The sequence below is a fragment of the Taudactylus pleione genome, unplaced genomic scaffold (assembly GCF_031769625.1).
Source record: "Taudactylus pleione unplaced genomic scaffold, aTauple2 ptg000766l, whole genome shotgun sequence".
NCBI lineage: Eukaryota > Metazoa > Chordata > Amphibia > Anura > Myobatrachidae > Taudactylus > Taudactylus pleione.
Window position 1 is genome coordinate 1 of NW_028285168.1, and position 456,087 is coordinate 456,087.

The 456,087-nt window shown below is 47.1% G+C and overlaps 2 protein-coding genes and 1 pseudogene across 5 annotated transcripts; 2 read left to right on the top strand and 1 right to left on the bottom strand.

Moving 5' to 3' along the window:
* Window positions 1-19,496: 19,496 nt before the first annotated feature.
* HTRA2 (HtrA serine peptidase 2) lies at window positions 19,497-59,267 on the top strand (the record flags this gene model as incomplete). The annotated part of the gene is made up of 7 exons (XM_088457544.1): window positions 19,497-19,784; window positions 19,861-20,055; window positions 23,606-23,638; window positions 31,842-31,953; window positions 32,033-32,102; window positions 36,909-37,004; window positions 57,430-59,267. Coding segments are annotated over 7 exons (960 nt in total), but the record flags the coding sequence as incomplete, so codon positions are not given.
* A 26,239-nt stretch (window positions 59,268-85,506) lies between these two features.
* LOXL3 (lysyl oxidase like 3) lies at window positions 85,507-387,966 on the bottom strand. Of its 4 annotated transcripts, XM_088457545.1 has the most exons (17): window positions 387,853-387,966; window positions 289,301-289,615; window positions 228,991-229,154; window positions 225,235-225,446; window positions 203,369-203,428; window positions 165,586-165,645; window positions 158,027-158,077; window positions 150,543-150,783; window positions 150,276-150,456; window positions 140,517-140,671; window positions 125,024-125,191; window positions 116,250-116,409; window positions 115,330-115,573; window positions 94,597-94,712; window positions 91,043-91,179; window positions 90,522-90,633; window positions 85,507-86,365 (listed from the first exon to the last, which is right to left on the bottom strand). In XM_088457545.1, the coding sequence occupies exons 2-17, from the start codon at window positions 289,602-289,604 to the stop codon at window positions 86,295-86,297; spliced, it is 2,436 nt and encodes an 811-aa protein (XP_088313671.1). In that variant the 5' UTR covers window positions 289,605-289,615; window positions 387,853-387,966; the 3' UTR covers window positions 85,507-86,294. The 4 variants fall into 4 exon arrangements, with proteins under 4 accessions (XP_088313671.1, XP_088313672.1, XP_088313674.1 ...); XM_088457546.1 differs by lacking the exon at window positions 165,586-165,645; XM_088457548.1 differs by lacking the exons at window positions 165,586-165,645; window positions 203,369-203,428.
* On the top strand, window positions 104,712-106,374 carry LOC148476859 (uncharacterized; annotated as a pseudogene).
* Window positions 387,967-456,087: the final 68,121 nt, after the last annotated feature.

The window sequence follows — 456,087 nt, forward strand, 5'->3', positions numbered from 1 at the left end:
TAAATGTATATTTAACCTTTATAATATATCCATATCCTGTATAATAATAATAATACTGTATAAGGAGAGCACTCACCAGTCGTTTTAGTATAGAAAAGGGAAAAAACTTTTAATAGCTCACATCATGCCACAAGTATGTGGGTGTGTGTGTGTATACATATAAGTCTCCCATATACGGAATATTCCGATATGTGGCATTTTTTTGGCATGACTGAGATAATGAAACCTTTGATGGTTCAATGTACACAAACTTAGTCTAAGGCACAAATTATAAAAAATATTGTATAACATGACCTTCAGGCTGTGTGTATATAGGGTGTATAATGAATTTCATTTCTGTACACAAACTTTGTTTGAGCCACAAAATTATTGAAAATAGTTTAAAATTACCGGCAGGCTGTGTGTATATAACACATAAACGCCGGCTGTGTGTATATAACACATAAACGCCGGCTGTGTGTATATAACACATAAATGCCGGCTGTGTGTATATAACACATAAATGCCGGCTGTGTGTATATAACACATAAACGCCGGCTGTGTGTATATAACACATAAACGCCGGCTGTGTGTATATATCACATAAACGCCGGCTGTGTGTATATAACACATAAACGCCGGCTGTGTGTATATAACACATAAACGCCGGCTGTGTGTATATAACACATAAACGCCGGCTGTGTGTATATAACACATAAACGCCGGCTGTGTGTATATAACACATAAACGCCGGCTGTGTGTATATAACACATAAACGCCGGCTGTGTGTATATAACACATAAACGCCGGCTGTGTGTATATAACACATAAACGCCGGCTGTGTGTGTATATAACACATAAACGCCGGCTGTGTGTGTATATAACACATAAACGCCGGCTGTGTGTGTATATAACACATAAACGCCGGCTGTGTGTATATAACACATAAATGCCGTCTGTGTGTGTATTTAACACATAAATGCCGTCTGTGTGTGTATTTAACACATAAATGCCGTCTGTGTGTATATAACACATAAATGCCGGCTGTGTGTGTATATGACGCATAAATGCCGGCTGTGTGTGTATATGACGCATAAATGCCGGCTGTGTGTGTATATGACGCATAAATGCCGGCTGTGTGTGTATATGACGCATAAATGCCGGCTGTGTGTGTATATGACGCATAAATGCCGGCTGTGTGTGTATATGACGCATAAATGCCGGCTGTGTGTGTATATGACGCATAAATGCCGGCTGTGTGTGTATATGACGCATAAATGCCGGCTGTGTGTATATGACGCATAAATGCCGGCTGTGTGTATATGACACATAAACGCCGGCTGTGTGTATATGACACATAAATAAAAGTTTTCCAAATTACGGAATATTCCGTTATCCAAAGACTCAAGATATATATATACACACACATACACATACACCAACTGCCGGCACTGTAGAAGTACAATAGATATGTATCTCTCCTCCGGTGCACGGAAAGTCAATAGATGCAAATCCAAAAAGTACTGGCACTCGGAGGTATTGATCCGAAATAGGGTATCAGGTCGATGTTTCATGGCCGCAGCCCTGTCTTCAGGACCATACATGTTACTTACCCCCACTATATACCCCTTGTGTAGCGTGTAGTCCATTCACACCGCTGACCGGCCGCTCACTACCTGTCACGTGCATCCACAGCGTTTCCGGGTGTCGCATAACAGCAGCACACATCTACTTATTGCACACATCTACATATTGCACACATCTACATATTGCACACATCTACATATTGCACACATCTACATATTGCACACATCTACATATTGCACACATCTACCTATTGCACACATCTACCTATTGCACACATCTACCTATTGCACACATCTACCTATTGCACACATCTACCTATTGCACACATCTACATCTACATATTACACACATCTACATCTACATATTACACACATCTACATCTACATATTGCACACATCTACATATTGCACACATCTACATCTACATATTGCACACATCTACATATTGCACACATCAGCATTACAGTATAAAACATGAACATCAATGCAATCCATGATAATAATGTGGCAACAGAACAATCACGATCACATCATATAATAAAGTAATCCATATGAAGTAACTGTACTGTGTGCACCTATCTTAGAGTTTGTAAGTCCTTTAAGCATCCCCATGAGGACCAGATGTATGACATAAGATTTGTGCTAACTTGTTCCGCTGATCACGTTGTATATGTGTTTGCCCCTGTGTATTACATTATGTGGGTCAGACCATTCGAAAGTTTTCAGAAAGAATGGCGGCCCGCAGGTTGGCGATTAAACTGGCATTAAGTGGGAGACATATAGACCAACCGGTCACTAAGCATTTTAAGATGGCAGGTCATAGCCTGGCGTCTTTACGTCACTTTCTACTTCAGGGTCCATAGGGTATCCACAGGATACCTTGGGGTATAGGTGTGACGTCAGTCGCAGGGCACCAAAGAGTTAAGCTTTCAGCCTCCCAGGATGCACTAGGTCCCCCTCCTATACCCCGCCCCCGGGCCAAGGCACCTCAGTTTAGTTTGGTGCCCGGCCGGAGTCGGGTGCACCTGTTGGAGTGGGGGCTAGAAGAGCCCCTGAAGCTTTTTCTTCATGCAGCTGTGGCTGCACATCTGGATGAACAGCATGGACAGTCAGTCCTGACGTCCATGCTGTCTTCCCTACACCCCGCCGGTACCAGAACGCCGGTACTGATCCGGGGATGCTGGTGGGCGTCTGGGGTCACAGCTAGCGGTGACCCCAGATGCTCCGGACCATGGCCGGATTCAAGGGGGACAGAGGTAAGCAGCGGGGTCCCGCGGTGGGTCCCCGCTGATCACATGGTCCTAAGTCCCCAGGCAGGGGGCTCCCTGGGGACTGGCTGCAGCGTGGAGCCAGGCGACCAACCTGCGCTTCCACTACCCCCTGGGACAGCGGACCGCAGCAGAGCGGTAGCGCTGCGGCGTCCCAGGGGTTAAATGCATGCCAGGGGAGCGCGCCTTCCCTGTCTCACAGCCGGCGCCTCCCCCGCTGCACACAGCCCTCTCTGCACTGTGCTGACTGGTCCTGTGTCAGCGCTCCTCCCCCAGGCCAGCTTCTCTCTGCTCCTCGGCGGCCATCTTCTCTGCAACGCATGGTGAACGCTGCTGGAAGTCTGGAAGGAAGCATCGTGGTCTGGGTCCCCCCGCATACCTCTCCTCCGCTGTGGCTCAGGTCTGTGTATGCAGCACTGTGTCCTACCAGGCCCTGTGTCGGTGTAGTTGAGTGATCAGCGCTGTTAGTGCAGGAATTGTTATTTCTCTGCATTGTATGTGACTGTGCTAGCGCTGCCTGTAACTTTTCTTCTCTAAACTGTCAGCTTTATTACTGTCCCTGTTCTTTCTGCTAAAGCCCTTGCGGTGCGGTGCTGCAGGGTGGTCTCTCGCCTATTTAATACTTAATTGGTGAGAGAGGTCACATACGTGGTGCCATCATGTCTGAAAGTGATTTTCCCCTCCGGCTACAGTGTACCACGTGCAAAGTACCGTTAGCGGAGGGGGAGGGTAGCGCGGAGGGCCTTTGCCGGCAGTGTTTGTCCATGGCGCGGCCTATTACGGTTACAGCACCGGTACAGGAGCCGCCCTGGGCTTGTTTCGCTCAGGCGTTAACAGCTTTAGTGGGCCAGTTAGCTCCGCAGCCCGCGTTTACTCCGATGGGTTTGTCCCAGCAGTCTGTGGTGTCGTCACCCATGCAGGGGTTCCCACGACAATTGGTGGTACCCCACAGTCTCCCTATTTCCCCGCTCCCGGGTTCTCAGGAGCCAGCGTGGGTTAACTCCCTGACGAGTTCTGTACAGCACTTGTCGGATGTGTTGCAAGGGGAGTCTGTGATGCGGCCTCATAAAAGGCCGGTGGCGTCTCTGTCCGCTCCTTATGAGGATGACGAAGGGACGTCTGATGATGGGGAGATTCTGGATCCTTACGATCAGGAACCTTTCCATACTAAGGACGCTGATGCTAAGTCCAAAGTATATATTCCTGGACTTATTCGGGCGGTCCGCACAGCCTTGGTGATTGAGGACGAAGTTCCCCCAGCGGCTAAATCTAAGTATGCCTTTTTCAAAGATGTGAAGGGCGATGCCACAGTCTTTCCTCTTTCGGGTCAGTTGGTGGACCATTTAGAGGAGGCGTGGAAACAACCTGGCAAAAGATACCAGCCGCAGAGACGCCTGGCGGTGGCTTATCCGTTCGCGGATAATTATTTTGCTAAGTGTGAATCCCCTCCACAGGTGGATTCTCACGTGACCCGTCTTGTCCGTAGTGCCACATTGCCGATGCCATCCATGTCCTCCCTTAAGGATGCTACGGACCGCAAGGTAGAAATCTGCCTGAAGTCCGCTTATTCCCTTGCAGGGGGGGCAGCACGGCCGGCTATGGCCATTTGCTGGGTTGCCAGAGCGATGGAGCGCTGGGCGGATTCATTAGAGGCTTCTTTTGAATCCGACTGTCCGGCCGAACAGGCGGAGTTGATTGGCAATCTCCGTGATTCGGCCACCTACATCAACGAGGCGGCTCTAGACATTAGTACTCTGGTGTCTAGAATTTCTTCAGCAGCGGTAGCTGCTCGTCGCACCTTGTGGCTGCGATCCTGGAAGGCGGACGCAGATCCAAGAAAGGTCTGGAAGCGTTGCCGTTTACCGGAGAAGTTCTCTTCGGTCCGGATCTGGATAAGATTGTGGCCACGCTGGCGGCAGCCAAATCTGCTTGTCTCCCGTCGGCCGCTGCTCCTTCTGGTTCTGGACCATCGTCCTTTCGGTCATCTAGGGCCCAGGGCAGGCCCAAACCACAGTCGTTTCCTCGACAGGCTGGCCCTAAGAAATCGGTCAAGCCCCGGAAACAGGCATGGAGTACCAGACGTCCGGCCCCCAAGCCAGATGACAAGCCTGCGGCCTGACGGTCCGGGTCTCCCCTTTGGGGATCCCAGGGTGGGAGGCCGCCTGCTGCAGTTCTCCCGGTGTTGGTCGTTCACTACGACAGACACTTGGGTTCTGGAGGTGGTCTCTCACGGGTACGCCCTCTCCTTCCGGCACAGACCCCCGGCTCGATTCTTCACCACGGGTCTACCATCAGACCGGAACAAGGCTACGGAGCTGCGGAAGGTATTGCACACTATGCTCCAGGCTGGAGTTATAGTGCCTGTTCCATTCTCCCAGAGGGGCCAGGGTTTCTATTCAAATCTATTTTTGGTACAGAAACCCAATGGGTCATATCGTCCGATTCTCAACCTCAAAGCACTCAACAAGTCTTTGCGGGTCCCGAAGTTTCGGATGGAGACCCTACGGTCCATCATTCTGGCGCTGGAACCTGGGGACTACATGGTGTCATTGGACATACAGGACGCTATGGCGGTCATGGCGGCTTCTCTGCGGCTGCAGGGAGTCCGCATGTTGCCGTATTTGGACGACCTGTTATTGGTGGCAGGATCTCCAGAGCTCCTGTTACGCCACTTGGACCTGACCATTGCACTGCTGCAACGGCACGGCTGGCTAATCAACTGGCAGAAGTCCACTCTAATCCCGTCTCGGAGGATTCTGCATCTTGGAGCCTTATTGGACTCGGGACAGCAAAGGATCTTCGTGACGGAGGACAAGATCTCTGTTTTACAGTCAAGGGTGCGCAGTTGCCTGCACAGCCGCCGGGTGTCCTTACACTCAGCGATGAGGTTACTGGGCTCCATGGTGTCGGTGTTCGACATGGTGGAATACGCCCAGTTTCACTCCAGACCTCTGCAGCACCTGATCCTGTCCAAGTGGAACGGGCTGCCTCAGTCTCTGAAGTCCCAGACGATTGTGCTCACCCAGGAGGTTCGCCTGTCCCTTGCGTGGTGGTTACAGACGACCCACCTCAACAAGGGACGTCCGTTCTGGGTTCCAAATTGGGTCCTGTTGACAACGAACGCCAGTCTTCGGGGCTGGGGAGCAGTTTCGGGTCCACACTTGTTCCAGGGCAGGTGGACGCCGACAGAAGCGGAGCTTCCAATAAATATCTTGGAACTCCGTGCGGTCTTCAATGCTCTCCAGCAGGCACAGCGGTTTCTCCAGGGTCGCCCGGTGCAGGTCCAGTCGGACAACGCTACCACCGTGGCCTACATAAACAGGCAAGGAGGAACTCGCAGTCGGGCGGCTCTCGTAGAGGTCTCTCGGATCCTGGTTTGGGCGGAGCGCAATCTTCCGGCCATATCAGCGGTCTTCATCCCGGGAGTGCTAAATTGGGAGGCGGACTTTCTAAGTCGCCAGGACGTTCATCCGGGGGAATGGTCCCTGCACCCGGACGTTTTTCAACTACTGGTGGACAGGTGGGGTCTTCCAGAAATCGACCTCATGGCGTCCCGGCACAACAACAAGTTGCCGGTGTACGGGTCTCGCACAAGAGACGAAGGGGCGTCTCTGGTGGATGCTCTGTCCGTCCGGTGGACGTTCCGGTTCGCATACCTGTTCCCTCCGGTCTCCCTTCTTCCACGGGTAATCCGGAAATTCAAACAGGAAGGAGGGACGCTCCTGTTGATAGCTCCCGCGTGGCCCAGACGGCACTGGTTCTCAGACCTTCAGGGTCTGTCCGTGGACAGTCCTCTGCGGTTGCCGCTACGACCGGACCTTCTGTCTCAGGGTCCTTGCCTTCACCCGGACCTGACTCGGCTGTCTTTGACGGCGTGGCTGTTGAGACGACCATGCTGAGGTCCCGGGGGTTTTCCAGCTCTGTGGTGCGTACCATGTTACGAGCTCGGAAACAGTCTTCCGCGAGGATATACCATCGCGTGTGGCATACGTTCTTCCAGTGGTGTCGACCGAGAGGTTATGCACCGCGGGAGTTTCGTCTGTCTCGGATTCTCGCCTTCCTGCAAGCGGGACTAGATCATGGGCTTCGCCTTGCTTCTTTGAAGATACAGGTTTCGGCCCTATCTGTCTGGTTTCACCGTAGGATTGCTACAATCCTGGATGTGCGCACCTTTATGCAGGGTGTTCTCCGCATTCAGCCGCCCTTTGTTCCACCTGTGGCGCCTTGGGATTTGGCTGTGGTCCTGAGGGCTCTCCAAGGACCGCCGTTTGAACCACTGGGCTCAGTGGATCTTAAATGGCTAACAGCTAAGACTGTTTTCCTTCTGGCCATTGCTTCGGCCAGACGTGTTTCTGAGTTAGGGGCTCTTTCTTGTAGACCCCCTTTCTTGGTTTTTTATGGGAACAGGGCAGTGCTCCGCACTCGGCCCGAGTTTCTTCCCAAAGTTGTTTCCCAGTTTCATGTTAACGAGGAAATAGTTGTTCCGGCCTTTAACTCACCGGGTCTTTCCGTGGGTGAGGCCTCTTTGGATGTTGTGCGGGCCTTAAGGACTTATGTTGACCGCACTTCTTTGTTTAGGAAGTCGGACGCTTTGTTTGTCCTCTATGGCTTCCGTAAAAAGGGTTGGCCTGCTTCAAAGCAAACTTTGGCAGCCTGGATCCGTATGGCTATTTCTGAAGCTTATCTTCATGAAGGCCTACCGGTCCCTCCTTCTCTGAAGGCTCATTCCACTAGGTCTGTGGGTCCTTCGTGGGCAGCTCGACGTGGTGCCTCGGCAGTTCAGATCTGCAAGGCTGCTACGTGGTCTTCTGTCCATACCTTTGTGAGGTATTACAGGTTTGACACCTTCGCCTCTCAGGATGCTTCCTTCGGGCGGCGGATTCTCCTTTCTGCACAGGAGCGTCCCCACCCTTAAAGGATACTGCTTTGGGACATCCCCAAGGTATCCTGTGGATACCCTATGGACCCTGAAGTAGAAAATGAGATATGGTAAGAACTTACCCTTGTTATCTCTATTTCTACGAAGTCCATAGGGTTCCACAGGACTCCCGCCCTGTCGCACCTGTGCTGCAGATGGGCTTTGCTCTGGTCACCGGTTTTCCGTCTCCCTCTGGTGAGAATGTGATTCTTGTATGTGTCCAGATCTTTGTTCTCTCTCTTCCTTCTCCTCCTTCGGCCTATGGCTTGGTAACTAACTGAGGTGCCTTGGCCCGGGGGCGGGGTATAGGAGGGGGACCTAGTGCATCCTGGGAGGCTGAAAGCTTAACTCTTTGGTGCCCTGCGACTGACGTCACACCTATACCCCAAGGTATCCTGTGGAACCCTATGGACTTCGTAGAAATAGAGATAACAAGGGTAAGTTCTTACCATATCTCATATTTTATCACTGACCATGTACCACTTTCTCTTAGACGTGGTGATCGTGCTAAATTATTGCTTATTAAAGAATCCAGGTGGATTATGAGGCTCAGGACCATTGCTCCTATGGGCCTCAATGAAAAATTAAATTGGAACAGTTTAGTTTAGATATAAATTTATACTTCAGATTAGTTTATTATATGATGTGATCGTGATTGTTCTGTTGCAACATTATTATCATGGATTGCATTGATGTTCATGTTTTATACTGTAATGCCGATGTGTGTAATATGTAGATGTGTGTAATATGTAGATGTGTGTAATATGTAGATGTGTGCTGCTGCTCCTCTTATCCCCGTACAGGCCATCCTTCTGTTACTGTGCAGCCCGATGACGCCCGTGGAGCGCAGCGATTGGGCGTCATGGAACGCATGCTGATGAGATTCCATAGAGACGGGACCTGCGGCACCTGGAAGCGCTGTGGATGCACGTGACAGGTAGTGAGCGGCCGATCGGCGGTGTGAATGGACTACACGCTACACAAGGGGTATATAGTTGGGGTAAGTAACATGTGTGGTCTTTGTTGTATATGGTCTTTTGTGATGATTAGGTCCTGAAGACGGGGCTGCGGCCATGAAACATCGACCTAATACACTATTTCGGATCAATACCTCTGAGTGCCAGTACTTTCTTTGGCGCGTGTGTATATCTCTATCTCTATCCTTCACTTTTCCCACATTGTGTTATGTTACAGCCTTATTCCAAAATGGAATTAATTCCTTTTTGTCCTCAAAATTCTACACACCGTACCCCATAATGACAACGTGTAAACTTTGAGATTTTTACAATTGTAAAAACAGAAAACAAAGCTGTGTGTATCTATCTACTGTGTGAATATATATATATATTATGCATCTAGATTCCGCACTCACAGCCATAAAACAGCAGTTTCACAGGGTGCTCCACTAAGGAGAGGGCGTGCAGTTCTCCAAATTTATATCCAAAGTACTGGCTGTGTAAACCAGATAGAGGGCACTCACATCTTATTATCAGTAGAAAAAATCATCCATATTTATTGATACATTTCAACATTACCAAATATAATCCAATTGACGTTTCGACCCCAAGGATCATTCTCAAGACAACCCTAACTAAGTCAGCATCACAGCAAGGCAACCATCCAGTACACTGGCAACAAGTATACTGACAGGTCAGCTCGAGCTCCCTCTTATAGCACATACACACCTGTCCATAGTAATCCACTACAGACCCACACCTGTGTAGCTACACATCACCTGCCAGTTACACCTGTCCATAGTAATCCACTACAGACCCACACCTGTGTAGCTACACATCACCTGCCAGTTACACCTGTCCATAGTAATCCACTACAGACCCACACCTGTGTAGCTACACATCACCTGCCAGTTACACCTGTCCATAGTTATCCACTAAAGACTCACACCTGTGTAGCTACACATCACCAGCCGGTTACACCTGTCCATAGTTATCCACTAAAGACTCACACCTGTGTAGCTACACATCACCAGCCGGTTACACCTGTCCATAGTTATCCACTAAAGACTCACACCTGTGTAGCTACACATCACCAGCCGGTTACACCTGTCCATAGTTATCCACTAAAGACCCACACCTGTGTAGCTACACATCACCAGCCGGTTACACCTGTCCATAGTTATCCACTACAGACCCACACCTGTGTAGCTACACATCACCAGCCAGTTACACCTGTCCATAGTAATCCACTACAGACCCACACCTGTGTAGCTACACATCACCTGCCAGTTACACCTGTCCATAGTAATCCACTACAGACCCACACCTGTGTAGCTACACATCACCTGCCAGTTACACCTGTCCATAGTAATCCACTACAGACCCACACCTGTGTAGCTACACATCACCTGCCAGTTACACCTGTCCATAGTTATCCACTAAAGACTCACACCTGTGTAGCTACACATCACCAGCCGGTTACACCTGTCCATAGTTATCCACTAAAGACTCACACCTGTGTAGCTACACATCACCAGCCGGTTACACCTGTCCATAGTTATCCACTACAGACCCACACCTGTGTAGCTACACATCACCAGCCAGTTACACCTGTCCATAGTAATCCACTACAGACCCACACCTGTGTAGCTACACATCACCTGCCAGTTACACCTGTCCATAGTAATCCACTACAGACCCACACCTGTGTAGCTACACATCACCTGCCAGTTACACCTGTCCATAGTAATCCACTACAGACCCACACCTGTGTAGCTACACATCACCTGCCAGTTACACCTGTCCATAGTTATCCACTAAAGACTCACACCTGTGTAGCTACACATCACCAGCCGGTTACACCTGTCCATAGTTATCCACTAAAGACTCACACCTGTGTAGCTACACATCACCAGCCGGTTACACCTGTCCATAGTTATCCACTAAAGACCCACACCTGTGTAGCTACACATCACCAGCCAGTTACACCTGTCCATAGTAATCCACTACAGACCCACACCTGTGTAGCTACACATCACCAGCCAGTTACACCTGTCCATAGTAATCCACTACAGACCCACACCTGTGTAGCTACACATCACCAGCCAGTTACACCTGTCCATAGTAATCCACTACAGACCCACACCTGCGTAGCTACACATCACCAGCCAGTTACAAACATAAACCATCTAATTAGTGCACGTTGCACTGTTATTCACAAACAAATATTCCTCATTGCGTTTGGTCTATAGCGATAACAAAGATCGCCAGACCACTAAAGGTAAATAACAGGGGCTTACCCATCATGCACATGTAGCCGGTCTGAGTCGCCAGAAATGCATCAGCGTCTCCTAGACAACCGTCAGACAGGAGACGCGATCATGCGCTCCACCATCCAGGAACAAAGCGGCACGCATACCTGATCACCGACCGACCGCGAGTGACGGCCAACATCACAACATGCACATGTAAACTGACTAAATCGCCGGAAATACATCATCATCTCCTAGACAACCGTCAATCAGGAGACGCTATCCTGCGTTCCACCATCCAGGAACAAGAAGACTCTCATACCTGGTCACCAACCGACCAGAAGTGTCAGCGTAACCATAGTGACGGCCATCAGTACAACATAAGGTGCATACCCACTAGACGATATGCTCCCTGAGCGATATCGTCTAGTGTGTCCCCGGCAGGCTGTGCTCAATGTCGTTCATGACATTGAGCACAGCCGCTGAACGATATCATTAGCGATATCGTTCAGCGCCGGGCTCTCTCACCCATTCCCTGACATGCAGCAACCTGACGAGGTCGTCAGGTTGGCCTGCATGTCAGCGCGATGAACGAGGATGACGAACGACCCGCGGGAACGCGCGTCGTCGTCATCGGTCAACTTTTTTGTGTTAAAAATGGACGATAAAGTGGACGACTGAACGATAACGATATCGTTATCGTTCAGTCGTCCACTTTAATCGCCCAGTGTGTACGCACCAATACACTCAATTAGGACCGTCCTTACAGGCCAAATGTGTGTCAGCTTAGCCTTAGTATCGGCTGTGGACAGGAACACCACGTATGTGAAGGCACACATCCACTAACCAATATTTCTGAGCGATTGCACGATAACGACATCGTTACATATCTCCCAACATGACCCGCTCCAGGAGGGACACAGCGCTCTGGTCCTGGGCTTCCCTGGTAAGGGGCGGGGCTGCAGCACAGTTCAACATTCAAATAGGGGAGGAGCCACACCAACTGTCACCTCACACGCTGCCAATCATCACTGGCTGGGACTCACTGGCAGTTGGTGTGACGCCCCTATGTGAATGTTGGACTGTACTGCAGCCCCGCCCCTGGAGCCTTCACCAATCATACATTACCAGGGAAGTCCAGGACCAGAGCACTGTGTCCCTCCTGGAGCGGGTCACACATCCCGCAGCGCTCTACAGAGAATATTTTACCATTCACATCCGTCCCTGCCCCAGTGGAGCTTACAGTCTATGGGCCTGATTCAGAGCCGTTCGCTATTTGCGGTCGTTCGTTTAAAAACAAGGGGTGGCTATTCAAATGATCCGTTCGCACATTGCAGTCTGTTCACACCTCTAAGTCTGAACGAGCGAGCAAAACATACGCTCGTTTATTTGATAAAAACGCCCCCTGGCCGCACGCACCATACGTCATGTCCGCTATTTATTAGATTAATCGAGTACATCGTACAGCGTATGAACTGCTCGCTATTCTTGTGGTTGGTGTTTTCAACCGCTATTTTGCGAGCAGTTCTGGCTATAAAATAACCCAGTGACGTGGTCAATGACGCTGCTGGATTAATTATGCACTCCCTTAAAACGCCCGTTTTGACCTTTAAGCACGCCTGCGTTCGGATCACCACTCCCCGTTTTGAAGCACCTTCCCCTGTTACCACCCACATACGCCTCATTCTGTCACTCAAATTATCAGGCATTCGCTATATAGCGTACAAACGATTTTCGGCCGCACTGACTGGTTCGCGCATGCGTACTAAAAACCGTACGCATGCGCAGATGTGCGAACATCGCTCGGAACGAGCGTACTGCCGCTAGCGAGTGGCTCTGAATGAGGGCCTATATTCCCTATCACATGCTCACACACATACACACTAGGGTCAATTTTGTGGGGAGCCAATTAACCTACCAGTATATTTTCGGAGTGTGGGAGGAAACTGGAGTACCCGAAGGAAACCCACGCAAGCACAGGGAGAATATACAAACTCCACACATTTAGAGAGAGATATATATATTATTTCTACTTCAGGGTCCATAGGGGGTCCACAGGGTTGACCTTGGGGTATAGCTGGATCTGGATCCACGGGCACCACGCAGTTAAAGCTTTTCTGCTCCCAGGATGCACTTGGGTCCGTCCTCCGCTATACCCCGCCCCGGCCACAGGCACCTCAGTTTTAGTTGGTGCCCGGCCGGAGTCGGGTCACCCTGTCGCAGTGGGGCTGCAGGAGCAGCCCCATAGCTTTATTTTAAAAGAGAAATTTTTTATTTTTTTCAACTTTTTTTACACTGTTAGAGCGGCAGCATCAGACTGTCCTTTAGGACGTCCACGCTGCCGCTCCTTCTCCCCGCTGGCGCCGCGACGCCAGTACAGCTCTGGGGATCGCGGCGGGACCCCAGAGCCTGTACTAGCCGGGCTCTGGGGACTCCCTTGACTGCTGCCGGACGAGACGGGGATCAGGTAAGCCGCGGGTCGCTGCGTGCGGCGGCCCGCGGATACTTTACATGCAGTCAGAAGCCTCCGGTCTCTGGGGACAGACCGGAGGCGCCAGCGGCGGCGGGCTCCCCCTCAATTGAGGAATACCCCGCGTGTCCGCTAGACCACCAGGGTATCAGGCTGGTAGCGGGACCGGCAACCCGGGGGTTAATTGCTAGCCAGGGGAGGCAGCCTTCCCTGTCTAGCGGCTCCTCCCCTCAGCTCAGCGCGCCTTTCAACTAGGAGTCTGGCGTCGCTGAGCTGCTCTTATCTCTCGGCCACTCCTCCTCTGAGGTCTCCGGCGGCCATCTTTACTGGCACATCGCAGACTCCCAGGCGGTATCAAGTGGACCGGTCCCACTGTGTACCTCTCCCCTGCTAAAGGACAGTGTACACAGCGCTATAGCCCTCCCAGACACTGAATCTGGGCGGTTGATTGTAGCGGAAGGTGCAGTGAGTATAACTTTTCTGCATTGTATGTGACTATTGCTAGTGCTGCCTGTCTGTGACTTATTCTCCTTACTGTCAGCTTATAACTATCCCTTTCCTTCTCCTACGGCCCGCAGGTGTGTGGGGGAAGGGCGTTTTTCTGAGACCCTCACTTATATAAAACACGTATTTGTGGGGTCAGTCACATACTGTTGTGTGCTACACAGTACCATATCTGGGCTGTTGTGTCGCATACTGGTGAGTGCGCGGGTGTTAAAACCGTAATTCCTCTGGTGATACCTATTTCTTGTGATTTACGGTATCATGTCTGATGAGGAGACTGAGCGCTCTGTGGCTCCTGTGCTATTTTCCTGCAGACGTTGTGCTGCTGGAGTTGATGGGGAGGACTTATCTCAGGATGGTCTGTGCGGGCGGTGCCAGCTGGTACCGGACCCCTCCAACCCCCCTGTATCACAGGACCCTCCTTGGGCGATGTTTTCACAGGTGCTGGCGTCTATTGCGGACCGGTTATCGGTCCCATCAGCGGTCCCTTCTAGGGCGTTACCGCAGCCCACCATCCCCCATTCCCCGAGGGTTCCACAAATGTTGCGGTCTTCCCCCGGGGCCCAGACTGTGGGTCCTTACTCGGGACTGCCTGTGTATGTGCAGTCTTCCCCAGGGATGCGTCAGTCTGTAGTGCCTTTGCAGAGTTTTGCTCCGACGGCTCCTCCGCCTTGGGTGGATGTTCTATCCAGCTCCGTACAGAGTCTGGCGGCTTCATCCTCGGTGTTTCAGTCCATGTTGCAAGGTGATGTGCCACCAAGGGTGTCTAAACGTCCGGTTGTGAGTTCACTAGCTGCGCAGTTGTCGGACTCGGAAGTGTCCTCAGATGATGGAGAAATCCATGAGGACTCTGATTCTGATGTCATGGGGCAGGAGGTGGAAGCTAAGTCCTCCATTAATGTTCCAGCCTTAGTTAGGGCGGTGCGGGCTATCCTACATGTTGAGGATGATGCGCCGGCTCCTAGGTCGAAGTTTCCTAATTTTAAAAAGGCCAAGGTGACCTCAACTGTGTTCCCCCTGTCTGATCAATTATCGGATCATATGGCGGCGGCCTGGCAATTACCTAGTAAGAGGTTCCATCCACAGAAGAGGTTGGCGGCGAACTATCCTTTTCCTGAAGCTCATTTCAGGAAATGGGAAACTCCGCCGGCGGTGGATTCCCACGTTACCCGCTTGATCAAAAGCGCGACGTTGCCATTGCCGTCTATCTCCTCTTTGAAGGATCCCACGGACAGGAAGGTGGAGACTTGTTTAAAGTCCATTTATTCTCTTTCCGGGGCGGTGGCTCGCCCGTCCATGGCTATCTCCTGGGTGGCTAAAGCCATTGAGGCATGGGCCAATGCCTTGGAGGATACCTTTCCTGATGAGGCTCCGGATATCCAGAGAGCGTTAGTGGGACAGATGCGGGATGCAGCTTCCTATATTGGGGAAGCGTCTTTGGATGCCAGCCTGCTCACTTCTAGGGTGTCGGCTGCAGCGGTGTCTGCTCGGCGCTCCCTGTGGCTGAGGTCCTGGAGGGCTGATGCAGATTCAAAAAAGGGTCTGGAGGCCTTGCCTTTTAATGGTGATTTACTATTTGGTCCGGATTTGGACAGAATAGTGGATACTTTGGCTAAGTCCAAGTCGGCTTTTCTCCCTTCGGCCTCTGCGCCGGCTAAAGTGAGGAGCTCTGCCTTTCGGTCCTTTCGGGTTCAGGGTAAGGCCAAGGGCCAGTCCTTCCCGAGACATTCGGCGACCAAGGCCGCACCCAAGCCCAAGAAGCAGGCATGGAGTGCTCGGCGCCCTTCTTCCAAGCAGGAGGATAAGCCTGCTGCCTGATGGGACGGGCCTCTCTCTGGGGGACCCCAGAGTGGGAGGCCGACTTCTCCAATTCGCCCAGTGTTGGCACAATACCACCACGGATGCCTGGGTTCGAGAAGTGGTCTCTCAGGGGTACGCCCTGTCTTTTCGGTTCAGGCCGCCCCACCAGTTTTTCTGTACGAGTCCTTCTCTGGACAAGACCAAAGCTGGTCAGATTCAGGTAGCTATAGAATCCTTGCTACAAGCAGGGGTCATTGTTCCCGTTCCGCAGTCTCAGCGCGGGACGGGGTACTATTCTACTCTGTTTCTGGTACAGAAACCCAATGGTTCTCATCGCCCTATCCTGAATTTGAAGTCTCTGAACAGATACCTCAGAGTTCCCAGGTTCAGGATGGAAACGTTACGTTCCATCATTCTGGCGATGGAACCCGGGGATTATATGGTCTCCCTCGATATCCAGGATGCCTATCTCCATGTGCCCATAGCACCGGCACATCAGCGGTATCTGAGGTTTGCTACCCTGAACCATCACTACCAATTTCGGGCGTTGCCTTTTGGCCTTTCCACGGCTCCGAGGGTGTTCACCAAGGTGATGGCGGTTATGGCTGCCCACCTTCGGGGTCAGGGTCTACGTCTGTTGCCGTACCTGGACGATCTTCTATTGCTGGCGAGCTCCCCGGAGGTGCTTCTTCGACATCTCCACCTGACCATTGCTTGTCTTCAAGCACACGGGTGGTTGATAAACTGGAAGAAGTCCTCCCTGATTCCATTACAGCGGATGGTTCATTTGGGAGCCCTGCTGGATTCTCGTCAGCAGCGGATTTTCCTGACTCCAGAGAAGGTCTCCTCCCTGCAGCTGCGGATACACAGTTGCCTGAGCAGTTGCCGCCTGTCGGTCCATTCAGCTATGAGAGTTCTGGGGTCCATGGTGTCGACATTCGACATGGTGGAATTTGCCCAGTTCCATTCCCGGCCTCTGCAGGGGCTGATTCTATCGGAATGGAACGGGTTACCTCACCGGATCCGCTCTCAGGTGCTGGTGTTGTCTCCGGACGTTCGGCTATCTTTGGCTTGGTGGCTTCAGACGGCGCATCTGGTCGAGGGGCGCCCCTTTTGGATCCCGGACTGGGTCCTGCTCACGACAGATGCCAGTCTTCGGGGTTGGGGGGCAGTGACCGGCTCATTATCGCTTCAGGGTCGTTGGTCCGCGGAAGAAGCACTTCTCCCCATCAACATCCTGGAACTGCGGGCTGTGTACAGGGCCCTGCAGTCGTCCGGCCCCGCTCTTCACGGAAGGGCGGTTCAGATGCAGTCCGACAACGCCACCACGGTGGCGTACATCAACCACCAAGGGGGAACTCGCAGTCGGGCAGCAATGTCGGAGGTGTCTCGCATTCTTGCTTGGGCGGAGTGTCATGTTCCAGCGATCTCGGCAGTCTTCATTCCTGGAGTCCTCAATTGGGAGGCGGACTTCCTCAGCCGTCACGACGTGCATCCCGGGGAATGGTCGCTTCACCCAGAGGTGTTTCAGCTACTCGTGGACAGGTGGGGGCTGCCGGAGCTGGACTTGATGGCCTCCCGTCACAATCACAAGTTGCCCGTTTACGGGTCAAGGACAAGAGACGCAGGCGCCTGTCTGGTAGATGCTCTGTCGGTGAAATGGACGTTTCACCTGGCGTATCTGTTTCCTCCGATATCCTTACTTCCTCAGGTTCTGCGGAAATTCAAGCAGGACGGCGGCACGCTCGTGCTGGTGGCTCCGGCGTGGCCCAGACGTCCTTGGTACTCCGATCTGAGGTGCCTCTCCATCGACGCTCCGTACCTTCTTCCTCAGCGTCGGGACCTGTTGTCTCAAGGGCCCTGCCTTTACCCGGATCTGGGTCGGCTGTCTTTGACGGCGTGGCTCTTGAGACAGCCGTCTTGAGGTCTAGGGGTTTCTCCAGTTCGGTGATTGGTACCATGCTTAGGGCACGCAAGCCTGCTTCCGCGCGGATTTACCACAGGGTGTGGCGCACTTATTTTCAGTGGTGTGAATCCAGAAACTATGATCCGCAGGTGTTTCGGGTTTCCAGAATCTTGGAATTTCTTCAATCGGGTTTGGACCTCGGCTTACGCCTGACCTCTCTGAAGGTTCATGTGTCTGCTTTGTCCGTGTGGTTTCAGCGACGGATTGCTACACTGCCAGACGTTCACACCTTTTTCCAAGGTGTTCTCAGGATCCAGCCTCCCTTCGTGCCTCTGGTGGCTCCGTGGGACTTGGCGGTGGTGCTGCGGGTCTTGCAGGGTCCTCCTTTTGAGCCGCTTGAGTCGGTGGAGCTCAAGTGGCTGACGTTTAAGACCATTTTTCTCCTGGCAATTGCGTCTGCCAGGAGGGTGTCACAATTGGGGCGCTTTCCTGTCGCCCTCCTTTTCTGATTTTTCACCAGGACAGAGCGGTGCTCCGCACTCGTCCTGAGTTTTTGCCCAAAGTGGTCTCAAAGTTCCACATTAATCAGGAACTTGTTGTGCCAGCTTTTCAGTCGCCTGATCTTTCCGCTGGTGAGGCTTCCTTAGATGTAGTCCGGGCACTTAGAATCTACGTGGACCGGACTGCTTCGGTTAGGAAGTCGGATTCTTTGTTTGTTCTCTTTGGTTTTCACAAGAGGGGTTGGCCTGCCAACAAGCAAACGTTAGCCCGTTGGCTTCGTTCAGTTATTTGTGAGGCTTATGCACAGGAGGGTTTACCTGTGCCAGCCTCTGTTAAGGCTCATTCCACTCGTTCTGTGGGTCCCTCTTGGGCTGCTAGACGTGGCGCCTCCGCTGTTCAGCTGTGTAAGGCGGCTACTTGGTCTTCAATTCAGACGTTTTTGAGGTTTTATGCGTTTGACACCTTCGCCTCTCAGGATGCATCCTTTGGGCGCCGGGTACTCCTTTCAGCACAGGAGCGTCCCCGCCCTTAGTTGAACTGCTTTGGGACATCCCCAAGGTCAACCCTGTGGACCCCCTATGGACCCTGAAGTAGAAAACAAGAGATATGGTAAGAACTTACCTTTGTTATCTCTGTTTCTACGAAGTCCATAGGGTCCACAGGGCGCCCGCCCTGACGCACCTGGCTTCAAATGGGCTGTGTGGCTGGTCACCGGTTTTCCGTCTCCCATTTCTGTGAGTATGGTTTCTTGTGTGTTCCAGTCTTCCTTCTCTCTGTTTAGTCTCCTCCTCCGGCCTTAGCTGCTTACCAACTGAGGTGCCTGTGGCCGGGTCGGGGTATAGAGGAGGACGGATCCAGATCCAGCTATACCCCAAGGTCAACCCTGTGGACCCTATGGACTTCGTAGAAACAGAGATAACAAAGGTAAGTTCTTACCATATCTCTTGTTATCTCTATCACACCACGTGTAATACTGCACTCAAATCCAGGTATAGAAAGTCCAAGGGGTGCTCCACTAGGGAGATTTAGAAATTCTCCATTTATATATCCATATTTGGACTAGTCACAGTCACAGAGGGCACTCACCGCAACTGATGAAAGAGATGCTTTAATATGAATAGTACATCTCACCCAATCAGTGTGTTCAATCAACGTTTCCACCCCGCCGGGTCTTTATCAAGACAAGTCCGTCCAACATGCTCTTGGTGGAAACGTCGATTGAACACACTGATTGGGTGAGATGTACTATTCATATTTAAGCATCTATGTTTTCATCAATTGCGGTGAGTGCCCTCTGGGACTGTGAATAGTCCAAATATACACCCTGTACAATAATATATACACCCTGTATAATGTTACTACAGAGATCCTGGGTCATATATATCTATATCCTGGTGCTGGACAGCTGCCGGCAATCACCATGCACTCATTGTCCGCAGACACCCTTTCACCGGCCGGCAGGCGGTCATCTCTAGTGGTTCCGGGTTCCTGGTGTCTCCGGATGGCCTGATTGTTACCAACGCCCACGTTGTAGCCAATAAGAAGAATGTACGAGTGCAGCTGTATAATGGGGACGTGTATGACGCCACGGTTATAGATATGGATCCCGTACAGGACATCGCCACCGTCAAGATTACTCCCAAGGTACCAGCGTGAGTCCGTTTGCGGCGTGGAAGCGCCCTGTCTCTTGTACAAGTCATGATCTCTCTCTTTTTCCCAGGCCTCTCTCCCCACCCTGCCCCTGGGCCGCTCCTCGGAGGTCAGACAAGGCGAGTTTGTTGTTGCTGTGGGTACGCCGTACTTGCTGCGTAATACCATCACCTCTGGGATTGTCAGCTCCGTGCACAGAGGCAGCCAAGAGCTGGGACTATCACACAAAGACATGGACTTTATCCAGACTGACGCCATCATAGATGTAAGTGCCTCCTCACGTGCGCTGGGTCTGGACGGCGGGTGTCCGCAGGCTCTGAGCTGCTCAGTGGTCACGCTATTCAGATACGTGCGCAGAATACGTTTCCCCTCATCCCTACATTATACGAGGGTGGTTCAATAAGTAAGAGAACAAGACCTCTCATGTGTAATGTTCTCTATTTCATTCTAATTTCCCAGCAGGCCAGAGCCGGTAGCCCACCATTCCCCTCCCGGCCATTACACTGCGCCTCATATCAGTCACACTGTCCCAGCATCGGCTGTAAGATGGCGCGGCTGGCGGGAACATGGTCACACATTGACCACAAGGGCGAGAGTTACAGCGCAACCTTTGGGAGGTACTGGAGCATCTTCCCTACAGCCCAGACCTGGCACTGACTGATTTCCATTTCTTTACACAATTGAAGAAGCACCTGGGTGTAAGGCGATTCGCAGCCGATGGTGACGCTCAGTAGTCGCCATGTCCTGGGTGCACCATGGGATCAAATGCTTAGACAAGGAAGGGGACTGTGGAAAAATAATCTGTACCAAGGCCATACTAGTGATTATAAGTATATGTACTAGTTACGCAAGGAGAGGTCTAGTTACTGTATTTATTGAACCACCCTCATATTTACTGTGTTCTGTTCTCCAGCAGATCCTCCGGCCCCCCCCAGACTGTACTATCCCTCCCTGTGACTGATCACACCTGGTACTGAAATTACATGTAACAGATGCGGTGTTACCTGTGTGATTACTCCCAGCACCCAGACTGTACTATCCCTCCCTGTGACTGATCACACCTGGTACTGACATTACATGTAACAGATGCGGTGTTACCTGTGTGATTACTCCCAGCACCCAGACTGTACTATCCCTCCCTGTGACTGATCACACCTGGTACTGAAATTACATGTAACATATGTGGTGTTACCTGTGTGATTACTCCCAGCACCCAGACTGTACTATCCCTCCCTGTGACTGATCACACCTGGTACTGACATTACATGTAACAGATGCGGTGTTACCTGTGTGATTACTCCCAGCACCCAGACTGTACTATCCCTCCCTGTGACTGATCACACCTGGTACTGACATTACATGTAACAGATGCGGTGTTACCTGTGTGATTACTCCCAGCACCCAGACTGTACTATCCCTCCCTGTGACTGATCACACCTGGTACTGACATTACATATAACAGATGCGGTGTTACCTGTGTGATTACTCCCAGGACCCAGACTGTACTATCCCTCCCTGTGACTGATCACACCTGGTACTGACATTACATGTAACATATGTGGTGTTACCTGTGTGATTACTCCCAGCACCCAGACTGTACTATCCCTCCCTGTGACTGATCACACCTGGTACTGACATCACATGTAACATGTGTGGTGTTACCTGTGTGATTACTCCCAGCACCCAGACTGTACTATCCCTCCCTGTGACTGATCACACCTGGTACTGACATTACATGTAACAGATGCGGTGTTACCTGTGTGATTACTCCCAGCACCCAGACTGTACTATCCCTCCCTGTGACTGATCACACCTGGTACTGACATTACATGTAACAGATGCGGTGTTACCTGTGTGATTACTCCCAGCACCCAGACTGTACTATCCCTCCCTGTGACTGATCACACCTGGTACTGACATTACATGTAACAGATGCGGTGTTACCTGTGTGATTACTCCCAGCACCCAGACTGTACTATCCCTCCCTGTGACTGATCACACCTGGTACTGACATTACATGTAACAGATGTAGTGTTACCTGTGTGATTACTCCCAGCACACAGACTGTACTATCCCTCCCTGTGACTGATCACACCTGGTACTGACATTACATATAACAGATGCGGTGTTACCTGTGTGATTACTCCCAGCACCCAGACTGTACTATCCCTCCCTGTGACTGATCACACCTGGTACTGACATTACATGTAACAGATGTAGTGTTACCGGTGTGATTACTCCCAGCACCCAGACTGTACTATTCCTCCCTGTGACTGATCACACCTGGTACTGACATTACATGTAACATATGTGGTGTTACCTGTGTGATTACTCCCAGCACCCAGACTGTACTATCCCTCCCTGTGACTGATCACACCTGGTACTGACATTACATATAACATATGCGGTGTTACCTGTGTGATTACTCCCAGCACCCAGACTGTACTATCCCTCCCTGTGACTGATCACACCTGGTACTGACATTACATATAACATATGCGGTGTTACCTGTGTGATTACTCCCAGCACCCAGACTGTACTATCCCTCCCTGTGACTGATCACACCTGGTACTGACATTATATGTAACAGATGTAGTGTTACCTGTGTGATTACTCCCAACACCCAGACTGTACTATCCCTCCCTGTGACTGCTCACACCTGGTACTGACATTACATGTAACAGATGTGGTGTTACCTGTGTGATTACTCCCAGCACCCAGACTGTACTATCCCTAACTGTGACTGATCACACCTGGTACTGACATTACATGTAACATATGTGGTGTTACCTGTGTGATTACTCCCAGCACCCAGACTGTACTATCCCTCCCTGTGACTGATCACACCTGGTACTGACATCACATGTAACATGTGTGGTGTTACCTGTGTGATTACTCCCAGCACCCAGACTGTACTATCCCTCCCTGTGACTGATCACACCTGGTACTGACATTACATGTAACAGATGCGGTGTTACCTGTGTGATTACTCCCAGCACCCAGACTGTACTATCCCTCCCTGTGACTGATCACACCTGGTACTGACATTACATGTAACAGATGCGGTGTTACCTGTGTGATTACTCCCAGCACCCAGACTGTACTATCCCTCCCTGTGACTGATCACACCTGGTACTGACATTACATATAACAGATGCGGTGTTACCTGTGTGATTACTCCCAGCACCCAGACTGTACTATCCCTCCCTGTGACTGATCACACCTGGTACTGACATTACATGTAACATATGTGGTGTTACCTGTGTGGTTACTCCCAGCACCCAGACTGTACTATCCCTCCCTGTGACTGATCACACCTGGTACTGACATCACATGTAACATATGTGGTGTTACCTGTGTGATTACTCCCAGCACCCAGACTGTACTATCCCTCCCTGTGACTGATCACACCTGGTACTGACAGTACATGTAACAGATGCGGTGTTACCTGTGTGATTACTCCCAGCACCCAGACTGTACTATCCCTCCCTGTGACTGATCACACCTGGTACTGACATTACATGTAACAGATGCGGTGTTACCTGTGTGATTACTCCCAGCACCCAGACTGTACTATCCCTCCCTGTGACTGCTCACACCTGGTAATGACATTACATGTAACAGATGTGGTGTTACCTGTGTGATTACTCCCAGCACCCAGACTGTACTATCCCTCCCTGTGACTGATGACACCTGGTCAGATCATGGAATTATAAATTGTCATTTGATGTCACTGTAATATACCTGAGGTATGAGGCATTTGTCAGTGAGGTATCATTGTCGTCCTGATCCTTGCCATCTTTTCTCCCTGCCAGATTGGTAATTCCGGAGGTCCGCTGGTAAATCTGGTGAGTATAATTATGTGAATTTTCGCAGATTGGATGTTTATAATAACAGTGAGAAGTGACATTTATTTAAGTACTGTAGCACCTGAATTTTATTTTTCTGTATAATGAGCATTCCCAGGGCAAATACGTTTCCATTTGTTTTGTTTTTTGTAAAAGTGCAATTTCCGTAAGCGAGTTAAACATGGGATTCATGGGATTTTACGCTTTAATTCAACATTTTCGCTAGAATTTAGTTTTTATTTTGTGAGAGAAATTAAGATACAAATGAAGGAATCAAGTTTTGTAATTTTGACCCCCATATATTATAGTGAAGGCAGCATAGTACTGCAATGGTTGTAACTTAATGATCCTGATGGACTGGTTTTATAATAATACATTGGTAGCTGGATGAAATATGTGAGTTAATAACACACTGGTGATAATGGATGATCCTGGTGCGATGACACTATATAATAACACACTGGTGATAATGGATGATCCTGGTGCGATGACACTATATAATAACACACTGGTGATAATGGATGATCCTGGTGGGATGACACTATATAATAACACAGGGGTGATAATGGATGATCCTGGTGTGATGACACTATATAATAACACAGTGGTGATAATGGATGATCCTGGTGCGATGACACTATATAATAACACAGTGGTGATAATGGATGATCCTGGTGGGATGACACTATATAATAACACAGTGGTGATAGTGGATGATCCTGGTGGGATGACACTATATAATAACACGGGTGATAATGGATGATCTTGGTGGGATGACACTATATAATAACACAGTGGTGATAATGGATGATCCTGGTGGGATGACACTATATAATAACATGGTGATAATGGATGATCCTGGTGCGATGACACTATATAATAACACACTGGTGATAGCTGGATGATCCTGGTGGGATGACACTATATAATAACACACTGGTGATAATGGATGATCCTGGTGGGATGACACTATATAATAACACAGGGGTGATAATGGATGATCCTGGTGTGATGACACTATATAATAACACACTGGTGATAATGGATGATCCTGGTGGGATGACACTATATAATAACACGGATGATCCTGGTGGGATGACACTATATAATAACACACTGGTGATAATGGATGATCCTGGTGGGATGACACTATATAATAACACACTGGTGATAATGGATGATCCTGGTGTGATGACACTATATAATAACACACTGGTGATAATGGATGATCCTGGTGGGATGACACTATATAATAACACGGATGATCCTGGTGGGATGACACTATATAATAACACACTGGTGATAATGGATGATCCTGGTGGGATGACACTATATAATAACACGGATGATCCTGGTGGGATGACACTATATAATAACACAGTGGTGATAATGGATGATCCTGGTGGGATGACATTATATAATAACACAGTGGTGATAATGGATGATCCTGGTGCGATGACACTATATAATAACACAGTGGTGATAATGGATGATCCTGGTGTGATGACACTATATAATAACACAGTGGTGATAGTGGATGATCCTGGTGGGATGACACTATATAATAACACTGGTGATAATGGATGATCCTGGTGCGATGACACTATATAATAACACACTGGTGATAGCTGGATGATCCTGGTGGGATGACACTATATAATAACACACTGGTGATAATGGATGATCCTGGTGGGATGACACTATATAATAACACGGATGATCCTGGTGGGATGACACTATATAATAACACACTGGTGATAATGGATGATCCTGGTGCGATGACACTATATAATAACACACTGGTGATAATGGATGATCCTGGTGGGATGACACTATATAATAACACACTGGTGATAATGGATGATCCTGGTGGGATGACACTATATAATAACACGGATGATCCTGGTGGGATGACACTATATAATAACACAGTGGTGATAATGGATGATCCTGGTGGGATGACACAATATAATAACACACTGGTGATAATGGATGATCCTGGTGGGATGACACTATATAATAACACAGTGGTGATAATGGATGATCCTGGTGCGATGACACTATATAATAACACACTGGTGATAGCTGGATGATCCTGGTGCGATGACACTATATAATAACACACTGGTGATAATGGATGATCCTGGTGGGATGACACTATATAATAACATGGTGATAATGGATGATCCTGGTATGATGACACTATATAATAACACACTGGTGATAGCTGGATGATCCTGGTGCGATGACACTATATAATAACACGGATGATCCTGGTGGGATGACACTATATAATAACACACTGGTGATAATGGATGATCCTGGTGCGATGACACTATATAATAACACACGGGTGATAATGGATGATCCTGGTGGGATGACACTATATAATAACACACTGGTGATAATGGATGATCCTGGTGGGATGACACTATATAATAACACGGATGATCCTGGTGGGATGACACTATATAATAACACAGTGGTGATAATGGATGATCCTGGTGGGATGACACAATATAATAACACACTGGTGATAATGGATGATCCTGGTGGGATGACACTATATAATAACACAGTGGTGATAATGGATGATCCTGGTGCGATGACACTATATAATAACACACTGGTGATAGCTGGATGATCCTGGTGCGATGACACTATATAATAACACACTGGTGATAATGGATGATCCTGGTGGGATGACACTATATAATAACATGGTGATAATGGATGATCCTGGTATGATGACACTATATAATAACACACTGGTGATAGCTGGATGATCCTGGTGCGATGACACTATATAATAACACAGTGGTGATAATGAATGATCCTGGTGCGATGACACTATATAATAACACAGTGGTGATAATGAATGATCCTGGTGGGATGACACTATATAATAACACAGTGGTGATAATGGATGATCCTGGTGCGATGACACTAAATAATAACACGGATGATCCTGGTGGGATGACACTATATAATAACACAGTGGTGATAATGGATGATCCTGGTGCGATGACACTATATAATAACACACTGGTGATAATGGATGATCCTGGTGCGATGACACTATATAATAACATGGTGATAATGGATGATCCTGGTGGGATGACACTATAATAACACAGTGGTGATAATGGATGATCCTGGTGCGATGACACTATATAATAACACACTGGTGATAGCTGGATGATCCTGGTGGGATGACACTATATAATAACACGGATGATCCTGGTGGGATGACACTATATAATAACACACTGGTGATAGCTGGATGATCCTGGTGCGATGACACTATATAATAACACACTGGTGATAATGGATGATCCTGGTGGGATGACACTATATAATAACATGGTGATAATGGATGATCCTGGTATGATGACACTATATAATAACACACTGGTGATAGCTGGATGATCCTGGTGCGATGATACTATATAATAACACACTGGTGATAATGGATGACCTGGTGGGATGACACTATATAATAACATGGTGATAATGGATGATCCTGGTGGGATGACACTATATAATAACACTGGTGATAATGGATGATCCTGGTGCGATGACACTATATAATAACACACTGGTGATAATGGATGATTCTGGTGGGATGACACTATATAATAACATGGTGATAATGGATGATCCTGGTGGGATGACACTATAATAACACAGTGGTGATAATGAATGATCCTGGTGCGATGACACTATATAATAACACAGTGGTGATAATGGATGATCCTGGTGCGATGACACTATATAATAACACGGATGATCCTGGTGGGATGACACTATATAATAACACAGTGGTGATAATGGATGATCCTGGTGCGATGACACTATATAATAACACGGATGAACCTGGTGGGATGACACTATATAATAACACAGTGGTGATAATGGATGATCCTGGTGGGATGACACTATAATAACACAGTGGTGATAATGAATGATCCTGGTGCGATGACACTATATAATAACACAGTGGTGATAATGGATGATCCTGGTGTGATGACACTATATAATAACACGGATGATCCTGGTGGGATGACACTATATAATAACACAGTGGTGATAATGGATGATCCTGGTGCGATGACACTATATAATAACACGGATGATCCTGGTGGGATGACACTATATAATAACACAGTGGTGATAATGGATGATCCTGGTGCGATGACACTATATAATAACACGGATGATCCTGGTGTGATGACACTATATAATAACAGTGGTGATAATGGATGATCCTGGTGCGATGACACTATATAATAACACGGATGATCCTGGTGCGATGACACTATATAATAACACGGGTGATAATGGATGATCCTGGTGGGATGACACTATAATAACACAGTGGTGATAATGAATGATCCTGGTGCGATGACACTATATAATAACACAGTGGTGATAATGGATGATCCTGGTGTGATGACACTATATAATAACACGGATGATCCTGGTGGGATGACACTATATAATAACACAGTGGTTATAATGGATGATCCTGGTGCGATGACACTATATAATAACACGGATGATCCTGGTGGGATGACACTATATAATAACACAGTGGTGATAATGGATGATCCTGGTGCGATGACACTATATAATAACACGGATGATCCTGGTGTGATGACACTATATAATAACACAGTGGTGATAATGGATGATCCTGGTGCGATGACACTATATAATAACACGGATGATCCTGGTGCGATGACACTATATAATAACACGGGTGATAATGGATGATCCTGGTGGGATGACCAGTTTGTAGGAGAATGAGCAGACTGGTTCCAGGTGTCAGTAACACACGTGTAATGTACACACGTGTCCTCACACACTATTGTTGCGGGTGCGCCAAGCAGCCCTTCTTCTCCTGCCATGTATTGGGAGTCTCTTCTTGCGCTGTGTGTTTATTTTTCCCGGCTGTGCGCCTTGGTCGCTTTCGGATGTGATGCACCGCTGTATAGAAGACCCCACTGATTAATCTGATATCTGTGTGTGATACACGAGGGTCACATATAATAATCCGTGCAGACTTATGCATCTGTATGTTGCATCCAAGATACAAGTTTGGGGCGAGTAAGGTGCTTGTTGAGTTGCATGGGTCCTGGTGCCTCACTCGTGTGCCCCATGGCATATTGAGACTAGGGGGTACATTTACTAAAGTGAGAGTTTTAGAAGTGGAGATGTTGCCCATAGCAACCAATCAGGTTCTAGCTATTATCTTCTAGAAGGTGCTAGATAAGTGTTAAGTAGAATCTGATTGGTTGCTCAGCAGCAGACCACACTGGGTGCCAGCTAAGCACAGGAAGCCCAGGTCACCAGCACTGGGCAGATGAAGATTGGTCTGTGTGCTGCCACCTGCAGATGGTAGGGTCAGAGTTTGGTGTAAACAATGTGGAACCATTCCATCGTTTATCTGGTGATGTAATAATGGTGGGGTGTACCCTTATACCAGCTGTACACTGTATGACTTACCATGTACATGCCTGCTGTCTCCCCATCTTGCACTGGTTCCTCCCAGCAGGATAACACGTCACATCCCCTCATACTGGTACCGTGTACGTGCCTGCTGTCTCCCCATCTTGCACTGGTTCCTCCCAGCAGGAGAACACGTCACATCCCCTCATACTGGTACCGTGTACGTGCCTGCTGTCTCCCCATCTTGTACTGGTTCCTCCCAGCAGGATAACACGTCACATCCCCTCATACTGGTACCGTGTACGTGCCTGCTGTCTCCCCATCTTGTACTGGTTACTCCCAGCAGTATAACACGTCACATCCCCTCATACTGGTACCGTGTACGTGCCTGGTGTCTCCCCATCTTGTACTGGTTACTCCCAGCAGTATAACACGTCACATCCCCTCATACTGGTACCGTGTACGTGCCTGCTGTCTCCCCATCTTGTACTGGTAACTCCCAGCAGGAGAACACGTCACATCCCCTCATACTGGTACCGTGTACATGCCTGCTGTCTCCCCATCTTGTACTGGTTCCTCCCAGCAGGATAACACGTCACATCCCCTCATACTGGTACCATGTACGTGCCTGCTGTCTCCCCATCTTGCATTGGTTACTCCCAGCAGTATAACACGTCACTTCCCCTCATACTGGTACCGTGTACATGCCTGCTGTCTCCCCATCTTGTACTGGTTCCTCCCAGCAGTATAACACGTCACATCCCCTCATACTGGTACCGTGTACGTGCCTGCTGTCTCCCCATCTTGTACTGGTTACTCCCAGCAGTATAACACGTCACATCCCCTCATACTGGTACCGTGTACATGCCTGCTGTCTCCCCATCTTGTACTGGTTCCTCCCAGCAGTATAACACGTCACATCCCCTCATACTGGTACCGTGTACATGCCTGCTGTCTCCCCATCTTGTACTGGTTACTCCCAGCAGGAGAACACGTCACATCCCCTCATACTGGTACCGTGTACGTGCCTGCTGTCTCCCCATCTTGTACTGGTTACTCCCAGCAGGAGAACACGTCACATCCCCTCATACTGGTACCGTGTACGTGCCTGCTGTCTCCCCATCTTGTACTGGTTACTCCCAGCAGGAGAACACGTCACATCCCCTCATACTGGTACCGTGTACATGCCTGCTGTCTCCCCATCTTGTACTGGTTACTCCCAGCAGGAGAACACGTCACTTCCCCTCATACTGGTACCGTGTACATGCCTGCTGTCTCCCCATCTTGTACTGGTTACTCCCAGCAGTATAACACGTCACATCCCCTCATACTGGTACCATGTACATGCCTGCTGTCTCCCCATCTTGTACTGGTTACTCCCAGCAGTATAACACGTCACATCCCCTCATACTGGTACCATGTACATGCCTGCTGTCTCCCCATCTTGTACTGGTTACTCCCAGCAGTATAACACGTCACATCCCCTCATACTGGTACCATGTACATGCCTGCTGTCTCCCCATCTTGTACTGGTTACTCCCAGCAGTATAACACGTCACATCCCCTCATACTGGAACCATGTACATGCCTGCTGTCTCCCCATCTTGTACTGGTTACTCCCAGCAGTATAACACGTCACATCCCCTCATACTGGTACCGTGTACGTGCCTGCTGTCTCCCCATCTTGTACTGGTTCCTCCCAGCAGGAGAACACGTCACATCCCCTCATACTGATACCGTGTACGTGCCTGCTGTCTCCCCATCTTGTACTGGTTACTCCCAGCAGGAGAACACGTCACATCCCCTCATACTGGTACCGTGTACATTGCCTGCTGTCTCCCCATCTTGTACTGATTACTCCCAGCAGGATAACACGTCACATCCCCTCATACTGGTACCGTGTACGTGCCTGCTGTCTCCCCATCTTGTACTGGTTACTCCCAGCAGGAGAACACGTCACATCCCCTCATACTGGTACCGTGTACGTGCCTGCTGTCTCCCCATCTTGTACTGGTTACTCCCAGCAGGAGAACACGTCACATCCCCTCATACTGGTACCGTGTACGTGCCTGCTGTCTCCCCATCTTGTACTGGTTACTCCCAGCAGGAGAACACGTCACATCCCCTCATACTGGTACCGTGTACGTGCCTGCTGTCTCCCTATCTTGTACTGGTTGCTCCCAGCAGGAGAACACGTCACATCCCCTCATACTGGTACCGTGTAAATGACAATGAGCACAGAGTACCCCAGTGGCCGGCACAGGCACCAGCACCATTGGGATGTGGGGGAGATTGGCAGCATATATGTGTATTACCTGGGTGACTGTCATATCACCATGGGCCTCCGGGGAATGTGCCCAGCACCTTGCTCTATCTGTGCTAGGAGGAATTCTGGCACCTCAGGGGGACTTAGTGCCATAATAACCAGCAGGTGTTACTGTACCTAATAATCAGGTGTAGGAAGTAGCAGGAATAAAGTCACATTACACAATAATAAGTCACACAAGGCACTATAATAACCAGCAGGTGTTACTGTACCTAATAATCAGGTGTAGGAAGTAGCAGGAATAAAGTCACATTACACAATAATAAGTCACACAAGGCACTATAATAACCAGCAGGTGTTACTGTACCTAATAATCAGGTGTAGGAAGTAGCAGGAATAAAGTCACATTACACAATAATAAGTCACACAAGGCTGCTATGATCGTTACTGCACAATGACACTTTGCTAATGTCTTTCCTGTGCCAGGACGGGGAAGTAATTGGAATTAACACTCTCAAGGTCACGGCTGGCATCTCCTTTGCGATTCCGTCAGACAGAGTGCGGGATTTTCTCCAGAAGGCGAAGACGAAAACCCAGAGTAGGTAGAAGGGGGGTTATATTGTGGGGGTGGGGGGCATTTATACAATGGGAAGAAGACTGACTCTTTCTCCCCCCAGGTTCCTGGTTTGGGCACTCAGAAGTGAAGCATCGGTACATTGGGATTATGATGCTAACCCTGACTCCGAGGTATGAGATGACTGGTAATGCCGTAGTGTCAGATTACTGCCAGTAACTCTGTATATAGTATAGGACCCCCCCCAAAATCAGGGGAGCAGGATATACTGCGGCTATTCTCTGGTAGCCTCAGGGGGGGGCATATGCCAACGCCATCATCCCAACAGTAAGTAATGGGGGGAGGGTTAGGCACTATGGGGAGGGTTATGGGTTAGGCACTAGGGGGAGGGTTATGGGTTAGGCACTAGGGGGAGGGTTAGGCACTAGGGGGAGGGTTAGGCACTAGGAGGAGGGTTAGGCACTATGGGGAGGGTTATGGGTTAGGCACTATGGGGAGGGTTATGGGTTAGGCACTATGGGGAGGGTTATGGGTTAGGCACTATGGGGAGGGTTATGGGTTAGGCACTATGGGGAGGGTTATGGGTTAGGCACTATGGGGAGGGTTATGGGTTAGGCACTATGGGGAGGGTTATGGGTTAGGCACTATGGGGAGGGTTATGGGTTAGGCACTATGGGGAGGGTTATGGGTTAGGCACTATGGGGAGGGTTATGGGTTAGGCACTATGGGGAGGGTTATGGGTTAGGCACTATGGGGATTGTTAGAGTTAGACTACTGGAGGGGAGGGTTAGTGTTAGGCACTAGGGGGGAGAATTAGTGTTAGGCACTAGGGGGAGGGTTATGGGTTAGGCACTAGGGGGAGGGTTATGGGTTAGGCACTAGGGGGAGGGTTATGAGTTAGGCACTAGGGAGAGGGTTAGGCACTAGGAGGAAGGTTAGAGTTAGACTGCTGGAGGGGAGAGTTAGTGTTGGGCACTAGGGGCAGGGTTGGGCACTAGGGTTAGGCACTAGGGGGAGGGTTAGGCACTAGGAGGAAGGTTAAGGTTAGACTGCTGGAGGGTTATGGGTTAGGCACTAGGGGCCGAGTTAGGGTTAGGCACTAGGGGCCGAGTTAGGGTTAGGCACTAGGGGCCGGGTTAGGGTTAGGCACTAGGGGCCGGGTTAGGGTTAGGCACTAGGGGCCGGGTTATGGGTTAGGCACTAGGGGGAGGGTTATGGGTTAGGCACTATGGGGAGGGTTATGGGTTAGGCACTATGGGGATTGTTAGAGTTAGACTGCTGGAGGGGAGGGTTAGTGTTAGGCACTAGGGGGGAGAATTAGTGTTAGGCACTAGGGGGAGGCTTATGGGTTAGGCACTAGGGGGAGGGTTATGGGTTAGGCACTAGGGGGAGGGTTATGGGTTAGGCACTAGGGGGAGGGTTATGAGTTAGGCACTAGGGAGAGGGTTATGGGTTAGGCACTAGGGGGAGGGTTAGGCACTAGGAGGAAGGTTAGAGTTAGACTGCTGGAGGGGAGAGTTAGTGTTGGGCACTAGGGGCAGGGTTGGGCACTAGGGTTAGGCACTAGGGGGAGGGTTAGGCACTAGGGGGAGGGTTAGGCACTAGGAGGAAGGTTAAGGTTAGACTGCTGGAGGGTTATGGGTTAGGCACTAGGGGCCGAGTTAGGGTTAGGCACTAGGGGCCGAGTTAGGGTTAGGCACTAGGGGCCGGGTTAGGGTTAGGCACTAGGGGCCGGGTTAGGGTTAGGCACTAGGGGCCGGGTTATGGGTTAGGCACTAGGGGGAGGGTTATGGGTTAGGCACTAGGGAGAGGGTTATGGGTTAGGCACTAGGGGGAGGGTTAGGCACTAGGAGGAAGGTTAGAGTTAGACTGCTGGAGGGGAGAGTTAGTGTTGGGCACTAGGGGCAGGGTTAGGCACTAGGGTTAGGCACTAGGGGGAGGGTTAGGCACTAGGGGGAGGGTTAGGCACTAGGAGGAAGGTTAAGGTTAGACTGCTGGAGGGTTATGGGTTAGGCACTAGGGGCCGAGTTAGGGTTAGGCACTAGGGGCCGAGTTAGGGTTAGGCACTAGGGGCCGGGTTAGGGTTAGGCACTAGGGGCCGGGTTAGCGTTAGGCACTAGGGGCCGGGTTAGGCACTAGGGGCCGGGTTAGGGTTAGGCACTAGGGGCCGGGTTAGGGTTAGGCACTAGGGGCCGGGTTAGGGTTAGGCACTAGGGGCCGGGTTAGGGTTAGGCACTAGGGGCCGGGTTAGGGTTAGGCACTAGGGGCCGGGTTAGGGTTAGGCACTAGGGGCCGGGTTAGGGTTAGGCACTAGGGGCCGGGTTAGGGTTAGGCACTAGGGGCCGGGTTAGGGTTAGGCACTAGGGGCCGGGTTAGGGTTAGGCACTAGGGGCCGGGTTAGGGTTAGGCACTAGGGGCCGGGTTAGGGTTAGGCACTAGGGGCCGGGTTAGGGTTAGGCACTAGGGGCCGGGTTAGGGTTAGGCACTAGGGGCCGGGTTAGGGTTAGGCACTAGGGGCCGGGTTAGGGTTAGGCACTAGGGGCCGGGTTAGGGTTAGGCACTAGGGGGAGGGTTAGGCACTAGAGGGAGGGTTAGGCACTAGAGGGAGGGTTAGGCACTAGAGGGAGGGTTAGGCACTAGAGGGAGGGTTAGGCACTAGAGGGAGGGTTAGGCACTAGAGGGAGGGTTAGGCACTAGAGGGAGGGTTAGGCACTAGAGGGAGGGTTAGGCACTAGAGGGAGGGTTAGGCACTAGAGGGAGGGTTAGGCACTAGGAGGAGAGCTCGGAACTTGGGAAGGGGCCGGGTTAGGCACTAGGGGCCGGGTTAGGGTTAGGCACTAGGGGGAGGGTTATGGGTTAGGCACTAGGGGGAGGGTTAGAGTTAGACTGCTGGAGGGGAGGGTTAGTGTTAGGCACTAGGGGGGAGGGTTAGTGTTAGGCACTAGGGGGGAGAATTAGTGTTAGGCACTAGGGGGAGGGTTATGGGTTAGGCACTAGGGGGAGGGTTATGGGTTAGGCACTAGGGAGAGGGTTATGGGTTAGGCACTAGGGGGAGGGTTATGGGTTAGGCACTAGGGGGAGGGTTAGGCACTAGGGGGAGGGTTAGAGTTAGACTGCTGGAGGGGAGGGTTAGTGTTAGGCACTAGGGGGGAGGGTTAGTGTTGGGCACTAGGGGCAGGGTTGGGCACTAGGGTTAGGCACTAGGGGGAGGGTTAGGGTTAGGCACTAGGAGGAAGGTTAAGGTTAGACTGCTGGAGGGTTATGGGTTAGGCACTATGGGGAGGGTTATGGGTTAGGCACTATAGGGGGGTTGGAGGGTTAGGCACTAGAGGGGAGGGTTAGGCACTAGAGGGGAGGGTTAGGCGCTAGGGGGGAGGGTTAGGCGCTAGGGGGGAGGGTTAGGCGCTAGGGGGGAGGGTTAGGCGCTAGGGGGGAGGGTTAGGCGCTAAGGGGGAGGGTTAGGCGCTAGGGGGGAGGGTTAGGCGCTAGGGGGGAGGGTTAGGGTTAGGCACTAGGGGCCGAGTTAGGGTTAGGCACTAAGGGCCGGGTTAGGGTTAGGCACTAGGGGCCGGGTTAGGGTTAGGCACTAGGGGCCGGGTTAGGGTTAGGCACTAGGGGCCGGGTTAGGGTTAGGCACTAGGGGCCGGGTTAGGGTTAGGCACTAGGGGCCGGGTTAGGGTTAGGCACTAGGGGCCGGGTTAGGGTTAGGCACTAGGGGCCGGGTTAGGGTTAGGCACTAGGGGCCGGGTTAGGGTTAGGCACTAGGGGCCGGGTTAGGGTTAGGCACTAAGGGCCGGGTTAGGCACTAGGGTTAGGCACTAGGGGCAGGATTAGGGTTATGCACTAGGGGAGAGTTAGGCACTAGGGTTAGGCACTAGAGGGAGGGTTAGGCAGTAGGGTTAGGCACTAGAGGGAGGGTTAGGCACTAGGGTTAGGCACTAGAGGGAGGGTTAGGCACTAGAGGGAGGGTTAGGCACTAGGAGGAGAGCTCGGAACTTGGGAAGGGGCCGGGTTAGGCACTAGGGGCAGGATTAGGGTTATGCACTAGGGGAGAGTTAGGCACTAGGGTTAGGCACTAGAGGGAGGGTTAGGCAGTAGGGTTAGGCACTAGAGGGAGGGTTAGGCACTAGGGTTAGGCACTAGAGGGAGGGTTAGGCACTAGAGGGAGGGTTAGGCACTAGGAGGAGAGCTCGGAACTTGGGAAGGGGCCGGGTTAGGCACTAGGGGCCGGGTTAGGCACTAGGGGCCGGGTTAGGGTTAGGCACTAGGGGCAGGGTTAGGCACTAGGGTTAGGCACTAGAGGGAGGGTTAGGCACTAGGGTTAGGCACTAGAGGGAGGGTTAGGCACTAGGGTTAGGCACTAGAGGGAGGGTTAGGCACTAGGGTTAGGCACTAGAGGGAGGGTTAGGCAATAGGGTTAGGCACTAGAGGGAGGGTTAGGCACTAGAGGGAGGGTTAGGCACTAGGAGGAGAGCTCGGAACTTGGGAAGGGGCCGGGTTAGGGTTAGGCACTAGGGGCCGGGTTAGGGTTAGGCACTAGGGGCAGGGTTAAGCTTAGGCACTAGGGTTAGGCACTAGAGGGAGGGTTAGGCACTAGGGTTAGGCACTAGAGGGAGTGTTAGGCACTAGAGGGAGGGTTAGGCGCTAGGAGGAGAGTTCAGAATTTGGGAAGGGGGAGGGTTAGGCACTGTAGAGGGTTAGTGATAGGCACTAGGGGCAGGATTAGGTACTAAGAGTAGGGGGAGGGTTAGGGTTAGACACTAGGGGAAGGGTTAGGCACTTGGGGGAGGGTTAGGTTTATGCTGCTGGGAGGGAGGGCTAGATGTAGTGGTAGGATACTTACCAGCAGGTGTTGGTATCCTAACCCTGTGGGAATGCCGGCGTCTGTATTCTGGGAACCTGAGTGCAGGCATCTTGTACCCAACCCCTCTAACCTGCTGTAATTCCATTTACGGATGACTATAACCATATTTTTGTAGAATTCTGGCTGATTTAAAGCTTCGGGATCCTGGATTTCCTGACGTGTCTCACGGAATTCTCATACACAAAGTGATCATTGGATCCCCTGCTCATCAGTAAGTGTCACATGTCTCTCCTCTATGTATGTACAGTAACTCATGCTCAGTATTATCCCTACATCCTGCTGTCTCTCCTCTATGTATGTACAGTAACTCATGCTCAGTATTATCCCTACATCCTGCTGTCTCTCCTCTATGTATGTACAGTGTATGTACGGTAACCCATGCTCAGTATTATCCCTACATCCTGCTGTCTCTCCTCTATGTATGTACAGTGTATGTACGGTAACTCATGCTCAGTATTATCCCTACATCCTGCTGTCTCTCCTCTATGTATGTACAGTGTATGTACAGTAACTCATGCTCAGTATTATCCCTACATCCTGCTGTCTCTCCTCTATGTATGTACAGTGTATGTACGGTAACCCATGCTCCGTATTATCCCTACATCCTGCTGTCTCTCCTCTATGTATGTACGGTAACTCATGCTCAGTATTATCCCTACATCCTGCTGTCTCTCCTCTATGTATGTACAGTGTATGTACAGTAACTCATGCTCAGTATTATCCCTACATCCTGCTGTCTCTCCTCTATGTATGTACGGTAACTCATGCTCAGTATTATCCCTACATCCTGCTGTCTCTCCTCTATGTATGTACAGTGTATGTATGGTAAGCCATGCTCAGTATTATCCCTACATCCTGCTGTCTCTCCTCTATGTATGTACAGTGTATGTACGGTAACCCATGCTCAGTATTATCCCTACATCCTGCTGTCTCTCCTCTATGTATGTAGTGTATGTACAGTAACTCATGCTCAGTATTATCCCTACATCCTGCTGTCTCTCTATGTATGTACAGTATTATCCCTACATCCTGCTGTCTCTCCTCTATGTATGTACAGTGTATGTACGGTAACTCATGCTCAGTATTATCCCTACATCCTGCTGTCTCTCTATGTATGTACGGTAACCCATGCTCCTTATTATCCCTACATCCTGCTGTCTCTCCTCTATGTATGTACGGTAACTCATGCTCAGTATTATCCCTACATCCTGCTGTCTCTCTATGTATGTACAGTGTATGCTCAGTATTATCCCTACATCCGGCTGTCTCTCCTCTATGTATGTACGGTAACTCATGCTCCTTATTATCCCTACATCCTGCTGTCTCTCCTCTATGTATGTACGGTAACCCATGCTCAGTATTATCCCTACATCCTGCTGTCTCTCCTCTATGTATGTACGGTAACTCATGCTCAGTATTATCCCTACATCTTGCGGTCTCTCCTCTATGTATGTACAGTGTATGTACGGTAACCCATGCTCAGTATTATCCCTAAATCCTGCTGTCTCTCCTCTATGTATGTACAGTGTATGTATGGTAACTCATGCTCAGTATTATCCCTACATCCTGCTCTCTCTCCTCTATGTATGTACAGTGTATGTATGGTAACTCATGCTCAGTATTATCCCTACATCCTGCTGTCTCTCCTCTATGTATGTACAGTGTATGTACGGTAACTCGTGCTCAGTATTATCCCTACATCCTGCTGTCTCTCCTCTATGTATGTACGGTAACCCATGCTCAGTATTATCCCTACATCCTGCTGTCTCTCCTCTATGTATGTACGGTAACTCATGCTCAGTATTATCCCTACATCTTGCGGTCTCTCCTCTATGTATGTACAGTGTATGTACGGTAACCCATGCTCAGTATTATCCCTACATCCTGCTGTCTCTCCTCTATGTATGTACAGTGTATGTATGGTAACTCATGCTCAGTATTATCCCTACATCCTGCTGTCTCCTCTATGTATGTACGGTAACCCATGCTCAGTTTTATCCCTACTTCCTGCTGTCTCTCCTCTATGTATGTACAGTGTATGTACGGTAACCCATGCTCAGTATTATCCCTACATCCTGCTGTCTCTCCTCTATGTATCTACAGTGTATGTACGGTAACTCATGCTCAGTGTTATCCTTACATCCTGCTGTCTCCTCTATGTATGTACGGTAACCCATGCTCAGTTTTATCCCTACTTCCTGCTGTCTCTCCTCTATGTATGTACGGTAACTCATGCTCAGTTTTATCCCTACATCCTGCTGTCTCCTCTATGTATGTACAGTGTATGTATGGTAACTCATGCTCAGTATTATCCCTACATCCTGCTGTCTCTCTATGTATGTACAGTATTATCCCTACATCCTGCTGTCTCTCCTCTATGTATGTACAGTGTATGTACGGTAACTCATGCTCAGTATTATCCCTACATCCTGCTGTCTCTCTATGTATGTACGGTAACCCATGCTCCTTATTATCCCTACATCCTGCTGTCTCTCCTCTATGTATGTACGGTAACTCATGCTCAGTATTATCCCTACATTCTGCTGTCTCTCTATGTATGTACAGTGTATGCTCAGTATTATCCCTACATCCGGCTGTCTCTCCTCTATGTATGTACGGTAACTCATGCTCCTTATTATCCCTACATCCTGCTGTCTCTCCTCTATGTATGTACGGTAACCCATGCTCAGTATTATCCCTACATCCTGCTGTCTCTCCTCTATGTATGTACGGTAACTCATGCTCAGTATTATCCCTACATCTTGCGGTCTCTCCTCTATGTATGTACAGTGTATGTACGGTAACCCATGCTCAGTATTATCCCTAAATCCTGCTGTCTCTCCTCTATGTATGTACAGTGTATGTATGGTAACTCATGCTCAGTATTATCCCTACATCCTGCTCTCTCTCCTCTATGTATGTACAGTGTATGTATGGTAACTCATGCTCAGTATTATCCCTACATCCTGCTGTCTCTCCTCTATGTATGTACAGTGTATGTACGGTAACTCGTGCTCAGTATTATCCCTACATCCTGCTGTCTCCTCTATGTATGTACGGTAACCCATGCTCAGTTTTATCCCTACTTCCTGCTGTCTCTCCTCTATGTATGTACAGTGTATGTACGGTAACCCATGCTCAGTATTATCCCTACATCCTGCTGTCTCTCCTCTATGTGTCTACAGTGTATGTATGGTAACTCATGCTCAGTATTATCCCTACATCCTGCTGTCTCTCCTCTATGTATGTACGGTAACCCATGCTCAGTTTTATCCCTACTTCCTGCTGTCTCTCCTCTATGTATGTACAGTGTATGTACAGTAACTCATGCTCCTCCTTATCCCTACATCCTGTTGTCTCTCCTCTATGTATGTACAGTGTATGTACAGTAACCCATGCTCAGTTTTATCCCTACTTCCTGCTGTCTCTCCTCGATGTATGTACGGTAACTCATGCTCAGTATTATCCCTACATCCTGCTGTCTCTCCTCTATGTATGTACAGTGTATGTATGGTAACTCATGCTCAGTATTATCCCTACATCCTGCTGTCTCTCCTCTATGTATGTACAGTGTATGTACGGTAACCCATGCTCAGTATTATCCCTACATCCTGCCTTCTCTCCTCTATGTATGTACGGTAACTCATGCTCCTTATTATCCCTACATCCTGCTGTCTCTCCTCTATGTATGTACAGTGTATGTACGGTAACTCATGCTCAGTATTATCCCTACATCCGGCTGTCTCTCTATGTATATACGGTAACCCATGCTTCTTATTATCCCTACATCCTGCTGTCTCTCCTCTATGTATGTACAGTGTATGTACAGTAGCCCATGCTCAGTATTATCCCTACATCCTGCTGTCTCTCCTCTATGTATGTACAGTGTATGTACGGTAACCCATGCTCAATATTATCCCTACTTCCTGCTGTCTCTCCTCTATGTATGTACGGTAACTCATGCTCAGTATTATCCCTACATCCTGCTGTCTCTCCTCTATGTATGTACAGTGTATGTACAGTAACCCATGCTCAGTATTATCCCTACATCCTGCTGTCTCTCCTCTATGTATGTACAGTGTATGTACGGTAACCCATGCTCCTTATTATCCCTACATCCTGCTGTCTCTCCTCTATGTATGTACAGTAACCCATGCTCAGTATTATCCCTACATCCTGCTGTCTCTCTATGTATGTACGGTAACCCATGCTCAGTATTATCCCTACATCCTGCTGTCTCTCCTCTATGTATGTACAGTGTATGTACGGTAACCCATGCTCAGTATTATCCCTACATCCTGCTGTCTCTCCTCTATGTATGTACAGTGTATGTACAGTAACCCATGCTCAGTATTATCCCTACATCCTGCTGTCTCTCCTCTATGTATGTACGGTAACCCATGCTCAGTTTTATCCCTACTTCCTGCTGTCTCTCCTCTATGTATGTACAGTGTATGTACGGTAACTCATGCTCAGTATTATCCCTACATCCTGCTGTCTCTCCTCTATGTATGTACAGTGTATGTACGGTAACTCATGCTCAGTATTATCCCTACATCCGGCTGTCTCTCTATGTATATACGGTAACCCATGCTTCTTATTATCCCTACATCCTGCTGTCTCTCCTCTATGTATGTACAGTGTATGTACGGTAACCCATGCTCAGTATTATCCCTACATCCTGCTGTCTCTCCTCTATGTATGTACAGTGTATGTACGGTAACCCATGCTCAGTATTATCCCTACATCCTGCTGTCTCTCTATGTATGTACAGTGTATGTACAGTAGCCCATGCTCAGTATTATCCCTACATCCTGCTGTATGTACAGTGTATGTACAGTAACCCATGCTCAGTATTATCCCTACATCCTGCTGTCTCTCCTCTATGTATGTACAGTGTATGTACAGTAACCCATGCTCAGTATTATCCCTACATCCTGCTGTATGTACAGTGTATGTACGGTAACTCATGCTCAGTATTATCCCTACATCCTGCTGTATGTACAGTGTATGTACGGTAACTCATGCTCAGTATTATCCCTACTTCCTGCTTTCTCTCCTCTATGTATGTACGGTAACTCATGCTCAGTATTATCCCTACATCCGGCTGTCTCTCCTCTATGTATGTACAGTAACTCATGCTCAGTATTATCCCTACATCCTGCTGTCTCTCCTCTATGTATGTAGAAGTGTATGTACAGTAGCCCATGCTCAGTATTATCCCTACATCCGGCTGTCTCTCTATGTATGTACGGTAACCCATGCTTCTTATTATCCCTACATCCTGCTGTCTCTCCTCTATGTATGTACAGTGTATGTACAGTAACTCATGCTCAGTATTATCCCTACATCCGGCTGTCTCTCTATGTATGTACGGTAACCCATGCTTCTTATTATCCCTACATCCTGCTGTCTCTCCTCTATGTATGTACAGTGTATGTATGGGAACTCATGCTCAGTATTATCCCTACATCCTGCTGTCTCTCCTCTATGTATGTACAGTGTATGTATGGGAACTCATGCTCAGTATTATCCCTACATCCGGCTGTCTCTCCTCTATGTATGTACAGTGTATGTATGGGAACTCATGCTCAGTATTATCCCTACATCCTGCTGTCTCTCCTCTATGTATGTACAGTGTCTGTACAGTAACTCATGCTCCTCCTTATCCCTACATCCTGCTGTCTCTCCTCTATGTATGTACAGTGTATGTACGGTAACTCATGCTCAGTATTATCCCTATATCTTGCGGTCTCTCCTCTATGTATGTACAGTGTATGTACGGTAACTCATGCTCCTTATTATCCCTACATCCTGCTGTCTCTCTATGTATGTACGGTAACCCATGCTCAGTATTATCCCTACATCCTGCTGTCTCTCCTCTATGTATGTACAGTGTATGTACGGTAACCCATGCTCAGTATTATCCCTACATCCTGCTGTCTCTCCTCTATGTATGTACAGTGTATGTACAGTAGCCCATGCTCAGTATTATCCCTACATCCTGCTGTCTCTCCTCTATGTATGTACAGTGTATGTACGGTAACCCATGCTCAATATTATCCCTACTTCCTGCTGTCTCTCCTCTATGTATGTACGGTAACTCATGCTCAGTATTATCCCTACATCCTGCTGTCTCTCCTCTATGTATGTACAGTGTATGTACAGTAACCCATGCTCAGTATTATCCCTACATCCTGCTGTCTCTCCTCTATGTATGTACAGTGTATGTACGGTAACCCATGCTCCTTATTATCCCTACATCCTGCTGTCTCTCCTCTATGTATGTACAGTAACCCATGCTCAGTATTATCCCTACATCCTGCTGTCTCTCTATGTATGTACAGTGTATGTACGGTAACCCATGCTCAGTATTATCCCTACATCCTGCTGTCTCTCCTCTATGTATGTACAGTGTATGTACAGTAGCCCATGCTCAGTATTATCCCTACATCCTGCTGTATGTACAGTGTATGTACGGTAACTCATGCTCCTTATTATCCCTACTTCCTGCTGTCTCTCCTCTATGTATGTACAGTGTATGTACAGTAGCCCATGCTCAGTATTATCCCTACATCCTGCTGTATGTACAGTGTATGGTCAGTAGCCCATGCTCAGTATTATCCCTACATCCTGCTGTCTCTCCTCTATGTATGTACAGTGTATGTACGGTAACTCATGCTCAGTATTATCCCTACATCCTGCTGTCTCTCCTCTATGTATGTACAGTGTATGTACAGTAACCCATGCTCAGTATTATCCCTACATCCTGCTGTCTCTCCTCTATGTATGTACAGTCTATGTACGGTAACTCATGCTCAGTATTATCCCTACATCCTGCTTTCTCTCCTCTATGTATGTACAGTGTATGTACGGTAACTCATGCTCAGTATTATCCCTACATCCTGCTGTCTCTCTTCTATGTATGTACAGTGTATGTACAGTAGCCCATGCTCAGTATTATCCCTACATCCTGCTGTATGTACAGTGTATGTACGGTAACTCATGCTCAGTATTATCCCTACATCCTGCTTTCTCTCCTCTATGTATGTACAGTGTATGTACGGTAACCCATGCTCAGTATTATCCCTACATCCTGCTGTCTCTCCTCTATGTATGTACAGTGTATGTACAGTAGCCCATGCTCAGTTTTATCCCTACATCCTGCTGTCTCTCCTCTATGTATGTACGGTAACTCATGCTCAGTATTATCCCTACATCCGGCTGTCTCTCCTCTATGTATGTACAGTGTATGTACAGTAACTCATGCTTCTTATTATCCCTACATCCTGCTGTCTCTCCTCTATGTATGTACAGTGTATGTATGGTAACTCATGCTCCGTATTATCCCTACATCCTGCTGTCTCTCCTCTATGTATGTACAGTGTATGTACGGTAACTCATGCTCAGTATTATCCCTACATCCTGCTGTCTCTCCTCTATGTATGTACAGTGTATGTACAGTAACCCATGCTCAGTATTATCCCTACATCCGGCTGTCTCTCCTCTATGTATGTACAGTGTATGTACGGTAACCGATGCTTCTTATTATCCCTACATCCTGCTGTCTCTCCTCTGTATGTACAGTGTATGTACGGTAACTCATGCTCAGTTTTATCCCTACATCCTGCTGTCTCTCCTCTATGTATGTACGGTAACTCATGCTCAGTATTATCCCTACATCCTGCTGTCTCTCCTCTATGTATGTACAGTGTATGTACGGTAACTCATGCTCAGTATTATCCCTACATCCGGCTGTCTCTCCTCTATGTATGTACAGTGTATGCTCAGTATTATCCCTACATCCTGCTGTCTCTCTATGTATGTACAGTGTATGTACGGTAACCCATGCTCAGTATTATCCCTACATCCTGCTGTCTCTCTATGTACGTACAGTAACTCATGCTCAGTATTATCCCTACATCCTGCTGTCTCTCCTCTATGTATGTACAAGTGTATGTACAGTAGCCCATGCTCAGTATTATCCCTACATCCGGCTGTCTCTCTATGTATGTACGGTAACCCATGCTCCTTATTATCCCTACATCCTGCTGTCTCTCCTCTATGTATGTACAGTGTATGTACGGTAACCCATGCTTCTTATTATCCCTACATCCTGCTGTCTCTCCTCTATGTATGTACAGTGTATGTACAGAAGCCCATGCTCAGTATTATCCCTACATCCTGCTCTCTCTCCTCTATGTATGTACAGTGTATTTATGGTAACTCATGCTCAGTATTATCCCTACATCCTGCTGTCTCTCCTCTATGAATGTACAGTGTATGTACGGTAACCCATGCTCCTTATTATCCCTACATCCTGCTGTCTCTCCTCTATGCATGTACAGTGTATGTATGGTAACTCATTCTCAGTATTATCCCTACATCCTGCTGTCTCTCTATGTATGTACAGTGTATGTACGGTAACCCATGCTCAGTATTATCCCTACAGCCGGCTGTCTCTCCTCTATGTATGTACAGTGTATGTACAGTAACCCATGCTCAGTATTATCCCTACATCCTGCTGTCTCTCCTCTATGTATGTACAGTGTATGTACGGTAACCCATGCTCAGTTTTATCCCTACATCCTGCTGTCTCTCCTCTATGTATGTACGGTAACTCATGCTCAGTATTATCCCTACATCCGGCTGTCTCTCCTCTATGTATGTACATTGTATGTACAGTAACTCATGCTCAGTATTATCCCTACATCCTGCTGTCTCTCCTCTATGTATGTACGGTGTATGTACGGTAACCCATGCTCAGTATTATCCTTACATCCGGCTGTCTCTCCTCTATGTATGTACAGTGTATGTACGGTAACTCATGCTCAGTATTATCCCTACATCCTGCTGTCTCTCTATGTATGTACAGTATTATCCCTACATCCTGCTGTCTCTCTATGTATGTACAGTTTTATCCCTACATCCTGCTGTCTCTCCTCTATGTATGTACAGTGTATGTACGGTAACTCATGCTCAGTTTTATCCCTACATCCTGCTGTCTCTCCTCTATGTATGTACGGTAACTCATGCTCAGTATTATCCCTACATCCGGCTGTCTCTCCTCTATGTATGTACATTGTATGTACGGTAACTCATGCTCAGTATTATCCCTACATCCGGCTGTCTCTCCTCTATGTATGTACAGTGTATGTACGGTAACTCATGCTCAGTATTATCCCTACATCCTGCTGTCTCTCTATGTATGTACAGTATTATCCCTACATCCTGCTGTCTCTCTATGTATGTACAGTATTATCCCTACATCCTGCTGTCTCTCTATGTATGTACAGTATTATCCCTACATCCTGCTGTCTCTCTATGTATGTACAGTATTATCCCTACATCCGGCTGCTTCAGTGTTTAGAGCTTTTTGTTATATGTTACTATGGTATATTGATTAAAGAATGGTAACAAAACATCCTCCAAGAGCAGCTTCTCCCAACCATCCAAGACCAGTTTGGTGATGAACACAATGCCTTTTCCAGCATGATAGTGATCACTTCTGCCTGATGGCGAGGTGCTCCAAGTGACTCGGGGAGCAAAACAGTTACATTTTGGGTCCATGGCCAGGAAACTCCCCAGACCTTAATCCCATTGATAACTTGTGGTCAGTCCTGAAGAGGCGGGTGTACAAACAAAAACCCACAAATTCTGACAAACTCCCAGCATTGATTAGGTAAGAATGGGCGGCTGTCATTCAGTATGTGGCCCAGAGGGTGAGTGACAGCTGCCAGGGCCAATTGCAGAGGTCTTGTAAAAGAAGGGTCAACACTGCAAATATTCACTCTTTGCATAAACTTAATGCAGGGTTCGACAAATTCCGGTTGCAATGGCGACTAAGATTTTAGCCCTGGTGACTGAGTTTTGCAACCCCTACAGGAAGCATTACTTTTGGGGGCACTATTACTGGGGCTGGTATGGGCATGTTGCAGAATCTGATGACCATTAAAGAGGCATGTGTGGTGATTTGATTGTATGTGGGGAGGTTGAGGGGCCCTGAAAGGGCATGTGTGGTGGTCTATACAAGCTTTCAGATATTTTGGTGATGGTCTGACACTAAACTTTTAAGATGGCTCCTAGATTTTACAATACTTTGTCAAGCCCTTAACTAATGTAATTGTCAATAAAAGCCTCTGACACTTAGGAAATGCTGTAATGTAATGTAACACAGGTTCTCAAACTCTGGTCCTCAGGACCCCAAACAGTGTAATACTTAGCTCCACCTGGGGATCTTTTAAAATGTGTCCGGTAGTAATGATTACACCTGTGCACCTGCTGGGTGACCTGGGAAATGTGTCAGTGAGTAATGATTACACCTGTGCTCCTGCTGGGTGACCTGGGAAATGTGTCAGTGAGTAATGATTACACCTGTGCTCCTGCTGGGTGACCTGGGAAATGTGTCAGTGAGTAATGATTACACCTGTGCTCCTGCTGGGTGACCTGGGAAATGTGTCAGTGAGTAATGAGTACACCTGTGCTCCTGCTGGGTGACCTGGGAAATGTGTCAGTGAGTAATGATTACACCTGTGCTCCTGCTGGGTGACCTGGGAAATGTGTCAGTGAGTAATGAATACACCTGTGCACCTGCTGGGTGACCTGGGAAATGTGAACTGTGTGGGGTCCTGAGGACCGAGATTGAGAACCACTGACATAGTAACATCTGACAATAAGGTCTAATAACACTGAAGCAGCAGACTCTGTGATACCTAATACTTGTGTCATTCTCAGAACGTTTGGCCATGGCTGTATATATACTGTATGTATGTCTGTATATATATATATATATATATATATATATATATAACACTGAAGCAGAAGACTCTGTGATACCCAATACTTGTGTCATTATCATAACTTTTGCCCATGGCTGTATATATAGTGTGTGTGTGTGTGTGTGTATATATATATATATATATACATATATATACACGTCAGGGGCATAAATATTGGGACAGTGACAGAATTTTCATATTTTGGCCTCTAGTCACCACCACAATGGCTTTGAAATGAAACAAACAAGATGTGCTTTACCTGCAGACTTTCAGATTTAATTTGAGGGTAATTACATCCAAATCGGGTGAACGGTGTAGGAATTACAACGGTTTCTATATGTGCCTCCCACTTTTTAAGGGGCCAAAAGTAATGGGACTATCAACTCAAAAGCTATTTCATGGACAGGTGTGGGCTATTCCCTCGTTATTTCATTATCAATTAAGCAGGTAAAAGGTCTGGAGTTGATTCTAGGTGTGACATTTGCTTTTAGAATTAGTGACAGCTCTTTGGATCTCATATTGAGCGTCGACAGCAACTATCAGTGAAGCAAGCCATCATTAGGCTGAAAAATCGGGAGAGCTCAGCAACACCAAAAGCCCCGGAAGACCACGGAAAACAACTGTGGTGGATGATAGAAGAATTATTTCCCTGGTGAAGAAAAACCCCTTCACAACAGTTGGCCAAATCAAGAACACTCTCCAGGAGGTAGATGTATATGTGTCAAAGTCAACAATCAAGAGAAGACTTCACAAGAGTGAATATAGAGGGTTCACCACAAGATGTAAACCATTGGTGAGCCTCAAAAACAGGAAGACCAGATTAGAGTTTGCCAAACAACATCTAAAAAAGCCATTACAGTTCTGGAACAACATCCTATGGACAGATGAGACAAAGATCAACTTGTACCAGAGTGATGGGAAGGGAAGAGTATGGAGAAGGAAAGGAACTGCTCATGATCCAAAACATACCACCTCATCAGTGAAGCATGGTGGTGGTAGTATCATGGCGTGGGCATGTATGGCTGCCAATGGAACTGGTTCTCTTGTATTTATTGATGATGTGACTGCTGACAAAAGCAGCAGAATGAATTCTGAGGTGTTTGGGACAATATTATATGTTCATATTCAGTCAAATGCTTCAGAACTCATTGGACGGCGCTTCACAGTGCAGATGGACAATGACCCGAAGCATACTGCAAAAGCAACCAAAGAGTTTTTTAAGGCTAAAAAGTGGAATGTTATGCAATGGCCAAGTCAATCCCCTGACCTGAATCCGATTGAGCATGGATTTCACTTGATGAAGACAAAACTGAAGGGAAAATGCCCCAAGAACAAGCAGGAACTGAAGACATTTGTAGTAGAGGCCTGGCAGAGCATCACCAGGGATGAAACCCAGCGTCTGGTGATGTCTATGCGTTCCAGACTTCAGGCTGTAATTGCCTGCAAAGGATTTGCAACAAAGTATTAAAAAGTGAAAGTTAGATTTAGGATTGTTTAGTTTGTCCCATTACTTTTGGCCCCTTAAAAAGTGGGGGGCACATATAGAAACCGTTGTGATTCCTACATCGTTCACCTGATTTGAATGTAATTACCCTCAAATTAAATCTGAAAGTCTGCAGGTAAAGCACATCTTGTTTGTTTCATTTCAAAGCCATTGTGGTGGTGATTAGAGGCCAACATATGACAATTCTGTCACTGTCCCAATATTTATGCACCTGACTGTGTATATGTGTATGTATGTATATATATATATATATATATATATATATATATATATATATATATATATATATATATATATACATATACACACACACACACAAGCAGCAGACTCTGTGATATCTAATACTTGTGTCATTCTCTGAACGTTTGGCCATGGCTGTATATATACTGTATGTCTGTGTGTGTGTGTATGTATGTGTATATATATATATATATATATATATATATATATATCAAATCAACAATGCTTTACAGCATTTTAAACTGGCCATGTAAAGCAAATTGGTGTACCAGCCCCTGGTGTAGCTCCACCCACCTCTGCCCCGCCCCTGTCCCCCTCCCCCCCCTGGTGGGGTCCCTGTCTATTTTGTCAGTCCCGGGCCCTGAATACGTGTGTGTGTTATGTTGTGTGATCTTAGTATGGAACATAAAATGTACTCGGTAATTTGTGTATGATCACTGTCTCAGTGATCAAATATGGATATTGTATTTACATACATGTACTTGTGTTAAGTTACATACTGTCTGTCATGGATCTCAAAATTGCACACATGCATGTGGGTAATTCTGTTTATGATCTGAAAATAATCACACACATCTCCTAGTACATACACTCTTAGTATGTAACATAACATACATGTAAGTACTGTCAGTTATCAGACACTGATCTCCTGGTACTTGCATACACGTGTATGTAACATGCTGTCCATGATCAGACACAGGTCACCCTCCTCTGTCCCCCTCCCTCTGTCCCTGTCTGTCCCCCTCCCTCTGTCCCTGTCTGTCCCCCTCCCTCTGTCCCTGTCTGTCCCCCTCCCTCTGTCCCTGTCTGTCCCCCTCCCTCTGTCCCTGTCTGTCCCCCTCCCTCTGCCCTGTCTGTCCCCCTCCCTCTGTCCCCCTCCCTCTGTCCCCCTCCCTCTGTCCCCCTCCCTCTGTCCCCCTCCCTCTGTCCCCCTCCCTCTGTCCCCCTCCCTCTGTCCCCCTCCCTCTGTCCCCCTCCCTCTGTCCCCCTCCCTCTGTCCCCCTCCCTCTGTCCCCCTCCCTCTGTCCCCCTCCCTCTGTCCCCCTCCCTCTGTCCCCCTCCCTCTGTCCCCCTCCCTCTGTCCCCGTCCCTGTCTGTCCCTGTCTGTCCCCGTCCCTGTCTGTCCCTGTCTGTCCCCGTCCCTGTCTGTCCCTGTCTGTCCCCGTCCCTGTCTGTCCCTGTCTGTCCCCGTCCCTGTCTGTCCCCGTCCCTGTCTGTCCCCCTCCCTCTGGAACGTCAGGACAATCTGCAAGTACCTGAACACCACTCGCTGCCTCTTTATATATAACTTCCTCTTCATCCTTACCACAACTGAAACACTGACACCCCCTGTCCCTGTCCTCTGGGGCCTCCCCTTCACTCATACCTCAGTCCCTACTGCCGTCATGGTGTCTGGGCCCTTCTGTCCCCCCACTGCCTCTTCCATGTCATTCTTTGTGAGCCTCCTGTCTTTCTCTTCTTTTGAGGTCCGATCCATTATCCTCTTTCATTCCATGCACATTCATATCACTGCTCTCTGCCAATGATTGCTGCCTCCCTGATCACCTGTTCTCTCTCCCACTGCTCTCTGCCAATGATTGCTGCCTCCCTGATTACCTGTTCTCTCTCCCGCCCACTGCTCTCTGCCAATTATTGCTGCTTCCCTGATTACCTGTTCTCTCTCCCGCCCACTGCTCTCTGCCAATTATTGCTGCTTCCCTGATCACCTGTTCTCTCCTCCTCTGCCCACTGCTCTCTGCCAATGATTGCTGCCTCCCTGATCACCTGTTCTCTCCCTCTGCCCACTGCTCTCTGCCAATGATTGCTGCCTCCCTGATCACCTGTTCTCTCTCCCTCTGCTCTCTGCCAATGATTGCTGCCTCCCTGAACACCTGTTCTCTCTCCCCCTCTGCCCACTGCTCTCTGCCAATGATTGCTGCCTCCCTGATCACCTGTTCTCTCTCCCTCTGCCCTCTGCTCTCTGCCAATGATTGCTGCCTCCCTGATCACCTGTTCTCTCTCCCTCTGCTCTCTGCCAATGATTGCTGCCTCCCTGATCACCTGTTCTCTCTCCCCCTCTGCCCACTGCTCTCTGCCAATGATTGCTGCCTCCCTGATCACCTGTTCTCTCCCCCTCTGCCCACTTCTCTCTGCCAATGATTGCTGCCTCCCTGATCACCTGTTCTCTCTCCCACTGCTCTCTGCCAATGATTGCTGCCTCCCTGATTACCTGTTCTCTCTCCCGCCCACTGCTTTCTGCCAATGATTGCTGCCTCCCTGATCACCTGTTCTCTCCCGCCCACTGCTCTCTGCCAATGATTGCTGCTTCCCTGATCACCTGTTCTCTCTCCCTCTGCCCACTGCTCTCTGCCAATGATTGCTGCCTCCCTTTTCACCTGTTCTCTCCCCCTCTGCCCACTACTCTCTGCCAATGATTGCTGCCTCCTTGATCATCTGTTCTCTCTCCCTCTGCTCTCTGCCAATGATTGCTGTCTCCCTGATCACCTGTTCTCTCTCCCTCTGCCCACTGCTCTCTGCCAGTGATTGCTGCCTCCCTGATCACCTGTTCTCTCTCCCTCTGCCCACTGCTCTGTGCCAATGATTGCTGCCTCCCTGATCACCTGTTCTCTCTCCCACTGCTCTCTGCCAATGATTGCTGCCCCCTGATCACCTGTTCTCCCTCCTTCTGCCCACTGTTCTCTGCCAATGATTGCTGTCTCCCTGATCACCTGTTCTCTCTCCCTCTGCTCTCTGCCAATGATTGCTGCCTCCCTGATCACCTGTTCTCTCTCCCTCTGCCCACTGCTCTCTGCCAATGATTGCTGTCTCCCTGATCACCTGTTCTCTCTCCCTCTGCCCTCTGCCCACTGCTCTCTGCCAATGATTGCTGTCTCCCTGATCACCTGTTCTCCCTCCTTCTGCCCACTACTCTCTGCCAATGATTGCTGCCTCCCTGATCACCTGTTCTCTCCCGCCCACTGCTCTCTGCCAATGATTGCTGCCCCCCTGATCACCTGTTCTCTCTCCCTCTGCCCACTGCTCTCTGCCAATGATTGCTGCCTCCCTGATCACCTGTTCTCTCTCCCTCTGCCCACTGCTCTCTGCCAATGATTGCTGCCTCCCTGATCACCTGTTCTCTCTCCCTCTGCCCACTGCTCTCTGCCAATGATTGCTGCCTCCCTTTTCACCTGTTCTCTCCCCCTCTGCCCACTACTCTCTGCCAATGATTGCTGCCTCCTTGATCATCTGTTCTCTCTCCCTCTGCTCTCTGCCAATGATTGCTGTCTCCCTGATCACCTGTTCTCTCTCCCTCTGCCCACTGCTCTCTGCCAGTGATTGCTGCCTCCCTGATCACCTGTTCTCTCTCCCTCTGCCCACTGCTCTGTGCCAATGAATGCTGCCTCCCTGATCACCTGTTCTCTCTCCCACTGCTCTCTGCCAATGATTGCTGCCCCCTGATCACCTGTTCTCTCTCCCTCTGCCCACTGCTCTCTGCCAATGATTGCTGTCTCCCTGATCACCTGTTCTCTCTCCCTCTGCCCTCTGCCCACTGCTCTCTGCCAATGATTGCTGTCTCCCTGATCACCTGTTCTCCCTCCTTCTGCCCACTACTCTCTGCCAATGATTGCTGCCTCCCTGATCACCTGTTCTCTCCCGCCCACTGCTCTCTGCCAATGATTGCTGCCCCCCTGATCACCTGTTCTCTCTCCCTCTGCCCACTGCTCTCTGCCAATGATTGCTGCCTCCCTGATCACCTGTTCTCTCTCCCGCCCACTGCTCTCTGCCAATGATTGCTGCCTCCCTGATCACCTGTTCTCTCTCCCTCTGCCCACTGCTCTCTGCCAATGATTGCTGCCTCCCTTTTCACCTGTTCTCTCCCCCTCTGCCCACTACTCTCTGCCAATGATTGCTGCCTCCTTGATCATCTGTTCTCTCTCCCTCTGCTCTCTGCCAATGATTGCTGTCTCCCTGATCACCTGTTCTCTCTCCCTCTGCCCACTGCTCTCTGCCAGTGATTGCTGCCTCCCTGATCACCTGTTCTCTCTCCCTCTGCCCACTGCTCTGTGCCAATGAATGCTGCCTCCCTGATCACCTGTTCTCTCTCCCACTGCTCTCTGCCAATGATTGCTGCCCCCTGATCACCTGTTCTCCCTCCCTCTGCCCACTGCTCTGTGCCAATGATTGCTGTCTCCCTGATCACCTGTTCTCTCTCCCTCTGCTCTCTGCCAATGATTGCTGCCTCCCTGATCACCTGTTCTCCCTCCTTCTGCCCACTACTCTCTGCCAATGATTGCTGCCTCCCTGATCACCTGTTCTCTCCCGCCCACTGCTCTCTGCCAATGATTGCTGCCCCCCTGATCACCTGTTCTCTCTCCCTCTGCCCACTGCTCTCTGCCAATGATTGCTGCCTCCCTGATCACCTGTTCTCTCTCCCGCCCACTGCTCTCTGCCAATGATTGCTGCCTCCCTGATCACCTGTTCTCTCTCCCTCTGCCCACTGCTCTCTGCCAATGATTGCTGCCTCCCTTTTCACCTGTTCTCTCCCCCTCTGCCCACTACTCTCTGCCAATGATTGCTGCCTCCTTGATCATCTGTTCTCTCTCCCTCTGCTCTCTGCCAATGATTGCTGTCTCCCTGATCACCTGTTCTCTCTCCCTCTGCCCACTGCTCTCTGCCAGTGATTGCTGCCTCCCTGATCACCTGTTCTCTCTCCCTCTGCCCACTGCTCTGTGCCAATGAATGCTGCCTCCCTGATCACCTGTTCTCTCTCCCACTGCTCTCTGCCAATGATTGCTGTCTCCCTGATCACCTGTTCTCTCTCCCTCTGCTCTCTGCCAATGATTGCTGCCTCCCTGATCACCTGTTCTCTCTCCCTCTGCCCTCTGCCAATGATTGCTGTCTCCCTGATCACCTGTTCTCTCTCCCTCTGCCCACTGCTCTCTGCCAATGATTGCTGTCTCCCTGATCACCTGTTCTCTCTCCCTCTGCTCTCTGCCAATGATTGCTGCCTCCCTGATCACCTGTTCTCCCTCCTTCTGCCCACTACTCTCTGCCAATGATTGCTGCCTCCCTGATCACCTGTTCTCTCCCGCCCACTGCTCTCTGCCAATGATTGCTGCCTCCCTGATCACCTGTTCTCTCTCCCTCTGCCCACTGCTCTCTGCCAATGATTGCTGCCTCCCTGATCACCTGTTCTCTCCCGCCCACTGCTCTCTGCCAATGATTGCTGCCTCCCTGATCACCTGTTCTCTCTCCCGCCCACTGCTCTCTGCCAATGATTGCTGCCTCCCTGATCACCTGTTCTCTCTCCCTCTGCTCTCTGCCAATGATTGCTGCCTCCCTGATCACCTGTTCTCCCTCCTTCTGCCCACTGCTCTCTGCCAATGATTGCTGCCTCCCTGATCACCTGTTCTCTCTCCCTCTGCCCACTGCTCTCTGCCAATGATTGCTGCCTCCCTGATCACCTGTTCTCCCTCCTTCTGCCCACTGCTCTCTGCCAATGATTGCTGCCTCCCTGATCACCTGTTCTCTCTCCCTCTGCCCACTGCTCTCTGCCAATGATTGCTGCCTCCCTGATCACCTGTTCTCTGCCAATGATTGCTGCCCCCTGATCACCTGTTCTCTCTCCCGCCCACTGCTTTCTGCCAATGATTGCTGCCTCCCTGATCACCTGTTCTCTCTCCCGCCCACTGCTCTCTGCCAATGATTGCTGCCTCCCTGATCACCTGTTCTCTCTCCCGCCCACTGCTCTCTGCCAATGATTGCTGCCTCCCTGATCACCTGTTCTCTCTCCCGCCCACTGCTCTCTGCCAATGATTGCTGCCTCCCTGATCACCTGTTCTCTCTCCCGCCCACTGCTCTCTGCCAATGATTGCTGCCCCCTTATCACCTGTTCTCTCTCCCGCCCACTGCTCTCTGCCAATGATTGCTGCCCCCTGATCACCTGTTCTCTCTCCCGCCCACTGCTCTCTGCCAATGATTGCTGCCCCCCTGATCACCTGTTCTCTCTCCCGCCCACTGCTTTCTGCCAATGATTGCTGCCTCCCTGATCACCTGTTCTCTCTCCCGCCCACTGCTCTCTGCCAATGATTGCTGCCCCCTGATCACCTGTTCTCTCTCCCGCCCACTGCTCTCTGCCAATGATTGCTGCCTCCCTGATCACCTGTTCTCTCTCCCTCCCACTGCTCTCTGCCAATGATTGCTGCCTCCCTGATCACCTGTTCTCTCTCCCGCCCACTGCTCTCTGCCAATGATTGCTGCCTCCCTGATCACCTGTTCTCTCTCCCGCCCACTGCTCTCTGCCAATGATTGCTGCCTCCCTGATCACCTGTTCTCTCTCCCGCCCACTGCTCTCTGCCAATGATTGCTGCCTCCCTGATCATCTGTTCTCTCTCCCGCCCACTGCTCTCTGCCAATGATTGCTGCCCCCTGATCACCTGTTCTCTCTCCCGCCCACTGCTCTCTGCCAATGATTGCTGCCTCCCTGATCACCTGTTCTCTCTCCCTCTGCCCACTGCTCTCTGCCAATGATTGCTGCCTCCCTGATCACCTGTTCTCTGCCAATGATTGCTGCCCCCCTGATCACCTGTTCTCTCTCCCGCCCACTGCTTTCTGCCAATGATTGCTGCCTCCCTGATCACCTGTTCTCTCTCCCGCCCACTGCTCTCTGCCAATGATTGCTGCCTCCCTGATCACCTGTTCTCTCTCCCGCCCACTGCTCTCTGCCAATGATTGCTGCCTCCCTGATCACCTGTTCTCTCTCCCGCCCACTGCTCTCTGCCAATGATTGCTGCCTCCCTGATCACCTGTTCTCTCTCCCGCCCACTGCTCTCTGCCAATGATTGCTGCCCCCTTATCATCTGTTCTCTCTCCCGCCCACTGCTCTCTGCCAATGATTGCTGCCCCCTGATCACCTGTTCTCTCTCCCGCCCACTGCTCTCTGCCAATGATTGCTGCCCCCCTGATCACCTGTTCTCTCTCCCGCCCACTGCTTTCTGCCAATGATTGCTGCCTCCCTGATCACCTGTTCTCTCTCCCGCCCACTGCTCTCTGCCAATGATTGCTGCCCCCTGATCACCTGTTCTCTCTCCCGCCCACTGCTCTCTGCCAATGATTGCTGCCTCCCTGATCACCTGTTCTCTCTCCCGCCCACTGCTCTCTGCCAATGATTGCTGCCTCCCTGATCACCTGTTCTCTCTCCCGCCCACTGCTCTCTGCCAATGATTGCTGCCTCCCTGATCACCTGTTCTCTCTCCCGCCCACTGCTCTCTGCCAATGATTGCTGCCCCCTGATCACCTGTTCTCTCTCCCGCCCACTGCTCTCTGCCAATGATTGCTGCCCCCCTGATCACCTGTTCTCTCTCCCGCCTACTGCTCTCTGCCAATGATTGCTGCCTCCCTGATCATCTGTTCTCTCTCCCGCCCACTGCTCTCTGCCAATGATTGCTGCCTCCCTGATCACCTGTTCTCTCTCCCGCCCACTGCTCTCTGCCAATGATTGCTGCCCCCTGATCACCTGTTCTCTCTCCCGTCCACTGCTCTCTGCCAATGATTGCTGCCCCCTGATCACCTGTTCTCTCTCCCGTCCACTGCTCTCTGCCAATGATTGCTGCCCCCTGATCACCTGTTCTCTCTCCCGTCCACTGCTCTCTGCCAATGATTGCTGCCCCCTGATCACCTGTTCTCTCTCTCACATCCATTTTCTCCTCCTACCCCTACACTCCATCCTCTGCATTTCTCAACTCTGCTCCCCTCCCCCTCCTTGTGTTCACCCACAACACATCTAGAATGTAAGCTCTTGCGAGCAGGGCCCTCTATTGTCTCTTATACGTAATTGTCATTTGCGGGTTGTATTACTGTAATGTATACATGTAGATTTGTAAACTTATTTGTTTTTTCCCCTTTGTATGGGGCTATGACGTCCCCGTGGTGCTGTATACATAGAAGATTGTAGCAGTTTTACCATTAGCTTTTATTTCTATGGCTCCACAAATCTCTGCAGCACCGTACATGGCACAGGGCAACATATATATATATATATAGTTAGTGTGTATCCTAGTACATGGCACAGAGCAGCCTATAGTGTGTATGTACCCTAGTGCATGTTATTACAGTTCTCTCCTCCATCTTCTCAGAGCCGGGCTGAAGGCTGGAGACGTCATCCTGGAGATTAATGAGCGGAAAGCGCTGACTGCGGAGGACGTGTACGATGCCGTCATCACTCAACCAAAACTCACTATTACCATCCGACGTGGTTATGAGACTCTGATGGTGAATGTGATCCCGGAGCCTGTGGAGTGATTCACATGATGCGCCAGCCCCCCCCCTTCCCCATATATCTTTATTTCCACAAGATGGGTGACTGCATCTAATCCGGTAGCGATTGCTGCACTTCTGTGTGAGCGCTGGGCTCCTGTACTCTCCACTGCTGGTGAATGTGCTCCCGGGGCCTGTGGGGGGGGATTACATGTTGCCAGGCTCCTCCATGGGCCTGAATTAGGGGTGGACTTGGTGGCGATGTTTGTGCAGTCGGCCATTGTTTTTTGTACTGCGCATACGTTGCGATGGTTTACTGACGGAGGTCGGAGTGACTAGAGGCAGAGTGATTGACAGTAATGATGAGACCGGTGGGTGTCTCTTTACACATTACAGCGGCTGCGGTGTTGGCATAACTTCTTGGTACCACTGCGTACAAAGTCGCGTCCACCTCTAAATCAGACCCTGTGATATTACAACAACTGGATGGATGTTGGCTGCATAGAGAAGACCCTGGTTCCAGCGCAGACTGAAGAAGCCTTACTCCAAACTATGACGGTCCCCATCTGTATATATTACCTGCAAGTGATGGAACGGCAAACACAATGTCCTCATTCACACACGCGCCAGCCTGCACTACAAGGCAGCGTGACCGGTGCTCCGGCGGCCGCCTGGTACATGGACATTACTGGGTAATAAAGGGAGTTCTGGGTTTCCCAGGGAGGGACAACGAGACGTCTGGCTGTAATTTGTGACTGAGGCCCAGATTTATTAACGAGTGATTTTCTTGTTATCGCTCATTAATGATCTTAAATGGCGCTCCAGCCAAACTGTTAGGTGTTTGAAAAATGACTGGAGCTGATTGGTTGGAGCTACATGTAAGATTAGTAACGAGCGATAAGTATATCCCTCTCTGATAAATCTGGGCCTTAGGCAGTTACGTCATCAGCAAGATGGTTACATTTAGGTGAGTGAAGGGTAATCTGATCCTCTCCTGTTCCCCTGGATTTTTGGAAAGAGGATGAAAGGCTGGATATCTCCTATTGGCGTTTTAGTTGGTATCCACTAAGGATCGGTACAGGAATCCCCCTCCCCTCTCAGTGACCAAATGTATATATGTAGCAGTGAAATTACTTTTCTTTACAATAAAATGGATAATGAGACACGAGGGGTAAAGGGGCCGTAACATCAGCAATCACAAGGAAATAATGTGCCCAATCTGTGCCCATACATTACACATACTTCTCATTCATTTGCAGATTGTTTTCGGTAAAGACACATCTGCAATGGCGATCTGGGTACCCCATTTAATGCCGTTTTCCCCCCAATAATCTGCTAAACAGGTAATTGCCCCAATCCATCGCAGGTGTATGGGGGCTTCGGGACTACCCCACCAGGTCTGATAATGATTTTGGTAAGAGATAATGGGGAGTAGTAGGAGCAATTGTTATTACAGATAACACCCTGGCATAGAATATAACTCATACAGTATAATAACCACTTGTATAGAACGGGACAATCTAGGATACCAGTTAGATCCAGGAATAAGCCCTATTGGTTATTGGCGCAACTAACACCTAATACTTTTTTGAATTGAGTAATTTTTGATTGAAAATGTGCAAAAGTTTGGGGTCACTTTGTGCTTTTCTTTCAAAAATAAGGACATTTCTGTTTTTTTCAATGAAGATAACATTAAATTAATCAGAAATACACTATATACATTGTTAATGTGGTAAATGTCTATACTAGCTGCAAATGTCTGGGTTCCTTTTTTTTAAAGGAATATCTACATAGGTGTATAGAGGCCCATTTCCAGCAACCATCACTCCAGTGTTCTAATGGTACATTGTGTTTGATAAGCACGTTAGAAGACTAATGGATGATTCGAAAACCCTTGAAATCCCTTGTGCAATTATGTTAGCACAGCTGGAAACTGGTAAGTTACTCAACTAGCTCAGAGGAAGGCCAGTTTTATATCTGGAGCATCACATTTGTGTGTTTGATTATACTCTCCAAATGGCCAGAAAGAGAGAAATGAAGGTTGTCAAGTTTCACATGAAAGTTCTAAGAACAAGAATAGACTGTTCCATGCGAGAAATTGCCAAGAAACTGAACATTTCCTACAACGGTGTGTACTACTGCCTTCAGAGAACAGCACAGACAGGCTCTAACCAGAGTAGAAAGAGAAGTGAGAGGGCCCGGTGCACAACTGTGCAAGAAGACAAGTACTTTAGAGTCTCTAGTATGAGAAATAGACGTCTCACAAGTCCTCAACTGACGTTTTGCGGGTACCATGTAATGAAGCTGCCATTGTACACCAACGGGAGGTCCGAATGGGACCTCAACCGAATGCATAAACGGACTAATGAATTTTAAATGTAAGATTATATAATAAAATAAATATATATATGCACACACACACGACCGTTCAAAATTGTCACCCAGACAATTTCGTGTTTTACATAAAAACTGACTTCTATTCATTTTACAACTCATTTGATAAAACATAGTCAAGACATTGTCAAGGCTACAAACGGAGGACAGCTGGAGGAGGAGCCGACGGCGAACTGACTGAGGGGCTGTGTGATGGAGGGGCTGCGCGGTGGCTGATCAGAGCTTACTGTAACTCTAGCGCGCGAACCATTGTCAGTGGTGAGGGGATCTATTAATGTGAATGGGGGGGATCTAGTAGTAATGTCAGAAGGGGGGCCAGAGATAGTAATGTCACGGGGGGGGGGGGGGCAGAGATGATAATGTCGGTGTGACGGGGGCAGAGATGGTAATGTCGGTGTGACGGGGGCAGAGATGGTAATGTCACTGGGGGGGCTGAGATGGTAATGTTGGTGGGGGGGGCAGAGATGGTAATGTCGGTGGGGGGGCAGAGATGGTAATGTCGGTGGGTGGGCAGAGATGGTAATGTCAGTGGGGGGGGGACAGAGATGGTATTGTCAGTGGGGGGGGACAGAGATGGTAATGTCAGTGGGGGGGGGGACAGAGATGGTAATGTCAGTGGGGGGGGGGACAGAGATGGTAATGTCAGTGGGGGGGGGGGACAGAGATGGTAATGTCAGTGGGGGGGGCAGAGATGGTAATGTCAGTGGGGGGGGGGACAGAGATGGTAATGTCAGTTGGGGGGACAGAGATGGTAATGTCAGTGGGGGGGGGGCAGAGATGGTAATGTCGGTGGGTGGGCAGAGATGGTAATGTCAGTGGGGGGGGGACAGAGATGGTATTGTCAGTGGGGGGGGACAGAGATGGTAATGTCAGTGGGGGGGGGGACAGAGATGGTAATGTCAGTGGGGGGGGGGACAGAGATGGTAATGTCAGTGGGGGGGGGGACAGAGATGGTAATGTCAGTGGGGGGGGCAGAGATGGTAATGTCAGTGGGGGGGGGGACAGAGATGGTAATGTCAGTTGGGGGGACAGAGATGGTAATGTCAGTGGGGGGGGGACAGAGATGGTAATGTCAGTGGGGTTGGGCAGAGATGGTAATGTCAGTGTGGGGGGGGGGGGACAGAGATGGTAATGTCTGTGGGGGGGGGGGACAGAGATGGTAATGTCAGTTGGGGGGGCAGAGATGGTAATGTCGGTGGGGGGGGCTAGGGTGTCAGCGTATAGTAAGATGTTATATAATGATTTGTGTCGGTGATGACCAGCAATGTCACCTGAGATGTTCTGTGCTCCTCTATATATCATAGAAGTGAAGGGGGCAGCAGTATAATTAGAATGGCTGGTGAGGGGCATGTTCTTACATTCTCCACATTTCCTTTTGCCCCATTACCCCGTGTCTCTATATGGAAATGTACTGACACCAGTTTGCCTCCATGTCAGCAATACAGAATATATTGGTGACTTAGTGTCACGTGCCGAGTGTTTACATAAAGTCACTCATTTAATTTGGTCTAGAAGCCCTTATTGGCAATAGATACGCCTTTTGGAAAGTGCTGGCCACACCCCTCACCAGCGCGCCGCTTACTACTTCTGTAAATGATCTCCCTGAAACTACTTTACAAAATTAGGCAAGAATGTGTATATATAGATCAGCACGGTGTATGTAGGTGTAGTGTATGTATAGATCAGCACGGTGTATGTAGGTGTAGTGTATGTATAGATCAGCACGGTGTATGTAGGTGTAGTTTATGTAGGTGTAGTGTATGTATAGATTAGCACGGTGTATGTAGGTGTAGTGTATGTATAGATCAGCACGGTGTATGTAGGTGTAGTGTATGTATAGATCAGCACGGTGTATGTAGGTGTAGTTTATGTAGGTGTAGTGTATGTATAGATTAGCACGGTGTATGTAGGTGTAGTGTATGTATAGATCAGCACGGTGTATGTAGGTGTAGTTTATGTAGGTGTAGTGTATGTATAGATTAGCACGGTGTATGTAGGTGTAGTGTATGTATAGATCAGCACGGTGTATGTAGGTGTAGTGTATGTAGGTGTAGTTTATGTAGGTGTAGTGTATGTATAGATTAGCACGGTGTATGTAGGTGTAGTGTATGTATAGATCAGCACGGTGTATGTAGGCGTAGTTTATGTAGGTGTAGTGTATGTATAGATTAGCATGGTGTATGTAGGTGTAGTGTATTGTCGAAGCTGGATTATTGGCTGAAACGAGATCAGTTTTAAATTGAATCGCAGCGACACCATCTTGCAACTGGCCGCAAGACGCCATCTTGGAAATGAGATCGCAAGACGCCATTTTGCGAATGGCCGCCTAAGTGCCATTTTAGATAAACTCACACTTTAGTACATGTGGCGATATTACTATTAGCATCATGCAATTGCATCTGTGACCATCACCATAAGTTACGGCGATTCATCAAAAGCCCATTTCATGACTTTACGTAGTTTTGGTGCTCTGGATAAAATGTGTATATTATTATAATTCCCCCAAAGGATATATTTCAGAAATGGCTGTACAGTATGTCAAAATTGGATTGCATTAGCTAAACAGAGCAAATGGCCACGTGACAACTAGCTTGTGTAGACAATCTTCCTGGACATAACGTCTGCTCTCACTCCAGGTGGCCCTGCTCGAATACAGCAAGAGGGTCGTTTGTAGCACCTTACATTAGCATGCTTCCTACAGTAAAATACCTTCAAAGCCAAGAGTGTTATCTGAGGTTTGGGTCTTGTAGCTGTGCTAATTTGCATTTACACAAGAACCTGGGAGAACAAAGGACTGTACTTTTGAGCCTGGGAAGGGTGGGGGCTGCTGAGAGAGGGGGGTGTGTGGAACTATAAGGCTCAGCATTCCACACTGCTAGGTGTTCACTTAGTTTAAGTGAGATTTAAGTGCACCATTTCTCATACACACATTAATACGCACAATTGTGCTGTTAACTAGTCGCATATTAGCGAATGCATAAGATCCTGTATGAAAACGCTGTTTATTAGCTTCATGCGCACGCATCTGGCCCAAGTTAACTAGCGTCTTTACATCACACCCCACATACTTACACATTACATATTCACATTAAAGCTTATTAAACCTTTTAAGTATAAGATTTAAGTTTGTTCATTCTGTGAAATATAGATTATTTGGTAACTAAGGTTTTATACATGATAAGTAAGCTGTGATTGGTATTGTACTGATGCGTACTCTCTCCACAGTATTCCGGTACCATCGGTGTGGAGATCACATCATGCATTCTCAACTTATGGACCGCAGAGACTTCAAGTAACAAAATGTATATGATATGAACAACTGTTAGGATGTTGCATGGGGCAGGAAACCAGAGACCACCAGTTGTTAGAGGCTGGGTTGTGTCTATTTGAATCAACCTGTTAAATGCCTTGTAACATATGCCCTCTCCTTTAGGACCAATGGTATTAGCAACAAACTTCTCTATTGTGTTGTCTATTTCTGGGGGGTATAAATATGTGTGCTCTGACCCTCGGTTCTGAATGTGTTACCAGCAGGCGCCCGGCTCCTATTCAAACCCTCAGCGGCAGCTGGAGGATGGAGCTCCTTCCGGGTCCCGCAGGGCACTATGGGAGTAACGCCAAGATGTCACTCCCATAGTGGCAAGGAGCGGACGCCGGGGACGGAGCTCAGGAGTGAGCTCCGTCTTCCGGGTCCCGCAGAGCACTATGGGAGTCATTTTTTTTTGCGTGTGTTTGTAGTTGCACCCCCCCACATGCACACAGAGGGCTCACTACTGAGGGCAACTACTGGAAGGGGCACAACTACAAGGGGTACTGCATATGGGGGCACTACTTTAAAGGGCACAATTACAGGGGTCCTGCATAATGGGCACTAATACAGGGGGCATTGCATTTTGGGGCACAACAACAGGGGGCACTGTATAAGGGGCAAAAACGTGATACACACAGTTTACAGGTTATAAACTATGTTCCCAATAATCTGGTTCTACACGGACATAAAAACTGCAACCTGCCTTGAGCTGAGGTGACGGACTGGCAGGAGCAGAAAGGAGGGTTGGTGAAGTAGATCTGTCAGGGTGGGATGTAATGGGCATTACTGTTTGGCATAATGTGTATTTGGCATTACTGTGTGGCATAATGTGTTGTATGTGGCATAATGTGAAATAGGGGCATTACAGCATGGCATAAATTTGTTATAAGGGTTTTACTGTATGTCATTATGTGTTATACATGGCATTGCTGTGTGGCATAATGTGTTGTAAGGGGCGTTCTGGTGTGGCATAATGTGTTGTAAGGGGCGTTCTGGTGTGGCACACTGTGTTATAAGTGGCATTACTTAGTGTGTCATAATGTGTAAGGCACGTTGCTGTATCATGTAACCACACATCTTAAACATGGTCTTTGGGTGTGTTTGATCTTTGGGCAGGGGGGGGCGCCTGAAACTTTTTTGGCTTGGGGGAGCAAAATTTATAGTTACGCCACTGAAAAACCTGAAAGACTTGGGATGTAAGGGCAGCAAATGAAGAGCAGATTTATCAACAATGCTCCCACACTGGCCAAGTGCAACCAAATTACAAAACACTATCAAAAAACATCAGCAGGAATAGCCGCATATACCATCAGCCCTGCAGAGTAAGACAAATAGTGGGTTAGCCTAAATCGGCCAAACGGCTTCAGAATGGCACCCACAGGAGATGGCACCAGATCAGCCACCGGCTGCAACCCAAAAGACCCAGCCATGTGCCACAGAATTCCCCGGCTGATTTAGGATTCTTTGGACAGACCAGCGATATCCGCCCAGTAGCTGACAACCGAAAAGCCTCACCCCTGTCCGGATACCACAACATCCATTTTATCATGGCATCCAAGCGAATCAGTGAGGAGGCCCTACTATGCCCCTCCGGCACCTCCAGGAGTTTCCCAGTTGTACAGGTAAGTTTAATGCAGTTAACAATGGGGTGGGCTCCCCACATAGCAAACACAGGTGTAAAAAATTACACCTCTGACCCTACGGACAATAGGAATTGTCACCACAGAGGCCGTCGCTGAATTGTACCATCGCCAAATGACCGTTCTTGCTATCCCATTTTCCTTAGGATGAAATGCTGTCATAAGCCCTCCACAAAAAAACTGTTATTCCGATACATAGAACCAGTGATGCATAATTTTAGGGTGTTCACTGGGCTAAGTCTCCACGTAGCAAGTGCAAAAAAACATAAACCACCACAAGTCAATTAGCGTAAGATTTGAAAGTGTTAACTCCAATACCACCCAAGGCCTGTTAATGCCTTCAGATTCTTGGCCTCATCAGTCCGCAAGGGTAGTTATGTGGATGCTTTTGTGTGGATGTTTTTGTGACATTAAGGGCGCAGACCATGCAGCATGTAGCATTGTTACTGTAATTAGCACCACTCCTCTTGCCCACCAGAGCACCAGGGCTTGCACCCAGCACCCCTACAGGAAATGCTGTCAAGTCTAGCAGTGACCAAAAACATATATTGTGCAGTACTTAGCCAGGACATGTCAATGGGGGAGGAAGGGAACAGTCCCAATTCATCCTAGGCCTTGATAAAGTGACCCATAAAAGGAGCTACCCCACGTAACCACACAAAGCCTACCCCCCCTTACCCTGGATTGCTTACCATCTGGCTCTGTGTTCGAAATGCAGCAGCACAGAGTGGCCCCTGAGGCCGGACATCAGTGATAACGGACATGATGTGTCAAGTGACGCTGATAAAGGGACTCTGAGCGGCAGCGCTGACTGGTGCTGCAGTCAGAATACAGCACTGCAGCAGCTGAGCCCCCATCCGGGAACAGGTGCCACTGGACACCTTTTCTTGGCAGGGTCACACTGACCCTTTGTAGGGCCCCGGGGCGACTGTTCCTGTCACCCACCCTTAATCCGGACATGGGAGGAGAAGCGGCTCAAGACTGGGACTTTGTCGGGATCTTGACCGGATCCTCTACAGTCAGGATGTTGGCACTTAGAATGCGCCTACATCCCCACGGTAAGTCACGAGGTTAGGGTTAGGCACGAGGGGGAAGTTAGGTTCAGGCATCAGGTGGGGTAGGGAGAGGGGGAGGGTTAGAATACTGACCAACAAGTGTCTGTATTCTGACCGCCGGGATCCCGAGTGCTGGCATCTCATACCCAACCCATTTAGTAAACACGGTCAAGAAATTGGGGGCAAGAAAGCCAGCCATAGACACCATAAAGGAAACATGGGCGAGGGGCACCATTGATATGGGCTGCAGCTGCGAGAGCAGAGCCCCAGACAAAGCACAAATGCATTTGTATGCTCTGCCCTACCCCTGTGTGGATGGATAGACACAGCATCACCAGCCTAGGGGAGCCTCTACTGGGAGCCACACCACTGCCCCCCCCCCCCCCCCCCACTAATCCATCCCCTACACGGTGAACCTGAGCGGCACCCACCACAGGCTGGCTGACCACCCTATCAACTAAAAATCCAGCAGAGTCTGCAGCAAATGCATGAGACTAAGTGGCAGAGATATCCAGGATGGGCAGCAGCACCAGGGATGCTGGAAAGCTCTGCCACCCAGTGTCGAGAGTTAGGGCCGTAACTAGGGTAATGTGATCAGTGACATGGCACAGGGCACCGCAGGGCAGGGGGTGTTGTTTGGGCCTGTCAGTTTTCCTGTTTATTATCATTATCACTTGTAGCTTCCTCTTCTGTTATCTCCAATATCTCCTGGCCTCCCCTATCTCTTCCCTGACCCTTCCCCATGAGGCCATGGCCCTCTCTCAGGTGCACTATATTATGTCCCTATTTATCCCCAGCATCTCCTGACCTCCCCTATCTCTTCCCTGGCCCTTCCCCGTGAGGCCATGGCCCTTTTTTGGATTCGTGTCTTATGTCCCTATTTAAAAAATTGTGGGGGGGGGCACCAATGCCCTTTCTGGCACAGGGCACCAAAAAGTCTAATTAGGTCTCTCTCACGTGAAGTCCCCCACCTAAAATGGTGGCCGAGCCCTCACCCTCTGGGCAGATGCTGGGAGGGGGCTTTTCCTCTAGCTCTCACCCAGCACCGAACTGTGGGCAGACAGCGCTACTGCTGCTACTATATTACTATTTTAGTCTTGGTGCAGGTCGCAGTTGTTGCCCTTATCTTTGTCTTGGGCATGTGCACAGCAGAGAGGACTGGACTAGACGAGAACCTCGGGGTGAGCACCAACGATAAGTGATCTAATCAGCTTCAGCTAAAAGATAAGGCCAGTACCACTGCTTTATACCATGAATCTGTGCACATTGTGAACTGGGTACACTGAGGCATAATATGCACTGGGGGGCACTGTGTGGCATAATGAGAACTTGGGGGTACTGTGTGACAATGCGTTTTTGGGTACTGTAAACTTGGGGGTACTGTGTGGTGTAATGAGAACTTGGGGGCACTGTGTGATAATGCAAACTTGGGGGTACTGTGGCGTAATGAGAACTTGGGGGCACTGTGTGACAATGCAAACTTGGGGGTACTGTGTGGCGTAATGTGAACTTCTGGCACTGTGGCGTACTGCAAACTTGGGGGTACTGTGGCGTAATGTGAACTTCGGGCACTGTGTGGCGTACTGCAAACTTGGGGGTACTGTGTGACATAATGAGAACTTGGGGGCACTGTGTGACAATGCAAAATTGGGGGTACTGTGTGGCGTACTGCAAACTTGGGGGTACTGCGAACTTGGGGGCACTGTGTGACAATGAGAACTTGGGGGTACTGTGTGGCATAATGTAAACTTGGGGGCACTGTGTGGCTTAATGTGAACTTGGGGGCACTGTGTGGCATAATGAGAACTCTGTAAGAGTGGGGGGTCCGTGTGCAGTCTCCATGCAGGTTCCCCCTCTCTTGCTGGTGCATCCTCCTAGTAGACTCTACTGCATATGTGCTGGCCTCTGCCAACATGGGCCCCGAGCCTCCTTCCCAGTGACTTCTCTGTGCATGCGCAGATCTTTGGAAAAATTGAGATTGCAACATTTTCCAGTTGATCTCTACGGCACCAACACTGGTGAGGTAACTATAATATACGGGTGTGGGCCCCTTATCTAGGGGTCTGTGTGCCCCAAACAGCCTGCACCCATTATAGATATGGCCAAAATAATGCTGCAGACTATGTTCCCCCAGGACCATGTGTGTGACCTGTACATAGCATAAATAGTGTTCTAATCACATGAGACAACAAAGTCTGATTGGAGTTGTATCATTTTCAGTGGTGTCTGTTTCATATTAAGAACAGAATAAATGATGGGAAGATTCAGATAATTGTCCAGTATGCACTCGGTAATTAGTGCAACACATAATATTACACAATCAAAGAGTTACAGGTGTGAACCTGATATCATATAGGGATTTTTTTTGTCAAATACATTTGTATATCTGTGTAGCAGGAGCCTCACACCCCTACTCTGCAGCTGGGGTTCCTACTCCTTCAACAATATAAGTTCCCCCCCCCCTCACATACCATGTCACTGCCTCTGTCACATACAGCCCTGTCCTCACTGACACATCTCATCTCCTGATATACTCTGTGCTGCTGGGGGACACTGCTCCTTCCACTATATAACTCTCAGTCTGTGACTTCCTACTGCCTCCATTCCCCTCCTCACATCATGTCACTGCCCCTGTCACATGCAGCCCTGTCCTCACTGACACATCACTCATCTCCTGATATACTCTGTGCTGCTGCCTCCATTCCCCTCCTCACATCATGTCACTGCCCCTGTCACATGCAGCCCTGTCCTCACTGACACATCTCTCATCTCCTGATATACTCTGTGCTGCTGGGGGACACTGCTCCTTCCACTATATAACTCTCAGTCTGTGACTTCCTTCTGCCTCCATTCCCCTCCTCACATCATGTCACTGCCCCTGTCACATGCAGCCCTGTCCTCACTAACACATCACTCATCTCCTGATATACTCTGTGCTGCTGCCTCCATTCCCCTCCTCACATCATGTCACTGCCCCTGTCACATGCAGCCCTGTCCTCACTGACACATCTCTCATCTCCTGATATACTCTGTGCTGCTGGGGACCCTGCTCCTTCCACTATATAACTCTGTCTGTGGCTTCCTGCTGCCTCCATTCCCCTCCTCACATCCTGTCACTGCCCCTGTGAGAGGTGTGTTCTGGGAGGAGGAGTTTCCTGAGAGCTGCAGAGCTGTTAGGCCGAGAAGCAGGGGCTTTTCCTGCAGGCTTCCCCATGAAGGGAGCCTCCTCCTGGGGAAGAGGATCGCTCTGCTGCTGCTGGAGAAGCTCCTGACTTGGAAGTGGAGAGGGGGCTTCCCCTGCAGCTACCCCAGGAGGGATGGCTCCTTCTGGGGGGGAAGAGCCTGGAACCCTGTGTAAAAGGGGCACAGGCAAAGCAAAGAAGATGAAGAGCCTGGTTAATGTTGGCTGCTGGCTGGCCTGGGCTGAAGACAAAACAGCGGTGCGGTGATTAGTGCGACTCCGATGAGGCAATTGGGGCTGCTGGCAGCTTCCCCCAAACCTCTGGAGGGTGCTTCCCCGAGTGAAGCAACTCTGGGTGGATTGGTAGGGCTGACTGCCGTCGCCATCGGGGGGGGAACGGGTCCGGCTGGCACAGAAGCTGCCAATGTCAGTGATATGGAGTCTCGCTGATAGCGAGGAAGATATTGAGCTGGAAGAAGACGTGTATGCGGCTCATACATTAGAGAATCCGTCTTTATAACTGGTGGTGAAAAAAAGAGAAGAAATTCTTGTTACAAGTGGCAGTGCCCGGCTCTGAAAGATGAAGTCTCGGCTATTGCGGCCACCCTTTCAGGGGTTAAAAAGAGGTTTGCGGTGTTGCGGCAGGAGAAAAGTTTGTGGCGGTGCAAAAACAACTGTAAAATGGATTAGAGGAGAGCGTGTGTAAAGAAGAAGTTACGCTGCCGGGCGCTGAGGTGACAGATGTGGTAGTATCTAATGTCTAATGCTGGCGGTGATGTGGCAGTAATGGCGGTGGCCGGTGAAGTTGATGCGGGGATGTTGTAAGGCCGCTATCCCCCATGTGAGTGACAGTGTGCTGGGGGTACGGCGGGTGATGTTGTTAGGCTGCTATCCCCCAGGTGAGTGACGGTGTGCTGGGGGTACGGCGGGTGATGGATCCCTGGTACCTGCTAGCACCTCGTATGGACCAGCTCCACCTGTGGGGATGGGAGATGGAGGTGCCGGGTGTGTGGATGAGGTGTGAGGTACAAGGCTGAAATGGAGATCGTATCGGCAGAGCTAAGGCTGAAAGAGATTTTGGGGGGAAAAAAAGCACTGAGGAGGGGGCCTCTAATGGGTCTACAGGGGCAGGTATAGTAAATACAACTGGGGAGATTCGGGGGGGGACACTCCGGAGACATGCTGGGCATAATGGAAATAGGTACCAGGAACGTGCAGGGTGTTATCGACGCTGGGTTATGCATACAGGGAAAGCTGTTGGCACAGGGGATGTTGGCGTTGGACTAAACTGCTTTACTGGAAGAACAATTGAAGGATATAGAAACAGTGTATGGGGACAAAATGCTTGTTCCAACCAGAGCTGTGCAGGCAGCGAGGATTATCGGGGAAGATGTAAGAAGGAGAGAGGGTGGAGGGTCTGGGGGTCCATCAGTATCATACAAGCCAGGGGCATCAGGAAATGTGTCATATACAAAGATAGTTTCTAGGACAAATGTTACAAATGTAAATGTCTGGTATATAAATGTTGGTATAGCAGGGCAGATGGCAAAAGGAGGAACCCGATACAATTCAAATGGGTAGGGGAGGGGGAGGTGCCTACAAAATAAATTATCCTTACAATGATTTTTGACTTGGGGGGTCACTGCTTTGGACTAGTACCCATACATACACCCAGTGACGACAGCAGAGTATGACTTGTATCTTGTCCTATGAAGGATTGCAGGTATTCTGGTCACAATGGCAAGCGGTTAGAATGACTGATCCTTACTAGATGTACAGAGTTATATGGTCACAGAACATGACAAAGTAAAGATAAACATTGCGGTGAGAGATGAATCAATCCCGGGTCAGGATATCGCTCTCTGGCTATCCAGGTACTGCGACCTGCAGTCTGACTTAGTGAAGTCAGGACACGGGGTATGGGGGGAGCTTGGGAGGCCCTGGTGAAGCTGCATCATTCGGATAAAGGGTTTGTGCATATACCATCCGCTGCGTATATTGGAGGGGACAGGGTGCAGTGCTTCTACCAGGGCCAACCAAGAACATGTTTTAGGTGCGGGGATTTTCGCCATCTTAACAGCAAATATAATGTTATTAAGTGTTCATTATGTAACAAGATTGGTCATGTATCCAGGGAATGTGAAATGCAACCTGTGTGGCGAAGACGAGCATCCGTATAATATATGTCCATGTGCCAGTCACAATAGTGGGCAGGAGGTGAGGCCAGTGATGGGAAGGAAAGAGGGGGGGGGAGAAACAGGCTCTAATCCTCCTCTCTTAGGATCAAAGAGTTCGGGAGGAGCAGAGGTAAGAGGAGGGGAAGGATGAAGCAACTTCTCAGGAAGTTAAGAGCGGAAACAAGAAAAAAAGGAAAGATGAAGGAGGTACAAGTTGTATTAAGTAACAAATGTGATGTATTTTCTTCAGATGATGAAGGAGAAATTATAAGGAATGGTGGAGAATTGGTTTTGGTGACTGGGGCAGATAAGGCAAAGAGTGGTTAAAAATGTGAAGAAAATAGGAGGTGGAGGAGAAAGAAAGGAGAGGAGTTGGAGGAGGGTCTTGAGTTGGATCCTATGGGGACTCAGCTTGAAGAAATGGTGATGGATACGCCAAAAGGGGTGGGAGAAAGAGGAGGTGGTGGAGGAAACAAGATTTGGAGGGAAGTGGGAAGCAGGCAGGGGTTTGGAATCCTGGTGAAGGTTCAAGTAAGGGGTTTGGCACTGAGCGCCAGGTCAATAAGTTTGTTCCAAAACCTCCTGATCTTAAGCATTCTGGAGTAGTGGGTGAGGTACCCCAGGGAGGACAGGAAGGGAGGACACAGGATGTGACTTCGGTCGCAAATGTGGAGGGTGCTGGCCCGCAGGGGGTTGGTGAGCAGGGTTGAGGTTTTTTTGGTTTTGTGTTTTCTTGACACAAGGTAAAAGTAAGCAAGGTTTTGCTTTTATAACTTACAAACATAGATCCCCATCCTATACGATGTGCCACGAATTATGTGGCTTCCGTAGTTTCTGAACACGCTCGTAGGTTGGCCTTTGATTTTTTTTCAACACGGTTGAGGTTGATTTATTGTTTTTTGCAAGAGACTAGGATTAGTAAGCTGGATCTCCTCCACAAAGCAAAATGTGAGTGGAGGAGGGGTCCTTCTTACTGGTCTCTTGTGGCCGAGGCATATGGTGGGGTGGCAGTACTTTTTACTGACATGGTAACTGTGTGCACGGTTATAAATTTGCAAGCAGGTAGATTTATGATTTTGGATATAAACATGAAGGGACAGGAGCTAAGGTCGATCAATGTTTATGGTCCACAGACATGGACATGGAAAACATGCACTGTTTGGGGTCCTAAGGACCGAGTTTGAGAACCACTGGTCTAAAGGAAAGGACCCACCTTGTATTGAGAACTGGCACCCCATAGCCCTTCTTAATACGGACAGGAAGATTCTGGCAAAAGTGCTGTTTAATAGGCTATCAGAATTTTCTGATCTGTTGCTTTCACCTCAGCACTGCACGGTGAAGGGTCGTAGCACCTTCAGTGCTGTCCTTGGTGTCCGGGAGGTCATTGAGCGGTGCAGGGCTGAAAAGTGATGAAAGTACCTATTGGCATTGGATCAGTCTTTGACCAGGTAAACAATGAGTACCTTTGGGCCCTACTAAAATGGTATGGTCTTCCAGAGCGGGTGGTGAATTGGTTGCAGGATATTTATTGTCGGGCTGAAAGCATCCCACTTGTGAACGGTTGGGTGGGTCCCAAATTTGGTGTGGGCTCTGGTGTCCATCAGGGTTGTCCCCTGAGCCCCATCTTATATGATTTCACAATTGATTCCTTCATCAGAAGGGTAGAGAGTGGCATTGTGGGGGGGGGTCCACCTGAGGGTGGTGACCTATGCCGATGTCTTCACAGGCAGAGGCTCATGACGTGGAACTCCTCATCTGTGAATACTCTGAGGCCTCATGCTCCAGGGTAAATCGTGAGAAGTGTGAAGTTTTCTGGATAGGGGAGGAAGGTGATGAGTTTTGTCTTCCAGCTTCCCTCAGGTTAGTCAGCAAATCAAAATGCTAGGCCTCAGATTTGACCATGGTGATTACGCCTTTCTAAATTGGGCTAAAAAGCTGGAAGATGCGGCCAGGAAGATAGAGAGCTGGATAAGATGGACGTTATCTTTGAGGGAAAAGGTTGACTTGTGCAAAACTTACCTGATTCCTATTTTTGTTTTATATGTCAGGTATGTGTGCATTCTGCCTCAATCTATGTGGTCCAGATTGAATTCCTTGTTCTTCTTGCTGTTGTGGGGGAATAGGATCAATATAGTCAAGAGGGGCATCACCCACAGACCGAGGAAAGATGAGGGTTTAGACATGGTAAACCCTGTAGTCCTTTTTGTAACAGCCTTTTTAAAAAAGAACTTTGGGAGTATGTTTTTAGCTGCTCCCCTCGGTGGGTAGAGGGATTCAGATTGTGGGTCTCCCTTCCTCAGTTTGTGGATAGAGGGAGGCCAAGTAAGAAGCTTTCGGATTTAAAACAAGGAAATCCAGGCGCTACAGAATGTCAATTACTTATCAATCTTTATATGGTTGAATGAGGGAGTCAACCTCATTGGAAACAAAACATGAATAAGAATATAAAAGCAACCATAGAAAGAGAAAGTATTAATAAAAATTTATATTAAAACAGTGAGATAAATTTTGTAAAAAATAATGAATTTATTAATTCTAGATAATAAAAACGAAATTTACCACGTAGCAAGCATATTAAACACAAAGTAATAATAATAAAAAAGCAGGTAGCCCAAAACTCATTGGAATAAGGTATGAAAGAGACTTAAAATATTGCTTATATCAGGTTCATGACATACAGTCAGAATTCATTTGCAATTAAAGCAGTTTAAAAGCCTCTTGTAAATTACATAGCAAAACACAGCCCCTGAGAGATTAAATGGTGCTAAGTGAGTCGAACTGAAACAACCCGACCAGCGGGGAGTTAATGGCAGCTGAAATTGCCGGAGGGAGCTTACATGTGATGCGGTGTTTGTTGTGCAGCCGCTTGTGGTCCCGTTCTCACCTCGGCTAAGATTTTCCAAAGGTGCGGTAATGTGTAGAAGACCGCGGTCACGGTGGCTGGCAGGTGCAGCTCTACCCACTTAGCGGGGAACTGATGTGATGCCGCTCGCTCGATGTTCCGTGTATAAGGGATAGCCGATTGGGTAAGATGGGATGCTCCTAGATGATAGATAGGGTGTGCAGTCGGGCTCCTTAAGGAATAGATGAATAAGAACCGGGCACCTACGCGTTTCAACTTCTGACTGAAGTCTTTTTCAAGGTGGATATGATGGTCAAACCCTTTTGGCTTTATAAAGACAGAGACTGATTATTTCATTCTATACAGCTGCTTTACAAGCATCACCCCACTGATTAACTATTTATTTAGTGACACAACGAGGAAAACAGTAACAAGATTAGAAGGAGACACTTTAAATATATTGCACAAACGTGTGTATACACTTGTGCACAAAACAGAATTATTACAAAGGAATTCCACATAAGATATTTATATACAGAGGAACCATTGTTTCTAGATAAATGGTAGAACCTCAATTTTTATAATAAATCAGCAATTTTTTAGAGATACTATGATCTAAAAGAAGATCAATATTATGAAAGTGTCTATCATATAAAATTACGTACAATATACGAACAGTTCTAGCTGGCATTTATACTTTTAAATACGGACATTTAATAAGTACAATAAACATATAGCACACAATACAGGAGAGGAAGAAGAAGAAGAACAGGGAAAAGATAAATAATGCAAAATGTACAGAGATAATATCTCTCCATAAATCTATGCAAAAAACAGAACATTGTGATCAATAAGAATCTAAGAGTGAAATTCCATATAGAATACATTCCTAACCTATAATAAAGATAATACTCTTGTAAGTATTTTGGTGTCTATAAATGTAGGGATATGTATACATAAGTATATGTGTATACATGTGTCCACACGTGTGCACACACACACGTCAGGACGCATGTATGATGTGCAAATAGAAGAACAAGGGGAATCTCTAGGGTATATCTCAAGATATGCTATTCAACTAGATCTGTTCATTGAGACCATCCAGGAAGAGACTGTTCAAGTTAAAGATCCAAAAAACTTCCCACTTGCACAACGTCTGAAAGCGGTCGCCCCCTCTAAAGGTAGGTGGAATCGTCTCTGTTCCCACAACTTTTAGAGAGCTGATGTCCCCATTATGCTGATCTATAAAATGTCTGGATACACTGTGGAGGACATTCTTATACAGGATGTTCCTCCTGTGTTCCAGAAAACGTTCTCGTAGGCTCCTAATTGTTCTGCCTACATATTTCACACCTTCGCAACCACACATCAACACATAAACCACAAATTTAGTATTGCAATTAATAAATTGTTTAATTGCAAAAGTTTGATTAATACCCTCTATATTTTTAGTTTTGTTACATACATGTTGACATGTGATACACCTATTGAGGCCACATTTACAGAAGCCTGCTGGTTTTATTGGTAACCACTCAGGTCCTAGTTGTATTTTTGGCTTTATAGGGGCCTTCAATTCATTCGGTGCTAGAATGTTTTTTAAGGATCTATTTTTCCTATAGATGACATTTGGTTTGTCAGGGATTAAGGGCCTGATTCAGACCCACTCGCAAGCGCTCACAAGCGGGTCGATGGTGCCCAAGTGCGCATGCGCACGACTGAGGCGCCGTCGTGCGAATGCGTGAGTCCCAAATAACGACGGCCAAGCCATCGTTAAGGGTCTCACACGGTGTCGATGTTGATTGACAGCATGCCCCCTTTGGTGGGCGTGCCGGGGGCGTGGCTGCCCAGATGGAGGCGTTCCCATGGGAACGCCTACTGTCTGGGTCTGGCCCCACTGACATCACTAGTGATGTCAGTGGGAGTGCTTTTTGCTCGGATAGAGCCAAATGCACTCCTGGGCTTGCGGCAGTGAGACCCTACCGCAGGGTCTCGTCGCAAGCCCGATGGTCTTGACCATCGCGACCATCATTTTGGCCGCTCGCTATAGCTGTGGGTAGTCACCCACAGCTATGCGAGCGGCCAGGAGGCCGCTCCAAAATGAAGGAGGGATGGCCCTGATTCAGAGCGAGCGCTCTGTCAGAGCGTCCAGCTCTGAATCAGGGCCTAAGTCTTTAAACAAATATTAAATAAGAACAGAATCGTATTTCAACATAGAATAGTTTTTAATTTTACTTGATGAATCATATGTCGAAGAAAATGCATATTGTGTTTTCTTATCTGGTTCCATATTGTCTCAACTTGTTGGTTGTAGAAGTCGATTCCTGTCCATGTTGGCTACTTCTTCAAGGGCCCTATGTAGCAGGTCAGATGGATAACCTCTATCTTCAAAACTTTTGCATAAATCAGTGACTTACATAGGGGGAGGGGTCCTAGATTGCACACCCTAAGCACAATGTGAGGTGCTACCTGCTGAGACTTGTAGTGCTGCAAGCATAAAGAGACAAATGTAAGTGCACACTCTAACCATGCTGAACCTAATAATATAACTGCTAAATAGCATCAAAGAGGTTCTTTGCATAATAATAATGGCCATAATTATGGGCCTGCCCACCGCGTCCAGGTGACCTCTATCAGGCAGGTCCCTAACACACCTATGGAACAAATACAGGGCAAGGGACCCCCCAGGCCAACCCAGCAGAACCGCCCCATGGCATCACACTGTCAGTGGCTTGTTTACGGAAATCTGCTGGATCTGAGCAATTGCATCTGACACGCATGAATTGTCCTTTAGGAATATTTATTTTCCATGGATGATAATGACAGCTTTTAAAATAGTATCAGAATTAACTTTGTGATAATTCACGGTTATAATTTGGTTATCAACTATTTTTAGGGTTAAATCTAAGAAATTGACCGAGCTTTTGCTATATGTGTAAGAAAAGTGAAGATTAAAATTATTGTGATTTAAATGGGAAACAAAAGATTGTGCACTGTTCAAATCCCCATCCCAAATAATAAAAAGGTTATTTATGTAACGGCCATAGTAGACCAGGCTCCTCCAGAATCTACTCCCCCATACATGGGTAGACTCAAAGTCCACCAGGTATAGGTTTGCAAAACTCGAGGGGGAAACCAGGTCCCCATGGCCGTCCCCAACAACTGTAAATAAATTGTGTCAGTGAATATAAAATAATTGTGTGTCAGGATAAAATGTATAACAGAAAGAATGAACTCCTGATGTAGGACGTCCATAGTCTCATCTGTAGACAGAAATTGAGCTACCACATTAATTCCCAATTCATGGGGAATATGGGTATATAAAGCTTTTACGTCAAGTGTTAAAAAAAAGCCTAATTTTCATTCCAAATTAATCTTTTCAAAGAGTCAAAAACTGTGTGGTATCTCTAAGATAAGACTTCAAACATGTAACATAAGGTTGAAGGAAAAATTCAACATAATGTGATAAATTAGAAGTGAGACAATTGATACCAGAAATAATAGGACGCCCAGGAGGTGCAGTGAGGGATTTGTGGATCTTGGGCAAATAATAAAAAATAGGTGTAACAGGAAAAGGAACTAGGAAGAATTTGTAAGTTTCTTTAGTAATAACCCCAGTTTCAAGAGCTTCATTTAGTATTGATTTACATTCTTATTAGGGGTGTGCACCGGCCACTTTTCGTGTTTTGATTTTGGATCTGGATCTTCGTGTTTTGGATCTGGATTGGTTTTGCCAAAACCACCCTTCCGTGTTTTGGGTTCTGGGTTTTGTGTTTTGGATCTGTATTTTTAAAAAAAAAAAAAAAGCATAAAAACAGCTAAAATCACAGAATTTGTGTTTTTTTCTGCTTCTATGCTGTTATTAACCTCAATAACCTTAATTTCCACTCATTTCCAGTCTATTCTGAACACCTCACAATAGTGTTTTTATGTCCAAAAGGTTGCACCGAGGTAGCTGGATGACTATGCTAAGCGATACGAGTGGGCAGCACAAACACGTGACCCATCTAGGAGTGACACTGCAGTGGCAGACAGGATGGCAGTTTGAAAAACTAGACCCCAAACTGTACATAATGCAAATGCAAAGAAAAAAAAGAGGTGCAAGATGGAATTGTCCTTGGGCCCTCCCACCCACCCTTATATTGTATAAACAGGACATGCACACTTTAACAAACCAATCATTTCAGTGCCAGGGTCTGCCACACGACTGTGGCTGAAATGATTGGTTCGTTTGGGCCCCCACAAAACAAGCTGGCAATTAATCTGTCCCTGCACAAACTGGCTCTACGGAGGCAAGATGTCATCCTCATCCACCGATTCCTCACCCTCTTCAGTGTTGTGTACATCCTCATCCTCACAGAGTATTAACTCGTCCCCACTGGAATCCACCACCACAGGTCCCTCTGTACGTTCTGGAGGCTGGTCTCCCTGGAATAGTTGATAATTCATTTTTATGAACATCATCTTCTCCACATTCTGTGGAAGCAACCTCCTACGCCTTTTGCTGACAAGGTTCCCGGCTGCACTAAACACTCTTTCGGAGTACACACTGGAGGGGGGGCAACTCAGGTAAAATAGAGCCAGTTTGTACAGGGGCCTCCAAATTGCCTCTTTTTCCTGCCAGTACAGGTACGGACTGTCTGACATGCCTACTTGGATGCTGTCACCGATGTAATCCTCCACCATTCTGTCAATGGTGACAGTATCATATGTAGTGACAGTAGACATGTCAGAAATTGTTGCCAGGTCCTTCAGTCCAGACCAGATGTCCAAACTTGGTCCTGCCTGCCCTGCATCACCGCCAGCGGGTTGCTTAGGATACCTAAGTTTTTTCCTGGCAGCCCCAGTTGCGGGAGAAAATGAAGAAGGAGCTGTTGACGTGTCACGTTCCGCTTCAGCTGACAGTGTTTTCACCAGCAGGTCTTTGCACCTCTGCAGGCTTGTGTCGGCCGGAAAGAGAGACACCACATAGGCTTTAAACCTAGGATCGAGCACGGTGGCCAAAATGTAGTGGTCTGATTTCAACAGATTGACCACCCTGGAATCCTGGCAAAGCGAATGAAGGGCTTCATCCACAAGTCCCACATGCCGAGCGGAATCGCTCCGTCTTAGTTCCTCCTTCACTTTCTCCAGCTGCTTCTGCAAAAGCCTGATGAGGTGAATGACCTGACTCAAGCTGGCAGTGTCTGAACTGATTTCATGTGTGGCAAGTTCGAAGGGCTGGAGAACCTTGCACAACACGGAAAACATTCTCCACTGCGCTTGAGTCAGGTGCATACCCCCTCCTTTGCCTATGTCATAGGTGGATGTATAGGCTTGAATGGCCTTTTGCTGCTCCTCCATCCTCTGAAGCATATAGAGGGTTGAGTTCCACCGCGTCACAACCTCTTGCTTCAGGTGATGGCGGGGCAGGTTCAAGAGTGTTTGCTGGCGCTCCAGTCTTCGGCACGCAGTCGCTGAATGGCGAAAGTGTCCTGAAATTTTTCGGGCCACCCAAAGCGTCTCCTGCACGCTCCTGTCGCTTTTCAGAAAATTCTGCACCAAGAAGTTTATTGTGTGAGCAAAACATGGGACGTGCTGGAATTTGCCCAGATGTAATGCCCGCACAATATTGGTGGCGTTGTCAGATATCACAAATCCCCAGGAGAGTCTAAGTGGGGTAAGCCACTGGGCGATGATTCCCCTCAGTTTCTCTAAGAGGTTGTCGGCGGTGTGCCTCTTACTGAAACCGGTGATACACAGCGTAGCCTGCCTTGGAACGAGCTGGCGTTTCTGAGATGCTGCTACTGGTGATGCTGCTGTTGTTGCTGCGTAAAGTGATACATCTACGCAGTGGGCTGTCACAGTTATATAGTCCTTAGTCTGCCCTGTTCCACTTGTCCACATGTCCGTGGTTAAGTGGACATTGGGTACAACCGCATTTTTTAGGACATTGAGGTCACTTTTTCTGACGTTTCTGTACAGTCTCGGTATCGCCTGCCTAGTGAAGTGGAATCTAGAAGGGATTTGGAACCGGGGACACACTACCTCCATCAATTGTCTAAATCCCACTGCACTAATGGCGGATACCGGATGCACGTCTAACACCAACATAGCAGTCAAGGCCTCAGTTATACGTTTTGCTTCAGGATGACTGCTGTCGTACTTCATCCTCCTCGCTAAGGACTGTTGGAGGGTCAATTGTTTAGTAAAAGTAGTGGTGTTCCTACTTCCTCTCTGGGATGATGAACGACTCCCAGCAGGAGGCGTAGCAATGCAGGATCCTCCGGAGGAATCCCGTATAGGAGAGTCAGTCATGCCAGTGACATGGCCTGCAGGACTACTTCCGGTCCTGACTAAGGAGGAAATTGACGAGGAGGGAGTTGACTGTGTGGTTTGCAGGCGCTTTGATATAACAGGACAACGGGATTTAGGTGTCCCTGGACTGCTTACGGTCTTAGCCAAAGTTTCTGAACTTGACAGTAACTTTTTATGAACGCGCTGCAGGTGCCGTATAAGGGAGGATGTTCCTACGTGGTTAACGTCCCTACCCCTACTTATTTCACCTTTACATATGGTACATATGGCAAGACAGTTGTTGTCCGGATTTGGATAGAAATATTGCCAGACCAAAGAGGTGGAATGTTTGGTCTTCTGCCCAGGCATGACCGTGATGGGCTTTTTCATCCCACGGACAACAACTGTCTCCCCCGGAGCCTGATTTAAACAAACTTCCTCCTCAGCGCCAGCTACACCAGTATCCTCATCCTGTTGTACTTCAACAGTGACATCTTCAATTTGCATATCAGCAAGTGGACTGTGGGTGCTCCTTTCAGCACTTGCAGGGGGCGTGCAAATGGTGGAAAGAGCCACCTCTTCCCGTCCAGTGCTGGGAAGGTCAGGCATCGCAACCGCCACCACACTTGGACTCTCCTTGGGGATTTGTGATATCTTCTTAGAACGCACAGTTCTTCGCTGTGCTTTTGCCAGCTTAACTCGTTTGATTTTTTTAGTGGGAGGAGGGCTTCCATCGTCATGTGAAGCTGAACCACTAGTCATGAACATAGGGATCGACCTTAGCCGTTCCTTGCCACTCCGTGTCATAAATGGCATATTGGCAAGTTTACGTTTCTCTTCAGATGATTTAAATGTTTTTTTCAAGGTCATTTTCCTGAACTTTGTCATTTGGGATTGTATGTGCCCTCTACTATGACATTGGGCATCGGCCTTGGCAGACGACGTTGATGGCATGTTATCGTCTATGTCATGACTAGTGGCAGCAGCTTCAGCACTAGGAGGAAGTGGTTCTTGACCTTTCCCTATTTTATTTTTATCGGAGAAAGTTTGGTCCTCCATTTATGTTATATTGATATATACGTGCGGCTAAGGCGCACACAAACACAGAAAATAATTTTTTATTTTTGTTGGAGACTAGTGCACTTTGGGTTACACTACCCTTTAAGAAATGAGCCAGCCAGCCCTTTACTTATGGGACACAGGCGCACGCTTGGCGCTGCTCCTTTGTTGATGCACGTGCAGCCACAGTGCACACAATTCACAAACACAGAAAAAAAAATTTTATTTTGTTTGGAGTGCCCTTTGGGGGTTACAGCACCCTTTAGCGGTCAATCCAGCCGGCCCTTTATTTATGGGACACAGGCGCACGCTTGGCACTACTTTGTTGATGCACGTGTGGCTACTGCGCACACAATTCACAAACACAAAAAAATATATTGTTTTATTTTGTTTGGAGTGCCCTTTGGGGGTTACAGCACCCTTTAACGGACAAGCCAGCCGGCCTTTTACTTATGGGACACAGGCGCACGCTTGGCGCTGCTCCTTTGTGAATTGTGTGCACTGTGGCTGCACGTGCATCAACAAACACAGAAAAAATATTTTTATTATTTGCACTTGGGGGGAGCACCCCTGATGGACCAGAGCACCCCTTTAGGACTGGGACACTGCACAGGACTTTGGAGTGGACACAGCCCCTATGGACAACTGACTGCACAGCACAGTCCAGCCAGCCCCTATGGACTTTGAAGTAGTGGACACAGCCCCTATGGACAACAGCAGCACAGCACAACACTACTCTGCTCTGCACTACACTACAACTACACAGCCCAGCCAGCCCTAACTCCCACCCTCCCTCTTCACAGCCGAGTGAGAAAATGGCGCCGACGCGGGTACCTTATATAGGATCCAAAACCTGCAAGACGGGATGATGATGTTTTGCCTCGATTTCAGATCCGAGTCAGGCGGGAAAAGTCGAGCCTGACTCGGATCGGACTCGGATCGGGAGGGTTCGGATTTCAGCAATCCGAACCCGCTCACCCCTAATTCTAATAGATATTGACTAGATGGATCTTTCTGTAGAATTTTATAAAATGTTTGATCGTTAAGTTGGTGGAGGGCTTCGTTAATATAGTCTTCTCTATTGAGAAGAACTATGCTGCCGCCTATATCTGCCTCCTTAATGACTAGGATATCATCTTTACTTAAATAAATGGGAAAGAATAGCACTTTGTGAATTAAGTTAGATTTCTGGTTTTTATATTTTGAACACAGTTCCCTAAAATCATTTAATGTAGTTTTGTAGAAAGCATTCAATACTCAAAATCAGATTTTTTTTCCCATTAAAAATAAAGGCTCAACTCAAACTTAGGAGTTTGATATCTCATATCAAACAATGTTACTTAATTTTTTATTTTCTTCTAATAATTTTTCCGGAGTTCTAAGAGCATACCTATCATCATCCAACAGTATTGGTGAAGTTCCTGAATCTATTTTAGATATTTTTATATTTGCAAAGTAGCGTTGTCTGCATAAAGTTCTGATGTAGCGATTAAGATCCACATATAGTTCAAATATGTTCGGTCCTGTGGATGGCGCAAATTTAAGTCCCCTACTGAGTACTGATTTTTTATTTTCTGTTAAGATTTTTTTTTTTTAGATAAATTAAATATTGATCTATGAATTTTTTCCTTAGATTGTGGCACTATCTTCTGGTTTTTTGTTCTTCCACCCTCCTCTACATCCTCTAGTGGATTTGAAAGCCTTCTCCTTTTTGGAGTGGAAAGTATGTTGAACCTGTTGTGCCATAGGGGATCCTGTTGTGAATGATGGAAATTTCTCTCTAAAAAAAACATTCTGGGTCTCTATTTCTGAGTTTCTCCTATTCTGGAACCTTTTTGGAATAGCACCTGAACTAGATTTATATGTAATACTTTCACTCTCAATTCTTTTGTTTTTTGGAGTGTTTTCTCTCCTTTCATACTGTCTCGCATTCTCTCTTTTTTTTATAGTTCTATTTGGATAGTACATATCTTCCTTTTGAGATCTAGAATGAATCTCTCTGTTAGATCTATTCCTCATATGTGTTGAGATGTTAGTGGAATAGATGGGGAAATTATTTTAGTAAGATCTAACTTCCCCTCGTGGTAATCTGTCTCGAATGTATTTATTTTTCTTTATGTTGGAGGGAGCCTCAGGTGGAGGAATGCCAATGATCGTGGTTGCCCATGGGAGGAATGTCCAGGGGTGGAGATGATGGACCTATTCCTGCTTGAGTGCCCCTTTAATGTAAAAGTTTATGAGTAGGTATCAAGGGCCATTGGTATTCTGTGCCTTTCGGGTCTCAGTTACCCTGAGTGGGCTTACGGGAAAGTCAGAAGGTACTGTGCAGTTAATTTGAGCACGATTTATTTATTTAGTTAGATCTCAGACGTTGAATGCACGGTGTCATGTTACCATAAGGAAAAAGGTCCTCCCTTGTGAAGAGGAGGTGAGTTTACTTTTACAAGAGGTGAAGAGGACGATGGATCTGGATAAGAAAAGGCTGGATGCTGTCAGCTGGTCTCTTTGGTGGGGCCAGTTGAAGCCCCCTTGAGTGGGTGGTAGACAATCTTTTCTATGTCCAGCTATGGGTTCGTTTTCTTCTTTCACTCCCCCTGTAGATTTTGATGTTGTTTTTTTGATGGAAAGGTTTCCATACATCTACCTGTAGGTGTTAGATAGTGGTGAAGGGTAACGGTAGTTGAGTATAGGTAGGTTAGTATGTGATGTAAATAGTTTAAGCAAGGACGTAAAGATACTCAGTTTTCCCTTGGAGGGAGTGGATTGTATATAGTTGATGGTATTGGTTTTTTGTTATATGTTGGTGTGACCATCGCCATGGGTTACGGCGATTCATCAAAAGCCCATGTCATGACTTTATCCAGAGTACACAAACTACGTAAAGTGTGTGTATTATTATAATTTCCCTAAAGGATATATTTCAGGAATGGCTGCTTGCCATGAATGGGTACCGTATGTCAAAATTGGATTGCATTAGCTAATCAGAGCAAATGGCTACGTGACACCTAGCCTTAGAAGATAAGCTTCATGGACGTAATGTCTGCTCTCATTCTAGGTGGCCCTGCTCGAATAGAGCAAGAGGGTCATTTTGTAGCACCTTACATTAGCAGGCTTCCTATAATAAAATATCTTCAAAACCAAGAGTATCTGAGGTTTGGGTCTTGTAGTTGTGCTAATTTACATCTACACAGACCCTGGGAGAACAAAGACCAGTATTTGTGAGCCTGAAAAGAGTGGGGGCTGCTGGGGATGAGCAGGTCATGGAACTATAATGCTCAGCAGTCCACACTGCTAGTTGTTCACTTCCAGGGAATAGCTGAGAGCTAAGGAGTGCTCCCCATATCGGTCTATGGTGGTCTTCCTCCACACAGATCCCCTAATATCTCAGCGTAAGATACCTTATGATTCTGATACAGATAAAAGTAAATGATAGAGTAATTGTTTTGTGCATTTACTTATATTTGTATGTCTTATTTATTTACCTATGTTTCCTGTAATTTAACCCTGGAAATATTTCTTAATAAATCCTAAAACTTTATCAGCGTTATCTCTGTGCTGTAATGAATTTATGGCCTGGAGAGGCCCATGCTATAATTGCATAATCACTGTGAGTTTAAGTGAGATTTAAGTGTCTGGCGAATGTAAGAGCGCTATTTCACTACTCTTCGTGGTGGCAGCTTAAGTAAAACCCATGTCACAACCACCCAGCTACGTCAGGTTGGCGTATCTGAGCATAGGCTGGGCACGGTGTCTTGACAGTTGGAATTTATGGTTGCTTATAATTTGTGATTTGTATATTTTTTCTATTTTTTTATGTATTTTTTTTTATGTTGCAAGTTTAAAAACTAAGCATGTCCTGATATACTCTGTGCTGCTGGGGACCCTGCTCCTCCCACTATATAACTCTCAGTCTGTGGCTTCCTGTTGTCTCCATTCCCCTCCGTACATCCTGATAATCCATGTGTAGGTATTTGTGTTGTTTCCGTCTACCAATCAGTAACTCCATAATCACAGACTTTATACACAAGAGTTTTATTAGATGAAAAATACACAATTTATAGCAGTTAAAGTGTCGCATGTTAGCACCTCTGAGTATCATGTCCCATGTAAGAGTATTCTATGTATGAGCGGTCACACAGGATATGTATAGATGATGGGATGTTCTGTGTATGATCGGTCACACAGGATATGTATAGATGATGCGATGTTCTGTGTATGAGCAGTCACACAGGATATGTATAGATGATGCGATGTTCTGTGTATGAGCAGTCACACAGGATATGTATAGATGTGAGATATGGTCATGTCTACATGAAACATCAATGTTGTAGTCAGTGTGTTTATACGTGCACCATGTATTTCGCACATGGAATTCTCACAGCAATAAGAAAGGATCCCAATGTGGTGGTGACAGTGGCCTGTGAGACGTGACCACGCGTGCCTCTACATTTTCTTTATATTGATCAAATTTTTTGCCACATGTGCGGAGTCAACATCTGAGTAATAAGAATCCATCTTGTACAGAGCTTTGTAGAACATGGCGGGTCCTGCTGATCATATAATGGGACCAGGGTCATGAGGTAAACTACTTCCAACACAGGGTCCGTAATGGAGTAATGTCTTGTCGGTTGTATAATACTTGTCCTAGGAACGTGACTGAGAGCTGTCTGGTGGGTACATTACTGGTAATGGGGCACATGGCAGAACATGACAGCTGGGTGCACAGGAAGACATATTTCAGCTCATCCTGTATAGAAGTTGTTGGGGCATCTGGGATGATCAGTCACATGGAGGGTAATAAAAGTGTCTGTTATTAGAGAATCTGGTTGTTGAGCTGCCCCCTGTATTCAAACCGTTTGTTGGCTTCTTCACTCAGAGCATCACCTGAAACAACAAAACACACAGTAATTATAGCAACAAACGCTCGTTAGATTGGCCTGGACAACAGCCGGGAACGATACACAGAGACGTGGATTGCGTAGGAGCTGGTTTTGGGGGACACCAGAGTTCATTGTTGGAAGCTCATTCATACGTGGTGATGATGAAGATGGTATACGGTTTGTCCAGCATGAACTGGTGTAAGACACTAAGGGGAAAGATTCCGTGATCGCTAACGTTATTAGGTTATCCTGCTTCTTGGTCCGACCGCACTATTGTGTCGCATTCCAGAGTTTCATAATCACTCAGACGCAGATATTGGAGATAATCACTCAAAGCTATTTGTTCAAGGAATACTTGAAATTTGCAGATATCGCCAAAAGCAGGGGCGATAAATAGGCCCCTAAATCACTCCCTCTTGTCTCAACTTCATTTAGGGTGGAGGTTTTTGAGAGAGAGATATATTGAGCAGCATGAATGCAACAATCTTAGCTGTTTTGCTGTACTGTGCCCCTCACCCCGTACTATGACATATGTGAGCTTTTCCCCAGTCCTCGCCCCGTACTGTACATTCCATGCATGGTCGGAGCATTGAGCTATGTTAGAAATTGCTGATTCTGGGAGATAGAGCCGCCTAAATCTGTCCTCTGCCTTTATACATCTGAGGAGTCACAATCCACCTCAGGGCTACAGAAGGCACTCGGTGACGTAAACATATTACTATCCCTCTCCTACATAGCATACCGCCATCATCAGTCACCTCACATCCTAGGTCATAGCATACCGCCATCCCTCTCCTACATAGCATTCCGCTATCATCAGTCACCTCACATCCTAGGTCATAGCGTATTACTATCCCTCTCCTACATAGCATACCGCCATCATCAGTCACCTCATATCCTAGGTCATAGCGTATTACTATCCCTCTCCTACATAGCATACCGCCATCCCTCTCCTACATAGCATACCGCCATCATCAGTCACCTCACATCCTAGGCCATAGCATACCGCCATCCCTCTCCTACATAGCATACCGCCATCATCAGTCACCTCACATCCTAGGCCATAGCATACCGCCATCCCTCTCCTACATAGCATACCGCCATCATCAGTCACCTCATATCCTAGGCTATAGCATACCGCCATCCCTCTCCTACATAGCATACCGCCATCATCAGTTACCTCACATCCTAGGCCATAGCATACCGCCATCCCTCTCCTACATAGCATACCGCCATCATCAGTCACCTCACATCCTAGGCCATAGCATACCGCCATCCCTCTCCTACATAGCATACCGCCATCCCTCTCCTACATAGCATACCGCCATCATCAGTCACCTCACATCCTAGGCCATAGCATACCGCCATCCCTCTCCTACATAGCATACCGCCATCATCAGTCACCTCATATCCTAGGCTATAGCATACCGCCATCCCTCTCCTACATAGCATACCGCCATCATCAGTTACCTCACATCCTAGGTCATAGCGTATTACTATCCCTCTCCTACATAGCATACCGCCATCATCAGTCACCTCACATCCTAGGTCATAGCGTATTACTATCCCTCTCCTACATAGCATACCGCCATCATCAGTCACCTCACATCCTAGGTCATAGCATACCGCCATCCCAGTTACCTCACATCCTAGGTCATAGCGTATTACTATCCCTCTCCTACATAGCATACCGCCATCCCTCTCCTACATAGCATACCGCCATCATCAGTCACCTCACATCCTAGGCCATAGCATACCGCCATCCCTCTCCTACATAGCATACCGCCATCATCAGTCACCTCACATCCTAGGCCATAGCGTATTACTATCCCTCTCCTACATAGCATACCGCCATCATCAGTCACCTCACATCCTAGGCCATAGCATACCGCCATCATCAGTCACCTCACATCCTAGGTCATAGCGTATTACTATCCCTCTCCTACATAGCATACCGCCATCCCAGTCACCTCATATCCTAGGTCATAGCGTATTACTATCCCTCTCCTACATAGCATACCGCCATCCCTCTCCTACATAGCATACCGCCATCATCAGTCACCTCACATCCTAGGCCATAGCATACCGCCATCCCTCTCCTACATAGCATACCGCCATCATCAGTCACCTCATATCCTAGGCCATAGCATACCGCCATCATCAGTCACCTCACATCCTAGGCCATAGCATACCGCCATCCCTCTCCTACATAGCATACCGCCATCATCAGTCACCTCACATCCTAGGCCATAGCGTATTACTATCCCTCTCCTACATAGCATACCGCCTTCCCTCTCCTACATAGCATACCGCCATCATCAGTCACCTCACATCCTAGGCCATAGCATACCGCCATCATCAGTCACCTCACATCCTAGGCCATAGCGTATTACTATCCCTCTCCTACATAGCATACCGCCATCAGTCACCTCATATCCTAGGCCATAGCGTATTACTATCCCTCTCCTACATAGCATACCGCCATCATCAGTCACCTCACATCCTAGGCCATAGCATACCGCCATCATCAGTCACCTCACATCCTAGGTCATAGCGTATTACTATCCCTCTCCTACATAGCATACCGCCATCCCAGTCACCTCATATCCTAGGTCATAGCGTATTACTATCCCTCTCCTACATAGCATACCGCCATCCCTCTCCTACATAGCATACCGCCATCATCAGTCACCTCACATCCTAGGCCATAGCGTATTACTATCCCTCTCCTACATAGCATACCGCCATCATCAGTCACCTCACATCCTAGGCCATAGCGTATTACTATCCCTCTCCTACAGAGCATACCGCCATCCCTCTCCTACATAGCATACCGCCATCATCAGTCACCTCATATCCTAGGTCATAGCGTATTACTATCCCTCTCCTACAGAGCATACCGCCATCCCTCTCCTACATAGCATACCGCCATCCCAGTCACCTCATATCCTAGGTCATAGCGTATTACTATCCCTCTCCTACATAGCATACCGCCATCCCTCTCCTACATAGCATACCGCCATCATCAGTCACCTCACATCCTAGGCCATAGCATACCGCCATCCCTCTCCTACATAGCATACCGCCATCATCAGTCACCTCATATCCTAGGCCATAGCATACCGCCATCATCAGTCACCTCACATCCTAGGCCATAGCATACCGCCATCCCTCTCCTACATAGCATACCGCCATCATCAGTCACCTCACATCCTAGGCCATAGCATACCGCCATCCCTCTCCTACATAGCATACCGCCATCATCAGTCACCTCACATCCTAGGCCATAGCGTATTACTATCCCTCTCCTACATAGCATACCGCCTTCCCTCTCCTACATAGCATACCGCCATCATCAGTCACCTCACATCCTAGGCCATAGCATACCGCCATCATCAGTCACCTCACATCCTAGGCCATAGCGTATTACTATCCCTCTCCTACATAGCATACCGCCATCAGTCACCTCATATCCTAGGCCATAGCGTATTACTATCCCTCTCCTACATAGCATACCGCCATCATCAGTCACCTCACATCCTAGGCCATAGCATACCGCCATCATCAGTCACCTCACATCCTAGGTCATAGCGTATTACTATCCCTCTCCTACATAGCATACCGCCATCCCTCTCCTACATAGCATACCGCCATCATCAGTCACCTCACATCCTAGGCCATAGCATACCGCCATCATCAGTCACCTCATATCCTAGGCCATAGCGTATTACTATCCCTCTCCTACATAGCATACCGCCATCATCAGTCACCTCACATCCTAGGTCATAGCATACCGCCATCCCTCTCCTACATAGCATACCGCCATCATCAGTCACCTCACATCCTAGGTCACCTACAAAGTCATTAATAGATGACTGATACTGATGGCTGTTACCCCTTTAATAATGCTCTCCCCGGCCTGAATCATCTATATCCTATGTGCCTCCCTCTTGAATACTAGTGGTAGCTTATTTGAATCCGTATCATACATCTTATTACTTGAACTACCAAGGGCCATACCTGTGTGACAATTACTTTACTAAGGGATGAATGATACATAGAGCGTTCCTGCTTTGGGCTAATGGCTTTAGAGAACCCGCTAATAGTTAGGAGATAGAGTCTACGCTGACCCAATGGCGGTCTTCCTGCCACATGCTCACCGATATGACAATTGTGTATCCAGATCCGATGTCCGTCATATTTACAGTTACACTTCATGGCATTGTTGGTGAAGTCACTTTCCGCCACTTCCGAATTTGGATTAATAATGACCTTTGAAAGAGCAAATATAAGAATGAGATAAATGTGAGCTGTACTTAGAAGCAGGGACAATGAATGTATGATAGAGGCAGATGGGACACCAGAGGGGAGCCACCAGACGGGACACCAGAGGGGAGCCACCAGACGGGACACCAGAGGGGAGCCACCAGACGGGACACCAGAGGGGAGCCATCAGAGGGGGACACCAGAGGGGAGCCATCAGACACATACAGCACCAGCCCTGCTCGTGGCCTTAACTGTGTATTATATGTAATGTAGTATAGTGATTATGTCAGGCACATGGCCAGGAGCAGGGCGGTGCTGTATAATGGTGTAATAGTGATTGTATTGGTCACGTGACCACTAGTGATAATTATGTCATGATGAATAGGCCCCATAGAGACGGAGAGGAAGCTGATACCTGAAGAATGTAGTTTCCTGGTTTTACATCCGTTATATCAATCCACTGACAGTCAATATCATGGCGGTATAAATCCCAGCATCCCACTGTGATACCTTGTTCTCCAAAATTGGCGCATTCATACCGCTTACTGACCACTGCAAAGAGAGAAGCGCAGTCACCATATTGTATAGGAGCCTATATTCATGTACAGATGCTCTGATTGGCCAGTTGCACTAAATCCGCCTCCGTAGGATACTCTGCAGTTGGCTGTGCTGTAATAACCTGCGCTGTAATAGGCTGCGCTGTAATAATCTGCGCTGTTATTATTGTAATTGAACTCGGTGCTCTGCAGCGCTGGGGAATGCGGTAAAGAGATCGTACAGACAGACGGACATAGAAAATAAATGAAGGAAGGAAAACCATGTAGGGAGGCCCCGCTGATGAGACAGCTGATGCTCTAATAGGGAGTATGGTAGGTGTGAGGGTGTACCAGAGGGAGTAGTATACAGATGTGCCCACATACATCTATCCTCCGTGTGCCACACAACGCAGGAGCACAGTGTGACACGGTAGCGCCGAGCGTCTTTTTGTGCATCTTATTCGCAAAACTACATAGCACAAGCACCTTCTACTGAGTAATATGATATACAGCATGCCTATATTCTGTGTGTGACTGCGGGTGTATCTGCATGCCTATATTCTGTGTGTGTGTGTGTGACTGCGGGTGTATCTGCATGCCTATATTCTGTGTATGTGTGACTGCTGGTGTATCTGCATGCCTATATTCTGTGTGTGTGTGTGACTGCTGGTGTATCTGCATGCCTATATTCTGTGTATGTGTGACTGCGGGTGTATCTGCATGCCTATATTCTGTGTGTGTGTGTGACTGCGGGTGTATCTGCATGCCTATATTCTGTGTGTGACTGCGGGTGTATCTGCATGCCTATATTCTATGTGTGTGTGTGACTGCGGGTGTATCTGCATGCCTATATTCTGTGTGTGTGTGACTGCGGGTGTATCTGCATGCCTATATTCTGTGTGTGTGACTGCGGGTGTATCTGCATGCTAATCACTACGCTACAGGGTTACAACCGCTGACACTGTAATGTAGATTATTCACGTGCAGATACATCCGCAGTCACACACAGCACAAGCAGCTTCTGCTGAGTAAAATTATATTGCAGCATGCCTATGTTCTATCTAGTTGCATCGTTGTGCAAAGAAGACACATTCGAAGGTAAAAAGATGCACAAAAAGATGCTTGGCACTACCAAGTCACGGCACGGCTCGACTAGAAGGGTTGTTTAAAGCGCAAGGAGGCTAGATGTATGTGGACCCATCTGTAAGTGGGAGTAGGGTAGGTGTGAGGATGTGCCAGTGTGAGTAGGGGAGGTGTGATGGTGTACCAGTATTTGGTATAGTTAAAAGTAATTGAAAACCTAATTCTTTATTAGATCTTCTGAGTGTGGATTAAGGTTTGAAGGCTCTTTTGTATATATAGGTAGCAGCACAGAAGAAGTTTTGTTGAGGGGTAGGAGGCAGGTGTCAGATCCACCTGAACTGCATCTGAGCTCCACTCTAAGATGGTGAGAGAAAGCATTTCTAGGTGAGATTGGAAAGTTTTGAGGTGGTGTAATTTGTAGGTGAATTTGAATTGTGCTGTTGTGAAGTTACGGAGACAGTGTAGGGATTACTACATTTGAGATTTTTAGATGGACGGAAGGGGGTGCTGGATGGTGAGGGGAATGTCAGGTAGGAGAAGGTTGCAGTAGCTGAGGTGAGATGGTGATAGGGGTGCTGGATGGTGATGGGAATGTCAGGTAGGAGAAGGTTGCAGTAGCTGAGATGTGAGATGGTGATGGGGGTGCTGGATGGTGAGAGGAATATCAGGTAGAAGGTAGCAGTAGCTGAGGTGTGAGATGGTGATGGGAGTGTCAGGTAGGAGAAGGTTGCAGTAGCTGAGGTGTGAGATGGTGATGGAAATGTCAGGTAGGAGAAGGTTGCAGTAGCTGAGGTGTGAGATGGTGATAGGGGTGCTGGATGGTGATGGGAATGTCAGGTAGGAGAAGGTTGCAGTAGCTGAGGTGTGAGATGGTGATGGGAGTGTCAGGTAGGAGAAGGTTGCAGTAGCTGAGGTGTGAGATGGTGATGGAAATGTCAGGTAGGAGAAGGTTGCAGTAGCTGAGGTGTGAGATGGTGATAGGGGTGCTGGATGGTGATGGGAATGTCAGGTAGGAGAAGGTTGCAGTAGCTGAGATGTGAGATGGTGATGGGAATGTCAGGTAGGAGAAGGTTGCAGTAGCTGAGATGTGAGATGGTGATGGGGGTGCTGGATGGTGAGAGGAATATCAGGTAGAAGGTAGCAGTAGCTGAGGTGTGAGATGGTGATGGGAGTGTCAGGTAGGAGAAGGTTGCAGTAGCTGAGGTGTGAGATGGTGATGGAAATGTCAGGTAGGAGAAGGTTGCAGTAGCTGAGGTGTGAGATGGTGATAGGGGTGCTGGATGGTGATGGGAATGTCAGGTAGGAGAAGGTTGCAGTAGCTGAAGTGTGAGATGGTGATGGGGGTGCTGGATGGTGAGAGGAATATCCGGTAGAAGGTAGCAGTAGCTGAGGTGTGAGATGGTGATAGGGGTGCAGGATGGTGATGGGAATGTCAGGTAGGAGAAGGTTGCAGTAGCTGAGGTGTGAGATGGTGATGGGGGTGCTGGATGGTGAGAGGAATATCCGGTAGAAGGTTGCAGTAGCTGAGGTGGGAGATGGTGATGAGAATGTCAGGTAGGAGAAGGTTGCAGTAGCTGAGGTGTGAGATGAAGATGGGGTGCTTGATGGGAATGTTGGGTAAGAGAAGTTGCAATTGCTGAAGTGTGAGATGGTGATGGGGGTGTTGCATGGTGGGTGGAGTATTAAATACTGCCACCTTCTCCTACCTGAGGAGCGAGGTGGTGATGGGGGTGCTGGATGGTGATGGGAATATCAGGTAGGAGAAGGTTACAGTTGTTGAGGTGCAAGATGGTGAGGCCTCCTTGGTGAGTTATAGGTAGGCAGCAAAGCATCACCTGTAACCTCACACCTGGGAGGCACCGTATTACAGGGAGTAATATTCCTGGGTCTAGCAGGTATTAGGAAGGACAGGAAGGCAGCAGAGCATCACCTGTTGCATCGCTTGTCCATAGTCTCAGCGTGCAGCACTGTAGAGGCCTCTAATAATCATTGTATCATAGCCAGACATACAGATGGTGACGGGACAACTCCTCACAGAATATAACACAAATCCTCATCAGCAGGACAGACGTGCAGCCAGCTCCATCTTCAGACACTGCCCCCGACATGCCATTATACTCGCACTGCCCCCGACATGCTGTTATCCTCACACTGCCCCTGACATGCCAACACTGCCCCCGACATGCCATTATACTTGCACTGCCCCCGACATGCCGTTATCCTCACACTGCCCCTGACATGCCATTATCCTCACACTGCCCCCGACATGCCGACACTGTCCCAGACATGCCATTATACTCACACTGCCCCCGACATGCCGACACTGCCCCCGACATGCTGCTATACTCACACTCCTGGCACTCTGAGTCCTCCAGGCAGAAGCTGGCTTTGTGTCCTTCCGCCACCTTGGTCCCATTGGTTGTGAGCAGGTCATAGTTGGTGAAAATGTCCATACTGTGATAATGCCTGCGGGGAGAGCATGTCCCACAGAATGAGTCTCCTAACAGTGTAATTCTGTCTATATCACCCTGCTGTGGGAGGGGCCATCTCCATGTCTTACACAATAGTGGGAGGGGCCTATTGGCCGAAGCTATGTTGATAGGTGTCAGCGGTGTGCGATGAAGGTTAGTGCACATGATAAAATCAGTAGCTTAGCCAGGTAGAACGCAGAATGTGAGACAGCCCATGGCAGCACCATACACATGTGCACTAACAGACTCAGCAGCACTCTCCAGTCTCTAACACTCTGCACTGGCAGCAGCTGCCGCTCTATTCAGCCTGACCCTACAGTAACTCGCCCATGGCAGCACCGCACACATGATCTCGCTGGTCACTTCTAGTGCTGGGTATCTTCTGTGACCGCCCAGGCTGTCAGCGCAGACGTCTGCTGATGGTTGTACCCCAGTGTAGGGATGTGTAACACCCACAGATGTAGTCAGCATCCCGACATACACAATGCCGATGGCCGAAATCCTGACATCAGAATCCCGAACGCCGGCATCCTGAAGGTAAGTATCGGGCATTAGGGAGAGGGTTAGGCACTAGGGGGGCTGGTTAGAGGTAGGGGTAAAGGTTAGGCTTATATTTTTCCTTATGGTGTCAGGATTCTGACTGCCGGGATTTCTTGGCGTGTAGCTATGGTTACTGTATTTTTCTGGCATAGCGCTCTTCACAGACAGAGCAGAAATGGTGACTACCCTTACACAGAGATATTGGGAGGCTTGCACAAACAACACTTCATATACAATACTCTCTCTCTCTCTGTGTGTGTATATATATATATATATATATATACACACACACACACTATACATAGATGATGCACAGCCTGGCCAATCAGACACTCTCACAGTAGTACAGCCAATCAGAGACACTGAAGTGTACAGGATCCGGATCAGCCAGGTACAAGTGCACTACGTAGTCGTGATCCACCCCATGACATTGGCATTACTTGTCATCAGCGCAGCTGCCTCCGTTATGGGCAAGAACAAAATAGAGACCAGGAGTCCACTGGCAGGGACCAGAAAGGTGCATCCCCCGCTTACACTACTGATTGCACTACTGATTGCACTACTGCTCCCCTTACAGTCTTCCATATAGAGGAACTATTGGCATAACCCACACAGGTCACATTTCCCAGGTCACCTAGCAAGTGCACAGGTGTAATCATTACTCATATGTAATTGGTGTATACCGGCGCTAGATAAAGTTGTTGTATATGATTAAAACACGGATATGTGTGCAATTTTAATCACATTTATTTCATCACAATAGTATTATACACTAAACATTACTAATAAATAAAACATAAAAAATCCCTTAATCGTAGGAGCATGAGAACCAATGTCCAATGAAATCGCTACTAGGGGACTGTTTGGTCCAAATGATAAGACACTGGTGATAGGACTATCGATAATCCATAAGCAGGGTTCAGCGAATATTTACCAAGTAGATTGTCCTGATTTCTCAGTAGAGATGATGATCCTGTTGGTATAAGCACAGCGTGTAGACTGGATAGGACCCACTTGTAGCTGTTTCCCTTAGATATTAGTAGCCGATGTCCCAGTAACCATGTGTCAGAGTGTCCAAGATGAATGAATGGCGTTGTCCCCAAAGAAATTAGCGATGGAGGTGAAGCTTAACGCGTTTCGCTGGCGAATGTATATCCAGCTTCTTTAGAAGCATATCTCCAATATGTTACTCAGGCTCCTTAAATACCCTTTTAATTATGGATTGAGGCAAACAGCTGCGTATCAATGAAGACAATCAATTGCACACACGTCCGTTATTAAAAAAACATAATCGAAGTTTAAACTTACATTGATGAAGGCAATCCTAAGTATATTTAAAATAAAATATTCATCTACACAACAATAAACCATTTAGATGGGGTATACCTTGTTCCCATACACTTCCTGGTTTCATCCAATCACGTGATCCGGAAGTGGGTCAGGTGGTGTATACCGACATTGCTGCTAGGCAACGCTCCGACACTAATTGGTCTATACCGGGTTTGTTGTCATACACTCTCTGGCTTCATCCGATCACGTGACCATCACATGATACGGAAGTGAACCAGATTATATATTCTAACCAATCATCAGTTTGCATCACCCGTTGCTAAGCAACCTTCCAGCATTAAAGTGCATACACACACACGATTTTTTGAACGATTATCGTTAAACAATATCGTTTAACGATAATAGTTTGTAAAAATTGTTCATTTTCTGAGTCAAACGATGAACGATTTTTGTTTATGCGCGTTCACGTTTGTAGTTCAGTCAGACTTGTCAAGTCAACGATTTTCAGTAAGTTAATATGGAAAAATCGTTTGTAGTTCTAAAAAATCGTTTATTACATTTAAATGAAAATAGTAAATGAAGAACTTTAGTAAACGATTTTAGTTCATTTTTTCAAGGGAGAAAATCATTAACTAAATCGTTGTGTGTGTGCAGCTTAAGACCCAATTAGTGCTGGCAAATATTAAAATTAGATTTACAAGATACCATATCTTGTTTCTCTGATAGATTACATGACTTTCACTGCTTTATAGAGCAACAACAGAAAAAGAACAGAAGAGGAATAAAAAGAATCAACAATACTTCATTTTATAAAACAATAGTGATTATTCAAAAAGTGCCCCTGAGATACTAATAACCGTTGCTAACAATCGTTTAGTTATTGCAACTGATCATGTTACTGATGGCAGGTATATAATCCTGTAATTCACAAAAAACAGAGTTGCAGATGCACTATGCGATCATTACTGTATACATTTACTATATAGAATTTCAGAGGTAGTTTGCATATCAATGGCCACTGATACGGGCCTGTCCACCAGCGTCAAGGTCACCTCATTGAGCAGGTCCCTAACACTCTGGGGTTCACATCTGGGACACAGAGCACCCCAAAAGTCAGCTCAGCCAAAGACCTCCCCAGGGCAGGGAGGTCTCCCATCCTGCACTGGGGCCCGGTCATCACCTGACCAGGTCCCAGTGCAGGATGTGATGTCAGCTGACCGGAGCCACACAGGACATCACCGGAGCATCGATCACCGGAGGTAAGTGTAATTAAGGGAGGGGGGTTTGCGATCGTGGGGGGTGGGGCATAGCTACGGGGGTTGAGCTTAGTGGCGGCCAGTCGGCACATGCTCGGCACTTGTCATGGTATTTTTTTTTGCGAAAATACCGTGATACGTCTACGGAGGGGATCCGCAGGGACAGAGCTCTATCGCAAGTTCTGTCCCTGCAAGGGATTTGAAGTAAACCCCTGTAATATTGCCTGAATTCACTCGGTAATATCACACTACAATCTGCATTCCAAATGTGGATTGTAGTAAATAGAGCCCATAATCACATACTATGAAATTTATTAAAGAGAGACATGAAATATTGCACACACAGATCCATCCAAATTGCGAGCCTATTGTCCCCAATGCATACTTTGTCCCTATTTTATATCATGTCTAAGGAAGTTGTTAGGGGCTTAAGACACTGAGCAGACACAGTGGTCCATGGGCTAGTATATGATACTGGTGTGATAGTGGTACGGGGTCCGTTCCGTGCACTGATTGATTCTCCCTCAGCAATAAGCAGGTAAGCGAAGGACGCGCGTTTCGCCCTGGTCACTCACCATTGACGCATACTATACAAAAACCGGCTTTTAAACATTGTAACTATGTACACGTCACTCGCCAGCGGGGAAAGTCCAGACTGCCTATTGGACGTGCTAAGATACTAGTCTCACCTCCCCTCCGTGGTTACCAATTTCTATTGGCCCTATAGACCCATGTGTGTGTTAGCACCTTTACTCGTCCAATAGGCAGTCTGGGCTTTCCCTGCTGGCGAGTGACCTGTACATAGTTACACGTTTAAAAGCCACGTTGTCAGAACCCGAACCGTATCTCTGTATACAGATAAACGACACTTGCCGAGGTTCCGTTGTGGTCGCTGGAGTATCCTTCCGGGCTGCTGGCGTTTGTCGCATGGAGTATACAGATAGTTAAAATGATCCTCTGTTCCTTGGGCGTCATCAGCTTACTGGGGTCTGTGATTACTTGGTCTCCCAAACCTGGTTCTGTCTGAGTCACATGTTTTGACCTTCCAATGGATTTCATGCATCTGGTATAAAAGTCTGTTACTAACTGAGCATTATTGTCTGTGCAACGTTACCTTCAGGTTCTTCCTCGGACTCCTGCCTGATCCTTGCTGTGCCTGATCCTCGCTGTGCCTGGTATATGCTGTGCCAGATCCTCGCTGTGCCTGGTATATGCTGTGCCAGATCCTCGCTGTGCCTGGTATATGCTGTGCCAGATCCTCGCTGTGCCTGGTATATGCTGTGCCAGATCCTCGCTGTGCCTGGTATATGCTGTGCCTGATCCTCGCTGTGCCTGGTATATGCTGTGCCAGATCCTCGCTGTGCCTGGTATATGCTGTGCCAGATCCTCGCTGTGCCTGGTATATGCTGTGCCTGATCCTCGCTGTGCCTGGTATATGCTGTGCCAGATCCTCGCTGTGCCTGGTATATGCTGTGCCAGATCCTCGCTGTGCCTGGTATATGCTGTGCCTGATCCTCGCTGTGCCTGGTATATGCTGTGCCAGATCCTCGCTGTGCCTGGTATATGCTGTGCCTGATCCTCGCTGTGCCTGGTATATGCTGTGCCAGATCCTCGCTGTGCCAGATCCTCGCTGTGCCTGGTATATGCTGTGCCAGATCCTCGCTGTGCCTGGTATATGCTGTGCCTGATCCTCGCTGTGCCTGGTATATGCTGTGGACTTTCCAAATGCTTGGGCCTTTTCCTGGTTCAGTTCTGCTACAGTTTCTTAGCTGCACTACAGAGCCCAGCGCTGCTGTTGGCTCTCTGCTGTTTTACCAAGCCTGACTCTGCTATTAGTTCTCCGCTGTACTATTAGCCCAGCTTGATTCATGGCCTCACCGTGTTCATCTTAAAACAACAATTGTCAACTGCATCATAAAAGCTCAACCCCATACCGGACCTCGGTCACGTTCCGGGGCTCAACCCCACACCCTCTCAACCGGACCTCAGTCACATTCCAGGCTCAACCCCGCACCTCCTCATACCGGATCTCAGTCATGTTCTGGGCTCAACCCCACACTTCCTCATACCGGACCTCAGTCACGTTCCGGGGCTCAACCCCGCACCTCCTCATACCAGATCTCAGTCACGTTCCGAGGCTCAACCCCGCACCTCCTCATACCGGATCTCAGTCATGTTCTGGGCTCAACCCCGCACTTCCTCATACCGGATCTCAGTCACGTTCCGAGGCTCAACCCCGTACCTCCTCATACCGGATCTCAGTCATGTTCTGGGCTCAACCCCGCACTTCCTCATACCGGATCTCAGTCACGTTCCGAGGCTCAACCCCGTACCTCCTCATACCGGATCTCAGTCATGTTCTGGGCTCAACCCCGCACTTCCTCATACCGGATCTCAGTCACTTCCCGGGGCTCAACCCCGCACCTCCTCTTACCGGATCTCAGTCACGTCCCGGGGCTCAACCCCGCACTTCCTCATACCGGATTCCACTCACGTCTCGGGGCTCAACCCCGCATCTCCTCTTACCGGATTCCACTCACGTCTCGGGGCTCAACCCCGCACCTCTGCTTACTGGATTTCAGTCACGTCTTGGGGCTCAACCCCACACTTCCTCATACCGGATTCCACTCACGTCTCGGGACTCAACCCCGCACGTACTCACACCGGACCTCAGTCACGTTCCAGGACTCAACCCCCGCACCTCCTCTTACCGGATTCCACACACGTCTCGGGGCTCAACCCTGCACCTCTGCTTACTGTATTTCAGTCACGTCTTTGGGCTCAACCCCACACCTGCTTGTGTGTACGCTATGAACTTTGTGTTATTTTAACTTTTTAGTTCTTCATGGGGCTAACCCCGGATCTCAGTCATGTTCCGGGGCTCAACCCCGCACCTCCTCATACCGGATCTCAGTCACGTTCTGGGCTCAGCCCCGCACCTCCTCATACCAGATCTCAGTCATGTCCCGGGGCTCAACCCCGCACCTCCTCATACCGGATCTCAGTCACGTTCCGAGGCTCAACCCCGCACCTCCTCATACCGGATCTCAGTCATGTCCTGGGGCTCAACCCCGCACCTCCTCATACCGGATTTCAGTCACGTCTCGGGGCTCAACCCCAAACCTGCTTGTGTGTACGCTATGAACTTTGTGTTATTTGAACTTTAGTTCTTCATGGGGCTAACCCGTGCACCTGTTTGTCGTGATAGTATGAACGTTGCTTTATGTGGACTTTATGTTTGAATATCTAGAACTTTTCTACACAGTTTTGTCCTTGAATAAATCCTGTTTACTTTTAACATTGCGTGACGGTGCTATTTCATGAGAAGGTCATTCCTTAAACCACCTCAGTTCATACCGCCTGTTAAGCCTGTCTCCTCAGGAGTCCCAAGTGTCTGTAGCCATGACACACGTCCTCTGCTTACCTGCTTAATGTTGAGGGAGAATCAGTCAGTGCACGGACTGGACTCCACACCACTATCACACCGGACGCGGTGACCAAGCTCTAGCAGCGAAAAGCACGTCGGGACAGACTGATGCCTGTGGCTGTACAGCACGAGACATCCCAGCTACAAGGTTATAGCGCATAGCGAGATTCATTTCATATCATCTACAGAGATGGGACATGTAACAGCTTTTGCGAGTGGCCAGGTGATGATCGCGACCATCGGGGCTTGCGACGAGACCTTTGTGGTAGGGTCTTATTCCCACAAGCCCCAGTGAGCTTCCTGCTCTAAATAGAGCAGGAAACTCACCACTGACATCACTGGTGATGTCAGTGGTGCCTCCCACAAACGGCAGGTGATCCTTCGGGAACGCCTCAGTTTGTGTAGCCACCCCCCCGCCCGCCTCCAAAATGGGGCGAGCTGTCAATCACAATCGACAGCCACCCTGTTTTGGTACGAGACCCGTAGCGGTGGAGCGCCCTGGCCAGAGGCAGCGCATGCGCAGGGGGCAAACATCGACCCACTTGCAAGCGGGTCTGAATCAGCCCCTCTATGCGGAGGCACTGTTAGAAACAGCGGGGATCCAATAGATGGTTTGTGCATGTACTAAATTCTTTCCCCCGGTCTATTGATACAAATCTTTCTTTTGGATACCTTTTCCTATAAATGCCAAGGGTGATCCACGATGATCTAGATCAGTGTTGGCTAACCTTGACACTCCAGCTGTTGTGGAACTATATATCCCAGCATGCCCTGCCACAGTTTTAGCATGCCCTAATAGCAAGACTGTAGCAGTGCATGCTGGGTTATGTAATTCCATAATAGCTGGAGTGTCAAGGTTAGCCAACACTGATCTAGATCATTGCCTACTGATATACATGTTGCACTTTTGCACCTTGGATATATTGTTTATTCATTCTGGAGCCATTACACATACAGGTTTATCTTTTTGGCACCATTAGGACATCTCCTATTTACTGTTACTAAGTTGACATTTAATATATAAATAATAGCAGATCAATACTCACTGATGTCTTAAGCTGCATATACATGTAATGATTTTTTGAACAATTTAATTAGAAACTGATTTTTTGAATGATAACGATGTTGTTATGAGTTATAACTATAAACAATAATCGTTCATCGTCCATTTCTGACTAACCAACTTAACGATTTTTCATTAAGGGAAGGAACATTTTTCGTTGATCGTTGAAAAAATAATAAAAAAAAAATCGTTTCACTAATTAAATCGTTACGTGTGTATGCAGCTTAGCACTGGGCAATCCTGAAATGATGCCCCTGATTGAGGTATTTGGGCTACAGAGGATCCAAAGCTATATATAACAATTAACAGGAGATTTGTGTATATATAAAATATGACCTGCTTATAGAGGAATACAAATTGTAGATTAACACTGCTTTACATCTCTTATTTCTCCTTCATCCACTAGGGGACACTGGAGTCTCAGTACAGTGGGTTATAGATGTGGGATAACTGGGAGCTGGCACTTTAATAAATCTGAATAGTAGCTAGCTCCTCCCCCTCTATACCCCCCTACAGGTCAGTCTAAATTTTGTGCCAAGGGAGCTGGTCACATACAAGACCTCTCTGCTAAAAATCAATGGATCCTTGATCAGCATGAGGATAAGACAGGTAGCTCACTGCCCCTGCCTGTCTGCTTCATTGCAGCTGCCGAGAGACCTCATTGCCACTGCTTGCAACGCGTGCTGGGGTCTTCAGCTACAGACACCACTGTCTCTGGGGGTAGCCAGACTTGCTGCGTGTGGCATTTGTCGCGCTCCCCCATTAGCAAGCCCACCGCCAGCAGCATTTGGCAGCAGAAAGGTTAGTGAGTCCTGGCACTCTGAGTAGCAGGGTGACCAGGAGAAAATGACAGGCCGGCATTAAAAACAGCAGCAGCAAGAATGGAGGGGACTGAGCCTAATACACAGTTCTGCTCCTGCCTCCCAGCAGCCCCAGAGCTTCCACAAGGAGTCTGGTGGCCATTTTACAAACACGGGCTGCTGACTCATGCAGAGAACAGACCTGCACAGTGGGGATAGACTTGTGAAGATCAGGTTGGACTGTGTTTACACAGTGATTATAGCATTATATTGTGTTAATAGAACTGGTCTCTGAAGCAGAGCTGGTTGGGCGGGGTTGATAGCATAATCTCCCTCTATGCCCCTATCTCTTCTTCAAACAGTCTCTCTGCATGTGTGTTTGTCTGTATCACTACTATTCTCTGTGTGCCTTGTACAGTGAAGTGGTAGAATGACTTTCAAGTGGTCTAAGGCTGCACAAAAAAACTTTCTCCTGTAAGAATTGTGCAGAGAAGTTTACACGGACTATCATCCAGTTCCCTGTTGTGTGAGAAGTGTGTTTCAGAAACACAGACTGCAGCATCCCCACAAAATTCATGGACTGATCAAATTACATCAGTCATGTCTCAAATGTCTGCAGAGCTAGAAGCTTCTCGCAGGGAGAGAGAGGTTGAAAGATCTCAGAGGTCTGCCTTCTCTGAGCCAGACTGGGTGCGGTCTTTAGCCAGGTCTGTAGAAGGGCTCACAAGGGTTATGTCAGCCCAGGTTCCTCCCGTGGCATCATCTAGTGTCCCTGCTAGGAGACTAATACCGAATCCCCTTATGTGGGATGATCCGGAAGAGGATGACATGCCTGATACAGAGGAAGGGGAGCCTGTAACTCAGGGTGTAGAGGCGCTGATTGCAGCGATACGCCAGGTGTCACATGTTGAGGACAGGGATCCTGTAGAGGTTAGGCCGTCTATCTTTAATAAAAAAGCAAAGACTGGCAGCCTCCTTTCCAGTGTCTGAGGAATTGGACGAGATCCTTACCTCAGCGTGGAAACAACCTGATAAAAGGTTTCAGATTTCAAGGAAGCGTTTATCATACTCTCCCTTTCCTGCAAAAAGCAGGCATTTATGTGAAACTCCTCCTTCAGTGTCACGTCTGTCTTTAAGGGAGCCTTCTGACAGGAAGTTAGAAACTACCTTGAAGTTAGTGTACACTGTAGCATTGCAGAGTCTGCTGCTTTTCTAGGAGAGGCTTCTAAGGATATTTGTAGTCTTTCCTCTAGATCCTCAGCCTTGGCTGTCTCAGCCCGCAGAGCCCTGTGGCTGCGATAATGGCAGGCGGATGCGGAATCCAAGAGAGCTGTGGAAGTGCTTCCATTCACAGGAGAAGCTCTGTTTGGAACGGAACTGGATAAGTGGATATCTCAAGCCACAGGTGGTAAGTCCACTTATCTCCCATCTGCTGCTCCTTCCCCCAGGCAGCCCTTTGCCGGACGGTCCTTTTGTATTCCAGGCCATGGCAGAAGTGCTCCCGCTATCTCCCGATGTCCCACAGGCAGGGGTACAGCCACTGCATCCTCCCAGAAGGATAAGGCTTCAGTTAAGCCTCCAGCATGACGTGCTCCCTTCTCTCCTGGGGGAACCCAGGATGGGAGCCCGCCTTTGCAACTTCAAGGAAGTTTGGATCAAATCTTGCCGGGACGCATGGGTCCGGGACATCATTATTCATGGGTTGAAGCTGGATTTTCAGGTCCAACTTCCATCTCGTTTTTTCACAACTGGTTTGCCGGCATCTGCGGACAAACGGGTTGTTATACAGGAGGCAATACAAAAGCTATTGTCTTCTCAAGTAATAGTGCATCTCCCTATCCACCACCAGGGTTTTTATTCCAGCTTGTTTGTGGTTCCCAAGCCAGACGGCTCGGTGAGACCCTTTCTGAACTTGAAAGTCAGAAAATCAGGATTGAGATGTTTCAAGTTCAAGATGGAGTCCCTGCAATCTGGCATTGCAGGGCTAGAGAGGGGTGAGTTTCTTGTATCCTTAGACATAAAGGATGCTTATCTCCACATTCCCATTTGTCCTCCTCATCAGGCTTTCCTTCGGTTCCCAGTGCGGGCCTCTCATTTTCAATTCCAGGCCTTACCTTTCGGTCTTTCATCAGCACCAAGAGTCTTCACGAAGGTATTGGCAGTAATGATGGCCCTTCTTTCGGATACAAGGGGTTACAATCGTCCCTTACTTGGACGACCTATTCCACAAGGCTTAATCAGTCTCTCAATTACTGCAGGACATCCGGGTAACACAGAGTCTGCTGTTGCAACACGGATGGATCCTGAATTACCAAATATCTCATCTGCAGCCTACACAGCATCTGCCTTTCCTAGGCAGTGGAGCAGAAGGTATTTCTTCCGCAGGATAAAGTCACCTCCATCCAGCACATGGTGCAATTGATTCTGCGTCATCGCAGGATGTCAGTGCACCTGTGTATTCGCCTTCTGGGAAAGATGGTTGCATCTTTCAAGTCCATCCAATACGGGAGGTTCCATGCCCGTCCCATCTCTTCCTTCACCAGCGAGTTCAACTGTCACCCAGGACTCTGACATCTCTCCTTTGGTGGCTGAATTCCTCTCACCTATTGGCAGGCAAGATGTTTGCACTGTGGGAATGGATTCTCCTCACCACAGACACCAGTCTGAGAGGATGGGAGGCAGTGACTTAGGGAAGCCACTTTCAGGGCCGCTGGACTCGGCTGGAGGCAGTACTGCCCATAAACATTCTGGAGCTAAGGGCCGTGTTCTATGCTCTTCAGGTGGAACGTCCTCTGTTGAAGGGCCAGGCCATCAGAGTACAATCCGAAAATGCCACGGCTGTGGTGTACATCAACAAACAGGGCGGTACCAAGAGTCAGTCTGCCATGAGAGAGGTAAGCCGCATTCTTCTCTGGGCAGAGGAATATGCGATATCAGTAATTTTCATACCTGGGGTAGAAAATTGGGAGACCGAATACCTCAGTCGACAGGACATTCATCCGGGAGAGTGGATGCTCAATCCGCAGGTCTTCCAACAACTGATTCAGCGTTGGGGTCTCCCTCAGGTAGATCTTATGGCGTCAAGACTGAACCATCAACTGCTAGGTTACTGATCCAGGACAAGAGATCCACAGGCAGTGGCGGTGGATACTCTAACAGCTCCTTGGCGGTTTCAGTTTGTCTACCTGTTTCCACCACTCCCACTCCTTCCTCGTCTGCTGCAAAGAATCAAACGAGAAGGGGTAAAGGTTCTGTTGGTGGCTCCAGACTGGCCCAGATGAGCGTGGTATTCCAACCTATGTCTTCTACTGATAGACGACCCATGGCCTCTTCCTCTGCAAGAAGATCTACTGCAACATGGTCCGTTTATTTATCAGGACTTACAGCGGCTTCATTTGACGGCATGGCTGTTGAAGGGGCCATCTTAAGAAAGAAGGGTATCCCTTCCAGGGTGATTGCTACTATGTTAAGGGCTAGAAAGGAAGTTACCTCTAAGCACTATCATTGCGCCACGGTCAGAATTCAACTTAGCCAGGCAGCTTCTTTTTCTACAGGCTGGTTCAGCAGCAGGTCTTCGTCTGGGATTTTTAAAAGTTCAAGTATCGGCTTTGTCGATTTTCTTTCAAAAGCGACTAGCATTATTACCGGATGTCCAGACTTTTCTACAAGGGGTTGCAGCTTCACTGCTTTAATGTCACACAGTCTGAGAGTTTGTTGTCCCCCCTTGCCTCCTGCAAGGTCCAGACACAGGCCTCCTGGCCCCAATGGCTCACTCAGCTTCACTGGGCTCTCTGGCTGCCACAATCCCACATAGACTGTTTCGCATGGCAGCCTGACTGATCTGCCTTCTCATCAGCCCACACCTGAGCTCTATCCACAAGGCAGCAATTAGTCATCTTCCCTTAATGCTTTCTAGTCTGTGTGGGTGGATCTCCCCTGCCCCTCTGGTGATACTGCCTCATATCCCCCTCCCCAGCTTGAAACCCCTGGGTTCAGCTACATGGGACGAGGCATTCTCATTGCGAAGTCCCTCTTCACTCTCCTTTTGAGGGAAATCCACTGTATCCACGGTCATACAGACTCTTGTGACCTCTGGGGATCTCATCCTCACTTTATGGTAGCAATGGTACTGCTTGCTTTCTTTATGCAGTACTTGAGAGTCATCCCCAGGTACCACGTCAGGCATCAAGAACTTGAAGTTACTTTTCCCAAAGCGACATACTTCATCTTTACTCTTGCCACTTAAACCTATTAAAGGCGCATCTTTTGTCCAACTTCTACTTGTCACATCTTTAATCTTCAGCCTTAAAGCCCTGTATTGGCTACTGGAATACTTTACTGATGGCCCTTTGAAAGAAGAGGAGCTATCAGTATCACGAGAGTCATCAGCATCACAAATTCTGGACCTTGGCTTTATGTCAATAGACAACGTACTGGCACTGTCACCCTCAGATTCTGGACTACCGTGTCCACGTAGGATACTTTAATATTTACTCCATTGATCCACATAATTTATCTCACAGCTTTGATGGCTATCTGCCACTTCATTAAGGCATAGATCTCTTGGACTTTCTTGTGCTCCCGATTTTTGAGCCTTGAAGATCTGATGAACAATTTCAACATGTTCCACCAGCACAGGTTGAAGTTCACTCTCCACAGAGGTCTTTATTTTGAAATTCACTTTAGCTGGACATTTTGCTTCAAGCTTTGTAATTTGAGACCACTTCACTTCCTCACAGATAAATCCAGCAATACTGCAAATTACATCCTGCTTGCATGAAGGCATTGTTTTACATACATGAGTATTACGTTTTCACAAGACTCTCAGAATTTACTTTCTCCAAGGTTCTGCTTTGCCCTTCAAAACTGTGTGATTGAGTCACCTTCTCATCACTCTGAACACCCGGCAACAAGAAAGTCTCATCCTTTGAAGCCATCACTATCTCCATAGACTTCTGTACATCCTGTACCTTTACTTCACAGGTCATGCGATCACCATCTGTATACGTCAATTCTTTATTATCAACTTCGGACACAGTTTTGCAATCTGGACCTGTGCCCCTTTTGGAGAACTTCATACCCTCAGCTATCACTGTAAGCTGAAAGTCACTGAAAGGAATCTCATCCACTTTTCCAAGATGGACCTTTAGGGAATTTCCCAACTCTAATACTTCTGTCCCTTCTTGTACACTGGTTTCGTTAATGAGGACATCTCTATGGTCCCATTGCTACTGATAGACTTAACTCTGGAACATCCTACTTAGTTCCCGCAATTCACTCTTTGTCCGCTGCTCATCACACAAGACACTCTGTACTGGTAGCATATCACTCTGCACGCCAGCCTTTTTAGGATCAAGCTGTAACAATTACTGCTTGTGTTTATGTACTTCTGCCACACTAGGTTCTGCGAAGACATCGGCCGCCATTTTAGGTCCAGAATTCAACTTCAGAACGTTATTTAACTTCTTTTCCTCTTGTGATTTTCCCTCTACCATGTGGAACTTTTTCTGAGCCATAGACAGCTGCTCTTCCAGCTGGGCAATTTTCACCATGGCGCTTTCCAACTTGCTCTCAGATTGCAGCAGATTGTGCTCCACAACTTCATGTTCAGCAACTCTCAACTTTTGTACATTTATTTCAGACTCTGCCACGTTTAATTCACTCTGCACCTCCAGTTCTTTGGTAATCCTCTCCACTTGGAATCTTTGCTACTGGTTCTGTGTACTTAGCAGACACTTCTCAAGGTTCTTACTCTGTTCTTGCAACTTCCAAGTCCTGTCATGGGCAAGATTAAGCTCTCTCTCCAAAGATTCACTTTGCTTGGTGGCTTTATGCAGACTTTCCTCCAGGAACACATTTCTTTCTGTCAGACCTTCTGAAACTGCTCTAGCTGCAACTAAATTGGAGTGGAGAGTTTGTACTTGCTCCTTACAGCTGACTTTAAGACGGACCATCTCCATCTCTTTTTCTTCATGGTCAGTTTTCCACTGAGCGCGAGTCTGCAGCATCTGGAGATACTTCTCTTTTACTTCATAAAACTTTTTCCGCCAGAGAATTTTTCTCAAATTCACAATCTTTAAGCTTTACTTCAGTGGATACAATTAGAGTCTTTTTCTTTAACACTAGAGCCAGATCCGCCACTTTCACTTGCGTGCGCTCTACATCACTCCGATGCCTCTGAACACCTTCTTTCAATTCCTCCACTTCCTGCTGAAGTACCACACACTTTTGCTGCAATTCAACAATATCTTGCTCTAATATGTCAATCTTTGCTAGCAGCACATCATTCTCATACTTTGAATACCTTGCGGAAGCTAAACTTTTCAAATGTGTTACAGACATAGCTGCCAATTTGAGGTCTGTCTCTTTAAGAACTTCACATTTTTTTATTTCTTCCTGCTCAAATGCCATTTTCAAAGAGGACAATTCACTCCGTAATTTCTTTTCAGCTTGTTCATGAACATTTCTCTCATCAGCCAATTGTTCTACTAAGTCATCAATCTTCCCAGCATAATGCGCATTACTTTAATTCAAAACTTTACGCATACTGTTAAATTCTTCCAGGCTGATATAGTCCTTTCTGGATGGGCCTTGCACCATACACTGACCACACACACTGACATCTTTATTCTGCTTTGTAAATGTCTCTTTCAACGTAAGAACACACTTTACCCCATCAATTTGAAAGGATTCACCACAGGAGATTTCAAATGGCTTTAAATCCCTTCCATGTAACCGACTTTCTTTACATTCAGACTGTAAACTCCAGCCCAGGTTTTCTAGACTGAGAATGAAACTTTGTAACAAAAAGAAAAAATCTAAAGGCAGAATTCTTATTGCCCATGATTCTTGGCACAAAATACACAAAAACAACTTGTTTTTGTTTTCACTGTATCACACTTTGCCTTCAAAAGTATTTTCAACACAGCAAAACATTTTTCTTCATGTGGCACTACAATTACCAGCATGTATTAACCAGTCTCAATAGCCTTTCAATAGGAACCTCTGCTCTCTCAGTACCACACCTTGATTTAATGAGCATGAGCAATTCACCAGGATAAACCACACAATTTCTTTTAACCCTTCCAATGCTGAAGCAGTGCACATTTCTCTTCACAGACACAGTATATACTGCACTTCACTTCACTTTTGCTAAATACTTGAATACTGTACTTCTGTTTCTGGCAAACTTTGCCTCTCCCATAAGTAAACAATTCACCAGCAACTTGTGTAACACTTATTTCACTTCCTTTCCAAGGAAAAGATGTACACTGCAGCAATAGTGCACATTTGCAGACAATTTTTTTTGTTTAAACAACACTTCATAATAGACTTATCTTCACTCACCAGCCTGATGAGTATTGCACTGTTGAGTCCACTATGCAGATGCAGTAAACATCCATATTTCCATTAGCTGCTGTAATCCACTTTTTGTGCATATCTTTTTGCGTAGACCTGTGTGAGTAGAATCTTTATGCCCGCATTCTCCCCCACATGTGATATCTTGGGGGTAATTAGCCCGGCAGGGGGTTGAGTGGTGCAGTGTTTAGATGCTTAATGAGGGTCCACACACAGCTTTCCAGTAAAATAAATAAGATGGTGCTTTACTTCCAGCAGGGAAAAACAGGTACAACACAAAGGAACAGAAAATAATAAACAACCTAGCCCCTGTATAGGGCGTCTAACTCACTTCTTGAGCCCTCTCTAATGTGGTGCAGCTAGTCTGCCAACAAGATCTCTGCTTGCTACTTGCAGGTCTATCGCTGGCTCCAGTCTGGCTTGGCTTGGCTGCCACAGCTACACAAATACAGTCAGTCCTGGTGGCCTTCCCTGTATCATACAGATATAGGCCCTGGCTTCCTCAGCCCGCAGCTTCACTGCTTTAATGTAACACAGTCTGATAGTTTGTGGTCCCCCCTTGCCTCCTGCAAGGTCTGGACACAGGCCTCCTGGCCCCCAATGGCTCGCTCAGCTTCACTGGGCTCTCTGGCTGCCACAGTCCCACATAGACTGTTTCGCATGGCAGCCTGACTGGTCTGCCTCCTTATCAGCCCACACCTGAGTTTTATCCACAAAGCAGCCACAGGTGTGTCACAACTCAGCATTAATACCCTGTGTGGGAGGATCTCTCCAACCCCCCCACTATCTGATCATTGCTGTTTAATTCATAGAGCAAATGGGTTTTTTTGCCAACAGCATTTGATATATAAAGATCAATATAAAAATACAAATATACTGGGTCCTCATATATGTAATTGCAAATAAATAAGATAATACCTGCCAGCAGCATAAATTGAAAGGGGATAAATTTACAAAAGTGTTTTTAGACGTGGAGATGTTGCCCATAGCAACCAGAATCTACTTATCATTTAACCAGCACCTTCTATAAGCTAATAGAAGTGGAGATGTTGCCCATAGCAACCAATCAGATTCTAGCTAAGACTCTCACTTTAGTAACTATACCCCTATAATTTTGTTGTACAATTGATAGTGCGGGGAATTCTGCCTACAGCAACTATTAATAATAACTCATTCTAGAACTTAATTAGGATATATATATATATATATATATATATATATATATATATATATATACATACATATACACATACATATATACATATACACACACACACATATATATATATATATATATATATATATATATATATATATATATTTTATCATAGTGGACACTATAACATCAGCGATTTCAATATCCATTCCCAATTAGGATAGAAAACACATCAGCAGTTGAATTTTACCACCATACTTCAAATACATAAGCGATATTACTTATATTAATAAAATAAATGGTAAGGAATTAATTGGAAACAATAATAAAATAATTAGGACACTGCGTACACGCTATAATTAGGACACTGCGTACACGCTATAATTAGGACACTGCGTACACGCTATAATTAGGACACTGCATACACGCTATAATTAGGACACTGCGTACACTGCTATAATTAGGACACTGCGTACACTGCTATAATTAGGACACGGCATACACTGCTATAATTAGGACACGGCATACACTGCTATAATTAGGACACTGTGTACACGCTATAATTAGGACACTGTGTACACGCTATAATTAGAACACGGCATACACTGCTATAATTAGGACACTGCGTACACTGCTATAATTAGGACACTGTGTACACGCTATAATTAGGACACGGCATACACTGCTATAATTAGGACACGGCATACACTGCTATAATTAGGACACTGTGTACACGCTATAATTAGGACACTGTGTACACGCTATAATTAGGACACTGTGTACACGCTATAATTAGAACACGGCATACACTGCTATAATTAGGACACTGCGTACACTGCTATAATTAGGACACTGTGTACACGCTATAATTAGGACACTGTGTACACGCTATAATTAGGACACTGTGTACACGCTATAATTAGAACACGGCATACACTGCTATAATTAGGACACTGCGTACACTGCTATAATTAGGACACTGTGTACACGCTATAATTAGGACACTGTGTACACGCTATAATTAGGACACTGCGTACACGCTATAATTAGGACACTGCGTACACGCTATAATTAGGACACTGCGTACACGCTATAATTAGGACACTGCGTACACGCTATAATTAGGACACTGCATACACGCTATAATTAGGACACTGCGTACACTGCTATAATTAGGACACTGCGTACACTGCTATAATTAGGACACGGCATACACTGCTATAATTAGGACACGGCATACACTGCTATAATTAGGACACTGTGTACACGCTATAATTAGGACACTGTGTACACGCTATAATTAGAACACGGCATACACTGCTATAATTAGGACACTGCGTACACTGCTATAATTAGGACACTGTGTACACGCTATAATTAGGACACGGCATACACTGCTATAATTAGGACACGGCATACACTGCTATAATTAGGACACTGTGTACACGCTATAATTAGGACACTGTGTACACGCTATAATTAGGACACTGTGTACACGCTATAATTAGAACACGGCATACACTGCTATAATTAGGACACTGCGTACACTGCTATAATTAGGACACTGTGTACACGCTATAATTAGGACACTGTGTACACGCTATAATTAGGACACTGTGTACACGCTATAATTAGAACACGGCATACACTGCTATAATTAGGACACTGCGTACACTGCTATAATTAGGACACTGTGTACACGCTATAATTAGGACACTGTGTACACGCTATAATTAGGACACTGTGTACACGCTATAATTAGGACACTGCGTACACGCTATAATTAGGACACTGCGTACACGCTATAATTAGGACACTGCGTACACGCTATAATTAGGACACGGCTTACACTGCTATAATTAGGACAAGGCATACACTGCTATAATTAGGACACTGCGTACACGCTATAATTAGGACACTGCGTACACGCTATAATTAGGACACGGCGTACACGCTATAATTAGGACACGGCTTACACTGCTATAATTAGGACACTATGTACACGCTATAATTAGGACACTGCGTACACTGCTATAATTAGGACACGGCATACACTGCTATAATTAGGACACTGTGTACACGCTATAATTAGGACACTGCATACACGCTATAATTAGGACACTATGTACACGCTATAATTAGGACACTGCGTACACGCTATAATTAGGACACGGCATACACTGCTATAATTAGGACACTGCGTACACGCTATAATTAGGACACTGTGTACACGCTATAATTAGGACACTGTGTACACGCTATAATTAGGACACTGTACACGCTATAATTAGGACACTGCGTACACTGCTATAATTAGGACACGGCATACACTGCTATAATTAGGACACTGTGTACACGCTATAATTAGGACACTGCATACACGCTATAATTAGGACACTGCGTACACTGCTATAATTAGGATATTGCATACACACTATGATACAGTGCATTTCTTATTAAATATCACTTTTTTCTCACTATTGTTCCTTCCATGATTCTCATTTGTTTTTAATAGATCACAGTAATAGGCCTCTTAATGTGATATAATTACATTATTATATAGTTATATATTATTGGTGTAAATGTACTCTCTATGCATGTGTGTCACTGTAAGACGAATCCTTTCTTCTTGGAGTACGCCATAATGAATGATGTATACTTATCACAGGCAGCTCCAATCTAATACCACATAATGGTGACCCCATCCCCATGTGTGTAACACACCTTTCTCCTTTCTCAGGGGTCTGCTCAGAAAACACTGCAACCTGCACCTTACGTCTGATAAAAACAGCGCCCATAATAATCAGCATAACACACCTCCACAGTCACCACCGGCTTCTATGGACCCGCCAACGCCACCCACAGAAAGATGGCTGCCTAGCTCTGACAGCGGGAAACAGCATCACAATGCAGCCACTAACATCCCTGGCAAAGAGGGCACATCGCCCATCCCCCCAAGCAGCACGGGAGATGGTCTCCGAAAACCGAAAGGGACGTCGTGGGATACCCCCATGTACCACCCTATCTCGTCACCTTGTAGCAGGTGGGGCAGTCGTTGTGTCTCATAGCTCCACCCTTTCTTGTCACCTTGTAGCGGGTGGAGCAGTCATCGTGTCTCTAAGCTCCACCCTTTCTTGTCACCTTGTAGCAGGTGAGGCAGTGACTGCTTCATAGCTCCACCCTTTCTTGTCACCTTGTAGCAGGTGGGGCAGTCATCGTGTCTCATAGCTCCACCCTTTCTTGTCACCTTGTAGCAGGTGAGGCAGTCGTTGTGTCTCTTAGCTCCACCCTTTCTTGTCACCTTGTAGCAGGTGAGGCAGTGACGGTCTCTTAGCTCCACCCTCTCTCGTCATCCTGCAGTAAGATGTACATATTCCATGTGGCAAATGATCATTGGCTGAGAGGGCTAGTTTTGGCTTTGCTCTGTGTGTTAGGTTACCGCAGCATAGTGAAGCAAATTTATCACATACAGCAGCAGAAAATAAATATAATTTGTGTGAGGGGGAAATCAATAGATATAATATAAATGTTCTATCAATATATTTTTCTTTTAAAAAATTCTTTAATTTACAATTTTTGCTTTCCATTACCCATTCATACAAGGGAAAGACGGCTCACACAGACCCTCTCTCTATAACACTCAGTAGTGGCTCATGACCTGTCCCACTGTGTAACTTCATGATGTCACCTTAGAACCCCCTGTAACATGTCAGCTACTTACCCATGGCACTCATGCCACACCCAGGAATGTCTGCCAGCTTTGGGCCTGAAGTCAGCCCTGCCATTGTTGTGTATCTGGGTGGAGAAGCGCAGCAATCGTCTATGTCCATAAGGCCAGTTGGCGTTGCGAGCAGAGCTAGACAGACAGTTCTCCTCAGCTGCACAGTACAACATGTGTAATGGTCGGTCCTCAATATATGCTGTCTCCTGGACAAGAGGTGCGTGTAAGACCAGGTCTGAGGCAGCTGGGGAGAAAACAAATAAGATTAGATCCCTTCTAGATCATTCTATTCCACCATGGAAGTCATCTCTCTTTCTCCTCAACCAATAGGAACTGCATTCTCCTTATCCTATCATACAAAGGAAATGTCAGCAATTGAAATATAATTGGCTATTCCAGCAGATGGAGAAGAATGGGTCATGGTTCCAACAGATGGGGAAATGGGTCATGGTTAATGTAGGAGGAGAAAAATGGGTCATGGTTCCAATAGATAGAGAAGAATGGGCCATGGCTCCAGCATATGGAGAAAAATGGGGCATGGTTCCAACAGGAGAAAAAGAATGGGTCATGGTTCCAATAGAGAAGAATGGGTCATGGTTAGAGCAGGAGGAGAAGAATGGCCATGGTTCCAGCATATGGAGAAAAATGGGTCATGGTTCCAGCAGGAGTAGAAGAATGGATCATGGTTAGAGCAGGAGTAGAAGAATGGATCATGGTTAGAGCAGGAGAAGAAGAATGGGTCATGGTTCCAATAGATGGAGAAGAATGGGTCAAGGTTACGGCAGGTGAAAAATAAAAGTTGACCATAGGGGTAAGAAAAGACTGCCATATTCTCACTTGCAAAGCAATGCTATATACTACTTACTGGAACATTATATACGCTGCATATTCTTGGAGCATTATCGGTGCCGTATACTCACTCTCAGAGCAGATAATTCCAGCTGCGTGCCGTGTCCCGGTGTTCTTGCAGCTAACGGTCCGGTGATGGTAGCACTGCTGTAGTGATAACTCTGTGCCGGAACAGCGCACCCCACTCACAATCATTTCCGTCACATTACTGGCATCCCAATACCAGGTTTCCTGAGTAGACAGTGATACGTAACAGCACAAGGAACGGACGGCATGGAAATATCATACGCATCAGAAAAATACCAAATACACATAATTCCCATGTCACCGGCAGGACATTATATACATATACAATTGCTCGTATTTACCCATCATTCTCTCCTCCTGTACACGTGGCTACCCATCATCCCCTCCTCCTGTTCACGTGGTTACCCATCATTCCCTCCTCCTGTACACGTGGTTACCCATCATTCCCTCCTCCTGTACACGTGGTTGCCCATCATCCCCTCCTCCTGTACACGTGGTTACCCATCATCCCCTCCTGTACACGTGGTTGCCCATCATCCCCTCCTCCTGTACACGTGGCTGCCCATCATTCCATCCTCCTGTACACGTGGCCACCCATCATTCCATCCTCCTGTACACGTGGTTACCCATCATCCCCTCCTCCTGTACACGTGGTTGCCCATCATCCCCTCCTCCTGTACACGTGGCTGCCCATCATCCCCTCCTCCTGTACACGTGGCTGCCCATCATTCCATCCTCCTGTACACGTGGTTACCCATAATCCCCTCCTCCTGTACACGTGGTTACCCATCATTCCATCCTCCATAGTTATACCGGAATGTGGAAAAGCCTCGGCTGTACATACCGTCACCGCATGCAGAGAGTACCCCAGGCCGAGCTGACGACATGCCACCATAGCCTCCTTAGTAGTCCAGCCATCACTGCACAAGTAGCCCCAAGATGTTCCAAGCTTCACTTCCACGCGCCCCTCAAACTGTGTGCGCCCCCCGACAATACGTATCTGTGAGGGGCAGCCGGGATGCAGCACGCGTGAGGTTAATAACAAGCCACGGGCCACACAGCGACAATGAGCAATTATAATTACTGGTCACCTGGGTTCATCAACAGGACAATAATTATGTACAGAGGCACCAACATGATCTGCTCAGCGAGGCACACAATTCATGCAATGTACACAGGAAACACGCCTGTACAGAGGCACTGCCATGATCTGCTCAGCGAGGCACACAATTCATGCAATATACACAGGAAACATGCCTATAGCAAGGCCAGCCCACACACATAACAAAGCAATCTCATAATCCTACAAACACAGACGTAGGACAGTCCCAACATACATAAATACATGTACTTCCCATAATCCCCCACACACACAGACGTAGGACAGTCCCTACATACATAAATACATGTACTTCCCATAATCCCCCACACAGACGTAGGACAGTCCCTACATACATAAATACATGTACTTCCCATAATCCCCCCCACACAGACATAGGACAGTCCCTACATACATACATGTATGACCCATTATCTCCCATACAAACATGACAAACTCCATATAGATACTCAGTTGCCACTTTATTAGGTACACCTGTAGGGTAACGCAAATATCTAATTAGCCATCATGTGACATTAACTCAATAAGAGCTTGAAGACAGTCAAGAGGTTCAGTTGTTGCTCATACCAAATACCAGAATGGGGAAGTAATGTCCTGTATGTGACTGTGAACATAAAAGGAATGTTGGTGCCAGGCGGCTGGTTTGCGTATTCCCAGGATTTCCATACACATCACTTTATAGACCATTTCTCTGTAAACTCTACAAACAGCACCAGTGAGCGGCAGCTCTGCGGGTCAGGGGTCAGAGGAGAATGGCTCAAGGTGACAGTAACAAAAATAAGCAGCTGTATACAGAGGAGCATATACAGGGGCACCTAATTGGGGCAGAAGAAGATTGGAAATACGCTGCCTGGACTAACATACAGACATACAGACAGGTCAGAGTTTGGTGTAAACAACATGTAACCAAGGCCCCCCATCTTGCCGTGTGTCACCATGGAGCTGGTGGTGTAATAATGGGGGGCTGTACCCTTATACCATCTCTGCATTATTACTTACCATGTACATGCCTGCTGTCTCCCCATCTTGTACTGGTTACTCCCAGCAGTATAACACGTCACATCCCCTCATACTGGTACCGTGTACATGCCTGCTGTCTCCCCATCTTGTACTGGTTACTCCCAGCAGGAGAACACGTCACATCCCCTCATACTGGTACCGTGTACGTGCCTGCTGTCTCCCCATCTTGTACTGGTAACTCCCAGCAGGAGAACACGTCACATCCCCTCATACTGGTACCGTGTACGTGCCTGCTGTCTCCCTATCTTGTACTGGTTACTCCCAGCAGTATAACACGTCACATCCCCTCATACTGGTACCGTGTACGTGCCTGCTGTCTCCCCATCTTGTACTGATTACTCCCAGCAGGAGAACACGTCACATCCCCTCATACTGGTACCGTGTACATGCCTGCTGTCTCCCCATCTTGTACTGGTTACTCCCAGCAGGAGAACACGTCACATCCCCTCATACTGGTACCATGTACATGCCTGCTGTCTCCCTATCTTGTACTGGTTGCTCCCAGCAGGAGAACACGTCACATCCCCTCATACTGGTACCGTGTACATGCCTGCTGTCTCCCCATCTTGTACTGATTACTCCCAGCAGGAGAACACGTCACATCCCCTCATACTGGTACCATGTACATGCCTGCTGTCTCCCTATCTTGTACTGGTTGCTCCCAGCAGGAGAACACGTCACATCCCCTCATACTGGTACCGTGTAAATGACAATGAGCACAGAGTACCCCAGTGGCCGGCACAGGCACCAGCACCTTTGGGATGTGGGGGAGATTGGCAGCATATATGTGTATTACCTGGGTGACTGTCATATCACCATGGGCCTCCGGGGAATGTGCCCAGCACCTTGCTCTATCTATGCCAGGAGGAATTTGCGTACCTCTGGGGACAAGGTACTATAATAACCAGCAGGTGTTACTGTACCTAATAAAGCAACTGCTGACTCAGGTGCAAGAATCCCCCAATACGTGGGCTCTCCCCATTGTCAGCAGACAGAGCACATGTCAGAGCCTCACCCACAACTTACAGCAAGTGGCGTGATTCAGTCACACTCAGGTATCCACACATAGGGTAAGTATGCAGCAAGCGTGGAGACAGAATTACTGGCACATTACGTGCAATCTTGGATGATAGCCAGAGTGTACATACAGTACATGTACTTCCCATAGTGCAACACACAGGCACATGACAAACCCTATATACATATATACGTGCACTTAGCAAGCCCATGGCAGCATACACAATCTCCATCATATCCGCAATCTCACTGACATAACAGCAATCTCCCTGTCTCCCTGACACAGCAGCAATCTCCCCGTCTCCCTGACATAGCAGCAATCTCCCCGTCTCCTTGACATAACAGCAATCTCCCCGTCTCCCTGACATAGCAGCAATCTCCCCGACTCCCTGACATAGCAGCAATCTCCCCGACTCCCTGACATAGCAGCAATCTCCCCGTCTCCCTGACATAGCAGCAATCTCCCCGTCTCCCTGACATAGCAGCAATCTCCCCGTCTCCCTGACATAGCAGCAATCTCCCTGACACTCTGACATAGCAGCAATCTCCCTGACATAGCAGCAATCTCCCTGTCTCCCTGACATAACAGCAATCTCCCCGTCTCCCTGACATAGCAGCAATCTCCCTGACTCCCTGACATAACAGCAATCTCCCCGTCTCCCTGACTCCCTGACATAGCAGCAATCTCCCCGTCTCCCTGACATAACAGCAATCTCCCTGACTCCCTGACATAACAGCAATCTCCCCGTCTCCCTGACATAACAGCAATCTCCAGGGATGTGAGGAACATGATACATGTGTACAGGGATGTGAGTTACAATCATACATGTATACAGGGATGTGAGGAACATGATACAGGGATGTGAGGAACATGATACATGTATACAGGGATGTGAGGAACATGATACATGTATACAGGGATGTGAGGAACATGATACATGAGTACAGGGTTGGGAGGAACATGATACATGTATACAGGGATGTGAGGAACATGATACATGAGTACAGGGTTGGGAGGAACATGATACATGTGTACAGGGATGTGAGGAACATGATACATGTATACAGGGATGTGAGGAACAATCATACATGTATACAGGGATGTGAGGAACATGATACATGTGTACAGGGATGGGAGGAACATGATACATGTGTACAGGGATGTGAGGAACATGACATACGTGTACAGGGTTGGGAGGAACATGATACATGTATACAGGGATGTGAAGAACATGACACACGTGTACAGGGTTGGGAGGAACATGATACATGTATACAGGGATGTGAGGAACATGATACGTTTGTGGGATTTGAAGAATACTGTATGTTACATGTATGAGGAACAAGGGTCGTGAGTACACTGTACATGGGTGAAGGGACAGGTACGGACATAATATGGGACATGTATGTAAGGAGATAGGGAACATGGTACATTAAGGAATATTATACATGACAGAAGGAGTGTGAGGAACATGAAACATTAATTCCATAGAGACTGACTCTGGTTACTGTACTGAGCTAGTTCTTTAGCTGCTTCAAATGTTCCTGAAGATACTCTGCACTGCAGTTACACATTGGTCATTCTGCTGCACCAGTAACACACAAACCAGTGACAGATGGCAAAGAGTATAGTCATGGAGGCCTGGACTAGTGTTTCCGCTAATCTACACCATGGAGCCAAACCTGTCTCCTGCTCATTACTGGGAGCCATAGCTACCCCCCCTCCCCCATACACTCATTACTGGGAGCCATAGCTACCCCCCTCCCCCATACACTCATTACTGGGAGCCATAGCTACCCCCCTCCCCCATACACTCATTACTGGGAGCCATAGCTACCCCCCTCCCCCATACACTCATTACTGGGAGCCATAGCTACCCCCCTCCCCCATACACTCATTACTGGGAGCCATAGCTACCCCCCTCCCCCATACACTCATTACTGGGAGCCATAGCTACCCCCCTCCCCCATACACTCATTACTGGGAGCCATAGCTACCCCCCTCCCCCATACACTCATTACTGGGAGCCATAGCTACCCCCCCTCCCCCATACACTCATTACTGGGAGCCATAGCTACCCCCCTCCCCCATACACTCATTACTGGGAGCCATAGCTACCCCCCTCCCCCATACACTCATTACTGGGAGCCATAGCTACCCCCCTCCCCCATACACTCATTACTGGGAGCCATAGCTACCCCCCTCCCCCATACACTCATTACTGGGAGCCATAGCTACCCCCCTCCCCCATACACTCATTACTGGGAGCCATAGCTACCCCCCTCCCCCATACACTCATTACTGGGAGCCATAGCTACCCCCCTCCCCCATACACACATTACTGGGAGCCATAGCTACCCCCGTCCCACACACTCATTACTGGGAGCCATAGCTACCCCCCTCCCACACACTCATTACTGGGAGCCATAGCTACCCCCCTCCCACACACTCATTACTGGGAGCCATAGCTACCCCCCTCCCACACACTCATTACTGGGAGCCATAGCTACTCCCCGCCCCCACACACACACTCATTACTGGGAGCCATAGCAACCCCCCGCCCCCACACACACACTCATTACTGGGAGCCATAGCAACCCCCCTCCCCCATACACACACATTACTGGGAGCCATAGCTACCCCCTCCCCCATACACACACACATTACTGGGAGCCACAGCTACCCCCCTCCCCCCATACACTCATTACTGGGAGCCATAGCTACCCCCTCCCCCATACACACACACTCATTACTGGGAGCCATAGCTACCCTCCTCCCCCATACACACACTCATTACTGGGAGCCATAGCTACCCCCCTCCCCCATACACACTCAGTACTGGGAGCCATAGCTACCCTCCTCCCCCATACACACACTCATTACTGGGAGCCATAGCTACCTCCCTCCCCCATACACACTCATTACTGGGAGCCATAGCTACCCCCCTCCCCCACACACACTCATTACTGGGAGCCATAGCTACCTCCCTCCCCCATACACACTCATTACTGGGAGCCACAGCTACCCCCCTCCCCTTACACACACTCATTACTGGGAGCCATAGCTACCCCCTCCCCCCCACACACACTCATTACTGGGAGCCATAGCTATCCCCCCATACACACTCATTACTGGGAGCCATAGCTACCCCCCTCCCCCCTACACACACTCATTACTGGGAGCCATAGCTACCCCTCTCCCCCCTACCCACTCTTTACTGGGAGCCATAGCTACCCCCCTCCTCCATACACACTCATTACTGGGAGCCATAGCTACCCCCCCGCCCCCACACACTCATTACTGGGAGCCATAGCTACCCCCCTCCCCCATACACACATAACTGGGAGCCATAGCTACCCCCGTCCCACACACTCATTACTGGGAGCCATAGCTACCCCCCTCCCACACACTCATTACTGGGAGCCATAGCTACCCCCCTCCCACACACTCATTACTGGGAGCCATAGCTACCCCCCTCCCACACACTCATTACTGGGAGCCATAGCAACCCCCCGCCCCCACACACACACTCATTACTGGGAGCCATAGCAACCCCCCGCCCCCACACACACACTCATTACTGGGAGCCATAGCAACCCCCCTCCCCCATACACACACATTACTGGGAGCCATAGCTACCCCCCTCCCCCATACACACACACATTACTGGGAGCCACAGCTACCCCCCTCCCCCCATACACTCATTACTGGGAGCCATAGCTACCCCCTCCCCCATACACACACACTCATTACTGGGAGCCATAGCTACCCTCCTCCCCCATACACACACTCATTACTGGGAGCCATAGCTACCCCCCTCCCCCATACACACTCAGTACTGGGAGCCATAGCTACCCCCTCCCCCATACACACACACATTACTGGGAGCCACAGCTACCCCCCCTCCCCCCATACACTCATTACTGGGAGCCATAGCTACCCCCTCCCCCATACACACACACTCATTACTGGGAGCCATAGCTACCCTCCTCCCCCATACACACACTCATTACTGGGAGCCATAGCTACCCCCCTCCCCCATACACACTCAGTACTGGGAGCCATAGCTACCCTCCTCCCCCATACACACACTCATTACTGGGAGCCATAGCTACCTCCCTCCCCCATACACACTCATTACTGGGAGCCATAGCTACCCCCCTCCCCCACACACACTCATTACTGGGAGCCATAGCTACCCCTCTCCCCCCTACCCACTCTTTACTGGGAGCCATAGCTACCCCCCTCCTCCATACACACTCATTACTGGGAGCCATAGCTACCCCCCGCCCCCACACACTCATTACTGGGAGCCATAGCTACCCCCCTCCCCCATACACACATTACTGGGAGCCATAGCTACCCCCGTCCCACACACTCATTACTGGGAGCCATAGCTACCCCCCTCCCACACACTCATTACTGGGAGCCATAGCTACCCCCCTCCCACACACTCATTACTGGGAGCCATAGCTACCCCCCTCCCACACACTCATTACTGGGAGCCATAGCTACCCCCCTCCCACACACTCATTACTGGGAGCCATAGCAACCCCCCGCCCCCACACACACACTCATTACTGGGAGCCATAGCAACCCCCCGCCCCCCACACACACACTCATTACTGGGAGCCATAGCAACCCCCCTCCCCCATACACACACATTACTGGGAGCCATAGCTACCCCCTCCCCCCATACACACACACATTACTGGGAGCCACAGCTACCCCCCCTCCCCCCATACACTCATTACTGGGAGCCATAGCTACCCCCTCCCCCATACACACACACTCATTACTGGGAGCCATAGCTACCCTCCTCCCCCATACACACACTCATTACTGGGAGCCATAGCTACCCCCCTCCCCCATACACACTCAGTACTGGGAGCCATAGCTACCCTCCTCCCCCATACACACACTCATTACTGGGAGCCATAGCTACCTCCCTCCCCCATACACACTCATTACTGGGAGCCATAGCTACCCCCCTCCCCCCACACACACTCATTACTGGGAGCCATAGCTACCTCCCTCCCCCATACACACTCATTACTGGGAGCCACAGCTACCCCCCTCCCCTTACACACACTCATTACTGGGAGCCATAGCTACCCCCCTCCCCCCCACCACACACTCATTACTGGGAGCCATAGCTATCCCCCATACACACTCATTACTGGGAGCCATAGCTACCCCCCTCCCCCCTACACACACTCAATTACTGGGAGCCATAGCTACCCCTCTCCCCCCCTACCCACTCTTTACTGGGAGCCATAGCTACCCCCCTCCTCCATACACACTCATTACTGGAAGCCATGACTACCCCCCCTCCCCCATACACACACATTACTGGAATCAAACCTGCCCCCTCTACACTCAGTCATGGAGCCAAAGCTGATCCCCCTCCACAGCCTTTCATCAAGCTAAAGCTACCCCCCAGTCATTTGGAGCCAAACTGACCCCCCCTGCTTATTACTAGATACAATACCACCCCCCTCTCATTCATGGAGCCAAACCCACCTTATGCCCATAACTGGAGTGCACAGTGACTCCTCCCCCTTCCTCCTATGTCACACTGTATAATGTGCGTGTGACTGTAAATACATATAGAGAACCCCGCTCCATTTCCTTATAAAATAAAACAATAAAATTCATACCTGCAGGGCGCTGCTTACAAATCCAAGACCCAATTGCTGACACACAACTGCAGCTTCCTTTGTTCCCCAGCCGTTTCCACAAACCAGTCCCCAGCGCTTTTCTCCTCGGGGCCCCAATAAAACCTCCACCCGCCCCTCATGCTGGGATCGGCCCCCTGCAAGCCGGATCTAAGAGGTAAGGAATAAGGATCCTTTGTTTCAAATCCACAATAAAATTAATCAAATTATGGTTCATTTCTGGCTTTTCCCATCAACGGTTTAATATAATGGAGTCTTTTGAGAATCTGAAGATGTGGGGGGTATTCTATAAGTGGGATGCCACTCAGGAGAAAACCTCAAGGCAGGAGTGAGCGATTCTTATCAGAGAGGAGGAGAGGAACAGGTCAGAGGCAGAACAAAGAGTGCATCTTGTAACAGGGTCAGAGATGTAAGGAATAGAGGAGCTGTGAGGGCATTGAAGGTGATGAAGAGAGGAGCTGTGAGGGCATTGAAGGTGATAAAGAGAGGAGCTGTGAGGGCATTGAAGGTGATGAAGAGGAGCTGTGAGGGCATTGAAGGTGATGAAGAGAGGAGCTGTGAGGGCATTGAAGGTGATGAAGAGAGGAGATGTGAGGGCATTAAAGGTGATGAAGAGAGGAGCTGTGAGGGCATTGAAGGTGATGAAGAGAGGAGCTGTGAGGGCATTGAAGGTGATGAAGAGAGGAGCTGTGAGGGCATTGAAGGTGAGTAACTTGAATTCTTGCAGCCAGAGTCCAGATTTCCAAATGTTACAGCTGATGTGGATCGGTGAGATAGGAAGTTTAGGATCAACGCAACATTTAGGACAGATTAAAGAGGGGTAACATGTCCTGAGTCAGAAAGGTGCATATTCCGGGAAATGTTTTGGAGGAGAAGGTGATGAAACTTCACAAGGGAGAAGATATGTGGAGTAACACTGAGGGCAGAGTTAAAGATGACACCAAGATGGAGGGCTAGTGAAGTAGTGTATGTTAATAACATCTTCCCAATGTAGAGATGATTCTCTTTCTCCTCACCCTCATCAGTGTTAACATCATCACACAATATTACCTCATCCACACTGGAATCCGCTGTTACAGAAGTCTCTGTACTTTGTAATTGGTGGCAAAGGTCTTCCTCATAGAATTTGTAGTTCATTTATATGAACATTGGTTTTTCCACATTTTTAAGAAGTAGCCTCCTACGCCGATCACGCACAAGGTTCCCGACTGTGCTAAACATACTTTCCAAGTACACACTGGAGGGTGGGCAGCTTAAGTACACCAAGGCTACTTTGTACAAGGGGCTCCAAATTGCCTTTTTCTCCTGACAGTATTCAAAAGGACTGTGGGCCTGATTCAGACCCGGTCGCAAGCGTTGTGCGCTCGCAACCGGGTCGATGGTGGGCCCGTGTGTGCACAATGCGCGTGAGCGAGCCCCGGAGCGAGCGCAAAAAGCGCTCGCTCCGGGACTCACTACAAAAGGGGCAGCTGTCAATGTTGATCGACAGCTCGACCCATTTTGTAGGCGTGGCAGGGGGGTGGCTTCACAAACGGAGGCGTTCCCAAGCGAATGCCTGCCGTTTGTGGGCGGCCTCACTGACATCACCATTGATGTCAGCGAGAGAGCTTCCGGCTCTGTTTGAGCTGAAAGCTCTCTGGGGCTTGCGGCCACGAGACCCTACCACAAGGCTCTCATTGCAAGCCTGATGGTCGCGATGGTCTTGACCATCGTGACCATTATCATGGCCGCTCACAATAGCTGTGGGTGGTAACCCACAGCTATGCGAGCGGCCAAGAGGCCGCATCTAAAAAAAACAAGCGCCCGCTCTGATTCAGAGTGAGCGTTCGCTTTTTGCGAGCGCCTCTGAATCAGGCCCTGTGTGACCTGCTAAATTGTACATTAGCATTAAAATAATCCTCCCCCATTCTATTGATGCTTTCAGTATCAGATTGAATCATGCTAGAGGTGTCCATAATTGTGGGCAATTATTTTAAGCCTGACCAGATGTCATAGTGCAGTTTCATTCTGGTCTGCTGAGTTGACTCATTAGCATCACCAGTGGTTCTCTCGGAAAAGATCAGTTTTTTTCCTGGCCATATTTTTTTTTTTTATTAAAGCTTGCAGCAATTTTACAGAAAAATTGACATAAAAAAAACTTACATAAAATAGAATAAATAAATATTTACATTCCAACCCTCAACATAATCTATATCTTGCCCTTTACTTTAAACTTCCTCCCTCCCCGTCCCGGACTCTCTTCCATTTCTATTTCCAAACACCTTCCATGCCTCCATACACTCACTCATTCTCACTCCCTCCACCACCATGCATGCCCCCATACACTCCCATTCTCACACACCTTCCATGCCTCCATACACTCACTCATTCTCACTCCCTCCACCACCATGCATGCCCCATACACTCACTCATTCTCACTCCCTCCACCACCATGCATGCCCCATACACTCACTCATTCTCACTCCCTCCACCACCATGCATGCCCCCATACCCTCCTATTCTCACACACCTTCCATGCCTCCATACACTCACTCATTCTCACTCCCTCCACCACCATGCATGCCCCCATACCCTCCCATTCTCACACACCTTCCATGCCTCCATACACTCACTCATTCTCACTCCCTCCACCACCATGCATGCCCCATACACTCACTCATTCTCACTCCCTCCACCACCATGCATGCCCCATACACTCACTCATTCTCACTCCCTCCACCACCATGCATGCCCCATACACTCACTCATTCTCACTCCCTCCACCACCATGCATGCCCCCATACCCTCCTATTCTCACACACCTTCCATGCCTCCATACACTCACTCATTCTCACTCCCTCCACCACCATGCATGCCCCCATACCCTCCCATTCTCACACACCTTCCATGCCTCCATACACTCACTCATTCTCACTCCCTCCACCACCATGCATGCCCCCATACCCTCCCATTCTCACACACCTTCCATGCCTCCATACACTCACTCATTCTCACTCCCTCCACCACCATGCATGCCCCCATACCCTCCCATTCTCACACACCTTCCATGCCTCCATACACTCACTCATTCTCACTCCCTCCACCACCATGCATGCCCCATACACTCACTCATTCTCACTCCCTCCACCACCATGCATGCCCCCATACCCCCTCCTTTTATACTAAGACAAAAAAAACACAATAAAGAGAAATGACTAGAGGATACTTCTAGCAAAGCCATTCTAAACCAAAAACCATCCAATTTACTATGAGAAAAATGTGAAAGGACATTTGAAGATTTAAAGATTGAAAAGGAGGAAATCATCCACCGACCACTAAGGGGGTTTCTGCTGACGGCATAATCGGGATCAGCTGACGGTGTCTAATCTCCCCCTCTCCAATTCCCTTATCAGTCTCACCTCGTGCAGAATTAGACCCACCACCTCTCTGCAGGGAAGGACTCTACCTCTCAATGATATCTGGCACCGTGCATGCCATACGTGATACCTAACTGCTAAGCAAATGATAAAAATAGTGCTCAACTCAAAATCCCCATACCGTTTGAATGCTCCATAAGCCCATTCCGGGTAACTCACCCCCGAAAGACGAGAGATACCTAATGCTCTGGACAATAGCGGCTCCAGGCACAGGCAAGCCAGTCCGTCGCCCAGAGCGCCACTGTAGCTGTAAGGCGCAGGAAACTCCCACCCTCCCGGTGGTAGAGGTAATATGTAAGCTCAGGGGGAGGGAGCAGAGGAGGGAAGGGGCGGCAACTCAATACAGTGCTGGGCGCAGCACAGCCTAGCGCCGGACCTGGACACTGCTTTATAAACCCCCACATTAAAAGGACACTGAAGAAAGAAGTGGTCCCTTGTCTTCTCCTCTCCTAGACACTCGTCCAGGGGACAACCATGATCATCGGGACTTCTAAACTTCAGGTTCCCTCTAACATAAAGCCTAGTTGGAAGGAGAGCCAGGCAATGTATTTAAATTTCAACGGGTTCCTCTCCTAGTTAGAGATAATCCCTCCGAACATATGTCCCCTGGGCAATCCCTAAGGGCCAATGGGACATGGAAGTGAGTTTTTAAGACCCTCTTCCCCAACTCCTTCCTATCGAGATCACTTATCTCCACCACCCCCCAACCCCATCGTCCTATTACCCTCAGGCACTGAACCACGTAGATCGGGAGGTAGCCTCTCCTTGCCCGGAGACTTCACACTCGGCCACCATCTAATCATGCTCCAAAGAAAGGGGATACCCATTCCCTGAAACCAAGAGGCGACCAATGTTCATCTTTAGAAAGGTTGTCACAAAAAACACTATGGGGTTCACCATATCCATTCCTCCCTCTGCCCTTGGTTTGTCTTTTGACCATGTTCATTCTGTTTCCCACAATAAGAAAAAAACAAAGAACATATATGGACCACATTGAATTTGACAACAAACACACATAAGCTGACTTACAAAAACAATGGGATCAAATAGGTTTTGCACAAGTCATCCCTTTCCTTCTGAGTGAACTTCCACCCACTCCAGCTCTTTACTTTCCTGGTTGCATCCTCCAGCTTTTTATCCCAGTTTGCACTGGCATAATCGCCTTGATCAAATTGGATGCCTAAAAATTTGTCTGGTGGCTAGCCTCGGGGAGGAAAAAGTCTTCACCTCCCTCCACCATCCAGAAAACTTCACACTTGTCCTGATTACAATGGGGCCTGAAGCTCCTGAATAGTCTCTGATCGGTTGGTCCACCTCACTTCCCTCTGCCACGGATGACAGAAACACAGTGACATCATCAGCATAGGCTACTACCCTCAATGGCAGCTCTGGGCCCAGCTGCACCCCCTCCAACATGCCACTCTCAACCCGTGTAACAAAAGGATCTATTTCAAACACGTACAGAAGGTGGCTCAAGGGGCACCCCTGACAGACACCAGAGTCTGCTAAGAAAGTAGGCCCTACCCAACCATTTACAAGTGGGAAGCTCTCGGCCTTCTTGTATAATATACAAAGCCAATTAACCACCCTCACTGGGATTCCATACCTTTCCAGTAAAGTCCATAAGTACTCATGGTTGACTCGGTCAAAAGCCTTGGATTGACCCAATGCCAGCAAATACTTGCCCCACTTCTCATCCCTACACCGTTCAATGACCTCCCGGACACCTAGGACAGTACTAAATGTACTTTGGCTCTTCACCGTACTGTGCCGAGAAGCAGAAAGCAACAGCTCGGAAAATTCCTTCAGTCTGTTAAAGTGTTGTCGCCAGAATCTTTCTGTCCGATTTAAGAAGAGCTATGGGGTGCCAGTTCTCAATATGAGTTTGGTCTTTTCCTTTGGACTGTAAGATAAGGGCAGATAATCTCATGGAGGGAGGGAGTTCTCCCTCTACCAGGCTTGTATTAAACACCTCCACAAGATGCGGAGCCAGAACATCAGAAAATGTCTTATAAAATTCAGCCATTAAACCGTCTGGGCCTGGTGACTTTTTTGTTGTTAACCTACCAATAACCTCTCTGACCTCCTCTACCGATATCTCACTCTCCAAACATTCAAGAGAAGTATCTGGTTCCACAAGACCAGTTGTCCCCTCAAGAAATTCTTCCATCTTTTCTTTAATGTGTCTTCCAAGAAAAAAAGCTCGGAATAGTAAGTCCTGATGACTTCCAGGATGCCCTCCCTCCCCTCCTGCAGGAACCCCTCTCCATCAGACCTCTTACCTCTCTTGCATCAACCATTCTTGTAGGGATCCAGTGAGTGGTACATTCCGTAATCCCTCTCAGAACTAAGGAGGAGAGTCGGCTATACTGAAACTCCTTCATCTGAGATTTGACTTGGGAGATTTATCCATCATCTCCACGCTCAGAGATCAAGAAGTCTAATTTCCTGCCAGCAACATTTGCAGGAGAAACTAAAGCAGGAGACATTGTCATTTAATGTGCCACTTGAGCTGAGAACTTGCTTTCAAGGAGCTCTTTCCATCTCTTAAGATCTGTGTAAGTTAGAAATAAAGAGATAACATAGGACTTAAAAATGTTGTGATCCAATTGCAAGCTGTTGCAAGACCTTTGGTCCTGGTAAAGCGAATAAAGAATTTGATCTACAAGCCCAGCATAGTTAGCAGAATTGCTTTATTTCATCTCCTCCTTCAGTTTCCCTAGCTGCTTTTCCAGTAGGCTGGAAGTGTATGAACTCACTTCATTGGTTACTTTTTCAAATAGTTTCGGTAGCTTGCATAATACGGAAAGTATTCTTCGCTGTGCTGGAGTAAGGTACATTCCCCCTCCTCTGCCTATGTCATGGTTTGTTGTGTAGGTTTGGATGGCTTGTTGCTCTTCCTCCATTCGCTGATGCATATAAAGGGTGTTACTATCTCGTGCTTCAGTTGGGTGCATCGCAAATTGATGCGGTTTCTGAATGCTGAAAATGTCCAGAAATGTTACAGGACAGCATCTCCTGCAGGCCCCTGTCATTTACAAAAAAAAAAAAAAATTCTGAACCACCAAGTTTGCTTGTGCAAAACATGGTACGTATTCAAATTCCCCCAGTTGTAATGCTCGTACAATGTTACTTGCGTTGTCAGAAATGACAAATCCTGAGGAGAGTCCTAGCAGGGTGAGCCATTTTGCTATCACATCCCTCAGTTTTTCCAATAGGTTGACACTGGTATGCCTCTTAGTGAAGCTGATGATACAGAGAGTAGCCTGCCTGTGACTGAGCTGGTGTTAGATGCTGCTGAAGGCGATACACTCACCGAGGGGGCTGTCACAGTCCTGTAATCTTTCATTTCACCAGTACCAGTTGTCCACATACTCAACACAATCCCGGTACAGGTGAGGAATTGCTGTTCTGGTAAAATGGAATTTGGTAGCGCGGACACATGACCTCAAGTAACTGTCTAAAACCAGATGCATTGATGGAGGATATTGGACACAGATTTAATGCAAACATATCCCTCATGGCTTTAGCGATCCGCTGTGCAACTGGATGGCAGCTGTCATACTTTGAAACGATTATTCTTGGTCCCCTTCTGTGACAAAGAAGAACCCCCAGCAGCAGCAGCCCTAGCGTACAAGGATTCTTCTTGGGAATTTTGGATAGGGGAGGAGTCCGTTAACTTTTGCAAACTGGATGCATGAGAACTACGTCCGATTATTGAGGAGACTGATGATGAAGGTGTTGGTAGTAGAGATTGCAGGTACTGTGATCTGTCCATGCTGCCGATAGCTGATGCTTGTTATTGTTTTATAAAATGTTCCCAAATAACTTGCATGACCTCACTGCACATGACGTAACAGGGAGGAGGGTTCCTAGCTGGTTAATGTCATTACCTCTACATACTTTGGCCTCATTAATGGTACAGATAGATTTACATTTGGGTAAAAATAATTCCACTCAAAAGAGGTGGATTTTGTGGTCTTATGTCCAGGCATGACAATGGCCTTTTTCTAATCACTGACAAGAACTGTGGCCACTGGTGGCTAAATTTCTTTGACACAAACATCTTCCTCCTGAATTTTATAAACTTGCAAGAAAGTGGCTGTGCAAGACCATCCAACGGAAATGCAAATGCAGCAGGAAATGTCTGTAGGAAATAGAGGCCTCCTGCATGCATCTGCGATCTGAGAGCAGCTTCCATAGATCACCATCGCAACCAATGGTCGCTGCTTTGGAAAGACTGTGTAAATTGGGCGACACGCCCCCATTTCCAGGAACGCAGCCTGACTCCACCCCATCCACGCCCCCAAATGGCCACAGCATGTCAATCATGCTGTGGTTTGGGGGCACTACATGCTAACTCGCAGGACTATCTGCACATGTACACGCAGGGCATGTGCAGACCCACAAACATCGGATATGTACGGAAACCAATCGGGTTTATGTACATATCTGAGTCAGGCCCACATATAGAAGCCGGTTTGTTTGCACTGCATTGTGTATGACAAATAAAACAAATACACTGACGAGGATGCCAAGGTCACCCTATTCAGGGCCATCTTACTGTATGGGCACAATGAGCAGCTGCCCAGGGCCCCAGGATTATAGGGGCCTTTGAGCAGGGTCGGGATGGGTCATAGGGACCTCTACATGGATTGTGCAGGCGCTATCTCCGTGCATAGGGCAGCTGACTGAGAGTAAGGCAGAGAAAGATGCTCCCCGCCTGCTATGATTGTGAATTACACATAATCAGAATAGCCAGGCAGCATTCTCTAACTGCCTTCCATCCTGCAGTTACAGAATCAGATTAAGGGGGTGAGGGGCACGTCCTCCCATGCCCCCTCATACTTTAATCATAGCTGCAGTACGGAGCAGAAACTGCACTGCGAGCTGGAGAAGAAAGAGGGAGGTGGAGTCCGTAATCCTTGCTTTACATATTGTTTTTTTATGATTAAACATTAGATTTATTGGTACTTCCAACAAAATCAACGCTTTCATTTTGTTGATCATTTACATTTTTATTCCCATGAATGAGTAGTACGGGGGCCCAGTGCATTGCTTTGTCCAAGGCCTACAATGCTGTTAAGATGGGCCTGACCCTTTCCACCAGGCACCTATTCCAGCTAAAAAAACTATCTGCACTTCTACCTACTCCTCCTTTTTACAACACAGTGCTGCAGCCCACAGTCCCACACCCTCTCCCTCCCCTCTCCTGTGTAAAATGGCGAGAAGAACTTTTATATGCAATCCAAAACAAGCGAGATCAGACGCAGGGAAGATGACGTTTTACCTCATTTTGGGATCCAAACTTGGCGGGAAGACCCATGCTGGGGGTCAGACTCACTCGGAACCCCTGAGTTCAGGTCTGTTTGGTTTTCAAGGAACCCGAACCACTCATCTCTAATTAATAGTACAATTGTGTATTCCCAGTCCTTTTATAATTATTAATAAACATACAAAAAGTTGATTAGATATTGATTACATTTAGTAACATACTTTCAGTTCTGTACTTACATGTAACATAAATTTATACACAGCAATAACAAGCGTGCGGACCCCAATTTATTACTTATTTACTAAAGAAACACAACTACTTGTTCTGTTAAAATAAATAACTATTGACAGGATCTCTATATATGAATCCAAAATTAAATATACATATGATATAATTATCAAGTAGAAGGTTTGTTTAGTTCCAAAAAGTTTCTGAAACCCTTGAACCATATATAATTAGTGCTGTTTTTGTGATAGTTCTGAATGATACTGTGTACCACCCATGGGTGAGCTGGGGGCAACTGTTCCCCGAGCCAGTCGTAACCTGGGCTGATCTCATAATGAGATGGTCAGTTATTTTATTTGCAGTGATATGTTCTTATGTTCTGGACCAAGGCTCTGCGGAGTTCATTAAGGAGCACAAGTGCAGGGGAGCCCTCTTATCACGACTCTTCGGCTATGTAGAGATGCATGGATGCACCTTCCCAGCTTCTGTCTCTCGAGCAAGCTCCATGTTCTTTGAGGTGCAGTGCATATGATGTCAATCTTATTAGAGAGCCAGGAAGAGGTGTAGCCAGACAACAAGAAAAAAGGAAGAACACAGGAAATTAAGGTAATAGCTAGGGGCTGGAGAGAACCAGGGGGTGGCTAGTGAGAACCAGGGGGTACTGGACCATGGTGGGAAGAATCTGTAGAGTACCAGGGGAAATTGACTATAGAGAATGGAGAACCAGGACGAGAAGAGGCTGGAGAGAACTGTGGTGGTGGGGGGGGGGGGCGGGACAGGGTGAGGCTGAAGAGAACCAGGGTGGAAAGGGGTGGAGAGAACCAGTGGTGCAAAGATGGAAGGAGCTGGAGAGAATGAAGGGGGGTGGAAGAGCCTGGAGAAAACCAGGGGAGCAGATCTGAAGGGAACTAGGAAGGGATTGGGGGTGCAGCAGGTGGTCATAGCTGGAAGAACAGGTACAAGACAGCCGCACTCTCTTAACAACTGTAACTATCCTGGTGGCACTGTCTGAATTCTGTCGGTGTTGTCCTGCTTTCAGGAGACTGCCCGGATTCTGACGGTACTGTTACAATTTCGGGAGACTGCACCAATTCTGGTGGCACGGTCTTCATTCTGGCAGTACTGTCCCAATTTTGGGAGTCTGTACAAAGTTCTCAGAATTAACTTAATGTTGCTCTGCTATAGGGCAGCGGGCAATGAGGAGTGATATCCATATAATATTATTTCTTCCCTCCTTCATCACACGGAACATTATACAGGGCGAATAGAGGGAGCAGGTTGGAGAGTAGTATAGTGCCTACACCTGCTGCCACATTGCTACCAGCAGATGATCAATGAGCAGCTAACACTGGCCGGACTGTCCACCTAGATGAGCACAGGCAGTTCTTCTAGCGTCAGTGCTGGTGTATTATAACATATAACCTATAGAACATGGAACGTGTAGCACAAAACGAGTCCATTCCAGGTATTTCAGTAGCACAAGACTTTCACCAATTTGGCGAGTGCTGGTGCCTATCTTGCTCTGCTGAATTTATGACCACTCTCTTCTCATACAGAGACGGCATTATCTAGGTCTTCAGTCCTATACTCATCATGTGTCTCTGGAGTCCTCACTGCTTTCGCTATCAGTTGTAGACCACAAGGAAATAGGCTAATCCCTATCTATACCATTTCTTTTCCCGATCTCTCATTATCTTGGTTAGCCTCATCGTCTTTCTGACATTTCGGCTGGATGACCTTTCACACCTCAAACACAAAGGGCCTGATTCAGCCGTGCGTTCATCGGGAATCTGCACCTGTACAGGACCCATTCTGCGAGAGCGTGCACAATGGGTCCTGCTTAGACGCACACAGACTCTTGAATGCCTTTCCCTGATTGATAGGCAGAGGCATTTAAGGGGTGGTGCAGGGACGGCTGGTATTCCCGGAAATGGGGGCGTGTCTACCCCATTTTCTAGGAGTGGCCAGCGCACTGTGCTGGGCTTGCAAGGCGGCCAGCCTGAGTAAGCTGAGGCTCACACAGCTGGCCGGAGACCCGATGGTCATGATGGTGATCCCAGCCTGCGACCTCACTGGGATCGCCAATGCAGCAGGGGGCGTCGTACAGAGGGCATTGTACAGGGGCGTCGTACACCTCCTGCTGCATTTGCATTACTGCAAGGACACAATTGCACAGCTGCCTGCATGCAATCCTTGCTGAATCAGGCACAAAGATAGTAATCCCACCGGTCAGTAGACCTATATAGAAAATACTCACAGAATCTCCCACAAGACGCTGCAAACTCTCATTATCTCCAGCATGGCTACTGCAATTCCCTGCTTACTGGTCTTCCGTAATCAGACTTCCAGCCCCACAATTTATATTGAATTCGGCAGCCAGATAAAATTTTCCTGGTAAAACATTTTTCTGCTGTGACCCCGGTTTGCCAGTCCCTACATTGGCTGCCTGTAGTTTACCGTAATAAGTATAAAATACTTCTGCTAACACATAAGGCTATAATGAAATCAGATCTGTGTCTCTCATCCACACCCATCACCTGCTCCTAGTCACCATTACAGAAGTGTATTCGGGCTGCACCCACTCGGTGGAATGCCCTCCCATGCACAAGACTTTGCTCTAGTCTCCAAACCTTCCAGCAATCCCTGAGAACTCACCTCTTCAGCCAAACTGATCATATTCCAGAGCAGGGGCGTATCTATAATGGATGCAGGGTTTGCGGGGAACACGGGTCCTTGGGTCCAGGGGGGCCCCGCACTGCACACCCTGCACCCATAAAATTACTTACCTCTCCAGAGTCCTATGTCGGTGCTGGCGTCTGGCGCTGTAAAAACCACTGGAAAATGGCCGTGGCAGCCATTTTCTCGTCGTTTGTGCATGCGCAGTACAGGGAAAATGGCCGGCGCGGCCATTTTCCCAGTGATCTGTGCATACCCTATAGACACTGGGCACACTCTAGGAGACTGCACAGGGGCCCCCTCCTCTCTAGAAATGCCCCTGTTCCAGAGCCACCCACATAATCTCCCTATTACACTGATTATTACAGCCCTACACAGTGTTCACTCCAATCTTAAATTTATTCTCTATACTCAAACAACCCTCTAACCCCAAAGTCCGATTTCCCAATAGATTGTAAGCTTCTGAGCCGCACCCTTTTACCGCTTTGTCATTCTTTACTATCCAGTCTCATTTTATCACGTAATCCAATACTCTATCACTGTAAGTCAATATGTCAAACACAGTATCAATACCAGTAACCTCCTTATATCAAAGGATAAAGGTTTAGTCATTTGCTGGTGATGGAGAGACGTAATACAAACAGACGGGACATTATAATCCTCCTAACAGAGTCTCCTGAAGACCCCGGACCTGGACACTATAAGACGATACTTCCCTCTAATACTGTATATGGCTATTTTTTGATCTAATAAAATATTGTTGGTCTGAATTTGTTGTTAATGATATTATTTGAGGGCGTTACCTATACACAGTTTGGGTAGAATGTATAGATCCTATGGGTTTTTGCGTCCAGTTGTTGTGAGGTTAGACTCTGTGTGGGGCCCAAAATTTCATGTTATCTAATTGTTTGTAATATGTAAAATATAGCATGTTAATAAATAAAATCAGGATCTAGTAATGTTTTTGTATTTTTATTATTAATTATCTAAGTACTGAATATAGTCATTTATGTATTTTAGATCTGTAAGCCTTGCAGTGAATGTACTGATCTGTTAGCGATCTAACGTTTCTGTGTAATTCCTATAAAATCTCAGCTTAATCCGTCATCCATGATCTGATGCCAGAACACTCATTAGATGTATGTGGTGATGATTCAGTGTTATGTAATCAATGTCTATTAGGATCATTTGTCCAGAAACTCTCACGCACACCCGTATAATGTCCATTAATACATGACAAGGATGAAAGTATGCAGACACCCGAACATGATACACCCATAAGCCCATGTTTAGCATTTCATCCTATAACCCCAGGCATTAATATGTAATAAGTTCCCCTTTGCTGCTACTCCTCTGAGAAAGATTACATCCTGGAACATGGCTGCCGGGTTTCGCATCCTTTCAGCCACAAGACCCTTATTGAGCTCACCAATGATGTTGGATAATGAGGTCTGGCCGCAATTAGCGTTACAATTAAACCCAAAAGGTGTTTTTATGGGGTTGCATGCAGGTCTCTGTACAGGCCAGACAGGTTACTCCATACCAATCCCTGTGAACCATTTTGGGATAAGGCATTCTCCTGACATCCGCCAGTAAAGTGTCACTCTAGACAAATAATTTCCAGAATCCAATGGTGGTGAGCTTCACACCACTCCAGCTGACAGAGGCTTGTGTTCCATGATGCTCCAGAGTTCAATGGTGGTGTGCTTCACACTACAACTAACAGAGGCTTGTGATCCATGATGCTCCAGGAGTACAATGGTGGTGAGCTTCACACCACTCCAGCTGACAGAGGCTTGTGTTCCATGATGCTCCAGAATCCAATGCATCACACCACTCCAGCTGACAGAGGCTTGTGTTCCATGATGCTCCAGAATCCAATGCATCACACCACTCCAGCTGACAGAGGCTTGTGTTCCATGATGCTCCTGAGTACAATGGTGGTGTGATTCACACCACTCCAGCTGACAGAAGCTTGTGTTCCATGATGCTCCTGAGTACAATGGTTGTGTGATTCACATCACTTCAGCTGACAGAGGCTTGTGTTCCATGATGCTCCTGAGTACAATGGTGGTGAGCTTCACACCACTCCAGCTAACAGAGGCTTGTGTCTGGCTGCTTGATAATGGAAACTTGGTCCATGATACTCCAGATGATAATTTCTTCTGTTATGCTGATTCCAAAGGCAGTTTGTAACATGGTAGTGAGTGCTGAGCAGTCTCGGTCTGTGAGCTTGCCTGGCTATAAAACTTCATGGTTGATCTGTTGTTGCTTCTAGACTTTTCCACTTGATAAGAGCAACACTTACCGATGACCAGGGCAGTTCTAGGTGACATCCTATGACAGTGCCACAGTGAGTCACTGAGCTCTTCAGTACAGCTCATAAAATGGCTAATGCGTGACTGTGGCGATTGCGGGTCTGCATGCTGGTTTTTGTGTACAGTAAGTGTTGTTATGTGTGACTGAAATAAACAAACACACTAGTTGGATGTCCACATACTTTGGTCTTGTAGTTTATCTTGTGCATGGATAGAACCCCAATAAACCACTCCCTGCATCCTACAATCCACTCCACATCCATAAAATGCCCATTAAAATCTCCACTTCACAACATCCAACAAATCATCATCTTCCTTTATAGAACAACAGAATTGTCAGTGCACACGAAAACCATCATTCCATCATATAATCATCTTATCATCATATAACCATCATATCATCATTCCATCATATAACCATCTTATCATTATTCCATCATATAACCATCTTATCATTCCATCATATAATCATCTTATCATTCCATTTTATAACCATCTTGTCATCATATAACCATCTTGTCATCATATAACCATCTTATCATTCCATCATATAACCATCTTATCATCATTCCATCATATAACCATTCCATCATATAACCATCTTATCATCATATAACAATCTTATCATTCCATCATATCACTATCTTATCATTATTCCATCAAATAACCATCTTATTATTCCATCACATAACCATCTTATCATTATTCCATCATATAACCATCTTATCATCATTCCATCATATAACCATCTTATCATTCCATCATATAACCATCTTATCATTCCATCATATAACCATCTTATCATCATTCCATCATATAACCATCTTATCATTCCATCATATAACCATCTTGTCATTCCATCATATCACTATCTTATCATTATTCCATCAAATAACCATCTTATTATTCCATCACATAACCATCTTATCATTATTCCATCATATAACCATCTTATCATCATTCCATCATATAACCATCTTATCATTCCATCATATAACCATCTTATCATTCCATCATATAACCATCTTATCATCATTCCATCATATAACCATCTTATCATTCCATCATATAACCATCTTGTCATTCCATCATATAACCATCTTATCATCATTCCATCACATAACCATCTTATCATTATTCCATCACATAACCATCTTATCATTATTCCATCACATAACCATCTTATCATTATTCCATCATATAATCATCTTATTATTCATCATATAACCATCTTATCATTCCATCATATAACCATCTTATCATTCCATCATATAATCATCTTATCATTCCATTTTATAACCATCTTGTCATTCCATCATATAACCATCTTATCATCATATAACCATCTTATCATCATATAACCATCTTATCATTCCATCATATAACCATCTTATCATCATTCCATCATATAACCATTCCATCATATGACCATCTTATCATCATATAACCATCTTATCATTATTCCATCATATAACCATCTTATCATTATTCCATCATATAATCATCTTATTATTCCATCATATAACCATCATATCATTATATAACATCTTATTGTCGTTACTGACCGTTGCGTCGTACCCCATGTATGGAATGTTGCACTTTACGGAACTGTCCTCACTGTGCTTGCAGTCCTCTGCTGTAATGTTCTTGTACTGACACTCAAACAGGGATTTTTCATTTCCTGAACATTTGACTTCATTCATGTGAATGGGCCCCATGCCTGCAGGCGGAGAACGTTACATGTGAGGGGATAGAAGGAACAGATCTGCGGTAAATGATTATTCAGGACATGGTTCAGCAGGTTCAGGATGAAGAAGAGGATTACAGAGAAAACCTTCTTACACCAACTGTCCATTTATACGTTACTGTCTTTTATATAAACATTGCAGCTAACAGAAAGTATAGTAGTTGCCATGATATGCACATGAGGAAAGCGTATAATACAAACTTACAGACCTACAGGTGGGGGAATAAAAGCATTCCTGTATAGTACTGTATAAGGGTATCTGATGCCGGGTATGGAGTGCGGGTGAATGGGGGTGTCCGGTCCCCTTGTACTGAAAGTTGGACACCTTCTGCCTCCTAATGATTTGAAAAGAATCCTAAAGAGCACAGAGTGGTAATAGTATGGACATGGGCCAGAATGAGCCCCAGAGAAGCGTGGTAGACCATTGGAGGAGGGGGCACTCTGTCAGCAGATAATGGATGACGGACAATATGTTTTCCTGTTTGAGGCAATGTATTTTTTTCTGTGGGGGCAATGTATATGTTTTTTTTTTCCTGTGTGGAGGCAATGTGTTTTTTTCCTGTGGAGGCAATGTGTTTTTTCCTGTGTGGGGGCAATGTGTTTTTTCCTGTGTGGGGGCAATGTGTTTTTTCCTGTGTGGGGGCAATGTGTTTTTTCCTGTGTGGGGGCAATGTGTTTTTTCCTGTGTGGGGGCAATGTGTTTTTTCCTGTGTGGAGGCAATGTGTTTTTTTCCTGTGGAGGCAATGTGTTTTTTCCTGTGTGGGGGCAATGTGTTTTTTCCTGTGTGGGGGCAATGTGTTTTTTCCTGTGGGGAGGCAATGTGTTTTTTTCTGTGTGGGGGCAATGTGTTTTTTCCTGTGTGGGGGCAATGTGTTTTTTCCTGTGTGGGGGCAATGTGTTTTTTCCTGTGTGGGGGCAATGTGTTTTTTCCTGTGGGGACAATGTGTTTTTTTCCTGCGTGGGGCAATGTATATGTTTTATTTCCTGTGAGGGCAATGTGTTTTTTCCTGTGGGGCAATGTGTTTTTTCCTGTGGGGGCAATGTATTTGCCAGCCACCAAGCACAGGAAGGACTAGGAGCCGGGAAATGTGTCAATAAGTAAAGAGTACACCTGTGCAGTGAGATGTGTCAGTGAGTAATGAGTACACCTGTGCACCTGCTGGGTGACCTGGGAAATGTGTCAGTGAGTAATGAATACACCTGTGCTCCTGCTGGGTGACCTGGGAAATGTGTCAGTGAGTAATGATTACACCTGTGCACCTGCTGGGTAACCTGGGAAATGTGTCAGTGAGTAATGAATACACCTGTGCTCCTGCTGGGTGACCTGGGATATGTGTCAGTGAGTAATGAATACACCTGTGCTCCTGCTGGGTGACCTGGGAAATGTGTCAGTGAGTAATGATTACACCTGTGCTCCTGCTGGGTGACCTGGGAAATGTGTCAGTGAGTAATGATTACACCTGTGCTCCTGCTGGGTAACCTGGGAAATGTGTCAGTGAGTAATGAATACACCTGTGCTCCTGCTGGGTGACCTGGGAAATGTGTCAGTGAGTAATGATTACACCTGTGCACCTGCTGGGTGACCTGGGAAATGTGTCAGTGAGTAATGAATACACCTGTGCACCTGCTGGGTGACCTGGGAAATGTGTCAGTGAGTAATGATTACACCTGTGCACCTGCTGGGTGACCTGGGAAATGTGTCAGTGAGTAATGACTACACCTGTGCACCTGCTGGGTGACCTGGGAAATGTGTCAGTGAGTAATGATTACACCTGTGCACCTGCTGGGTGACCTGGGAAATGTGTCAGTGAGTAATGAATACACCTGTGCTCCTGCTGGGTGACCTGTGGAAAACGTGACCTGTGTGGGGTCCTGAGGACAAAGTTTGAGAACCACTGCACGTGATGATATGTATTCTGATCCGGCAAATCGGATGACATATCAGGCACATTGGCCAGTGTGTACGCGCTATGTAACTGACGATGCTCGCTCCCACGGGTCTTCAGTGGCATCGCCCATTGGACCTGCATGCATGTCCGATGGGCAATATTGTCAGCAGGGGCCACGCTGCCGAATGCAGCTCCCGGCATCGGCAAGTGCGTAAGCACCCCACCAGGTCCCGCCACATGCGACATCAGCTCTGGGTACACATCTCTAATGTACCCAGCTTAAGTCAGCTCAGCATAAATGGGGGATTCATCATCCTCTTCCCCTCTTGTAGAATCATACCCACCACCACTTCACAGAGGAGGACCTTTCTCCATATGGAGACCTGACACCGTGCACCCCACGTGTGGTACCTGTCTAAGAAAATTGTGGTCAAATCAAATCCCCTGCACCTTCTGACTACCCCATAAGCCCACTCAGGGTAACTAAGACCCGAAAGGCACGGGATTCCAATGGCCTTCGATACCTCCTAATAAACTTTTACATTAAAGGGGGAACTCAAGCAGGAAGTGGTCCATTGTCTCCTCCACCCTGGACACTCCTCCCGTGGACAACCAAAAATAATAACACAATCTACGGGGCGTGTCAGAAGGAGGTTGAGTGGGTGGTGGAAAGCCTCTTTTTGTCCAGCTGGGAGTCTTTTTCTTCTTACATGCCACGTGGATTTTGTTGTTATTTTTGTGAGAAGGTTTTGCGTACATCTGCCTGGAGGTGGCAGGAAATGGTGGTGGTTTGTTAGTTAATTGTGTGATTTAGAGTAGGTGATGTGTGTTATAAATCCTCACTTAGTCTTTCTTTGTAGGGGTTAGATCAGCGGTTTTCAACCGGTGTGCCGCAGGTGGTTGTTCAGTGTGCCGCACTGCCGTCGGAGCCAGCAGTCAGATCCGCTGATCAGTACAGCAGTCAGTGAGGCCCGGGCAGCACTGCTGCTGCTGAGCTCTTCTGGGAAGCTCAGGCACGCCCGGGCCGTGACCTCTATAGACACGGCGGCGTGACATCACAGGTCACGCCCGCCCGCTCACTTAGCCAGTCATCCCTCCTGCTCCACCAGCCTGCCCGCCCGCTTGCTCCACCAGTCGGCCCACCCACTCACTTAGCCAGTCATCCCGCCCGCTCCACCAGCCGACCCACCCACCCGCTCGCACTCTGCGCAGCCGATGAGGCACAGGTAGGTGCCAATAAATGTGTATTTATTCTTAAATAAATATACAAGGGGCTAATGTGGGAGCTAGTGTGACTTGTTGTTTTTGGGGGGAGCAATGTGTTTTTATTTTTTCTGTAGGGGTCAGCCAGTGGTTTTTTTTGTGTGGGGAGCAATGTGGTTTATACTTATTCTTGTGGCCTGGTTTCTGTGGGGGCCAGCCAATGTTATTTTTTTCTATGGGTCCCAATGTATGTGTGTTTTATACCTGAGGAGGCCAATGTATGTGTGTTTTATACCTGAGGAGGCCAATGTATGTGTGTTTTATTCCTGAGGAGGCCAATGTATGTGTGTTTTATTCCTGTGGGGCCAATGTAGTGTGTTTTATTCCTGTGGAGGCCAATGTAGTGTGTTTTATACCTGAGGAGGCCAATGTATGTGTATTTTATTCCCGTGGGGCCAATGTATGTGTATTTTAATCCCGTGGAGGCCAATGTATGTGTGTTTTATACCTGAGGAGGCCAATGTATGTGTGTTTTATTCCTGTGGGGCCAATGTAGTGTGTTTTATTCCTGTGGAGGCCAATGTAGTGTGTTTTATACCTGAGGAGGCCAATGTATGTGTATTTTATTCCCGTGGGGCCAATGTATGTGTATTTTAATCCCGTGGAGGCCAATGTATGTGTGTTTTATTCCTGCGGAGGCCAATGTATGTGTGTTTTATTCCTGCGGAGGCCAATGTATATGTGTTTTATTCCTGCGGAGGCCAATGTATATGTGTTTTATTCCTGCGGAGGCCAATGTATGTGTGTTTTATTCCTGCGGGGGCCAATGTATGTGTGTTTTATTCCTGCGGGGGCCAATGTATGTGTGTTTTATTCCTGCGGGGGCCAATGTATGTGTGTTTTATTCCTGCGGGGGCCAATGTATGTGTGTTTTATTCCTGCGGAGGCCAATGTATGTGTGTTATATTCCTATGGAGGCCAATGTATGTGTGTTTTATTCCTGTGGGGCCAATGTATGTGTGTTTTATTCCTGTGGGGCCAATGTATATGTGTTTTATTCCTGCGGAGGCCAATGTAGTGTGTTTTATTCCTGCGGGGGCCAATGTATGTGTGTTTTATTCCTGCGGGGGCCAATGTATGTGTGTTTTATTCCTGCGGGGGCCAACGTATGTGTGTTTTATTCCTGCGGAGGCCAATGTATGTGTGTTTTATTCCTGCGGGGGCCAATGTATGTGTGTTTTATTCCTGCGGGGGCCAATGTATGTGTGTTTTATTCCTGCGGAGGCCAATGTATGTGTGTTTTATTCCTGTGGGGCCAATGTATGTGTGTTTTATACCTGTGGGGCCAATGTATGTGTGTTTTATTCCTGCGGGGGCCAATGTATATGTGTTTTATTCCTGTGGGGCCAATGTATGTGTGTTTTATACCTGTGGGGCCAATGTATGTGTGTTTTATTCCTGCGGGGGCCAATGTATGTGTGTTTTATTCCTGCGGGGGCCAACGTATGTGTGTTTTATTCCTGCGGAGGCCAATGTATGTGTGTTTTATTCCTGCGGGGGCCAATGTATGTGTGTTTTATTCCTGCGGGGGCCAATGTATGTGTGTTTTATTCCTGCGGAGGCCAATGTATATGTGTTTTATTCCTGTGGGGCCAATGTATGTGTGTTTTATACCTGTGGGGCCAATGTATGTGTGTTTTATACCTGAGGAGGCCAATGTATGTGTGTTTTATTCCTGTGGGGCCAATGTAGTGTGTTTTATTCCTATGGAGGCCAATGTATGTGTGTTTTATACCTGAGGAGGCCAATGTATGTGTGTTTTATTCCAGTGGGGCCAATGTATGTGTATTTTATTCCTGTGGGGCCAATGTATGTGTATTTTAATCCCGTGGAGGCCAATGTATGTGTGTTTTATTCCTGCGGAGGCCAATGTATGTGTGTTTTATTCCTGCGGAGGCCAATGTATATGTGTTTTATACCTGAGGAGGCCAATGTATGTGTGTTTTATTCCTGTGGGGCCAATGTATGTGTGTTTTATTCCTGTGGGGCCAATGTAGTGTGTTTTATACCTGAGGAGGCCAATGTATGTGTGTTTTATTCCAGTGGGGCCAATGTATGTGTATTTTAATCCCGTGGAGGCCAATGTATGTGTGTTTTATTCCTGCGGAGGCCAATGTATGTGTGTTATATTCCTATGGAGGCCAATGTATGTGTGTTTTATTCCTGTGGGGCCAATGTATGTGTGTTTTATTCCTGTGGGGCCAATGTATATGTGTTTTATTCCTGCGGAGGCCAATGTATGTGTGTTTTATTCCTGCGGGGGCCAATGTATGTGTGTTTTATTCCTGCGGGGGCCAATGTATGTGTGTTTTATTCCTGCGGAGGCCAATGTATGTGTGTTTTATTCCTGCGGGGGCCAATGTATGTGTGTTTTATTCCTGCGGGGGCCAATGTATGTGTGTTTTATTCCTGCGGAGGCCAATGTATATGTGTTTTATTCCTGTGGGGCCAATGTATGTGTGTTTTATACCTGTGGGGCCAATGTATGTGTGTTTTATACCTGAGGAGGCCAATGTATGTGTGTTTTATTCCTGTGGGGCCAATGTAGTGTGTTTTATTCCTATGGAGGCCAATGTATGTGTGTTTTATACCTGAGGAGGCCAATGTATGTGTGTTTTATTCCAGTGGGGCCAATGTATGTGTATTTTATTCCTGTGGGGCCAATGTATGTGTATTTTAATCCCGTGGAGGCCAATGTATGTGTGTTTTATTCCTGCGGAGGCCAATGTATGTGTGTTTTATTCCTGCGGAGGCCAATGTATATGTGTTTTATACCTGAGGAGGCCAATGTATGTGTGTTTTATTCCTGTGGGGCCAATGTATGTGTGTTTTATTCCTGTGGGGCCAATGTATGTGTGTTTTATACCTGAGGAGGCCAATGTATGTGTGTTTTATTCCAGTGGGGCCAATGTATGTGTATTTTATTCCTGTGGGGCCAATGTATGTGTATTTTAATCCCGTGGAGGCCAATGTATGTGTGTTTTATTCCTGCGGAGGCCAATGTATGTGTGTTTTATTCCTGCGGAGGCCAATGTATGTGTGTTTTATTCCAGCGGAGGCCAATGTATATGTGTTTTATTCCTGTGGGGGCAATGTGTGTGCATTTTATTCCTGTGGGGGTCAATGTGTGTGTTTTATTCCTGTGGGGGCAATGTGTGTGCATTTTATTCCTGTGGGGGTCAATGTGTGTGTTTTATTCCTGTGGGGGGCAATGTATGTGTGTTTTATTCCTGTGGGGGTCAATGTGTGTGTTTTATTCCTGTGGGGGCAATGTGTGTGCATTTTATTCCTGTGGCGGTCAATGTGTGTGTTTTATTCCTGTGGGGGTCAATGTATGTGTGTTTTATTCCTGCAGAGGCCAATGTATGTGTGTTTTATTCCTGTGGGGGTCAATGTGTGCATTTTATTCCTGTGGGGGTCAATGTGTGTGTTTTATTCCTGTGGGGGTCAATGTGTGCATTTTATTCCTGTGGGGGTCAATGTATGTGTTTTTTATTGGTCGCGCACACACATCACTGGATGGTGTACCTTGGCAATTTTAAAATCTTGTGCAGTGTGCCTCAAGTTGAAAAAGATTGAAAATCGCAAGGGTTAGATGGTATAAGATCAGGTTTGGGGATATTTGTTTTGGAGGGGGCATAGTATGTGGTAATATTATGTGTATCTAAGTTTTTGTTGTTGTTATGTATATTATATTATACATATATTTATGCTATTTATGTATTTTATGTTGCAAGTTTTAAAATAAATTAAGTTTTATCATATATCTATAGCCTGTGTGTATACATCATATATCTATAGCCTGTGTGTATACATCACATATCTATAGCCTGCGTGTATACATCATATCTATAGCCTGTGTGTATACATCATATATCTATAGCCTGTGTACATACATCATATATCTATAGCCAGCATGTATACATCATATATCTATAGCCTGCGCGTATACATCATATCTATAGCCTGTGTGTATACATCATATCTATAGCCTGCATGCATACATCATATATCTATAGCCTGCATGTATACATCATATCTATAGCCTGCGTGTATACATCATATCTACAGCCTGTGTGTATACATCATATCTACAGCCTGTGTGTATACATCATATCTACAGCCTGTGTGTATACATCATATATCTATAGCCTGTGTGTATACATCATATCTATAGCCTGCGTGTATACATTATATATCTATAGCCTGCATGCATACATCATATCTATAGCCTGCGTGTATACATCATGCTGCTAAGTCAGTGGGAGTCATCTCTAGGGACCTCAAATCCATCACATAGTGGGAGCCATCTCTAGGGACCTCATATACATCATATAGTGGGAGCCATCACTAGGGACCTCATACACATCATATAGTGGGAGCCATCACTAGGGACCTCATATACATCATATAGTGGGAGCCATCACTAGGGACCTCATACACATCATATAGTGGGAGCCATCTCTAGGGACCTCAAATCCATCACATAGTGGGAGCCATTTCTAGAAACCTCATATAGTAGGAGCCATCTCTAGGGACCTCATACACATCATATAGTGGGAGCCATCACTAGGGACCTCATATACATCATATAGTGGGAGCCATCACTAGGGACCTCATACACATCATACAGTGGGAGCCATCACTAGGGACCTCACAAAGTGGGAGCCATCTCCAGGGACCTCATATACATCACATAGTGGAAGCCATCTCCAGGGACTTCATATACATCACATAGTGGGAGCCATCACTAGGGGCCTCATATACATCACATAGTGGGAGCCATCTCTAGGGACCTCATACACATCACATAGTGGGAGCCATCTCTAGGGACCTCATACACATCACATAGTGGGAGCCATCTCTAGGGACCTCATACACATCATATATTGGGAGCCATCTCTAGGGACCTCATATACCTCACATAGTGGGAGCCATCTCTAGGGACCTCATACACATCATATAGTGGGAGCCATCTCTAGGAGCCTCATATACATCATATAGTGGAAGCCATCTCTAGGGACCTCATACACATCATATAGTGGGAGCCATCACTAGGGAACTCATACACATCATATAGTGGGAGCCATCACTAGGGACCTCATACACATCATATAGTGGGAGCCATCACTAGGGACCTCATACACATCACATAGTGGGAGCCATCTCTAGGGACCTCATACACATCACATAGTGGGAGCCATCTCTAGGGACCTCAAACACATCATATAGTGGGAGCCATCTCTAGGAGCCTCATATACATCATATAGTGGAAGCCATCTCTAGGGACCTCATAAACATTATATATTGGGAGCCATCACTAGGGACCTCATATACATCACATAGTGGGAGCCATCTCTAGGGACCTCATACACATCATATAGTGGGAGCCATCACTAGGGAACTCATACACATCATATAGTGGGAGCCATCACTAGGGACCTCATACACATCATATAGTGGGAGCCTGACATAACTAATGACCCCGATACACCTACGAGATTTGTAGACGATCACACGATTTTCGACTCGACGTACGTTCAGTCTTGTTTAACTCCTGCATGTTTTCATCCGATGCGCGCTCCCGTGGTTCTTTCAATCGTATCTTATGATCATATGTGCAGCACATATGTTCCATCGTATCGTGTTCAGAAGTGGCATTTTTTATTACGTGCGATCTTTCGTGTGGTATTAGTCATTTCAATGACTGTTTGTCCATATTCCCTAATGAGCGCGTGAGACACAGGATCGATCTTACGACAGATCCTGTGCTAAGAAAAAACAGAAATGGTGACGATGGGACTGCAGGGTAATGCGATGTGATCTGATCGGATGCTGATCGCGTAGGTGTATGCGCCCTATTATACTTCTCCCAGATTTTATTTAATTAGAAATGATTGTTATTGTGCCCTATGTATTGTATGCAGGTTCCTAAATAAATTGCTGTTCTTACATGGATATTGTCCATACTGAAGGCACTAATCAGACCCTAATTTCCATGCTTTTAGTGCTACGGCAGCGAGATTAGTAATGCGCTTAGTTTATTACATGATGTAAATGGTAGTTGTGTAAAACCTTATTAGCTGGAGATTTCATGATGAAGAGTCAGTAATTTGGGATTCATCACCCACCTCCCTCTCTAGCTGTCAGCTCCCTCATCCCCCTCCTTATGTGAGATCATACAATACATATTCGTGTTAGGCAGCCAGGTGTATTGTTGCTTGTGGTTACAATGATAAGACAATGTTGTTCCACCCCGACACACAGAGTAGTGGAATAAAACAATAACTATGTGTGTTATTTTGCTTTGTACAGTACTTGGAAATGGATCCGCAGTAACAAAGCCTGAAGCCATCTCCGCAGACAGCAGTCAGTCATTGTATATATGAGACATAAGACATTGGCTTCTGCAATGGCCACTCACCCTGTCCCATCCGCGCTCCAGTCAAAGCTTCCTTCGCACTTCCAAAGCCCAACTCTCTACACACCACACTAGCTGCCTGCACATCCCAGCGGTCATCGCACACCGTGCCCCACTGTCCATTCTTCAAGATCTCCACACGGCCCTCTCCTGGACGTGCTCCTCCTTTCAGCCGGATAATCTCCTGTAAGAGATGGCACAGGAATGATATATGATGAGTGCGTGTTTGCATGTAGCCCCTACACGCTGCTCATGGAATCACATACTAACCTCATGCTGCTGCTGCTGCGGGGGCACTTTCTTCTTCTTCATGGCCGCCTGTCCTGAGGCTCCCTGAGCAGAGAATAAAGGCCCAATGGTGCAACTCACAACAACCGGGGCTCCGTCCTGGCAGCCAACAGAGCCGTTCACTTTGTAGAATTCCAGAGGACACAGAGACAGGTGAACTTCTGTCCCAGCGCACTTCACCGAGTGCAAGCGGAAAGACGGCTTCTGCTTGTCCAGGTACAGCCTGTGCCAGAGAGATGAAGCAATGGAGAATCAGCCAGCTGGATCACAGTGCTTCTACTGAGGAGATATTACCTGGTCCAAAAACTGTGCTGGGACTCGTGGTCACCAGATATTTCTTCTTACAGGTCAGTACCTGCTACAGATGGAATGTGGACAATATAGACTTCATATAGCCGTTTCCATATGAGGAAAGTCGCAGTAACTAAAGTAAAATGACCCAAGTAAGGTGACAGTAATGGAGGCATCTGAGACACCAGGTCACCTAAAGAAACAGGAGAACCGTAAACATGGCGCTAAGTGACCACTGGTTTCAATGATCCCAAAATCAATCCAAAGATCGATGCTAAATATCTGCCCAAAGGCACCAAAACACCACATCAATGTCATGAGGACCACGCGGCCCAACCAAGGGCCTGATTCAGAGACTGACGCTTATGCGATCGCAACTGTGTTTCCGTACGCTACGCAGTTGCAAAATTATGCAAATATTGGCAAAGATCACGGGAGCATAAAGACGCCCACTGCTGCCTTCTCACCTGCGTGCGACTACGCATACCTACAGAAACATCGGTGCCATTGAAGTTCATCGGCAGCCATTTTACCCTTGCGGAAGGCCAGACCTGACGCAGGCCAAGGAGCTCTTCTGCCACGCAGAGCTGTGTATGCAATTGTAGTGGCTAATTTATGCACGCCCACGTAACGGCGTTCAAACGGCCAGGCACGCCTGCGTTTCGCTAACCACCCTCTGTCAACACCCCAAAATGGTCACTTCCTGTCAATCAATCTGCAATGGGCCTCTGTGGTCTGCGTGAACTCAGGGCGATCGCACTGCGGTCTTCGTGCACGCACACTGCGAAGCATACGCATGCGCTATGGCAAACAATCGCTCGATCTGCGTGCGATTTGCAGTTGCGTTCATCTCTGAATCAGGCCCCAAGGAACTATATAAAGCAAACGCTCATTTCTACTGTTTAAACCAAGATGGTAGTCGGAGAAATGGCGCCAAATGAGTGAGAGTCTCCATCACAGACTCGCTGCGCAGAGAAGGGGGCGATGTGATGAGACCTGGAGCAGATGGGTAATAGGACCCGGCTGGGAACCGGTTAGGAGTGAAACGTACTCGTATCCAGGTTTTGTGCGCAGTTGTGTAACTATTTGGCGCAATCTACCCAACATGGCGTTAAGCGAAGTCTTAGGAGTCAGAATTGAAGGTTCTGAAATTTCACCCAGTTTCTTTGTGGTATAATGAGGACATTAATGGGAGACACAATTATTATATAGATTGTTAATATGCCCTCTGTAATAAAAGTACAATAGTAAGTATCAGGTGTTCTTTGTCCTCGTGTGTTCCTCCCACCACAAGGATCCCCCGTGGTCGTCTGCTTACTGGATACCAAACGTCATTCTGCATAGTACCTGGGTCTCCGATGGGCGAGGAATTTGGGGATCTCCCTGAAAGCATATTTGTACTAACAGACAAGACAACGCAAGCAATGTGCAATGTCTCGCCTGTCACTACCGTGTCTCGGCAATCGCACAATCCTGGATGACACGGCTGTATACCCAGGAATCGCACAATCCTGGATGACACGGCTGTATACCCAGGAATCGCACAATCCTGGATCACACGGCTGTATACCCAGGAATCGCACAATCCTGGATCACACGGCTGTATACCCGGGAATCGCACAATCCTGGATGACACGGCTGTATACCCAGGAATCGCACAATCCTGGATGACACGGCTGTATACCCAGCAGTCGTACAATCCTGGATCACACGGCTGTATACCCAGGAGTCGCACAATCCTGGATGACACGGCTGTATACCCGGGAATCGCACAATCCTGGATGACACGGCTGTATACCCAGGAATCGCACAATCCTGGATGACACGGTTGTATACCCAGCAATCGCACAATCCTGGATGACACGGCTGTATACCCAGGAATCGCGCAATCCTGGATCACACGGCTGTATTCCCAGGAATCGCGCAATCCTGGATCAGACGGCTGTATACCCAGGAATCGCACAATCCTGGATCACACGGCTGTATTCCCAGGAATCGCGCAATCCTGGATCAGACGGCTGTATACCCAGGAATCGCACAATCCTGGATCACACGGTTGTATACCCAGGAATCACACAATCCTGGATCACACGGCTGTATACCCAGGAATCTCACAATCCTGGATCACACGGCTGTATACCCAGGAATCGCACAATCCTGGATCACACGGCTGTATACCCGGGAATCGTACAATCCTGGATGACACGGCTGTATACCCAGGAATCGCGCAATCCTGGATCACACGGCTGTATTCCCAGGAATCGCCCAATCCTGGATCACACGGTTGTATACCCAGGAATCGCACAATCCTGGATCACACGGCTGTATACCCAGGAATCTCACAATCCTGGATCACACGGTTGTATACCCAGGAATCGCACAATCCTGGATCACACGGCTGTATACCCGGGAATCGCACAATCCTGGATCACACGGCTGTATACCCGGGAATCGCACAATCCTGGATGACACGGCTGTATACCCGGGAATCGCACAATCCTGGATCACACGGTTGTATACCCAGGAATCGCACAATCCTGGATCACACGGCTGTATACCCAGGAATCGCACAATCCTGGATGACACGGTTGTATACCCAGGAATCGCACAATCCTGGATGACACGGTTGTATACCCAGCAGTCGCACAATCCTGGATCACACGGCTGTATACCCAGGAGTCGCACAATCCTGGATGACACTGTTGTATACCCGGGAATCGCACAATCCTGGATGACACGGCTGTATACCCGGGAATCGCACAATCCTGGATGACACGGCTGTATACCCAGGAATCGCACAATCCTGGATGACACGGTTGTATACCCAGCAATCGCACAATCCTGGATGACACGGCTGTATACCCAGGAATCGCACAATCCTGGATGACACGGCTGTATACCCAGGAATCGCACAATCCTGGATCACACGGCTGTATACCCAGGAATCGCGCAATCCTGGATCACACGGCAGTATACCCAGGAATCGCCCAATCCTGGATCACACGGTTGTATACCCAGGAATCGCACAATCCTGGATCACACGGCTGTATACCCAGGAATCTCACAATCCTGGATCACACGGCTGTATACCCGGGAATCTCACAATCCTGGATCACACGGCTGTATACCCGGGAATCGCACAATCCTGGATGACACGGCTGTATACCCAGGAATCGCACAATCCTGGATCACACGGCTGTATACCCAGGAATCGCACAATCCTGGATCACACGGCTGTATACCCGGGAATCGCACAATCCTGGATGACACGGCTGTATACCCAGGAATCGCACAATCCTGGATCACACGGTTGTATACCCAGGAATCGCACAATCCTGGATCACACGGTTGTATACCCAGGAATCGCACAATCCTGGATCACACGGCTGTATACCCGGGAATCGCACAATCCTGGATCACACGGCTGTATACCCGGGAATCGCACAATCCTGGATGACACGGCTGTATACCCGGGAATCGCACAATCCTGGATCACACGGTTGTATACCCAGGAATCGCACAATCCTGGATCACACGGCTGTATACCCAGGAATCGCACAATCCTGGATGACACGGTTGTATACCCAGGAATCGCACAATCCTGGATGACACGGTTGTATACCCAGGAATCGCACAATCCTGGATGACACGGTTGTATACCCAGGAATCGCACAATCCTGGATGACACGGTTGTATACCCAGGAATCGCACAATCCTGGATCACACGGCTGTATACCCAGGAATCGCACAATCCTGGATCACACGGCAGTATACCCAGGAATCGCACAATCCTGGATGACACGGCTGTATACCCAGGAATCGCACAATCCTGGATGACACGGTTGTATACCCAGAAATCGCACAATCCTGGATGACACGGTTGTATACCCAGGAATCGCACAATCCTGGATGACACGGCTGTATACCCAGCAATCGCACAATCCTGGATGACACGGCTGTATACCCAGGAATCGCACAATCCTGGATGACACGGTTGTATACCCAGGAATCGCACAATCCTGGATGACACGGTTGTATACCCAGGAATCGCACAATCCTGGATGACACGGTTGTATACCCAGCAATCGCACAATCCTGGATGACACGGTTGTATACCCAGGAATCGCACAATCCTGGATGACACGGTTGTATACCCAGGAATCGCACAATCCTGGATGACACGGTTGTATACCCAGCAATCGCACAATCCTGGATGACACGGCTGTATACCCAGGAATCGCACAATCCTGGATCACACGGTTGTATACCCAGGAATCTCACAATCCTGGATCACACGGTTGTATACCCAGGAATCGCACAATCCTGGATGACACGGTTGTATACCCAGGAATCGCACAATCCTGGATGACATGGTTGTATACCCAGGAATCGCACAATCCTGGATGACACGGTTGTATACCCAGGAATCGCACAATCCTGGATGACACGGTTGTATACCCAGCAATCGCACAATCCTGGATGACACGGTTGTATACCCAGGAATCGCACAATCCTGGATGACACGGTTGTATACCCAGGAATCGCACAATCCTGGATGACACGGTTGTATACCCAGCAATCGCACAATCCTGGATGACACGGCTGTATACCCAGGAATCGCACAATCCTGGATCACACGGTTGTATACCCAGGAATCTCACAATCCTGGATCACACGGTTGTATACCCAGGAATCGCACAATCCTGGATGACACGGTTGTATACCCAGGAATCGCACAATCCTGGATGACATGGTTGTATACCCAGGAATCGCACAATCCTGGATGACACGGTTGTATACCCAGGAATCGCACAATCCTGGATGACACGGTTGTATACCCAGCAATCGCACAATCCTGGATCACACGGTTGTATACCCAGGAATCGCACAATCCTGGATCACACGGTTGTATACCCAGGAATCGCACAATCCTGGATCACACGGCTGTATACCCATACTGTGTATAAAAGAAAAATCAGAATGGAGGCTTAGACTGTGCTATGATAAATATGATGCTTTGGAACATGAAGTAGCCAATAACCATACTTGCATTTTGACCTAGAAGCTCCTGTAGTAAGAGTCCCAGTAACGCAGGACGTGTCAGGTCAGTGGGGGCGATTCAGACCCACTCGCTAACAAGCGATCGCTCGGTGCGTGACGTAGCATGTGTATGCAAATATGCAATCGCAGAGGCACTCGCTGTACAAACATGCAGACGCCCATCCGATACTAAAGTCCACCCACTTCCCTCTACGAGCGAACGATGTGACGCCGCAACATAAGGGGGAACATCGGTACCATTGTGCACCATCGGACCCTTTTGCACCACTAACATAGACCTGAGGCTCCCGCAAACACTGCGAGTGCTGCTGACTTTAATCCAGCCCTGTGACGTCAATGCTGATGATGCGTGTTACTTATGGAGGCCCATGAAACAGCGTTCAGATGCTCTGACACACCTGCGTTCACACAACCACTCCCCCGTCAATGCCCCTTAACGGCATCAAGTGTCACTCAAGCTTCCGGGCCTTTGGCGTGCTTCGAGTATTCGCTTCCCGATCGCTGTGATAGGTTTGCGCACACGCACTGAGTACTTAAACATCAGCGGCTAGCGAGCAAATGCCCGCTTGCGACCGGGTCTGAATCGCCCCCAGTGTACGTAGGACTGAGAGAAGGAAACCAGATGCGAGTGACGGCACCAGAGCTGAACTTTTAGGTCATAAAGAAGCAGAATGAGGGAGAGGTATCTGATGGCATCACCCCAGACAGAACAGCAGGGGCATGGATGGGTACACAGAACAGCAGGGGCACGGATGCGTACACACAGAACAGCAGGGGCACGGATGGGAACACACAGAACAGCAGGGGCACGGATGGGTATACACAGAACAGCAGGGGCACGGATGGGTATACACAGAACAGCAGGGGCAGATATGGGTACACACAGAACAGCAGGGGCAGGGATGGGTACACACAGAACAGCAGGGGCACGGATGGGTATACACAGAACAGCAGGGGCACGGATGGGTATACACAGAACAGCAGGGGCAGATATGGGTACACACAGAACAGCAGGGGCAGGGATGGGTACACACAGAACAGCAGGGGCACGGATGGGAACACACAGAACAGCAGGGGCACGGATGGGTACACACAGAACAGCAGGGGCAGGGATGGGTACACACAGAACAGCAGGGGCAGGGATGGGTACACACAGAACAGCAGGGGCACGGATGGGTATACACAGAACAGCAGGGGCACGGATGGGTACACAGAACAGCAGGGGCACGGATGGGTACACACAGAACAGCAGGGGCACGGATGGGTACACAGAACAGCAGGGGCACGGATGGGTATACACAGCTAATTCCAGTTGGAAACTGGCAGCAAATTGGAGTCAACCCAAGTGAAAGCAGGCGCCCGGCCACACCGAAAACAGGAGCAACTTGTCAATGATCCAGGAAGACAAGTATTAAAGATAGCAATGAGGAAACAGAGGGGAGAGAACAGCCAGAGGTGGGGAAACTCATTATGGGACCAGATTCGGGTATACACAAGATTGCAGGGTCCAAGACAAGGTCTGAATCCTGTTCTCCCAAGAAGTAAGCTGCCAACTAATGCCTGAGACATGGCCCAGAACACAAAGCTGGTGCTAAACCACTAGTGTTAGGACCACCAGCCCTGACTCCAAAGTCAGAACACACAGTCAATAAAGGACAGATGGGGTCGCTATATTGCCCAATTCCACTGGAAACTTCAACAGATAGCGCCACCTGCAGGGCATATCTATAGGAGTTTCCTCTTCTATAGCACAGTGGGTGAGTATGGATCATATGGATAAGCCCAGATCATTGTAGTGTCCAGAGTGAATCCAGGGCAGGCAGAGAATTGTGACAGAGAACATAAATCTAACATACAATAATTATTAACGCAACTGACAAAAATGACCATGATCAAAAAGTAGCAAAACAACAAGCAAACAAGCATAAAGAGCCATATGGAAAGCCCACCACAGACAAAGCAGCACATATATATATATATATATATATATATATATATGCCCTTACACAAATCACACACGAAGATCAAAGTCACCCAAACAGACACATCACACATAACCTCTTCCCCTGAATGTGAGAGTGAAGAACACCGGCCACCCTGAATGTGCCCGTTACCTGTTGTTGGTCTTCAGTTCCTTCTTTTTGGGATCTTGGCTATGAGGGGATCTGTGAGATAGAGGGTAAGTGATCACAAACCACTGGTTGTCATATTATCTGTGTCACACGTAAGGTATTATTATGTGGAAATATCTGTTGGGTAAAATGACTCATTGGGTTATTCTGCCCTCGTTGGTCACATAGGTAACTACCACCCATTCAGCCCCAGTCGGACTTCGATCACGTGCACCTACTCTTCCCGTAGACTGGCTTCTAGTTCCCCTACAATAAACATGTCCTGGGACTGGTGTCTACATAGTCAGATCTATAGTCCATCACCGTAGTCACAGCTATAGAAACAGTGACAAATTGCTGAGCTTATGATGGGAATCTACATTACAAAGCTGTATGTTCTTCACCCAGCAGTCAGTAACCCTAACATTTGTGTAGTGGTGATGAAGCCTATGGTGAAGACATCTCCAAGGTTCAACAGCCAATCAGAGAGCTAACAAAGTGCTGGTGAGGACTGAAGAGATCATTGGGTCAGGATGTGTGGACACCAGGGACTAGAGCAGACCAGCTTCCAGTTATCCTCTTCGGAATAAATTATTTCAGCTATGTTCAGTGCGGTAATGTTTGTAAATGTTATTTGGCAAAGTTAATTTCCTTCCAATAATGAGGATCTTTAGCCACTCTCCACTGCAGTCCAGATCCCCCATTCTAACATTAATTGAGGAGAGACAGGGATGGCTATAACCACAAACTCAGGCAATGGTGGCACTGGAAGGGGAGTTTCTATGAGGACATAAACTTCTCCATGAGAAAAGTCTCCTTAGTCTGGATCTGAGAGACGCCGGCTCTCCTATCTGCTAGTGCTGCTCATCCTGTTATGGGGAGTAGGATGGAATCACTAGAGAGGAATGGGCTGCTGATGGGGACTAGTACAACTTTTATTGTAGGGACTGTAAGGAATCCTGAATCATCATGGAGCCATGATGGAGAATAGTTGGCCTGTTTTGGTGGGGAATAATAACACCTGGGTCATAACACCTTCGTCCATTAAATTAAAAAAAAAAAAGGTACTTTTTCGGAAATTGTTACATAGCCCCTTCATCCTCTCACTTCTTCCAATGTATGCAGCCAACAAATCTCATTGTGGACTTGTGACCTACAAGGGTTCGGATTGAAACAATATTTAGATAGACAGTCAGTAGGTAAACACCAAGTGGTTGACAGGCAATAGGAAGACAGGGTTAAAAGGTTGACAAGGTCAAATGGTTGACAGTTAAAAAGTTGACATGGACTAAGGTTGACATGGTCAAATGGTCACCAGTGTCAAAATGTCAGCACATAAAAGGTTGACAGTTTTATTTTGTTATTTTAACCCTAATGCTCACCCTAACCCTCCCTCTAGTGCCTAACCCTAACCCTCCACCAAGTACCTAACTCTATGCTTAAACCTAACCCTCCCTCTAGTGCCTAACCCTCTCCCTAGTGCGTAACTCTATGCCTAACCCTAATCTTCCCTCTGGTGCCTAACAAGTATGAAAAACAATTTGTCGACCTTTTGACTACGATGACTATTTGACACTGTTGACCTTAGTCCATGTTGGCCTTTTAATTGTGGACATCTTGACCCTGTCTATCCATTGCCTGTTGACCATTTAGTGTTGACCTATTGACTGTCTATCTAGACACTGTAGATCTTCCATTTCTGTACCAACCTACAAGCCCCTTCAGAGCCAAGTAGCTTACATCTAGCTTTCATATTGATATGTCCTAAAGAGACACAGAAATTTACTTGCAGCGATGACTGCAAACAGTAATTAGGCCGCACTGAGGGCACCAACGAGTTTTATAATCACGAGTCATAAAACTCGTTCCACATGATAATGGTGCTACAGCCAATCAGCTCCCAACTGTCATCTGTTTCAGCCAGCCGAAGTTCCGCAGAGTATCTGATGCTATGTTGGACAACGCAGCTCGTATACGTAATACAGCAGGAGGCATGATGCCACCTGCTGCATTACCATATCTGCACAGATGGAATTGCAAAGCTGCTTGCGAGCAGCTTTGCAATTCCATCTGAAGCTGAATCAGGCCCTCTGTTAGCTTCTTTGTTGATCCCAACATAATTACCCAATGTGAATTTTTAACCTACTGCGGATTTCAGTCGGTCTCTTTTTGACCATTCACTTTGTATCTGACACGATCCACACGACATCTATTTCCCATCCACCTGGCACCTGACTCCCATCCACCTGGCACCTGACTCCCATCCATCTGGCAACTCACACCATCCACCTGACTCCCATCCACCTGGCACCTGACTCCCATCCATCTGGCATCTCACACCATCCATCTGACATCTAATTCCCATCCACCTGGCACCTGACTCCCATCCATCTGGCATCTCACACCATCCACCTGGCACCTGACTCCCATCCATCTGGCATCTCACACCATCCACCTGACTCCCATCCACCTGGCACCTGACTCCCATCCATCTGGCATCTCACATTATCCACCTGGCTCCCATCCATCTGGCATCTCACACCATCCACTTGGCTCCCATCCATCTGGCATCTCACACCATCCATCTGGCACCTGACTCCCATACACCTGGCACCTGACTCCCATCCATCTGGCATCTCACACCATCCACCTGACTCCCATCCACCTGGCCCCTGACTCCCATCCATCTGGCATCTCACACCATCCACCTGGCACCTGACTCCCATCCACCTGGCATCTCACACCATCCATCTGGCATCTCACACCATCCACCTGGCACCTGACTCCCATCCATCTGGCATCTCACACCATCCACCTGGCATCTCACAGCATCCATCTGACATCTAATTCCCATCCACCTGGCACCTGACTCCCATCCATCTGACATCTCACACCATCCACCTGGCACCTGACTCCCATCCATCTGACATCTCAAGCCATCCACCTGACTCCCATCCACCAGACACTGCCTCTGCCCAGAGGTGAAGCGCATTCTTTTTTCGGTTCTATTTTCTCCTTCTTAGAGGAATCAGACCAACCAGTTTAAGGTTTGTATATTTTAATGGATGTAGTCTGCTAATCATGTTACTGGTTGAAATCTAACTCACTGGGGATATGATGAAGTAAATCAGATGTACACTCAGATATGTATGTATGCATGCATGACAGCAGCCACAGATGAGACAAAGAAGCCAGGAAATCTCCGTCAGCCAACGGAGATCATGGCTTCTTCCCTCCCCCCCATCTTGTAGGGACTAAAGGGGAGTTAGTAATGGATTTAGTAGACCAATATTATATAAGAACCAGTAAAGCGTTATGGACTCATGGTGGGCTAGTTGGTCCTTTAGTGAATAAACTGTAATATTCTGTATAGAATTATGGACCTTTGTTCAGGACTAGTACACCATTCCATAGGTTCTGTGATGGACACTGTAATAGTAGTAAATCATAAACCCAGGATGGGGAATAGTACACCCTTACTGTATGTAGGGACTGTAAACAAAATGAGTAGAGAGGCGTGGAACTATGATGAGTATTAGCAGAACCCTCATTGTGGGGATGTAACAGTCAGTGGAGATGAATGGGCCTATGATGGGTACTAATAGAACCTTTATAGTGGGGATCTAATAGTCAGTGGAGAAGCATGGACCTATGATGGGTACTAGTAGAACCTTTATTGTGTGGATCTAATAGCCAGTGGAGATCCATGGATCTATGATGGGTACTATTAGAACCTTTATTATGGGGATACAATAGTCAGTGGAGACGAATGGACCTATGATGGGTACTAGTAGAACCTTTATGGATAAGTCTGTAAAAGATGTGAATCATGGACCTAATATTGGTACAAATAGATCCTTTATTATAGGGACTGCACTTAAATTAGTAGAGTGGGGGATGTAATGGAATTAGTAGAGAGTTGTGAACAAATGGAGTCTACTACACATTGTGAGGACTGTAATAAAGTCAGTAGAGACATAAACCTATGATCGGTACAGTAGAGCCTTAATTGTGGGTACATAGACCTTTGATGGGAAGTATTGTACCTTATATTTGTGCTTTTAATGGAGGCAGTAGATATGTCTAATGAAATGTACTCCCATACCCTTTATTTTGGGGATTCTAAAACATAATATAGTCATGGATTCTAGCAAAACTTTTAATGTGTGGGACATACATAAATTAGTAAAGTCAGTATAGAGCAATGGATTTATAATGTGATTTAGGAGACACCTCACAGTGGAGATTATAATTAAATCAGTGGAGAGTGATAAAGTCTTAATTGGTGATGCTAGATCCTTTATGAGGGGGATGTAATGGATGTCATTGCATGATGGGGACTAGTAGACACATCATAGATTGCAATGGAGTCAGTAGAGATATGGCCCCATAATGAGACTACTACAACGTTTATTGTGGGAGTCATAGAGCATTGATGGGGACTAATAAATCTTTATTTAGGGAACTATAATAGAGTCAGAAGAGTAAATGACAGCAGGAGAGATGGGTATATACAAGAACTAAGTCCTGACTAAACTTGTTTGGACAGGAGGACACATGAGAAAAAGAGCAAGAGAGATGTGTGACCATGGTTAAATCATGCAGGCTGTACTGCATGAAATAGGAGGATCAGTAGAGATGTGGGAACACCATGACAGAGAGTAGCAGGGACACTGGATGAGTTAGGAGTACACATGAGAGGGAACAGCAGAGATGGGGGTACAATGTAACAGAGTGTGGGGGACACATGGTGAGAGAAGAGAAGGAACAGAAGAGATGGGGGTACACCAACACAGTGAGGAGTACAGATGGTGAGATAGGAGGACACATGAGGAGAAGGAACAGGACAGATGTGGTACAACATAGTAGAGTGTGGGAGACACAGAGATAGCATGACAAGAGGAAATGGAACAAGATAGATGGGGGTACACTGTAGCAGAGTGTGGGGGAAACTGGGTGAGATAGCAGGACACATAAGGAGAATGAACAGGAGAGAGGGGGGTACACCATCACAGAGTGTGGGGAAGAGAGGAGAACACGAGTAGAAGGAACAGGAGAGATGGGGGTACATCATAACAAAGTGTGGGTGACTATTAGAGCACAGCTAGATAACCACAAGACCCCCCTAAGATTATGAGGCCTATTCATCAAACAATAAATGGCCAGGTAACCATGCAGAAACACTCGTTTCCACATATTTTAGTTACCGGGCGATTCATCATGAGGGGTCCAATAGGAACGATATTCAGCAAATGAGTTTGCTCAGGAGAACAAGCGCCATCTTCAGACGGCGCCTGCTCTCATAGCCCCGCTCCTTCTTATGGGAAGGAGTCCAGGGGATAGGAAGAGGGATCCAAGCGGATCCCACCGGGATCATGCATTCGTAGCCGTGCCGACGGGGAGGAGGTAAGTAACACAGCTACATCTGTAGCTGCGATACTAACCGAGGGGAGCAGCTGTCCCCGCACCGGAGCAATGATGAATTGCTCTGGTATCACGTTTCCCTCGCAGCAAGTTGAATACTTAATCAATCATCGGAGGGCATATATGAATAGGCCTCTGTGGCAGCCTTGAGGTTCTTGGAACAAGGTCTATAGGTGATTATTAAGGTAAATCGGGTATAGTAGTAATAGTTCCCAATGTACCTGTCTGGAATTAAGTCTTTTGGCTGATTCAACGTATAATAAATTCTTATGAGCGGTGATGACTGCAGTTGAATGTAAAGCTCCCTCCAGCCAGTGCCTCCAATCTTCGAGAGCCCACTTAAAAGGCAAGAAGGTCCCGATTTCCAACATCAGCAGCAGAAAATTTACGGGCGATTAAAACACAAGGATGTAATTTATCATCTCAGGGATCTGTTTGAGATAGTATGGCTCCCATCCCCAAGTCCGAAGCTTCCACCTTCACAGTAAAGGGCAATTCCAGATTCAGGTGATGAAGTACATTCTTGTTTCAAGGCTTTAAACAACTCCAAAGCTTGAAGAGACCATTAGGCAGGATCTACTCCCTTCTTAGTCAAAGCAGTATGAGCCACCAGAAGAGAGAATGAGCAAATGAAATGTCTGTAATAATTTGTGAACCCCCAAAATATCTGCAGTGCTTTCAAATTAGTAGGTAACATCCAATCTTGGATGACTTGGAGTTTGCGTGGATCCATGGCAAAACCTTTGGGAGTGATGATGTATCCCAGAAAGTCTACTCGCCGAACTTCAAACTTAAGGCCGGTACACACTAGACAATGTTTAGTGTGTACCGACCCCAGTAGCAACGGGACCCGGAAGGGTGCCAGCATCGGCAAGTGCATTCACATTTGCCAATGCTGGCAGCGATGGAACGACAGCATTCGGCAGGATGGCCCTTGCTAACGATGTCACCCATCTGACCTGTATGCAGGTCCGACGGTTGCTGATGACACGCGGGAGCACGCATATCGTCTGGTGTGTACCCGGCATTACACATTTCCACCTTGGCAAAAGGATGATGTAACTTGTCTGCAATGACTATGATGGAGTGATAGGGTAGATCAGCATATCATCTAGATAGACCACGACAGATTTTCCTAGAAAATCCAGAAGGACGTCATTCATCACATTTTGGAAGATGGGAGGTGCGTTGCAAAGGCCAAAAGGCATGACTAGAATTCACAGTGACCCAAAAAAGAGTGTTAAAGGCCATCTTCCACTCATCCTCCTCCCTGATGCAGGATTGTAAACTCCTTGGAGATTGATTTTGGAAAAAATAGTGGCATTCCGAAGTTGGTCAAACAGGGCTGAAATCATAGGCAGGGGGTAGGTGTTCTTGATAGTGATTTTGTTGAATCCCCTGTAGTCAATGCATGGTTGCAGACTAACATTCTTCTTGCAAACAAAAAAGACCCGATGAACCCTTTGCTGAGGTTCTCTTTAATGTATTCATCCATATCCTTGGTTTAGGGAACTGACAAGGCATAAAGTCTTCCCTTTGGGCAATCTGGCTCCTGGAACAAGGTTAATGGTGCAATCATATTCTCGTTGTGGTGGCAAGGAGTCTGTTTTACTTTTAAAGACGACGTCCAAGAAATCACCATAGGGGTATGGAAGACCCTTGGGAATGTGCTGAAGATCCTTTAGTAGAAGACATAGACAAGTTACGATGCAATTATTACCCCAACATTGATTTTTCCTGATCTCCAGTCAACGGTGGTCTTGTGTACAACAAGCCATGGCTGCCCCAGGATTAAGGAAACCATGGGGGGTGTAGTGAACATTGGGTGAGATAGCAGGACACAACGAGATGGAACAGGAGAGATGGGAGTACCCTGTAGCAGAGTGTGGGGGACACTGAAGGAGAAACAGGAGAGATGGGGGTACCGGGTAGCAGAGTGTGGGACACACATGCAGAGGAATAGCAGAAGTGATAGGTGTATGATTGCTAAAAGGACACACAGAAGGAATAGAAGGAGGAAAGATAGTATTAATCCTACTGTAATTTAGTCTTTGTTACAATATTAGTAGAGGCTTTAGAAGTTTATTCCTGGTTCCTTTCCAGGGAAGGAATCGCTAAGAATAAACTCTCCTGGATACCTGGGGCTTGAAGCCACAACTTTGGGGACCCGTTTAGAGGCCATTTGTTTCTTCACACGTCTGTAGGAGAATAACACCCAGATTAGCAGTATACAAGGGCACAGGCTAATATTATTATATCATTGCTTTAGGTTTCAGTGTAGGGAGATGAGCACAGCTCCAATGGTAATGATCTGTGTAATGATATGTGAGAGACCTACAAACAGGTCACTGACCTACAGGTACCACCACCGTAATGAACACCAGCATGCAGGCAACGAGTGGCAGGAAGCATCCCACCCCACATCCTGTCTATGAAGCTGAATAGCCGGCAGAACTCAATGTATTGATCATGATCTTATTTTGTAGCATATCATGTGCTCGTTATTTCAGACATATCACATAAGATATTATTCAGCACCGTTACTGTAGGATGTGGATAAAGTTAGAGAAACTCTAATAATGATATCATGGAAATAAACAGCTTATGTAAATGTAATCAATATTGACGCCCAGGGTCATATAAATTAATTATTCTGTGAAAGATATGTGTGTAATTTGGAATGCTTCCTCTGGGACATTACTATTGGTCAGCGGTCAGGACACGGGTCAGAGGTCAGTACAACGGTTCTAACACGAGCCTGTGCCGGCGAAGGCCATCTGGCTGTGCATGTATTTACCAGAGTGGGATAGGCTACAGTGTGCTGGTATCACCAGAAGATGGTGGTAGCTACTGGTGCTTAGCTCTATGCAGCTTGGTGAATGAGGCATCTTCTCTGGTCAGTGTAAAGTGGGGGACTAATATCTCCAATATATGGTGCGATACCACCTTGCTAAATAGCACTCTGCTAAAATAAATGCAGCCAGTGTACAAAAACAAACGTTGCCGGAGGCTTAAAGGCATTTTTAGGCTTAATAACTTAATACTTTGGGGCATATCCCGCGGCTAATTGACAGGCAAAAGTCCCGCGACGCGGGGTTTAGCTATTCAATAAAATAGCTTTTTCCCTGCGTCATTAGACCGGGACCCCCACACGAGAACACACTGATTCCGCTAGAACTGCGGGATCAGTGTGTAATACCCTCTCGCGCGAGGCCGAATAGGGCGGCCTCACACTGATTTTACCTCGCACCTGCATGAGGTGCGAGGTAAAGTCAAACAGCGGGGACTCGCGCAAGGGGTCTCAGGGACACCCCAACGTGAAATCTCCGCTAATTGAATCCCGTCCGGCGCGACAATTAGCCGCAGGGTAAACCCTGCCTAATTGGATATGCCCCTTTGAGTGTTATTATTTCATTTTCACCATTACCAGCCAGCACTGTAGCAAACATTTGAGTTATTGCTTAATAAATAGGTCACTTAATACCGGTTAAGAAATAAAGATGGGAACTCCAGTTCCCAGGAAGCAGGTTCAAGGCCATCAGCATGGCTACAGCTGAACCGGTCATGCCTTCAGAAACATGTTGTTTGTTGTATGCACTTATTCTGTGTAAGCTCCACCAAACCTCAAAAGGCTTCCACCAAAGCTTCCCAATGCACCCTGGGTAGATGATCGCAAAGGTCCTCCATTTTTTTTTTTAGAAGAGATATGTGTGGACCCCCATGTTTTTGTTTTAGCTTTGGATCTAAAGTTTTGTTTTTTGGTTTTGGCATAACCATCCTCAAATGTTTTGGGTTTTCATTCCTTTCAAGATTTATAAAAACAGCAAAAATCGTGTAATTGGACCTGTTTTTATTAATAACATTAATTCCCACTGAATGTTGACCACCTAACTTCTCACAATATTGTTGACACTGCAGCGGCAGAATTACAGTTTAATAAACTATATGAACCTTTCAAATGTTTTCATTAATCAAGAACTAGATCAGAAGCCTGAGGCCAGAACAGGTAAATGGAGGTGGAATATGTCATTTAAGCCAGGTAATGCAGTGATTGATTGATTGCCAACAGTACTAATAAACTATAAAAACAAAATGGAGACATGGAAAAAGCTATTAAAAAATTAAATTTTGTATTTTGGAAGCTTGTTTTTTTAAGTGGAAACTGAATCCAAACAGGAAATCACAGGCCTCAGGACAATATAGGAGATTCAAGGCAGAGTAACAGGCAAGTCAATAATTATTAGTTATAAGATTTGATGATACTACTCTGTATCTGTGGAGAAGCTGCAGGAAATGGGGCCTATACATCTGGATGACCTGGCAAGATACAAAGAACACGAACACCCCAATAAAGTACAGTAATATACACTGCCTGTGCTCCATACACAATCTTGGCAAAGCCCATAATAAAAAATGTTGAACGATGGAATTGTCCTTGGGCCCTCCCTCCCGCCCTTATATTGTATGGTAAAAAGGACATGCAAAGATTAACAAACCGAGCACTTCAGTGACAGGGACTGCCAATTTATTGTGACTGAAGTGCTTGGTTCATTTGGGCCTCCACAAAACAAGCTACTAATGGAAAAGCAAATAAAAGAAAAATGCACCTGGCGCTGATCTCCTTAATTAGACAATTATGCTGAAACTGTAGCTCTCTATGAGGGAGATCTACTCACAATCTCCTAATCTGACACATAGAAGAAAGCTACTCCTGAAGAAGTCCCCAGAGACTACAAGCGGGACGAAACATGGTGAGTGGGAGATTGGACCACCTGTAAATTACCTCCACAACACTTTGGACAGATAAGCTTACTTTTAATATCTATATTGTACGAGTCTTTTTTGTATTTCTAATTAAATATTGTGTATGTAAAAAAACGTATCACACGATCTGGAGGCTCTCTCTTTTATATTTACATATCTACCTTGGAGCGGATTGGTGCTTAAGGAGAAGAGACCCTAATTACATAGCTGTATGAAAAAGTGTTATCCGATACGAGGCTTGCATTTATTTGGGTGCTGGTGATTGCTGGTTTTCATTTTCTCCGACACCATTTCTAGTCTGTGCAATCAGCACAGTCTCATATCTTATATTAAGACTTTATATCAGGTTACACGATGTTGGTTTTTATTCTCTTCTTTTTTTGAGATATACACCTGGGACATTATACACAGAGATCCCGTCAGGATAAAGATTATATGGACTCTATATGAACAGTGTTGTTGCTAAATATCTAAAAAGAATACACTGAAGGCGCCGTTCCTTCACTATTTTCCTAAATATATATATATATAGAAGAGAGCGCTGAAACAGCTAATACATTTTAATATGAATTTAATAATAAATATTCAGTATACTGACTGAGGAAGCCGCTGAATAGTTAGGTGGAGAAACACATTTTTTGATACCCAGAGAAGCCGGGTGAAAATACTCTACATTGGCTAAATTGCAGCTTGACGGGTGCCCTTGGAGATGAGCAATATACATTGGTGGTGGCTGCAGAAGGCTCAGTGCCCGGAGGATCCCTACTTACTGTGGACTAAACTCCTTGCTGCTATACAGGTATACTAAGTGTATTAATAATGGAGTGGCCACAGCAGGTATATCTGTTTGAGAGACCCTTAGAGACTGCAGGATGAATATACCGGTAAAAGGAATTTTGACATTGTTTCTTGGATTTCTAATAATAATTTTTTATGTTTTATTACTAAATACATGGCCATGGTAAATATTAATTAAAAGTATATGCTCTATTTAAATTGGAGTCCAAGGTTGATAAAGGAGACTGTGAATTGCTTCAATATATACATGCTGTGCCTATGTGAGCAGGAAAGATAAGTATTGCTTAATAAATAAATATACTGCTATAGATAAATTCTGAATCTGTTGCTACACAAGGATTTATATGAACATTTCTGATGGCGAATAACCGCATACTGCTCGGATTTTATTTAGACAGTGGAAGAGAAGAATTGTTCATCAATGTGGATTAGACGTACTTAATTGCTACATCTGTATCCACAAACACAGAAGCTGCTGAGTCTTTTGATAAATGTAACATTTACGGATAATATAGATGAGCTTTTATTATGTGCATCAAGTGTTTTATGTTATCCAAGTCTGATTAATGTTATTATTTTCATTTGGTATATATTTTACTGCTTGTAGTTTATGCTTAACTGGTTATAATATTGCCGGTTTTATCTGGTCTATGGAATTTAAGCTACTAATGGGCCTAAGGCAGCTAACGGTGTTGTTAATTATCAAAGATGGAAGATGACATTATCATCGTTATTATCGCCCTTAGCACTGTCGTTAATAGTTTAGCTTATCCCCACTTGAATCCACAGTAACAGAAGTTTCTGTACTTTGTTCTAATTGGCAACAAAGTTCTTCCTCATAGAACGTATCGTTCATTTTTACCACCCCCAGTTTTTTTTATTATTTTGGAAGTAGCTTCCTACACTGACGCCTTACCCGGTTCCCACCTGTGCTAAGCACCCTTTCCTAGTACACACTCCATGGAGAGTGGGCATCTTCTGTAAACCAACAGCTTCCATAGGAATGAATGGGAGCGCTCTGGTTGGCTGTGAGTGTGGCATCTAGAACAATCAGAGCACTTCTATTCATTCAGAGGCCGCAAGTGACCTGGGGGGAGGTAAAAGCATCGTCCCATAGGGTTTATTATTGTCTCTGGATTCTTACTTGTGAAGACGACAAATCACCATGGATCTAAGGGGCCAGATTACCAATTATCCCCCAAAATGTATGTAAGGGAGACTGCAGCAGACATCTGAGATAACAACATGTGGGATATTTGTATATAGGCTGGTTAGGTGTAGAGAATACAGCCAGGCAGGGCTGCCATCAGGGGGGGACTGCCGGGACTGGAGTCCCAGGCCCGGACCCTGGAGGAACTGGGGGGGGGGGGGGCCCGGACCTTGGAGGAATGGGGGGGGCCCGCCCGCTCCTACCACAAGCTGCAAAGCCACACTACTCCTTTAACAAAAGACCGCCCTTCGCCGCCAGCCCAGTTCCCACTAAGTAATTGGAGGCTGGGCTGCTCCACCAGCCTCCATCTACAGGACACGCTTTGCTTTGGACACGCATGACGTCACGTCGCGCTGCTGGAGGTAAAGGTCGGAGGAGCCACGATACTAACGAGTGAGGAACAGGTCTGCCGGGGGAGAAGAGGAGAAGAAGGGACTCGGAACCTGTAAGGAAATAAGGTAAGTACAATAAGTGGGAAAAAGCTGGGAAGGGCGGTCTGGTCTGGTCTGGTCCAGTCGTATTTATTCAGGGGGGAGAGAATTTGGAAAAAGCTGGGGAGGGCACTGGTCTGGTACAGTCATATGTAAAACCAGGGGACAGGGATTGGGGAAAAGCTGGGGAGTGCAGACTGAGCACTGTTCTGGTTTAATAATTTCTGGACAAAATATTTGTCATTTTTATTTTTTTTGTGTACAACTAAGATAGCAGGGGAAGGAAAGGATGGGGGGGGGCTGCCTATTTTATCAGTCCTGGGTCCCACAAGTACTGATGGCAGCCCTGCAGCCAGGTATTATTCTAAGTACACTGCTTCGGCCTGTACACCTGGTTGGAGAAGGGGTCCGGCTATTGGGATATGTGACTGTATAAATAGTATTGTGCCGATATTATGGCTCCACCAGGTAAGTTCTCCAGTCATTTATGAATCTTTGGTAGACAGTGCTAGATAGGAACCTTAGGAAACTCAGATACAGGGGCCTATTCATCATACCATAAATGGCCCGGTAACCATACGGTTTCCGCATACAGTATTTAGGTTACCGGGCCATTCATCATCAGGGGTTTGGTAGGACACCCTGATATTCAGCAATCTCCGAAAACAGAGTTTGCTTCCGAGAACAAGCGTCATCTTCAGACGGCGTTTGCTCTCGTAGCCCTGCTCCTTCCTATGGGAAGACGTTCCAGGGATGTGAAGAGGGATCCGAGCGAATTTCTCCAGCGCCCCCTCATTACCTCCCCAGCGACTTTGTGCATGCGTGACCTTGAGCTATGATGAATTGCTCCGGTTTCAAATTTCCCCGCTGCGAGATGGATACTTAAGTATACCTCGCAGCGAGAGCATTACTTAATCATCGGGGGCCATACGACCTCCGATGATGAATAGGCCCCACAGTGTCACCTCAATGGAAATAATGATATCATGAGCCACCACATCCAAGTGTCAGATAGCTGAGAGTGCACCAATCATCCACATTCTGGATCTCAACGCCCCACCCTTGTCAGCAGGGCAAATTATTATGGGCTCTACTTACTACAAATCACATTTAAAATGCGGTTGTAGTGATATTTGCTACTAAATTTGCATTGCGAATTAAGGAAATATCAGAGATTTATCAAAAATCCCTTGCAGGGACAGAGCGTGTGATAAAGCTGTGTCCCTGCAGATCCCCTTCACAGTGTTCTCACTGTATCTTTTTGAAAAAAATACAATGAAACAATACCCGCACGTGTCCACTGGCTCACCCCCCTCGAACACGATCCCCCCCGCTCGATCCCTACCCCCTCACTTTCACTTACCTCCACTGATCGGTGCTCCGGTGATGTTCTCTGGGGGTCTGGGTCAGTTGGTCTCCTGGCTCCTGCACTGTGACCCGGTCAGTTTTTCTATGCAGCAGCTGACCAGGGCCACAGTGCAGGAGCCAGGAGATCAGCTGACCAGTGCCCCAGAGGACATCACCGAAGCACCGCTCACCGGTCCCTGGCTTTAGGTAAGTGTTTTGATGGGGTTTTTTTATTTGTTTTGCAGTGACCAGCTTGTGGTTTCCCCCAGGATTTGGGGAAAATGCCATGGATTTTATCACAGGGCTTCCACAGGCATATTTTGGAATTATTATCACAGGGCTTCCACAGGTATATTTTTAGATTTCATTTTTAGTAAATCTGGGCAGATCACATTCCCCATTACAATTATGGGAAATGTGATCTGATTACTAAAAATAAGTGATAATTAGGGGTTGGAGTAGCATTTTATGAATTCTACTCCAATTGCCCTTTAGTAAATTTATGTGAAAGTAAAATAATATGAAAAGAGTGTGAGAACACAAAAGCCCCATTTTCACTTTCTTTTATTAAAAATAATGTTAATAAATAGAGCCCTGTGAGTTTTTAGGAGTTGGACTGCATCAAGGCTCCATTCATCTCTGGAGAGGTTAGAACGAATACATAAGCCTCGCTTCTACCCTGCACTTGGTTATCCAACGCTTCCATGAAAACCATGATGGCAGAATTGGGGGATGGAGGATCAAGCAGAGATTGGAGTCAGAATTTGGAGGATCAATATCCTTAGGCCTAGGTGTATGGTCTTGAGTCAAAATAGCTTCTCAACTTCAAATGTTGATAGAAACGGCTATGCTCATTTTTCCAATCCATTTCTCTGAATTGGTTCATAGGAACAACAATAGTCCGTTGTGTAGTGCCGACAATGTTTCTTCTGTTAGGGACCTGTCAGAGAGGTTGAAGACCAGGAGGTCTATTTAGCAGTAAACTGCATTTTAGCTGGAGAGACCAATATACTATATTTTGCTTCTCTATATTTAGCAACTAGCTGAAGTACCCAGGGTTACCAGAGTTTAAATCTTCAAAGTTATTATTTTTTATTATGTGATGTCGTCCAAATCCATCCTGTAGAAGGCTCAGAACAGGCTCCCTGGGTCAAAGTTCTGTCCAGCGCATTACGCCGTGAGGTCCGACCGGGACTCCAACCACTCCATTAAGCATCCCAGACCAATTGCCACCCCTCTGTAAAGTTTTAATTCAAATCCATCCAGTAGAAGGCCCGAGAACAAGCTCCCTGTGTCAAAGTTCTGCCCAGCGTACACCAACAGGAGGTCCGACCAGGACCCTAACCTCCCCTAAAACCTGGCCAGGATCCAACTGGACCACATCGCCTTGGTTTCAACCCAAGCGGTGCAGGGGTGTCCGAATGTATAACTAACAAACAAACCAACCAACGAACCAATCGAGGACGCAGGAATCTCACAGGACTAATAAAAAGGTGGAGAAATAAGGGCTTGGAAGTTACTGTACTTACAAAGGTGAGAACAGTGAGGACAGAAGGGAGGAAGCTACAGAGCAGGGATGAGCAATACTGTCTGGAACTGTCCACACACCCATCCCGGGCCTTTGTGCATGGGGAGAGACATTTGATCTACAGTATACTCTATGGCATCCAGCATCTGCACAACCTTCTGCCCTAAACGACCCCCAGCTCCCCGACATGATCTTCTGTGTATGCTCCTCATAAGCAAACTCTTGGTTCTGCTGCAGACTCCTGCTAGATTGGCTGTGGCATAGCGCAGACGCACTGCCACACTGTCTGACATCGCATATATTTGTGTTCTTCGCTGGGACAGGCCTTTATCATGGGGTCTGTCCCAGCATGGATATTTATAGACACATGGGACCTAAGATGCAAAAGGTGATGAAAAATGTAAATAATTAGCTTAAGATTTTTATTCTTCTCTAAATAGACCCCCTAGGTCCTCCTTGGGCATCTCCCTTCTCCTGCCCATGGCGGCCCTGGCTCCTCCTCATATGTTCTCTTCTGCCCCGTGCTGTGCACAGGTGCTGAACCCTGGGGAGTAGAGGCAGATCGGGTTGCCAGATATTTCTTTGAAGCCAATCATAGTCTTGCTGTGCTAAAACATATCATTATTAACCAGATACCAGGTAATAGTCATGGACAGATCTTTCTCCTTCATTCTACATGTTCCCACTTCCAAAGACCATGAGTGCCGGCTTCTGTGATCCGATGGCTGCATCCAAAGACCCCGAGTGCCGGCTTCTGTGATCCGATGGCTGCATCCAAAGACCCCGAGTGCCGGCTTCTGTGATCCGATGGCTGCATCCAAAGACCCCGAGTGCCGGCTTCTGTGATCCGATGGCTGCATCCAAAGACCCCGAGTGCCGGCTTCTGTGATCTGAAGCTGCATCCAAAGACCTAGAGTGCTGGCTTCTGTGATCCGATGCTGCATCCAAAGACCCCGAGTGCCGGCTTCTGTGATCCGATGGCTGCATCCAAAGTCCCAGAGTGCTGGCTTCTGTGATCCGATGCTGCATCCAAAGACCCCGAGTGCCGGCTTCTGTGATCCGATGGCTGCATCCAAATACCCAGAGTGCCGGCTTCTGTGATCCAATGCTGCATCCAAAGACACAGCAATGGATCATCTGCATGAACATCGGACATCTGAGCAAGCCTCAAATTACTCAGGATGCCCAATCCTGCTGCTGGGGCATGTGGCGCTGCGTCCAGGTCTACAGTCACTGGCTACAGCACGCCTCGAAAATGGGACAGACATGCCCCCACATCTAAATGCCAGCAGCAGGTGAATCATACGGTGGATTTTGGGGCACTGCGAGCAAATCGCACATACGGATCGGAACGCGGGCAAAGCGGCTCCTGCGCAGATCAGCAAACAAACATCGGAGGTCTGTAAATATTAAATGCATGTACATCTGTGAATTAGTCCCTGTGTTTAATGTGGTGCACACAATGATACCAAACACCACAGGGACTACTTGTCCATACAAATCAGAGTGGAGCAATTCGGTTGATAATCAAACACACTCGAAATTTGGGGTTTCCGATTAGAATAGAGGACCTCATTCAGAGTCGGTCGTTGCGGCCGCACGGTCGTAGGGGAAAGGGGCCGGATATGCAAATGAAGCGATCACAAGTTGCGGTCCTAAGATGAGATCGTTAGCTGAACGACCGAGGGTAAGAAGCGGTCGTAAGATTAATTCACGCCCCCTTCTCAATCACCAGACACGTCATCTCCTGGGATATAAGGATTAATCGCGACCATCGGAGCTGGTCGTAGAGCTTACGGTTGACCATACCCTCTCTTAAGCACTACGATCATGTCACATGTGCCATGACACTACTTAGTTAATTATGCACTCCCATAAAACGCCGTTCGCATAATTATGCACGCCGGCGTTCGGATCTCCACTCCCCCGTTCACAAGCACCTTCCCCTGTTACCACCCACAAACGGTTCAATCTGTCAGTCAAACTAACGACCTGGCTGTGTTCAAGGAGAGAGAAATTTTTGATCGTAGCAGCTAGTTTGCACACGCGCATTGCGAATTTTACGCATGTGCAGTTTAGTGAACATTGGCTGTGTACGACCGTGCGGCCACAACGACCGACTTTGAATGAGTCCCGGCTCAGATAACTATGATGTTACGATTAGAATAGAGTCCCGGCTCAGATAACTATGATGTTACGATTAGAATAGAGTCCCGGCTCAGATAACTATGATGTTACGATTAGAATAGTAAGCCTGATTCAGCAAGGAACGCATGCTAGCAGACGCACGCACCCAGCCGCTGCGAGAATTTGCTAATCAATGCATACGCACGGAGACAGTATCACAAGAAGCAGACACCCAGCAAAAGAAAGCCGCCCACCTATGCCGAGATTGACAGCGTAAACATCGAGAACATGGAGTGCCATAGAAGCTGCGTGTAATCTAAGGGTAGACCTGATCCTGCCGCAGGACTTGAGATTCCTGCACGCAGAGAGAGACGCCGGGCTGCGTGCAGCGTCACTGAGATTAATTTATGCACACCCCTGTAACGGCACAGTTCGGCCGACCCCCCCCCCCGCCCACCCCCCGGTCACCACCCACAAGTAGCACTTCCTGTCAATTAACATGGAATGTCTCTGCGGGCTCCCTACGTACTCAGCAACCTGTTCACCACGCGCAATGCAATATATACGCAGATCACAATCATCGGTTTGCACCGTGCGTTCTCTCACTTGCGTTGCTTGCTGGATCAGGCCCGGAGTCCCATCTCTGGCCTTCTCACAGATTGCAGTAAGTCCCTCCCTAGTGATCTCAGGAGCTGTAATGTGGTCAGCGCTGACTGGCCATGAAGGTTATTAGTGGTAATAATATATAATGCTATAGGAACTGATTTTTAAAGAAATCCAAAACCTAAACATTTAATGGTGGTTTTACCAAAACATGGCGGACTGCGCAGCTCTCTATTAGGCTGAAGGATTAATAAGAAGATTGAAGACATCTGTGTTACTAATTCAGGAAAGCAGTGTGTAATATCGCTATTGTATTCTCTAAGGGTACCAACAATTCTGTACAGCCCATTTTAGAATATCTTTTGGAGAATTAGCAATCATTTCTCTTTTCGCCGTTTCTTTGCTTTAGTCTATGACATAACAAAGGCAGGCAGGGGTGCGCGCGAGACACGGCAGGCAGGGGTGCGCGCGAGACACGGCAGGCAGGGGTGCGCGCGAGACGCGCCAGGCAGGGGTGCGCGCGAGACACGGCAGGCAGGGGTGCGCGCGAGACGCGGCAGGCAGGGGGTGCGCGTGAGATGCGGCAGGCAGGGGGGTGCGCGCGAGACGCGGCAGGGGGGTGCGCGCGAGACGCGGCAGGCAGGGGTGCGCGCGAGATGCGGCAGGCAGGGGGTGCGCGCGAGACACGGCAGGCAGGGGTGCGCGCGTGAACTAAACACATAGGTAAACCTACCAAATGGGTGTGCGTATTGAAATTAATATATTACACAGGTGTACGATTTCAAAACAATAAAAACTTTAAGTAACCAATGAGACAGAAAAAACTCCTCATTAAATAATAACAATATATGAAAACAGTACAGACTGATTGCTCTAATATAATTCTTTTAGAATAATTGCAACAATGAAAGGTTCATAGTCCCCAGACCTGATGTATAGGTATATTCAACACCTCCAACATTTAATCCAGGTATATTATAATAGGTAAGGAGGTGACCTATGATACGTTTAAAGGGCAAGCAGAAGAATTAACCTCAGCGTTTTTGGCTATCCGATCGGAGTATTACAAGGAGAACTCAGAGAGGTTGAAATCTATGATATAACTTCCCTTCTAATTGTGAGAGATAGAGAGAAATGACAATAAATGTTGTTGTTTAATCTTCTCTCTAAGGTCATTGGTTGCTCACATCAAATGTAGCGAATTATGGATTTTCATCTAGGTAATATGGAGAGAGTTTTGGCCCCTCATGCGGGGGATCAATATATCATCACTTCTCAGAAAGCAAAAAATTATAAGAACTTTCTCTCCCCTAGTTTTTTTGTGAAAGATTCGGAAACAGGAGACAACAGAGACACCCAGTCTTGTATTACATGTCACTTCATCGTATAGAGGCACCAACTTCACCTCAACAACTCCGGGTAACAGACAGACACCCAGTCTTGTATTACATGTCACTTCATCGTATAGAGGCACCAACTTCACCTCAACAACTCCGGGTAACAGACAGACACCCAGTCTTGTATTACATGTCACTTCATCGTATAGAGGCACCAACTTCACCTCAACAACTCCGGGTAACAGACAGACACCCAGTCTTGTATTACATGTCACTTCATCGTATAGAGGCACCAACTTCACCTCAACAACTCCGGGTAACAGACAGACACCCAGTCTTGTATTACATGTCACTTCATCGTATAGAGGCACCAACTTCACCTCAACAACTCCGGGTAACAGACAGACACCCAGTCTTGTATTACATGTCACTTCATCGTATAGAGGCACCAACTTCACCTCAACAACTCCGGGTAACAGACAGACACCCAGTCTTGTATTACATGTCACTTCATCGTATAGAGGCACCAACTTCACCTCAACAACTCCGAGTAACAGACAGACACCCAGTCTTGTATTACATGTCACTTCATCGTATAGAGGCACCAACTTCACCTCAACAACTCCGAGTAACAGACAGACACCCAGTATTACATGTCACTTCATCGTATAGAGGCACCAACTTCACCTCAACAACTCCGGGTAACAGACAGACACCCAGTCTTGTATTACATGTCACTTCATCGTATAGAGGCACCAACTTCACCTCAACAACTCCGGGTAACAGACAGACACCCAGTCTTGTATTACATGTCACTTCATCGTATAGAGGCACCAACTTCACCTCAACAACTCCGGGTAACAGACAGACACCCAGTCTTGTATTACATGTCACTTCATCGTATAGAGGCACCAACTTCACCTCAACAACTCCGAGTAACAGACAGACACCCAGTATTACATGTCACTTCATCGTATAGAGGCACCAACTTCACCTCAACAACTCCGGGTAACAGACAGACACCCAGTCTTGTATTACATGTCACTTCATCGTATAGAGGCACCAACTTCACCTCAACAACTCCGGGTAACAGACAGACACCCAGTCTTGTATTACATGTCACTTCATCGTATAGAGGCACCAACTTCACCTCAACAACTCCGGGTAACAGACAGACACCCAGTCTTGTATTACATGTCACTTCATCGTATAGAGGCACCAACTTCACCTCAACAACTCCGGGTAACAGACAGACACCCAGTCTTGTATTACATGTCACTTCATCGTATAGAGGCACCAACTTCACCTCAACAACTCCGAGTAACAGACAGACACCCAGTCTTGTATTACATGTCACTTCATCGTATAGAGGCACCAACTTCACCTCAACAACTCCGAGTAACAGACAGACACCCAGTATTACATGTCACTTCATCGTATAGAGGCACCAACTTCACCTCAACAACTCCGGGTAACAGACAGACACCCAGTCTTGTATTACATGTCACTTCATCGTATAGAGGCACCAACTTCACCTCAACAACTCCGGGTAACAGATCTGATATATATAAATTCAGTCATTGGGAAACAGTGTATGTTGTATTACAGTATATTGGCCGTACCATAAGAAGAACACAGGAATGTTATTAGAAAGACGTAATACAAGGCCACAAAGGTGACGTGACAGTGTTATCTGTACAGGGATTGCAGAGATCCCCCATACCCACCGCAGAGGGGGAGACAGGTTATACCCCCTGGGCAGACGGATGGCCCAGCTGAATCTTTGCGCTTGGCACCTTAGTACCAGGGGGTTTGAATGAAAATGTAGAACTGAATAATATTATAGAGATAATATAGAGATATTTGATTTGACGTAATATGTGAATAAACAAGGTTGATGTATGCTGTATTATGTGTTTTCTTCTGCTCATTATATAAGATTGAGAATCTATATAAGCTTTATAACTATATCATTTATTAAGAACAATAAATACACTGTACATAATGTTAAATTCCAGTCATTTAAACAGAATGAGAACAGTGACAAGGAATATACGCAGTGTATCTTTACTTGTTAATGCTTAACGAAATATTTGTTAAAAAAAGAGACTTTTTTTAGTAGCAAAGTTCATATAATACAAAATATTTGTGCTCCATCTATCCCATTTTAATTAAATTTGTTTAAATAATCAGTAACAACATTGAATTATTTATGAGAATAAAAGGGATTAATAAGAGGAAATAATTAATATAAAGATATAAATTAGTATAAATATGAAACCAGCTCCGGACACAATTGGGGATTGAACGTGGGTTGTATTGGGGAATGGAGCAGGAGCCTTGCTGACTGAGCCATAGGCCAGCTAGACTGGATATAGCCCCTTATAATACATATGCTATCGGAAAATTTATATTTGAATTACATTTGAATGATACCATCTTTTAGATATGTGATATTTATATGCTATATGATTAAGGAGTGTTTATATTATAAAACGTATTTTATGTAATAAATATAGCTTGATGATTTAAACTTATAATGTGGACGTTGACACAGGTGTTGTTTAATGACAGACTGAATTAATGAGCCAATTATATTGATTTTCCCATTGGCCAAGCCTTATTTAAAGGCGGCAATCGGATCCCCAATCCTTATCCACCATCTGAGGAATCAGTCAGGTAATTGACAGAGAAACGCGTGATAAATCTGTTACTAAGCTATCCACATTAGACTCCATCTTGTCCCAACTGTCAGCTGTTAGAAAAATGACAGCTGGGAGCTGATTGGCCTGAGCACCATTTATCATACACAGTGACAGTTGGGAGCTGATTGGCTGGGGCACCATTTATCATACACAGTGACAGTTGGGAGGTGATTGGCTGGAGCACCATTTATCATACACAGTGACAGTTGGGAGCTGATTGGCTGGAGCACCATTTATCATACACAGTGACAGTTGGGAGCTGATTGGCTGGAGCACCATTTATCATACACAGTGACAGTTGGGAGCTGATTGGCTGGAGCACCATTTATCATACACAGTGACAGTTGGGAGCTGATTGGCTGGAGCACCATTTATCATACACAGTGACAGTTGGGAGCTGATTGGCTGGAGCACCATTTATCATACACAGTGACAGTTGGGAGCTGATTGGCTGGAGCACCGTTATCATACACAGTGACAGTTGGGAGCTGATTGGCTGGAGCACCATTTATCATACACAGTGACAGTTGGGAGCTGATTGGCTGGAGCACCGTTATCATACACAGTGACAGTTGGGAGCTGATTGGCTGGGGCACCATTTATCATACACAGTGACAGTTGGGAGCTGATTGGCTGGAGCACCATTTATCATACACAGTGACAGTTGGGAGCTGATTGGCTGGAGCACCATTTATCATACACAGTGACAGATGGGAGCTGATTGGCTGGAGCACCATTTATCATACACAGTGACAGTTGGGAGCTGATTGGCTGGAGCACCATTTATCATACACAGTGACAGTTGGGAGCTGATTTCCTGGAGCACCATTTATCATACACAGTGACAGCTGGGAGCTGATTGGCTGGAGCACCGTTATCATACACAGTGACAGTTGGGAGCTGATTTCCTGGAGCACCATTTATCATACACAGTGACAGTAGGGAGCTGATTGGCTGGAGCACCATTTATCATACACAGTGACAGTTGGGAGCTGATTGGCTGGAGCACCATTTATCATACACAGTGACAGATGGGAGCTGATTGGCTGGAGCACCATTTATCATACACAGTGACAGTTGGGAGCTGATTGGCTGGAGCACCATTTATCATACACAGTGACAGTTGGGAGCTGATTTCCTGGAGCACCATTTATCATACACAGTGACAGCTGGGAGCTGATTGGCTGGAGCTCCATTTATCATACACAGTGACAGTTGGGAGGTGATTGGCTGGAGCACCATTTATCATACACAGTGACAGATGGGAGCTGATTGGCTGGAGCACCATTTATCATACACAGTGACAGTTGGGAGCTGATTGGCTGGAGCACCATTTATCATACACAGTGACAGTTGGGAGCTGATTGGCTGGAGCACCGTTATCATACACAGTGACAGTTGGGAGCTGATTGGCTGGAGCACCATGTATCCTACACATTGACAGTTGGGAGCTGATTGGCTGGGGCACCATTTATCATACACAGTGACAGTTGGGAGCTGATTGGCTGGAGCACCATGTATCCTACACATTGACAGTTGGGAGCTGATTGGCTGGAGCACCATTTATCATACACAGTGACAGTTGGGAGCTGATTGGCTGGAGCACCATTTATCATACACAGTGACAGTTGGGAGCTGATTGGCTGGAGCACCATGTATCCTACACATTGACAGTTGGGAGCCGATTGGCTGGAGCACCATGTATCATACACAGTGACAATTATCACTTGTTTAGGTGATAAAACTAATTAGTAAATGAGGCCCTTTTTCTGATATAGTGCGCTGACTTGGGTTGCGGTCTCAGCAGTTATCACCTCGATCTGAGGTATACCAGCCTGCTGGACTGTGCTTCCAAAAAGGAGAGTGCGTATCAGCGCGAGCCAGAAGCACCGGGAGTGGTGCTGATTGATATATCGACGGGGAGATCCGTGAGTAGTGTGCGGCTTGGCGGCTGCTCCCCTTCCACTGCTCACACATACCCCTATTAACAAACAGCACTCACCTGCAACACGTCGCTTATAAGATCTATGCGGACCAGTCGCAAATAAAGACAGAGTGGTTATATTCACCGAGACTGCTCCTAATAATGTTAGCGGGAAGTTGCTACATTTCTGGTTTATGAGAACACAGTGTATCCAGATTAACGAGCCGGACCAGCGCTCTAAGCATATGTATCAAAGCTTGATGTGAGTTTAAATTGTGAAATATATATCACCAACCAATCAGCTCCAAACTAGGGATGTGCAGACTGGGATAGGTTCGAATTTGCACGCCGAGTTCGGATTTTTCCCTCCAAAAAATGGGATTCAGAAAGAGGCAAAACGTCGTCTTACATGGACAAACATCATCATTCCAGAACCGATCCGAGCCTGCACATCCCTACTCCAAACTATCATTTCTTAAACACAGCCTGCAAAATGTAAGTTAGAAGCTGATTGGTTGGTGATATATATCTCACATCAAGCTGTGATACATCTGCCCCTAAATCCCTAAGAAGGGTAATTCCACCTGCACTTTTTTCTGGAACACAGAACTCATTATATTTCGGCACACAGATACTATGCTGAATAGCTAACCTCCATACATATTATAATATAATATACCTGTATTCAATGTTGGAGGTGTTGAATATACCGATACATCAGGTCTGGGGACTCAGGGTCTCATTCAGGTACGCTCGCAAGCGGGTCGATGGTGCCCAAGTGCGCATGCGCATGACGGAGAGAGCTCCGTCGTGCGCATGCGCGAGACCCGGCGAGCGACAGGGAAGCCGTCGCTCCAGGTCTCGCACCAAAGGGGGCGTGCTGTCGATGGTGAGTGACAGCACGCCCTCTTTGGTGGACGTGCCGGGGGCGTGGCTGCCCAGACAGAGGCGTTCCCATGGGAACGCCTACCGTCTGGGGCCGGCCCCACTGACATCACTAGTGATGTCAGTGGGAGTGATTTTGGCTCTGATAGAGCCAAAATCACTCCAGGGCTTGCGGCAACAAGACCCTACCACAAGGGTCTCGTCGCAAGCCCGATGGTCTTGACCATCGCGACCATCATCATGGACGCTCGCATAAGTTGTGGGTGGTAACCCACAGCTATGCGAGCATCCAAGAGGACGCACAAAAAAAAACGCCCTGATTCAGAGCGTCCGGCTCTGGATCAGGCCCTCAGATGATGAACCTTTCATTGGTCCAATTAATATCAATTATTTTAGAATAATTGCAACAGTCTGTACTGTTATTATATATGTATTATTTAATGAGGAGTTTTTTTCTTCTTGGATAATTACATTTGTATTGTTTTGAAATCGTACACCTGTGTAATATTAGATTCATTTCCATACGTGCCCCCGTTTGGGAGATTTTTATCCACCTACTGTATATGTTTAGTGCATTTAAGTAAAATTCAGAGTTACTTATTGGTGAGCAGCGTTAGATATTCACGTGTACAAGGAGGCTTGACCAAAGTATACTTGAATGTATTGTAGAGCGCCCGGATAAGAGATAAGGCGCATACACACTAGCCGATGTCACTCATGGAGCAAACAGTCTAGTGAGTCTCCGGCAGCGGTGTGCTCAGTGTCGTTAACGATATAGTTCAGTGCCGGGCTCCCTCCCTCATTCCCGAACATGCAACAACCTGACAATATCGTCACTGGAATGTTCGGGCGATGAACGACAAAGACCAACGACCAGCGGGAGCGCACATCGCTGGTAGTCGGTAGTTATCGGTGATTGTTTTTGCGCACAAACTGAACGATATTTTGTACGACTGAACGATAAGGTTATCGCTCCGTCTTTCAATATATCGGCAAGTGTGTACGCACCATTAGGGGCCCATTTATCAAGGATCGCTTTTGCGATGTGATCAGGGCGTGCCAGTAACACCCATGAGTGATCCTATCGGTCAGATGTATCACACAGGCTCCGGAAGGATTCCATCCCTGCGATGTCTCCAGAGAGCTGCCGGCCAGTGCAGGGGGTGGTGCGCAGTTTCGTGAACTGCTCATGCACATCCGCCATAGGGCCGTATTCAATTAGTTTCCGTAAAGTTGCCGTATTTTTTGTCTACATTGCGTATTTTAGCAGTGGAAACTGATTGTGCGCATACCTGCTATTTGCCCTATTCAATTCTAAAATACGCAAAAACGGCGACACACTAAGTCGGAACAGGCGGAGAGTGGGGGAAATCAGCCTGAACCCCCCAAACTGCAGAAACATTGGGGATCAGTGTAGTACTGGCCCATTAGTCCTCCTAATAAAGCGGTTTGGGGTACTTACGTTCGCACAATTGCCTCTAATTAGCGTCTTTGCACAAGTGGTGAAGAACGGCATAAAGCAGGATTTTGGGTGGGGGGGGGGCAATAAGTAGTTCTGGTAAATTTGGGGTACCTGAGAATGGGCGCTAGCATATTTATATGTCTCTACAGTGCAGTTCTAGACAAAATGAATTTCCTCAGTCATAAAAGGACCTGCAACCCCCCAAACACACATGACCCCTTCTTAGTGCACCCCAGAACCATATATCGCTAGTATGCGAAGTTGTCCCCCACTTTGTGCTTGTTTGCCCCCAAATTCAAAGCACTTTTTTGAGTGTTCTTAATTTTTTTTCAGGAATTTTTTTACGCCGTTGTCCTTTGGGGGGGGGGTACCCAGGGCTCTGAGAGGTCTCCCCTTCCCCTTTGCACCCCAAAACAAAACTTGTGCAATTCTTTTCTCCTGCTATACAGAGGAGAATCGTTTTCGCCTATTACACTGCATTGATTTTCCGCGTCCGCAAAAAGTGGATGGAATTGAATACGGAGATAAGTTTCCGACAGGCAAAAACTCGCAATCAGTGATACTTTTTCGCGGATTGTGGCTTTTCACTTCTAATTAAATACGGGCCATAGGCGGGTAATAGTGCGCGGTGTAGCCTGTAGGCTGCTGCGGCTAACGCCATGTTCAGATGGTATTGGCTGCGGGGGACAATATCTGGATGCATCACATTGCGGATATTGGTAAATTTGGCAGAAACCTATAGGGGAGGCGGCTGCCAGCGGTAATAGAGGGCAGGGGCAGAACTATGGGAGACAATGGAGGCGCCTGCCGCCGGGCTCCAGCTCTGAAGGGGCATCTCCTCAACATATTCACCTCACTTAGGGCTGTTACTATGTACCCGGAGTGATATGTCACGGCCGCCCTATACATGGCACCCCTCCCTGGCACCTGAGAAGCCCCCATACACTAGTGGAGAGCTCCATGTCAGACCATCAGCTGCCGCCTTCCTCTATCTATAGCTTGGATGTATGCGCATTACTACATTACAGTGTCAGCGGCTGTGACCGGGGGGCACCAAATTATAGCTTTCCTCCGGGCGTCTGGGATGAACTTACGCCACTGATAGAGGGATCACAGCAGGTATCGGAGAGAATACATCCAGGGATACTTAGTATTTAAGGTAAACCCCTTACTCTGTTGACTTGTATTTGTTTGTTAGGGGTGCGCGAGACACGGCAGGCTGGCAGGTACACGCGAGACACGGCAGGCTGGCAGGTACACGCGAGACACGGCAGGCTGGCAGGTACACGCGAGACACGGCAGGCAGGCAGGTACACGCGAGACACGGCAGGCAGGCAGGTACACGCGAGACACGGCAGGCAGGTACACGCGAGACACGGCAGGCAGGCAGGTACACGCGAGACACGGCAGGCAGGCAGGTACACGCGAGACACGGCAGGCAGGCAGGCAGGTACACGCGAGACACGGCAGGCAGGCAGGTACACGCGAGACACGGCAGGCAGGCAGGTACACGCGAGACACGGCAGGCAGGCAGGTACACGCGAGACACGGCAGGCAGGCAGGCAGGTACACGCGAGACACGGCAGGCAGGCAGGTACACGCGAGACACGGCAGGCAGGCAGGTACACGCGAGACACGGCAGGCAGGCAGGTACACGCGAGACACGGCAGGCAGGTACACGCGAGACACGGCAGGCAGGCAGGTACACGCGAGACACGGCAGGCAGGCAGGTACACGCGAGACACGGCAGGCAGGCAGGTACACGCGAGACACGGCAGGCAGGCAGGTACACGCGAGACACGGCAGGCAGGCAGGTACACGCGAGACACGGCAGGCAGGCAGGCACACGCGAGACACGGCAGGCAGGCACACGCGAGACACGGCAGGCACACGCGAGACACGGCAGGCAGGCAGGCACACGCGAGACACGGCAGGCAGGCACACGCGAGACACGGCAGGCAGGCACACGCGAGACACGGCAGGCAGGCAGGTACACGCGAGACACGGCAGGCAGGCAGGTACACGCGAGACACGGCAGGCAGGTACACGCGAGACACGGCAGGCAGGTAGGTACACGCGAGACACGGCAGGCAGGCACACGCGAGACACGGCAGGCAGGCAGGTACACGCGAGACACGGCAGGCAGGTACACGCGAGACACGGCAGGCAGGCACACGCGAGACACGGCAGGCAGGCAGGCACACGCGAGACACGGCAGGCAGGCAGGCACACGCGAGACACGGCAGGCAGGCAGGTACACGCGAGACACGGCAGGCAGGCAGGTACACGCGAGACACGGCAGGCAGGCAGGCAGGTACACGCGAGACACGGCAGGCAGGCAGGTACACGCGAGACACGGCAGGCAGGCAGGTACACGCGAGACACGGCAGGCAGGCAGGTACACGCGAGACACGGCAGGCAGGCAGGTACACGCGAGACACGGCAGGCAGGCAGGTACACGCGAGACACGGCAGGCAGGCAGGTACACGCGAGACACGGCAGGCAGGCAGGTACACGCGAGACACGGCAGGCAGGCACACGCGAGACACGGCAGGCAGGCACACGCGAGACACGGCAGGCAGGCACACGCGAGACACGGCAGGCAGGCACACGCGAGACACGGCAGGCAGGCACACGCGAGACACGGCAGGCAGGCACACGCGAGACACGGCAGGCAGGCACACGCGAGACACGGCAGGCAGGCACACGCGAGACACGGCAGGCAGGCACACGCGAGACACGGCAGGCAGGCACACGCGAGACACGGCAGGCAGGCACACGCGAGACACGGCAGGCAGGCACACGCGAGACACGGCAGGCAGGCACACGCGAGACACGGCAGGCAGGCACACGCGAGACACGGCAGGCAGGCACACGCGAGACACGGCAGGCAGGCACACGCGAGACACGGCAGGCAGGCACACGCGAGACACGGCAGGCAGGCACACGTGAGACACAGAAACAACGCCTGCCATCAGCTGTAAGAGGATACCGTCGGTCAGAATAGATGCAGAATGCAATATATACACTGTGCATACAATTGTATGAGGAGATTGGGATATTAGATGGTGAGTGAGAGGAATATTATGGAGACACAACAACAGTATAAAATGATGACAATGTGACAATGGATATTGTGGGCTGTGTGTACTTTGGTCATATGGATTAAATGCAAAGAGAATAATCCTGTGTAACCAGCTGACAGCCAGACAGACCCGCACTCCAAATATCTAAACACATTTTATATTGTAATTGAATATGACTTTTATATATCAAATCCATCCTAGTAAAAGTGCCCGTGTAAGGTCAGGGCACTATCAGCAGTAGCCAGATGACCCTCTCTGTGGCATGTGCCCATCTCTTACATACAGTACATGCAAATATTATACACTATTCATAACGTGTTTGTGACTGGATGCCTTTCGACTAGGCCGTCCCTGGTCACGGGTTAGCGCTTTTGGACTCCCACTCACCGTCAGTGACCGCCTGTCACTGACTCCGCCCACTGCACCGTGGGCGTGTAACGATGCTGCCACCACCAAACTCTACCATCGGCGTTTGGAACCGCTTATTAGGTACACTCAGGCTCCTGCCTCGGAACCTGGAACCGCTTCTGCTGCGTATGCGTTTGACTAACTGCAGACACACCTCCTGTTTGGTGTCGGCTGTTCCCACCTGATCCCTCGCAATGGACCAGGTCTGCACGGTAGCTGGCAGAAGGCTTGAACTTGGAGACACGGAGCTCTTACCCAGAACAGCAGGAGAACGGAATAGCGTTTTGCGCAATTCTGTTAGTCGCAGGATTGAGGCAATTCCTAAAGGCAAATGGTGTTTATTTGCTCAATGTCTTAAAGAAGACCCTCCCTTCCGCCTGAAGGGGAATATCAGCATACAAGATGTTACAGGAATCTTATCCACACAGGAGTTACAGGGTTGTACCACATACAGGGCTCACAGTCCCTCTTTTTATGTCATTCTTACACACAACATCACAGGGGGGCAAATCCACCCTGTGCTCCTTCTAGCCAATCAGGCTCTCTCATAGAACATAAATTAGCAACATATTACATTTCAAAGGAGTCTCTCAATATCCTCCTTCCTAATCCACCAACACAAACTGATTTATCATACATTATACTGTCTCCTAAAATGTTGGTATAACATCACAGGAAATAGTAAATGACATTCATCCTTATCAATCAGTTTGGCATTTCCAACCTTAACACTATTCAGTGACATCCAAAAGGTTCTTAAAAACAAATTGTCTTTTCAAAGTAAGTTCTGTACATGTAGTGTTTGGCTATATGACACCATTCACACAGAACTTCCAGCCAGAGGTCACTTGGATGCACTACAAAGAAAGCTTAGTTACACAATGGCTCTGGCCACTATCATACTGTAGGTCAGGATGATTAACATATCACTTCCTATGTCAGGAGGTGAGAAGGTCTCATAACCATTTCACTTATAGCTACAGCCTTCTAACACAACTTATACATTCCTTCTAAGTGCATTTTCTCTACAAAATATACATGTAAACCATATAGTGCATAGCCTATTAAATATACGTTGCTTCATGCACTAATGCATTGGAGAGCAGCTGCAGTGCATTACAGCAATACATATATACTTTGATACAGTTTATTATAAACCATGTGCAGTGTCCCTTTACACTGTCCTTTTAAAAATTACGGCCATTAACCCTGTGTGGCATGCCTCCGGCCACACTTCTCCCCCCCCTCTCAAGCGGGCCACCAGAGGGCCATGTCCCAACGATTTGGCTCCTGGTCCCGCAGTCTCTTGGGGGGTTCAGGGAAACTACCTGGGGGGCTTCGGCTCCGGCCTTGACAGTTCATCCATATTGCAGTGGGCCTTTCCTTGTCTGTGCACAATGTCCAAATAGTCACACTGAAGTCCAAGGCTCCAACACAACAGTCTGTCAGTTTCCCTTTTGGGGGGCCGGTCGCACACATAGTGCTGAAGGTGGTCCAATGCCCAAACAATTGCCAACCACTGTGTTCCAATTGTGGCATACCCCACCTCCCAGCGTAGCAGTATACGTCTCAAACAAGCCAAAGGGTACTCCTGCCCATATGGTTCCTCTTGGCTCCGTACTGCTCCCAGTCCGTGCAATGACGCATTAGTTCGTACCGCAATGTCCTGGTCCTGAAATTGCGCCATCTGCACTGGAGCTGGTATCAGAGCCTCCTTCAATGACTGGAATGCCAACTCACAAGCGGGTATCCAGTCCACTGACTTGGGAAGTTCCTCCCTGGTCAACTCTGTAAGGGGTGTCACTACAGTACTATAGTCAGGGACAACTCGTCCGTAGGGCCTTACAGTTTCTAAGGTCAGTACCTGTCTTGGGGTTGTGGGCTGGGGACAGTCTCGGGTTGCCTCCACCCCCACTGGTCTGGGCCTACCACTGTCTCCCCCCACTCTATACCCTGGGAACTGCACCTCTGTCATCTCCACCTGGCATCTGTCTGCACTACCTGTCAGACCTGCCCTACCATCCTCCTCCAATGACCTATGACTAGGGGAACCTACCCTGTCACCTAGGCCTCCTCTCACCACATCATCCGCTACCTGTTCTACAGTGATGGCGGACAGATAACCAGCCTCTGAGCTCCGTGTGGAATCCACCACGGGTAGGCTGCATGTCTTCCCCGATTTACTTGGCACAAGCAGGGGACCTTGCTCCCTAACTGGCCTATCCCCTTCTACCTTCCTGGCTACCCTGTACCTTAACCCTCCCCGCCAGGTCAAACTCACTGCCGCTATCCCTGAAAGGCCGCTGCCAGCTTGGCACGATATGCCTTCCAGATGTGGTTCAGCAAGCTGAGCTTCCCTGAACTCCTGTCTGGGGCCCTTACTTCCTTCTAAGTAGGGACAGTCTACAGGGGGATATGGGTTGGGATCGCTAGTGTCAGTCTGGTTGAGGTCAGGGAAAGGGAAGTCAGTGTGGTCATTCGTACTCACCGCCAGAGTTGGCAAACCACTAGGGACAGGAGCATCACTGGGCACCCTAACAGGATCCAACGAGCCGGAAACAACATCCTCTGCGTTGCTAGGGGACGTAGGCATACCAAGAGGCAAAAGGCATGCTGGGTAGATGTGCTGATCTAGCCGCTGTAATCCTTTCCTCTGGGCTGGTTGATGCTGTGGTAAGCTGCGCTGGCAGTTGTCTAGCCACGGTGGTCTTTTCCTCTGGGCTGGGCTGTTCTGGTGCAGTTGATGTAGACTGTGATCCGGAAACTTGACTCCGGGTGATGGCGTCAGCAAACGTGGTAACGATTCCACCACCAAGGTCATTCCCCAGGACCACATCGGTTGGAAGGCCATCCATGACGGCAACATCCCTCAACTCTGGGCCAGCTCCCCAGTCCAGGTAGACTCTCGCCACAGGTACCTCTTGCTCCATTCCGCCTGCCACGGTCACTTTGGCAGTGCGACCTGGCAGTACTGCAGCAGGATCAATTAGGCAGGGGCTTACAACAGTTATTGAGGCCCCAGAGTCTCTTAATCCTTGTCCCTGCAGGGGCCCCACTTCGACCGTCTGCAGGTGCCACCACATATTTTGGGGTGGCCCCTTGGCCATGCAGGTGACTCTCTCCGTAGAGTCCACCTGATTCTCCCCACACTCCATTGGACTGACTGGAGTAGGAACAGTCTCTTTGGGCTCACCTCCCCGGGTCAGGCAAACAAGCCGGGCTCCAGCACTCGGATTTGGGGCACGAGTCTGGGGTGCTTGGGGTGTGGGACAGTTCATCCTCATATGTCCGATTTTCCCACAGCCATAACACTTCTTGTCCAGTCGGGGCCCCGGTGGTCCCTGATGATTTGCAGGGAGAGGGCGGGGCGATTGCTGGCCAAGAGCACCCGGGTTGGAGGATGCCTGTTTTGGGGGGTGATGAGCAGAAGAGGGGTGTTCCCCTGGTTGTACAGTCCATTGGGGTCTTCTGCTAGTCGGGCGCTTCTGCCCTTGTGGCCGAATTGCCGCATACTTGTCCGCTAACTGGGCCGCCATCTTCAAGCTGGGTGGCTCCCGGTCTAGCACCCACTCCTTCACCTCTGGGGTGCACCTGCGGTAGAACTGCTCTTGGCATAGCAGATCAATCAGTGCGTCCCAGATAGTGGCACCAGATCCCTTCACTCACTTCACCACGTACTGCCTCAGCTGGGTGGCGAACTGCTCATGGGTGCTGGTAGGGTTCTTGGGCAAGTCCCGGAACTTTTTCCTGTAGGACTCAGGAGTGACAAAGTATCGCTGTAGGAGGGCCCTTACGACTTCGTCATAGTCACCGCAGTCCTCGGTGGCCACTCTTCGATAGGCCTCCAGGGCCTCTCCGTGCAGTGTGGGCACCAGGTGTCTGACCCACTCCTGCTTGGGTAAATCATGTAGTTTACAAGTCCTTTCAAATACTTGCAAATGTCCATCAATGTCCCCATCACTGTCTGCAAACTTGGCAAACTGGATACGATCTGATCCCGGTACAGCAGTCTGCAACGGTGCTTGGGGTACCACGGCCAGTGGTACCCGCTCGTCATGCCACATCCGAATGATAAGCATACGTTCTTGTTCCGTTGCCTTTTCTCCCAATTCCGCTAGCCGCTCCGCTAGGGTATCCATTCGTTGGGATCCCTGCCATGCTGGGGAATGCTGGGAAACATAACTGCTGTGAGAGGGGCGGAACTTGTTGCTCTCACCACGTTCTGAGGGGCGTCCATTGTTACGCTGGCCGCACTTTCCACCTCCGTCTGATGCAACTCCACTCTGCTATTATCTGTCATCCTGCGCGTTCTCCTGAACTGCAGTTACTCCTCTCCTGAGTAACTCGGCTTCTCTCGTCAGGTGACCGAAAAGCCGCCTGGGATTATCCCACCGCTATGCCACCAGATGTGACAGGACGCCTTTCGCCTAGGCCGTCCCTGGTCACGGGTTAGTGCTTTTGGACTCCCACTCACCGTCAGTGACCGCCTGTCACTGACTCCGCCCACTGCACCGTGGGCGTGTAACGATGCTGCCACCACCAAACTCTACCATCGGCGTTTGGAACCGCTTATTAGGTACACTCAGGCTCCTGCCTCGGAACCTGGAACCGCTTCTGCTGCGTATGCGTTTGACTAACTGCAGACACACCTCCTGTTTGGTGTCGGCTGTTCCCACCTGATCCCTCGCAATGGACCAGGTCTGCACGGTAGCTGGCAGAAGGCTTGAACTTGGAGACACGGAGCTCTTACCCAGAACAGCAGGAGAACGGAATAGCGTTTTGCGCAATTCTGTTAGTCGCAGGATTGAGGCAATTCCTAAAGGCAAATGGTGTTTATTTGCTCAATGTCTTAAAGAAGACCCTCCCTTCCGCCTGAAGGGGAATATCAGCATACAAGATGTTACAGGAATCTTATCCACACAGGAGTTACAGGGTTGTACCACATACAGGGCTCACAGTCCCTCTTTTTATGTCATTCTTACACACAACATCACAGGGGGGCAAATCCACCCTGTGCTCCTTCTAGCCAATCAGGCTATCTCATAGAACATAAATTAACAACATATTACATTTCAAAGGAGTCTCTCAATATCCTCCTTCCTAATCCACCAACACAAACTGATTTATCATACATTATACTGTCTCCTATAATGTTGGTATAACATCACAGGAAATAGTAAATGACATTCATCCTTATCAATCACTTTGGCATTTCCAACCTTAACACTATTCAGTGACATCCAAAAGGTTCTTAACAACAAATTGTCTTTTCAAAGTAAGTTCTGTACATGAAGTGTTTGGCTATATGACACCATCACACAGAGACCTTCCAGCCAGAGGTCACTGGGATGCACTACATAGAAAGCTTAGTTACACAATGGCTCTGACCACTATCATAGGTCAGGATGATAACATATCACTTCCTATGTCAGGAGGTGAGAAGGTCTCATAACCATATCACTTATAGCTACAGCCTTCTAACACAGCTTATACATTCCTTCTAAGTGCATTTTCTCTACAAAATATACATGTAAACCATATAGTGCATAGCCTATTAAATATACTATGCTTCATGCACTAATGCATTGCAGCAATACATATATACTTTGCACATGGTTTATAATAAACTGTATCAGTGTCCCTTTACACTGTCCTTTTAAAAATAACGGCACAGCACTAGGGTTAACCCTTTCAGTGCTGTGGCAGCCATTAACCCTGTGTGGCCTGCCTCCGGCCACAGTGTTCTGCTATAATTCCATTACAGCTCGCTGCTGGCATCAGTACCTCTATAGGCGCTGCTGGCATCAGTACCTCTATAGGTGCTGCTGGCATCAGTACCGCTATAGGCGCTGCTGGCATCAGTACCGCTATAGGCGCTGCTGGCATCAGTACCGCTATAGGCGCTGCTGGCATCAGTACCGCTATAGGCGCTGCTGGCATCAGTACCTCTATAGGCGCTGCTGGCATCAGTACCTCTATAGGCGCTGCTAGCATCAGTACCTCTATAGGCGCTGCTGGCATCAGTACCTCTATAGGCGCTGCTGGCATCAGTACCTCTATAGGCGCTGCTGGCATCAGTACCTCTATAGGCGCTGCTGGCATCAGTACCTCTATAGGCGCTGCTGGCATCAGTACCTCTATAGGCGCTGCTGGCATCAGTACCTCTATAGGCGCTGCTGGCATCAGTACCTCTATAGGCGCTGCTAGCATCAGTACCTCTATAGGCGCTGCTAGCATCAGTACCTCTATAGGCGCTGCTAGCATCAGTACCTCTATAGGCGCTGCTAGCATCAGTATTATTACTAGCAGCGCCTATAAAGGTAATATTACTAGCAGCGCCTATAGAGGTAATAATACTAGCAGCGCCTATAGAGGTAATAATACTAGCAGCGCCTATAGAGGTAATAATACTAGCAGCGCCTATAGAGGTAATAATACTAGCAGCACCTATAAAGGTAATAATACTAGCAGCACCTATAAAGGTAATAATACTAGCAGCGCCTATAAAGGTAATATTACTAGCAGCACCTATAGAGGTAATACTAGCAGCGCCTATAGAGGTAATAATACTAGCAGCGCCTATAGAGGTAATAATACTAGCAGCGCCTATAAAGGTAATAATACTAGCAGCGCCTATAAAGGTAATAATACTAGCAGCACCTATAAAGGTAATATTACTAGCAGCGCCTATAGAGGTAGTAATACTAGCAGCGCCTATAAAGGTAATATTACTAGCAGCGCCTATCGAGGTAATATTACTAGCAGTGCCTATAAAGGTAATATTACTAGCAGTGCCTATAAAGGTAATATTACTAGCAGTTCCTATAACAGTAATATTACTAACAGCGCCTATAGAGGTAGTAATACTAACAGCGCCTATAGATGTAATATTACTAGCAGTTCCTATAAAGGTAATATTATTAGTAGCGCCTATAGAGGTAATATTACTAGCAGCACCTATATAGGTAATATTACCTCTATAGGCGCTGCTAGTAATATTACCTTTATAGGAACTGCTAGTAATATTACATCTATAGGTGCTGGTAGTATCATTACCTTTATTTAAACCTATTTATTAAAAATATGAGATATGGTAAGAACTTACCTTTGTTATCTCTATTTCTACGAAGTCCATAGGGTTCCACAGGATACCTTGGGGTATAGGTGTGACGTCAGTCATCGGGCACCATAGAGTTAAGCTTTCAGCCTCCCAGGATGCACTAGGGTCCCCCTCCTATACCCCGCCCCCGAGCCAAGGCATCTCAGTTTTGTACCAAGTCATAGGCCGGAGGAGGAGAAGGAAGAGAGAGAAAAAAGACCTGGACACATACAAGAATCACATTCTCACCAGAGGGAGACGGGAAAACCGGTGACCAGACCAAAGCACATCTGCAGCACAGGTGCGACAGGGCGGGAGTCCTGTGGAACCCTATGGACTTCGTAGAAATAGAGATAACAAAGGTAAGTTCTTACCATATCTCATATTTTCTACTTCAGGGTCCATAGGGTATCCACAGGATACCTTGGGGATGTCCCAAAGCAGTATCCTTTAAGGGTGGGGACGCTCCTGTGCTGAAAGGAGAATCCGCTGCCCGAAGGAAGCATCCTGAGAAGCGAAGGTGTCAAACCTGTAATACCTCACAAAGGTATGGACAGAGGACCACGTAGCAGCCTTGCAGATCTGGACTGCAGAGGCACCACGTCGAGCTGCCCACGAAGGACCCACAGACCTAGTGGAATGAGCCTTCAGAGAAGGAGGAACCGGCAGACCTTCATGAAGATAAGCTTCAGAAATAGCCATACGGATCCAGGCTGCCAAAGTTTGCTTTGAAGCAGGCCAACCCTTTTTACGGAAGCCATAGAGGACAAACAAGGCGTCCGACTTCCTAAACGAAGAAGTGCGGTCAACATAAGTCCTTAAGGCCCGCACAACATCCAAAGTGGCCTCACTCACTGAAAGGCCAGGTGAGTTAAAGGCCGGAACAACTATTTCCTCGTTAACATGAAACTGGGAAACAACTTTTGGAAGAAATTCAGGCCGAGTGCGGAGCACTGCCCTGTTCCCATGAAAAAGGGGGTCTACAAGAAAGAGCCCCTAAATCAGAAACACGTCTGGCCGAAGCTATGGCCAGAAGGAAAACAGTCTTAGCTGTTAGCCATTTAAGATCCACTGAGCCCAGTGGTTCAAACGGCGGTCCTTGGAGAGCCCTCAGGACCACAGCCAAATCCCAAGGCACCACAGGTGGAACAAAGGGTGGCTGAATGCGGAGAACACCTTGCATAAAGGTGCGCACATCCGGGATTGTAGCAATCCTACGGTGAAACCAGACAGACAGGGCCGAAACCTGTACCTTCAAAGAAGCAAGGCGAAGCCCATGATCTAGTCCCGCTTGTAGGAAGGCGAGTATCCGAGACAGACGAAACTCCCGCGGTGCATAACCTCTCGGTCGACACCACTGGAAGAACGTATGCCACACGCGATGGTATATCCTCGCGGAAGACGGTTTCCGAGCTCGTAACATGGTACGCACTACAGAGCTGGAAAACCCCCTGGACCTCAACGGCTGCCTCAACAGCCACGCCATCAAAGACAGCAGAGTCAGGTCCGGGTGAAGACAAGGACCCTGCGACAGAAGGTCCGGTCGTAGCGGCAACTGCAGAGGACTGTCCACCGACAGACCCTGAAGGTCTGAGAACCAGTGCCCTCTGGGCCATGCGGGAGCTATCAACAGTGTCCCTCCTTCCTGTTTGAATTTCCGGATTACCCGTGGAAGAAGGGAAACCGGAGGAAACAGGTAGGCAAACCGGCAAGTCCACCGGACGGACAGAGCATCCACCAGAGACGCCTTTTCGTCTCTTGTGCGAGACCCATACACCGGCAACTTGTTGTTGTGCCGGGACGCCATGAGGTCGATCTCTGGAAGACCCCACTTGTCCACCAGTAGTTGAAAAACGTCCGGGTGCAGGGACCATTCCCCCGGATGAACGTCCTGGCGACTGAGAAAGTCCGCCTCCCAATTTAGCACTCCCGGGATGAAGACCGCTGATATGGCCGGAAGATTGCGCTCCGCCCATACCAGGATCCGAGACACCTCTACGAGAGCCGCCCGACTTCGGGTTCCTGCTTGCCGGTTTATGTAGGCCACGGTGGTAGCGTTGTCCGACTGGACCTGCACTGGGCGACCCTGGAGAACCCGATGTGCCTGCTGGAGGGCATTGAAGACCGCACAGAGTTCCAAGATATTTATTGGAAGCTCCGCTTCTGTCAGAGTCCACCTGCCCTGGAACAAGTGTGGACCCGAAACTGCTCCCCAGCCCCGAAGACTGGCGTCCGTTGTCAACAGGACCCAATTTGGTACCCAGAACGGACGTCCCTTGTTGAGATGGGTCGTCTGCAACCACCAGGCAAGGGACAGGCGAACCTCCGGGGTGAGCACTATCGTTTGGGATTTTAGAGACTGAAGCAGCCGGTTCCACTTGGACAGGATCAGGTGCTGCAGAGGTCTGGAGTGAAACTGGGCATATTCCACCATGTCGAACATCGACACCATGGAGCCCAGTAATCTCATCGCCGAGTGTAGAGACACCCGGCAGCTGTGCAGACAACTGCGCACCCTCGACTGTAAAGCAGAGATCTTTTCCCCCGTCACAAAGATCCTTTGCTGTCCCGAGTCCAATAAGGCTCCAAGGTGCAGAATCCGCCGAGACGGGATTAGAGTGGACTTCTGCCAGTTTATTAACCAGCCATGCCGTTGCAGTAGCGCAATGGTCAGGTCCAAGTGGCGCAGAAGGAGCTCCGGAGATCCTGCCACTAATAAAAGGTCGTCCAAGTACGGCAACATGCGGACTCCCTGCAGCCGCAGAGAAGCCGCCATGACCGCCATCACCTTGGTGAACACCCGCGGTGCTGTCGCCAGGCCAAAAGGCAACGCCCGAAACTGAAAGTGGTCGCTGCGGATTGCAAACCTGAGGAACTGTTGATGGCGCAAAAGAATAGGGACATGCAGGTAAGCGTCCTGTATGTCCAATGACACCATGTAGTCCCCAGGTTCCAGCGCCAGAATGATGGACCGTAGGGTCTCCATCCGAAACTTCGGCACCCGCAAAGACTTGTTGAGAGCTTTGAGGTTGAGAATCGGACGATACGACCCATTGGGTTTCTGCACCAAAAAGAGATAGGAATAGAAACCCTGGCCCCTCTGGGAGAATGGAACAGGCACTATAACTCCAGCCTGGAGCATAGTGTGCAATACCTTCCGCAGCTCCGTGGCCTTGTTCCGGTCTGATGGTAGACCCGTGGTGAAAAATCGAGCCGGGGGTCTGTGCCGGAAAGAGAGGGCGTACCCGTGGGAGACCACCTCGAGAACCCAAATGTCTGTCGTAGTGACCGACCAACACTGGGCGAACTGCAGCAGGCGGCCTCCCACTTTGGGACCCCCCAAAGGGAGGCCCGGACCGTCAGGCCGCAGGCTTGTCATCTGGCTTAGGGGCCGGACGTCTGGTACTCCACGCCTGCTTCCGGGGCTTGGCCGATTTCTTGGGACCAGCCTGTCGGGGAAAAGACTGTGGTTTGGGCCTGCCCTGGGCCCTATAAGACCGAAAGGACGATGGTCATGAACCAGAAGGAACAGCGGCCGACGGGAGACATGCCGATTTGGCTGCCGCCAGCGTGGCTACAATCTTGTCCAGATCTGGACCGAAGAGAACTTCTCCGTTAAAGGGCAACGCCTCCAAACCCTTTTTGGAATCAGCTTCCGCCTTCCAGGATCGCAACCACAAGGTTCGACGAGCAGCCACCGCTGCTGAAGAAATTCAAGACACCAGGGTACTAATGTCTAAGGCCGCCTCGTTGATATAAGTGGCCGAATCACGGAGATTACCAATCAACTCCGCCTGTTCAGCCGGAATCGAAGGACGCCTCCAACGAATCCGCCCAGCGCTCCATAGCTCTGGCAACCCAGCAAATGGCCATAGCCGGCCGCACTGCCCCCCCCCGCAAGGGAATAAGCGGACTTCAGGCAGATCTCCACCTTGCGGTCCGTAGCATCCTTAAGGGAAAACATGGATGGCATTGGTAATGTGGCACTACGGACAAGACGTGTCACATGAGAATCCACCTGTGGAGGGGATTCCCACTTAGCAAAATAATTATCCGCGAACGGATAAGCCACCGCCAGGCGCCTCTGCGGCTGGTATCGCTTGCCAGGCTGTTTCCACGCCTCCTCTAAATGGTCCACCAACTGACCCGAAAGAGGAAAGACTGTGGCGTCACCCTTCACATCATTAAAAAAGGCATACTTAGATTTAGCCGCTGGGGGAACTTCGTCCTCAACCACCAAGGCTGTGCGGACTGCCCGAATAAGTCCAGGAATATACACCTTGGACCTAGCGTCAGCGTCCTTAGTATGGAGCGGTTCCTGATCGGAAGGATCCAGAATCTCCCCATCATCAGACGTCCCTTCGTCATCCTCATAAGGAGCCGACAGAGACGCCACCGGCCGTTTATATGGCAGCATCACAGCCTCCCCTTGCAACACATCCGACAAGTGCTGTACAGAACTCGTCAGGGAGTTAACCCACGCAGGCTCCTGAGAAACCGGGAGAGGGGAAATAGGGAGATTGTGGGGTACCACCAATTGTCTTGGGAAACCCTGCATGGGTGACGACACCACTGATTGCTGGGACAAATCCATCTGCGTAAACGCGGGCTGTGGAGCCAACTGGCCCACTAAGGTTGTAAGCGCCTGAGCGAAACAAGCCCAGGGCGCCTCCTGTACCGGTGCTGTAACCGTAAGAGGCCGCGCCATAGACAAACACTGCCGGCAGAGGCCCTCCGCGCTACCCTCCCCCTCCGCTAAAGGCACTTTACACGGTAGTACACTGTAGCCGGAGAGGAAAGTCACTTTCAGACATGATGGTAGAAAGTATGTGACCCCTCTCACCAATTGTTTTAAAAAGGCGAGAGACCACCCTGCAGCACCGCACCGCAAGGGCTTAGCAGAAAGAACAGGGACAGTATAAAGCTGACAGTCAGAATAGAAGTTACAGGCAGCAGCGCTAGCACAGTCACATACAATGCAGAGAAATAACAATTCCTGCACTAACAGCGCTGATCACTCAACTACACAGACACAGGGCCTGGTAGGACACAGCGCTGCATACACAGACCTGAGCCACAGCGGAGGAGAGGTATGCGGGGGGACCCAGACCACGATGCTTCCGTCCAGCGCTTCCAGCAGCGTTCACCATGCGTTCAGGAAGATCGCCGCCGAGGAGCAGAGAGGAGGCTGGCCTGGGGGAGGAGCGCTGACACAGGACCAGTCGGCAGTGTGCAGAGAGGGCTATGTGCAGCGGGGAAGGTGCCGGCTATGAGACAGGGAAGGCGCGCTCCCCTGGCATGCATTTAACCCCGGGACGCCGCAGCGCTACCGCTCTGCTGCGGTCCGCTGTCCCACGGGGGTAGTGGAAGCGCAGGTTATATACCTGGCTCCACGCTGCAGCCAGTCCCCAGGGAGCCCCCGCCTGGGGACTCTGGACCATGCATCAGCGGGGACCCACCGCGGGACCCCGCTGCTTACCTTGCTGTCCCCCTTGAATCCGGCCATGGTCCGGAACATCTGGGGTCACCGCTAGCTGTGACTCCAGATGCTTACCAGCATCCCCGGATCGGTACCGGCGTTCTGGTACCGGCGGGGGTGGAGGGAAGACGGCATGGACGTCAGTACTGACAGTCCATGCTGTACTTCCAGATGTGCAGCCACAGCTGCATTGAAGAAAACTTCAGGGGCTCTTCTTAGCCCCCCTCTAGCAGGTGCCTCCGACTCCGGCCGGGCACCAAACTAAACTGAGGTGCCTTGGCTCGGGGGCGGGGTATAGGAGGGGGACCCTAGTGCATCCTGGGAGGCTGAAAGCTTAACTCTATGGTGCCTGATGACTGATGTCACACCTATACCCCAAGGTATCCTGTGGATACCCTATGGACCCTGAAGTAGAAAATCTCATGCCTGGACAGTAGCTGCTATAAGAGGGTCTCGCGTCACTGCAGCTGACATCGCGCCATAAAGACTGACCTGTGCACTGTACGTGGTGCCAGTGCTGCTGCTGATGTGGTTAGTGGCCTGGTACGCCATAAAGACTGACCTGTGCACTGTACGTGGTGCCAGTGCTGATGATGATGTGGTTAGTGGCCTGGTACGCCATAAAGACTGACCTGTGCACTGTACGTGGTGCCAGTGCTGCTGATGTGGTTAGTGGCCCGGTACACAATAAAGACTGACCTATGCACTGTACGTGGTGCCAGTGCTGCTGCTGATGTGGTTAGTGGCCTGGTACGCCATAAAGACTGACCTGTGCACTGTACGTGGTGCCAGTGCTGCTGCTGATGTGGTTAGTGGCCTGGTACGCCATAAAGACTGACCTGTGCACTGTACGTGGTGCCAGTGCTGCTGCTGATGTGGTTAGTGGCCTGGTATGCCATAAAGACTGACCTGTGCACTGTACGTGGTGCCAGTGCTGCTGCTGATGTGGTTAGTGGCCTAGTACGCCATAAAGACTGACCTGTGCACTGTACGTGGTGCCAGTGCTGCTGATGTGGTTAGTGGCCCGGTACACAATAAAGACTGACCTGTGCACTGTACGTGGTGCCAGTGCTGCTGCTGATGATGATGATGATGTGGTTAGTGGCCTGGTACGCCATAAAGACTGACCTGTGCACTGTACGTGGTGCCAGTGCTGCTGCTGATGTGGTTAGTGGCCTGGTACGCCATAAAGACTGACCTGTGCACTGTACGTGGTGCCAGTGCTGCTGCTGATGTGGTTAGTGGCCTAGTACGCCATAAAGACTGACCTGTGCACTGTACGTGGTGCCAGTGCTGCTGATGTTGTTAGTGGCCCGGTACACAATAAAGACTGACCTGTGCCCTGTACGTGGTGCCAGTGCTGCTGATGATGATGATGATGATGTGGTTAGTGGCCTGGTACGCCATAAAGACTGACCTGTGCACTGTACGTGGTGCCAGTGCTGTTGATGTGGTTAGTGGCCCGGTACACAATAAAGACTGACCTGTGCACTGTACGTGGTGCCAGTGCTGCTGCTGATGTGGTTAGTGGCCTGGTACGCCATAAAGACTGACCTGTGCACTGTACGTGGTGCCAGTGCTGCTGATGTGGTTAGTGGCCTGGTATGCCATAAAGACTGACCTGTGCACTGTACGTGGTGCCAGTGCTGATGCTGATGTGGTTAGTGGCCTGGTACGTAATAAAGACTGACCTGTGCACTGTACATGGTGCCAGTGCTGCTGTTGCTGATGTGGTTAGTGGCCTGGTACACCATAAAGACTGACCTGTGCACTGTACGTGGTGCCAGTGCTGCTGCTGATGTGGTTAGTGGCCTGGTACACCATAAAGACTGACCTGTGCACTGTACGTGGTGCCAGTGCTGTTGCTGATGTGGTTAGTGGCCTGGTACACCATAAAGACTGACCTGTGCACTGTACGTGGTGCCAGTGCTGCTGCTGATGTGGTTAGTGGCCTGGTACACCATAAAGACTGACCTGTGCACTGTACGTGGTGCCAGTGCTGCTGTTGATGTGGTTAGTGGCCTGGTACACCATAAAGACTGACCTGTGCACTGTACGTGGTGCCAGTGCTGCTGCCGATGTGGTTAGTGCCCTGGTACGCCATAAAGACTGACCTGTGCACTGTATGTGGTGGCAGTGCTGCTACTGATGTGGTTAGTGCCCTGGTACGCCATAAAGACTGACCTGTGCACTGTACGTGGTGCCAGTGCTGCTGCTGCTGATGTGGTTAGTGGCCTGGTATGCCATAAAGACAGACCTGTACACTGTACGTGGTGCCAGTGCTGCTGATGAAGATGTGGTTAGTGGCCTGGTATGTAATAAAGACTGACCTGTGCACTGTACGTGGTGCCAGTGCTGCTGCTGATGTGGTTAGTGGCCTGGTATGCCATAAAGACTGACCTGTGCACTGTACGTGGTGCCAGTGCTGCTGATGATGTGGTTAGTGGCCTGGTATGCCATAAAGACTGACCTGTACACTGTACGTGGTGCCAGTGCTGCTGCTGATGATGATGTGGTTAGTGGCCTGGTATGCCATAAAGACTGACCTGTGCACTGTACGTGGTGCCAGTGCTGCTGCTGATGTGGTTAGTGGCCTGGTACGCCATAAAGACTGACCTGTGCACTGTACGTGGTGCCAGTGCTGATGTGGTTAGTGTAGTATACGGGAGTTTATTTGGCTTTCTTTATGCACAAAGAAGTCGCCAGTAAATAAACTGCACCGAATTACCTTCTGTTACGGCGCGTCACTTTGGTGGAGCGTTTTTTGTTTGACGACATTTTTACTTGTCTGAAAAATGTGAAATAAAAAAAAAGATCAGAAAAAAATAAAGGGACAAAATACAAAATCACCCAGTTATCCCCAAACGGAGTACGGACAGCGGTGATCTGCGGGTACAAGCTAGAGGCACGAGGCGCGGTGCTGTGTGAGCGTCCTATGTGTAATATAAAGCTGGTGTATAATTACCAGTAAAGCAGAGAGACCTAGGGAGTGTAGTGTCTGTATGAGGAGAGAGCGGTCACAGTGTCACATACAGCAGAGAGACCTAGGGATTGTAGTGTATGTATGAGGAGAGAGCGGTCACAGTGTCACATACAGCAGAGAGACCTAGGGATTGTAGTGTACGTATGAGGAGAGAGCGGTCATAGTGTCACATACAGCAGAGAGACCTAGGGATTGTAGTGTATGTATGAGGAGAGAGCGGTCACAGTGTCACATACAGCAGAGACCTAGGGATTGTAGTGTATGTATGAGGAGAGAGCGGTCATAGTGTCACATACAGCAGAGAGACCTAGGGATTGTAGTGTATGTATGAGGAGAGAGCGGTCATAGTGTCACATACAGCAGAGACCTAGGGATTGTAGTGTATGTATGAGGAGAGAGCGGTCACAGTGTCACATACAGCAGAGACCTAGGGATTGTAGTGTATGTATGAGGAGAGAGCGGTCATAGTGTCACATACAGCAGAGAGACCTAGGGATTGTAGTGTATGTATGAGGAGAGAGCGGTCACAGTGTCACATACAGCAGAGACCTAGGGATTGTAGTGTATGTATGAGGAGAGAGCGGTCACAGTGTCACATACAGCAGAGAGACCTAGGGATTGTAGTGTATGTATGAGGAGAGAGCGGTCACAGTGTCACATACAGCAGAGAGACCTAGGGATTGTAGTGTATGTATGAGGAGAGAGCGGTCACAGTGTCACATACAGCAGAGACCTAGGGATTGTAGTGTATGTATGAGGAGAGAGCGGTCACAGTGTCACATACAGCAGAGAGACCTAGGGATTGTAGTGTATGTATGAGGAGAGAGCGGTCACAGTGTCACATACAGCAGAGAGACCTAGGGATTGTAGTGTATGTATGAGGAGAGAGCGGTCACAGTGTGACATACAGCAGAGAGACCTAGGGATTGTAGTGTATGAGGAGAGAGCGGTCACAGTGTCACATACAGCAGAGAGACCTAGGGATTGTAGTGTATGTATGAGGAGAGAGCGGTCACAGTGTCACATACAGCAGAGACCTAGGGATTGTAGTGTATGTATGAGGAGAGAGCGGTCACAGTGTCACATACAGCAGAGACCTAGGGATTGTAGTGTATGTATGAGGAGAGAGCGGTCACAGTGTCACATACAGCAGAGAGACCTAGGGATTGTAGTGTATGTATGAGGAGAGAGCGGTCACAGTGTCACATACAGCAGAGAGACCTAGGGATTGTAGTGTATGTATGAGGAGAGAGCGGTCACAGTGTCACATACAGCAGAGACCTAGGGATTGTAGTGTATGTATGAGGAGAGAGCGGTCACAGTGTCACATACAGCAGAGAGACCTAGGGATTGTAGTGTATGTATGAGGAGAGAGCGGTCACAGTGTCACATACAGCAGAGACCTAGGGATTGTAGTGTATGTATGAGGAGAGAGCGGTCACAGTGTCACATACACCAGAGAGACCTAGGGATTGTAGTGTATGTATGAGGAGAGAGCGGTCACAGTGTCACATACAGCAGAGAGACCTAGGGATTGTAGTGTATGTATGAGGAGAGAGCGGTCACAGTGTCACATACACCAGAGAGACCTAGGGATTGTAGTGTCTGTATGAGAGTGGTCACAGTGTCACATACAGCAGAGAGACCTAGGGATTGTAGTGTATGTATGAGGAGAGAGCGGTCACAGTGTCACATACAGCAGAGAGACCTAGGGATTGTAGTGTATGTATGAGGAGAGAGCGGTCACAGTGTCACATACAGCAGAGAGACCTAGGGATTGTAGTGTATGTATGAGGAGAGAGCGGTCACAGTGTCACATACAGCAGAGAGACCTAGGGATTGTAGTGTCTGTATGAGGAGAGAGCGGTCACAGTGTCACATACAGCAGAGAGACCTAGGGATTGTAGTGTATGTATGAGGAGAGAGCGGTCACAGTGTCACATACAGCAGAGAGACCTAGGGATTGTAGTGTATGTATGAGGAGAGAGCGGTCACAGTGTCACATACACCAGAGAGACCTAGGGATTGTAGTCTATGTATGAGGAGAGAGCGGTCACAGTGTCACATACAGCAGAGAGACCTAGGGATTGTAGTGTATGTATGAGGAGAGAGCGGTCACAGTGTCACATACAGCAGAGAGACCTAGGGATTGTAGTGTATGTATGAGGAGAGAGCGGTCACAGTGTCACATACAGCAGAGAGACCTAGGGATTGTAGTGTCTGTATGAGGAGAGAGCGGTCACAGTGTCACATACAGCAGAGAGACCTAGGGACTGTAGTGTATGTATGAGGAGAGAGCGGTCACAGTGTCACATACAGCAGAGACCTAGGGATTGTAGTGTCTGTATGAGGAGAGAGCGGTCACAGTGTCACATACAGCAGAGAGACCTAGGGAGTGTAGTGTCTGTATGAGGAGAGAGCGGTCACAGTGTCACATACAGCAGAGAGACCTAGGGATTGTAGTGTATGTATGAGGAGAGAGCGGTCACAGTGTCACATACAGCAGAGACCTAGGGATTGTAGTGTATGTATGAGGAGAGAGCGGTCACAGTGTCACATACAGCAGAGACCTAGGGATTGTAGTGTATGTATGAGGAGAGAGCGGTCACAGTGTCACATACAGCAGAGACCTAGGGATTGTAGTGTATGTATGAGGAGAGAGCGGTCACAGTGTCACATACAGCAGAGAGACCTAGGGATTGTAGTGTATGTATGAGGAGAGAGCGGTCACAGTGTCACATACACCAGAGAGACCTAGGGATTATAGTGTATGTATGAGGAGAGAGCGGTCACAGTGTCACATACAGCAGAGACCTAGGGATTGTAGTGTATGTATGAGGAGAGAGCGGTCACAGTGTCACATACAGCAGAGAGACCTAGGGATTGTAGTGTATGTATGAGGAGAGAGCGGTCACAGTGTCACATACAGCAGAGAGACCTAGGGATTGTAGTGTATGTATGAGGAGAGAGCGGTCACAGTGTCACATACAGCAGAGAGACCTAGGGATTGTAGTGTATGTATGAGGAGAGAGCGGTCACAGTGTCACACACAGCAGAGAGACCTAGGGATTGTAGTGTATGTATGAGGAGAGAGCGGTCACAGTGTCACATACAGCAGAGAGACCTAGGGATTGTAGTGTATGTATGAGGAGAGAGCGGTCACAGTGTCACATACAGCAGAGAGACCTAGGGATTGTAGTGTATGTATGAGGAGAGAGCGGTCACAGTGTCACATACAGCAGAGACCTAGGGATTGTAGTGTATGTATGAGGAGAGAGCGGTCACAGTGTCACATACAGCAGAGAGACCTAGGGATTGTAGTGTAGGTATGAGGAGAGAGCGGTCACAGTGTCACATACAGCAGAGACCTAGGGATTGTAGTGTATGTATGAGGAGAGCGCGGTCACAGTGTCACATACAGCAGAGAGACCTAGGGATTGTAGTGTATGTATGAGGAGAGAGCGGTCACAGTGTCACATACAGCAGAGAGACCTAGGGATTGTAGTGTATGTATGAGGAGAGAGCGGTCACAGTGTCACATACAGCAGAGACCTAGGGATTGTAGTGTATGTATGAGGAGAGAGTGGTCACAGTGTCACATACAGCATAGAGACCTAGGGATTGTAGTGTCTGTATGAGGAGAGAGCGGTCACAGTGTCACATACAGCAGAGAGACCTAGGGATTGTAGTGTATGTATGAGGAGAGAGCGGTCACAGTGTCACATACAGCAGAGAGACCTAGGGATTGTAGTGTATGTATGAGGAGAGAGCGGTCACAGTGTCACATACAGCAGAGAGACCTAGGGATTGTAGTGTATGTATGAGGAGAGAGCGGTCACAGTGTCACATACAGCAGAGAGACCTAGGGATTGTAGTCTATGTATGAGGAGAGAGCGGTCACAGTGTCACATACAGCAGAGAGACCTAGGGATTGTAGTGTAGGTATGAGGAGAGAGCGGTCACAGTGTCACATACAGCAGAGACCTAGGGATTGTAGTGTAGGTATGAGGAGAGAGCGGTCACAGTGTCACATACAGCAGAGACCTAGGGATTGTAGTGTATGTATGATGAGAGAGCGGTCACAGTGTCACATACAGCAGAGAGACCTAGGGATTGTAGTGTATGTATGAGGAGAGAGCGGTCACAGTGTCACATACAGCAGAGAGACCTAGGGATTGTAGTGTATGTATGAGGAGAGAGCGGTCACAGTGTCACATACAGCAGAGACCTAGGGATTGTAGTGTACGTATGAGGAGAGAGCGGTCACAGTGTCACATACAGCAGAGAGACCTAGGGACTGTAGTGTATGTATGAGGAGAGAGCGGTCACAGTGTCACATACAGCAGAGACCTAGGGATTGTAGTGTATGTATGAGGAGAGAGCGGTCACAGTGTCACATACAGCAGAGACCTAGGGATTGTAGTGTATGTATGAGGAGAGAGCGGTCACAGTGTCACATACAGCAGAGAGACCTAGGGATTGTAGTGTCTGTATGAGGAGAGAGCGGTCACAGTGTCACATACAGCAGAGAGACCTAGGGATTGTAGTGTCTGTATGAGGAGAGAGCGGTCACAGTGTCACATACAGCAGAGAGACCTAGGGATTGTAGTGTCTGTATGAGGAGAGAGCGGTCACAGTGTCACATACAGCAGAGACCTAGGGATTGTAGTGTATGTATGAGGAGAGAGCGGTCACAGTGTCACATACACCAGAGAGACCTAGGGATTGTAGTGTATGTATGAGGAGAGAGCGGTCACAGTGTCACATACAGCAGAGACCTAGGGATTGTAGTGTACGTATGAGGAGAGAGCGGTCACAGTGTCACATACAGCAGAGAGACCTAGGGATTGTAGTGTATGTATGAGGAGAGAGCGGTCACAGTGTCACATACAGCAGAGAGACCTAGGGATTGTAGTGTATGTATGAGGAGAGAGCGGTCACAGTGTCACATACAGCAGAGACCTAGGGATTGTAGTGTATGTATGAGAGTGGTCACAGTGTCACATACAGCAGAGACCTAGGGATTGTAGTGTCTGTATGAGGAGAGAGCGGTCACAGTGTCACATACAGCAGAGAGACCTAGGGATTGTAGTGTATGTATGAGGAGAGAGCGGTCACAGTGTCACATACAGCAGAGACCTAGGGATTGTAGTGTATGTATGAGGAGAGAGTGGTCACAGTGTCACATACAGCATAGAGACCTAGGGATTGTAGTGTCTGTATGAGGAGAGAGCGGTCACAGTGTCACATACAGCAGAGAGACCTAGGGATTGTAGTGTATGTATGAGGAGAGAGCGGTCACAGTGTCACATACAGCAGAGAGACCTAGGGATTGTAGTGTATGTATGAGGAGAGAGCGGTCACAGTGTCACATACAGCAGAGAGACCTAGGGATTGTAGTGTATGTATGAGGAGAGAGCGGTCACAGTGTCACATACAGCAGAGAGACCTAGGGATTGTAGTGTATGTATGAGGAGAGAGCGGTCACAGTGTCACATACAGCAGACAGACCTAGGGATTGTAGTCTATGTATGAGGAGAGAGCGGTCACAGTGTCACATACAGCAGAGAGACCTAGGGATTGTAGTGTATGTATGAGGAGAGAGCGGTCACAGTGTCACATACAGCAGAGACCTAGGGATTGTAGTGTAGGTATGAGGAGAGAGCGGTCACAGTGTCACATACAGCAGAGACCTAGGGATTGTAGTGTATGTATGATGAGAGAGCGGTCACAGTGTCACATACAGCAGAGAGACCTAGGGATTGTAGTGTATGTATGAGGAGAGAGCGGTCACAGTGTCACATACAGCAGAGAGACCTAGGGATTGTAGTGTATGTATGAGGAGAGAGCGGTCACAGTGTCACATACAGCAGAGAGACCTAGGGATTGTAGTGTATGTATGAGGAGAGAGCGGTCACAGTGTCACATACAGCAGAGACCTAGGGATTGTAGTGTACGTATGAGGAGAGAGCGGTCACAGTGTCACATACAGCAGAGAGACCTAGGGACTGTAGTGTATGTATGAGGAGAGAGCGGTCACAGTGTCACATACAGCAGAGACCTAGGGATTGTAGTGTATGTATGAGGAGAGAGCGGTCACAGTGTCACATACAGCAGAGACCTAGGGATTGTAGTGTATGTATGAGGAGAGAGCGGTCACAGTGTCACATACAGCAGAGAGACCTAGGGATTGTAGTGTCTGTATGAGGAGAGAGCGGTCACAGTGTCACATACAGCAGAGACCTAGGGATTGTAGTGTATGTATGAGGAGAGAGCGGTCACAGTGTCACATACAGCAGAGAGACCTAGGGATTGTAGTGTCTGTATGAGGAGAGAGCGGTCACAGTGTCACATACAGCAGAGAGACCTAGGGATTGTAGTGTCTGTATGAGGAGAGAGCGGTCACAGTGTCACATACAGCAGAGAGACCTAGGGATTGTAGTGTATGTATGAGGAGAGAGCGGTCACAGTGTCACATACAGCAGAGACCTAGGGATTGTAGTGTATGTATGAGGAGAGAGCGGTCACAGTGTCACATACAGCAGAGAGACCTAGGGATTGTAGTGTCTGTATGAGGAGAGAGCGGTCACAGTGTCACATACACCAGAGAGACCTAGGGATTGTAGTGTATGTATGAGGAGAGAGCGGTCACAGTGTCACATACAGCAGAGACCTAGGGATTGTAGTGTATGTATGAGGAGAGAGCGGTCACAGTGTCACATACAGCAGAGAGACCTAGGGATTGTAGTGTCTGTATGAGGAGAGAGCGGTCACAGTGTCACATACAGCAGAGAGACCTAGGGATTGTAGTGTATGTATGAGGAGAGAGCGGTCACAGTGTCACATACAGCAGAGACCTAGGGATTATAGTGTATGTATGAGGAGAGAGCGGTCACAGTGTCACATACAGCAGAGAGACCTAGGGATTGTAGTGTATGTATGAGGAGAGAGCGGTCACAGTGTCACATACAGCAGAGACCTAGGGATTATAGTGTATGTATGAGGAGAGAGCGGTCACAGTGTCACATACAGCAGAGACCTAGGGATTGTAGTGTATGTATGAGGAGAGAGCGGTCACAGTGTCACATACAGCAGAGAGACCTAGGGATTGTAGTGTATGTATGAGGAGAGAGCGGTCACAGTCACATACAGCAGAGAGACCTAGGGATTGTAGTGTATGTATGAGGAGAGAGCGGTCACAGTGTCACATACAGCAGAGACCTAGGGATTGTAGTGTATGTATGAGGAGAGAGCGGTCACAGTGTCACATACAGCAGAGAGACCTAGGGATTGTAGTGTATGTATGAGGAGAGAGCGGTCACAGTGTCACATACAGCAGAGAGACCTAGGGATTGTAGTGTATGTATGAGGAGAGAGCGGTCACAGTGTCACATACAGCAGAGAGACCTAGGGATTGTAGTCTATGTATGAGGAGAGAGCGGTCACAGTGTCACATACAGCAGAGAGACCTAGGGATTGTAGTGTATGTATGAGGAGAGAGCGGTCACAGTGTCACATACAGCAGAGACCTAGGGATTGTAGTGTATGTATGAGGAGAGAGCGGTCACAGTGTCACATACAGCAGAGAGACCTAGGGATTGTAGTGTATGTATGAGGAGAGAGCGGTCACAGTGTCACATACAGCAGAGAGACCTAGGGATTGTAGTGTACGTATGAGGAGAGAGCGGTCACAGTGTCACATACAGCAGAGAGACCTAGGGATTGTAGTGTCTGTATGAGGAGAGAGCGGTCACAGTGTCACATACAGCAGAGAGACCTAGGGATTGTAGTGTCTGTATGAGGAGAGAGCGGTCACAGTGTCACATACAGCAGAGAGACCTAGGGATTGTAGTGTCTGTATGAGGAGAGAGCGGTCACAGTGTCACATACAGCAGAGACCTAGGGATTGTAGTGTCTGTATGAGGAGAGAGCGGTCACAGTGTCACATACAGCAGAGAGACCTAGGGATTGTAGTGTATGTATGAGGAGAGAGCGGTCACAGTGTCACATACAGCAGAGAGACCTAGGGATTGTAGTGTCTGTATGAGGAGAGAGCGGTCACAGTGTCACATACAGCAGAGAGACCTAGGGATTGTAGTGTCTGTATGAGGAGAGAGCGGTCACAGTGTCACATACAGCAGAGAGACCTAGGGATTGTAGTGTCTGTATGAGGAGAGAGCGGTCACAGTGTCACATACAGCAGAGACCTAGGGATTGTAGTGTCTGTATGAGGAGAGAGCGGTCACAGTGTCACATACAGCAGAGAGACCTAGGGATTGTAGTGTATGTATGAGGAGAGAGCGGTCACAGTGTCACATACAGCAGAGAGACCTAGGGATTGTAGTGTATGTATGAGGAGAGAGCGGTCACAGTGTCACATACAGCAGAGAGACCTAGGGATTGTAGTGTATGTATGAGGAGAGAGCGGTCACAGTGTCACATACAGCAGAGACCTAGGGATTGTAGTGTCTGTATGAGGAGAGAGCGGTCACAGTGTCACATACAGCAGAGAGACCTAGGGATTGTAGTGTCTGTATGAGGAGAGAGCGGTCACAGTGTCACATACAGCAGAGAGACCTAGGGATTGTAGTGTCTGTATGAGGAGAGAGCGGTCACAGTGTCACATACAGCAGAGACCTAGGGATTGTAGTGTCTGTATGAGGAGAGAGCGGTCACAGTGTCACATACAGCAGAGACCTAGGGATTGTAGTGTATGTATGAGGAGAGAGCGGTCACAGTGTCACATACAGCAGAGAGACCTAGGGATTGTAGTGTATGTATGAGGAGAGAGCGGTCACAGTGTCACATACAGCAGAGAGACCTAGGGATTGTAGTGTATGTATGAGGAGAGAGCGGTCACAGTGTCACATACAGCAGAGAGACCTAGGGATTGTAGTGTATGTATGAGGAGAGAGCGGTCACAGTGTCACATACAGCAGAGAGACCTAGGGATTGTAGTGTATGTATGAGGAGAGAGCGGTCACAGTGTCACATACAGCAGAGAGACCTAGGGATTGTAGTGTATGTATGAGGAGAGAGCGGTCACAGTGTCACATACAGCAGAGAGACCTAGGGATTGTAGTGTATGTATGAGGAGAGCGCGGTCACAGTGTCACATACAGCAGAGAGACCTAGGGATTGTAGTGTATGTATGAGGAGAGAGCGGTCACAGTGTCACATACAGCAGAGACCTAGGGATTGTAGTGTATGTATGAGGAGAGAGCGGTCACAGTGTCACATACAGCAGAGAGACCTAGGGATTGTAGTGTATGTATGAGGAGAGAGCGGTCACAGTGTCACATACAGCAGAGAGACCTAGGGATTGTAGTGTCTGTATGAGGAGAGAGCGGTCACAGTGTCACATACAGCAGAGAGACCTAGGGATTGTAGTGTACGTATGAGGAGCGGTCACAGTGTCACATACAGCAGAGAGACCTAGGGACTGTAGTGTATGTATGAGGAGAGAGCGGTCACAGTGTCACATACAGCAGAGAGACCTAGGGACTGTAGTGTATGTATGAGGAGAGAGCGGTCACAGTGTCACATACAGCAGAGACCTAGGGATTGTAGTGTATGTATGAGAGAGCGGTCACAGTGTCACATACAGCAGAGAGACCTAGGGATTGTAGTGTCTGTATGATGAGAGCGCGGTCACAGTGTCACATACAGCAGAGAGACCTAGGGATTGTAGTGTATGTATGAGGAGAGAGCGGTCACAGTGTCACATACAGCAGAGACCTAGGGATTGTAGTGTATGTATGAGGAGAGAGCGGTCACAGTGTCACATACAGCAGAGAGACCTAGGGATTGTAGTGTATGTATGAGGAGAGAGCGGTCACAGTGTCACATACAGCAGAGAGACCTAGGGATTGTAGTGTATGTATGAGGAGAGAGCGGTCACAGTGTCACATACAGCAGAGACCTAGGGATTGTAGTGTATGTATGAGGAGAGAGCGGTCACAGTGTCACATACAGCAGAGAGACCTAGGGATTGTAGTGTATGTATGAGGAGAGAGCGGTCACAGTGTCACATACAGCAGAGACCTAGGGATTGTAGTGTATGTATGAGGAGAGAGCGGTCACAGTGTCACATACAGCAGAGAGACCTAGGGATTGTATGTATGAGGAGAGAGCGGTCACAGTGTCACATACAGCAGAGAGACCTAGGGATTGTAGTGTATGTATGAGGAGAGAGCGGTCACAGTGTCACATACAGCAGAGACCTAGGGATTGTAGTGTATGTATGAGGAGAGAGCGGTCACAGTGTCACATACAGCAGAGAGACCTAGGGATTGTAGTGTATGTATGAGGAGAGAGCGGTCACAGTGTCACATACAGCAGAGACCTAGGGATTATAGTGTATGTATGAGGAGAGAGCGGTCACAGTGTCACATACAGCAGAGACCTAGGGATTGTAGTGTATGTATGAGGAGAGAGCGGTCACAGTGTCACATACAGCAGAGACCTAGGGATTATAGTGTATGTATGAGGAGAGAGCGGTCACAGTGTCACATACAGCAGAGAGACCTAGGGATTGTAGTGTATGTATGAGGAGAGAGCGGTCACAGTGTCACATACAGCAGAGACCTAGGGATTGTAGTGTATGTATGAGGAGAGAGTGGTCACAGTGTCACATACAGCAGAGAGACCTAGGGATTGTAGTGTATGAGGAGAGAGCGGTCACAGTGTCACATACAGCAGAGAGACCTAGGGATTGTAGTGTATGTATGAGGAGAGAGCGGTCACAGTGTCACATACAGCAGAGAGACCTAGGGATTGTAGTGTATGTATGAGGAGAGAGCGGTCACAGTGTCACATACAGCAGAGACCTAGGGATTGTAGTGTATGTATGAGGAGAGAGTGGTCACAGTGTCACATACAGCAGAGAGACCTAGGGATTGTAGTGTATGAGGAGAGAGCGGTCACAGTGTCACATACAGCAGAGAGACCTAGGGATTGTAGTGTATGTATGAGGAGAGAGCGGTCACAGTGTCACATACAGCAGAGAGACCTAGGGATTGTAGTGTATGTATGAGGAGAGAGCGGTCACAGTGTCACATACAGCAGAGAGACCTAGGGATTGTAGTGTATGTATGAGGAGAGAGCGGTCACAGTGTCACATACAGCAGAGAGACCTAGGGATTGTAGTGTATGTATGAGGAGAGAGCGGTCACAGTGTCACATACAGCAGAGAGACCTAGGGATTGTAGTGTATGTATGAGGAGAGAGCGGTCACAGTGTCACATACAGCAGAGACCTAGGGATTGTAGTGTATGTATGAGGAGAGAGCGGTCACAGTGTCACATACAGCAGAGAGACCTAGGGATTGTAGTGTATGTATGAGGAGAGAGCGGTCACAGTGTCACATACAGCAGAGAGACCTAGGGACTGTAGTGTATGTATGAGGAGAGAGTGGTCACAGTGTCACATACAGCAGAGACCTAGGGATTGTAGTGTATGTATGAGGAGAGAGCGGTCACAGTGTCACATACAGCAGAGAGACCTAGGGATTGTAGTGTATGTATGAGGAGAGAGCGGTCACAGTGTCACATACAGCAGAGAGACCTAGGGACTGTAGTGTATGTATGAGGAGAGAGTGGTCACAGTGTCACATACAGCAGAGACCTAGGGATTGTAGTGTCTGTATGAGGAGAGAGCGGTCACAGTGTCACATACAGCAGAGACCTAGGGATTGTAGTGTATGTATGAGGAGAGAGCGGTCACAGTGTCACATACAGCAGAGACCTAGGGATTGTAGTGTATGTATGAGGAGAGAGCGGTCACAGTGTCACATACAGCAGAGAGACCTAGGGAGTGTATGTATGAGGAGAGAGCGGTCACAGTGTCACATACACCAGAGAGACCTAGGGATTATAGTGTATGTATGAGGAGAGAGCGGTCACAGTGTCACATACAGCAGAGACCTAGGGATTGTAGTGTATGTATGAGGAGAGAGCGGTCACAGTGTCACATACAGCAGAGAGACCTAGGGATTGTAGTGTATGTATGAGGAGAGAGCGGTCACAGTGTCACATACAGCAGAGAGACCTAGGGATTGTAGTGTCTGTATGAGGAGAGAGCGGTCACAGTGTCACATACAGCAGAGAGACCTAGGGATTGTAGTGTATGTATGAGGAGAGAGCGGTCACAGTGTCACATACAGCAGAGACCTAGGGATTGTAGTGTATGTATGAGGAGAGAGCGGTCACAGTGTCACATACAGCAGAGACCTAGGGATTGTAGTGTATGTATGAGGAGAGAGCGGTCACAGTGTCACATACAGCAGAGAGACCTAGGGAGTGTATGTATGAGGAGAGAGCGGTCACAGTGTCACATACACCAGAGAGACCTAGGGATTATAGTGTATGTATGAGGAGAGAGCGGTCACAGTGTCACATACAGCAGAGACCTAGGGATTGTAGTGTATGTATGAGGAGAGAGCGGTCACAGTGTCACATACAGCAGAGAGACCTAGGGATTGTAGTGTATGTATGAGGAGAGAGCGGTCACAGTGTCACATACAGCAGAGAGACCTAGGGACTGTAGTGTCTGTATGAGGAGAGAGCGGTCACAGTGTCACATACAGCAGAGAGACCTAGGGATTGTAGTGTATGTATGAGGAGAGAGCGGTCACAGTGTCACATACACCAGAGAGACCTAGGGATTGTAGTGTATGTATGAGGAGAGAGCGGTCACAGTGTCACATACACCAGAGAGACCTAGGGATTGTAGTGTATGTATGAGGAGAGAGCGGTCACAGTGTCACATACAGCAGAGAGACCTAGGGATTATAGTGTATGTATGAGGAGAGAGCGGTCACAGTGTCACATACAGCAGAGAGACCTAGGGATTGTAGTGTATGTATGAGGAGAGAGCGGTCACAGTGTCACATACAGCAGAGAGACCTAGGGATTGTAGTCTATGTATGAGGAGAGAGCGGTCACAGTGTCACATACAGCAGAGACCTAGGGATTGTAGTGTATGTATGAGGAGAGAGCGGTCACAGTGTCACATACACCAGAGAGACCTAGGGATTGTAGTGTATGTATGAGGAGAGAGCGGTCACAGTGTCACATACAGCAGAGAGACCTAGGGATTGTAGTGTATGTATGAGGAGAGAGCGGTCACAGTGTCACATACAGCAGAGACCTAGGGATTGTAGTGTATGTATGAGGAGAGAGCGGTCACAGTGTCACATACAGCAGAGAGACCTAGGGAGTGTATGTATGAGGAGAGAGCGGTCACAGTGTCACATACACCAGAGAGACCTAGGGATTATAGTGTATGTATGAGGAGAGAGCGGTCACAGTGTCACATACAGCAGAGACCTAGGGATTGTAGTGTATGTATGAGGAGAGAGCGGTCACAGTGTCACATACAGCAGAGAGACCTAGGGATTGTAGTGTATGTATGAGGAGAGAGCGGTCACAGTGTCACATACAGCAGAGAGACCTAGGGACTGTAGTGTCTGTATGAGGAGAGAGCGGTCACAGTGTCACATACAGCAGAGAGACCTAGGGATTGTAGTGTATGTATGAGGAGAGAGCGGTCACAGTGTCACATACACCAGAGAGACCTAGGGATTGTAGTGTATGTATGAGGAGAGAGCGGTCACAGTGTCACATACACCAGAGAGACCTAGGGATTGTAGTGTATGTATGAGGAGAGAGCGGTCACAGTGTCACATACAGCAGAGAGACCTAGGGATTATAGTGTATGTATGAGGAGAGAGCGGTCACAGTGTCACATACAGCAGAGAGACCTAGGGATTGTAGTGTATGTATGAGGAGAGAGCGGTCACAGTGTCACATACAGCAGAGAGACCTAGGGATTGTAGTCTATGTATGAGGAGAGAGCGGTCACAGTGTCACATACAGCAGAGACCTAGGGATTGTAGTGTATGTATGAGGAGAGAGCGGTCACAGTGTCACATACACCAGAGAGACCTAGGGATTGTAGTGTATGTATGAGGAGAGAGCGGTCACAGTGTCACATACAGCAGAGAGACCTAGGGATTGTAGTGTATGTATGAGGAGAGAGCGGTCACAGTGTCACATACAGCAGAGAGACCTAGGGATTGTAGTGTATGTATGAGGAGAGAGCGGTCACAGTGTCACATACAGCAGAGAGACCTAGGGATTGTAGTGTATGTATGAGGAGAGAGCGGTCACAGTGTCACATACAGCAGAGAGACCTAGGGATTGTAGTCTATGTATGAGGAGAGAGCGGTCACAGTGTCACATACAGCAGAGACCTAGGGATTGTAGTGTATGTATGAGGAGAGAGCGGTCACAGTGTCACATACAGCAGAGAGACCTAGGGATTGTAGTGTATGTATGAGGAGAGAGCGGTCACAGTGTCACATACAGCAGAGACCTAGGGATTGTAGTGTATGTATGAGGAGAGAGCGGTCACAGTGTCACATACAGCAGAGACCTAGGGATTGTAGTGTATGTATGAGGAGCGGTCACAGTGTCACATACAGCAGAGAGACCTAGGGATTGTAGTGTATGTATGAGGAGAGCGCGGTCACAGTGTCACATACAGCAGAGAGACCTAGGGATTGTAGTGTATGTATGAGGAGAGAGCGGTCACAGTGTCACATACAGCAGAGAGACCTAGGGATTGTAGTGTATGTATGAGGAGAGAGCGGTCACAGTGTCACATACAGCAGAGACCTAGGGATTATAGTGTATGTATGAGGAGAGAGCGGTCACAGTGTCACATACAGCAGAGAGACCTAGGGATTGTAGCGTATGTATGAGGAGAGAGCGGTCACAGTGTCACATACAGCAGAGACGTAGGGATTGTAGCGTATGTATGAGGAGAGAGCGGTCACAGTGTCACATACAGCAGAGACCTAGGGATTGTAGTGTATGTATGAGGAGAGAGCGGTCATAGTGTCACATACAGCAGAGACCTAGGGATTGTAGTGTATGTATGAGGAGAGAGCGGTCACAGTGTCACATACAGCAGAGAGACCTAGGGATTGTAGTGTATGTATGAGGAGAGAGCGGTCACAGTGTCACATACAGCAGAGAGACCTAGGGATTGTAGTGTATGTATGAGGAGAGAGCGGTCACAGTGTCACATACAGCAGAGAGACCTAGGGATTGTAGTGTATGTATGAGGAGAGAGCGGTCACAGTGTCACATACAGCAGAGAGACCTAGGGATTGTAGTGTATGTATGAGGAGAGAGCGGTCACAGTGTCACATACAGCAGAGAGACCTAGGGATTGTAGTGTATGTATGAGGAGAGAGCGGTCACAGTGTCACATACAGCAGAGACCTAGGGATTGTAGTGTATGTATGAGGAGAGAGCGGTCACAGTGTCACATACAGCAGAGAGACCTAGGGATTGTAGTGTATGTATGAGGAGAGAGCGGTCACAGTGTCACATACAGCAGAGAGACCTAGGGACTGTAGTGTATGTATGAGGAGAGAGTGGTCACAGTGTCACATACAGCAGAGACCTAGGGATTGTAGTGTATGTATGAGGAGAGAGCGGTCACAGTGTCACATACAGCAGAGAGACCTAGGGATTGTAGTGTATGTATGAGGAGAGAGCGGTCACAGTGTCACATACAGCAGAGAGACCTAGGGACTGTAGTGTATGTATGAGGAGAGAGCGGTCACAGTGTCACATACAGCAGAGACCTAGGGATTGTAGTGTATGTATGAGGAGAGAGCGGTCACAGTGTCACATACAGCAGAGAGACCTAGGGATTGTAGTGTATGTATGAGGAGAGAGCGGTCACAGTGTCACATACAGCAGAGACCTAGGGATTGTAGTGTCTGTATGAGGAGAGAGCGGTCACAGTGTCACATACAGCAGAGAGACCTAGGGATTATAGTGTATGTAAGAGGAGAGAGCGGTCACAGTGTCACATACACCAGAGAGACCTAGGGATTGTAGCGTATGTATGAGGAGAGAGCGGTCACAGTGTCACATACAGCAGAGACCTAGGGATTATAGTGTATGTATGAGGAGAGAGCGGTCACAGTGTCACATACACCAGAGAGACCTAGGGATTGTAGTGTATGTATGAGGAGAGAGCGGTCACAGTGTCACATACAGCAGAGAGACCTAGGGATTGTAGTCTATGTATGAGGAGAGAGCGGTCACAGTGTCACATACAGCAGAGAGACCTAGGGATTGTAGTGTATGTATGAGGAGAGAGCGGTCACAGTGTCACATACAGCAGAGAGACCTAGGGATTGTAGTGTCTGTATGAGGAGAGAGCGGTCACAGTGTCACATACAGCAGAGACCTAGGGATTGTAGTGTATGTATGAGGAGAGAGCGGTCACAGTGTCACATACAGCAGAGAGACCTAGGGATTGTAGTGTATGTATGAGGAGAGAGCGGTCACAGTGTCACATACAGCAGAGACCTAGGGATTGTAGTGTACGTATGAGGAGAGAGCGGTCACAGTGTCACATACAGCAGAGAGACCTAGGGACTGTAGTGTATGTATGAGGAGAGAGCGGTCACAGTGTCACATACAGCAGAGAGACCTAGGGATTGTAGTGTATGTATGAGGAGAGAGCGGTCACAGTGTCACATACAGCAGAGAGACCTAGGGATTGTAGTCTATGTATGAGGAGAGAGCGGTCACAGTGTCACATACAGCAGAGAGACCTAGGGATTGTAGTGTCTGTATGAGGAGAGAGCGGTCACAGTGTCACATACAGCAGAGAGACCTAGGGATTGTAGTGTCTGTATGAGGAGAGAGCGGTCACAGTGTCACATACAGCAGAGAGACCTAGGGATTGTAGTGTCTGTATGAGGAGAGAGCGGTCACAGTGTCACATACAGCAGAGAGACCTAGGGATTGTAGTCTATGTATGAGGAGAGAGCGGTCACAGTGTCACATACAGCAGAGAGACCTAGGGATTGTAGTGTATGTATGAGGAGAGAGCGGTCACAGTGTCACATACAGCAGAGAGACCTAGGGACTGTAGTGTATGCATGAGGAGAGAGCGGTCACAGTGTCACATACAGCAGAGAGACCTAGGGATTGTAGTGTATGTATGAGGAGAGAGCGGTCACAGTGTCACATACAGCAGAGACCTAGGGATTGTAGTGTATGTATGAGGAGAGAGCGGTCACAGTGTCACATACAGCAGAACCTAGGGATTGTAGTGTATGTATGAGGAGAGAGCGGTCACAGTGTCACATACAGCAGAGAGACCTAGGGATTGTAGTGTATGTATGAGGAGAGAGCGGTCACAGTGTCACATACACCAGAGAGACCTAGGGATTGTAGTGTATGTATGAGGAGAGAGCGGTCACAGTGTCACATACAGCAGAGAGACCTAGGGATTGTAGTGTATGTATGAGGAGAGAGCGGTCACAGTGTCACATACAGCAGAGAGACCTAGGGATTATAGTGTATGTATGAGGAGAGAGCGGTCACAGTGTCACATACAGCAGAGAGACCTAGGGATTGTAGTGTATGTATGAGGAGAGAGCGGTCACAGTGTCACATACAGCAGAGACCTAGGGATTGTAGTGTATGTATGAGGAGAGAGCGGTCACAGTGTCACATACAGCAGAGAGACCTAGGGATTGTAGTGTATGTATGAGGAGAGAGCGGTCACAGTGTCACATACAGCAGAGAGACCTAGGGATTGTAGTGTATGTATGAGGAGAGAGCGGTCACAGTGTCACATACAGCAGAGAGACCTAGGGAGTGTATGTATGAGGAGAGAGCGGTCACAGTGTCACATACACCAGAGAGACCTAGGGATTATAGTGTATGTATGAGGAGAGAGCGGTCACAGTGTCACATACAGCAGAGACCTAGGGATTGTAGTGTATGTATGAGGAGAGAGCGGTCACAGTGTCACATACAGCAGAGACCTAGGGATTGTAGTGTATGTATGAGGAGAGAGCGGTCACAGTGTCACATACAGCAGAGAGACCTAGGGATTGTAGTGTATGTATGAGGAGAGAGCGGTCACAGTGTCACATACAGCAGAGAGACCTAGGGATTGTAGTGTATGTATGATGAGAGAGCGGTCACAGTGTCACATACAGCAGAGAGACCTAGGGATTGTAGTGTCTGTATGAGGAGAGAGCGGTCACAGTGTCACATACAGCAGAGAGACCTAGGGATTGTAGTGTATGTATGAGGAGAGAGCGGTCACAGTGTCACATACAGCAGAGAGACCTAGGGATTGTAGTGTATGTATGAGGAGAGAGCGGTCACAGTGTCACATACAGCAGAGAGACCTAGGGATTGTAGTGTCTGTATGAGGAGAGAGCGGTCACAGTGTCACATACAGCAGAGAGACCTAGGGATTGTAGTGTACGTATGAGGAGAGAGCGGTCACAGTGTCACATACAGCAGAGAGACCTAGGGATTGTAGTGTATGTATGAGGAGAGAGCGGTCACAGTGTCACATACAGCAGAGAGACCTAGGGATTGTAGTGTCTGTATGAGGAGAGAGCGGTCACAGTGTCACATACACCAGAGAGACCTAGGGATTATAGTGTATGTATGAGGAGAGAGCGGTCACAGTGTCACATACAGCAGAGAGACCTAGGGATTGTAGTGTATGTATGAGGAGAGAGCGGTCACAGTGTCACATACAGCAGAGAGACCTAGGGATTGTAGTGTATGTATGAGGAGAGAGCGGTCACAGTGTCACATACAGCAGAGACCTAGGGATTGTAGTGTATGTATGAGGAGAGCGCGGTCACAGTGTCACATACAGCAGAGAGACCTAGGGATTGTAGTGTATGTATGAGGAGAGAGCGGTCACAGTGTCACATACAGCAGAGAGACCTAGGGATTGTAGTGTCTGTATGAGGAGAGAGCGGTCACAGTGTCACATACAGCAGAGACCTAGGGATTGTAGTGTCTGTATGAGGAGCGGTCACAGTGTCACATACAGCAGAGACCTAGGGATTGTAGTCTATGTATGAGGAGAGAGCGGTCACAGTGTCACATACAGCAGAGAGACCTAGGGATTGTAGTGTATGTATGAGGAGAGAGCGGTCACAGTGTCACATACAGCAGAGACCTAGGGATTGTAGTGTATGTATGAGGAGAGAGCGGTCACAGTGTCACATACACCAGAGAGGCCTAGGGATTGTAGTGTATGTATGAGGAGAGAGCGGTCACAGTGTCACATACAGCAGAGACCTAGGGATTGTAGTGTATGTATGAGGAGAGAGCGGTCACAGAGTCACATACAGCAGAGACCTAGGGATTGTAGTGTCTGTATGAGGAGAGAGCGGTCACAGTGTCACATACAGCAGAGAGACCTAGGGATTGTAGTGTACGTATGAGGAGAGAGCGGTCACAGTGTCACATACAGCAGAGAGACCTAGGGATTGTAGTCTATGTATGAGGAGAGAGCGGTCACAGTGTCACATACAGCAGAGAGACCTAGGGATTGTAGTGTATGTATGAGGAGAGAGCGGTCACAGTGTCACATACAGCAGAGAGACCTAGGGATTGTAGTGTATGTATGAGGAGAGAGCGGTCACAGTGTCACATACACCAGAGAGACCTAGGGATTGTAGTGTATGTATGAGGAGAGAGCGGTCACAGTGTCACATACAGCAGAGAGACCTAGGGATTGTAGTGTATGTATGAGGAGAGAGCGGTCACAGTGTCACATACAGCAGAGAGACCTAGGGATTATAGTGTATGTATGAGGAGAGAGCGGTCACAGTGTCACATACAGCAGAGAGACCTAGGGATTGTAGTGTATGTATGAGGAGAGAGCGGTCACAGTGTCACATACAGCAGAGAGACCTAGGGATTGTAGTGTACGTATGAGGAGAGAGCGGTCACAGTGTCACATACAGCAGAGAGACCTAGGGATTGTAGTGTATGTATGAGGAGAGAGCGGTCACAGTGTCACATACAGCAGAGACCTAGGGATTGTAGTGTATGTATGAGGAGAGAGCGGTCACAGTGTCACATACAGCAGAGAGACCTAGGGATTGTAGTGTACGTATGAGGAGAGAGCGGTCACAGTGTCACATACAGCAGAGAGACCTAGGGATTGTAGTGTCTGTATGAGGAGAGAGCGGTCACAGTGTCACATACACCAGAGAGACCTAGGGATTGTAGTGTATGTATGAGGAGAGAGCGGTCACAGTGTCACATACAGCAGAGAGACCTAGGGATTGTAGTGTATGTATGAGGAGAGAGCGGTCACAGTGTCACATACAGCAGAGAGACCTAGAAGAATAAGACTGAATAAGAGACACTATCAGACTCATCCATACGTATGTGAAACAAGTGCCTGCTATAGATGTATTGTGGACAGTTTTCTTCCCTTTGTCCCTAATAGAAGCATTTAGAACCCCGTGTACAGGTAGGTCCTGCATTTGCCTTTGTGGTGCATCCTAAACTTCTATCTTTATCTTATAGTTAGAAAGTGGAGAAAGACCTCAATGTGACACTATAGCAATCCAGGATAATTTCCACACCCACAATAGGTATTTTGTCTGCGATACTCGTCATCCTTGGTGACCTCCAAACTCTTCGATAAACCAATCTACTAGAATTGGAGAAAATATTCAGGAAAATTGGGGCAAAATAGAAGCAGACTGTCCTTAAAAAGGCAAATTACCTCTGCAGTCTACGATAATATAGCGTCACTTTGTTATCAGCTGGAGGTATTTTATAGACTACGTAGTAATCCACCACCAGGACAGTTTACATCCACTTGCTGTGCCTCCACTTTAATGGAACTTTTTCTATACATTCAGGGTGACCTCATGCCTATACATCACTCCACACTCAGTATTATGTCTGCCTCTCTCTGGAAATGAAAAGTTGACCTCGCCTCATAACATTAGCTACACACTCTCTCTCTCACTCTTTCCATCCAAGATAAACACCTTCTCCATCATGCCACAAAATGTGTTACCAACCAGAATGATCTCTTGCCTCTCCACCTAGCTTGTCTATCTCCCACCAACCAAAAATGACCTCCCCCTCTCCAACACTCCACCCATTTTGTCAGTCACCCTCCTCACCCAGGGTGATATTCTCCTTCCCCATCACTCCACCAAACTTAACTTGTCTGTCACCTTCCTCACCAAAAGTGACCTCCACCCTTTCATCACTCCACCCAATTTGTGACATTATTCATGCAAAGGTGAAAACCTCCCCCTCTACATCTGAACCTAACTTATCTGCCACCCTCCTCACCAAAAGTGACCTCCACCCCCTCTATATCTCCACCTAAGTTATCTTCCACCCTCCTCACCAAAAGTGACCAGCTTCCTCCACCCAACTTGGGTGTTACCATACTTGCCCATAGCAACCTCCTCTCTCTCTAACACTCCACCCAACTTCTGTCACCATACTCATCCAGGGTAACTTGCTCTCTCTCCATTACTCCACCCAACATGTCTGTCACCCTCATCTATGGTAATCTCTCCAACCAACTTTTATGTTGCCCTACTCACCCAGGGCGACCTTCTCCATTACTCCACCCAACTTGTGTACAATCTCCTCAACCAAGATGACCTTCCTTCTTCTCCATCACCCCACTAAATAAGGGTGTCTCCCTACTCACTCAGGGTAACTTCCTCTCTCTCCATTGCTCCCCCCTCCAGGGTAACGCTTCTCTCTTACTTGTAGAAGTTTTTGTTGAATTTCTTCTCCGATGGGAATCCCAGCATTCCACAGACCACGTGACTGTTCTTCGGACTCCACCCCTCATCACACACCTGTTCCCAGGTGTCCCTGTAATTAATCTCCAAAATCCCCTCATTGATGGGAAGACGATTCTTAGCATTAGCAATCACAGGGCGCAGACGTATTTCCTCCACCTGCCTCTGTTCGGTCTGTTGAGACATTTAAACCAAATAAAAAACATGGTCAGTGACCAATTCCTCCAAAGCCGTATTTATGTCATTTATACAAATATTCTCCTGACATGTGGCTTAATGTAGCATCTCACAATAAAGGATGTTTTCTGTTCCACAAAGGGCTGAATTTCACATGACGTAAAAAAGGCACCGGATAGGCCTATTACCGGAACTACTTCCATGTGCAATATATAGGAAAGAGCACATCTAGGTATAAGTGTATATAGGAAAGTGCACATCTAGGCGTAAGTGTATATAGGAAAGAGCACATCTAGATGTAAGTGTATATAGGAGTGCGCACATCTAGGTGTAAGTGTATATAGGAAAGTGCACATCTAGATGTAAGTGTATATAGGAGTGTGCACATCTAGGTGTAAGTGTATATAGGGAAGTGCACATCTAAATCTAACTGTATATAGGGAAGTGCACATGTAGGTGTAAGTGTATATGGGAGTGTGCACATCTAGGTGTAAGTGTATATATGTGTGCGCACATCTAGGTGTAAGTGTATATAGGAGTGTGCACATCTAGGTGTAAGTGTATATAGGAGTGTGCACATCTAGGTGTAAGTGTATATAGGAAAGAGCACATCTAGGTGTAAGCTTATATAGGAGTGTGCACATCTAGGTGTAAGTGTATATAGGAAAGAGCACATCTAGGTGTAAGTGTATATAGGAAAGAGCACATCTAGGTGTAAGTGTATATAGGAAAGTGCACATCTAGGTGTAAGTGTATATAGGAGAGAGCACATCTAGGTGTAAGTGTATATAGGAAAGGGCACATCTAGGTGTAAGTGTATATAGGAAAGTGCACATCTAGGTGTAAGTGTATATAGGAGAGAGCACATCTAGGTGTAAGTGTATATAGGAAAGGGCACATCTAGGTGTAAGTGTATATAGGAAAGGGCATGTGGCCGGAGGCAGGCCACACGGGGTTAATGGCTGCCACAGCAGTGAAGGGGTTAACCCCCGTGCTGTGCCGCCATTTTTAAAAGGACAAAAAGGCGCCAGGCGCCCATTGTAAATGTATACTCTGCGCTATGCGCTGAGTGTTAAGTGTGTTTTTAAGGTTTTATATGCAGCGGCCTCCACTCGCTGCACTGGGGGAGTGTAGGTAGAGTGTGTCATGGCCGCTGCGGGACAGGGAGAGCCAGCTCCCACTGCGACCAGCACTGACACAGTTACGGTCCCAGTGAGGACACAGTTTAAAAGCACACTGCACATGGTTCATAGTAAACTGTATTAAAGTATATATGTATTGCTGTAATGCACTGCAGCTGATCTGCAATGCATTAGTGCATGAGGAAACGTATATTTAATAGGCTGTGCACTATATGGTTTAAATGTATATTTTGTAGAGAAAATGCACTTATTGAATATATGCCTGTATATGACATGACCAGCCTCTGTGTCTGCAGATACTAGATGCTGATTGTGATTCCCTTAGCAGGAGGTGTGATGAATAGGGTGACTGGAAGTTCTCTGTATGAAGGTGTGAATGGTGTCATATAGCCAAACACTACATGTACAGAACTTCCTTTGAAAAGACAATTTGTTTTTAAGAACCTTTTGGATGTCACTGAATGTGATAAGGTTGGAAATGAAAAACTGATTGATAAGGATGAATGTAAATTACTATTTCCTGTGACATGTTATACCAACATTTTAGGAGACAGTATAATGTATGATAAATCAGTTTGTGTTGGTGGATTAGGAAGGAGGATATTGAGAGACTCCTTTGAAATGTAATATGTTGCTAATTTATGTTCTATGAGAGAGCCTGATTGGCTAGAAGGAGCACAGGGTGGATTTGCCCCCCTGTGATGTTGTGTGTAAGAATGACATAAAAAGAGGGACTGTGAGCCCTGTATGTGTACAACCCTGTAACTTCTATGAGGAGGAGACCTGCTGATAAGATTCCTGTATGTGGTACATCTTTGAAAATCCTTTGTGGAGAATTGCTGTTTGATTTCTGTGTGATATTCCCCTTCAGACGGAAGGGAGGGACTTCTTTAAGACATTGAGCAAATAAACACCGTTTGCCTTGACTTCAATGGTATCTCAATCCTGCGACCAACAGAAAAACGCCAAAACGCTATTCCGTTCTCCTGCTGTTCTGGGTAAGAGCTCCGTGTCTCCAAGTTCAAGCCCTCTGCCAGCTACCGTGCAGACCTGGTCCATTGCGAGGGATCAGGTGGGAACAGCCGACACCAAACAGGAGGTGTGTCCGCAGTTAGTCAAACGCATACGCAGCAGAAGCGGTTCCAGGTGCCGATGTAGCAGCCTGAGTGTACCTAATAAGCGGTTCCAAACGCCGATGGTAGAGTTTGGTGGTGGCAGCATCGTTAAACGCCCACGGCGCAGTGGGCGGAGTCAGGGACAGGCGGTCACTGACGGTGAGTGGGAGTCCAAAAGCGCTAAACCGTGACCAGGGACGGCCTAGGCGAAAGGCGTCCGGTCACAGGGCACATCTAGGTGTAAGTGTATATAGGAAAGAGCACAACTAGGCGTAAGTGTATATAGAAAAGAGCACATCTAGGTGTAAGTGTATATAGGAAAGAGCACATCTAGGTGTAAGTGTATATAGGAAAGAGCACAACTAGGCGTAAGTGTATATAGAAAAGAGCACATCTAGGTGTAAGTGTATATAGGAAAGAGCACATCTAGGCGTAAGTGTATATAGGAAAGAGCACATCTAGGTGTAAGTGTATATAGGAAAGAGCACATCTAGGTGTAAGTGTATATAGGGAAGAGCACATCTAGGTGTAAGTGTATATAGGAAAGTGCACATCTAGGTGTAAGTGTATATAGGAAAGAGCACATCTAGGTGTAAGTGTATATAGGAGAGTGCACATCTAGGTGTAAGTGTATATAGGAAAGAGCACATCTAGGTGTAAGTGTATATAGTAGAGAGCACATCTAGGTGTAAGTGTATATAGTAGAGAGCACATCTAGGTGTAAGTCTATATAGGAAAGAGCACATCTAGGTGTAAATGTATATAGTAGAGAGCACATCTAGGTGTAAGTTTATATAGGAGAGAGCACATCTAGGTGTAAGTGTATATAGGAGTGTGCACATCTAGGTGTAAGTGTATATAGGGCAGATCACATCTAGGTGTTACTGTATACAGGGAAGAGCATGCCTAGGTGTAAATGTATACAGGGATAGGACAATGTGTTGTCGTCCGTTGTGATTTTTGTCCCCTGTAGAAGGTATGTACCTTACGTTCCCCATTATCAATGGTTTGCACTGATGTCCATTTATATTCTAGTCCTGGATCTTGCTATATTCTTATTTACCGACCTGGCTGAAAGGACAGAGACTGCTGAGATAGAACAATCGATGTCAATGTCGATGTTCTGTTTGTTTTTCTGGCCTGCGATGGTAAGAACCTGATGTTTTCCGCCACCAGCGGTATCCTCAATGTCTCATCCTCCCTATAGCTCTCTCGGATATAATAGTCAGACGCACAGAGATAGAATATATGTATTTCTAGGGGGCCATAAGAGAACCTCATTACCTCAATAGTGTTGGGTTCCACATAACCTGGAATCCTCTCATCTTTGCAGATAACGCCAGCGTCCTCTTCGTGTGTGCAGTCACTGTTCCCCCAACCACGGGAATTGCAGTCTGTAATACTTTTCTCAGACCCCGAACAAATCACATTATCCAGCCAGATACGACCTTAATGAAGCAAAAAACAACCTGGTAACAATATTTAAACACAGAATGCATTTATGTATTATATAAACCTTATACACACCGCCTGCAGGTCATTATATACACCTTATACACACAGAATGCATTTATGTATTATATAAACCTTATACACACCGCCTGCAGGTCATTATATACACCTTATATACCCACACAGCCTGCAGCTCATTCTATACACCATATACACACACAGCCTGCAGATCATTCTATACACCTTATACACACACATAGCCTGCAGATCATTCTATACACCTTATACGCACACACAGCCTGCAGCTCATTCTATACACCGTATACACACACACAGCCTGCAGCTCATTCTATACACCGTATACACACACACAGCCTGCAGCTCATTATATACACGGTATACACACACACAGCCTGCAGCTCATTCTATACACCTTATACACACAGCCTGCAGCTCATTCTATACACCTTATACACACAGCCTGCAGCTCATTCTATACACCTTATACACAGACACACAGCCTGCAGCTCATTCTATACACCTTATACACACACACAGCCTGCAGCCCATTCTATACACCTTATACACACACACACACACAGCCTGCAGCTCATTCTATACACCTTATACACACACAGCCTGCAGCTCATTCTATACATATTATACACACACACACAGCCTGCAGCTCATTCTATACACCTTATACACACACAGCCTGCAGCTCATTCTATACATATTATACACACACACACAGCCTGCAGCCCATTCTATACACCTTATACACACACACACACAGCCTGCAGCTCATTCTATACACCTTATACACACACAGCCTGCAGCTCATTCTATACATATTATACACACACACACAGCCTGCAGCTCATTCTATACACCTTATACACACACACAGCCTGCAGCTCATTCTATACACCTTATACACACACACACAGCCTGCAGCTCATTCTATACACCTTATACAAACAGCGTGCAGCTCATTCTATACACCTTATACACACACAGCCTGCAGCTCATTCTATACACCTTATACACACACACAGCCTGCAGCTCATTCTATACATCTTATACACACACACACAGCCTGCAGCTCATAATATACACCTTATACAAACAGCCTGCAGCTCATTCTATACACCTTATACACACACACAGCCTGCAGCTCATTCTATACACCTTATACACACACAGCCTGCAGCTCATTCTATACACCTTATACACACACACAGCCTGCAGCTCATTATATACACCTTATACACACACAGCCTGTAGCTCATTCTATACACCTTATACACATGCACACACACAGCCTGCAGCTCATTCTATACACCTTACACACACACACAGCCTGCAGCTCATTCTATACACCTTATACACACACACAGCCAGCAGCTCATTCTATACTCCTTATACACACAGCCTGCAGCTCATTCTATACACACACACAGCCTGCAGCTCATTCTATACACCTTATACACACACACAGCCTGCAGCTCATTCTATACACCTTATACACACACAGCCTGCAGCTCATTCTATACACCTTATACACACACACAGCCTGCAGCTCATTCTATACACCTTATACACAGCCTGCAGCTCATTCTATACACCTTATACACAGCCTGCAGCTCATTTTATACACATTATACACACAGCCTGTAGCTCATTCTATACACCTTATACACACACACAGCCTGCAGCTCATTCTATACACCTTATACACACACAGCCTGCAGCTCATTCTATACACCTTATACACACACACAGCCTGCAGCTCATTCTATACACCTTATACACACACACAGCCTGCAGCTCATTCTATACACCTTATACACACACACAGCCTGCAGCTCATTCTATACACCTTATACACACACACAGCCTACAGCTCATTCTATACACCTTATACACACACACAGCCTACAGCTCATTCTATACACCTTATACACACACAGCCTGCAGCCCATTCTATACACCTTATACACACACACAAACAGCCTGCAGCTCATTCTATACACCTTATACACACACAGCCTGCAGCTCATTCTATACATCTTATACACACACACAGCCTGCAGCTCATTCTATACACCTTATACACAGACACAGGCTGCAGCTCATTCTATACACCTTATACACACAGCCTGCATCTCATTCTATACACCTTATACACACACACAGCCTGCAGCTCATTCTATACACCTTATACACACACACAGCCTGCAGCTCATTCTATACACCTTATACACACACACAGCCTGCAGCTCATTCTATACACCTTATACACACACACAGCCTGCAGCTCATTCTATACATCTTATACACACACACACAGCCTGCAGCTCATTCTATACACCTTATACACACAGCCTGTAGCTCATTCTATACACCTTATACACACACAGCCTGTAGCTCATTCTATACACCTTATACACATGCACACACAAAGCCTGCAGCTCATTCTATACACCTTACACACACACACAGCCTGCAGCTCATATTATACACCTTATACACACACACAGCCTGCAGCTCATTCTATACTCCTTATACACACAGCCTGCAGCTCATTCTATACACACACAGCCTGAAGCTCATTCTATACACACACACACAGCCTGAAGCTCATTCTATACACCTTATACACACACACACAGTCTGCAGCTCATTCTATACACCTTATACACACACACAGCCTGCAGCTCATTCTATACACCTTATACACACACACAGCCTGCAGCTCATTCTATACACCTTATACACACACACAGCCTGCAGCTCATTCTATACACCTTATACACACACAGCCTGCAGTTCATTATATACACACACAGCCTGCAGCTCATTCTATACACCTTATACACACATCCTGTAGCTCATTCTATACACCTTATACACATGCACACACACAGCCTGCAGCTCATTCTATACACCTTACACACACACACAGCCTGCAGCTCATTCTATACACCTTATACACACACACACAGCCTGCAGCTCATTCTATACTCCTTATACACACAGCCTGCAGCTCATTCTATACACACACACAGCCTGCAGCTCATTCTATACACCTTATACACACACACAGCCTGCAGCTCATTCTATACACCTTATACACACACAGCCTGCAGCTCATTCTATACACCTTATACACACACACAGCCTGCAGCTCATTCTATACACCTTATACACAGCCTGCAGCTCATTCTATACACCTTATACACAGCCTGCAGCTCATTTTATACACATTATACACAGCCTGTAGCTCATTCTATACACCTTATACACACACACAGCCTGCAGCTCATTCTATACACCTTATACACACACACAGCCTGCAGCTCATTCTATACACCTTATACACAAACACAGCCTGCAGCTCATGCTATACACCTTATACACACACAGCCTGCAGCTCCTTCTATACACCTTATACACACACACAGCCTGCAGCTCATTCTATACACCTTATACACACACACAGCCTGCAGCTCATTCTATACACCTTATACACACACACAGCCTGCAGCTCATTCTATACACCTTATACACACACACAGCCTGCAGCTCATTCTATACACCTTATACACACACACAGCCTACAGCTCATTCTATACACCTTATACACACACACAGCCTGCAGCTCATTCTATACACCTTATACACACACACAGCCTGCAGCTCATTCTATACACCTTATACACACACACAGCCTGCAGCTCATTCTTTACACACACAGCTTGCAGCTCATTCTATACACATTATACACACACACAGCCTGCAGCTCATTCTATACACCTTATACACACACAGCCTACAGCTCATACTATACATCTTATACACACACACAGCCTGCAGCTCATTCTATACACCTTATACACACACATAGCCTGCAGCTAATTCTATACACCTTATACACACACACAGCCTGAAGGTCATTCTATACACCTTATACACACACAGCCCACAGCTCATTCTATACACCTTATACACACACAGCCTGCATCTCATTCTATAAACCTTATAAACACACAGCCTGCAGCTCATTCTATACACCTTATACACAGCCTGAAGCTCATTCTATACACCATATACACACAAAGCCTGCAGCTCATTCTATACACCTTATACACACACAGCCTGCAGCTCATTCTATACACCTTATACACACAGCCTGCAGCTCATTCTATACACCTTATACACACACACAGCCTGCAGCTCATTCTATACATCTTATACACACACACACACAGCCTGCAGCTCATTCTATACACTTTATACACACAGCCTGCAGATCATTCTATACACCTTATACACACAGCCTGCAGATCATTTTATATACCTTATACACACACAGCCTGCAGCTCATTCTATACACCTTATACACACACACAGCCTGCAGCTCATTCTCTACACCTTATACACACACACAGCCTGCAGCTCATTTTCTACACCTTATACACACACACAGCCTGCAGGTCATTCTATACACCTAATACACACACAGCCTGCAGCTCATTTTCTACACCTTATACACACATGCAGCCTACAGCTCATTCTATACACCTAATACACACACAGCCTGCATCTCATTCTATACACCTTATATACACACACACAGCCTGCAGGTCATTCTATACACCTTATACACAGCCTGCAGCTCATTCTATACACCTTATACACATGCACACACACAGCCTGCAGCTCATTCTATACACCTTATACACACACACAGCCTGCATCTCATTCTATACACCTTATACACACACACAGCCTGCAGCAAATTCTATACACCTTATACACACACAGCCTGCAGCTCATTCTATACACCTTATACACACACACACAGCCTGCAGCTCATTCTATACACCTTATACACACACACAGCCTGCAGCTCATTCTATACATCTTATACACACACACACACACACACACACAGCCTGCAGCTCATTCTATACACCTTATACACACACACAGCCTGCAGCTCATTCTATACACCTTATACACACACACAGCCTGCAGCTCATTCTATACACCTTATACACAGCCTGCAGCTCATTCTATACACATTATACACACACACAGCCTACAGCTCATTCTATACACCTTATACACACACAGCCTGTAGCTAATTCTATACACCTTATACACACACACAGCCTGCAGCTCATTCTAAACACCTTATACACACACACAGCCTGCAGCTCATTCTATACACCTTATACACACACACACAGCCTGCAGCTCATTCTATACACCTTATACACACACACAGCCTGCAGCTCATTCTATACACTTTATACACACACACAGCCTGCAGCTCATTCTATACACCTTATATACACACACAGCCTGCAGCTCATTATATACACCTTATACACACATACACAGCCTGTAGCTCATTCTATACACACACAGCCTGTAGCTCATTCTATACACCTTATACACATGCACACACACAGCCTGCAGCTCATTCTATACACCTTATACACACACACACAGCCTGCAGCTCATTCTATACACCTTATACACACACACAGCCTGCAGCTCATTCTATACACCTTATACACACACAGCCTGCAGCTCATTCTATACACCTTATACACACACACAGCCTGCAGCTCATTCTATACTCCTTATACACACAGCCTGCAGCTCATTCTATACACACACACGGCCTGCAGCTCATTCTATACACCTTATACACACACACACAGCCTGCAGCTCATTCTATACACCTTACACACACACACAGCCTGCAGCTCATTCTATACTCCTTATACACACAGCCTGCAGCTCATTCTATACACACACACAGCCTGCAGCTCATTCTATACACCTTATACACACACACAGCCTGCAGCTCATTCTATACACCTTATACACACACACAGCCTGCAGCTCATTCTATACACCTTATACACACACAGCCTGCAGCTCATTCTATACACCTTATACACACACACACAGCCTGCAGCTCATTCTATACACCTTATACACACACACACACAGCCTGCAGCTCATTCTATACACCTTATACACAGCCTGCAGCTCATTCTATACACATTATACACACAGCCTGTAGCTCATTCTATACACCTTATACACACACACAGCCTGCAGCTCATTCTAAACACCTTATACACACACACAGCCTGCAGCTCATTCTATACACCTTATATACACACACACAGCCTGCAGGTCATTCTATACACCTTATATACACACACAGCCTGCAGCTCATTCTATACACCTTATACACACACAGCCTGCAGCTCATTCTATACATCTTCTACACACACACAGCCTGCAGCTCATTCTATACACCTTATACACAGCCTGCAGCTCATACTATACACCTTATACACACAGCCTGCAGCTCATTCTATACACCTAATACACACACACACAGCCTGCAGCTCATTCTATACACCTTATACACACACACAGCCTGCATCTCATTCTATACACCTTATACACACACAGCCTGCAGCTCATTCTATACACCTTATACACACACACAGCCTGCAGCTCATTCTATACACCTTATACACAGCCTGCAGCTCATTCTATACACCTTATACACACACACAGCCTGCAGCTCATTCTATACACCTTATACACAGCCTGCAGCTCATTCTATACACCTTATACACAGCCTGCAGCTCATTCTATACACCTTATACACACACACACAGCCTGCAGCTCATTCTATACACCTTATACACACACACAGCCTGCAGCTCATTCTATACACCTTATACACACACAGCCTGCAGCTCATTCTATACACCTTATACACACACACAGCCTGCAGCTCATTCTATACTCCTTATACACACAGCCTGCAGCTCATTCTATACACACACACGGCCTGCAGCTCATTCTATACACCTTATACACACACACACAGCCTGCAGCTCATTCTATACACCTTACACACACACACAGCCTGCAGCTCATTCTATACTCCTTATACACACAGCCTGCAGCTCATTCTATACACACACACAGCCTGCAGCTCATTCTATACACCTTATACACACACACAGCCTGCAGCTCATTCTATACACCTTATACACACACACAGCCTGCAGCTCATTCTATACACCTTATACACACACAGCCTGCAGCTCATTCTATACACCTTATACACACACACACAGCCTGCAGCTCATTCTATACACCTTATACACACACACACACAGCCTGCAGCTCATTCTATACACCTTATACACAGCCTGCAGCTCATTCTATACACATTATACACACAGCCTGTAGCTCATTCTATACACCTTATACACACACACAGCCTGCAGCTCATTCTAAACACCTTATACACACACACAGCCTGCAGCTCATTCTATACACCTTATATACACACACACAGCCTGCAGGTCATTCTATACACCTTATATACACACACAGCCTGCAGCTCATTCTATACACCTTATACACACACAGCCTGCAGCTCATTCTATACATCTTCTACACACACACAGCCTGCAGCTCATTCTATACACCTTATACACAGCCTGCAGCTCATACTATACACCTTATACACACAGCCTGCAGCTCATTCTATACACCTAATACACACACACACAGCCTGCAGCTCATTCTATACACCTTATACACACACACAGCCTGCATCTCATTCTATACACCTTATACACACACAGCCTGCAGCTCATTCTATACACCTTATACACACACACAGCCTGCAGCTCATTCTATACACCTTATACACAGCCTGCAGCTCATTCTATACACCTTATACACACACACAGCCTGCAGCTCATTCTATACACCTTATACACAGCCTGCAGCTCATTCTATACACCTTATACACAGCCTGCAGCTCATTCTATACACCTTATACACACACACACAGCCTGCAGCTCATTCTATACACCTTATACACACACACAGCCTGCAGCTCATTCTATACACCTTATACACACACAGCCTGCAGCTCATTCTATACACCTTATACACACACACAGCCTGCAGCTCATTCTATACTCCTTATACACACAGCCTGCAGCTCATTCTATACACACACACGGCCTGCAGCTCATTCTATACACCTTATACACACACACACAGCCTGCAGCTCATTCTATACACCTTACACACACACACAGCCTGCAGCTCATTCTATACTCCTTATACACACAGCCTGCAGCTCATTCTATACACACACACAGCCTGCAGCTCATTCTATACACCTTATACACACACACAGCCTGCAGCTCATTCTATACACCTTATACACACACACAGCCTGCAGCTCATTCTATACACCTTATACACACACAGCCTGCAGCTCATTCTATACACCTTATACACACACACACAGCCTGCAGCTCATTCTATACACCTTATACACACACACACACAGCCTGCAGCTCATTCTATACACCTTATACACAGCCTGCAGCTCATTCTATACACATTATACACACAGCCTGTAGCTCATTCTATACACCTTATACACACACACAGCCTGCAGCTCATTCTAAACACCTTATACACACACACAGCCTGCAGCTCATTCTATACACCTTATATACACACACACAGCCTGCAGGTCATTCTATACACCTTATATACACACACAGCCTGCAGCTCATTCTATACACCTTATACACACACAGCCTGCAGCTCATTCTATACATCTTCTACACACACACAGCCTGCAGCTCATTCTATACACCTTATACACAGCCTGCAGCTCATACTATACACCTTATACACACAGCCTGCAGCTCATTCTATACACCTAATACACACACACACAGCCTGCAGCTCATTCTATACACCTTATACACACACACAGCCTGCATCTCATTCTATACACCTTATACACACACAGCCTGCAGCTCATTCTATACACCTTATACACACACACAGCCTGCAGCTCATTCTATACACCTTATACACAGCCTGCAGCTCATTCTATACACCTTATACACACACACAGCCTGCAGCTCATTCTATACACCTTATACACAGCCTGCAGCTCATTCTATACACCTTATACACAGCCTGCAGCTCATTCTATACACCTTATACACATGCACACACACAGCCTGCATCTCATTCTATACACCTTATACACACACACAGCCTGCATCTCATGCTATACACCTTATACACACACACAGCCTGCAGCTCATTCTATACACCTTATACACACACAGCCTGCAGCTCAGTCTATACACCTTATACACACACAGCCTGCAGCTCATTCTATACACCTTATACACACACAGAGCCTGCAGCTCATTCTATACACCTTATACACACACACAGCCTGCAGCTCATTCTATACACCTAATACACAGCCTGCAGCTCATTCTATACACCTAATACACAGCCTGCAGCTCATTCTATACAACTTATACACACACAGCCTGCAGCTCATTCTATACACCTTATACACACACAGCCTGCAGCTCATTCTATACACCTTATACACACACAGCCTGCAGCTCATTCTATACACCTTATACACACACAGCCTGCAGCTCATTCTATACACCTTATACACACACACAGCCTGCAGCTCATTCTCTACACCTTATACACACACACAGCCTGCAGCTCATTCTCTACACCTTATACACACACACAGCCTGCAGCTCATTCTCTACACCTTATATACACACACACACAGCCTGCAGCTCATTCTCTACACCTTATATACACACACACACAGCCTGCATCTCATTCTATACACCTTATACACACACAGCCTGCAGCTCATTCTATACACCTTATACACACACAGCCTGCAGCTCATTCTATACACCTTATACACACAGCCTGCAGGTCATTCTATACACCTTATACACACACACAGCCTGCAGCTCATTCTATACACCTTATACACAGCCTGCAGCTCATTCTATACACCTTATACACAGCCTGCAGCTCATTCTATACACCTTATACACATGCACACACACAGCCTGCATCTCATTCTATATACCTTATACACACACACAGCCTGCATCTCATGCTATACACCTTATACACACACACAGCCTGCAGCTCATTCTATACACCTTATACAGACACAGCCTGCAGCTCAGTCTATACACCTTATACACACACAGCCTGCAGCTCATTCTATACACCTTATACACACACACAGCCTGCAGCTCATTCTATACACCTTATACACACACACAGCCTGCAGCTCATTCTATACACCTAATACACAGCCTGCAGCTCATTCTATACACCTAATACACAGCCTGCAGCTCATTCTATACAACTTATACACACACAGCCTGCAGCTCATTCTATACACCTTATACACACACAGCCTGCAGCTCATTCTATACACCTTATACACACACAGCCTGCAGCTCATTCTATACACCTTATACACACACAGCCTGCAGCTCATTCTCTACACCTTATACACACACAGCCTGCAGCTCATTCTATACACCTTATATACACACACAGCCTGCAGCTCATTCTCTACACCTTATATACACACACACAGCCTGCAGCTTATTCTATACACCTTATATACACACACACGCAGCCTGCATCTCATTCTATACACCTTATACACACACACAGCCTGCATCTCATTCTATACACCTTATACACACACAGCCTGCAGCTCATTCTATACACCTTATACACACACAGCCTGCAGCTCATTCTATACACCTTATACACACAGCCTGCAGGTCATTCTATACACCTTATACACACACAGCCTGCAGCTCATTCTATACACCTTATACACACACACAGCCTGCAGCTCATTCTATACATCTTATATACACACACACAGGCTGCAGCTCATTCTATACACCTTATACGCACACAGCCTACAGCTCATTCTATACACCTTATACACACACACAGCCTGCAACTCATTCTATACACCTTATACACACACACAGCCTGCAGCTCATTCTATACACAGCCTGCAGCTCATTCTATACACCTTATACACACAGAATGCATTTATGTATTATATAAACCTTATACGCACACAGCCTGCAGCTCATTCTATACACCTTATACACAGCCTGCAGCTCATTCTATACGCCTTATACACACACACAGCCTGCAGCTCATTCTATACACCTTATACACAGCCTGCAGCTCATTTTATACACATTATACACAGCCTGTAGCTCATTCTATACACCTTATACACACACACAGCCTGCAGCTCATTCTATACACATTATACACACACACAGCCTGCAGCTCATTCTATACACCTTATACACAAACACAGCCTGCAGCTCATGCTATACACCTTATACACACACAGCCTGCAGCTCATTCTATACACCTTATACACACACACAGCCTGCAGCTCATTCTATACACCTTATACACACACACAGCCTGCAGCTCATTCTATACACCTTATACACACACACAGCCTGCAGCTCATTCTATACACCTTATACACACACACAGCCTGCAGCTCATTCTATACACCTTATACACACACACAGCCTACAGCTCATTCTATACACCTTATACACACACACAGCCTGCAGCTCATTCTATACACCTTATACACACACACAGCCTGCAGCTCATTCTTTACACACACAGCTTGCAGCTCATTCTATACACCTTATACACACACACAGCCTGCAGCTCATTCTATACACCTTATACACACACACAGCCTGCAGCTCATTCTTTACACACACAGCTTGCAGCTCATTCTATACACATTATACACACACACAGCCTGCAGCTCATTCTATACACCTTATACACACACAGTATACAGCTCATACTATACATCTTATACACACACACAGCCTGCAGCTCATTCTATACACCTTATACACACACATAGCCTGCAGCTAATTCTATACACCTTATACACACACACAGCCTGAAGGTCATTCTATACACCTTATACACACACAGCCCACAGCTCATTCTATACACCTTATACACACACAGCCTGCAGCTCATTCTATACACCTTATAAACACACAGCCTGCAGCTCATTCTATACACCTTATACACAGCCTGAAGCTCATTCTATACACCATATACACACAAAGCCTGCAGCTCATTCTATACACCTTATACACACACAGCCTGCAGCTCATTCTATACACCTTATACACACAGCCTGCAGCTCATTCTATACACCTTATACACACACACAGCCTGCAGCTCATTCTATACATCTTATACACACACACACACACAGCCTGCAGCTCATTCTATACACTTTATACACACAGCCTGCAGATCATTCTATACACCTTATACACACAGCCTGCAGATCATTTTATATACCTTATAGACACACAGCCTGCAGCTCATTCTATACACCTTATACACACACACAGCCTGCAGCTCATTCTCTACACCTTATACACACACACAGCCTGCAGCTCATTTTCTACACCTTATACACACACACAGCCTGCAGGTCATTCTATACACCATATACACACACACAGCCTGCAGCTCATTCTATACACCTTATACACACACAGCCTGCATCTCATTCTATACACCTTATATACACACACACAGCCTGCAGGTCATTCTATACACCTTATACACACACACAGCCTGCAGCTCATTCTATACACCTTATACACACACAGCCTGCATCTCATTCTATACACCTTATATACACACACACAGCCTGCAGGTCATTCTATACACCTTATACACACACACAGCCTGCAGCTCATTCTATACACCTTATACACACACACAGCCTGCAGCTCATTCTATACACCTTATACACACACACAGCCTGCAGCTCATTCTATACACCTTATACACATGCACACACACAGCCTGCAGCTCATTCTATACACCTTATACACACACACAGCCTGCATCTCATTCTATACACCTTATACACACACACAGCCTGCAGCTCATTCTATACACCTTATACACACACAGCCTGCAGCTCATTCTATACACCTTATACACACACACACAGCCTGCAGCTCATTCTATACACCTTATACACACACACAGCCTGCAGCTCATTCTATACATCTTATACACACACACACACACAGCCTGCAGCTCATTCTATACACCTTATACACACACACAGCCTGCAGCTCATTCTATACACCTTATACACACACACAGCCTGCAGCTCATTCTATACACCTTATACACAGCCTGCAGCTCATTCTATACACATTATACACACACACAGCCTACAGCTCATTCTATACACCTTATACACACACAGCCTGTAGCTAATTCTATACACCTTATACACACACACAGCCTGCAGCTCATTCTAAACACCTTATACACACACACAGCCTGCAGCTCATTCTATACACCTTATACACACACACACACAGCCTGCAGCTCATTCTATACACCTTATACACACACACAGCCTGCAGCTCATTCTATACACCTTATACACACACACAGCCTGCAGCTCATTCTATACACCTTATATACACAGCCTGCAGCTCATTCTATACACACACAGCCTGTAGCTCATTCTATACACCTTATACACATGCACACACACAGCCTGCAGCTCATTCTATACACCTTATACACACACACACAGCCTGCAGCTCATTCTATACACCTTATACACACACACAGCCTGCAGCTCATTCTATACACCTTATACACACACAGCCTGCAGCTCATTCTATACACCTTATACACACACACAGCCTGCAGCTCATTCTATACTCCTTATACACACAGCCTGCAGCTCATTCTATACACACACACAGCCTGCAGCTCATTCTATACACCTTATACACACACACACAGCCTGCAGCTCATTCTATACACCTTACACACACACACAGCCTGCAGCTCATTCTATACTCCTTATACACACAGCCTGCAGCTCATTCTATACACCTTATACACACACACAGCCTGCAGCTCATTCTATACACCTTATACACACACACAGCCTGCAGCTCATTCTATACACCTTATACACACACAGCCTGCAGCTCATTCTATACACCTTATACACACACACACAGCCTGCAGCTCATTCTATACACCTTATACACACACACACACAGCCTGCAGCTCATTCTATACACCTTATACACAGCCTGCAGCTCATTCTATACACATTATACACACAGCCTGTAGCTCATTCTATACACCTTATACACACACACAGCCTGCAGCTCATTCTAAACACCTTATACACACACACAGCCTGCAGCTCATTCTATACACCTTATATACACACACACAGCCTGCAGGTCATTCTATACACCTTATATACACACACAGCCTGCAGCTCATTCTATACACCTTATACACACACAGCCTGCAGCTCATTCTATACATCTTATACACACACACAGCCTGCAGCTCATTCTATACACCTTATACACAGCCTGCAGCTCATACTATACACCTTATACACACAGCCTGCAGCTCATTCTATACACCTAATACACACACACACAGCCTGCAGCTCATTCTATACACCTTATACACACACACAGCCTGCATCTCATTCTATACACCTTATACACACACAGCCTGCAGCTCATTCTATACACCTTATACACACACACAGCCTGCAGCTCATTCTATACACCTTATACACAGCCTGCAGCTCATTCTATACACCTTATACACACACACAGCCTGCAGCTCATTCTATACACCTTATACACAGCCTGCAGCTCATTCTATACACCTTATACACAGCCTGCAGCTCATTCTATACACCTTATACACATGCACACACACAGCCTGCATCTCATTCTATACACCTTATACACACACACAGCCTGCATCTCATGCTATACACCTTATACACACACACAGCCTGCAGCTCATTCTATACACCTTATACACACACAGCCTGCAGCTCAGTCTATACACCTTATACACACACAGCCTGCAGCTCATTCTATACACCTTATACACACACACAGCCTGCAGCTCATTCTATACACCTTATACACACACACAGCCTGCAGCTCATTCTATACACCTTATACACACACAGACTGCAGCTCATTCTATACACCTAATACACAGCCTGCAGCTCATTCTATACAACTTATACACACACAGCCTGCAGCTCATTCTATACACCTTATACACACACAGCCTGCAGCTCATTCTATACACCTTATACACACACAGCCTGCAGCTCATTCTATACACCTTATACACACACAGCCTGCAGCTCATTCTATACACCTTATATACACACACAGCCTGCAGCTCATTCTATACATCTTATATACACACACACAGCCTGCAGCTCATTCTATACACCTTATACGCACACAGCCTACAGCTCATTCTATACACCTTATACACACACACAGCCTGCAACTCATTCTATACACCTTATACACACACACAGCCTGCAGCTCATTCTATACACAGCCTGCAGCTCATTCTATACACCTTATACACACAGAATGCATTTATGTATTATATAAACCTTATACGCACACAGCCTGCAGCTCATTCTATACACCTTATACACAGCCTGCAGCTCATTCTATACGCCTTATACACACACACAGCCTGCAGCTCATTCTATACACCTTATACACAGCCTGCAGCTCATTTTATACACATTATACACAGCCTGTAGCTCATTCTATACACCTTATACACACACACAGCCTGCAGCTCATTCTATACACATTATACACACACACAGCCTGCAGCTCATTCTATACACCTTATACACAAACACAGCCTGCAGCTCATGCTATACACCTTATACACACACAGCCTGCAGCTCATTCTATACACCTTATACACACACACAGCCTGCAGCTCATTCTATACACCTTATACACACACACAGCCTGCAGCTCATTCTATACACCTTATACACACACACACAGCCTGCAGCTCATTCTATACACCTTATACACACACACAGCCTGCATCTCATTCTATACACCTTATACACACACAGCCTGCAGCTCATTCTATACACCTTATACACACACACAGCCTACAGCTCATTCTATACACCTTATACACACACACAGCCTGCAGCTCATTCTATACACCTTATACACACACACAGCCTGCAGCTCATTCTATACACCTTATACACACACACAGCCTGCAGCTCATTCTTTACACACACAGCTTGCAGCTCATTCTATACACATTATACACACACACAGCCTGCCATTCTATACACATTATACACACACACAGCCTGCAGCTCATTCTATACACCTTATACACACACAGCCTACAGCTCATACTATACATCTTATACACACACACAGCCTGCAGCTCATTCTATACACCTTATACACACACATAGCCTGCAGCTAATTCTATACACCTTATACACACACACAGCCTGAAGGTCATTCTATACACCTTATACACACACAGCCCACAGCTCATTCTATACACCTTATACACACACAGCCTGCAGCTCATTCTATACACCTTATAAACACACAGCCTGCAGCTCATTCTATACACCTTATACACAGCCTGAAGCTCATTCTATACACCATATACACACAAAGCCTGCAGCTCATTCTATACACCTTATACACACACAGCCTGCAGCTCATTCTATACACCTTATACACACACACAGCCTGCAGCTCATTCTATACACCTTATACACAGCCTGCAGCTCATTCTATACACCTTATACACACACACAGCCTGCAGCTCATTCTATACATCTTATACACACACACACACACAGCCTGCAGCTCATTCTATACACTTTATACACACAGCCTGCAGATCATTCTATACACCTTATACACACAGCCTGCAGATCATTTTATATACCTTATAGACACACAGCCTGCAGCTCATTCTATACACCTTATACACACACACAGCCTGCAGCTCATTCTCTACACCTTATACACACACACAGCCTGCAGCTCATTTTCTACACCTTATACACACACACAGCCTGCAGGTCATTCTATACACCATATACACACACACAGCCTGCAGCTCATTCTATACACCTTATACACACACAGCCTGCATCTCATTCTATACACCTTATATACACACACACAGCCTGCAGGTCATTCTATACACCTTATACACACACACAGCCTGCAGCTCATTCTATACACCTTATACACACACAGCCTGCATCTCATTCTATACACCTTATATACACACACACAGCCTGCAGGTCATTCTATACACCTTATACACACACACAGCCTGCAGCTCATTCTATACACCTTATACACACACACAGCCTGCAGCTCATTCTATACACCTTATACACACACACAGCCTGCAGCTCATTCTATACACCTTATACACATGCACACACACAGCCTGCAGCTCATTCTATACACCTTATACACACACACAGCCTGCATCTCATTCTATACACCTTATACACACACACAGCCTGCAGCTCATTCTATACACCTTATACACACACAGCCTGCAGCTCATTCTATACACCTTATACACACACACACAGCCTGCAGCTCATTCTATACACCTTATACACACACACAGCCTGCAGCTCATTCTATACATCTTATACACACACACACACACACACAGCCTGCAGCTCATTCTATACACCTTATACACACACACAGCCTGCAGCTCATTCTATACACCTTATACACACACACAGCCTGCAGCTCATTCTATACACCTTATACACAGCCTGCAGCTCATTCTATACACATTATACACACACACAGCCTACAGCTCATTCTATACACCTTATACACACACAGCCTGTAGCTAATTCTATACACCTTATACACACACACAGCCTGCAGCTCATTCTAAACACCTTATACACACACACAGCCTGCAGCTCATTCTATACACCTTATACACACACACACAGCCTGCAGCTCATTCTATACACCTTATACACACACACAGCCTGCAGCTCATTCTATACACCTTATACACACACACAGCCTGCAGCTCATTCTATACACCTTATATACACACACAGCCTGCAGCTCATTATATACACCTTATACACACAGCCTGTAGCTCATTCTATACACACACAGCCTGTAGCTCATTCTATACACCTTATACACATGCACACACACAGCCTGCAGCTCATTCTATACACCTTATACACACACACACAGCCTGCAGCTCATTCTATACACCTTATACACACACACAGCCTGCAGCTCATTCTATACACCTTATACACACACAGCCTGCAGCTCATTCTATACACCTTATACACACACACAGCCTGCAGCTCATTCTATACTCCTTATACACACAGCCTGCAGCTCATTCTATACACACACACAGCCTGCAGCTCATTCTATACACCTTATACACACACACACAGCCTGCAGCTCATTCTATACACCTTACACACACACACAGCCTGCAGCTCATTCTATACTCCTTATACACACAGCCTGCAGCTCATTCTATACACACACACAGCCTGCAGCTCATTCTATACACCTTATACACACACACAGCCTGCAGCTCATTCTATACACCTTATACACACACACAGCCTGCAGCTCATTCTATACACCTTATACACACACAGCCTGCAGCTCATTCTATACACCTTATACACACACACACAGCCTGCAGCTCATTCTATACACCTTATACACACACACACACAGCCTGCAGCTCATTCTATACACCTTATACACAGCCTGCAGCTCATTCTATACACATTATACACACAGCCTGTAGCTCATTCTATACACCTTATACACACACACAGCCTGCAGCTCATTCTAAACACCTTATACACACACACAGCCTGCAGCTCATTCTAAACACCTTATACACACACACAGCCTGCAGCTCATTCTATACACCTTATATACACACACAGCCTGCAGCTCATTCTATACACCTTATACACACACAGCCTGCAGCTCATTCTATACATCTTATACACACACACAGCCTGCAGCTCATTCTATACACCTTATACACAGCCTGCAGCTCATACTATACACCTTATACACACAGCCTGCAGCTCATTCTATACACCTAATACACACACACACAGCCTGCAGCTCATTCTATACACCTTATACACACACACAGCCTGCATCTCATTCTATACACCTTATACACACACAGCCTGCAGCTCATTCTATACACCTTATACACACACACAGCCTGCAGCTCATTCTATACACCTTATACACAGCCTGCAGCTCATTCTATACACCTTATACACACACACAGCCTGCAGCTCATTCTATACACCTTATACACAGCCTGCAGCTCATTCTATACACCTTATACACAGCCTGCAGCTCATTCTATACACCTTATACACATGCACACACACAGCCTGCATCTCATTCTATACACCTTATACACACACACAGCCTGCATCTCATGCTATACACCTTATACACACACACAGCCTGCAGCTCATTCTATACACCTTATACACACACAGCCTGCAGCTCAGTCTATACACCTTATACACACACAGCCTGCAGCTCATTCTATACACCTTATACACACACACAGCCTGCAGCTCATTCTATACACCTTATACACACACACAGCCTGCAGCTCATTCTATACACCTTATACACACACAGCCTGCAGCTCATTCTATACACCTAATACACAGCCTGCAGCTCATTCTATACAACTTATACACACACAGCCTGCAGCTCATTCTATACACCTTATACACACACAGCCTGCAGCTCATTCTATACACCTTATATACACACACAGCCTGCAGCTCATTCTCTACACCTTATACACACACACAGCCTGCAGCTCATTCTCTACACCTTATACACACACACAGCCTGCAGCTCATTCTCTACACCTTATACACACACACAGCCTGCAGCTCATTCTCTACACCTTATATATACACACACACAGCCTGCAGCTCATTCTCTACACCTTATATACACACACACACAGCCTGCATCTCATTCTTTACACCTTATACACACACACAGCCTGCATCTCATTCTATACACCTTATACACACACAGCCTGCAGCTCATTCTATACACCTTATACACACACAGCCTGCAGCTCATTCTATACACCTTATACACACAGCCTGCAGGTCATTCTATACACCTTATACACACACACAGCCTGCAGCTCATTCTATACACCTTATACACAGCCTGCAGCTCATTCTATACACCTTATACACATGCACACACACAGCCTGCATCTCATTCTATACACCTTATACACACACACAGCCTGCATCTCATGCTATACACCTTATACACACACACAGCCTGCAGCTCATTCTATACACCTTATACACACACAGCCTGCAGCTCAGTCTATACACCTTATACACACACAGCCTGCAGCTCATTCTATACACCTTATACACACACACAGCCTGCAGCTCATTCTATACACCTTATACACACACACAGCCTGCAGCTCATTCTATACACCTAATACACAGCCTGCAGCTCATTCTATACACCTAATACACAGCCTGCAGCTCATTCTATACAACTTATACACACACAGCCTGCAGCTCATTCTATACACCTTATACACACACAGCCTGCAGCTCATTCTATACACCTTATACACACACAGCCTGCAGCTCATTCTATACACCTTATACACACACAGCCTGCAGCTCATTCTATACACCTTATACACACACAGCCTGCAGCTCATTCTATACACCTTATATACACACACAGCCTGCAGCTCATTCTCTACACCTTATACACACACACAGCCTGCAGCTCATTCTCTACACCTTATACACACACACAGCCTGCAGCTCATTCTCTACACCTTATATACACACACACACAGCCTGCAGCTTATTCTATACACCTTATATACACACACACGCAGCCTGCATCTCATTCTATACACCTTATACACACACAGCCTGCAGCTCATTCTATACACCTTATACACACACAGCCTGCAGCTCATTCTATACACCTTATACACACACAGCCTGCAGCTCATTCTATACACCTTATACACAGCCTGCAGCTCATTCTATACACCTTATACACACACACAGCCTGCAGCTCATTCTATACACCTTATACACAGCCTGCAGCTCATTCTATACACCTTATACACAGCCTGCAGCTCATTCTATACACCTTATACACATGCACACACACAGCCTGCATCTCATTCTATACACCTTATACACACACACAGCCTGCATCTCATGCTATACACCTTATACACACACACAGCCTGCAGCTCATTCTATACACCTTATACACACACAGCCTGCAGCTCAGTCTATACACCTTATACACACACAGCCTGCAGCTCATTCTATACACCTTATACACACACACAGCCTGCAGCTCATTCTATACACCTTATACACACACAGCCTGCAGCTCATTCTATACACCTAATACACAGCCTGCAGCTCATTCTATACAACTTATACACACACAGCCTGCAGCTCATTCTATACACCTTATACACACACAGCCTGCAGCTCATTCTATACACCTTATACACACACAGCCTGCAGCTCATTCTATACACCTTATACACACACAGCCTGCAGCTCATTCTATACACCTTATATACACACACAGCCTGCAGCTCATTCTCTACACCTTATACACACACACAGCCTGCAGCTCATTCTCTACACCTTATACACACACACAGCCTGCAGCTCATTCTCTACACCTTATATATACACACACACAGCCTGCAGCTCATTCTCTACACCTTATATACACACACACACAGCCTGCATCTCATTCTATACACCTTATACACATACACAGCCTGCATCTCATTCTATACACCTTATACACACACAGCCTGCAGCTCATTCTATACACCTTATACACACACAGCCTGCAGCTCATTCTATACACCTTATACACACAGCCTGCAGGTCATTCTATACACCTTATACACACACACAGCCTGCAGCTCATTCTATACACCTTATACACAGCCTGCAGCTCATTCTATACACCTTATACACAGCCTGCAGCTCATTCTATACACCTTATACACATGCACACACACAGCCTGCATCTCATTCTATACACCTTATACACACACACAGCCTGCATCTCATGCTATACACCTTATACACACAGCCTGCAGCTCATTCTATACACCTTATACACACACAGCCTGCAGCTCAGTCTATACACCTTATACACACACACAGCCTGCAGCTTATTCTATACACCTTATATACACACACACACAGCCTGCAGCTCATTCTATACACCTTATACACACACACAGCCTGCAGCTCATTCTATACACCTTATACACACACACAGCCTGCAGCTCATTCTATACACCTAATACACAGCCTGCAGCTCATTCTATACACCTAATACACAGCCTGCAGCTCATTCTATACAACTTATACACACACAGCCTGCAGCTCATTCTATACACCTTATACACACACAGCCTGCAGCTCATTCTATACACCTTATACACACACAGCCTGCAGCTCATTCTATACACCTTATACACACACAGCCTGCAGCTCATTCTATACACCTTATACACACACAGCCTGCAGCTCATTCTATACACCTTATATACACACACAGCCTGCAGCTCATTCTCTACACCTTATACACACACACAGCCTGCAGCTCATTCTCTACACCTTATACACACACACAGCCTGCAGCTCATTCTCTACACCTTATATACACACACACACAGCCTGCAGCTTATTCTATACACCTTATATACACACACACGCAGCCTGCATCTCATTCTATACACCTTATACACACACACAGCCTGCATCTCATTCTATACACCTTATACACACACAGCCTGCAGCTCATTCTATACACCTTATACACACACAGCCTGCAGCTCATTCTATACACCTTATACACACACAGCCTGCAGCTCATTCTATACACCTTATACACAGCCTGCAGCTCATTCTATACACCTTATACACACACACAGCCTGCAACTCATTCTATACACCTTATACACAGCCTGCAGCTCATTCTATACACCTTATACACAGCCTGCAGCTCATTCTATACACCTTATACACATGCACACACACAGCCTGCATCTCATTCTATACACCTTATACACACACACAGCCTGCATCTCATGCTATACACCTTATACACACACACAGCCTGCAGCTCATTCTATACACCTTATACACACACAGCCTGCAGCTCAGTCTATACACCTTATACACACACAGCCTGCAGCTCATTCTATACACCTTATACACACACACAGCCTGCAGCTCATTCTAAACACCTTATACACACACACAGCCTGCAGCTCATTCTATACACCTAATACACAGCCTGCAGCTCATTCTATACACCTAATACACAGCCTGCAGCTCATTCTATACAACTTATACACACACAGCCTGCAGCTCATTCTATACACCTTATACACACACAGCCTGCAGCTCATTCTATACACCTTATACACACACAGCCTGCAGCTCATTCTATACACCTTATACACACACAGCCTGCAGCTCATTCTCTACACCTTATACACACACAGCCTGCAGCTCATTCTATACACCTTATATACACACACAGCCTGCAGCTCATTCTCTACACCTTATATACACACACACAGCCTGCAGCTTATTCTATACACCTTATATACACACACACGCAGCCTGCATCTCATTCTATACACCTTATACACACACACAGCCTGCATCTCATTCTATACACCTTATACACACACAGCCTGCAGCTCATTCTATACACCTTATACACACACAGCCTGCAGCTCATTCTATACACCTTATACACACAGCCTGCAGGTCATTCTATACACCTTATACACACACAGCCTGCAGCTCATTCTATACACCTTATACACACACACAGCCTGCAGCTCATTCTATACATCTTATATACACACACACAGCCTGTAGCTCATTCTATACACCTTATACGCACACAGCCTACAGCTCATTCTATACACCTTATACACACACACAGCCTGCAACTCATTCTATACACCTTATACACACACACAGCCTGCAGCTCATTCTATACACAGCCTGCAGCTCATTCTATACACCTTATACACACAGAATGCATTTATGTATTATATAAACCTTATACGCACACAGCCTGCAGCTCATTCTATACACCTTATACACAGCCTGCAGCTCATTCTATACGCCTTATACACACACACAGCCTGCAGCTCATTCTATACACCTTATACACAGCCTGCAGCTCATTTTATACACATTATACACAGCCTGTAGCTCATTCTATACACCTTATACACACACACAGCCTGCAGCTCATTCTATACACATTATACACACACACAGCCTGCAGCTCATTCTATACACCTTATACACAAACACAGCCTGCAGCTCATGCTATACACCTTATACACACACAGCCTGCAGCTCATTCTATACACCTTATACACACACACAGCCTGCAGCTCATTCTATACACCTTATACACACACACAGCCTGCAGCTCATTCTATACACCTTATACACACACACAGCCTGCAGCTCATTCTATACACCTTATACACACACACAGCCTGCAGCTCATTCTATACACCTTATACACACACACAGCCTGCAGCTCATTCTTTACACACACAGCTTGCAGCTCATTCTATACACATTATACACACACACAGCCTGCAGCTCATTCTATACACCTTATACACACACAGTATACAGCTCATACTATACATCTTATACACACACACAGCCTGCAGCTCATTCTATACACCTTATACACACACATAGCCTGCAGCTAATTCTATACACCTTATACACACACACAGCCTGAAGGTCATTCTATACACCTTATACACACACAGCCCACAGCTCATTCTATACACCTTATACACACACAGCCTGCAGCTCATTCTATACACCTTATAAACACACAGCCTGCAGCTCATTCTATACACCTTATACACAGCCTGAAGCTCATTCTATACACCATATACACACAAAGCCTGCAGCTCATTCTATACACCTTATACACACACAGCCTGCAGCTCATTCTATACACCTTATACACACAGCCTGCAGCTCATTCTATACACCTTATACACACACACAGCCTGCAGCTCATTCTATACATCTTATACACACACACACACAGCCTGCAGCTCATTCTATACACTTTATACACACAGCCTGCAGATCATTCTATACACCTTATACACACAGCCTGCAGATCATTTTATATACCTTATAGACACACAGCCTGCAGCTCATTCTATACACCTTATACACACACACAGCCTGCAGCTCATTCTCTACACCTTATACACACACACAGCCTGCAGCTCATTTTCTACACCTTATACACACACACAGCCTGCAGGTCATTCTATACACCATATACACACACACAGCCTGCAGCTCATTCTATACACCTTATACACACACAGCCTGCATCTCATTCTATACACCTTATATACACACACACAGCCTGCAGGTCATTCTATACACCTTATACACACACACAGCCTGCAGCTCATTCTATACACCTTATACACACACAGCCTGCATCTCATTCTATACACCTTATATACACACACACAGCCTGCAGGTCATTCTATACACCTTATACACACACACAGCCTGCAGCTCATTCTATACACCTTATACACACACACAGCCTGCAGCTCATTCTATACACCTTATACACACACACAGCCTGCAGCTCATTCTATACACCTTATACACATGCACACACACAGCCTGCAGCTCATTCTATACACCTTATACACACACACAGCCTGCATCTCATTCTATACACCTTATACACACACACAGCCTGCAGCTCATTCTATACACCTTATACACACACAGCCTGCAGCTCATTCTATACACCTTATACACACACACACAGCCTGCAGCTCATTCTATACACCTTATACACACACACAGCCTGCAGCTCATTCTATACATCTTATACACACACACACACACACACACACACACAGCCTGCAGCTCATTCTATACACCTTATACACACACACAGCCTGCAGCTCATTCTATACACCTTATACACACACACAGCCTGCAGCTCATTCTATACACCTTATACACAGCCTGCAGCTCATTCTATACACATTATACACACACACAGCCTACAGCTCATTCTATACACCTTATACACACACAGCCTGTAGCTAATTCTATACACCTTATACACACACACACAGCCTGCAGCTCATTCTAAACACCTTATACACACACACAGCCTGCAGCTCATTCTATACACCTTATACACACACACACAGCCTGCAGCTCATTCTATACACCTTATACACACACACAGCCTGCAGCTCATTCTATACACCTTATACACACACACAGCCTGCAGCTCATTCTATACACCTTATATACACACACAGCCTGCAGCTCATTATATACACCTTATACACACAGCCTGTAGCTCATTCTATACACACACAGCCTGTAGCTCATTCTATACACCTTATACACATGCACACACACAGCCTGCAGCTCATTCTATACACCTTATACACACACACACAGCCTGCAGCTCATTCTATACACCTTATACACACACACAGCCTGCAGCTCATTCTATACACCTTATACACACACAGCCTGCAGCTCATTCTATACACCTTATACACACACACAGCCTGCAGCTCATTCTATACTCCTTATACAAACAGCCTGCAGCTCATTCTATACACACACACAGCCTGCAGCTCATTCTATACACCTTATACACACACACACAGCCTGCAGCTCATTCTATACACCTTACACACACACACAGCCTGCAGCTCATTCTATACTCCTTATACACACAGCCTGCAGCTCATTCTATACACACACACAGCCTGCAGCTCATTCTATACACCTTATACACACACACAGCCTGCAGCTCATTCTATACACCTTATACACACACACAGCCTGCAGCTCATTCTATACACCTTATACACACACAGCCTGCAGCTCATTCTATACACCTTATACACACACACACAGCCTGCAGCTCATTCTATACACCTTATACACACACACACACAGCCTGCAGCTCATTCTATACACCTTATACACAGCCTGCAGCTCATTCTATACACATTATACATACAGCCTGTAGCTCATTCTATACACCTTATACACACACACAGCCTGCAGCTCATTCTAAACACCTTATACACACACACAGCCTGCAGCTCATTCTATACACCTTATATACACACACACAGCCTGCAGGTCATTCTATACACCTTATATACACACACAGCCTGCAGCTCATTCTATACACCTTATACACACACAGCCTGCAGCTCATTCTATACATCTTATACACACACACAGCCTGCAGCTCATTCTATACACCTTATACACAGCCTGCAGCTCATACTATACACCTTATACACACAGCCTGCAGCTCATTCTATACACCTAATACACACACACACAGCCTGCAGCTCATTCTATACACCTTATACACACACACAGCCTGCATCTCATTCTATACACCTTATACACACACAGCCTGCAGCTCATTCTATACACCTTATACACACACACAGCGTGCAGCTCATTCTATACACCTTATACACAGCCTGCAGCTCATTCTATACACCTTATACACACACACAGCCTGCAGCTCATTCTATACACCTTATACACAGCCTGCAGCTCATTCTATACACCTTATACACAGCCTGCAGCTCATTCTATACACCTTATACACATGCACACACACAGCCTGCATCTCATTCTATACACCTTATACACACACACAGCCTGCATCTCATGCTATACACCTTATACACACACACAGCCTGCAGCTCATTCTATACACCTTATACACACACAGCCTGCAGCTCAGTCTATACACCTTATACACACACAGCCTGCAGCTCATTCTATACACCTTATACACACACACAGCCTGCAGCTCATTCTATACACCTTATACACACACACAGCCTGCAGCTCATTCTATACACCTTATACACACACAGCCTGCAGCTCATTCTATACACCTAATACACCAGCCTGCAGCTCATTCTATACAACTTATACACACACAGCCTGCAGCTCATTCTATACACCTTATACACACACAGCCTGCAGCTCATTCTATACACCTTATACACACCAGCCTGCAGCTCATTCTATACACCTTATACACACACAGCCTGCAGCTCATTCTATACACCTTATATACACACACAGCCTGCAGCTCATTCTATACATCTTATATACACACACACAGCCTGCAGCTCATTCTATACACCTTATACGCACACAGCCTACAGCTCATTCTATACACCTTATACACACACACAGCCTGCAACTCATTCTATACACCTTATACACACACACAGCCTGCAGCTCATTCTATACACAGCCTGCAGCTCATTCTATACACCTTATACACACAGAATGCATTTATGTATTATATAAACCTTATACGCACACAGCCTGCAGCTCATTCTATACACCTTATACATAGCCTGCAGCTCATTCTATACGCCTTATACACACACACAGCCTGCAGCTCATTCTATACACCTTATACACAGCCTGCAGCTCATTTTATACACATTATACACAGCCTGTAGCTCATTCTATACACCCTTATACACACACACAGCCTGCAGCTCATTCTATACACATTATACACACACACAGCCTGCAGCTCATTCTATACACCTTATACACAAACACAGCCTGCAGCTCATGCTATACACCTTATACACACACAGCCTGCAGCTCATTCTATACACCTTATACACACACACAGCCTGCAGCTCATTCTATACACCTTATACACACACAGCCTGCAGCTCATTCTATACACCTTATACACACACACACAGCCTGCAGCTCATTCTATACACCTTATACACACACACACACAGCCTGCAGCTCATTCTATACACCTTATACACAGCCTGCAGCTCATTCTATACACATTATACACACAGCCTGTAGCTCATTCTATACACCTTATACACACACACAGCCTGCAGCTCATTCTAAACACCTTATACACACACACAGCCTGCAGCTCATTCTATACACCTTATATACACACACACAGCCTGCAGGTCATTCTATACACCTTATATACACACACAGCCTGCAGCTCATTCTATACACCTTATACACACACAGCCTGCAGCTCATTCTATACACCTTATACACACACAGCCTGCAGCTCATTCTATACACCTTATACACACACAGCCTGCAGCTCATTCTATACACCTTATACACACACAGCCTGCAGCTCATTCTATACACCTTATATACACACACAGCCTGCAGCTCATTCTCTACACCTTATACACACACACAGCCTGCAGCTCATTCTCTACACCTTATACACACACACAGCCTGCAGCTCATTCTCTACACCTTATATACACACACACACAGCCTGCAGCTTATTCTATACACCTTATATACACACACACGCAGCCTGCATCTCATTCTATACACCTTATACACACACAGCCTGCAGCTCATTCTATACACCTTATACACACACAGCCTGCAGCTCATTCTATACACCTTATACACACACAGCCTGCAGCTCATTCTATACACCTTATACACAGCCTGCAGCTCATTCTATACACCTTATACACACACACAGCCTGCAGCTCATTCTATACACCTTATACACAGCCTGCAGCTCATTCTATACACCTTATACACAGCCTGCAGCTCATTCTATACACCTTATACACATGCACACACACAGCCTGCATCTCATTCTATACACCTTATACACACACACAGCCTGCATCTCATGCTATACACCTTATACACACACACAGCCTGCAGCTCATTCTATACACCTTATACACACACAGCCTGCAGCTCAGTCTATACACCTTATACACACACAGCCTGCAGCTCATTCTATACACCTTATACACACACACAGCCTGCAGCTCATTCTATACACCTTATACACACACAGCCTGCAGCTCATTCTATACACCTAATACACAGCCTGCAGCTCATTCTATACAACTTATACACACACAGCCTGCAGCTCATTCTATACACCTTATACACACACAGCCTGCAGCTCATTCTATACACCTTATACACACACAGCCTGCAGCTCATTCTATACACCTTATACACACACAGCCTGCAGCTCATTCTATACACCTTATATACACACACAGCCTGCAGCTCATTCTCTACACCTTATACACACACACAGCCTGCAGCTCATTCTCTACACCTTATACACACACACAGCCTGCAGCTCATTCTCTACACCTTATATATACACACACACAGCCTGCAGCTCATTCTCTACACCTTATATACACACACACACAGCCTGCATCTCATTCTATACACCTTATACACATACACAGCCTGCATCTCATTCTATACACCTTATACACACACAGCCTGCAGCTCATTCTATACACCTTATACACACACAGCCTGCAGCTCATTCTATACACCTTATACACACAGCCTGCAGGTCATTCTATACACCTTATACACACACACAGCCTGCAGCTCATTCTATACACCTTATACACAGCCTGCAGCTCATTCTATACACCTTATACACAGCCTGCAGCTCATTCTATACACCTTATACACATGCACACACACAGCCTGCATCTCATTCTATACACCTTATACACACACACAGCCTGCATCTCATGCTATACACCTTATACACACAGCCTGCAGCTCATTCTATACACCTTATACACACACAGCCTGCAGCTCAGTCTATACACCTTATACACACACACAGCCTGCAGCTTATTCTATACACCTTATATACACACACACACAGCCTGCAGCTCATTCTATACACCTTATACACACACACAGCCTGCAGCTCATTCTATACACCTTATACACACACACAGCCTGCAGCTCATTCTATACACCTAATACACAGCCTGCAGCTCATTCTATACACCTAATACACAGCCTGCAGCTCATTCTATACAACTTATACACACACAGCCTGCAGCTCATTCTATACACCTTATACACACACAGCCTGCAGCTCATTCTATACACCTTATACACACACAGCCTGCAGCTCATTCTATACACCTTATACACACACAGCCTGCAGCTCATTCTATACACCTTATACACACACAGCCTGCAGCTCATTCTATACACCTTATATACACACACAGCCTGCAGCTCATTCTCTACACCTTATACACACACACAGCCTGCAGCTCATTCTCTACACCTTATACACACACACAGCCTGCAGCTCATTCTCTACACCTTATATACACACACACACAGCCTGCAGCTTATTCTATACACCTTATATACACACACACGCAGCCTGCATCTCATTCTATACACCTTATACACACACACAGCCTGCATCTCATTCTATACACCTTATACACACACAGCCTGCAGCTCATTCTATACACCTTATACACACACAGCCTGCAGCTCATTCTATACACCTTATACACACACAGCCTGCAGCTCATTCTATACACCTTATACACAGCCTGCAGCTCATTCTATACACCTTATACACACACACAGCCTGCAACTCATTCTATACACCTTATACACAGCCTGCAGCTCATTCTATACACCTTATACACAGCCTGCAGCTCATTCTATACACCTTATACACATGCACACACACAGCCTGCATCTCATTCTATACACCTTATACACACACACAGCCTGCATCTCATGCTATACACCTTATACACACACACAGCCTGCAGCTCATTCTATACACCTTATACACACACAGCCTGCAGCTCAGTCTATACACCTTATACACACACAGCCTGCAGCTCATTCTATACACCTTATACACACACACAGCCTGCAGCTCATTCTAAACACCTTATACACACACACAGCCTGCAGCTCATTCTATACACCTAATACACAGCCTGCAGCTCATTCTATACACCTAATACACAGCCTGCAGCTCATTCTATACAACTTATACACACACAGCCTGCAGCTCATTCTATACACCTTATACACACACAGCCTGCAGCTCATTCTATACACCTTATACACACACAGCCTGCAGCTCATTCTATACACCTTATACACACACAGCCTGCAGCTCATTCTCTACACCTTATACACACACAGCCTGCAGCTCATTCTATACACCTTATATACACACACAGCCTGCAGCTCATTCTCTACACCTTATATACACACACACAGCCTGCAGCTTATTCTATACACCTTATATACACACACACGCAGCCTGCATCTCATTCTATACACCTTATACACACACACAGCCTGCATCTCATTCTATACACCTTATACACACACAGCCTGCAGCTCATTCTATACACCTTATACACACACAGCCTGCAGCTCATTCTATACACCTTATACACACAGCCTGCAGGTCATTCTATACACCTTATACACACACAGCCTGCAGCTCATTCTATACACCTTATACACACACACAGCCTGCAGCTCATTCTATACATCTTATATACACACACACAGCCTGTAGCTCATTCTATACACCTTATACGCACACAGCCTACAGCTCATTCTATACACCTTATACACACACACAGCCTGCAACTCATTCTATACACCTTATACACACACACAGCCTGCAGCTCATTCTATACACAGCCTGCAGCTCATTCTATACACCTTATACACACAGAATGCATTTATGTATTATATAAACCTTATACGCACACAGCCTGCAGCTCATTCTATACACCTTATACACAGCCTGCAGCTCATTCTATACGCCTTATACACACACACAGCCTGCAGCTCATTCTATACACCTTATACACAGCCTGCAGCTCATTTTATACACATTATACACAGCCTGTAGCTCATTCTATACACCTTATACACACACACAGCCTGCAGCTCATTCTATACACATTATACACACACACAGCCTGCAGCTCATTCTATACACCTTATACACAAACACAGCCTGCAGCTCATGCTATACACCTTATACACACACAGCCTGCAGCTCATTCTATACACCTTATACACACACACAGCCTGCAGCTCATTCTATACACCTTATACACACACACAGCCTGCAGCTCATTCTATACACCTTATACACACACACAGCCTGCAGCTCATTCTATACACCTTATACACACACACAGCCTGCAGCTCATTCTATACACCTTATACACACACACAGCCTGCAGCTCATTCTTTACACACACAGCTTGCAGCTCATTCTATACACATTATACACACACACAGCCTGCAGCTCATTCTATACACCTTATACACACACAGTATACAGCTCATACTATACATCTTATACACACACACAGCCTGCAGCTCATTCTATACACCTTATACACACACATAGCCTGCAGCTAATTCTATACACCTTATACACACACACAGCCTGAAGGTCATTCTATACACCTTATACACACACAGCCCACAGCTCATTCTATACACCTTATACACACACAGCCTGCAGCTCATTCTATACACCTTATAAACACACAGCCTGCAGCTCATTCTATACACCTTATACACAGCCTGAAGCTCATTCTATACACCATATACACACAAAGCCTGCAGCTCATTCTATACACCTTATACACACACAGCCTGCAGCTCATTCTATACACCTTATACACACAGCCTGCAGCTCATTCTATACACCTTATACACACACACAGCCTGCAGCTCATTCTATACATCTTATACACACACACACACAGCCTGCAGCTCATTCTATACACTTTATACACACAGCCTGCAGATCATTCTATACACCTTATACACACAGCCTGCAGATCATTTTATATACCTTATAGACACACAGCCTGCAGCTCATTCTATACACCTTATACACACACACAGCCTGCAGCTCATTCTCTACACCTTATACACACACACAGCCTGCAGCTCATTTTCTACACCTTATACACACACACAGCCTGCAGGTCATTCTATACACCATATACACACACACAGCCTGCAGCTCATTCTATACACCTTATACACACACAGCCTGCATCTCATTCTATACACCTTATATACACACACACAGCCTGCAGGTCATTCTATACACCTTATACACACACACAGCCTGCAGCTCATTCTATACACCTTATACACACACAGCCTGCATCTCATTCTATACACCTTATATACACACACACAGCCTGCAGGTCATTCTATACACCTTATACACACACACAGCCTGCAGCTCATTCTATACACCTTATACACACACACAGCCTGCAGCTCATTCTATACACCTTATACACACACACAGCCTGCAGCTCATTCTATACACCTTATACACATGCACACACACAGCCTGCAGCTCATTCTATACACCTTATACACACACACAGCCTGCATCTCATTCTATACACCTTATACACACACACAGCCTGCAGCTCATTCTATACACCTTATACACACACAGCCTGCAGCTCATTCTATACACCTTATACACACACACACAGCCTGCAGCTCATTCTATACACCTTATACACACACACAGCCTGCAGCTCATTCTATACATCTTATACACACACACACACACACACACACAGCCTGCAGCTCATTCTATACACCTTATACACACACACAGCCTGCAGCTCATTCTATACACCTTATACACACACACAGCCTGCAGCTCATTCTATACACCTTATACACAGCCTGCAGCTCATTCTATACACATTATACACACACACAGCCTACAGCTCATTCTATACACCTTATACACACACAGCCTGTAGCTAATTCTATACACCTTATACACACACACACAGCCTGCAGCTCATTCTAAACACCTTATACACACACACAGCCTGCAGCTCATTCTATACACCTTATACACACACACACAGCCTGCAGCTCATTCTATACACCTTATACACACACACAGCCTGCAGCTCATTCTATACACCTTATACACACACACAGCCTGCAGCTCATTCTATACACCTTATATACACACACAGCCTGCAGCTCATTATATACACCTTATACACACAGCCTGTAGCTCATTCTATACACACACAGCCTGTAGCTCATTCTATACACCTTATACACATGCACACACACAGCCTGCAGCTCATTCTATACACCTTATACACACACACACAGCCTGCAGCTCATTCTATACACCTTATACACACACACAGCCTGCAGCTCATTCTATACACCTTATACACACACAGCCTGCAGCTCATTCTATACACCTTATACACACACACAGCCTGCAGCTCATTCTATACTCCTTATACAAACAGCCTGCAGCTCATTCTATACACACACACAGCCTGCAGCTCATTCTATACACCTTATACACACACACACAGCCTGCAGCTCATTCTATACACCTTACACACACACACAGCCTGCAGCTCATTCTATACTCCTTATACACACAGCCTGCAGCTCATTCTATACACACACACAGCCTGCAGCTCATTCTATACACCTTATACACACACACAGCCTGCAGCTCATTCTATACACCTTATACACACACACAGCCTGCAGCTCATTCTATACACCTTATACACACACAGCCTGCAGCTCATTCTATACACCTTATACACACACACACAGCCTGCAGCTCATTCTATACACCTTATACACACACACACACAGCCTGCAGCTCATTCTATACACCTTATACACAGCCTGCAGCTCATTCTATACACATTATACATACAGCCTGTAGCTCATTCTATACACCTTATACACACACACAGCCTGCAGCTCATTCTAAACACCTTATACACACACACAGCCTGCAGCTCATTCTATACACCTTATATACACACACACAGCCTGCAGGTCATTCTATACACCTTATATACACACACAGCCTGCAGCTCATTCTATACACCTTATACACACACAGCCTGCAGCTCATTCTATACATCTTATACACACACACAGCCTGCAGCTCATTCTATACACCTTATACACAGCCTGCAGCTCATACTATACACCTTATACACACAGCCTGCAGCTCATTCTATACACCTAATACACACACACACAGCCTGCAGCTCATTCTATACACCTTATACACACACACAGCCTGCATCTCATTCTATACACCTTATACACACACAGCCTGCAGCTCATTCTATACACCTTATACACACACACAGCGTGCAGCTCATTCTATACACCTTATACACAGCCTGCAGCTCATTCTATACACCTTATACACACACACAGCCTGCAGCTCATTCTATACACCTTATACACAGCCTGCAGCTCATTCTATACACCTTATACACAGCCTGCAGCTCATTCTATACACCTTATACACATGCACACACACAGCCTGCATCTCATTCTATACACCTTATACACACACACAGCCTGCATCTCATGCTATACACCTTATACACACACACAGCCTGCAGCTCATTCTATACACCTTATACACACACAGCCTGCAGCTCAGTCTATACACCTTATACACACACAGCCTGCAGCTCATTCTATACACCTTATACACACACACAGCCTGCAGCTCATTCTATACACCTTATACACACACACAGCCTGCAGCTCATTCTATACACCTTATACACACACAGCCTGCAGCTCATTCTATACACCTAATACACAGCCTGCAGCTCATTCTATACAACTTATACACACACAGCCTGCAGCTCATTCTATACACCTTATACACACACAGCCTGCAGCTCATTCTATACACCTTATACACACACAGCCTGCAGCTCATTCTATACACCTTATACACACACAGCCTGCAGCTCATTCTATACACCTTATATACACACACAGCCTGCAGCTCATTCTATACATCTTATATACACACACACAGCCTGCAGCTCATTCTATACACCTTATACGCACACAGCCTACAGCTCATTCTATACACCTTATACACACACACAGCCTGCAACTCATTCTATACACCTTATACACACACACAGCCTGCAGCTCATTCTATACACAGCCTGCAGCTCATTCTATACACCTTATACACACAGAATGCATTTATGTATTATATAAACCTTATACGCACACAGCCTGCAGCTCATTCTATACACCTTATACATAGCCTGCAGCTCATTCTATACGCCTTATACACACACACAGCCTGCAGCTCATTCTATACACCTTATACACAGCCTGCAGCTCATTTTATACACATTATACACAGCCTGTAGCTCATTCTATACACCTTATACACACACACAGCCTGCAGCTCATTCTATACACATTATACACACACACAGCCTGCAGCTCATTCTATACACCTTATACACAAACACAGCCTGCAGCTCATGCTATACACCTTATACACACACAGCCTGCAGCTCATTCTATACACCTTATACACACACACAGCCTGCAGCTCATTCTATACACCTTATACACACACACAGCCTGCAGCTCATTCTATACACCTTATACACACACACAGCCTGCAGCTCATTCTATACACCTTATACACACACACAGCCTGCAGCTCATTCTCTACACCTTATACACACACACAGCCTGCAGCTCATTTTCTACACCTTATACACACACACAGCCTGCAGCTCATTCTATACACCTTATACACACACACAGCCTGCAGCTCATTCTTTACACACACAGCTTGCAGCTCATTCTATACACATTATACACACACACAGCCTGCAGCTCATTCTATACACCTTATACACACACAGCCTACAGCTCATACTATACATCTTATACACACACACAGCCTGCAGCTCATTCTATACACCTTATACACACACATAGCCTGCAGCTAATTCTATACACCTTATACACACACACAGCCTGAAGGTCATTCTATACACCTTATACACACACAGCCCACAGCTCATTCTATACACCTTATACACACACAGCCTGCAGCTCATTCTATACACCTTATAAACACACAGCCTGCAGCTCATTCTATACACCTTATACACAGCCTGAAGCTCATTCTATACACCATATACACACAAAGCCTGCAGCTCATTCTATACACCTTATACACACACAGCCTGCAGCTCATTCTATACACCTTATACACACAGCCTGCAGCTCATTCTATACACCTTATACACACACACAGCCTGCAGCTCATTCTATACATCTTATACACACACACACACACAGCCTGCAGCTCATTCTATACACTTTATACACACAGCCTGCAGATCATTCTATACACCTTATACACACAGCCTGCAGATCATTTTATATACCTTATAGACACACAGCCTGCAGCTCATTCTATACACCTTATACACACACACAGCCTGCAGCTCATTCTCTACACCTTATACACACACACAGCCTGCAGCTCATTTTCTACACCTTATACACACACACAGCCTGCAGGTCATTCTATACACCATATACACACACACAGCCTGCAGCTCATTCTATACACCTTATACACACACAGCCTGCATCTCATTCTATACACCTTATATACACACACACAGCCTGCAGGTCATTCTATACACCTTATACACACACACAGCCTGCAGCTCATTCTATACACCTTATACACACACAGCCTGCATCTCATTCTATACACCTTATATACACACACACAGCCTGCAGGTCATTCTATACACCTTATACACACACACAGCCTGCAGCTCATTCTATACACCTTATACACACACACAGCCTGCAGCTCATTCTATACACCTTATACACACACACAGCCTGCAGCTCATTCTATACACCTTATACACATGCACACACACAGCCTGCAGCTCATTCTATACACCTTATACACACACACAGCCTGCATCTCATTCTATACACCTTATACACACACACAGCCTGCAGCTCATTCTATACACCTTATACACACACAGCCTGCAGCTCATTCTATACACCTTATACACACACACACAGCCTGCAGCTCATTCTATACACCTTATACACACACACAGCCTGCAGCTCATTCTATACATCTTATACACACACACACACACACACACACACAGCCTGCAGCTCATTCTATACACCTTATACACACACACAGCCTGCAGCTCATTCTATACACCTTATACACACACACAGCCTGCAGCTCATTCTATACACCTTATACACAGCCTGCAGCTCATTCTATACACATTATACACACACACAGCCTACAGCTCATTCTATACACCTTATACACACACAGCCTGTAGCTAATTCTATACACCTTATACACACACACAGCCTGCAGCTCATTCTAAACACCTTATACACACACACAGCCTGCAGCTCATTCTATACACCTTATACACACACACACAGCCTGCAGCTCATTCTATACACCTTATACACACACACAGCCTGCAGCTCATTCTATACACCTTATACACACACACAGCCTGCAGCTCATTCTATACACCTTATATACACACACAGCCTGCAGCTCATTATATACACCTTATACACACAGCCTGTAGCTCATTCTATACACACACAGCCTGTAGCTCATTCTATACACCTTATACACATGCACACACACAGCCTGCAGCTCATTCTATACACCTTATACACACACACACAGCCTGCAGCTCATTCTATACACCTTATACACACACACAGCCTGCAGCTCATTCTATACACCTTATACACACACAGCCTGCAGCTCATTCTATACACCTTATACACACACACAGCCTGCAGCTCATTCTATACTCCTTATACACACAGCCTGCAGCTCATTCTATACACACACACAGCCTGCAGCTCATTCTATACACCTTATACACACACACACAGCCTGCAGCTCATTCTATACACCTTACACACACACACAGCCTGCAGCTCATTCTATACTCCTTATACACACAGCCTGCAGCTCATTCTATACACACACACAGCCTGCAGCTCATTCTATACACCTTATACACACACACAGCCTGCAGCTCATTCTATACACCTTATACACACACACAGCCTGCAGCTCATTCTATACACCTTATACACACACAGCCTGCAGCTCATTCTATACACCTTATACACACACACACAGCCTGCAGCTCATTCTATACACCTTATACACACACACACACACAGCCTGCAGCTCATTCTATACACCTTATACACAGCCTGCAGCTCATTCTATACACATTATACACACAGCCTGTAGCTCATTCTATACACCTTATACACACACACAGCCTGCAGCTCATTCTAAACACCTTATACACACACACAGCCTGCAGCTCATTCTATACACCTTATATACACACACACAGCCTGCAGCTCATTCTATACACCTTATACACACACAGCCTGAAGCTCATTCTATACATCTTATACACACACACAGCCTGCAGCTCATTCTATACACCTTATACACAGCCTGCAGCTCATACTATACACCTTATACACACAGCCTGCAGCTCATTCTATACACCTAATACACACACACACAGCCTGCAGCTCATTCTATACACCTTATACACACACACAGCCTGCATCTCATTCTATACACCTTATACACACACAGCCTGCAGCTCATTCTATACACCTTATACACACACACAGCCTGCAGCTCATTCTATACACTTTATACACAGCCTGCAGCTCATTCTATACACCTTATACACACACACAGCCTGCAGCTCATTCTATACACCTTATACACAGCCTGCAGCTCATTCTATACACCTTATACACAGCCTGCAGCTCATTCTATACACCTTATACACATGCACACACACAGCCTGCATCTCATTCTATACACCTTATACACACACACAGCCTGCATCTCATGCTATACACCTTATACACACACACAGCCTGCAGCTCATTCTATACACCTTATACACACACAGCCTGCAGCTCAGTCTATACACCTTATACACACACAGCCTGCAGCTCATTCTATACACCTTATACACACACACAGCCTGCAGCTCATTCTATACACCTTATACACACACACAGCCTGCAGCTCATTCTATACACCTTATACACACACAGCCTGCAGCTCATTCTATACACCTAATACACAGCCTGCAGCTCATTCTATACAACTTATACACACACAGCCTGCAGCTCATTCTATACACCTTATACACACACAGCCTGCAGCTCATTCTATACACCTTATACACACACAGCCTGCAGCTCATTCTATACACCTTATACACACACAGCCTGCAGCTCATTCTATACACCTTATATACACACACAGCCTGCAGCTCATTCTCTACACCTTATACACACACACAGCCTGCAGCTCATTCTCTACACCTTATACACACACACAGCCTGCAGCTCATTCTCTACACCTTATATATACACACACACAGCCTGCAGCTCATTCTCTACACCTTATATACACACACACACAGCCTGCATCTCATTCTATACACCTTATACACACACACAGCCTGCATCTCATTCTATACACCTTATACACACACAGCCTGCAGCTCATTCTATACACCTTATACACACACAGCCTGCAGCTCATTCTATACACCTTATACACACAGCCTGCAGGTCATTCTATACACCTTATACACACACACAGCCTGCAGCTCATTCTATACACCTTATACACAGCCTGCAGCTCATTCTATACACCTTATACACAGCCTGCAGCTCATTCTATACACCTTATACACATGCACATACACAGCCTGCATCTCATTCTATACACCTTATACACACACACAGCCTGCATCTCATGCTATACACCTTATACACACACACAGCCTGCAGCTCATTCTATACACCTTATACACACACAGCCTGCAGCTCAGTCTATACACCTTATACACACACAGCCTGCAGCTCATTCTATACACCTTATACACACACACAGCCTGCAGCTCATTCTATACACCTTATACACACACACAGCCTGCAGCTCATTCTATACACCTAATACACAGCCTGCAGCTCATTCTATACACCTAATACACAGCCTGCAGCTCATTCTATACAACTTATACACACACAGCCTGCAGCTCATTCTATACACCTTATACACACACAGCCTGCAGCTCATTCTATACACCTTATACACACACAGCCTGCAGCTCATTCTATACACCTTATACACACACAGCCTGCAGCTCATTCTATACACCTTATATACACACACAGCCTGCAGCTCATTCTCTACACCTTATACACACACACAGCCTGCAGCTCATTCTCTACACCTTATACACACACAGCCTGCAGCTCATTCTCTACACCTTATATACACACACACACAGCCTGCAGCTTATTCTATACACCTTATATACACACACACGCAGCCTGCATCTCATTCTATACACCTTATACACACACACAGCCTGCATCTCATTCTATACACCTTATACACACACAGCCTGCAGCTCATTCTATACACCTTATACACACACAGCCTGCAGCTCATTCTATACACCTTATACACACACAGCCTGCAGCTCATTCTATACACCTTATACACAGCCTGCAGCTCATTCTATACACCTTATACACACACACAGCCTGCAGCTCATTCTATACACCTTATACACAGCCTGCAGCTCATTCTATACACCTTATACACAGCCTGCAGCTCATTCTATACACCTTATACACATGCACACACACAGCCTGCATCTCATTCTATACACCTTATACACACACACAGCCTGCATCTCATGCTATACACCTTATACACACACACAGCCTGCAGCTCATTCTATACACCTTATACACACACAGCCTGCAGCTCAGTCTATACACCTTATACACACACAGCCTGCAGCTCATTCTATACACCTTATACACACACACAGCCTGCAGCTCATTCTATACACCTTATACACACACAGCCTGCAGCTCATTCTATACACCTAATACACAGCCTGCAGCTCATTCTATACAACTTATACACACACAGCCTGCAGCTCATTCTATACACCTTATACACACACAGCCTGCAGCTCATTCTATACACCTTATACACACACAGCCTGCAGCTCATTCTATACACCTTATACACACACAGCCTGCAGCTCATTCTATACACCTTATATACACACACAGCCTGCAGCTCATTCTCTACACCTTATACACACACACAGCCTGCAGCTCATTCTCTACACCTTATACACACACACAGCCTGCAGCTCATTCTCTACACCTTATATATACACACACACAGCCTGCAGCTCATTCTCTACACCTTATATACACACACACACAGCCTGCATCTCATTCTATACACCTTATACACACACACAGCCTGCATCTCATTCTATACACCTTATACACACACAGCCTGCAGCTCATTCTATACACCTTATACACACACAGCCTGCAGCTCATTCTATACACCTTATACACACAGCCTGCAGGTCATTTTATACACCTTATACACAGCCTGCAGCTCATTCTATACACCTTATACACAGCCTGCAGCTCATTCTATACACCTTATACACAGCCTGCAGCTCATTCTATACACCTTATACACATGCACACACACAGCCTGCATCTCATTCTATACACCTTATACACACACACAGCCTGCATCTCATGCTATACACCTTATACACACACACAGCCTGCAGCTCATTCTATACACCTTATACACACACAGCCTGCAGCTCAGTCTATACACCTTATACACACACAGCCTGCAGCTCATTCTATACACCTTATACACACACACAGCCTGCAGCTCATTCTATACACCTTATACACACACACAGCCTGCAGCTCATTCTATACACCTAATACACAGCCTGCAGCTCATTCTATACACCTAATACACAGCCTGCAGCTCATTCTATACAACTTATACACACACAGCCTGCAGCTCATTCTATACACCTTATACACACACAGCCTGCAGCTCATTCTATACACCTTATACACACACAGCCTGCAGCTCATTCTATACACCTTATACACACACAGCCTGCAGCTCATTCTATACACCTTATACACACACAGCCTGCAGCTCATTCTATACACCTTATATACACACACAGCCTGCAGCTCATTCTCTACACCTTATACACACACACAGCCTGCAGCTCATTCTCTACACCTTATACACACACACAGCCTGCAGCTCATTCTCTACACCTTATATACACACACACACAGCCTGCAGCTTATTCTATACACCTTATATACACACACACGCAGCCTGCATCTCATTCTATACACCTTATACACACACACAGCCTGCAGCTCATTCTATACACCTTATACACACACAGCCTGCAGCTCATTCTATACACCTTATACACACACAGCCTGCAGCTCATTCTATACACCTTATACACACACAGCCTGCAGCTCATTCTATACACCTTATACACACAGCCTGCAGGTCATTCTATACACCTTATACACACACAGCCTGCAGCTCATTCTATACACCTTATACACACACACAGCCTGCAGCTCATTCTATACATCTTATATACACACACACAGCCTGCAGCTCATTCTATACACCTTATACACAGCCTGCAGCTCATTCTATACACCTTATACACACACAGCCTGCAGCTCATTCTATACACCTTATACACACACAGCCTGCAGCTCATTCTATACACCTTATACACACACAGCCTGCAGCTCATTCTATACACCTTATATACACACACAGCCTGCAGCTCATTCTCTACACCTTATACACACACACAGCCTGCAGCTCATTCTCTACACCTTATACACACACACAGCCTGCAGCTCATTCTCTACACCTTATATACACACACACACAGCCTGCAGCTTATTCTATACACCTTATATACACACACACGCAGCCTGCATCTCATTCTATACACCTTATACACACACAGCCTGCAGCTCATTCTATACACCTTATACACACACAGCCTGCAGCTCATTCTATACACCTTATACACACACAGCCTGCAGCTCATTCTATACACCTTATACACAGCCTGCAGCTCATTCTATACACCTTATACACACACACAGCCTGCAGCTCATTCTATACACCTTATACACAGCCTGCAGCTCATTCTATACACCTTATACACAGCCTGCAGCTCATTCTATACACCTTATACACATGCACACACACAGCCTGCATCTCATTCTATACACCTTATACACACACACAGCCTGCATCTCATGCTATACACCTTATACACACACACAGCCTGCAGCTCATTCTATACACCTTATACACACACAGCCTGCAGCTCAGTCTATACACCTTATACACACACAGCCTGCAGCTCATTCTATACACCTTATACACACACACAGCCTGCAGCTCATTCTATACACCTTATACACACACACAGCCTGCAGCTCATTCTATACACCTTATACACACACAGCCTGCAGCTCATTCTATACACCTAATACACAGCCTGCAGCTCATTCTATACAACTTATACACACACAGCCTGCAGCTCATTCTATACACCTTATACACACACAGCCTGCAGCTCATTCTATACACCTTATACACACACAGCCTGCAGCTCATTCTATACACCTTATACACACACAGCCTGCAGCTCATTCTATACACCTTATATACACACACAGCCTGCAGCTCATTCTCTACACCTTATACACACACACAGCCTGCAGCTCATTCTCTACACCTTATACACACACACAGCCTGCAGCTCATTCTCTACACCTTATATATACACACACACAGCCTGCAGCTCATTCTCTACACCTTATATACACACACACACAGCCTGCATCTCATTCTATACACCTTATACACACACACAGCCTGCATCTCATTCTATACACCTTATACACACACAGCCTGCAGCTCATTCTATACACCTTATACACACACAGCCTGCAGCTCATTCTATACACCTTATACACACAGCCTGCAGGTCATTCTATACACCTTATACACACACACAGCCTGCAGCTCATTCTATACACCTTATACACAGCCTGCAGCTCATTCTATACACCTTATACACAGCCTGCAGCTCATTCTATACACCTTATACACATGCACATACACAGCCTGCATCTCATTCTATACACCTTATACACACACACAGCCTGCATCTCATGCTATACACCTTATACACATACACAGCCTGCAGCTCATTCTATACACCTTATACACACACAGCCTGCAGCTCAGTCTATACACCTTATACACACACAGCCTGCAGCTCATTCTATACACCTTATACACACACACAGCCTGCAGCTCATTCTATACACCTTATACACACACAGCCTGCAGCTCATTCTATACACCTAATACACAGCCTGCAGCTCATTCTATACAACTTATACACACACAGCCTGCAGCTCATTCTATACACCTTATACACACACAGCCTGCAGCTCATTCTATACACCTTATACACACACAGCCTGCAGCTCATTCTATACACCTTATACACACACAGCCTGCAGCTCATTCTATACACCTTATATACACACACAGCCTGCAGCTCATTCTCTACACCTTATACACACACACAGCCTGCAGCTCATTCTCTACACCTTATACACACACACAGCCTGCAGCTCATTCTCTACACCTTATATATACACACACACAGCCTGCAGCTCATTCTCTACACCTTATATACACACACACACAGCCTGCATCTCATTCTATACACCTTATACACACACACAGCCTGCATCTCATTCTATACACCTTATACACACACAGCCTGCAGCTCATTCTATACACCTTATACACACACAGCCTGCAGCTCATTCTATACACCTTATACACACAGCCTGCAGGTCATTTTATACACCTTATACACAGCCTGCAGCTCATTCTATACACCTTATACACAGCCTGCAGCTCATTCTATACACCTTATACACAGCCTGCAGCTCATTCTATACACCTTATACACATGCACACACACAGCCTGCATCTCATTCTATACACCTTATACACACACACAGCCTGCATCTCATGCTATACACCTTATACACACACACAGCCTGCAGCTCATTCTATACACCTTATACACACACAGCCTGCAGCTCAGTCTATACACCTTATACACACACAGCCTGCAGCTCATTCTATACACCTTATACACACACAGCCTGCAGCTCATTCTATACACCTTATACACACACACAGCCTGCAGCTCATTCTATACACCTTATACACACACACAGCCTGCAGCTCATTCTATACACCTAATACACAGCCTGCAGCTCATTCTATACACCTAATACACAGCCTGCAGCTCATTCTATACAACTTATACACACACAGCCTGCAGCTCATTCTATACACCTTATACACACACAGCCTGCAGCTCATTCTATACACCTTATACACACACAGCCTGCAGCTCATTCTATACACCTTATACACACACAGCCTGCAGCTCATTCTATACACCTTATACACACACAGCCTGCAGCTCATTCTATACACCTTATATACACACACAGCCTGCAGCTCATTCTCTACACCTTATACACACACACAGCCTGCAGCTCATTCTCTACACCTTATACACACACACAGCCTGCAGCTCATTCTCTACACCTTATATACACACACACACAGCCTGCAGCTTATTCTATACACCTTATATACACACACACGCAGCCTGCATCTCATTCTATACACCTTATACACACACACAGCCTGCAGCTCATTCTATACACCTTATACACACACAGCCTGCAGCTCATTCTATACACCTTATACACACACAGCCTGCAGCTCATTCTATACACCTTATACACACACAGCCTGCAGCTCATTCTATACACCTTATACACACAGCCTGCAGGTCATTCTATACACCTTATACACACACAGCCTGCAGCTCATTCTATACACCTTATACACACACACAGCCTGCAGCTCATTCTATACATCTTATATACACACACACAGCCTGCAGCTCATTCTATACACCTTATACACAGCCTGCAGCTCATTCTATACACCTTATACACACACAGCCTGCAGCTCATTCTATACACCTTATACACACACAGCCTGCAGCTCATTCTATACACCTTATACACACACAGCCTGCAGCTCATTCTATACACCTTATATACACACACAGCCTGCAGCTCATTCTCTACACCTTATACACACACACAGCCTGCAGCTCATTCTCTACACCTTATACACACACACAGCCTGCAGCTCATTCTCTACACCTTATATACACACACACACAGCCTGCAGCTTATTCTATACACCTTATATACACACACACGCAGCCTGCATCTCATTCTATACACCTTATACACACACAGCCTGCAGCTCATTCTATACACCTTATACACACACAGCCTGCAGCTCATTCTATACACCTTATACACACACAGCCTGCAGCTCATTCTATACACCTTATACACAGCCTGCAGCTCATTCTATACACCTTATACACACACACAGCCTGCAGCTCATTCTATACACCTTATACACAGCCTGCAGCTCATTCTATACACCTTATACACAGCCTGCAGCTCATTCTATACACCTTATACACATGCACACACACAGCCTGCATCTCATTCTATACACCTTATACACACACACAGCCTGCATCTCATGCTATACACCTTATACACACACACAGCCTGCAGCTCATTCTATACACCTTATACACACACAGCCTGCAGCTCAGTCTATACACCTTATACACACACAGCCTGCAGCTCATTCTATACACCTTATACACACACACAGCCTGCAGCTCATTCTATACACCTTATACACACACACAGCCTGCAGCTCATTCTATACACCTTATACACACACAGCCTGCAGCTCATTCTATACACCTAATACACAGCCTGCAGCTCATTCTATACAACTTATACACACACAGCCTGCAGCTCATTCTATACACCTTATACACACACAGCCTGCAGCTCATTCTATACACCTTATACACACACAGCCTGCAGCTCATTCTATACACCTTATACACACACAGCCTGCAGCTCATTCTATACACCTTATATACACACACAGCCTGCAGCTCATTCTCTACACCTTATACACACACACAGCCTGCAGCTCATTCTCTACACCTTATACACACACACAGCCTGCAGCTCATTCTCTACACCTTATATATACACACACACAGCCTGCAGCTCATTCTCTACACCTTATATACACACACACACAGCCTGCATCTCATTCTATACACCTTATACACACACACAGCCTGCATCTCATTCTATACACCTTATACACACACAGCCTGCAGCTCATTCTATACACCTTATACACACACAGCCTGCAGGTCATTCTATACACCTTATACACACAGCCTGCAGGTCATTCTATACACCTTATACACACACACAGCCTGCAGCTCATTCTATACACCTTATACACAGCCTGCAGCTCATTCTATACACCTTATACACAGCCTGCAGCTCATTCTATACACCTTATACACATGCACATACACAGCCTGCATCTCATTCTATACACCTTATACACACACACAGCCTGCATCTCATGCTATACACCTTATACACATACACAGCCTGCAGCTCATTCTATACACCTTATACACACACAGCCTGCAGCTCAGTCTATACACCTTATACACACACAGCCTGCAGCTCATTCTATACACCTTATACACACACACAGCCTGCAGCTCATTCTATACACCTTATACACACACACAGCCTGCAGCTCATTCTATACACCTAATACACAGCCTGCAGCTCATTCTATACACCTAATACACAGCCTGCAGCTCATTCTATACAACTTATACACACACAGCCTGCAGCTCATTCTATACACCTTATACACACACAGCCTGCAGCTCATTCTATACACCTTATACACACACAGCCTGCAGCTCATTCTATACACCTTATACACACACAGCCTGCAGCTCATTCTATACACCTTATATACACACACAGCCTGCAGCTCATTCTCTACACCTTATACACACACACAGCCTGCAGCTCATTCTCTACACCTTATACACACACACAGCCTGCAGCTCATTCTCTACACCTTATATACACACACACACAGCCTGCAGCTTATTCTATACACCTTATATACACACACACGCAGCCTGCATCTCATTCTATACACCTTATACACACACACAGCCTGCATCTCATTCTATACACCTTATACACACACAGCCTGCAGCTCATTCTATACACCTTATACACACACAGCCTGCAGCTCATTCTATACACCTTATACACACACAGCCTGCAGCTCATTCTATACACCTTATACACAGCCTGCAGCTCATTCTATACACCTTATACACACACACAGCCTGCAGCTCATTCTATACACCTTATACACAGCCTGCAGCTCATTCAATACACCTTATACACAGCCTGCAGCTCATTCTATACACCTTATACACATGCACACACACAGCCTGCATCTCATTCTATACACCTTATACACACACACAGCCTGCATCTCATGCTATACACCTTATACACACACACAGCCTGCAGCTCATTCTATACACCTTATACACACACAGCCTGCAGCTCAGTCTATACACCTTATACACACACAGCCTGCAGCTCATTCTATACACCTTATACACACACACAGCCTGCAGCTCATTCTATACACCTTATACACACACAGCCTGCAGCTCATTCTATACACCTAATACACAGCCTGCAGCTCATTCTATACAACTTATACACACACAGCCTGCAGCTCATTCTATACACCTTATACACACACAGCCTGCAGCTCATTCTATACACCTTATACACACACAGCCTGCAGCTCATTCTATACACCTTATACACACACAGCCTGCAGCTCATTCTATACACCTTATATACACACACAGCCTGCAGCTCATTCTCTACACCTTATACACACACACAGCCTGCAGCTCATTCTCTACACCTTATACACACACACAGCCTGCAGCTCATTCTCTACACCTTATATATACACACACACAGCCTGCAGCTCATTCTCTACACCTTATATACACACACACACAGCCTGCATCTCATTCTATACACCTTATACACACACACAGCCTGCATCTCATTCTATACACCTTATACACACACAGCCTGCAGCTCATTCTATACACCTTATACACACACAGCCTGCAGCTCATTCTATACACCTTATACACACAGCCTGCAGGTCATTTTATACACCTTATACACACACACAGCCTGCAGCTCATTCTATACACCTTATACACAGCCTGCAGCTCATTCTATACACCTTATACACAGCCTGCAGCTCATTCTATACACCTTATACACATGCACACACACAGCCTGCATCTCATTCTATACACCTTATACACACACACAGCCTGCATCTCATGCTATACACCTTATACACACACACAGCCTGCAGCTCATTCTATACACCTTATACACACACAGCCTGCAGCTCAGTCTATACACCTTATACACACACAGCCTGCAGCTTATTCTATACACCTTATACACACACACAGCCTGCAGCTCATTCTATACACCTTATACACACACACAGCCTGCAGCTCATTCTATACACCTAATACACAGCCTGCAGCTCATTCTATACACCTAATACACAGCCTGCAGCTCATTCTATACAACTTATACACACACAGCCTGCAGCTCATTCTATACACCTTATACACACACAGCCTGCAGCTCATTCTATACACCTTATACACACACAGCCTGCAGCTCATTCTATACACCTTATACACACACAGCCTGCAGCTCATTCTATACACCTTATACACACACAGCCTGCAGCTCATTCTATACACCTTATATACACACACAGCCTGCAGCTCATTCTCTACACCTTATACACACACACAGCCTGCAGCTCATTCTCTACACCTTATACACACACACAGCCTGCAGCTCATTCTCTACACCTTATATACACACACACACAGCCTGCAGCTTATTCTATACACCTTATATACACACACACGCAGCCTGCATCTCATTCTATACACCTTATACACACACACAGCCTGCAGCTCATTCTATATACCTTATACACACACAGCCTGCAGCTCATTCTATACACCTTATACACACACAGCCTGCAGCTCATTCTATACACCTTATACACACACAGCCTGCAGCTCATTCTATACACCTTATACACACAGCCTGCAGGTCATTCTATACACCTTATACACACACAGCCTGCAGCTCATTCTATACACCTTATACACACACACAGCCTGCAGCTCATTCTATACATCTTATATACACACACACAGCCTGCAGCTCATTCTATACACCTTATACACAGCCTGCAGCTCATTCTATACACCTTATACACACACAGCCTGCAGCTCATTCTATACACCTTATACACACACAGCCTGCAGCTCATTCTATACACCTTATACACACACAGCCTGCAGCTCATTCTATACACCTTATATACACACACAGCCTGCAGCTCATTCTCTACACCTTATACACACACACAGCCTGCAGCTCATTCTCTACACCTTATACACACACACAGCCTGCAGCTCATTCTCTACACCTTATATACACACACACACAGCCTGCAGCTTATTCTATACACCTTATATACACACACACGCAGCCTGCATCTCATTCTATACACCTTATACACACACAGCCTGCAGCTCATTCTATACACCTTATACACACACAGCCTGCAGCTCATTCTATACACCTTATACACACACAGCCTGCAGCTCATTCTATACACCTTATACACAGCCTGCAGCTCATTCTATACACCTTATACACACACACAGCCTGCAGCTCATTCTATACACCTTATACACAGCCTGCAGCTCATTCTATACACCTTATACACAGCCTGCAGCTCATTCTATACACCTTATACACATGCACACACACAGCCTGCATCTCATTCTATACACCTTATACACACACACAGCCTGCATCTCATGCTATACACCTTATACACACACACAGCCTGCAGCTCATTCTATACACCTTATACACACACAGCCTGCAGCTCAGTCTATACACCTTATACACACACAGCCTGCAGCTCATTCTATACACCTTATACACACACACAGCCTGCAGCTCATTCTATACACCTTATACACACACACAGCCTGCAGCTCATTCTATACACCTTATACACACACAGCCTGCAGCTCATTCTATACACCTAATACACAGCCTGCAGCTCATTCTATACAACTTATACACACACAGCCTGCAGCTCATTCTATACACCTTATACACACACAGCCTGCAGCTCATTCTATACACCTTATACACACACAGCCTGCAGCTCATTCTATACACCTTATACACACACAGCCTGCAGCTCATTCTATACACCTTATATACACACACAGCCTGCAGCTCATTCTCTACACCTTATACACACACACAGCCTGCAGCTCATTCTCTACACCTTATACACACACACAGCCTGCAGCTCATTCTCTACACCTTATATATACACACACACAGCCTGCAGCTCATTCTCTACACCTTATATACACACACACACAGCCTGCATCTCATTCTATACACCTTATACACACACACAGCCTGCATCTCATTCTATACACCTTATACACACACAGCCTGCAGCTCATTCTATACACCTTATACACACACAGCCTGCAGCTCATTCTATACACCTTATACACACAGCCTGCAGGTCATTCTATACACCTTATACACACACACAGCCTGCAGCTCATTCTATACACCTTATACACAGCCTGCAGCTCATTCTATACACCTTATACACAGCCTGCAGCTCATTCTATACACCTTATACACATGCACATACACAGCCTGCATCTCATTCTATACACCTTATACACACACACAGCCTGCATCTCATGCTATACACCTTATACACATACACAGCCTGCAGCTCATTCTATACACCTTATACACACACAGCCTGCAGCTCAGTCTATACACCTTATACACACACAGCCTGCAGCTCATTCTATACACCTTATACACACACACAGCCTGCAGCTCATTCTATACACCTTATACACACACACAGCCTGCAGCTCATTCTATACACCTAATACACAGCCTGCAGCTCATTCTATACACCTAATACACAGCCTGCAGCTCATTCTATACACCTTATACACACACAGCCTGCAGCTCATTCTATACACCTTATACACACACAGCCTGCAGCTCATTCTATACACCTTATACACACACAGCCTGCAGCTCATTCTATACACCTTATATACACACACAGCCTGCAGCTCATTCTCTACACCTTATACACACACACAGCCTGCAGCTCATTCTCTACACCTTATACACACACACAGCCTGCAGCTCATTCTCTACACCTTATATACACACACACACAGCCTGCAGCTTATTCTATACACCTTATATACACACACACGCAGCCTGCATCTCATTCTATACACCTTATACACACACAGCCTGCAGCTCATTCTATACACCTTATACACACACAGCCTGCAGCTCATTCTATACACCTTATACACACACAGCCTGCAGCTCATTCTATACACCTTATACACACACAGCCTGCAGCTCATTCTTTACACCTTATACACACACAGCCTGCAGCTCATTCTATACACCTTATACACACACAGCCTGCAGCTCATTCTATACACCTTATATACACACACAGCCTGCAGCTCATTCTCTACACCTTATACACACACACAGCCTGCAGCTCATTCTCTACACCTTATACACACACACAGCCTGCAGCTCATTCTCTACACCTTATATATACACACACACAGCCTGCAGCTCATTCTCTACACCTTATATACACACACACACAGCCTGCATCTCATTCTATACACCTTATACACACACACAGCCTGCATCTCATTCTATACACCTTATACACACACAGCCTGCAGCTCATTCTATACACCTTATACACACACAGCCTGCAGCTCATTCTATACACCTTATACACACAGCCTGCAGGTCATTTTATACACCTTATACACACACACAGCCTGCAGCTCATTCTATACACCTTATACACAGCCTGCAGCTCATTCTATACACCTTATACACAGCCTGCAGCTCATTCTATACACCTTATACACATGCACACACACAGCCTGCATCTCATTCTATACACCTTATACACACACACAGCCTGCATCTCATGCTATACACCTTATACACACACACAGCCTGCAGCTCATTCTATACACCTTATACACACACAGCCTGCAGCTCAGTCTATACACCTTATACACACACAGCCTGCAGCTTATTCTATACACCTTATACACACACACAGCCTGCAGCTCATTCTATACACCTTATACACACACACAGCCTGCAGCTCATTCTATACACCTAATACACAGCCTGCAGCTCATTCTATACACCTAATACACAGCCTGCAGCTCATTCTATACAACTTATACACACACAGCCTGCAGCTCATTCTATACACCTTATACACACACAGCCTGCAGCTCATTCTATACACCTTATACACACACAGCCTGCAGCTCATTCTATACACCTTATACACACACAGCCTGCAGCTCATTCTATACACCTTATACACACACAGCCTGCAGCTCATTCTATACACCTTATATACACACACAGCCTGCAGCTCATTCTCTACACCTTATACACACACACAGCCTGCAGCTCATTCTCTACACCTTATACACACACACAGCCTGCAGCTCATTCTCTACACCTTATATACACACACACACAGCCTGCAGCTTATTCTATACACCTTATATACACACACACGCAGCCTGCATCTCATTCTATACACCTTATACACACACACAGCCTGCAGCTCATTCTATATACCTTATACACACACAGCCTGCAGCTCATTCTATACACCTTATACACACACAGCCTGCAGCTCATTCTATACACCTTATACACACACAGCCTGCAGCTCATTCTATACACCTTATACACACAGCCTGCAGGTCATTCTATACACCTTATACACACACAGCCTGCAGCTCATTCTATACACCTTATACACACACACAGCCTGCAGCTCATTCTATACATCTTATATACACACACACAGCCTGCAGCTCATTCTATACACCTTATACACAGCCTGCAGCTCATTCTATACACCTTATACACACACAGCCTGCAGCTCATTCTATACACCTTATACACACACAGCCTGCAGCTCATTCTATACACCTTATACACACACAGCCTGCAGCTCATTCTATACACCTTATATACACACACAGCCTGCAGCTCATTCTCTACACCTTATACACACACACAGCCTGCAGCTCATTCTCTACACCTTATACACACACACAGCCTGCAGCTCATTCTCTACACCTTATATACACACACACACAGCCTGCAGCTTATTCTATACACCTTATATACACACACACGCAGCCTGCATCTCATTCTATACACCTTATACACACACAGCCTGCAGCTCATTCTATACACCTTATACACACACAGCCTGCAGCTCATTCTATACACCTTATACACACACAGCCTGCAGCTCATTCTATACACCTTATACACAGCCTGCAGCTCATTCTATACACCTTATACACACACACAGCCTGCAGCTCATTCTATACACCTTATACACAGCCTGCAGCTCATTCTATACACCTTATACACAGCCTGCAGCTCATTCTATACACCTTATACACATGCACACACACAGCCTGCATCTCATTCTATACACCTTATACACACACACAGCCTGCATCTCATGCTATACACCTTATACACACACACAGCCTGCAGCTCATTCTATACACCTTATACACACACAGCCTGCAGCTCAGTCTATACACCTTATACACACACAGCCTGCAGCTCATTCTATACACCTTATACACACACACAGCCTGCAGCTCATTCTATACACCTTATACACACACACAGCCTGCAGCTCATTCTATACACCTTATACACACACAGCCTGCAGCTCATTCTATACACCTAATACACAGCCTGCAGCTCATTCTATACAACTTATACACACACAGCCTGCAGCTCATTCTATACACCTTATACACACACAGCCTGCAGCTCATTCTATACACCTTATACACACACAGCCTGCAGCTCATTCTATACACCTTATACACACACAGCCTGCAGCTCATTCTATACACCTTATATACACACACAGCCTGCAGCTCATTCTCTACACCTTATACACACACACAGCCTGCAGCTCATTCTCTACACCTTATACACACACACAGCCTGCAGCTCATTCTCTACACCTTATATATACACACACACAGCCTGCAGCTCATTCTCTACACCTTATATACACACACACACAGCCTGCATCTCATTCTATACACCTTATACACACACACAGCCTGCATCTCATTCTATACACCTTATACACACACAGCCTGCAGCTCATTCTATACACCTTATACACACACAGCCTGCAGCTCATTCTATACACCTTATACACACAGCCTGCAGGTCATTCTATACACCTTATACACACACACAGCCTGCAGCTCATTCTATACACCTTATACACAGCCTGCAGCTCATTCTATACACCTTATACACAGCCTGCAGCTCATTCTATACACCTTATACACATGCACATACACAGCCTGCATCTCATTCTATACACCTTATACACACACACAGCCTGCATCTCATGCTATACACCTTATACACATACACAGCCTGCAGCTCATTCTATACACCTTATACACACACAGCCTGCAGCTCAGTCTATACACCTTATACACACACAGCCTGCAGCTCATTCTATACACCTTATACACACACACAGCCTGCAGCTCATTCTATACACCTTATACACACACACAGCCTGCAGCTCATTCTATACACCTAATACACAGCCTGCAGCTCATTCTATACACCTAATACACAGCCTGCAGCTCATTCTATACACCTTATACACACACAGCCTGCAGCTCATTCTATACACCTTATACACACACAGCCTGCAGCTCATTCTATACACCTTATACACACACAGCCTGCAGCTCATTCTATACACCTTATATACACACACAGCCTGCAGCTCATTCTCTACACCTTATACACACACACAGCCTGCAGCTCATTCTCTACACCTTATACACACACACAGCCTGCAGCTCATTCTCTACACCTTATATACACACACACACAGCCTGCAGCTTATTCTATACACCTTATATACACACACACGCAGCCTGCATCTCATTCTATACACCTTATACACACACAGCCTGCAGCTCATTCTATACACCTTATACACACACAGCCTGCAGCTCATTCTATACACCTTATACACACACAGCCTGCAGCTCATTCTATACACCTTATACACACACAGCCTGCAGCTCATTCTTTACACCTTATACACACACAGCCTGCAGCTCATTCTTTACACCTTATACACACACAGCCTGCAGCTCATTCTGTACAATATTTTCAATAATTTTCTGGCACAATGTTTATGTACATTGAGCCATCAGAAAGCAAAAGGTGTCTATTTCAGTCATGCTAAAAAGAAAACAGATTTCGGAATATTTGGATATGGGAAAGTCAATCTGTTCAATTTATGAACAACTTTTTTTTTTTTTTTCATAGGATATAATTATTCTAAACGTTGCTATGAGCTATTTATGCTATAGACACATACCAGTCACAGTAAATCACATACAGTATGTCTCCATTATCCGCACATAGGCAGTTTTAAGTAGCTGCTAATGTTGGCAAATGCGCTGATGTAGCGAATGTGTGAACCGAGCGCTCACTTAGGTTTTCCAAGACCAGTGTGGTGATGAACAATGTCTTATCCAGCATGACGGAGCTCCTCGCCATAAGGCAGAAGTGGTCACTAAGTGGCTCAACATTTTGGGTCCCTGGCCAGGAAACTCCCCAGACCTTAATCCCATTGAGAACTTGTGGTGAATCCCCAAGAGGCGGGTGTACAAACAGAAACCCACAAATTCTGACAAACTCCCAGCATTGATTAGGTAAGAATGGGCGGCCGTCAGTTAGTATGTGGGCAGAAGGCGAGTGACAGCATGCCAGGGCGAATTGCAGAGGTCTCTAAAAAGAAGGGTCAACACTGCAACCGGCGATATTCTTCATACATATTTTTAATTTATAAATTTTTATTTTTTAATCTTTATTTTATAATATATAATTTTAATTGTATTTTTAATTAATGAAATAATGAATCCTTCTCCATTATCTAATCAATATTCTATGAATAATGTTATTAATTACTTCCCCCTTCATATAAGAATACTCCTCCTCATTGCGTTAATACCAGCGGCTTCCTTTTGAAATGATCTCTTTGTAATATGTGATACATTCTCATCAATTACATCTACAAGTAACAGCAGACTTCCATTAACCAGAAACACGCCCCCTTCTTTCTCATTGGCCCTACCATTCATTATATCGTGAGAGTGACATATGGTCTGACCAGTGATAGTGTCTAACACACTGGCTGCTTCTGGTTGTTTCCCGCTACTAGAAAGAGCAGGAGAACCAGGAAATAGCACTTACAGCTGATCTCCGTGACCAAGCCACACAGGCGAAACGCGCGTCAGATCCCTGGTGCCCCGTGACTGCGCAGTACGGGCACCCCAACACCAAGTATAGTTACACTGTTCCATACCGGTTGCTACCATCCACAGGTATACCACACACAGAGAAACGGTCTCTTATATACAATATAACGGTCTCTTACATACAGAGGTGCTACCATCCACAGGTATGCCACACTATAGTTATTGTAAAGGCAAGATATGACACTGACACAATCTGTGATAGAGAAACGGTCTCTTACATACAGTATAACAGTCTCTTACATACAGTACAACAGTCTCTTACATACAGTATATAGACAGTGGCACTGGGCAGGAAGCCGGTGTATATATGTCAGTGCAGGAACGGGCAGATACAGTATAAGGAGACAGTGGCACTGGGCAGGAAGCCGCTGTATATATGTCAGTGCAGGAACGGGCAGATACAGTATAAGGAGACAGTGGCACTGGGCAGGAAGCCGCTGTATATATGTCAGTGCAGGAACGGGCAGATACAGTATAAGGAGACAGTGGCACTGGGCAGGAAGCCGCTGTATATATGTCAGTGCAGGAACGGGCAGATACAGTATAAGGAGACAGTGGCACTAGGGGTATCACTATGAGCACTTACCTATCCCTTTCCCATACTTGGCGCTGTGCGTCCATCCAGTTGCCTCTGTAAATCCCAGGTGTCGGCAGAGAATATGCGCGTTCTCCATGGCAAAGTCATCATCACAGATTGTGCCCCATTCCTGATTATAGAACACTTCTATCCTGCCCTCATTGTGCTTGCGGGGGTACCCGGCCAGACGGAACTTCAGGCTGCTGCTCTGATTTGGGGAGCGGTTGGTGGGCTGTGGGGTCTCTTGGGTCCAGCCAGGAACAAGTGCAGATATTGTGCAGAGCACCCACAGACTGGCTGATAGATCCATCATGGTATATGGTCCTAAGGATATACACAGAATGTCATCACTTACTGTACACAGGCTGTACTCGTCTATATACACTCCTTACATCCCCCCTCCCCCAAATCACATACTGGCTGATAGGACCATATACCATGATGGATCTAAGGATATACACAGACTGCCATCACTTACTGTACTCGTCTAGTATACACTCCTTACACCCCCCCCCCCAATCACATACTGGCTGATAGATCCATCATGGTATATGGTCCTAAGGATATACACAGAATGTCATCACTTACTGTACACAGGCTGTACTCGTCTATATACACTCCTTACATCCCCCCCCCCAATCACATACTGGCTGATAGATCCATCATGGTATATGGTCCTAAGGATATACACAGAATGTCATCACTTACTGTACACAGGCTGTACTCGTCTATATACACTCCTTACATCCCCCCCCCCCAATCACATACTGGCTGATAGATCCATCATGGTATATGGTCCTAAGGATAGACACAGAATGTCATCACTTACTGTACACAGGCTGTACTCGTCTATATACACTCCTTACATCCCCCCCCCCAATCACATACTGGCTGATAGATCCATCATGGTATATGGTCCTAAGGATAGACACAGAATGTCATCACTTACTGTACACAGGCTGTACTCGTCTAGTATACACTCCTTACATCCCCCCCCATCCAATCATGGCGTGTCTTGCTGCGCTATGAGTAACAATTGAGCAGGGCCCATCTGTAACCCGTAGTTACCTTCCTCTTGCAGAATGGCCGGCTGTTCCTATACACTGGTATGGGGACAGAATGAGTGTGGTAGTATTCGCCATCTCTCCTGCTCCGGGCTCATAACCAGCTCCTTCGCTATGGGAAGGAGTTCCGGGTTGTGAAGAGGGATCATTTCGGATCCCTCCGCCCCTGTCCAGCTCCTTCTGCCGGACGTCGGAGCTCTTCTGTGACCTGTAGTCCCGTCACTACACTGAGAGGAGCAGTGAAGTCGCTCGCAGGGGCAGCGGTCACTGTGCCGGAGCAATGATGAATTGCCCGCCAGCTTCGGTGAGTTAGAATGTTAATGAATGGACCCTGATAATTAACATCATGAATAGGACCCTGAGAGAGAAATAAGTTTCTTGTGCTCCGAGCAGTCAGTATAGGTTGTATTCTATTATTCCATGTGTAGCTTGTATTATATGACTGTATTTGATGTGAATATTTTATTATAGAATTCTCTTAGTGCATCGGATTCATGTTCCAGACGGTCAGACAGAACGTCATGTTCCTCCAGGGCTCAGCTCCAAGTGCGGAAAGAATTGCAGGCATTCAGCAACTTCCATCACACAGCCCACAAATAGCTCCATGGATCTCACAGCGCTCAGAAGCCGGGTAAAAGGCAGAGAGGAGACAGAATATTAGATTAAGGAACCAGGGGGGGGGGGGGGGGAGGTATATTATATTATATAGAAGACGACCTGGGGTAGGTACAGGTGGAGGTGATCCAAACACCTCAAACTTTAATTTGTCTGTCCATAACACTTTTTTCCAATCTTCCTCTGTCCAATGTCTGTGTTCTTTTGCCCATATTAATATTTTCCTTTTATTGGCCAGTCTCAGATATGGCTTTTTCTTTGCCACTCTGCCTAGAAGGCCAGCATCCCGGAGTCGCCTCTTCACTGTAGACGCTGATACTGGCGTTTTGTGGGTACCATTTAATGAAGCTGCCAGTTGAGGACCTGTGAGGCGTCTATTTCTCATACTAGAGACTAATGTACGTGTCTTCTTGCACAGTTGCCTCTCACTTCTCTTTCTACTCTGGTTAGAGCCTGTCTGTGCTGTTCTGTGAAGGTGTAGTACACTCCATTGTAGGAAATGTTCAGTTTCTTGGCAATTTCTCGCATGGAATAGGCTTCATTTCTAACAATAGAGTTTCACATGAAAGTTCTCTTTTTCTGGCCATTTGGAGAGTATAATCAAACCCACAAATGTGATGCTCCAGATACTCAACTAGCTCAAAGGAAGGACAGTTTTATAGCTTCTCTAACGAGCAAACCCGTTTTCAGCTGCGCTAACATAATTGCACAAGGGTTTTCTAATCATCCATTAGTCTTCTAACGTGCTTAGCAAACACAATGTACCATTAGAACACTGGAGTGATGGTTGCTGAAAATGGGCCTCTATGCACCTATGTAGATATTCCTTTACTAACCAACGTTTGCAGCTAGTATAGTCATTGTAATCAGTGGATTAAATAGTTAATTTATACATAGGCATATAAGTAACAAACACATATACCCCTTGCTAGGCCTCTTGAGGTTTGAAATGAGATTGTCTTATTACAGTTGCAGTCTATGGACAGAATGGTTAGATATAACCTTTTGAGGTCAAAGAAGACATAAATTGAGGCCTAGCTCCTACCTGCCACTGCTTTTAGTAGAAGTATAATGAGCCATTCATAGCTTCTATGTTCTTATCAGTAGATAGCATCTCTACACATCTTAGAATGGAATGTGGCTAAGTATTATGGGTAATTAGCAGTGATGTCCAGACTCGACACACAAAGGAGCCTTGAAATAGAGTTCATCTCCAGACATTAGGACACGTCATTAATGTATGTCTTTGTCTGGTAATATCTTAGTGCTTACAGAGCATGTGCAAGAGAGATAAGGGCCTGATTCAGAGTCGGATGCTATTTGCGGTCGTTCGTTCTGAAAATAGGGGTGGCTATTCAAATGAACCGTTCGCTCTTTGCGGTCTGTTTACGCCTCTATGTCTGAATGAGTGAACAAAACTTGCGGTCGTTTTTTTTGGAAACTACGCCCCCTGGCCGCTCGCATCCTACATCATGTCTGCTTTTTATTAGATTAATCGAGTACATCGACCAGTGTATGAACTGCTCGCTATTCTTGTGGTTGGTTTTTCCTACCGCTATATTGCGAGCAGTTCTGACTAGAAAATAACCCAGTGACGTGGTCAATGACGCTACTGTATTAATTATGCACACCCTTAAAACACCCGTTTTGACCTTTAAGCACGCCTGCGTTCTGATTTCCACTCCCCGTTTTCAAGCACCTTCCCCTGTTACCACCCACATACGCCTCCTCCTGTCACTCAAATTAGCAGGCATTCGCTATTTAGCGAGCACACGATTTTCGGCCGCACTGACTGGTTCGCGCATGCGTATTACGATCCGTACGCATGCGCAGTTGGGCAAACATCGCTCGGAATGAACGAGCGGCCGCTTACGAGTGGCTCTGAATGAGGGCCTAAGTTTGGTCAATGCTACGTTGGACCAATGAGTGCTTGATACCTAGCACTGTATGTAACTGATATGGGCTTAATATCCGGCAAGCCAACACCCCAGACTAGGGTATATAAACCAGAGGTACACAAAGGACCCATTAGCTCATGTATGGACCTAAGACTCTGCAGTAGAGGTGCCTGCAATGTATATTGAATTAACTATGTATAGAGTGTATTTCTGATTAATTTAATGTAATCTTCATTGAAAAAAAAAGAAATGTATTTATTTTTGAAAGAAAAGCACTAAGTGACCCCAAACTTTTGAACAGTAGTGTAGTATGAGACCTGGGGACAGGTACAGGGGAGGTAGGATATTATACTGTATAATAATATCCTACCTCCCCTGTACCTGTCCCCAGGTCTCCTACTATATAATATCCTACCTCCCCTGTACCTGTCCCCAGGTCTCATACTATATAATATGAGACCTGGGGACAGGTACAGGGGAGGTAAGATATTATTACACAGTAGGAGACCTGGGGACAGGTACAGGGGAGGTAGGATATTATATTATATAGTAGGAGACCTGGGGACAGGTATAGAGGAGGTAGGATATTATATTATAAAGTATGAGACCTGGGGACAGGTACAGGGGAGGTAGGATATTATATAGTAGGAGACCTGGGGACAGGTACAGGGGATGTAGGATATTATACAGTAGGAGACCTGGGGACAGGTACAGGGGAGGTAAGATATTATTACACAGTAGGAGACCTGGGGACAGGTACAGGGGTGGTAGGATATTATATTATATAGTAGGAGACCTGGGGACAGGTATAGAGGAGGTAGGATATTATATTATAAAGTATGAGACCTGGGGACAGGTACAGGGGAGGTAGGATATTATATTATAAAGTATGAGACCTGGGGACAGGTACAGGGGAGGTAGGATATTATACAGTAGGAGACATGGGGACAGGTACAGGGGATGTAGGATATTATACAGTAGGAGACCTGGGGACAGGTACAGGGGAGGTAAGATATTATTACACAGTAGGAGACCTGGGGACAGGTACAGGGGTGGTAGGATATTATATTATATAGTAGGAGACCTGGGGACAGGTATAGAGGAGGTAGGATATTATATTATAAAGTATGAGACCTGGGGACAGGTACAGGGGAGGTAGGATATTATATAGTAGGAGACCTGGGGACAGGTACAGGAGGAGGTAGGATATTATATTATATAGTATGAGACCTGGGGACAGGTACAGGGGAGGTAGGATATTATACAGTATGAGACCAGGGGACAGGTACAGGAGGAGGTAGGATATTATATTATATAGTATGAGACCTGGGGACAGGTACAGGGGAGGTAGGATATTATTATATAGTAGGAGACCTGGGGACAGGTACAGGAGGAGGTAGGATATTATATTATACAGTATGAGACCTGGGGACAGGTACAGGGGAGGTAGGATATTATACAGTATGAGACCAGGGGACAGATACAGGAGGAGGTAGGATATTATATTATATAGTATGAGACCTGGGGACAGGTACAGGGGAGGTAGGATATTATTATATAGTAGGAGACCTGGGGACAGGTACAGGAGGAGGTAGGATATTATATTATACAGTATGAGACCTGGGGACAGGTACAGGGGAGGTAGGATATTATACAGTATGAGACCAGGGGACAGATACAGGAGGAGGTAGGATATTATATTATATAGTATGAGACCTGGGGACAGGTACAGGGGAGGTAGGATATTATTATATAGTAGGAGACCTGGGGACAGGTACAGGGGAGGTAGGATATTATTATACAGTATGAGACCTGGGGACAGGTACAGGGGAGGTAGGATATTATATTATATAGTAGGAGACAAGGGACAGGTACAGGGGAGGTAGGATATTATACAGTAGGAGACCTGGGAACAGGTATAGAGGAGGTAGGATATTATTATATAGTAGGAGACCTGGGGACAGGTACAGGGGAGGTAGGATATTATATAGTAGAAGACCTGGGGACAGGTATAGAGGAGGTAGGATATTATATTATATAGTAGGAGACCTGGGGACAGGTACAGGGGAGGTAGGATATTATACAGTATGAGACCAGGGGACAGGTACAGGAGGAGGTAGGATATTATATTATATAGTATGAGACCTGGGGACAGGTACAGGGGAGGTAGGATATTATATTATATAGTATGAGACCTGCGGACAGGTACAGGGGAGGTAGGATATTATATAGTAGGAGACCTGGGGACAGGTACAGGGGAGATAGGATATTATTATATAGTAGGAGACCTGGGGACAGGTACAGGAGGAGGTAGGATATTATATTATATAGTATGAGACCTGGGGACAGGTACAGGGGAGGTAGGATATTATACAGTATGAGACCTGGGGACAGGTACAGGGGAGGTAGGATATTATACAGTATGAGACCTGGGGACAGGTACAGGGGAGGTAGGATATTATATTATAAAGTATGAGACCTGGGGACAGGTACAGGGGAGGTAGGATATTATACAGTAGGAGACCTGGGGACAGGTACAGGGGAGGTAGGATATTATACAGTATGAGACCTGGGGACAGGTACAGGGGAGGTAGGATATTATATTATACAGTAGGAGACCTGGGGACAGGTATAGAGGAGGTAGGATATTATTATATAGTAGGAGACCTGGGGACAGGTACAGGGGAGGTAGGATATTATATAGTAGAAGACCTGGGGACAGGTATAGAGGAGGTAGGATATTATATTATATAGTAGGAGACCTGGGGACAGGTACAGGGGAGGTAGGATATTATATAGTAGAAGACCTGGGGACAGGTATAGAGGAGGTAGGATATTATATTATACAGTATGAGACCTGGGGACAGGTACAGGGGAGGTAGGATATTATATAGTAGAAGACCTGGGGACAGGTATAGAGGTGGTAGGATATTATATTATATAGTAGGAGACCTGGGGACAGGTACAGGGGAGGTAGGATATTATATAGTAGAAGACCTGGGGACAGGTATAGAGGAGGTAGGATATTATATTATACAGTATGAGACCTGGGGACAGGTAGAGTGGATGTAGGATATTATATAGTAGAAGACCTGGGGACAGGTATAGAGGAGGTAGGATATTATATTATATAGTAGGAGACCTGGGGGACAGGTACAGGGGAGGTAGGATATTATATAGTAGAAGACCTGGGGACAGGTATAGAGGAGGTAGGAAATTATATTATATAGTATGAGACCTGGGGACAGGTACAGGGGAGGTAGGATATTATATTATACAGTAGGAGACCTGGGGACAGGTACAGGGGAGGTAGGATATTATTATATAGTAGGAGACCTGGGGACAGGTACAGGGAAGGTAGGATATTATTATATAGTAGGAGACCTGGGGACAGGTACAGGGGAGGTAAGATATTATTATATAGTATGTGACCTGGGGACAGGTACAGGGGAGGTAGGGTATTATATTATACAGTAGGAGACATGGGGACAGGTACAGGGGAGGTAGGATATTATACAGTAGGAGACTTGGGGACAGGTACAGGGGAGGTAAGATATTATTACACAGTAGGAGACCTGGGGACAGGTACAGGGGTGGTAGGATATTATATTATATAGTAGGAGACCTGGGGACAGGTATAGAGGAGGTAGGATATTATTATAAAGTAGGAGACAAGGGACAGGTACAGGGGAGGTAGGATATTATACAGTAGGAGACCTGGGAACAGGTATAGAGGAGGTAGGATATTATTATATAGTAGGAGACCTGGGGACAGGTACAGGGGAGGTAGGATATTATATAGTAGAAGACCTGGGGACAGGTATAGAGGAGGTAGGATATTATATTATATAGTAGGAGACCTGGGGACAGGTACAGGGGAGGTAGGATATTATATACTAGAAGACCTGGGGACAGGTATAGAGGAGGTAGGATATTATATTATACAGTATGAGAACTGGGGACAGGTACAGGAGGAGGTAGGATATTATATAGTATGAGACCTGGGGACAGGTACAGGGGAGGTAGGATATTATTATATAGTAGGAGACCTGGGGACAGGTACAGGGGAGGTAGGATATTATACAGTAGGAGACCTGGGGACAGGTACAGGGGAGGTAGGATATTATACAGTATGAGACCAGGGGACAGGTACAGGAGGAGGTAGGATATTATATTATATAGTATGAGACCTGGGGACAGGTACAGGGGAGGTAGGATATTATATTATATAGTATGAGACCTGGGGACAGGTACAGGGGAGGTAGGATATTATATAGTAGGAGACCTGGGGACAGGTATAGGGGAGGTAGGATTTTATACAGTAGGAGACCTGGGGACAGGTACAGGGGAGATAGGATATTATTATATAGTAGGAGACCTGGGGACAGGTACAGGAGGAGGTAGGATATTATATTATATAGTATGAGACCTGGGGACAGGTACAGGGGAGGTAGGATATTATACAGTATGAGACCTGGGGACAGGTACAGGGGAGGTAGGATATTATACAGTATGAGACCTGGGGACAGGTACAGGGGAGGTAGGATATTATACAGTATGAGACCTGGGGACAGGTACAGGGGAGGTAGGATATTATACAGTATGAGACCTGGGGACAGGTACAGGGGAGGTAGGATATTATATTATACAGTAGGAGACCTGGGGACAGGTATAGAGGAGGTAGGATATTATTATATAGTAGGAGACCTGGGGACAGGTACAGGGGAGGTAGGATATTATATAGTAGAAGACCTGGGGACAGGTATAGAGGAGGTAGGATATTATATTATATAGTAGGAGACCTGGGGACAGGTACAGGGGAGGTAGGATATTATATAGTAGAAGACCTGGGGACAGGTATAGAGGAGGTAGGATATTATATTATACAGTATGAGACCTGGGGACAGGTACAGGGGAGGTAGGATATTATATAGTAGAAGACCTGGGGACAGGTATAGAGGTGGTAGGATATTATATTATATAGTAGGAGACCTGGGGACAGGTACAGGGGAGGTAGGATATTATATAGTAGAAGACCTGGGGACAGGTATAGAGGAGGTAGGATATTATATTATACAGTATGAGACCTGGGGACAGGTACAGTGGATGTAGGATATTATATAGTAGAAGACCTGGGGACAGGTATAGAGGAGGTAGGATATTATATTATATTGTAGGAGACCTGGGGGACAGGTACAGGGGAGGTAGGATATTATATAGTAGAAGACCTGGGGACAGGTATAGAGGAGGTAGGAAATTATATTATATAGTAGGAGACCTGGGGACAGGTACAGGGGAGGTAGGATATTATATTATACAGTAGGAGACCTGGGGACAGGTACAGGGGAGGTAGGATATTATTATATAGTAGGAGACCTGGGGACAGGTACAGGGAAGGTAGGATATTATTATATAGTAGGAGACCTGGGGACAGGTACAGGGGAGGTAAGATATTATTATATAGTATGTGACCTGGGGACAGGTACAGGGGAGGTAGGGTATTATATTATACAGTAGGAGACATGGGGACAGGTACAGGGGAGGTAGGATATTATACAGTAGGAGACTTGGGGACAGGTACAGGGGAGGTAAGATATTATTACACAGTAGGAGACCTGGGGACAGGTACAGGGGTGGTAGGATATTATATTATATAGTAGGAGACCTGGGGACAGGTATAGAGGAGGTAGGATATTATATTATATAGTATGAGACCTGGGGACAGGTACAGGGGAGGTAGGATATTATATAGTAGGAGACCTGGGGACAGGTACAGGAGGAGGTAGGATATTATATTATATAGTATGAGACCTGGGGACAGGTACAGGGGAGGTAGGATATTATACAGTATGAGACCTGGGGACAGGTACAGGGGAGGTAGGATATTATTATATAGTAGGAGACCTGGGGACAGGTACAGGAGGAGGTAGGATATTATATTGTATGAGACCTGGGGACAGGTACAGGGGAGGTAGGATATTATATTATACAGTAGGAGACATGGGGACAGGTACAGGGGAGGTAGGATATTATACAGTTGGAGACTTGGGGACAGGTACAGGGGAGGTAAGATATTATTACACAGTAGGAGACCTGGGGACAGGTACAGGGGTGGTAGGATATTATATTATATAGTAGGAGACCTGGGGACAGGTACAGGGGAGGTAGGATATTATTATAAAGTAGGAGACAAGGGACAGGTACAGGGGAGGTAGGATATTATACAGTAGGAGACCTGGGAACAGGTATAGAGGAGGTAGGATATTATTATATAGTAGGAGACCTGGGGACAGGTACAGGGGAGGTAGGATATTATATAGTAGAAGACCTGGGGACAGGTATAGAGGAGGTAGGACATTATATTATATAGTAGGAGACCTGGGGACAGGTACAGGGGAGGTAGGATATTATATACTAGAAGACCTGGGGACAGGTATAGAGGAGGTAGGATATTATATTATACAGTATGAGAACTGGGGACAGGTACAGGAGGAGGTAGGATATTATATAGTATGAGACCTGGGGACAGGTACAGGGGAGGTAGGATATTATTATATAGTAGGAGACCTGGGGACAGGTACAGGGGAGGTAGGATATTATACAGTAGGAGACCTGGGGACAGGTACAGGGGAGGTAGGATATTATACAGTATGAGACCAGGGGACAGGTACAGGAGGAGGTAGGATATTATATTATATAGTATGAGACCTGGGGACAGGTACAGGGGAGGTAGGATATTATATTATATAGTATGAGACCTGGGGACAGGTACAGGGGAGGTAGGATATTATATAGTAGGAGACCTGGGGACAGGTATAGGGGAGGTAGGATTTTATACAGTAGGAGACCTGGGGACAGGTACAGGGGAGATAGGATATTATTATATAGTAGGAGACCTGGGGACAGGTACAGGAGGAGGTAGGATATTATATTATATAGTATGAGACCTGGGGACAGGTACAGGGGAGGTAGGATATTATACAGTATGAGACCTGGGGACAGGTACAGGGGAGGTAGGATATTATACAGTATGAGACCTGGGGACAGGTACAGGGGAGGTAGGATATTATACAGTATGAGACCTGGGGACAGGTACAGGGGAGGTAGGATATTATATTATACAGTAGGAGACCTGGGGACAGGTATAGAGGAGGTAGGATATTATTATATAGTAGGAGACCTGGGGACAGGTACAGGGGAGGTAGGATATTATATAGTAGAAGACCTGGGGACAGGTATAGAGGAGGTAGGATATTATATTATATAGTAGGAGACCTGGGGACAGGTACAGGGGAGGTAGGATATTATATAGTAGAAGACCTGGGGACAGGTATAGAGGAGGTAGGATATTATATTATACAGTATGAGACCTGGGGACAGGTACAGGGGAGGTAGGATATTATATAGTAGAAGACCTGGGGACAGGTATAGAGGTGGTAGGATATTATATTATATAGTAGGAGACCTGGGGACAGGTACAGGGGAGGTAGGATATTATATAGTAGAAGACCTGGGGACAGGTATAGAGGAGGTAGGATATTATATTATACAGTATGAGACCTGGGGACAGGTACAGTGGATGTAGGATATTATATAGTAGAAGACCTGGGGACAGGTATAGAGGAGGTAGGATATTATATTATATTGTAGGAGACCTGGGGGACAGGTACAGGGGAGGTAGGATATTATATAGTAGAAGACCTGGGGACAGGTATAGAGGAGGTAGGAAATTATATTATATAGTAGGAGACCTGGGGACAGGTACAGGGGAGGTAGGATATTATATTATACAGTAGGAGACCTGGGGACAGGTACAGGGGAGGTAGGATATTATTATATAGTAGGAGACCTGGGGACAGGTACAGGGAAGGTAGGATATTATTATATAGTAGGAGACCTGGGGACAGGTACAGGGGAGGTAAGATATTATTATATAGTATGTGACCTGGGGACAGGTACAGGGGAGGTAGGGTATTATATTATACAGTAGGAGACATGGGGACAGGTACAGGGGAGGTAGGATATTATACAGTAGGAGACTTGGGGACAGGTACAGGGGAGGTAAGATATTATTACACAGTAGGAGACCTGGGGACAGGTACAGGGGTGGTAGGATATTATATTATATAGTAGGAGACCTGGGGACAGGTATAGAGGAGGTAGGATATTATATTATATAGTATGAGACCTGGGGACAGGTACAGGGGAGGTAGGATATTATATAGTAGGAGACCTGGGGACAGGTACAGGAGGAGGTAGGATATTATATTATATAGTATGAGACCTGGGGACAGGTACAGGGGAGGTAGGATATTATACAGTATGAGACCTGGGGACAGGTACAGGGGAGGTAGGATATTATTATATAGTAGGAGACCTGGGGACAGGTACAGGAGGAGGTAGGATATTATATTGTATGAGACCTGGGGACAGGTACAGGGGAGGTAGGATATTATATAGTAGGAGACCTGGGGACAGGTACAGGGGAGGTAGGATATTATTATATAGTAGGAGACCTGGGGACAGGTACAGGGGAGGTAGGATATTATTACACAGTAGGAGACCTGGGGACAGGTACAGGGGAGGTAGGATATTATTATACAGTAGGAGACCTGGGGACAGGTACAGGGGAGGTAGGATATTATATAGTAGGACACCTGGGGTAGGTACAGGGGAGGTAGGATATTATATAGTAGGAGACCTGGGGACAGGTACAGGGGAGGTAGGATATTATATTATACAGTATGAGACCTGGGGACAGGTACAGGGGACGTAGGATATTATATAGTAGGAGACCTGGGGACAGGTACAGGGGAGGTAGGATATTATATAGTAGGAGACCTGGGGACAGGTACAGGGGAGGTAGGATATTATACAGTATGAGACCTGGGGACAGGTACAGGGGAGGTAGGATATTATATAGTAGGAGACCTGGGGACAGGTACAGGGGAGGTAGGATATTATTATATAGTATGAGACCTGGGGACAGGTACAGGGGAGGTAGGATATTATTATACAGTATGAGACCTGGGGACAGGTACAGGGGAGGTAGGATATTATATTATATAGTAGGAGACAAGGGACAGGTACAGGGGAGGTAGGATATTATACAGTAGGAGACCTGGGAACAGGTATAGAGGAGGTAGGATATTATTATATAGTAGGAGACCTGGGGACAGGTACAGGGGAGGTAGGATATTATATAGTAGAAGACCTGGGGACAGGTATAGAGGAGGTAGGATATTATATTATACAGTATGAGACCTGGGGACAGGTATAGGGGAGGTAGGATATTATATTATACAGTAGGAGACCTGGGGACAGGTACAGGGGAGGTAGGATATTATATTATATAGTAGGAGACCTGGGGACAGGTACAGGGGAGGTAGGATATTATATAGTAGAAGACCTGGGGACAGGTATAGAGGAGGTAGGATATTATATTATACAGTAGGAGACCTGGGGACAGGTACAGGGGAGGTAGGATATTATACAGTAGGAGACCTGGGGACAGGTACAGGGGAGGTAGGATATTATACAGTAGGAGACCTGGGGACAGGTACAGGGGAGGTAGGATATTATACAGTATGAGACCAGGGGACAGGTACAGGAGGAGGTAGGATATTTTATTATATAGTAGGAGACCTGGGGACAGGTACAGGGGAGGTAGGATATTATATAGTAGAAGACCTGGGGACAGGTATAGAGGAGGTAGGATATTATATTATACAGTAGGAGACCTGGGGACAGGTACAGGGGAGGTAGGATATTATACAGTAGGAGACCTGGGGACAGGTATAGAGGAGGTAGGATATTATATAGTAGGAGACCTGGGGACAGGTACAGGGGAGGTAGGATATTATATTATATAGTATGAGACCTGGGGACAGGTACAGGGGAGGTAGGATATTATATAGTAGGAGACCTGGGGACAGGTACAGGGGAGGTAGGATTTTATACAGTAGGAGACCTGGGGACAGGTACAGGGGAGGTAGGATATTATTATATAGTAGGAGACCTGGGGACAGGTACAGGAGGAGGTAGGATATTATATTATATAGTATGAGACCTGGGGACAGGTACAGGGGAGGTAGGATATTATACAGTATGAGACCTGGGGACAGGTACAGGGGAGGTAGGATATTATACAGTATGAGACCTGGGGACAGGTACAGGGGAGGTAGGATATTATATTATAAAGTATGAGACCTGGGGACAGGTACAGGGGAGGTAGGATATTATACAGTAGGAGACCTGGGGACAGGTACAGGGGAGGTAGGATATTATACAGTATGAGACCTGGGGACAGGTACAGGGGAGGTAGGATATTATACAGTATGAGACCTGGGGACAGGTACAGGGGAGGTAGGATATTATATTATACAGTAGGAGACCTGGGGACAGGTACAGGGGAGGTAGGATATTATATAGTAGAAGACCTGGGGACAGGTATAGAGGTGGTAGGATATTATATTATACAGTAGGAGACCTGGGGACAGGTACAGGGGAGGTAGGATATTATATAGTAGAAGACCTGGGGACAGGTATAGAGGAGGTAGGATATTATATTATACAGTATGAGACCTGGGTACAGGTATAGAGGAGGTAGGATATTATATAGTAGAAGACCTGGGGACAGGTATAGAGGAGGTAGGAAATTATATTATATAGTAGGAGACCTGGGGACAGGTACAGGGGAGGTAGGATATTATAATATACAGTAGGAGACCTGGGGACAGGTACAGGGGAGGTAGGATATTATTATATAGTAGGAGACCTGGGGACAGGTACAGGGGAGGTAGGATATTATTATATAGTAGGAGACCTGGGGACAGGTACAGGGGAGGAAGGATATTATTATATAGTAGGAGACCTGGGGACAGGTACAGGGGAGGTAAGATATTATTATATAGTATGTGACCTGGGGACAGGTACAGGGGAGGTAGGATATTATATTATACAGTAGGAGACATGGGGACAGGTACAGGGGAGGTAGGATATTATTATTATATAGTAGGAGACCTGGGGACAGGTATAGAGGAGGTAAGATATTATTATATAGTATGTGACCTGGGGACAGGTACAGGGGAGGTAGGATATTATTATATAGTAGGAGACCTGGGGACAGGTACAGGGGAGGTAGGCTATTATATAGTAGGAGACCTGGGGACAGGTACAGGGGAGGTAGGATATTATACAATAGGAAACCTGGGGGCAGGTACAGGGGAGGTTGGATATTATTATATAGTAGGAGACCTGGGGACAGGTACAGGGGAGGTAGGATATTATTATACAGTAGGAGACCTGGGGACAGGTACAGGGGAGGTAGGATATTATATTATACAGTAGGAGACCTGGGGACAGGTACAGGGGAGGTAGGATATTATATTATACAGTAGGAGACCTGGGGACAGGTACAGGGGAGGTAGGATATTATATTATACAGTAGGAGACCTAGGGACAGGTACAGGGGAGGTAGGATATTATATAGTACGAGACCAGGGGACAGGTACAGGGGAGGTAGGATATTATACAGTAGGAGACCTGGGGACAGATACGGGGGAGGTAGGATATTATATTATATAGTATGAGACCTGGGGACAGGTACAGGGGAGGTAGGATATTATATAGTATGAGACCTGGGGACAGGTACAGGGGAGGTAGGATATTATTATACAGTAGGTGACCTGGGGACAGGTACAGGGGAGGTAGGCTATTATATTATATAGTATGAGACCTGGGGACAGGTACAGGGGAGGTAGGCTATTATATTATATAGTATGAGACCTGGGGGCAGGTACAGGGGAGGTAAGATATTATTATATAGTATGAGATCGGGGGACAGGTACAGGGGTGGTAGGATATTATACAGTAGGAGCCCTGGGGACAGGTACAGGGGAGGTAGGATATTATATTATATAGTATGAGACCTGGGGACAGGTACAGGGGAGGTAGGATATTATATTATACAGTAGGAGACCTGGGGACAGGTACAGGGGAGGTAGGATATTATTATATAGTATGAGACCTGGGGACAGGTACAGGGGAGGTAGGATATTGTACAGTAGAAGACCTGGGGAAAGGTATAGAGGAGGTAGGATATTATATTATACAGTAGGAGACTTGGGGACAGGTATAGGGGAGGTAGGATATTATATTATACAGTAGGAGACCTGGGGACAGGTACAGGGGAGGTAGGATATTATATTATATAGTAGGAGACCTGGGGACAGGTACAGGGGAGGTAGGATATTATTATACAGTATGAGACCTGGGGGCAGGTACAGGGGAGGTAGGATATTATTATATAGTAGGAGACCTGGGGACAGGTACAGGGGAGGTAGGATATAATTATATAGTAGGAGACCTGGGGACAGGTACAAAGGAGGTAGGATATTATATTATACAGTAGGAGACCAGGGGACAGGTACAGGGGAGGTAGGATATTATTATACAGTAGGAGACCTGGGGGCAGGTACAGGGGAGGTTGGATATTATATAGTAGGAGACCTGGGGACAGGTACAGGGGAGGTAGGATATTATATTATACAGTAGGAGACCTGGGGAAAGGTACAGGGGAGGTAGGATATTATATTATATAGTATGAGACCTGGGGACAGGTATAGAGGAGGTAGGATATTATATCATACAGTAGGAGACCTGGGGAAAGGTACAGGGGAGGTAGGATATTATATTATACAGTATGAGACCTGGGGACAGGTATAGAGGAGGTAGGATATTATATTATACAGTAGGAGACCTGGGGACAGGTACAGGGGACGTAGGATATTATTATACAGTAGGAGACCTGGGGACAGGTACAGGGGAGGTAGGATATTATATTATACAGTAGGAGACCTGGGGACAGGTACAGAGGAGGTAGGATATTATTATATAGTAGGAGACCTGGGGACAGGTACAGGGGAGGTAGGATATTATATTATACAGTAGGAGACCTGGGGAAAGGTACAGGGGAGGTAGGATATTATATTATATAGTATGAGACCTGGGGACAGGCATAGAGGAGATAGGATATTATATTATACAGTAGGAGACCTGGGGGCAGGTACAGGGGAGGTAAGATATTATTATATAGTAGGAGACCTGGGGACAGGTACAGGGGAGGTAGGATATTATACAGTATGAGACCTGGGGACAGGTAAAGAGGAGGTAGGATATTATATTATACAGTAGGAGACCTGGGGAAAGGTACAGGGGAGGTAGGATATTATATTATATAGTATGAGACCTGGGGACAGGTATAGAGGAGGTAGGATATTATATTATACAGTAGGAGACCTGGGGACAGGTACAGGGGAGGTAGGATATTATTATATAGTATGAGACCTGGGGACAGGTACAGGGGAGGTAGGATATTATATTATACAGTAGGAGACCTGGGGACAGGTAAAGAGGAGGTAGGATATTATATTATATAGTATGAGACCTGGGGACAGGTATAGAGGAGGTAGGATATTATATTATACAGTAGGAGACCTGGGGAAAGGTACAGGGGAGGTAGGATATTATATTATATAGTATGAGACCTGGGGACAGGTATAGAGGAGGCAGGATATTATATTATACAGTAGGAGACCTGGGGACAGGTACAGGGGAGGTAGGATATTATTATATAGTATGAGACCTGGGGACAGGTACAGGGGATGTAGGATATTATATTATACAGTAGGAGACATGGGGACAGGTACAGGGGAGGTAGGATATTATATTATACAGTAGGAGAACTGGGGACAGGTACAGGGGAGGTAGGATATTATATTATACAGTAGGAGACCTGGGGACAGGTATAGAGGAGGTAGGATATTATATTATACAGTAGGAGACCTGGGGACAGGTACAGGGGAGGTAGGATATTATTATATAGTATGAGACCTGGGGGCAGGTACAGGGGAGGTAGGATATTATTATACAGTTGGAGACCTGGGGACAGGTACAGGGGAGGTAGGATATTATTATATAGTATGAGACCTGGGGGCAGGTACAGGGGAGGTAGGATATTATTATACAGTTGGAGACCTGGGGACAGGTACAGGGGAGGTAGGATATTATACAGTAGGAGACCTGGGGACAGGTACAGGGGAGGTAGGATATTATACAGTAGGAGACCTGGGGACAGGTACAGGGGAGATAGGATATTATATTATACAGTAGGAGACCTGGGGACAGGTACAGGGGAGGTAGGATATTATATAGTAGGAGACATGGGGACAGGTACAGGGGAGGTAGGATATTATATTATACAGTAGGAGACCTGGGGAAAGGTACAGGGGAGGTAGGATATTATATTATATAGTATGAGACCTGGGGACAGGTATAGAGGAGGTAGGATATTATATTATACAGTAGGAGACCTGGGGACAGGTACAGGGGAGGTAGGATATTATTATATAGTATGAGACCTGGGGACAGGTACAGGGGAGGTAGGATATTATATTATACAGTAGGAGACCTGGGGACAGGCACAGGGGAGGTAGGCTATTATATTATATAGTATGAGACCTGGGCACAGGTATAGGGGAGGTAGGATATTATACAGTAGGAGACCTGCGGACAGGTACAGGGGTGGTAGGATATTATACAGTAGGAGACCTGGGGACAGGTACAGGGGAGGTAGGATATTATTATACAGTAGGAGACCTGGGGAAAGGTACAGGGGAGGTAGGATATTATATTATATAGTATGAGACCTGGGGACAGGTACAGGGGAGGTAGGATATTATTATACAGTAGGAGACCTGGGGACAGGTACAGGGGGAGGTAGGATATTATATTATATAGTAGGAGACCTGGGGACAGGTATAGAGGAGGTAGGATATTATATTACATTTTATGGGACCTGGGGACAGGTACAGGGGAGGTAGGATATTATACAGTAGGAGCCCTGGGGACAGGTACAGGGGAGGTAGGATATTATATAGTAGGAGACCTGGGGACAGGTACAGGGGTATGTAGGATATTATATTACATAGTATGAGACCTGGGGACAGATACAGGGGAGGTAGGATATTATATAGTAGGAGACCTGGGGACAGGTACAGGGGAGGTAGGATATGATATAGTAGGAGACCTGGGGACAGGTATAGAGGAGGTAGGATATTATATAGTAGGAGACCTGGGGACAGGTACAGGGGAAATAGGATATTATATTATATAGTAGGAGACAAGGGACAGGTACAGGGGAGGTAGGATATTATATAGTAGTAGACCTGGGGACAGGTACAGGGGAGGTAGGATATTATTATATAGTAGGAGACCTGGGGACAGGTACAGGGGAGGTAGGATATTATTATATAGTATGAGACCTGGGGACAGGTACAGGGGAGGTAGGATATTATATTATATAGTATGAGACCTGGGGACAGGTACAGGGGAGGTAGGATATTATATAGTAGGAGACCTGGGGACAGGTATGGGGGAGGTAGGATTTTATACAGTAGGAGACCTGGGGACAGGTACAGGGGAGATAGGATATTATTATATAGTAGGAGACCTGGGGACAGGTACAGGGGAGGTAAGATATTATATTATATAGTAGGAGACCTGAGGACAGGTACAGGGGAGGTAGGATATTATTATATAGTAGGAGACCTGGGGACAGGTACAGGGGAGGTAGGATATTATATTACATAGTATGGGACCTGGGGACAGGTACAGGGGAGGTAAGATATTATTATACAGTATGAGACCTGGGGACAGGTACAGGGGAGGTAGGATATGATATAGTAGGAGACCTGGGGACAGATACAGGGGAGGTAGGATATTATATAGTAGGAGACCTGGGGACAGGTATAGAGGAGGTAGGATATTATATAGTAGGAGACCTGGGGACAGGTACAGGGGAGGTAGGATATTATATTATATAGTAGGAGACCTGGGGACAGGTACAGGGGAGGTAGGATATTATATAGTAGGAGACCTGGGGACAGGTACAGGGGATGTAGGATATTATATTACATAGTATGAGACCTGGGGACAGGTATAGGGGAGGTAGGATATTATTATATAGTAGGAGACCTGGGGACAGGTACAGAGGAGGTAGGATATTATATAGTTTGAGACCTGCGGACAGGTACAGGGGAGGTAGGATATTATATAGTATGAGACCTGGGGACAGGTACAGGGGAGGTAGGATATTATTATACAGTAGGAGACCTGGGCACAGGTACAGGGGAGGTAGGATATTATTATATAGTAGGAGACCTGGGGACAGGTATAGAGGAGGTAGGATATTATTATATAGTATGAGTCCTGGGGAGAGGTACAGGGGAGGTAGGATATTATTATACAGTATGAGACCTGGGGACAGGTACAGGGGAGGTAGGATATTATTATACAGTATGAGACCTGGGGACAGGTACAGGGGATGTAGGATACTATATTACATAGTAGGAGACCTAGGGACAGGTATAGGGGAGGTAGGATATTATACTATATAGTATGTGACCTGGGGACAGGTACATGGAAGGTAGGATATTATTATACAGTATGAGACCTGGGGACAGGTACAGGGGATGTAGGATATTATTATATAGTAGGAGACCTGGGGGCAGGTACAGGGGAGGTAGGATATTATTATACAGTAGGAGACCTGGGGACAGGTACAGGGGAGGTAGGATATTATATAGTATGAGACCTGGGGGCAGGTACAGGGGAGGTAGGATATTATTATACAGTAGGAGACCTGGGGACAGGTACAGGGGAGGTAGGATATTATATAGTATGAGACCTGGGGACAGGTACAGGGGAGGTAGGATATTATTATACAGTAGGAGACCTGGGGACAGGTACAGGGGAGGTAGGATATTATATAGTATGAGACCTGGGGACAGGTACAGGGGAGGTAGGATATTATATTATATAGTAGGAGACCTGGGGACAGGTACAGGGGAGGTAGGATATTATATAGTAGGAGACCTGGGGACAAGTACAGGGGAGGTAGGATATTATTATTAGGGATGAGCGGGTTCGGTTCCCTGAGAACCGAACCCACCCGAACTTCGGGGATCCGGGGCGATCCGAGCCCAAGCTCGGATCTCCCTGTCTGCCCCGGATCCCTCTCCCGAGGCAAAACCTCGAGATCTGCTGTCGGATCTCGAGGTTTTGCCTCGAGCGGCCATTTAAAAAAAAATGCCTTTGCCTTTAATGGGCAAAGTGCTGATTGGCTGACAGAGCCGTCTGTCACGGCTCTCAGCCAATCAGCATTATGGTGCTCATTTGCATGTAGCACGGACTCGTGAGATCCGTGCTACATGCATCTGTGTGATTGACAGTGACACAGAGCACAGATGGGTCAGTGAGACCCGTCTGTGCTGCTGTGTATTTCAATGACACAGATGCACGCACGGACCAGGAGATCCGTGCTACTTGCATCTGTGTCATTGACACAGAGCACTAACGGGTCCGTGAGACCCGTCTGTGCTGCTGTGGTAAATAAAAAAAAAAAAACCTGTGTAAAAAGAGAAAAAAATGGCGTCCTCCCCCCCAAAAAAAGAGCAACCAGCCCCGGGCATTAGTGACCCAGTGCTGGGTGTGCTTAAATACAGGGGACAAACGACATAGGGGTCCCCTGTACTTAAACACAACCAGCACCGGGCTAGTCAGAACCAGAGCTGGTTGCCAAAATACGGGGGACAAACGACGTAGGGGTCCCCCGTATTCTGCGCAACCAGCTCTGGGCTCTGATCCGGTCCTGGTTCTGGAAATACAGGGGAAAAAAATGAGTAGGGTTCCCCTGTATGTTCCAGAACCAGCACTGGACTTTTTCTAGCGGGGGGCTGATGCCACAGCCAGGGGAGCCCTTTCACCGGGCCCCCCAGCCGCAGCATCAGCCCTGACCGCTAGTCAGCCCAGGCCGGGGATCCCTGGAGAGCTGGGGACCCCCCCAATAAAGGGGTCACCCTCTCCAGGGCACCCCAGGCCCAGGCTGATAGCCCGGGGCTATCCCCGCCACCCCTGGTGGCGGTGGGTGGCGGGTTGATTGTGTGGTGTGGTGTAAATAAAGAATATCAAACATTGTCTTTACAAGTAGAACTGCAAGTCCCAGCAAGCCTGCCCCGCATGCTGGTACTTGGAGAACCACAAGTACCAGCATGCAGGGCATTAAGGGCCCACTAGTACCTGTAGTTCACCTGTAAAAAAATGTTTAAAAAAAACACAGGACACACACACCGTGACAGTATAAGTTTATTAAACATACATACACACACACACACACACACATGTACACATACTCACCTATGTAACCCTGTAGCATCGGTCCACTTGTCCGGTAAAGTATCCATAGGGGACCTGTGAAAAAAAACATACTCACCATCTCCTATGCGAGGTTCTGTCCTCTTCGTTCCAAAGTAGGCATCCCCGGACTTGGCAAAAAAAAAAAAAACGAAAACGCGATCCACGAACTTAGTACCGTTCTATAGAACGGTACTTCCCGAATGAGAGCTTAGCGGCGGGGTATCACCATGGAAACCCCGCTGCTAAGCGTTCATTGGCTGAGAGAGGCCATCTCCCGTCTCTCTCAGCCAATGAACGGCTCCCTCCATTGTAGTCAATGCTGGGAGCCGCAAGGTTATTAAAGTTTACCCTGCGGTTCCCACCATTGACTACAATGGAGGGAGCCGTTCATTGGCTGAGAGACGGGAGATGACCTCTCTCAGCCAATGAACGCTTAGCAGCGGGGTTTCCATGGTGATACCCCGCCGCTAAGCTCTCATTCGGGAAGTACCGTTCTATAGAACGGTACTAAGTTCGTGGATCGCGTTTTCGTTTTTTTTTTTTTGCCAAGTCCGGGGATGCCTACTTTGGAACGAAGAGGACAGAACCTCGCATAGGAGATGGTGAGTATGTTTTTTTTCACAGGTCCCCTAGGGATACTTTACCGGACAAGTGGACCGATGCTACAGGTTACATAGGTGAGTATGTGTACATGTGTGTGTGTGTGTGTGTGTGTATGTATGTTTAATAAACTTATACTGTCACGGTGTGTGTGTCCTGTGTTTTTTTAAACATTTTTTTTACAGGTGAACTACAGGTACTAGTGGGCCCTTAATGCCCTGCATGCTGGTACTTGTGGTTCTCCAAGTACCAGCATGCGGGGCAGGCTAGCTGGGACTTGCAGTTCTACTTGTAAAGACAATGTTTGATATTCTTTATTTACACCACACCACACAATCAACCCGCCACCCACCGCCACCAGGGGTGGCGGGGATAGCCCCGGGCTATCAGCCTGGGCCTGGGGTGCCCTGGAGAGGGTGACCCCTTTATTGGGGGGGTCCCCAGCTCTCCAGGGATCCCCGGCCTGGGCTGACTAGCGGTCAGGGTTGATGCTGCGGCTGGGGGGCCCGGTGAAAGGGCTCCCCTGGCTGTGGCATCAGCCCCCCGCTAGAAAAAGTCCAGTGCTGGTTCTGGAACATACAGGGGAACCCTACTCATTTTTTGTCCCCTATATTTCCAGAACCAGGACCGGATCAGAGCCCAGAGCTGGTTGCGCAGAATACAGGGGACCCCTACGTCGTTTGTCCCCCGTATTTTGGCAACCAGCGCTGGTTCTGACTAGCCCGGTGCTGGTTGTGCTTAAGTACAGGGGACCCCTACGTCGTTTGTCCCCTGTATTTAAGCACACCCAGCACTGGGTTACTAATGCCCGGGGCTGGTTGCTCTTTTTTGGGGGGGTGCACGCCATTTTTTTCTTTTTTTACACAGGTTTTTTTTTTTTTTTTTTACCACAGCAGCACAGACGGGTCTCACGGACCTGTCATTGCTCTGTGTCAATCACACAGATGCATGTAGCACGGATCTCCCGGGTTCATGCTACATGCAAATGGGCACCATAACGCTGATTGGCTTCCTGTCTGCCACTGCAGTGCCACTCCTAGATGGGCCACGTGTTTGTGCCGCCCCCTTGTGTCGCTTAGCATAGTCATCCAGCTTCCTCGGTACAACCTTTTGGCCTAAAAACAATATTGTGAGGTGTGAGGTGTTCAGAATAGAGTGGAAATGAGTGGAAATTAATGTTATTGGGGTTATTAATAGCGTAGGAACAAAAAAAGGCCCATTTATGTGATTTTAGCGTTTTTTTTTTATTTTTTAAGAAAAAATCCAGATCCAAAACACAAAACCCAGAACCCAAAACACGGAAGGGTGGTTTTGGCAAAACCAATCCAGATCCAAAACACGAAGAAAGATCCAGATCCAAAACCAAAACACGAAAAGTGTCCGGTGCACACCCCTAATTATTATACAGTATGAGACCTGGGGACAGGTACAGGGGAGGTAGGATATTATATAGTAGGAGACCTGGGGACAGGTACAGGGGAGGTAGGATATTATTATACAGTAGGAGACCTGGGGACAGGTACAGGGGAGATAGGATATTATTATACAGTAGGAGACCTGGGGACAGGTACAGGGGAGGTAGGATATTATATTATATAGTATGACACATGGGCACAGGTACAGGGGAGGTAGGATATTATTATATAGTAGGAGACCTGGGGACAGGTACAGGGGAGGTAGGATATTATATAGTAGGAGACCTGGGGACAGATACAGGGGAGGTAGGATATTATATAGTAGGAGACCTGGGGACAGGTATAGAGGAGGTAGGATATTATATAGTAGGAGACCTGGGGACAGGTACAGGGGAGGTAGGATATTATATTATATAGTAGGAGACCTGGGGACAGGTACAGGGGAGGTAGGATATTATATTATATAGTAGGAGACCTGGGGACAGGTACAGGGGAGGTAGGATATTATATTATACAGTAGAAGACCTGGGGACAGGTACAGGGGAGGTAGGATATTATTATATAGTATGAGATCGGGGGACAGGTACAGGGGAGGTAGGATATTATACAGTAGGAGACCTGGGGACAGGTACAGGGGAGGTAGGATATTATATTATATAGTATGAGATCGGGGGACAGGTACAGGGGAGGTAGGATATTATTATACAGTAGGAGACCTGGGGACAGATACAGGGGAGGTAGGATATTATTATATAGTATGAGATCGGGGGACAGGTACAGGGGAGGTAGGATATTATTATACAGTAGGAGACCTGGGGACAGATACAGGGGAGGTAGGATATTATTATACAGTAGGAGACCTGGGGGCAGGTACAGGGGAGGTAGGATATTATTATATAGTAGGAGACCTGGGGACAGGTACAGGGGAGGTAGGATATTATTATATAGTAGGAGACCTGGGGACAGGTACAGGGGAGGTAGGATATTATATAGTATGAGACCTGGGGACAGGTACAGGGGAGGTAGGATATTATATAGTAGGAGACCTGGGGACAGGTACAGGGGAGGTAGGATATTATTATACAGTAGGAGACCTGGGGACAGGTACAGGGGAGGTAGGATATTATTATACAGTAGGAGACCTGGGGGCAGGTACAGGGGAGGTAGGATATTATTATATAGTAGGAGACCTGGGGACAGGTACAGGGGAGGTAGGATATTATTATATAGTAGGAGACCTGGGGACAGGTACAGGGGAGGTAGGATATTATACAGTAGGAGACCTGGGGGCAGGTACAGGGGAGGTAGGATATTATATTATATAGGAGACCTGGGGACAGGTACAGGGGAGGTAGGATATTATTATACAGTAGGAGACCTGGGGACAGGTACAAGGGAGGTAGGATATTATATTACATAGTATGAGACCAGGGGAGAGGTATAGGGGAGGTAGGATATTATTATATAGTAGGAGACCTGGGGACAGGTACAGGGGAGGTAGGATATTATATTATATAGTAGGAGACCTGGGGACAGGTACAGGGGAGGTAGGATATTATATTATATAGTAGGAGACCTGGGGACAGGTACAGGGGAGGTAGGATATTATTATATTGTATGAGATCGGGGGACAGGTACAGGGGAGGTAGGATATTATACAGTAGGAGACCTGGGGACAGGTACAGGGGAGGTAGGATATTATACAGTAGGAGACCTGGGGACAGGTACAGGGGAGGTAGGATATTATTATATAGTATGAGACCTGGGGACAGGTACAGGGGAGGTAGGATATTATATAGTATGAGACCTGGGGACAGGTACAGGGGAGGTAGGATATTATTATACAGTAGGAGACCTGGGGACAGGTACAGGGGAGGTAGGATATTATTATACAGTAGGAGACCTGGGGACAGGTACAGGGGAGGTAGGATATTATATTATACAGTAGGAGACCTGGGGGCAGGTACAGGGGAGGTAGGATATTATTATACAGTAGGAGACCTAGGGACAGGTACAGGGGAGGTAGGATATTATTATACAGTAGGAGACCTGGGGACAGGTACAGGGGAGGTAGGATATTATATTATATAGTAGGAGACCTGGGGACAGGAATAGAGGAGGTAGGATATTATATTATACAGTAGGAGACCTGGGGACAGGTACAGGGGAGGTAGGATATTATACAGTAGGAGACCTGGGGACAGGTACAGGGGAGGTAGGATATTATATTATATAGTAGGAGACCTGGGGACAGGTACAGGGGAGGTAGGATATTATATTATATAGTAGGAGACCTGGGGACAGGTACAGGGGAGGTAGGATATTATTATATAGTAGGAGACCTGGGGACAGGTACAGGGGAGGTAGGATATTATATTATATAGTATGAGACCTGGGGACAGGTACAGGGGAGGTAGGATATTATATTATATAGTATGAGACCTGGGGACAGGTACAGGGGAGGTAGGATATTATATAGTATGAGACCTGGGGACAGGTACAGGGGAGGTAGGATATTATATAGTAGGAGACCTGGGGACAGGTACAGGGGAGGTAGGATATTTTACAGTAGGAGACCTGGGGACAGGTACAGGGGAGGTAGGATATTATATTATATAGTAGGAGACCTGGGGACAGGTACAGGGGAGGTAGGATATTATTATATAGTAGGAGACCTGGGGACAGGTATAGGGGAGGTAGGATATTATTATACAGTAGGAGACCTGGGGACAGGTACAGGGGCGGTAGGATATTATACAGTAGGAGACCTGGGAACAGGTACAGGGGAGGTAGGATATTATATTATACAGTAGGAGACCTGGGAACAGGTACAGGAGGAGGTAGGATATTATTATATAGTGTGAGACCTGGGGACAGGTACAGGGGAGGTAGGATATTATACAGTAGGAGACCTGGGGGCAGGTACAGGGGAGGTAGGATATTATTATACAGTAGAAGACCTGGGGACAGGTACAGGGGAGGTAGGATATTATAATACAGTAGGAGCCCTGGGGACAGGTACAGGGGAGGTAGGATATTATACAGTAGGAGACCTGGGGACAGGTACAGGGGAGGTAGGGTATTATATTATACAGTAGGAGACCTGGGGACAGGTACAGGGGAGGTAGGATATTATATTATATAGTATGGGACCTGGGGACAGGTACAGGGGAGGTAGGATATTATTATATAGTAGGAGACCTTTGGACAGGTACAGGGGAGGTAGGATATTATATAGTAGGAGACCTGGGGACAGGTACAGGGGAGGTAGGATATTATTATATAGTAGCAGACCAGGGGACAGGTACAGGGGAGGTAGGATATTATTATACAGTAGGAGACCTGGGGACAGGTACAGGGGAGGTAGGATATTATATTATACAGTAGGAGACCTGGGGACAGGTACAGGGGAGGTAGGATATTATATAGTAGGAGACCTGGGGACAGGTACAGGGGAGGTAGGATATTATTATACAGTATGAGACCAGGGGACAGGTACAGGGGAGGTAGGATATTATATTATACAGTAGGAGACCTGGGGACAGGTACAGGGGAGGTAGGATATTATACAGTAGGAGACCTGGGGACAGGTACAGGGGAGGTAGGATATTATATTATACAGTAGGAGACCTGGGGACAGGTACAGGGGAGGTAGGATATTATACAGTAGGAGACCTGGGGACAGGTACAGGGGAGGTAGGATATTATTATATAGTAGGAGACCTGGGGACAGGTACAGGGGAGGTAGGATATTATTATACAGTAGGAGACCTGGGGACAGGTACAGGGGAGGTAGGATATTATACAGTAGGAGACCTGGGGACAGGTACAGGGGAGGTAGGATATTATTATATAGTAGGAGACCTGGGGACAGGTACAGGGGAGGTAGGATATTATATTATATAGTAGGAGACCTGGGGACAGGTACAGAGGAGGTAGGATATTATATAGTAGGAGACCTGGGGACAGGTACAGGGGAGGTAGGATATTATTATACAGTAGGAGACCTGGGGACAGGTACAGGGGAGGTAGGATATTATACAGTAGGAGACCTGGGGACAGGTACAGGGGAGGTAGGATATTATTATATAGTAGGAGACCTGGGGACAGGTACAGGGGAGGTAGGATATTATATTATATAGTAGGAGACCTGGGGACAGGTACAGGGGAGGTAGGATATTATATTATACAGTAGGAGACCTGGGGACAGGTACAGGGGAGGTAGGATATTATATAGTAGGAGACCTGGGGACAGGTACAGGGGAGGTAGGATATTATTATATAGTAGGAGACCTGGGGACAGGTATAGAGGAGGTAGGATATTATTATATAGTAGGAGACCTGGGGACAGGTACAGGGGAGGTAGGATATTATATAGTAGGAGACCCGGGGACAGGTACAGAGGAGGTAGGATATTATTATACAGTAGGAGACCTGGGGACAGGTACAGGGGAGGTAGGATATTATATAGTATGAGACCTGGGGACAGGTACAGGGGAGGTAGGATATTATTATACAGTAGGAGACCTGGGGACAGGTACAGAGGAGGTAGGATATTATTATACAGTATGAGACCTGGGGACAGGTATAGAGGAGGTAGGATATTATTATATAGTAGGAGACCTGGGGACAGGTATAGAGGAGGTAGGATATTATTATATAGTAGGAGACCTGGGGACAGGTACAGGGGAGGTAGGATATTATTATACAGTAGGAGACCTGGGGACAGGTATAGAGGAGGTAGGATATTATTATATAGTAGGAGACCTGGGGACAGGTACAGGGGAGGTAGGATATTATTATACAGTAGGAGACCTGGGGACAGGTACAGGGGAGGTAGGATATTATTATACAGTAGGAGACCTGGGGACAGGTACAGGTACAGGAGGAGGTAGGATATTATTATATAGTAGGAGACCTGGGGACAGGTACAGGGGAGGTAGGATATTATATTATACAGTAGAAGACCTGGGGACAGGTACAGGGGAGGTAGGATATTATATTATATAGTAGGAGACCTGGGGACAGGTACAGGGGAGGTAGGATATTATACAGTAGGAGACCTGGGGACAGGTACAGGGGAGGTAGGATATTATATAGTAGGAGACCCGGGGACAGGTACAGAGGAGGTAGGATATTATATAGTAGGAGACCCGGGGACAGGTACAGGGGAGGTAGGATATTTTACAGTAGGAGACCTGGGGACAGGTACAGGGGAGGTAGGATATTATTATACAGTAGGAGACCTGGGGACAGGTACAGGGGAGGTAGGATATTATTATACAGTAGGAGACCTGGGGACAGGTACAGAGGAGGTAGGATATTATTATACAGTATGAGACCTGGGGACAGGTATAGAGGAGGTAGGATATTATATAGTAGGAGACCTGGGGACAGGTATAGAGGAGGTAGGATATTATTATATAGTAGGAGACCTGGGGACAGGTACAGGGGAGGTAGGATATTATTATACAGTAGGAGACCTGGGGACAGGTACAGGGGAGGTAGGATATTATTATACAGTAGGAGACCTGGGGACAGGTACAGGTACAGGAGGAGGTAGGATATTATTATATAGTAGGAGACCTGGGGACAGGTACAGGGGAGGTAGGATATTATTATATAGTAGGAGACCTGGGGACAGGTACAGGGGAGGTAGAATATTATTATACAGTAGGAGACCTGGGGACAGGTACAGAGGAGGTAGGATATTATTATACAGTAGGAGACCTGGGGACAGGTACAGTTACAGGAGGAGGTAGGATATTATTATATAGTAGGAGACCTGGGGACAGGTACAGGGGAGGTAGGATATTATTATATAGTAGGAGACCTGGGGACAGGTACAGGGGAGGTAGGATATTATTATACAGTAGGAGACCTGGGGGCAGGTACAGGAGGAGGTAGGATATTATAAAGTTGGAGGAACTGGGCAGATACAGAAGGAGGTTGGGTAGGAAACCAGGGACAATAACAATATACTTGCATACTGTACTTTTAAAAATAAATTCAGGGAGACTGTGAAAGCAACACCTATGAGCGCTGTGGTAACGCGGACTTTACCGCTACATCAGAGAGGCGTGCAGAAGTTTATATACACCCACATGTAAATGAGCCCCAAAGCAGTTAGTAAGATCTACTAATATGTTTCACAAAATACATGTAGCCATAGGGATCACTGTGCCTTATACCCAATGCAGGGAAATGATACTAATATATGTAGCCATAGGGATCATTGTGCCTTATACCCAATGCAGGGAAATTATACTAATACATGTAACCATAGGGATCACTGTGCCTTATACCCAATGCAGGGATATGATACTAATACATGTAGCCATAGGGATCACTGTGCCTTATACCCAATGCAGGGAAATGATACTAATATATGTAGCCATAGGGATCACTGTGCCTTATACCAAATGCAAGGAAATTATACTAATACATGTAACCATAGGGATCACTGTGCCTTATACCCAATGCAGGGATATGATACTAATACATGTAGCCATAGGGATCACTGTGCCTTATACCCAATGCAGGGATATGATACTAATACATGTAACCATAGGGATCATTGTGCCTTATACCCAATGCAGGGAAATGATCCTAATACATGTAACCATAGGGATCATTGTGCCGTATACCCAATGCAGGGAAATTATACTAATACATGTAGCCATAGGGATCATTGTGCCTTATACCCAATGCAGGGAAATGATGCTAATGCATGTAGCTATATGGATCACTGTGCCTTATACCCAATGCAGGGATATGATACTAATACATGTAGCCATAGGGATCACTGTGCCTTATACCCAATGCAGGGAAATGATACTAATACATGTAGCCATAGGGATCACTGTGCCTTATACCCAATGCATGGAAATGATACTAATACATGTAACCATAGGGATCACTGTGCCTTATACCCAATGCAGGGAAATTATACTAATACATGTAGCCATAGGGATCACTGTGCCTTATACCCAATGCAGGGAAATTATACTAATACATGTAACCATAGGGATCACTGTGCCTTATACCCAATGCAGGGAAATAATACTAATGATTCCATTTGAATGTATATATCTCTGTTTTTTCTTTTATATAACAGTGTCATAATGGGGGTAAGGTGAAATGAGGGAGATTGGTAGACTCCTCAGGGAGACAGGGAGATTGCTGCTATTTCAGGGATGCTCCCTGACAATGAGGGAGAGTTGGCAAGTATGATACTAATACATGTAGCCATAGGGATCACTGTGCCTTATACCCAATGCAGGGATATGATACTAATGATCCCATATGTATATCGGAGATATAGAATATATATCTCACACACACATGGCCAGTAAGTATTCTCTAACCTATTCTACCCCTAACCCTCCCCTCTAAGTACTTAACCCTAAGCCCCCGCTTCCCCGCCGCCTAGACCTAAGTCCCCCACGGAAACCCTAAACCTAACCCCCCCCCCTGTGGCTGTCTGCGCCCGTCGCCCGGCCTACCTTCGATCGGTAAGCCAGGTGTCGGGCTCCCGGCGTAGGGAAAATGACAGGAGTGATATAGCATCATTTAAAACATTCAAAATAACTCAGTGCAAATTCTTAAAGCAAAACCATATATAGAACTTTAGTACATAAAAAACTAATGACCGACATAGGGGACAATAAACTAATGACCGACATAGGGGACAATAAACTAATGACCGACATAGGGGACAATAAACTAATGACCGACATAGGGGACAATAAACTAATGACCGACATAGCGAATAATAAACTAATGACCGACATAGCGGATAATAAACTAATGACCGACATAGGGGACAATAAACTAATGACTGACATAGGGGACAATAAACTAATGACCGACATAGGGGATAATAAACTAATGACCGACATAGGGGATAATAAACTAATGACTGACATAGGGGATAATAAACTAATGACTGACATAGGGGACAATAAACTAATGACCGACATAGGGGATAATAAACTAAAAAAATGCAATTTATTAACATTAAGAGTAAAAAAATGACAAATCATCCAACTTTCACATAAAACAGTTAAAAAAATATGGAATAGACTAAAAAGCAGAAAAAATGTGATTTAAAAAACCCCCAAAACAAATGGAAACCAGAGATCAGCTTATCTTTCAGCCGTGTATATATATAATACAGAGGAAGGGGCAGTGATAGATAGCCGTGTATACATCATACAGAGGAAGGGGCAGAGTGACAGAGAGCCGTGTATATATATATTTTAGGGGTGAGCGGGTTCGGATTTCTGAAATGCGAACCCCCCCCCCCCAACCCCCCCCGATCCGAGTCGGGCTCGACTTTTCCCGCCTGACTCGGATCTGAATTCGAGGCAAAACGTCATCATCCCGCCTTCCGAGTCTCGCAGGTTTTGGATCCTATATAAGGTACCCGCGTCGGCGCCATTTTCTCACTCAGCTGTGGACAGTGAAGAGGGAGGGTGGGAGTTAGGGCTGGCTGGCTGGGCTGTGTAGTGCAGTGTAGTGCAGAGTAGTGCTGTGCTGTGCTGCTGTTGTCCACTACTTCAAAGTCCATAGGGGCTGGCTGTGTTGTGCTGTGCTGCTGTTGTTAATAGGGGCTGTGTCCACTCCAAAGTCCTGTGCAGTGTCCCAGTCCTAAAGGGGTGCTGTAGTGTTGTCCAGGGGGTGCTCTGTCCATCAGGGGTGCTCCCCCCAAGTGCAAAAAAAATAATATTTTTTCTGTGTTTGTGAATTGTGTGCGCAGTAGCCGCACGTGCATCAACAAAGTAGTGCCAAGCGTGCGCCTGTGTCCCATAAGTAAAGGGCCGGCTGGCTCATTTCTTAAAGGGTGGTGTAACCCACAAAGTGCACTACTCTCCAGCAAAAATAAAAAAATATTTTCTGTGTTTGTGTGCGCTTTAGCCGCACGTATATATATCAATATAACATAAATGGAGGACCAAACTTTCTCTGATAAAAATAAAATAGGGAAAGATCAAGAACCACTTCCTACTAGTGCTGTTGCTGCTGCTGGGAGTTGTTCATCATCCCAGAGAGGAAGTAGGAACATCACTACTTTTACTAAATAATTGACCCTCCAACAGTCCCTAGCGATGAGGATGAAGTACGACAGCAGTCATCCTGAAGCAAAACGTATAACTGAGGCCTTGACTGCTATGTTGGTGTTAGACGTGCGTCCGGTATCCGACATTAGTGCAGTGGGATTTAGACAATTGATGGAGGTAGTGTGTCCTCGGTTCCAAATCCCGTCTAGATTCCACCTGCATCCTCAAAGCAGCAGCGACAAGCGTGCGTCTGTCTGTTAAAGGGTGGTGACACCCTCAAAGTGTGCTACACAAACAATTAAAATATTGTTCTTTTTTTTTCTGTCTTTGTGAATTGTGTGGGCTGTAGCTGCACCTGCATCCTTAAAGCAGCAGCGACAAGCGTGCATCTGTCTGTTAAAGGATTACATCGGTGACAGCATCCAAGTAGGCATGTCAGACAGTCCATACCTGTACTGGCAGGAAAAAGAGGCAATTTGGAGGCCCCTGTACAAGCTGGCTCTATTTTACCTGAGTTGCCCCCCCTCCAGTGTGTACTCCGAAAGAGTGTTTAGTGCAGCCGGGAACCTTGTCAGCGAAAGGCGTAGGAGGTTGCTTCCACAGAATGTGGAGAAGATGATGTTCATCAAAATGAATTATCAGCTCTTCCAGGGAGACCAGCCTCCAGAACGTACAGAGGGACCTGTGGTGGTGGATTCAAGTGGGGACGAGTTAATACTTTGTGAGGATGAGGATGTACACACTGAAGAGGGTGAGGAATCGGTGGATGAGGAGGATGAGGATGACATCTTGCCTCCGTAGAGCCAGTTTGTGCAGGGACACATTAATTGCCAGCTTGTTTTGTGGGGGCCCAAACGAACCAATCATTTCAGCCACAGTTGTGTGGCAGACCCTGGCGCTGAAATGATTGGTTTGTTAAAGTGTGCATGTCCTGTTTATACAACATAAGGGTGGGTGGGAGGGCCCAAGGACAATTCCATCTTGCACCTCTTTTTTTTCTTTGCATTATGTACAGTTTGGGGCCTAGTTTTTCAATGCCATCCTGTCTGCCACTGCAGTTTCACGCCTAGATGGGTCACGTGTTTGTGCCGCCCACTCGTGTCGCTTAGCATAGTCATCCAGCTACCTCGGTGCAACGTTTTGGACATAAAAACACTATTGTGAGGTGTGAGGTATTCAGAATAGACTGGAAATGAGTGGAAATTAAGGTTATTGAGGTTAATAATAGCATAGGAGCAGAAAAACCAACAAATTCTGTGATTTTAGCTGTTTTTATGCTTTTTTTCAAAAAAATACAGATCCAAAACACAAAACCCAGAACCCAAAACACGGAAGGGTGGTTTTGGCAAAACCAATCCAGATCCAAAACACGAAGAAAGATCCAGATCCAAAACACGAAAAGTGGCCGGTGAACACCCCTAATTTATATAATATATATATATATATATATATATATATATATATATATATATATACACACACACACATATACACACACACACACACATACATCATACAGAGGAAGGGGCAGAGAGCAGTGTGTATATATAATACAGAGGAAGGGGCAGAGTGCCAGAGCCGTGTATACATCATACAGAGGAAGGGGCAGAGTGCCAGAGAGCCGTATATACATCATACAGAGGAAGGGGCAGAGTGACAGAGAGCCCTGTGTATACATCATACAGAGGAAGGGGCAGAGTGACAGAGAGCCCTGTGTATACATCATCCTAACCCACCTCATGCTCTTTCCTTCCCATCTTCCCCTTCTGTGTCACGCCTGTCTGTCTGCCCCTCCCCTTCTGTGTCACACCTGTGTCTGCCCCTCCCCTTCTGTCACGCCTGTGTCTGCCCCTCCCCTTCTGTGTCACGCCTGTCTGTCTGCCCCTCCCCTTCTGTGTCACGCCTGTCTGTCTGCCCCTCCCCTTCTGTGTCACGCCTGTCTGTCTGCCCCTCCCCTTCTGTGTCACGCCTATCTGTCTGCCCCTCCCCTTCTGTGTCACGCCTATCTGTCTGCCCCTCCCCTTCGGTGTCACGCCTATCTGTCTGCCCCTCCCCTTCTGTGTCACACTTGTCTATCTGCCCCTCCCCTTTAGAATGTAAGCTCTCATGAGCAGGGCCCTCTTCCCTCATGTGCTCCTCTTTACATTTTCTTCTACTCCTTACTCCCCATTAGGGCACCTAACACGTGACTGCCAACTCCCGGCAGCTTATTGTGAGTGTTATAATCACTATTGCAGCAATGTATATACATCGTGTCCTTGTCCTGCACTGTAAGTTACTTGTTTCTTGTTCACTTATTAGTTCTATGTACTATGTAAGGCGCTGCGGAACACTTGTGGCGCCATATAAAGGATAATAATAATAATAATAATAATAATAATACAGAGGAAGGGGCAGTGTGACAGAGCCGTGTGTATACATCATACAGAGGAAGGGGCAGAGTGACAGATAGCCCTGTGTATACATCATACAGAGGAAGGGGCAGAGTGACAGATAGCCGTGTGTATACATCATACAGAGGAAGGGGCACAGTGACAGATAGCCGTGTGTATACATCATACAGAGGAAGGGGGAGAGTGACAGATAGCCGTGTATACATCATACAGAGGAAGGGGCAGAGTGACAGAGCCGTGTGTATACATCATACAGAGGAAGGGGCAGAGTGACAGAGCCATGTATATATACACACACATCATACAGAGGAAGGGGCAGAGTGACAGAGCCATGTATATACACACACATCATACAGAGGAAGGGGCAGAGTGACACAGAGCCTTATATATACACACATCATACAGAGGAAGGGGCAGAGTGACAGAGAGCAGTGTGTATACATCATACAGAGGAAGGGGCAGAGTGACAGAGAGCAGTGTGTATACATCATACAGAGGAAGGGCAGGATGACAGAGCCCTGTGTATACATCATACAGAGGAAGGGGCAGAGTGACAGAGCCGTATATATACTCATCATACAGAGGAAGGGGCAGAGTGACAGATAGCCGTGTGTATACATCATACAGAGGAAGGGGCAGAGTGACAGATAGCCGTGTGTATACATCATACAGAGGAAGGGGCAGAGTGACAGAGCCATGTATATATACACACATCATACAGAGGAAGGGGCAGAGTGACAGAGCCATGTATATATACACACATCATACAGAGGAAGGGGCAGAGTGACACAGAGCCTTATATATACACACATCATACAGAGGAAGGGGCAGAGTGACACAGAGCAGTGTGTATACATCATACAGAGGAAGGGGCAGAGTGACAGAGAGCAGTGTGTATACATCATACAGAGGAAGGGGCAGAGTGACAGAGCCGTATATATACTCATCATACAGAGGAAGGGGCAGAGTGACAGATAGCCGTGTGTATACATCATACAGAGGAAGGGGCAGAGTGACAGATAGCCGTGTGTATACATCATACAGAGGAAGGGGCAGAGTGACAGATAGCCGTGTGTATACATCATACAGAGGAAGGGGCAGAGTGACAGATAGCCATGTGTATACATCATACAGAGGAAGGGGCAGAGTGACAGAGCCATGTATATATACAGAGGAAGGGGCAGAGTGACAGAGCCATGTATATATACACACATCATACAGAGGAAGGGGCAGAGTGACACAGAGCCTTATATATACACACATCATACAGAGGAAGGGGCAGAGTGACAGAGAGCAGTGTGTATACATCATACAGAGGAAGGGGCAGAGTGACAGAGAGCAGTGTGTATACATCATACAGAGGAAGGGGCAGAATGACAGAGCCGTATATATACTCATCATACAGAGGAAGGGGCAGAGTGACAGAGCCGTATATATACTCATCATACAGAGGAAGGGGCAGAGTGACAGAGCCGTGTGTATACATCATACAGAGGAAGGGGCAGAGTGACAGATAGCCGTGTGTATACTTCATACAGAGGAAGGGGCAGAGTGACAGATAGCCCTGTGTATACATCATACAGAGGAAGTGGCAGAGTGACACAGAGCCTTATATATACACACATCATACAGAGGAAGGGGCAGAGTGACAGAGAGCAGTGTGTATACATCATACAGAGGAAGGGGCAGAGTGACAGAGAGCAGTGTGTATACATCATACAGAGGAAGGGCAGAATGACAGAGCCCTGTGTATACATCATACAGAGGAAGGGGCAGAGTGACAGAGCCGTATATATACTCATCATACAGAGGAAGGGGCAGAGTGACAGATAGCCGTGTGTATACATCATACAGAGGAAGGGGCAGAGTGACAGATAGCCGTGTGTATACATCATACAGAGGAAGGGGCAGAGTGACAGATAGCCGTGTGTATACATCATACAGAGGAAGGGGCAGAGTGACAGATAGCCGTGTGTATACATCATACAGAGGAAGGGGCAGAGTGACAGAGCCATGTATATATACACACATCATACAGAGGAAGGGGCAGAGTGACAGAGCCATGTATATATACACACATCATACAGAGGAAGGGGCAGAGTGACACAGAGCCTTATATATACACACATCATACAGAGGAAGGGGCAGAGTGACAGAGAGCAGTGTGTATACATCATACAGAGGAAGGGGCAGAGTGACAGAGAGCAGTGTGTATACATCATACAGAGGAAGGGGCAGAATGACAGAGCCGTATATATACTCATCATACAGAGGAAGGGGCAGAGTGACAGAGCCGTATATATACTCATCATACAGAGGAAGGGGCAGAGTGACAGAGCCGTGTGTATACATCATACAGAGGAAGGGGCAGAGTGACAGATAGCCGTGTGTATACTTCATACAGAGGAAGGGGCAGAGTGACAGATAGCCCTGTGTATACATCATACAGAGGAAGGGGCAGAGTGACAGATAGCCCTGTGTATACATCATACAGAGGAAGGGGCAGAGTGACAGATAGCCGTGTGTATACATCATACAGAGGAAGGGGCAGAGTGACAGATAGCCGTGTGTATACATCATACAGAGGAAGGGGCACAGTGACAGAGCCGTGTATACATCATACAGAGGAAGGGGGAGAGTGACAAAGCCGTGTGTATACATCATACAGAGGAAGGGGGAGAGTGACAAAGCCGTGTGTATACATCATACAGAGGAAGGGGGAGAGTGACAAAGCCGTGTATACATCATACAGAGGAAGGGGCACAGTGACATAGCCGTGTGTATACTTCATACAGAGGAAGGGGCACAGTGACAGAGATCCGTGTGTATACATCATACAGAGGAAGGGGCAGAGTGACAGAGATCCGTGTGTATACATCATACAGAGGAAGGGGCAGAGTGACAAGAGAGCCGTCTATATATAATACAGAGGAAGGGGCAGAGTGACAGAGCAGTGTGTATACATCATACAGAGGAAGGGGCAGAGTGACAGAGCCATGTATACATCATACAGAGGAAGTGGCACAGTGACAGAGAGCCCTGTGTATACATCATACAGAGAATTTGGGGGCACATATGAGGTACTCATTATTGTAATAGCCATCAGTGGGTGTAGTGCTAGGATTTGGCAGGATAGTGATATCCAGGTTATAAAGAATATTCAGGAATAGGCTTTAGACAGAGTACAGAGGACAGCAGAGCAGTCTCTCAGTCCTGTATAATGGACAGCACTATATACAGTAGATTGCTATACACGCTATAATAACGCTGTATACTCTGTCACGTACAGATGAAGAGACATTCCCAGCACAGATGTTGCTTTCAGTGTGGTAATTGCACAAATTCCATGAGGAAACCGGCAGCATCCCAAAATCATGACATGTATAATTATTCCCTGCTACACAGATCCCCCTGTATGTGCCAGAGACCCCTCCCTGTAAGCACACATTCCCTGACATTTGTACACTATATACCCTGAGGGAACAAGCGCCACCTAGTGTCTGGTGCATCTCCTCCCCCCAATCAGCCTGTCCACACTACACAGATCCCCCTGTATATGCCAGAGACCCCCCCTGTAAGCACACATTCCCTGACATTTGTACATTATATACCCTGAGGGAACAAGCGCCACCTAGTGTCTGGTGCATCTCCTCCCCCCAATCAGCCTGTCCACACTACACAGATCCCCCTGTATATGCCAGAGACCCCTCCCTGTAAGCACACATTCCCTGACATTTGTACACTATATACCCTGAGGGAACAAGCGCCACCTAGTGTCTGGTACATCTCCTCCCCCCAATCAGCCTGTCCACTCTACACAGATCCCCCTGTATATGCCAGAGACCCCTCCCTGTAAGCACACATTCCCTGACATTTGTACACTATATACCCTGAGGGAACAAGCGCCACCTAGTGTCTGGTGCATCTCCTCCCTCCAATCAGCCTGTCCACACTACACAGATCCCCCTGTATATGCCAGAGACCCCTCCCTGTAAGCACATATTCCCTGACATTTGTACACTATATACCCTGAGGGAACAAGCGCCACCTAGTGTCTGGTGCATCTCCTCCCCCCAATCAGCCTGTCCACACTACACAGATCCCCCTGTATATGCCAGAGACCCCTCCCTGTAAGCACACATTCCCTGACATTTGTACACTATATACCCTGAGGGAACAAGCGCCACCTAGTGTCTGGTGCATCTCCTCCTCCCAATCAGCCTGTCCACCCTACACAGATCCCCCTGTATGTGCCAGAGACCCCTCCCTGTAAGCACACATTCCCTGACATTTGTACACTATATACCCTGAGGGAACAAGCGCCACCTAGTGTCTGGTGCATCTCCTCCCCCCAATCAGCCTGTCCACACTACACAGATCCCCCTGTATATGCCAGAGACCCCCCCTGTAAGCACACATTCCCTGACATTTGTACATTATATACCCTGAGGGAACAAGCGCCACCTAGTGTCTGGTGCATCTCCTCCCCCCAATCAGCCTGTCCACACTACACAGATCCCCCTGTATATGCCAGAGACCCCTCCCTGTAAGCACACATTCCCTGACATTTGTACACTATATACCCTGAGGGAACAAGCGCCACCTAGTGTCTGGTGCATCTCCTCCCCCCAATCAGCCTGTCCACACTACACAGATCCCCCTGTATATGCCAGAGACCCCCCCTGTAAGCACATATTCCCTGACATTTGTAAATTATATACCCTGAGGGAACAAGCGCCACCTAGTGTCTGGTGCATCTCCTCCCCCCAATCAGCCTGTCCACACTACACAGATCCCCCTGTATATGCCAGAGACCCCTCCCTGTAAGCACATATTCCCTGACATTTGTACACTATATACCCTGAGGGAACAAGCGCCACCTAGTGTCTGGTGCATCTCCTCCCCCCAATCAGCCTGTCCACACTACACAGATCCCCCTGTATATGCCAGAGACCCCTCCCTGTAAGCACACATTCCCTGACATTTGTACACTATATACCCTGAGGGAACAAGCGCCACCTAGTGTCTGGTGCATCTCCTCCTCCCAATCAGCCTGTCCACACTACACAGATACCCCTGTATATGCCAGAGACCCCTCCCTGTAAGCACACATTCCCTGACATTTGTACATTATATACCCGGAGGGAACAAGCGCCACCTAGTGTCTGGTGCATCTCCTCCCCCCAATCAGCCTGTCCACACTACACAGATCCCCCTGTATATGCCAGAGACCCCCCCTGTAAGCACACATTCCCTGACATTTGTACACTATATACCCTGAGGGAACAAGCGCCACCTAGTGTCTGGTACATCTCCTCCCCCCAATCAGCCTGTCCACTCTACACAGATCCCCCTGTATATGCCAGAGACCCCTCCCTGTAAGCACACATTCCCTGACATTTGTACACTATATACCCTGAGGGAACAAGCGCCACCTAGTGTCTGGTGCATCTCCTCCCTCCAATCAGCCTGTCCACACTACACAGATCCCCCTGTATATGCCAGAGACCCCTCCCTGTAAGCACACATTCCCTGACATTTGTACATTATATACCCGGAGGGAACAAGCGCCACCTAGTGTCTGGTGCATCTCCTCCCCCCAATCAGCCTGTCCACACTACACAGATCCCCCTGTATATGCCAGAGACCCCTCCCTGTAAGCACACATTCCCTGACATTTGTACACTATATACCCTGAGGGAACAAGCGCCACCTAGTGTCTGGTGCATCTCCTCCCCCCAATCAGCCTGTCCACACTACACAGATCCCCCTGTATATGCCAGAGACCCCTCCCTGTAAGCACATATTCCCTGACATTTGTATATTATATACCCTGAGGGAACAAGCGCCACCTAGTGTCTGGTACATCTCCTCCCCCCAATCAGCCTGTCCACACTACACAGATCCCCCTGTATATGCCAGAGACCCCTCCCTGTAAGCACACATTCCCTGACATTTGGACACTATATACCCTGAGGGAACAAGCGCCACCTAGTGTCTGGTACATCTCCTCCCTCCAATCAGCCTGTCCACACTACCCAGATCCCCCTGTATATGCCAGAGACCCCTCCCTGTAAGCACACATTCCCTGACATTTGTACACTATATACCCTGAGGGAACAAGCGCCACCTAGTGTCTGGTGCATCTCCTCCCCCCAATCAGCCTGTCCACCCTACACAGATCCCCCTGTATATGCCAGAGACCCCTCCCTGTAAGCACACATTCCCTGACATTTGTACACTATATACCCTGAGGGAACAAGCGCCACCTAGTGTCTGGTACATCTCCTCCCTCCAATCAGCCTGTCCACCCTACACAGATCCCCCTGTATATGCCAGAGACCCCTCCCTGTAAGCACACATTCCCTGACATTTGTACATTATATACCCTGAGGGAACAAGCGCCACCTAGTGTCTGGTGCATCTCCTCCTCCCAATCAGCCTGTCCACACTACACAGATCCCCCTGTATATGCCAGAGACCCCTCCCTGTAAGCACACATTCCCTGACATTTGTACATTATATACCCTGAGGGAACAAGCGCCACCTAGTGTCTGGTGCATCTCCTCCTCCCAATCAGCCTGTCCACACTACACAGATCCCCCTGTATATGCCAGAGACCCCTCCCTGTAAGCACACATTCCCTGACATTTGTACATTATATACCCTGAGGGAACAAGCGCCACCTAGTGTCTGGTGCATCTCCTCCCTCCAATCAGCCTGTCCACACTACACAGCTCACCCTGTATATGCCAGAGACCCCTCCCTGTAAGCACACATTCCCTGACATTTGTACATTATATACCCTGAGGGAACAAGCGCCACCTAGTGTCTGGTACATCTCCTCCCCCCAATCAGCCTGTCCACACTACACAGATCCCCCTGTATATGCCAGAGACCCCTCCCTGTAAGCACACATTCCCTGACATTTGTACACTATATACCCTGAGGGAACAAGCGCCACCTAGTGTCTGGTACATCTCCTCCCCCCAATCAGCCTGTCCACACTACACAGATCCCCCTGTATATGCCAGAGACCCCTCCCTGTAAGCACACATTCCCTGACATTTGTACAATATATACCCTGAGGGAACAAGCGCCACCTAGTGTCTGGTACATCTCCTCCCCCCAATCAGCCTGTCCACACTACACAGATCCCCCTGTATATGCCAGAGACCCCTCCCTGTAAGCACACATTCCCTGACATTTGTACACTATATACCCTGAGGGAACAAGCGCCACCTAGTGTCTGGTGCATCTCCTCCCCCCAATCAGCCTGTCCACACTACACAGATCCCCCTGTATATGCCAGAGACCCCCCCCTGTAAGCACACATTCCCTGACATTTGTACATTATATACCCTGAGGGAACAAGCGCCACCTAGTGTCTGGTGCATCTCCTCCCCCCAATCAGCCTGTCCACCCTACACAGATCCCCCTGTATATGCCAGAGACCCCTCCCTGTAAGCACATATTCCCTGACATTTGTACACTATATACCCTGAGGGAACAAGCGCCACCTAGTGTCTGGTGCATCTCCTCCTCCCAATCAGCCTGTCCACTCTACACAGCTCCCCCTGTATATGCCAGAGACCCCCCCCTGTAAGCACACATTCCCTGACATTTGTACACTATATACCCTGAGGGAACAAGCGCCACCTAGTGTCTGGTGCATCTCCTCCTCCCAATCAGCCTGTCCACTCTACACAGATCCCCCTGTATATGCCAGAGACCCCTCCCTGTAAGCACACATTCCCTGACATTTGTACACTATATACCCTGAGGGAACAAGCGCCACCTAGTGTCTGGTGCATCTCCTCCTCCCAATCAGCCTGTCCACTCTACACAGATCCCCCTGTATATGCCAGAGACCCCCCCCTGTAAGCACACATTCCCTGACATTTGTACACTATATACCCTGAGGGAACAAGCGCCACCTAGTGTCTGGTGCATCTCCTCCTCCCAATCAGCCTGTCCACACTACACAGATCCTCCTGTATATGCCAGAGACCCCCCCCTGTAAGCACACATTCCCTGACATTTGTACACTATATACCCTGAGGGAACAAGCGCCACCTAGTGTCTGGTGCATCTCCTCCCCCCAATCAGCCTGTCCACTCTACACAGCTCCCCCTGTATATGCCAGAGACCCCCCCCTGTAAGCACACATTCCCTGACATTTGTACACTATATACCCTGAGGGAACAAGCGCCACCTAGTGTCTGGTGCATCTCCTCCCCCCAATCAGCCTGTCCACTCTACACAGCTCCCCCTGTATATGCCAGAGACCCCTCCCTGTAAGCACACATTCCCTGACATTTGTACACTATATACCCTGAGGGAACAAGCGCCACCTAGTGTCTGGTGTATCTCCTCCCCCCAATCAGCCTGTCCACTCTACACAGATCCCCCTGTATATGCCAGAGACCCCTCCCTGTAAGCACATATTCCCTGACATTTGTACATTATATACCCTGAGGGAACAAGCGCCACCTAGTGTCTGGTACATCTCCTCCCCCCAATCAGCCTGTCCACACTACACAGATCCCCCTGTATATGCCAGAGACCCCTCCCTGTAAGCACATATTCCCTGACATTTGTACAATATATACCCTGAGGGAACAAGCGCCACCTAGTGTCTGGTACATCTCCTCCCTCCAATCAGCCTGTCCACACTACACAGATCCCCCTGTATATGCCAGAGACCCCTCCCTGTAAGCACACATTCCCTGACATTTGTACAATATATACCCTGAGGGAACAAGCGCCACCTAGTGTCTGGTACATCTCCTCCCCCCAATCAGCCTGTCCACACTACACAGATCCTCCTGTATATGCCAGAGACCCCTCCCTGTAAGCACACATTCCCTGACATTTGTACACTATATACCCTGAGGGAACAAGCGCCACCTAGTGTCTGGTGCATCTCCTCCCCCCAATCAGCCTGTCCACACTACACAGATCCCCCTGTATATGCCAGAGACCCCTCCCTGTAAGCACATATTCCCTGACATTTGTACACTATATACCCTGAGGGAACAAGCGCCACCTAGTGTCTGGTGCATCTCCTCCCCCCAATCAGCCTGTCCACACTACACAGATCCCCCTGTATATGCCAGAGACCCCTCCCTGTAAGCACACATTCCCTGACATTTGTACATTATATACCCTGAGGGAACAAGCGCCACCTAGTGTCTGGTGCATCTCCTCCCCCCAATCAGCCTGTCCACACTACACAGATCCCCCTGTATATGCCAGAGACCCCTCCCTGTAAGCACATATTCCCTGACATTTGTACACTATATACCCTGAGGGAACAAGCGCCACCTAGTGTCTGGTGCATCTCCTCCTCCCAATCAGCCTGTCCACTCTACACAGCTCCCCCTGTATATGCCAGAGACCCCCCCCTGTAAGCACACATTCCCTGACATTTGTACACTATATACCCTGAGGGAACAAGCGCCACCTAGTGTCTGGTGCATCTCCTCCTCCCAATCAGCCTGTCCACTCTACACAGATCCCCCTGTATATGCCAGAGACCCCCCCCTGTAAGCACACATTCCCTGACATTTGTACACTATATACCCTGAGGGAACAAGCGCCACCTAGTGTCTGGTGCATCTCCTCCTCCCAATCAGCCTGTCCACACTACACAGATCCTCCTGTATATGCCAGAGACCCCCCCCTGTAAGCACACATTCCCTGACATTTGTACACTATATACCCTGAGGGAACAAGCGCCACCTAGTGTCTGGTGCATCTCCTCCCCCCAATCAGCCTGTCCACCCTACACAGATCCCCCTGTATATGCCAGAGACCCCTCCCTGTAAGCACACATTCCCTGACATTTGTACATTATATACCCTGAGGGAACAAGCGCCACCTAGTGTCTGGTGCATCTCCTCCCCCCAATCAGCCTGTCCACACTACACAGATCCTCCTGTATATGCCAGAGACCCCCCCCTGTAAGCACACATTCCCTGACATTTGTACACTATATACCCTGAGGGAACAAGCGCCACCTAGTGTCTGGTGTATCTCCTCCCCCCAATCAGCCTGTCCACTCTACACAGATCCCCCTGTATATGCCAGAGACCCCTCCCTGTAAGCACACATTCCCTGACATTTGTACACTATATACTCTGAGGGAACAAGCGCCACCTAGTGTCTGGTGTATCTCCTCCCTCCAATCAGCCTGTCCACACTACACAGATCCCCCTGTATATGCCAGAGACCCCTCCTGTAAACACACATTCCCTGACATTTGTACACTATATACCCTGAGGGAACAAGCGCCACCTAGTGTCTGGTGCATCTCCTCCCTCCAATCAGCCTGTCCACACTACACAGATCCCCCTGTATATGCCAGAGACCCCTCCTGTAAACACACATTCCCTGACATTTGTACACTATATACCCTGAGGGAACAAGCGCCACCTAGTGTCTGGTGCATCTCCTCCCTCCAATCAGCCTGTCCACACTACACAGATCCCCCTGTATATGCCAGAGACCCCTCCCTGTAAGCACACATTCCCTGACATTTGTACACTATATACCCTGAGGGAACAAGCGCCACCTAGTGTCTGGTGCATCTCCTCCTCCCAATCAGCCTGTCCACTCTACACAGATCCCCCTGTATATGCCAGAGACCCCCCCCTGTAAGCACACATTCCCTGACATTTGTACACTATATACCCTGAGGGAACAAGCGCCACCTAGTGTCTGGTGCATCTCCTCCTCCCAATCAGCCTGTCCACACTACACAGATCCTCCTGTATATGCCAGAGACCCCCCCCTGTAAGCACACATTCCCTGACATTTGTACACTATATACCCTGAGGGAACAAGCGCCACCTAGTGTCTGGTGCATCTCCTCCCCCCAATCAGCCTGTCCACACTACACAGATCCCCCTGTATATGCCAGAGACCCCTCCCTGTAAGCACACATTCCCTGACATTTGTACACTATATACCCTGAGGGAACAAGCGCCACCTAGTGTCTGGTGCATCTCCTCCTCCCAATCAGCCTGTCCACTCTACACAGATCCCCCTGTATATGCCAGAGACCCCCCCCTGTAAGCACACATTCCCTGACATTTGTACACTATATACCCTGAGGGAACAAGCGCCACCTAGTGTCTGGTGCATCTCCTCCTCCCAATCAGCCTGTCCACACTACACAGATCCTCCTGTATATGCCAGAGACCCCCCCCTGTAAGCACACATTCCCTGACATTTGTACACTATATACCCTGAGGGAACAAGCGCCACCTAGTGTCTGGTGCATCTCCTCCCTCCAATCAGCCTGTCCACACTACACAGATCCCCCTGTATATGCCAGAGACCCCTCCTGTAAACACACATTCCCTGACATTTGTACACTATATACCCTGAGGGAACAAGCGCCACCTAGTGTCTGGTGCATCTCCTCCCTCCAATCAGCCTGTCCACACTACACAGATCCCCCTGTATATGCCAGAGACCCCTCCCTGTAAGCACACATTCCCTGACATTTGTACACTATATACCCTGAGGGAACAAGCGCCACCTAGTGTCTGGTACATCTCCTCCCCCCAATCAGCCTGTCCACACTACACAGATCCCCCTGTATATGCCAGAGACCCCTCCCTGTAAGCACACATTCCCTGACATTTGTACACTATATACCCTGAGGGAACAAGCGCCACCTAGTGTCTGGTGTATCTCCTCCCCCCAATCAGCCTGTCCACTCTACACAGATCCCCCTGTATATGCCAGAGACCCCTCCCTGTAAGCACACATTCCCTGACATTTGTACACTATATACCCTGAGGGAACAAGCGCCACCTAGTGTCTGGTGCATCTCCTCCCTCCAATCAGCCTGTCCACACTACACAGATCCCCCTGTATATGCCAGAGACCCCTCCCTGTAAGCACATATTCCCTGACATTTGTACACTATATACCCTGAGGGAACAAGCGCCACCTAGTGTCTGGTGCATCTCCTCCCCCCAATCAGCCTGTCCACACTACACAGATCCCCCTGTATATGCCAGAGACCCCTCCCTGTAAGCACACATTCCCTGACATTTGTACACTATATACCCTGAGGGAACAAGCGCCACCTAGTGTCTGGTGCATCTCCTCCTCCCAATCAGCCTGTCCACCCTACACAGATCCCCCTGTATATGCCAGAGACCCCTCCCTGTAAGCACACATTCCCTGACATTTGTACACTATATACCCTGAGGGAACAAGCGCCACCTAGTGTCTGGTACATCTCCTCCCCCCAATCAGCCTGTCCACACTACACAGATCCCCCTGTATATGCCAGAGACCCCTCCCTGTAAGCACACATTCCCTGACATTTGTACACTATATACCCTGAGGGAACAAGCGCCACCTAGTGTCTGGTGTATCTCCTCCCCCCAATCAGCCTGTCCACTCTACACAGATCCCCCTGTATATGCCAGAGACCCCTCCCTGTAAGCACACATTCCCTGACATTTGTACACTATATACCCTGAGGGAACAAGCGCCACCTAGTGTCTGGTGCATCTCCTCCCTCCAATCAGCCTGTCCACACTACACAGATCCCCCTGTATATGCCAGAGACCCCTCCCTGTAAGCACATATTCCCTGACATTTGTACACTATATACCCTGAGGGAACAAGCGCCACCTAGTGTCTGGTGCATCTCCTCCCCCCAATCAGCCTGTCCACTCTACACAGATCCCCCTGTATATGCCAGAGACCCCCCCCTGTAAGCACACATTCCCTGACATTTGTACAATATATACCCTGAGGGAACAAGCGCCACCTAGTGTCTGGTGCATCTCCTCCCTCCAATCAGCCTGTCCACACTACACAGATCCCCCTGTATATGCCAGAGACCCCTCCCTGTAAGCACACATTCCCTGACATTTGTACACTATATACCCTGAGGGAACAAGCGCCACCTAGTGTCTGGTGCATCTCCTCCCTCCAATCAGCCTGTCCACACTACACAGATCCCCCTGTATATGCCAGAGACCCCTCCCTGTAAGCACACATTCCCTGACATTTGTACATTATATGCCCTGAGGGAACAAGCGCCACCTAGTGTCTGGTGCATCTCCTCCCTCCAATCAGCCTGTCCACTCTACACAGATCCCCCTGTATATGCCAGAGACCCCCCCTGTAAGCACACATTCCCTGACATTTGTACACTATATACCCTGAGGGAACAAGCGCCACCTAGTGTCTGGTGCATCTCCTCCCTCCAATCAGCCTGTCCACACTACACAGATCCCCCTGTATATGCCAGAGACCCCCCCCTGTAAGCACACATTCCCTGACATTTGTACACTATATACCCTGAGGGAACAAGCGCCACCTAGTGTCTGGTGCATCTCCTCCTCCCAATCAGCCTGTCCACCCTACACAGATCCCCCTGTATATGCCAGAGACCCCTCCCTGTAAGCACACATTCCCTGACATTTGTACACTATATACCCTGAGGGAACAAGCGCCACCTAGTGTCTGGTGCATCTCCTCCCTCCAATCAGCCTGTCCACACTACACAGATCCCCCTGTATATGCCAGAGACCCCTCCCTGTAAGCACACATTCCCTGACATTTGTACATTATATGCCCTGAGGGAACAAGCGCCACCTAGTGTCTGGTGCATCTCCTCCCTCCAATCAGCCTGTCCACTCTACACAGATCCCCCTGTATATGCCAGAGACCCCTCCCTGTAAGCACACATTCCCTGACATTTGTACACTATATACCCTGAGGGAACAAGCGCCACCTAGTGTCTGGTGCATCTCCTCCCTCCAATCAGCCTGTCCACTCTACACAGAATCAGCCGCAATGCTCTGCCTATAACACCACAAGGAGACCTCCTCATCTATGGACACTTGTGAGGAGACGTAGCAATGGGGTATGTGGCATTAGCGTGACAATATCTCACATATGTTACACAGATGGACAGTGCGGAAGTTATGCAGAATATTCTCTTTTCCAGATCTTCTGCTCAACACGAGATTCCCAATAGTCCCCTGTATGACCCCCTACACCCCTCACCCAATAGTCCCCTGTATGACTCCTACACCCCTCACCCAATATTCCCCGGTATGACCCCTACACCCCTCACCCAATAGTCCCCTGTATGACCCCCTACCCTCCTCACCCAATAGTCCCCTGTATGACCCCCTACCCTCCTCACCCAATAGTCCCCTGTATGACCTACACCCCTCACCCAATAGTCCCCTGTATGACCCCCTACACCCCTCACCCAATAATCCCCTGTATGATCCCTACACCTCACCCAATAGTCCCCTGTATGACCCCTACACCCCTCACCCAATAGTCCCCTGTATGACCCCTACACCCCTCACCCAATAGTCCCCTGTATGACACCTACACCCTACATTCTCCTGTATGACCCCCGCACCCTACATTCCCCTGTATGACCCCCGCACCCTACATTCCCCCTGTATGGCCCCCGCACCCTACATTCCCCCTGTATGGCCCCCGCACCCTACATTCCCCCTGTATGGCCCCCGCACCCTACATTCCCCCTGTATGGCCCCCGCACCCTACATTCCCCCTGTATGGCCCCCGCACCCTACATTCCCCCTGTATGGCCCCCGCACCCAATATTCCTCTGTATTACCCCCTATACTCCTCACCTAGTATTCTCCTGTAGACCCCATACACCCCTGTTACGCATCACCTTATAAAGTACCTGAACAAATAAGTGAACAAGAAACCAGTAACTCACAGTACAGTACAGGACAAGGACATGGCTTATACACATTGCTGCATTAGTGATCAGAACACTCAAAGCAGCAACAGGACGTAAGGCCAACAAAACGTAATTGCAGCAGGAGGTGTCTGGAGAAAATAAACACCTCTTTGTGGCATCTGAAGGATCTGAGTGCAGTGCCACCATGGTTGCCCCTCTGGCCAGCTGCACAAGCTGAAGCTTACCTCAGCCTGGCCGATGCCTGGTCCCTTACGAGACCAGGAAATCTGTGTCCACTGACGCAGTCCCTAGCCTCATCCCTTCCGGTAAAGAGGGGAGTCACCACCCAGTTTCCGGGAAGCACCCCCCCACTGTGCCCCCCAAATGCCACCTGTCAATCAGCTGAGACGCAGAGCGGCCCCAGAGCCGAGAAGCAGAGCGGCCCCCAGAGCCGAGAAGCAGAGCGTCCCCCCAGAGCCGAGAAGCAGAGCGTCCCCCCAGAGCCGAGAAGCAGAGCGTCCCCCCAGAGCCGAGAAGCAGAGCGTCCCCCCAGGGCCGAGAAGCAGAGCGCCCCCCCAGGGCCGAGAAGCAGAGCGCCCCCCCAGAGCCGAGAAGCAGAGCGCCCCCCCAGAGCCGAGAAGCAGAGCGCCCCCCCAGAGCCGAGAAGCAGAGCGCCCCCAGAGCTGTTAGACACGGCAGGCGCTGCCCAATTATCTGCTAGGAGAGAAATGATGAGATTTGTGGAATCATTTGGATGGATTGCTTCTATGGAATTTCTGCATGAAGAATTCTCAGTGTTACCCACAACCTCTCTTCAGGTTCTTCATTGTTTGCAGACAAAATCGAGCCTCAGGCATATCCTCCGATAATCTGGATATTTAATACAAATAGGGGGAAGATGTAAAGGAGTATTCTATTTGAATGTTCTGGATCTGAATTAAGGTTTAAGTAAAGAGACATGAAACAGTCTAGGGATTCTCATGGATAATGATAGAGTTTACAAGCTGGTCTGATAGGGGACGTAGCCCAGGAAAGGGGCATTGCTCCGAGGGCACGTAGCCCAGGAAAGGGGCATTGCTCTGATAGGGGCCGTAGCCCAGGAAAGGGGCATTGCTCTGATAGGGGCCGTAGCCCAGGAAGTGCGTGATTGGTCATTGCTCTGATAGGGGCCGTAGCCCAGGAAAGGGGCATTGCTCTGATAGGGGCCGTAGCCCAGGAAAGGGGCATTGCTCTGATAGGGGCCGTAGCCCAGGAAAGGGGCATTGCTCTGATAGGGGCCGTAGCCCAGGAAAGGGGCATTGCTCTGAGAGGGGCCGTAGCCCAGGAAAGGGGCATTGCTCTGAGAGGGGCCGTAGCCCAGGAAAGGGGCATTGCTCTGAGAGGGGCCGTAGCCCAGGAAAGGGGCATTGCTCTGAGAGGGGCCGTAGCCCAGGAAAGGGGCATTGCTCTGAGAGGGGCCGTAGCCCAGGAAAGGGGCATTGCTCTGATAGGGGCCGTAGCCCAGGAAAGGGGCATTGCTCTGATAGGGGCCGTAGCCCAGGAAAGGGGCATTGCTCTGATAGGGGCCGTAGCCCAGGAGAGGGGCATTGGTCGGATAGGGGCCGTAGCCCAGGAAAGGGGCATTGCTCTGATAGGGGCCGTAGCCCAGGAAAGGGGCATTGCTCTGATAGGGGCCGTAGCCCAGGAAAGGGGCATTGCTCTGATAGGGGCCGTAGCCCAGGAAAGGGGCATTGCTCTGAGAGGGGCCGTAGCCCAGGAAAGGGGCATTGCTCTGAGAGGGGCCGTAGCCCAGGAAAGGGGCATTGCTCTGAGAGGGGCCGTAGCCCAGGAAAGGGGCATTGCTCTGAGAGGGGCCGTAGCCCAGGAAAGGGGCATTGCTCTGAGAGGGGCCGTAGCCCAGGAAAGGGGCATTGCTCTGATAGGGGCCGTAGCCCAGGAAAGGGGCATTGGTCTGATAGGGGCCGTAGCCCAGGAAAGGGGCATTGGTCTGATAGGGGCCGTAGCCCAGGAAAGGGGCATTGGTCTAGTTTGGCATACAGAGGTTTTTCTGTCAGTGTTTGGAGCACATGAGAGTAAGGATCAAACAATGATGAAGAATAAATGAAGATACTACCACAAATGTGTGCGCAAAGAACATCTCTATATGAGATCCCAGATAAGTGCTAGGACATTGCTGAGCCCCAATGGCGCTGAGATACTAATACTTACAAGTGTGCGCGATAAACGCCATCTCCCATTCATCCCCTTCCTTCATTTGGATTAGGTTATTATGCCCCTCTGAGGACTATATAGGACATATAGGATAACTTTCCTTTATTTGATTAAATAACTGCAGAAGAGGCAACAGGTATTGGTTTATGACGGTGATCTGAGTCCTCTGTAGCCTATGCATGGTATACGTCCCCCACCTATAGGCACCAGTAATAAGTATTCAGGCCCTGAGCCCTCTGTAGCCTATGCATGGTATACGTCCCTCACCTATAGGCACCAGTAATAATTATTCAGGCCCTGAGTCCTCTGTAGCCTATGCATGGTATACGTCCCCCACCTTTAGGCACTAGCTATAATTCAGGCCCTGAGCCCTCTGTAGCCTATGCATGGTATACGTCCCTCACCTATAGGCACCAGTAATAATTATTCAGGCCCTGAGTCCTCTGTAGCCTATGCATGGTATACGTCCCCCACCTTTAGGCACTAGCTATAATTAAGGCCCTGAGTCCTCTGTAGCCTATGCATGGTATATGTCCCCCACCTATAGGCACCAGTAATAATTATTCAGGCCCTGAGTCCTCTGTAGCCTATGCATGGTATATGTCCCCCACCTATAGGCACCAGTAATAATTATTCAGGCCCTGAGTCCTCTGTAGCCTATGCATGGTATACGTCCCCCACCTTTAGGCACTAGTAATAATTCAGGACCTGAGCCCTCTGTAGCCTATGCACGGTATACGTCCCCCACCTTTAGGCACTAGTAATAATTCAGGCCCTGAGCCCTCTGTAGTCTATGCACGGTATACGTCCCTCACCTTTAGGCACTAGCTATAATTCAGGCCCTGAGTCCTCTGTAGTCTATGCATGGTATACGTCCCCCACCTTTAGGCACTAGTAATAATTCAGGCCCTGAGTCCTCTGTAGCCTATGCATGGTATACGTCCCTCACCTTCAGGCACTAGTAATAATTCAGGCCCTGAGTCCTCTGTAGCCTATGCATGGTATACGTCCCTCACCTTTAGGCACTAGTAATAATTCAGGCCCTGAGCCCTCTGTAGCCTATGCATGGTATACGTCCCTCACCTTTAGGCACTAGCTATAATTCAGGCCCTGAGCCCTCTGTAGCCTATGCATGGTATACGTCCCTCACCTTTAGGCACTAGCTATAATTCAGGCCCTGAGCCCTCTGTAGCCTATGCATGGTATACGTCCCCCACCTTTAGGCACTAGCAATAATTCAGGCCCTGAGTCCTCTGTAGCCTATGCATGGTATACGTCCCCCACCTTTAGGCACTAGCAATAATTCAGGCCCTGAGTCCTCTGTAGCCTATGCATGGTATACGTCCCGCACCTTTAGGCACTAGCTATAATTCAGGCCCTGAGCCCTCTGTAGCCTATGCACGGTATACGTCCCCCACCTTTAGGCACTAGCTATAATTCAGGCCCTGAGTCCTCTGTAGCCTATGCAAGGTATACGTCCCTCACCTATAGGCACCAGTAATAATTATTCAGGCCCTGAGTTCTCTGTAGCCTATGCATGGTATACGTCCCCCACCTTTAGGCGCTAGCTATAATTCAGGCCCTGAGCCCTCTGTAGCCTATGCATGGTATATGTCCCCCACCTATAGGCACCAGTAATAATTATTCAGGCCCTGAGTCCTCTGTAGCCTATGCATGGTATATGTCCCCCACCTATAGGCACCAGTAATAATTATTCAGGCCCTGAGTCCTCTGTAGCCTATGCATGGTATACGTCCCCCACCTTTAGGCACTAGTAATAATTCAGGACCTGAGCCCTCTGTAGCCTATGCACGGTATACGTCCCTCACCTTTAGGCACTAGCTATAATTCAGGCCCTGAGCCCTCTGTAGTCTATGCATGGTATACGTCCCCCACCTTTAGGCACTAGTAATAATTCAGGCCCTGAGCCCTCTGTAGTCTATGCATGGTATACGTCCCCCACCTTTAGGCACTAGTAATAATTCAGGCCCTGAGTCCTCTGTAGCCTATGTATGGTATACGTCCCTCACCTTTAGGCACTAGTAATAATTCAGGCCCTGAGTCCTCTGTAGCCTATGTATGGTATACGTCCCTCACCTTTAGGCACTAGTAATAATTCAGGCCCTGAGCCCTCTGTAGCCTATGCATGGTATACGTCCCTCACCTTTAGGCACTAGTAATAATTCAGGCCCTGAGTCCTCTGTAGCCTATGTATGGTATACGTCCCTCACCTTTAGGCACTAGTAATAATTCAGGCCCTGAGTCCTCTGTAGCCTATGTATGGTATACGTCCCTCACCTTTAGGCACTAGTAATAATTCAGGCCCTGAGTCCTCTGTAGCCTATGCATGGTATACGTCCCTCACCTTTAGGCACTAGTAATAATTCAGGCCCTGAGTCCTCTGTAGCCTATGTATGGTATACGTCCCTCACCTTTAGGCACTAGTAATAATTCAGGCCCTGAGCCCTCTGTAGCCTATGTATGGTATACGTCCCTCACCTTTAGGCACTAGTAATAATTCAGGCCCTGAGCCCTCTGTAGCCTATGCATGGTATACGTCCCTCACCTTTAGGCACTAGTAATAATTCAGGCCCTGAGTCCTCTGTAGCCTATGTATGGTATACGTCCCTCACCTTTAGGCACTAGTAATAATTCAGGCCCTGAGTCCTCTGTAGCCTATGTATGGTATACGTCCCTCACCTTTAGGCACTAGTAATAATTCAGGCCCTGAGTCCTCTGTAGCCTATGCATGGTATACGTCCCTCACCTTTAGGCACTAGTAATAATTCAGGCCCTGAGTCCTCTGTAGCCTATGTATGGTATACGTCCCTCACCTTTAGGCACTAGTAATAATTCAGGCCCTGAGCCCTCTGTAGCCTATGTATGGTATACGTCCCTCACCTTTAGGCACTAGTAATAATTCAGGCCCTGAGCCCTCTGTAGCCTATGCATGGTATACGTCCCTCACCTTTAGGCACTAGTAATAATTCAGGCCCTGAGTCCTCTGTAGCCTATGTATGGTATACGTCCCTCACCTTTAGGCACTAGTAATAATTCAGGCCCTGAGTCCTCTGTAGCCTATGTATGGTATACGTCCCTCACCTTTAGGCACTAGTAATAATTCAGGCCCTGAGTCCTCTGTAGCCTATGCATGGTATACGTCCCTCACCTTTAGGCACTAGTAATAATTCAGGCCCTGAGTCCTCTGTAGCCTATGTATGGTATACGTCCCTCACCTTTAGGCACTAGTAATAATTCAGGCCCTGAGTCCTCTGTAGCCTATGTATGGTATACGTCCCTCACCTTTAGGCACTAGTAATAATTCAGGCCCTGAGTCCTCTGTAGCCTATGTATGGTATACGTCCCTCACCTTTAGGCACTAGTAATAATTCAGGCCCTGAGTCCTCTGTAGCCTATGCATGGTATACGTCCCTCACCTTTAGGCACTAGTAATAATTCAGGCCCTGAGTCCTCTGTAGCCTATGTATGGTATACGTCCCTCACCTTTAGGCACTAGTAATAATTCAGGCCCTGAGCCCTCTGTAGCCTATGTATGGTATACGTCCCTCACCTTTAGGCACTAGTAATAATTCAGGCCCTGAGCCCTCTGTAGCCTATGCATGGTATACGTCCCTCACCTTTAGGCACTAGTAATAATTCAGGCCCTGAGTCCTCTGTAGCCTATGTATGGTATACGTCCCTCACCTTTAGGCACTAGTAATAATTCAGGCCCTGAGTCCTCTGTAGCCTATGTATGGTATACGTCCCTCACCTTTAGGCACTAGTAATAATTCAGGCCCTGAGTCCTCTGTAGCCTATGCATGGTATACGTCCCTCACCTTTAGGCACTAGTAATAATTCAGGCCCTGAGTCCTCTGTAGCCTATGTATGGTATACGTCCCTCACCTTTAGGCACTAGTAATAATTCAGGCCCTGAGCCCTCTGTAGCCTATGTATGGTATACGTCCCTCACCTTTAGGCACTAGTAATAATAAAATAAATCCCTTCTGCAGGTCCTCGGAAATGTATAAAACTGCTGTAAGTTCAGGAGGAGACGGTGAGAATAAGACGTCTGGTCACAGAGGTTTGTTTTCAAAATTCATCCTCGTGGCCAGATTATCAGCCCATGGGGCCAAGATGGAGGCTGAAGGGGTTAACCCAATTGCTGCGGCGCGATCTTCAAATGAACTAATGGTGACTAGTGCTGGGACCAGTGTATATAGGAACAAGATATTAATAAGCCGTCCTGTGCCCTAGTATAAAATGCATAGATATAGCATGTCTGAGAGTGTGTACAAAGGATTGTGCGGGAGAGACGTTACACTGTGCTGCCGTGCCGTGGTGTGTACAGCCAGGTGCAGACTACGTACAACACACACACATATATATATATATATATATATATATATATATAGTTACAGTGTGTTTAAGATGTAGAAATGTATAAGCATATAAAGTAAGTAATTTAGGTCACAGGTATTCTGTCTATAACGAGTTTGCTATTTGGATGACATTTTTCTAAGTTGGGACATTCTCACATAGAAAGTATTAATGGACTGTGGGCCACTACTGTACGCAACTGTGAATACGCCCGTAATCGTCCAATTGTTTTGCGCTATGAGCATGCACCGCAGTGACTACGCAGACCCATCGCAGAGTGATTGACAGGAAGTGCCGCTTGTGGGTGGTAAATGGGGGAGGGGGCCGAACGCAGACGCGCCAGCGCGTTTCAACGGCGTGCATAAATTAACCTCTGCGCTGGCAGTCTGAGGTCTCATAGCGTGCGCAGCTGTTAGCAGTTCCTGAGTAAGGTCAGCGCTTGTGCAGGTGTGACGCTGCGATGGTACGCCATGTTACCGATGGTTTCAGTCCTGCTAAGCATTACAGATGTGCGGTTAGTAAGGAGAGTGTCCCGGTGTTATGCTGCGATTGCAATGGATTAGCAGCGTACTATCGCAGTGACGCTAGTGAGTCAGGCGCTGTACTTTCAGATCAGCAAAGGCCTAATGTTACTTTAAAACACTTTCTTTGAGATGTACACTAGGGGGTCTCCTGTGTGTAACATGTACAGCAGGTATTGGGGGTAGGTATATGAGATGTGCACTAGGGGGTCTCCTGTGTGTAACATATACAGCAGGTATTGGGGGTAGGTGTATGAGATGTACACTAGGGGGTCTCCTGTGTGTAACATGTACAGCAGGTATTGGGGGTAGGTGTATGAGATGTGCACTAGGGGGTCTCCTGTGTGTAACATGTACAGCAGGTATTGGGGGTAGGTGTATGAGATGTACACTAGGGGGTCTCCTGTGTGTAACATGTACAGCAGGTATTGGGGTAGGTATATGAGATGTACACTAGGGGGTCTCCTGTGTGTAACATGTACAGCAGGTATTGGGGTAGGTATATGAGATGTACACTAGGGGGTCTCCTGTGTGTAACATGTACAGCAGGTATTGGGGGTAGGTATATGAGATGTATACTAGGGGGTCTCCTGTGTGTAACATGTACAGCAGGTATTGGGGGTAGGTGTATGAGATGTACACTAGGGGGTCTCCTGTGTGTAAAATGTACAGCAGGTATTGGGGGTAGGTGTATGAGATGTACACTAGGGGGTCTCCTGTGTGTAACATGTACAGCAGGTATTGGGGGTAGGTATATGAGATGTACACTAGGGGGTCTCCTGTGTGTCTGTGTGTAACATGTACAGCAGGTATTGGGGGTAGGTGTATGAGATGTACACTAGGGGGTCTCCTGTGTGTAACATGTACAGCAGGTATTGGGGGTAGGTATATGAGATGTACACTAGGGGGTCTCCTGTGTGTAACATGTACAGCAGGTATTGGGGGTAGGTATATGAGATGTACACTAGGGGGTCTCCTGTGTGTCTGTGTGTAACATGTACAGCAGGTATTGGGGGTAGGTATATATGAGATGTACACTAGGGGGTCTCCTGTGTGTATGTGTGTAACATGTACAGCAGGTATTGGGGGTAGGTATATGAGATGTACACTAGGGGGTCTCCTGTGTGTCTGTGTGTAACATGTACAGCAGGTATTGGGGGTAGGTATATGAGATGTACACTAGGGGGTCTCCTGTGTGTCTGTGTGTAACATGTACAGCAGGTATTGGGGGTAGGTGTATGAGATGTACACTAGGGGGTCTCCTGTGTGTAACATGTACAGCAGGTATTGGGGGTAGGTATATGAGATGTACACTAGGGGGTCTCCTGTGTGTAACATGTACAGCAGGTATTGGGGGTAGGTATATGAGATGTACACTAGGGGGTCTCCTGTGTGTCTGTGTGTAACATGTACAGCAGGTATTGGGGGTAGGTATATATGAGATGTACACTAGGGGGTCTCCTGTGTGTATGTGTGTAACATGTACAGCAGGTATTGGGGGTAGGTATATGAGATGTACACTAGGGGGTCTCCTGTGTGTAACATATACAGCAGGTATTGGGGGTAGGTAAATGAGATGTACACTAGGGGGTCTCCTGTGTGTAACATGTACAGCAGGTATTGGGGGTAGGTATATGAGATGTACACTAGGGGTCTCCTGTGTGTAACATGTACAGCAGGTATTGGGGGTAGGTATATGAGATGTACACTAGGGGTCTCCTGTGTGTAACATGTACAGCAGGTATTGGGGGTAGGTATATGAGATGTACACTAGGGGGTCTCCTGTGTGTCTGTGTGTAACATGTATAGCTGGTATTGGGGGTAGGTATATGGGATGTACACTAGGGGGTCTCCTGTGTGTAACATGTACAGCTGGTATTGGGGGTAGGTATATGAGATGTACACTAGGGGGTCTCCTGTGTGTAACATGTACAGCAGGTATTGGGGGTAGATATATGAGATGTACACTAGGGGGTCTCCTGTGTGTAACATGTACAGCAGGTATTGGGGGTAGGTATATGAGATGTACACTAGGGGGTCTCCTGTGTGTAACATGTACAGCAGGTATTGGGGGTAGGTATATGAGATGTACACTAGGGGGTCTCCTGTGTGTAACATGTACAGCAGGTATTGGGGGTAGGTATATGAGATGTACACTAGGGGGTCTCCTGTGTGTAACATGTACAGCAGGTATTGGGGGTAGGTATATGAGATGTACACTAGGAGGTCTCCTGTGTGTCTGTGTGTAACATGTACAGCAGGTATTGGGGGTAGGTGTATGAGATGTACACTAGGGGGTCTCCTGTGTGTAACATGTACAGCAGGTATTGGGGGTAGGTATATGAGATGTACACTAGGGGGTCTCCTGTGTGTAACATGTACAGCAGGTATTGGGGGTAGGTATATGAGATGTACACTAGGGGGTCTCCTGTGTGTCTGTGTGTAACATGTACAGCAGGTATTGGGGGTAGGTATATATGAGATGTACACTAGGGGGTCTCCTGTGTGTATGTGTGTAACATGTACAGCAGGTATTGGGGGTAGGTATATGAGATGTACACTAGGGGGTCTCCTGTGTGTCTGTGTGTAACATGTACAGCAGGTATTGGGGGTAGGTATATGAGATGTACACTAGGGGGTCTCCTGTGTGTCTGTGTGTAACATGTACAGCAGGTATTGGGGGTAGGTGTATGAGATGTACACTAGGGGGTCTCCTGTGTGTAACATGTACAGCAGGTATTGGGGGTAGGTATATGAGATATACACTAGGGGGTCTCCTGTGTGTAACATGTACAGCAGGTATTGGGGGTAGGTATATGAGATGTACACTAGGGGGTCTCCTGTGTGTAACATGTACAGCAGGTATTGGGGGTAGATATATGAGATGTACACTAGGGGGTCTCCTGTGTGTAACATGTACAGCAGGTATTGGGGGTAGATATATGAGATGTACACTAGGGGGTCTCCTGTGTGTCTGTGTGTAACATGTACAGCAGGTATTGGGGGTAGGTATATGAGATATACACTAGGGGGTCTCCTGTGTGTAACATGTACAGCAGGTATTGGGGGTAGGTATATGAGATGTACACTAGGGGGTCTCCTGTGTGTAACATGTACAGCAGGTATTGGGGGTAGGTGTATGAGATGTACACTAGGGGGTCTCCTGTGTGTAACATGTACAGCAGGTATTGGGGGTAGGTATATGAGATGTACACTAGGGGGTCTCCTGTGTGTAACATGTACAGCAGGTATTGGGGGTAGGTATATGAGATGTACACTAGGGGGTCTCCTGTGTGTAACATGTACAGCAGGTATTGGGGGTAGATATATGAGATGTACACTAGGGGGTCTCCTGTGTGTAACATGTACAGCAGGTATTGGGGGTAGATATATGAGATGTACACTAGGGGGTCTCCTGTGTGTCTGTGTATAACATGTACAGCAGGTATTGGGGGTAGGTATATGAGATGTACACTAGGGGGTCTCCTGTGTGTAACATGTACAGCAGGTATTGGGGGTAGGTATATGAGATGTACACTAGGGGGTCTCCTGTGTGTAACATGTACAGCAGGTATTGGGCATAGGTATATGAGATGTACACTAGGGGGTCTCCTGTGTGTAACATGTATAGCAGGTATTGGGGGTAGGTGTATGAGATGTATACTAGGGGGTCTCCTGTGTGTAACATGTACAGCAGGTATTGGGGGTAGGTATATGAGATGTACACTAGGGGGTCTCCTGTGTGTCTGTGTGTAACATGTACAGCAGGTATTGGGGGTAGGTGTATGAGATGTACACTAGGGGGTCTCCTGTGTGTAACATGTACAGCAGGTATTGGGGGAAGGTATATGAGATGTGCACTAGGGGGTCTCCTGTGTGTAACATATACAGCAGGTATTGGGGGTAGGTGTATGAGATGTACACTAGGGGGTCTCCTGTGTGTAACATGTACAGCAGGTATTGGGGGTAGGTGTATGAGATGTGCACTAGGGGGTCTCCTGTGTGTAACATGTACAGCAGGTATTGGGGGTAGGTGTATGAGATGTACACTAGGGGGTCTCCTGTGTGTAACATGTACAGCAGGTATTGGGGGTAGGTATATGAGATGTACACTAGGGGGTCTCCTGTGTGTAACATGTACAGCAGGTATTGGGGGTAGGTGTATGAGATGTACACTAGGGGGTCTCCTGTGTGTAACATGTACAGCAGGTATTGGGGGTAGGTGTATGAGATGTACACTAAGGGGTCTCCTGTGTGTAACATGTACAGCAGGTATTGGGGGTAGGTGTATGAGATGTACACTAGGGGGTCTCCTGTGTGTAACATGTACAGCATGTATTGGGGGTAGGTATATGAGATGTACACTAGGGGGTCTCCTGTGTGTAACATGTACAGCAGGTATTGGGGTAGGTATATGAGATGTACACTAGGGGGTCTCCTGTGTGTAACATGTACAGCAGGTATTGGGGGTAGGTATATGAGATGTACACTAGGGGGTCTCCTGTGTGTAACATGTACAGCAGGTATTGGGGTAGGTGTATGAGATGTACACTAGGGGGTCTCCTGTGTGTAACATGTACAGCAGGTATTGGGGGTAGGTGTATGAGATGTACACTAGGGGGTCTCCTGTGTGTAACATGTACAGCAGGTATTGGGGGTAGGTATATGAGATGTACACTAGGGGGTCTCCTGTGTGTAACATGTACAGCAGGTATTGGGGTAGGTATATGAGATGTACACTAGGGGGTCTCCTGTGTGTAACATGTACAGCAGGTATTGGGGGTAGGTGTATGAGATGTACACTAGGGGGTCTCCTGTGTGTAACATGTACAGCAGGTATTGGGGGTAGGTGTATGAGATGTACACTAGGGGGTCTCCTGTGTGTAAAATGTACAGCAGGTATTGGGGGTAGGTGTATGAGATGTACACTAGGGGGTCTCCTGTGTGTAACATGTACAGCAGGTATTGGGGGTAGGTATATGAGATGTACACTAGGGGGTCTCCTGTGTGTCTGTGTGTAACATGTACAGCAGGTATTGGGGGTAGGTGTATGAGATGTACACTAGGGGGTCTCCTGTGTGTAACATGTACAGCAGGTATTGGGGGTAGGTATATGAGATGTACACTAGGGGGTCTCCTGTGTGTAACATGTACAGCAGGTATTGGGGGTAGGTATATGAGATGTACACTAGGGGGTCTCCTGTGTGTCTGTGTGTAACATGTACAGCAGGTATTGGGGGTAGGTATATGAGATGTACACTAGGGGGTCTCCTGTGTGTCTGTGTGTAACATGTACAGCAGGTATTGGGGGTAGGTGTATGAGATGTACACTAGGGGGTCTCCTGTGTGTAACATGTACAGCAGGTATTGGGGGTAGGTATATGAGATGTACACTAGGGGGTCTCCTGTGTGTAACATGTACAGCAGGTATTGGGGGTAGGTATATGAGATGTACACTAGGGGGTCTCCTGTGTGTAACATGTACAGCAGGTATTGGGGGTAGGTATATGAGATGTACACTAGGGGGTCTCCTGTGTGTAACATGTACAGCAGGTATTGGGGGTAGATATATGAGATGTACACTAGGGGGTCTCCTGTGTGTCTGTGTATAACATGTACAGCAGGTATTGGGGGTAGGTATATGAGATGTACACTAGGGGGTCTCCTGTGTGTAACATGTACAGCAGGTATTGGGGGTAGGTATATGAGATGTACACTAGGGGGTCTCCTGTGTGTAACATGTACAGCAGGTATTGGGGTAGGTATATGAGATGTACACTAGGGGGTCTCCTGTGTGTAACATGTACAGCAGGTATTGGGGGTAGGTATATGAGATGTACACTAAGGGGTCTCCTGTGTGTAACATGTACAGCAGGTATTGGGGGTAGGTATATGAGATGTACACTAGGGGGTCTCCTGTGTGTAACATGTACAGCAGGTATTGGGGGTAGGTATATGAGATGTACACTAGGGGGTCTCCTGTGTGTAACATGTATAGCAGGTATTGGGGGTAGGTGTATGAGATGTATACTAGGGGGTCTCCTGTGTGTAACATGTACAGCAGGTATTGGGGGTAGGTGTATGAGATGTATACTAGGGGGTCTCCTGTGTGTAACATGTACAGCAGGTATTGGGGGTAGGTATATGAGATGTACACTAGGGGGTCTCCTGTGTGTCTGTGTGTAACATGTACAGCAGGTATTGGGGGTAGGTGTATGAGATGTACACTAGGGGGTCTCCTGTGTGTCTGTGTGTAACATGTACAGCAGGTATTAGGGGTAGGTATATGAGATGTACACTAGGGGGTCTCCTGTGTAACATGTACAGCAGGTATTGGGGGTAGGTATATGAGATGTACACTAGGGGGTCTCCTGTGTGTAACATGTACAGCAGGTATTGGGGGTAGGTATATGAGATGTATACTAGGGGGTCTCCTGTGTGTAACATGTACAGCAGGTATTGGGGGTAGGTATATGAGATGTACACTAGGGGGTCTCCTGTGTGTAACATGTACAGCAGGTATTGGGGGTAGGTATATGAGATGTACACTAGGGGGTCTCCTGTGTGTAACATGTACAGCAGGTATTGGGGGTAGGTGTATGAGATGTATACTAGGGGTCTCCTGTGTGTAACATGTACAGCAGGTATTGGGGGTAGGTATATGAGATGTATACTAGGGGGTCTCCTGTGTGTAACATGTACAGCAGGTATTGGGGGTAGGTATATGAGATGTACACTAGGAGGTCTCCTGTGTGTAACATGTACAGCAGGTATTGGGGGTAGGTGTATGAGATGTATACTAGGGGGTCTCCTGTGTGTAACATGTACAGCAGGTATTGGGGGTAGGTATATGAGATGTACACTAGGGGGTCTCCTGTGTGTAACATGTACAGCAGGTATTGGGGGTAGGTATATGAGATGTACACTAGGGGTCTCCTGTGTGTCTGTGTGTAACATGTACAGCAGGTATTGGGGGTAGGTATATGAGATGTACACTAGGGGGTCTCCTGTGTGTAACATGTACAGCAGGTATTGGGGGTAGGTATATGAGATGTACACTAGGGGGTCTCCTGTGTGTAACATATACAGTAGGTATTGGGGGTAGGTATATGAGATGTACACTAGGGGGTCTCCTGTGTGTAACATGTACAGCAGGTATTGGGGGTAGGTATATGAGATGTACACTAGGGGGTCTCCTGTGTGTAACATGTACAGCAGGTATTGGGGGTAGGTGTATGAGATGTACACTAGGGGGTCTCCTGTGTGTAACATGTACAGCAGGTATTGGGGGTAGGTATATGAGAAGTATACTAGGGGTCTCCTGTGTGTAACAAGTACAGCAGGTATTGGGGGTAGGTATATGAGATGTACACTAGGGGGTCTCCTGTGTGTAACATGTACAGCAGGTATTGGGGGTAGGTATATGAGATGTACACTAGGGGGTCTCCTGTGTGTAACATGTACAGCAGGTATTGGGGGTAGGTATATGAGATGTACACTAGGGGGTCTCCTGTGTGTAACATGTACAGCAGGTATTGGGGGTAGGTATATGAGATGTACACTAGGGGGTCTCCTGTGTGTAACATGTACAGCAGGTATTGGGGGTAGGTATATGAGATGTACACTAGGGGGTCTCCTGTGTGTAACATGTACAGCAGGTATTGGGGGTAGGTATATGAGATGTACACTAGGGGGTCTCCTGTGTGTAACATGTACAGCAGGTATTGGGGGTAGGTATATGAGATGTACACTAGGGGGTCTCCTGTGTGTAACATGTATAGCAGGTATTGGGGGTAGGTATATGAGATGTACACTAGGGGGTCTCCTGTGTGTAACATGTACAGCAGGTATTGGGGGTAGGTATATGAGATGTACACTAGGGGGTCTCCTGTGTGTAACATGTACAGCAGGTATTGGGGGTAGGTATATGAGATGTACACTAAGGGGTCTCCTGTGTGTCTGTGTGTAACATGTACAGCAGGTATTGGGGGTAGGTATATGAGATGTACACTAGGGGGTCTCCTGTGTGTAACATGTACAGCAGGTATTGGGGTAGGTATATGAGATGTACACTAGGGGTTCTCCTGTGTGTAACATGTACAGCAGGTATTGGGGGTAGGTATATGAGATGTACACTAGGGGGTCTCCTGTGTGTAACATGCACAGCAGGTATTGGGGGTAGGTATATGAGATGTACACTAGGGGGTCTCCTGTGTGTAACATGTACAGCAGGTATTGGGGGTAGGTATATGAGATGTACACTAGGGGGTCTCCTGTGTGTAACATGTATAGCAGGTATTGGGGGTAGGTATATGAGATGTACACTAAGGGGTCTCCTGTGTGTAACATGTATAGCAGGTATTGGGGGTAGGTATATGAGATGTACACTAGGGGGTCTCCTGTGTGTAACATGTACAGCAGGTATTGGGGGTAGGTATATGAGATGTACACTAGGGGTCTCCTGTGTGTAACATGTACAGCAGGTATTGGGGGTAGGTATATGAGATGTACACTAAGGGGTCTCCTGTGTGTCTGTGTGTAACATGTACGGCAGGTATTGGGGGTAGGTATATGAGATGTACACTAGGGGGTCTCCTGTGTGTAACATGTACAGCAGGTATTGGGGTAGGTATATGAGATGTACACTAGGGGGTCTCCTGTGTGTAACATGTACAGCAGGTATTGGGGGTAGGTATATGAGATGTACACTAGGGGGTCTCCTGTGTGTAACATGTACAGCAGGTATTGGGGGTAGGTATATGAGATGTACACTAGGGGGTCTCCTGTGTTTAACATGTACAGCAGGTATTGGGGGTAGGTATATGAGATGTACACTAGGGGGTCTCCTGTGTGTAACATGTACAGCAGGTATATGATATGTACACTAGGGGGTCTCCTGTGTATCTGTGTAACATGTACAGCAGGTATATTTGTGGAAGACATATGATAATTTTATTACTATATAAAACACAGATAACAGATCGTTTGAGGTCTCTGTGAAACGTTAGCTGTATTTGTCTGTATACAGCCCTTTCCACATTAATATGCCACACACAGTAATGCCCTTTCCACATTAATATGCCACACATTAATGCCCTTTCCACATTATGCCACACACAGTAATGCCCTTTCCACATTAATATGCCATACACAGTAATGCCCTTTCCAAACTGTAATGCCCTTTCCACACAGTAATACCCTTTCCACATTAATATGCCACACAGTAATGCCCCTTCCACATTAATATGCCACACACAGTAATGCCCTTTCCACATAATATGCCACACACAGTAATGCCCCTTCCACATGAATATGCCACATACAGTAATGCCCCTTCCACATTAATATGCCACACACAGTAATGCCCTTTCCACATAGTAATAGTAATGCCTTTTCCACATTAATATGCCACACTCAGTAATGCCCTTTCCACATTAATATGCCACACTCAGTAATGCCTTTTCCACATTAATATGCCACACACAGTAATGCCCTTTCCACATTAATATGCCACACACAGTAATGCCCTTTCCACATTAATATGCCACACACAGTAATGCCCTTTCCACATAGTAATAGTAATGCCTTTTCCACATTAATATACCACACACAGTAATGCCCTTTCCACATTAATATGCCACACACAGTAATGCCCTTTCCACGTTAATATGCCACACACAGTAATGCCCTTTCCACATTAATATGCCACACACAGTAATGCCCTTTCCACATAGTAATAGTAATGCCTTTTCCACATTAATATACCACACACAGTAATGCCCTTTCCACATTAATATGCCACACACAGTAATGCCTTTCCACATTAATATGCCACACTCAGTAATGCCCTTTCCACATTAATATGCCACACTCAGTAATGCCCTTTCCACATTAATATGCCACACTCAGTAATGCCCTTTCCTTATTAATATGAGCTGCAGAGATCCCCGCAGGCAGGCACATGTGAGAGCTGCAAGGGGTGTGGTGTCATTGCGGCACTACTGCAGAATTAATATGCCCCTCATCATTGTAATGCCCCCCTAGCAACTCCAACCTGCTTAGCCGCTCACCTCCAGACTCCGGCTGCTGCTCCTCTCCCCTTCAGCTGACTCCCTCCAAGTCCCAGAATACTATGCGCGAGTCAGCATGACCCGTGACGTCACACGGTGTGACAGCAACATGTCCAGCGAGCATTCTGAGTGAGTTACAGTGGGAGCAGGAAAGGAGCAACGTAAGATCATGACAGCACCATGGTGGGCAGTCTAATTAGATGGCACTGGTGTGGTGACTGTGGCCGCAGTGCCCCAGGCAATAGCCATGCTAGCCCGCCCCTAGAACAGTCACTGAATGAGGGACCAGTGGGCTTTAGCAGACACTACCCAGGAGGTGTTGCAGCAGCTTGAGCACACAAACCCAGAAGTAGGCGATTCCAGGTGCCAGTGTTAGAGCCTGGTGGTGGCAGTGCATTACCTACCCAGATCAGTAACAGGCAGCGTTGGTGAGATGGAATCCCTAGGAGTGGTAGAGTAAGCCCAATCAGGTTACGAGTAACCACCCTCTATTCTATCAGTGTCAAAAACCTGTGATCACCCGACAGTGCAAGGTCATCCGGGCACATACTCATAGGCCACATATGGTGTCAGGAGCAGAACACCTGAAGATCTAGTACAATGTACAGGTATGGTCCAAGAAGACTGATGCATAGCGTCACTGCATGACATTGGCCCCATTAATGCTGGCTTATGGACCATTAGCCATGGATAACCCAGATTTACAAGGTGTTCTGGTGACTTCAGGACTAGGAAAAAAAAATACTGTGTAGAACCCCTACAGAAAGTTCCAGAGAATGAGTCTTAGAACAAATAGGGGATGCTCAAGAGTGGTGGCCTCTATCTAGTCATGAAACAGAAATGGGAGTTCCCAGGGATTGTTAATGGGCAGCCCGAGACTGAATACATCACAGTAAGTTTCCTTCTGCTCCAATGTCCGCCAGAGCTGTAGAAGATACATTAGACCCACTGATTAATAATGAGTACTTGTAGGGAATTGATACAGGAAAGACCTAGCAGTGACCCCCTCCCATCACTTAAGTCCAGGCATTGTTTGCTTCCTGCTTCTCCTCAGAGAGCTTACACTGACCTATCTGCATGGAGTCCGGATCATTATTCAGGTGAAAGGTCATAATTCCTGGGGTCAGCTAGTTTGTATATATGAGAATATTCTTGAAGATGACTATCCACTTTAAAGGCCAGCCTCCTAAGTGCATCTAAGTTATGAGGAACCGGATATTGGACTAAGGTAGAAATGTGCGTCAACCTGCGTGTTTTAGTTTTGGATCTGGATCTTTGGATTTTGGTTTTACAAAACCACCCTCACGTGTTTTGGATCTAGTATTTAAGAAAAATAAATAAATACTTAATTGGACCTAACTTTGACCCATATACATGCATTCCAAAACCCAAGTTCGGTTTTTAATCAGAGTTCCAAACAGCAGGAGGATCCGAACTGGAACCCTATTCGACTTGGTACCCCAATTCCAGACACGGGTTTGACTCCAAACCCCTAAATTCAGTTGTTGGATCTCTGGGAATCAGACATCTCTAGACTAAAGAATTCTACAGTTTCTCATTTTAAATTGGCTTCTTAACACTGGGTCATTCCACTGTGTCTTTAGCCCATCTTCCAAATTCTGATTTATATTGTTCTGCAGAACTTCATTCCTGCTTAAGACTGAAAACATAGCTCTGCGGAAGAGATGCGATCAGGGTCATCATATTAAGAGGTCTAACGCGGTAAATAATTCATCCACAAAGTGCCTGAGTTACTATGCTCTGTTTGAGGGCGTCCATGCACGAGAGAGGCATCACTATCCCCACTTTCTTCTGTTCTAAGCAATCCAGGAAATGCACCGATAGTATTTATGTTGGTTTTGCCCAATAAACTACTGGGAAATTATCATGTGAGCAGCCACATGAAAACAAGTGCGTGATTGGTCAGTTGTGAACCGGAAACACTGCAGGTGCTGCCTATTTCACGGTTTAATTTAAAAATCTCAAAATTTCGGATCTAAGTGAAAACGTCCAGTGCACAGAATACAGAGAAGATAAGGTAGCTCAGGGCACAGAGAAGATAAGGTAGATCAGAGCACAGTATACAGAGAAGATAAGGTAGATCAGAGCACAGAGAAGATAAGGTAGATCAGAGCACAGAGAAGATAAGGTAGATCAGAGCACAGAGAAGATAAGGTAGATCAGAGCACAGAGAAGATAAGGTAGGTCAGAGCACAGTATACAGAGAAGATAAGGTAGCTCAGAGCACAGTATACAGAGAAGATAAGGTAGCTCAGAGCACAGTATACAGAGAAGATAAGGTAGCTCAGAGCACAGTATACAGAGAAGATAAGGTAGATCAGAGCACAGAGCACAGAGAAGATAAGGTAGATCAGAGCACAGTATACAGAGAAGATAAGGTAGATCAGAGCACAGAGAAGATAAGGTAGATCAGAGCACAGTATACAGAGAAGATAAGGTAGATCAGAGCACAGTATACAGAGAAGATAAGGTAGATCAGAGCACAGAATACAGAGAAGATAAGGTAGATCAGAGCACAGAGAAGATAAGGTAGATCAGAGCACAGAGAAGATAAGGTAGATCAGAGCACAGAGAAGATAAGGTAGGTCAGAGCACAGTATACAGAGAAGATAAGGTAGCTCAGAGCACAGTATACAGAGAAGATAAGGTAGATCAGAGCACAGAGAAGATAAGGTAGATCAGAGCACAGAGAAGATAAGGTAGATCAGAGCACAGAGAAGATAAGGTAGATCAGAGCACAGAGAAGATAAGGTAGGTCAGAGCACAGTATACAGAGAAGATAAGGTAGCTCAGAGCACAGTATACAGAGAAGATAAGGTAGCTCAGAGCACAGTATACAGAGAAGATAAGGTAGATCAGAGCACAGAGCACAGAGAAGATAAGGTAGATCAGAGCACAGTATACAGAGAAGATAAGGTAGATCAGAGCACAGAGAAGATAAGGTAGATCAGAGCACAGTATACAGAGAAGATAAGGTAGATCAGAGCACAGTATACAGAGAAGATAAGGTAGATCAGAGCACAGAATACAGAGAAGATAAGGTAGATCAGAGCACAGAATACAGAGAAGATAAGGTAGATCAGAGCACAGTATACAGAGAAGATAAGGTAGATCAGAGCACAGAATACAGAGAAGATAAGGTAGATCAGAGCACAGAGAAGATAAGGTAGATCAGAGCACAGAGAAGATAAGGTAGATCAGAGCACAGTGTACAGAGAAGATAAGGTAGATCAGAGCACAGTATACAGAGAAGATAAGGTAGATCAGAGCACAGTATACAGAGAAGATAAGGTAGATCAGAGCACAGTATACAGAGAAGATAAGGTAGATCAGAGCACAGAATACAGAGAAGATAAGGTAGATCAGAGCACAGAATACAGAGAAGATAAGGTAGATCAGAGCACAGTATACAGAGAAGATAAGGTAGATCAGAGCACAGTATAGAGAAGATAAGGTAGATCAGCTGACAATGCTGCGATACCACTTGGTGCTGCGTTTCCCATTTACGGTCAGTGACCGGCCATAACTAACCATTCCCATTGGTGTTACACCACCGCCACATGCTCAGCGACTACCCACTAATTATAGGAAAGCAGTCACTGCCACCACCAGCATCTGCTAACGTCTGGGTGTTGGTATAGCTGCTGCAGCACCTCTTAGCTGGTGTACTCCTGACTGCTTATGTTGAATTAAGACTGCTGGTTACCAGGCAGCGGATTTAGTTAGACACAGCCAGAAAACTGAGAATATTATATGTTGGGAGGAATGCAGATACAATCTGAGTGTAAATATTCAGGACCCCCATCGCTCTGAGGGCGTGCCCCAATATCAATCACTCTGGGGTCCTTAGCAGCACTCTGGAGATGCAGGGCTGCCCCCAGGCTCTCCCCAGCACTGTGAAGTTGCTGTGCCACGCTCCCTTCCTCTCCCATCTGTGCTCAATCATGGATATCACTAAAACCTGGACTAATTCCTGTGTCAGTCTCCTCTTCTATGTTCTGTGTCTGTGGGGTCTGGACACTTCCAAAATTTACACTTTAATGCTCCTACTATTCTGTAGTTACTCGTCTCTCCGGCCCCATCTTCATATCACACACCCAGGGGCGGATTAACAATGGGCGGCTGGAGCTGCAGCTCCAGGCCTCCCATTGAAAATAGGCCCACAGGAAACTGACTGCCGTGTCACAACCTACAGCCCAGCTCACTCACCTCCTGGCCGGCCGAATCTTAGCCCATTCCCACACCCCCTTAGTCCTCTCCTCTCCGCTGGTCACACACACAGGCCAACTGAAGCCTCGGATCCGCCGAAGCTCCGCCCCAGTCACCTGAAGCTCCGCCCCGTGGCCATCTTGCTATAAAGCTGTGCCCATGAGTAGCCTACCACATGGGGGAAGCCAGCCCTGAGCCCAGCATGATGGACTTTCAGCACAGCAGGGTCAGTGTAACTCTAGCTCCCTGTGTACTTATGTTTCCAAATATTATATATATATAATCCAGTAGTGGACCAGCACTCAATCTCCTCCTATTGTAAAGTGCCCGGGTGACCTCCTCTATATAAGTGACTAGAGGGGTAAGTAACAGGAAGTTGTGTGACACATAACTTCCAATACAAGTGATTTATGAGACCTGGGGTGCTGCCTGTGATTTACCTTAGTGTGTATGTGAGATATATCTATCTATCTCTATCTATGACAATTGGTAGGCCGGCACTCAGTATTGTGCCATGGTGTCTGGTGCCGTCCTAATGGAATCAGTATGTAATCCCGCCAGCCGCACGTTCCTAATCTCAACAGCGGTAGCCCAGCAAGCGTGAAAATCCTGATCGTTAATAAAGCTAAGTATCACTAACCTAACCACCCCCCCTAACCCTCACTTAGGGGTGCCCAACACCCCCCCCGCAACATAACCCTAAGTCTCTCGGGGGGGGGGGGAGCCCTAAAACCTAACCCTCCCCCCTCGGGCTGTCAGCGCCCGGCTTACCTTCATTCGGTATGGCGGGTGTCGGGCTCCCAGCGTAGGTCTAGTGACAGGCATCGGGATTTCGACGCCTGTCATTAGTATCTTGCGGGATAAGACAGTCGGGAAGCCGACGGTCAGCATTTCGACCGTCGCCTTCCTGACTGAGGGCCTGATTCAGAGTCGGTCATTGCGGCAGCACGGTCGTACGCCACAGATGTTCGCTAAACTGTGCATGCGTAAAGTTCGCAATGCACGTGCGCAAACTAGCTGCTAAGATCAGAAATTGCCTAACTATGCAAACGGCGTTTTATGGGAGTGCATAATTAACTAAGTAGTGTCATGGCACATGTGACATGGGTGGTTTTTACACTGACTTGATCGTAGTGCTTAAGAGAGGGTATGGTCAGCCGTAAGCTCTACGACCAGCTCCGATGGTTCCCGATGGTCGTGATTAATCCTTATATGCCGGAGATGACGTGTGTTGTGATCGAGAAGGGAGCGTATTTTTTGTCTTACGGCCGCTTCCTCCCCTTGTTCGTCCAGCTAACGATACGATCTTAAGGACGCAACTTGCGAGTGCATCATTTGCATATCCGGCCCCTTTTCCCTTACGACCGTGCGGCCGCAACGACAGACTCTGAATGAGGTCCTGAATCCCCTCCTAATAACCTCCTGCCTGTGACGGGAGCGGCCCGTGGAGCAGTGGAACTGGCTGCACTCTGGTCGGCTGGTATAAAACACTAAAATTCGGTATCAAAATTGCAGAACCTGCGCTCGCCCTTTCCGCAATCCCTCACGAAAGTATGAAAACAGGTTCTGAAACATTGAAAACGTAAACGGATTTTAGTGTGCTCTATACAAGCTGTTCAGAGTGCCGCCCAATCAACTGTGTGTGTATATATAATATATATATATATATATATATATATATATATATATATATATCACCTTCAAATGCTCCAAAACCTTCAAATGCTCTGGGTGCACCTCCAACAAACTTGTAACATATATCCACAGAAAAAGGATGGCACTCCTGGAGACTTAGGGCCTCATTCAGAGGCGGTCGGAGGATGCAAGCGGTCGCTCAGAAACTGGGCGGCCTCTTGCATCCTGACCGCCCGCCTCTGTTGCGGTCATTAGGTTGTGGGTTTACAGCCACCGCTCTAACGACCGCTAGGGTGATGGTCGCGATGGTCAGACACCATCACGACCATCGGGGCTTACGACGAGACCCTAGGATAGGGTCTCACTTGTCGTAAGCCCCGGAGAGCTTCTGGCTCTGTCAAAGCCGGAAGCCTCCCCCAAACGGTAGGCATTCCCATGGGAGCACCTCTGTTTGGGCTGCCACCCCCCCCGACCCGCCTTCCAAACGGGGCGAGCTGTCAATCAACATCGACAGCTCGCCCCCTTTGGAAAGAGACCCGCTACGACCGGCGCTGTCGGTCGTAGCGGGTCTCACGCATGCGCACGAAGGAGCCGGCTCCCTCGTGCGCATGCGCACTGGGCAAACATCGAGGCGGCCATGCGGTCGTAGACCGTACGGCCGCCTCTGAATGAAGCCCTTAGTCCATGCAGAAAAAACGAGGCAGACAAATCCGTGTCAAATTCAGCGTTTCATGATATTACTCATGGATAACGTAGCAAAGTCGACGTTTCGGTCCCAAAAGAACCTTTGTCAAGACAAATTCGCCACCACACAGCTACCATCAGTCTGTCTGATCGGCACTACACCAGCGATACTGGCTACAGGGGGTCTGATCAGCACTACATCAGCGATACTGGCTGCAGGGGGTCTGTGTGATCAGCACTACATCAGCGATACTGGCTGCAGGGGGTCTGTCTGATCAGCACTACATCAGCGATACTGGCTGCAGGGGGTGTGATCAGCACTACATCAGCGATACTGGCTGCAGGGTGTGTGATCAGCACTACATCAGCGATACTGGCTGCAGGGGGTCTGTGTGATCAGCACTACATCAGCGATACTGGCTGCAGGGGTTCTGTGTGATCAGCACTACATCAGCGACACTGGCTGCAGGGGTTCTGTCTGATCAGCACTACATCAGCGACACTGGCTGCAGGGGGTCTGATCAGCACTACATCAGCGATACTGGCTGCAGGGTGTGTGATCAGCACTACATCAGCGAAACTGGCTGCAGGGTGTGTGATCAGCACTACATCAGCGACACTGGCTGCAGGGTGTGTGATCAGCACTACATCAGCGACACTGGCTGCAGGGTGTGTGATCAGCACTACATCAGCGACACTGGCTGCAGGGTGTGTGATCAGCACTACATCAGCGACACTGGCTGCAGGGGGTCTGTGTGATCAGCACTACATCAGCGATACTGGCTGCAGGGGGTCTGATCGGCACTACATCAGCGATACTGGCTGCAGGGGGTCTGTCTGATCAGCACTACATCAGCGATACTGGCTGCAGGGGGTCTGTCTGATCAGCACTACATCAGCGATACTGGCTGCAGGGGGTCTGTCTGATCAGCACTACATCAGCGATACTGGCTGCAGGGGGTCTGTCTGATCAGCACTACATCAGCGATACTGGCTGCAGGGGGTCTGTCTGATCAGCACTACATCAGCGATACTGGCTGCAGGGGGTCTGTCTGATCAGCACTACATCAGCGATACTGGCTGCAGGGGGTCTGTCTGATCAGCACTACATCAGCGATACTGGCTGCAGGGGGTCTGTCTGATCAGCACTACATCAGCGATACTGGCTGCAGGGGGTCTGTCTGATCAGCACTACATCAGCGATACTGGCTGCAGGGGGTCTGTCTGATCAGCACTACATCAGCGATACTGGCTGCAGGGGGTCTGTCTGATCAGCACTACATCAGCGATACTGGCTGCAGGGGGTCTGTCTGATCAGCACTACATCAGCGATACTGGCTGCAGGGTGTGTGATCAGCACTACATCAGCGATACTGGCTGCAGGGTGTGTGATCAGCACTACATCAGCGATACTGGCTGCAGGGTGTGTGATCAGCACTACATCAGCGATACTGGCTGCAGGGTGTGTGATCAGCACTACATCAGCGATACTGGCTGCAGGGGGTCTGTGTGATCAGCACATCAGCGATACTGGCTGCAGGGGGTCTGTGTGATCAGCACATCAGCGATACTGGCTGCAGGGTGTGTGATCATCACTACATCAGCTATACTGGCTGCAGGGTGTGATCATCACTACATCAGCGATACTGGCTGCAGGGGGTCTGTGTGATCAGCACTACATCAGCGATACTGGCTGCAGGGGGTCTGTGTGATCAGCACTACATCAGCGATACTGGCTGCAGGGGGTCTGTGTGATCAGCACTACATCAGCGATACTGGCTGCAGGGGGTCTGATCAGCACTACATCAGCGACACTGGCTGCAGGGGGTCTGATCAGCACTACATCAGCGACACTGGCTGCAGGGGGTCTGTGTGATCAGCACTACATCAGCGATACTGGCTGCAGGGGGTCTGTGTGATCAGCACTACTGGCTGCAGGGTGTCTGTGTGATCAGCACTACATCAGCGATACTGGCTGCAGGGGGTCTGTCTGATCAGCACTACATCAGCGATACTGGCTGCAGGGGGTGTGATCAGCACTACATCAGCGATACTGGCTGCAGGGGGTGTGATCAGCACTACATCAGCGATACTGGCTGCAGGGGGTGTGATCAGCACTACATCAGCGATACTGGCTGCAGGGGGTGTGATCAGCACTACATCAGCGATACTGGCTGCAGGGGGTGTGATCAGCACTACATCAGCGATACTGGCTGCAGGGGGTGTGATCAGCACTACATCAGCGATACTGGCTGCAGGGGGTGTGATCAGCACTACATCAGCGATACTGGCTGCAGGGGGTCTGTCTGATCAGCACTACATCAGCGATACTGGCTGCAGGGTGTCAGATCAGCACTACATCAGCGATACTGGCTGCAGGGGGTCTGTGTGATCAGCACTACTGGCTGCAGGGGGTCTGATCAGCACTACATCAGCGATACTGGCTGCAGGGGGTCTGATCAGCACTACATCAGCTATACTGGCTGCAGGGGGTCTGATCAGCACTACATCAGCAATACTGGCTGCAGGGGGGTCTGATCAGCACTACATCAGCAATACTGGCTGCAGGGGGTCTGTGTGATCAGCACTACATCAGCTATACTGGCTGCAGGGGGTCTGTGTGATCAGCACTACATCAGCTATACTGGCTGCAGGGGGTCTGTGTGATCAGCACTACATCAGCGATACTGGCTGCAGGGGGTCTGTGTGATCAGCACTACATCAGCGATACTGGCTGCAGGGGGTCTGTGTGATCAGCACTACATCAGCGATACTGACTGCAGGGGGTCTGTGTGATCAGCACTACATCAGCGATACTGGCTGCAGGGGGTCTGTGTGATCAGCACTACATCAGCGATACTGGCTGCAGGGGGTCTGTGTGATCAGCACTACATCAGCGATACTGGCTGCAGGGGGTCTGTGTGATCAGCACTACATCAGCGATACTGACTGCAGGGGGTCTGTGTGATCAGCACTACATCAGCGATACTGGCTGCAGGGGGTCTGTGTGATCAGCACTACATCAGCGATACTGGCTGCGGGGTGTCTGTCTGATCAGCACTACATCAGCGATACTGGCTGCGGGGTGTCTGTGTGATAAGCACTACATCAGCGATACTGGCTGCGGGGGGTCTGTGTGATCAGCACTACATCAGCGATACTGGCTGCGGGGGGTCTGTGTGATCAGCACTACATCAGCGATACTGGCTGCAGGGGATCTGTGTGATCAGCACTACATCAGCGATACTGGCTGCGGGGTGTCTGATCAGCACTACATCAGCGATACTGGCTGCAGGGGGTCTGTGTGATCAGCACTACATCAGCGATACTGGCTGCAGGGGGTCTGTGTGATCAGCACTACATCAGCGATACTGGCTGCAGGGGGTCTGTGTGATCAGCACTACATCAGCTATGCTGGCTGCAGGGGGTCTGTCTGATCAGCACTACATCAGCGATACTGGCTGCAGGGGGTCTGATCAGCACTACATCAGCGATACTGGCTGCAGGGTGTGTGATCAGCACTACATCAGCGATACTGGCTGCAGGGTGTGTGATCAGCACTACATCAGCGATACTGGCTGCAGGGGGTCTGTGTGATCAGCACTACATCAGCGACACTGGCTGCAGGGGGTCTGTCTGATCAGCACTACATCAGCGACACTGGCTGCAGGGGGTCTGTCTGATCAGCACTACTGGCTGCAGGGGGTCTGTGTGATCAGCACTACATCAGCGATACTGGCTGGAGGGTGCTGTTCTACGCAACCTGCTTGCTAGTGGCAAGGGCCGTGGGGCAGCACCCCTAGCTTGGCGCTGTATACAGCCAGAAATGGCAGCACTTACTTTAACCATGATGGAGAGACAACAAAGGTCTATGATCACCCCAGAGGACTGAAGCACTGATGGGGCCATTATTGGATATTGTATATGCAGGAGGGTTATCCAATAACATCATCACCTCCTCCTGCTATGGTCAGATAGGAAGGTTGGCACAGCGTGTCCTGCACACATTAGTATCTCATTCCCGGAATGGTATGGAAATGCCGGCGGCTGTTTAGCCGGTTCAAATACCGACTGCGGGTGCCCGACAGGTTGAAGATCCCGACTGGGGCAGATAAGTACTATTACCCTCCCCGGCCCCCTTTACACTCTAACCCTATGTCCCCCCCGGGGTGGCTAATCCTAGCCCGCCATTCCTGCACCATAAACCTAACCTCCCCCCAGTGGTGCCTAAAGCTACAACCCCCCCCCCTCCCCCAAGTGCTGACTAACACTTCGAGTACACCAGACTTACCTCGTTTGGTCCAAGATAAGGATAGTGTGACTGTATGAGTGTGATACAGAGAGATATAAGGATAGTGTGACTGTGATACAGAGAGATATAAGGATAGTGTGACTGTATGATACAGAGATATAAGGATAGTGTGACTGTAGGAGTGTAATACAGAGAGATATAAGGATAGTGTGACTGTAGGAGTGTAATACAGAGAGATATAAGGATAGTGTGACTGTATGAGTGTGATACAGAGAGATATAAGGATAGTGTGACTGTATGAGTGTGATACAGAGATATATAAGGACAGTGTGACTGTATGAGTGTGATACAGAGATATAAGGATAGTGTGACTGTAGGAGTGTAATACAGAGAGATATAAGGATAGTGTGACTGTATGAGTGTGATACAGAGATATAAGGATAGTGTGACTGTATGATACAGAGATATAAGGATAGTGTGACTGTATGATACAGAGATATAAGGATAGTGTGACTGTATGAGTGTGATACAGAGATATAAGGATAGTGTGACTGTATGATACAGAGATATAAGGATAGTGTGACTGTATGAGTGTGATACAGAGATATAAGGATAGTGTGACTGTATGATACAGAGATATAAGGATAGTGTGACTGTATGAGTGTGATACAGAGATATAAGGATAGTGTGACTGTATGATACAGAGATATAAGGATAGTGTGACTGTATGAGTGTAATACAGAGAGGTATAAGGATAGTGTGACTGTATGATACAGAGATATAAGGATAGTGTGACTGTATGATACAGAGATATAAGGATAGTGTGACTGTATGAGTGTAATACAGAGATATATAAGGATAGTGTGACTGTAGGATACAGAGAGGTATAAGGATAGTGTGACTGTATGACTGTGATACAGAGAGATATAAGGATATTGAGACTGTAGGAGTGTAATACAGATATATATACAGGGATAGTGTGACTGTAGGAGTGTAATACAGATATATATAAGGATAATGTGACTGTATGAGTGTGATACAGAGATATATAAGGATAGTGTGACTGTATGATACAGAGAGATATAAGGATAGTGTGACTGTATGAGTGTGATACAGAGATATATAAGGATAGTGTGACTGTATGAGTGTAATACAGATAGATATATAAGGATAGTGTGACTGTATGAGTGTAATACAGAGAGATATAAGGATAGTGTGACTGTAGGAGTGTAATACAGAGATATATAAGGATAGTGTGACTGTATGATACAGAGAGGTATAAGGATAGTGTGACTGTAGGAGTGTAATACAGAGAGATATAAGGATAATGTGACGGTATGAGTGTGATACAGAGAGATATAAGGATAATGTGACTGTATGAGTGTGATACAGAGATATAAGGATAGTGTGACTGTCTACATCAGCAATACTGGCTGCAGGGGGTCTGTGTGATCAGCACTACATCAGCTATACTGGCTGCAGGGGGTCTGTGTGATCAGCACTACATCAGCTATACTGGCTGCAGGGGGTCTGTGTGATCAGCACTACATCAGCGATACTGGCTGCAGGGGGTCTGTCTGATCAGCACTACATCAGCTATGCTGGCTGCAGGGGGTCTGTGTGATCAGCACTACATCAGCGATACTGGCTGCAGGGGGTCTGATCAGCACTACATCAGCGATACTGGCTGCAGGGGGTCTGATCAGCACTACATCAGCGATACTGGCTGCAGTGTGTGTGATCAGCACTACATCAGCGATACTGGCTGCAGGGTGTGTGATCAGCACTACATCAGCGATACTGGCTGCAGGGTGTGTGATCAGCACTACATCAGCGACACTGGCTGCAGGGTGTGTGATCAGCACTACATCAGCTATGCTGGCTGCAGGGGGTCTGTCTGATCAGCACTACATCAGCGATACTGGCTGCAGGGGGTCTGTGTGATCAGCACTACATCAGCGATACTGGCTGCAGGGGGTCTGTGTGATCAGCACTACATCAGCGATACTGGCTGCAGGGGGTCTGTGTGATCAGCACTACATCAGCTATACTGGCTGCAGGGGGTCTGTCTGATCAGCACTACATCAGCTATGCTGGCTGCAGGGGGTCTGTGTGATCAGCACTACATCAGCGATACTGGCTGCAGGGGGTGTGATCAGCACTACATCAGCGATACTGGCTGCAGGGGGTCTGATCAGCACTACTGGCTGCAGTGTGTGTGATCAGCACTACATCAGCGATACTGGCTGCAGTGTGTGTGATCAGCACTACATCAGCACTACTGGCTGCAGTGTGTGTGATCAGCACTACATCAGCGATACTGGCTGCAGTGTGTGTGATCAGCACTACATCAGCGACACTGGCTGCAGGGGGTCTGTCTGATCAGCACTACTGGCTGCAGGGGGTCTGTGTGATCAGCACTACATCAGCGATACTGGCTGGAGGGTGCTGTTCTACGCAACCTGCTTGCTAGTGGCAAGGGCCGTGGGGCAGCACCCCTAGCTTGGCGCTGTATACAGCCAGAAATGGCAGCACTTACTTTAACCATGATGGCGAGACAACAAAGGTCTATGATCACCCCAGAGGACTGAAGCACTGATGGGGCCATTATTGGATATTGTATATGCAGGAGGGTTATCCAATAGCATCATCACCTCCTCCTGCTATGGTCAGATAGGAAGGTTGGCACAGCGTGTCCTGCACACATTAGTATCTCATTCCCGGAATGGTATGGAAATGCCGGCGGCTGTTTAGCCGGTTCAAATACCGACTGTGGGTGCCCGACAGGTTGAAGATCCCGACTGGGGCAGATAAGTACTATTACCCTCCCCGGCCCCCTTTACACTCTAACCCTATGTCCCCCCCGGGGTGGCTAATCCTAGCCCGCCATTCCTGCACCATAAACCTAACCTCCCCCCAGTGGTGCCTAAAGCTACAAACCCCCCCCCCCCAAGTGTTGACTAAACACTTCGAGTACACCAGACTTACCTCGTTTGGTCCAAGATAAGGATAGTGTGACTGTATGAGTGTGATACAGAGAGATATAAGGATAGTGTGACTGTGATACAGAGATATATAAGGATAGTGTGACTGTATGATACAGAGATATAAGGATAGTGTGACTGTATGAGTGTGATACAGAGAGATATAAGGATAGTGTGACTGTAGGAGTGTAATACAGAGATATATAAGGATAGTGTGACTGTAGGAGTGTAATACAGAGATATAAGGATAGTGTGACTGTATGATACAGAGAGATATAAGGATAGTGTGACTGTATGATACAGAGATATAAGGATAGTGTGACTGTATGAGTGTGATACAGAGAGATATAAGGATAGTGTGACTGTAGGAGTGTAATACAGAGATATATAAGGATAGTGTGACTGTAGGAGTGTATGATAGAGAGATATATAAGGATAGTGTGACTGTATGATACAGAGAGATATAAGGATAGTGTGACTGTATGATACAGAGATATAAGGATAGTGTGACTGTATGAGTGTGATACAGAGAGATATAAGGATAGTGTGACTGTAGGAGTGTAATACAGAGAGATATAAGGATAGTGTGACTGTATGAGTGTAATACAGAGAGGTATAAGGATAGTGTGACTGTAGGAGTGTAATACAGAGAGATATAAGGATAGTGTGACTGTATGAGTGTAATACAGAGAGGTATAAGGATAGTGTGACTGTATGATACAGAGATATAAGGATAGTGTGACTGTAGGAGTGTGATACAGAGAGATATATAAGGATAGTGTGACTGTAGGAGTGTAATACAGAGAGATATAAGGATAGTGTGACTGTAGGAGTGTAATACAGAGAGATATAAGGATAGTGTGACTGTAGGAGTGTAATACAGAGATATATAAGGATAGTGTGACTGTAGGAGTGTGATACAGAGAGATATAAGGATAGTGTGACTGTAGGAGTGTAATACAGAGAGATATAAGGATATTGAGACTGTAGGAGTGTAATAAAGATATATATATAGGGATAGTGTGACAGTAGGAGTGTAATACAGATATATATATATAGGGATAGTGTGACTGTAGGAGTGTAATACAGATATATATTAGGATAGTGTGACTGTATGATACAGAGAGATATAAGGATAGTGTGACTGTATGATACAGAGATATATAAGGATAGTGTGACTGTAGGAGTGTAATACAGAGATATATAAGGATAGTGTGACTGTATGAGTGTGATACAGAGAGATAAGGATAGTGTGACTGTATGATACAGAGAGATATAAGGATAGTGTGACTGTAGGAGTGTAATACAGATATATATAAGGATAATGTGACTGTATGAGTGTGATACAGAGATATATAAGGATGGTGTGACTGTAGGAGTGTGATACAGAGAGATATAAGGATAGTGTGACTGTATGATACAGAGAGATATAAGGATTGTGTGACTGTATGAGTGTAATACAGAGAGATATAAGGATAGTGTGACTGTATGAGTGTAATACAGAGATATATAAGGATAGTGTGACTGTAGGAGTGTAATACAGAGATATATAAGGATAGTGTGACTGTATGATACAGAGATATAAGGATAGTGTGACTGTATGATACAGAGAGATATAAGGACAGTGTGACTGTATGAGTGTAATACAGAGAGATATATAAGGATAGTGTGACTGTATGAGTGTAATACAGAGAGATATATAAGGATAGTGTGACTGTAGGAGTGTAATACAGAGAGATATAAGGATAGTGTGACTGTATGAGTGTGATACAGAGAGATATAAGGATAGTGTGACTGTATGATACAGAGAGATATAAGGATAGTGTGACTGTAGGAGTGTAATACAGAGAGATATAAGGATAGTGTGACTGTATGAGTGTGATACAGAGAGATATAAGGATAGTGTGACTGTATGATACAGAGAGATATAAGGATAGTGTGACTGTAGGAGTGTAATACAGAGAGATATAAGGATAGTGTGACTGTATGAGTGTAATACAGAGAGGTATAAGGATAGTGTGACTGTAGGAGTGTAATACAGAGAGATATAAGGATAGTGTGACTGTATGAGTGTAATACAGAGAGGTATAAGGATAGTGTGACTGTAGGAGTGTGATACAGAGAGGTATAAGGATAGTGTGACTGTAGGAGTGTGATACAGAGAGATATATAAGGATAGTGTGACTGTAGGAGTGTAATACAGAGAGATATAAGGATAGTGTGACTGTAGGAGTGTGATACAGAGAGATATATAAGGATAGTGTGACTGTAGGAGTGTAATACAGAGATATATAAGGATAGTGTGACTGTAGGAGTGTGATACAGAGAGATATAAGGATAGTGTGACTGTAGGAGTGTAATACAGAGAGATATAAGGATAGTGTGACTGTAGGAGTGTGATACAGAGAGGTATAAGGATAGTGTGACTGTAGGAGTGTGATACAGAGAGATATATAAGGATAGTGTGACTGTAGGAGTGTGATACAGAGAGATATATAAGGATAGTGTGACTGTAGGAGTGTAATACAGAGATATATAAGGATAGTGTGACTGTAGGAGTGTAATACAGAGAGATATAAGGATAGTGTGACTGTAGGAGTGTGATACAGAGAGATATAAGGATAGTGTGACTGTATGACTGTGATACAGAGAGATATAAGGATAGTGTGACTGTAGGAGTGTAATACAGATATATATATATAGGGATAGTGTGACAGTAGGAGTGTAATACAGATATATATATATAGGGATAGTGTGACTGTAGGAGTGTAATACAGATATATATAAGGATAATGTGACTGTATGAGTGTGATACAGAGATATATAAGGATAGTGTGACTGTATGATACAGAGAGATATAAGGATAGTGTGACTGTATGATACAGAGATATATAAGGATAGTGTGACTGTAGGAGTGTAATACAGAGATATATAAGGATAGTGTGACTGTATGATACAGAGAGATATAAGGATAGTGTGACTGTAGGAGTGTAATACAGATATATATATAGGGATAGTGTGACTGTAGGAGTGTAATACAGATATATATAAGGATAATGTGACTGTATGAGTGTGATACAGAGATATATAAGGATAGTGTGACTGTATGATACAGAGAGATATAAGGATAGTGTGACTGTAGGAGTGTGATACAGAGAGATATAAGGATAGTGTGACTGTATGATACAGAGAGATATAAGGACTGTGTGACTGTATGAGTGTAATACAGAGAGATATAAGGATAGTGTGACTGTATGAGTGTAATACAGAGATATATAAGGATAGTGTGACTGTATGATACAGAGAGGTATAAGGATAGTGTGACTGTATGATACAGAGAGATATAAGGATAGTGTGACTGTAGGAGTGTAATACAGAGAGATATAAGGATAATGTGACTGTATGAGTGTGATACAGAGAGATATAAGGATAATGTGACTGTATGAGTGTGATACAGATATATAAGGATAGTGTGACTGTAGGAGTGTAATACAGAGAGATATAAGGATAGTGTGACTGTATGATACAGAGATATAAGGATAGTGTGACTGTATGAGTGTAATACAGAGAGATATATAAGGATAGTGTGACTGTATGAGTGTGATACAGAGAGATATAAGGATAGTGTGACTGTATGATACAGAGAGATATAAGGATAGTGTGACTGTAGGAGTGTAATACAGAGAGATATAAGGATAGTGTGACTGTATGAGTGTAATACAGAGAGGTATAAGGATAGTGTGACTGTAGGAGTGTAATACAGAGAGATATAAGGATAGTGTGACTGTAGGAGTGTAATACAGAGAGATATAAGGATAGTGTGACTGTATGATACAGAGATATAAGGATAGTGTGACTGTATGAGTGTAATACAGAGAGATATATAAGGATAGTGTGACTGTATGAGTGTGATACAGAGAGATATAAGGATAGTGTGACTGTAGGAGTGTAATACAGAGAGATATAAGGATAGTGTGACTGTAGGAGTGTGATACAGAGAGATATATAAGGATAGTGTGACTGTAGGAGTGTGATACAGAGAGATATATAAGGATAGTGTGACTGTAGGAGTGTGATACAGAGAGATAAGGATAGTGTGACTGTAGGAGTGTAATACAGATATATATATAGGGATAGTGTGACAGTAGGAGTGTAATACAGATATATATATATAGGGATAGTGTGACTGTAGGAGTGTAATACAGATATATATATAATGATAGTGTGACTGTAGGAGTGTAATACAGATATATATAAGGATAATGTGACTGTATGATACAGATATATATAAGGATAGTGTGACTGTAGGAGTGTGATACAGAGATATATAAGGATAGTGTGACTGTATGATACAGAGAGATATAAGGATAGTGTGACTGTATGAGTGTGATACAGAGATATATAAGGATAGTGTGACTGTATGATACAGAGATATATAAGGATAGTGTGACTGTAGGAGTGTGATACAGAGAGATATATAAGGATAGTGTGACTGTAGGAGTGTGATACAGAGAGATAAGGATAGTGTGACTGTAGGAGTGTAATACAGATATATATATAGGGATAGTGTGACAGTAGGAGTGTAATACAGATATATATATATAGGGATAGTGTGACTGTAGGAGTGTAATACAGATATATATATAATGATAGTGTGACTGTAGGAGTGTAATACAGATATATATAAGGATAATGTGACTGTATGATACAGATATATATAAGGATAGTGTGACTGTAGGAGTGTGATACAGAGATATATAAGGATAGTGTGACTGTATGATACAGAGAGATATAAGGATAGTGTGACTGTATGAGTGTGATACAGAGATATATAAGGATAGTGTGACTGTATGATACAGAGATATATAAGGATAGTGTGACTGTAGGAGTGTGATACAGAGAGATATAAGGATAGTGTGACTGTATGAGTGTAATACAGAGAGATATAAGGATAGTGTGACTGTATGAGTGTAATACAGAGATATATAAGGATAGTGTGACTGTATGATACAGAGAGGTATAAGGATAGTGTGACTGTATGATACAGAGAGATATAAGGATAGTGTGACTGTAGGAGTGTAATACAGAGAGATATAAGGATAATGTGACTGTATGAGTGTGATACAGAGAGATATAAGGATAATGTGACTGTATGAGTGTGATACAGATATATAAGGATAGTGTGACTGTATGAGTATGATACAGAGAGATATAAGGATAGTGTGACTGTATGATACAGAGATATAAGGATAGTGTGACTGTAGGAGTGTAATACAGAGAGATATAAGGATAGTGTGACTGTAGGAGTGTAATACAGAGATATATAAGGATAGTGTGACTGTCTACATCAGCAATACTGGCTGCAGGGGGGTCTGTGTGATCAGCACTACATCAGCAATACTGGCTGCAGGGGGTCTGTGTGATCAGCACTACATCAGCAATACTGGCTGCAGGGGGGTCTGTGTGATCAGCACTACATCAGCGATACTGGCTGCAGGGGGTCTGTGTGATCAGCACTACATCAGCGATACTGGCTGCAGGGGGTCTGTGTGATCAGCACTACATCAGCGATACTGGCTGCAGGGGGTCTGTGTGATCAGCACTACATCAGCTATACTGGCTGCAGGGGGTCTGTGTGATCAGCACTACATCAGCAATACTGGCTGCAGGGGGGTCTGTGTGATCAGCACTACATCAGCTATACTGGCTGCAGGGGGTCTGTGTGATCAGCACTACATCAGCTATACTGGCTGCAGGGGGGTCTGTGTGATCAGCACTACATCAGCGATACTGGCTGCAGGGGGTCTGTGTGATCAGCACTACATCAGCGATACTGGCTGCAGGGGTGTCTGTGTGATCAGCACTACATCAGCGATACTGGCTGCAGGGGGTCTGTGTGATCAGCACTACATCAGCGATACTGGCTGCAGGGGGTCTGTGTGATCAGCACTACATCAGCTATACTGGCTGCAGGGGTGTCTGTGTGATCAGCACTACATCAGCGATACTGGCTGCGGGGTGTCTGTGTGATCAGCACTACATCAGCTATACTGGCTGCAGAGGGTCTGATCAGCACTACATCAGCGATACTGGCTGCAGGGTGTGTGATCAGCACTACATCAGCGATACTGGCTGCAGGGTGTGTGATCAGCACTACATCAGCGACACTGGCTGCAGGGTGTGTGATCAGCACTACATCAGCGACACTGGCTGCAGGGGGTCTGTCTGATCAGCACTACTGGCTGCAGGGGGTCTGTGTGATCAGCACTACATCAGCTATACTGGCTGCAGGGGGTCTGTCTGATCAGCACTACATCAGCTATGCTGGCTGCAGGGGGTCTGTGTGATCAGCACTACATCAGCGATACTGGCTGCAGGGGGTGTGATCAGCACTACATCAGCTATACTGGCTGCAGGGGGTCTGATCAGCACTACATCAGCGATACTGGCTGCAGTGTGTGTGATCAGCACTACATCAGCGACACTGGCTGCAGGGGGTCTGTCTGATCAGCACTACTGGCTGCAGGGGGTCTGTGTGATCAGCTCTACATCAGCGATACTGGCTGGAGGGTGCTGTTCTACGCAACCTGCTTGCTAGTGGCAAGGGCCGTGGGGCAGCACCCCTAGCTTGGCGCTGTATACAGCCAGAAATGGCAGCACTTACTTTCACCATGATGGAGAGACAACAAAGGTCTATGATCACCCCAGAGGACTGAAGCACTGATGGGGCCATTATTGGATATTGTATATGCAGGAGGGTTATCCAATAACATCATCACCTCCTCCTGCTATGGTCAGATAGGAAGGTTGGCACAGCGTGTCCTGCACACATTAGTATCTCATTCCCGGAATGGTATGGAAATGCCGGCGGCTGTTTAGCCGGTTCAAATACCGACTGCGGGTGCCCGACAGGTTGAAGATCCCGACTGGGGCAGATAAGTACTATTACCCTCCCCGGCCCCCTTTACACTCTAACCCTATGTCCCCCCCGGGGTGGCTAATCCTAGCCCGCCATTCCTGCACCATAAACCTAACCTCCCCCCAGTGGTGCCTAAAGCTACAACCCCCCCCCCCCCCCCCAAGTGCTGACTAACACTTCGAGTACACCAGACTTACCTCGTTTGGTCCAAGATAAGGATAGTGTGACTGTAGGAGTGTGATACAGAGAGATATAAGGATAGTGTGACTGTAGGAGTGTGATACAGAGAGATATAAGGATAGTGTGACTGTAGGAGTGTGATACAGAGAGATATAAGGATAGTGTGACTGTGATACAGAGAGATATAAGGATAGTGTGACTGTATGATACAGAGATATAAGGATAGTGTGACTGTATGAGTGTGATACAGAGAGATATAAGGATAGTGTGACTGTATGATACAGAGAGATATAAGGATAGTGTGACTGTAGGAGTGTAATACAGAGAGATATAAGGATAGTGTGACTGTATGATACAGAGATATAAGGATAGTGTGACTGTATGATACAGAGATATAAGGATAGTGTGACTGTAGGAGTGTAATACAGAGAGGTATAAGGATAGTGTGACTGTAGGAGTGTAATACAGAGAGGTATAAGGATAGTGTGACTGTATGACTGTGATACAGAGATATAAGGATATTGAGACTGTAGGAGTGTAATACAGATATATATATAGGGATAGTGTGACTGTATGAGTGTAATACAGATATATATAAGGATAGTGTGACTGTAGGAGTGTGATACAGAGATATATAATGATAGTGTGACTGTAGGAGTGTAATACAGATATATATAAGGATAGTGTGACTGTAGGAGTGTGATACAGAGATATATAATGATAGTGTGACTGTAGGAGTGTAATACAGATATATATAAGGATTGTGTGACTGTATGAGTGTAATACAGAGATATATAAGGATAGTGTGACTATGAGTGTGATACAGAGATATATAAGGATAGTGTGACTGTATGAGTGTAATACAGAGAGATATAAGGATAGTGTGACTGTATGATACAGAGAGATATAAGGATAGTGTGACTGTATGATACAGAGAGATATAAGGATAGTGTGACTGTATGAGTGTAATACAGAGATATAAGGACAGTGTGACTGTAGGAGTGTGATACAGAGATATAAGGATAGTGTGACTGTATGAGTGTAATACAGAGATATAAGGATAGTGTGACTGTAGGAGTGTAATACAGAGATATAAGGATAGTGTGACTGTATGATACAGAGATATAAGGATAGTGTGACTGTATGAGTGTAATACAGAGAGATATAAGGATAGTGTGACTGTAGGAGTGTAATACAGAGAGATATAAGGATAGTGTGACTGTATGAGTGTGATACAGAGAGATATAAGGATAATGTGACTGTATGAGTGTGATACAGATATATAAGGATAGTGTGACTGTAGGAGTGTAATACAGAGAGATATAAGGATAGTGTGACTGTAGGAGTGTAATACAGAGAGATATAAGGATAATGTGACTGTATGAGTGTGATACAGAGAGATATAAGGATAGTGTGACTGTATGAGTGTAATACAGAGAGATATAAGGATAGTGTGACTGTATGATACAGAGATATAAGGATAGTGTGACTGTATGATACAGAGAGGTATAAGGATAGTGTGACTGTATGATACAGAGAGGTATAAGGATAGTGTGACTGTAGGAGTGTAATACAGAGAGATAAGGATAGTGTGACTGTATGAGTGTAATACAGATATATATATAGGGATAGTGTGACTGTAGGAGTGTAATACAGATATATATAGGGATAGTGTGACTGTATGAGTGTAATACAGAGAGATATAAGGATAGTGTGACTGTATGAGTGTGATACAGAGAGATAAGGATAGTGTGACTGTATGAGTGTAATACAGAGAGATAAAAGGATAGTGTGACTGTATGAGTGTAATACAGAGAGATATAAGGATAGTGTGACTGTAGGAGTGTAATACAGAGAGATATAAGGATAGTGTGACTGTATGATACAGAGATATAAGGATAGTGTGACTGTATGATACAGAGATATAAGGATAGTGTGACTGTATGATACAGAGAGATATATAAGGATAGTGTGACTGTATGAGTGTAATACAGAGATATATAAGGATAGTGTGACTGTATGATACAGAGAGATATATAAGGATAGTGTGACTGTATGAGTGTAATACAGAGAGATATAAGGATAGTGTGACTGTATGAGTGTGATACAGAGAGATATAAGGATAGTGTGACTGTAGGAGTGTGATACAGAGATATATAAGGATAGTGTGACTGTATGATACAGAGATATAAGGATAGTGTGACTGTAGGATACAGAGATATATAAGGATAGTGTGACTGTATGATACAGAGAGATATAAGGATAGTGTGACTGTATGATACAGAGAGATAAGGATAGTGTGACTGTAGGAGTGTAATACAGAGAGATATAAGGATAGTGTGACTGTATGATACAGAGATATAAGGATAGTGTGACTGTATGATACAGAGAGGTATAAGGATAGTGTGACTGTATGATACAGAGAGGTATAAGGATAGTGTGACTGTAGGATACAGAGATATAAGGATAGTGTGACTGTAGGAGTGTAATACAGAGAGATAAGGATAGTGTGACTGTATGATACAGAGATATAAGGATAGTGTGACTGTAGGAGTGTAATACAGAGAGATATAAGGATAGTGTGACTGTATGATAAAGAGATATAAGGATAGTGTGACTGTATGAGTGTAATACAGAGAGATATAAGGATAGTGTGACTGTATGAGTGATACAGAGAGATAAGGATAGTGTGACTGTATGATACAGAGATATAAGGATAGTGTGACTGTAGGAGTGTAATACAGAGAGATATAAGGATAGTGTGACTGTATGAGTGATACAGAGAGATAAGGATAGTGTGACTGTATGATACAGAGATATAAGGATAGTGTGACTGTATGAGTGTAATACAGAGAGATATAAGGATAGTGTGACTGTAGGAGTGTAATAAAGAGATATATAAGGATAGTGTGACTGTAGGAGTGTGATACAGATAGATATATAAGGATAGTGTGACTGTATGATAGAGAGATATATAAGGATAGTGTGACTGTAGGAGTGTATGATAGAGAGATATATAAGGATAGTGTGACTGTAGGAGTGTAATACAGAGATATATAAGGATAGTGTGACTGTATGAGTGTAATACAGAGAGATATAAGGATAGTGTGACTGTAGGAGTGTGATACAGATAGATATATAAGGATAGTGTGACTGTATGATAGAGAGATATATAAGGATAGTGTGACTGTAGGAGTGTATGATAGAGAGATATATAAGGATAGTGTGACTGTAGGAGTGTAATACAGAGATATATAAGGATAGTGTGACTGTATGAGTGTAATACAGAGAGATATAAGGATAGTGTGACTGTAGGAGTGTGATACAGAGAGATATATAAGGATAGTGTGACTGTAGGAGTGTGATACAGAGAGATATATAAGGATAGTGTGACTGTAGGAGTGTGATACAGAGAGATATATAAGGATAGTGTGACTGTATGAGTGTAATACAGAGAGATATAAGGATAGTGTGACTGTATGATACAGAGATATAAGGATAGTGTGACTGTATGAGTGTGATACAGAGATATATAAGGATAGTGTGACTGTATGAGTGTAATACAGAGAGATATAAGGATAGTGTGACTGTAGGAGTGTGATATAGAGAGATATATAAGGACAGTGTGACTGTATGATACAGAGATATAAGGATAGTGTGACTGTATGAGTGTAATACAGAGAGGTATAAGGACAGTGTGACTGTAGGAGTGTAATACAGAGAGATATATAAGGATAGTGTGACTGTATGATACAGAGATATAAGGATAGTGTGACTGTATGAGTGTGATACAGAGAGATATAAGGATAGTGTGACTGTATGATACAGAGATATAAGGATAGTGTGACTGTATGAGTGTGATACAGAGATATATAAGGATAGTGTGACTGTATGAGTGTAATACAGAGAGATATAAGGATAGTGTGACTGTAGGAGTGTGATATAGAGAGATATATAAGGACAGTGTGACTGTATGATACAGAGATATAAGGATAGTGTGACTGTATGAGTGTAATACAGAGAGGTATAAGGACAGTGTGACTGTAGGAGTGTAATACAGAGAGATATATAAGGATAGTGTGACTGTATGAGTGTAATACAGAGAGATATATAAGGATAGTGTGACTGTATGATACAGAGATATAAGGATAGTGTGACTGTATGAGTGTGATACAGAGAGATATAAGGATAGTGTGACTGTAGGAGTGTAATACAGAGAGATATATAAGGATAGTGTGACTGTATGAGTGTAATACAGAGAGATATAAGGACAGTGTGACTGTATGAGTGTAATACAGAGAGATATAAGGATAGTGTGACTGTAGGAGTGTGATACAGAGAGATATATAAGGACAGTGTGACTGTATGATACAGAGATATAAGGATAGTGTGACTGTATGAGTGTAATACAGAGAGGTATAAGGACAGTGTGACTGTATGAGTGTAATACAGAGATAAGGATAGTGTGACTGTATGATACAGAGATATAAGGATAGTGTGACTGTATGATACAGAGAGATATAAGGATAGTGTGACTGTATGATACAGAGAGATATAAGGATAGTGTGACTGTAGGAGTGTGATACAGATAGATATATAAGGATAGTGTGACTGTAGGAGTGTGATACAGATTGATATATAAGGATAGTGTGACTGTCGGAGTGTATGATAGAGAGATATATAAGGATAGTGTGACTGTAGGAGTGTAATACAGAGATATAGTGATAGTGTGACTGTAGGAGTGTGATACAGATTGATATATAAGGATAGTGTGACTGTCGGAGTGTATGATACAGAGATATATAAGGATAGTGTGACTGTATGAGTGTGATACAGAGATATAAGGATAGTGTGACTGTATGATACAGAGATATAAGGATAGTGTGACTGTAGGAGTGTAATACAGAGAGATATAAGGATAATGTGACTGTATGAGTGTGATACAGATAGATATAAGGATAGTGTGACTGTAGGAGTGTAATACAGAGATATATAAGGATAGTGTGACTGTATGAGTGTAATACAGAGAGATATAAGAATAGTGTGACTGTATGAGTGTGATACAGAGAGATATAAGGATAGTGTGACTGTATGAGTGTAATACAGAGAGATATAAGGATAGTGTGACTGTATGATACAGAGATATATAAGGATAGTGTGACTGTATGATACAGAGATATATAAGGATAGTGTGACTGTAGGAGTGTAATACAGAGATATAAGGATAGTGTGACTGTAGGAGTGTGATACAGAGAGATATATATAAGGATAGTGTGACTGTAGGAGTGTGATACAGAGAGATATATATAAGGATAGTGTGACTGTAGGAGTGTGATACAGAGATATAAGGATAGTGTGACTGTAGGAGTGTATGATAGAGAGATATATAAGGATAGTGAGACTGTAGGAGTGTATGATAGAGAGATATATAAGGACAGTGTGACTGTAGGAGTGTAATACAGAGATATAAGGATAGTGTGACTATGAGTGTAATACAGAGATATAAGGATAGTGTGACTGTATGATACAGAGAGGTATAAGGATAGTGTGACTGTAGGAGTGTGATACAGAGATATATAAGGATAGTGTGACTGTATGATACAGAGAGATATATAAGGATAGTGTGACTGTATGATACAGAGATATATATAAGGATAGTGTGACTGTATGAGTGTAATACAGAGAGATATAAGGATAGTGTGACTGTATGATACAGAAATATATGGATAGTGTGACTGTATGAGTGTGATACAGAGAGATATATAAGGATAGTGTGACTGTATGAGTGTAATACAGAGATATAAGGATAGTGTGACTGTATGATACAGAGATATAAGGATAGTGTGACTGTAGGAGTGTGATACAGATAGATATATAAGGATAGTGTGACTGTAGGAGTGTAATACAGAGATATATATAAGGATAGTGTGACTGTATGAGTGTGATACAGAGAGATATAAGGATAGTGTGACTGTAGGAGTGTAATACAGAGATATAAGGATAGTGTGACTGTAGGAGTGTAATACAGAGATATAAGGATAGTGTGACTGTATGAGTGTGATACAGAGAGATATATAAGGATAGTGTGACTGTAGGAGTGTGATACAGAGATATAAGGATAGTGTGACTGTAGGAGTGTAATACAGAGAGATATAAGGATAGTGTGACTGTAGGAGTGTAATACAGAGAGATATATAAGGATAGTGTGACTGTATGATACAGAGAGATATAAGGATAGTGTGACTGTATGAGTGTAATACAGAGAGATATAAGGATAGTGACACTGTATGATACAGAGATATATAAGGATAGTGTGACTGTAGGAGTGTAATACAGAGATATATAAGGATAGTGTGACTGTATGAGTGTGATACAGAGAGATAAGGATAGTGTGACTGTAGGAGTGTAATACAGAGATATAAGGATAGTGTGACTGTATGAGTGTGATACAGAGAGATATATAAGGATAGTGTGACTGTAGGAGTGTAATACAGAGATATAAGGATAGTGTGACTGTATGATACAGAGAGGTATAAGGATAGTGTGACTGTATGATACAGAGAGGTATAAGGATAGTGTGACTGTAGGAGTGTAATACAGAGATATAAGGATAGTGTGACTGTATGATACAGAGAGATAAGGATAGTGTGACTGTATGAGTGTAATACAGAGATATATAAGGATAGTGTGACTGTATGATACAGAGAGGTATAAGGATAGTGTGACTGTATGAGTGTAATACAGAGATATAAGGATAGTGTGACTGTATGATACAGAGAGATATAAGGATAGTGTGACTGTATGAGTGTAATACAGAGATATATAAGGATAGTGTGACTGTAGGAGTGTAATACAGAGATATAAGGATAGTGTGACTGTATGATACAGAGAGGTATAAGGATAGTGTGACTGTATGATACAGAGAGATAAGGATAGTGTGACTGTAATACAGAGAGATATAAGGATAGTGTGACTGTAATACAGAGAGATATAAGGATAGTGTGACTGTATGATACAGAGAGGTATAAGGATAGTGTGACTGTAGGAGTGTAGTACAGAGAGGTATAAGGATAGTGTGACTGTATGATACAGAGATATAAGGATAGTGTGACTGTAGGAGTGTAATACAGAGAGGTATAAGGATAGTGTGACTGTATGAGTGTAATACAGAGAGATATAAGGACAGTGTGACTGTATGAGTGTGATACAGAGAGGTATAAGGATAGTGTGACTGTATGAGTGTAATACAGAGAGATATAAGGACAGTGTGACTGTATGAGTGTGATACAGAGATATATAAGGATAGTGTGACTGTAGGAGTGTAATACAGAGAGATATAAGGATAGTGTGACTGTAGGAGTGTAATACAGAGAGATATAAGGATAGTGTGACTGTATGAGTGTAATACAGAGAGATATAAGGATAGTGTGACTGTATGAGTGTAATACAGAGAGATATAAGGATAGTGTGACTGTAATACAGAGATATAAGGATAGTGTGACTGTATGAGTGTAATACAGAGAGATATAAGGATAGTGTGACTGTAATACAGAGAGATATAAGGATAGTGTGACTGTAATACAGAGAGATATAAGGATAGTGTGACTGTAGGAGTGTGATACAGAGAGATATAAGGATAGTGTGACTGTATGATACAGAGAGATATATAAGGATAGTGTGACTGTAGGAGTGTAATACAGAGAGATATAAGGACAGTGTGACTGTATGAGTGTGATACAGAGATATATAAGGATAGTGTGACTGTAGGAGTGTAATACAGAGAGATATAAGGATAGTGTGACTGTAGGAGTGTAATACAGAGATATAAGGATAGTGTGACTGTATGATACAGAGATATAAGGATAGTGTGACTGTAGGAGTGTAATACAGAGAGATATAAGGATAGTGTGACTGTATGAGTGTGATACAGAGAGATATAAGGATAGTGTGACTGTAGGAGTGTAATACAGAGATATATAAGGATAGTGTGACTGTAGGAGTGTAATACAGAGATATATAAGGATAGTGTGACTGTAGGAGTGTAATACAGAGATATAAGGATAGTGTGACTGTATGATACAGAGAGATATAAGGATAGTGTGACTGTAGGAGTGTAATACAGAGAGATATAAGGATAGTGTGACTGTATGATACAGAGAGATATAAGGATAGTGTGACTGTAGGAGTGTAATACAGAGAGATATAAGGATAGTGTGACTGTAGGATACAGAGAGATATAAGGATAGTGTGACTGTATGACTGTATGATACAGAGAGATATAAGGATAGTGTGACTGTAGGAGTGTAATACAGAGAGATATAAGGATAGTGTGACTGTAGGATACAGAGAGATATAAGGATAGTGTGACTGTATGACTGTATGATACAGAGAGATATAAGGATAGTGTGACTGTATGATACAGAGAGATATAAGGATAGTGTGACTGTAGGAGTGTAATACAGAGAGATATAAGGATAGTGTGACTGTATGATACAGAGAGATATAAGGATAGTGTGACTGTAGGAGTGTAATACAGAGAGATATAAGGATAGTGTGACTGTATGATACAGAGAGATATAAGGATAGTGTGACTGTAGGAGTGTAATACAGAGAGATATAAGGATAGTGTGACTGTATGATACAGAGAGATATAAGGATAGTGTGACTGTAGGAGTGTAATACAGAGAGATATAAGGATAGTGTGACTGTATGATACAGAGAGATATAAGGATAGTGTGACTGTAGGAGTGTAATACAGAGAGATATAAGGATAGTGTGACTGTAGGAGTGTGATACAGAGAGATATAAGGATAGTGTGACTGTATGAGTGTAATACAGAGAGATATAAGGATAGTGTGACTGTATGATACAGAGAGATATAAGGATAGTGTGACTGTATGATACAGAGAGATATAAGGATAGTGTGACTGTAGGAGTGTAATACAGAGAGATATAAGGATAGTGTGACTGTATGATACAGAGAGATATAAGGATAGTGTGACTGTAGGAGTGTAATACAGAGAGATATAAGGATAGTGTGACTGTATGATACAGAGAGATATAAGGATAGTGTGACTGTATGATACAGAGAGATATAAGGATATTGTGACTGTATGATACAGAGAGATATAAGGATAGTGTGACTGTAGGAGTGTAATACAGAGAGATATAAGGATAGTGTGACTGTATGAGTGATACAGAGATATAAGGATAGTGTGACTGTATGATACAGAGATATAAGGATAGTGTGACTGTAGGAGTGTAATACAGAGAGATATAAGGATAGTGTGACTGTATGATACAGAGATATAAGGATAGTGTGACTGTAGGAGTGTAATACAGAGAGATATAAGGATAGTGTGACTGTATGATACAGAGAGATATAAGGATAGTGTGACTGTATGATACAGAGAGATATAAGGATAGTGTGACTGTATGAGTGTAATACAGAGATATAAGGATAGTGTGACTGTATGATACAGAGATATAAGGATAGTGTGACTGTATGATACAGAGATATAAGGATAGTGTGACTGTAGGAGTGTAATACAGAGAGATATAAGGATAGTGTGACTGTATGATACAGAGAGATATAAGGATAGTGTGACTGTAGGAGTGTAATACAGAGATATATAAGGATAGTGTGACTGTAGGAGTGTAATACAGAGAGATATAAGGATAGTGTGACTGTATGATACAGAGAGATAAGGATAGTGTGACTGTAGGAGTGTAATACAGAGAGATATAAGGACAGTGTGACTGTATGATACAGAGAGATATAAGGATAGTGTGACTGTATGATACAGAGAGATATAAGGATAATGTGACTGTATGATACAGAGATATAAGGATAGTGTGACTGTATGATACAGAGATATAAGGATAGTGTGACTGTAGGAGTGTAATACAGAGAGATATAAGGATAGTGTGACTGTATGATACAGAGAGATATAAGGATAGTGTGACTGTATGATACAGAGATATAAGGATAGTGTGACTGTATGATACAGAGAGATATAAGGATAATGTGACTGTATGATACAGAGAGATATAAGGATAGTGTGACTGTATGATACAGAGATATAAGGATAGTGTGACTGTAGGAGTGTAATACAGAGAGATATAAGGATAGTGTGACTGTAGGAGTGTAATACAGAGAGATATAAGGACTGTGTGACTGTATGATACAGAGAGATATAAGGATAGTGTGACTGTATGATACAGAGAGATATAAGGATAATGTGACTGTATGATACAGAGATATAAGGATAGTGTGACTGTAGGAGTGTAATACAGAGAGATATAAGGATAGTGTGACTGTATGATACAGAGAGATATAAGGATAGTGTGACTGTAGGAGTGTAATACAGAGATATAAGGATAGTGTGACTGTATGATACAGAGAGATATAAGGACTGTGTGACTGTAGGAGTGTAATACAGAGATACAGATCTATCACACTCAGTCATATTTAGTCACTAACCTTAGTTACTTTGTAGCTGTGGAGTTGTTCCTGCCGGCAGCCTCTGTATACCCTGTATCCCTGTCCTCCTCAGTGGTTTCCCTTCTTCCTGTGGACCTCCTCCTCTGTCTCTCTCCTCCCTTAGACTCTGGCAGTCCTCTCCTCAGCCTGTCTCTCTGCCTCTCTGTGTCAGTCTCTGTTCTTACTTTTCCCCTCCAGCTCCCGCAGGATTTCAGGCAAACAAGGAATGAGAGAGGGGGGCTGTGTGCAGACTGCCACATACACACGTACACACACCTATAGCCTCCATGTGTACAGCCTCTATATTATCACTGTATCTGTAACCTGAGGTGCCCCGGCTTATGCTGCCTCCTTCTCTAGCACTATACACACACCTATAGCCTCCATGTGTACAGCCTCTATATTATCACTGTATCTGTAACCTGAGGTGCCCCGGCTTATGCTGCCTCCTTCTCTAGCACTATACACACACACCTATAGCCTCCATGTGTACAGCCTCTATATTATCACTGTATCTGTAACCTGAGGTGCCCCGGCTTATGCTGCCTCCTTCTCTAGCACTATATACACACCTATAGCCTCCATGTGTACAGCCTCTATATTATCACTGTATCTGTAACCTGAGGTGCCCCAGCTTATGCTGCCTACTTCTCTAGCACTATACACACCTATAGCCTCCATGTGTACAGCCTCTATATTATCAAATCTGTAACCTGAGGTGCCCCGGCATATGCTGCCTCCTTCTCTAGCACTATACACACACCTATAGCCTCCATGTGTACAGCCTCTATATTATCACTGTATCTGTAACCTGAGGTTTCCCCCGGCTTATGCTGCCTCCTTCTCTAGCACTATACACACCTATAGCCTCCATGTGTACAGCCTCTATATTATCAAATCTGTAACCTGACGTGCCCCGGCATATGCTGCCTCCTTCTCTAGCACTATACACACCTATAGCCTCCATCTGTACAGCCTCTATATTATCACATCTGTAACCTGAGGTGCCCCGGCTTATGCTGCCCCCTTCATGCCTATATATTCTATTCCTCTAGAACACTACACTCATGTTATTCCATGTATACATTGTATTTATCTGTAACACTTACCCACTTTATCAGTGCTGGAGGAGGCTGACATTACAGTGCAGAGGGGCCATAACCGCAGCCCCCCTACGCTGTACACTGCCACAATTTACAGAACTGGGAACACAATGACACAATTCAGCACAAATCACGTCATCAAGACCAAGCAACCGCGAGGTTGGCCGACGCTCTCTGGTGTCTGGGAGACCTCTCCTGGACATTCTGGGAGAGCAGGCAAGTAAATACTGTATCACGTCTGCACACAGTGGGATGGCAGAGAGATCCCCATTGCCACCAGGGCAGCTGGCATCATACTCACACACTGTCACAGGACATTCAGGAGACTCCGTCATATTAGAGCAGACCATCAGAGGAAGAGACTGCTTGCTGCCCTATTGCTAGGTTAAAGGGTGCAATAAGGACACCCAAGGTTGGCATCATGTGGTAATGGGACAGGGCATTATGACTACACCCCACGGTGGTTAGATGCACTTTGTCCTCGACCTCTCGGCAGGGGGTATAATATACGGGTGTGTTTCAGTGATACCAATAAAGAGATTATAGAAAACTTCCAAACTGACAAAATAATCTGTGATCTATAAAAGAACATATGAGAGGATACCTGCACCATAGTGATAATACACCAGCAGCTCACTCTAGCACTATATAATACACCTATCACACGTACCATAGTGATAATACACCAACAGCTCACTCTAGCACTATATAATACACCTAGCACACGTACCATGGTGATAATACACCAGCAGCTCACTCTAGCACTATATAATACACCTATCACACGTACCATGGTGATAATACACCAACAGCTCACTCTAGCACTATATAATACACCTAGCACACGTACCATGGTGATAATACACCAGCAGCTTAATCTAGCATTATATAATACGCCTAGCACACGTACCATGGTGATAATACACCAGCAGCTTACTCTAGCACTAAATAATACACCTAGCACACGTACCATGGTGATAATACACCAGCAGCTACTCTAGCACTATACACACCTAGCACACGTACCATGGTGATAATACACCAACAGCTCACTCTAGCACCATATAATACACCTAGCACACGTACCATAGTGATAATACACCAGCAGCTACTCTAGCACTATACACACCTAGCACACGTACCATGGTGATAATACACCAGCAGCTTACTCTAGCACTATATACACCTAGCACACGTACCTTGGTGATAATACACCAGCAGCTTACTCTAGCACTATACACACCTAGCATACGTACCATGGTGATAATACACCAGCAGCTTACTCTAGCACTATATAATACACCTAGCACACGTACCATAGTGATAATACACCAACAGCTTACTCTAGCACTATACACACCTAGCACACGTACCATGGTGATAATACACCAACAGCTTACTCTAGCATTATACACCTAGCACACGTACCATGGTGATAATACACCAGCAGCTTACTCTAGCACTATACACACCTAGCACACGTACCATGGTGATAATACACCAACAGCTTACTCTAGCATTATACACCTAGCACACGTACCATGGTGATAATACACCAGCAGCTTACTCTAGCACTATACACACCTAGCACACGTACCATGGTGATAATACACCAGCAGCTTACTCTAGCACCATATAATACACCTAGCACACGTACCATGGTGATAATACACCAGCAGCTTACTCTAGCACTATATACACCTAGCACACGTACCATGGTGATAATACACCAGCAGCTTACTCTAGCACTATACACACCTAGCACACGTACCATAGTGATAATACACCAGCAGCTTACTCTAGCACCATATAATACACCTAGCACACGTACCATAGTGATAATACACCAGCAGATTACTCTAGCACTATATAATACACCTAGCACACGTACCATGGTGATAATACACCAACAGCTTACTCTAGCACCATATAATACACCTAGCACACGTACCATAGTGATAATACACCAGCAGATTACTCTAGCACCATATAATACACCTAGCACACGTACCATAGTGATAATACACCAGCAGCTTACTCTAGCACTATATACACCTAGCACACGTACCATGGTGATAATACACCAACAGCTCACTCTAGCACTATATACACCTAGCACACGTACCATAGTGATAATACACCAGCAGCTTACTCTAGCACTATATACACCTAGCACACGTACCATAGTGATAATACACCAACAGCTTACTCTAGCACCATATAATACACCTAGCACACGTACCATAGTGATAATACACCAGCAGATTACTCTAGCACTATATAATACACCTAGCACACGTACCATGGTGATAATACACCAACAGCTTACTCTAGCACCATATAATACACCTAGCACACGTACCATAGTGATAATACACCAGCAGCTTACTCTAGCACTATATACACCTAGCACACGTACCATAGTGATAATACACCAGCAGCTTACTCTAGCACTATATACACCTAGCACACGTACCATGGTGATAATACACCAACAGCTCACTCTAGCACTATATACACCTAGCACACGTACCATAGTGATAATACACCAGCAGCTTACTCTAGCACTATATACACCTAGCACACGTACCATAGTGATAATACACCAGCAGATTACTCTAGCACTATATACACCTAGCACACGTACCATAGTGATAATACACCAGCAGCTTACTCTAGCACTATATACACCTAGCACACGTACCATAGTGATAATACACCAGCAGCTTACTCTAGCACTATATACACCTAGCACACGTACCATGGTGATAATACACCAACAGCTCACTCTAGCACTATATACACCTAGCACACGTACCATAGTGATAATACACCAGCAGCTTACTCTAGCACTATATACACCTAGCACACGTACCATAGTGATAATACACCAACAGCTTACTCTAGCACCATATAATACACCTAGCACACGTACCATAGTGATAATACACCAGCAGATTACTCTAGCACTATATACACCTAGCACACGTACCATGGTGATAATACACCAACAGCTCACTCTAGCACTATATACACCTAGCACACGTACCATAGTGATAATACACCAGCAGCTTACTCTAGCATTATACACCTAGCACACGTACCATAGTGATAATACACCAGCAGCTTACTCTAGCACTATATACACCTAGCACACGTACCATAGTGATAATACACCAGCAGATTACTCTAGCACTATATACACCTAGCACACGTACCATAGTGATAATACACCAGCAGCTTACTCTAGCACTATATACACCTAGCACACGTACCATAGTGATAATACACCAGCAGCTTACTCTAGCACTATATAATACACCTAGCACACGTACCATGGTGATAATACACCAGCAGCTTACTCTAGCACTATATACACCTAGCACACGTACCATGGTGATAATACACCAGCAGCTACTCTAGCACCATATATACACCTAGCACATGTACCATGGTGATAATACACCAGCAGATTACTCTAGCACTATATACACCTAGCACACGTACCATGGTGATAATACACCAGCAGCTTACTCTAGCACTATATACACCTAGCACATGTACCATGGTGATAATACACCAGCAGATTACTCTAGCACTATATAATACACCTAGCACACGTACCATAGTGATAATACACCAGCAGATTACTCTAGCACTATATAATACACCTAGCACACGTACCATGGTGATAATACACCAGCAGCTACTCTAGCACCATATAATACACCTAGCACACGTACCATGGTGATAATACACCAGCAGCTTACTCTAGCACTATATACACCTAGCACACGTACCATAGTGATAATACACCAGCAGATTACTCTAGCACTATATACACCTAGCACACGTACCATAGTGATAATACACCAGCAGCTTACTCTAGCACTATATACACCTAGCACACGTACCATAGTGATAATACACCAGCAGCTTACTCTAGCACTATATAATACACCTAGCACACGTACCATGGTGATAATACACCAGCAGCTTACTCTAGCACTATATACACCTAGCACACGTACCATGGTGATAATACACCAGCAGCTACTCTAGCACCATATATACACCTAGCACATGTACCATGGTGATAATACACCAGCAGATTACTCTAGCACTATATACACCTAGCACACGTACCATGGTGATAATACACCAGCAGCTTACTCTAGCACTATATACACCTAGCACATGTACCATGGTGATAATACACCAGCAGATTACTCTAGCACTATATAATACACCTAGCACACGTACCATAGTGATAATACACCAGCAGATTACTCTAGCACTATATAATACACCTAGCACACGTACCATGGTGATAATACACCAGCAGCTACTCTAGCACCATATAATACACCTAGCACACGTACCATGGTGATAATACACCAGCAGATTACTCTAGCACTATATACACCTAGCACATGTACCATGGTGATAATACACCAGCAGATTACTCTAGCACTATATAATACACCTAGCACACGTACCATAGTGATAATACACCAGCAGATTACTCTAGCACTATATAATGTACCCAGCACACGTACCATGGTGATAATACACCAGCAGATTACTCTAGCACTATATACACCTAGCACATGTACCATGGTGATAATACACCAGCAGATTACTCTAGCACTATATAATACACCTAGCACACGTACCATAGTGATAATACACCAGCAGATTACTCTAGCACCATATAATACACCTAGCACACGTACCATGGTGATAATACACCAACAGCTTACTCTAGCACTATACACACCTAGCACACGTACCTGTACCACAATAACATTGATGAGTTACATTGTGGAACAATATAAATGTCACAGTCAGATTATTGGGTGGGCCTGGCTCAGGACCCCTGGGTTAGCCTCGGGACCCCCGGGTCTGGCTGATGTACATATAAGCTGAGTGATGCAGCTCTGGCTCCTGAGTAATAACAGGCGGCCAGTAACCTATCACAGACGTGTGATATGGAGGAGAGATGCCAGGATGGTACCGAGGTGATTACCCACCACTCACCTAGTGACCTCAGGATGCCAAACACACCAGAGCTGCCATCAGGGGATGGGGGTGGGTCAGGTCTGGGGTCCCGGGCAGGGGATAGATGTATGAAGCAGATAACAGAGTGGAGAAGTTGCCCATTCAGCTTTGAGGTTGTAGTTATCATGTGTACTCTATAAAATGATAGGTGGAGGCATAACGGTTGCTATGGGCAACATCAATACATTTCACTGCTTCATACATGTACCACAATGAGAGGCCCATGCAGGGATGGCCATAGCAGGGGCGGACTAGGTGCCATTAATGATTCAAGTCCTCCTCCTGCTCCCTCTGTGTGCCTCTGCCTATAACAGATGGGTCAGGCTGAGGCTGCATCAGCGGCTAACAGAAAATGGCTGCCCCCAGAGCAGGCTACAGAAAGATGGCTGCCATCAACCAATGGGGAGCCAGGATTCCTTTCTCAGGAACCCAAAGGGCTGGAGAAAGCAAAGGGGGCGGGGCTTATCAGGAGAAGGAAGATAAGTAGGTGAGTAAGAGGAGGGGAGTATATACTATATACCTGTATAACACTGATCACACAGTGCACAGACTGTATATACCTCACACTGACCTACAGTCCTGGTACCAGCATCCTTCTCTGACCCAGCCCAAGTCACCATACACAGTGCAGGGATACCTATACCACATAGCAGTATATACTATATACCTGTATAACACTGATCACACAGTGCACAGACTGTATATACCTCACACTGACCTACAGCCCTGGTACCAGCATCCTTCTCTGACCCAGCCCAAGTCACCATACACAGTGCAGGGATACCTATACCACATAGCAGTATATACTATATACCTGTATAACACTGATCACACAGTGCACAGACTGTATATACCTCACACTGACCTACAGCCCTGGTACCAGCATCCTTCTCTGACCCAGCCCAAGTCACCATACACAGTGCAGGGATACCTATACCACATAGCAGTATATACTATATACCTGTATAACACTGATCACACAGTGCACAGACTGTATATACCTCACACTGACCTACAGTCCTGGTACCAGCATCCTTCTCTGACCCAGCCCAAGTCACCATACACAGTGCAGGGACACCTATACCACATAGCAGTATATACTATATACCTGTATAACACTGATCACACAGTGCACAGACTGTATATACCTCACACTGACCTACAGCCCTGGTACCAGCATCCTTCTCTGACCCAACCCAAGTCACCATACACAGTGCAGGGATACCTATACCACATAGCAGTATATACTATATACCTGTATAACCTCTGATCACACAGTGCACAGACTGTATATACCTCACACTGACCTACAGCCCTGGTACCAGCATCCTTCTCTGACCCAGCCCAAGTCACCATACACAGTGCAGGGATACCTATACCACATAGCAGTATATACTATATACCTGTATAACACTGATCACACAGTGCACAGACTGTATATACCTCACACTGACCTACAGCCCTGGTACCAGCATCCTTCTCTGACCCAGCCCAAGTCACCATACACAGTGCAGGGATACCTATACCACATAGCAGTATATACTATATACCTGTATAACACTGATCACACAGTGCACAGACTGTATATACCTCACACTGACCTACAGTCCTGGTACCAGCATCCTTCTCTGACCCAGCCCAAGTCACCATACACAGTGCAGGGATACCTATACCACATAGCACTATATACTATATACCTGTATAACACTGATCACACAGTGCACAGACTGTATATACCTCACACTGACCTACAGCCCTGGTACCAGCATCCTTCTCTGACCCAGCCCAAGTCACTGTACACAGTGCAGGGACACCTATACCACATAGCAGTATATACTATATACCTGTATAACACTGATCACACAGTGCACAGACTGTATATACCTCACACTGACCTACAGTCCTGGTACCAGCATCCTTCTCTGACCCAGCCCAAGTCACCATACACAGTGCAGGGATACCTATACCACATAGCACTATATACTATATACCTGTATAACACTGATCACACAGTGCACAGACTGTATATACCTCACACTGACCTACAGTCCTGGTACCAGCATCCTTCTCTGACCCAGCCCAAGTCACCATACACAGTGCAGGGATACCTATACCACATAGCAGTATATACTATATACCTGTATAACACTGATCACACAGTGCACAGACTGTATATACCTCACACTGACCTACAGTCCTGGTACCAGCATCCTTCTCTGACCCAGCCCAAGTCACCATACACAGTGCAGGGATACCTATACCACATAGCACTATATACTATATACCTGTATAACACTGATCACACAGTGCACAGACTGTATATACCTCACACTGACCTACAGTCCTGGTACCAGCATCCTTCTCTGACCCGGCCCAAGTCACCATACACAGTGCAGGGATACCTATACCACATAGCAGTATATACTATATACCTGTATAACACTGATCACACAGTGCACAGACTGTATATACCTCACACTGACCTACAGCCCTGGTACCAGCATCCTTCTCTGACCCAGCCCAAGTCACCATACACAGTGCAGGGATACCTATACCACATAGCAGTATATACTATATACCTGTATAACACTGATCACACAGTGCACAGACTGTATATACCTCACACTGACCTACAGTCCTGGTACCAGCATCCTTCTCTGACCCAGCCCGTCACCATACACAGTGCAGGGATACCTATACTACATAGCAGTATATACTATATACCTGTATAACACTGATCACACAGTGCACAGACTGTATATACCTCACACTGACCTACAGTCCTGGTACCAGCATCCTTCTCTGACCCAGCCCAAGTCACCATACACAGTGCAGGGATACCTATACCACATAGCAGTATATACTATATACCTGTATAACACTGATCACACAGTGCACAGACTGTATATACCTCACACTGACCTACAGCCCTGGTACCAGCATCCTTCTCTGACCCAGCCCAAGTCACCATACACAGTGCAGGGATACCTATACCACATAGCAGTATATACTATATACCTGTATAACACTGATCACACAGTGCACAGACTGTATATACCTCACACTGACCTACAGTCCTGGTACCAGCATCCTTCTCTGACCCAGCCCAAGTCACCATACACAGTGCAGGGATACCTATACCACATAGCAGTATATACTATATACCTGTATAACACTGATCACACAGTGCACAGACTGTATATACCTCACACTGACCTACAGCCCTGGTACCAGCATCCTTCTCTGACCCAGCCCAAGTCACCATACACAGTGCAGGGACACCTATACCACATAGCAGTATATACTATATACCTGTATAACACTGATCACACAGTGCACAGACTGTATATACCTCACACTGACCTACAGTCCTGGTACCAGCATCCTTCTCTGACCCAGCCCAAGTCACCATACACAGTGCAGGGATACCTATACCACATAGCAGTATATACTATATACCTGTATAACACTGATCACACAGTGCACAGACTGTATATACCTCACACTGACCTACAGCCCTGGTACCAGCATCCTTCTCTGACCCAGCCCAAGTCACCATACACAGTGCAGGGACACCTATACCACATATCAGTATATACTATATACCTGTATAACACTGATCACACAGTGCACAGACTGTATATACCTCACACTGACCTACAGTCCTGGTACCAGCATCCTTCTCTGACCCAGCCCAAGTCACCATACACAGTGCAGGGATACCTATACCACATAGCAGTATATACTATATACCTGTATAACACTGATCACACAGTGCACAGACTGTATATACCTCACACTGACCTACAGCCCTGGTACCAGCATCCTTCTCTGACCCAGCCCAAGTCACCATACACAGTGCAGGGATACCTATACCACATAGCAGTATATACTATATACCTGTATAACACTGATCACACAGTGCACAGACTGTATATACCTCACACTGACCTACAGCCCTGGTACCAGCATCCTTCTCTGACCCAGCCCAAGTCACCATACACAGTGCAGGGATACCTATACCACATAGCACTATATACTATATACCTGTATAACACTGATCACACAGTGCACAGACTGTATATACCTCACACTGACCTACAGTCCTGGTACCAGCATCCTTCTCTGACCCAGCCCAAGTCACCATACACAGTGCAGGGATACCTATACCACATAGCAGTATATACTATATACCTGTATAACACTGATCACACAGTGCACAGACTGTATATACCTCACACTGACCTACAGCCCTGGTACCAGCATCCTTCTCTGACCCAGCCCAAGTCACCATACACAGTGCAGGGATACCTATACCACATAGCAGTATATACTATATACCTGTATAACACTGATCACACAGTGCACAGACTGTATATACCTCACACTGACTCACACTGACCTACAGCCCTGGTACCAGCATCCTTCTCTGACCCAGCCCAAGTCACCATACACAGTGCAGGGATACCTATACCACATAGCAGTATATACTATATACCTGTATAACACTGATCACACAGTGCACAGACTGTATATACCTCACACTGACCTACAGTCCTGGTACCAGCATCCTTCTCTGACCCAGCCCAAGTCACCATACACAGTGCAGGGATACCTATACCACATAGCAGTATATACTATATACCTGTATAACACTGATCACACAGTGCACAGACTGTATATACCTCACAGTGACCTACAGCCCTGGTACCAGCATCCTTCTCTGACCCAGCCCAAGTCACTATACACAGTGCAGGGATACCTATACCACATAGCACTATATACTATATACCTGTATAACACTGATCACACAGTGCACAGACTGTATATACCTCACACTGACCTACAGTCCTGGTACCAGCATCCTTCTCTGACCCAGCCCAAGTCACCATACACAGTGCAGGGACACCTATACCACATAGCAGTATATACTATATACCTGTATAACACTGATCACACAGTGCACAGACTGTATATACCTCACACTGACCTACAGTCCTGGTACCAGCATCCTTCTCTGACCCAGCCCAAGTCACCATACACAGTGCAGGGACACCTATACCACATAGCAGTATATACTATATACCTGTATAACACTGATCACACAGTGCACAGACTGTATATACCTCACACTGACCTACAGTCCTGGTACCAGCATCCTTCTCTGACCCAGCCCAAGTCACCATACACAGTGCAGGGATACCTATACCACATAGCACTATATACTATATACCTGTATAACACTGATCACACAGTGCACAGACTGTATATACCTCACAGTGACCTACAGCCCTGGTACCAGCATCCTTCTCTGACCCAGCCCAAGTCACCATACACAGTGCAGGGATACCTATACCACATAGCAGTATATACTATATACCTGTATAACACTGATCACACAGTGCACAGACTGTATATACCTCACACTGACCTACAGTCCTGGTACCAGCATCCTTCTCTGACCCAGCCCAAGTCACCATACACAGTGCAGGGATACCTATACCACATAGCACTATATACTATATACCTGTATAACACTGATCACACAGTGCACAGACTGTATATACCTCACACTGACCTACAGTCCTGGTACCAGCATCCTTCTCTGACCCAGCCCAAGTCACCATACACAGTGCAGGGATACCTATACCACATAGCAGTATATACTATATACCTGTATAACACTGATCACACAGTGCACAGACTGTATATACCTCACACTGACCTACAGCCCTGGTACCAGCATCCTTCTCTGACCCAGCCCAAGTCACCATACACAGTGCAGGGACACCTATACCACATAGCAGTATATACTATATACCTGTATAACCACTGATCACACAGTGCACAGACTGTATATACCTCACACTGACCTACAGTCCTGGTACCAGCATCCTTCTCTGACCCAGCCCAAGTCACCATACACAGTGCAGGGATACCTATACCACATAGCAGTATATACTATATACCTGTATAACACTGATCACACAGTGCACAGACTGTATATACCTCACACTGACCTACAGTCCTGGTACCAGCATCCTTCTCTGACCCAGCCCAAGTCACCATACACAGTGCAGGGACACCTATACCACATAGCAGTATATACTATATACCTGTATAACACTGATCACACAGTGCACAGACTGTATATACCTCACACTGACCTACAGTCCTGGTACCAGCATCCTTCTCTGACCCAGCCCAAGTCACCATACACAGTGCAGGGATACCTATACCACATAGCAGTATATACTATATACCTGTATAACACTGATCACACAGTGCACAGACTTTATATACATCACACTGACCTACAGTCCTGGTACCAGCATCCTTCTCTGACCCAGCCCAAGTCACCATACCCAGTGCAGGGATACCTATACCACATAGCAGTATATACTATATACCTGTATAACACTGATCACACAGTGCACAGACTGTATATACCTCACACTGACCTACAGTCCTGGTACCAGCATCCTTCTCTGACCCAGCCCAAGTCACCATACACAGTGCAGGGATACCTATACCACATAGCAGTATATACTATATACCTGTATAACACTGATCACACAGTGCACAGACTGTATATACCTCACACTGACCTACAGTCCTGGTACCAGCATCCTTCTCTGACCCAGCCCAAGTCACTGTACACAGTGCAGGGACACCTATACCACATAGCAGTATATACTATATACCTGTATAACACTGATCACACAGTGCACAGACTGTATATACCTCACACTGACCTACAGCCCTGGTACCAGCATCCTTCTCTGACCCAGCCCAAGTCACTATACACAGTGCAGGGACACCTATACCACATAGCAGTATATACTATATACCTGTATAACACTGATCACACAGTGCACAGACTGTATATACCTCACACTGACTTACAGCCCTGGTACCAGCATCCTTCTCTGACCCAGCCCAAGTCACCATACCCAGTGCAGGGATACCTATACCACATAGCAGTATATACTATATACCTGTATAACACTGATCACACAGTGCACAGACTGTATATACCTCACACTGACCTACAGTCCTGGTACCAGCATCCTTCTCTGACCCAGCCCAAGTCACCATACACAGTGCAGGGATACCTATACCACATAGCAGTATATACTATATACCTGTATAACACTGATCACACAGTGCACAGACTGTATATACCTCACACTGACCTACAGCCCTGATACCAGCATCCTTCTCTGACCCAGCCCAAGTCACCATACACAGTGCAGGGATACCTATACCACATAGCAGTATATACTATATACCTGTATAACACTGATCACACAGTGCACAGACTGTATATACCTCACACTGACCTACAGTCCTGGTACCAGCATCCTTCTCTGACCCAGCCCAAGTCACCATACACAGTGCAGGGACACCTATACCACATAGCAGTATATACTATATACCTGTATAACACTGATCACACAGTGCACAGACTGTATATACCTCACACTGACCTACAGTCCTGGTACCAGCATCCTTCTCTGACCCAGCCCAAGTCACCATACACAGTGCAGGGATACCTATACCACATAGCAGTATATACTATATACCTGTATAACACTGATCACACAGTGCACAGACTGTATATACCTCACACTGACCTACAGCCCTGGTACCAGCATCCTTCTCTGACCCAGCCCAAGTCACCATACACAGTGCAGGGATACCTATACCACATAGCAGTATATACTATATACCTGTATAACACTGATCACACAGTGCACAGACTGTATATACCTCACACTGACCTACAGTCCTGGTACCAGCATCCTTCTCTGACCCAGCCCAAGTCACCATACACAGTGCAGGGATACCTATACCACATAGCAGTATATACTATATACCTGTATAACACTGATCACACAGTGCACAGACTGTATATACCTCACACTGACCTACAGTCCTGGTACCAGCATCCTTCTCTGACCCAGCCCAAGTCACCATACACAGTGCAGGGACACCTATACCACATAGCACTATATACTATATACCTGTATAACACTGATCACACAGTGCACAGACTGTATATACCTCACACTGACCTACAGCCCTGGTACCAGCATCCTTCTCTGACCCAGCCCAAGTCACTATACACAGTGCAGGGATACCTATACCACATAGCACTATATACTATATACCTGTATAACACTGATCACACAGTGCACAGACTGTATATACCTCACACTGACCTACAGTCCTGGTACCAGCATCCTTCTCTGACCCAGCCCAAGTCACCGTACACAGTGCAGGGATACCTATACCACATAGCAGTATATACTATATACCTGTATAACACTGATCACACAGTGCACAGACTGTATATACCTCACACTGACCTACAGTCCTGGTACCAGCATCCTTCTCTGACCCAGCCCAAGTCACTGTACACAGTGCAGGGACACCTATACCACATAGCAGTATATACTATATACCTGTATAACACTGATCACACAGTGCACAGACTGTATATACCTCACACTGACCTACAGTCCTGGTACCAGCATCCTTCTCTGACCCAGCCCAAGTCACTGTACACAGTGCAGGGACACCTATACCACATAGCAGTATATACTATATACCTGTATAACACTGATCACACAGTGCACAGACTGTATATACCTCACACTGACCTACAGTCCTGGTACCAGCATCCTTCTCTGACCCAGCCCAAGTCACCATACACAGTGCAGGGATACCTATACCACATAGCAGTATATACTATATACCTGTATAACACTGATCACACAGTGCACAGACTGTATATACCTCACAGTGACCTACAGCCCTGGTACCAGCATCCTTCTCTGACCCAGCCCAAGTCACCATACACAGTGCAGGGATACCTATACCACATAGCAGTATATACTATATACCTGTATAACACTGATCACACAGTGCACAGACTGTATATACCTCACACTGACCTACAGTCCTGGTACCAGCATCCTTCTCTGACCCAGCCCAAGTCACCATACACAGTGCAGGGATACCTATACCACATAGCAGTATATACTATATACCTGTATAACACTGATCACACAGTGCACAGACTGTATATACCTCACACTGACCTACAGCCCTGGTACCAGCATCCTTCTCTGACCCAGCCCAAGTCACCATACACAGTGCAGGGATACCTATACCACATAGCAGTATATACTATATACCTGTATAACACTGATCACACAGTGCACAGACTGTATATACCTCACACTGACCTACAGTCCTGGTACCAGCATCCTTCTCTGACCCAGCCCAAGTCACCATACACAGTGCAGGGACACCTATACCACATAGCAGTATATACTATATACCTGTATAACACTGATCACACAGTGCACAGACTGTATATACCTCACACTGACCTACAGTCCTGGTACCAGCATCCTTCTCTGACCCAGCCCAAGTCACCATACACAGTGCAGGGATACCTATACCACATAGCAGTATATACTATATACCTGTATAACACTGATCACACAGTGCACAGACTGTATATACCTCACACTGACCTACAGTCCTGGTACCAGCATCCTTCTCTGACCCAGCCCAAGTCACCATACACAGTGCAGGGATACCTATACCACATAGCACTATATACTATATACCTGTATAACACTGATCACACAGTGCACAGACTGTATATACCTCACACTGACCTACAGCCCTGGTACCAGCATCCTTCTCTGACCCAGCCCAAGTCACCATACACAGTGCAGGGATACCTATACCACATAGCAGTATATACTATATACCTGTATAACACTGATCACACAGTGCACAGACTGTATATACCTCACACTGACCTACAGTCCTGGTACCAGCATCCTTCTCTGACCCAGCCCAAGTCACCATACACAGTGCAGGGACACCTATACCACATAGCAGTATATACTATATACCTGTATAACACTGATCACACAGTGCACAGACTGTATATACCTCACACTGACCTACAGTCCTGGTACCAGCATCCTTCTCTGACCCAGCCCAAGTCACCATACACAGTGCAGGGATACCTATACCACATAGCACTATATACTATATACCTGTATAACACTGATCACACAGTGCACAGACTGTATATACCTCACACTGACCTACAGTCCTGGTACCAGCATCCTTCTCTGACCCAGCCCAAGTCACCATACACAGTGCAGGGATACCTATACCACATAGCAGTATATACTATATACCTGTATAACACTGATCACACAGTGCACAGACTGTATATACCTCACACTGACCTACAGTCCTGGTACCAGCATCCTTCTCTGACCCAGCCCAAGTCACCATACACAGTGCAGGGATATCTATACCACATAGCAGTATATACTATATACCTGTATAACGTGCACAGACTGTATATACCTCACACTGACCTACAGTCCTGGTACCAGCATCCTTCTCTGACCCAGCCCAAGTCACCATACACAGTGCAGGGATACCTATACCACATAGCAGTATATACTATATACCTGTATAACACTGATCACACAGTGCACAGACTGTATATACCTCACACTGACCTACAGCCCTGGTACCAGCATCCTTCTCTGACCCAGCCCAAGTCACCATACACAGTGCAGGGATACCTATACCACATAGCAGTATATACTATATACCTGTATAACACTGATCACACAGTGCACAGACTGTATATACCTCACACTGACCTACAGTCCTGGTACCAGCATCCTTCTCTGACCCAGCCCAAGTCACCATACACAGTGCAGGGATACCTATACCACATAGCAGTATATACTATATACCTGTATAACACTGATCACACAGTGCACAGACTGTATATACCTCACACTGACCTACAGTCCTGGTACCAGCATCCTTCTCTGACCCAGCCCAAGTCACCATACACAGTGCAGGGATACCTATACCACATAGCAGTATATACTATATACCTGTATAACACTGATCACACAGTGCACAGACTGTATATACCTCACACTGACCTACAGTCCTGGTACCAGCATCCTTCTCTGACCCAGCCCAAGTCACCATACACAGTGCAGGGATACCTATACCACATAGCAGTATATACTATATACCTGTATAACGTGCACAGACTGTATATACCTCACACTGACCTACAGTCCTGGTACCAGCATCCTTCTCTGACCCAGCCCAAGTCACCATACACAGTGCAGGGATACCTATACCACATAGCAGTATATACTATATACCTGTATAACACTGATCACACAGTGCACAGACTGTATATACCTCACACTGACCTACAGTCCTGGTACCAGCATCCTTCTCTGACCCAGCCCGTCACCATACACAGTGCAGGGATACCTATACTACATAGCAGTATATACTATATACCTGTATAACACTGATCACACAGTGCACAGACTGTATATACCTCACACTGACCTACAGTCCTGGTACCAGCATCCTTCTCTGACCCAGCCCAAGTCACCATACACAGTGCAGGGATACCTATACCACATAGCAGTATATACTATATACCTGTATAACACTGATCACACAGTGCACAGACTGTATATACCTCACACTGACCTACAGTCCTGGTACCAGCATCCTTCTCTGACCCAGCCCAAGTCACCATACACAGTGCAGGGATACCTATACCACATAGCACTATATACTATATACCTGTATAACACTGATCACACAGTGCACAGACTGTATATACCTCACACTGACCTACAGCCCTGGTACCAGCATCCTTCTCTGACCCAGCCCAAGTCACCATACACAGTGCAGGGACACCTATACCACATAGCAGTATATACTATATACCTGTATAACACTGATCACACAGTGCACAGACTGTATATACCTCACACTGACCTACAGCCCTGGTACCAGCATCCTTCTCTGACCCAGCCCAAGTCACCATACACAGTGCAGGGATACCTATACCACATAGCACTATATACTATATACCTGTATAACACTGATCACACAGTGCACAGACTGTATATACCTCACACTGACCTACAGTCCTGGTACCAGCATCCTTCTCTGACCCAGCCCAAGTCACCATACACAGTGCAGGGACACCTATACCACATAGCAGTATATACTATATACCTGTATAACACTGATCACACAGTGCACAGACTGTATATACCTCACACTGACCTACAGCCCTGGTACCAGCATCCTTCTCTGACCCAGCCCAAGTCACCATACACAGTGCAGGGATACCTATACCACATAGCAGTATATACTATATACCTGTATAACACTGATCACACAGTGCACAGACTGTATATACCTCACACTGACCTACAGCCCTGGTACCAGCATCCTTCTCTGACCCAGCCCAAGTCACCATACACAGTGCAGGGACACCTATACCACATAGCAGTATATACTATATACCTGTATAACACTGATCACACAGTGCACAGACTGTATATACCTCACACTGACCTACAGCCCTGGTACCAGCATCCTTCTCTGACCCAGCCCAAGTCTCCATACACAGTGCAGGGATACCTATACCACATAGCAGTATATACTATATACCTGTATAACACTGATCACACAGTGCACAGACTGTATATACCTCACACTGACCTACAGTCCTGATACCAGCATCCTTCTCTGACCCAGCCCAAGTCACCATACACAGTGCAGGGATACCTATACCACATAGCACTATATACTATATACCTGTATAACACTGATCACACAGTGCACAGACTGTATATACCTCACACTGACCTACAGCCCTGGTACCAGCATCCTTCTCTGACCCAGCCCAAGTCACCATACACAGTGCAGGGACACCTATACCACATAGCAGTATATACTATATACCTGTATAACACTGATCACACAGTGCACAGACTGTATATACATCACACTGACCTACAGTCCTGGTACCAGCATCCTTCTCTGACCCAGCCCAAGTCACCATACACAGTGCAGGGACACCTATACCACATAGCACTATATACCTGTATAACACTGATCACACAGTGCACAGACTGTATATACCTCACACTGACCTACAGCCCTGGTACCAGCATCCTTCTCTGACCCAGCCCAAGTCACCATACACAGTGCAGGGATACCTATACCACATAGCAGTATATACTATATACCTGTATAACACTGATCACACAGTGCACAGACTGTATATACATCACACTGACCTACAGCCCTGGTACCAGCATCCTTCTCTGACCCAGCCCAAGTCACCATACACAGTGCAGGGATACCTATACCACATAGCAGTATATACTATATACCTGTATAACACTGATCACACAGTGCACAGACTGTATATACCTCACACTGACCTACAGCCCTGGTACCAGCATCCTTCTCTGACCCAGCCCAAGTCACTATACACAGTGCAGGGATACCTATACCACATAGCAGTATATACTATATACCTGTATAACACTGATCACACAGTGCACAGACTGTATATACCTCACACTGACCTACAGTCCTGGTACCAGCATCCTTCTCTGACCCAGCCCAAGTCATCATACACAGTGCAGGGATACCTATACCACATAGCAGTATATACTATATACCTGTATAACACTGATCACACAGTGCACAGACTGTATATACCTCACACTGACCTACAGTCCTGGTACCAGCATCCTTCTCTGACCCAGCCCAAGTCACCATACACAGTGCAGGGATACCTATACCACATAGCAGTATATACTATATACCTGTATAACACTGATCACACAGTGCACAGACTGTATATACCTCACACTGACCTACAGCCCTGGTACCAGCATCCTTCTCTGACCCAGCCCAAGTCACCATACACAGTGCAGGGATACCTATACCACATAGCAGTATATACTATATACCTGTATAACCACTGATCACACAGTGCACAGACTGTATATACCTCACACTGACCTACAGTCCTGGTACCAGCATCCTTCTCTGACCCAGCCCAAGTCACTATACACAGTGCAGGGATACCTATACCACATAGCAGTATATACTATATACCTGTATAACACTGATCACACAGTGCACAGACTGTATATACCTCACACTGACCTACAGTCCTGGTACCAGCATCCTTCTCTGACCCAGCCCAAGTCACCATACACAGTGCAGGGATACCTATACCACATAGCACTATATACTATATACCTGTATAACACTGATCACACAGTGCACAGACTGTATATACCTCACACTGACCTACAGCCCTGGTACCAGCATCCTTCTCTGACCCAGCCCAAGTCACCATACACAGTGCAGGGATACCTATACCACATAGCAGTATATACTATATACCTGTATAACACTGATCACACAGTGCACAGACTGTATATACCTCACACTGACCTACAGTCCTGGTACCAGCATCCTTCTCTGACCCAGCCCAAGTCACCATACACAGTGCAGGGATACCTATACCACATAGCACTATATACTATATACCTGTATAACACTGATCACACAGTGCACAGACTGTATATACCTCACACTGACCTACAGTCCTGGTACCAGCATCCTTCTCTGACCCAGCCCAAGTCACCATACACAGTGCAGGGATACCTATACCACATAGCAGTATATACTATATACCTGTATAACACTGATCACACAGTGCACAGACTGTATATACCTCACACTGACCTACAGTCCTGGTACCAGCATCCTTCTCTGACCCAGCCCAAGTCACCATACACAGTGCAGGGACACCTATACCACATAGCAGTATATACTATATACCTGTATAACACTGATCACACAGTGCACAGACTGTATATACCTCACACTGACCTACAGTCCTGGTACCAGCATCCTTCTCTGACCCAGCCCAAGTCACCATACACAGTGCAGGGATACCTATACCACATAGCAGTATATACTATATACCTGTATAACACTGATCACACAGTGCACAGACTGTATATACCTCACACTGACCTACAGCCCTGGTACCAGCATCCTTCTCTGACCCAGCCCAAGTCACCATACACAGTGCAGGGATACCTATACCACATAGCAGTATATACTATATACCTGTATAACACTGATCACACAGTGCACAGACTGTATATACCTCACACTGACCTACAGTCCTGGTACCAGCATCCTTCTCTGACCCAACCCAAGTCACTATACACAGTGCAGGGATACCTATACCACATAGCACTATATACTATATACCTGTATAACACTGATCACACAGTGCACAGACTGTATATACCTCACACTGACCTACAGTCCTGGTACCAGCATCCTTCTCTGACCCAGCCCAAGTCACCATACACAGTGCAGGGATACCTATACCACATAGCAGTATATACTATATACCTGTATAACCACTGATCACACAGTGCACAGACTGTATATACCTCACACTGACCTACAGTCCTGGTACCAGCATCCTTCTCTGACCCAGCCCAAGTCACCATACACAGTGCAGGGATACCTATACCACATAGCAGTATATACTATATACCTGTATAACACTGATCACACAGTGCACAGACTGTATATACCTCACACTGACCTACAGTCCTGGTACCAGCATCCTTCTCTGACCCAGCCCAAGTCACCATACACAGTGCAGGGATACCTATACCACATAGCAGTATATACTATATACCTGTATAACACTGATCACACAGTGCACAGACTGTATATACCTCACACTGACCTACAGTCCTGGTACCAGCATCCTTCTCTGACCCAGCCCAAGTCACCATACACAGTGCAGGGATACCTATACCACATAGCAGTATATACTATATACCTGTTTAACACTGATCACACAGTGCACAGACTGTATATACCTCACACTGACCTACAGTCCTGGTACCAGCATCCTTCTCTGACCCAGCCCAAGTCACCATACACAGTGCAGGGATACCTATACCACATAGCAGTATATACTATATACCTGTATAACACTGATCACACAGTGCACAGACTGTATATACCTCACACTGACCTACAGTCCTGGTACCAGCATCCTTCTCTGACCCAGCCCAAGTCACCATACACAGTGCAGGGATACCTATACCACATAGCACTATATACTATATACCTGTATAACACTGATCACACAGTGCACAGACTGTATATACATCACACTGACCTACAGCCCTGGTACCAGCATCCTTCTCTGACCCAGCCCAAGTCACCATACACAGTGCAGGGATACCTATACCACATAGCAGTATATACTATATACCTGTATAACACTGATCACACAGTGCACAGACTGTATATACCTCACACTGACCTACAGCCCTGGTACCAGCATCCTTCTCTGACCCAGCCCAAGTCACCATACACAGTGCAGGGATACCTATACCACATAGCACTATATACTATATACCTGTATAACACTGATCACACAGTGCACAGACTGTATATACCTCACACTGACCTACAGCCCTGGTACCAGCATCCTTCTCTGACCCAGCCCAAGTCACCATACACAGTGCAGGGATACCTATACCACATAGCACTATATACTATATACCTGTATAACACTGATCACACAGTGCACAGACTGTATATACCTCACACTGACCTACAGTCCTGGTACCAGCATCCTTCTCTGACCCAGCCCAAGTCACCATACACAGTGCAGGGATACCTATACCACATAGCAGTATATACTATATACCTGTATAACACTGATCACACAGTGCACAGACTGTATATACCTCACACTGACCTACAGTCCTGGTACCAGCATCCTTCTCTGACCCAGCCCAAGTCACCATACACAGTGCAGGGATACCTATACCACATAGCAGTATATACTATATACCTGTATAACACTGATCACACAGTGCACAGACTGTATATACATCACACTGACCTACAGTCCTGGTACCAGCATCCTTCTCTGACCCAGCCCAAGTCACTATACACAGTGCAGGGATACCTATACCACATAGCACTATATACTATATACCTGTATAACAATGATCACACAGTGCACAGACTGTATATACCTCACACTGACCTACAGTCCTGGTACCAGCATCCTTCTCTGACCCAGCCCAAGTCACTATACACAGTGCAGGGATACCTATACCACATAGCAGTATATACTATATACCTGTATAACACTGATCACACAGTGCACAGACTGTATATACCTCACACTGACCTACAGCCCTGGTACCAGCATCCTTCTCTGACCCAGCCCAAGTCACCATACACAGTGCAGGGACACCTATACCACATAGCAGTATATACTATATACCTGTATAACACTGATCACACAGTGCACAGACTGTATATACCTCACACTGACCTACAGTCCTGGTACCAGCATCCTTCTCTGACCCAGCCCAAGTCACCATACACAGTGCAGGGATACCTATACCACATAGCAGTATATACTATATACCTGTATAACACTGATCACACAGTGCACAGACTGTATATACCTCACACTGACCTACAGTCCTGGTACCAGCATCCTTCTCTGACCCAGCCCAAGTCACCATACACAGTGCAGGGACACCTATACCACATAGCAGTATATACTATATACCTGTATAACACTGATCACACAGTGCACAGACTGTATATACCTCACACTGACCTACAGCCCTGGTACCAGCATCCTTCTCTGACCCAGCCCAAGTCACCATACACAGTGCAGGGATACCTATACCACATAGCAGTATATACTATATACCTGTATAACACTGATCACACAGTGCACAGACTGTATATACCTCACACTGACCTACAGTCCTGGTACCAGCATCCTTCTCTGACCCAGCCCAAGTCACCATACACAGTGCAGGGATACCTATACCACATAGCAGTATATACTATATACCTGTATAACACTGATCACACAGTGCACAGACTGTATATACCTCACACTGACCTACAGCCCTGGTACCAGCATCCTTCTCTGACCCAGCCCAAGTCACCATACACAGTGCAGGGATACCTATACCACATAGCAGTATATACTATATACCTGTATAACACTGATCACACAGTGCACAGACTGTATATACATCACACTGACCTACAGTCCTGGTACCAGCATCCTTCTCTGACCCAGCCCAAGTCACCATACACAGTGCAGGGATACCTATACCACATAGCAGTATATACTATATACCTGTATAACACTGATTACACAGTGCACAGACTGTATATACCTCACACTGACCTACAGCCCTGGTACCAGCATCCTTCTCTGACCCAGCCCAAGTCACTATACACAGTGCAGGGATACCTATACCACATAGCACTATATACTATATACCTGTATAACACTGATCACACAGTGCACAGATTGTATATACCTCACACTGACCTACAGTCCTGGTACCAGCATCCTTCTCTGACCCAGCCCAAGTCACCATACACAGTGCAGGGACACCTATACCACATAGCAGTATATACTATATACCTGTATAACACTGATCACACAGTGCACAGACTGTATATACCTCACACTGACCTACAGCCCTGGTACCAGCATCCTTCTCTGACCCAGCCCAAGTCACTATACACAGTGCAGGGATACCTATACCACATAGCAGTATATACTATATACCTGTATAACACTGATCACACAGTGCACAGACTGTATATACCTCACACTGACCTACAGTCCTGGTACCAGCATCCTTCTCTGACCCAGCCCAAGTCACCATACACAGTGCAGGGATACCTATACCACATAGCAGTATATACTATATACCTGTATAACACTGATCACACAGTGCACAGACTGTATATACCTCACACTGACCTACAGCCCTGGTACCAGCATCCTTCTCTGACCCAGCCCAAGTCACCATACACAGTGCAGGGATACCTATACCACATAGCAGTATATACTATATACCTGTATAACACTGATCACACAGTGCACAGACTGTATATACCTCACACTGACCTACAGTCCTGGTACCAGCATCCTTCTCTGACCCAGCCCAAGTCACCATACACAGTGCAGGGATACCTATACTACATAGCAGTATATACTATATACCTGTATAACCACTGATCACACAGTGCACAGACTGTATATACCTCACACTGACCTACAGTCCTGGTACCAGCATCCTTCTCTGACCCAGCCCAAGTCACCATACACAGTGCAGGGATACCTATACCACATAGCAGTATATACTATATACCTGTATAACACTGATCACACAGTGCACAGACTGTATATACCTCACACTGACCTACAGTCCTGATACCAGCATCCTTCTCTGACCCAGCCCAAGTCACCATACACAGTGCAGGGACACCTATACCACATAGCAGTATATACTATATACCTGTATAACACTGATCACACAGTGCACAGACTGTATATACCTCACACTGACCTACAGTCCTGGTACCAGCATCCTTCTCTGACCCAGCCCAAGTCACCATACACAGTGCAGGGATACCTATACCACATAGCAGTATATACTATATACCTGTATAACACTGATCACACAGTGCACAGACTGTATATACCTCACACTGACCTACAGCCCTGGTACCAGCATCCTTCTCTGACCCAGCCCAAGTCACCATACCCAGTGCAGGGATACCTATACCACATAGCAGTATATACTATATACCTGTATAACACTGATCACACAGTGCACAGACTGTATATACCTCACACTGACCTACAGTCCTGGTACCAGCATCCTTCTCTGACCCAGCCCAAGTCACCATACACAGTGCAGGGATACCTATACCACATAGCAGTATATACTATATACCTGTATAACACTGATCACACAGTGCACAGACTGTATATACCTCACACTGACCTACAGTCCTGGTACCAGCATCCTTCTCTGACCCAGCCCAAGTCACCATACACAGTGCAGGGATACCTATACCACATAGCAGTATATACTATATACCTGTATAACACTGATCACACAGTGCACAGACTGTATATACCTCACACTGACCTACAGTCCTGGTACCAGCATCCTTCTCTGACCCAGCCCAAGTCACCATACACAGTGCAGGGATACCTATACCACATAGCAGTATATACTATATACCTGTATAACCACTGATCACACAGTGCACAGATTGTATATACCTCACACTGACCTACAGCCCTGGTACCAGCATCCTTCTCTGACCCAGCCCAAGTCACCATACACAGTGCAGGGATACCTATACCACATAGCAGTATATACTATATACCTGTATAACCACTGATCACTCAGTGCACAGATTGTATATACCTCACACTGACCTACAGTCCTGGTACCAGCATCCTTCTCTGACCCAGCCCAAGTCACTATACACAGTGCAGGGATACCTATACCACATAGCAGTATATACTATATACCTGTATAACACTGATCACACAGTGCACAGACTGTATATACCTCACACTGACCTACAGCCCTGGTACCAGCATCCTTCTCTGACCCAGCCCAAGTCACCATACACAGTGCAGGGACACCTATACCACATAGCAGTATATACTATATACCTGTATAACACTGATCACACAGTGCACAGATTGTATATACATCACACTGACCTACAGTCCTGGTACCAGCATCCTTCTCTGACCCAGCCCAAGTCACCATACACAGTGCAGGGATACCTATACCACATAGCAGTATATACTATATACCTGTATAACCACTGATCACACAGTGCACAGATTGTATATACCTCACACTGACCTACAGTCCTGGTACCAGCATCCTTCTCTGACCCAGCCCAAGTCACTATACACAGTGCAGGGATACCTATACCACATAGCAGTATATACTATATACCTGTATAACACTGATCACACAGTGCACAGACTGTATATACCTCACACTGACCTACAGCCCTGGTACCAGCATCCTTCTCTGACCCAGCCCAAGTCACCATACACAGTGCAGGGACACCTATACCACATAGCAGTATATACTATATACCTGTATAACACTGATCACACAGTGCACAGACTGTATATACCTCACACTGACCTACAGTCCTGGTACCAGCATCCTTCTCTGACCCAGCCCAAGTCACCATACACAGTGCAGGGATACCTATACCACATAGCAGTATATACTATATACCTGTATAACACTGATCACACAGTGCACAGACTGTATATACCTCACACTGACCTACAGTCCTGGTACCAGCATCCTTCTCTGACCCAGCCCAAGTCACCATACACAGTGCAGGGATACCTATACCACATAGCAGTATATACTATATACCTGTATAACACTGATCACACAGTGCACAGACTGTATATACCTCACACTGACCTACAGTCCTGGTACCAGCATCCTTCTCTGACCCAGCCCAAGTCACCATACACAGTGCAGGGATACCTATACCACATAGCAGTATATACTATATACCTGTATAACACTGATCACACAGTGCACAGACTGTATATACCTCACACTGACCTACAGTCCTGGTACCAGCATCCTTCTCTGACCCAGCCCAAGTCACCATACACAGTGCAGGGACACCTATACCACATAGCAGTATATACTATATACCTGTATAACACTGATCACACAGTGCACAGACTGTATATACCTCACACTGACCTACAGTCCTGGTACCAGCATCCTTCTCTGACCCAGCCCAAGTCACCATACACAGTGCACAGATACCTATACCACATAGCAGTATATACTATATACCTGTATAACACTGATCACACAGTGCACAGACTGTATATACCTCACACTGACCTACAGTCCTGGTACCAGCATCCTTCTCTGACCCAGCCCAAGTCACCATACACAGTGCAGGGATACCTATACCACATAGCAGTATATACTATATACCTGTACAACACTGATCACACAGTGCACAGACTGTATATACCTCACACTGACCTACAGCCCTGGTACCAGCATCCTTCTCTGACCCAGCCCAAGTCACCATACACAGTGCAGGGATACCTATACCACATAGCAGTATATACTATATACCTGTATAACACTGATCACACAGTGCACAGACTGTATATACCTCACACTGACCTACAGCCCTGGTACCAGCATCCTTCTCTGACCCAGCCCAAGTCACCATACACAGTGCAGGGATACCTATACCACATAGCAGTATATACTATATACCTGTATAACACTGATCACACAGTGCACAGACTGTATATACCTCACACTGACCTACAGTCCTGGTACCAGCATCCTTCTCTGACCCAGCCCAAGTCACCATACACAGTGCAGGGACACCTATACCACATAGCAGTATATACTATATACCTGTATAACACTGATCACACAGTGCACAGACTGTATATACCTCACACTGACCTACAGTCCTGGTACCAGCATCCTTCTCTGACCCAGCCCAAGTCACCATACACAGTGCAGGGACACCTATACCACATAGCAGTATATACTATATACCTGTATAACACTGATCACACAGTGCACAGACTGTATATACATCACACTGACCTACAGTCCTGGTACCAGCATCCTTCTCTGACCCAGCCCAAGTCACCATACACAGTGCAGGGATACCTATACCACATAGCACTATATACTATATACCTGTATAACACTGATCACACAGTGCACAGACTGTATATACCTCACACTGACCTACAGTCCTGGTACCAGCATCCTTCTCTGACCCAGCCCAAGTCACCATACACAGTGCAGGGATACCTATACCACATAGCACTATATACTATATACCTGTATAACACTGATCACACAGTGCACAGACTGTATATACATCACACTGACCTACAGTCCTGGTACCAGCATCCTTCTCTGACCCAGCCCAAGTCACCATACACAGTGCAGGGATACCTATACCACATAGCACTATATACTATATACCTGTATAACACTGATCACACAGTGCACAGACTGTATATACCTCACACTGACCTACAGTCCTGGTACCAGCATCCTTCTCTGACCCAGCCCAAGTCACCATACACAGTGCAGGGATACCTATACCACATAGCAGTATATACTATATACCTGTATAACACTGATCACACAGTGCACAGACTGTATATACCTCACACTGACCTACAGCCCTGGTACCAGCATCCTTCTCTGACCCAGCCCAAGTCACCATACACAGTGCAGGGATACCTATACCACATAGCACTATATACTATATACCTGTATAACACTGATCACACAGTGCACAGACTGTATATACCTCACACTGACCTACAGCCCTGGTACCAGCATCCTTCTCTGACCCAGCCCAAGTCACCATACACAGTGCAGGGATACCTATACCACATAGCAGTATATACTATATACCTGTATAACACTGATCACACAGTGCACAGACTGTATATACCTCACACTGACCTACAGTCCTGGTACCAGCATCCTTCTCTGACCCAGCCCAAGTCACCATACACAGTGCAGGGACACCTATACCACATAGCAGTATATACTATATACCTGTATAACACTGATCACACAGTGCACAGACTGTATATACCTCACACTGACCTACAGTCCTGGTACCAGCATCCTTCTCTGACCCAGCCCAAGTCACCATACACAGTGCAGGGATACCTATACCACATAGCAGTATATACTATATACCTGTATAACACTGATCACACAGTGCACAGACTGTATATACCTCACACTGACCTACAGTCCTGGTACCAGCATCCTTCTCTGACCCAGCCCAAGTCACCATACCCAGTGCAGGGATACCTATACCACATAGCAGTATATACTATATACCTGTATAACCGCTAATCACACAGTGCACAGATTGTATATACCTCACACTGACCTACAGCCCTGGTACCAGCATCCTTCTCTGACCCAGCCCAAGTCACCATACACAGTGCAGGGATACCTATACCACATAGCAGTATATACTATATACCTGTATAACACTGATCACACAGTGCACAGACTGTATATACCTCACACTGACCTACAGTCCTGGTACCAGCATCCTTCTCTGACCCAGCCCAAGTCACTATACACAGTGCAGGGATACCTATACCACATAGCAGTATATACTATATACCTGTATAACACTGATCACACAGTGCACAGACTGTATATACCTCACACTGATCTACAGCCCTGGTACCAGCATCCTTCTCTGACCCAGCCCAAGTCACCATACACAGTGCAGGGATACCTATACCACATAGCAGTATATACTATATACCTGTATAACACTGATCACACAGTGCACAGACTGTATATACCTCACACTGACCTACAGTCCTGGTACCAGCATCCTTCTCTGACCCAGCCCAAGTCACCATACACAGTGCAGGGATACCTATACCACATAGCAGTATATACTATATACCTGTATAACACTGATCACACAGTGCACAGACTGTATATACCTCACACTGACCTACAGTCCTGGTACCAGCATCCTTCTCTGACCCAGCCCAAGTCACCATACACAGTGCAGGGATACCTATACCACATAGCAGTATATACTATATACCTGTATAACACTGATCACACAGTGCACAGACTGTATATACCTCACACTGACCTACAGTCCTGGTACCAGCATCCTTCTCTGACCCAGCCCAAGTCACCATACACAGTGCAGGGATACCTATACCACATAGCAGTATATACTATATACCTGTATAACACTGATCACACAGTGCACAGACTGTATATACCTCACACTGACCTACAGTCCTGGTACCAGCATCCTTCTCTGACCCAGCCCAAGTCACCATACACAGTGCAGGGATACCTATACCACATAGCAGTATATACTATATACCTGTATAACACTGATCACACAGTGCACAGACTGTATATACCTCACACTGACCTACAGTCCTGGTACCAGCATCCTTCTCTGACCCAGCCCAAGTCACCATACACAGTGCAGGGACACCTATACCACATAGCAGTATATACTATATACCTGTATAACACTGATCACACAGTGCACAGACTGTATATACCTCACACTGACCTACAGTCCTGGTACCAGCATCCTTCTCTGACCCAGCCCAAGTCACCATACACAGTGCAGGGATACCTATACCACATAGCACTATATACTATATACCTGTATAACACTGATCACACAGTGCACAGACTGTATATACCTCACACTGACCTACAGTCCTGGTACCAGCATCCTTCTCTGACCCAACCCAAGTCACCATACACAGTGCAGGGACACCTATACCACATAGCAGTATATACTATATACCTGTATAACACTGATCACACAGTGCACAGACTGTATATACATCACACTGACCTACAGTCCTGGTACCAGCATCCTTCTCTGACCCAGCCCAAGTCACCATACACAGTGCAGGGACACCTATACCACATAGCAGTATATACTATATACCTGTATAACACTGATCACACAGTGCACAGACTGTATATACCTCACACTGACCTACAGTCCTGGTACCAGCATCCTTCTCTGACCCAGCCCAAGTCACCATACACAGTGCAGGGATACCTATACCACATAGCAGTATATACTATATACCTGTATAACACTGATCACACAGTGCACAGACTGTATATACCTCACACTGACCTACAGCCCTGGTACCAGCATCCTTCTCTGACCCAGCCCAAGTCACCATACACAGTGCAGGGATACCTATACCACATAGCAGTATATACTATATACCTGTATAACACTGATTACACAGTGCACAGACTGTATATACCTCACACTGACCTACAGTCCTGGTACCAGCATCCTTCTCTGACCCAGCCCAAGTCACCATACACAGTGCAGGGATACCTATACCACATAGCAGTATATACTATATACCTGTATAACACTGATCACACAGTGCACAGACTGTATATACCTCACACTGACCTACAGCCCTGGTACCAGCATCCTTCTCTGACCCAGCCCAAGTCACTATACACAGTGCAGGGATACCTATACCACATAGCACTATATACTATATACCTGTATAACACTGATCACACAGTGCACAGACTGTATATACCTCACACTGACCTACAGTCCTGGTACCAGCATCCTTCTCTGACCCAGCCCAAGTCACCATACACAGTGCAGGGATACCTATACCACATAGCAGTATATACTATATACCTGTATAACACTGATCACACAGTGCACAGACTGTATATACCTCACACTGACCTACAGTCCTGGTACCAGCATCCTTCTCTGACCCAGCCCAAGTCACCATACACAGTGCAGGGATACCTATACCACATAGCAGTATATACTATATACCTGTATAACCACTGATCACACAGTGCACAGACTGTATATACTATTTCTACTTCAGGGTCCATAGGGGGTCCACAGGGTTGACCTTGGGGGTATAGCTGGATCTGGATCCATGGGCACCACGCAGTTAAAGCTTTAGCTGCTCCCAGGATGCACTTGGGTCCGTCCTCCTCTATACCCCGCCCCCGGCCACAGCACCTCAGTTTGAGTTGGTGCCCGGCCGGAGTCGGGTCACCTGCGCAGGGAGGCTGCAGGAGCAGCCCCCAAAAGCTTTCTATTTTTATTTAAAAAAAAAAAAAAAAAAGAGCCTGTTAGATTTTTTACACAGAGGCTCTAGGGTGGCAGCGACGGGCTGTCTATGCAGACGCCCACGCTGCCGCTCTCCTTCTCCGCTGGCGCCGCGACGCCAGTACTGCACTGGGGATCGCGGCGGGAGGCCAGAGTCCGTACTAGCCGGACTCTGGGTCCCTCCCTGGACTGCTGCCGGAGTCGCCGGGGACAAGGTAAACCGCGAGTCACCGATTAGCGGCGGCTCGCGGGTTTTGCCTGCAGATGCAGTCCTTTGCCCCCGGTCCTAGGGGACAGACCGGGGGCCGCTAGCGGTGGCGGCGGGCTCCCCCTCTGAGGAGGAATAACCCGTGGGACCACTAGACCACCAGGGATATATGGCAAGCGGGATGCCGGCAAGCCCTGGGGTTAATATGCTAGCCAGGGGAGGAAGCCTTCCCTGTCAGCGGCTCCTCCCCTCAGCTCAGCGCGCCTTTCAGCACGGAGTCTGGCGTCGCTGAGCTGCAGCTACTCGGCCACTCCTCCTCTGAGGTCTCCAGCGGCCATTTTCTCACAGTGGCAGCGCAGATCTTCAGGGAGCACGCGGACCGGTCCCCCTGTGTACCTCTCCCCTGATTAAGGACAGCGTACACAGCACTATAGCCCTCCCAGACACTGAATCTGGGCAGGTTGATTGTAGTGGAAAGGTGCAGTGAGTATATCTTCCTGCATGGTATGTGACTATTGCTAGTGCTGCCTGTCTGTGCTTATTTTCTACTTACTGTCAGCTTATACCTATCCCTTTACTTCTCCTACAAGCCCTACAGGTGTGTGGGGGAGGGGCGTTTCTACTGACCTCACTTATATAGATCACGTATTTGTGAGGTCCGTCACATACAGTTGTGTGCTACTCAGTGCCATATTGTGGGCTGTTGTTCAGCACACCGGTGAGTGCGTTTTACTTCTACCCTGGTGCCAGATATATAATATATTCTGTCATGTCAGACGAGGAGGTTGAGCGCTCAGTGGCTCCGGTGTTGGCCTCCTGCTTACGCTGTTCTGCAGGAGTAGATAGGGAGGATTTGTCACAAGATGGCCTGTGTAGTCGATGCCAGGTGGCTCTTGGCCCATCCAGACCTTCTCTGGCGCAGGAACCACCGTGGGCGATGTTTTCTCAAGTGCTGGTGTCTATTGCGGACCGTCTGTCGGTCCCGACTGCTCTCCCTACTAGGTCGTTGTCCCAGCCGACCATCCCCCATTCCCCGGGTGTCCCGCAGTTATTGCGGAGTCCTCCTGGGTCTCAGTCGGTGGGTCCATATGCGGGGTTGCCTATGTATATACAGGCTTCCCCTGTGCCGCAGCAGCCTGTGGTACCTTTTCAGGCCCCTATGGTGACTCCTCCACCCTGGGTGGATGTGCTCTCCAACTCCGTGCAAAATTTGGCGGCCGCTTCCTCAGCTTTTCAGTCAATGTTGCAGACTGACATGCCTTCTAGGATTTCAAAACGCCCACTCATGACACGGGCTGCTCAGGTATCGGACTCAGAGGGTTCCTCAGATGATGGGGAGGTCCCTGATGACACTGACTCGGACGCCTCGGTCCAGGAAATGGATACCAAGTCGTCCATTAATGTGCGAGCACTAGTTAGGGCGGTGCGAGCTATTCTTCTTATAGAGGATGAGGCACCGGTTCCTAAGTCGAAGTTTCCTAGTTTCAAAAAAACTAAGGTGGCTTCTGCGGTGTTTCCCCTGTCGGATCAGTTGACGGATCATATGGCGGTAGCTTGGCAGGCGCCCAGTAAGAGATTCCTTCCTCAGAAGCGGTTGGCTTCTAATTACCCCTTCCCTGAGGCACATTGTAAAAAATGGGAAACTCCACCGGCAGTGGATTCCCATGTCACCCGTTTAACTCGGGGCGCCACCTTACCATTACCGTCGATATCCTCGCTGAAGGATCCCACGGACAGGAAAGTTGAGACTTGCTTAAAGTCTATTTACTCCCTCTCCGGGGCGGTGGCCCGACCGTCCATGGCCATCTCCTGGGTGGCCAAGGCCATTGAGGGGTGGGCCAATGCATTGGAAGATACCTTCCCGGACGACGCTCCGGATGTCCAGCAGGCGTTGTTGGGACAAATGAGGGACGCTGCTTCTTACATTGGAGAAGCTTCTTTAGATGCTAGTCTGCTGACCTCGCGGGTATCGGCTGCAGCGGTGTCTGCCCGCCGATCCTTATGGTTGCGGTCCTGGAGAGCGGACTCTGATTCAAAGAAAGGTCTGGAGGCCTTACCTTTCAATGGGGAATTACTATTTGGTCCTGACTTGGACAAAATAGTGGACACCCTGGCTAAATCCAAGTCGGCCTTCCTCCCTTCGGCGGCACTGCCTGCTAAGGTTCGGAGTTCGGCTTTTCGTTCCTTTCGGGTTCAGGGTAAGGCGAAAGGTCAGTCCTTCCCGAGACAGTCTGCGAGTAAGACGGCCTCTAAACCCAAGAAGCAAGCCTGGAGTGCTCGGCGCCCTTCTTCCAAGCAGGAAGATAAACCTGCGGCCTGATGGGACGGGCCTCCCTCTGGGGGACCTCAGAGTGGGAGGCCGACTTCTTCTATTTGCCCAGTGCTGGCACAATACCACCACGGATGCCTGGGTTCGAGAAGTGGTCTCCCAGGGGTACGCCCTGTCTTTTCGGCACAGACCACCCCACCAGTTTTTCTGCACAAGTCCTTCTCAGAACAAGACCAAGGCGTTACAGGTTCAGGAGGCTATAGAGTCCTTGCTGAAAGCAGGGGTCATTGTTCCCGTTCCTCTATCACAACGAGGGACGGGGTATTATTCGTCTCTGTTTCTGGTGCAGAAACCCAATGGTTCTCATCGCCCTATCCTCAACTTGAAGTCTCTGAACAAATTCCTCAGAGTTCCCAAGTTCAGGATGGAAACGTTACGTTCCATCATTCTGGCGATGGAACCGGGGGATTACATGGTGTCCCTGGACATCCAGGACGCCTACCTCCATGTTCCGATAGCATCTTCACATCAGCGATATCTGAGGTTCGCTATCCTTCAACACCACTATCAGTTCCGGGCGCTACCCTTTGGTCTCTCCACGGCACCGAGGGTGTTCACGAAGATTATGGCGGTCATGGCCGCACATCTTCGGAACCAGAATGTACGGCTGCTGCCGTACCTGGACGACCTCCTGTTGCTGGCGAGCTCCCCGGAGGTACTGCTTCAACATCTCCACCTGACGATCGCTTGCCTGCAAGCACACGGGTGGTTGATAAATTGGAAAAAGTCCTCCCTGATTCCATCACAGCGGATGGTTCATTTGGGAGCCCTGCTGGATTCGCGTCAGCAAAGGATCTTCCTGACTCCGGAGAAGGTCGCCTCCCTACAGCTGCGGATACGCAGTTGCCTGAGCCGTTGCCGCCTGTCGGTCCATTCGGCTATGAGAGTTCTGGGGTCCATGGTGTCGACATTCGACATGGTGGAATTTGCCCAGTTCCATTCCCGGCCCCTGCAGGGGCTGATTCTATCAGAATGGAACGGGTTACCTCACCGGATCCGTTCTCAGGTGCTGGTGTTGTCTCCGGACGTTCGGCTATCTTTGGCTTGGTGGCTTCAGACAGCTCATCTGGTCGAGGGGCGCCCATTTTGGATCCCGGACTGGGTCCTGCTCACGACGGATGCCAGTCTCCGGGGTTGGGGGGCAGTGACCGGCTCTTTGTCGCTTCAGGGTCGTTGGTCAGCGGAAGAAGCACTTCTCCCCATCAACATCCTGGAACTGCGGGCAGTATACAGGGCCCTGCAGTCGTCCGGCCCCGCTCTTCACGGAAGGGCGGTACAGGTGCAGTCCGACAACGCCACCACGGTGGCGTATATCAATCACCAAGGCGGAACTCGCAGTCAGGCAGCGATGTCGGAGGTGTCTCGTATCCTGACTTGGGCGGAGGGTCACATTCCAGCGATCTCGGCGGTCTTCATCCCCGGAGTCCTCAATTGGGAGGCGGACTTCCTCAGCCGTCACGACGTGCATCCCGGGGAATGGTCGCTTCACCCAGAGGTGTTTCAGCTACTCGTGGACAGGTGGGGACTGCCGGAGCTGGACTTGATGGCCTCCCGTCACAATCACAAGTTGCCCGTTTACGGGTCAAGGACAAGAGACGCAGGTGCAAGTCTGGTGGACGTGCTGTCGGTGAAATGGACGTTTCACCTGGCGTATCTGTTTCCTCCGATATCCCTGCTTCCTCGGGTTCTGCGGAAATTCAAGCAGGACGGCGGCATGCTCGTGCTGGTAGCTCCGGCGTGGCCCAGACGTCCTTGGTACTCCGATCTCAGGAGCCTCTCCATCGACGCTCCGTACCTTCTTCCTCAGCATCGGGACCTGTTGTCTCAGGGGCCCTGCCTTTACCCGGATCTGGGTCGGCTGTCTTTGACGGCGTGGCTCTTGAGACAGCCGTCTTGAGGTCTCGGGGCTTCTCCAGTTCGGTTATTGGTACCATGCTCAGGGCACGCAAGCCTGCTTCAGCACGGATTTATCACAGGGTGTGGCACACTTACTTTCAGTGGTGTGAGTCCAGACATTATGATCCTCAGGTGTTCCGAGTTTCTAGGATCTTGGAATTTCTTCAGTCAGGATTGGATCTCGGCTTACGCCTTGCATCTCTGAAGGTTCATGTGTCCGCCTTGTCCGTGTGGTTTCAACGGCGGATTGCAATACTACCAGACGTTCACACCTTTTTCCAAGGTGTTCTCAGGATCCAGCCTCCCTTTGTGCCTCCTGTGGCTCCTTGGGACTTGGCGGTGGTGCTACGGGTCCTGCAGGGTCCTCAGTTTGAGCCTCTTGAGGCGGTGGAGCTCAAGTGGCTGACATTTAAGACTGTTTTTCTCCTGGCAATTGCTTCGGCCAGGAGGGTGTCTGAATTGGGGGCGCTTTCCTGTCGCCCTCCTTTCCTGATTTTTCACCAGGACAGAGCGGTGCTCCGCACTCGTCCTGAGTTTTTGCCCAAAGTGGTCTCGAAGTTCCATATTAATCAGGAACTTGTTGTGCCAGCTTTTCAGTCCCCTGATCTTTCAGCTGGTGAGACTTCCTTAGATGTGGTCCGGGCGCTTAGAATTTATGTAGACCGGACGGCTTCGGTTAGGAAGTCTGATTCCTTGTTTATCCTCTTTGGTTTTCACAAGAGGGGTTGGCCTGCCAACAAACAAACGTTAGCCCGTTGGCTTCGTTCCGTTATTTGCGAGGCTTATGCACAGGAGCGCTTACCTGTGCCAGCCTCTGTTAAGGCTCATTCCACTCGTTCTGTGGGTCCCTCTTGGGCTGCTAGACGTGGCGCCTCTGCTGTTCAGCTGTGTAAGGCGGCCACTTGGTCTTCAATTCAAACGTTTTTGAGGTTCTATGCGTTTGACACCTTTGCCTCTCAGGATGCATCCTTTGGGCGCCGGGTACTCCTTTCAGCACAGGAGCGTCCCCGCCCTTAGTTGTACTGCTTTGGGACATCCCCAAGGTCAACCCTGTGGACCCCCTATGGACCCTGAAGTAGAAAACAAGAGATATGGTAAGAACTTACCTTTGTTATCTCTGTTTCTACGAAGTCCATAGGGTCCACAGGGCGCCCGCCCTGACGCACCTGGCTTCAAATGGGCTGTGTGGCTGGTCACCGGTTTTCCGTCTCCCATTTCTGTGAGTATGGTTTCTTGTGTGTTCCAGTCTTCCTTCTCTCTGTTTAGTCTCCTCCTCCGGCCTTGGCTGCTTACCAACTGAGGTGCTGTGGCCGGGGGCGGGGTATAGAGGAGGACGGACCCAAGTGCATCCTGGGAGCAGCTAAAGCTTTAACTGCGTGGTGCCCATGGATCCAGATCCAGCTATACCCCAAGGTCAACCCTGTGGACCCTATGGACTTCGTAGAAACAGAGATAACAAAGGTAAGTTCTTACCATATCTCTTGTTATACCTGTATAACACTGATCACACAGTGCACAGACTGTATATACCTCACACTGACCTACAGTCCTGGTACCAGCATCCTTCTCTGACCCAGCCCAAGTCACCATACACAGTGCAGGGATACCTATACCACATAGCAGTATATACTATATACCTGTATAACACTGATCACACAGTGCACAGACTGTATATACCTCACACTGACCCAGCCCAAGTCACCATACATAGTGCAGGGGTACCTATACCACATAGCAGTATATACTATATACCTGTTTAACCACTGATCACACAGTGCACCGACTGCATATCTCCCAACAGGACCTCTTCCAGGAGGGACTCAATGCTCTTATCCTGGACATCCCTGGTAATGTATGATTGCCATCACCTGTGGTGAGATCTTTCTCATCAATTAACTAGTTCAGGTGTGTCAAATCCACGGCTCTCCAGTCGTTGTGGGACTACATATCCCAGCATACCCTGCCACAGTTTTAGCATGCCCTAAAAGGAAAATGGTGGCAGTTCATTCTGGGATATGTAGTTCCACTACAGCTGGAGACCACACGTTTAACATCCCTGAACTAGTTCATCACAGGTGATAGCAATTCATTTACCTGGGAAGTCCAGGAACAGAGCATTGTGTCTCTCCTGGAGAGGGTCATGTTGGGAGGTATGAACATGTAACATGCAGTGTCCAGCAGATATATGGTATAGACCACAGATGAATACAGTCCACAGGTAATAGGAGTGGTATACTTGCAGGCTGGGGTGTGATGGTAAGCGGATTAGTATGCAGTAAGGAAAGGGCAGGCTGAGCAGGTAATAGGAGTGGTATACTTACAGGCTGGGGTGCGATGGTAAGCAGATTAGTATGCAATAAGGAAAGGGCAGGCTGAGCAGGTAATAGGAGTGGTATACTTACAGGCTGGGGTGCGATGGTAAGCGGATTAATATGCAATAAGGAAAGGGCAGGCTGAGCAGGTAATAGGAGTGGTATACTTACAGGCTGGGGTGCGATGGTAAGCGGATTAGTATGCAGTAAGGAAAGGGCAGGCTGAGCAGGTAATAGGAGTGTTATACTTACAAGCTGGAGTGCGATGGTAAGCGGATTAGTATGCAGTAAGGAAAGGGCAGGCTGAGCAGGTAATAGCAGTGGTATACATACAGGCTGGGATGCGATGGTAAGCGGATTAGTATGCAGTAAGCAAAGGGCAGGCTGAGCAGGTAATAGGAGTGGTATACTTATAGGCTGGGGTGCGATGGTAAGCGGATTTGTATGCAGTAAGGAAAGGGCAGGCTGAGCCGGTTATAGGAGTGTTATACATACAGGCTGGAGTGCGATGGTAAGCCGATTAGTATGCAGTAAGGAAAGGGCAGGCTGAGCAGGTAATAGGAGTGGTATACTTACAGGCTGGAGTGCGATGGTAAGCGGATTAGTATGCAGTAAGGAAAGGGCAGGCTGAGCAGGTAATAGGAGTGGTATACTTACAGGCTGGCATGCAATGGTATGCTGTAAGGAAAGGGCAAGCTGAGCAGGTAATAGGAGTGGGTGACTTACAGGCTGGAGTGCGATGGTAAGCGGATTAGTATGCAGTAAGGAAAGGGCAGGCTGAGCAGGTAATAGGAGTGGTGTACTTACAGGCTGGGGTGCGATGGTAAGCGGATTAGTATGCAGTAAGGAAAGGGCCGGGTGAGCAGGTAATAGGAGTGGTATACATACTGGCTGGAGTGCGATGGTAAGCGGATTAGTATGCAGTAAGGAAAGGGCAGGATGAGCAGGTAATAGGAGTGGTATACATACAGGCTGGAGTGCGATGGTAAGCGGATTAGTATGCAGTAAGGAAAGGGCAGGCTGAGCAGGTAATAGGAGTGGTATACTTACAGGCTGGGGTGCGATGGTAAGCGGATTAGTATGCAGTATGGAAAGGGCAGGCTGAGTAGGTAATAGGAGTGGTATATTTACCGGCTGGGGTGCGATGGTAAGCGGATTAGTATGCAGTAAGGAAAGGGCAGGCTGAGCAGGTAATAGGAGAGGTATACTTACAGGCTGGAGTGCGATGGTAAGCGGATTAGTATGCAGTAAGGAAAGGGCAGGCTGAGCGGGTAATAGGAGTGGTATACTTACAGGCTGGGGTGCGATGGTAAGCGGATTAGTATGCAGTAAGGAAAGGGCAGGCTGAGCATGTAATTGGAGTGGTATACTTACAGGCTGGAGTGCGATGGTATGCAGTAAGAAAAGGGCAGGCTGAGCAGGTAATAGGAGTGGTATACTTACAGGCTGGCTTGCGATGGTATGCAGTATGGAAAGGGCAAGCTCAGCAGGTAATAGAAGTGGGTGACTTACAGGCTGGAGTGCGATGGTAAGCGGATTAGTGTGCAGTAAGGAAAGGGCAGGCTGAGCAGGTAATAGGAGTGGTATACATACAGGCTGGGGTGCAATGGTAAGCAGATTAGTATGCAATAAGGAAAGGGCAGGCTGAGCAGGTAATAGGATTATTATACATACAGGCAGGGGTGCGATGGTAAGCGAATTAGTATGCAGTAAGTAAAGGGCAGGCTGAGCAGGTAATAGGAGTGGTATACTTACAGGCAGGAGTGTGAAGGTAAGCGGATTAGTGTGCAGTAAGGAACTAATGGCCCATTGTCTCTTTATGCTGGATAAGTAGCTGGTTGGTGATGAGATGAGCAGTAATGGCCCATTGTCTCTCTATGCTGGATAAGTAGCTGGTTGGTGATGAGATGAGCAGTAATGGCCCATTGACTCTCTAGGCTGGATAAGTAGCTGGTTGGTGATGAGATGAGCACTAATGGCCCATTGTCTCTCTATGCTGGATAAGTAGCTGGTTGGTGATGAGATGAGCAGTAATGGCCCATTGTCTCTCTATGCTGGATAAGTAGCTGGTTGGTGACGAGATGAGCAGTAATGGGCCATTGTCTCCCTATGCTGGATAAGTAGCTGGTTGGTGATGAGATGAGCACTAATGGCCCATTGTCTCTCTATGCTGGATAAGTAGCTGGTTGGTGATGAGATGAGCACTAATGGCCCATTGTCTCTCTATGCTGGATAGGTAGCTGGTTGGTGATGAGATGAGCAGTAATGGCACATTGTCTCTCTATGCTGGATAAGTATCTGGTTGGTGATGAGATGAGCAGTAATGGCCCATTGTCTCTCTATGCTGGATAAGTAGCTGGTTGGTGACGAGATGAGCAGTAATGGGCCATTGTCTCTCTATGCTGGATAAGTACCTGGTTGGTGACGAGAGGAGCAGTAATGGGCCATTGTCTCTCTATGCTGGATAAGTAGCTGGTTGGTGACGAGATGAGCACTAATGGCCCATTGTCTCTCTATGCTGGATAAGTAGCTGGTTGGTGACGAGAGGAGCAGTAATGGGCCATTGTCTCTCTATGCTGGATAAGTAGCTGGTTGGTGATGAGATGGGCAGTAATGGGCCATTGTCTCTCTATGCTGGATAAGTAGCTGGTTGGTGATGAGATGAGCAGTAATGGGCCATTGTCTCTCTATGCTGGATAAGTAGCTGGTTGGTGATGAGATGAGCACTAATGGCCCATTGTCTCTCTATGCTGGATAAGTAGCTGGTTGGTGATGAGATGAGCACTAATGGCCCATTGACTCTCTATGCTGGGTAAGTAGCTGGTTGGTGATGAGATGGGCAGTAATGGCCCATTGTCTCTCTATGCTGGATAAGTAGCTGGTTGGTGATGAGATTAGCAGTAATGGGCCATTGTCTCTCTATGCTGGATAAGTAGCTGGTTGGTGATGAGATGAGCACTAATGGCCCATTGACTCTCTATGCTGGATAAGTAGCTGGTTGGTGACGAGATGAGCAGTAATGGGCCATTGTCTCTCTATGCTGGATAAGTAGCTGGTTGGCGACGAGATGAGCAGTAATGGCCCATTGTCTATCTATGCTGGGTAAGTAGCTGGTTGGTGATGAGATGAGCAGTAATTGCCCATTGTCTCTCTATGCTGGATAAGTAGCTGGTTGGTGATGAGATGAGCAGTAATGGCCCATTGTCTCTCTATGCTGGATAAGTAGTTGGTTGGTGATGAGATGAGCAGTAATGGCCCATTGTCTCTCTATGCTGGATAAGTAGCTGGTTGGTGATGAGATGAGCACTAATGGCCCATTGACTCTCTATGCTGGATAAGTAGCTGGTTGGTGACGAGATGAGCACTAATGGGCCATTGTCTCTCTATGCTGGATAAGTAGCTGGTTGGTGATGAGATGAGCACTAATGGCCCATTGACTCTCTATGCTGGGTAAGTAGCTGGTTGGTGATGAGATGAGCAGTAATGGGCCATTGTCTCACTATGCTGGATAAGTAGCTGGTTGGTGATGAGATGAGCAGTAATGGCCCATTGTCTCTCTATGCTGGATAAGTAGCTGGTTGGTGATGAGATGAGCACTATTGGGCCATTGTCTCTCTATGCTGGATAAGTAGCTGGTTGGTGACGAGATGAGCACTAATGGCCCATTGTCTCTCTATGCTGGGTAAGTAGCTGGTTGGTGACGAGATGAGCAGTAATGGCCCATTGACTCTCTATGTTGGATAAGTAGCTGGTTGGTGACGAGATGAGCACTAATGTCCCATTGATTCTGTTGGATAAGTAGCTGGTTATCTAGTTTCCCTAGTTTAATTTTTTTACCTGACTCCTGCATATGACATTTGTGTTTAGGATGTCTACCAGTCATATCAGGGAGAGCCGCAGTACCTACCCTCGTGTACTCTTGTTAGACGTCTGCCCCCCTGGCTGGTCTGCAGTGAGAAAAGAACTGTGTGAGGCTCTCAGTAACACTTTATGTCTAAGTGCGGCAACCTCCCGACCTGGAGAACTGCTGAGTATCTACACTGTGAGGGAGAGACATCAGTGCCTGCTTCCCCTGCTGGTAAGATACAGAGAGCATCAACGCACAATACTCGTGCAATTATCCTAAATCGTACATACTGTTGAAGAGCCTGATATCTGTATGTTTCCTCTTCAATCTCTCTCATGTAGCTGTCATCTCCGTGTTTCCTCTTCAATCTCTCTCATGTAGCTGTCATCTCCGTGTGTCCTCTTCTATCTCTCTCATGTACCTGTCAACTCTGTGTTTCCTCTTCTATATCTCTCATGTAGCTGTCATCTCCGTGTTTTCTCTTCTATATCTCTCTCATGTAGCTGTCATCTCCGTGTTTCCTCTTCAATCTCTCTCATGTAGCTGTCATCTCCGTGTGTCCTCTTCTATCTCTCTCATGTAGCTGTCATCTCCGTGTTTCCTCTTCAATCTCTCTCATGTAGCTGTCATCTCCGTGTTTCCTCTTCTATCTCTCTCATGTAGCTGTCATCTCCGTGTTTCCTCTTCTATCTCTCTCATGTAGCTATCATCTACGTGTTTCCTCTTCTACCTCTCTCATGTAACTGTCATCTCCGTGTTTCCTCTTCTATCTCTCTCATGTAGCTGTCATCTCCATGTTTCCTCTTCTATCTCTCTCATGTAGCTGTCATCTCCGTGTTTCCTCTTCTATCTCTCTCATGTAGCTGTCATTTCTGTGTTTCCTCTTCTATCTCTCTCATGTAGCTGTCATCTACGTGTTTCCTCTTCTATCTCTCTCATGTAGCTGTCATCTCCGTGTTTCCTCTTCTGTCTCTCTCATGTAGCTGTCATCTCCGTGTTTCCTCTTCTGTCTCTCTCATGTAGCTGTCATCTCCGTGTGTCCTCTTCTATCTCTCTCATGTAGCTGTCATCTCCGTGTTTCCTCTTCAATCTCTCTCATGTAGCTGTCATCTCCGTGTTTCCTCTTCTATATCTCTCATGTAGCTGTCATCTCCGTGTGTCCTCTTCTATCTCTCTCATGTAGCTGTCATCTCCGTGTGTCCTCTTCTATATCTCTCATGTAGCTGTCATCTCCGTGTTTCCTCTTCTATCTCTCTCATGTAGCTGTCATCTCCGTGTTTCCTCTTCTATATCTCTCATGTAGCTGTCATCTCCGTGTGTCCTCTTCTATCTCTCTCATGTAGCTGTCATCTCCGTGTTTCCTCTTCTATATCTCTCATGTAGCTGTCATCTCCGTGTTTCCTCTTCTATATCTCTCTCATGTAGCTGTCATCTCCGTGTGTCCTCTTCTGTCTCTCTCATGTAGCTGTCATCTCCGTGTTTCCTCTTCAATCTCTCTCATGTAGCTGTCATCTCCGTGTTTCCTCTTCTATATCTCTCATGTAGCTGTCATCTCCGTGTGTCCTCTTCTATCTCTCTCATGTAGCTGTCATCTCCGTGTTTCCTCTTCTATCTCTCTCATGTAGCTGTCATCTCCGTGTTTCCTCTTCTATCTCTCTCATGTAGCTGTCATCTCCGTGTTTCCTCTTCTATCTCTCTCATGTAGCTGTCATCTCCGTGTTTCCTCTTCTGTCTCTCTCATGTAGCTGTCATCTCCGTGTTTCCTCTTCTATCTCTCTCATGTAACTGTCATCTCCGTCTTTCCTCTTCTATCTCTCTCTCATGTAGCTGTCATCTCCGTGTTTCCTCTTCTATCTCTCTCATGTAGCTGTCATCTCCGTGTTTCCTCTTCTATCTCTCTCATGTAGCTGTCATCTCCGTGTGTCCTCTTCTGTCTCTCTCATGTAGCTGTCACCTCCGTGTTTCCTCTTCTATCTCTCATGTAGCTGTGTTCTCCGTGTTTCCTCTTCTATCTCTCTCATGTAGCTGTCATCTCCGTGTTTCCTCTTCTATCTCTCTCATGTAGCTGTCATCTCCGTGTTTCCTCTTCTATCTCTCTCATGTAGCTGTCATCTCAGTGTTTCCTCTTCTATATCTCTCATGTAGCTGTCATCTCCGTGTTTCCTCTTCTATCTCTCTCATGTAGCTGTCATCTCCGTGTTTCCTCTTCTATCTCTCTCATGTAGCTGTCATCTCAGTGTTTCCTCTTCTATATCTCTCATGTAGCTGTCATCTCCGTGTTTCCTCTTCTATATCTCTCATGTAGCTGTCATCTCCGTGTTTCCTCTTCTGTCTCTCTCATGTAGCTGTCATCTCCGTGTTTCCTCTTCTATCTCTCTCATGTAGCTGTCATCTCCGTGTTTCCTCTTCTATCTCTCTCATGTAGCTGTCATCTCCGTGTTTCCTCTTCTATCTCTCTCATGTAGCTGTCATCTCCGTGTTTCCTCTTCTATCTCTCTCATGTAGCTGTCATCTCCGTGTTTCCTCTTCTATCTCTCTCATGTAGCTGTCATCTCCGTGTTTCCTCTTCTATCTCTCTCTCATGTAGCTGTCATCTCCGTGTTTCCTCTTCTATCTCTCTCATGTAACTGTCATCTCCGTGTTTCCTCTTCTATCTCTCTCATGTAGCTGTCATCTCCGTGTTTCCTCTTCTATCTCTCTCATGTAGCTGTCATCTCCGTGTTTCCTCTTCTATCTCTCTCATGTAGCTGTCATCTCCGTGTTTCCTCTTCTATCTCTCTCATGTAGCTGTCATCTCCGTGTTTCCTCTTCTATCTCTCTCATGTAGCTGTCATCTCCGTGTTTCCTCTGTGATCTCTCTCATGTAGCTGTCATCTCCGTGTTTCCTCTTCTATATCTCTCATGTAGCTGTCATCTCCGTGTTTCCTCTTCTATCTCTCTCATGTAGCTGTCATCTCCGTGTTTCCTCTTCTGTCTCTCTCATGTAGCTGTCATCTCCGTGTTTCCTCTTCTGTCTCTCTCATGTAGCTGTCATCTCCGTGTGTCCTCTTCTATCTCTCTCTCATGTAGCTGTCATCTCCGTGTTTCCTCTTCTATCTCTCTCATGTAGCTGTCATCTCAGTGTTTCCTCTTCTATCTCTCTCATGTAGCTGTCATCTCCGTGTGTCCTCTTCTATCTCTCTCTCATGTAACTGTCATCTCCGTGTTTCCTCTTCTATCTCTCTCTCATGTAGCTGTCATCTCCGTGTTTCCTCTTCTGTCTCTCTCATGTAGCTGTCATCTCCGTGTGTCCTCTTCTATCTCTCTCATGTAGCTGTCATCTCCGTGTTTCCTCTTCTATCTCTCTCATGTAGCTGTCATCTCCGTGTTTCCTCTTCTATCTCTCTCATGTAGCTGTCATCTCCGTGTTTCCTCTTCTGTCTCTCTCATGTAGCTGTCATCTCCGTGTTTCCTCTTCTGTCTCTCTCATGTAGCTGTCATCTCCGTGTTTCCTCTTCTGTCTCTCTCATGTAGCTGTCATCTCCGTGTTTCCTCTTCTATCTCTCTCATGTAGCTGTCATCTCCGTGTTTCCTCTTCTATCTCTCTCATGTAGCTGTCATCTCCGTGTTTCCTCTTCTATCTCTCTCATGTAGCTGTCATCTACGTGTTTCCTCTTCTATCTCTCTCATGTAACTGTCATCTCCGTCTTTCCTCTTCTATCTCTCTCTCATGTAGCTGTCATCTCCGTGTTTCCTCTTCTATCTCTCTCATGTAGCTGTCATCTCCGTGTTTCCTCTTCTGTCTCTCTCATGTAGCTGTCATCTCCGTGTTTCCTCTTCTATCTCTCTCATGTAGCTGTCATCTCCGTGTTTCCTCTTCTATCTCTCTCATGTAGCTGTCATCTCCGTGTTTCCTCTTCTATCTCTCTCATGTAGCTGTCATCTCCGTGTTTCCTCTTCTATCTCTCTCATGTAGCTGTCATCTCCGTGTTTCCTCTTCTATCTCTCTCATGTAGCTGTCATCTCCGTGTTTCCTCTTCTATCTCTCTCTCATGTAGCTGTCTTTCCTCTTCTATCTCTCTCATGTAACTGTCATCTCCGTGTTTCCTCTTCTATCTCTCTCATGTAGCTGTCATCTCCGTGTTTCCTCTTTCTATCTCTCTCATGTAGCTGTCATCTCCGTGTTTCCTCTTCTATCTCTCTCATGTAGCTGTCATCTCCGTGTTTCCTCTTCTATCTCTCTCATGTAGCTGTCATCTCCGTGTTTCCTCTTCTATCTCTCTCATGTAGCTGTCATCTCCGTGTGTTTCCTCTTCTGATCTCTCTCATGTAGCTGTCATCTCCGTGTTTCCTCTTCTGTCTCTCTCATGTAGCTGTCATCTCCGTGTTTCCTCTTCTGTCTCTCTCATGTAGCTGTCATCTCCGTGTTTCCTCTTCTGTCTCTCTCATGTAGCTGTCATCTCCGTGTTCCTTCTATCTCTCTCTCATGTAGCTGTCATCTCCGTGTTTCCTCTTCTATCTCTCTCATGTAGCTGTCATCTCAGTGTTTCCTCTTCTATCTCTCTCATGTAGCTGTCATCTCCGTGTGTCCTCTTCTATTCTCTCTCATGTAACTGTCATCTCCGTGTTTCCTCTTCTATCTCTCTCTCATGTAGCTGTCATCTCTTCTCCCCCCGTGTTTCCTCTTCTGTCCTCTCTCATGTAACTGTCATCTCCGTGTTTCCTCTTCTATCTCTCTCATGTAGCTGTCATCTCCGTGTTTCCTCTTCTGTCTCTCTCATGTAACTGTCATCTCCGTGTTTCCTCTTCTATCTCTCTCATGTAGCTGTCATCTCCGTGTTTCCTCTTCTGTCTCTCTCATGTAGCTGTCATCTCCGTGTTTCCTCTTCTATCTCTCTCATGTAGCTGTCATCTCCGTGTTTCCTCTTCTATCTCTCTCTCATGTAGCTGTCATCTCCGTGTTTCCTCTTCTATCTCTCTCATGTAGCTGTCATCTCCGTGTTTCCTCTTCTATCTCTCTCATGTAGCTGTCATCTCCGTGTGTCCTCTTCTATCTCTCTCTCATGTAACTGTCATCTCCGTGTTTCCTCTTCTATCTCTCTCTCATGTAAGCTGTCATCTCCGTGTTTCCTCTTCTATCTCTCTCATGTAGCTGTCATCTCCGTGTGTCCTCTTCTATCTCTCTCATGTAGCTGTCATCTCCGTGTTTCCTCTTCTATCTCTCTCATGTAGCTGTCATCTCCGTGTTTCCTCTTCTATCTCTCTCATGTAGCTGTCATCTCCGTGTTTCCTCTGTGATCTCTCTCATGTAGCTGTCATCTCCGTGTTTCCTCTTCTATCTCTCTCATGTAGCTGTCATCTCCGTGTTTCCTCTTCTATCTCTCTCTCATGTAGCTGTCATCTCCGTGTTTCCTCTTCTATCTCTCTCATGTAGCTGTCATCTCAGTGTTTCCTCTTCTATCTCTCTCATGTAGCTGTCATCTCCGTGTTTCCTCTTCTATCTCTCTCATGTACCTGTCATCTCCGTGTTTCCTCTTCTTTCTCTCTCATGTAGCTGTCCATCTCCGTGTTTCCTCTTCTATCTCTCATGTAGCTGTCATCTCCGTGTGTCCTCTTCTATCTCTCTCATGTAGCTGTCATCTCCGTGTGTCCTCTTCTATCTCTCTCTCATGTAGCTGTCATCTCCGTGTGTCCTCTTCTATCTCTCTCTCATGTTGCTGTCATCTCCGTGTTTCCTCTTCTATCTCTCTCATGTAGCTGTCATCTCCGTGTTTCCTCTTCTGTCTGTCTCAGGTAGAGGTCACCACCATCCATGTCACTGGGGCTTCAGTGGTATTGGGTGGGTGCATCAGCGGGGGTTCAGTGGTGGTGTTGGGGCATGCTACCGGGTGTTCAGTGTTGGGTGGGGCATGTTACTGTGGTACAGTATGCAAGGAGTATACCCGAGGATAACTAGCTACGACTCAACACAAACTCTGCGTTTAGCATACTACTTTCAGCCCCTCTCTTGCCCTCCGTATTGTGGGCAGTAGAACATATCTCACCCCCAGGCACACATCCAGTATGTCATATTTCAGATTTATTAGTAAAAAGGGCACAAACAGTGAATATAGAATTAATAGAAATAAATACTGACACAGTAATTAGGGATTTTAGGAAAGGGGTAGTAAATATAATAGACTAGCACATAAGACATACAGATACAGGACTATGGTGGTCTCTCAGTGCTGTAGCTTTTCCCCTCACTGTAGCTGACACTGATCACAAGAACCCAGAGACCCCAATGAAGGAATTAGTCTCTGATTCTCCAGTCCCTTCGCTGGCCCTGATCAGGCCCCCAAACCTCCTGCAGTGCAATAAGGAACACACAATATCGCTACATATTCTCTTAATACAGAGCAGAAACCAGTTTTCACCTTTACCATAAATTACGGGATTCCTGCACCAATCTTAGTGGATGTCTGAGTAAAGTGATCAGTATCTGAGAGATGGCGACTGCTCTGAACCAACCAATTGGGACTAGGCTTGACTGGGCCTTTATGAAAATATGCGGCAATATTAATGTTTAGCATCAAAGGGAAGCTATGGTTGTAATAAGTAAGAGTTTCCTACAATTGGGATAATTATTATCCTTTATTTATATGGCGCCACAAGTGTTCCGCAGCGCCTTACATAGAACTAATAAGTGAACAAGAAACAAGTAACTTACAGTACATTACAGTGCAGGACAAGGACACAACTTATATACATTGCTGCAATAGCGATTAAAGCACTCACAATAAGCAGCCGGGAGTTGGCAGTCACGTGTTAGGTGCCCTAATGGGGAGTAAGGAGTAGAAGAAAATGTAAAGAGAAGCACATGAGGGAAGAGGGCCCTGCTCGTGAGAGCTTACATTCTAAGGGGAGGGGCAGACAGACAGGCGTGACACAGAAGTGGAGGGGCAGACAGGGGTGATACAGAAGGGAAGGGGCAGACAGACAGGCGTGACACAGAAGGGAGGGGCAGACAGACAGGTGTGACACAGAAGGTGGAGGGGCAGACACAGGTGTGACACAGAAGGGGAGGGGCAGACAGACAGGCGGTGACACAGAAGGGGAGGGGCAGACAGACAGGCGTGGACACAGAAGGGGAGGGGCACACACACAGGGGTGACACAGAAGGGGAAGATAGGAAGGAAGAGCATGAGGTGGGTTAGGATGAGAGCTGGAAGGCCTTGATGAAGTAGTGGGGTCTTGAGAGCCCGTTTGAAGATTTGTAGAGAGGTGGAGAGTCTGATGGGGAGAGGGAGAGAGTTCCAGAGGTAGGGAGCAGCACGGGCAAAATCTTGGATGCGGGAGTGGGAGGAAGTAATCAGTTGGAAAGAGAGGCGGCATTTGTTGAGCGAAGTGGACGGACGGGAGTGTGAAGGGAGAGAAGGTCAGAAATGTATGCGGGAGAGGAATGGGTGAGGGCTTTCTAGGCGAGTGTAAGAACCTTGAATTGGCATCTGAAGGGGAAGGGGAGCCAGTGTAGGGCTTGAAGGAGAGGGGAAGCAGATGTAGAATGTCTGGAGAGGAAGATGAGCCGAGCAGCAGCATTGAGAACCGATTGTAGTGGAGAGAGGTGAGAGACTGGGAGGCCAGCTAGGAGAAGGTTACAGTAGTCCAATCTGGAGATGACCAATGAGTGGGTGAGGGTTTTAGTGGCATCCTGGGTGAGGAAGGGTCTAATCCTGGAGATATTTTTTAGGTGTAAACGGCAGGACTGCGAGAGGTTCTGAATGTGTGGTTTAAAGGAGAGGGAGGAGTCTAGGATAACGCCAAGGCAGCGCACTTTGGGGCTAGAGGAGATAGTTGTGCCATCAATAGATAAAGAAATAGTGGGAAGTGAGGTTATGGAAGAGGGTGGGAAGACGATCAGCTCAGTCTTAGACATGTTAAGTGTAATAAAGCGCTGGGACATCCATAGAGAGACAGTTTCAGATACAGGTAAGAAGCGGGGGGGGAGAGCTCAGGGGTGGAAAGGTAAATCTTAGTGCCATTAGCATAGAGATGATATTGGAGGTCAAAGGAGTCTATGAGTTCACCTAAAGAGGACGTATATAGGGAGAAAAGGAAGAGGTCCAAGAACAGATCCCTGGGGAACTCCTACTGTTAGTGGAAGTGGGGGGGATTGGAACATAGTAATCTGTAATGTATGACTGGAGGATAATGTATCTTCTACCTCCCACCTCCCTACCTGTGACCTTCTGACCCTATGGACGAGGGGCTGAGTGATGCAGTGACATAGTCCCGCTTCCATACACTGCCCAGTATATGGGCACGATGTACTGGTCACTTCCTGTAATTGGCAGGATGGCTATCATACATGGTTGTTTAAATAATCAATCTCAAACCTTTTTCAGCTGTTCACGTGCATTGTTTATGTACACACACAGAAGGATAATTGTTGTGCATTGGCCGTATATGAACGATTATCGATTAGCGTGTGGCCAGCTTAAGTCTTTAATCTGCATCATCTTTCTATCTTTGCTCCAACTTTCTCCTCCATCCTCTTCTCCATCTCAGTCTTCAGCCCAAACCCCTCTTCCCCTCTTCTTGTGCCTTAATCATATTTAATATTCCAATATACTTTTTACACCAGTGAAGTTTTACCATTCAATCTTTTCCTGTTTGCAGGAAGTTAGAGGGAACTTATTACGCCTCCAGAGATGCCTGTCAGAGTTGCGCTCGCTGCCCACTGAAGGGTCTGGGCCTGTGAGGAACACAACACTTTCTTTAGCTATCCTGGATGCTCTGCAGCAGAACAAACAGCTGATGCAGCACAACTCTTCCGGAGCCGGTGTACAAAGCTGCTTTGTGGAGGTGACACGCTCAAGTGAATGTTCTAGATTGATGAATATCAGCTAATAGATATGTATTCCCCCCATGGCAGGGTAACAAGAGCTAGAGCTGGATTGGGGTCAGCGTTCCAACCTCTGGGAAAAGAGCTGGCGGTCAGGCACTGAGGCCTAGAATGTACAGGTGACAATGGAAAGAGAGAAACCTGTTACTATAAACCTTTGTAAATTTAGGTGGAGAATATGCTGGATGGGGTGACCCGGGCGGCTGGCTGGGTGGGATGACCCGGGCGGCTGGCTGGGTGGGGTGACCTGGGCGACTGGCTGCGTGGGTGGGGAGCCCTAGGCAGGTGAGTGGGTGGGGTGACCCGGACGGCTGGGTGGGGTGACCTGGGCAGCTGGCTGAGTTGGGTGACCTGGGCGACTGGCTGCGTGGGTGGGGGGCCCTAGGCAGCTGAGTGGGTGGGGGTGAACCTGTGGCCGATTTAAGCAAATGTGAAAGCTATTTTTGGAGATACTGCTGGGTTCCCGGGACGCAGGTTAGCGCCATTACCCATGCTAATGAACGAGGAGTGCACTCGGTTGTAACCGAGGGAGGACCACAACAAATGAGCACAACCAGCCAATTCCACAACCTAATTCCCTACAACTGGTGTCCATGGGTTGGAACAGATTGCACAATACGGTGAGTAGCAGAACAATTTCTATAAATGTGTTACACCAGTGGCTAGAACACACATGTATAGAGTAGTCCGCTGCACTAGATTGGCAGCTGCTCTTTAGCATGAAGCCAGCAGAGGGGCCTATTCATCATTGGAGGCCCCCGATGATTAAGTAATTATCTGGCTGCGAGGGAAACGTGATAACGGAGCAATTCATCATTGCTCCGGGGTGGGGACAGCTGCTTCGAAAAGTAGCTGTCCCCTCGGTTAGTATCGCAGCTACAGAAGTAGCTGCCTTGCTTACCTCCTCCTGTCGATGTCGGGTCATGCAGCTGCACAGCCGCCGGGGAGGTAGTGAGGAGGTGGCGGATGGATCCGCTCGGAGAACAAGCTCCGTCTGAAGATGGCGGGGAGGTAGTGAGGGGGTGGCGGATGGATCCGCTCGGAGAACAAGCTCCGTCTGAAGATGCCGGGGAGGTAGAGAGGAGGTGGCGGATGGATCCGCTCGGAGAACAAGCTCCGTCTGAAGATGGCGGGGAGGTAGTGAGGAGGTGGCGGATGGATCCACTCGGAGTGGGGCTCCGTCTGAAGACGGCGGTGAGGTAGTGAGGAGGTGGCGGATGGATCAGCTTGGAGTGGGGCTCCGTCTGAAGATGGCGGGGAGGTAGTGAGGAGGTAGCGGATGGATCTGCTCGGAGAACAAGCTCCGTCTGAAGATGGCGGGGAGGTAGTGAGGAGGTGGCGGATGGATCCACTCGGAGTGGGGCTCCGTCTGAAGATGGCGGTGAGGTAGTGAGGAGGTGGCGGATGGATCAGCTTGGAGTGGGGCTCCGTCTGAAGATGGCGCTTGTTCTCAGAATTAAACTCTGAAAACTTTCAGTTTTCGACGTTTGCTGAATATCAGGGGGTCCATTTGGGATCCCTGATGCTGAATAGCCTGGTAACCTAAATATGTGGAAACTCACATTTCCGCATTGTTACCGGGCCAGTTATCGGTTGATGAATCGGCCCCAGAGTTTGTACTGTCCAGTGATACACAACAGTTCTTGGACATTTCCTCCATTCTTTTGGATATCTATGGTGGCGTGGCCTAGCTTCTGGTAGAGTGATGGGTACTGCCCCCTCCTCATTGCTATCCCTTTATCTTAGGAGCTGGCCGTTGTCATATAGAAAGGCATTCTCGGTGTGGCAAGTCCCATACTCCCTGAGAAGCCTGCTCAACATAAAGGTGTCACACTTAGCCAGGCAGGAGGGTGTAATAAGTGGGGGACTGTGCCAGTCTCATACCCATTGTGATATTTCTATGTTTCTAGTTGTGGTTGGCTGTATCAGTTTACATGGCTGTAGTGGGAGTGGGCATGGTACTCGGGCAATAACAGGGCAGGGTGACTATAGCTAATTTGGGCTGCATAAACAGTGTAAGTCCCACAGGGACGTGCAGGCAGGGGAGGCAGGTATGTGCAGGCAGGGGAGGCGGGGACATGCAGGCAGGGGAGGCAAGTATGTGCAGGCAGGGGAGGCAAGTATGTGCAGGCAGGGGAGGCAGGTATGTGCAGGCAGGGACGTGGGACGTGCAGGTAGGGGAGGCAGGTACGTGCAGGCAGGGGAGGCAGGGACGTGGGACATGCAGGCAGGTGAGGCAGGGACGCACAGGCAGGGGAGGCAGGGACATGTAGTGAGAGGAGGCAGGGACGTGCAGGCAGGGGAGGCAGGGACGTGCAGGCAGGCGGTGGAGACAGAGACTTGGGTCGTGCAGGCAGGGGAGGCAGGGACGCGCAGGCAGGGGAGGCAGGGACGCGCAGGCAGGGGAGGCAGGGACGCGCAGGCAGGGGAGGCAGGGACGCGCAGGCAGGGGAGGCGGGTATGTGCAGGCAGGGGAGGCAGGGACACGCAGGCAGGGGAGGTGGGTATGTGCAGGCAGGGGAGGCGGGTATGTGCAGGCAGGGGAGGCAGGTATGTGCAGGCAGGGGAGGCAGGGACATACAGGCAGGGGAGGCAGGGACGTGCAGGCAGGCGGTGGAGACAGAGACTTGGGACGCGCAGGCAGGGGAGGCAGGGACGCGCAGGCAGGGGAGGCAGGGACGCGCAGGCAGGGGAGGCAGGGACGCGCAGGCAGGGGAGGCGGGTATGTGCAGGCAGGGGAGACGGGGACGTGCAGGCAGGGGAGGCGGGGACGCGCAGGCAGGGGAGGCAAGCAGGGGAGGCAGGGACGTGCAGGCAGGGGAGGCAGGGACGTGCAGGCAGGCAGGGGAGGCAGGGGAGGCGGGGACGCACAGGCAGGGGAGGCAGGGACGCGCAGGCAGGGGAGGCGGGGACGCGCAGGTAGGGGAGGGGGGACGCACAGGCAGGGGAGGCAGGCAGGGGCGGCAGGGACGTGGGACGTGCAGGCAGGGGAGGCAGGGACGTGCAGGCAGGGGAGGCGGGGACGTGCAGGCAGGGGAGGCGGGGATGTGCAGGCAGGGGAGGCAGGGACATGCAGGCAGGGGAGGCAGGGACATGCAGGCAGGGACGTGCAGGCAGGGGAGGCAGGTATGTGGGACGTGCAGGCAGGGGAAGCGGGGACGTGCAGGCAGCGGAGGCAGGGACGTTCAGGCAGGGGAGGCAGGGATGTGCAGGCAGGGGAGGCAGGCAGGGGAGGCAGGGACGTGGGACGTGCAGGCAGGGGAGGCAGGGACGTGGGACGTGCAGGCAGGGGAGGCAGGGACGTGGCAGGCAGGGGAAGCAATACGTGCAGGCAGGGGAGGCGGGGACGTGCAGGCAGGGGAGGCGGGGATGTGCAGGCAGGGGAGGCAGGGACGTGCAGGCAGGGGAGGCAGGTATGTGCAGGCAGGGACGTGCAGGCAGGGGAGGCAGGTATGTGGGACGTGCAGGCAGGGGAAGCGGGGACGTGCAGGCAGCGGAGGCAGGTATGTGGAGGCAGGAGAGGCGGGGATGTGGAGGCAGGGGAGGCAGGGACGTGCAGGCAAGGTACAAAGTCTCCTTTATTGACATGTGTGACGAAACTAGTTGAATATGTACCTTTATATCCCCATGTCCCACTAGGGTGCCCTAGCTCACATTATACAATAAGTATCCATGGCCAGTATGTGTGTTATACCACTCCCCATAGCATGTCTGTGCTCACCCCAATACTGTGTGTAATATTGGTAATATATGAGATTGTATTATGTTATGTGTTACACTGTAGGTGGAATATTTATGTAAGCCCTAGAGATCCCTATTACGCATTTATTTATGCTGTGGGAATAAGTCTATATGTGTTCTAGATCTGTAGAAACCAGACATCAGTAATTAGATGATCAGGTCACGTAGACCAGACTATTGTGTAACTGAAGCTATCTGTGATTACCTAAACCACAGGAGATCTAGCTCGGTGTAGTGTCCTCCCTCTGTACCACATCTAGTCAGATAGGGGGGGTCGCTGTGCCCGATTTAATCACCTTAAATAGGAAATGTGTATTGTATTCCTATGTCTTAATAGCCTAAGACACAGAAGTAAGGCAGACACCCCTGTAGCCTGAGGGAATCTGTATGACCGGCGGTTCGATTCCCGGCAGCGCTGGAAATCCCGATCGACCTCAGGTAAGTAATAACTAACCTCCCCCCCCAAGTGCCTAACCCTAATCCCCCTGTAAGTGCCTAAACCTAACCCCCCCCTTCCCCGCTGCCTAAACCTAAGTCCCCCGGAGGGGTGCCTAACCCTAACCCCCCCCCAGGGGTGCCTAACCCTAACCCCCCCTTCCCCCTAGCCTAACCCTAACCCCCCCTGTAAGTGCCTAACTCTAATCCCCCCTGTAAGTGCCTAAACCTAACCCCCCCCCCCTTCCCACTGCCTAAACCCAAGTCCCCCGGGTGGGTGCCTAACTCTAACCGTCCCTCCCCCGCGGCTGTCCGGTCACGGCGCCCCCGGCATCCCGGATGCCGGACTCCTGTCTCCCGGCGTCAGGAAAATGACAAGTGTCTAGATATAGACGCCTGTCATTTAACCCACACAGGGATAAAGCAGTCGGGAAGCCGGTTGTTGGGATCACGTCAGCCGGTTTCCCGATTGCATCCCCAGCCTGAGGCTATCCTGGGGTATAAGGAGGAGCAGGTCAGTGTGGACCCAGCATTAGGCACAGAAGTAAGGCAGACACAGCCCTGCAGCCTGAGGCTATCCTGGGGTATAAGGAGGAGCAGGTCAGTGTGTTCCCAGCATTAGGCACAGAAGTAAGGCAGACATAGCCCTGCAGCCTGAGGCTATCCTGGGGTATAAGGAGGAGCAGGTCAGTGTGTTCCCAGCATTAGGCACAGAAGTAAGGCAGACACAGCCCTGCAGCCTGAGGCTATCCTGGGGTATAAGGAGGAGCAGGTCAGTGTGTACCCAGCATTAGGCACAGAAGTAAGGCAGACACAGCCCTGCAGCCTGAGGCTATCCTGGGGTATAAGGAGGAGCAGGTCAGTGTGTACCCAGCATTAGACACAGAAGTAAGGCAGACAAAGCCCCGCAGCCTGAGGCTATCCTGGGGTATAAGGTGGAGCAGCTCAGTGTGTAGCCAGCATTAGGCACAGAAGTAAGGCAGACACAGCCCCGCAGCCTGAGGCTATCCTGGGGTATAAGGAGGAGCAGGTCAGTGTGTAGCCAGCATTAGGCACAGAAGTAAGGCAGACACGGCCCTGCAGCCTGAGGCTATCCTGAGGTATAAGGAGGAGCAAGTCAGTGTGTACCCAGCATTAGGAACAGAAGTAAGGCAGACACGGCCCTGCAGCCTGAGGCTATCCTGGGGTATAAGGAGGAGCAGGTCAGTGTGTAGCCAGCATTAGGCACAGAAGTAAGGCAGACACAACCCTGCAGCCTGAGGCTATCCTGGGGTATAAGGAGGAGCAGGTCAGTGTGTAGCCAGCATTAGGCACAGAAGTAAGGCAGACACATCCCTGCAGCCTGAGGCTATCCTGGGGTATAAGGAGGAGCAGGTCAGTGTGTAGCCAGCATTAGGCACAGAAGTAAGGCAGACACGGCCCTGCAGCCTGAGGCTATCCTGGGGTATAAGGAGGAGCAGGTCAGTGTGTAGCCAGCATTAGGCACAGAAGTAAGGCAGACACAGCCCTGCAGCCTGAGGCTATCCTGGGGTATAAGGAGGAGCAGGTCAGTGTGTAGCCAGCATTAGGCACAGAAGTAAGGCAGACACAGCCCCGCAGCCTGAGGCTATCCTGGGGTATAAGGAGGAGCAGGTCAGTGTGTAGCCAGCATTAGGCACAGAAGTAAGGCAGACACAGCCCCGCAGCCTGAGGCTATCCTGGGGTATAAGGAGGAGCAGGCCAGTGTGTAGCCAGCATTAGGCACAGAAGTAAGGCAGACACAGCCCCGCAGCCTGAGGCTATCCTGGGGTATAAGGAGGAGCAGGTCAGTGTGTAGCCAGCATTAGGCACAGAAGTAAGGCAGACACAGCCCCGCAGCCTGAGGCTATCCTGGGGTATAAGGAGGAGCAGGCCAGTGTGTAGCCAGCATTAGGCACAGAAGTAAGGCAGACACAGCCCCGCAGCCTGAGGCTATCCTGGGGTATAAGGAGGAGCAGGTCAGTGTGTAGCCAGCATTAGGCACAGAAGTAAGGCAGACACAGCCCCGCAGCCTGAGGCTATCCTGGGGTATAAGGAGGAGCAGGTCAGTGTGTAGCCAGCATTAGGCACAGAAGTAAGGCAGACACAGCCCCGCAGCCTGAGGCTATCCTGGGGTATAAGGAGGAGCAGGTCAGTGTGTAGCCAGCATTAGGCACAGAAGTAAGGCAGACACAGCCCCGCAGCCTGAGGCTATCCTGGGGTATAAGGAGGAGCAGGTCAGTGTGTACCCAGCATTAGGCACAGAAGTACGACAGACACAGCCCTGCAGCCTGAGGCTATCCTGGGGTATAAGGAGGAGCAGGTCAGTGTGTAGCCAGCATTAGGCACAGAAGTACGGCAGACACAGCCCTGCAGCCTGAGGCTGTCCTGGGGTATAAGGAGGAGCAGGTCAGTGTGTAGCCAGCATTAGGCACTGAAGTAAGGCAGACACAGCCCTGCAGCCTGAGGCTATCCTGGGGTATAAGGAGGAGCAAGTCAGTGTGTAGCCAGCATTAGGCACAGATGTAAAGCAGACACAGCCCTGCAGCCTGAGGCTATCCTGGGGTATAAGGAGGAGCAGGTCAGTGTGTAGCCAGCATTAGGTACAGAAGTAAGGCCGACACAGCCCCGCAGCCTGAGGCTATCCTGGGGTATAAGGAGGAGCAGGTCAGTGTGTAGCCAGCATTAGGCACAGAAGTAAGGCAGACACAGCCCCGCAGCCTGAGGCTATCCTGGGGTATAAGGAGGAGCAGGTCAGTGTGTAGCCAGCATTAGGCACAGAAGTAAGGCAGACACAGCCCCGCAGCCTGAGGCTATCCTGGGGTATAAGGAGGAACAGGTCAGTGTGTAGCCAGCATTAGGCACAGAAGTAAGGCAGACACAGCCCTGCAGCCTGAGGCTATCCTGGGGTATAAGGAGGAGCAGGTTAGTGTGTAGCCAGCATTTGGCACAGAAGTAAGGAAGACACAGCCCTGCAGCCTGAGGCTATCCTGGGGTATAAGGAGGAGCAGGTCAGTGTGTACCCAGCATTAGGCACAGAAGTACGGCAGACACAGCCCTGCAGCCTGAGGCTATCCTGGGGTATAAAGAGGAGCAGGTCAGTGTGTAGCCAGCATTAGGCACAGAAGTAAGGCAGACACAGCCCTGCAGCCTGAGGCTATCCTGGGGTATAAGGAGGAGCAGGTCAGTGTGTAGCCAGCATTTGGCACAGAAGTAAGGAAGACACAGCCCTGCAGCCTGAGTCTATCCTGGGGTATAAGGAGGAGCAGGTCAGTGTGTATCCAGCATTAGGCACAGAAGTAAGGCAGACACAGCCCTGCAGCCTGAGGCTATCCTGGGGTATAAGGAGGAGCAGGTCAGTGTGTAGCCAGCATTAGGCACAGAAGTAAGGCAGACACAGCCCTGCAGCCTGAGGCTATCCTGGGGTATAAGGAGGAGCAGGTCAGTGTGTAGCCAGCATTAGGCACAGAAGTAAGGCAGACACAGCCCTGCAGCCTGAGGCTATCTTGGGGTATAAGGAGGAGCAAGTCAGCGTGTAGCCAGCATTAGGCACAGAAGTAAGGCAGACACGGCCCTGCAGCCTGAGGCTATCCTGGGGTATAAGGAGGAGCAGGTCAGTGTGTAGCCAGCATTAGGCACAGAAGTAAGGCAGACACAGCCCCGCAGCCTGAGGCTATCCTGGGGTATAAGGAGGAGCAGGTCAGTGTGTAGCCAGCATTAGGCACAGAAGTAAGGCAGACACAGCCCTGCAGCCTGAGGCTATCCTGGGGTATAAGGAGGAGCAGGTCAGTGTGTAGCCAGCATTAGGCACAGAAGTAAGGCAGACACAGCCCTGCAGCCTGAGGCTATCCTGGGGTATAAGGAGGAGCAGGTCAGTGTGTACCCAGCATTAGGCACAGAAGTAAGGCAGACACCGCCCTGCAGCCTGAGGCTATCCTGGGGTATAAGGAGGAGCAGGTCAGTGTGTAGCCAGCATTAGGCACAGAAGTACGGCAGACACAGCCCTGCAGCCTGAGGCTATCCTGGGTTATAAGGAGGAGCAGGTCAGTGTGTAGCCAGCATTAGGCACAGAAGTAAGGCAGACACAGCCCCGCAGCCTGAGGCTATCCTGGGGTATAAGGAGGAGCAGGCCAGTGTGTAGCCAGCATTAGGCACAGAAGTAAGGCAGACACAGCCCCGCAGCCTGAGGCTATCCTGGGGTATAAGGAGGAGCAGGTCAGTGTGTAGCCAGCATTAGGCACAGAAGTAAGGCAGACACAGCCCCGCAGCCTGAGGCTATCCTGGGGTATAAGGAGGAGCAGGTCAGTGTGTAGCCAGCATTAGGCACAGAAGTAAGGCAGACACAGCCCCGCAGCCTGAGGCTATCCTGGGGTATAAGGAGGAGCAGGTCAGTGTGTAGCCAGCATTAGGCACAGAAGTAAGGCAGACACAGCCCCGCAGCCTGAGGCTATCCTGGGGTATAAGGAGGAGCTGGTCAGTGTGTAGCCAGCATTAGGCACAGAAGTAAGACAGACACAGCCCTGCAGACTGAGGCTATCCTGGGGTATAAGTAGGAGCAGGTCAGTGTGTAGCCAGCATTAGGCACAGAAGTAAGGCAGACACAGCCCTGCAGCCTGAGGCTATCCAGGGGGTATAAGGAGGAGCAGGTCAGTGTGTAGCCAGCATTAGGCACAGAAGTAAGGCAGACACAGCCCCGCAGCCTGAGGCTATCCTGGGGTATAAGGAGGAGCAGGTCAGTGTGTAGCCAGCATTAGGCACAGAAGGAAGGCAGACACAGCCCCGCAGCCTGAGGCTATCCTGGGGTATGAGGAGGAGCAGGTCAGTGTGTAGCCAGCATTAGGCACAGAAGTAAGGCAGACACGGCCCTGCAGCCTGAGGCTATCCTGGGGTATAAGGAGGAGCAGGTCAGTGTGTAGCCAGCATTAGGCACAGAAGTAAGGCAGACACAGTCCTGCAGCCTGAGGCTATCCTGGGGTATAAGGAGGAGCAAGTCAGTGTGTAGCCAGCATTAGGCACAGAAGTAAGGCAGACACGGCCCTGCAGCCTGAGGCTATCCTGGGGTATATGGAGGAGCAGGTCAGTGTGTAGCCAGCATTAGGCACAGAAGTAAGGCAGACACGGCCCTGCAGCCTGAGGCTATCCTGGGGTATAAGGAGGAGCAGGTCAGTGTGTAGCCAGCATTAGGCACAGAAGTAAGGCAGACACGGCCCTGCAGCCTGAGGCTATCCTGGGGTATAAGGAGGAGCAGGTCAGTGTGTAGCCAGCATTAGGCACAGAAGTAAGGCAGACACAGCCCTGCAGCGTGAGGCTATCCTGGGGTATAAGGAGGAGCAGGTCAGTGTGTAGCCAGCATTTGGCACAGAAGTAAGGAAGACACAGCCCTGCAGCCTGAGGCTATCCTGGGGTATAAGGAGGAGCAGGTCAGTGTGTACCCAGCATTAGGCACAGAAGTAAGGCAGACACAGCCCTGCAGCCTGAGGCTATCCTGGGGTATAAGGAGGAGCAGGTCAGTGTGTACCCAGCATTAGGCACAGAAGTACGGCAGACACAGCCCTGCAGCCTGAGGCTGTCCTGGGGTATAAGGAGGAGCAGGTCAGTGTGTAGCCAGCATTAGGCACTGAAGTAAGGCAGACACAGCCCTGCTGCCTGAGGCTATCCTGGGGTATAAGGAGGAGCAAGTCAGTGTGTAGCCAGCATTAGGCACAGATGTAAAGCAGACACAGCCCTGCAGCCTGAGGCTATCCTGGGGTATAAGGAGGAGCAGGTCAGTGTGTAGCCAGCATTAGGTACAGAAGTAAGGCAGACACAGCCCCGCAGCCTGAGGCTATCCTGGGGTATAAGGAGGAGCAGGTCAGTGTGTAGCCAGCATTAGGCACAGAAGTAAGGCAGACACAGCCCCGCAGCCTGAGGCTATCCTGGGGTATAAGGAGAAGCAGGTCAGTGTGTAGCCAGCATTAGGCACAGAAGTAAGGGAGACACAGCCCCGCAGCCTGAGGCTATCCTGGGGTATAAGGAGGAGCAGGTCAGTGTGTAGCCAGCATTAGGCACAGAAGTAAGGCAGACACAGCCCCGCACCCTGAGGCTATCCTGGGGTATAAGGAGGAGCAGGTCAGTGTGTAGCCAGCATTAGGCACAGAAGTAAGGCAGACACAGCCCTGCAGCCTGAGGCTATCCTGGGGTATAAGGAGGAGCAGGTCAGTGTGTAGCCAGCATTTGGCACAGAAGTAAGGAAGACACAGCCCTGCAGCCTGAGGCTATCCTGGGGTATAAGGAGGAGCAGGTCAGTGTGTACCCAGCATTAGGCACAGAAGTACGGCAGACACAGCCCTGCAGCCTGAGGCTATCCTGGGGTATAAGGAGGAGCAGGTCAGTGTGTAGCCAGCATTAGGCACAGAAGTAAGGCAGACACCGCCCTGCAGCCTGAGGCTATCCTGGGGTATAAGGAGGAGCAGGTCAGTGTGTAGCCAGCATTTGGCACAGAAGTAAGGAAGACACAGCCCTGCAGCCTGAGTCTATCCTGGGGTATAAGGAGGAGCAGGTCAGTGTGTATCCAGCATTAGGCACAGAAGTAAGGCAGACACAGCCCTGCAGCCTGAGGCTATCCTGGGGTATAAGGAGGAGCAGGTCAGTGTGTAGCCAGCATTAGGCACTGAAGTAAGGCAGACACAGCCCTGCAGCCTGAGGCTATCCTGGGGTATAAGGAGGAGCAGGTCAGTGTGTAGCCAGCATTAGGCACAGAAGTAAGGCAGACACAGCCCTGCAGCCTGAGGCTATCCTGGGGTATAAGGAGGAGCAGGTCAGCGTGTACCCAGCATTAGGCACAGAAGTAAGGCAGACACAGCCCTGCAGCCTGAGGCTATCCTGGGGTATAAGGAGGAGCAAGTCAGTGTGTAGCCAGCATTATGCACAGAAGTAAGGCAGACACGGCCCTGCAGCCTGAGGCTATCCTGGGGTATAAGGAGGAGCAGGTCAGTGTGTAGCCAGCATTAGGCACAGAAGTAAGGCAGACACAGCCCTGCAGCCTGAGGCTATCCTGGGGTATAAGGAGGAGCAGGTCAGTGTGTAGCCAGCATTAGGCACAGAAGTAAGGCAGACACAGCCCTGCAGCCTGAGGCTATCCTGGGGTATAAGGAGGAGCAGGTCAGTGTGTACCCAGCATTAGGCACAGAAGTAAGGCAGACACCGCCCTGCAGCCTGAGGCTATCCTGGGGTATAAGGAGGAGCAGGTCAGTGTGTAGCCAGCATTAGGCACAGAAGTAAGGCAGACACAGCCCTGCAGCCTGAGGCTATCCTGGGGTATAAGGAGGAGCAGGTCAGTGTGTAGCCAGCATTAGGCACAGAAGTAAGGCAGACACAGCCCCGCAGCCTGAGGCTATCCTGGGGTATAAGGAGGAGCAGGTCAGAGCTCAGGGAGAACAGAGATGAGGCTAGTGGAGGAAGTAATGGTTCCTGGCAGCTGAGGGAGGATGGAGAGGAGTAGAAGGACAGTGAGAACCCTTGTACCTCTTCCTTTGGATACGTTACTCCAGGTCTTGTGAATCTGTGCACATGGGAACTTTTGTGATTGTATTCCATGCTGTTCACCACCCATTCTGTTCAATAATTCACCCAATACCGTGCCTGGGTGATCTGCAGCAATCCGGTATGAGAGACAATTACAGTGTTTTACATTTGTAGTATAACGTTGAACAAATGCAAATGGGCAGGAGATAGGGAAGGAGGAGTCCCATGTACCCCCCAGCAAAGTGTATAATGATAGGTAAGAGGAGAAGCCCACCGCATGCAGGCGGCACTCGGCAGTCCTTTCTACTGCAGCCACAGTGATAATCCCTATTCACATAGAAAAGTCCTGTCTGCTAAACCAATCCCCAATCAATGGGGGGGAAACAGGAATTCCATTTGGTGGGGACGCCATCCCCAAGCACCTCCCTAGTAATTCTAATCCGTTCACACCAGGAAGACTGGATCTCTGTATTTACCACAGGGTGCCAATGTGTGGTCACAGTGAGGGCATTTATCAGACACCTGGGGAACTATACCTTGCAGTAATGTGTCCTCAGAACCATTACACATTATTCACATCCATAATTCCCACCAGCAGTTGCTTTAATGGTGTCCTGTGCTCGTACAAATAGTGTCTTAGGGCCTGATTCAGCAAGGATTGCGAATGCAAAGCTGCACGCAGGCTATAGATATATGATGTATACACTCAGGCTATAGATATAGGATGTATGCACGCAGGCTATAGATATATGATGTATACACGCAGGCTATATGATTTATGCACGCAGGCTATAGATATATGATGTATACACTCAGGCTATATGATTTATGCACGCAGGCTATAGATATATGATGTATACACACAGGCTATATGATTTATGCACGCAGGCTATAGATATATGATGTATACACTCAGGCTATAGATATAGGATGTATGCATGCAGGCTATAGATATATGATGTATACACTCAGGCTATAGATATATGATTTATGCACAGATGCTATAGATATATGATGTATACACGCAGGCTATATGATTTATGCACGCAGGCTATAGATATATGATATATACACTCATGCTACAGATATGATGTATACACGCAGGCTATAGATATATGATGTATACACACAGGCTATAGATATGATGTATGCACGCAGACTATAGATATGATGTATGCACACAGGCTATAGATATGATGTATGCACGCAGGCTATAGATATGATGTATGCACGCAGGCTATACATATGATGTATGCACGCAGGCTATACGACTTATGCACGCAGGGTATAGATATATGATATATACACTCAGGCTATAGATATGATGTATACACGCAGGCTATAGATATATGATGTATGCACGCAAGCTATAGATATTTGATGTATGCACGCAGGCTATAGATATGATGTATGCACGCAAGCTATAGATATATGATGTATACACTGAGGCTATAGATATATGATGTATGCACGCAGGCTATAGATATGATGTATGCACGCAGGCTATAGATATATGATGTATACACGCAGGCTATAGATATATGATGTATGCACGCAGGCTATAGATATGATGTATGTACGCAGGCTATAGATATGATGTATGCACGCAGGCTATACGATTTATGCACGCAGGGTATAGATATATGATATATACACTCAGGCTATAGATATGATGTATACACGCAGGCTATAGATATATGATGTATACACGCAGGCTATAGATATATGATGTATGCACGCAAGCTATAGATATTTGATGTATGCACGCAGGCTATAGATATGATGTATGCACGCAGGCTATAAATATTTGATGTATACACTCAGGCTATAGATATAGGATTTATGCACGCAGGCTATAGATATAGGATTTATGCACGCAGGCTATAGATATGATGTATGCACGCAGGCTATAGATATATGATGTATGCACGCAGGCTATAGATATAGGATGTATAGAAGCAGGCTTTATGATTTATGCACGCAGGCTATAGATATATGATGTATACACTCAGGCTATAGATATAGGATGTATGCACGCAGGCTATAGATATATGATGTATGCACGCAGGCTATAGATATAGGATGTATAGAAGCAGGCTTTATGATTTATGCACGCAGGCTATAGATATATGATGTATACACTCAGGCTATAGATATAGGATATATGCACGCAGGCTATAGATATATGATTTATGCACAGATGCTATAGATATATGATGTATACACGCAGGCTATATGATTTATGCACGCAGGCTATAGATATATGATATATACACTCAGGCTATAGATATGATTTATACACGCAGGCTATAGATATAAGATGTATACACAGGCTATAGATATGATGTATGCACACAGGCTATGCATATGATGTATGCACGCAGGCTATAGATATATGATGTATGCACGCAGGCTATAGATATATGATGTATGCACGCAGGCTATAGATATATGATGTATACACGCAGGCTATAGATATGATGTATGCACGCAGGCTATAGATATATGATGTATGCACGCAGGCTATAGATATATGATGTATGCACGCAGGCTATAGATATATGAAGTATGTACGCAAGCTATAGATATGATGTATACACGTAGACTATAGATATATGATGTATACACATAGGCCATAGATATATGATGTATGCACGCAGGCTATAGATATATAATGTATACACGCAGGCCATAGATATATGATGTATACACGCAGGCTATAGATATATGATGTATGCACGCAGGCTATAGATATATGATGTATACATGCAGGCTATAGATATGATGTATGCATGCAGGCTATAGATATATGATGTATACACGCAGTCTATAGATATATGATGTATGCACGCAGGCTATAGATATATGATGTATACATGCAGGCTATAGATATGATGTATGCATGCAGGCTATAGATATATGATGTATACATGCAGGCAGCTTTACAATTGCAACCCTTGCAATATTGCAAATGCAGCAGGAGGTCACAGGTTGGGATCACCATCGCGACTATCGTTGGTCGCGACAGTGGATTGCGCCGGACGGACGGCCATCTGAGTGAGGCTGGCCGGCTTGCGAGCCCAGCAGACTGCGTACGTCCACGCGGAATCGATTCCCGGCAGCGCCAGCCCGACACTGGAATAGATCCCGGCAGTAGCAGCCCAACAGCGCTGGAATCCCGATCGTCCCTAGGTAAGTATTAACTAACCTACCCCCCTAACCCTAACCCTCCCTTAGGGGTACCTAACCCTAACCTCCCCCCCAAGTGCCTAACCCTAATCCCCCCCTTCCCCGCTGCCTAAACCTAAGTCCCCCGGGGGGTGCCTAACCCTAACCCTCCCTCCGCCTAGCCTAACCCTAACCTCCCGGGGGGGGTGCCTAACCCCAAGTCCCAGGGGGGGTGCCCTAAACCTAACCCTTCCCCCTCCGCGGCTGTCCGCTCGCGGCGCCTGCCATCCCTTTGATTGGGATGCCGGGCGCCGGTCTCCCGGCGTCGGTGAAATGAGCGGCGTCTACATCTAGACGCCGGGCATTTCACCCTCGCCGGGATATAACAGTCGGGAAGCCGGCTGTCGGTATAATGTCAGCCGGCTTCCTGATTGCATCCCGTCCACGCAGTCTTTGGGCTGGCCACTCCCGGAAAAGCCGGCCGACCCCACACCGCCCCTTAAATGCCTCTGTCAGTTTGGGCTTGTGTGCATTTTAGCAGGACCCATTCTGCACACTCGCATTATGGGTCCTGCGCACGTGCAGATTCCCGACAATCGAGAATCTGCGTTCAGGAGTTCACTTGCGTGCATCGCTGAATCGGGCCCTTACTTGTCTGTATGTCTAAAGATCTTTATGTTCCTCCTGTGTTGCTGGGAAGGAGAAATCCCTCCACCGGCTGGCAGACATGTAATGGAGCTTTTACACGCATGTGAGCCTGGTGGGAAACCAGCATGGGGGAGGGGAGTATTACCTAAAGTTCCTGGACAGTCATTGGCTGTACAGTACATGGCGATACCAGGCCAGAGTATCGTTGGCCTCATCCATAGTAACTCATTGCTCAGAGGTTCCCAAACATGATCCTCAAAGCTTCCCAGCAGTTCAGGTTTTACGGATATTCATAGTTGAGCACAGATGGTTAAATCAAATTGACTGAGGTGCTAATTAAGTCACCTGGCTATCCTTAAAACCTGGACTGTTAGGGTGCTTTGAGGACCGAGTTTGGGAGCATTGCTTGAGGCTGGCCCACACCAGGAGAACCGCGTGCTGGAACACATAAAGGACTGGTAAATATATGTACTAGAAATGTGTGCCCAAACGCTCCGGAGTGATTGATAATGACAGTAATTAGGGTATAATCAATTGGGGATTGTTCATTCGTGCCGTAGCCCAATTATTGTCCTTTATCTCAGAAAAGTTCACTCCCAAAATCTGTAGG

Bases quoted from the DNA above. Each gene is read 5' to 3' on its own strand.
- LOXL3 (XM_088457545.1), bottom strand. From the start codon at position 289,604: ATGATGGATCTATCAGCCAGTCTGTGGGTGCTCTGCACAATATCTGCA. The intron at 158,078-165,585 runs GTATCCAGGAGA...TCTATCTCACAG, and splicing joins GTTGTGGCTTCAAGCCCCAG to ATCCCCTCATAGCCAAGATC. The intron at 150,457-150,542 runs GTTAGTATGTGA...CATCTCTTACAG, and splicing joins CGCAGCAGCAGCAGCATGAG to GAGATTATCCGGCTGAAAGG.